Source organism: Budorcas taxicolor, chromosome 8 (assembly GCF_023091745.1).
Source record: "Budorcas taxicolor isolate Tak-1 chromosome 8, Takin1.1, whole genome shotgun sequence".
Classification (NCBI taxonomy): Eukaryota; Metazoa; Chordata; class Mammalia; order Artiodactyla; family Bovidae; genus Budorcas; species Budorcas taxicolor.
In genome coordinates this window covers 78,984,968-79,538,452 of record NC_068917.1, presented here as the reverse complement: position 1 = coordinate 79,538,452, position 553,485 = coordinate 78,984,968, and the positions used below count along the sequence as shown (strand labels likewise).

General features: G+C 41.2%; 2 protein-coding genes across 2 annotated transcripts; one reads left to right on the top strand and one right to left on the bottom strand.

Moving 5' to 3' along the window:
• Positions 1-20,052: 20,052 nt before the first annotated feature.
• Positions 20,053-37,308, bottom strand: IDNK (IDNK gluconokinase). The gene is made up of 5 exons (XM_052645361.1): positions 37,259-37,308; positions 34,608-34,638; positions 34,140-34,226; positions 23,074-23,117; positions 20,053-20,398 (listed from the first exon to the last, which is right to left on the bottom strand). The coding sequence occupies exons 1-5, from the start codon at positions 37,306-37,308 to the stop codon at positions 20,053-20,055; spliced, it is 558 nt and encodes a 185-aa protein (XP_052501321.1).
• A 61,492-nt stretch (positions 37,309-98,800) lies between these two features.
• Positions 98,801-444,448, top strand: FRMD3 (FERM domain containing 3). Its single transcript, XM_052644654.1, has 15 exons — positions 98,801-98,975; positions 257,307-257,411; positions 293,849-293,891; positions 315,017-315,095; positions 320,928-321,025; positions 326,983-327,106; positions 345,606-345,693; positions 348,005-348,093; positions 351,187-351,250; positions 352,594-352,682; positions 363,707-363,781; positions 364,098-364,166; positions 370,542-370,666; positions 439,118-439,576; positions 444,226-444,448. The coding sequence occupies exons 1-15, from the start codon at positions 98,829-98,831 to the stop codon at positions 444,237-444,239; spliced, it is 1,668 nt and encodes a 555-aa protein (XP_052500614.1). The 5' UTR covers positions 98,801-98,828; the 3' UTR covers positions 444,240-444,448.
• Positions 444,449-553,485: the final 109,037 nt, after the last annotated feature.

Genomic DNA, 553,485 nt, shown 5'->3' with positions numbered 1-553,485 from the left:
CACACCTACCTAGGTGATTCTAAAGAACCTTTTAGTTGTTGCCCTGGTGTGATTTTTTGTTGCTGTTTGTTTCTGATATGTTCATCTTAGATTGAAATATCTTTTAAGGAGTTTAAGATACTTAAAATTCTCCAAAGCCTTAAAAACAAACCAAAAAACCCTCCTAAAATACTGTAGACTTAAATTGTTCTCATATTGGGTTGGTGGTGAAAATAACATTTCAGGATTTTATTTCCCAAGTGGAATACTTGTGATCCTACACAAATTTTAGCAAATGAGATAAATGACAACTGGCCTCTATGTATTCAGAATTAGTGTTTCAGACTTGGCCTAAATGTAGTCATGAAAGGAGTTTTTTGTTTGAGAAACATTATTGCCATGTTAATTTAGTAGACAAATTACAACAAAATAGAACCGATAAAAATGTTACTAACATTAGTGATAAAAGTGAAGCTGGAGCACATGTCTGTGTCCTTGTGCAAAACAAATTTATATTGTTAAGGCAGAGAAATAACGTGCATATTATACTTCCTCTCTTAACATTAAACATGTTAATTAAGTCAGTAAGTCCTGCATTAAGGAAACCTTTATAATACAGCTTTGTCCTATTCTCTACTGTCCTTTTCACTTAACTGTTCTTGGTAGATCCAGTGAAAGAAAACACACTTGGGGAAAATTATACTTAGCAAATGTCTGCTTCTCTAGTATTGCACATGGTATTCTCTCCTTTGGAATTTCATCTGTCTTCTTTGGCTTATATAAAGCCTAGTGCACCTCTGGGGTCAGTTTTGTAGGTTTTCTAAACTTGGCTAACCAGTTGATATACTCTGCAGTGTTAACTGCTGCATTCTGCTTCTCTCATTCACTTAGAGTTTGGAGGATTTTTGTTTGTTTTTCTGCTCTTGAAATCTTCTTGGCAGTTACTTCAGTAACATGAAGTGGTTCTCCTCAACTTCTTTTTATCTTTCCTCTAGTCAACCATATGCAACCATTTTGCTTCAGAAAGCGAACATTTATTGAACATCTGTTGAGTAACAGGTTCTTTTCTAGTTGCTCAAAGCATAGGAGTAAATAAAGTTCCGTCCAAATGGGGTTTACATAGTGGAATGTAGGGAAACAGTAAACAAAACACATATATGGCCGGTTAGGTAGTGATAAGTGCTTTGGTGAAAAACTAAGATTAAGGAGACTAGTTCAGGGAAAAGGTATTTTATTTTATATAGGGTAGTCAGAAAAGGCCTCATTGAAAAGATGACATTTAACTAGAGACTTGAGGAATATCTGGAAGGGTGAATAGCTTTTCAGGAAGAGAGGCAGCTAATGAAAATGTGATGTAATGTGAATGTTCTGAGTGTGTTTCTAGAACCCAGGCAGTTCAGTGTGACTGTCAAGGTGAGCTAGGGAGAAAGTGGTGTAGAGATTGATTGGAGAGATGGGGACAGGTAAGTGGTGCAGGTGTTTGATGTGCAGAGCTTAATGCCCTAAAATTTTTATGGCCCACCCCTAGAGTTTCTGATTTGCTAGTCCTAGGCTTGGAGGAGAATTTTCATTTCTAACAAGTTCCCAGGTAAGTAAGAACCACTGAACCAGGGTGGAAGCAGAGAGACTGTTAGGATTTCAGAGTTAATACCAGCTTGGGTTGGACTGGTAGCAGTGGCGGTAGTAAGAAATTGTAATCAAAATGTAGTAAGAGGATCCTCTATGATCCACCTCCCAGAATTCTGGAAATAAAAGCAAAAATAAACAAATGGGATCTAATTAAAATTAAAAGCTTCTGCACAACAAAGGAAAATATAAGCAAGGTGAAAAGACAGCCTTCTGAATGGGAGAAAGTAATAGCAAATGAAACAACTGACAAACAACTAATCTCAAAAATATACAAGCAACTTATGCAACTCAATTCCAGAAAAATAAATGACCCAATCAAAAAATGGGCCAAAGAACTAAACAGACATTTCTCCAAAGAAGACATACGGATGGCTAACAAACACATGAAAAGATGCTCAACATCACTTATTATTAGAGAAATGCAAATCAAAACCACAATGAGGTACCACTTCACACAAGTCAGAATGTCTGCGATCCAAAAATCTGCAAGCAATAAATGCTGGAGAGGGTGTGGAGAAAAGGGAACCCTCCTACACTGTTGGTGGGAATGCAAACTAGTACAGCCACTATGGAAAACAGTGTGGAGATTCCTTAAAAAATTGCAAATAGAACTCCCTTATGACCCAGCAATCCCACTGCTGGGCATACACACTGAGGAAACCAGAATTGAAAGAGACACATGTACCCCAATGTTCATTGCAGCACTGTTTATAATAGCCAGGACATGGAAACAACCTAGATGTCCATCAGCAGATGAATGGATAAGAAAGCTGTGGTACATATACACAATGAAGTATTACTCAGCCATTAAAAAGAATACATTTGAATCAGTTCTGATGAGATGGATGAAACTGGAGCCGATTATACAGAGTGAAGTAAGCCAGAAAGAAAAACACCAATACAGTATACTAACACATATATATGGAATTTAGAAAGATGGCAATGACGACCCTGTATGCAAGACAGCAAAAAAGACACAGATGTGTATAGTGGACTTTTGGACTCAGAGGGAGAGGGAGAGGGTGGGATGATTTGGGAGAATGGCATTGAAGCATGTATACTATCATGTAAGAATCGAATCACCAGTCTATGTCCGATGCAGGATACAGCATGCTTGGGGCTGGTGCACGGGGATGACCCAGAGGGATGTGGGGAGGGAGGTGGGAGGGGGGTTCATGTTTGGGATCGCATGTACACCTGTGGTGGATTCATGTCAATGTATGGCAAAACCAATACAGTATTACAAAGTAAAATAAAGTAAAAATAAAAATTTAATTAAAAAAGAATGTAGTAAGAAATTAGGGTATTTTTGAAGGCAGAGCCAGTAGATTTTACTGATGAATAAAAGTGTGAGAGTTGAGAACAAGAGAGATGCCAAGCAGGGTGAGCAGGGTACATATGGGTTGGGGTGTATGTCAGAGGTCTAGTTTTGATGTGTTAAGTGAGATGTACTTGATTAGATACATAATTGGAGATAATGAGAAGGCAGCATGAGGAGAGGTTCAGGCTACAGACAAGTTATACAGCTGCCAGTGTAGATAGTGTTTAAAGCCAAGGATGAGGTCTGTGGTTCTCAACCAGAAATGACAAAGGGGGGCTTTTGACAATGTCTAAGAGAGACCTTTTTGATATCATAGTTAAGGCTACTGTTGGCATGTAATGAGTAGAGGTTAAGGATGCCACTGAATGTTCTCTGATGCACAGAGCAGCCTCCCACAGCAAAGATACCTGGTCTCAAAATGTGAATAGTGCCAAGGTTGAGAAATCCTGACTAGAAGAATTTTAGAGTGTGTTGATAAACACACTTTGGGAAGATTTGAGTCCTGGTTTGCTGTTAACTTCAGCTTAGAGAGATGAGAGTAAACCAGCAAAGGATATGAACAGGCAGGTAGGCTGAAAGCACGTGGAAAATTTTTTCACAAGGAGAAAGATGGTAAAGAAGTGTGTTGAATGCTGTTGCCATTAAGTACTCATCATGGATTGACTATTAACCTATGGATTTAGTAAAGGGAAGGACCTCTATGACTATAATAGGGGTTTTAAAGTGTGATTAGGGTAAAATTCTGATTAGAATGAACCTGGAAAATACCAGGATGCACAGAATTTTGAAGTAAAGAGAACCAAGAGAAATGGGGAACAGTAGCTGGGGTCGCTAAGAGTTGGACACCACTGGGCGACTTCACTTTCACTTTTCACTTTCATGCACTGGAGAAGGAAACGGCAACCCACTCAGTGTTCTTGCCTGGAGAATCCCAGGGATGGGGGAGCCTGGTGGGCTGCCGTCTATGGGGTTGCACAGGGTCGGACACGACTGAAGCAACTTAGCAGCAGCAGCAGCTGTGGTGAGGGAGGTGGTGGCAGTGTAGAGGAAGTTTGCCTTTTGTGTTCTGTTAAGATGGGAAGGTGTGTGTGTAAGGGGAAGGTGTGTGTGTGTGTGTGTAGGGGGACTCTATTTTGGAGGAGAATATGGAGTAATTGTTTTCTACCAAAAACTATAAAGAAAAAGGAGTTAACCATCACCTTTGATCCCTAGAATAAATTTGACTATAGCTCTAGATAAGCACCCAGACACAATTGTTGTATGGGCTAAAGTGCGAAGGAGAGGACTTCTCTGTCCTTCAAACCATCATTTTCCTTAGCTAGGTAGCTAGCAGCCTTTCCTTGTCAGTAGGAGGGCTACCTTCCCAGCCCATCTAAACTGCTGTTTATGGTCAGCCCTTTTGGAAATGGAGGAAAAGCATCTCTTTCCAACACCTTTGTGTTGGTGAGATTGAATAGAATAAGGTGGAGATTTTTTCCAGAGCTGAGGTAGTAATGAAGCACATTCTCATCTCAGTTTGTAATTCCAGTTTATAAGCTGTTAACATTTGTGCCTCAAACTCCTTAATTATGATGTAACCTGTCCCAGAGCCACAATCCAATCTGTCTTGCTTACCACTCTATAAACTAGGCATTTATGGGAGTTCCCAGTATATTTTCCCTCAGAAGGCCAAAGCTGAATGTGGGGGCTAATTCTTTCATGAGATATATAGTAGCTGTATATTCAAACTAATTTTTTCTTTTTCTTAAAGCTATTCAGACCCATTCTCCACTCCTAATTTCTAGAGAGGGAAGAAAATTTCCAGTGTGTTGTGGTTATTTAATGCTTCATAACAAACTATCCCACAGCACAGGGGCTTAGAACAAAAATCAGTCGTTAATTTTATTCATGACTGAGCACTTTGGCAAGGATTGGTGAATACTGCTGGAGCAACTTGACTGGGTCTGGAGAATTTACTTTCAAGAGAGCTTATTCCTTAGCTGTCTTAATTACTATGTACTTTCATCTGGGAGTGCAATTGGGGGTCTCAGTTCCTCTCCACCTGGGCCTTCCTACAAGAGCTACTTGTGCTTCCTCACAAAATGGTGGATAGGTTTCAAGGGCATGTATTTCAAGGAAAAATGAAAGCGGTCAGTTTTTTAAGATGTGTGCCCCCAGCCCCCAAACTGGCCCAGTGTCATTTCTCTTGTATTCTACTGGTCAAGCTTAACTTGCCCAGATTGAAGGGTCATAGGCCCCAAACTGCTTGATAAGTATAATATCACAGAATTTGTGATCATCTTAATCTGCAGCACACCGTCATGCCAGAAGGGGGAAAGTGTTGGAGGAGCACGTTTTTGTTTCTCAGTATTCACTCTTTCCCAAAGGAGAAGTGGTGACTTGACTGCTTACTGAATATTGTACAAGGAGCAGGATACACTTGACTGAGCCCCTGTTCTTTGGGAAGCAGTCTTCCCAAAGGAAGTGTGCATTGTAATTGGCTGTCTTAGCATGTGGTAATAAGGTTAGTGAGAAAGCTCTTGTGGGGAATGCCTATGGTTTTCATTTTTGCCTTAAAAAAAAAAAAAAAATATATATATATATATATATATAAATAAATTTTACTATTGTAACCATTTAAAAATCTATAGTTCAGTGGTATTTAAGTACATTCACAGTGTTGTGCAACCATCATAATCATCCAAAACTTCATCACCCTAAGAGGAAACCCCAAAGCCATGAAGAAATCACTCATTATTCCCCCGTTAGCCCAGCCCCTGGCAACCACTTGTCTGTTTTCTGTCTTCTATGCATTTACCTATTTTGGATGTTTCATAGAAATGTAATTATATAATACAGGCAATACCTCAGAGATAGTATGGGTTCAGTTCCAGACCACCTTCATAAAGCTAATAACACAGTAAAGTGAGTCGCACAAAGTGTGTGTTTTTCCAATGCATATAAAAGTCATGCTCACACTATACTGTAGTCTATTAAATGCACACTAGTGTTAATGTCTAAAAAACAGTGTATATACCTTAATTAAAATATTGCTAAAAATGCTAACTATCTGTGCCTTCAGTGAATCATAATCGTTTTTCTGGTGGAGGGTCTTGTCTCGATGTTGGGGCTGCTGATTGGTTAGGGTGGTGGCTGCTGAAGATTGTGGGGTGGCTGTGGAAGTTTCTTAAAACAAGGCAGCAATGAGGTTTGCCGCATTGACTCTCCCTTTCACAAGTGATGAACTTCCTTTCACAGTTGAACTTCTTTCAAAACTGGAATCAGTCCTCTCAAATCCTGCCACAGCTTTATCAACTAATATATGATATACTGAACACTTTGTTGTCATTTCAACAGTCTTCTCAGTTTCTTCACCAGGACTACTACATAGGTCTCATTTCAAAAAATCATTTTCTTTGTTCCTCCATCAAAAGCAACTACTTATTCATTAAAGTTTTATGGGGAGATAGCAGACATTTGGTCACATCTTTAGGCTTCGGTTCTAGTTTTCTTGCCATTTCCACCACATCTGCAGTTACCAAGACCACTGATCACAGATCACCATAGCAAATACAGTAATAACAGAAGAAATTGAAACATTTCAAGAATTACCAAAATGTGACACAGAGACATGAACAAATGCTGTTGGAAAAATGGCACTGGAAGGCTTGCTTGACAGAGTTGCCACAAATTTTCATTTTGTTTAAAAAAAAAAAGTATTTTCATAGGACAATAAAGTAAAATACAGTAAAACGAGGTGTGCCTTTCTGTGGTCTTTTATGTCAGGTTTCTTAGTTTTCAAGGTTCATTCATATAGCATGTGTCAGCACTTCATTCCCTTGGATGGCTGAATAATACTCTATTTTATGGACATACCGCATTTATTCATTCGTCTGTTGATGGACACATCACTTAGATATTATGAATAATGCTGTTATAACACTAGTAAGTATTTGTTTGAGTCTTTTTAATTCATTTGGATATCTACCTCGAGTGGAATTGTTGGGTCTGTTTAACTTTTTGAGGAACTTCCTATTTTCCACAGCAGCTGTACCATTTTACATTCCCATCAGCAAGGTGTGTTTCCCGATTTTCTCTGCCTCCTTGGCAACACTTACCATTTTCTGTTTTTCTTGGTTTTGTTTCAGACTTCACCCATTCTACTGAGTGTTGGATGGTTATCTCATTGTGGTTTGGTTTGTATCTCGCTAATGAGTTAATGATGATGAGCATCTTTTCTTGTGCTTTATTGTCTGTTTGTAGATCTTCTTCAGAGAAAGGTCTTTTCAAGTCCTTTGCCTTTTGAAAATATTTGTTGCTGAGTTGTGGGAGTTTTTAAAATATATTCTGGATATTAAACCCTTTCAGTTACAGATTGTCTTTTCACTTCTTGATAATGCCCTTTGTACAAAAGTTTTAAATTTTTAAAGTCAAGTTTTTCCTTTGTTCTTCTTTTGTTGCTCCTGATTTTGGTGCCATATATAAGAATTCATTCCCGATCCAAGGTCATGGAGGTTTTCCTCTATTTTCTTCCAAGAGTTCTACGGATTTAGCTATTATGTACAGGTCATTCATTGATCCATTTGAATTGGTCCCATTGTTCTGGATTTGCAAAGAGTACACAGGAGGTGGGGTTCCCCCCCCATTTCTGTCCCTCTCTTTTAAGAAAAAGAGAAGTATGCCTCGGAGAGAACATGATAGATATTAAAATGTAGCTGGTTGTAGATCATGCTCTTGGCCAGTCTTGTTTTTCCCAAAACGGTCTTCAAGTTCATTTTCCTCTTCTCATTCCTGTTTCCAGTACTACCCAATATGACCTCCCATCTTCTAGTTTCTGGATCAAAGTGTGATATGCTTCATACTCAGGCACTAAACTTACAGTCTCGTGTACAAACTGTGAGCACTGATCCCAGCCATAATGTGGCACTGTTGTAAGCCTAGCATAAAATACTAAGCAGGTAGTGGGTGCAGACCAGCCTGGAGATGGCATATGGGTGAAATCTATAGTAGAGAGTATGTTTCTGATAGGGTTTCCTGAAAGCAGGTAAAGAATCTGCCTGCAATGCAGGAGACACTGGTTCGATCCCTGGATGGGGAATATCCCCTTTTCCCACCCCCACAGCCCCCTGGTGGGCTACAGTCCAAAGCGTTGGATACAACTGAATGTCAGAGCACATGTGTTTTGTTAAGGATTCCTTTTCAAGTCACAAAAAGACTTGAAACATTGATTAGACTGGGAGGCATGTGGATGGGTATAGCTTTGTGGAAATCCTCAACAATTTTAGAGATAATTAAGGAGCTGTAGAACATGTTAATCTTCAAAGATGAGGTGGTAATTCTCAGCCTTGGCTTCACATTGGAGTCAGCTAAGAAGACTGAAAAATAAGCCTGCCCTAGACTAAGTGGAATTGTCATATGTATAAGGCTCAAATGTAATTTTTATTTTTTATTTTTCTTCCTTTTCTATCTTTTAAATTATGAAAATATGATACATTTACAGGAGACTTGGAAAATACAGAAGTTACATATAGTTGCATTGTATATTACAGTTGTTTAAGTGGATAAATTAAGATTTTTAGTTGAAATTTCAATATCAGACTCTCAGAAATGAATAGAATGAATGTACAAGGAAGTAGAAGAATATAGTAGACCTGAAAAGCATTACGAACCAGTTTAACATAGTTAAGATTTATACAGTTTTCACACAAGAAGAAGATACAAATTCTGTTCAAGTTCCCACAGACTATAAGAGGCACTGGAATATATACAGAGACGTTAGACCAGGTGCAGAAATCTCATGGTCCAAAGGTATTGAAATCATACAGAGTCTATTCTCTTATTTCTGTGAAATTATGTTAGAGATCAATATCAAAAGGTACTTGACGGGATATATATATACCTATGGCTGATTCATGTTGAGGTTTGACAGAAAACAACAAAATTCTATAAAGCAATTATCCTTCAATAAAATTTTTTTTAAAAATTAAAATTACCCCCCCAAAAAGATTCTTAAAAATAACCCCATATTTTCAGTGCAGTGTGACATTTAACAAGGGAGATTTTAGGCTTAGCCATCAAACGTTTCAGTAAATTCAGAAGACAAAGAACAGAGGATGGTTACAGAGAAGAAAGCATTTAAATGAGAAATTAATATCATGGATACCTTAAAAAAGCTCACGTACTTGGAAATTAAATGTCAGCTTTTGAATGAGTATATCTAAGAAGCCATTACAAGGAAAATTAGAAAATATTTGTAATAGAATAAAAATGAAAAGAGAATTTACCAGAATTTGTTGCATGCAGCTGAAACTGCTCAATTAAATACAATTGGAGTCTTGAATAATGTATGAAGACAAATGACACTAGCATAAAATTTTGTGAGATTTGAAGAAAATCTGTACTTTAGTTAATACTGTCACATAATTTCCTGGTTTTTTTTGACAACAACATTTCTTTATATTCTCACAACTGGATTAGAAGTTTCAAGCCTCATTTAAATTTTTTTAATCACTAAGATAATACTTTCTAGACTTTGGCAGTAATACTAGATGCCAAAATACATGAAAATATATATCAAAATTCTGAGTGAATATGAATTAGGAATCTGGCATTCTGTTCATACTAAGTCAAACAAGTGGAATCAAAATGTCAAGTTTTTTAGCTAGGCAAAAATTCATAAAATTTCTAGAATATATATATTATGCATACTATATATACACACATGTATACAAAAGCTTTTCTACTGTCCTTGGTAAAGGCTTGAGAAAGAACATCAAAAGAGATGGAGAAATTAGAAAACAAACTAAATGAAATGGGAACACTGAATATGAAACAAACTAGATAAAAGATCATCACATAGTCCAGTTGTTTTTAAACATGGCTGTTCATTAAAAATACATCTGGAGCTTTAGAGAAGAACAACAATACCTGGGCATTTGTATTTTTCAAAAAATAACAAGATAATTCTGATATGTATCTGGATTTTAAGAAGTGATTACAGTTTTTCTATTAAATGGTAGTTTTAGTGATCATTGAGAGTCCCTTGGACTACAAGGAGATTCAACCAGTCCATCCTAAAGTAGATCAGTCCTGAGTGTTCATTGGAAGGACTGATGTTGAAGCTGAAACTCCAATACTTTGGCCACCTGATGAAAAGAGCTGACTCATTTGCAAAGACCCTGATGCTGGGAAAGATTGAAGGCAGGAGGAGAAGGGGACAACATAGGATGAGATGGTTGGATGGCATCACCGAGTCAATGGAGATGAGTTTGAGTAAGCTCCAGGAGTTGGTGATGGACAGGGAGGCCTGGTGTGCTCTGGTCCATGGGGTCACGAAGAGTCATGCTTGACATGACTGAGCAACTGAAGTGAACTGACCTTAGTGACAATTCTGTTATTTTCTGTTGACTAATCACGATATGGGCTTCCCTGGTGGCTCAGATGGTAAAGCATCTGCCTGCAATGCGGGTGACCCGGGTTCGATCCCTGGCTTGGGAAGATCCCCTGGTGAGGGAAATGGCAACCCACTCCAGTACTCTTGCCTGGAAAATTCCATGGACAGAGGAGCCTTGTAGGTACAGTCCATGGGGTCGCAAAGAGTCGGACACGGCTGAGCGACTTCAGTTCAATCATGATATAATATTTGTATTAAGCAAAAATGACAATAGTAGAAGACGTTTATCAGTGTTTACAGTCAATAGTTAGACAAAAAAGATCATTACTATTGCAAGCCATAATGGAAACATGGTTAACCTAACAATATAAAATAATTACATACAGTTTGAGTGGTTAAGTATAGTGATGTAAGTGGAAGTGCACACATGCACATGTTCTCATCCACCCAGCCAGTCTATCTTGGTTCTTGCATTTAATCCATTTACACTTAAGGTAATTACCTTATCAATATGTATGGTCCTATTACCATTTTCTTAATCGTTTTGGGTTTATTTTGTGTAGGTCTTTTCCTTCTCTTGTGTTTCCTGCTTAAAGAAGTTCCTCTAGCATTTGTTGTAAAGCTGGTTTGGTGGTACTGAATTGTGTTACCTTTTGCGTGTCTGTAACGCTTTTGAGTTCTCTGTCAAATCTGAACAAGAGTGTTGATGGGTAGAGCGTTCTTGGTTGTAGGTTCTTCCCTTTCATCCCTTCAAATATATCATGCCATTCCCTTCTGGCTTGTAGAGTTTCTATTGAGAAATCAGCTGATAACTTTATGGGAGTTGCCTTGTATTTTGTCGTTTTTCCCCTGTTGTTTTTAATATTTTATCTTTGTCTTTAGTTTTTGTCAGTTTGATTAGTATGTGTCTTGGTGTGTTCCTCGTTGGGTTTATCCTGCCTGGGAGACTCTGTGTTTCCTGGACTTGGTTGACTATTTCCTTTCCCATGTTAGGGGAGTTTTCAGCTATTCTCTTCAAATATTTCTTAGGTCCTTTCTCTCTTCTCCTTATTGGACCCCTGTAATGCAAATATTGGTGTGTTTAATGTTGCCCCAGAGGTCTCTTAGGCTGTCTTCATTTCTTTGTTTTGCAGCCATGATTTCCACCATTCTGTCCTCCAGGTCATTTACCCATGCTTCTATTTCAGTTATTCTGCTGTTGATTCCTTCTAGTGTATTATTCATCTGTTTGTCCTTTAGTTCTTGTACGTCTTTGGTGAATGTTTCTTGAATCTTCGTCATTGTTTTCCTGATATCCTGGATCATCTTCACTATCATTATTCTGAATTCTTTTCCTGGAAGGTTGTCTATCTCCACTTCATATAGTTTTTCTGGGGTTTTATCTTGTTTCTTCATTTGAGACATAATTTTCTGCTTTTTCATCCTAATTGACTTTCTGTAATGTGGTTTTTGTTCTAGCTGCTGTGGGATTGTGGTTCTTCTTGCTTCTTCTGTCTGCCCTCTAATGGAGGAGGCTAAGAGGCTTGTGTAAGCTTCTTGATGGTGGGGACTGGTGGTGCGAAAAACTGGGTCTTGCTCAGGTGTGTAGAGCCATGCTCAGTAAAGCTTTATCTATGGTGGGTAGGGTTGTGCTCTTCCCATGTTAGTTGTTTAGCCTGAGGTGACCAAGCCCTGGGATCTATGGTGTCTACGGTAGGGGTTAGTGGTCCAGGACTGATGCTCCCAGTGTGCCCGTCCCCACTACGAGCCACTGCTGACCCATGACTCCACAAGAGACCCTTCAACAGTCACAAGTAGGTCTGGTTCAGTCTCCTGTGGGTCACTGCTCCTTTCCCCTGGGTCTTGGTGCAGATAAGATTTTGTTTGTGTACACCTCCAAGAATGGAGTCTGTTTCCCCCAGTCCTGTGGAAATCCTGTAATCAGATCCCACTGGCCTTTAAAGTCAGATTTCCTGGGGAGTCCCAGTCCCTTTGTTGGATCCCCAGGCCGAGAAGCCTGACATGGGGCTCGGAACCTTCATAACAGTGGAAGAGCTTCTTTGGTATCATTGTTCTCCAGTTGGTGGGTTGCCCACCCGATGGGTAGGGATTTGGTTTTATTATGATTGCTTCTCTCCTACCATCTCTTCGCGACTTTGTCTTTGTCTTTGGGCTGTTTTTTGGGGTGTGGGTTCCAGTGTCCTCCTGCTGATGGTTGTTGAACACCTAGTTGCAATTTTGGTGTTCTAGCAGGAGGAGATGAGTGCATGTCCTTCTACTCTGCCATCTTGAACCCACTCAGACTTAATTTTTAAAAGCTGAAGTGACTAGGGCCAGGGCTAGAACCACTGGTTTAAAGGTATAAATAGGAATTTATTAGTAATTTAAAGCAGTGCTTCTCAACTTCATTGTGCATACAAATCACCTGGGATATTATTACACTGCATATTCTGATTGAAGAACTCTGAATGGATCTTAGATATAAAAGTAAGCTAAAACTTAGCTTACTTTAGAACCTAGAAGAAACTCTTAGAACCTAGAAGAAACCATAGTGTGAATCTTTGTGACCTTGTACAAGCAACCAATGGAAAATAAGTTGGACTTAATCAAACTTAAAAATTTTTGTGCTTAAAAGCTGATCAAGTGAAAAAGACAACCCACAGAACGGGTGGAAATATTTGCAAATTGTATATCTGGTAAGTCTCCAAGTTATAGAAAGAACTCTTATAACTCAACAATAAAAAGACAATTAAATGTGGACAAAGGATTAAAATATATGTTTCTCCGAAGACGATAAGCAAATGGGCAATAAGCACAGGAAAAGATTGTTGTTCAGTTGCTAAGTTATGTCTGACTTGCGCTCCCATGGACTGAAGCCCACCAGGTTCCTCTGTTGATGGGATTTTCCAGGCAAAAATATTGGAGTAGGTTGCCATTTCCTTTTCCAGGGATCTTCCCAACTTAGGGATCAAACCTGCATCTTCTAATTGGCAGGTGGATTCTTTACCATTGAGCCACCAGGGAAGCCCAATGAAAAGATGAGGAAAATGCAAATGAAAACCTTAATGAGATGCCACTTCATATTCCATTAGGATGGCTGTAATCACAAAAAATAACAATTGTTGACTAGGATTGCTGGTGGGAATGTAAAATGGTGCAGCTCCTACTTGGAAAAGAGTTCAGCAGTTTCTTAAAAGGTTAAGCCATGGAGTTAGCATTTAATCTAAATTATCTGTGAACGAATGGATAAATAAACTGGTAGGTCTGTACAGTGAGTACTGCCAATATTTATCAATAAAAGGGAATGAAATACTGATACATGCTGAATAAGGGACAAACATTTTTACAGAGGCCTTGGACAACGTGCTTGCTAGATGGGATGGGAGAACTTAAGATTTTTCCCCTTACCCTCACTTCTAGAGCCCTAGTTACAAAAGGGGAAGATACATGTCCTGAGAGATTAATCCTCTATTTTCCTGTCATTCAACCCTCTGTCCTCAGGGTATAATCAACTATCACACTGTGGCCTTTATTAAGGTTGAAAACCTACCAAATTCTCGTTTTTTTGAGAAGGGAAGTTCAAGTTATACCCTCTGAGTGTTTTGCTTATTGCTGTAAAGGTGAATACTATGTTCTCTCAACTATTTCAAATCTAGGCCTAAAAAACCTTGAAGGCAAGAATCTCTGATGAAGGAAAAGCCATGCCTATCATCCAAGATCTGGCCTAGTCAGTACTAAAGGGGAGCCTTCTCTGTCCTGCTGAAAGTAGACAGTTTCACAGAACACCTACAATACGGCTCTATGACCATGATCAAGAAATTCTGTAATTGTTCCTGAACAAGACAATTCTGTAATCGTTTCTGAACCCAGAGGAAAACATGAAAATGACCAAATATCAAATTCCCTGGCAGTTCAGTGGTTAGAACTCTGTGCTTTTACTGCCAAGGGTTCGAGTTCAGTCCCTGGTCAGGGAAAAATATCTATCTCCCTGTCCTGGCTAATATACTTCTTTAAGAACAGCTTTAGGGACTTCCCTGGTGGTCCAGTGGTTAAGACTGCACTTTCAGTGCAAGGGGCTCTGATTCTATCCCTGCTTGGAACTAAGATCCCACATGCCACATAATAATAGTTTTAGCCTCATGTCATGCCTCTCACCTTTTCGAGATAGCCAGTCAACTTACTGAGATAGCCAATCAACCCACTCCAGGGGTCCAGCCTGGGTGGATCCAGGGAATTCGACAGCGTTGGCGTGAGAAAAATTTATTGATTGATAATAAGAAATATAAGGTTAGATTAGGAAGAAATAGTGTAGTAGGAGAATTAAGTGGAGAAAGAGGGCTGAATAGCTTGGATTACGCGGAAGACCAATAAAATTCCAGACAAGAAATTTGCACCATCTACGTTGGGCCACTGGCGCTCGCTTGAATATCTAAGGGTGCCTCGCCTTAGGCTCCCTTTCGCGCGGGTCTTAACAGCCAGGGCAAGTAAGTAGACTTGGCGAGCCTCCGCGCCCCAGGTGGAAATTCAGCCTGAAATTAGAGTAAAGAGCAGAGTGAGAAAAGGGGAGAAAAGGAGAGAGAGACAGAGAGAGAGAGAGAGAGACACGGGGGAAACCAGTCCAGCGACTGGCTCCGTCCTCCATTGTTCAGAAGGCCTTTTATACTTTTGATAAAACATGGAGATCAGTGGGTAACACAAAGTTATGCAGCGTTAGCAGTCCAGACTCTTATCAAAACCAGGCTTTTCTCTCTGCATACCTAATTGTATACACAAGTCTTAGGTAATTTACATCATCTTCCAGCCAAAAGGGCCAATTAACATTTTACAGCCTTTTTTCTGATAAGGGTTTGTCAACCAGAAGACTTATTTGTGTTGATCTTCCCAAGGTCTGGTGCCACTCTCAGAAAGCACTAAATAAAGTTACATTCTTACATAGCAAGGATACAGCAACTTATAACAAGCAGAGGGAGTACAGTGATTTACAGCAAAAGAGAAGCAATTAACTCAAAAGTCTAGTGTTGCTAACATCAAAAGTACTATGTATCTTTTTCTACATCCTGCTTACATTAACATCCTTCCAGGTGCCTAAAAGATAGAGAATATGGAGGTCTGGCAGCAATCCTTGAGTCAACAGTGAAAACCCTCTACCAATATAATTTTTAACTCTTTAGAAAAGGCTCTGTATCTTTAAGATGCTTTTAAGCTTTGTGCCTCCCGCGGTTGGGGGGCTGTAAGCAATTCACAAGCTGTAAGAGGTCTGGGGAACCTGTTAGGCAGGCTAGAGAGCTATCAGAGGGGTTTAACTGAAACATCCCTTTCAAATGCAGAAGACTAAAGCCCTGAATTGACTTTTTTCCAGAGAATATCAGAAAAGTGGAGAAGCAGAGCACAAAAGCTGGCAGATTCTTATTATTGGGGGCGGGGGCGGGGGGGGGGGGGGCGGCTGGTGGATGCTCAGGAAATGCCAGGAGGAAAACCTGAGGTCTGATTAGCCTTGCCATCAGAGCTCTTGCAGCATGACCTTGTCACAGGTGGAATTCCTCATGCTGGCTCCCGGCAACCCACACTTGCTCACGGTATCCATTTAGAGAGAGCCCTGTTTCCTTGAACCTTCCCCCCAGTCACCTAACTTGCCCAAATCATAAGTCCTTGTAATAGCTTACAGAGATATGCCCTCGTGGTTCTGAAGGTGTGTATTCTTCTTTATGCAGTGAGCAAAAAACCCAGCTTGTTTAATGCAGGTGTGTTCCTCATCACCTGGCAATGAGTTGTGGCTGCCCATTTTAGATAAAGCATGCATTTTCCATTTTGTCACAGTTCTCCACTCCTCACTGTCTCCCACATCCTACTGTAACTGTTTTTGTTAGGTCCTCTGATGCTGGGAGAGATTGGGGGCAGGAGGAGAAGGGGACGACCCAGGATGAGATGGCTGGATGGCATCACGGACTTGATGGACGTGAGTCTGAATGAACTCCAGGAGATGCTGATGGACAGGGAAGCCTGCCGTGCTGCAATTCATGGGGTCGCAGAGAGTCGGACACGACTGACCGACTGAACTGAACTAGGCATTCAAGTATGCAAGTCCTGGTGGGGACTGTCATGATTTTGGGACCTTTCGCCTAGCACCAGCTGACTGGATCCTTGGTTAAGGTATGTGTTACTCATTATTAGGTCTGGGGTCCTCCTGAGTGATGGCCCCTGACTTCTCAACCTTCATTCCAAAGTGAAATTTAATTTCTACAGCAGGTAAGATACATTGCATGAGAGGAAAACACTGGAGGAATTAGATTATCCGAAAGGAAATCAGCAACAGGCTACATTTCACACGAGATTCTATAGGAGTTGAAACAATCCCCTATGTTGATGCCCAGTGCAGCCTGTGGGCTGGATGTCTAATCAAATTATAATTCCTTGGTAATTGTTAGGCATTCATAATGCCCATAACAGTCAACATTCCAATCTCAGTAATTTTAAATATACAGATTTGCTTTTCAATGAAAGAACGAGGGCTTCCCAAGTGGCACTAGTGGTGAAGAACCCACCTGCCAGTGCAGGAGACATAAGAGACCTGGGTTCTGTCCCTGGATCCGGGAAAGGGCATGGCAACCCACTTCAGTATTCTTGCCTGGAGAATCCCATGGACAGAGGAGGCTGGTGGGCCACAGTCTGTAGGGTCACAATGAGTCGTGCATGACTAAGTGACTTAGCATGTACTCATGCACAAAGGGAGAATAAACTTACCTATTAGTTTCAGAAAATTAAAGTCCCTGGTCGATGGTATCTTTGAAGTCAGGCTGTTTTAATTTCTTGCTTCTTGCACTCCCATCCGCTGAAAATTTTGCTCATCAGGTAATCTCTAGTGAAGCGCAGAATGTGAGCACTGAACCTCTGAAGACACCTGGTGACACCCTGTAGGTGACCCAGGGAGTCTGTGGCAGAAACCAGAACCAGAACCCAGCCTTTTCAGCATCCCAGTTCCTGAGCCTGCTTGCTGTACTGCAGGTCACCCTGTTATCCAGGACTTTAAGGATATCATCCCAGATGTTGCCTGATTTGACCTGACCAAGGCCTGGGAAGGTGGAAGGAGACTCTGGCAGGAATTAAGAAGGAAGACTATCAGAGCGCAAAGACTTAAGACTCAGCAGGGGTTCATAAGTTGCCACGCATTCAAGCAGAGGAATGGGTTTTCAACCTCTGACCTCAGATACCTGTGGATGACAAGATTATAAGAGCTAACATTTGTTGAGCCGTTAGCGTGTTGAGTTTTTATCTCAGCACTTTGCATGTGCTATATATCAGTTCCACAAGCTTATGAGGCAGGCAGCCACCCCATTTTATAGAAGAGAAAAATGTTTAGCCTGAGCTGACTCCAGTGGTGGGGAGTGGAGAGAGAGTCCTACCAGAGATGGTAAGTGGCATTGCAGGATTGAGGAAATATTTGGTTAACATCTGTTTTTGCACCACTGCAAACGTTTTTTGCCTGTCCCTTCTTCCCGGGTCTTAGTGGCTGGGCAGGGGTGTGGGCAGGGCCAGGTGGGGAGCAGCTTGGGTGGGTGAGTTGTTTGAGCTTGCTGTGTCCCTGAGGGCCACCAGAGGGCAGTACTGGTTCACACCACAGCCTCCTTGCGACCATTCTTGGCAAGACTGGAGCCCTGATTCTCAGTCCTACCAGACTCCTTTTTTAGAAAAACAAAACTATTTTCTAATGCCCCCTTTACCATCTTGAAGTGAAATTGACTCCTCTGAATAGGAGGGAAAAAAAGGAAAGTAATATGTAATAAACTGGTGGGGTTCAGTAATATGATGCTTGGACATGGCTACTCTAGATGAACACCATTGAGTTAGTTCGATGCTTTGCCCATCAGATCACTGAGAATGAACAATTACAAACGCAGCTGGATATAGCTTGTTGTGTCTGACAGAAATTCACTCTGATTTTCTGAAAAGATAAATCATTCTTAGTAAGGTTAAAAATAAAATAGGATACAAATGTCCCTTTATTGCATTCTTGGAAATTTCAGTGTGTATTAAAACTGCAAAGAACAAAACCGCTTTTACTTATGTATAAAACAGAGTTAGCTTCAGTGCTTCTTTAAACAGCCTTAGCCTTTTTCATTTGATCCTATGTGAAGGTTTGGCCTCCCCAGGTGGTGCTAGCAGTAAAGAATCTGCCTGCCAATGCAGGAGACGAAAGAGACATGGGTTTGATCCCTGGGTTGAGAGGATTTCCTGGAGGAGGGCATGGCAACGCACTCCAGTATTCTTGCCTGGAGAATCCCATGGACAGAGGAGCCTGGAGGGTTACAGAGTTGGACACGACTGAAGTGACTTAGCATGCACGCAAGAAGATCCAGGAGGATATTTGAAAATCAATTATTTCTTGTGAAGAACTGCCTTCCCTGAGAACTCTAGCTGGTACTAGAGAATATGAGATGCCCTATCTTTCCACCCCAACTTGGGCTCCCCGAGAGCCAGGGCTTTGTGTTACAGGTGCTCAAGCCCTCCAGAGTGCTCCTCAGAGTACTCACTGAGTACACGGAACTGATTGAGTCCTTTCTCTATAGCTGGGGGTGACTCTCGTCCAGCCTGAGTATATTGGCTGGACAGTTTAAGGGCCTAGACCTTGAGTATGAATGCTGATGTAAACTGAAGCCAGGCAAGAGGTGCCCCAAATAGTCCGTCAGGAAAATCCATGGCTCTACATTTTCTTAGGCAAGACTCATCCAAAAAGGGCCCTTTCATTCCGCTGGCACCCCATGCATATATTTCGTTTGTGGTTCCTGAGACAAAAAAAAAAGCATATTCTTGTGAAAGAAAACAGGGAATTGGTTCCAAAACTCACTTTCTGGCCAGAACCAACCAAGGCCTGTAAAGCAGCTGGGTCTTGTGGCCCTGATTAGAGGGATAAGAATGCTTCTTCCTGGAGCCCTGTCAGGGAAGTGCTCAAACCCAGCCCACGCTGGCCACATTGCACCTTTCCCCACTGGCACCTGGTAAGCTGCATGCCAGCGACATATGAGCACCTCTAAGCCCCCCATCGCCTCGCCTGACCCGGCTGCCACTGGCATAACGCCACCTGCTGGCACATTTTCCTGTCAGGTTTTGGCCACAGCGGCTCCTCCCTCACCTGCCTAGTGTCCACCACGGACAGCTTTTATAGCAGGAAGGTGGGCAGGTTAACACAAGCCTGGTCTCACAAGAGTCTCTGTAAAGTGGAGTGGGGACTGGGGGCAGACAGTCCTGTACTTCATTCATTCAAATTCCACCTTTGCAGTTTTTTTAAAAAATCCATGAACTGTATGTGTTTTTTATTTACTTTGAAATGGCCCAAAGAGAGGATGAAGAGGTGCGTGGTGTAACGGAACTGCTGGTGAGTGCTCAATTCTGTATGCTTCTCAACTGAGACCAGTCTCCAGAGGGTGCCAAGGATAGCCAAGTTTCATTTATTTGTCCAAGTACAAGCATGATCAAGAATATTCTAAATAAGGTCAGGGTTTACAGCTTTGACTATAGGAGTTCCTCTCTGATCATTTGATTGGGTCACATGAATTTAAACAAGTGAAGCTTCATTTCAAAGTTTCCACTCCATTTCTCTGACTGTGCCACAGCATGATGATAAAAGTCTCCCAGATTCCCCCAAATCCACCTGAATAATATCTCAACACATTGTGGTTTATTCACCTTAAGAAGAATCTGGAGAGAACATGGTTTGGGATGGGAGACAGAGTTAACGCCTGATGGGTCTGGACCACTGATATAAACGATTCTCATTTCATTTTAGAGTTTCCATAATTGTAGCAATTATCTCTGAAAGATTTTTGTCCACATTGATTTGGATAAAGTTTTCTGGAGCTGATGGGGTCTCCAGAGTATCGAATTGGGACTGCAGTAACTCAGGGGGCATAAAATGGTCTTTTCTTCTGAGTAAGCGTCCAGAGATGATGTCAAATGACCCAGTCAGATGGACCACAAGGAGCTTCACCTCAACTGGCTTTTCTTCCTTCCCCAAGTCATCACACTTCAGAGGTGCATCATGTTTTCCTTGTATTAAGATGTCTCTGTACACTCTCTTCAGAGCTGAACAGGCTAAAACTACATGCTGCCCAGAGGCTACATCTCTGTTTTTAAAAAAAAAACAAAAACAAAACCTGGGGAGATGGGGAAGGGGAGATCCCAAAGAATGAAGACATTTAAAATAACTGGTGTCAAACCTAGGCTGAGGACTTCAGTCCCACTTCTCTGACAGTAGAAGGTGTTACAAATGGTGGCCAAGTATCAGGCAGTCTTGGCTTTGAGGTAAAGATCTTCCACTAGTGAGCCCTCTCAGGTGATATGTTTACTTCTCTGAGCGTCAGTTCAGTTCAGTCACTCAGTCGTGTCCAACTCTTTGCGACCCCATGGACTGCAGCACGCCAGGCCTTCCTGTCTATCACCATACTCCTGGAGTTTACTCAAACTCATGTTCATTGAGTCTGTGATGCCATCCAGCCGTCTCATCCTCTGTCGTCCCCTTCTCCTCCTGCCTTCAGTCTTTCCCAGCATCAGGGTCTTTTCCAGTGAGTCAATTCTTTCCATCAGGTGGCCAAAGTATTGGAGTTTCAGCTTCAGCATCAGTCCTTCCAGTGCATAGTCAGGACTGATTTACTTTAGGAGCATCAGTTCATCATCTGTTAAATGTGGCTACTCAAGAGTACCTGCCCACAGAACTGTGGTGGGGAAGTTTATCATGGTGCCCAGCACACAGGAAGTGCTGAGTGAGTACCAGCTCTGCCCCTGGGCTATAGGATGTGACTGAGCCAGCACCTGTGGACATGGGTGGCTGCTGGCAGGCACCTGTGTCCCCCACACGGCATGGCTCAGGCTTTCCTCACATTTCCTCCATTCCTACTCTGCAGTATGCTGGACCAATCTGGGGAAGTTACCACGCAGAGCTGGAGAAAGCAGGAAAAAAGAGAGCACCAGTCCCTCTGTTTTCAAGGTAAGCAGAAAGTGAGTAGTTTTCAGAGATGCTGAAAACTAAGAGAAAAACCTGAGTCAGAAATAGAGGTAGATTGACAAGGCACCAATAAGGGAAAACCTAGACAGCATATTATAAAGCAGAGACATTACTTTACCAACAAAGGTCTGTCTAGTCAAAGCTATGGTTTTTCCAGTAGCCATGTATGGATGTGAGAGTTGGACTATTAAGAAAGCTGAGTGTGGGAGAACTGATGCTTTTGAACTGTGGTGTTGGAGAAGACTCTTGAGAGTCACCTGGACTGCAAAGAGATCCAACCAGTCCATCCTAAAGGAAATCAGTTGTGAATATTCATTGAAAGGACTGATGCTAACACTCAAACTCCAATACTTTGGCCATCTGATGTGAAGAACTGACCCATTGGAAAAGACCCTGATGCTGGGAAAGATTGACAGTGGGAGAAGGGGACAACAGAGGATGAGATGGTTGGATGGCATCACCAATGTGATGGATGGGAGTTTGAGTACGCTCTGGGAGTTGGTGATGGACAGGGAAGCCTTGCGTCCTGCAGTTCATGGGGTCACAAGGAGTCAGACACGACTTAACGACTGAACTGTACTGAAGGGAAAACCAGTGTGGTCCAAGACCATACATGAGGATGAGCCCCCCTGACACTAAGCTGATGTATACCAGCCCTGGGCAGGAGAGGTTTGTCTTCTTAGAGCCAGGAAGGAACTAAATAAAGTGGTCAAGGATCAATGCTGGCTTGGGTACTTAGTAGAGATTTCAGTTCAGAACTGAGAACTAAGAATTCTGAAGGGGGCTGCCTTGATCTATGGCCATCGTAGACTGGAGACCCAGTGGCTGGATTGTGTCATCAGCAACAAACCAACGTACTTGAGCCTCCCAGCTCTTCTCAAGGGCATGAGTGAGAGCTTGTTAGTTCTGAGCCTGGAGGTCTGATCTCCGCTTTCCTGAGACTCTTCACTTTGGCTTCCATCACAGGTCAGAATCTTTGATCTGACAAGTCTGTTTATGTTAGAGACCCAGTTGGGTAGGAGTTCTCAAATCCTAAAACCTCAAAGCCTTAAAACCCTAAACCCCATATAAAGACAGGACTGCCAGCCATGTCTGTGCAGTGTTTTAAAAAAATGTAAACTGAATTTCTAATAAGTATAATGTCATATGGCTCACATGGTTTTAGATTTATAAAACGTGACTTCATCTTAGAAAGCAAGATTTGGAACTCACTCACTGCCACTCCTTTGTCTTCCAGGATTCCCAAGGGCCAGACCCACAGATGGGAGAAAAGGGTCGTTTGCTCAGAGGCATGCTATGGAGCTGGACAGTTTGAGATTTCAGTCCTGGTAGCGAGTTATCTGTTGATTTGCAAATGACCCCAGATCTTCCTGGTTGTCAGAGCTTAAAGTAGGAGGCAATATAAGCGGTGGCTAAGATATGGCTATAACAACATTATTATTTTATTTAGGACTTACTATATATATTAGGTACCATTCTAAGTGCTACCCACGCTTTATTCACTAATTCCTCACGACAATCTGTAAGGACTGTTGTGAGTAGGAACTATATCCCTATTTTTCAGAAAAATAAACAGGTTTATGGAAGCCAAGTTGCTGAGTAAAATTCCCAGCTAGTAATTATGAAGTTGTCTAGAAGGCTGACTCTAGAACCCAACACTCTGTGGCTGATTAAAAGTCATTGTTAGTCACCAGATGGAGGTGCATTTCATTTCTGGGATCCTTTATCATTAGTCAGTTATGATTTCAAGAGTGGTTTCCCTTACTCACTGGCTTATGGGGTCTGACGTTCTCTTACCTTCGTAAAATGTCATGCAATTTGCAGAGCCATGGAATTCTGTCCTGAAATTAAAACAAAGTGGCTTTTCTAGATATTGTTTATTTGTACAGAAACATGTTCATCATGTTCATCAATGTTAAAGTCCAGAGAAATCTCAGTGGTTTTGAGGAGGCCATGCACAGGCTGAGGAATTAAGTCACTGGGCAGTTCAGCACAGAAACATGTTCCTGGTCCAGGTGTCAGAGGTCAGAGGTTCTTTCCACGATGATAAAAATTACCCTAAAATGCCAGTATGTAACTCCCCCATGTCAATCTTCCCATTATAAATACACTTTCTTTGGTTCTGACATGTTTCTGTGTGTGTGTGTGTGCTAAGTTGCTTCGGTTGTGTTTGACTCTGTGACTGCCAGGCTCCTCTGTCCATGGGGATTCTCCAAGCAAGGATACCGAAGTGGGTTGCCATTTTCTGATACACTTACAGATCTTTTATTGTATTTGCATGATTCTTCAGGTGCTTCTGATCTCAAATGCAGAGAGTTATTCATAGAAACTCTTAAGTCAGCTGCCCCCTGGTCCTATTCTTCAAATCCTCTAAAAACAAAGCTTCTTTTGGATAGAAGTATTTTGAGAGTTTTGTATTTTTCCAGAGAAGGCAGAAGAAGTTTACATAGGACACCCTAGAGTGTTACACAAAGAAGTTCCCCTGGGGTAAATACTGATTGGCCGTAATGCATTAAAAAAAAAAAACAAAACTTTTTATTATGCGAATTTAAAACATATATGAAAAGAGACAAAATGGTACAAAACAAACCTCTCTGTACTCATAACCCAGCTTTAATGATTTTCAGCTCACAATCTGGTCTTCTATATGTCCCAACGCCCATCCTTTACTTATCATTTTGATGCATATTCAAGAAAGATGATGTCTTTATTATTTAAAGCTTTTTTTTTTTTTTTTTTTTCCGGCTGCTTTGGGTCTTCATTGTGGTGTGCAGGCTCTGAAGTTGTGGTGTGCAGGCTGGGTTGTGGTATGTGGGATCTTGGTTCTCCAAACAAGAACTGAACCCACCCCTGCATTGGGAGCATCGAGCCTTATCCACTGGACCACCAGGCAAGTCCCCATGATGCATCTTTAAAAGTCCTTGCTCTTAACATTTGATAACTACCATTTTATTTAGATTTTTGTATCTGTATAATTGAGATTGACTTGCATTTGTTTTCTTGTGTAGTCCATATTAAATTTTGGTATCAAGGTTATCCCTGCCTCCTAAAAATAAGTAGGGCAGCTTTCCTTTTTTCTCTTCTTTGAAACAGCTTGTATACAATATATTATTTTTATCGACTGAATGTTTTTATTTCCCCAAAATTCATATCCCCCATGTAAGAATATTTGGAGGTCATCAGGTTTAGATGAGGTCCTCGTGCTGGGATTAGTGCCCTTACAGGGAGAGACCCGTGAGCTGGTATATACTCTTTCTCTCCTTCTGCTGCCCTCCCCTTCAACCACCCAGTGGGGATACAGAGAACCTCCAAGCTCAGACTAAACAAGACACTGACCATGCTGGCATCTTGATCTTGGACTCTCACCCTCCAGAACTGTGATAGATACATGTCTATTGTTTAAGTCACCCAGTCTATGTTATTTTGTTACAGCAATCTGAGCTGAGTGAAACTCATCTGAAAAACTATCTGGGCCTATCTTTTATTTATTTATTTTGAGGAAAGATCTCTGATTATAGATTGAATTTATTTAATGACCATTGTATTATATTCAGATTTTTCTATTTTTAATTCAGTTTTGGTGACTGAATACTTTAGAATCAACAAGCTCATGTTTTCACTTGGTGATGGGGGAAGGGCTGAGCAGACTGTGTCCCTAAGCATTGTAATCCTCACCTGAAGAAAAGTCTTCCCTTATATACATTATACAAGTCCTCACACTTAGGTTCAGGTCCAGCTCCATGCCTCATACAGGTATCATCTCTCATCTCTACAGAAACATAAAAAATCATCCTTCCCACCCTCCTGGCTTATATGCATTCTCAAAACCTAGGAGAAGAGGTTATTTAGGTTTAATTAAATCTTGCTACTTTGATTCTGGCACCTGAGAATTTCTCATTTTGCTTTTGACCTTGGTTAAGCCCTTGGTTATATCCCCCATCCCACTCCCCTAATCTTTTCCACCAGGAGCCTTTCAAGTTCTCCAGCTCTGGGTGAGGTCTTTCAGCTCCTGAATATTTCCCCTGGGCTTAGGCTTTCCCTATTTCTTATTCAGAGTAACTAGCTCCCCAGTAAGTGAAAGTTTCATTCCACCAAGGCCATCACTCTGTGCTCAGCAAACTAAAGACCTTCTAGTTACTAGGATCCACCCTTGTCAGGAAGCAGAGAAGGATTTTGTACACACACATACTACATGCACACACACTACACGCACACTACACGCACACATGCTACACACACATACAGTTAAAGTTTTTTCATATGTATCTTTTCATAGTAAATAATATTTTTTAAAAGCACTGTGTGCTAATATTGGGTTAAGAGTCCTGGAAGTTTTATTAGTCACATAATTCTTTAAAGACTTTACCTCTGTGTACACATTACTCAGTCAGAGACCACTTAAAAGTTCAAATGCAACAGCTATAAAATCTGCAGAAGACAGAGATCAAATGACAACTATTACCTAACTTACATGAATAGTATCTTAAATAACAATAACTACATAATTCAGATACTATTACTCAAATTATAACAGCTACTACAATGTACACAGGATAGCTCAAATGTATTTAATGAAAGCCTTGTTTATGTTAGCACTTGTCTGAGTACTCAGTGGACCCAGTGTAGTTATTTCTAAACAAAGTAACAAGATGATGAGGCTTACCAGTTCTAAACTTGCAGACCATAAAGAACTTTGTGCTCTATGGGGGAGACTTACATGTTCCTGGAAAAGTGTATATGTTTAAGACTTATTCTTGCCAAGATTTTCTGACATCGTACTCAAAAACTAAATGTTCTAGAGAAGTCTGTGAGGAGAAAAGAAGTTGTAGCAGCTGTACTTATGGAACCTGAAATTGCCACCGTAACACAGTATTTTCTAGACTCAAGCCCAGATTTGGATTTCCCTTTCCTTCGTCCATTTGCAAGTATCTGTTGTGTGCTTAGGGAGACCCAGACACTATTCTGGGTCCTTTCTTTCAATACTCTACGCATGATCACCCTGAATTTAACTTCTAAGATTCCATTTGCACCCAAATTTCTAAATTCCTTTCTCTTCTGTATTCTCATTGTGAACAGCTAAGCTTTTCTACTACATTCATGAACTAATAGGGATAAAAAAGAAAACACTATCATTTATACAAAGACCTTAAAAAAAAATTTTTTTTTTTAACCTCTTGGCTATATCTTCCAAAACAGCTTCTCCAACAGAAGGCTGCAACAGAGCAGGGTGACTGGGCCTTGAAGACTCACATGTCAGCAACATGACCAGTTTCCTACCTAGGACCCAGACCTACAAAGATATGGTGCTTTCCAAACCCGCAGGAAGGGCTGCACAGGCAACTTACTTGGCAAAGTGCTGTACTAATTATTAATGGGACTAACTTCAGTGTGTGTTTTACATGTAAATAGAGGTGTCTGGCTTCGAGTTTAAGAAATGATGTCAACTTCTATAAAGTTAAGGAGTCTTACAGCATATGGGGGCCACAGTGAGGTATCTTCCTAAGCACTTGGAACAGAAGGAAAGAAGCTTGTTCTTTAAGTCTTTAAAGATCAACACTTAATAGAAAGGGACAGAGATGTCTAAACTCATCTGAAGAAGTAAAAAATGATCCTCAGGCTAGCAGTGCATCACTATGATCCAACTATGTATTTTTACACACATAAAGGAAGCACGTGAGGCTTGGGAGTGAACATCCAGGGCAGGAACACTATAGGATTAGACAGCAAAGTACTGTCCAGAGGACATGGAGTTCTGGCCTTATGACTTCAAATATCATGTTCTCATTAGCAAACATCTTTGTCTAATGGGGTGGGTGGTCTCACCATTAGAAACTTAAGCTTTAACTCTCCTACTCTTTCGATTGCATGTTCACTGAGATATCTGACTGCATTTTGGCTTCTGAAATCAGATTGATGTGTTATGGGCCACGTGGCAGTTAAATTTCTCCTTGTAAATTAATCAACTGGCATTCTGGTTTTATGTAGAAATCTTGTGAACCTGACTAGTGGGGTGCTCGTATGAGACATGAACCTGTGTTCAATGTGTTGACAGTTATCAGGGGTTGAGCCAGCAAGACAGAGCCTGACTACCCTGGTCCCATCTGGGTAGTCAGGCAGCCTTTTCCATAACGCATTCCTGTTACTGTGCATGTCTCTAGGTGAAACAAAATCCTGAGACTAGTGCTGATCTCCATTCAGCAAGAATGCTTGGTTTGGAAGAGGTAGTAGGAAGGTTGCTCAGTCATGTCCGACTGTTTGCGAGCCCATGGACTGTATAGCTTGCCAGGCTCCTCTGTCCATGGAATTCTCCAGGCAGGAATACTGGAGTGGGTTGCCATGCCCTTCTCCAACTTGGAAGGTTCAGATGGTCAAATGGTAATCACATATTCAGTATTCACATACCTGCTTAAGAGTTCAAGAAGCAATTATAATGATGCACTAGGACTGATTCACAGATGAAAACACAACAAAAAATGAGCTGTACTTCTGCATGAGTAAAATGTTCATAGTGGCTTTGGATGCACCAAGGAAGGGGGATAATTTATTTAATTCCTAGTACTTTAGCTGTCTTACCTTTCTTCTCACTAGCAGAGGAGCAACCTTGTGTTTTGTTATTTTAATTAGATTGCACAATTCCTCCAGCCCATCAGCACCAAATCTCTTTGTCCAGAGATCAATCTCTGTATTATTTTATGGCTTATGTTATTGCATTATGTTACTGCATTAAGCTGGATATTGACTTTATTAGTCATTATATTTTCTGCATGCCTGAAATATTTCACAATAAGGATGAGACAAGTGAAATAAAAAAAAAAAAAAACAGAAAACATTTGGGTAATAAACTTCCTACCCTCTGTACGGGTAAACAGAACTTTACTTTGAATCCCTGCTTTTTTATTATTTACCAGTGTCTAAATACGTGCCTTAGCTGAGAATTACGCATGTTGCTTCACTTAGTCACAATAAAATTCCTCAGAAGCTCAACCATGAAAACCAATATTAATAAATGGAAATATAAAACAGAAATAGATGCTTTCAGACATCTGCCCGATCAGGATGCATGTTGGACCAGTTTATTCACAGCACCAGTAAGGTCTGGGTCCACCAGCCACAAAATCAATGAGAGAAGGCTGGAGATAGCAATGAAGTACTTTCAATTTTATTTTACAGAAGTTTCCAAGTATTCGGTCACAGTTATTACACAGTTGGGATCCTTCCCTAGAGGGTCACAGGAGGCCACAAGGAGAGAGTTTTTCCAGAGTTGCTCCAGGTGCTATGTGAATTCCCCGGGGGGACACCAGCATTCTCATCCCTGGTCTGTGTGAAGCCAGGCACCACCTGCCTCAGGTACCCATCCAGGCCTAGATCCCTCCAAGGGATGTGCTCGCTGAGGGCTACGCCTCTCTCCTGCTCTATCACCCTCGCTTTCACCCTTTCCGTCTCCATTTAACCAACCCTGACTCATTTCTCAAAGATTGGGTGTGTGTGGAGTATCAGGGCCTTTAATACAGTAGAAAAAGTAGGGCCTTAGAGGTTAGATCCCCTTGATTCTGTGCCTTTGCTCAAGTTACTTCTCTGTGCCTCCCTTTGTTCATCTGCAAAATGGGGGAATCATGTAATTCACTGATCTGCTTTGGGATTTAAACAGGAAAAGGAGTAGACTTCATTTTAAACATTATCTTTTGGGGCTGATTTTATAGCTGCAATAAATGGCATCGGTTTCCAACTTTGAATCTGGAAAAGACCTTTAATAAATGAATTTGGTATGCAGTAGATTCTAATTACACAAATAATGAATACTTAATATGTGCAAAGCACCATATAGAGCATTGGGAATATAATATGAATGGTGTGGTTCCTGTCCTCAAGGGGGTCACAGCCTGATGATGGGTATCTATCAGTTAAACTACACTTAAGGCAGAGATGAGGGCTCCAAGGGATATACCAAGAAGGGCTCTGACTGGAGAGTAGAGGGACAGATCAATTTTAATCAGGCCCTAGGAAGACTAAATCTTCAAGGGTAAAGAGGATTTTAATGGAAACAGGGCCTGCCGAGCAGAGGGCAGGGTAAGACTGGGAGTATTAAAAATTAGAGATGGAAGAATCTAGTAAGCGGATGAGGCAGGAACTTAGCACTGCCGACCAGATGTGGGAGTTGCTATGTGAGGAGGGTGAGGAGAAACTCTCAGGAAGGATAGTCAAGACTCTGAGTGAGCTGCTAAGGAGTCTGGCCTTTACTCTCAGGTCTTAGGGAGAACTTGACACATGAGATCCAAATTTTGTATTCATGCTGGATCATGGAAAAAGCAAGAGAGTTCCAGAAAAACATCTATTTCTGCTTTATTGACTATGCCAAAGCCTTTGACTGTGTGGATCACAATAAACTGTGGAAAATTCTGAAAGAGATGGAATACCAGACCACCTGACCTGCCTCTTGAGAAATCTGTATGCGGGTCAGGAAGCAACAGTTAGAACTGGACATGGAACAACAGACTGGTTCCAAATAGGAAAAGGAATACGTCAAGGCTGTATATTGTGACCCTGCTTATTTAACTTATATGCAGATTACATCATGAGAAACGCTGGGCTAGAGGAAGCACAAGCTGGAATCAATATTGCTGGGAGAAATATCAATAACCTCAGATATGCAGATGACACCACCCTTATGGCAGAAAGTGAAGTGAAGCTAAAAAGCCTCTTGATGAAAGTGAAAGAGGAGAGCGAAAAAGTTGGCCTAAAGCTCAACATTCAGAAAACAAAGATCATGGCATGCAGTCCCATCACTTCATGGCAAATAGATGGGGAAACAGTGGAAACAGTGTCAGACTTTATTTTGGGGGGCTCCAAAATCACTGCAGATGGTGACTGCAGCCATGAAATTAAAAGACGCTTACTCCTTGGAAGAAAAGTTATGACCAACCTAGATAGCATATTCAAAAGCAGAGACATTACCTTGCCGACTAAGGTCCATCTAGTCAAGGCTATGGTTTTTCCTGTGGTCATGTATGGATGTGAGAGTTGGACTGTGAGGAAGGCTGAGAGCCGAAGAATTGATGCTTTCGAACTGTGGTGTTAGAGAAGACTCTTGAGAGTCCCTTGGACTACAAGGAGATCCAACCAGTCCATTCTGAAGGAGATCAGTCCTGGGTGTTCTTTGGAAGGAATGATGCTAAAGCTGAAACTCCAGTACTTTGGCCACCTCATGAGAAGAGTTGACTCACTGGGAAAAACTCTGATGCTGGGAGGGATTGGGGGCAGGAGGAGAAGGGGACGACCGAGGATGAGATGGCTGGATGGCATCACGGACTCGACGGACGTGAGTCTGAGTGAACTCTGGGAGATGGTGATGGACAGGGAGGCCTGGCGTGCTGCGATTCATGGGGTCGCAAAGAGTCGGACACGACTGAGTGACTGAACTGAACTGAACTGAACTGAATGTTGGTGAAGAAAGGGGATGACTAAGATTTTCTCTTCAGGGAGCCAGAAACTGAGGCCACACAGAGATACTAGACCAAACTCACTGAATTCTGTGTGTAAATACTACAGATAATATCATAATTAGTGAAGTCAAACACAGAAAGTCTTAGAGGAAAGAGAGGAGGAAACAACATAATCCAAATGAGCATCCAAGTTTACTGGACTGCTATTCTAGGTCCCTTCATTCCTGATAGTCCCTACATGCAGGGGTAGAGGTGCAGTGTACCCTGAGCCCCCAGCCCAGGGCTTAAACACTGAGGGCTAAATCAGAGCATCATGAGGACAGAGAATGCTTCCTTGGCCTACCTAGAAAAAGAAAGTGTCTTCTGGAAGGGGATGACAATTAAAGGGCAGGTGCTCAGAGGAACAGATGGAAGAGGAGTGTGTGCAGCATTGCTGGGGGAGGTGGAGAGAGGGCAAGGAAAGTGGGAGGGGAGCAGTGGAGGTGAGGGACCGGTTTTATCTGGTGCAAAAGTGAACCTAAGCCCAGAGGGGAAAAAATGCATATAAACAAAATATATACCCTCAAAAGATGGGTATACATATCAAATTCAATTAGTAGGTATTTTTGGAAAATGAAACCAAGGGTGATATATTCTGTGAAAGAATTTGTAGGCATTGGTCAAATGTCTTATACAGGGTAAGTATTTTATTTGTAATCAGGAACAGAACTGTCCAAAACCTCTCTTTTAAATCGACTATCAGGTTGAAGTCTGCTCAAGTGTCACCCCATGGGCTGCCAGAGCATGGACCCGGCACATCAGGGAGACTCACAGACAGCTTGGAAATCATCATCTCATCATGGTAACTACGCATCCCTGCCTGGGTGGCGTATCTTTCTCCACCAGCGCTGTCCAACAGAGCTTCCTGCCCTGATGGAAATGTTCCCTACCTGCGCCGTCTGGATTAGCAGCCATCAGCCACATGTGGCTTTTGAACACTTGAAGTATGGCAGTGCAATCCCAGAACTGGAGTTTACATTTAATTGAAATAGCCTTAAGGTGCCCTTGGTATATTCAGCTCAGGTTATCTTCAAATCTTAGCCTTCTGAGTACAATGTGTGTGTCTGTGTGTGTGTTAGTCACTCAGTTGTGTCTGACTCTTGGTGACCTCGTGGACCTCCCCAAACCATCCTGAGAATCTCCCCCAAGGTATACCATTACCTCTGCCTCTAACAGTCTACCTGAAGCTCAGCACAGTATCCTCTGGGGGACGGGGGCCTGCGGGCTGGTTGCCAGGGCAATGAGGTCGTGGTGCCAGCTCAGCTGTGACCCACACCTTCGCTCATAGACTCCCTGGGCTCTCATCAAAAACGTTAGCCATCTGCTGTTTCACTGCATTCCTCTCTGCTTCACTCTAATGTCAGGCAAACTTGTATAGCTTCCTCTGAATATATTTAGTAACTCATTATGTTTCTTCCAGTAATTGATAACCTTTTTTTCTGTACAATAAATTCCTCTTCTCAATTCTCCTCAGCCTCCAGCCCCATCAATACTGCTCACTTAACAAGACTCACTTGTGAATAAGAGGAACGATGCTTAAATGCCATTATAAAAATCTGTCCATTTGGGGTTGCTTTACTTTGTTAATTTTGTACTCAGCAAGAGGAAAAAGAAAATAACCCTAGCACGGTCACACTTTACACACTCCACAGAAATGTGTTACATGTATGCATATATAGATACGGTATTAACACCAATAGTAAGTGATATTCACTGAATGCTTCAGGTATGTCTCTGTGCACTTTTCATTTTATCTAATCCTCTCAAGGACCCAATAAAATAGATCCTGTCACCATTCCTACTTCACAGGAGGAAAATGAGGCAAAGAGAGACCAAGCCATTTGCCAAAAGTCACACAAGCTCAGTGGTGGGGCCAGGTTATCTGCATTATGTTTACTATCTCTAGTACAGTACCATTGTTACGTTTAAGTCGTTACTCTGTGTCTGCTTTTGGCTGCTCTCCTCTCACCTTCTAAAGTCAAATGTTGTAAACTTAAATTTTGATGGTTTAAACTTGGGGAGCACTTCCTGAAACAAACAGAAACCCTCAGAGTGCTCTAGAATTAGACCTAATATGGGTTAGTGACTCCAGTCCTTCAAGGCTGAACAAAGAGAAGAAAGTGGAGCACAAACTGGGGGAGCTGAGTTCATGAAAGTACAAACACCAGTGTTGCTCTTTGGCCAGTTCCATCCCAGTACCGGTCCTTTGGACACGCTTGCCTGGGGCCCCTGCTGCCAGCTGCTCTGTGGACCCACCCTAGGCCCTGCCCTCAGTCTCTCCTGGGTTACAGCTAGTTCTATGAATCCCCAGTTTGTGACCCTGGTTTGAGAAAGACCCTCTAGAAAAGGCCCTCACAACAGTGCATAAAGGAATGAGATGTCAGGCCATTCATTCTTTCACTTATTCTTTCATTCACAAATTTGCCACAAATATTTTCTGATATACACTGTGTGTCAGGCTCTAGGGATATATAATGGTTAACAGAAATGGCCACAATGCCTGTCCTTTTGGAGGTGAAATCTAGTTACAGCAACAAATATTAATCGAATTCTCACACCATCAAATGGCCATGTTACAACTGGGACATGGATGATAAGGAATATGCTGCCCTGAGAGTTCATTAGAGGAGGTTTTATCTAGAAGTCAGGGCGAGCTTCCCTGAAGAAGGGACACAGGTGCTGAGACGTGATGCATGAGCAGGTAACTGAGAAGAGTGGGGAGGCGCATCCCTCACAGTGGGAAAAGCAGACACAAAGGTCCTGGGGGAGGAGCATGGCAGCAGAGCCACTGCAAAGGGCAAGGATGGCTCCAGTGGAGATGGGGGTAGGAGAGTGGGGGTGGGATGTGGGAGGGTGGGGTGAAGCCAAAGAGACTGGAGTTGGGCACTGCCAACTTGGCCTGACCATGTACGTGTAGGAGTTTATGTGTCTGGTCTTGACGCTGAGATAATGGGAAACCTCCAGAGGGCTATTTGAGTTTGCAAAGATCACTCTAGCTTTGGGGTGGGCACCAGGGCCTGGAGAGGGTAGGCTGGTAGGTCCTGGGAAGAAAAGGTGAACTTCCACACGTATGAGCCACACAGGAGCCTGTGCCCTCTCAGGAATTACACTCTGCCGATTCAAATCCCTCAACGAAGTGTTCTGGCAGATCCTGCCAAGCTGGGGCTGATGGTAGCATCAGTCCTGATGCCAGTTTAGAGTTTAGACAGGAGTTCGGGGCCATAGCTAACATACATGGCAGGACTGCTGTGTGCCTGGCTTCTGGAGCACTGTCTTGAGTGCGTGACTTAGGAACTCTACTGCACCAAGTGCTGCAGGCATCTTCACCTGCATCACTCGGCTGGGACATCTGTGTTGGAAATAAAAACAGACAGTGCACCTTACCTTGTCATTCAGCGCTATCCCTTTCTGCATCTTCATTCGATTTTCCTCTGGGTGGTAGTCATCTGCATCGTAGAATTTCCATCCTAGCTTTAAGAACAAAGTGAAAGAGGGTACGTAGCATGTCATGCGGCCCATGTGATGGGCACCGTGGGTTCCCAACACTAACAGCAGGTGCAGAAACAACCCGGCCACCCTCTTTCCCACCGGCAGCCACACAGACCATCCCTCCTCCACCCAGGTGTAGGAGCAGGGAGGTCTGTAAGGATGCTTCACTAATCCCGCCCCCTGGGTTGCTGCAGCTGTTTTTTTTTCATTCATCATTATTTTCCACGACCAAGGAGAGAAACAAAATTGCTCCAAGGGGTTTCAAGCTTTGTGGAGGTGTCTGCGGTGAGTTTACAAACCACACAGGCCAGAAGCAACGAGATAAGATGAGACTTGCAAGTGGGAGGTGTTAGCACAGGTTACCTCAGATGCCAGCAGGGCGCCCACGGTGGATCTGTGGAGAGGACACAGATGCCATGTGACTACCCTTCCCCCATCTGCCTCTTCCATCCAAGGAGCCATGGGAAGCACACGGCTGCCCCACCAATATTAAACACCAACAACTTACAATATTGAAACTGAGACACATGCTCCTCACCCTGGAGTCTAGAGAATGGCTTTAGTTTTCTCCAGGAATTTAAATAATTATCCATTTTTCACTAAAATTTCCCCCAAAAGCAATACATAAGATCTCATTAAACTAAGTTTTTTTTTTGTCTCTTAAGTTTTTGGTCCCTGTTTTGTAGATAATTATTTTTTGAAAAAGAACAGGATGAGATGGTTGGATAGCATCGTGGACTCAATGGACATGAATCTGAGCAAACTAGGAGGTAGTGAAGGTCGCAAGGAGTCAGACATGACTTAGTGACTGTCACGTCCAGTCACTACATAGACAACAACTGAATAAAGTAATAAATTCTACTGAGGATACTGGAGGCAGGGGTCTGACAGGGAATTTAACCTCTAAGCACCCACACAAGGTTCACGGAGCTCATAAAAGCATTAGAACATTGGGACTTAAAAGGGACACATGCTTCAAATAAAGGACTTGGAGAATTACCAGCATTCATTATTAAGTATGGGAGTTGAATGCTTTCTGTTCAAACTCTAACAACTACAGGTAAGTGAAGAGGGTTTGGGTCCCAGAGCTTGAGATCTGGCCACAGTCTCCATTCTGCCACTAAATGACTATGCCCACCCTGTCCTCTAAACCTCAGTTTTCTCACCGGTAAAACAAGGGAACTGAGCTACATTTATCCATTCACGTTCTCATTTCATTCAGCCAATATTTAATGAGCACCTACTAGCTCCCAAGACATAATGCTCAGCCCACTGAGACTGGTTTCAGCCATCTTGAGGTTTATGGCTAGTGCAGTGGGGGTAGGGATGGAGGCTGGCAGGCGATGAGTTAGAAATGAAGCCTCCTCTTGCTCTCAACTTCTGAAATATTACCCAAATGCCAATCACTGACATAAAACCTTCAGGATTTTTTTTATTTTTTTATTGTACCCTCCTACTAGTTCATCATGCCTTCTCACCTAAGTTGTACATGCTACTTTTAGAATTATCTATGTGTTACTTTTATTTAATTGCTTCACTGTTTAAACAAATGTGTTAAAGAAGGAAATTCTTTCCGTCCCTTGTACAGGAAGCCATCCTCACTTGCCTTAAGTAGGAGGTCACTGAAAAGATGCACACAATGAAAACAAAACTTTATGAAGAAATTCTATACTGTTAATTACCAAGGGTTCTCTCTTTTGTTAAGAAAGTATCCGGAAGGTGTTAAAAAGACACACTGAGACCGCCTCCCTAAAGTGACCACAGGGTTGAGAGAACTAGAACCGCTCCCATTATGTTTACTCCAGTGGAGGCTGCATAGGCTGATATGTTGCAGCCTGCTGGTGATTAAACTGTCCCAGCCAAACTCCAGGGCTGGAGAAACCAGTGCTGTGTACAACAGAAATCACACTGAAGACCAAGTTAGACTAGCCAGGAATGAATATGTCAGCCACCAGTCACAATTTAAAACAAGAGCTAACTAGACTAGGGTGTAGATGGGCAGAAAGGAGATAGAAGGAAACTGAAAAACCATTCTCTACCACTCTAACCAAACTTCTTAACCAGGGGACATGGTTTGAAGATGAACCAAGGACCCTCAGTAGAAATAAAGCACAGTGCTCGCCTCACAGGAGACTGGTCAGAGTGGAGCATTACAAACCAGTTTGGCACCCAAATGCCACAGTAATTTTTGTAAAGCTAAACCTACCTACCTACCTGGAGCAAGGAGTCTTGGAAATACACTGGACCGCATGGGCAGTTCCAGATTCAGAACATTCTAGAAGGGTGAAAAGCCTTTGGAGGTTGTGAAACTTCAGTTGTCTTTTGCTGCCTCTGGTTTAAGGCTGCCTGTCTTTTCTGATAAAGGGCACTGCTGGACTTTGGACTAAGCGGGAAGCCAAAGGCTTCCTCGGCACCCCCAAGTTGGCCAGACTGGCCTGGCCAGGGGCTCTGTGGTGTGGAATGCTCTTCCTTCCTCACAAACCTGGAGCACTCTTCATCTTTAATACTCCATACTTCTAGTTGAATGGGGGACACAGTAGGTTAGATAGTTACATTCACTTTCTAAACTCTAATGAGAAAAGTCCAAGGCCAGGAAGGAGGGAGCTATGTTCAGCCTGACAAATGTCTCTAGGTGCTTGCGAGGAGGTTTGCCCGTTCTCCGTGGTCCCTTGCTCTCCTGCACGCTGTTCTGACTTGAGGCCCCCAACAACCTGCCCGGGCCGCTGCAGGGGCCAAGCAGAACCCGTTACCCCAGCAGGCGCCTCTGCCTAAATTCAGAGATGCAGAGCCCGAGTCTGGGATGTGGCCCCGGGCCAGGCGCTCCCGGAGCGAGCAGGTTGGCAAGTGGGGAGAGGGAGCAAGGTGCTCTGGGCCTATTTCCTCATCGGCAAAGGGAAAGGAAGGGGGCTCCCCAGGGAACTCCAGTCGCCACGGGCCCAAAACGGCGGCAGGTCTGGCCTCCGCCGCGCGCCGCCTCCCCATTGCGCCTCCCGAACCTGGCCCCCAGCACCTACTTCCCCGAGCCGCTCACGCCCATCACCAGCAGCGCGTTGGGCGCCGCCATCGCCCCCAATCCGGTTCCTTCCCTCCGCCTTCCGGAGCCCGTCCGCCCCGCCTTCCCAGCCGCGGAGGGCGGAGCCGCCCGTGACCCCGCCCCGCCCGCGGACCGGACCGCGAGGGACTCCCGGGCCCCCCGGGGCCCCCGTCGGGACCCCGCCCCAATGCGCCTGGTCCCCACCGGCGTCGAGACCTGCCTCACCCCGCGCCCCTTCCCTGTCGAGACACGCCCCTGGCCCAGACTCCGCCCCCAGGCGCTCCGCCCGCCGCAGCGCCGCGGAGACCCGCACACGCGGCGCCCCACCGCTTCCCCTTCTCCCGCCTCCGTCCCTTCCCCGCCGCGCCTTGCTCCCCTCGCCTCTGTGCGGTAAGTGGAGCCCGCCGCAGGCAGGGGAGCGGGCCCCGCGTCCCTCCATCTGCGGTCCTCTTCGCCTAGCCTCTCTCCATCGCCCTTACAGGCCGGACCCTCCTCCTCCACCACCAATGAGCTTTAGGAAGAGCTTTAGTTTATTTTTTAATGTAAAAGTAATAAGCAGAAAATAACACTTTACCACACCACGCAGCAGCAAGCATCAGTTCCCCCGTCCTGTATAGATAAACGGGTAGGAATATTGTTTGAAATTAGGATCGTGCTGTACACAGCGTTTTGTAACCTAGCATTTTGTCACAATAATACAAGGCAGATTTCTTTTGATGTCAAATATAGAGTGGGCCATACCGGCACATGTTATTATGGCTCTGCTATTTAATCTGCTTCCTGTTCTCGGGTAAATTACTTAAGCGGAAGAAGCACCCCCTTTAAAGGACCCTTTTGCTTTAAAGCAATGTGTTAATTATGTGCCATTTAAAATGTTTGATTAAAAGAACATCCAACGACATTCTGCCCAACTTCCTTTGTTTCCCAAGTTCATACTACTCTGTGTTTTTGAAAACAATGAAGCTGACATAAAAGCATTTAATCAATATGTCGATTACCTCTGCACTGCCTTTTTTTCTTAGCCCAAGTGGGTGACATTTCGATGTTCCTGGATAGAGTTTGTACAGATGAAGTACCTGAGACCTGGAGAGACAGGTGACTTGTGTAAGGGCTTACAGTTCAGTTATGCTTGAGGAACACTTTTTGAGCATCTACCATCCACAGAATTCCAAAGGTGAACATCGTAATTCTCCAGGTGCTCCCTGGCAGGTAGGGGGGGAAATAGATGTGTAAGCACAGGTGTGACTTGTGCTCTGCTTTACCAGCTCAGGTAAAAAAAAAGTGTTCACATTTCTCTCAAAGTTCAAATCAGAGCGATCAGCAGAAAGTCTGGTTCTTCTCCCCAGATATCCAACCCAAGACATGTCCACGGACCTCATGGTTTCTGTACTAGTCAGGGTGGTGGCGGGAAACAGCACACTCGAGTTGGATCGTTTGAAAAGGGTTCAACAAAGGTCCTCTTTTCAGAGATGCAGGTGGGGTCAATGAAAGCAACGGGATCTCAGTAAGTGAGGGGAGATGTGAGGGGGCAATAGAAGGGAGTCTTTATTGGGCTAGGCTGGGGGAGAGACAGAGAGGAGAGGAGGGAGAAAGAGCACGTACATGTGGATAGACATGTCTGAAGTGAAATGTGGCCTCAGAAAGAGAGGATACCCCTACTGACCCAAGAAGGGAGGAATCAGGAGAATCAATGACCTCCCCTCCCCTTCTCGTGACCTCTGATCTGCTAGTGACCGAACCCCATGGGCCAATCCCAACTGGAAGGCAGAGAGCCAGGGAGTCTGTTGAGTTGGCCCATGCATGCCAGTCTCCCAGACATAGAGCCTGGAAGAGAAGGTTGAAAAGTATATCTGAGTGATGGGGCAAAGAAAAGATATCCAGCACTGTTGTTCTCAAGAGTTCAGTGAATTAATTCTCCTGCACTTGCCTCCAGGACATCAGAACTCCCAGGTGATGCTAAGGGCTGAACTTCTCATTTTTTACTTCTGAGAGTACCACCTACTGGTCCTAGTTGTCTCAGGGCTTCTCAGCTGTTGAGCAGCCAGAGACCCAACGTTGGTCTGATGTTAGGTTCTGTCTGTCTACTGCAGGAATTGCTATATTAGCTGAGGCACATGATGCCTGGAAGCCTAAAGAAACTCTTGGCGAGCCACTGTTTCCTGCATGTGTGACCCAGATCCCGATCACCCCCAGACTGAGGACAGCCTGCATTGTGAGTCTTGTCCAGTAATGGCGGCAGTGGAAAGGTTCCTGTAAGCACCCCACATTCCGTGGGGGTTAGCTGGGGTGTGTGTGTGGGTGGGGGTAGGGGGGAGCATCTTCTCACAATGCACACAAGCAATTCCTGGGAAGCAAAGCAGCTATCAGGATGGCTGGGAAGGGCAGCTTTCCCATTAAAGTGGCCTCACATCTTAAGGTCTCATTAAGAGAAGAGGTTTCATCTGCACCTCTTCCCTTTCAGACGGTCTTTGATCTTGGTTGAATTTTGAGAATTCAAATAATTGCATGGAAGCGTTCTCCATACCAAATCACAGGTCTTAACCAAGCCCCAAAGTAGCCTGTGGTACCTTCTTCTGGAAGTAATGGTTGTAAACTTGCTTCACGTGTTCATAATTAAGGGTCACTCAAAGGGCCCAGAACAAAGTTTGGACAAAGGCAAGATGATTTTTGCTACCTCAGTAGATGCAGAAAAAGCATTTGAAAAATTAAACATCTCTTCATGATAGAAGTACTTAAAAAACTAGGACTACAAAATACTCAGCCTGATAAAGAGCATCTATGGGCCCATAGGAGATATTTTACTTAATGATAAAACACTGAATGTTTTCACTATGATTAGGAACAAGGAAGGGTGTCTGTTCTCACCGCTTCCATTCAACATTCTATTGGAGGTTCTAGCCAAGGCAATTAGACAAGAGAAAGAAAAAAAAAAAAGCATCCAGATTAGGAAGGAATAAGTAGGGACTTCCCTGGTGGTCCAGTGGCTAAGACTTCACACTCCCAATGCAGGGAGCCCAGGTTTGGTCCTTGGTCAGGGAGCTGGATCCCACTATGCCATAACTAAGAGTTCACATACTGCAACTAAGAGTTCTCATGCCACAGTTAAAGATCCCTTGTGCCATAACTAAGACACAGTGAAGCCAAGTAAATTTTTTTTTAAAGAAAGAAATAAGTAGAATTATACTTCCAGATGATATGATGTTGTATACAGAAAATTCTGAGGCATCTACAAGGACCCTTTTGCTGCTGCTGCTAAGTCGCTTCAGTCATGTCCGACTCTGTGCAACCCCAGAGACGACAGCCCACCAGGCTCCCCCATCCCTGCGATTCTCCAAGCAAGAACACTGGAGTGGGTTGCCATTGAGCTAATAAATGAGTTCAGACAGGTTGCAGGCTACAAGGTCAACATAAAAAAGCAATTACATTTCTATACACCAGCAATAAACAATCTGAAAAAGAAATAAGAAAAATCCTATTTATAGCAGCATCAAAAAGAACAAAATAATTTTTAAAAAGTTTAATAAAAGAAGTACAAAATTTGTACTTTAATGATATATATATGGGATATGAGAAATTAAGAGCACTCATCCTAACTTCCACTAGAAATGTAAACTGATATCACCTCTCTTGACAGTTTGGCATGATAGACTAAAGCTGAATAGGTATATATTCTGAAAATCTGCAATTTTATTTCTAGGTTAACACTTGAGAATATAAATACACAAATGTACAAGAAGTTGTGTTCATAATAGCCCCAAACTGGAAACAAACAGAATATTCATCAGCAATGAGATGGTTTAATAATCATTGCATATTCAAGTAATGAAACATTGTACAGCCAATGATATGAAAAAGCATATCAAAACCATAAAGGGTTAGTTGCTCAGTTGTGTTTGATTCTTTGCGACCCTGTGAACTGTAGCCCATCAGGCTCCTCTGTCCATGAAATTCTCCAGGCAAGAATACTGGAATGGTAGCCATTCCCTTCTTCAGGGGGTCTTCCTGAATCAGGGATCGAACCCAGGTCTCCCACATCGCAAGCAGATTCTTTACTGTCTGAACCACCGGGGACGCGCCTAATGCTGATTAGAAGAATTAGATCTGTGTAAGTACCATTTCTTTTTTAAAAACAAAATTAAGCAGTATGTTTATATTCTAAAGATATGTATACATATAAGAAAACTATGCAGAAAAGCAAGAGAATGATTAACCTAAAATTCAAGATGATGGGAGTCAGAAGGGGCACAAAACGTCTTCTGGTAAATCGGCAGTATTCTGTTTCTTAACATAGACATTGGATAGTGTGATGGTTAATTTTATGTGTCAACTTGACTCGACTAAGAGTTGCACAGATAGCTTGTAAATATTATTTTGGGTATGTTGTGGGAGTGTTTGCAGAAGAGATTAACATTTTACTTGATAGACTAAGTAAAGCAGTTCATCCTTGCCACTGTGAGTGGGTATCATTCCGTCATTGAGGGCCCAAATAGAACAAAAACAAGGCAGAAGGGCTTGTGGAATCTTAGTTTGCTGAGATCAAAACCCGGGCCCGTGGGAGTCTAAGCACCAAGTCTTAACCACTGGACTGCCAGGGAATTCCCTAATTTGCTCTTAAAAAAAAAAAATTCAATCCTAGTAAAACACATATGTGAAATTTATCATATTACCTATTTTGAAGTGTGCAGTTAAGCAGTGCTGAGTATATGCACAGGTCTCCAGAACTTTCCATCTTGCAAAATGGAGTGATTTTTTTTTTAAAGCTATATGTCTTAAGTGTTATCAAATAGCATCACCCTGATTTGGTGCTCTGTTTTGTTTTAGCAACTTATTATTTCTGCATGTCTGAGCCAAAGCCTTTGACTATGTGGACCACAACAAACTCTGGAAAATTCTTAAAAAGATGGGAATACCAGACCACCTAACCTGCCTCTTGAGAAATCTGTATGCAGGTCAGGAAGCAACAGTTAGAACTGGACATGGAACAACAGACTGATTCCAAATAGGGGAAAGGAGTATGTCAAGGCTGTATATTGTCACCCTGCTTATTTAACTTATATGCGGAGTACATCATGTGAAATGCCAGGCTGGATGAAGCACAAACTAGAATCAAGATTGCTGGGAGGAATATCAATAACCTCAGATATGCAGATGACACCACCTTTATGGCAGAAAGTGAAGAAGAACTAAAGAGCCTCTTGATGAAAGTGAAAGAGGAGAGTGAAAAAGTTGGCTTAAAGCTCAACATTCAGAAAACTAAGATCGTGGCATCTGGTCCCATTACTTCATGGCAAATAGATGGCAAAACAGTGGAAACAGTGACAGTCTTTATTTTATTGAGCTCCAAAATCACTGCAGATGGTGATTGCAGCCATGATATTAAAAGACTCTTGCTCCTTGGAAGAAAAGTTATGACCAACCTAGACAGCATATTAAAAAGCAGAGATATTACTTTGCCAACAAAGGTCTGTCTAGTCAAGACTATGGTTTTTCCAGTGGTCACGTATGGGTGTGAGAGTTGGACTATAAAGAAAGCTGAGTGCAGAGGAATTGATGTTTTTGAACTGCAGTGTTGGAGAAGACTCTTGAGAGTGCCTTGGACTGGAGATCCAACCAGTCCATCCTAAAGGAAATCGGTCCTGAATATTCATCGGAAGGACTGATGCTGAAGCTGAAACTCCAATACTTTGGCCACCTGATGGGAAGAAGTGACTCATTGAAAAAGACCCTGATTCTGCGAAAGATTGAAGGCAGGAGGAGAAGAGGATGACAGAGGATGAGATGGTTGGATGACATCACCAATGTGATGGACATGAGTTTGAGTAAACTCTGGGAGTTGGTGATGGACAGGAAGGCCTGGCGTGCTACAGTCCATGGGGTCACAAAAAGTCAGACACGACTGAGCAACTGAACTGAACTGAGGTATATTGACTGTTCTTCCTGTTCTTCCCGTGCTCTACCCACACCCATTGCCTTTGCCATGTAACTTGGCAGCTACTCCCCCAGAGCTGAGTGTAACTTTCTGCTCCTTGAATCTGAGCTTGGCCATCTGATTGACTGATGGAATATGGGGAGAAGGCACAGTGTGCGTATTTTGAGCCGAGGCTTTAAGAAGCATTGTGTTTTTCTTTTTGTCCTCTCACGCTTCTGTCATTACCTTCAGAAGAGTTTGTGTTCAGTAGCTGTTGTCCTTTGAGTTAGAGCTCCAGACTTGACACACACAGAACTGACCTGAACCTAACTCCCTGTGAAGAGCCGCACCTGTCTGGACCTGCAGTTTTGTTTTTTTTTTTGGACCTGCAGTTTAAAGCCAAGTCACTCAGGTGAGCTTTGTCTGGACCAGCCAAGTGCCACTCAACCTACAGACATGTGGAAGGGCTTAGCTGAAATTGCCTGGGCTACCCCCAGTCATGAACACAATGTTTTATGCTGCTGATATTTTGTGGTTATTTGTTATAAAACATTATTATAACATTGGGTAATGAATATTCTGCCCTTTTCCACTCTGGTCTGTCTGCCAGTGAGTTCCCAAATACACTACACACACACACACACACTCTCACATATATCACACTGTTTTCACCTCAGCTCTGTCATGTCTGCTGTTGGAATTGGCTTTAGCAGGGGAGTCCATGATGGCTCAATGAGTACAGAATCTGCCTGCAGTGCAGGAGACACAGGAGATGGGTATCGATTGCTGGGTCTAAAAAATCCCCTGGAAGAAGAAATGGCAACCCACTTCAGTATTCTTGCCTGGTAAATCCCATGGACAGAGGAGCCTGGGGGCCTACAGTCGAAAGGATCACAAAGAGCTGGACATGACTGAGCAACTAAGCACAGCAGAGGGTCTGAAAGTAGTATGTTCACGGAAAATAGGAAGGAAAAGAATAACAGTTCCTCATAATTACAGATGAGAAAAGCACCTCAAGAGGGTTTCTGCCCTGCACAGGGTTTCTGGAAAGCAGCTGATTCTGCCATGAATGTTTGGTTTCCTGATGGGGAGTAGAATCACACTCTGCAGGCACCCCTGCGGAGTACTCTGGGGCAGAGTCTTTGCCATGGCTCTCTGCAAGATAGGGTGTGCTGATTAACTGTAGACAGTTTGTGATTGATTGTGATGGATTCAATATGGATAGATTTGTAATGGATAGTGATAATATTTGGTTTATGTGTTGATTATTCAGTTATTTCCTTCACTTCAGAGGATCATTCATAACCATTTCCATAGCCTTTGTCCTCCTGCACCCTTTCCCCACTTCTCAAACATTGGTGTCTTGAGAAGGTGTATCTGTAAGTATATTTCACCTTCGCTGTGCCTCATGTTCATAGCACCTAGCACACTGTTGAGTTCACAATGGATGCTCTAATATCAATTAACTTACACACTGCCTTTCATAGGAAGTGCTAAATAAATATTTGAAATAAATATTTGAATAAATAAATATATTGACTAGATAGAATAAAAATGGAATCACTTCTCTTGGCCTCAATTTTCTCAGCTATTAAGTCAAGGAGGGTGGAATGATAAAGTAGATGATTCCTAAGATCCCTCTCCAGCCTCAGCCAGTATTATACTTGTGTGACACAGTACTGTGGAGCTAGCTATTGGCCCAACCCCTGAAATCCTGCCACATGGGGAATGGGAGAAGAGGGGGTGCTCACACGGTATGCTTAGTATGAAAGAGCACGGCACTTTCATACACTGTCTCCTTTACTTTGCAAAATGATCTTGTGAGATAGGGATTTATCAGATGAGAAATGACACAGTGAGGTTAAAGAACTAGTTAATAAATAGTGAAGCGAGAACTAGAAAAAATGTTTGCCTGAGTCCAAAAGTTCAGTTTTAACCATAGTTTTAACCACGTGATCCACCATTATTTATATCAGGACCTTGGTTTTGATAGTGTCCTATTACACATTTGAGATGGAAGGTTCTAAACCAAGTTGTTTTTACAGTATGTACCTTATTATTTTTCAAAAATATGATTAAATGTATTTAGAATAAGGAATATTTATACAAGTGCAAGATTATAATATTTTACATTGAACACAGACAGCCAGAGTTACAGAGGTGAAGAATGTTCTTAGCCCTTCAGGAGAAGTGTGTTTCTGCAGTCTGCCACTCATTACTGGTGTAACATTGCATTTTTATATGTCATGCAGACAGAATGGTCTCAGTCCAAATTCTTGCTCATGTGGGTGATTTCTCTTGAGAATAACTGGCTGTTTGCCAGGATATGGGATTTGGTTATGAAATCAGGACTCCAAAAGGCAACAAAGGCAAAAATCAATAAGTGGAACTAAATAAACTAAAATGCTTCTGCACAGCAAAAAAAAAAACAAAAACAATCAACAAAATGAAATGTCAATCTGTGGAATGGGAGAAAATCTTTGCAAACCATATATTGGATGAGGGGTTAATACCCAAAATATATGAAGAACTCATATAACTCAAAACAAAGCAAAATATAATAATCTGATTCAAAAAAGGGCAGAAGAGTTTGGCACATGGCAAGTGCTTAATAATTGTTGGAAATCATGATTGTTATACCAGCTCCACCTGCGACAGTCTGACCGTTGTTTGTAAATGTTGAGGTTCCCCAGCACTCTTCTGGGTCGTGTTCTTTTCTCTTTCCACCAGGTCTCCAGTGCCAGGCTGTTGTCTACACACAGAGACACAGATCCCCCGTGTCCTGACTTTGCCCATTTCCATGCCAGCCCCCTAGTCCTAGCTGCCTGGTTTCTCCCTGAATTGCTGCAATTGGCTCCTGTTGCTCAGCCAACATCCACTCCGGAGGTACCCTGCACCTCCCCACCCCCAAATCCATTGTGTACCTGGTAGCCACAGGGTCTTTTTAAATTAGACCATCCCACTTCAATGGGGAATCACCACACTAAGAATGAAATCCAAGCTCCTTTACATTACCTACAACATCCTTTACCCTTGGTCCTTCCCAACTCTCTGGCCTCATCTGGGGCCATTCTCCTTCTTTGTCACCATGTACTGGCCTTAGTTATACTTCTGTGTCTGGTCAAGTGCTTCTTCCCCTGGGACTCTGCACTTAACTGCTTCTTCTGAAAATTCCCATTGCACTCCTCCCCACAACTCCTGTTAATTCCCATGTACTCCTCAGAGTCTAGCTCACATTCTGTGGTTGTCGAGCACATCCAAGTGAACAGAGCCCCTACAGAGCTCATGGCCACATCAACCTTCCATGAGTTCTCCCTGCTGCATTGAGATGATCCTTATTGAAAAAGAGCACATTGTTTCTAAACTAGAAGAGGAGGTTGCACAGAAGAAAAATACATCCCAGGTGAAAGTGAAGAAACACAAGCTTATGGCCTGGAAATAAATTGCACAAAAAATAAATGTAAATAAAAGTTAAAAAAAGAAACTACAGAGAGAGAATTCCAGGAGCATAGAGAGGTCTGAGAGGGCACATTGAGGAGAAGCCATAGTGTTGTCAGGGTGAACATTCCTTGACTTGGCCGGGGGGGTCAGGTGGGGTCCAGGTGAAGCTGAAATTAAATATAGAGTCTGGCTGTGTCTGTTGAAGTGCTGCTGGATGGGGAGTCCCCTCTCAAAGCCACCATTTGTCTGAGTTGATGTGAGTATGAAGGAAGAGGCTCTGTAATGAGAGATGATCTGCATGACAAAGAGGGTGGTGGGCAGCATGGCATCCTGCTGGGTCTCCAGACCGGGTGTGGAGTAGGACACTTAACCTGGCGGGCTGATGCTTGACTCTCAGCATGGCTCTTGGACAAGGAGGACCTCGTGAGGGCTTCACTCTGGGTCATCCGGAAACAGCTTTGTAGTCCACTCCTCACACCAGGGCTGGCATCAGAAAGGCCGTCCACTGGGAAAAACCTCAGAGGAGCCTGAGAGCAGCACCCTGTTTATTGCTAACACCCTTCTAGTTTTCCATAGTGACCATCTCAAACCTTCTCACTTCTTCTCAAAGCTCAGATTATCCTCCACCCACGGCCTCCTTGACTCTGTAGATGGCTTCCTTTAATTTCTCATTGGCAGAGACAAAAGAAACCTCAGCTTCCTCCCACCATTCTTTTAAGATGGTGGTTCTGAAAGTTTTTGGTCTTAGGACTCTTTTTCACTCTTAAAAATTTTTGAGGGCTCCAAAGTGATTTTGTATGTAGAGATTATGTATATTGCTATTTACTGTATTAGAAATTACCATTGGGACAGTTGAAAATATTGTTTAAAAATAATAAACATATTATATGCTAACATAACCAATTTTATGAAAGGTATATTTTCTAAAACAAAAATTATTAAAGAGAAGAGTGGCATTGCCTTACATTTTTTGCAAACCTCGTATCTAGTTCAATAGAAGACTGGAGGATTCTTATACCTACTTCTGCACCCAATTAATATGTTTTTGTTTGAAGAACATGAAATTCTGGCCTCACATGGAGATGGCTTCCCTAGTGGCTCAGATGGTAAATAATCTGCCTGTAATGTAGGAGACCTGGGTTCAATCCCTGGGTCAGGAAGATCCCCTGGAGAAAGGAATGGCAACCCACTCCAGTATTCTTGCCTGGAGAATCCCATGGACAGAGGAGCCTGGCAGGCTGCAATCCATGGGGCTACAAAGTGTCAGACACGACTGAGCAACTAACACACACATGGACATGTGTTGGAAATACCAGGTGGGGCATTTTAAAAGTCTTTTAAGAGAGTTATCCTTATTCTTCTTTGATATTATATCAAAACTTGATAAGTGGTAGCTTCTTAAAGTCTAGTTGCAATGTGGAACCTGAAACCATGCAAATGAACTTTTTATTCTCTCTTACATTAAAATCTATTCATGTTCTTGTACTTTGAAAGGATCTTTTACCCATGCAATGATTTTGTAATATCATGCGTGGGTCACTTGGAAAATATTGATTCACAGGTGCAAATCACCCAGATGTTGACACACTTCATTACACAATATATTTAAAAATCACTTTTGTAATATCAGCATTGATCTCATCAGAAAAGACTCCAAGTTTTGGCATGCCACTGTCAAGCTCCCAAGGAGCTTGTGGGGACCTCACTTGAAGAACTGCTGATTTAGGAATTGTTAGTTAACTGCTGACTGAGGTGACTGAGGCAGTTAGCTTCTGTTATGATTACCTTTTCTAACCAAGATTAAGTTAAAGAATACAAGGTTTGTAATTTCATTTCCGTATTTACTTTGTTAAAGGTCTGCCTTCAGGCTACTTCCCTCTCTGGGACTGTGGGAGCCCTGATTCCTCAGAATCTGTTGCTATGCCTGGTGAACAGCAAGTGCTCGAAATACACCTGGTAAGTAAGGAGCTGGGAGAGGAGGGAAGAATGAAGAAAGGAAGAGGGGAATGGGAGAGAGGAAGAGAAAACTTACCTCTGATACCTCATTGGCAGGGTAAAGCCTGACCCCTAGTGGAGCTAGTTTGCTGGGTAAGTTGGACTGAGAACATTTCAAGCCGAAAGCGATGCTATTATTTCTCCTTTGACCTCCCTCAAGTGCATTCTTTTATCCTATTTTTCTCTGCCCTTGTATGAAATTCTGAGCATATCCCATAGCCTTTCTGTTCCTCGTTGGAATCAACATATTCCTAATAAAGTGTTTGATTCCTGTTTTGCAATTCCCTAATGGATAAGGAAATGGCAACCCACTCCAGTATTCTTTCCCGGAGAGTCCCATGCACAGAGGAACCTGGTGGGCTATAGTCCATGGGATCGCAGAGTCAGACATGACTGAGCATCTAACACTTGCAGTTCCCTAAAATTGATGTCTACGTGCTTGGAGAAGTGATTCTGAAGCAGGCTTACGATAAGTAAAAGATTTATTTTGTTTTCTATAAATTTCTGTTTCAAAATGTTAGTTTCTTTTTAAATTTTGAATTGAGATATAATGGACATATAATGTTTTTTAAGCTTAAGGTGTATGTTTATATATTACCATATGATTAGCTGACACCTGATAGAGGTGTTAGCTGACACCTCTATCACGTCACATACTTATTACTTCTTTTTTGTGGTTGTAGGAAAAATTAAAATCTAGCCTCTTAGCAACTTTGAAGTTTATAATCCAGTATCTTCGTCTGTACCAGTTCTGTCGCTCAGTCGTGTCCGACTGTTTGCAACCCCATGAACTGCAGCATGCCAGGCTTTTCTGTCCATCACCAACTCCCGGAGTTTACTCAAACGCATTGAGTCGGTGACGCCATCCAACCATCTCATCCTCTGTCGTCCCCTTCTCCTTCCACCCTCAATCTGTCCCAGCATCAGGGTCTTTTCCAATGAGTCAGTTCCTCGCATCAGGTGGCCAAAGTATTGGAGCTTCAGCTTCAGCATCAGTCCTTCCAATGATTATTCAGGACTGATTTCCTTTAGGATGGACTGGTGCACTGGATATCCTGTATTTATATCTACCAGTTGCAAGTTTGTACCCTTAAACAACATCTCTCCAGTCCTCCTACAAGTTAATTGTTTTTTTTTTTTTTTAAATATGAGACTGATGTATGAGCTAATTTATGCATTGGTGATTTACAATTCATCTCATCCCATTCAGGTTCCAAAAAACCCAAGAAAACAAATTATTAATCAGAAGATTACTCGGTGGGCATGGATTGAGAGGGAAAATTATGGAATGGGTTTAGCAGATTTACCACAAGCTGTGAAGATTCCAGTGAGCTATAGTCATTACTCTGTGCTGCCACTGTTTCCTGTCCCGGGAGTTCCTAGAGACTTGAAGAGACCTGTGTATTTGTAGTTCCTTTTATGAGCAATGCCTATTCATGACCCTTCTCCATTTATTATTGGTTGTTCATGTTTCTTGTGTTGGTAAAGCCTCTTTTGTATTTGTTTGCAATTTTTTTCCTATTTGTCTTTTATTGTCTTATTTACAATAACTACTTGGAGTAGTTTAAGAGTTTATTTAATATAATTTCTGAATTTTTAAAAAGTGAAACTCGAAGTCATAGCCCTTTTCATATAATCCCCTGAAACATGTTGATGGTTATTTCTGTCACGTTTACTAGAAATCATTTTACCAGCAGAAAAAATGTTTCATGCCTATCAGAAAAAATATACGGTTAAAAGATTCAGCAGAATTTATTGTTATCAGTTTATTGGGGTTTTTTTTGGCTGTGGTTTTTGTTTTTTGGCTCTGTGGGCTCTGTGGTTTCTCTAGTTGCAGTGCATGGCCTTAGTCACCCTGTGGCAGGTGGGGTCTTAGTTCCCCATCCAGGGGTCAACCCTGCATTGGAGGCATGGAGTCTTAAGCACTGGACCAGCAGGAAGTCATCTCAGTTTATTGTTTTAATCATTTACTGATGATGCTCATTTATAGAGAAAGTTGGCATGTATCAAAAATTTAAGAAAACGTCTGAGAGAAAAACAATCTTGAGAGAATTCTATCCATACATTTCCTTTAATTATGTGTATTGGTAAGATGTGACTTGTCACTGTATGACTTTAATTGGTCCATCTTGTAGAAAAGTGAGTGTTCCTTGTGAACATAGTTTGCCAGCCCCTGTGTCATAATTTTGATTTTTTTCTGTCTGTAGGAACTCTAATGAGTATTCAAGACATAGATGAACCAAAAAATTTCAGTTAATTAAAAAATATACTTGTCACACATCTTTAAATCTTAAAATAAAGCCAAATCTTTAAAAATTAATGATAAAAATGATAATGTTTTTCTGTTGATAGGAAGAATGACATTGTTTGATATCCTTCACTGAAGCCTCTCTCTATGACTTGATAAAGTTTAAATTACAGGTTAAGTTAAATACTTCATTGATTTATTTCCTTAGACTTGACTTCTGTGAATTTAGAGAAGCAAATTCACAGTGATAAGTCATCAGGATGACAGCAAGTGCTGGGAGCTCTGTCAGCACTGGTGTTGGATTGTACAGAGATGATGATGGAGCTCCTTGGGGAGTGCATTCAGATGCTAAACCAACCAGCATGTCACACATATGTTGCCATAGAGAAGGGTTCCTACCCCAGTCTGGCTTCATTCAGCCTTAGAAAGTCATTCTCATGTTCTGTTACAAGAATATGCGTGTGGTGTAAAGATATGTCCAGCAACATGCTCTGTTTTTATTCTTGAGCAAATGAAGGTTCATGAACTGTTGGGAAAGAGCCAGACGCCACATCAGTTGTTTGCACAATTGTCGTTATTCTTAAGATATCCTGATATCCTTGTTTTTTCATTATAACTTGAGAAATGTTGGCCCTAAAGGAATAGATAAGATAATTTACTTGAGGACTATTAAGCAGGCCAGTTGAAACAATAAAAACTTATCCTTACCTTGAGGTATTTATATCATAAAATAATCCTTGGTTTTGAAAAGTGTTGTGCCTGATGTAGCTCATAAACAGTATAATGAAAAAAAGATTTGACAGCATTTCAAATGAAATTAGTCCCTTGTCCTCAGTACAAAGTGATTTGAAATAAAAGCAAAACCAAATTCTCTAAATAATTCATCTTTGTAAAAAGAATGGTAGTTTCTCTTGCATTGTATTTCAAAATTAATGGAACTACCATTAATGGATCAGCTTTGGGCATACCACTTAAATTAGTAGGTTTACAAATAATCAACTGTACTTGTTCCATCTTACAGTGTTATTTAAATGAAGCTGAAAGCATTTGAAAATTGTAAAATTCTATGAAAATATTGGTGGCCTTATTAGTTGATAGAAATTTAGAAGAAAATTGTTCAATTTTATTCCTATCTTAGCTACTACAGAAGAACTATACAAAAAAGATCTTCACGACCCAGATAATCACGATGGTCTGATCACCAACCTAGAGCCAGACATCCTGGAATGCGAAGTCAAGTGGGCCTTAGAAAGCATCACTATGAACAAAGCTAGTGTAGGTGATGGAATTCCAGTTGAGTTATTTCAAATCCTAAAAGATGATGCTGTTAAAGTGCCACACTCAATATGCCAGCAAATTTGGAAAACTCAGCAGTGGCCACAGGACTAGAAAATGTCAGTTTTTATTCCAATCCCAAAGAAAGGCAATGCCAAAGAATGCTCAAACTACCGCACAATGCAGTCATCTCACATTATAGTAAAGTAATGCTCAAGATTCTCCAAGCCAGGGTTCAACGGTACGTGAACCATGAACTTCCAGATGTTCAAGCTGGATTTAGAAAAGGCGGAGGAACCAGAGATCAAATTGCCAACATCTGTTGGATCATTGAAAAAGCAAGAGAGTTCAGAAAAAATATCTACTTCTGCTTTATTGACTATGCCAAAGCCTTTGACTGTGTGGACCACAACAAACTCTGGAAAATTCTGAAAGAGATGGGAATACCAGACCACCTGACCTGCCTCTTGAGAAATCTGTGCAGGTCAGGAAGCAACAGTTAGAACTGAACATGGAACAACAGACTGGTTCCAAATAGGAGAAGGAGTACATCAAGGCTGTATATTGTCACCCTGCTTATTTAACTTATATGCAGAATACATCATGAGAAACGCTGGGCTGGAGGAAGCACAAGCTGGAATCAAGATTGCCGGGAGAAATCTCAATAACCTCAGATATGCAGATGACACCACCCTTATGGCAGAAAGTGAAGAAGAACTAAAGAGCCTCTTGCTGAAAGTGAGAGGAAAGTGAAAAAGTTGGCTTAAAACTCAACATTCAGAAAACTAATTTCACGGCATCCAGTCCTATCACTTCATGACAAATAGATGGGGAAACAGTGGCAGATTTTATTTTATTGGGCTCCAAAATCACTGCAGATGGTGACTGCAGCCATGAAATTAAAAGATGCTTACTCCTTGGAAGAAAAGCTATGACCAACCTAGACAGCATATTAAAAAGCAGAGACATTACTTTGCCAACAAAGGTCTGTCTAGTCAAAGCTATGTTTTTTCCAGTAGTCATGTATGGATGTGAAAGTTGGACTGTGAAGAAAGCTGAGTGCCGAAGAACTGAGGCTTTTGAACTGTGGTGTTGGAGACTCTTGGGAGTCCTTTGGACTGCAAGGAGACCCAACCAGTCCATCGTAAAGGAAATCAGTCCTGAATGTTCATTGGAAGGACTGATGTTGAAGCTGAAACTAATACTTGGTCCACTTGATGCAAAGAACCGACTCATTTGAGAAGACCCTGATGCTGGGAAAGATTGACGGTGGGAGGAAAAGGTGATGACAGAAGATGAGATGGTTGGATGGCATCACCGACTCAAGGGACATGCATTTGAGTAAACTCCAGGAGTTGGCAATGGACAGGGAAGCCTGGTGTGCTGCAGTCCGTAGGGTCGCAAAGAGTCGGATATGACTGAACAGCTGAACTTAGCTGCTATGTTAGATATTAATATTGTATCAAAAATAAGATACTTGGGCTTCTCTTGTGGCTCAGTGGCTAAGAATCTGCCTTGCAATGCAGAGGACACTGGTTCAATCCCCAGTCCAGGAAGAGCCCACATGCCATGCAGCAACTAACCCGTGGGCCACAACTAAGTCTGCACCCTAGAACCCATGAGCCACAACTAATGAAGCTTGCACCTGAAGCCTGTGCTCTGCAACAAGAGAAGCTACTGCAATAAGAAGCCTGTGTGCGACAGTGAAGAGTAGCCCCACTTTGCTGCAACCAGAGAAAGCCCATGTGCAGCAAAGAAGACCCAGGGCAGCCAAAAATAAAATAAATCTTAAAAAAGAATAACATGCTAATGAGGTGAAAATACACTGAGATTATTAATAAAAAACAAAATCTTGGAAGTATGTATACAACTTTAAAAAAATAATGGCTATTAAGAATAATAGGATGTCTGTAAAAATTGTGATTTAGTATTACATTTAAAATTTTTGAAATCTGTGTCAACAAAATGATTTGATCACATATTCCTCTTAAATGGCCAGACTGTCAAAAAACACTTGATAGACCTTTGGGGACCACATATGCATGTGGGCAGTATTGGAAGGAGCACAGCCCCCTATTAATGGAATGGAATCTGTCCCCTCCAAGGGCATAGACTGGAAGACCTAAGACTGCCATCATCTTAAACCTGGGTAATAAGACTTTTCTCAGCTCGTTGGTCCAAAACACGACAGTTTCAGTGCTTCTTGTAACCTCTAGTTCATCATCTTTCACTTAAACAGTGTTGGGTGTCTTGAGTCAGAAGTACATGTTATTAATGATTATTTATGGGTGGAAAGAAATTAGATGAAGATTTTCTCAAGGTCACAGAGCAAGTGTAACTAACATCTAAATTTAACTCAGCACTTCTACTTGAGTGTGGGTGACGTTATCAGGTGGAGGAAGTTTTTCACTTTAAATTCACAGAAAACTCACTTTATTTTATATATTGTTACTTGGCTTTGTTTCTTGAGTTATCTGACTTTTATCATATGGTGTTAAAACGAGACACCTGAACCAAGCTTACCATGTTTCAACCTCACCAAAATTTAGCACACCATGGAATGGGAACCTCCCTTGAATGTGCCTTCAGGTTGGAGTGAAAGGAATAGCAAAGCAACCAAGACTGAATTGCTGGGGTCCAGCCCCGGTGGATCCAGGGAATTTGAAGCAGGGATGGCGTTGGCGAGGAAAAACTTATTTATTTAATTAGAAATATAAAGAGATTAAGAGGAAATAGTATAGTAGGAAATTTTAGTGGAGAAAAGAGGCTGAATAACTTGGTTTACGTGGAAGTCAATAAAGTTTCAGACAAGGAGCTTGCACCATCTACGTTAGGCCACTGGTGTCCTCTTGAATAACGGAGGGTGCCCCACCTTGGGCTCCCTCTTGTGTGGATCTTAGAAGCCGGGGCAAGTAAGTAGACATGGTGAGCCTCCACGCCCCAGATGGGAATCAGCCTGAAATTAGAGTAAAGAGGAGACACAGGGGAAAACCAGTCCTTCCAATGACTGGCCCGGCCTCTATTGTCTAGAAAGGCCTTTATACCTTTTTGATTGTACATAGAGATCAATGGGTAATACAAAATTATGCAGCGTTAGCAGTCCAGACTCTTATCAAAACCAGGCTTTTCTCTCTGCATACCTAGTTGTATACACAAGTCTTAGGTGATTTACATCATCTTCCAGCCAAAAGGGCCAATTAACAGTTTACAGCCCTTTTCTGATAAGGGTTTGTCAACCAGAAGACTTATTTGTGTTGATCTTCCCAAAGTCTAGTGCCACTCTCAGAAAACACCAAATAAAGTTACATTCTTACATAGCAAAGATACAGCAATTTATAACAAGTAAAAGGAGTACAGTGATTTATAACAAAAGAAAAGCAATTAACTCAAAAGTCTAGTGTTGCTAACATCAAAACTATTATATATCTTTTTCCATATCCCATTTACATTGATTAACATCCTCCCAGGTGCCTAAAGATAAAGAATATGGAGGCCTGGCAGCAATCATTGAGTCAACAGTGAAATCCGTCACCAATATGATTTTCAGCTCTTTAGAAAAGGCTCTGTATCTTTAAGATGCTCTAAGCTTTGTGCCTCACGCGGTTGGGGGGCTGTAAGCAATTCACAAGCTGTAAGAGGTCCGGGGGAACCTGTTAGGCAAGTAGAGAGTTATCAGAGGGGGTTTGAACTGAAACATCCCTTTCAAATGCATAAGACTAAAGCCCTGAATTAACTTTTTCCAGAGAGTGTCAGAAGAGTGGAGAAGTACAATAAGGCAGACAGATTCTTATTTTTGGGGTACATGCCCAGGAAATACCAGGGGGAAAACCTGAGGTCTGACTCGCCTTGCCCATCAGGCCTCTGCCGCATTACCTTGTCACGGGTGGGATTCCTCACGCTGGCTCCCGGCACTGAATCAGAGCAAATGAACCGTGAATCATCTGAAAAGCCTGCTCAGCCTCAGATGAACTAGAAAAGTGTTGACTCACTAACCTATATTCTGCTCGGCTTACACCATTAGCCTGCTTTAATTACACAGTATGTTAAATAACTTGGATCCTCAATGTGCAGCAGTTGACTTAAAATTTTTTGCTTCTTTAGTTGTGTGTGGGAGGTACATTGTCATAAGCATATAAGAACAAGGGGGTAGATGTTGAGAGAGAAGAAGGAGAAGAATCATGTCTCATATCGTAAACATGGTTCTAATTATATATTCAAGGAAAACAGTTAAATTTTTGCCAGTCTTACCCAGGGAAAAGGAAACCTTAGAAAAATGATCATGCAAGTGAAAGGCTTCTTTGTTCAGCTCCTGAATATTTACTGACATCCAAGCCAGGTCATTGAATTTCTTCTTACCCTCACTGGTTGGGTGGAAATACCTCCTCTCTCTCCTAAATGGCAGGGATGGAGTATGACAGAGTCCAGATGAAACTACCAGCTTCTTTCTGTTTGAGACTAGGAAGCATACTGAACAAAACTGTGAAATGAGAAAAAGCTTCTCTTTCTTGACTTTACATTTTAAAAATGTGGTAAAATACACATAAAGTAAAATTTACCATCATAACCCTTTATTGTTGCGCAACCAATCTCAAGAACTTTTCATCTTGTAAAACTGAAATTCTATACCCATTAAACAACAACTCACCACTCATTGCATGGACAGGGGAGCCTGCCTGGCTACAGTCTAGGAGGTCACAAAGAGTTGGACACCACTGAGTGACTAACACTTTCACTTCACTCTCACCACTCCCCCAGGGGCCATCATTCAACTTTCTGTCTCCATGAATTTAACTCCTTCAGATGCCTCATTTAAGTGAAGCCATACTGTATTTGACTTTTGTGACATGTTTATTTTGCTTAGCATAATGTCCTCAAGGTTCTCCTGTGTTGTAGCATGCATCAAAACTCCCTCTTTTAGGATTGCATAATGTTCTACTATATGTATATACCGCATTTTGTTTATTCATTTGTTGATGGACATTTGGCTTGCTTCTACCTCTTGGCGATAGTGAATAGTGTTGCTGTGAATGTGGGTCTGCGAATATCTCTTCAGAACCCAGCTTTCAGTTCTTTTGGATATATACCCAGAAGTAAAATTGCTGCGTCACATGGTAGTTCTAGTTTTAACTTTTTGAGGGACCTCCATAATGTTTTTCCATAGCAATTGCACCATCTTTCAATCTCAACAATAGTGTAATGTGTTCATTTTTCTTCTCATCTTTGCCGACATTTCTTTTTCTTTTTTTTCCTCCCTCCTTTTTTCTTCTTCCTGCCTGCTTATCTGCCATCCTAATCAGATGTGGTGAAATATCATTGTGGTTTTGATTTGCATTTTCTGTACAGTTAGTGAAGTTAATCATCTTTTTATATGCCTGCTGGCTATTGTATATCATCTTTGGGGTAATGTCTATTCAAGCCTTTCTTGCACTCTTTCTCCATCTTAGTGGACTTGTCCATGTCCTCTCTTATTTATTTATGCCCCACCTATATCCTGAAATAGGAGTTGTGGCAGCTTACAAGGACATGTATAAGAACACAAAATGAAATAGTTGAGAAAGTGGAGTAAAGGGAAACAGAAGGAAGAGAAGGTGAGCCAGGAGTAGGATGAGTGCACAGGTACATTGCAGAGGACCTCACTTGCTGTTGTACTGCAAGCTCCTTAGCAGCCAGGACAAGGTGGGGAAAATGAACATTCATCATATGGTAAAACCAAACCAGTTTCTCAAAAGATCACGGCCCTTTCTGTCGCTGCAGCCTGAGAGAGATTTTCCTTACACAGGGGACACTGAGAAACGCTGAAATAGAAGTAAATGACACCCTCTATTCCTCCATTACAAACAATTATATATATATATATATAATATATATATATATATATATATACTTAAGAATTATTTATCTTTACTTTTGGCTGTGCTGGGTCTTTGTTGCTGCGAGGGAACAATTTTTCTGTAGTTGCGGCAAGCAGGGGCTACTCTCTAGTTGCGTTGGGTGGGTTTCTCATTGCCGTGGTTTCTCTTGCTGCAGAGCACAGGCTCTAGGGCTTGTGGGCTTCAGTAGTTTTGGCTTCCAGGCTTTACATCACAGGCTCAGTAGGTGCATAGACTTAATTGTTCCACGGCATGTAGAATCTTCCTGGACCAGGGATCAAACCCATGTCTCCTGCATTGGCAGGTGTTTTGTTTTTGTTTTTGTTTTTGTTTTTTACCACTGAATCATCAGTATGTGCCATGCTTAGCTGCTCAGTCGTGCCTGACTCTTTGGGACCTCATAAACTGTAGCCCACCAGGATCCTCTGTCCATAGGAATTATTCAGGCAAGAATACTGGAGTGGGTTGCCCTGCTCTCCTCCAGGGGATCTTCCCAACCCAGGGATCAAACCCAGTCTCCCACATTGCAGGCGAAATCTTTAGTGTCTGAGCCACCAGGGAAGCCCCTATTTTTGTATTGTTTATTCACTAAGTCGTGTCCAACTCTTTTTGCGACCCCATGGACTGGGACCCACCAGGCTTCTCTGTCCCCGGAATTTCCCAGGCAAGAATACTGGAGTGAGTTGCCATTTTATTCTCCGGCAGATCTTCCCAACCCAGGGATCGAACCTAAGTCTCCCAGATTGGCAGACAGATTGTTCACCACTGAGCCACCGGGGAAGCCCAAAGGCCCCATTAAAAACAATTTAATAGTAGTTTTAATAAGCCTCTTTCTTAACACATCCCTTCACATCAGGTAGTAGCAGGAGAAGACGGTTATCTCAGCCCATTCAGTCAGAGAAAGAGAGGGAGAGAATTTAATTCTCAATTCAATTCTCAAAATTCAATAATTTTGCCTTTCTATTCTATTTGGATTCTCAGTGGGTTGAATGATGACTACCCACATTGAGGAAGACCATCTGCTTCACTGAGTCCACTGATTCACATGTTTTCCCTCACAGACACACCCAGAAATAGTGTTTATACAGCTCTGTGGGCATCTTGTGACCCAGTTAAGTTGACACCACACCTCCCTCAGCAAAATCCTTCCCCATTCCAGGGCCAGAGTTCTCCACCACTGATCCCAATACACTCACTCTCCACCCAAACAGCCTAACTGGCTTCTTGTTACCTAGAGCAGAATAGCCAAGCCTTTTCATGTCAAGGCATAGAGATAGTCAGCATTATAGGTAGATTCTTTACCGCTGAGCCACTAGGGAAGCCCGCCAGATACCTGGGAAGACGTGAAATAAGTAATTGGCATTAAACTCCAAAATAATGCCTCTTCAATTCATTTATTGAAGTATAATTTATATACAATAAATACAGATAAATGTGATAAAATTTTACACATACATATATCCATGTACTCACATCCCTGATGGAGATATGGAATATTCCAGCATCCCAGGAAGCTCCCTCTGCTCTGCTTCCAGCTCATGACCTTCAAGGTTTAAATGCCCTTCTTACCTGTATCATCGTAGATTACTTTCATCCATCTTTGAGCTCCATGTGTATAGATGTGTGCTAGAACAGTATCTGAACAGTACTAGAATATAGACTCTGTAAATGATTTCTTTTATTCAAAATCACATCTATGTCATTGATGAACAAACTGTATTGGCCAACCATTTCTTTTTGTTGCTGGGCCATATTCCGTTGATTAACATAACACAATTTATTCATCCATTCTGCTGTTGATAACCATGTAGGTTGCTTCCAGTTTTTTGGCTATTATAAATTAAGCTGCTGTGAATATTCTTACACTTTTGGTGGACATAAGAACTCATTTCTTTGGTACATACCCGGGAGGGAGTTGCATTGTTTAAACCTTCAGCATTATTACCACTTTTTCATTTGTTTGCTTGTTCTATCTATTAGCTAAGAAAAATTATTAAAATCTTCCGATTTGATTGTGAATTTGTTTGCCTTTCCCAGTATTCTGTTAGTTTTTGCTTATATAATTTGGAACTATGGTATTAACTGCATACAAATTTAAGATTAAAAAAATCTTCTGATTGAAATTGTTCTTTCATTTTTATTTAATTTTTAATATATATATTTTATTTAAATATAGTTGACTTAAAGTGTTTCAAGTGCACAACAGGTGATTCAATTGTATATACATATACACATATATTATTTTTGAAATGATTTTCCATTATCAGTTCAGTTCAGTTCAGTCACTCAGTCGTGTCTGACTCTTTGCGACCCCATGAATCGCAGCACGCCAGGCCTCCCTGTCCATCATCAACTCCCGGAGTTCACTCAGACTCGCGTTCATCGAGTCAGTGATGCCATCCAGCCATCTCATCCTCTGTCGTCCCCTTCTCCTCCTGCCCCCAATCCCTCCCAGCATCAGAGTCTTTTCCAATGAGTCAACTCTTCACATGAGGTGGCCAAAGTACTGGAGTTTCAGCTTTAGCATCATTCCTTCCAAAGAAATCCCAGGGTTGATCTCTTTCAGAATGGACTGGTTGGATCTCCTTGCAGTCCAAGGGACTCTCAAGAGTCTTCTCCAACACCACAGTTCAAAAGCATCAATTCTTTGGCCCTCAGCCTTCTTCACAGTCCAACTCTCACATCCATACATGACTACTGGAAAAACCATAGCTTTGACTAGACAGAGCTTAGTCAGCAAAGTAATGTCTCTGCTTTTGAATATACTATCTAGGTTGGTCATAACTTTTCTTCCAAGGAGTAAGCGTCTTTTAATTTCATGGCTGCAGTCACCATCTGCAGTGATTTTGGAGCCCCCCAAAATAAAGTCTGACACTGTTTCCACTGTTTCCCCATCTATTTCCCATGAAGTGATGGGCGGATGCCATGATCTTCATTTTCTGAATGTTGAGCTTTAAGCCAACTTTTTCACTCTCTTTACTTTCATCAAGAGGCTTTTTAGTTCCTCTTCACTTTGCAAACCAATTCAGTATTCTTGCCTCGAGAACCCCATGAACAGTATAAAAAAGCAAAATGATAGGATACTGAAAGAGGTACTCCCCAGGTCAATAGGTACCCAATATGCTACTGGAGATCAGTGGAGAAATAACTCCAGAAAGAATGAAGGGATGGAGCCAAAGCAAAAACAATACCCAGCTGTGGATGTGACTGGTGATAGAAGCAAGGTCTGATGCTGCAAAGAGCAATATTTTCCATTATAGGTTATTACAAAATATTACAATATCTATAGTTCCCTGTGCTATACAGTAAACCTTTATTGCTTGTTGCATATCTATTTCTTAATTAGAAATCTAGCATGCTATTCATGCTAAGTCAAACAAGTAGAATCAAAATGTCATAAATTTCTTAGTTAGGCAAAAATTCATAAGTTTTCTAAAATACATATGTATTATACATATTATTTATATATGTGTATACAAAAACTTTCCTACTACACTTGATAAAGACTTGAGAAACATCATTAAAAAAAAAGATGGAGAAATTGGAAAACATAAACTAAATGAAATGGGAACACTGAATATGAAATAGAAAAAGTGAAACGAACTAGATAAAAGTAAAAAAGCATCATATAGTCCAGTTGTTTCTAAACATCAGTGCTCAATGGAAATATATCTGGAACTCTGGAGACAAAAAGCAATACCTGGGCATTTGTATTTTTCAAAAAATGAAATTATTCTTCCATTATTATGAAAGTTCCTTCTTTATCTCTCATTTGCCATTTGGGATACTCACTATTCCTTTCTTCAGGAACCAGCATCAAATATCTAATTTCCCTAATTATATTGTACATTCGCAAGCCTAAAAAATCTTATGGGATAACTTATATGTCAAATTTCTGTACCGTTTGGGATTATATTTGTCTGCATGTATCAGAAAAGCAAAAAAAAAAAAAAAAAAGAGGATTAACTAAATTGAAAATTTATTTTTCTCTCTTATGAAAGAAATCTAGAAGAAGGCAGTTCAAGTCTAGATGGCAGTTTCACGAAATTGTAGAGAACGCAGGCTCTTGTCTATCTCTCTGTTAGCATAGGCTTCACCGCATGGTTGAAGATGGCTGCTCAGAGCTCCAACCATCATGTCTACATTCCAGGCCACAGAGAGGAAGAAGAGAGAAGAGTGTAAACTCACTTCTGCTTACATCAAAACGTCAAAACTTAGACACATAGCCACACCCAACTTCAAAGGATCCCAGTTATATGTACAATTGTAACTGTTATGTATATGTGTTGTACTGAGCCCTGGTGGCTCAGCTGGTAAAGAATCTGCCTGCAATATAGGAGACCTGGGTTCAATCCCTGAGTTGGGAAGATCCCCTGGAGAAGGGACTGGCTACCCACTTCAGTATTCTGGCCTACAGAATTCCATGGACTGTTTAGGGTCATGAAGACTTGGATACTACTGAGCGACTTTCACTTTCACTGTGTTTTATTTAGTATTTTTTTTAAAGACCATGTCTGAAAGCAAGGGTATCATCAGTTAGATTTATTAAACTATATCTTGCTTAATAAATAAGTACTGTAATCTGCCTTCCCTGACTAAGCTCGCTTTAATTATTTTGCAAAAACTTGTATGTCCTTCAGCTGTCACCTGGCCTAAATAATAAGGTGTTTGCCCAAGCTGTTATTCACAAACTTGGAGGCAGCTGTGTTCAATTTGAGCTTGAGCCAGTTAAGACTGGTTGGGATCCACGATGCACCAACTGGGCATGTGCTTGAGTGTGCTTTTGATGTCATAGGGCCCAAAACTCAACCCTCAGAACGTGCTAACACATCGTTTTCTGAACATGAGTCAGGTGAGAAAGCTTGCAGCTTAGTTGCTCTTGCCGCGATTATCTCACCTTTTTCTTATTTCCAATCACCTTTCCCCAATGCTCGCTAGGACTCAGCTTTATCCTATAAATATCCTGAGTCCCTGGCCTTCTGGGAAGTGGATTGAGATTTGGTCTCCTGTCTGTTGCTTGGCTGCCTTGGAATAATAAACCCTTTCTCTGCTGAACACCTTGGCGTCTCAGCATTTGCCTTGCTGCAAGCTGGGGAAACACCTGGTTCGGTAAGACCTCTGTCTCTTGTTGGGTTCTCTGGGCACTCAGGCCTTCCTCCTGGGCTGCTTGTGTTGCGTATTCAAGGAACAACCCTGCTCCTCCTGGCTGGGCGATGTCTCCATTTTGTATAGAGTGAGTCTGACCCCTGGCTGCCTTGTGGATTTCTGATTCACTCGCATCCCTTCTTTATCTGTGGGTAAGAGTGCTACCTGTCCTCCAAATGAAAAAGTAAACCTTTCCAGGGATTTTATTGTGGTTCTAGTTTAAGAAACCGTGGACAAACACAAGAATCCAAATGCTTTATTCTTGTTCCCAGGAAGCCCTTGTCTTTCAGTGCTTATGATATCATTTATTTAATTCAATTCAATAATAGGAGTTCTGGTATAATGGTAACAGCTAACACTACCTGCCAGGGATCTTACTTTACTAGTATCATGTTATTTCACAGACCAAAAACTGACATACAGAAAGGTTAAGTAATTTCCTGAAGTTGCACTGCCAATAAAAGGCAGAGTCCTAAGCTTGTGTCCTGGGAGAGCCACTGGCCATCCCTTCTGTTGCTTTTTGAGAGAAATTGGAAGAGTTATGACATAATTCTGAAAGCAAAGTGAAACTCGCTTAAAATCTACCAAGACACTGGTTTTGAGAAATGGTAACTTTCTAGCCTCTTTGCTCCATCCCGGTTAGTGTTAGGAAGAACAGCACTAGGGTATTTCTGTTATCTCATCTCACCTTGCAAGAGCTCAACCGCCTCCCTCTTGCTCTCAGCTGGCTGATCTTATTGCCACTGAAGTGTCAGCTGACAACCATGGAGGCTGTCACGCTCAAGAGGCAGGGATCTGTGGGAGAATTACAGACCTGGATAAACCCTGTGTAGGTAGGATGTGTTTCTTCAGAAAGGAAAGTTGTGTCTTAAGTCATCTCAGATCTAACTTTCCCTCTCAACTTGCCCTTCTCTGTCCATATTTTTCTCTGGTTAGAAAACAAATCTGTATTTTCCATTATAGTAAGTAATGATTTCCTAAAGGAAAGCAGTCCTGAATATTCGTTGGTAGGACTGATGTTGAAGCTGAAACTCCAATACTTCGGTCACCTGATGTGAAGAGCTGACTCATTTGAAAAGACCCTGATGCTGGGAAAGATTGAAGGTGGGAGGAGAAGGGGATGACAGAAGATGAGATGGTTGGATGGCCTCACCACCTCAATGGACATGAGTTTGAGTAAACTCTGGGAGTTGGTGATGGACAGGGAGGCCTGGCGTGCTGCAGTCCATGGGGTCGCAGAGTTGGACACAACTGAGTGACTGAACTGAACTAATAGTAAGTAATAACGTGAGAAGCTTCAAAGTCCCCTCTGTTCTACAGTTTACAGAGTACACACACAAACAGCAGTCTGAATATACCCTTTCCCTCAAGCTTTCAAGGAGGAAGCTCATTTCCTCTTTGAAAGAGTCTCATGCCTTCCACAGGCAGCTCCTCTGTTCAAGTGACCTCCAGCAACGGCCCCCCTTAGGGGAAAACAGATACCCTAAGGCAGAGATTCTGATTTTTCTGCATCAGATTCCCCTGGAGGGCATTCAAAATGCAGATTGTTGGGCCCCCATCCCAGATGTACTGATTTGGCTGGTGTGGGGTCTGAGAATTTCCATTCACAGCAGGCTTTCAGGTGATGCTGCTGATCCAGGGACCAGCTGTCCTGTTGTCTCCAGCCATTCAGGCATTCCAGGGAGACCAAGGAATACTCCAAGCGTCACCCACTTTGGGGACTGTCTCCATCAGCTTTCTTCTTCCCTCTGTCAGAGGGTAAGGGAGGAAGAGGTGTTAGGATGAGGATTTTCAAGTGTCTTTTTAAAGACTTTGCTACTTGAAGTTACTGGGATTGGGTGCTTACGTGTATGTGTGTGTGTGTGTGTGTATGTTTGTGTGTGTGTTAGTCTGTCAGTCATGTCCAGCTGTTTGCGACCCCATGGACTGTAGCCTGCCAGGTTCCTCTGTCCATAGAATTCTCCAGGCAAGAATACTGGAGTGGGTAGCCATTCCCTTCTCCAGGGGATTTTCCCAACCCAGGGATTGAACTTGGACTCCCACATTGCAGGCACATTCTTTACTTTCTGACCCAACAGCTGGCCCCAAACGTTCCTTCCTTTTGTTTATATGTTAACAGTACCATTGTATGGAGAAATTGCTGTGTTGGGTCTGTTTTATACAACAGCGTCAAGTTAGAAATTTACTGGGATCCTAATGCTCTTCTAGAAGCTCAGGGAGAGCAGCAAATCTTTGCTGTTTTTGCTTGATTAAAAAAAAAATTCACAAAGTGAAATATGTTCACTGTAAAAATTTAAGTGGTATGAACTTGTATAGAGCATAAAATGAAAGTCTCTAGAAGTCTCTCTTTTCTTTCCCGAGTCATCCGATGATAAAGTGTTTCCTTTTGGACCTGTCTTTGAGCACATATTTAGGACATACACCTGGCTGGTTTCCGACTATAGGGCTGTACTAATATTGCTACTAAGATATTGAAATGCTTCTGTGAGCACCGGTAAACAGCCTCTGTCTGAGCCCCTCTGAGTTCCCTGCCTTCCAGGGTTCACACTGCAGGGCACAGTTTAAATTGGAGTTGTTTTTTGTTTTATTGAAGTATAACTGACATATTAGTCTCAGATGGACAGCATAGCGATTCAGTATTTTTATACATTGCAAAGTGGTCACCATAATCAGTCAACATTTGTCCCCATGCAGAGTAATTGCAATATTATTGACTATATTCTGGGCTGAAATATTACATCCCTGCGACTTGCTTTTATAACTGGAAATTTGTACCTCTTGGTCCTTTTCGCCTATTTCACCCGCCTTTCTTCCCTCTGGCAACCACCAGTTTATTCTGTCTCTATGAGTTTGTTTCTGTTTTGTTACGTTTGTTTGTTTTGTTTTTCAGATTTCACATAAAGTTAAATCATATGATACTAATTTTTCTCTGTCTTATTTCACTTACAAGGAGCCCTCAAAGTCACCCATGTGGTCATAAAAGGCTGAATAATATTCCATTGTATGTATACACCACATCTTTATGTATCTTTATTTACTGAGGGATATTCAGGTTGCTTTCATATCTTGGCTATTGTAAAAAATGCTTCAGTAAGCATGGAGGTGCATAAGTCTTTTTGAATTAATGTTTTCATTTCTTTGGCTAAATATCCAGAAGTGGAATTGCTGGATTATATGATAGTTGTATTTTTAATTTTTTTGAGTAACTTTCTTGCTGTTTTCCGTTGTTCAGTTCAGTTGCATCCGACTCTTTGCGACCCCATGGACTGCAGCCCCCCTGTCCATCACTAACTCCCGGAATTTACTCAAACTCATGTCCATTGAGTCAGTGATGCCATCCAGCTATCTCATCCTCTGTCGTCCGCTTCTTCTTCTGCCTTCAATCTTTCCCAGCATCAGGGTCTTTTCAAATGAGTCAGCTCTTCACATCAGGTGGCCAAAGTATTGGAGTTTCAGTTTCAGCATCAGTCCTTCCAATGAATAGTCAGGACTGGTTTCCTTTAGGATGCACTGGTTGGATCTCCTTGTAGTCCATAGTGGCTGCACAAATTTTAACATTCCCACCAACAATGAAATTGGAGTTCTTCGTGAACTCTGGTCAAAGGAAATCTGGTAGGGTGGCCACAGCATGTCCAGTGGATTCGGTGACACAGTTTAAGTTATTCCTTGAGAAAAATGATAAAAATGTGCTTTCCTTCTGGCCAAAATATAGCAGAAATACGTCCAGTACTGTGGGAAAATTGGGGAAAACAAGCGTTTGCGTTTTAAGATTGCTGCTAGCACTGCTCTACTGCTCCCTCTGGTGACAGGGATGGAACCTAGCTGGTTTTGTGTTTAGGAGAATCAGGTGTGAGCAGGTGATTAAGTTCTTAGGGCTGAAGTTTTCCAGAGTGGAATTTAGCCAGCATTTGTTTTTTTTTGTTTTTTTTTTTTTTTTGAGGAGAATAATCTGAGCAAAGTAAATTTTTACAGGGAAAAGTTTGTGTGCAGAAAAGGCAGTAAAAATAGAAAAGAATAATTTCATTGAAATGAATTCTCAAAAATAGAGGGAATTTGAACGTCACAGGATTATTTTTCAGATGAAAATACTTGTTAATTACTATTGGCTCTGGAAATAAGTGAAGGGTCAGGAAGAATTCTAATATTACCTGAAAAGGACTTAATATTTACTGGAGTAATTTCAATTTTAAAAACACGTTGCTTTCTCATGCGTGAGATATATTCCACGTTCAAAACTTCTGTGGACAAAATGGCTACAGGCTTATCTACCTCAATTGCAGTTTCTCCTATTATTAGAGATTGATTTCTGGGTCTGTTTGAGAAGTTTCCGCAGCTCCTTCACTAATCGCACCTGATCTTAATTCTAAGTAACAAAAGGAACTTAAGTTTGAGAACTGACTCACTGTTACTGAAGTTAATGTTTGGAACCTTTCCAAATACTACCAACTCTGGGGAAATGAAATGAAAATATAGCATATCATCAATATTTCATTCTACTACTTAATTTACGTTAAGCTTATAATCAAGGACATGTGAGTAACTTTCGTTATGCTTTCCTTTGTTTAGGTTAAGGGAGTCCAGTGTGGAGAGAGCTTTGTCCCTCATCCGAGATTGTGATCAGAGCACACTGTTATATGTAGACGTTGGTGATATTGGGGATGTTCCAGTGTAAAAGGAGGTAACATTTTTCTATCTTAAAATTTTAAAATGAAAATTCTATTCTTTATAGCAATATCCAAATACTAAGTTCCCTAATTAGGCAGTTTTAAGAGAAAATAAACTATGATATCACTTTAGCTAAATTTAAGATCGGAAGTTTTCTTATTTTTTTTATTGAATTATAGTTGATTTACAATGTTAGTTTCAGGGTATATTCAGTTATATATATTCTTTTTCAGATTCTGTTCCATTATAGCTTAAGATATTGAGTATGGTTCTGTCACGCGAATGTATGTTTCTAGATTCTTTGTCTCGTCACAACAAAGATTTGGAGTGCCGGACGTTAAAGCCCCCTCGGCGTGTCACAGCTCTCAGGTCTTGGATAGACCGTGTTATAGTTCTCAGGTCTTGAATGGACCGTGTTATAGCTCTTAGACAAATCAGTGTTACAGCTCTATTTTATTTAAAAGATAGCAGGAAAATCCATCTTCGAGGCGTGAGGGCACGTAGATCCAAAGACAGGAGGAGAAGAGCGCCCCAGTGCGCGGGAGGGAGAGAGAGCTGGCTTTGGCTCTTCTTTTTATATGTTTCTCTCTCCCTGGGCCGGTCCTATGTAAATTGGGCCAGCCAGGAGTGTGGTTTGTTTTACCTGAGGTCCTCACTCCGGTCCTCCGACCTTCTTTTGTTCTATTTTCGCGGGCTTTTCTCTTCCTTGTCTTGTAGCCACCGCCATCCTGGACGCCTTTTCCCTGTTTGACCTACCTAACAGTTCCCTGTGCGTATACAGTAGATCCTTGTTTGTCTATTTTATATGAGCAGTGTATATATGTTAATCCCAAACTCCTAATTTATCCATCTCCCCTGCTTTCCCCTTTGGTAACCATAAGTTCATTTTCTATGTCTGAGTCTATTTCTGTTCTGTAAATAAGTTCATTTGTATTATTTCAGAAGTTTTCTTAAAGATCCACTGGCTGTCTTTCACTGAACCTGGAATGCTTCCAGTTTCCACATCTGATATGGGTCTTGTCTCAAGACTTGAGGACTGGATTTACTGTGGTGATCATTTCATATAGTACGCAGAATGTCAAATCTCTGCATTTCAATAAAAAGACTTGATTTAGATAATTCTTTTTATAATGGCCTTACTGAGATATAATTCTGATAGCATACAGTTAAAAGCATACAGTTCAGTGGTTTTCAGTATATTTGCAGAGTTGTACGAGCATCATCATTGGAACATTTTTTTGTCACCCCTGAATAAAACCCTGGACCCATTAGAAGTTCATCCCATTTCTCTTGGGGAGAGAATGCCCCTGCATTCTCTAACCCATTCTGGGCATTACATATAAAATATTCATTAAGTATGTGGTCTTTCGTCATTTAGTATAATATTTTCAAGATTTATATTACATGTTATAACATATAGAACTTTGTTAGTTTTTATTTTCAAATGCAAGTTATTTGTATTCATTGTATGAATACATTCATTGTATGAATATACCATATTTTATTTATCCAATAATTAGTCGATGAACTTTAGGGTTAGTCCCACTCTGGGGAAGCATTTTGAATAATGTTTCTATGAACATTTGTGTGCAGGTTTTTGTGTGGACATATGTCTTTATTCCTGTTGAATATATATCCTGTAAAAAAATTTTTTTAAAGTTTTTGGCTATGCAATGTAGCATGTGGGATCTTAGTTCCTAAACCAGGGATCAGACCCTTGCCCCCTGCGTTGGAAGCACAGAGTCTTAAGCACTGGACCACCAGGGAAGTCCCTGTTGGATACACATCTAAAAGTGGAACTACTGAATCATTTTGTAACTCCCTACTTTATATTTTTAATCTTCTGATTAATCTCTTTAATCATTTGGTAACTCTGTGTTTAATCTGCCAAACCGTTTCCCAAAGTGGCTGTATCATTTTACATTCCCATTAACAGTATATGAGAGTTTCATTTACTTCACATCCTTGTCAGTACTTTGTGTTGTCTGTCTGTCTGATTATAAGCATCCTAGTGAGTGTGAAATGATATACAGTTGTGATTTTGATTTACGTTTGCCTAATGATTAGTGATGTTGGGCATTTTTTCATATGCTAATTGGCCAGTTGTATACCTTTGAAGATCTGTGTAGTTACCTTATTTTTCCTGCACCATCATGTATTGGGTAGGGGTCGGTTACACTGATCATTTTTCTACTAGTTGCAAAATCAGGAAGAAACATGTCTGGGCCAGGTTGGGAATTTACTAAAGAAATAATAGATATTACCTAAAGATCTTGAATGCAGAACAGTGACTCTGTGAAATCTCTTCTCAGTGCAGTAGCTGGGTGTGACTTTGCCATTGGGGAGATGATAGCTGTATGTTAGGTAAGGTCATTTTTGGAATTTTATGTGCACTAGAAGAGTGTATGTGTTAGGTAGAGAAGGCAAGGGCTGATATCTACTGAGATGACAGCCCTGCTAATTTTGAGGATGGTCTCTTCCTTTCATCCACATGCTTACAGTGGTGGGACTCCCAACAGCCACGTTTTGAAAATATAACACAACCCTTTGGCCACTTTTGATTGATTCAGAGGTGTCCATGTGGTCCCAAATTGGCCAAAGTTTCTTGAGGAATGAAGGCAAAACGGAAGAGAGAAGACAGACAGACAGACGAGTCGCGCTGTGTTCAGGTCGCTTCCTCCAGCTTACTCCCAGGGTCCTGCTGTCTATCGTCCTTCGGCTCTGTGATCCAGTCCTTAAGCCAGGTCACCGTTTTTGGTTTAGTCAGTTTTAGTAGATAGCAACTACTACTTTATTGTAGTTGTTTGTAATATTCTACAACTAAGAGAATATTAACTAATGTTGTCTGTTAAAGAGACTGACATCCTATTTGCCACATAGTTTTAGTATAATGACTTTATTATGCAAATCAAAACATATTGATATCATTCTTAGCCTCTATGCTTCCTAAGTAAAAGACTGCTATAATTTCTCCTTCCCTTCTTCCTTCTTTTTTGCATCCTTCTTTTTATATTTTTTTTGTATTCTTGGAGCCTAGCTCAGTGTCCAACATCAGTAGACACTCAATAAATGTTTAATGACCTGAATAGAACATCAGATAAAAGGAAAGTAAGAAATTCCCTCTAAATCCTGCCATTAAGTGAATTACACAATTTTACTTTTCCCTGGACTTAGATTTTGTCCATATCATTTTTATTTAAGTGTAATCCCAGAACAGACTCAATTTTGTATACTACTTTTCCTCCCAATAACAACATGTCATAAACATGTTTTCATGATGTTCACAGTCTTCCAGGTTGCTATTATCATTGCTTCAATAATGGGAAAGATAAATTTACAAAGTATTTATACTGAATATTTCATAAGGCAAAACAGAAATTGTTTTCATCACAGCCAGCAAGGCAAATCTGCTCTTCCCTTGCTGTATTGTCTTTCCTTGCAAAATCACATACCGCTCAAATCCAACTCTTCTCTTACACCATGCCTGCTCCTGCACTTCTGAATATGACTGGAGAAAAAAACCACAGCCACACTGGACAGTCTCACTGTCAGTTCCTGATCGCTTAACCCCTTGATGCTGCACAGCAATAATTCCATATTTTTTGAATCTATTCACAGTCCTATTTTCCAAAAGCATTTCATTCTTCTATTTTCAACCTCTAACATGGTCTCCCCCAACCACTGTGTGAGCTGATGACCTTTCTGTTTCATAGAGATACAAGAGGCAATCAGAAGAGAACTTACAAGACGCAACTACCATCTCTCTTAGCTGCGTCCGTATGTGCCAATATGCTTTACTTCTCCTGTTATTATGAATGAACCGAACAAGTTCCTCTATAAGGCCAGCTCTTTCTTGGCACTTATTCTACCCTCTCTTACCAACTCAAGGATTTTGCTTCAGCAGTTCCCTACCATCCTTCCCACCCTTCACTGTAAGGTAAGCAGACACTAGTTTTGTTTATGCTGTATGCTTAGTGTCTAGAGGAGTGAGTGACCAATAGTAGCTATTTAGTAAATGTTTGTCCCATGCTGCATGAGTGAGTGCAGGTTGGTGGAGGAGAAGGGAGTTAGCCTGAACCAACTTGCTGGACAGAAACTCATGCTGAAAAATCTGGTGAGAACTTGAAAAACACCCCAGAAACTGTGAAAGTGAAGGTGTAGTCACTCAGTCATGTCCAACTCTTTGCGACCCCATGGACTGTAGCCTGCCAAGCTCCTCTGTCCATGGAATTCTCCAGGTAAGAATACTGGAGTGGGTACTTACCCTTAAACTTTGGAGTTTTCAGAAACTAGTGTTCCAGAGAATTTTAGCTTCTGTGTTGAAATGTTTTCAACTCAACACAAAATAACTGAAAAAAAAAACTAGCATGGAAAATTCTCAAGTGATTTCACCCTCAGATGACCAGGTCAGAAAACCTGAGAGCTAAATTGAGAAAATCGGGAATGGAAACAGCAGCATCAAATGGCAGTTTTCCTTCTTCGATTTGAGTCTCGTGGCCGGACAGAGGGAGGAACCGCGGCAGACTTCTGAAGATGGGCTGGACGTGAGGCAGCACGCTCTCACCTCAGCCCCCAGGACAGGTGGATGCCTGCGGAGGGGTCCAAGCTCTGCAGAGTGGTTTGGAAGAAAGTCTGTTTATCCAAAAAAATCACCTACCAAAGGAGAGAGCGCTCCTCGAGTGTTACTGAAGTCTCTCAGCCCACCTAAGAGAAACATGCTTGATAAAAAGATGGTATGAGTCTTTTTTAAAATTAACATTAACTACCTACTTGTTTTTTTGGTACAGTTCCATATCTGAACACTTGGCAGCTCCTCAGTCTACCTTCAGAGAGTCTCTGGAACATTCAGGCTAGAATGTTTGTGACCAAGTCCTCCCTTTTCTTAGCCTTTTTTGTGTGCAAAGATAATAGTCTATCTGGACAACTTCAAGAAAACAAAACTGGTTGTACAATCCTACTGCATATTGTCTTGACTGTTCATATTTTCTAATACTATGTCACATATGCTATTTTGATTTTTTCATATAGCATAATTTAAAATATACTCAGGTATATTTCTGCATAACCCTTATAATTGTTATGTCAGTAGCTGTACTAGCTTCTCCAGAATTAATACATGGCCATTTCCGTATGTTTGAAGAGTTGGACTGTTTATCATAAATAATTCTTTAGCACTCCTACTTAGGAGCCTCTAAAGTGAAGTCGCTCAGTCGTGTCTGACTCTTTGCCACCCCATGGGCTGTAGCCTACCAGGCTCTGAGGAACCTCTCAGTCCATGGAATTTTCCAGGCAAGAGTATTGGAGTGGGTTGCCATTTCCTTCTCCAGGGGATCTTCCCAACCCAGGGATCGAACCCAGGTCTCCCACACGGCAGGCAAATGCTTTACCGTCTAAGCCACCAGGGAAGATTTTAGGAGCCTCTATTCCTCTCACAAATGGAGTATGCAGAACTGGCTCTATGCATCAGCTGACTAACTGGTGGTTTCTTTGGTGTAAAATGAGACCAGATCCCAGACTTCTCTATTAGCCTACTATATTGCCTAAAATCCCCATCATTAGTGAAAGTCAGGTCAAGGCTTACAATTCAGTTTAAGTGTGTGTTAATTTTACTTGGCAGCATGACAAACATGTCACTATCACCCATCACGTGCATGTCACTCACTAACAGATTGACCTGACATTAACCAGCCAGATGTGAAAGGAATGGACTGGGGACAACTGGAGTTTGGTCTAGGGTCTGGACAGTGTCTGTGCAGGAACTAAGTGTCTTAGACCCAGGAACCCTGTGGCTGGGGAGGAGGCCCTGGGAAGAAGAGTCCTGCTCTGGGGGTGGGCGTCCCCATGCTGAAATCAGCTTTCTTACACTTCACCTCTGGGTCACATGTTCCTCCAGCTCTCCTTCTTCCTCATGGTCCTATTGTGAAACCATAGCATGTACCTCCAATAGTCCAAAGTGATGTTGACATCAATATAAGACTTTAACACTAGGTACTTTCATATCTTCTCATGAGGACTGGGCACTGCAAGGCCCAGTGAACCCTAAAGGATTGGGCATGCTGCCACTGTGATGGGCAGTGGTCTCTGCCCTTCACTTCCATTTCAGAAATAGCATCAGACATCTCCAGAATATTTCAGCAGAATAAGGGAGAAAGGAAGGCCCCTGGAACGGTTGTGTACATGATAAAATCTCCTCCTTCTTCTTCTTGGAAGATGGGGTTTCAATGAACAAATTCACACTGTGGTTACATGGGGAAAATTAAGTTAAATATCTGTGGCATCAACAACTAGCCAACTCCAACTGGGCAAAGGCCTTCAGCCTAACGTAGAACATGTTTCCAACATCTTCTGTCTTTGTTTTTGAGGGGAATATTTATCAGCTTTGCTCAGCGCCCTCAACTTGGCCAGCCTGCTCCACCTTGATGTTAAAGGTGTGCCTCTTAAATTCTCCAAGCCAGGCTTCAGCAATACCTGAACTGTGAGCTTCCAGATGCTCAAGCTGGTTTTAGGAAAGGCAGAGGAACCAGAGATCAAATTGCCAACATCCGCTCGATCATCGAAAAAGCAAGAGAGTTCCAGAAAAACATCTATTTCTGCTTTATTGACTATGCCAAAGCCTTTGACTGTGTGGATCACAATCAATTGTGGAAAATTCTGAAGGAGATGGGAATACCAGACCACCTGACCTGCCTCTTGAGAAATCTGTATGCAGGTCAGGAAGCAACACTTAGAACTGAACATGGAACAACAGACTGGTTCCAAATAGGAGAAGGAATACGTCAAGGCTGTATATTGTCACCCTGCTCATGTAGCTTATATGCAGAGTACATCATGAGAAATGCTGGGCTGGAAGAAGCACAAGCTGGAATCAAGATTGCCGGGAGAAATCTCAATAACCTCAGATATGCAGATGACACCACCTTTGTGGCAGAAAGTGAAGAAGAACTAAAGAGCGTCTTAATGAAAGTGAAAGAGAGTGAGAGAGCTGGTTTAAAGCTCAACATACAGAAAACTAAGGTCATGGCATCTGGTCCCATCACTTCATGGCAAATAGATGGGGAAACACTGGAAACAGTGGCTGACTATTTTGGGGGGCTCCAAATCACTGCAGATGGTGACTGCAGCCATGAAATTAAAAGATGCTTACTCCTGGGAAGGAAAGCTATGAGCAACCTAGACAGCATATTCAAAAGCAGAGACATTACTTTGCCAACAAATGTCCATCTAGTCAAGGTTATGGTTTTTCCTGTGGTCATGTATGGATGTGAGAGTTGGACTGTGGAGAAAGCTGAGTGCAGAATTGATACTTTTGAATTGTGGTGTTGGAGAAGACTCTTGAGAGTCCCTTGGACTGCAAGGAGATCAGTCCTGGGTGTTCAATGGAAGGACTGATGTTGAAGCTGAAACTCCAATCCTTTGGTCACCTGATGTGAAGAGCTGACTCATTTGAAAAGACCCTGATGCTGGGAAAGATTGAGGGCAGAAGGAGAAGGGGACAATAGAGGATGAGATGGTTGGATGGGACATGAGTTTGGGTGGACTCCAGGAGTTGGTGATTGACAGGGAGGCCCGGTGTGCTGCGGTTCATGTGGTCACAAAGAGTCGGACACGACTGAGCAACTGAACTGAAACTGAAACTTGACGTTAAAAAGCTGATAGTCAACTTTGCTGTTATCCTGGATTTTCCCTTTGATGAGTTAAGTGGAGTTTCTTTAAGAAATATATGTGGGTTTTTTTTTTTTGCCAGCAGTGTGAAATATCTGATGACTGAAGTGATGTGTGCGTGTGTGTGTCAGTCGCTCAGTTGTGTCAAACTCTGTGAAACCTCATGGACTGCAGTCCATCAGCCTCCTCTGTCCAAGGAGTTTTCCAGGCAAGAGTATTGGAGTGGGTTGCCATTCCCTCCTCCAGGGGATCTTCCTGACCCAAGGATCAAAACTGGGTCTCCCACGTTGCAGGCAGAGTATTTAACTAACTGAGAAATGATGGCTCTTTTTAAAAAAATATGTATTTGGCTGTACCAGGTCTTAGTTGTGGCATGTAGGGTCTAGTTCCCTAACCAGGGATTGAACCTGGGCTAAGAGCCACTGGACCACCAGCAAAGTCCCTGAAGTGTTAGCTCTTGAGAACAAAGAATGGGTGTATTTCTTTCTCTACAAATGGTCCCATACCTGCCAGTTCAGCATAGACCAACCCACAGGAAGCTTTGGATAACTGAAGCAGATCAGGGATGTACTTTCCTCGGAATATCAGATTTCTGATACTTAGTCTTGGAAATCAGCCCTTGTTTTCACCTACTGCTCTCAGTTGGGCTTTTGTATCAAGCTTCCGGGTTTTACACAATCTGGTTGTGATGGGAGACTTTGAAGTCATGCAGATGTGCAAATAGAAGAAGTGGAGACTTGGCCCTGACAATGGTTGCTTTCCCCAGACCATCCAGAGCCTGGCACTTAATAGGGATTTAAAAAATTCCTCCCTCCTTTCCCTTTCTTCCTACTTATTTGGAGTAGAATAGGAGAGGAATATTTAGGCAGAAAGTGGACACAGTTTTATACAGCAGTGGAGATTATTTTTTTTAAAAAATTAAGGACTTCCTTGCTGTTCCAGTGGTTAAGAATCTTCCTGCCAATGCAGGGGACATGGGTTATGATCCCTAGTCTGGAAACTACGATCTCACATGCTGAGGAGCAACTAAACCCATGCACCACAAGTACTAAGCCCACGTGCTAGAGTCCGCAAGCTGAAACTACAGAAGTCTGTGCTCCCATTACAAGAGAAGTCACCACGTGAGAAGCTCATGCAGTCCAACTAGAGAGTAGCCCCTGCTCACTGCAACTAGAGAGAAGACTGCACATCAGCAAAGACCCAGGTTAGCCAAAACTAAGTTAAAAAAATAAAACAGATGAATTGCCAGTGTTCTCAGTAGATCAGTCAATGACTCTTTGCTTATGGTCTCCACTGTTGATGTGACTGGTATACTTCTAGATACCCGTGGACTGACTCAGTCAGAGAATCAGCCTCAAGACTCCTGGAGGGTAGATGGGACAGAGACCTGAACATGCCTTTCTAACTGGCAATAGCCTTTAAGTATTTAAATATCATGACAATGACTCTAAAGCTGTTAAAGACTAAGGAACTGTTTCTGGTGATTAAGTTTCATCAGAGGTGGACTCACTGAGTTGGCATAGCAAAGTAGGAATACCATCAGGTGACTGATTTTAAATACACGTGTCAGAATGTATACAGCAAGTATGTTCTTGTTTGGGTATTCTTAGTCCAATAAAATGCTGCCAGTAAAAGTGCTTGGAAGACCCTCACACACTTTGGAGCAGAATGATGTTTGAGAGGTGGACTAGTCTCCCGAGCCCCATGCCTCTTCATTTGATCTTAGAAATCAGAGAAAAGAAGCCTTCTTCCTGGCTTTGCCTTTAGAAAACCCATGGCCTCTGTGACCTGGAGAGGATGGGGGCATAGCTAATATGCTGGGAAGCCATGGAGAGGCCCTTACCTAGACTCGCTGGGGTGGGTGGTTGAGCTGCTAAGAGAGTAGATGGCCAGTGGAGCCGGAGGGAGGCATTTTCCCTCAGGGGTCACCAGGAGCTGCACTGTGGCCTTGGTTTGAGCACCAAGGAACCAGCCAGGATCCCAGGCAGTGCTCACCGTTGAGTCAACATCCTTCACCATCTGAGCCAGGGGCTGGGATAACTCAGCTTTCATCAGGGTCTGTGGAAATGTTACTTTCACGATCACCAGCACTTAACTCAGAGGCTGTGCAGCAGGACTCTTACGCTGTGAGGACAGTCCCCTGTCCTCAAAACTGGGCACCTGTTGGACCCAAGAGAAGTGGCATGGAGTCTTAAGACACCTAGCAGGTGGGGGTGAGATGAAGGGACAGTTCCTCAAACTCTCCTGGAAAGTGGAGAGGTTGGGCAGGGGGACAACTTGGGAGGCCTTCAGGTAGGACAGTGGTTAACCCAACCTCATTACACCAGAAAAGGTCCTGGTTGGGTGGTAGAGGGCCTGGCTCTTTTAAACAATTTATTATTATTATTTTATTTTACTATTGGAGTATAATTGCATTACAGTATTGTGTCAGCTTTGCTGTATAACAATGTGAATCAGCTATATGTGTACATATATCCCTCCTTCTCGAGCTTCCCTTCCAACACCTTTCCCCCACCCCATCCCTCTAGGTCATCACAGAGCACTGGGCTGAGCTCCCTTGCTGTACAGCAGCTTCCCACTAGCTATCTACGTTACACATGGCAGTGCATGTACGTAAATGCTGCCCTCTCAAATCATCCCACCCTCCCCTTCCCCTCTGTGTCCACATTTTTAGGGCCTGGATTTTAATCACAGCTCTGCTTCTAATTCACCATGTAATCTTGGGCACAATACTGCCTTTCTTTGAGTCTCAGTTTCCATGTTGTATGTGTACATCTCTTCAGTCTCTCATTTGAAATTTTAAAAAGTTAATATTTATTTACTGTTCACGTCTCACTTGTTCAGCAAACATTTATTGAGCACCATTCATAGACGAAACCCTCTGCTGGGCACTGGATATACAAACAGACATGACTCTGTCCTCAGGGAGCTTCCATCCCAGAGCTGTAAGATGAGGAGGCATAGGCTTTTGGTCTCTAAGCTTCTGCCAACCTGACATTCCATAATTCTATTATTATTGCAAGTTTTACATTGATGTCTTGCCTCCCCCTCCCCTAAAGTGTAAAATCCTTCTTTCACAGAGCCTGTGGTTCAGTGGCAGCAAATTCTTGCCCTAAGGGATTGGTTTCAATAGTTGGAAATGGCTAAAGGTCATGTGGAGCCAGGTGCAGTGGAAAAGGCAGCTAAGAAAAGAACCAAGTTCCAGGTGTCCTGGCAGTGGAGTCTTAGGATCTTGTATTTATTTCTGGTCAGAGTCACCTTGAGCACCACTTTGAATGCCTGGTGGTGGTCTGTCCAGGGATGTGGTTTCGTTAAGATTTCAAATCGTTTCCCCAGAGCACACTTGCTGATGCCACAAGCACCTCCCAGCTGCTTGTGGCAGCCTCTGTCCATGAGGTCACTGCGGTGACCTGCTTTGTCGTCAGCTTCTCTCTCTGCCTTTGCCACAGATAGTACGAGTTCATCTCCTCTCTCCCCCAGCTTCCTTCAGAGATTGACAACCAATTCAAGTAGTAAAGGATGACGCATCTCTGAACGTACTCATCATAAATGCTAATTACGTGCCCACTCTCATCTCAGTTTATAAATACTCTTCTATTTTCTGGGCAAAGAAGACTATTGAATTGAAGAAGTCGCTGTGATTCCATTGGTATTTCATAAATATCTAGTCAGATTGTCCTGTGAGTGTTCACTTGCATATCTCATACCTTCTCTAGACTGGGAGCACTTGATTCTATCCACACCTTTATTCCTTTATTCTCCAAACAAATAATAGTTACCTGGTAACAAGCAGTGTGATAGCCTGGGATGATGCATAAGACCTGATCCTGTCTCTTAAAGCTTATGATACTGGAGATGGAATGGCCATGTAATACAATTACTCGTGATGCCACATAGTAGGTACAGATAGAGGAGTATATGAGCAACAGTGGAAGCACAGAGAAAAAGAGGGCAGCCTGGGTATTTCTTTGTGGTAGATTGTGTTCTGCTTTGCATAAATACACTCTGTTCTCTGTGGCAAGGGTTACATTGGGTTGGCCTGAAAGTTTGGGTTTTTCCATAAGGTGTTATAGAAAATTTCAAATGAACTTTTTGGTCAACCCAATACTTAACATACTATTGTTATTCTACTTCTGTTACTGTCAGGCTTGGCTATGGAACTTATTTGGCTGATTGAATGATATATGCATCATTTTGAGTCACAAGCTTTAACATCCAGCATGTGAGCTGTCATATACTTTCCTTTTACTCTTTGCCATGATGACTAGCTAATATTCCAGATTGTTCTATCAGCCTGGGTCCTGGAGTGGAGCTGACATGTGACAGTTACAGAGTAAGCAAGAAATAAATTGGCTAAAGTCATGAGATTTTAGGGTCCTTTGTTACTGCAGCATAACCTAGTAAATTCTCACTGATAAACTTTTATTTGTCTTTGTACCCTGGTGTCTGGTGCATGCTAACTACTCCATAAAACTTTTTTTGAATGAATGAAGAGTTGAAAGGATCAGATAGGCTTGAAGGAGAGTAACTAAGGGAGGTTCAGTGTGATCCAGAAGGCCTTATGTAAAGAAATTCCACTGGGGCTTGGCCATGATGAGTGTCATAAACTTCTTGATGAACTGGACAGGAAAGGCTCACAACACTATTGTCTCTTAAAGTCTTCTGTTAGATTGCTATGTCACAAGCAAGATTTGGACGCTCACTGATTATTCAGAAAATAAATCATAATGTGTGTGCTTAGTCACTCAGTCATGTTTGAGTCTTTGTGATCCCATGGACTGTAGTCTGCCAGGCTCCTCTGTCCATGGAATTCTCCAGGCCAGAATACTAGTGTGCATAGCCATTCCCTTCTCCAAGATATCTTCCCAACCCAGGGATCAAACCCAGGTCTCCCACATTGCAGGCAGATTGTTTACCATCTGAGCCACCAGGAAAGCCCCATAAGTGATAATAAAAGGAAACTATTATCCTTTAATATAGTATTATTTCTATAATATATGGGCTTCTCAGGTGGTGCTAGTGGTAAAGAATCCACTTGCTAGTGCAGGAGACACAAGAGACCCAGATTTGATCCCTAAATCGGGAAGATCCCTGTAGTAGGAAATGGCACCCCACTCCAGTATTCTTGCCTGGAAAATTCCATGGGCAGAAAAGCTTGGTGGGCTATAGTCCATGGGGCTGCAGAGAGCTGGACATGATTGAGCAACTGAGAACAGCACAGCTGTTGCTGCTGCTGCTAAGTTGCTTCAGTCGTGTCCGACTCTGTGTGACCCCACAGATGGCAGCCCACCAGGCTCCCCCATCCCTGGGATTCTCCAGGCAAGAAAGCAGCATTTGCATGTTATTATTATATTATTTTATTAGGGTAGCTCATAAAATCATTTGGGAGGGGGATGTGGGATAGAGAAGCAGAATTGGGGCTAAATCTTTTAGGAGTAACACCTCAGAACTTCCCAGAGAAGGCAGTGTCTCCCAACTTCATTAATAAGGGTAAAACAGTGGCTGTAACAAAAATGCTCAATAAACTGTGGTTTAAAGACTGTGGAACTTTCTCTTCTTCCATCTAACAGTTCCACGGGGAGCAGTCTAGGTTGGTGGTCATCTAGGGACCCAGAATATTTCCAGGTCATTGTCCCATTATTGCTTAGGGAATTTTCATCATATGAATTATCAAAGCTGAGTGGCTTCCATATCTGAGTCCTTGCCATTGGGCAAAGAGAAGAGGAAGCACATTCATGGTCTTGCCCAGATCTGAAAGTGATATCTAACACTTCTGCTTACAATTTTTTTGGTAATAAGCTTGTCACATGCCTGTACTTAACTGCAAGGTACTTATAATGAGGCAGCCATGTGTCCAGCAACAGAACTATTAGTATGTGTGTTAGATAACAATCATAGCAATAATGCTGTGTAACAAACCCTTCCTAAACTGGTGGCTTTAAACCACAAGTATGTATTCTCATTCTCACAAATTTGCTCATTGGTTACTGTTCAGTTGACCTAAGCTGAGCTGGGTGGAAAGGCTCTGATTAAGGCTACAGGTTGGCTGGGCATGGTTTCAGGCTGTGGGCTGGGTTCAGGCCTGTTTCACATATATTTGTTCTGGCATCCAGGCAGAAAGTGCAGTGTTTCTTTGGGACATATTCTTCTCATAAGAGAAGGGCACAAGAGAGCATAGGAATGCTTGATGCCTCTGGAGACTCAGTGAAAAATGCCACATGGTCACTTTTACTCACATTCCATTTATTGAAGCAAGTCACATGACCAAGCTCAACATCAATAGTGTAGGGAAAATATTCTGCCTACTCTGTTGGGAGATGCTGACAGCTTAAATAGCAAAGGTGTAGATATACAATTCTAATACAGGGAGTATATGAATAATTGAGAACGATAATTCAACCTACACCCAATGAGTTAAGGGGAGAGTAGTATATTTTGGTTGAAATATAGAAATCTCTGCCATACTGTTTTCATTTCTTGGTAGTCATAGAATTTGTATAGTACACTGGAAGGAATTTGAGGCCATCTATGTGGGACTTCGTGGAAAAATTCAGTATACACTTATAACAAGATAGATAAAATATAAAAATATTGGGGAAGATAGTAAATATTAAATGAATATTAAACTTCTAAATAAAATATTTTCAATTTTTAATGAGAAACATGGGTATCCTTATGTGAACCTAATTATTGAGGTATAATTTATGCATGAAAATATATCTTTTTAAAGTATGTAATATATAACTGCTTATAGATAAAAAATTTTATACTTGAAAAGGCTAGTTTCAAATCTTGTGGAAATTTCTTGTGATAATGGTGATAGATTTTAAATAATAGATTGGGCCATGTGAAACAGCCAGGATTAGGTTATTCTTGGCCTTCAAAAAGTGCCAATTTCATGTGGTTAAACCTAATATAACCAAACTTTGTCTAACAGAGATTTAAGAATGTAGTTAAAGCTTTTTGTCTCAGCATATATTGATGTCAGTTAATATAATTAACTTAATAATTCATTCATAACACTAGCCAAGTGTCATATGTGAACCATTTTAACTTCATCAAAGTTGGCATTCTGCTTTGAATCCATAACACTTGTTAACACACACAATACACACATATTTTACACATTTTTAAATTTAATAATTTTGCAGCTTTAATTTCATTTCAGGAAAATTAAAATGTTAGTAAGTTACTTAAGTTAGGAATATCTTTCAACAAATCTGCAAGGTGAGATTCATTTATGAAAAATTGTAATTTCAACTCATACATTCTTGACAACTCTTGCTTTGAATGCCAACACTGGTATAAAAAACAGAGTGGTACTCTGATCCTGTGCTTCACTGAAAGCTGAAACCAGATGGACTCTTAAAAGCTTGTGTTTTGTTAGATTTCCCCATTTTGGTTTCATCATTCAATGTGCAATTCAGAGCTATAGACAAACATTTACATATGCGAGCTTCTCTCTGAATAAAACAACATGTGTTACTTGAAACTCAAGATTTCAGACAAAATTCATGCCTTATAAGGCCTTTACATCTTTCTGACACTGCAGCAAAATCATGAGTGCACAACACTTGCAATGTTTCCATCATATTTCATGTTAAAGGAGTCTTCATTTATTACCTCAAATAGTTCATCGGCAGTAATTGATTTGGCACTTTGCTTATGGAACAAATAGTGATCCTCCAAGCGTTTCTTTCTGAGCCTTATAATTAGCACTAGTAGCTGACACAGTTATTGATATCTGTAGTTACATCAATCAATTGATAAGCTTCTGAATTAGCATGATTTCTCTATTATATGAAATGTCACCTGTGTGTCTGCTAATAGTATCATCTGATGGGGGACTCTTTTCTTTTCCCTTTACTTTTGGTGGTCCCAGTTAGGTTTTGGACAATTCCTATGCAGGCAGATAACAATTTTGCTTTTATGTGAGGCATTTTAGGTTTAACTACTAATTATATGACTTTGGTTTCAGCATTCTGATATTGTTATCAATCTCATAAAATAATTTTATTTCTTATTTTGAGTGTTCAGATTCTTAGAAAGGATTACATCTATAATATATATAAATATAAATATTTAATTATAAAACACTCAGTGAAACTAGACGTCTCTGTGGCTTCAGAAAATCTTTAGATCAACTTATTTCTAGGTCATATTCATTCTTTAAAATATTTTAAAACAAATTATGGTGGGGGGATTCTTGGAAGATGGTAGAGTAGGAAGTACCAGGAATCTGTCTATACACCTAGGCAATAATTAAATTGGTAGAATCTGTCTAATGTAACTATTTGGGAACTTAGAAATCTATTGGAGGCTTACAACTTTCAGAGGAAGCTTGGACAGTAAATTATAAATTGTGGTTAATTTTAATCAATTACAGCTCTTAGCATAGTAACAGCTACCCTTCCCCATCCTCTAGCTCCATGGCAGAAGACCTGAACAGAAATTATCCCTGAAAAAACATGATGGCAGATCTCCTAGGCAAGTGTTTAAAACAACTCTCTTAAAGATGCCCCCAAACTAATGCAAGATATGGAGAAAGTAAAGAAAACCATGCATGAACAAAATAAAAATATCAATTAAAAAAAAACACCAAAAAGTCATTCTGGACCTGAAAAGTACAATAAATGAAATGAAAAAGTCACTAGAGAGATTCAAAAGCAGACTTGAGCAGGCAGAAGAAACAATCAGTAAACTTGAAGATAGGACAAGAGAAATTTTCTAGACTGAGAAAGAGAAAGAAAAAGATTGAAGAAAAGCAAACAGAGCCTAAGGGACCTGTGGGATACCATCAAGCAGACCAACATAAGCATTATGGGAGTCCCCAGAAGGAGAGAGGAAGGGGCAGAGAGAATATTTGAAGAAACAATGGTGAAAAATCCCCAAATTTGATGAAAGACATGAATACAAACGTCTAAGAAGTTTAAGTAAGATGAACTCAAATAAATCCATACATTAAAACAAAGTAGTCTAAGGTCTAGTATCATTGTGACTTTAGGTTGTAACTACCAAGTTAAGTTTCTACATAATTCAAGAGACTAATGCATTGAAAAGAATTATTTGTTTATGGTTTGGGGTACACAGTACACAAAGATATACTGTGACATCAATAACTAAAAGGGGTGGGGACAGAGCTGTGAAGGAGCCGAGTATTTGTATACTGTTGAAATCAAACTGGTATACATTCAAATTGGAGTTTTGTAGCTCTAGAGTGTTAAATATAATCCCCATGGTAACAACAAGGAAATAGCTATAGAATATACATAAAAGGAAATGATAAAGAATTTTAAAAATTCACAAAATTGTGAAAATTAAAGAACACAGTCTTAACTAGAGGAGCAAAGAAAAAGTAACAAGGGAAATTAGAAAATACTTAGAAATGAATGAAAATGAAAACACAACATATCAAAATATATGTGATACACTGAAAGCAGTGATAAGGGGGATATTTACAGTTATAAATGCTTATAGTAAAAAATGACAAAGAACCCACATCAGCAAACTAATTTTATAGCTTAAAGGACAAGAAAAAGAAGAGGAAGCTAAGCCCAAAGTTAGAACAAGGAGGAAAATAATAAAGGTTAGCACAGAGATAATTGAAATAAAAACAAAGAGAAAATCAATGAAACTCAAAGTTGATTCTTTGCAAAGATCAACAAAATTGACAAAACTTTAGTTGTAAGGAAAAACAGAAGACTCAAACTATGAAAATCAGAAATGAAAGTAATTACTGATTGTAAAAATAAGGATTAAAAGAAAGTACTAGGGACAATTGTATGCCAAAAATTGGATAATCTGTATAAAATGGAAAAGTTTCTAGAAATTAAAAATCTACCAAGGCTAGATCACAAAAAAATTAGAAACTCTGAATAGACTATCTGAATAGTAAGGAGATTGAATCAGTTATCAAAATCTCTGAAGAGAAAGCCTGAGTCTGATGGCTTCTCTGGTTAATTCTACCAAACATTTAAAGAGCTACAGCTGGTCTTTCTCAAACTTTTCCAAAAGTTGAAGAGGAAGGAACATTTCCCAAGTCATTCTGTGAGGCCAGCATTATCTTGATACTCAACCCACAGTCACTACTTGAAAACTACAAACCAATATACCTTATGAATATTGGCAAAAGTCTTCAACAAAACATTAATAAATGTTTTTATTAAACATTTTTTTAAACATGTTTTTATTTAAACTCAGAAGCATATTAAAAGGATTATATACCATGACCAAGTGGTATTTATTCCTGGAATGCAAGGTTGATTCAATATGAAAAGTGATAAATGTGGTACACCAAATTAACAAAAGAAAAACCCATATGATCATCTCAATGGACACAGAGAATTTGACAAAGTTCAGCTTTTTCAAAGTTCATGATAAAGACACTCAACAAACTAGGAATAGAAGGACATTACCTCAACATAATAAAAGCCATATATGAAAACCCCCAGTAAAAATCATACTCAATGGTGAAAGACTAAAAGCTTTTCCTCTAAGATCACAAGAAAGGCTAGGATGCCGTCTTGCCATTTCTATTCAACATTGTACTAGAAGTCCTAGACAGGGCAGTTAGGCAAGAAAAAGAAGTAAATGCACCTAAATTAGAAAGGAAGAAGCAAATTTACCTCTGTAGATAATATGAGCTTATGAGTTCAGTTCAGTTCAGTTGCTCAGTCGTGTCCGACTCTTTGCGACCTCATGAATCGCAGCACGCCAGGCCTCCTTATCCATCACCATCTCCCGGAGTTCACTCAGACTCACATCCATCGAGTCCATGATGCCATCCAGCCATCTCATCCTCTGTCGTTCCCTTCTCCTCCTGCCCCCAATCCCTCCCAGCATCAGAGTCTTTTCCAATGAGTCAGCTCTTTGCATGAGGTGGCCAAAGTACTGGAGCTTCAGCTTTAGCATCATTCCTTCCAAAGAAATCCCAGGGCTGATCTCCTTCAGAATGGACTGGTTGGATCTCCTTGCAGTCCAAGGGACTCTCAAGAGTCTTCTCCAATACCACAGTTCAAAAGCATTAATTCTTCGGTGCTCAGCCTTCTTCACAGTCCAACTCTCACATCCATACATGACTACTGGAAAAACCATAGCCTTGACTAGACAGACCTTAGTTGGCAAAGTAATGTCTCTGCTTTTGAATATACTATCTAGGTTGGTCATAACTTTTCTTCCAAGGAGTAAGCGTCTTTTAATTTCATGGCTGCAGTCACCATCTGCAGTGATTTTGGAGCCCCCCAAAATAAAGTCTGACACTGTTTCCACTGTTTCCCCATGTATTTCCCATGAAGTGATGGGACCAGATGCCATGATCTTCGTTTTCTGAATGTTGAGCTTTAAGCCAACTTTTTCACTCTCCTCTGTCACTTTCATCAAGAGGCTCTTTAGTTCCTCTTCACTTTCTGCCATAAGGGTAGTGTCATCTGCATATCTGAGGTTATTGATATTTCTCCCGGCAATCTTGATTCCAGCTTGTGTTTCTTCCAGTCCAGTGTTTCTCATGATGTACTCTGTATATAGTTAAATAAGCGGGGTCATAATATACAGCCTTGACGTACTCCTTTTCCTATTTGGAACCAGTCTGTTGTTCCATGTTCAGTTCTAAGTGTTGCTTCCTGACCTGCATACAGATTTCTCAAGAGGCAGGTTAGGTGGTCCGGTATTCCCATCTCTTTCAGAATTTTCCACAGTTGATTGTGATCCACACAGTCAAAGGCTTTGGCATAGTCAATAAAGCAGAAATAGATATTTTTCTGGAACTCTCTTGGTTTTTCGATGATCCAGCGGATGTTGGGAATTTGATCTCTGGTTCCTCTGCCTTTTCTAAAACCAGCTTGAGTAGAAAACCCTAAAGATTTTTATAAAATCCTGTCATAAGTAATAAGTGAATTCAGTAAAGTAGCAGAATACAAGGTTAACATGCAAAACTTAGTTACATTTCTATACACAACGAACGGTATGAAATGGAAATTATAAAAATTCAATTTACAATAGCACCAAAAAGAAAATGCTTAGGAATTAACTAGGTGGCTCTAGTGGTAAAGAACCTGCCTGCAAATGCAGGAGGCATAAGAGACCTGGGTTCAATCCCTGGGTTGGGAAGATCCGCTGGAGAAGAGAATGGCAACTCACTCCAATATCTTGCGTGGAGAATCCCATGGACAGAGGAACCTGGCGGGCTACAGTTCATAGTGTTGCAAAGAGTTGGACATGACTGAAGCAGTTTAGCACGCAAGAAGGCAAAAGACTTGTACAGTGAAAACTACAAGACATGTTAAGATAAACATGTTTTAATTTTATTTTCCTGTGTTTATATACTAGAATATTTACTATTCTTAAGAGAGTATAATGTCACCCAAAGTGACCTACAGATTCAGTGCAATTCCTGTCTGAATCCTAATGATGATTTTGGTAGAAATAGAAAAACCCATCCTAAAATCCATGTAGACACTCAAGGGACCCTGAATAACCAAAGCAAACTTGAAAAAGAACAACAAAATTGGAGAATCAACACTTGCTGACTTCAAAGCTTGCTATAAGACCACAGTAATCAAAACAGCATATTACTGGCATAATAGATATAAAGACCAACAGAATAGCATAGAGAGCCTAGAAATAAACTCGCATTTGTGGTCAAATGATTTCTGACAAGGATGCCAAGACCATAGTGGGGAAAATTACAGTCTTTTCAACACATGATGCTGGGAAAAGTGGATATGCATATAGACCAGAATTAAGTTGGACAATTAGCTAACACTGTATACAAAAATGAACTCAAAAGGAATCAAGGGCCTCAATGTATGATATAAAACAATAAAACCAGTAGAAGAAAACATCGGATGAAAACTTCATGGCATTGAATTTGGCAATTATTTGTTAGATTTATCAAAATTACAGGTAACAGTAAAAAATAAAAAAATTGAACTTCATAAAGATTAAAAAAACTGTACAACAGAATAAAAAGGCACCCCACAGAATGGATGAAGATATTTGCAAATCATATATCTGAAAGGAGATGAATATCCAGAATATAAGAATATATCAGTTCAGTCAGTTAAGTCTCTCAGTCATGTCCAACTCTGCGACCCCATGGACTGCAGCACGCCAGGCCTCCCTGTCCATCACCAACTCCCAGAGTTTACTCAAACTCATGTCCATTGAGTCGGTGATGCCATCCAATTATATCATCCTCTGTCGTCCCCTTCTCCTCCCACCTTCAATTGTTCCTAGCATCAGGGTCTTTACAAATGAGTCAGTTCACATCAGGTGGCCAAAGTATTGGAGTTTCAGCTTCAGCATCAGTCCTTCCGATGAATATTCAGGACTGATTTCCTTTAGGATGGACTGGTTGGATCTCCTTGCAGTCCAAGGGACTCTCAAGAGTCTTCTCCAATACCACAGTTCAAAAGCATCAGTTCTTCGGCTCTCAGCTTTCTTTATAGTCCAACTCACATCCATACATGACCACTGGAAAAACCATAGCCTTGACTAGATGGACTTTCGTTGGCAAAGTAATGTCTCTGCTTTTTAATATACTGTCTAGGTGGTTCATAGCTTTTCTTCCAAGGAGCAAGCGTCTTTTAATTTCATGGCGGCAGTCACCATCTGCAGTGATTTTGGAGCCCCCTCCAAAAAAAAAATACAGAGAGAGAAATACTACAGAATACAAAACAACCCAAAAATGGCCATAAGACTTGATAGACATTTATCCAAAGACACATAAGTGACCAATAAGCACATGAAAAGATGTTCAGCATCACTAATCATTTAGGTAAATATAAATCAAAACAACAATGTTTACACCCATTTGGGTAACTACTATCAAAAAAACAGAAAACAGCAAGTATTGGAAAGAATGTGGTGAAATTGGAATACTTGTGCATTGTGGGTGGGAATATAAAATGGTACAGCCATTGTGGAAAAGAATATAGTGGTTCCTCAAAAAATTAAAATTAAAACTACCATGTGATTAAGCAATTTTGGATATATACCCAGAAGAATTGAAAGCATCTCAAAGAGATATTTATATACCTATGTTCATAGCAATACTATTCATTGTAGCTAAAACATGGAAGCAATTCAAGTGTCTATCAGTGGGTGAATGTATAAGCAAAATGTGGTATACATATAATTTAATGATATTCAGCCTTAAACACAAATTAAATTCTGTAATACGCTACAACGTGGATGAACCTTAAGGACAATATTCTGAGTGAAATAAGCCAGTCACAAAAGCTAAACACTGTATCATTCCACTTATGAAGTACATTGAGTTGTCTAAGTCACAGAGTGGTGAGTGCTAGGAGCTGGGGGAAGGGTAGGATGAATAGGGAGTATTGTTTAATTGCAGAAAGTTCCCGGAAGAAAAGCGTTCTGGAGATGGATAGTGGTGGTATTCGGTCACCATTATGAAATGCTACTGAACTGTACCCTTTAAATGGTTATGATCGTGGATTTTATGTTATCTGTGAGTGAAGTCGCTCAGTCGTGTCCAACTCTTTGCGACCCCATCGACTGTAGCCTACCAGGCTCCTCTGTCCATGGGATTTTCCAGGCAATAGTACTGGAGTGGATTGCCATTTCCTTCTCCAGGGGATCTTCCCGACCCAGGGATCAAACCCAGGTCTCTGGCATTGTAGACAGACGGTTTACCCTCTGAGCCACCAGGGAAGCCTGTATTTTACCACGATAAGAAATTTAATAACATCAAAAATTCAAAGAAATGAGCGTGCAAAAAATAAAATGAAAAATTGAAACTTCAATTTTCACTTAAATAGCAAAAATTCTGACGGGCACAATATGTAAATATTACTGCCTTCATATAGCATAAACTATATTGAAAAATCAATCTCCTGAAGTTGCAAAGATACATTTAATGAGTAGAATTCATTAAATTATGTTTCTTCTTCTGTTTTTTTTTAATTATTTATTTTAATTGGAGGCTAATTACTTTTCAAGATTGTGGTGTTTTTTTTTTTTTTTTGCCATACATCAACATGAATCAGCCATGGGTGTACACTTCTTCTGTTTTTAGAAATACAAAGAAATTCCAGCAATACCTGAATTTGGCTAGTGCAAATTTCCAAAGCAAATAAAAAATGAAAAGCAAGAAGCAACAGTGGAAAGAAATAATGAAAATAAATAATTTAATATCAAATATTATTAACAATGAAAAACCAAAAGTATTATATTAATGGAAAAATTACAAAAATTAATTTAACAATAACACTAAATATTTTATATTCATCTGAAAGGCAAAGCATCTTACTGATCAAAACCAAATTAGTTAAATTAACCATCAGATGAATATGATGATATGACAGGCAATCCAAGGCACAGGCAGGTGCTATGTAGTGATGCCACTGCTGGGTGATCTCCTGTGATGTCAATAATGCATGGAATTATATGTCCTCAATTACAATTTACTAAATGCAAGAATTTAATAGAAGGAGCCATATAAATGGTGTTCAAAATATTTTCAGTGGCAAGTTTTTGTTGTTGTGGGCTTAAACAATGGAAATTAGTTTCCTCACAGTTCTGGAGGCTGGGAAATCCAAAATTAGGTGGTGGCCAGTTGGTTTCCTGGTGAAAGCTCACTTCCTCTTGCAGATGGCTGCCTTTTCTCTGTGTCCTCACATGGTGAAAATTGATCTATTTTTAAGTACTCTTAATTTTTTTAAGAGCACTTTTGTGTTTATAGAAAAACTGTGCAGTAAGTACAAACAGTTCCTACATATCCTACCTCCTCCCTCCCACCCCTGCTTTCCCCTATTATTGTCATCTTGGCCTTTCCCAGAATGTCACACAGTTGGAATCATACAGTATGTAGCCTTTTCAGACTGGCTTCTTTCACTTAGCAGTATGTCCTGGGTTGGCCAATAAGTTTGCTCGGGTTTCTCCATAACATCTTATGGAAAACCCAAAGGAACTTTGTGGCCAATCAAAAATTTGGGGTTCCTTCATGTCTTTTTGTGGCTTGATTGCTCAATTTTGAAAATTTACTTTTATTGCTGAATAGTATTCCATTGTCTGAATGTACTACAACTTAATCTATTCACCTATTGAAGGACATCTTGGATGTTTCCAATTTTTGGCAATTGTCAACAAAAAAAAGCTGCTGTAAACACATGTGTGCAGGTTTTTTTGTGGACATAGTTTTCTTCTCATTTGGGTTAGTACCTAGGAGTACAACTGCTGGATTGTAGGGTAAGCCTGTGTTTAGCTTTGTAAACTACCTGTATTCCAAAGTGGTTGCACCATTTTACATTCCCACCAGCAATGAATGGGAGTTCTTCCTGCTCCATATTCTTGTCAGCATTTGGTATTGTCAGTGTTGTAAATTTTAGCTATCTAATAGATGTGTGCTGCTGCTGCTGCTGAGTCACCTCAGTCGTGTCCGACTTTGTTGGACCCCATAGACTGCAGCCCACCAGGCTCCCCCATCCCTGGGATTCTCCAGGCAAGAACACTGGAGTGGGTTGCCATTTCCTTCTCCAATGCATGCAAGTGAAAAGTGAAAGTGAAGTCGCTCAGTCGTGTCTGACTCTTAGCGACCCCATGGACTGCAGCCCACCAGGCTCCTCCATCCATGGGATTTTCCAGGCAAGAATACTGGAGTGGGGTGCCATTGCCTTCTCTGAATAGATGTGTAGTAGTATCTTAATATAGTTAATTTTTCAATTGTCATATGAAGTTTGATGTTGAGAATCTTTTCATATGTTTATTTGCCTTCTTTGGTGAAGTGTCTGTAAAGATCTTCTGCCTATTTTAAAACTGGACTATTTATTATTTTGAATTGTAAGAGTTGTATATTTTAGATATGTATCCTTTGTCTGATATGTGTTGTGCAAATATTTTCTTTCAGTTTGTAGTTTGTCTTCTCATTCTCTTAACAGTGTCTTTTGCAGAACAAAAGTTTTAAATTTTAATCAAGTCCAACTTATGCTTTTGTTGTTGTATCTAAAAGTCATCACTGAACTCAAAATTACCTTGATATTTTTCCTATATTATCTTCTAGAAGTTTTATAGTTTTGTATTTTACATTTGGCCTTCTGACCCATTTGAGTTAATTTTTATGACTAGTATCTAGATTATTATTATTATTTTTTTGCATATGGATATCAGGTTGTTCCAGCACACAGAAAGGGTAGTGAAAAAGAAAAAATCCGATGACTATTATTTTTCCACTGGATTGACTTTGCTTTTTCATAAGAGATCAGTTTATTCTATTTGTGTGGGTCTATTTCTGGGCTCTCTACTCCATTCCATTAATTTCTTTGTCTATTCTTTCACCAGTACCATGTTGTCCTGATCATTATAGCTTTACACTGTTTTAAAGTCAGGTAGTATTAGTCTTCCAACTTTGTTTTTCTTCAGTATTGTGTTGGCTATTTTGGGTCTTTGGCTTTGCCATATAAAATTTAGCAAAAGTTTGTCAGTATCTACAAAATAACTGCTGGAATTTGTTTTGAATTGCATTGAATCTATCAACAAGGATGAGAAGACCTGACATCTTAACAATGTTGAGTCTTCCCACTCGCAGACATGGAGTATCTTTCCAATTATTTAGTTCTTTGATTTTTCAGTAGTGTTTTTATATAGAATGTGTATATATTTTGTTAGACTTATACCTAAACCTTTATTTTTCAATCATCAATCATGAAAATACTTTAAAATAATTTTTTAAACTCAATGCACAATATTTACAACTATCAGTTTTTAAGTATTTTTTAATTCTCAGATTTATTTATTTTTTAACTTTACAATATTGTATTGGTTTTGCCATACATTGACATGAAATTAGGGGACAATTGCTTTACAGTATTGTGTTGGTTTCTGCCATACATCAACATGGATCAGCCATAGGTATACATATGTCCCCTTCCTCTTAAACCTCCCTCCCACCTCCCACCCCATCCTACCCCTTTAGGTTGTCACACAGCACCAATTTGAGCTCCCTGAGGCATATAGCAAATTCCCACTGGCTATCTCTTTTACGTATGGCCTCTCAATTTGTCCTACCCACTCCTTCCCCTACTGTGTCCACAAGTCTGTTCTCTATGTCTGTGTCTCTATTGCTGCTCTGCAAATAGGTTCATCAGTACAATCCTTCTAGATTCCATATATATATGTGTGTGTTAATATACAATATTTGTTTTTCTCTTTCTGACTTACATCACTTTGTATAATAGGCTCTAGGTTCATCTACCTCATTAGGACTGACTCAAATGCATTACTTTTTATAGCTGAGTAATATTCCATTATATATATATATGTACCACAACTTCCTTATCTATTCATCTGTTGATGGACATGTAGGTTGCATCCATGTCCTAGCTACTGTAAATAGTGCTGCGATGAACATTGGGGTACATGTGTCTTTTTCAATTATGGTATCCTCAGGGTACATGGCCAGTAGTGGGACTGTTGGCTCATATAATAGTTTTATTCCTAGTTTTTAAAGGAATCGCCATATTCTCTGGAGTGGCTGTATCCATTTACATTCCCACCAATAGTGTGAGAGGATTCTCTTTTCTCCACAACTATCAATCACTCTTTTGTGGCTAGGCCACCTATTTTCCAGTGGCTCGGCCACCTATTTTCCGTGGCTCATCAAAGGGCTATGATGCATGGGCTGGGATTTTTTTTTTTTTTGTTTGGAAGTCCGTTAAGAGTTTAAGGTTTGCATTAAAAATTTTTTATCTATTTATTATGGGCTGTGATGGGTCTCCACTGCTGCCTGAGGGCTTTCTCTAGTTGTGGCCAGCAGGGGCTACTCTTCGTTATGGTGCATGCGCTTCCCATTGTCATGGCTTCTCTTGTTGCTGAGCATGGGTTCTAGGGCATGCAGGTTTCAGCAGTTGCAGCACGTGGGCTCAGCAGTTTTGGCTTGTGGGCTCTAGAGTACAGGCTCAGCAGTTGTGGCACATGGGTCTTAGTTGCAGCATGTGGGATCTCCTCAGATCAGGGATCAAACCTGTGTCCCCCCTGCATTGGCAGGCAAATTCTTAACCACTGAACTGTGAGGAAATCCTGGGAAGTTTTTGATAAGGAACTGCAGCTACTACCACTGAGCATGAGGTTTTATAATCCCTTCCATTGCCACTTCTTTATTAAGAATTGGACCTTGGCAGTTCTTCTATGCTGCGTCCAATTTCTTACTCCTCAGGTTGATTTATCTTTCCTTCACTCAAATGTCTCTGCTTGTTTGTAGGGATGGGTGCAGACTTGGAAATTTTTGTAGGAGAGTTTAGTGTGTTTTTTATTGGTTAGACCTAGAAATTTGTCTGTTTTACAGATCAAGGACTTTAGTTGGATGTCTAGTGATCAGCAAATTCCTGCGGGTCATATTACTCTGAAGCGATTTGGGTCCCCCTACTCATGAGTGTCCCCATGCCCTCCCAGGCACTGAAAGTTAAGTATCACTATTTGTCCTCTGGTAATCCAGGTTCCCATTATCTCCATTTAAATCAGGGAGCTCCTTTCAACTGCAGGGTTTTTCACAGCACCTCTGGTCACAGAGAAGAGCCACTGTGGTACTTTTCAAAGATGGTGTTGCTTCCTTCACCAACAATTCTCCAGAAGCCGTGGTGGAGGCCCCCCTCAGGTTCATCATTACGAGAGATGAGCTGTCTATATATGAACATTTACTTCAGTATTTCCTTCTCCTAGATTCTTTGGACTTTTTCCGTTACAAATATCAGGGAATTTCCTTCTCATTTTTATTTAGCTGAGACCAGAAGTCAATCAATTTATATAAAAGGTACATTGAAACCAGAGTCACTGGGACCTACACTCAAATCAACAGATTTAGGTTTATTTATATACATACTTTGCAGTTTAAATTAGCAAGACCTTGCAATTCTTTCTCTCCTTGGGGTTGACTTTGTAATTGGCTTTCTGTGGGTGTCTGGATCTGACTCCAGTATAAAGAGTGAGAGTAGTCAGAGTTGGTGGGTGAAGTGTGGCAAGGAGATTGACTGCCCTTTCCCAAGGTAACTGCCTCGGGTGAGATCAGAATAGGGTCTTCAACCAAGGCAGGAACAACCTAATTAATACAAGGGAAGAGGCTTTGGTTCTGCTATCAAGAGGGGCTTGGGGACTTGATTTCCTAGGAATTATCCAAATGCTCCTTTATGGATTTATTTCTACACCCAGATTCCCACTCTTTCCTGATGGTGACTCTCTCTCCCACATGAAATCTGGTGAAGCTGGTAACTCAATTGACTTTATCATTTGGCAACTTGTAGAAAAGATTTTGAGTCTGCTTTTTAGTGATTCAACTGATAAAGAAGACTTTTAGCTCTGTCATTGAAAGAATACAGGTTGTGAAAAGGTTGTGAACTGAGAATTTAGGACTTTGAGTGTGTCATTGTTTTTCTTTAAGTGGTCCAGTATTAAGCTTATCCTTGAGTTCATTCTTTGAATACATCTTGTTCTTCGTGTTATTTTTTGACCATGGCCACTCAGTTTCTAAAAGCCTTCTCTTCAGTGATATTTCACTCCAGGTGACCATATACGGTAATATCCCCAGCTGTTTTCCATGTATTCCAGGGGCTTCCAAACTGTACATTAAAGTTGTTGAATCTCAGCCTTCCAAACCAGGCCAGATAGCCAATCTCAGATTATCCTCATTTCTTCAAAGACTGTTGCTTGCAATTCTGCTTTGGGTGACCTTGGTTCTGTCCTTTTTCCTCCTGTCTTTCTTCTGCTTCCTTTAAATTTGAGGAATTTCAATTTTGGGGGTATTGCGTTTTAGGGTATTGAGCATAACTCTTTCAGAGACAAAAGGTTGCTACAATAATGAGGGACAAGGATATAGCTTTAAAAGAGAAGTTTGGGTTCTCTGTCATGGTGACTTTTCCTTGATCTCTAGGCTATCTTAGAACTGCTCTTTCGGTTGGGAGAGACGATTCAACCCCAAGTGTACTTTTCATATGGGATTGGAACACTCAACACTTCCATCTCATATACACATGGAGCTTTACAGAGTATAGACTTGTCTCGCCTTGCTTCATCCAAGTTTCTCAGCCATCTGTGAGATGTGCTCACCTTTGAAGTTGAGAAAAGAAATACAGAGACTTTCCCAGGATTCCCAGGGTTGGCCAGTTGAATTCCCAGCTGGGCCAAGACTGCAATCCCAGACTCTCCACACTGACCTTCCCTTCAGGTCCTGCCTTAACATTCCTCAGCCCAGGAAAGACTACACATGGAGGTCCACATACTACTATCTAAATGGTAACAAGCAATAATCTCCTATCTTAAGTTTGGAGTTTCCAGAAGCAAAGGCTGAGACTGAATTTGGCCTGTTGGGTATTTATTTGTTGTTCAGTTGTTCAGTCGTGTCTGACTTATTGTGACCCCATGGACAGCAGCATGCCAGACTTATTAACTATCTCCCAGAGTTTACTCAGACTTATGTCCATTGATTCGATGATGCCATCCAAACATCTCATCCTCTGCGGTCCCCTTCTCCTTCTGCCCTCAATCTTTCCCAGCATCAGGGTCTTTTTCCAGTGAGTCAGCTCTTCACATCAGGGTATTTATACTGTCAACACAGGGAGGAAGCAGGAGGCATAGAAGGAGGAATCTGACTACAGTGCAGACCTCAGGCAAGCCTCAGCCAACCCCAAGGGGGTGTCTGAGAGTATATATGGTCCATCAGAGTGTATCCAGTTTAGGTGAAATGACTAGACTGTCCCTCCCCACCCAAAGACAGGGCATATCTTTGGATGGGGGCCTCTGAAGCAAGAGCTGACAGTTGGGCAATGAGCCATTCCTGTAACAAATACCCCTTAATAATGACCTACTGAGCTCAGAAAAGGGCAGCAGGGAGAGATTCTCCCTCTTTTCCCACTGCCGGATAGCTTGGTCTCCACGTCCAGTCTCAGTCCACCTGCCTCCACAGTTGCCCCTTGGATCTATGGGCACATCACACAGGGGCCTGAGCCACCCTAGGAAAGACAGAGGGGCAGGAGACTCTCATCCCCAGCATCCTGGAGGTGGAATCTCGGTCCCAAGTGCAGAGACTGGCCTAAAACTGGATGCATCACACCTCCATTCTTAGGCAATAGAATCCATTCCTGGGGAGCAGAAGGAAATCTCCAAGGGGAAAGGGCCAGGATAAAGACCTTCTCCTTGAGGTCTAAAGTACTGCTGTGTGCTATGCTGTGCTTAGTGGTATCCAACTCCTTGCCACCCCACGGACTGTAGCTGCCAGGAGCCTCTGATAGTGGAATTCTCCAGGCAGGAATACTGGAGTGGGTTAATATGCCCTCCTCCAGGGGATCATCCCAACCCAGGGGTCGAACCCAGGTCTCCACAGTGCAGGGGGATTACCATCTGAGCCACCAGGGAAGTCCGAGAATACTGGAGCGGGTAGCCTATCCCTTCTCCAGGGGATCTTCTCAACCCAGGAATCGAACCAGGGTCTCCTGCATTTCAGGCGGATTTCTTTATCAGCTGTGCCACCAGGGAAGCCCAAAGTGCTGCTACCAAAGATCTTAGCGAGGTATTGGGAGACATAAACGAGAAACTGATTAAGGAAGGTTCTGAGTTTCTTAGAGGAGACTGACTCTCAGTTAATATTAAACAAAGGCTTACAAAAATCCTCAAGAGTACCAGCGACCGTGTCTACTAGCCTTATTGCTGTTGTAGCCAGGCAAGGGCCTCATGCTACTCTCGGGGTTCCTGAGGTCCAATAATCCTCTCCCACGGTGGAATCCTCCCTGCGGGTGTAGGTCGGGATCGCCCTCCACGCCCCCTTGCCCGCCGCCAAGTCGCTGGGGCCAAGCAGAGCAGGGCGCTGTCGGGCGCGTGGGGGAGCCGGGGCAGGGACGAGCTCTCTCAGGAGCCAGAGCAATCGCGGCCAGAGAGGGAGGAGGCTGCCGGGCCCAGCCTGACGCAGAGGCGGCGGCGGCAGCGGAGCAGGCCACTGCCGGGGCGTCCCGGCCACCAGCGCCAGCCCGCTTTCCGCCTTCTGCCGCGGCTCCTCACGCGTGGGAGTGAGTGCTTCGCGCGCCCGCCTGGGGTCACGGGCTCTGGGCATCTTCGGCCAGAGAGCCCGAGCGGAGGGAGGTGCAGGAGCACTCGCAAGGGGCGGAGGCGGGGAAAGGAGCGGGCGAGGCGGAGGCGAGGGAGCGGAGGGAGGGGACCGTGGAGAGGGAGGGACCCGCCTGCCGCGCCCTGGCCGCTCGGCATGTGTGGCTGCAGGCGCCGGTTGTCGCTGCTGTCCGGGGGCTGAGCCGCGCCCGGGTGTCCAGGGCAGTGTGTGTGTGTCCGCGCGGGCGAGTGCCGCGCCGGCCCCGAGCCTCCCGCTCGCTTCCCCGGGCCGCGGTGCATGTTCGCCTCCTGCTACTGTGTGCCGAGAGGCAGGAGGACCATGAAAATGATCCACTTTCGGAGCTCCAGCATCAAATCGCTCAGCCAGGAGATGAAATGCACCATCCGGCTGCTGGACGACTCGGAGATCTCCTGCCACATCCAGGTGCCGGGGCGAGGGAGTGGACTACGCGCCGGGCAGGGGACTCGGGGGCCTCTACGGGTGGGCGTGCGCGTGGAGGCAAGGAACCCACCCGGGGGCCTACTAGAAAGCCAGATTTCTCTTCCTCCGGTCTGAGTCTAGGAGCCCTACTAAGGGATGGGGTGGGGAGGACTGTCCCCCGCAGGCACCGGGCGTGCGTTATCAATTGCTGGGGCCCCTTCCTCTGGCTTAGACACTGCGCTCACGTCTCGCTGCACCTAGGATAGTGGACACAGGGCAGCTGCCTCCTGGGGGGACTCTAACCCCTCTGTTTCCTAACCTGTCAGGAAATATGAGTTCTGAGAACCCAGAGGGGTACCTGCATGTTGCCCAGTCTTCCTTCTTCCACGTGGAGAAGGCATGCATCAGCATGGATCCACTCATTCTTTCTCTGGTGCCTGGGCTCCGAAGGTGCCTTCAGTCCCAGGGACCTGCTCCAGCTCCCCGCCTCCCCTCTACCGGTGGCCTTTACTTCTTAGCGTGGGGCATCGGGGAAGTTTCCTGGGAGTGAGAGAGGCCAGGCAGCCCCGTGCTCCAAGCCTTAAGGGATGGGGCACGCTGCTCGGACTGGAGCTACCTCGAAAGGAATCCTTTGAAATCTGAGTGTTTCAGGGAAAGGAAAAGGGCTGTGAGGCCAGCAGGGAAGGAATGCTGCAGGACCTGGGTCCCTGGAGAAATCGCCCTTTGGGATATTGGTGACATGTGCTGGCAACCAAGTTGGAGAAGGCCAGAGTTGTGTAGGCAAAGGCAGCTTTGATGGCAAATCCATCCTCCAGTACTTAAGTGCCTCTGGGCTTGCAGGAGATTTGTGAGATGCAATGGTGTGTGTGTGTGAGCGCACTCTCAGTGTTTGTGTATGTAGGCAGGTGTGTGCCCTCTCCCAAGATTCAGGACACACAACCTGGAAAGGTCATGTTAGGGTTAAGCACGATTAGCTTTTGACTTTTAAGTATCTTTACTTATTTATCTCTGGAATTTCCTCTTCTCACCTACTCAAGTCTTGAAGGTCTGAGACTGAGTGAGCTGTGTTTAAAACACTGGGCACCCATTCTGTTGAGAGATGAATGGGGGCAGCGTCTCCCAGTGGCAAGAATCTGCCTCTGGGCTGTGTTAACTAACAATGAATGAATGAATGGTCTCCTCTTCCCCCCATCCTTTTTTTTTCTTCTTTTCGTGGGAGCTTGTGACATGGGGACAGTGACTCCTAACTTCTAAGATGACAACGGGGTAAGTTTCACTGCAGGAATGTAGTGCCCCATGACCTCCCGTTAAAATGGGCCCCCACTGACTTTTCTGGAGAATCTTGGATTTCATTTTGAACAAAGGACTGCTATTAAACTTAATAATAAAAGGATTAATGGGATAGGCAGTTTTTCTGCTGCCACAGGGTTGCATGGAAACATTTGGCATGTACTGTCTTGTATTTCAGAGAAAGGAGTTTGCACATTTTACCTTAAGTCCTAAAGTGGGTGTACAGGAACTTTAACCTGTATTGAATATGTAGGTAATAAAGGGGTCAGCCACAGAGAGTGGGGCTGTTGACTTTTCCAGAGCTGTCTCCACCCTCTATCTGCCCTTTCCTGTCCCACTTGGAGTTGACACTACTGTTTTGTTTTGTTTTGTTTTTCTGTTTGTGGGAGGGAATCTTCCTTAGAATGGATAAATAATCCCCAGATGACATGTATGTGCTGTCTCATGATCTGGCAAAAAGTAGATTGTAGCCAATCTAATAACAGTTTGGAACATTAGAGTTTGTATGGCCCAATTGATGCCAAAGAGGTTAAAATGCTATGTTCCAAACTGTTGATTTTGGCATTGCTTGAGAAAATCAAATGTTTTATTTGGAAGCACATCTGCCCCCAAATGGTGATTATCATTTAATCAATTAAAATGAATCAAAAGGTGATTTTGGTGATTTTGGACTTTATACCTGCCTAGATGATTTCAAACCTGGGAATTGATAGTATACTTCTGAACATAAGGTCACAAAAACCTTTCTATTTGTTTAGGACAAAGACAAAATGATATTTTTTTTTTTTTAAAGAACCTTTAAAGTCAGTAGTGTATGCCCTGGGGAATCCATCTGTGTTTCGTTTCTTGTTTGCCTTTTTCCTCCAGTCTAGAGAATCACAAAGTTAAGAGAGTGTTTAGAGTGTTACACAAATTTTCCCTCTATAACTCATGCAAGGTGTGAGTTATGTTTTTTCTTTTTTTTCAAAACAATAGCTTTTAAATATTCTTTTCCAAAGTATATGATTTGTGTGGTTACTGACAAAGAAAACTTTCAGTGTAATGGCTCAGCAGCCTGATAGCCACTCGCTCTGTCTCTTCATAGGATCTAGGATGCTGTACAAACAATAAATGTGTTTATTGTTTATTTATTGTGTCATTTGCATGTGACTGTTTAGGTGGAGTGAAAGAGGAATTCCCACTGGATAGGGAGCAAAAGGAGAGTCTAGGGCACTAGACAGGGGCCTGGGGAAGGAAAGGAGTTGCTGAATGTTCCCTATTGTTGTTGTTCAGTCGCAAAGTCATGTCCAACCCGTTGCAACCCCATGGACTGCAGCATGCCGGGCTTCCCTGTCCTTTGCTGTCTCCTGGAGTTTGCTCAAACTCATGTCCGTAGACTCGGTGATGCCATCCAACCATCTCATCCCCTGTCACCCCCTTCTCCTGCCCTCAATCTTTCCCATCATCAGTCTTTTCCACTGAGTTGGTTCTACTGGTCTTTTCCAACGGAGCCAACTCTGCAAGTCTGGAGACTGTGGAAGGACATGGCTTAGTTCTCACTTCTTTGATTCAGTCGTGTTGTTCAAGCAGAGTAGAGTTCTAGTCATCTTCCCCATTCCATCCACGTTTTCAGATGCTGGCAGGGTGTTCACCACTCCTTCTAATGAGCTTGCCATTTTTAATACTGATTTTTATTGTGTAATACTTTTCATATTATTTATTCTTTATTAAGTCCTGGTAAACATGATTGTTATTATTTGAATTGACTGGAAAATTATAAAAATTTATATTTGAATAGAAACTCTGGCACTGTGTGTAGCACTTAGTACGTGCTTAATAATTATTTGTAGATGTAGATTGAATAATTTGTGTCTGGGCTGTTAAATTCATGAGGGTAGGAACTCTTGTTATGGTTGTTGTTCTTCAACGAGTCCTCAGTACCTAGAGCTGAACCTGACATATAGTTGTGGTCAATAAACACTTGCTGAATGAACGAATGCTACTGACCCAGTATTTAATGTAGCTCATTACCTGTCACCATGAGGACAGCATGACAGCACTGGGTTGAGAATAAGGAGATACATAGTTTAGTTATGTTACCAACCAGTGTGACATGTAGTGAGTCATTTGACATTTGGAATCAGTGTTTCTTCTTTTGTAAAATAAGGGATTTTGGTTAGAATGTATGTCTCCTGTTTATAAAGTCTATAGTTTATCTGTTACCTAGACCAATTACCTTTGACTAAAACATTGCTATTGACAGATGGATTATATACATATTATCTCATGTGATTTTCATTCCTGTCCTGGGTTATCTCCATTTTATTGTGTTATTGAATATTTTCTCAATTTTGTGGGTATAGAAAACAAGGTGCCAAGAGATTAGGCAACTTGAGTCACCCGGCAAGTAAGTAGATTGAAGCCATGTCATTTTACTTAGAATCCAGAGCCCTGTCTTCTCTTCAGCTGCCTCCAACTTGAGAGTTAGGATGTTTAGGCTGCAAGTAAAAAAGCAGCTGAGTTAAAGTGGCTTGAGTAATAAGGGCTTATCATCTCACCTAATGAGAAGTCCAGAGGTAGGGTAGCTTCAGAGTTGTTCAGCAGCTCTGCATGAACCAGGTGCTTTCCATCTTTCTACTCTGCCTCCTCAGCACATCTCCTTTGTCACTTGTAGTTCTCATTATAAGGTGGTTGTGAATGTCCTTCAGGTACTAACACATCCACCATGTAAGAGGTGGGATTTCCTCTTGCATTTCTTTTTATCATAGAGGAACACCATTCTTGGAGGCTCCCATCAGTCCTCCCATTAGATCCCATTGCCCAGGATTGAATCCTATACTCATGACTTAGCTGTAAAAGAGTCTAGAAACGTGAATATTTGGTATTTGTACTCCTCACTCTATAATGAGAGGTGGGCTTTGACTTCATGGAAGCAATGGAGGGGTGTGTGTGTGTGTGTGTGTGTGTGTGTGTGTGTGTGTGTGTGTGTGTGTGTGTGTGTGTTAAGGGGCAGGGAACTGCTGGTGGCTAAGCAAGCAGTAGTGTCTTTCAGAATAGGTCAAATTGAGTCATAATTATTGTTACAACAAAACTGTCAGTAATGTTTAATGAGATGTTGGCTGAGCCCTGGCTTATTTTAGGCAAGCTTTGTATGATCAAATTCTGCAACAAGAACAATTATTGGATAATCCTTTGTAGCTTGTGTTGTTAAATATCAGTTCAGCTCTTACTGAGCCCATGGGTTCTGTGCGGCTACACACTGTCTTGTGTAGAACAAGCATCTCTGCTCTTGCTGAAGTGGCAGTATGGCCAAGTGGTTGAGAGCTTGTTGTCCAGAGAACTACTTGCCTGGGTTTGAACCCTGGCTCTAAGCATTGACTAGTCAGGTGACTTTGGACAAGTCACTTTACCAGTTTGGTTTCAGTTTCCTCATCTGTAAAGTGGGGGTAATAATGGTACAACCTCATGGTCTTGTTGTAACAATCAAATATGCAATATACAGTGCTTGTGCTAAGTTGCTTTCAGTTACGTCCGACTCTTTGTGACCCCAGGGACTGAAGCCCACCAGGCTTCTCTATCCATGGGATTCTCCAGGCAAGAATACTGGAGTGGGTTGCCATTTCTGTCTCTAGGGGATCTTCCTGACCAGGGATCGAACCTGCGTCTCTTATGTCTCCTGCACTGGCAGGCAAATTCTTTACCGCTAGTGACACCTGAGAAGCCCATGCAATATATACCAAGTACTTAATACCTGGCCCATAGTAAGAGATGAAAATATACTGACTGTTGTCTTACTATTATGTGATGGTATATTGGATTTAATTCTAAATAGTGTGAAGGCTCTGGCTTGGAATCTAATGTCTTTAAGCCCAAACTCCATCACTTTTTGACTGTGTAAGACCTCAAGAGAATCACTGGGCCTCCTGTTTTTAATCTGTGAAATGGGCATAATAATTCCTCAATTGCCAATCTCCACTGGGTTGTTGAGATGAAATCTACAAAAATGTGTTGTAAATGCTAAAAAATCACCCAAATGCAGAATACTATTCTAATTAATTTAGTTAAAAAAGAGAAAGTTGTTTACTGTATCCTAAGTTTCTTATCTGTTTTAACAGGAATTGGTGGTCACATGCAAACATACATATGTGCTCAATATCAGGCCCCATGATGAGGCTGCAGGTGAAATCCACACTGGGTTTGGATAACAGCCATACATGTTCTGCTAATAAGGACGACTCAACTCTTTTCTCCATCAGACTCATCTGGAGTGCCATTCAGAGTACAGTGAATATCAGACACTAAAGGAATAGAAGAGAGAGGCAATTTGTTAAATACTGTGGTCTAGCTCTGATGTATTTAGGCCTAGATTACATGGGCCAGCTCTTTGTGTTAAGTATATTCTGACAGAAAAGTAATGTTATTTCAATACTCTCCTAAGATCTTATCCCTTGATGTCCTCACAGCAAAGGCAAAGTGTATTGACCATGGGGAGGATGCAATACTGTTAGCTCCACATCACTGGGCAATATATCAGCTGGGTGCTTTTAACTGAAAAATTCCAATTCAAACTGGCTTTAACATTAAAGATATTTACTGGATCAGCACTTCCCTGTTGGCTCAGATGGTAAAGAAACTGCCTTCAATGCAGACCTGGGTTCGATCTCTGGGTTGGGAACATCCTCTGGATAAAGGAATGGCAACCCACTCCAGTATTCTTGCCTGGAGAATCCCATGAACAGAGTAGCTTGGCAGGCTGCAGTCCATGGGATCGCAAGGAGTCAGACACAACTGAATGACTAACATACACAAACACATACAAACACACACAGGATCACATGTCCAGAAATTCTGAGTTAAGTAGGGATCTAATTGAGAAACGCTGGGCTGGAAGAAGCACAAGCTGGAATCAAGATTGCTGGGAGAAATATCCATAACCCTTATGGCAGAAAGTGAAGAGGAACTAAAAAGCCTCTTGATGAAAGTGAAAGAGGAGACTGAAAAAGTTGGCTTAAAGCTCAACATTCAGAAAACTAAGATCATGGCATCTGGTCACTTCATGGGAAATAGATGGGGAAACAGTGTCAGACTTTATTTCTGGGGGGCTCCAACATCACTGCAGATGGTGATTGCAGCCGTGAAATTAAAAGACGCTTACTCCTTGGAAGGAAAGTTATGACCAACCTAGATAGCATATTCAAGAGCAGAGACATTACTTTGCCAACAAAGGTCCATCTAGTCAAGGCTATGGTTTTTCCAGTAGTCATGTATGGATGTGAGAGTTGGACTGTGAAGAAAGCTGAGCGCCAAAGAATTGATGCTTTTGAACTGTGGTGTTGGAGAAGACTCTTGAGAGTCCCTTGGACTGCAAGGAGATCCAACCAGTCCATTCTAAAAGAGATCAGTCCTGGGTGTTCTTTGGAAGGAATGATGCTAAAGATGAAACTCTAGTACTTTGGCCACCTGATACGAAGAGTTGACTCATTGGAAAAGACTCTGATGCTGGGAGGGATTGGGGGCAGGAGGAGAAGGGGACGACCGAGGATGAGATGGCTGGATGGCATTACCGACTCGATGGATGTGAGTTTGAGTGAACTCCGGGAGTTGGTGATAGACAGGGAGGCCTGGCGTGCTGTGATTCATGGGGTCGCAAAGAGTTGGACACGACTAAGCGACTGAACTGAACTGAGGGACCTAATTCAAGAACTATCCTGCCTTTTTGTGAGGCTTTATCCTCAGACTATAGTGAAATGGTTATATTAGTTCCAGTTCTCACATTTTCATGGGACACCCTCCAGAGGAATTGAAAAACCAAACTCAGCATTCTAAGCAAAAGTCCTGCAGTCATTTCGATCAGACCTCCTGGGTCACCTGCCACCCTGAACAGTGAGTGAAATCAATTGAAATGAGTGTGCTGAGTAGCTTAAGGTGCCTTCGGACTCGGTGGAATCAGCTTCCTTCCTGGTGGTGGTCTGCATGGAGGAGAGAGGTCAATGCCTAGAAATCAGGGTTCTCTTCCAAAGGAGAAAGAGGGGGAGGGGAAGATGGCTGCTAGGAAGTTTACCATACTAGATGTTTTGTCTGGGTCAGTGATTCTCAAAGTGTATTCTCGGGACCCCCAGGAGTCCCTGAGATCCTTTCAGGGGGGCCCTGAGGTTCAACCTATTTTCAAAATAATACTAAGATGTTGTTTGCCTCATTTAGGTTAGGAGTTTTACTGAGATATAGTTTACATACTATAAAATTCATCCATTTCAAGGGTATAACTTTAAGATAGTCACAGAATTGTGCAACCATCACCACAATCGGACAATCCCCCAAAGAAACCCTATGCCCTTTAATAGTCATACTTCCTTTTCCACCTAAACTTCCCAGCCCTAGGTAACTGCTGATCTACTTTTTGTCTCTATAGATTTGTCTGTTGTGGCCATTTGATGAAAATGAAGTCACATAATGATCTTTTGTGTCTGACTTCTTTCACTTGCATAATTGCTAGGCTCATCCACGTTATAGCATGTATCAGTATTTCTTTCCCTTTAATTGGTGAATAATATTCTATTGTATGGATAGATCACAGTTTACCATCAGTTGATGAAAATTTGGGTTGTTTCCACTTTTGGGCTATTTTGAAGAATGTTGCAGTGAATATTCTAGTAAAATTTGCCATTTTCCTTGGGTATATACCTGGGAGTGAAATTACTGGGCCATATAGTAACTCTGTTTAATCTTTTGAATTGAATAGTTTGCCAGACTATTCTCCCAAGCAGCTGCAACATTTTACATTTCCACCAGCAATGTATAAGGGTTTCAGTTTCTCCACATTCTTGTCAACACTTGTTATTATCTATTTGATTATAAACTGTCGTAGTGGGTGTGCAGTGATACCTTATTGTGGTTTTGATTTGCATTTCCTTGATGCCAATGATGTTGACCATCATTTCATGTGCTTATTGGCTGTTTGTCTATCTTCTCTGGAGAACTGTCTATTTGGATCCTTTGGCTATTTTAAAATTGGATTGTTGTTTTATTATTGAGTTCTAATAATTCTTTACATATTCTGGATACAGACTCCTTATTTAATAAATGATTTACAGCCATTTTTCTCATTCTGTGGGTTTTTTTAGTCTGATGGTGTCAAAATTTTAAAAATTTTGATGAAACCCAATTTATCTGTTTTTTCTTTTTTTTCCTTGTGATTTTTGTGTCATAGCTAAGTAACTGTTGCCTAAGGTCATGGGATTTATACCTGTGTCTTCTTTAAACAGTTTTATAGTTTTAGCTATTATATTTGGGTCTTTGATTCATTATTTTACTGATATGTGATTTGGATATCATAAATGTCACCATTTTAAAGTATAAAATTCAGTAGCTTTAGTATATTCACAATATATACTATATATACAGCCATCACTGCTAATTCCAGAACATTTTCATCATCCCCCAAAATAAAACTGTTCCTGTTAATAGTCACTCCCCATCTGATCCATTTTGAGTTAATTTTTATGTATGATGTGAGGTAGAGGTCCAACTTGATTCTCGTGCATGTGGATATCCAGTTGTCCCAGCAACATTTATTGAAAAAACTATTTTCCTTTATGTCACTCTTGTTGAGATGTTGATTGCCTTTTCCACGCTCATTCTCTCGTAAGTGAACAATGGAGTTTTCCAGAGGCTGGATAATATGTGCCATAACAACACATTAACTACAGAAGCAGATGGGAGAATCCAGCTGTCTTCTATTGAGCCAGACACTAAAGATGCTAAAAATGTAGAAAGTGCTACTGTTCTCAATTAATTGGCTTTATTTTGTAAAACAAAGCTATTTTTCATAAAAGAATGCTATTTATGTTCATGTGCAATGGGCTTGTTATTTTTTTAATGAATCAATTATTGATTATTTTAAAAAATTATCATCAGCAAATATTGAGATATACCACCCAAATAAACAAAAGTTCTCAATAGTGTAAAGGAATTTTGAGGCCAATAAGCTCAAGAATTGCTGGTTTTGGTGATTGTCAATTTACTGAACTTCCTGAAAAAATTTCAATAGTCCTAAGTAAAAGAACTACTCCTGTGCATCTTGGGTCTCCAGCACTGCAAATTATAAGTATTTGAAATGATGTCAGTTAGGTAAAAAATCCCAGTGTTGCATAAAAATGTGTATATGTATATTTGAAATTCTTAATATTAACCATATACCTCTGTGTGTGTGTGTACATTGCAATGTTAAGAGTAGAAGATCAAGGGCAGGCTCTTCTGTCATAAGCATTTCCCAATTGCACTTGCTCTCCAGCTGAATCTCATTTTTTTTCAACTCTAATAATTCGAAGTCTTACTTTGAGACCTCTCTTTTGATTATGGAAAATGTACAGCAACAGTGCATTGTGTTTAACATATAGACTGCTTGAATCAAGTCCCTCAGTCACTGAATTCTTAAGTTGTTACTTCTTGTACTCACTAGGCATTTTCGGAAGTCTTGGAAACATGGCAGGAATGGAAATATCAGGATTTGTTGCACAGAGAATCTGAGATTCACATGCATAAGTGACAGGCATTCGTAGCTAGCATGGTCCTCTCTCTGTTTCCACTTTGTGTGGGAAAGGAGGCAAGTTGCTCCTCCTATGAAATATCAGAGAGCTGGATGTGGAGTCCGTAGATGGGGGAAAATGGGATTATGATCAAGAGCCTTAGGGCAGGTTTTGCAGCTGAGATCTGAATTTAATTCAGGCTAAAAGGAGTTGGCGTTCAGCTCCTGGGAGGGACGTGTAAATGCTTCGCAGTTTCGGATAGTCACATGGATCTTCTGTGCCATTGTTAAAATGCATATTTCTGATTCAGGCGGTCCTGAGAAGGGCCTTGAAATTATGCATTTCCAGTACTCTTGCCTGGAAAATCCCATGGACAGAGGAGCCTGGTAGGCTGCGGTCCATGGGGTCACGAAGAGTCCGACACGACTGAGTGACTTGCCTTTCACTTTTCACTTTGATGCATTGGAGGAGGAAATGGCAACCCACTCCAGTGTTCTTGCCTGGAGAATTCCAGGGACAGGGGAGCCTGGTGGGCTGCCGTCTATGGGGTCACACAGAGTCGGACATGACTGAAATGACTCAGCAGCAGCAGCAGCAGCAGGTTTCTAGATGCCTTGTTCTCTGAACCACATTCGGAATAGTAAGGCTTTAATGGAAATTATCTATTTCATAGTAATATTAACTTCCTTGAGTGTGGAGCTTTTTGACCCTTAGCTCTCTGGATAATACCTCACCTGGCACATTTCCCTTGGTAGAGGGTCAGTGAATGTTTGAGCAGGTTGAGTGAATGAATGAGCGAATAAAGAAATCCATCCAGGTGTGTCTATCACAATAAACTGAAGTACCGATTAGACATTGATGCTGGAGATGAAATGCCTCCTTTTGGCTCCCATCCCCTGCCAAATCAAGAGATTGTTTTTCAAACAGGATTTCCTGTGATGACCAGTCTGATGAAGTGTCGAATGTCTGTGAGAGTGTTTATGGGGGCTCAGAGTTAATGAGAGAATTCTTGTCCCTCTGGGCCACGTTTCCCACTCTTGCCTTCCTGTATCCTGGACTCTTGGTGGCATTGTGGAGGAGCTCTGGCAACTCCTTGGCACAAACAAATCATTGTGTATAGAGCCAGCCATGTCTGGAAGATCCCAGAGGCATAGGAGGCCCAGCTGTTCTCACTGGCAGGAGTGACCTCAGGGGACTGTGACCCCAGAGGACAGTGGAAAAATGCCTTTGAGGTGTAATACAAGCTCTCAAGCTGTTTGTTTGGTGACTCTGCCTGAAGGTGCAGGAGGGAAGTGAGAGGATCACTCTGGGAAAAAATGAAGCTCATTCTAAAGGAAAAGAGCATTTGTATAGATCAAGCCATCATGCTTTTCAAAAGTGGATTAGTAAAGGTTTTTTGAAATAACTTCAATCTTAGTCAATAAGCATTTAAAAATATCTTCTATATACCAAGCACAGAGCTAGGAACTGGAGACAAAAAGAAAATAAAATCAGACCTCAAGAGGGTCACAGTCATTTGGAAGAAGAGAGACAAGATAATAATTCAAGGACAACATGACAGACATAGGGACAGGTGTATGGGTGGAGGACCAAGAGGAGGCATCTGTATCAGACTGGGGCATCAATCAGTATCTCTGGTATAGATGAGTCTTGATTAATAATTAAAGGGCAAGTGAAAATCAGTTCTTTGAAGAAGGGAAAAAGGCATGCAAAACACAGTGAGCTTGTGCTTGATATAAAACCCTGGGCATGGTCAGCGTGACTGGATGTAGAAATGAGGGGAGGGGGGAATCTTGGATTAGTCCCAGGTGGTTGGTTTCAGGGACAGGGGTCATGGTGTCACTGATACAGTACAGCCCACAAGTTTTGGGGATCCACTGGAAAATAAAAATCTGAGGCCTCTTGTCAAAAATTATTAAGAATTTCAAGATCACAGTGAAAGTGAAGTCGCTCAGTCATGTCCGACTCTTTGCGATCCCATGGACTGTAGTCTCCCAGGCTTCTCTGTCCATGGGATTTTCCAGGCAAGAGTACTGGAGTGGGTTGCCATTTCCTTCTCCAGGGGATCTTCCTGACCCAGGGATTGAACCCAGGTCTCCTGCATTGCAGGCAGACGCTTTACCATCTGAACCGCTAGGGAGGAGACCGTTAAACAAAGCATGGGTCCTTCTTAGCATGGATCCCACACCCACGAAGCTGATTCTGAGAAGACAGAATAAAGGAGAAGCAGATTAGGGGAGGAGTTTGGGCATGTAGACATCATAGTGCCTGTGGGGTATCGGGGTAGAGAATTCTCAGGTAGCCAGGCAAGAATACCAGAGTGGGTTGTGGTCCCAAAGGGAATGGCAACCTATTCCTGTATTCTTGCCTGGAGAATCCTGTGGGTAGAGGAGCCTGGTGAGCCCCAGTCTGTGGGGTTGCAGAGTCAGATATGACTGAGCAACTAACACACATACACAGTGGGAAATAAGGAATGAAAGTCAGCAGAGATGTCTGACCTGGAGACACAGAAAAGAGAATTCTGGGTATTCATGCAAGTGGTTGTAGAAGTCATGTGGTATGAAAAGAACTATTACATGAGTCTTACTTTTTTGTCTGTCTTTCTGTTTGGGGCATCCTTGTAGATCAAACCAATGGAGTTTGAGTTTTTGGAATTGTTTCCAAGAGTGCTTGATCATATTCCCTTTGTTTGGCAGTTCCCACCTGAATGAGAGCTTCTCCATTTTATTTTGCAAATAGAGCAGCTGCCTCAGAGGTCTCAGTGGAAAAGCACTTTCCTTCTCTTAATTTTCATTTTCTAGCTTGGACTAACAAATGACAAAATGTCCTCTTCAAGCAATAAGACTCTGAGTTACAAAACATAGAACTTTCACTCTAGGGAAGTTACCCTTTGAGACAGTGCCATGGACATTATATAATACATTTTAAAATCCTGTCAAAAGGATACAAACTTGAAGTAAACATGTCATGGTTATGCTGCAATAATTTATCTTTACTATTTATGTGTCTCAGTTCAGTTCAGTTCAGTCGCTCAGTCGTGTACGACTCTTTGCGACCCCATGAATCGCAGCACGCCAGGCCTCCCTGTTCATCACCATCTTCCGGAGTTCAGTCAGACTCATGTCCATCGAGTCCATGATGCCATCCAGCCATCTCATCCTCGGTCGTCCCTTTCTCCTACTGCCCACAATCCCTCCCAGCATCAGAGTCTTTTCCAATGAGTCTCAGATATATCCAATGGCAAATTTTGTTTCCTGTTTAGTTTCCAGGAGATTATTGTGAATGTTGATTAAAATAAATTCAAGGTCTGTAAGATCCCTCAAAGAAATAATTTAATATTGGTAACATGATTTGGATATTAGATGTATGATAGAGCTTTGTCTGAATACATCTATTATTATGCTAAGGTTTTAAATATGATTATTCTGTTGCAGGGGAAGCAATTAACATATTAACAGATTACGATTTGGTCTATTACCTCTCATTTCAGAAGTGTAATTTGCATCTTTGAGGCACTAGGCCATAATGGTGAATGTTAGTGTGAAAAGGATTGACTGAATCAGAATTTTCACATGCAAACTGTGAAAATTTGAATACAATATCAGTTACAAATGGATTGATAATAAAATTAAGCAATCTTAAAAAAATCAGTAACTAATTAACTTTTTTAATAGAAGAGAGGACGAAAGCCTAATCAATAAATTGGCTAGTAATTTTTCCTTGATGTTATTAGCTTATGTTATTTTTGAGGGCTGGGTTTTACATGTATGCCTGCCCATTGTTCTGAAAATAATGCTAGTCTTTGTGATCTTTATCATATGTAGGTATCATCTACAGTGTTATGATGTTGGGAATTATTGGTTCTTTATTTAGCAACATTTTTCTCTCTGTTCATGTGCCTCTTGATTTTCTTGAGTAGTATACTCATAATATGAATTAGTTGATTAAATTGAGATCCAGAGGTGTAATTTGCCTGAATTTGCCTATTTAGCAAAATTAGGATGAGATATGGTGTCTTGGGGAGAAGGCAATGGCACCCCACTCCAGTACTCTTGCCTGGAAAATTCCATGGACGGAGGAGCCTGGAAGGCTGCAGTCCATGGGGTTGCAAAGAGTCGGACACCACTGAGCGACTTCCCTTTCACTTTTCACTTTCATGCATTGGAGAAGGAAATGTCAACCCACTCCAGTGTTCTTGCCTGGAGAATCCCAGGGACTTGGGAGTATGGTGGGCTTCCGTCTATGGGGTCGCACAGAGTCGGACACGACTGAAGTGACTTAGCAGCAGCAGTAGCATGGTGTCTTGGATTATTGCTAAATACTACCGTTATTGTGTTTTTGAATCTTTTTTGGTAGTCTAAAGGATATAATTCTTTTCCACTGACAACTGTTAATAACACAGGGAGAAAACCTCACAATGACCACATTTCTGGGTAAAGAAGGTAAATTGATTTCTTAAGTGTCATCTAAGGACCGCAGTTTTAGTTCTCTACTTTTCTGTAGTCAATATGTGCCTTAATGTAGCTCAATGTACCTCCAAATGAAAATTACCATCAGTTGTTCAGGTATTTTTGAATATTTTGCCATCTAACATTCCTACACAATTAAAAGAGATCTTCCTTTTCCCTTTATAAGTTTGGCATGGGACAGACATTGCGTGTATTTTGAACTTTAAAAAAAATTACAAAGGGAAAGAAAAGAGGATGGTGTCATAGAATTATCTATTTATCCAAAGTAAATTTACCTTGTAGTCTTCGGATTGACTCTGGAAGTCAGTTCTTAGTAATCCTAGGCCATGGTATTTAGAAAACTTCTAGAAAAATATGAAAATAAAGTTTTTTTTGTTTAGGTACTAGCTATGTCCTTGTCAGACTCTGTTTGTTTTGAGGGCTTAGGAAGAAGCGTAATAAAATCTCTGGAGTCAGAGGAGGAAAAAACACTGTATACCACCTGGAGCTGAGTCAAGGATAACTTCACTTAACTTTTGTGTTTCCAAACCTCAAGGGAGATTATTTCTGCTAGGGGATCATGGTGGTAGGGGATGGGGGTTGGTCACCTTGACAGACACCTTTTGTCTCCATGTTTGGAGACATAGGGTTTTCACCAGGTGTAGATGGCACCTTCTTGGTTCAGTGCTGATTAAAAGGAAAAAAAAGGGAGGAAAAGTTGTACAGTAATTCAAGGGCAGCCACGAAGTCTGAGTTTGCAGTGCCAGCAGCAGTGTGGTAATTTGAGAATAGCAAATTAGAAGGACAAAGCAGATTTTAATCATATGCCACAGAGAGGAAGGTGGTTTAGGTTTATCTCCAAATTGTACCTTCATTAGAGTAAGGGAGGTTTTTAATGCTGTAATCCAATGTTTATTGTTAAAGATTTCTTTGTTTCTTTCCTCCAGTGTTTCTTTAGCACACTCACTGGGTGGGAAATGCCAGCTTTTTTCCCATCAGTGAACTCAGCAGTTGTTAAATATAAAACATTTTCTTGATGTTATTGGAAATAGAATGAGGGAGAAAGAGACAGAGCTTGAGATTCAAGAGCACTACCCTTTTGGAGACTTTAGTCTGAAGGCAAAATTGTCCTATTCCATCCTTTCTGTCCATCCATCCATCCATCCATCTGTCAACCCATCCACCCACTTCTCCACTCATTCATCCAATAGCACCTCTCTAAGGACTGGTCTGGGTACCAGAGATAAAATGGTAAGTAAGAATATGGTCCTTTCCAGTCTGGTAGAGAAGACAGACACATAATTTCAAGATGGTACTGTTATGATTGAAGAACACTAGGATATTACTGGAGCAGAGAGAGAAACCAAGGTATCACTTAGGGGAAGGTATAACCCTCCTTTAATCTCTAGTCACCCTCTGCTAAAGTCACTACTCCTCAAAAGGGTGGATCACAGATATTTTCTTTGAAATGGATCACAGATATTTTCTTACTCCCATTTAAATGCAAATAAGAGCATCTTGAAGAACTTTGTGCTTCTGCTTGCAGATATCTCAGCAAAAGTTGTACCTTGCTATAAAAGGTAATTTCAAGAGAAGTCGCACATCTCCTTTCCTGCTTTCTACTGGGTCTTCATCCTCACAGTGTCTCCTGTATAGAAATTCTGGAGCAGCCACTGGGGCTCCCAGTGCAGCCTCAGCAGACCAGGGAAGATTTTCTGGAGGATATCATGGCTTAGATGAGTTTAAAGAAAAAGTAAGCATTGTCTGGCTGACAGACTGGGGGAATGTGATGAGAAGGCGGTATAGTTAGGGAAAGAAGGGCCTCTGGCAGAAGGCTGTGCATAGGAAAAGGCATAGTATTTGTGAGGAACTTGGAGAAATGCATTGATTTTATAGGTCACCAGATAAGTCCATAATATGCAGTGGGGAGCTGGCAATTATGTGATCAGACTGTGCAGACAATGGAATGGACAGCTGGAGTCTAGAAAACAGTACTGGCTACTGTTGACTACAGAATAATTAGGACAGCCCTACTGAGGCATGGTATGTATGGTTCAATGACCATTGCCATTGTTTTGCAGGGTCAGCTTGACTACTGTACCAGGGCAAAAGAGTGTTTTGTCTCGGACACTACCCCAAGGAACACTGGAGGTTTCAACTTCTTAGCTGAGGTTTTACACTTTGATGTGCTGTTGAGAGTGGCAGTGGTTCCATGATCCGTGATCTTCAGTGATGAAGCAAATCTTTCTTAATTACAGATCAGGACGTTGACAGGCTTTTCAAAAGCATCCCTTTAACGTGTTGTGAGCTAACTTGCTTCAGTCGTGATCGACTCTGTGCGATCCCATGGACTGTAGCCTGCCAGGCTCCTCTGTCCATGGGATTTTCTGGGCAAGAATACTGGAGTGAGTTGCCACGCCCTCCTCTAGTGGGTCTTCGTGACTCAGGTGTCAAAACTGCATCTCTTTTGTCTCCTGATTTGGCAGGTGGGTTTTTTTTTTTTTTTACCACTAATGCCACCTGGGAAGTCCTTTAACCTGTTCAGTTCAGTTCAGTCGCTCAGTCATGTCTGACTCTTTGCAACCCCATGAACTGCAGCATGCCAGGTCTCCCTGTCCATCACCAACTCCCAGAGCCTATCCAAACTCATGTCCATTGAGTCGGTGATGCCATCCAACCATCTCATCCTCTGTTTTCCCCTTCTCTTCCTGCCTTCAATCTTTCCCAGCATCAGGGTCTTTTCCAATGAGTCAGCTCTTCGCATCAGGTGGCCAAAGTATTGGAGCTTCAGCATCAGTCCTTCCAATGAACACCCAGGACTTATCTCCTTTAGGACGGACTGGTTGGATCTCCTTGCAGTCCAAGGCACTCTCAAGAGTCTTCTCCAACATCACAGTTCAAAAGCATCAATTCTTTGGCGCTCAGCTTTCTTTACAGTCCAACTTTCACATCCATACATGACTACTGGAAAAACCATAGCCTTGACTAGATGGACCTTTGTTGACAAAGTAATGTTTCTGCTTTTTAACATGCTGTCTAGGTTGGTCATCACTTTCCTTCCAAGGAGTAAGCGTCTTTTAATTTCATGGCTGCAGTCACCATCTGCAGTGATTTTGGAACCCAAAAAATAAAGTCTGACAATTTTCCCCCATCAATTTACCATGAAATAATGGGACCAGATGCCATGATCTTAGTTTTCTGAATGTTGAGCTTTAAGCCAACTTTTTCACTCTCCACTTTCACTTTCACCAAGAGGCTTTTTAGTTCCTCTTCACTTTCTGCCATAAGGGTGGTGTCATCTGCATATCTGAGGTTATTGAGATTTCTCCCGGCAGTCTTGATTCCAGCTTGTGCTTCATCCAGCCCAGCATTTCTCATGATGTACTCTGCATATAAGTTAAATAAGCAGGGTGACAATATACAGCCTTGACGTACTCCTTTTCCTATTTGGAACCAGTCTGTTGTTCCATGTCCAGTTCTAACTGTTGCTTCCTGACGTGTATACAGGTTTCTCAGCAGGCAGGTTAGGTGGTCTGGTATTCCCATCTCTTTCAGAATTTTCCACAGTTGATTGTGATCCACACAGTCAAAGGCTTTGTCATAGTCAATAAAGCAGAAATAGATGTTTTCCTGGAACTCTCTTACTTTTTCGATGATCTGGCGCATGTTGGCAATTTAACCTGTTAGGGTAGTCCTAAGTCCAGCCAGAGAGGACCTGATGGAACTAGCTGTGGGGGCTTCTGGAAATAAGTATTGAACAGGGGTGCGAGGAATTGAAAAAGCCTCTTTCTGTACTTTATTTACATTAGCACTCTCCAGTAGAACTTTTGTGATGATGAAACTGTTCTAGATTTGTGCTGTTCATTTGGTAACCACTAGTCTCATGTGGCTTTTGAACACTTAATGTGTGACTAGTGTTACTGAGGAACTGAATTGTCAATGTTAATTAATTTAGTTATTAACAACTAAATTTAAATAGTTACATGTGCTAGAGGCTGTCATACTGAACAGCATAGTGTTAGCCTCTTAATGGTGGTTAATGGTGCCTCTCTTGAATGAGAGACATTGAAAGTCAGGGTGGGAATAGTATGGGAAAACTTTTCTGCTTTTCTCTCTGTACTTCCATACCATTTGAACGTGTGTATATGCAGGTCAGGAAGCAACAGTTAGAACTGGACGTGGAACAACAGACTGGTTCCAAATAGGAAAAAGAGTACATCAAGGTTGTATATTGTCACCCTGCTTATTTAACTTACACGCAGAGTACATCATGAGAAACGCTGGGCTGGAAGAAGCACAAGCTGGAATCAAGATTGCTGGGAGAAATCTCAATAACCTCAGATATGCAGATGACACCACCCTTATGGCAGAAAGTGAAGAGGAACTAAAAAACCTCTTGATGAAAGTGAAAGAGGAGACTGAAATAGTTGGCTTAAAGCTCAACATTCAGAAAACTAAGATCATGGCATCTGGTCCCATCACTTCATGGCAAATAGATGGGGAAACAGTGGAAACAGTGTCAGACTTTATTTTGGGGGGCTCCAAAATTACTACAGATGGTGATTGCAGCCATGAAATTCAAAGACACTTACTCCTTAGAAGAGTAATTACCAACCTAGACAGCATGTTAAAAAGCAGAGACATTACTTTGTCAACAAAGGTCCATCTAGTCAAGGCTGTGGTTTTTCCAGTAGTCATGTATGGATGTGAGAGTTGGACTGTGAAGAAAGCTGAGAGCTGAAGAATTGATGCTTTTGAACTGTGGTGTTGGAGAAGACTCTTGAGAGTCCCTTGGACTGCAAGGAGATCCAACCAGTCCATTTTGAAGATCAGTCCTGGGTGTTCTTTGGAAGGAATGATGCTAAAGCTGAAACTCCAGTACTTTGGCCACCTGATGCGAAGAGCTGACTCATTGGAAAAGACCCTGATGCTGGGAGGGATTGGGGGCAGGAGAAGGGGACGACAGAGGATGAGATGGCTGGATGGCATCACCGACTCGATGGATGTGAGTCTGAGTGAACTCCGGGAGTCGGTGATGGACAGGGAGGCCTGGCGTGCTGCGATTCATGGTGTTGCAAAGAGTAGGACATGATTGAGCAACTGAACTGAAGCATGTGTTGGTGGTGGTGTAGTTGCTTAATCGTGTCTGACTCTTGTGACCCCATAGACTGTAGCCTGCCAGGCTTCTCTGACCATGGGATTCTTCAGGCAAGAATACTGGAGTGGGTTGCCATTTCCTTCTCCAAGGGAACCATGTGTTACTTTGTATTTATAAAAACTATATTACATTCTGGAAAAGGCAAAACTATCGTGACAGTGTCTGCTCACAGTTAACACCCCTAGGGATTATACCTCCATTGCTTGAACTTTGTGGTCTTGGACAGACCAAAGTTCATACCTCAGCCCACTGCTTACTGTCTGTGTGTCCTGGGGTGGGATGCATTTCTTGGCCCATTCTCCCAACCCATAAAATCGGGATATTAAGTCCCCATTTCGTAGGGCTGTTTCTGAGGATTAAATGAAATGAAAGATGCTTTTTATCATCATGATATTTTTGCCTTTTCCAGTTTTTTGTCAATTCTTTCAAATTTTCTACATAGACAGTCATGTCATCTGTGAACAAAGACCGTTTTATTACTTTCTCCCAATCTTTCTCTTGCCTTTTGCACTGGGAAGGACTTCTATTATAGTATTGAAAAGGAGTGGTGAGAGGGGACTTATTGATCTTAGAGGGAAATCTTTGAGTTTCTCGTCATTGAGGATGGTATGAAATGTAGACTTTTTGTAGATTTTTTTTTTAAATTAAGTTGGCAAAGTTCCCTTCTATTCTGAGTTTACTAAGAGTTTTTATCATGATTGGATGCTGGATTTTGTCAAGGTTTTTCTGCATTTATTGAAATAGTCAAGTGATTGTTTTCTTTTTTAGTTTGTTCTTGTGATGGATTGCATTCACTGATTTTGGAATTTGATCTTGCTTTACATACCTGGGATGAATACCACTTGAACTGGGTCGTCTAATGATTTAGACAAAAGATATTAGCTCCTAACACTTGTCATTACAGATAAATAAAACAACACATCTCAAATCAATTATTTTCCCCCCATTGTTTATTTTGGAGGTGATATCTTTCCTCTTTTTTTTTTTATATCGTTGGCAGATAATTACTATAGAGCACATACTATCAGTTCAAACAATACAAAAGATGCTTTTTTCTTTATTTTTTTATTGAAGAATAATTGCTTTACACAATTTTGTTGTTTTCTGTTAAACCTCAACACGAATCAGCCATAGGTATACATATATCCCCTCCCTTTTGAACCTGCCTCCCATCTCCCTCCCCATCCCACCCCTCTAGATTGATACAGAGCCCCTGTTTGAGTTTCCTGAGCCATACAGCAAATTCCCATTGTCTATCTGTTTTACATATGGCAATGTAAGTTTCCATGTTACTCTTTCCATACATCTCACCCTTATCCTCCCTTCTCCCCATGTCCATAAGTCTATTCTCTATGTCTGTTTCTCCATTGCTGCCCTGAAAATAAATTCTTCAGTACCTAAATAATACAAAAGATTCTTAAATGAAAAATAAATGTTCCTCTAACACAACACCCCAGACACATTCCTCAGAAGCCACCACTCTCCAAGGACTTTTTTTTTTTTTTTGGTACATCCTTTCAGAATTTTCAGAAAACAGTAATAATTTCCTTTTATTAGGGACTAATAACAACCCTATTGATGTGTAGTTTGTAGGGCCAGGGGACCTAGAGACTTTTTTTATATGGCTAGCTTGGCTGACACCTCTAGAACTAGAGGTAAGGTGCACTGGGTTTTTGTCTTAGGCTCCACATGCTCTCAGAAATGTCGGGGTCTGCTTAATATTTCAACCCCTTTATTCTCTTTGGTGGGCTTGTTTTTGTGCTGGATGACTGATAGTTACATCCTGGATATTTGGGAGTATCCTTACTGCTTCCATTGTGTCATTTTATTTTTCTCCTTGTAGCTTGACTGGAATAAATAAGGAACCTATCTGTTCTCTTCACCTTCTCTGTTCACCTCTATGTCCTGCAGACTTAGGATGTCTTCTGAGAGGACCTTTCCTCCCAAAGACCCTGTTTAAGATTCCACTCCCTCAGTGATGTGTGAAGAACAGTCAGAAGTGCTGAAAGACATTTGACATGTGAGATTCATTCTGGGGAATAGTGACTTATTTAGATCCCAGAGGACCCCAGTCAGTGAGGGGCAAGAAGAAAGGAAACTTGGCCTGAGGATAAAGGGGAGCAGAAAGGGAAGGTGAAGGCATTTGTTCAGCAGGTGTGTGAACGTGCCTGGCAGTGAAGGTATTGGGTGCCTCTGTGACCACGGTGGTTCCTATGAATGTTTTTTTTTGCAGGAGGGAAAAGAAACATTTTACAGTCACAGTTGATCAGCCAGTAAGCATTCACTAAACCAACAAAATTTTAATGCCTCATCACATACACTATCTGAGTCTTCTCTGCACTAATAAGTGATTAAATCAAGATTATAGGATACAAGGTTAATATAAAAAAAAATCAATCTCTTTCCTATATACCAGCAATGAGCAGTTTAATTTGAACTTAAATCATAGTATGTCACTTAAATACACTTAGATAAGTATGTCACTTAGATACACAGAAAAAACAGTGATATTAACCAAGCTCACTTAAACGATGTCCTAGAATGAAGCTGAAAGAGCTATGAAAATGGAAATCTAGATGCCTGGGTCCTAGTCCTTTGTCATTCACCAGGTTAAGCGAATCCCTTCTCTTTTCTGGACCCCAGATGCTCCCTGAGAAAGCTGCAGGCATTGGGCTAAAAATCTAAAATCTTTTCCAACTTTCTAAGCCTTCTCTGAGAATAAAGGCACATATTTCTTCTCCAAAATATCTTATTTTTTTTCTTTGTAGAGCAGTTTTAGGCTCACAGCAACATTCAGAATAAGGTACAGAGATAGATTTCCCTTGTACCCTTCATCCCTGTATATGCAGAGCCTCCCCCATATCAGTGTCTTCCACCAGAGTGTTACGTGTGTTGTAACTAAAACTGATAAACCTACATTGATACATCATTAAAATCCAAAATCCAGAGTTTACATTAGGGTTCACTCGTGATTTTATACATTCTGTGGGTTTGGACAGGTTTATATTAACATGTATCCATCATTAAAGTATCATATAGAATAGCTTCATTCTGTGCTTTCTGACTATACATCTCTCCTTTTTCTACCCCAAGCAACCACTCAGCAGAAAGGGGCCTTGCGAGAGGCGCAGGTTTCCACCATGGCTGACCAGGCATCTGCTCTTCAGGAATTTAAATAGAGACACCCAGACAGCCTTCAACATGGCACTGCGGGGTGGGTTTATCCCTGATGCAAGTTCCTGGTAGATATTTTGAGCAGTTGTGAATTATTTAGGTGCTGAGGCAGAAACACTTCCTTGAATTGAATCCTGAGAATTGTGCATGAAATTGAAGTCAAGAGGTTTGACAGTTATTTATTTATTTTTCCTGTTAACAAATGGGGAAAAAGCCTTATGTTTCATCTCTTACTTCTCTTTCGTGGCTCTCCAAGTGGCCTCTTGGCACTTTGTGAATCTTCTTACTTTTATTATATTGTATTTTGCAAAATGCCTGAGAGCTGTTTTCACCATCCTGGGTGCCCTGAGAGTGCTCAGCTTGATCCGCTTTCCCACCAGGAGAGAGAAATGAGGTCTAATGAGCCCCTCATCATGGCAAACTTCCTCCTCCTCCTCTGGGCCCTCTGCGAGCCTCACTGCTTTTGCTCCTCCTGGGCTCTTGTGCTATTTGGGGATCGATTGAACTATTATTGTGAATTTATACACACATTATATGTTGTAAAATGCCTCATATTCAATTTACCAGTCTTTTCTCAAGTAAGTCGTCAACTAGGGAAGGAGAAAAACTCATAAGAATGTAGGTCCAACCTGCTGGCTTATCCTAGTGGATTAACCTGGTGAGGACAGAACTTGTAAGAGGGACGAAGTGCATCTTCTTAATGAGGGTTGGTGCTGGTCAGCGTCTCTGAGAGGGATCCTCCCATGTTTTCACGTCTTTTTTTTTTTTTTTTTGGGCTGTGTCACTTGGCTTGTGGGATCTTAGTTCCCAGACCAGGGATCAAACCCAGGGCCAGAGCAGTGAGAATACTGAGTCCTAACCACTCGAGCCAGGGAATTACCCCGTCTTTTTTTTAAAAAACAGTTTTATTGAGATACACTATACATACCATACAAATCACCCATTTGAGGTGTATAATTCAGTGATTTTTAATATATTCACAAGGTTGTGCAGCCATCACCGCAGTCAGTTTTAGAGCATTTCATCACCCCCAAAAGAAACACCAGACCACTGAGCCATCACTCCCCACCTACCCCTCAGTTTCCCCCAGCACAACTAATCTACTTTCTGTCTGTATAGATTTGCCTATTCTGGACATTTCATCTACATAGAATTATAAGATATAAGGTCTTTGTGACTGACATCTTTCAGTTAACATAATGTTTTCCAAGTTCATTCATGTTATATCAGTACTTCATACTTTTATCAGGATGTTTCAGTAAACTTATTTCTTTTCATTGCCAGATAATATTCTATTTATGGATATACCAGTTTGTCCATTCATTTTTTGAGGGACATTTGAGTTGTGTCAATTTTTTGGCTGTTAGGAATAATGCTGCTTTTAGCATTTGTGTGCAAGTTTTTGTGTGGACATGTGTTTTCATTTACCTCAGAGTAGAATTCCTGGTTCATGTGGTGACCCTATGCTTAAGTTTTAAGGAACTAGCAGACTGTTATTCACAGTGACTGGACTGTTTTACATTCTTGCCAGCAGTGTATGAGGGGTCCATTTCCTCCACATTCTCACCATAGCATTGTTATTATCTGACTTGTTGACTGCACCTATCCTAGTGGGTATGAAGTGGTCAAGTGGTTTGGGTTTGCACAAGTGGTGGCTTCTACTGTATTTTGACAACAACTTTTTATATATATTTATTTTTGGTGAGAAAACTTTAAGTTCTATCCTCTTGGCGTATTTCAGATATGTAATACAGTATCATGACTATAATCACTATGTCTACCATTAGATTCTCAGGCCTTATTCATCTTATAGATGAAAGTATGTACCCTCTGCCTACTGCTCCGTATTTTCCTTAGCTCCTGGCAACTACTTTTTACCTGTTTCTCTGAGTGTCACTTTCCCCTCCCACCCCGGCTTCCCATATAAGTGATACTATGCAGCTGTTGTTCTCTGATTTATTTCACTTAGAAAAGTGTTCTCAATTTTTATTCATGTTGTTGCAAATGGCAGGATTTTTTTCTCTCTCATTGCTGAATAATATTTCCATTGTTACGTATATATATGTATTCCCTGATGAACTCTTAGGTTGTTCCTATATCTTGGCTGTTGTGAATAATACTTCCGTGAACATGTGGGTACAGTTATCTCTTCAACACTCTGCTTTCAAGTCCTCTTGGATGTATATGCAGAAGTGGGATTGTTGGGTCATATGGTAGTTATGGTGCTGGACAAGACTCTTGAGAGTCCCTTGGACAGCAAGGAGATCAAACCAGTCCATTCTAAAGAAAATCAACCCTGAATATTCACTGGAAGGACTGATGAGGAAGCTGAAGTTCCAATACTTTGGCCACATGATGCAAAGAGCTGACTCATTGGAAAAGACCCTGATGCTGGGAAAGACTGAGGGCAGGAGGAGAGGGGGTGACAGAGGATGAGATGGTTGGATGGCATCATCTATTCAATGGACATGAGTTTGAGCAAACTCTGGGAAATAGTGAATGACAGGGAAGCCTGGTGTGCTGTAGTCCGTGGGGTTGCAAAGAGTCTGGACATGATTGAGTGACTGAATAACAAATGGCAGTTGTATTTAAAAAGTTGTTTTTATTGAAGTGTAGGTGATTTACAACATTGTGTTAGTTTTAGGTATATACCAGAGTGATTCAGTTACATACATATATTTATTTTTCAGATTATTTTCCATTATATGTTATTATGAGATATTGAATATAGTTCCCTGTGGTTTAGTTGCCAAGTTGTGTCTGACTTTTGCAACTCCATGGACTGTAGCCTTCCAGACTCCTCTGTCCATAGGATTCTCCAGGCAAGAATATGGAGTGGGTTGCCATTTCCTTCTCCAGGGAATCTTCCGGACCCAGATTTTTTACTGACTGAGCTACCAGGGAAGCCCCCTGGGCTATACAGTATAGTGTTACAGTACCCTGTGCTATACAGTAAATTTTTGTTGCTTATTTATTTTATATATAGTAGTGTGTATCTGTTAATCCACATTCCTAATTTGCCACCCTTTCCTTCTTTCCCCTTTGGTCACCAAAAATTTGTTTCTGTTCCTGTGAGTCTGTTTCTGTTTTGTATATATAAATTCATTTATATTAGTTTTTAGCATCTGTGTAAATGCTATCATCATATAGTACAATATTTGTCTTTCTCTATCTGACTGACTTCACTTAGTTTGATAATCTCTAGGTCCATCCATGTTGCTGCAAATGACAATATTTCATTCTTTTTTTATGGTTGAGTAATATCCCATCTTAAACCAACCGTCTATTGATGGGAATTTGGGTTGTTTCCATGTCTTGATAATAAAGTTTGAACTTAGGCAGTTGGATGTTCTGCTGGGAGTTAATATTGAAACAGGCGAGGAGAGTGTCTATCATTGGAACCCTCCTCTCCTCAGGCAGCCTCACACCCATGGGACAGCCCTCATCCTGGAGCTTTTTCTGTCTGTAGGTCTGGGGGAGGGAGCGGATCATGACTGAACCACTGCTTCAGGCCTTCACTCTGTTAGCCGCCTTCAGAGTAGGCCTTCTGCTTTATTGGTCATTCTTAATTATCCCTGACTCAGAAGAAACATGAAGATTTAAACCAATTTGTTTTTAAAATTCAATTACAGATGTTATCCTTTCATAACTATAACCTAGGTTATGAAAGTTTCTTAAGTCACAAGTGTTTTTATGAGGATACTGTATGTTAAGCCCTCGGCACAGAAGAAAGTATGTGTTTTCCAGCTTTCCTGTGTCCTCAGAAATGAGCGAATAAACTGAGCTATAATCCTTGGAAATATTTTTTTTTAATTCTTGTGACAGTTGTAGATTCATATGCAGTTGTAGGAAATAATACCAAGAGATACCATACTTAGGCTGTTTAGCTGTGGGAGAAAATGAAGATTTACTGAGAGATTGGAAAATAACTCTGGAAGCATGCCAAGAATTTCAACTATTTCTGCTGCCATCAGCTCCTTGCTTTTCCTGGGGTGAGGACCGTATGACCCAACAGTCAAATAAGCTGCTCTCAAGGAGTGGTTACTTATTGGCAGCAGCTCCTCAGGGTTGCGATTTCTCTTCTTCAAGTAGACAAACCTCATAGCAGCACCCACCCCTCTCTTCCTTCTCCTTGTTCTTAAGGGTCAGTTGCTAATACTGAATCTTTCCTGTCATGACTGCTGCTGCCGCCCCTAATCTGTTGCACCTTAAAAAGACGTTAAGCCTGCCAAAGATATTTTAACTTAGACCTGCTCACACTGGGAAAAAATCCTCTAAATGAGGCAAGGAATGTAAATAAGCTAATGAATATAAAATTGGTCAGGGCAGTACCTGGCATTATCTTTTGAGTTTCTTTCATTGACTCGACACATATTTATAGAATTATAACTGTGTTAGATACTGTTTGAGATGCTAGGAGTACAATTAGAAAAGAAAAAAAACACAGAAATTTCTGCCCTCATTTAGCTTATATTCTCCCTAAGGGAGACCACAAAATTATAACAGAAAACAGCCAAAAGTAAAATGCTCTATCAAAAGTTGGGAGTGGGGGCAAAGTGGTGAGGGAGAAGGAGTGGAGATGGATTCCACTAAAAAAAAAAAACCTCTTTTAATACAATGCTGTACATCACATAGAAAGATTGAAGGCAAAAGGAGAAGGGAGTGGCAGAGGATGAGATGGTTAGATAGCATCACCGACTCAACAGACATGAATTTGAGCAAACTCTGTGAGATAGTGGAGGACGCAGGAGCCTGGTGTGGTACAGTCCAACTCTATGCAAAGAGTTGAACACAACTTACTGACTGAACAACAATTGTATCACATCCCCAGGACTTATTTATCCTATAACTGAAAGTTTGAACATTTTGACCCCCTTTCACCCATTTCACACCCCTGTCCCTCTTACCTCTCACCTCTGGCAACCACTTATCTGTTCTATGTGGGAGTTTGGCTTTTTGCTTTTTAGATTTCTCATATACGTGAAACCATACATTATTTGTCTTTTTCTGTTTGACTTATTTCACTCAGCACAATACCCTCCAAGTCCATCCATGTTGCATATGGCAAAATTTCATTCGTTTTTTATGGCTGAGTAGTATTCCATTGTGTGTGTGTGTGTGTGTGTGGTTGTGTGTATGTGTATGCTGTCTTGTTTATCCATTCTTCTGTTCATGGACACTTAGGTTGCTTCCATATCTTGGCAGTTGTAAATAATGCTACACTGAACACCAGCGTGCATGTATCTTTTCAAGTTAGTTGATGTTTGTTTTGGATATATACCCAAGTATGGGATTGCTGGGTCTCATGGTAGTTCTATTTTTAGTTTTTGAGAAGCTTCCATACTGTTTTCCACTGTTGCTGCACCAATTTGCATTCTCACCAGCAGTGTATGAGAGTTTCCTTTTTGCCACATCTTTGCTGACATTTGTTATTTGTGTTCTTTTAATGATAGCCATTCTGACAGGTGTGATATAATACTGCGGTTTTGATTTGCATTTCCCTGATGGTTAGTAATGCTGAGCATCTTTTCATGTGCCTGTTGGCCATCTGCATTTCTTCTTTGGAAAAATATCTATTCAGTTCTTCTGCCAATTTTTTAATCAGGTTTTTGTTTTTGTTTTGATGTTGAGCTATTTATATTTGTTGGGTATTAACCCCTTATCAGTCAAATCATTTGCAAACATTTCCTCCCACTCAGTAGACTGTCTTTTCCTTTTGTCAGTGGTTTCCTTTATTATGCAAAACTTTCAAGTCTAATTAAGTCCCATTTGTTTATTTTTGCTTTTGTTTTCTTCAGGAGATAGATCCAAAAAATATTGCTGATTTATGCCAAAGAGTGTTCCACCTCAGTTTTTCTGTAGAAATTTTATATAGTATCTGGTCTTTCATTTAGGTCTTTAATCCATTTTGAGATTTTTTTTTTTTGTATGTGGTATTAGAGAATGTTCTGATTTCATTCTTTTCCATGTAGCTGTCCAGTTTCCCCAGAATGACTTACTGGAGAGTGTATTCTCTCCATTGTATATTCTTGTCTCCTTTGTCTTAGATTAATTGACTATAAGTGAGTGGGTTTATTTTTGAACTTTATATTGTGGTTCCATTTATTTGTATGTTTGTTTTCATGCCAGGACCATACTGCTTTGATTACTGTATCTTTATTGTATAGTCTGAAGTCAGGAAATATGATTCCTCCAGCTCTGTTCTTCTTTGTTAGGATTATTTTGGTTATTTGGGGTCTTTTTGTTTCCACACAAATTAGAAAAATTTTTGTTCTAGTTCTGTGGAAAATGCCATTAGTAATTTGATAGAGATTGCATTGAATCTGTAGATTGCCCTGGGTAGAATGGTCATTTTAACAATATTGATTCTTCTAACCTGAGAACACAGTATATCTTTCCATCTGTTGGTGTCATCTTCAATTTCTTTCATCAGGGTCTTATAGTTTTCAAAGTATAGGTTTTTGCCTCCTTATGTAGGAAATGACACTTTCTTTATCCATTCATCTGTTGGTGGACACCTTGGTTTCTATGTCTTGGCTATTGTAAATAATGCTGCAGTGAACTTGGGGTTGCAGATATCTTTTCAAGGTACTGATTTTGTTTCTTTTGGATAAACATCCAGAAGTGGAATTTCTGGATTATATGGTAGTTCTATTTTTAATTTTTTGAGGATCTTCCATAATATTTTTCATAGTGGCTGAAAAAATTTACATTCTCACCAGCAGTACACCAGGGTTCCCTTTCCTCCACATCCAGTAGATTCCAGTTTTAAATGAAGTCAGGGAAGACCTCACTGAGAAGGTGGTATCAGAACTGGGGCTGGCAAAGCTTTTCTGTAAAGGGCAAGACTTTGCTGGCCAAGTGCTCAACAACTTTTTAGTGCAAAAGCAACCCTATGCATTACATAAAGGAATGAACATGGCTGTGTCTTACAAAACTTCATTTATATGAATAGGCAGAAAAGCAAGTTTGGCCATGGACTGCAGTTTGTCAATCCCTGCACTTGAATAAAAATGTGAAGGAGGTAAGAAATCAGGCCTTGTGGATGGATGTCTGCAGGGAGAGCATTGCAAGCAGAAGCAACAGACAGTGAAAAGGCCCTGAGGTGGGTTTATGTCTGGGGCCAATCCTGTGGGAGTTTGTAGGCCAGGGTACACTCAGTGCATGTTAACTCTGTGTGTGTGCGTGTGTGCGTGTGCGCGGGCATGTGCTCAGTTGTGTCCAACTTTTAGGACCCCATGGACTGTAGCCCAACAGATTTTTCTGTCCGTGGGATTACCCAGGCAACAACACTGGAGTGGGTTGCTATTTCCTACTCCAAGGGATCTTCCCAACCCAGAGATCAGAGCTGTGTTTTTTGTGTCTCCTGCATTGGCAGGAAAATTCTTTACCATTGTGCCACCTGGGAAGCATGTTTACTAAGAATATTCAAAAGAATAAACAATGAACTACTTCTTTAACAGTTGAAGTACCTGAAAGGCATACAGAAAGGTATGCAAGCATACATCATGACACACTGGTATAAAGTGAACTCTTCAGGTGACAGTACCCAGATCCAGAAACACAACTGGACTGGCACCTCAGAAGCCCTCCCCAGGCCTCCTCTCGGGCATTGTCCAGTCAGGTGACCACCAGCCTGAGGTGAGTGTAGGTGAGTTGTGCCCATTGTTGAACTTGATATGACTTTTCATAAGAGGTACCTGCACTATTCTGTCTGTTGCCTGCCTGCATCTATCTCCTTGGACTTAATGTTATATTTCTGAGATTCATCCTTGTCGCTGCTTGGGGTTATAATTCTTTAATTCTCACTAATGTATGTGAGTCAGTATTATGAAGATGATATTACTTAGTTGTTTTTTTCCACTATTGATGGACGTTTCTGTTGTTTCTGGTTTTGGCCATTACAACTGCTTTGTTAGCTTTACCATAAAAAAAAAAAGCAAATCTCAAGCACAGAGTCAGCCAAATATTTAGGGGCTTTTGGAGTTTTGGGAAACAGTTTAAAATGTTTGAGAACAGGACACGGCTGGATCATTCAGACTATCCAGGGATGAGGTTGTTGCTTTCCTGCTGCAGCTCAAGAGGTCTGAGGCAGCCAGCATTGCAGCTGCCACAGGCCTAGCTGTGAGGCTCCCGATCATGGAGTTGGTACAGTTGGTTCAGGTGGCCAAGCCACCCTCCCCTGTGGCATTCCCCTAGGTGACGTCTGATAGTGTTCCAGAAAGAGGCTCTTGTGGTGGGGCCTCTGGGGCGCCCACGAACACTTCTGCAACCATGGTCTGTAGGATCACAGAGAACGTGTATTCCCTAAATCTGAAAACCTGTGATGCAGAAACATGAACTTTTTAGGCGATGACACTTTTCTTCCCACATCTTTGAAGAGCATGTGAAAGTTTAGGCAACTCAAGATTGAATCTGCTGGGAGAAGGGAAGACTGTTTAGTGAATATTCTTCATGAAGTGCTCAGACAGCCCTGTGAGCAGATCACTTTCTGATGATTCAGAAGCTGACCTTTCCAAGCATGCAGGTCTTATGCTGAACATACGGGCCAGGTGCACTTTGCAGCTGCAGAGTCACGAGGTGGAAATCTGATCACTATGAGGAGGACCTTGGTGGCTCTCACGTTTCTCCCAGTTCTCTCGGGCCACCTGTCCCGTTGCCCCTCTGCTCAACCAGCACACCCCCTCCCATCTCTGTCACCACCTCATGACACATCATGGCTCCAGCTGCCCAAGTGCTGGCCTGAGCGCTTGACTAATCTTAGAACACTCCTGGGTCATCACTGGGGCTTCCACAGCCTCCGTGTCCTTCTTGAGCACTTTCTGATTCAACTGGAGGGTGAAAACTTCCTCCTTGTGGACTCACTCTAAATTGAGGAGTCCAAGAAGACATACCAGTAGATAAAGACACACCAGACACACACCTGAGGATATAGGTAGGCTGGAAAAAGTTAGAGAGAAGGCAACTCTCTGTGTTAGTAATGCTGAATGTTCTCACCTGTTGAGAGATGTAGGCTATGTTTTACAGGATTTCCCAATAGCATGATTTTTTCTAGACCATTCCATCATTTCTCAATTCAGTTCGGTCACTCAGTCGTGTCCGACTCTTTGCGACCCCATGAATCACAGCACGCCAGGCCTCCTTGTCCATCACCAACTCCTGGAGTTCACCCAAACTCATGTCCGAGTCAGTGATGCCATCCAGACATCTCATCCTCCGTCATCCCCTTCTCCTCCTGCCCCCAATCCCTCCCAGCATCAGAGTCTTTTCCAATGAGTCAACTCTGCATGAGGTGGCCAAAGTACTGGAGTTTCAGCTTTAGCATCATTCCTTCCAAAGAAATCTCAGGACTGATCTCTTTCAGAATGGACTGGTTGGATCTCCTTGCAGTCCAAGGGACTCTCAAGAGCCTTCTCCAACACCACAGTTCAAAAGCATCAATTCTTTGGCACTCAGCTTTCTTCACAGTCCAACTCTCACATCCATACATGACCACTGGAAAAACCATAATACCCTTGACTAGACGGACCTTTGTTGACAAAGTAATGTCTCTGCTTTTGAATATGCTATCTAGGTTGGTCATAACTTCCCTTCCAAAGAGTAAGCGTCTTTTAATTTCATGGCTGCAATCACCATCTACAGTGATTTTGGAGCCCCCCCCCACCCCCCAAATAAAGTCTGACACTGTTTCCACTGTTTCCCCATCTATTTGCCATGAAATAATGGGACCAGATGCCATGATCTTTGTTTTCTGAATGTTGAGCTTTAAGCCAACTTTTTCAGTCTCCTCTTTCACTTTCATCAAGAGGCTTTTTAGTTCCTCTTCACTTTCTGCCATAAGCGTGGTGTCATCTGCATATCTGAGGTGTTCTAGGAGAATGTAAGGGCTTCCCTGGTGGCTCAGAGGATAAAGTGTCTGCCTGCAATGCAGCAGACCCGGGTTCGATCCCTGGGTTGGGAAGATACCCTGGAGAAGGAAATGGCAACCCACTCCAGTATTCTTGCCTGGAGAATCCCATGGACAGAGGAGCCTGGTAGGCTACAGTCCACGGGGTCGCAAAGAGTCGGACATGACTGAGCGACTTCACTAAACACCCCTTTTGTTATGCTTTATTATATGGGGATTGTGCTTCTTCTTTTGTATGGAAGAAATTCTCATGACAGGAATAGACACTAGGCGTAGAGCAGATGTGTGGAAATTGTTTGCTGAAGGAATGAATAAGGAGAGTATGACTTTGAACTTTCTACAGCAATTCTGATATCATACTGTGTTGTGGTCTCCTGAACTCTTGTTGTCTGACTCTAGCTGACCCAATGTGATGGCCCAACATCACCTAGAACAGCGGTTCACAGCCTTTTGGGCACAGGGACTGGTTTCGTGGAAGAGAATTTTTCCATGGACAGGGTTGAAGGGGTCGGGTGGTTTGGGAATGATTCTCTTAAGGAGTACACAACTTAGATCCTTCACATGGGCAGGTCACATTAGGGTTCATGGTCCTATGAGAATCTAATGCTGCTGCTGATCTGATAGGAGGTGGAGCTCAGGCAGTAATGCTAGCAATGGGGAGCAGCTATAAATACAGAGGAAGCTTTGCTTGCTTGCCTGCTGCTCACCTCCTGCTCTGTGGCCTGATTCCTAACAGGCCATGGTCCATGGCCCAGGGATTGGAGACCCTTGTCCTTGATGACTTCTTGTTAGTCATTCATTCCCATTCATCAAATATGCTAATTTGTGAAGGGTCCTGAGAGAGGATCTGGGGATGTATTATAGCAGTGAGTAAAACAAATTACTTTTCTGACTAAGGTCCGTCTAGTCAAAGCTATGGTTTTTCCAGTGGTCATGTATGGATGTGAGAGTTGGACTGTGAAGAAGGCTGAGTGCTGAAGAATTGATGCTTTTGAACTGTGGTGTTGGAGAAGACTCGAGAGTCCCCTGGACTGCAAGGAGATCCAACCAGTCCATTCGGAAGGAGATCAGCCCTGGGATTTCTTTGGAAGGAATGATGCTAAAGCTGAAACTCCGGTACTTTGGCCACCTCATGCGAAGAGTTGACTCATTGGAAAAGACTCTGATGCTGGGAGGGATTGGGGGCAGGAGGAGAAGGGGACGACCCAGGATGAGATGTCTAGATGGCATCACTGACTCAATGGACGTGAATCTGAGTGAACTCCGGGAGTTAGTGATGGACACAGAGGCCTGGTGTGCTGCAATTCATGGGGTTGCAAAGAGTCAGACACGATTGAGCGACTGAACTGAACTGAAGACAAGTTCATGGAGCTTCTATTCTAGTGGGAGAAGCTGGCAATAAACAAACACTCATGCCAATAAAACTCATGAGAAGTGGTGATGAATTCTATGTAGAAAAGATCAGTTGGGTCAGAGGGATGGGAGAGTGAGGTGGAACAGGGTTGAGACAGTGTTCTTTCTAGGGTGGCTGGGAGGGTTTCTCTGATGAGATGGTGTTTGAGCAGAGGTGTGGAGGAAGTGAGGGAGAACCAAGTGGGTATTTGGGAAAAGAACATCACAGGAAAAGAGAAGAGGTTCAATGGTCTCGAAGCGGAAGGGAACGTGGTGTGTTCAAGGAACGGGAGTGGGTGAAGGAGTGAGGGGAGAGGGCCAGGAGAGAAGCCTAGAGAGGTGAAGGTGGGCCCAATGGAGGGTCTTCCAGGTCACTGGAAGTACCTGGAAGCCACTGGGAGCTTTTGTAGAGGGTGGCATGGTCAGACCTGTGTGTTTTAAGATCACTCAGTTGCGGTGTTGAGAATTGACCCAAGGGGGACAGGAGCACAAGCAGGAGGCCTGTCAGAAGGCTGATGCACTCTTCCCAACGAGAGATGTACCCATGTGTGGTGAGAATTTTTAGAATGTCCGTGTCTGCCAAGCTGTCTGATGGTCCAGAACATGGTGCTCTACTTTTATGTGAATTTCAAGCTCAGGATATAAACATCAGCCTGGAGTTGGAGAGGGAGCTGGCAAGGGCTTCCCTGGGCCCCTGCTCCTCTTCCTCTCCAAGGGCCTTTACCTCAGAGTGCTCTGGCGCACAGACCCCAGGAAGCCAGGTGGAGTCTGGGTGTCAGCAGCAGTTGGTGCACACCTGAAGTGACAGCAGAACTCTGACCATGTTGTCACCAGCTTCAGGGCAGCCCCTTCCTCCTCCTGTGAGGAGGAGTTGCACCTAGTGTTCATCACACAGGGCCCCCACAAGCCACACTTCCCCTTCCCCATCTTGCTGGAGTGAACTGGGCCTTTTCTTCCCTCCCTCTCTCCCTTCCCTCTTCTCTCCCTCCCTTCCCCTTCTTTTTCTGTTTTAACTGAGATATAATTTACATATGGCATTGAATGAAGTATACAATGTGTTAATTTGACACATTTATGCATTGTGATTTGACTACCACTGTTGCTTTAGTTAACACCTCTAATGTCACATAATTATCATTTCTTTTTTGTGATGAGAATACTTAATATGTAATCTCTTAGCAATTTTGAAGTATATAATACAGTATTGTTGGCTATAATCACTGTGCTGTGCATTAGATCTCTAGAATTTATTCATCTTCTAGTTGCAAGTTTGTGCCCTAAACATCTCCCCAGTTTCCCCACATCCCAGTCCCTGGTCACTACCATTTTACTCTGTTTCTATAATTTCAGCTTTGTTATATTTCACATACAAGAGCTATTATGAAGTATTTATCTTCCTCTGTCTGGCTTAGCATCATGCCCTCGAGGTCCAACTGTGTTGTTGCAAATGACAAGATTTCATTCTTTTTAATGGCTGAGTACTATTCTATATGGCATAAAGGTATTTATACCATCCACTTATCCCTTCATTTACTGACACTGAGGTTGTTTCTGTATCTTTCCTATTGTGAATAATGCTGCAATGAACATGAGTGCAGGTATCTTCAATACCTTGTTTTTGTTTCCTTTGAATATATACTCCAAATTGTGATTGCTAGATCATTATGGTAGTTCTATTTTTATTTTTTGAGGAACCTCCCTACTGCTTTCCATAGTGGCCGCACCAATTTGCATTCCCACCCACAGTGTACCGGGGTTCCCTTTCTGCTATGTGCTTGCAGCATCTGTTATGTCTTACCTTGATGATTGCCAGTCTCCCAGGTATGAGGAGTAGTTGGGTCTTTTCTGTCCATGATTTCAACTGTGTCATCTGGGGTGCTGCTTTTCTTCCACATCTCTGGATCTCAACTTACCCAGTTCACTTAGATGTTGGAGATGTGGCCCTTAAATGTTGGCCATACCAACCCTCAGGTCAGTTTACACTGTCTTATCTTCACCATTTGGATTCTGTCTTGGTTACCTACTGCTATGTGACAGATGACCACACAATGAGAGTCTTAAGACAACATCCATTTACTAGCTCTGAAGGCCAGGAGTGTGGTGAACTCGGTTGGGTTCTGTGCTCATGAGATCATAAATCCACAGTCAAGGTTCAGCTGGATTGGCCTTTTATTTGGAGGCTCAAGATAAAAATCTATTTCCAAGGTCATTCATGTTGGTGGTGGACCCAGTTCTTTCTGGTTGTAGAACTTAAGACCCCATTTTCTTGGCTGTCGGCCAAGAACTGCTCTCAACTTCTAGAGGTCACTCACATTCCTTTTCAGGTGGCCCCTTCTGTCTTCAAGCTGCAATGGTGCATGGAATCCTTCTCATGCTTTGACTGTCTCTAGCTTCCCTTCTGCTACCAGTTGGAGAAATTGCCCTACTTTTAGGGATCTTGTGATTATATCTGGCCCATCTGGATAATTCAAGGTCGTTTCCCTACCTGAAAGTGGGCTGTGCCGTGTAGCACAGCGTAAGCACAGGAGCGCTCTCTCATCATCATGATTGGCCTGGGGACAAGGACAGGACATTGTTAGGGCCATTTAGAAATTCTGCCTACCCTGACAGATTCTTTTGCTTCCAATTTCTATAGTATGTGTGAACCTGCCTTTGCCCTCATGACTGATATACCTTGGTGATTACTGCAGTGTGCTTTTACTTCTAGGACCTGAGTTTTCCTTTTTAGAGAAACAGTTGGTATTTTGAAGCCATGTGGTGCCCTTATAGCCCAGCATAGTGACCAAAAATCAGTGTTTAATGTTTCTGACTCTGAATGGGAGAGAAGCAAGGAAACAATTGCCTGTTTTATCATTTAATGATCATTAAAGCTTCTCATTCAAGATAAAATGATAAGGGCTGAGATGTTCAAGGCACCGTGTGTTTGAAGTCTCCTGGATCATGAAATGGGAAGTAATCTCTAATGTCCTAGTGTGTCTGCTTTTTCCTGTCACACCCAACATCCAGGAAACATATTGATGTGTCTTCCCACCTCTGCTGGAAGCTCCCACGACTGGGAACTCCTTGCCTTACAATGCAGTCTCTGCCATTCTTGGACAGGTCTATTTATTAAAACATATCTTCCTTCTATTGGCCAGTACTGGCTTCCTTCTGACTCATGCAGTGTTCCTATTTATGGTCTTTTGCCTCTTTTTTCTTATGAAATATGGTTCAGAGGTTTAGAGGCAGGCATCAAGAGTTGGAGCATCTCTTCTTCAACTAAACTCCAACTTTGCCAGGCAACATGGTGCGTGGCCTTCTCTTCTGGTGCTGGGTACTCCTTTGGAATGCAGGCTGGGTTGAGGGCAGGAGCATTCTCAGTTGTCCTCACCATTGTATCCCTGGCTCCTAGCACAATGCCTTGAACACAGTAGATAGCAGTTGATTTTTACTGATGGACCACAGTCTCCTTTGGAACGTGGGTGTTTGCATGTTCTTCCTGATTGGCATTGCCCAGTCTTGCGAGCCATCCCTGGTCTCTACCTAGACACAGTTACTATTTTCTGTCTTAAATCTTTTCCAGAACTAGGCACACAAACAAATAAAACAAGTTAATGATTCAGGTGCTTGAGAGAAGTTGCTTCCATAAGTAACACATTTTGGTTCTTGATTTAAATTGTACCTCATTTGGAGCTGCAGCAGGAAGGAAGAGGTAACTTCATTACAGATAAAAAAAATCATATTAAACTTGGAATTGGTTTGCCTTCTCCTCTCTACTCAAGGGCATGGCGTCATTTAATCCGATGCATCTCTCAATGCGGGCACTTGCTGCAGGGATGGGAATGAAGTCCCACTGACAGTAAGAAATTCTTTTCCAGAGGAAGTACATGTGGTTGCCTTGCTGCTTGTTTACATAGCAGTCGCCTTGGTACCTAAAGGTAGCAAATGGTGGGTACTTGATAGAATATTCTAATATTACTGCTTTATTTAAAAGGCTTAGTTTTGTGTAATGTAACTATTGACACATTTGCATCAGTTTTCTCCAGGAAAAAGTGTAGGTAATTGTATTTCTAAGAAATTGCAAGTTAGAGCCCCTAGCTTGGTAGCTCAGCTCTCTAACCTGAATGCTTCTGTGAAGGAATGATCCACACATAAAAATTTCAGGATGTAGCTCTGCTCTTTGAAAAGTGAATGTGGTACCTTCTATGGAAAATAGGGGTCTTATCTTGTCTTTGTAACGTTTCTCTTTCATTCTTCCAACAGATATTTACTGACTCCTGTAATACATAGAGAAGTACAGATTTTAAGTAGAATTTTTAAAAGAAAATCTCTAGTTATATCCTTTAAGAGTGAAAGAAAAGCAATTATAGAAAAGTCATTTATTGTGTTTGAATACTGTTTGATCATCAGACTAAATTAGTTTGTTATTGACAACTTTGATCTGGAAATAATGTATTTCACACATATTATGCAAATCAATTGAAAATAGAGCTCACTATTCTAGGTAGGAAATTTCAGCTGTTTAGTTCTTTGTATTTTCTCCCAATAGTGTTCCTAATAATTAACTGACATGATTATACAACTTGGAATTATAAGTTACAAAGTAATAGAAGCTAACTCCTATTTTCCATTCTTATCCTCTTCTCTAAACTCATATTCTTCTGTCTTTAGATTTTTGCACGTAGTTAGAGTCCAAAGACGGAGAAGGCAATGGCACCCCACTCCAGTACTCTTGTCTGGAAAATCCCATGGACGGAGGAGCGTGGTGGGCTGCAATCCATGGGGTCGCTAAGAGTCAGACACGACTTCGCTTTCACTTTTCACTTTCACGGCATTGGAGAAGGAGATGGCAACCCACTCCAGTGTTTTTGCTTGGAGAATTCCAGGGATGGGGGAGCCTGGTGGGCTGCTGTCTATGGTGTCACACAGAGTCAGACATGACTGAACGACTTAGCAGCAGCAGCAGCAGCAGAGTCCAAAGAATACTTTAATTCTGCAGTCTTTTAAGGCATATTTCATTGACTAATTAACTCAGTTATTCAGCAAACATGTATCAGGCCTACCTTGTGTTTAGATCACAGTGCTAGAGTCAGAAGAAAAATTCCGTGAGATAGAAAAGGTTTTTTTTTTTAATGTTAACACATCCATCACCTCACGTAATTATTTTTTGTGTGTGTGGTAAGAAGTTCAAGATCTATCTCTTAGCAATTTTCAAGTATGTAATACAGCAGGGTTACTATAGTCACCATGCTGTTCATCAGATCCCAAGTACTTATTCATCTAATAACTGGAAGTATATACCCTTTGACCCACATCATCCCATTTTCCCTACCTCAGCCCCTGCAACCACCACTCTACTCTGTTTCTTTGAGTTTAGCTTTTCTTAGATTTCACATATAAGTGAGATCCTAAATTATTTCTCTTTCTTTGTCTGCTTATTTTATGTAGCATAATGCCCTTGATTCATCTACGTTGTTGCAAGTGACAGGATTTCCTTCTTTTTAATAGAGGAATAATATTCCATTATGTATAAAACTATCACACATCTTTATCCATTCATTTGTGAATGGACTCTTAGGTTGTTTCCATGTCTTGGCTATTGTAGATAATGCTGCTATGAATGTTTGGTTACTGTAGACAGTGTTCCTATGAACGTAGGCGTACAGATATCTCTTTGAGATACTGGTCTCCTTTAGAGGAGCCTTAACTGTAATGGGTGTGAGAGTTGGACTGTGAAGAAAGCTGAGCGCCGCAGAATTGATGCTTTTGAACTGTGGTGTTGGAGAAGACTCTTGAGAGTCCCTTGGACTGCAAGGAGATCCAACCAGTCCATTCTGAAGGAGATCAGTCCTGGGTGTTCATTGGAAGGACTGATGCTGAGGCTGAAACTCCAATACTTTGGCTACCTCATGCAAAGAGTTGACTCATTGAAAAGACTCTGATGCTGGGAGGGATTGGGGGCAGGAGGAGAAGGGGACGACAGAGGATGAGATGGCTGGATGGCATCATTGACTCGATGGACGTGAGTTTGAGTGAACTCCGGGAGTTGGTGATGGACAGGGAGGCCTGGCGTGCTGCGGTCCATGGGGTCGCAAAGAGTCGGACACGACTGAGCGACTGAACTGAACTGAGCTGACTGTAATGACTCTCCAGAGCAGTAGTTCTCCAAGTGTGGTGACACCCCAGTGTTGATGTTGTGTATGTGTGTGTGTGTGTCTGTGTGCACTCACATGCTTGTACTGTACACATACTGATAGCTCTGGAATTTGCTAGAGTAGGAAATGGACATTCATGAAGATTTAAATAAAATTAGTGTACTTTGTTTTTTAGAGCAGTGTTTGATATAAAGAAAAACTGTGTCATATATACATAATTTCCAGTACCCCTTCTCTGTCCTCTCACTCTCCTCTATTATTAACATTTTGCCTTAGTCTAGTACATTTGTTGCAGTTGATGAACAAATATTGATACGTTATTATTAACCCAGAGTTAACATCAGGGTCATTCTTCCCATTGTATATACTTTGTTGAGTTTTGTCAAATGCATAATGTCCACAATAAGAGTCATTTGGCATAGTTTCACTGCTCTAAAAATCCTCTGATTTCTATCTATTCATCCCTGCCTTCCTTCCTCCAAACTTAAGCAACCACTGAAAATTTTACTATTGTTTCTATAGTTTTTCCTTTTCCAGATGGTAGTGTAGTTGAAAAAAGATATTCATAGTGTTTTTAGACTGGCTTCTTTCACTTAGCAATGTGCATTTAAGGTTCCTCCACGCCTTTTTGTGACTTCTTGACCCATTGAATAATAAATATTCCATTGCCTAGATGTGCTATGATTTGTTTATCTATTGGAGGACATCTTGGCTGTTCCCAAGTTCTGGCAATTGTAAATAAAGCTTCTATAGACATCCATGTGCAGGTTGTTGTGTGAATAGAAGTTTTAAACTTACGTGAATAACTACTAAGGAACACAGTGCCGGGTCATATTGTGAGATTATGTTTAGGCTGTAGATTCTGCCAAAGTAACCATAATATGTTATATTCCCACCAGCAGTAAATGAGAGTTCCTGTTGCTCTACATCCCCACCAACATTTGGTGTGAGCATTTTGGATTTTAGCTACCTAATAGGTGTGTAGTCAGATCACACTGTAGGATATTTATTTATGTTAATTGAAGTAAAGTTGATTATAAGCTATGTAAGTTACAGGTATACAATATAGTGATTCATATTTTTTAAAGTTTATACTCCATTTATAGTTATTATAAAATATTGACTATATTCTCTTATTGTACAGTGTATCCTTGTAACTTATTTTAGACATAATAGCTTATACCTTTTAATTTCCCACCCCTCGATTGCCTTTTTCCCTTCCCTCTCTCCAGTGATAACCACTAGTTTGTTCTCTATATGAACCTGCTTCTTTTCTGTGCTATTCACTCATTTGTTGTATTTTTTAGAGTCTACATATAAGGTGATATCATATAGTATTTATCTTTCTCTGTCTGACATTTCATTAGCATGCTGCTGCTGCTGCTAAGTCACTTTAGTCGTGTCCGACTCTGTGTGACCCCATAGACAGCAGCTCACCAGGCTTCTCTGTCCCTGGGATTCTCCAGGCAAGAATACTGGAGTGGGTTGCCATTTCCTTCTCCAATGCATGAAAGTGAAAAGTGAAAGTGAAGTCCCTCAGTCGTGTCCAACTCTTAGTGACCCCATGGACTGCAGCCTACCAGTCTCCTCCGTCCATGGGATTTTCCAGGCAAGAGTACTGGAGTGGGGTGCCATTGCCTTCTCATAATACCCTCCAATTCAAACCATGTCATTGCAAATGGCAAAATTTCATTCTTTTTATTGCTCAGCAGTATTCCATTATATGTCTGTATATCTATACATCTGAATATAGATATGGATACCACATCTTTATCCATTGATCTGTTGATGAACACTTAGGTTGCTTGCATATCCTGGCAATTATAAATAGTGCTTCGGTGAACACTGGGGTCATGTATCTTTTCAAGTGAGTGTCTTAGGGTTGTTTTTTTGTTTTTTGTTTTTGGATGTATACCCAGGAGTAGAATTACTGGATAATATGTAGTTCTATTTTTAATTTCTTAAGAAACCTCCATACAGTTTTCCACTGTGGCTGCACCAATTTACATTCCCACCAACAGTGTATGAGGATTCTTTTTTCTCCACATCCTCACCAGGATTTGTTACTTGTGTTCTTTTTGATGCTAGCCGTTCTGACAGAAGTGAGGTGATAGCTCATTGCAGTTTTGATTTGCATTTCCCTGATGATTATCTATGTTGAGCATCTTTACATGTGCCTGTTGGCCATCTGAATTTAGGCTAATTTATTTTTTAACAGAGCAGACTAGGCACCTGAGCCTCACAAATGCACAGCAGAGATAGGCAGGAGTGGAAAGCTGTGACTTATTAATGCATTCCAAGTCCTGCACGATTAAAAAATAATTTTCTTCACCATCATTTGTATTCATTAATGTAGCTAGTTTCAGTCAAGTGTCAGAACTGATGAGCACTCTCAGAGGCCCTCTCACCCGCTCCCCCATTCATACTGAATTTTTTTCCCCTTGCAGCACGTCCTTCACCCATCCTCAGTTTTAGAGAGCTGGTCCTGTTGGGCTTTTCATCTTATTGTCAGTGCAGTGAGTTTGCAGCTGATTTGCCTGCAGGGGAATAGCATCTTGCTGGAGGCATCTTCTGTTGTCATTTTGGACAGTACCTCATAGAGTTCATGTTTACGTAGATGGTCTCTTGGAATTTTCTGGCTTTAGTTTTCTCTGGTGCCTGATGGAGGTCAGTGTCAGTAATAGTCATGATTGTCAGCTCACCAACTCTGTCTGTTTCAGGATTTTTGCATCTTGGTGGTAAAAACCAAAGATCCGGAAAATCAACAGGATATTCCCATGTTAGAGGTAACATACACTTTGTACATCACGTCCCATCTCAAAAATCTTTTTAAAAGCCCTTCTAAAAAAATCTCAGAGCTATTTCTCCAAAGTTTTGCTTTTCTCAGTTTTATCTCATTAATAGAAATTATAATACTAATGGGAGAGGGTGCTGGGAGTCTTAGAGCTATTCTTGCCTAGAAAATATAATTCTTTTGGTCTTATAAACATATGTATGTATTGTTCATATAAAATAAATGTGTACATATGCATATTATATATAACAAACATATATATATATATATATATATATGCTTCCTGGTGGCTCAGTGGTAAAGAATTCACCTGCCAATACAGGAGACTTGGGTATGCTCCCTAAGTCAGGAAGATCCTCTGGAGAAGGAAATGGCAACCAGTTTGAGTATTCTTGCTTGGGAAATCCCATGGACAGAGGAGCCTGACAAACTATAGTCCATGGGGTCACAAAAGAGTCAGACATGACTTAGAGACTAAACAACAACTATATCCATATATATATGTATGTGTGTGTGTATATATATATGTGTATATATATATAATTATCTAAGGTATTCTGGGCCAGCACTGTCCAATAAAACTTCCCTGATGATGAAAATTTTCTGCACTGTCTACTACGGTAGCCTCTTGCCACATATGTCTATTAAACATTTGAAATGCAGCTAGTGCAACTGAGGAACTGTATTTTTCATTTTTAATTAATTTAAATGTAAATTATATGGTCCTATGTGCTTAATTGCTGAGAAATATAGGGGAGGACATAGATTGCTTGTTCAGTGCTAACTCTTTCCTTTGGCAAATTCACAGATATTTTATAGGAGGTAGAAATAAACTAAATTTGGAAAGCTTTTGGCTTTTTAACTTTAACTATGAAATTTGAGATGCTTACTTAAAAATTTGTTTCTTGATGTGATTTTCTGTGTCAAGTCTGGCCCCAGATAGTTCTCAAGAAGTTTGTAAATGGTGCACAGGACGTTTTAGGAACATGAGGCTTCAGTCTTTCTCTTGATGTCTTCTGTGGGCTGGGATAAAGAGCCAAACAATGCTGAGCTTCAGAGTCCATGTATAACAGGAACCACAGAGAGTAAGTACACTGTTAAGAGGTCTAGCGTCAGTGATGGATGGGACTGAGCAGAGCTATGGAATGAATTCCCTTTGCTTTGGAAATTTCTGATTTGGAAACCAGAGAAGTCAGGTGACTGGGAAGTGTATTAGTCAGGACTGGCTAGGGTATGCAGTGATAACAACAGGTTCAGCCTGAAATCTCAGGGACTTAATATCACAAAGGCTCAGTTCTTGCTCTTTCCATATCTAATGTCATTGAGCAGCTGTTTAGAGCCTTTGTCCCTCATGCCGTAACTCTGTGATCCTGGCTGTTGCCATCTTGCTCTTTCATCATTGAAGCCGTCAAGTTCCATGCAGGAGAGAAAAAGAGTGTGAATGGTGGTACACACCAGCTCTTAAGTGTTTAGACCCAAAAGGGACACAATCCCTTTTGCTCACACTTCAGGGGCCAGTGCTTGACCTTGGCCTTGACTATGTAAGGGGGCTGTGGAATGTGGAGGAGCACAGAGATATTTGGTAAATTGCGAATTTGTTAAGCAATTAACAAAGCCTCTGCATTTAAAAAATTCCAACAGTTTAGAATGATTTTGGAATTTTCAACTATTTCTATTAATTCCCTTACATATAATTTTGGAGGTTGTGCAAAATATTTTATCTCTAGGCTTTTGTTCCAGTTTGGAATTTACTGGGATACTCTGTTTATGTAAATTTGACTTCTGTTTCATTTTTAACATTTGGTGTTACAATGCTAATTCACCTTAAGATCCTTTGGGCACAGGCATTCATAGATTTAAAAGAAAATTATGATAATTTCATTATCCATTTGAACAGTTTTAGTTCACATCTTTTGGCATGTCTGTTGGAGAAGGGAATTGCAACCCACTCCAATATTCTTGCCTGGAGAATTCCATGGACAGAGGAGCCTGGCAGGCTGCAGTCCATGGTGTCACAAAGAGTTGGACATGACTGAGTGACTTACACTTTAAAATACAAATGGAAAGAGTATCATACATAACTTCCTCAAGCTTGTACTGTAGTTGGGCATTACTATAAAATTTTAGAAGCATGCTATGATTTGTTTTGTTTATTTTTAGCTTTGCAAAACCAAGTGTACTACAGATATGGTGAAATGCATTCTTCATTCATAACAGCCAGCTTTAAAGTGGCAAACATGGAGGAATCACTGTTTTCCCTAAGTCTCTTTTTCCCATATCACATCTTAAGCCAATCATCTGTTGATGGGCACTTGAGTTACTTCCATGCCTTGGCTATTGTAAATAGTGCTGCTGTGAACATTGAGGTGCATGTTTCATTTTGAATTGGAGTTTTCATTTATTTTCCAGATATATGCCCAGGAGTGGACTTGCTGGATCATATGGTAGCCCTATTTTTAGTTTTTTAAGGAACCTCCATGCTGTTCTCCATAGTGGCTGCACCAATTCACAATCCTACCAACAGTGTAGGAGGGTCCCTTTTGTCCGTATCATTAGCATTTGTTATTTGTGTACATTTTCAAGATGGGCATTCTAACTGGTGTGAGTTGGTACCTCACTACAATTTTGATTTGTATTTCTCTAATAATTAGCAATTAACAAGCACTTCTTTTTTTTCCTCCTAAAATTTTATTTTAAATTAGAGGATAATTGCTTTACAATGTTGCATTGGTTTCTGCTGTATCACAGTGTGAATCAGCCATACATAGGTATACATAAGTCCCCTCCCTCTTGAACCTCTCCCACCTCCCACCTCATCCCACTCTTCCAGGTTGTTGCAGAGCACCAAGTTGAGCTCGCTGCGTCACACAGTGACTTTCCACTGGATATCTATTTTACATATGGTGATGTACATGTTTCAATGCTCCTTTCTCAGTTTGTCTCACCGTCTCCTTCCCCCGCTGTGCCCACTAGTCTGTTCTCTATGTCTGCGTCTACTGCTGCCCTACAACTATGTTAATCAGTACCATTTTCCTGGATTCCATATATATGCATTAATATATGATATTTAATAAGCACTCCTTGATGATTCTAACATTGGGATAGTCTAGGAACTCTGCTTAATTTTATTTTGAAGTAACCAAGTTTGTCCAGGAATGGGAGGTTGAATTCTTGTCGGGTTGAAAATAGGACTATTGTTACATAAATAGGGTTAATGACAAAACACTAGTTAGTGTCCTTGACAAAGTACAGGTGATAAATTGGGTTGTATTTAATCAGTTTCTCAAACTTCAGTCATTACTCTGCAATTTTCACAATTTTTGCATGGTCTCATAATTTGTACCGTTATTTGTTTAATGCTTTTCTTTCCAATAAACAAACCAGCTTATTGAAATGGGAAATTTCATGCTGTGAAATTGTGATTTTATCATTAAAAAGTTTTGTATACCACTTTTAATTATTTCAAGTACTCAGTGTGGAACCTGCAACATATTTGGGGGACATAGTGTAAATTAATTCATTGTTCCAATGTAAGAAGGTCACTGCTTTTAAGTACCAGTTTATGGATTTATTGGCTGAATTATGCCCTGTAAGCTTGGGATATGCAAACATGCTTGTCAGAATTCAAGCATTTATGTTTCATTCGTAGCCTTTATCAAAGCAGAACATTTTTGGTTACACTAATAAATGGTTAATCATAATAAATGATCATTACTGACATTTTTAATGTGATCATTTGTTTGACCTCACCTTTGGTTGGCCGTGCTCATCTCTCTATTTGCTTATGGTGACCACAAAAAAATTACTATTTTCAAATAGCCTTTTAAAAAAAGTAAATACTAAGTCCATTCACCGTGAATTTTGTTTTAGAAAAGTTGCTCACTCTACAAATCACTAGATACATATACTTTCAGACATGGAACATTTTCTATGTTTTGCAGAAGGTTCTATAAGGTAAATGTGTGCACCATTGGTGTTTTTGGCAATTTGAAATAATATCTAATAATTCCATCTTAACTGAGAGCTACATTTTTTCTATTTTCTTGTATACCATCAGTCTATCACCCTCTCTTGACCCTGTGTCCTCCTCAATTACTACCTTGAAAGGAAATTTCTCTCCACCCATGCAACCCACTCCAGTGTTCTTGCCTGGAGCATCCCAGGGACGGGGGTATCTGGTGGGCTTCCGTCTATGGGGTCACACAGAGTTCGACACGACTGAAGTGACTTAGCAGCAGCAGCAGCAGCAGCAGCATGCTTCCTTTGCCCACTCCAGGTAGGTTTTTCTCCTCTTATCAAGGGGATCAATGGCTTTTGCTTTATTTAATTCAGCAGCTGGTTCTCAGACAGATCTCATCTGGGCTGATGTTGACACAGATGGCTATCTCTTCCTGGAGACTTGTTGTCACTTGGCTCTCAGGACCCTTTCCCTCCACCTTGATTTCCTTGTATCTCTGAGTCTCTACTTGTCCATCCCCTTGTCTGAGTCCTCATCTGTTCTCATCTCATCTGAGTCCCTTTATCTGGACTCAGATAAAGACAGTGAAATAAGGACAAAGATGCATGTAGAGAGATGTTTCATAGCATAATTTAAGTAAATAATTGGAAAAAATAGGAAGATTAAATAAATTATGAAATGTCCATGTGATAGAATATTGTACACCTGGTAAAGTATTTTTTCAAAGAGTAATGGAGGATACTGGAAATATCAGTGATATTTTAAATTAAAGTAGGGTATTCAACTGTGCTTATAGAATTACGCAGCTTTATAGAAAAAAATCAAATACATGTTCAGTTCAGTTGCTCAGTCATGTCTGACTCTTTGTAACCCCATGAACTGCAGCACACCAGACCTCTCTGCCCGTCACCAGCTCCCAGAGTTCACTCAACCCGTGTCCATTGAGTCAGTGATGCCATCCAACCATCTCATCCTCTGTCATCCCATTCTTCTCCCGCCCTCAATCTTTCCCAGCATCAGAGTCTTTTCCAATGAGTCAGTTCTTCGCATTAGGTGGCCAAAGTATTGGAGTTTCAGCTTCAGCATCAGTCCTTCCAATGAACACCCAGGATTGATCTCCTTTAGGATGGACTGGTTGGATCTCCTTGCAGTCCAAGGGACTCTCAAGAGTTTTCTCCAACACCACAGTTCAAAAGCATCAACTCTTTGGCACACCCCTTTTTTTATAGTCCAACTCTCACATCCATACATGACCACTGGAAAAACCATAGCCTTGACTAGATGGACCTTTGTTGGCAAAGTAATGTCTCTGCTCTTGAATATGCTATCTAGGTTGGTCATAACTTTCCTTCCAAGGAGTAAGCGTCTTTTAATTTCATGGCTGCAGTCACCATCTGCAGTGATTTTGGAGCCCAGAAAAATAAAGTCTGCTACTGTTTCCACTGTTTCTCCAGCTATTTGCCATGAAGTGATGGGACCAGATGCCATGATCTTCGTTTTCTGAATGTTGAGCTTTAAGCCAACTTTTTCACTCTCCTCTTTCACTTTCATCAAGAGGCTTTTTAGTTCCTCTTCACTTTCTGCCATAAGGGTGGTGTCATCTACATATCTGACATTATTGATATTTCTCCAAACAATCTCGATTCCAGCTTGTGCTTCTTCCAGCCCAACATTTCTCATGATGTACTCTGCATATAAGTTAAATAAACAGGGTGACAATATACAGCCTTGACATACTCCTTTTCCTATTTGGAACCAGTCTGTTGTTCCATGTCCAGTTCTAACTGTTGCTTCCTGACCTGCGTACAAGTTTCTCAGCAGGCAGGTCAGGTGGTCTGGTATTCCCATCTCTTTCAGAATTTTCCACAGTTTATTGTGATCCATGCAGTCAAAGGCTTTGGCATAGTCAATAAAGCAGAAATAGATGTTTTTCTGGAACTCTCTTGCTTTTTCCATGATCCAGTGGATATTGGCCATTTGATCTCTGGTTCCTCTGCCTTTTCTAAAACCAGCTTGAACATCTGGAAGTTCACGGTTCATGTATTGCTGAAGCCTGGCTTGGAGAACATATGTATATATGCACACTCAAAATATCATATATATGCACAGATAAAAGGCAGGTATAAATATATCACAATTTTGACAGATGTTAACTATTTGAAAAATTCAAAAGGATTATGCGTTAATACCGTCCACGGAATTCTCCAGTCCAGAATACTGGAGTGGGTAGCTATTGCCTTCTCCAGAGGATCTTCCTGACCCAGGAATCAAACCAGGGTCTCCTGCATTGCAAGCGGATTCTTTACCAGCTGAGCTATCAGGGAAACCCATAAAGGAAATAGTTTTTGTGAAAGAAAGCAAAAACCTGTCAAGATGGCAGAAAGCTGTTTCCCTGGGTAGGTTTCCAGGGAAGAGTATGGCAAAGGGGCCAGTGGAGAAACATCCCAGATTTTCCTGAACCACTTCTTTCGATGTTGCCTTTTTATTTTAAACTAGTGTGAGGTCCAGGGGTATACTGCACATACCCATGGAAAAACTTGATGTGATTTTTCTGAATATCCATGACCTAAAAATATTTTACTCCTGGAGGACTCAGAACAAAGGGAGATGGAAAGAAGCCTTCTACACTGTACTGCTGGAGTCACCAGCTTTGACTCTGAGCTTCAGGTGTAGGACCAAGTCGTAAATACCCATCCACACCTGTTCTAGCATCTTTGAGTGACCAGAAAGTTATGGAGTGTAGACATCTTTCAGTAGGAAAGTGGAGTTTGATGAGGCACATTTGGGGCCACTTTGCAGGGAGAAACCAAGACAAATCCCATACCATGTTTAAAGCCCAATGAGATGAGATTTTTTTTTTAAAAAGATTATTTAATTAATTTATCTGGCTGTGTCTGATCTTAGTTGTGGCATGCAGGATCTTTCGTTGTGGTGCACAGGTTGCTCTCTGGTTGCGCCGAGTGGACTCCGTAGTTGCAGCATGTGGGTTTAGTTGCTCCGCGGCATGTGGGATCTTAGTCTCCCCATCAGGGATTCAACCTGTGTTCCCTTCACGGGCAGGCAGATTGTTAACCAGTGGACCACCAGGCAAGCCCCGGAGACAAGATTTCTTTCTTTCTTTCTTTTTTTAAAATTTTTATTTTTACTTTATTTTACTTTACAATACTGTATTGGTTTTGCCATACATTGACATGAATCCAGACAAGATTTCTTAATGGGTAGGTTGTAGGTGCTTTATTATCATGTCCCCTGTGAAGTGCTGCCGTATTAAATGGGACTTATGGTGTGGTTGCTGTCTTTGTTGAACTCTCTCAGTGTGTCACTTTGCAGTTTCAGAAGAAAGATATTTCAATCAAATCACCTTCCATTTAGGACATTAATTAATGAGGGCAAGATTGCCCTGCAATGACCTAGGAGAATGACAGGAAGTCTTGATTTATTCTTAATACATATGGGACTTTTCCCCTTGGGCCCAGGCTGTGATACATATACATTTTATAATTAAAATTATGTATTTCACAAATACGTACAAGAGTAGATAGTAACTGACACCATCAACCGCCATCCAGTTTCAGAAGCAGCATGTTAACAAATATATTTTAAAAGGATTAACAAATATGTGAGCCCCACCCCATGGACGCTGGTCCCTGTCCCTTTTCTTCCCTCTCTGGCATTACTGCCGTCCTGAATTCGGTGTCACATGCACATGTCAATTTGCTTTGGGGAGGATAACTTTTCCTGGCAACCGTACCCAGTTAAGTAGATGAGAGCTCAAAATACCACTTCCTGACAGACTGTAATGTAATCGCTCTCCTACAGTGGTCGGGGTGAGCCTCCAAAGTGGTTTTCTTGGCTGACCTTCCCATTTTCCATTGTGCCGGTCCCACAAGGGTTTGTGTGGAAGGACATGGATCGACGGAAGCTTTTGGTGTTGCTGATGTGGCAGAATCTTTCAGACAGGTGACCCTGACGACTCATCACAGACCCGGAGTCCTGGTTGGTGCCCTTCAGCATGTGGGATCTTTCTCCAAGATGGGTAGGTGCGTGTGTGTGTGTGTGTTTGCAGGGGCGAGGTTCACTGGACAAAGCTCCTCAGTATGCTTGTCCTTCCCAGGGCTCTGGCAGAGTACATTGAGTCCAGGGAGTCAGGAAATCCAGCAAGCATCACCTTTATTGTCTCCAATCACGTTTATGATCTTTTCTTGATCAGAGTTCAATTTGTTATCAAAAGCCTCCCCTCTTATGCCTGGTGGAACAGCAAACTAATCACTGTTTCCTTTTATCTCAAGTTCCTGTAGTCAGATGTCCTAATTGATGTAGCTAAGAGGATACAAATTAAGTGCAGTGATACTTCCTGAAATAGTCTAGGTATTCCACTGAAAAAGGGGTTTCATGGGATATGCTAGTTTAAATAAACATGTTGAAACATGGCAGAATTTCACAGAACCGTCAGTGTCCTAGTGCTTCTTGGGATTCTCCAAGAGTGAAATAAACATACATGGATGATTATCAAAGTCATCTGACATGAAATTTTTAAAACTGAAGCACCTCATGAAATGATGAGCTTGGCACAGACTTTGGGCTCTACTGGAGTGTAGTATTTACTTTCCATGCATTTTTCCCCACTTTATTATGCTTGCTTTCTAAATGGTTGCTTTGGGCAACCACAGGAACTCTGTGTGTATGTGTGTGTGTGTGTGTGAGAGAGAGAGAGAGAAAGTGAGGGGAGAGGGAGAGAGAGGTGTGTTAACAAGTTGGATATTTCACAAACTGGTTAATTAGTCTGTAAGTCTGCAAATTATAGAAAGCTCACTAAAGGCATTTTTTTTTGAAGGATTTTGGTGTTCTAGCATCTGCGTCTCCTCATTCTTCAAATCCCAGTTGTGCCAAATAGATCAAAAGTTAATTCCAGTATGGAGTGCAGAACTGCAAAAGGAAGTTCAAAAAAGGCCCTTTGGTTTTTCCATAGCAACATTTCCCAGGAGTGTCCATCTTTGGGACCTACTCTGCCGCTAATGGTCTAGTGTTTTTGACAGATTTGCAGTTGTTTCTGCTTCTGGGATGAGCAGACTGCAGGGGAAGTTCCTGTAATGACTGTGGGGAAAGGCACAGTTAGCAGATAAAAAGCCAGGTGATAGAAAATAAAAAGAGATTGGGTGTTAAGTGTGTTTTAGGGTTGGACACGACTGAGTGACTGAATTGAACTGAGAGTGGGGGGATTGACCTTAAGAAGATCAGGAAACACAAATCATATTTATTGGGATTGGAACAATGTTTGGCTGTCTCTTGTCTTTGAGATTTCAGTGATCTGCCCCTGGGGGTGTCTGACCTGGGAAGGCCACTTTGTTTCTCTTATGTTGATTGGACTTGGTTGTTACATTTATTGAGATTTTCATTAGTGAATTTTTCACCTGAAGGCATTAATTTTTAAGAGTATTATTATTTTAACATACTCTTATTTTTAGCAGTATTGTATACATTTTTTCTCAGCTACTTGAGGTTGAATCAAAAATAACAATTTTTAAAAGTGGTGAGTTCAGTATAGCTGTATAAAAGACCAGTTTTTAAAAATCTCATGTTGAATGACTAAATTTGCATTTGAAGATGGTAAAGTCAATGGCACGGTGTAGAGCTAATATCTGAGACAAAGGGAAATGGCACCTTTGATTGTTGTGGGCACCAGACAGTCCAAGTGGCTCTGCTGAGTTTCATGATGAACTTATATTAGTTTGTTATTCTAAATGTCCAACTCTCAACCGGTCCTAAAACATGGTGCCCAGGCCCCATAGTACAGTGGTTGGAACTTTTCTTTCTTTCCACCTCTGCTTACCTAATATGAGATCTTGCAGGCTTCTGCCACAGGTCACACCAGGGCCACTTGACAGGGCTGTTGAGATGGCTGGAGACTTGAGCAGAATAAAGAATATCCTCTTTTCCTCCTGTAATTTATGAAACACACACACACACACGTCTGTGGGAGTGAGCTTCTGCTGAAGGGGGAAATGGGAGACTCCTGACAGTTTCACAATTTAGTCACTCTTAATTTCTTTCCCCCATTTTCCTTGTTGGATCTTCTGCATTATGCAGCATGGACAATGTCTAAATCATTTCCTGTTCCTATTTTTTACTTTGTCAAACATTTAGTGGGGGACCATTAAATGGGAGGACCATGCTGATGGTCCAGCCTTGGGTTTGTGAGTGGGAAAGAGATTTTTCAATGGTGCCTGCCCTTAAAAACCTCACTATTGTGTGGGTGGAACTTGTGTGGGTAGCTGGAGAGGCCTTCATGGAGAAAGTGAGTTGTGAGTGTGAAATGAAGTGAGGAGAATGATTAAAATATCAGGAGAGTGGAAGTATTGTGACCAATTTTTTTTTTTCAAACATGATTCCCCTTTTCTAAATTGTAGATATTCTACTTATGGCTTCATTGGCCATTTATCTTCTCGTGTAATCCCTTGTGTTCTAATCCATAGGATTAAGCAATGAAGTATTTCTTTGCACTGTTGATCAATTCCTCTGTGGGCTGCAGTTGCATCCAGGACTAAATTTGCTTTGAAAGATGGCTAAGTTTCAGTGGAGCTGTGTGAAATTAATGTTAGCTTAGGACTAAATGCAGAGTAAAGTATTTCAGAGGGGCTCCAAACAACATTTTTATTTCCATTTTTCCTTTTTGTGCATTGGTATGTTCCTTCTGTAGCTGAGTTGAAGGAGAGCATATTACCAAGATGTTTGTGCATCCTTGATGCCAATTATTTCCTTGTATGTAGGTTATGTAACTATAATAGAATTCTAGGGAAAAAACCTCAGTGGTTCAGTGTGCTTCTTTACAAAAGAGATAAAAGCAGTATATATTTTAATAGAGTCAGATGTAGGACTACTTATGCTATAGGAAAACCTGTGAGAGTTAATAGCTTGGGCTCTGTTTCTGTTCTGGCTAAAACCAAATATTGGTGAAAATTCAGCCTTTGTTGTTCTTGATGGGAAATTGAGAGAAAATTCATTTTGACCAGCCTTTCCTTGCTGTGATGGGTGGTTAAACCATGGTAAGTTTCTGGTGGTGGAGACAATTTGGTGAAATTTAAAAAATAATTTTGGGGTGCTAGATCCTTGAGTTTACCCACTCCAGTACTCTTGCCTGGAAAATCGCATGGATGGAGAAGCCTGCGAGGATACAGTCCATGGGGTCACAAAGAGTCGGACATGACTGAGCGATTTCACTCGCCCCAAACTTCAACTCTATTCATATGCAAAAGCCCCCAATGTGTAGTCAGCCCTGGAAAGTCTCTTCACACTCTCCTGATACATTTAATCATTCCTTTTTCTGTGCTAGCTCCTTATACAGAATGATTTGTGGTTAAATCTCTCTCTCAGGGACTCTCCTAGTACGTCTGCATTCCTCAATCTGCAGGCCAGGACTGTCATGTAGGGAGGGCTTAGAAAATATTCAATTCATTTGTTGAGGCTCCAGCAGTATCCTGGAGATCTGTTATTACATCCCATCTATGTCTTCAGAAGCCTTTCAGCAGATTTCTGAGATGAGGTGGTTTGTATTAAAATTCAGTTTCTTACAAGCAGAGAGAAATATACAGATGGTCTTTATCTCTTATTCCACTGAGATAGGCTTTTTGGAGTGGGGAGGAGAGGGAGGTAGTGAGGTCTTGGTGCTTAGGAATAATCAGAAGTGCTTTTGACAAAACCTGTTTGATTCATTTGGTAAGGTGGCTTTTTGGTGACCTTTCATAATCCACTACTAATGGCATTTTCCCCACTGGCATAAATTTTACTTTCTGTTGATGATAACTTGGGTGACACCGTTAATATTCTCTTCTTGCTCTGCTGAAAACAACAGCGTGTCGAACGAGATGAATGGCAGGGGTTAGATGGGAAGTAGTGCTGTTTGCAGTGCAAGCAGTGTTGAAAGGATCCCTGCTAACCAAGTGCTTAGGCAAAACATGCTTACAGTGGTGCTTGGGAGGATATTCAGAATCAGTCTATGGCATCATGTTGATTCAGGATGTCTTTGTTAATGCAAGAGTTTACTTCAAATTTAGGCATAGTGCTGAATATTCAGTGATTGCTATCAAAGGACTTAGTGGGGTGTGTGTGTGTGTGTGAATGGAAACATTAACTAATGTTCTTTTAAACAAAGGCATAGAATAAGTCCCATTATGTTATAGGTTTTAATGACTTAGACATAGATTCATGGGCCAGTGGAAACAAGTGGGCTCACCTGGTAGAATACGTAAGCTGAGATGAGCCGGGGAAGGATTTGGTCACTTGACTGGCAAGCACCCTTGAACTGCCATGTTTGAGAAAGTGTATTCTTTTCCCTGCCGCCTGCTGGCTGCCAAATGTAGCTTCCCAGGGACTCTGGAGGCCCTGATGATGGGCAAAACCTTAGGCTATCATAAAGTGTACAGCCTAGAAGAGATGCTCAGTGCTGGTCTGCCTTGGTGAGCTATTATAAGTAGGCAGAGTATGTTTTTATAGCCCCTTTGGTCTCAGCTTCAAACTGTGTCTCTGTATCCCACCGCTGCCACCTCTATAGGGCTTCCCTGGTGGCTCAGAGGGTAAAGTGTCTGCCCGCTATGTGGGATACTGGGGTTTGATCCCTGGGTCAGGAAGATCCCCTGGAGAAGGAAATGGCAACCCACTCCAGTACTCTTGCCTGGAAAATCCCATGGACAGAGAAGCCTGGTAGGCTACAGTCTATGGGGTCACAAAAAGTCGGACATAACTGAGCGACTTGACTTCACTTCATGGAATTTAGTGAATGTATGTTATTCACTGTTGATCAACAGAGATGTTTTGCCTGTACAAGGGGGTAATGTGAATAATTCTTTGCAGTAGGATTATACATTAGTATACTCATATATACATTATAGTATATTTTACATTGAGCTTCCCTGGTGGCTCAGGTGGTAAAGAATCTGCCTGCAAGGGAGGAGACCCGGGTTCAATCCCTGGGTCAGGGCTCTTCTTGAGAATCTTCCCCTGGAAAAGGAAATGGCTACATTTCCTTGGAAATCCATGGACAGGGGAGCCTGGTGGGCTATAGTCTATGGGGTTGCAAAGAGTTGCACATGGCTAAAACATACACACATTTTTTACATTATATATAATATATATGATACACATTGAACTTGGTACCATATATCCATTAATATATTAGAATCTGGTAAAAGAGCTTTAACCCACTCAGTGTTCTTGCCTGGAGAATCCCACGGACAGAGGAACCTGGTCGGCTGCTGTCCACGGGGTTTGCACAGAGTCGGACGTGACTGAAGCAACTTATCATGCATGCATGCAAGAGCTTTTTTCCTCAAATTTGTTGAAGGTGTTTAAGAATCACTGGCATGTAGGGAACTTGTATTCTCTTGGTTAAATCCACCTAATTTTTATAGATCTTATGTGGGTGTGAGAGAGAGACATGATACATTAGTGCCTGAGTACAGAGCTGGAAGTCAGGTTTCGTGACACCTGGCACAGCACTCTTTGTACTGAACTGTGCTGTGCTCAGTTGCTCCAGTCTTGTCCAACTCTTTGCAACTCCATGGACAGTCGCCTGCCAGGCTCCTCTGTCCATGAGATTCTCCAGGCAAGAATGCTGGAGTGGGTTATCATGCCCTCCTCCAGGGGATCTTCCTGACCCAGGTATCGAACCCGAGTCTCCTGCATCTTCTGCATCACAAGCGGATTCTTTTCCTGCTGAGCCACTGGGGAAGCCCCTCTCTATGTACTACCCCAGCTAGCCTGTTCTTTCTTCGCTCTTCCCTGAGTCATGTCTCGGTAGTAGGAATCCCAAAAGTGAACTCTCAATGATGCAAAGTAGTATTTCCCAATGGGCTTCCCTGGTGGCTCAGACAGTGAAGAATATGCCTACAATGCGGGAGACCTGGGTTTGATCTCTGGGTATGGCAGATCCCCTGGAGAAGGGCATGGCAACGCACGCCAGTATTCTTGCCTGGAGAATCCCATGAACAGAGGAGCCTGGCGGGCTGCAGTCCATGGAGTCACAAAGAGTCAGACATGACTAAGCGCCTTTCACTACCACTAAGGAGTATTTCCCATCTGTCCCCAAAACGGAGGATCAGTGAGGCTGCACCGCACCCCAAGGGTTTGACAGGAAAGCCAGCTTTAGCTGTGAGACATGATACGTCTCTCATTCAGAATTTAATGATCTGAAGAACTCAACTACTTCTAAATTATTTTTCTCAGTTTTAATGAAACTGCTTAGTGTAATTAAGTGCTATGTGGCAGTAAAGCACAATGGGCTATTTACAGATCTCCTATCTCCTAAAGATCAAAATGGGACTGGAAAATTAGTCATGTTCCTGTTAAATTATTTATGAATTACTCTGTGGTTTAATGAGATGGTTGTTAGTATAAGGGCAAGCCAGCTGATTTTCTGCATCAGATTACAGAAGGACATTTTAGATCAGAAATATAAACTATAAGTGTATGTAATTTTATACACCAGTGAGAAAATGACATAACTCAGGTTGGCTGTCTGTGAACAATCTTCTCCAGCCCCCTGTGCAGAATTCTGATCTAGGTTCCTGTGTCTGATGTCATCTCGATGAGGATTTATTAGTGAATGCCCAGACATAGCTAGTCATTGATGTTTGTTTCTCTGCCTGAAGCCTAGGGACAGAATTACACCAGTCCTCCAGAACCCAAGGAAGCTAAGGCATTGACATATGTTTATTTAGTATCCACAGCAGTGGACTTTATTATATGTGTTTTTTTTGGGGAGGGGGGAATTAATAGACTATATCTCTAGATATATGTCAGAGCCTTTCTCTATATTGTTTCTTTCTTTCTTTCTTTCTTTCTTTTTTTAACAACTGCTTTGGTTTTACTAGGGTGCAAATAATATTTCCCAAGCCCAAGTCATTTCCCTTCCAGTAGATTTGAGATTTTTTCTTGACTAATCATTGATATTTTTACTTCTTTAAAAATTGGCAACACGTTCGTAAAATACAGATGTGTACGCTTGACTGAGTCCTTTTTCCTTTGCCACATTTCCCCATGATTGATTGAGGGGATTCTGTGACTGGGAAAAATTCCAGTGCTTATGTTATACTCTGTATTGGCAAGGAATATTATTTAAAAACATGCTTACTTGCTTAAGGTTCCTTCCTATAGCTAGTGTGGAAACAGAAGGAACATATCTAGATAAACTCTTTAAAGAAATTTATTAATATAAAGGGTTGTGGTGGGAAGTTTTATACTAATTGTTAAGAAAGACTTTAAACATATTTTCCTAAGGAATGCTTCCCTGGTGGCTCAGAGGTTGAAGCATCTGCCTGCAATGCGGGAGACCTGAATTCGATCCCTGGGTCGGGAAGATCCCCTGGAGAAGGAAATGGCAACCCACTCCAGTATTCTTGCCTGGAGAATCCCATGGACCAAGGAGCCTGGTGGGCTACAGTCCACGGGGTCCCAAAGAGTTGGACATGACTGAGCAACTTCACTTTCTTTCTCTTAAGGGATAAGCACTTACCCTTTTTTTTCTTTTTATGAGTTTTTTTTTTTTATTGGAGCACAATTTCTTTACAATGTTGTATTGGTTTCTGCTGTACATTAAAGTGAATCAGCTATACATAAGCATATGTTGCCTCCCTCGCACTCCACCCCTACCCCACCTTCTAGGTCATCACAGAGCTGAGCTGAGTTCCCTGTGCTATGCAGCATATTCTCACTAGCTATCTATTTTACACATGATAGTATACGTATATGTCAGTGCTAATATACACTCATAATATATGTCTTTCAACTTGTCCCTCCCTCTCTTTCCCCCACTGCGTCCACAAGCCCATTCTCTATGTCTGTGTCTTTATTCCTGTCCTACAGATAAGTTCATCAGTACCATTTTTGTAGATTTCATATGTATGCATTAATATAAAGTATTTGTTTTCCTTTTTCTGACTTCACTCTGTATGACAGACTCTAGGTTCATCCATGTCACTACAAATGACCCAATTTCATTCCCTTTTTGGTTGAGTAATATTCCCTTGTGTATATGTACAACATCTTTATGCATGCATCTATCAGTGGATGTTTAGATTGCTTCCATTTCCTGGCTATTGTAAAAAGTGCTGCAATGAACACTGGGGTACATATATCTTTTCAAATTTTGGTTTTCTCAGGGTGTATGCCTAGTAGTGGGATTGCTGGGTTACGTGACAGTTTTATTCCTAGTTTTTAAAGGAACCTCCAAATTGTTCTCTATAGTGGCTGTATCAACAGTGCAAGAGGTTCCCTTTTCTCCATATCCTCTCCAGCATTTATTGTTTGTAGATTTTTTTGCTGATATCCATTCAGTCCACTGTGAGGTCATACCTCATTATAGTTTTGATTTGCATTTCTCTAATAATCAGTGATATTGAATATCTTTTCAGCACTTATCCTTAAGCTCCAAAATTTCACCAGAAATATTCTCTTCCAGTGATGAAAATAAATTCTCTGTAGTGAGTCTGAAGGCCTACTGTGTGCCTTTAGAATCAGAAGCTTTTTCTGAAACACATTTTCCATGGCCCATAGGGGTGTGTGCAGGCTCAGTACATGCACTTGGATTCTTTACACCCAACATAAAAGTTTTAAATTCACACCCTGTCATTTTACACTGTGCCACAGTTTACATTTGCATCAGACAAGGTTTTAGACGTTAGAATCAGACGTTAGAATCCACAATAGCTCACTTAAACACAAAAGGGTTTATTAAGTGGTGTAGACTCAACGGCAGGGTGGTAAATGGATTCAAACAGATTCAGGGCGGAGCTCCCAGGAACAGTTCCAAAACCACACTGTCGAAGCAGACTGTCAAAGGTGCTGCTGTCGCTGCCACGACCAGGAGGCTGCCTGCCATGCCAGGGTGTCCCTGCGACAGCTCCTGGTCCGGAATCACGCCTCCTTTGCCATCTCCTGAACTTACAAACACAGCTCATGTGGCTCTCAGAGGTGGGAGTGGGCCCACATTCACGGTTGGATTCTTTGACTTAAATTGGTTTGCTGGTGGCATCTATGCTCCTTCCTGCCTGTGGGTGTGCACGAGCTCTTCCACCTAATTGGGGTACCTCTATTTCTTCCCTTCTGATTGAATTTCCATCCTCCTTCCTTTTCGGTTTGTAGCCCAAGATACCTTATTTCCGAATCCATCCCTATAGCTGCTGGCTTCAGAAACTTTCCTATTTCATAATGTTCTACAATACTTTAAAAAAAAACAAAAATTGTGTATATTTAAGAATGTAAAAATGATATTTTGATATATATATTGTGAAATGACTACTACACGTCTATCACATCACAGTTATCATTTTTGTTGTAAGAACATAAGATCTACTCTCTTAGCAAATTTTAGTATAAAATGCCATATTATCAACTGTAGATACCCTGCTGTACATTTAATCTCTAGAACTTATCATCTTACATAAACTTTCTTCCTACTGACCGGCATCTCCCATTTCCCCTACCTCTCTGCCCTGGTAACTGTCACTATACTCTCTGTATCTATGATTTTGACTATTTTAAGATTCCATATATAAATGAGATCAGACAGATTTTTCCCTTTCTGTATCTGGTTTATTTCACTTAATATAATGTCTTTCAGGTTCATCTATGAGGACAGAATTTCCTTCTTTTTTAAGGCTGAATAGTATTCACTGTGTATACATATATGTACCACAAATTCTTTGTTCATCTGTTGATAGACACTTAGGCTGTTTCCGTATCTTGGTTGTTGTGAATAATACTGCACGGAACATGGGAGTGAAGATATCTCTTCAAGATACTGATTTCATTTCTTCCAGATATATATGCTGAAGTGGGATTTTTGGATCCTATGGTAGTTCTATTTTAGTTTTTTGAAGAATCTTCATACTGTTTTCCACAGTGGCTGCACCAGTTTACATTTCTAGCAACAGTTCACCAGGATTGTTTTTCTCCATATCCTTGCCAATACTCGATGTCTTTGTCTTTTTGGTAATAGTTGTGCTAACAGAGTACTTATTATATTTATGAAAAGTGAAAGTGTTAGTTGCTCAATTGTGTCTGACTCTTTGAGACCCCGTGGACTATAAACTACCAGGCTCATCTGCCCATGAAGTTCTTCAGGCAAGAATACTGGAGTGGGTTGCCATTCCCTTCTCCAGGGGATCTTCCTGACCCAGGGATTGAACTCAGGTTTCCTGCATTGCAGGCAGATTCTTTACCATCTGAGCCACCGGGGAAACCCATCATATTTATGTACCAATTATTTATGTTGTAATATTAAGAAGTTTACATGTCCTATTTTCCTGAGTCTTTTCAAATGAGTCAGCTCTTCACATCAGGTGGCCAAAGTATTGGACCAGCTTCAGCATCAATATTCAGGGTTGGTTTCCTTTAGGATTGACTGGTTTGATCTCCTTGCAGTCCAAGGGACTCTCAGGAATCTTCTCCAACATCACAGTTCAAAAGCATCAATTCTTCGGTGCTCAGCTTTCTTTATATCCAACTCCCACATCCGTACTTGACTACTGGAAAAACCATAGCTTTGACTAGAGGGACCTTTGTTGGCAAAGTAATGTCTCTGCTTTTTAATATGCTCTCTAGGTTGTTCATAGCCTTTCTTCCAAGGAGCAAGTGTCTTTTAATTTCATGGCTGCAGTCACCATCTGCAGTGATTTTGGAGCCCAAAAAAATAAAGTCTGGCACTGTTTCCCCATCTATTTGCCATGAAGTGATGGGACTGGATGCCATGATCTTAGTTTTCTGAATGTTGAGCTTTAAGCCAACTTTTTCACACTCCTCTTTCACTTTCATCAAGAGGCTCTTTAGTTCTTCTTCACTTTCTGCCATAAGGGTGGCATCATCTCATATTTGAGGTTATTGGTATTTCTCCCAGCAATCTTGATTCCAGCTTGTGCTTCCTCCAGCCCATGTTTCTCATGATGTGCTCTGGATATAAGTTAAATAAGCAGGGTGACAATATACAGCCTTGATGTACTCCTTTTCCAATTTGGAACCAGTCTGTTGTTCAATGTTCAGTTCTAACTGTTGGTTCTTGACCTGCATACAGATTTCTCAGCATGGAGTCTGGTTTTTCTTGGAATATTCCATCAACCCTCTTTCAGGCTTTCTACATAGTAAATGCTTAAGGATGCTGTTGGCGACTCCATAGACAGATTGTAGTATCCATCTATGTCTTTAAAAAAGAACTCTTTGCCCATTGTTACTGTATGTAACTCACAAAAAACTTTACAGTCTTTGTTGAGATCATCTGGTGGGGAATCCAGCAAATAAATATCCTTTGAAATTTTCAAACAGGTGGATGCTGCTTCCAAAAATGTACTTGGTAGGAACTCCCTGTAAATGAACCTTCCTTATGGCTTCCCAAGTGGTTCAATGGTAAAGAATCTGCCTGCCAATGCAGGAAATGCAGGAGACATGGGTTTGTTCTCTGGGCCATGAAGATCACCTGGAGAAGGAAAGGGCAACCCACTCCAGAATTCTTGCCTGGAGAATCCACAGACAGAGAAGCCTGGCGGGCTACAGTCCATGGGGTCACAAAGGGTTGGACATGACTTAGTAACTGAGCACATACACTCATGTGCAAGCCTTGTCACCAATGGTTAAGTTGTCCTGGAGACAGTGAAGAGCCTCGAAAGAAGAAAGGCTGGAAAAGTGCTAGTGGTTTGCTGTCTTCACTTCGTTTGTTTGCCTTGAGTCTGATTTGTTAGGAATTTACTTTATATGTAATATATATTTAAAAAACCTAAAACACACCAACAGCATTTCCCAAGTCAGGATATTGGCTGTCTGCGCAAAGGGTTCTGTGATCAAATACCACTGGAAAAGATTACAATACCCTTCTTGGTGATCACAGGGCTCATTAGCATGTAAAGTGCTGTGGGAAAAAGAAACAGGTTTGAGTTTATTGAGCTTTCAGAGTTTCCCTTCCTTGACTGAGTACTCCTCTTTTCTAAATTACTTTGAAACATCTCATAGAATTATTCTTGAAGTGAATACCCCGGAAATTTGGGACAAACCAACGTTTCATACATGGAATTTGAGTGTAAACAAATGATGGTACTTACCTTGTAAAAAAGTTAGTATTGAACTTCTTGCTAATGTGAATTTGTATATACTGATTTTCCTTTAATGGTGTCATTGTAGTATTTGGTTTGACAATGTATGGATAGTCTTCTAAATAACAATCATTTTAAAAAGCTGAAAGTAGATTTTCTCTTAGAGAATTGTTCTTTTTTATCGTTATACCTAGAAAAGCCATTTTCCCCCTTTGATTTTTGTTCTTCTTTAAAATGCCTCTGGTACAGAGAATTCGATCAATCATAATTCCTAGTTTATGATACACTCACATCATTGGAACATGGAAGATATCCCTCTTTTTTGTTTATAATAATGTAATTAGTATCCATTAACCTGGGACCTTAGCAGTAAATAACATCTAACATATATGTACTCTCCAACCCCATCTTTCTGCTTCATTCTACCTGGGATAGAATAAGAAGGAAGAAAGGACAAAGTTTGTTAAAAATTACATGCTTAAAAATAATCATTTGATGTATTAGGCAAGAGTCGGACACAACTTAGTGACTGAACAGCAACAACAACAAATAGTACTTCTATTTTAATTTTTGGAGGGATCACCAAACTGTTTTCTATAGCAGCTGCACCAGTTCACATCCCACTAGATCTCCAATTTCTTTACATTCTCATCAGCACCTGCTGTTTCTGTTCTTTTTTCAATCAATAACCACTCCAGTGGATGTGAACAGGTATCTCATCGTGGTTTTGATTTGCGTTTTCCAAACGACTAATGATTTTTTTTTTTTTTTACGACTAATGATTTTGAGGCTCATTTTATGTTCTCAGGACTCTCTTGGAGATCTTATGAAAAATATGGACTTTCTCTGCTGCTGCTGCTGCTAAGTCGCTTCAGTCGTGTCCAACTCTGTGCGACCCCATAGACGGGAGCCCACCAGGCTCCACCATCCCTGGGATTCTCCAGGCAAGAACACTGGAGTGGGTTGCCATTTCCTTCTCCAATGCATGAAAGTGAAAACGGAAAGTGAAGTCACTCAGTCGTGTCTGACTCTAGTGACCCCATGGACTGCAGCCTACCAGTCTCCTCCGTCCATGGGATTTTCCAGGCAAGAGTACTGGAGTGGGGTGCCATTGCCTTCTCCTGGACTTTCTCTATAGAAAAGCAAACATATTTTCCCCACATACATTTGCAGAGCATCACAGAGCCCCTGAAACCTGTATGGGGAGTCACAGGCCTAGATTTAGAACCCTTCTTAGGGGATTGATATTACGGTTAGGTGGCTCTCTCTAAGCCATTGCTGTAAAGAGAATGAACTGTATAGTTTTACCTTTTGTTAAGCGTGAGAAATTCATAGTTCTAAATTGAAATATAAGTCTTTGGACACAGGAGTTTTCATTTGTCAGAATACAGTTTTGGGATAAGAAATAGAAGTAAGAAGGGAAGCCAGTCCTAGAAAGATGAATAGGGCTATGGTTCAGGCAAAGAAAATTGGGCTAAGCCTTAAAGCAGTGTAAATAGTATTTTAGGATATACTCATGGGGTGAGATGAGAGTCTGATGGCTCTTCTCACACTGGGAGTTCAAGTCTCAGTGGAAAAGGACAAGCAGTATGTGGATTCTTTTAAGGAAAAGATCCAGACAAGGTCCAAACCTTGGAATGTCTAAAGTGTGTGGAGGAGGGGTGGATAACTGGAAGTCCCAGTAGGTAGCACCGGGGAAGCCTAAAAACAGAGGTAGGGATGGTCAGGGGACTGAAGATTCAGGTCAAGAAGCTAATCATGAGTTGTGGATGATATCTAGAAATACTAGGGCAGAGAGAATACTTTTGCTCCATAGTTTCAATCAAATGATGCTGATAGTTGAGACAAAAACCTTTTCTTCATCAGAAGAAAGACCTTGACATGGGAGCGTCTTGGTAATCAGCTAAGAGAAGTACAATCAAGGATTCATTGAGGATGTTGGCAACAAAACCTTTGTGTTCTAGGAAGGGGAGCAGAATGTGATCAAGTTCTGTGTGAGACCAGCAGCCAGCTGGCCCAAGGTCAAGCTGGTCATCTGCTGCCCTTGGGGCTGGGCATAACCCATGACTGGAGAGAGGCTTGGACACAGTCTGGGGTACACCTGATTAAGAGGCTTCAGCTGTAGTATTTGGAATTATCCAAGGCAGTGTTTTTCAACCTTGGCTGGGCATTAGAGTCACCTGGGGAACTTTACAAATCCTTGTGGTCCAGCATGCTCCAGACTCATTAAATCAGAATTTCTAGGAAGATGAGGTGAGATCCAGGTATCAGTATTTTCAAAAACCATCAGTGATGCTGAAGTGACCCTAAAGAAGAACCTCTAATTTAAGGGCAAGCAGTCAGACAGTAGTTACACAACCTAGTTGTTTTTGAAAAATTTAGCTCTCAAGTAATTTTGGTTAAGGGCTTCCCTGGTGGCTCAGAGGTTAAAGCCTGCAATGCAGGAGACCTGGGTTCAATCCCTGGGTCGGGAAGATCCCCTGGAAAAGGAAATGGCAACCTACTCTAGAATTCTTGCCTGGAGAGTCCCACGGACAGAGGAGCCTGGTGGGCTACAGTCCATGGGGTTACAAAGAGTCAGACACGACTGAGCAACTTCACTTTGAAACCAGGTTGCTGAGTTCAAAACCATTTCCCTCATCTTCCTCTACTCATTCAGGGGGAGATTTTCCTGGTCTAGTTATAGAAAGCTTCTACAGTGAGCTTTTCAAATTTCATGTGCATACAGATCAGCTGTGGGTTCTGATGCAGTAGGTCGGGGGTAGAGCCTGAGAGAGTACATTTCTAACAAGCACTCAGGGGATGGTGATGCTGCTGGATCACACTTTGAAAAGCAGGATTCTGGGCTCATAACCGTGGAGCTGGTTTTCCTTGTTCTTTTGTTCATCATATTTGTGGAATGGTGCTTACTACCTGCAAGATACTTTGCTGGGTACTGAGAATGTGATGGTGAACAAGAGACAGCCCTTGCCCTCCAGGATCATAAAATCTAGGAAGAAAGGCAATACTTTCATTGCTTCATCAAACATTACTTAAATACAATTATGATTAGAGCCACAAAGGAAAAAGTACAAACTTCTATGAAACCATGTGATAGGGAGTCTTGTTCTAGTTGGACAAGATTGTGACTCATGAGGTAAAGTAAGCCCCAGGAGACCCATGTTGTGTACTGATGCTCACTCTGGTTGTGGGAAACCGGTGACTTTTTCCTGCAGTTTCCAAAAGTATTGGCTAAATTTAGCATATTAACCCTCTTTTCCTGCTGTGCATTTTCCCATGGTGGCCTCAGCCAATCTCTTGACTTTCCTTATCCACCCCATCTCCACTTCCACCTCTCTTCTGAGCTCCAGGTTTCTAACTATTGATGAACATCTTCAATTTGGAGACAACTTAACCCTTAGAACCCACGTATTCAGGGGGCAAACTCCTTATCTTCTTCACCACACCAGCTCCGACAGTGTCACCACTATATTTTTAACCATTCAGGCAAACACCCAGCATTTTTTTTGAACCAGTGTGGACTAATGTTTTAGCCAATCGTTGTTGTTGATTCAGGGAAGCAGCGCATATTTTTCTCATGTTGTTGTTTGGTCTCTCAGTCGTGTCCGACTCTTTTGTGACCCCAGGGACTGTAGCCCACCAGGTTCCTCTGTCTGTAGGACTTTCTAGGCAAGAATACTGGAGTGGGTTGCCATTTCCTACTCCCCAGGGGATCTTCCCAACCCATGGACTGAACCTACGTCTCCTGCATTGCAGGATTGTTTACTGCTGAGCCACTTGTCTCCATTTTTCACATAGGATCTGAAATAGGTACACATTACGTTCGTTTGATTCATGTAGTTACTGAAGTTGGGTATACTCAGCCAATACCCAGTCAGTGAATACTGTTTAAATAAGTGGGACCTGGGGAAGAGAAAAGTCAGAGGCTGTTCATTTAGTCTGGGTATTTTTGTTGTGTATTTTATATGCCTTAACTCGTTTGCTTCTCCCAGGACCTTTCTAGGCAGATATTGTTGCTTTTCATAGACAAGGAAATTGAGGCTAGTGTGTCCAGGTAATGGATGACAATAGCATGTGAACTGAGTTTATTCCAACTTCAAAGACCATTGTGTCCTTTTACTAGGCACCACACTTCATACACTGTAAAGTGTTCTCTAAACTTGTTATTATTATGAATATATTTTTGAAACAAAAGCTCTTTCAAACATTATGGATGCTTTTTCCTGAAATTTGTCAAATGAAAATCAGTGACTAATGAAATCAGATTTAATTACTTGAAGATAACTGCATCTAACCTGCAGCATGTACTCAATAAATATTTGTCTTCTTTCGTGGATTCAGATATTCTCTATTTTGGTTTTCTTTGGATTTTTCCTTTTCCTTTCTATGCTCTACTCTGGATATTTTCTTCTTCTTGTTGTGGTTCAGTCACTCAGTCATGTCTGACTCTTTGTGACCCCATGGACTGCAGCACGCCAGACTTCTCTGTCCTTTACCATCTCCCGGAGTTTGCTCAAACTCATGTCTATTGAGTCGGCGATGCCATCCAGCCATCTCATCCTCTGTCGCCCCCTTCTCCTCCTGCCTTCAATCTTTCCCAGTATCAGAGTCTTTTACACTGAGTCAGTTCTTCACATCAGGTGGCCAAAGGATCGGAGCTTTAGCCTCAGCATCGGTCCTTCCAAAGAATATTCAGGGTTGATTTCCTTTAGGACTGATCTCCTTACTGTCCAAAGGACTCTCAAGAGTCTTCTCCAACACCACAGTTTGAAAGCATCAATTCTTTTCTGCTCAGCCTTCTTTATGGTCCAACTCTCTCATCCATACATGACTACTGAAAAAACCATAGCTTTGACTATATGGACCTTTGTTGGCAAAATAATCTCTCTCCTTATTGTGGTGAGAGCTCTGCTTAGTTTACCATCCCTCTGGCAGGTGTTTTTTTGCTCTGCTCCTATTTTTTCTGTGGAGTTTACAAATCAGCAAATGCCTAAGTGGTGGTGGTGGGGAGACACTGTGGGGCAACTTCAGGCTTCTTTACTCTGGGAACTTGGGCCTTTCAGGCTTTGGTTGTCTTAGTAACTCTTTGATACCTTGAAAGAGAAGTTTTTGTTTTAATGTTTTGTCTAGGTTTTCTATTTGCTTGTCTATCATTGCTAGAAAGTGTTACCTGTTTTTTTTAAAGTCTTAACATTTAATTAAAGTTGGATTTTGATTCATCAGATTGCCCCAGAAACAGATGCCATTCAGATGCACAGGTGAGAGATCTGTTTGGGTTGTAGTCTGGTGTGCTGTGGGCTCCCCAGGTGGTGCTAGTGGTAAAGAACCCACCTACCAGACCCTGGAGATCCTGGTTTGATACCTAGATCGGGAAGATCCCCTGGAGGAGGGCATGGCAACCCACTCTCGTATTCTTGCCTGGGAAGTCCCATGGACAGAGGAGCCTGGTACAGTCCATAGTGTCACAAAGAGTCAGACACGACTGGAGTGACTTTGCACACCTGCTAGTGTACTACGTATTCGCCGCACAAGAATCTTGGACTTTTCTCTCATCATAACTTTTGCTTGGCATTCTGAGGAGGTAACTCAAAAATGAGTGAATAAAATATTATATACTTTATCAGATGTAGAATGTTGGGTTTATTTAGCAGGAAATGGGCTTAAATAAATGATAGAGACAAGAGTAACTCAGGCTCTAATTCCTAGTTTGGTCTCCCAGACAGTAACAAAGGGCAGTAATTCTTTCACAGGGAAAGGGAAAACTATGATGATTTCTAGTGGTCTCACCATGCTGGTATTTTTAGTGTACTTTGTCTTTTTAAAGGTTTGCAATTTTGAAGGGTGTGGTAACACACATCGAAGTGTTTTCAGTGCTGTTTCTCTGTGTTTGTGTCTGTGTATTGATAACATGTGTTTGCACCACACACAGAGTACACAGCCTTGTTTTTGTGCCCTCTGCTCTCACATAGGCATTGAACATGCGTTCTCCTCAATCTCAACTTCTAGGAAAGCAAAGAAAATGTAAACCAGAGGTTGCCAGGAGTTTATGGCTGTAAGATTCCATCACCTTGCTGTCCTACCTGGAACAGATGGATCTGTCCCCATTTATTTGTTTTTCTACTTCCTTCTCTGCCAACACTGAGCCTGAATCCTGAAGGTGGCCAAGACGAATTCCTTGTGATAATTTTGAGGGAGGAGCCCCAGCTCTTCGGAGAGCAGAAGTTGTCATGAATGCTTTCCTTCAGAGGGTGTTTTTTTCCATTTGAGCTTACTGACCAGCCTCTTCCTTTCCTCTCCCCCTCCTCTTGTTTTTATTATTGTTAGTGGGATTAAAAATCAAGTGGATGATGCTGTTTCTAAGAAACTGGAGTTTCATTGCATGGAAAGTCAAAGACATGTGAAAGATGAAACATCACTAGAAAAAATTAAACAGCAACAGAAGTTAGTAAAAGAGGAAGTATGACATGGAGAGTACAGGTTCTGCTGTAGAAATCTGATGAGAGGGGGCACTTGATTGGAGTCACATGGAAGATTCTGTGGACTTTAGAATTAGGAACTGAGGATTGGGATTTAGAGTTGGGTGGCCATCTCTGTCGGGGAGACTAGATTACAGAAAGGCTTGGGTTCGGGAAGAAGCAAGGTGAGCTTAGGACCCTAGAGTGTCCTATAAGACCATAGGGAAGACATGGGGGAGATGAAGTCCTACTATGGAGAGCCTCAAAGTCCAGTTGCTGGTTGTGTTTGGACATCCTACAAACAAAGAGCGGACCCTCCAAGGTCTGCAAGGGGGTGTACAGTGATGCTTATTTTAGGAAGGTTGAGTCAACCAGTGCAGAATGAGTTGGGAAGGGTGATCCTGTAGGCATGGGTGTGATCCCAGTGAGTGTGGTGAGGGTTGGTGACTTGAAGAGGCAGATTGGAGTGTGCTTTTTTGAAAGCACACTGGTAAATTATTGGCTATGAATAGAGGCTATTGGCACTTTATGCAAATGAAAATTATGTGCATTTGAAGTAGTATAATGTAAAAATATTAACAAAAATTGTTTGATAGGACCATTTTTAAAATGACCCCAAATCCTTTTTTCTCACCTGTGACAGTCACCTCTCTTGGTCTAGCTTTTATACTTTACAAAATGGATCTATTCACGTGAAAAGCAGTCTTTCAGTAAGCAGAATCTGACTTTTCTGTTAACTTGCAATATAAATTTAGAGAGTTATTCTCATTAAAAAAAAAAACAAAAACCAAAACCCTAATGGAATTCCCCTGAGCCTCTAAGAGGAGGAGCTGGGATGGGATGTGTCTGACCTCCCTGGGGTGGATGCTCATGGCCTCACATGAGCTGGTGTGGTGTTCCTCTGGCTGGTGTTCCCCTTTCTTGGTAGCATTGTCTTCATTCCTGACTCCAGAATGTCTCCTCCATGGTGATGGTGCCTGGGTAGATGCCAGTCAGGAAACGTCATATGCCACAGGGTGTCTGAGTGAGCCACTCTCTCACATGCGTTACTGTTGTAGTTTGTTCTGGATGAGCATTTCCTGAACTGTGGGCCATGGGACTCTCTTCTTTTGTCAGGAAAGGAGTTCTTCAGTGCGAAATGCTGCATACTTCATGCCCCGCCTTGAGTCTTCTCTGAAGATCATGGTGCCCATTAGTACCTTCATGGCTCTGAGAAGTTGGGCAAACCAAGAAATTGGCTGAACATTGTTGAGTGCAGTGTTCCCTATACTTATTTGCCCATGGAACAGTACTTGCACATTATACTTAGTAACGCTGGAATCCAGTTCTTCCAGGTGGCCTCTCTGAAAGCAGCAGAGTCCCTTCAGTGGATGAACAAGTGAATGTGTGTGAGGTCCTGCTCTGCACTGTCACAGTGCAAGGGGATTTACACCTATTCTTGTGTTCTCAACTCAGAACAGCCCTCCCAGATCTGAGGAAACTGAAGCTCAGATGAGTTGGGACACCTGTCTAAAGCAACACAGTTAGGAGTGACAGGGCCAGAACCAGAGTCCAGATCAACCCAAATCCCTGGTGGGACACCTTTGCTAGCTCTCTGGGGAGTTTCGAGTTCTCTCAATAAAACAGCAGCTGCTTCATTCAGAGATTTCCACCGCTTAAATACAAATATCTCTGTTGGTAAATAGACATCCCATGTATTTTCAGAGGTGACCTATTTCATTGTGGTCAGAAGTTTTGAACCAGGTTTTGAATGTGTCGTGGCTCCTTTTCAGCCTTTTCTTATGGGAGAGAACCTGAATACCAGGGCCGCCCACTGACTCCTCTCTGCCTTTGGACTGAGCAGTGTGGATTCTCGAAGACCTGTCTGTTCAGCCCTCAACATCCTGCTCTCATTCTTCGGAAACTGGTGTCCTGCCCATCCCCATTGATCCGCCACTGTGTCCTCAGGCCCTTCTCTGTGAATGATAGCTTGAAATGGTGAGAGGAACACGGTCACCTCCCAGGCATCCTAGCATAAGGCCGAACATTCTGATATAAGACAATGAACAGGGACATGCAGGTCATCATCTGTTTTTCCAGTTGCTTGAAAGGTTGCAGGATATTCAGATGGGCCCAGGAATTTCTGACCTGCTCAGAAAGTTTCAGTTTCTTGTTCTTGCTTCTTCTTACCAGTACTGGTCCCCTCTTGGCCAGGAGGGCAGGCAGCCAGACTGGCTTCCTGTGTTGCTGAATCTGTTCTGTGTGTACTTATAGAGCAAGTGCTTGTTTATTCATCTTTTTGCCCTCAGTTTCCTCTTACTTGTCAAGAAGTGGAGGGTTGTCTACCTTGCCCCCCTATTATCATCGGATAGAGTTAGGTGAATTATCATCGGATGGAGTTAGGTGTGAGCAGTTTTCTTCTAGCAGTTAAGCAGGGCCATTTAAGTCATTTGTGTCTGTTCTGTTGTTTTTGTTGTTAGTCGCTCAGCGTGTCTGACTCTTTGCGACCCCATGGACTGTAGCCCACCAGGCTCTTCTGTCCGTGGTATTTTCCAGAAACAAGAAAACTAGAATGGGTTGCCTTTCCCTTCTCCAAGGGATCTTCCCAACCTAGGTATCGAACCTGAGTCTCCTGTACTACAGACAGATTCTTTACTGTCTGAGCCACCAGGGAACCATGTTCTGTTAGTAACAGTTAATTAATTTTAAAGACTTAGCAACTAAATAGATGAGAGGAAATGTTCCATCTTGTTTAAGACTTGATCTTTCAGTCAGTTTTGTTGAAAGTGAGGGAAAAGTAGAATAACCCCAAAATGAAATCCACAGGTTATCTCCAACCTTCGAGTCATGCAGCCCTCAAATATTAACTTATTGCTTGTTGGCAACATGCAGAGCACTATGTGAGATCTTGGACATCAAAAAATCGTCTCATCAGATCTTCCAAATCAACGTGTGTGCTCTGTTTGTGAATGTGGACCCTCCCGGGATGTCAAAAGGAACTTCCCTGGGGCAAGATGTGCTCTGCTGTCACCAAGCAAGGTGAGTTACATGTATTGTCATACTTAAATCTCAAAACATCCCCATGTGACTGATCTGAGGAAATTGAGGCTCAGAAGAGTTAGGGAGCTCATCTAAAATTACATGGGACATGGCAGGGTCCGAACTGAAGCCCAGATCAAACCTGAGTCTGCTGTGGGATCCCATTGTCCTTTTTCTTATGAGATTGGATCCAGAATCTTCTTCCCTGGAGCTCTTCTAGATGTGCTCTGGGGGAAGAGAGACTTCTGTTGGAGCTTCAGGGCAGTTGCCATCAGGGGCTGTGTGTAGCAAGATCCTTTCCTTCATTAAAAATATCTTTTCCACTTGCTGCATCAGTTTTTCCTGGAAAACTGGAGGTGGTTAAGAGCTCGTAGATCCTCTTAGCCAGCTTTATTGGCTTCAGCACTCTGGACCAGCTGCATTTTATAAAGTACAGATGCCCAGTGCTGTCCCCAGAGGTCCCTGTCTTGGGAATGTCTGCTTTTGCAAAGCTCCACGGGATTCCGGCATACATACAAGTTTGAGAACCAGTGGACCTGCGGTGACTCATTCTGGCCCTTTAACTCATTACTGCTCATCCAGGCTTCCTCCCCAACCCTATCTTAGTTTTCTGAGACATCCCATGGGTGAGGAGGCATTGGGTGTATGAGTTTTAATTATGTATGACTATGGAGCCCTTACCTGACAACGACTGGTTTCTAATTTCCATCTTAGCTTTGAATTCAGTCATCTCTCTGACCCTTAATTTAATGCTTATTTTTTAAAGGATGCTCATGTTCTTATTTAATTCTGTGCATTTAATAAGATGTTTGGGCATTTTATCTTTTTTTTTACTTTTATTTTTAAAAAATTATTTATTTTTAATTGGAGGATAGTTACTTTGAGTATAGTGTTGGTTTCTGCCGTACACCAACATCAATCAACCATAGATGATACATATGTCCCCTCCCTCTTGAACCTCCTTCCCACCTCCCATCCCATCCTACCCTTCTAGGTTATCACAGATCATACATCAGATTCCCACTGGCTATCTGTTTTACATATTGTAATGTATATGTTCCAATGTCACTCTCCCAATTCGTCCCACCTTCTCCCTCCCACAGTGTATCACAAGTTTGTATTTTAGCTTTACGTCTCCTTTGCTGGGCATTTTATCTTTATCAGTGACTTGGAGGTGGTGAAATGATAAGGTTTTATGTTTCTCTTCCACAAGTGATAGCCTCATGAATAAGCTATGACTCCTTTCGCTCACCAGGCACTTCTGTACTGCCCTGCACTCTCTAACTTGCCTTTGCAATTTTGGGCTGTAGAAATTAAAATTCCTCATGGCATGGGAGATATCCTCAAGCCCTTTGACCTGTAGCTATACCATCTAGTGATGGTCCAAGGAACATGCTGGCTTTCTCAGAACTGGCGTTATCAGGGTGTAGTTTTGCTTGAATCTCTGCTGGGTTGATTTTGCCACAGTTGAGCTCTTTCAGAGCGACCTGAATAACAGTTAACCCTGGATCGTGAACTGCTATGTACCAGCTGTGGAGATGAGATTCTATCCTTGGCTTGCTTTGGGTAAACCAGAGTTTTAGTTTTTGTCTGCGTCTTTCTCTGACTTGGGTGGCCTTTATTCATTCGCTTGGTAATGGGTTGTCTCCAACCAGTGTAATTCCTCATCCCTGTTGACAGCTGTACGTTGTCAGATTTTAGTGGAAACTCCTTTGACTGTCTACATAGTTGGACGTTGGTAGGACAATTTGGGGTGGCCTGCTTGAATTAGCTATAGCAAGGGCTGCGTCTTTGCTCCTGGCATTTCCAGAGCTGGTGTCTTTTATCAGGTTGGAGTGTGTGGGTATATTCATGAGTGTCTTCAGGGCTCAGGGCAGGCCTCCAAGTCAAAGCCACAGCTGTCTTTTGGCTGCTTGGCTGCTGTCATGGGTTCAGAGGATCTTCCTATCCCTCTCCACTCACCCCCAGGCCCTGTGTTGCCTGGGTGCCTATTCCTCCCTGGGCCCCAAAGCGGGGGCACAGGTCAGGAGACTGGGTGAGCAATTATGTTTATCCTTTCTGTTAATTGCCCAAAAGTTTCTACAAACAAGTTTACTAATCTTGCTGTTGGACGAGGGTGGGAGCAGTTTGTTGTTATTCAGTTGCTAAGTTATCTCCGACTCTTTGGGATCCCATGGGCAGAAGCATGCCAGGCTTCCCTGTCCTTCACTGTCTCTCAGAGTTTGCTGAAACTCAGGTTCATTGAGTCGGTGATTCCATCCAACCATCTCATCCTCTGTTGCCCCTTCTCCTGCCCTCAATCTTTTCCAGCATCAAGGTCTTTTCCAAATGAGTTGGCTCTTCTGATCAGATGGCCATAATAATGGAACTTTAGCTTTAAGTTTTTCCAGTAAAATTCATGGTTAGTTTCCTTTAGAAATGACTGGTTTGATCTAGCTGTCCAAGGAACTATCAGCAGTTTACCAAGCCTCAGGTTTTCTGAGGAATCAAGGACAGTAGGGATTTGTGGAGTTCCCATGCACTGGCATCTAGATCTAGCAGGACTTGACTTGTCTGGGCTCTGAATCTAAATGGTTTCTCATGGTTAATATAAAGAACAAACAAACTTACTCACTCCCGATGCTTGGGCCAACTCTGTTCGCCTCGCTGCCCTTCTCTGTGTGGCATGTGCTTGCAGAATCATTTAGTTCAGAACTCTGCTGCCTGAAATTCCTGGTTGGGTTACTTCTGTCTGTAAAGCAAGGATTCACTGAATGTAATTTGAGAATTTAGCTTCAGGTGGTTGTTAAGGTTTTTGGTGATATTCCTGGAAAAGACACATAAATTGAAATGACTTAAGTTCTATTTTCTCATGGAAACAAAGTTTATCAAGGGGTTATCCTGGATCTCTCTTTTAGCTTCTTCATTTGAAATAATTTCAAATGACTACAAAATTTATAGTTCACTTTCTTATGGAAATGATCACAAAACTACATTTTATCAAAGGGCCTTAGCTTTAGGCAATGTCATTTTAACATGGTGTCTAACAAGATGTATTACTGACAGTGAGCTCAGAATAGAGTTTTTTGGCTGATGTCTTTATTTTCAGATTAAAACAATTTTTTTTCTTTCTAATGGTAGCTGGCACTGAGATCTTGGCATGACCCACATCCATCTGATGTTGTATGACAGAAACAATAAAACTTGCATCTTAACATCTAGCAAGACCTTGGATGATTAAAAGCATCTCATGTTTGTTAATACTTCAAAAAATCAAACTGTTCACTATGACAGAAATCAGTGGATAGGATTTTGGTGGCAGGGAAGTTTCTGTGAGTTAACAATGCAGTATTCAAACTGAGAAAGTCTCTGGTGGAGCCCATGAACTCTCTGGAGACAAGAGTCAAGATGGCAGAATTCTGTAGAGCACTGGCCAATCACAGAGTAACCACTTCATCCTGTGTTGGTGAGGCTAAAGGAGGTTTGGTTTGCCTGCACAGCTTTCAAAAGTACACGTCAGCTGGGATTTCCCTGGAGGTCCAGTGGTTGACACTCTGTGCTTCCACTGAGGGGGCACAGGTTCAATCCCTGGTCAGAGATCTAAGTATGTATGGAGCAATTAAGATGGAATCAACTCAGGTAAACTTTTGTCTAACATGGTGCATGCTGTGGACTGCTATGCAGTGTTGACATTATTTTACTGGGACAAATTAGAAGAAGGTGTGAATTTCAAAAGGATCCCTTTTGGTGAGCTTATCACAGGTGACTTAGAAGAATCTTTTAGTTCTGCTTGCTTAATGTCCTTCTGAGAAATCAAGTCAGAGCTCTCTGCTTCATTATTACTTTTCACTCAGAGCAAAATTTCTCCAAATCCCTGTGGTGATAATAGTTTTGAAGATGGTTTGTTTTCTGACCAAACACAGAGAACAGGTACTCAGCCACTGGGTTTCCTGTTGAGGTCAAGATTGTGCTGTAATTCTTTCAAACTAGCCAGGAAACATCTTTTGGTTTGGGTGACACCTGCCCATTTCTTCACCGTTTATGAAAGACATGTTTCTAGCACTAATGCTTTCTTTAAGGATATCTTTATGGGAGATGGTTTAGTGTTTTAACAAAGGATTGACACATCGACATTCTTTTGCTTGTTTAAGAACCTGCTGGATATTAAGATGCAAGTCTTTAGAGAACAAACTTATGGTTCCAAGTGGGGAAGGATGGTTGGAAGGGCTAGTTAGGGAGTTTGGGATTGACATATACACACTGCTGTATTTAAAATGGATAACCAACAGTAGGATAACTTACTCTGCTCAATGTTATGTGGCAGCCTGGATGGGAGGGGAGGATGGGGGAGAATGGATACATGTATATTATGGCTGAGTCCTTCTGCTGTCTATCAAAAACTATCACAACATTTTTAATCAGCTGTACTCAAATATAAAATAAAAAGCTTAAAAAAGATGGAAGTCTTATGATGTCCCTATTAAACCTAAGCACAGTTACTGATTAGCTGGGAAAGGGAAGATTAGGTGGAAACTTGCCTGTCAGCAATGGGAATGTGATTTTTCTAGTCCCCCTTGTTTACTTCAGTAGTACCAGCATCTTTTAGGGGTGGTCCAGATTGGATTCTTCCATTTCAAACTTTCTCACGAAAACTCACCACCTCCATCAGGTTTACTGAACAGTTGGACATTTTGTAGTTAATCTCCCCTCTATGCTTGTGAGTGTATAGCAAGTGTTAGAATTATTCTGGGTTGCTCACAGGAAATTTGAGTTGAAGTTCAACACGCCAGAGATGTGTTTTGAAATGACACACCTCTAGATACTGTTTCAAGCTCTTCCGTATTTACTCATACCACTTGGCACCCATTTCCTTTGCAATCTTTCTATGAACTGGGTTACCTAGAAAGGTTTGACTCTCAGTGGCCTGGTGGGGTGTGGCATCTGTTTAGGTAAATGCTCAGCACACAGGGTGTAAATCTGCCCTTTTCCCTGATGAACAAGCAGATCCCTTTCTCAGAAACATGCAGCAGACAATATGCAGCACAGGCCCAGAACTTTGGACCTGGGAGGATCACAGAACTCAGCCTCATAGCCTTTCTGTGTCATGTGAGAGTTTACAACAAGGATTTTGCCAATTTGTTAGGGGCTGGAATCAAGATTGCCGGGAGAAATATCAATAACCTCAGATATGCAGATGACACCACCCTTATGGCAGAAAGTGAAGAGGAACTAAAAAGCCTCTTGATGAAAGTGAAAGAGGAGAGTGAAAAAGTTGGTTTAAAGCTCAACATTCAGAAAACGAAGATCATGGCATCCAGCCCCATCACTTTATGGGAAATAGATGGGGAAACAGTGGAAACAGTGTCAGACTTTATTTTTTGGGCTCCAAAATCACTGCAGATGGTGATTGCAGCCATGAAAGTAAAAGACGCTTACTCCTTGGAAGGAAAGTTATGACCAACCTAGACAGCATATTCAAAAGCAGAAACATTACTTTGCCGACTAAGGTCCACCTAGTCAAGGCTATGGTTTTTCCAGTAGTCATGTATGGATGTGAGAGTTGGACTGTGAAGAAGGCTGAGCGCCGAAGAATTGATGCTTTTGAACTGTGGTGTTGGAGAAGACTCTTGAGAGTCCCTTGGACTGCAAGGAGATCCAACCAGTCCATTCTGAAGGAGATCAACCCTGGGATTTCTTTGGAAGGAATGATGCTAAAGCTGAAACTCCAGTACTTTGGCCACCTCATGCGAAGAGTTGACTCATTGGAAAAGACTCTGATGCTGGGAGGGATTAGGGGCAGGAGGAGAAGGGAACGACAGAGGATGAGATGTCTGGATGGCATCATGGACTCGATAGATGTGAGTCTGAATGAACTCCGGGAATTGGTGATGGACAGGGAGGCCTGGCAATGAGGTCGCAAAGAGCTGGACATGACTGAGCGACTGAACTGAACTGAGGGGCTGAATTGAGTCCTAAAATCCATGTGGTGAAGCCCTAGTCCCCAGTACCTCAGAATGTGACTGTATTTGGAGATAGAACCTTTAAAGAGATGAACATAAGGTAAAATAAGGTCATGTGGTGAGCCCTAGTCCAATAGACTGCTGTCCTTATAAGGAATGGAGGTTAAGTCATGTGTAGCAGAGTTGATGGACCTACAATGCAGAGTGAAGTAAATCAGAAAGAGGAATACAAATGTCATATATTAATGCATATATATGGAATCTGGAAAACAGTAGATGAACCTGTTTTCAGGGCAAGAGTAGAGACCCAGACATAGAGAATGGATGTGTAGACGCAGACAGGGAAGGAGAGGATGGGGCAAATTGAAAGAGTAGCATTGATATATATATGCTACCATGTAAAATGGTATAAAGGAAGATGGATTCCCCTGGTGGCTCAGTGATAAAGAATACACCTGCAATGCAGGAACCACAGGAGACGTGGGTTTGATCCCTGGGTTGGAAAGATCCCTTGGAGGAGGGCACAGCAACCTATTCCAGTATTCTTGCCTGGAGAGTCCCATGGACAGAGGAGCCTGGCAGGCTACAGTCCATAGAGTTGCAAAGAGTTGGACACAACTGAAGCAACTGAGCACATGTGTAAAGTAGCTAGTGGGAAGCTGCTCTGCAGCACAGGGAACTCAGCTCGGTGCTCTGTGATGACCCAGAGGGGTGGGATAGAGGTGGGTGGGAGAGAGGTTCAAGAGGGAGTGGATATATGTACACTTATAGTTGATTCACTTTGTTGTACAACAGAAGCCAATGCAACATTGTAATGCAATTATATGCCAATAAAAAATAATAATAAAAAACAAATGGAAGTTAAAACACAGACACATAAAAAGGGAAGACCCTGTGAGGACTCAGGGAGACACTGGCCATCTACAAGCCAAGGAGAGAGGCCTCAGAAGAAACCAGCCCTGCCGACATCTTTACTCAGACTTCCAGTCTCCAGAGCTGTGAGGCAATAAATGTCTGCTGGGTAAGCCACCTAGTCTGTGGTGTTTTGTCATGGTGCCCCTGGCCACTCAATATACACCCTGCTAGGCAGTCTTTGTTGCCAGAAGGAAAGCAAAATGTCTTCTGGAGGTATTTGACTCAAACCAGAATACAAATTCTTAAATAAATAAATTGCTGAAAAGCCTAACCCACTTCTCCTGGTAGTGATAACTTCATAGACAGGACCTCTGCTCTCCTCAGGGGGCCCCCAGGAATCACAGAAAAGCCTGCTAATGTCCAGACTGACTGACAGGGTCTCAACAGTTCTGCTTGTCCGTTTGTGTTTTGTTGCCTTTTATTTGCCCCCAGGATTGGGTGCTCGCAGTCCTCACGTTACAGAATGTTGAGGACCTGGGTGGCTGCCTGAGGCGCAGCAGTTGGTTTTTGCAAATGAGATGAGGCACTTCCAAGTGGAAACCATTTCTTATAGAAAGCCCCAGAATGGTCTAAACAGATGAGCCCTTTTAAGGCATTTCATGATTTATCTTCAGAGTGTCTTTGAGAATTTTGTTGTTGGTCAGTTTAAAGTGCATGATTAAGACTTTTTCTAATTAAATAAAAATTTACAAATGAGTTGAATACCAGTATAATTGATTTGCTAGAAAATAGGCCTTACTTTCTAGTACTTTATTCCCCATTGCCGGGAGCCAGCGTGAGGAATTCCACCCATGACAAGGTCATGTGGCAGAGCTCTGATGGCAAGGCTAATCAGACCTCAGGTTTTCCCCCTGGAATTTCCTGAGCATCCACCCCCCCCAAAAAAATAAGAATCTGCCTGCTTTTCCACTCTTCTAATAGTCTCAGGAAAAAGTCAAATCAGGGCTTTAGTCTTCTGCATTTGAAAGGGATGTTTCAGTTAAACCCCCTCTGATAGCTCTCTAGCTTGCCTAACAGGTCCCCTGGACCTCTTACAGCTTGTGAATTGCCTACAGCCCCCCAACCTCAAGAGGCACAAAGCTTAAAGCATCTTAAAGATACAGAGCATTTTCTAAAGAGTTAAAAATCATATTGGTAGAGGGTTTTCACTGTTGACTCAATGACTGCTGCCAGGCCTCCATATTCTTTATCTTTTAGGCACCTGGGAGGATGTTAATCAATGTAAACGGGATATGGAAAAAGATATATAGTAGTTTTGATGTTAGCAACACTAGACTTTTGAGTTAATTACTTTTCTTTGTTATATATCACTGCACTCCTCTTGTGTCCTTGCTATGTAAGAATGTAACTTTATTTAGTGCTTTCTGAGAGTGGCACCAGACTTTGGGAAGATCAACACAAATAAGTCTTCTGGTTGACAAACCCTTATCAGAAAAAAGGCTGTAAAATGTTAATTGGCCCTTTTGGCCAGAAGATGATGTAAATTACCTAAGACTTGTGTATACAATTAGGTATGCGGAGAGAAAAGCCTGGTTTTGATAAGAGTCTGGACTGGTAATGCTGCATAACTTTGCGTTACCCATTGATCTCCATGTTTATCAAAAGTATAAAAGGCCTTCTGAACAATAGAGGACAGAGCCAGTCGCTGGACTGGTTTCCCCCGTGTCTCTCTCTCTCTCTCCCTTTCCCTCCTTTTCCTCTTTAGTTTAACTTCAGGCTGAATTCCCATCTGGGGCGTGGAGGCTCAACAAGTATACTTACTTGCCCTGGCTGTTACGACCCACGTGAAAGGGAGCCTAAGGCGAGGCACCCTTAGATATTCAAGAGAGCACCAGTGGCCCAACGTAGATGGTGCAAGTTCCTTGTCTGGAATTTTATTGGTCTTCCACGTAATCCAAGTTATTCAGCCCTCTTTCTCCACTTCATTTTCCTACTATACTATTTTTTCCTAATCTAATCTTATATTAATAAATAAATAAGTCTTTCCTCTCCAACGCCGTCCACCCTTCAAATTCCCTGGATCCACCAGGGCTGGACCCCAGCACCCCACCATATGCTGGATTTTAAAGGTGAGAGAGAATTTCAGTTTAATCAAGGTAGCTGGATGCCAGGGGAAGCATGTAGACAGGTTCCATTGTTAGGCCTTTTATGATATTAATGTAAAAGTTTGTTTCTGTGACTTACATGCAGATTTCCCCTTTCCAAAGAGTTTTGTTTCAGCACACAGAGGACTGTTTTTCCAGAACACTGGAAAAATGAAAAACAAAAGAAAAAGTCAAGCAGAAAGGCCTGGAGTTTTCCTGTAATCTGGAGGATGATTTGTGGGGTATCTGCATTAGGGAGGGAAGAAAGAAGGAAGGAAGGAAGGGGAGACTGGAGTTTGGGGAAGAACCTGGATCAGGAGTCAGGATGCTCAGCTGTTGTGAATGCACTATGCACTTCCAGGCATGTTCATTACCTGTTCCCCATCTGTCCCATCTTCATCATCCCCTATCAGCTCACAAGGTTGTTCGTGAGATTGAAAGGAAAGAGTGTGAAAATAAAGAATGGAGTGCCAGTTGAGTTTAATAAGAGTCTCTAGGAGTCAGTGATCCTAGAGAACCTCATTAATCTTTGATCAATTTTATTGTCCAAGTGGGAGAGAGCGTCTCAGAGGGGCTGAAAACCCATGACATGTGAACAAGGTGTCAGTTAGAAAGAGCTATTCATGGTTAAACTGCCTCTGACACAGATGAGTCCTGGGAGGCCTTTAGTCAGGCCTTGGTGTGTCTGGGAAGCTTGAGCCCACTTTCTGAGAGCCTTTTCTCCAGGAAATGCTGACCAAGAAGATCCCAGACCTTTTGAGGGAGTGAGTGCATTTAATCTCAGGGTGGGGAGGTGTGACCTGTGAGATCTCCTACACTTCATCATCTGATGTGAGAGAGCAAGTGCCCCACTTGGGGGAGATGCTGATTCCTGAACCAGCAGGTGGGACTGAGGCTTTGGGCTTAGATCTGGAGGCAGCTGAGGGTTCCTAGCTGGTGTAGTGGTAAGTAGGAGACACAGGTTTGATCCTTGGGTCAGGAAGGTCCCCTGGAGTAGGAAATGGCAACCTACTCCAGTATCGTGCCTAAAAAATTCCGTGGACAGAGGAGCCTAGCGGGCTATACAGCCCATGGGGTCACGAAGAGCTGGACATGACTGAGAGACTGAGCACACAGCATACACGCACACACTGGAGGCAACTGCCTGGTCCTTTGAGAACCCAGAAAATGATGGCTGGATAATACTACGGTCTCTGATCAGAATAGTTTGCCAGCCTTGAAGAAGAGGCTTCTGAATAATTCAGGAGGATTGACGACCTTCAGCGATAACAATGGGAAAGGCTCAGTCTGAAGTTCAGAGGGTGCTGGCTACTCCTGGCAAGTGTCACATGTATTATTCTATAGTTCTAGAGCTCAGAAGTCTGAAATGGATCTCACAGGGCTTAAATATCAAGGTGTCAGTAGGGCTATGTTTCTTCTGGAGGCTTTAGGGGATAATGTTTCCTTGCCTTTTCCAGCTTCTGGAAGTCTGCTGCACTCCTTGGCTTCTGGTTCCTTATACCATTTTCAAAGCCAACATCTTCAAGTATTTCTTTGGCTCTGAATATCTTTGCCTATTTCCACATCTATGGACCCTGTGATACTGTTTGGTTCACCTGGATAATCCAGGCTCCTCTCAAGGTCAGCTGATTAACAACCTTATTTCGACCTGCAACACTAATTCGCCTTTGTCCTATAACCTCACATATCCATGATTTCTGGGGAAAATGACATGGACATCTTTGGGGAGCAGTTACTCTGCCTACCATACCCATCAGCACTCTTGTCACTCATATGGTAATTGCCTCTCACTTTGGTTCTCTTGTAGACTCCTAGAGCTCAGGGTTTGTTTGTTTCTTGCTGCCTTTCCAGCAATTTGTACAGACATTTCAGACTGGAAGCTTTGAGATGATGGTGTGATCTGTGCAGTGTTATGAATAGATTAAAATTGTTTACCAACATTGAAAAATTAGATTTTTCATGAAAACTGTGAGTCCTTTTTTGTGCAAAGCATGAAGCTTGGCAGCACTGAGCATGTGGCACAAGGGGATGTCTTGGTGGCCTCTGTGTCTTGGGGAAGCCCTGGGGCAGAAGTGAGGATGAGACGCTGTCAGCATAACAATGAGCTGGAGCCTGGGTCGAGCTAGGTTGAAATAAGGGGTGAGGCTGAGAGCATGTGAGTCAGGGCACCAGATGTGTCTGCTCGCAGAAAGTTGGAAATGTTCCAGCTGGGGATCAGGGTTCAGGGGGCCCAGGATTAGGAGACAGGGGGTGAACAAGCAGACAGGCTGAACTCACTGATAGAATGTCAAAGTCCAGGGCCAAGTGGCCAGAACTCTGAGGAGTGTGTGGGTTAATGGCCATGAACACTCTTAAATGATGAATAAATCGAGTCTGTCAATTCTCTTAAGACTCAACTTCAATTTTCCTCTCCCAGCCTCCTGGATTGCATCACATGACCTTTTACTATTGCTGTTTACCTGAGTAAGGTCAACTGCCAGGAGTTTAACTTTTCCTTCTGTTCACTCTGTTGGGTGGGGGCCAGCTAATGAACAGTGAAATTACCTGATGGCAGGTGGCAGAAAGCTAGCTGAGTATAACCAAATGTCTATAATGATAAACATTTATTAAATGAAAGAATAATTACTTCATAAATGTAAACTGACCATATTTTTTCTTATTGTAGGTCTTCAGTTTGTTTCCTTAGATTTTTTCTGCTACCAAGTTCCTTGTTTCATCTAGCAGTTTCTTTGCCTATGGAATTTCTGTATTTGATAAAGCTTGCCTTATGGCTGTATTTTTTTCCAGACTTATTGAGGTATAATTAACATATAATGCTGTGAGTTTAAGGTGTACAATGTAATGCTTTGATACACATATATATTGTGAAATGTTTACCACAATAAGGTTAGTTAATGCCTCTATCACTTCACATAATTACCCTTTTGTTGTTTTTATTATGGAGAGAACATTAAAGCTCTATTCTCATAGTAACTTTCAAGGGTACAATATAGTATTGTTGGCTATAGTCCCCATGCTGTACATCAGATGCCCAGAACTTACTCATTACTGGAGGTTTATACCCTTTACCTACATCTCCCCATTTCCTCCACCTCCTGTGGCCCTTGGCAGTCCCCATTCTACTTTATTTTTCTGAGTCTGATGTTTTTAGATTCCGCATAAAAGTGAGGTTATATGATATTTGTCTTTGTCTTATTTCACTTAGCATAATGTCCTCAAGGCCATTACTGCATCTTGATTTTGAATATTTTCTGCCAACTTTTCCATTTTTCTGGATTTTAAGTTAATTCAATGTAGTCATTTTGTTTCCTTCATCCCCTTGCCTTTTATTTCTGTGAACTGTGCCCCTCCTGGAAGTCCTCAGGACTCATTATCCCATCACAGGCTTTGCAGTTGATGACTTGGGAATCCATTTGGTGGAATCTGTCTGTTTGGCTTTATGGCAGCTGTGTGTACAGATGAGATAACCAGTACCATTGTAAGGGTCTTGAGCTGAGTGAGTTCCATGTCCTCATAGAATTTATTAATTCCAGATTTCAGAATGCATTTCTCATCCCCCTCAGATAGAAGGGGGTATATGATAGAACAGACACTCCTGTCAGTTGACCCCTTGGACAGGTCCCAGGGTTTGTAATACCCTTACTTATTGCACATAGATATCTCTGTTTTTTGGTTTCAGTGGTTACTGACCCCCAAGCTGTAGCCATACATCCAGCAAATGCATGTCAAAGTGAAGGGGAGTGAAGGCCTCTTTACCCAACCACTTTTAGAAAAGCCACTCATCATCCATTAATCATAATATCAGGAAATATTTTCAGCTGGGAGGGACCTCAAGGAAAAATCCACTTCAGTGGATTTATTTTCAGTAGTCTAATAGATGAGGAGCTGGAGGTCACAGGGGTCAAGTGATTGGGCTAGGTTCACCCAGTGAACCAGTAGCCAAGACCTGTCTCATTCAGAACCCAGGGAGCTAACTGTTGCTGATCTGAAGGATGGGATTTCATGGGGTCAGTGAGAATGTGTGCGACATGTGAAGAACCACTTTGTTTTACCCTCAGTTTGGCCTCCATCTGTTTTTTACTGGTTAAGTGCAGGAAAGTCATATAGCGTAAAGCAGACTTCCATGTATAGTACTGATATTTCTGAGTAGTTGAACTTAGGCAGGTGTTGGGTGGTATTCTCTCTACAAGTTTTTATATGGCTTTTACCTGTGTCAATATTATACATTAGTTTATTAGAAGAGATTGGGCAATATTGTAATTAGGTGTTTGTCTTTATTGCTCACGTGAACCTAATATATCCCTTTATAGAGTAGTGTCATGCCTTGAGTTTTATAGCTTGGTTTCTGTTAACAAATTCAGAGTGTTTCATTCATTAGCCTTCTTGTATCCCTTAGCTTGTATTAAGTTGTACTTTTCCCTATTGAAAAAAAATTTTAAATTACAATGTATGGCAAAACCAATACAGTATTGTAAAGTAAAAAAATATAAAAAATAAAATAAAAAAAATTCAGAAATTACCATTTCAGTGAGATGATATTTATCACTTAGCTCAATGAACACACACAATACGTTGTATTGACAAAGAGGCAGTGAAGGAAGATGCTCTTATACCTATCTGGTAGAAATTAAATTGTATAACCCTTTGGAGGACTCTTTTGTAACCCTAATCAAAATATTAAGTATATGTATATATGTAATATATATATATAGTAACCACTCTGACTCAGCATTCATTCTAGGAATGTTATGGACATTCTTGAGCATTCTGAAATTGCATATATTTGGGAGTATTCAGAGCAGTACTGTTTGCTTCAGAGGATTTGAAACTACCTGTCCACTATCTATGGGAGAGAATCTAAATCAAACATGGCACGTCTATGAGGTAGTATATACAGATATTAAATCATTATTGTACACCTGAGACTAATACAATGTTCTGTGTCAGTTTTACCTCAATTGAAAAACAGAATGCAGCAGCTCCATACACACTAATCTGAAAAGATCTCTAAGATAAACCGTTAAATGAAATCAGCAAGGTGTCACCATTTGTACTAAAGGAGGCAGATAACATATACATGATTGCTTGTTTATGTGTGGAGTCTCTGGGCATATGCATAAGGAATAATATTGGTGATAGCTCAGTTGGTAAAGAATCTGCCTGCAATGCATGAGACCCTGGTTTGATTCCTGGGTTGGGAAAATCCCCTGGAGAAGGGGTAGGCTACCCACTCCAGTATTCTTGGGCTTCCCTTGTGGCTCAGCTGGTAAACAATCTGCCTGCAGTGTGAGAGACCTGGGTTCAATCCCTGGGTTTGGGAAGATCCCCTGGAGAAGGGAAAGGCTACCCACTCCAGTATTCTGGCCTAGGGAATTCCACGGACTGTATAGTCCATGGGGTTGCAAAGAATTGGACATGACTGAGTGACTTTCACTTTCACATATGGGGATGGCCACAGGGTGGCTGGGATCAAGGGCAGGAAGAGGCTTACTTTTCACTGTAAACCCTTTTGTGTATTTTGTACCATTCAAAAATCCTAATTTAAAGTTTATTTTGGGAAGGAAAAAAGACATATGTAAGTAATTTCCAATCTGTCCACTAAAAGCTTTTAATGATTATGAAATACACTGAACTCTTCCTACTGTTCTTACTGTGAACAGTATGCTATGGGTATGAACATTTGTAGTCATGTATAATATTTAAATTTATATTCCTTTAAATGTGACTTGGGTGGTGACTTAAAAAAATTATTTTTCTATCTGAAAGCTTAGTAAGAAATTTCTACTGTCAGTTACTTATCTCAAGTTAAAAACATCTTTTTAAAACACACTTATACATATGCAAATCTAAAATATGCCAAGTCACATAACTGCTTAGGGAGACATGAATTTATAGTGAAAGTATGATGAAATGTACATGCATCCTAAACACTAATGCTGTGAGATCAGTGATGAGGGAAAATATGGGGTAGAATTCAGGAGGGATGGGTGCATGGTTGTTCATTACATTTAAAAAATATCTTCTTGTATATTTCAAACATTGCATAATAATTACAAACATTAACCTGTGTTTCTAACTGCTGAGAAATTATAGTCAGGCTTCTGTGAAATCATAGGATGCAGAAACAGTGTGGGCATAGATCACTTTTATTTTCCTTGCTTTCTGTTGTATTACATTAGTACCTAGAACAGAGCCTGGCAGAAGGTAGGCCCTAAAAATATTTGTAAAAATGAATAAACAGGCATTAAAGCCCTTTGAAGTGAAGTGGTGAGTGATGGGTTGTGTGATCTCCCAGTGTATCATCTTGTGTCATGGGAACCCAGGAAAAAACGTGGATGGAACTGACAATGAATGCCTACCACCATTCGAATAGGTAGGAAGAAAAGAACCTTGGGAATTTCTTGGTAATGGATAAAGATGACATAGAGAGAGGTGATTGGATACATAATAAAGTCCATTTGCCACCTTGACATTTTAGGAATCACTGAACTAAAATGGACTAAAATGGGTGAACTTAACTCAGATGACCATTATATCTGCCACTGTGGGCAAGAATCCCTTAGAAGAAATGGAGTAGCCATCATAGTCAACAAAGAGTCCGAAATGCAGTACTTGGATGCAATCTCAAAAATGACAGAATGATCTCTGTTGGTTTCCAAGGCAAACCATTCAAAATCACAGTAATCCAAGTCTATGCCCCAACGAATAATGCTGAAGAAGTCGAAGTTGATTGGTTCTATGAAGACCTACAAGACCTTCTAGAACTAACACATGAAAAAGATGTCCTTTTCCTTATAGGGGACTGGAATGCAAAAGTAGGAAGTCAAGAAACACCTGGAATAACAGGCAAATTTGGCCTTGGAATGCAGAATGAAGCAGGGCAAAGACTAATAGAGTTTTGCCAAGAGTACTCACTGGTCACAGCAAACACCCTCATCCAACAACACAAGAGAAGACTCTACACATGGACGTCACCAGATGGGAAACACTGAAATCAGATTGATTATATTCTTTGCAGCCAAAGATGGAGAAGCTCTATACAGTCAGCAAAAAAAAGACCAGGAGCTGACTGTGGCTCAGATTATGAATTCCTTATTGCCAAATTCAGACTCTAATTGAAGAAAGCAGGGAAAACCTACTTGATGAAACTAGACCATTCAGGTATGACCTAAATCAAATCTCTTGTGGTTATATAGTGGAAGTGACAAGTGGATTCAAGGGACGAGATCTGATACAGTGTCTGAAGAACTATGGATGGAGGTTCATGACATTGTACAGGAGGCAGTGATCAAGACCATCCCCATGGAAAAGAAATGCAAAAAAGCAAAATGACTGTCTGAGGAGGCCTTACAAATAGGTGAGAAAAGAAGAGAAGCAAAAGGCAAAGGAGAAAAGGGAAGATACACCCATTTGAATGCAGAAACCCAAAGAATAGCAAGGAGAGATACAAGAGCCTTCCTCAGTGATCAATGCAAAGAAATAGAGGAAAACAATAGAATGGTAAAAATTAGAGATCTCTTCAAGAAAATTAGAGATACCAAGGGAACATTTCATGCAAAGATGGGCATAATAAAGGACAGAAATGGCATGGACCTAACAGAAGCAGAAGATATTAAGAAGAAGTGGCAACAATACACAGAAGAACTATACAAAAAATCTTCATGAGCCAGATAATCATGATGGTGTGATCACTCACCTACAGCCAGACATCCTGGAATGAGAAGTCAAATGGGCCTTAGGAAGCATTACTACGAACAAAGCTAGTGGAGGTGATGGTATTCCAGTTGAGCTCTTTCAAATCCTGAAAGATGATGGTGTGAAAGTGCTGCACTCAATATGCCAGCAAATTTGGAAAACTCAGCAGTGGCCACAGGACTGGAAAAGGTCAGTTTTCATTCCAATCCCAAAGAAAGGCAATGCCAAAGAATGCTCAAACTACCACACAATTGCACTGATTTCACACACTAGCAAAGTAATGCTCAAAGTTCTCCAAGCCAGGGTTCAACAGTACGTGAACCCTGAACTTCCAGATGTTCAAGCTGGATTTAGAAAAGGCAGAGGAACCAGAGATCAAACTGCCAACATACGCTGGATCATGGAAAAAGCAAGAGAGTTCCAGAAAAACATCTATTTCTGCTTTATTGACTATGCCAAAGCTTTTGACTGTGTGGATTACAATAAACTGTGGAAAATTCTGAAAGAGATGGGAATACCAGGCCACCTGACCTGCCTCTTGAGAAATCTGTATGCTGGTCAGGAAGCAACAGTTTGAACTGGGACAACAGACTGGTTCCAAATAGGGAAAGGAGTACGTCAAGGCTGTATATTGTTACCCTGATTATTTAACTTATATGCAGAGTACATCATGAGAAACGCTGGGCTGGCAGAAGCACAGGCTGGAATCAAGATTGCTGGGAGAAATATCAATAACCTCAGATAGGCAGATGACACCACTCTTACGGCAGAAAGCAAAGAGGAACTAAAGAGCCTCTTGATGAAAATGACAGAGGAGAGTGAAAAAGTTGACTTAAAGCTCAACATTCAGAAAACGAAGATCATGGCATCTGGTCCCATCACTTCATGGCAAATAGATGGAGAAACAATGGAAACGGTGACAGACTTTATTTTTTGGGGCTCCAAAATCACTGCAGATGATGATTGCAGCCATGAAATTTAAAGACGCTTGCTCCTTGGAAGAAAAGCTATGATCAACCTAGAGAGCATATTAAGAAGCAGAAACATTATTTTGCCAGACATTGCTTTGTCCATCTAGTCAAAGCTATGATTTTTCCAGTAGTCATGTATGGATGTGAGAGTTGTACTATAAAGAAATGAGTGCCAAAGAATTGATGCTTTTGAACTGTGGTGTTGGAGAAGACTCTTGAGAGCCGCTTGGACCTCAAGGAGATCCAACCAGTCCATCCTGAAGGAAATCAGTCCTGAATATTCATTGGAAGGACTGATACTAAAGCTGAAACTCCAATATTTTGGCCACTGATGCAAAGAACTGACTCTTTGGAAAAGACCCTGATGCTGGGAAAGATTGAGGGCAGGAGGAGAAGGGGACGACAGAGGATGAGATGTTTGGATGGCATCACTGACTCAATAGACATGATTTTGAGTAAGCTCTGGGAGTTCTTGATGGACAGGGAAGCCTGGTGTACTGCAGTCTGTGGGATCACAAAGAGTCAGACATGACTGAGCAACTGAATTGAACTGAACTGATCCTGTACTCCAGAGTACATTGCTTGAAAAAGATCTCTTTATGGTTCTTAGTAACACTTTATTTTCTCTCATTGTGTCACACTCAATGACCCTCTTTTATGTATTTGGTTAAGATAGCTAATGTGGGTGTAACTCTTGAGCTCCTCTTAGCAGTGTTGGGACTGTCTGTCATGTAATTCTGCCCAGCCCAGGAGCCAGGTCGTGGAGTGACTCGCATTTACTGTTGCCCACTGTCAGTGGTCGGATAACCTTTGCTTGTTTGTGTAGCCGTCAGTCATTTGGTTCACATATTTTTTAATATTTAGAGGTAGGATGAAAAACGTATGGGAAAATAATAAACACTACAATAATACATTACTATTACAATAATACAATAACTACAAAAGTGTTACTGTATGGAGACAATAAATGAATAATATGCTATTTTTGCTAGTTACCCCACCATATGTAGCCCACTAGAGCAGCGATGTCCAATCAAAGTGTAACGTGAACCACATATTTAATTTAGAACTTTCTGGTAGCCACATTAAAAGATAAAAAGAGATGAAATTAATTTTAATCATATATTTTATTTAACCTAATATGAAATATTTACGTCAGAGGCTCAAGCGGTAAAGAATCCTCCTGCAACGTAAGAGATGCAGGAGATGAGGGTTCGATCCCTGGGTTGGGAAGATCCCCTGGAGGAAGGCATGGCAACCCACTCCAGTATTCTTGCTGGGAGAATCCCATGGACAGAGGAGCCTGGCAGGCTACAGTCCACAGGTTGCAGAGTCGGACACAACTGAAGTGATTGAGTATGCACACATGAAATATTTTCATTTCAGTACATAATCAATATTAAATATTATTGAGGTTTTATATTCTCTTTCTTTGTAGCAACTCTTGGGAATCCTATGTGTATTTTACATCTCCAGTAGGGTGCTAAATTTTCATCCGAAATACCTGATCTGTATTTAGTGTTTATAGAATTTACAGTTGAGAAGATAAATTCACATACTCAGGTTGTTCCATAAATACTTAAAATTATTTTCTAGTAACAGAATCAGATACTCATTTTACAGTTAAAATTAATTAAAATTAAATAAAATGAAATATTTAGTTTCTCAGTCTCAGTAGTCACATTTCAAGTGCTCAATACAGTGCAGAGCTAAAATTTATTCATAAATTTCTACAATAGATTTTTTTCTCCTTGATTCCAAGAATCTGTCAGTGTGATTTTGAGAGTATGATTGAGGTTAGACATATTCTTACTCTTGAGTAGATTAGAAATGAATAAAGCAGACATAATGTATTGTTTTCAGTTAAATTAGTTTTCTGAGTGAGTCTTATAGCTGTTTTGACAAATCCCATTCCAAGAAGTCAGATTTAAGATCTGAGATTTAAGGTAAATAAAATTCTGGATGATATTAAAAAATTTTTTTTAAATTTTATATTGGAGTACTGTTGATTAACAATGTTGTCTTAACTTCAGGTGTACAGCAGAGTGATTCAGTTATATATATACATGTATCAATTCTTTTAAATTTTTTTCCCCATTTAGGTTATTACAGAATATTGAGCAGAGTTCCCTGTGCTATATAGTAGGTCCTTGTTGGTTATTCATTTGAAAAGTAGCAGTGTGTACAGTCAGTCCCAAACTCCCTAACTATCCCTTCCCCTGATTCTTCCCCCTCTTGAGGGGGGTTGCGGGGGATAGGTTCATTCTCTAAGTCTGTGAGTCTGTTTCTGTTTTGTAAATTTTGATATGCTTTTTTACATATATATTCAAGCTCAGGTCAAGAGATCCAAGTAGCTCTTAGCCTAAGAATTGATATCTAATTTTCTAGTTTTTAGAGAAGATGATACATTTGGGGACAAAAGAAAGATCTTTTCACAGATAATCAAACTGAACTTCAAAAAACATGGAAAATATAAACTCATGCTTTAAATAAATCTCAATTAGCTAACAAGGAGATGACTAATTTAACTACTAGTATAGTAAACTAGTAGAATTGAAACCAAGCAGGACCCTACGGGGCCTTCTCCAGGGACAGACCCGCTTCTCAAATCTGTCCTCTCCTTGCCTCTTGTTTGAAAAAAAAAAAAAAAATGCTTTGGCTTCCTGGGCCTTTCCTGAGTTCTGAAGAGCAAGAGGAGTGAGAAAATGCAGAGACAAAGACAAACAGTCAAGCAAGACAAAATAATAATAGCTTAGCCATAAAACTAAGTCAAGGACCTTTAGTTCCTCCTCAAGGGCTTGGGGAAGGAAATGGCAACCCACTCCAGTGTTCTTGCCTGGAGAATCCCATGGACCAGAAGCCTAGTGGGCTACAGTCCATGGGGTCGCAAAGAGTTGGACATGACTGAGCGACTTAACTTTAACTTTTAACTTTCAAGGGCTATAGAGAATATCCTGAGCCATAGCCTTGAGTTGTTCTGCAAATACTAAAACCACACCAGCTGGAAGAAGTTAACTGCATGCTAACCACTGGCATGTAGACATCAGCCCAGTTGTAACCAGGTTGATGACGGAGACTCTAGAAACATCATCCTGTTAACCTCCCCATCAACCAACTGGAGGATCATGCACGAGATGATGACAGACCCTGTGACCCTCTCCCTCACGCTGCTTTTAAAAACCTTTCCCTGAAAGCCATGGGAAGCTCAGGTCTTTTGAATATCAACTGCCTGTTCTCGCCTGGCTCCAACACTGGGCACCTTGCAATAAGCATCGTAGTTTCCTTTGAAACAACCCAGTGTCAGTAAATTGGCTTTGCTGTGTGTCAGATGAGTGGACCGAAGTTTTGTTTAGTAACAGAATTTGAAATTGAGCACACCTACTTTGAGTATAGATTTTATTACAGACTTTCGACGCCTCCCATATCATGTAGGAGACTATTGATATGGTCTGCTGCACCAGAGGTGAGAGTTACTAGAAGAGGCTGTTGGAGGAAGGTCACAGTTACTGTTTCCCACTGTTTCCATGGCTGCTGGAAAGTTCTAAGAACCCAGAGGAAGGGGTCTTAGGGCCTCCAGTCTCCCTGCTGATTTCTTATTATCTTGAACCAAGTCCTGGGGCTTGAGCTTTTCAGAGAAAATAGAATTAATTCTTCCCCTTACACTCACAAACCACCAAGAATTCACCAGGGATCCTTGAAATAGTCATTAATAATGTACAGGCACACTGACCGGCACTTTTATCTGTCAAAATGAGGGTCAGAGCAGGGACCGGATCTGATTTGAGTGCTATTTTGTGGGATGGATCCTGTGGACAAGTCATTTTCAGGAGAGAAATGGCTGCCTCGTCTCACCTCATCTCTGCCGCTTCACTCTCGCACCTGGTTAAACCATCAACCTGATTGCACAGCCCGTTCTGTAAGAAGCTAGCATGGGTGCTTCCAAGAAAAGTCAGCGTGCCTGTCAGACGCCTGCTCTGTCTAGCTGGCGGCTACCCTCACGACACAGTGGTTCTGCCTCCCTGCAGGGTTTCAGAGACGATCACCGGGGAAGTAGTTCTTGTTCCCTGATCGAACAGAGACCCAGCAGGGATCCTCAGTATTCACATGTGTGCGTGTGTATGTGTGCACTGGGGCAGTGGAACATTTCTTTCTAATGCTTGTAAAAGAAGTTCAAAAACTATCTTTTCTGAAAAACATGTACATATTCTGGGAATATGGAAACCTACTAAGATCAATATAACCTCTCTTAATCCTCCCTCAAGATAATCACTGAGGAAGCCTGTCTTTGCACTGTTTTAAAACAGTCCTTTACAAAGATTTCCAGTGACTTTGTTTAAAAGGATAGGGTTCATTGTTTTCCATCATAAAAGCTAGCAAACAACTGGCTTACAGCACATAGCATGTGTGCTCTAGAGCCGAGGAGAATTTTGCAGTGGGCTACTTATGCCTCTGGGCTTCTGTACAAACCATATTTTGTGTGTAAAGTGTTAGTCGCTCAGCTGTATTCCAACTCTTTGCAACCCCATGGACTGTAGCGCGCCAGGCTCCTCTGTCCATGGAATTCTCCAGGCAAGAATACTGGAGTGGGTAGCATTCCCTTTTCCAGGGGATCCTCCTGACCCAGGGATCAAACCCAGGTCTGCTGCATTGCAGGCAGATTCTTTACCATCTGAGCCACCAGGACAGCCATACTTCGTGTGTGGGTACTTATTAAATGGGCATTCATTAAAGTCTCATTTCTTATACTTTATCCCTGTGGGGAGATCTTGCTCCCTGCTCCTCCAATTTGAAATAGTGTCTTTTTTCACACTGCTTCCATTTTGAATTATCTTGCCAGTGCAAAAGCATTCACATGTCCTGGTTACTGGCTCTGGTGCTTGAGTTCCAATGTAGTGTTTTTCTAGAGATGCCACTTCCTAATGATTTTGTTTCTCCTGCCCTGGAAGATGGGCAGGCAGTCTCTGCAGCAGCAGGCACGGCCGATCAACATCCAGCCCAGTGGCCACCGAGACCCTGGGTCTACCATGTCCCCAGGGTCTCAGCCCTCCCCTCCCTCTTCCGAGGGAGCTGAGGGTCTTTGTCCCAGGCTGCCTCATGGAAACCCTGCTGTTCCGAATAGGAGTAGAGAGAAGGCTGATGAGATGCATTTTGCCCATAACTGCCTTTTGGGCAATGGTCTTGGAAGAAAACACGAAAAACGAATGTGGAAACTGAGAGTGACAGTTGGGATCTCGTTAGCATAGTGGCTGTCACAATATATCCAGCAAAGAGGCAGCGGGCATGCGGCTGACTGTCTTAGGAGCCGAAGCAGCATGTGTGTGTTTGCATGTGTGTGCATGTATATGCATGTGCATGTGGTTTTTTGTGTGTGTGCATGCGTGCACCTGTGTGCCTGGAGGTGGCTCAGGCTTTGCTATGTAATTACTTGCTTCAGCTTTAAAAAAAAAATTTCAGTTGCATTGCATCAGGCTTGGTTGTTTTTTCTTTATGGATGCATCTGTGAGTATCTTTAAATTTCAGCTTAGGCTGTTTAGAAGGGCATTCACTGTGAAGAATAAACCTACTATGGCTTTGCTTTTGTTTTTTACCTTGTTTTGTGGCTTGAAATGCATACAGCAGATGCCTCAAGTACAGTATCTTAAGCCAACAGCCTAGATCAAGGTGAGAGTATTTTAGTTGAACCCTAGATCAAGTTCAGAGGGTATTCTGAACTCTGGAGGGTACAGGTCCTGACTTGGTCATTCTAAGAATAAATTATTTCTAGTCGCAGTGAACCACTGCTGTCCTTCCCTGCCAGTCCAGTTCCCAATTCCTGAATCTTCCTATAAAGCTGTGGGATGAAGCCTTTCACTTGGTTGTGATTTCCAACCAACCAGAGTGATTCTAGTGCTGAGATATGTCTGCACCTGTTTTCACTTCAGATGAAGCTGAGGTTGGTAAACAGTGCACAGGGTTTTGGAGATCAGAGGGGCACAAATGGGGGGATCTTGTTGCTTGAAGATTTCTGGAGTGGGAGTCAGAGTTCTGCGTTCTGGAGTCAGCTCTGTTGTGCTGGCAGGGATCCTCACTGTGTTTGGGCTTGATGTCTGAAGTCCTACTCTACAATTTGATGGCAGTATGATTCCAGTGGAAATATGGCCTTTCATGTAAAAAGGATAAGCCCCATAACCCTAGAATTCAGCCAGGAAACTTCCATGATCTGTGGACGTGACCAGATGTCCCTCTTCTAAAAGACACTTTACAGCTGTTCACTGGCCTCATTCTGTCTTCCTGGAGGCAGTGGCCAGGCCTCTCAACAGGCTAAATGGAAGTTTATAAAGCCATGCACTGGTTGTGTGTTTGTCTTTTTATTTTTTAATTTTAAAAATATTTGGCTAGGTTTCCAAAACCTCAAAATGTGGCTAATAATATTCCTTTCTCCAAGGGTCTGTGGCTGGTTGGAGACTCGTCCTGGTTCGGTGTACTGCCTTGCTGTTCCCTGTCGTTAAATATTTTGAATACAGCCCGTAGCCCCTGAGAACATCTGATGAGACCCCGAGCATATCCCCTAAGGAAATGCAATTTTCCCCCCTGATTTCCCTACTGTCAGCAGCGGTTCAGAAAGCCTTCTGCTTGTGAACACAATCATGTTTCAGATGAGTAAGACCCCAAAGCCTGTTTGGCTACATTATTGCTTTGAGCTGAGCAAGATGGCAGGTTGTAGGAGATCCGGGAGTCTCTAAGGAAGGCTGGATCTGCTCTCTGGGTGTTTTCTGCCTTGCTTCTCCCAGCTATACCGATGGAGCTACAAGAAATCCCAAGAACAAACTGTTGGTCGCTGCTGCCAAGATCGTTGGGGATTTGTGGAGACTGGGTGCTTTCAAGGTTTGAATAGCCTAAGTCAGCTTAGTAAAAGCAGAGTAGAAGCTTGAAAATCAGATCCCATTTCAAGCACTTTTTTTTTTTTAACCTCCAAGGAAAGGATTTTTTCCCCTAAGGAAAGGATTGGAAAGTGGCTCATGTGCCTTAATTTACCTGGGTAACTGGTCCTATTGTGAGGTTCAGTGGAGCTTTGGAGACTGAGCTGATGCTGACTTGCTGTTTGCACTGGCCACCCTCAAAGGCTGAGAAGCCACCTCCTTTTTTTCCCCCTCCCTTCTCAAGGCTGCTGTGTGCCTGGTGCCACTTGAGGACTTAGGGCTGCTCTTCTTGGGTTGGCTCTGCTGCCAGGGAGTGTACTGTAATGTTTGTGGACATGCTGTCTGTGGCAAGGTCTGGGATGGGCTGGATGAACTGTTGCTCTTCTTTGACAGGCCTAGGCCTCTGCCTGCTGCTTGCTCTGATTCTTGGACAGGGGTCACAAACTCAGATGCCTACAGGACCAGGCAGGTAGCATAAATTGCAAATTGGGCTGGGGCAAGACAGTAGGGAGTAGAAGGAGACTGTGGCAGAGATGGGCATGTCTCTCATCAGATGACGATGTTTATTTTTAGGTAAGTGATATAATATCTCCTGGAGAAGTGTAGGGGGGCATACCTGTAGGAAGACTAGAAAGATGTGAAGGCTGTAGGGAAAGTAACATTGAAACTTGACTTTTATACATACTCAATAACAATTTTTTGGTATTCAAACTTAAAACCCCCCCACTCACATCTGCAGGTATTTAATGCTCATAGAAACCCTGTGAAAGAGGTCTCTTATATCCAGTTTTTAACTGAAGAAACATGGGCACAGTGATGAGACACCATTGGTTTGGGGTTACTCAGGCGGGACAGAGTAACGTTAGGATTTGACACTCTGACCTCCATCTTCCGGTCCAGAGGCTCTTGCCCTGCCCCAGTGTTGCTGGGTTGGTGGCCTCTGTGGTTCTCTGGTTTCTTCCGTCACTGTTGATTGTCCTTTGCCCTCCCTGGGGTCTGTCTGCCTCCTCTGGACTGACTGTCTGACTTCCTGATCCAGGCTGTCATCCACAGTCCCTGCTGATGCTGATGGCAGATCCTGTCTGCTTCCATGATGGGTCTTGCCTCAACCATCATGGCGCCTTGGGCCTGTAGCTGGTATTCATCCAGCCTGGCCTGGTCCTATGGTCCCATTGCTGGTCGGGGCTCCTTGGGTTTTGATCCCTCTCTGCTTGGTGTGGGTGTTAGCTCGGCCTGGATGTGGACCTCCGCCCATAGACCATGACTTCAGGACCACCAGGCCCACCCTGCAGGGGCCCCACTGGAGGAGAGCAGCTGTCTCACTCTCATTTCATTAGAACTGTGATCTGCCAGCTGTGGGGAGGGCTGTGTGCGTGGAGAAGGGGCAGTTCACTGTTCAGGGTTGTATTTTCCTTCTCTTTTGCATATTCTTGATTATAAATAAATGAGAACATTTGGAATCCAGTAAATTTAACACGTCCTCCTCAAGTGCCCCAGAAATGCTTTCCTGTACATGGGGTAAATACAGAACAATTGGTGGAAAGTACAAGAAAAGGACTTTTCTACTTGGCATGTGTTTTCTTGGGTGTGGATGTCAGCTGCAGCAGAGGGAGATTTTTATTTTCAAGCATGGGTTTTAGTTTCACTCAGAAATCTGTATTTTGGGTTACAATGGCACCTCACTCCAGTACTCTTGCCCGGAAAATCCCATGGACGGAGGAGCCTGGTGGGCTGCAGTTCATGGGGTCGCTGGGAGTCGGACATGACTGAGTGACTTCCCTTTCACTTTTCACTTTCACTCATTGGAGAAGGAAATGGCAACCCACTCCAGCGTTCTTGCCTGGAGAATCCCAGGGACGGGGGAGCCTGGTGGGCTGCCGTCTGTGGGGTCGCACAGAGTCGGACATGACTGAAGTGACTCAGCAGCAGCAAGAATGAACTGCGTGGAGTGGAGCCATGCGGGGTGGGGGGATGGATCACATGGGAGCAGGTTTCACACCCTGGGGCCTCTTGTTCCAGGGCTCCTGCTCTCTGTTCCACGGGCACCACAGCGTTACATTTTCTGCTGGAAGCGACCTGTGCTTTTATCTCCCCTCTGTTGTAAATGAATTGTGTGCCCTTGGACAAGTTACTAACTTCTCTGAGCCACAGTTCTCATATTTACATCATAAGGAGTATAATGAAAACTTACACGGTTGTTTTGAAGATTGTTGTTGTTGTTTAGTCGCCAAGTTATGTCCGACTGTTTTGTGACCCCATGGACTGTGGCCCACCAGGTCTCTCTGTCCATGGGATCTCCCAGACAAGAAAACTGGAGTAGGTGTCATTTCCTTCTCCAGGGAATCTTCCCGACCCAGGGATCAAACCCATGTCTCCCGTATTGCAGGTGGTCTCTGCCGTTGCAGGCAGATTCTTCACCTGCTGAGCTACCAGGGAAGCCCATTTTGAAGATTAGATGAGATTAAATCTATAAAGCATTCCTTGTCAATCCTGTCATGCTCTTAAGCACAAGCTACTGTAAACATCAAGGTCTTCAGACTTTCAGGGTTGTGTTTGGATGTTTGTACCAAGTCATGAAATACATGAGTGACTCTTAGCTTCTACTCCCTCTCTCACGTATCAAGAAGCCATGTAGTCTGTGAGCTTGCCTGTCCAAGAAAAGTAATTCCCCAACCATGCAAATGTTCCTGATCCCCAGACATTCCTCTTATCTTTCATCAAATTCAATCATCCTTCTTCCATTTTTCTCTTTTACTCAATCCACACCTGTGCTGAGTTATGCATGATTAGATAGGATCAGAATAAAGTTCTTTGCAAGGATAAATAGGGAGAAATCATTCCCAGGTATATTTACTTTCTTACCCAAGAATAGAAAAAGTAGTTTTGCTAAATGAATGGATTTCAAATGGTGAAGCAACATAAGTTTGAGACAAGGTTGCAGTAGAAAAAGGGGAGGCTCACCTTCTGGTGCCTCTGGGGGCCTCCCCTCCGGATGGCACCTCTCTTACATGGTTGGCGTGGTATCATGTTAATTTATTTCAAATATATTTTATGTAGGATTGGAGTTGGCTAACAAGTGATACTAGAATAAAAATATTAAGTAACGATGGACATGAGTCTGAGTGAACTCCGGGAGATGGTGATGGACAGGGAGGCCTGGCGTGCTGTGATTCATGGGGTCGCAAAGAGTCGGACACGACTGAGTGACTGAACTGAACTGAACTGAATGATGAAAGTGAAAGAGGAGAGTGAAAACGTTGGGTTAAAGCTCAACATTCAGAAAACTAAGATCATGGCATCCGGTCCCATCACTTCATGGCAAATAGATAGAGAAACAGTGGAAACAGTGGCAGACTTTATTTTTGGGGGCTCCAAAATCACTGCAGATAGTGATTGCAGCCATGAAATTAAAAGACGCTTACTCCTTGGAAGGAAAGTTATGACCAACCTAGACACCATATTGAAAAGCAGAGACATTACTTTGTCAACAAAGGTCCGTCTAGTCAAGGCTATGGTTTTTTCAGTGGTCATGTATGGATGTGAGAGTTGGACTATAAAGAAAGCTGAGTGATAAAGAATTGATGGTTTTGAACTGTGGTGTTGGAGAAGATGCTTGAGAGTTCCTTGGATTTCAAGGAGATCCAACCAGTCCATCCTAAAGGAGATCAGTCCTGGGTGTTCATTGGAAGGATTGATGTTGAAGCTGAAACTCCAATACTTTGGCCACCTGTTGTGAAGAGCTGACTCATTTGAAAAGACCCTGATGCTGGGAAAGATTGAGGGCAGGAGGAGAAGGAGATGACAGAGGATAAGATGGTTGGATGGCATCACCAACTCAATGGACATGGGTTTGGGTGGAATCCGGGAGTTGGTGATGGATACGGAGGCTTGGCATGCTGCGGTTCATGGGGTTGCAAAGGGTTGGACATGACCTAGCGACTGAACTGAACTAATGGGAACAGAGTTTCAGTTTTGGAAGGTGAAAAATTCAGGAGATGGATGATGGTGAGATTTGCACAACCATGTGAATGTACTTAGTGCTGCTAAACTGTACAGCTAAATATGGTAAAAATAGTATGTTTTATATTATGTGGATTTTACCATAGTAAAAAAAATGCAAAGGAACAGTCAGGATAGATGGAATGTCAAGACCATACAGAGAAGATGAATGCCAGTTTGTGGGCGGTGTGATTGTGCATTTGCTGTGGGCAGGCCATGTGTTTGGTTGTGAGCTTCCTGGAAGGCAAGTTGAAAAGGAAATAGCAATCTAGCCATGAGAGAAAAAAAAATCATCAGTTTCTATGGAAGGCAAACATTTCTCAGTGCTTAACTCCACTCTGGGGCTGCACAGACAACAGGAATTGTAGTCAGCAGTGGCCCCTACAACATCACAGCAAACTCAGAAGTGGCTTTCTAATCTCCCATTTCTTGGCCTATGACTTCCAGAATCTGGTGTTAATGGGAGCCTGCCAACTTGGGTCAACATGGTCCAAAGACACAGCTCTCTATGGCTGTCTTGACTTTGGTTTGGGATGATGAGAACAGACTTCACTCGTGAGCCAAAAGACACATGTGTTTTGAAGGAAACTCCAAAGATAGTCCACAATGCTTCCTATTGTGCCTGGGAAGATTTGAAGAGGACAGGCTGTATCTTGTTCTCAGCTTGAATTTTCCCAGGCAGCCAAGAGCCTTGACTGGGAGAACCATCACTGAATGAGTGACATGGAGGCTAAGCTAGACCTAAGCTTGCCTTTATGTGTAAAAATGGTCACTTTGGGAAGGTCGTTGATTTGTCAGGAGGAGTGTAGAAGAACCTGACTCACTGACTGAGGTCCAGCCCCCTGTGTCATGAGAAGAGGTCCAATGGCCATGCTCTTAGGTCCCCCCATATCTCTCTGTAATAAACGCTGTTCTCTCAGATCCACTAGGGTTGACACAGCCTGTTCACAGTGTTAAAGGGACATGAGGCTAATCAGCTTTAAGTGCAGACTGGATTTTTCCCTGTGCATTAATTGTAGCATGTGAACATTCTTTTAAGTAAGTAAAAACAAAGAAACATATTTTTAGTGACTGAAATACCCTTGTTTATTTTGGAAACAGTAAGTGCAAATGTTAAAAAAAAAAATTAAAAAGAGCCCAGTAATTTTCTTCTATGGCTTTGAAAACAACTTGATTTTTTTCCTGCTTCCACCAAAAAATGCACTCATTAGACATAAAAAAACTTAAAAGATGGTAAGTTTTGGTTAATCTCAAATCTCTTGATTCCACCACCTAGGCATAATCATTGTTAACATTTCCTTCTATTTTTCTATCTATATATATACATGTCCAAAGCCATTTATATTTTTATGTTGCTATCTGTATCTTCTTAGGTCAATGGGAAGATTAGTATAAACATTGTTATGTTTCAGAAGTCTTTTTAAGACTACTGAAGATTCCAGTTTCAGAAGTAATATTCCAGATAAACCACTGGGAAAAGTGGTGAAAAGGTAAAAAGGAGCTGGTGGGTAGATTGAGTTGGATAAAAGAAGGGAAAATGAGAGAAAGGAAACTAACACTGACCGAGTGTCCACTCTGGGTGGGGGCAACACTGTGATTTCTATTACCCTGAGAGCAGGTTTATGGAGTCAGCGTCCTCCAGAATAAGAGTTCAGGTTTAGGAGCCAAACGGGTTTGAATTTGCATCTTGACTTTACTTTCTGCTAGTTTAGAACCTCTTTTTTTTTTTTTTTAATTTGTAAGATCCATGTAACTCCTTCCTCAGTCGGTTATCATAAGGATTTAAAAGTAAAATGCACAGGAATTACTTATGCCTGGCATATAGCAGTCACTCACAAATGGTAGCTCTTATAGTTAGCATTTGGAGAAGGAAATGGCACCCCACTCCAGTACTCTTGCCTGGAGATTCCCATGGACGGGGGAGCTTGGTGGGCTACAGTCCATGGGTCGCAAATAGTCGGACACGACTGAGCAACTTCACTTCACTTCACTGCATAGTTAGTATTATTCTAAATATGAGTAAACTGAATCTAAGAAAGGGTCACATGCCTCAGGTCATGCAGCTAGTAAGTGATAAAGATGGGATTAGAACTCAAATCTGCCTGGCTTTTGTTGTTGTTTAGTTGCTGAGTCATGTCTGACTCTTTTCTGACCCCATGGACTGTGGCCTGCCAGGCTTCTCTGTCCGTGGGATTTCCCAGGCAAGAATACTGGACTGGGTTGCCATTTCCTTCTCCAGGGGATCTTCCTCATCCAGGGATCAAACTTGCTCTCCTTCTTCATCAGATGTCTGTAAGGAGTGATTGCCAGTGCTTGGTTGTTCATATTGACCTTTTCTGGTAACTCCAAGGAAAGTGAAGCACTCTGCTCTCTGTTTGGATGTAAAGCTCCTCTCCTGTAGTGGCAACTATAGCTGATGGCATCTGCAGATGACAAGGGAGGAAGGTTTAACGTGTGTTTGTTTTCCCCCAGGAAAATGGGAATGAATTTCATGCTTGGGATGCTGACTACTATTTAGCAATAAAGCTTTTTCCCCCTCCTGGATTAGGAAACAGATGTTTTCTGGTCCATTGAGGAATTTTAAAGGCTGGAAATACTTAAGACTTATCTTTCAGGGCTGTTGACCTCGATTCTTGGATTATGATCATTCTGGCTGGGGCCCAGCACTCTAGAGCTTTCAATCTGCAGAAACTCTGTGTGTATTTATCCTACTCTGTTCAGTGTGACCTTTTAAATCTGTAATTCATGGCAGTATATTTCAGTATTAGGAACTGAGATTATTTATTTTTGCTTTTTTTAAGTTCTGAATAACTAACGTATGAGGGTCCTTGCCTGGTGAACTGCCTAGGGATCCATTTTTACCCAGTTCAGTTGGAATCTTTGACTTCTCTGGCATTCCCACCTTCGTTTTGAACATAGCATTTTGAAATAACAAAAGCAGGATCACATTAGCTATAAATCATTGAGGTTCTTTTCTTTTTTGGCTTCAGATGGTTTCTTTTTTTAATTAATTTCTTTTAATTGGAGGATAATTACTTTATAATATTGTGATGGTTTTTGCCATACATCAGCGTGAATCAACCATAGGTGTACATATGTCCCCCGAGTCCTGAACCCCACTTCACCCTCCCTTCCCACTCTGTCCCTCTAGGCTGTCCCAGAGCATTTGTTTCATGCATCGAACTTGCACCAGTCATCTGTTTTACATATGGTCAGGTATATGTTTCAATGCTATTCTCTCAAATCATCCTATCCTCTCCTTCTCCCACTGGGCATGTACCCCAAGGAAACCAGAATTGAAAGAGATGCGTGTACCTCAGTGTCCATTGCAGCTCTATTTATAATAGCTAGGACATGGAAGCAACCTAGATGTCCATCAGCAGATGAATGGATAAGGAAGTTGTGGTGCATACACACACTGGAATATTACTCAGCTATAAAAAGGAACACATTTGAGTCAGATCTAATGAGGTGGATGAACCTAGAGTCTATTATACAGAGTGAAGTAAGTCAGAAAAAGAAAGACAAACACAGTATATTAATGCATATATATGGAATCTAGAAAGATGGTACTGATGATCCTACATGCAGGACAACAATGGCAAGGCAGACATAAAGAACAGACTTTTGGAATCATTGAGTTTTATTCTCTCAGTATGCGATAGGTTTTGGTGCAGTAACAAAAACACTCCCAAAGCTCAGTGGCTTCATGTAACATTTATTTTCTTGCTCATACTATTTCCTTCTATAGAGCATTTCTGTTCACCATGGTCACACAGTGACCCAGGAAGGCAGAGGCTTCATCTGGGAAGCTGCTATGCTCACCATAGTAATGGGAAGGGAGTGTGGGAAGGGAGTGAATATCTCACTGGCTCTTTAGGTTTCATTGGCCAATGCAAGTCATGTACAGGCCAAGATCCACCTCAAGTGGAGCTGCTAAGTGTTGTACAGAACCAGAATACATGAGAACCTCCTGGGTGACTGTTGCACCTCCTGGGAACCAGACTGTGCTAGGTGCCTCACATATGTCATCTGTAATCTTAACTCTAACTTCTGCAAAGTACAGGTCCTATTTCTAGAAAACAGACTCAGAGAGATAAGGTGAGTTGCCCATGGGCACACAGGGTTGGTACTGAAATCCAGTCTGTCTGATACTAAAATTAATGCTCTTCTGAGATAGTGAAGGACAGGGAAGCCTGGTGTGCTGCAGTCCATGGGGTTGCAAAGAGTCGAACATGACTCAGTGACTGAACAGCAACAACATCTGGCCCCTCTCAGCTCCCTCTTAATTTATACATGCTACTGCTTGTGTTACCTTGGTTAACTTGGATGTAACCAATTGTTATATTCGTTGATATATATTCATGTTGATGTATAACTTTGATATAACTAGTTGTTATATGACTGAACAATTTCTGTTGGCTTCTCAATGACTACAAAGTAAAGGTCAAACACTTTAGCAAGGCACACATAGCTCTTCATGATCCTGCCTCTACATACTAATCAAACGTTTATAATATGGCTGAGGCAGTGCCCAGAGGCAGATGCCACTCCCGGTGACACACAGAATACACAGAACAAGGACAGTTGTTTCCGTCTTTCTTTCTTCCTTCCTTTTTTAATTTAATTCTTCCTTTCTCTTTTAAATTTTTGACTGTGCTGGATTTGGGGTGCCACATGTGGGCTTTCTCTAGTTGCGACAAGTAGGGGCTACTCTATTTGTGGTGCACAGGCTTTTCATTGCAGCAGCTCCTCTTGCTGTGGAGCGTGGATTCTAGAGTAAGAGGGCTTCAAAAATTGCAACACGTGGGCTCAGTAGTTGTGGCGCATGTGCTTCGCTGCCTCGTGGCATGTGGGATCTTCCTGGACCATGGGTCAAACCTATGTCCCCTGCATTGGCAGGCAGATTCTTTACCACTGGACTACCACGGAAGTCCCAGGAAGACTGTTTCTAAGTCTTGTCGTTAATGAGGTTGTTTGGCCTAATTTAGGTGCTGCGCCCTGGGTCAGGCCTGACTGTACAAGTCCACATTTGCGTGGAGAAAGCATTTTCCTTCAGAGACACATAGACTGGGCAGAGGGAAACCACCTGTGTCTCCTTTTCAGTGCCCATGTTCAAGACCCATTTAGGACATCTTCTGTAAGGAACAGTCATGATTTTCCCCAAATAGACAGTTAAGTGTTTATTTCAGCAATGAGAGAAATGGAGTTCATAGGTTTTATCCCTTTGGGGTAGTGCTGTATGTGCTTAGTCACCCTATATTTTGTGGTTTACTTTGGAAAATACATTTTCTTTCCTTAAAAAAAAAAATCCAGTAAGGTGTTTCCTTGAGTCAGATCTTTTCTTGGTATGCTTAATAGTAATTTAGCAGAAATTTTTAGCCTCGCAGTGGCACTTCCAGCCTCACTGGGAATCTGCTTATAGCACCAGAGCAGCCAGTGTGTGGGAGGTGAGGCTGAGAGTAGAGGCTAATTCTGCAAAAGTAAGTGTGTTCCCACATGTGCCCTTGCATGCCCTCATTCTCTCTCTCCCCTGGCTTCCTATTATTCCACTCCCTTTGGGGCTCTTGAAGCAAATGTGGTTCAATGCTTCATTCATTTAACTTGACTCTACCACTTCGCATGACTTCATGTTCTTCTAAAATGCTAAGTCTGATACAAACTTCATGCCCTAGAGCATAAACAAAATAGAGTACTGGACTTCAAAAGATGTAAGGGTGTCTTGGCTCTGTTTTCTTTGCATTTTGTTCTGCTTCCATGGAAGACTCAGTTGTGTGGCACCTTGCTTAAATGCTGAGTCTGAGCCTCGTCCAAGGATGACGGGATCGGTAGGAAGGACTGCTTGGTGCTGGCTGAAGAAGGAGCCACTATGAACTAGGTCAGTGGTGATGGGCCAGAGAAAATTGTGAGCTGGATGGAAACTCCTTAGGCTTCATGTCATTTTGAGAATAACTTTCAAGCTCAGACTTCAGCGAGAAAGAACAGAGCAGGCATTTGTTTCCAGGACAGGAAGATGGGTAGGCCAAATGATAAAGAAAGTCTCCATATATACTTTTCAATAAGTTAAGATGAATAAGGCTTTCTGAGACACAATTTCTGAGATATGTAATGTTACATGAAGTGATAAAACTATAATCTTGGTTTAGTTCTTCTGTCGGACAGAAATCATTTGTAGCTTATCAATCTTCTACAAGTTAACATCTAACTTTATAGTGTCTAGACTCTACAGAACAGTGACTATTAAGTTAAGCCAACTATCTTCCATAAAGCATCAGGTGCTGTTGTGTAGCTTTGTGAGACAGTGCTCTATTGCTCTATGTGACCTCGGAAAAAGGGTGCCTAGTCATATTTTTGCCTTATCTCCAAATTTCAGACAATATTTCTAGATAGTACCTAAGGAGCTATTGAACAGTCTTCTGATTTCTTGTTTGACATTAATTATAAATGGCTAGCTATTTCAGGGGTACCCAGGGTTGGACATGGTCTCAATTTGCTCCATCTGTCTATATTTCCAGTGTGATATGTTGTGACTATTTTCAAGTATGATATTTGGAGAAAACACTTGGATCAATAGTCTTTCCTTGTCCAGTTCTCTTGTTGTTGTTGTTGTTTTTTAGGTTGGAAAACTTGGTCCAGGTTGGAAAACTTCAGTCACAGGGTAAAAATGTGTATCTTTAAATGGCATGATTCATTTGGGGAAGGCATGAGTTAGAAATAAAAGTGTGTTTCTGTTGAGGTCCAAAACAGAGTTGTTATTCCTTGTGAAATAACTGGCTTTAGTCTAGATAAAATGGCTATTTTATCTTTAAATTTATAGGCAAAGACTTTTCTTACTTTTAACTGAAAACTTTTAAAATCATCTCTATTGCATGAAGCAAGGTTTTCTTTGCTAATGGGTTGATCCCTTGTGCATGCACAGGAACACAACACACAGATATACCTACAATAAATCTTATTAATTTAGACTTCACAAAAGAAAAATGTTTGACTAATTCAGACATGCTAGCTTCTTATTTAGGAAAAAGCTAAATATTGTCCTTTGTAATGCCTGCTGTGCAGACGGTTTTATGTGTCAATTACTTTATTTAATTATGTTTCAAGAGCTATGATTTGACCCTGAAAGTGACAGAAAAGCAAACAGTTTTACTAGATTTACACATTTGTTTCTTCTGGGACAACTTAATCTCAAGGAAGATGCTGCAGAGTCAGAATCCAAGATCAGAACCTCCTGAAGGGGACTGAAGGGGATAGGAGCAGGGAAAGCTGGAGCCAGAGTGAAGCTGGGAGCCGTGAGTCAAAAACAAGACCCAGCCCAGCTCTTTGTCATCGACAAGATACCCTCTTCAAATATAGAGACACATACAGGTTAAAATTAAATGGATGGAGGGAGATATACCATGATAACACAGATGAGAAGAAAGTGGGAATAGCTGTATTAATTTCAGACAGAGCAGATTTCAGAGCAAGGAAGATGATGAGGGATAGAGAGGGGCATTACAGAATGATAAAGGGGTCAGTTCTCCAAGAAGATATAATAATCCTTAACATGTATTCACCTAACAATACAGCATCAAACCAGGTTAGGCAGAACTGACAAAACTGCCAGGAGAAATAGACGACCCACGTCACAGTGTCATGGGCTGTAGTAGCGTACACTCAGCCGTGTCCCACTCTGTGGGACCCCATGGCCTGTAGCCCACCAGGCTGCTCTGTCCATGGGATTTTCCAGGCAAGAATACCGGAGTGGGTTGCCGTTTCCTCCTCCAGTAGTTGGAGACCTCTCTCTCAAACGGAACTGTGGCTGAACAAATTTGGTGTGGTTCAGGGCTGCGAGGGAGGCCTTGGCGCTCCAAGAATTCCCACATGTGTGCATATTCCAGGGTTCTTTTTCCTACTAATTAGTTCTGGGGGATTTAACTTCTGTAGCAAGCCAGGTTCTAGGGATTTTTGAATGGTACAGCCCAGCCAGTTTTTCTATATTGTGGTTTGAAGTCCACATTAGGGTCACAGGAACAGGGGAGGTGTTAAAAATATGTATACTCATGTTTCCACCTCAGATTTACCAAGTCAGAATCTAGGGGTGCATGGAGGGGATATCCATTTTCAACAAGCCCTCCAAGTGAGTCTCACAAATTTGAAAAGTAACTTCCCGGGTGGTCTGGTCGTTTGGGAGTCTGCACACCAGTGCAGGAGACAGGGGTTCAGTCCCTGGTCCAGGAAGATCCCACATGCTGTGGAGCAACTAAGCCTGAGGGGCACGACTATTGAAGCCCTCTTGTCCTAGAGTGTGTGCTTGGCAACAAGAGAAGCCACCATGATAAGAAGCCCAAGCAACACAACCAAGAGTATCCCCCACCCACTGCAACTAGAGAAAGCCCGGGAGCAGCAGCAAAGACCCAGCATAGCCATAAATAAATGACACTTAAAAATTTGGGGGAAATGAATTGAGGGCAGTTGTACGTTGACTAAGCGGGAAGGAAGTGGAAGCCTATGTGTGTAGAACTGATGCTCCACGTGAGCATCTGCAGAGCTGGAGAAAACATTGTGCAAGGAGCACTGCATACGGGATTCAGGTGTTAGCATCATATGTTAATTAGAGGTTCCTTTTTATAGGAAAGGTCATGGTGAGACCCTTTCCCCTTTGCTTTACTTTGGAAACCGCAAGAATCACCAAGCAACGTAAAGTCTAAGACACTGGGAGAGAAGTGTTCATACACATGGCTTGAGTCTGCATTGGTATGAACTAGTTTGCTTTTAAAAGCTTACTAAGATGACTTAATAGTTCAGAAACTCTGCTGGCCTACTATGGTTATGTTGTGGCTGAGGGATAGTTGAGTTGAGGTTTGTTTGGCTCCTGCCAGCTGTTAGGTAGGGTGCCGAGTGCTCCATCGTGCCATTTCATTTAATGAGGGACACGTGCCAATTCGGAGGTGAGAAAACTGAGGCTCGGAGAGCCAAGCGATGTGTCCTAGGTGACACAGCCAGGAATGAACAAGGCCGGGTTGTGAACTGAAGTCCCTTTCTGTCTATTGGCATTGCGTGAGCAATAATCAAACTTTTTCTGACCTTGGAGACCAATGGCACAACGTCCTAAAAGGGACTTAGCACTCCACCTGGGACTCAGGGGACCAAGCGTCCAGTAATCAATGCATAGAATAAGCCAGGAGTAGCATTCATTTTCTAGTTTGCAGAGAATTTGATATTTGTGAAAACAAATTACAAGTCAGTGGTCTTGAGGAAATAAGTCAGTGAAGATGCCTCTGCCTCCCTTCAAGCTCACACAGAACGCCCCCTGCTGCTGTAAAGAAGAGTAGGCAAAGGGGGAATTTGCAGAGCTGAGCAAGGTGGCAGCTCTTGATATATCCCCTCTAAGGAGTGTAGCCTGTGAAGAAGACAGGAGAGGGACAGGGTGTGGTTTTGGGGGACGGTCTAATCTTTCTTCCCCTTATATTGTTTTGTTGTTGTTTAGTCACTAAGTTGTATCCGACTCTTTTCTACCCCATGGACTATAGCCCACCAGGCTCCTCTGTCCCTGGGATTTCTCAGGCAAGAATACTGGAGTGGGTTGCCATTTCCTTCTCCAGAGGCTCTTCCTGACCCAGGGATAGGGCCTCTGTGTCATGCTTGTCAGCAGGATTCTTTACCCTCTGAGCCATCAGTGAAGACCCTTATCTTAGCTTCTATCCAAACCTCTTATTTCACCATTATTGCTGAGCATGCAGAATTTTACAAAGTGGCTAAACGTCCCTTCCACCCATGTCCTTTGTTAATACAAGGCAGGAAGCAAGCTCTAATTGGCTTCCTTACTGTCCCTAGATTTTTTGTTCATGTTAAGAATGAAAATGATTCAAACACTATCACGTTGCACTCGAACTTACACTGTATTTGCATTTATATACCTTTGATATTATACCTGCAAGCAGATATTTCTGCAGGTTTTGTGTGAGTGATCTACAATCCTTGCTTAAAAAGTTTAACCTGCTGGGCTGCATAGCTTTGCAAGTTCCAGAGAGCTTGGGGCTGTGGGTGGCATTGTGGTGTAGTGATGGGGTTATGGGGTTAACTGTGATTCACACATTAGACTTAGGAATGTGAGTGGGCCATTGGGGAGTGTGGGCCTGGCCAGACTATGGGGAGGCAGCCACACAAAGGACACACAGTCACATTCCTCTGGGGCCTCTGGGCAAGCGTGGTGGCTGCCTGCCACTTGGCAGTGGTCTCTGGTATTTGCCTGGGAGAGGTTTCCTGGATTCCTTGGTTCAGGGAAGCACAGTGCCCCAGGCAGAACACTGTTCCTGGCTCCATGGCAAGGCCAGAGCTGAACAAGCAGTTTTTGGAGGAGCCTGCAGGGTTTCTGAAGGACCATCATCGTGGGAGGGGGCTAGGCATACAGAGGGTAGGAGCATGGGGAGGACTCTTGAATTGCAGGGTTTTGATTTGGGCCCTCCCAGGTGTGGTGAATGGTCCCCTCCAGCCTCCAGATTTGGGAGTACATTACGGAAGAAGGACTGGGTAAAGGGTTCAAGTAATAAATGGGACGTTTGGCGCCTCAAGAGGATTGTCTGTGCTTAGAGTTACCACAGGTTCCTTCTGAAGAGTCACAGGGTTTCTCTGAATAAGGCATAGCTTCACGTTGAACCAAATGGCCTTGTCTGTGTAGTGGTGGGCTAGCAGCTGGCAAGCAAACATATTTATGACTTGGTGATCTTTTGATAACTGCTCATTCCTGAAACGCAAATGGAAACTTCCAGTTAGAATTCATGTCAGGTCACAGGGTGAGAGTATGGAAAAATATCACCAAATGCAGGCACAAACTAGGAAAGCCAAAATAATAAGGGAGCTACAAGATTGCAGAAATGTAAAGAGGCATTAAAATCCAGAGGAAAGGGAAGGCCAAGGCAACGGACACTCTCTTCACCATTATATGTTCAGCAAAAGCTGATACTCCTGGGGACTAAAATAGCAGAGATGTCAAATGTTTAACCTCAGTGTTAAACAAACAAACAAAAATGGAACCATAAAGCTTTTTAAGGTTATAGCTTGTGGACTGCAAATTAAAAAGTTAAAATAGAACAGAAAAAAAGAAACAGAATAGAATAAGGAAAAAAGGATTGAAAACAAACTAAGATAAATTCAAGCTTTGGAATTTGTTTGTCTTAGAATTTTTAAGAAAAACAATCTTGGACGGCAGAACAAATCATCCTAACTCATATTCCTGGAACTGTGCTAGAATAAATTATTCGCAAGGGAATAATAAACACTTGGTGCACACTTGGTTCTAGTATCATTTTGCAAAACAAGAAATATATTACGCTGGTATCATACTCATTTATGACTGGAAGTCTTGTTGGATGAAGGAAGTAGTACATTTAAAGTGGCTGATGGTATGGGGAGGGAGGATGGAGGGGGGTTCAGGATGGGGAACACGTGAATACCTGTGGTGGATTCACGTTGATATATGGCAAAACCAATACAATATTGTAAAGCAATTAACTTTCCAATTAAAATAAATTTATATTAAAACAAATAAAGTGGCTGATGTTTTGAGATACCCACACTATCAGACGATCTGCACAAGCTAGAAATACACATTCTGAAACACAACATGTTCCTTAAATGCGTTCAGTCAATCCCACCTACAAGGAAGGCTAGTTATTGTTGTTTTAAAACATATATACACATATATACAGGATATATTTTGTGTGTCAGAGGGCTCTGAAGTCATATAAATTGCCATAAAACTTCATTGTTTAAACTAGGGATTAAAGCATGCAACTCCTAGTGGGTCAGACAACATGATCTTAATGAACTAATGGGAAGAAAGTGGATAGCCTGGCCAGTGGGTGGCCATTGTTATGCTTTCTGCCATGGGCGTGCTGAGCCAGTGTTACCTGAGCAGGTGGGTTTTCAAGGCAGGCGAGCTGTTTCAGATTTTAGGGGAAATCTAATTTTTAAACATTGGCTTTTGGATATCAAAGATAATGGCTGTCTGGTCACCAGTGTGCTAACTCTGGCTTTAAATGTTAGAGTAATGAGATAACAGGTGAATGTTTTCTGGCTCCTTGGCATGAAATTAAAAAAAGGATTAAAAAAAAACTGAAGCAAGTTTGTGAATGTAAACAAAGTTCTTCTTTTATCAAGGTCATAATTGTACAATTTTAACAACTTGAAGGATGGATATGTGAAGAAAAAGATGGTGTGGCATTTCTACTCTGAGCCTTAGTCAGGTAGACCTTTGTGATCCATGTATACCTAGATACATATATATTTATATACTTATACACATGTCTATAGATAAAAATCCTTCCACTTGGCTCTTGGTACTGATTACTCCCTTTCTACCAAACTGAGTTGATCTTGGCTTCTATTTGGCAGATATGGTGGGCTGCAGAAAGTGCGAAGTGGCAGTACAGAGCTGTACTTTACGAAAATCCCTCTGAAGTGGTTTGGAGGATAAAGAGGAGGAGGGAGAGATTAGTTAGACAGGAATCTCTTGAAGTTGTTGCCACTAGAGTTGTCAAGACTAGGAGTCAGGGATAAAGTAGCTTCAGTTTGATAAAGAAGGGCTTTACAAAAGCATTATGGGTTGTATAAAATAAGACTGAACTTAGTAAGTGGTTAGCAATGGGGAGATGAAGGAGTTTCTGATGGTTGCCAAGGCTCAAATATAAGAAACTGGCAAGTGGCGGCAAGCAGAAGCCATCCAACTGGGGATCACAGTGGTCCGTGGTGGTGAGTTTGGTTTGGGACCTGTTGATTCACGGGTGAGACTTCAAGTCTGAATCTAGAGCTTAAGTGCCATCTGCTTCTCTACACAGAGGTCGCAACTGGATCCAGGGGACGAATGAAGTCCCTCAGCAAGTGACAAACAGAAGTAAAGACAAAGATCCTGACCCAGGGAAAAGAATAGGGAACTGAATGGAATCCAGGAGAGAAAAACACTTCAAGAAGTGGAGGACTAATGCGCTCCCACTTGGTACCTGGCATCATATACACATTCTCACCGAAGCCTCTCGAGGACTTAAGAGACAGGGTTGCCCAGTTGTTATAAATGAGGAGGCAGTTAAGCCAGGAGAGGCTGGCAAGGAAGTGGGACCGTGGGACAGACAGGGTTCCTTCAAGAAGTGGGTGATGAAGGGAGTGAGGGGGAGCTTGATGGGGAGAGCACAGCTGAGAAAGGAGATTTTGGAGGATGTCCTGAGGAGCATGTTTTTCACCCAGTGGGAAGGATCAAAGGAAGAGGGAGATACAGAAGATGAAAGCTGGAGATGGGTTACATAATGGATGGAGCTGAGAGGAAAAGCAAGCATGAGAGATGGATCAAGAGAGATCCGCAGAGTGACAGGAACCAGAAAGGAAGTTGTCTATGGACACAGTACCTGAGCCCCAAGCAGTGGGGAAGCACCCAGCACCAGGGCCACAGGTTTGAAAGGAGTGACCAGTTTGGGAAGCCAGTGGCCAATTCCACATTACCTGGAGTAATGTTGTTAGTCATTTATTTTCTTTTTATCTAAAGATTTTCTATGAATTGTTCACATTCATTCTCATGAATTATAGATACTTTAGTATTAATCCTGTATTCAGGATTAATACATGAATCCAGCCTAGATTCAGTAAAGATGACTTGACCTTTTGTTTTTTTCCCAAGGAAACTATGCTATTTCTAGGTGCTATCACAAGATTTTGTTTTGTTTTGTTTTGTTTTGTTTGTTTGTTTTTCACTTCAGTGAGGAACAGGGCTACACAATCAAGAGCAATATAAGAGGAGTTAGTTATTGTGTTTACATCATTATCAGGACAATGGGTTTAACACATACTGTGGTGATTAAGATTTTTCTGGAAAAAAGTTTCCAGGTATATGTTAAGAAGGAATTTGGATTTTGGAGTTACTGGTATTTTACACATATGAAAATAGTATTTCCCAGTGAGGTGATCTTGGGCCAAAGGAATTGCTTTATATCCTCTAACTCTAAGGTGGAACTCTTACAATGTTCCAATGATAATTAGAAATCTATGAAAATGCCTAGAACCTGCCTTAATAAATGGTGAAAATAATAGTAAATCACTAAATGAACTGAGGACTAAATTTACAAAAGATATCAACATAAAAGCATACTATGTGTGTCTGTAATTTGTGTATGTGTAGTGTATGTGTTTATGAACGTTATTTTGCCATTCTCTTACTGGACATTTGAACTGTTTCCAGTTTTATTCTATTACAGAGCATGCTGCTATAAACATTTTCTTACATATCTCTTGGTACACACCTGCTAGACTTGTTCTAGTCTTTCTCCCAGAGAATGGAAGGACTTTCGTGCTCAGCTTCACCTCTGCTAGGTGTTGCCAAATAATTTTTGAAATTGGTTGTACTTATTTGCATACCTACAGGCCAAACTTAAAAAATTTAGCTTGCCAATCTCATGGGTGTGAAATGGAATCTTGTTCTTTAATCAGTATTTCCCTGATTGTAGATCAGTTGAGCATCTTTTCAAGCTTGCTAGCCTTATGAGTTTTCTCTTCTTTGAAATGCTATTTATGCTTTTTGTCCTTTTTGTTCCCTAGACTCATTTTTTAAAAGGTATAAAAGGTATAAGGGCTCTGAATCAGGCATCTATCTATCTATCTGTCTATCATCTATCAGAGTTCAAGAGTCAGTTTATATTATCATTAACTGACACTTTATTTGGCAGAAGAATCAATTGCTTGTACATATGATGCTGAATGATGAGTATCAGATGAATCAGATATGGGAGAAAAATAAGCCTGCCGTTAATGATGTACAGTGGCACATCAAGTGTGATATCTTTCCATAGGGTGTGACCGCAGGGCCTGGGAATCTGAATTTTAACAAATGCCACAGGTAATTCCTATTTCTTGATGTCTTCAGGAAATCTGGCTCTAGCCCCATTCCCGAGACTGATGTTCCGTGAGGGAAGGTCCTTTGGGTGCTTTTCTTCTTATTTCTTTGGCACAAATCTAGCTGAGAAGCGGTATAATTAGGGAAAACAAATGGCTCCAGAAAGAAGTATCCTTGGTTTCATATAACCAGCTACACTCCCCTGTCCAAGTGATCAAGCCTGTGCCAATGATTCTTGGCTCCTGCTGACCCACTGCTGGCCCTGGGCCACCTGACCTCCTTGGTGTCCCACAGCCGGGTACAATGACGTGTGTTGTGATTTTCTCCATGGTCCTTCAAACCTGCTCTTTCCCTACTATTGCCAGGACGTTCTTCCTAAATGTCTCCTGCATAAGACCTTTCAAGGAATTTGAGAGCTCTTATGAGAGAGACCTTAGAGAAGGGAATGGCAACCCATTCCAGTATTCTTGCCTGGAGAATTCCAAGGATAGAGGAGCCTGGTGGGCTACAGTCTTTACAGGGTTGTAAAGAGTCAGACACGACTGAGCAACTAAAATTTTCACTTTTTTCACCAGTGACCTGGCTGGGTCCTGTCCCTTTTCAGAAGCACTTTCTTTGACCACTTCTTGCCTCTCACTTACTCTGTGCTTTGAACATGTTGATCTCTGTACTTTGGGAATGTGGGACCACCTGTCTAACACCAGTCAATTTTCCTCTGCTCTTTCCTCTATCTTAGATCTCCTCTCCACTTCTCTGCTTCCCTGGTAACTCAAGTGGTAAAGAATCCACCTGCCAGTGCAAGAGACGTGGGTTTGATCCCTAAGTTAGGAAGATCCCCTGGAGGAGGAAATGGCAACCCATTCCAGTATTCTTGCCTAGAGAATCCCACGGACAGAGGAGCCTGGCTGGCTACAGTCCATGAGGTTGCAAAAGAGTCAGACATGATTGAGCGCCTAAACAACAAAAAAACCCACTTCTCTCCCTCTGGCTACTCATCCTTATCCTTGAAGATAGTATTTCTCAGACTTTAACATACATGCAGATAAACCAGGGATCTTGTTAAAATAGAGTCTGATTCCACTGGTCTATGCTGGGGCCTGAAATTCAGCTTTCCTGGCAAGCTCCTGGGTGCCACAGGAGGCTGCTAAGTCTGGGGACAACACTTTGAATCACAGAATGTAAAGGCACAGCTTGGCATCACCTGCTTCTCCCTGAGTTGTAAATGCCCCTCCTTTGTGTTCTTAACACCTGGGCCAGCGTTTGCCATGCTTCTCACACTGTATTATGACAATTGCCCTATCTGTCAGTAAGTTCATTGAGGGCAAGAATTGTGCCTTGTTTACCTTTATTTATATTTGCTGTGCCTGGCATGTAGGAAACACTCAACAAATATTTGCTGAATGAATAAACGATGCCAGCAATCCAGACAGATATTTGTCTGGCTGCGTTTTGCTGTTTGTGGCTGTTTTCCTGTTGAGCCCAATGACTCGTTGCTTTTCCAGATGGCGCCCTGTGGCCTGAAGGGTTGGCTCTACTTTCTACAAAGCGGCAGACCTTGCCAGGGGAGGAACAGCGGAGTGGGTGGTTAGCTTTGGCGTGGGAAGGATCCCACTTCTTTGTGCCTAATTTAGGTCAAGATTAGTGGGTTTAAAATTAGCCCTGAATTTTGCGTTTTCTCAGTAGGGTTTGCTCATGCTTGTGAACACACACACACACACACACATCTCTGAGGTTGAGTAGCCTCTTCCTTTTCTGATCCTGTTCCACATAGATGCTGGAATGAGTTTTCCCAAATAGAAATTTGGGTTATGCCACTCTGGGTGGCTCCCTTTCCCTTTAGGGAAAAGTCCAAATCTCTCTTCCTGGCTCATGCACACAGTGCCTGGGATAATGCGTGCTTACTCCTGCTGTCCCTGAGTGCCTCCTTCACTATCCAAGTCATCTCCATTAGGCTGATGAATAGTGTGACTGCCCTACTCCTAAGCCTCCCCCACCACCTCCCCCCACACATCTCATGCTTTACCTTTTCAGTGAAGTCACTGGGTTGTGAGAATGTTTGCATTGCTGATCCAGCCCCAGGCTTCCAGCTCCAGCTGCAGATTCTCACAATGGGGACCCTGCTACCAACTCACTGTTGCCTTGGCTCTGGACAGCTATTCTATGAACTGGGATATATGTTTATTGTAACCTGTAAGCTGTACGTACTCTAAAACCCAGCAAGATCAAATAATGAACACAGTGGTTAAAGTTCTCGCTTAGCACTTTTGGCAGAAATCTCTTAATGATGGCATTAATCCTTTAATGGATGAATGGGTGAGGCATTCCACTTATGGGTGAGGAAATAGTAGCTAGATGGGAGAAGTTGCTGGTCTGTAGTAGTTATTTTGCTTAGAGTGTGTAATCTCCCTCCTCTCATCTCTTCATGAACTTGTTCTTCAGTGCTAGTTGGAAAGACTATGAGTTGGAAAGCCAGAGCGATCTGGATGAGGCCCACATGGTTTCTCAATTCTTCTGAGAGTTAGTATTCACACCTGTCAAAATGAAAATAGTAAGACTTACTTTGCGTGGATAGTTACATTGGTTAATTGAGATAATGTGGAAATGTGGAATTATATTTAATGTAGGTAAGACTTTCTCCTTGTTTTCAAAGACAACCGAGTTATTTCAGTTAGGAAACAACGACAGTGCTTCAAACATATTATTTGGTCCTGAGTTGTGGCACTAGGCTTTTTCTGTTTTTAAGCTGGGAGAGCTTCTTTCTTTCCCTTTGTTACTCTGTGTATTTCACTAATACAGCCACACCGAATCCCAGCACATGCCTGACTGTTCCTCTCTGTGTTACCACTGTGTCTGGTATATAAAAGGGCTGCGCTTATCTTCTGAAAACACAGCTGCTTCAATTATATCACGCCAAGCTTTCTGTCAAGGAAATCTCCATTGCAGATAGTGGAAACGTCGCAAAGATCGAGTTTCAGTGCTCTGCACAGTTTTTCTGTAAATCTTGGAATTTTTTAAAACCAGAGAGTGCGAAATGGAGAGGTAGGCAAAGGAGAAGGATTTAACAACTTCTATGTGGTTGAATGCTCATTATTTTGAGGAACAGTGACGTGAACATAGAAGGCACTCTTTGTATTAGAATAGGGCAAATTTTTACCATTCAGTGCAAGGAGAGCATTTAACAGAGTTGCTGTGAATCCACTCCAGCCTCTCAGGGGTCCACAGGCCAGGACTATGAGTATCACCGGGAGCTTGTTGGAGATTCAGTCACAGGCCCCATCCCAGTCCTACTCAATCAGAAGCTGCATCTTAACAAGATCTGCAAAGAGACTCAAAAGCAGATTAAAGTTTAAAGAAGCTTTGCCCTTGGCCAGTGCTGTCTAACAAAACTTTCTGTGATGATGGCGATGTTCTGTATGTGTGCCATCTAGTACGGTAGACACTTGGCCATATGTGGCTGAGAATTTGAAATAGGACTAGTACAACCAAGGACTAAAGTTGAATCATATTTAACAATTATAACTGGAATGTAATTAGTCACATGTGGTGTGTGGCTACGAAATTGGGTAGCACAGCATGAAACTTTACCAGGTTTTGCTTGCAGGATTCCTGGGGAGAGTAATGCTGTCTCCCATCACCGCCAGGGCATAGTCAGTTTTTCCCACGTGAACAGGAAGTACCACTGCCCATTCCTCATCCTTGCTGTGACCATGGTCCATGCACAGTCCCTGGAATAAATCCAGGAGCTTCGGCATTCATAATACCCTTACTCTCTCCCGGAGGCTCAGAGTGGTTAGCTGGATAGGAAAAAAGTAACTTCAATTGCACTAAGCCAACACAAGACACTGATAACTGTTCCTTTTCTAATTGTGTTATTTCTGTTATTTCACAAATCCCTGAGTATCAGAAGATTTTATTTCTCTACTTTGCTTCATCTGCAAGTATCTAACTTGCAAAATAGAAATTGATGCTTTTTATTGATCTTCTTTCTCCTTTAATATTTTCACTTTCTCCATGGGGAACTCTAGTTCAAGTTATTTTCATTATGGTCCCCTGAAGGGGTCTTGAGAAACTTTCCTTTCCACATCTTTGCTCAAGCATCCCTTCTCAGTCCTCCTAAGCCATGCCCCTATGGGGCATCTACTCCATAAATACCACCTGTGCTATTGTGAGAGGAGAAGGCAATGGCAACCCACTCCAGTACTTTTGGTTGGAAAATCCCATGGATGGAGGAACCTGGTGGGCTGCAGTCCATGGGGTAGCTAAGAGTCTGACACGACTGAGCGACTTCACTTTCACTTTTCACTTTCATGCATTGGAGAAGGAAATGGCAACCCACTCCAGTATTCTTGCCTGGAGAATCCCAGGGACGGGGAGCCTGGTGGGCTGCCGTCTATGGGGTTGCACAGAGTCAGACATGACTGAAGCGACTTAGCAGCAGCAGCAGCTATTGTGAGACACAGGTTCTGTAACTTTAAGATGTCTCTTGTTTTTGCTACCTTCTCCATGCTGATCATCTCTAATCATCGTTTCAAACGTAACTTCTTTTCTATCAAATTTGGCAACACAAAACATTTCCCGGCTGTTCACCGGGGACACATAGCCAAGCGATGATGCAAACATCTGTTCTGGTTGGAACAGCCCTCATAATTCACCAAATGGAGTTCTGGGACCATCTGTCTCCCCCTCCTTCCATGTGACCCCAGAGTTCTGTGGAGGTCAGGGGGAGTAAAGAATCATTTGACGGATGAAAATAAAGTTTAGTGTGATAGCAAACTTTCATTCTAAAATGGAAACATTTATCAATCAGTGTACATTTGATTACACCTCCTAGATGTTTTATTATCAGGTATAGGGTTGTCATTTCTTTATATTAACGTTTGTCCTTAAATAGTGCCTGATTAGGAGACCACCCCCATTTAGACCCTGAGCATGGGAAGAGGCTGGAGTGATCATCTCATTGTATGGAGAACTAAAGGGCTTTCCATAGAGCTTCCCTGGGCGTGGCCGAAGAGTTAGCTTGTAACATTTTTGTAACATTCAGTTTGGGTCTCTTGACAAACCGGTCTGCAAGTGGGCTTCAGGGAGTCCATGAATCCCTAAAATTGTAGCAAGGTTTCCTGTGTGTATGTGCAGTGCTGGGACAGGGAATTCAATACATTTATTAGAGTCTCAGCGTTGCATCATGCTATTCTTATCCTTTTGAATTCTCCTAATATGGTGATTAGTTTGACCAACTTCTCAGATTTAGGATAAGGCATATAGAACATTTGCTAGAAAATTATAATATGCACAGAAGTTAGCATTACTGGTGGGGAAATTTGTTACAAACCATTCTGCCATTGGTGACTGCTGGCTTCAAGGAAGAGAGGCTAAGAATATTTAGCCTATTTAGAGGAAAGTCAGCTTCCCAGATGGTACAGTGGTAAAGAATCTGTCTGCTAGTGCAAGAGATGGGGGTTCGATCACTGAGCTTGGGAGATCCCTTGGAGGAGGAAATGGCAATCCACTCCAGTATTCTTGCCTGGGAAATCGCATGGACAGAGGAGCCTGGTGCGCTATAGCCCACGGGGTCTCAATGAGTCAAACATGACTAAGCATGCACTCAAGAGGAAAGTCATCACTGTGGTAAGAAAAAATAAAGCCCAGCCACTATCTCATTGATCAGTTGTAGCTCTTTGCATGGTTTGTACAGATTTTGGAGCCAAAAGACTTGATCTTGGATCTCTGCTCTGCTACTCCCTGGCTATGTGATCTTAAGCAAGTGGTTTGTAGTTTTTCTTTGAACCTCAATTTTCTCATATTAAAAACTTAGGGATAGTGATATGTGCTTTGCAGGGCTGTAATGAGTCACTGCAAGAATGTATACAGGATTCTGAGGACACAGCAGACCCTCTGCAAATGGTCACCATTTCCATTATTTCTGCTGGCCATTTCAGAGCTACTGAGGACTTGCGTCTTTCTAGATCAAAAGGCATCTTTCAGATTCACTGTTACCGTAAGCAGAGGAGTGGGCTACTGAGGAAACCCGGTTCCTGGGACAGCCTACCTTCGAACTTCTATGGGAATATGTATATTTGCTAATTTGGAGACTGCAGGAGGTATAACTGATTGCTTATAGTGCCTGATTGCTTAAAATGTAAATGCTCAATGCCCACATCTCTGAAGTCAGCTGGTCCACTCTCTGCTGTTCAGCCTTTTGAGGGAGTTCAGGATGCTATGGTGGATTATTCTTTTCTCGGCTAGCTCTTCCACTTTCTCTCACCATCCATGGTATGTTCCCGTCTATCTGCTGGAGTTATGTTTCCTGCAGTAGAGTTGACAGGCTAACAGAGCGCATGATCTTCCAGGAAGTTCAGTGCTGGCTGGACGCATCCTTTGGGGAACAGAGCCATTAAGACACTGTGTTTCTGGCAAATGTGATCTGTTTTATAGTGATACATAGGAGAAGGATATGGCTTTCTATTTTAAGCCACAGATGAACCTTCATGTGTAGGGAGCAGGCAGAGCTTCTGTCTGTGGTCTACCTTAGGTTGTTCTGTGCCTTGGGTCAACTCAGTTTCCCTCCTCTGTGGGAAAGAAATGCCTTTAAGAGGTGGTATAAGGTACAAACATTTGTTTTATAATAATAATAATTGAGTATTTGGGATTATCAGAGGCAAACTATTATGTACAGGATGGATAAACCACAAGGTGCTACTGTATAGTACAGGGAGCTGTATTCAATATCCTGATAAATCATAACAGAAAAGACTATGAAAGAGACTATATGTGAATTACTATCACTGTGCTGTACAGCAGAAATTAACACATTGCAAATCAACTATATTTCAGTAAAAATTATTAAAAATAAAATAAATTCAGATGAGCTTTACTTAACCTCTCAGTTGGCTGATGTAAGTGCTTCTTAGAATAAGGTGAACACAGAACATGAATCATGCCTCCCAGGTCTTTCCTATCTTGCTTCCCACAATCCCCACCATCTGTAACACACACCCACACACACACACACAACCCTACACCCCCCAACCCACACCCCCCTACACCCATACCCCCCACCCTCCCACCCCCCCCCCCCACACACCCCACTTTGCTTTCCACAATCCCTACTATCACACTAGCCCTTCATGATCCTGAATCCTGTGATGACATCTCTTACCTCTTGTGAGACTGGGATATCTATCGTAATACCTGTTCAATACACATATTTTCTTTTAAGGTTTCTCTCTTCCCAAATTAAAAAAAAAAAGTTACAGCAAAAACAAACTCAGCTGTAGACTATTTAAAAGTAACATACTTCACTAGTCAAGTTCTCTAGGAATGGAAAATTCCAATTCAGGATAAAAATTAGCCCTGGCTTATGTGTCTTGCCACCAACACAAATCTTATTTTCCCTCCAAATATATAACAAATGCATCCCATAGAACATGTCTGTGTTTTTAGCTCTAGGTGTTTTGAGTTAATATTCAGTGCATTCTCGAGAGAGCAGCACTGGTGGAAGGAATGATTCTGATAGGTGCTGTTTCGTTCTCAGCTGGAAAGAATTTCTTTCTTAAGCACCACCCCTGTGGTGGTACTTTCTTCTTTTTTCTGTGTGAGACCTGAGAGGCTCACTCTAATGACTGAAGGTAGCTTTTCTCCTGTCTACCACCCTCTCTCTCTCTCTTCCCTTGGGTACCCTTGCAGCTTACTCCTCCCCATTTCTTTGCTTCACCCAATCTTCGTTCCCTATTCTTCCTGGAACCCGTGACCTTGAATTTCCGTCGTTAGCCAGCATCATCCTACACCAGTGTCCTCAAATTGTGGCCGCAAACTAGAAGTCTCAGCATCATCCTGTGTGCTAGGCAGGATGCTGACCTTCTAATGAGATCTGCATCCTGATTTCTGGAACCTGTGCACATGTGCTCAATCATGTCTGACTTGGCGATCCCATGAACTATAGCCCACCAGGCTCCTCTAGCCATGGGATTCTCCAGGCAAGAATACTTGAGTGGGTTCCCATGCCTTCCTCCAGGGGCTCTTCCTAACCTAGGGATTGAATCTGCATCTCTTGCATCTCCTTCATTGGCAGGCAGATTCTTTACCACTGTGCCACCTGGGAAGCCCATAGAACCTGTAGATATGTTAAATTACAAGGCAATAGGAAATTAAGGTAGCATGTATCATTAAGATGGCTTAGCACTGACCTCAAAATAGGGAGAGAACCCTGGATTATCCAGGTGAGTCCAGTGTAATCACAGAGTCTAAGTGTGGAGGAGGGAGGCAGTGTCAGAATGATGCAGGAAAGACTTGCCCAGCCATTGCTGGCTTTGAAGAGGAGAGATTGTGACCATGAGCCAAGAGATGCAATTCACATCTAGGAACTGGAAGAAGCAAGAAAATGGATTATCCCTAGAGCCTCCAGAAATAAAGACAGCCCTGGAGACAGCTTAATTTTAGCCCAGTAAGACCCGTTTCGGACTTAACGTTTTGAATTTCAGAACTATAAGGTAATCGTTTTGTAGTTTTAAGTCATAATTTTGTGGAATTTCTTATAGCAGCAATTGGAAACTAATACCTCTGGGAATTTCTTACAAACAAAAATTCTAGGATGCCTCCACTCCAGACCTATTCTATCAGAAGCTTTAGGGGTAGGGTTCAGAAATCTGCATTTTAACAGCCCTCTGGGGGAACCTGATGCATGTTAAATCTGAGAATCTCTAGGGCATCTATTTTCCCTTATGAGGTCTGAGTGGAAGGGAAAAGGAGTGGTATTTGGAGAATGTGGTCAGGAAGATGCTGTGGGTTAGATGAAATGGCATGGTCAGGTGGCTGCATGTGGGTTCACCATTGAGATGGCTGGCTTTACAGGACATTGTTGTCCCTAGTAAGGGACAATGTGTTATTTATGACGTGAAACAGCATGGCAAACTCTGCTTCTGCAGCTTGTCAGCCAGCTTTTCAAAGAGATGTTTTAGGGGCTTCCTTTAGTCTCTTTAACTTATCACAAATGGACTCGTTTATTACAAACATAGCCAAGTTAGAGTGGGTGGTAGAATTAAAGCCAGGTGCTGCCAGTGGAGAAGTTAGAAAATGTCACATCCAGGGACTTCCTTTGTGGTCCAGTGGTTAAGACTTTTGCTTCTAATGCAGGGGACATGGGTTTGATCCCTGGTCAGGGAACTAAGATCCCACGGTGTGGCCAAAAAGTTTTTTAAAAAAGAATGTCATGTCCAATTACTCATTTATTTGGCATACATTTAGCCTTCACTTCAGTTCAGTTGCTCAGTTTTGTCTGACTCTTTGAGACCTCATGAACTACAGCGCGCCAGGCCTCCCTATCCATCACCAACTCCTGGAGCCTACCCAAACTCATGTCCATTGAGTTGGTGATGCCATCCAACAATCTCATCCTCTGTCGTCCCCTTCTCCTCCTTCCCTCAATCTTTCCCAGCATCAGAGTCTTTTCCAATGAGTCAGCTTTTTGCATCAGATGGCCAAAGTATTGGAGTTTCAGCTTCAACATTGGTCCTTCCAATGAACACCAGGACTGATCCCCTTTAGGATGAACTGGTTGGATCTCCTTGCAGTCCAAGGGACTCTCAAGAGTCTTCTCCAACACCACAGTTCAAAAGCATCAATTCCTCTGCACTCAGCTTTCTTTATAGTCCAACTCTCACATCCATACACGACTATTGGAAAAACCATAGCCTTGAATGGATGGACCTTTGTTGGCAAAGTAATATCTCTGCTTTTTAATATACTGTCTAGGTTGGTTATAACTTTCTTTCCAAGGAGTAAGTGTCTTTTAATTTCATGGCTGCAGTCACCATCTGCAGTGATTTTAGAGCCCCCCAAAATAAAATCTGTCACTGTTTCCACTTTTCCCCATCTATTTGCCATGAAGTGATGGGACTGGATGCCATGATCTTAGTTTTCTGAATGTTGAGCTTTAAGCCAACTTTTTCACTCTCCTCTTTCACTTTCATCAAAAGGCTTTTTAGTTCCTCTTCACTTTCTGGCATAAGTGTGGTGTCATCTGCATATCTGAGGTTATTGAGATTTCTCCCGGCAATCTTCATTCCAGCTTGTGCTTCCTCTAGCTCAGCATTTCTCATGATGTACTCTGCATATAAGTTAAATAAGCAAGATAACAATGTACAGCCTTGATTTACTCCTTTTCCTATTTGGAACCAGTCTGTTGTTCCAGGTCCAGTTCTAACTGCTGCTTCCTGACCTGCATACAGATTTCTCAATAGGTAGGTCAGGTGATCTGGTATTCCCGTCTCTTTCAGAATTTTCCACAGTTTATTGTGATCCACACAGTCAAAGGCTTTGGCATAGTCAATAAATAGATTTTTTTCTGGAACTCTCTTGCTTTTTTGATGATTCAGCAGATATTGGGAATTTGATCTCTGGTTCCTCTGCCTTTTCTAAAACCAGCTTTAACATTTAGCCTACCAGGTGCCAATTGCTATGTGAGGCCCTGAGGAAGGCTGAACAAGACAGACAAAATCCCTGCTTACAAGGATCTTTGTTCTAGTGGAGTTGACAGCAGACACATACTTTGATAAATAAGGGAATTTTTTTCATGTTCATTAAGTCTCCTGCATAGATTCACTTGGTTTTTGCTTTGCACTGTAATACAGGGGGTTTCCCAAGTGGTGTTGCTGATAAAGAACCTGCCTGCCAGTGCAAGAGAAGTAAGAGACAAGGGTTCAATCCCTGGCTCAGGAAGACCCCCAGGGGAGGGCATGACAACCCACTCCAGTATTCTCACCTGGAAAATCCCATGAACAGAGGACAGACTGTACAGAGGATAGAAAATCACATGGACAGACTGTTGCCTGGAACACTACAGTCCATAGGGTTGCAAGGAATTGGACATAACTGAAGCAACTTAGCATGCATGCACAATACAAGGAAGTTTAGAGTGGGAAGTAATGGAACTATGTCCCAGATTACCTTATAGACTGAGGCTGGTGAAAGGGAAGTATGCATCTGCGTGCCTCTTGATGGACACTTTGAAAGTCTTTTAAGAAAATCAATGTAGACAACATCTTGGATCCTGCACTAATGGAAACTGTGGTTGAGAACTGAGTGGGGGGTGGATAAGGAAAGGTGGCTCGTGGGAGCAGGGTGTGGCAGCTGAGAAAGTATGTTATGATGGAGGGGAGGTGGGAGGAGAGGTTGCAAGGTCCCTTTCAGGCTGTTCAGACAAAGACGTCCGTATTGAACAGGAGATTCACTTTATATCTTTGGGATAATAACCTTCCCTGAGTACCCAGATACTAGCTCTGAAGCAAGTTTAAAGAACAGCCCTCTCCAAGAAGGAATATCATTTATTCCTGAGGATGTCTATTTCACTTTTGGACAGGAGTCAGCTCTATATCTGATCGATAGAAAATAAATTATGCAGGGCATTATCTTGGCCGAGTATATAATAATGAACTGCTATTCCTTTCCCCTCCTCTGCTCCTTCATAAATTGCATATGAGAAGCTTGTGTAATGTCTATAACGAATCCCCTTTTTGTCTCCCAGGAGCGTAGGTTTACTGGTTGTGGTCTCTGTTCATGATTTATTCCCTGCATATTTAGAAAGAGATTCCAGGCACCTTGCAATGGCATGCCAGGTCCCTTCCATTTGCCCCTCCAGAGCCACTCTACCTTCTCTGACCCAGGAGACTGATCTGATCAAAGACATAGGTATGAGCTGCCTTGTTCTTTGGCTTCTGGTTGTGTTTGACCAATAGGGGTCCCAGCCAAGAGGCCACATGGATGACGGAGTGAGGTGTGGGTACTCTAAATTGAGTGCACCATTAACTTTCTGTTGGGATTTTGAGAGATGTGGATATCAAAATATATAACAAGGAAATAAGCACCATTAAAGAAAATGAAAGGCATAGGAATCAGAACGAGGAACTGAGGTAGCCATCATGTCTGTGTATCTTTTTGTGTGTGTTGGACAATTAGATCTGTCTTTTGTGAATAACCTGTTCAAGTCTATTGCCCATCCTAAAATTGGGTTGTTAGTCTTTTTATTTGTAGGTGTGTCTTAAAAATAAAATCTAGATATCAGTCTTTTGTCAGAAATAAGTATTGCAAATATCTCTCCCCAGCATGTGGCTTGCATCTTCACAGTCCTAATGATGTCCTTTGTCTAACAGATAGTCTTAATTCTAATGAAGTCCAGTTTATCATTGTTTTTATTATATGGTTAATACTTTTAGTGTTCTATTTAGGAAATCTCTGCTTCCTCCAAGATCATGACGATTATATTTTCTTCCAGAAACTTTATTGTTTTACCTTTCACATTAATGTCTATGATTCAACTCAGATTGATTTTTTTTTTAAAAACAGCTTTATTGAGGTATAATTTATACACCATTAAGTTTACTCATTTTAAGAGTACCATTCAATGATTTTTTTAAAAGTGAATTTACAGAGTTGTGCAACTGTCTTCATTATCTAATTTTAGAATATTTTCATCACTAAGGAAAAAACCCTTGTCTGCATTTGTAGTCATTCCCCTTTCCCACCCTGTTCAGTTCAGTCGTGTCAGACTCTTTGAACCCCATGGACTGCAGCACACCAGGGCTCCCTGTCCAACACCAACTCCTGGAGTTTACTCAAACTCATGTCCATTGAGTTGGTGATCCCACCTTGAGCGCCAGGCAACTACTAATCTACTTTCTCTATATATAGATTTGGCTTTCAGATTCATGTATATGTGTGTGATGGGTAGTTATTAAGCACAGACCTTTAATGCCAAGCTTTCTAGAAGCCAGAGCAAAAAGAGAGTCCCATTTTTTTCATAGTCTTCCTGGCTTAGGACTTCAATTCCATCATTTCAGGAAGAATCAAATATTTGTGTCAGGTCTTACAACAGGCATTGGGTAGTATAACAGGCAATGTCTTTGACTACATCTTGGCATGAGATAGAAAAAGCTCAAACAGTTATTTCTTCTGTTGGCACCCTCTAAGGGTTAAGGGTTATCTATCCCCCAGTTGAGATTAGGGAAAGCACATCTGTGAGAAGCTATGATAATAAGGATTGTGCACATGGATTTCTGGACGCGCTGGGGGAACTTCAGGCAGCTAAGGCACAGGCAGGCAGTGTGGTTCTGCTAAACACATGAGTCTGAAGCAGGGTTTGGGTGAGGATGGATCAGTCTTTTTCATAGTTGGATTCTCTGATGGGTAAGTGCCCGAAGTGCCAAAGATGCCATATTATTTATTTTGCTTCTAAAAATTTCCCCCAGCTTTGTTGAAGTATGATTGACAAAAATATAACTTTAATATATTTAAGACCTACAATGTGATGTTTTGATATACATATACATCATGAAATGATGATTACCACAATCAAGCTAATTAACACAAATCTCATTTCACATAGTTACTATTGTATGTGTATGTGTGTGGTGAGAACAATTAAGATCTAATTCTCTATTCTCATAGCACATTTCAAGTGTACATGCAGTATTAACTGCAGTCACCATGCTGTTCTCTAGGTTTCCAAAGCTTTTGTTGTTCAGTCGCCAAATCGTGTTCAACTCTTTGCAACCCCATGGGCTGCAGCGTGCCAAGCTTCCCTGTCCTTCACTTTTCCCCAAAGTTTGCTCAAACTCTTATCCATTGAGTCCATGATGCCATCCAACCATCTCATTCTCTATCAACCCCTTCTTCTCCTGCCTTTAATCTTTCCCAGCATCAGGATCTTTTTCAATGGGTTGGCTCCTCGCATCAGGTAGCCAAAGTATTGGAGCTTCAGCATCAGTTCTTCCTGTGAATATTCAGTGTTGATTTCTTTTAGGATTGACTGGTTTGATCTCCTTGCAGTCCAAGGGACTCTCAAGACTCTTCTCCAGCACCACAATTGGCAAGTATCAATTCTTCAGTGCTCAGCTTTCTTTATATCCAACTCTCACATTCATACATGACTACTGGAAAAACCATGGCTTTGACTATATGGACCTTTGTGGGCAAAGTGATGTCTCTGCTTTTTAATATGCTGTTTAGGTTTGTCATGGCTTTCCTTCCAAGGAACAAGTATCTTTTAATTTCATGGCTGAAGTCACCCTCTGCTGTGATTTTGGAGCCCAAGAAAATAAAATTTGTCACTGTTTCCACTTTCCCCTCTTCTATTTGCCATTCCAAAGCGTATTTATCTTATAATTGAAAGTTTGTACCCTTTAACCTATATCTTCTCTCCCTTGCCCCCTCCCCATCCTCTCCCAGCCCACAGTGACACCATTCTATTCTTTGTTTCTCTGAGTTCAATTTTTAGCTGTATTATTTATTAAAGTAGGATCCATGTGCTGTATATAACTACAAGACATACAGGTGGCAGAACTGACGTATTGTGAACATTTAAGGGTCTGGTGTGTCCTTATATTTCTGCTCATCAGTAGCTCGCAGCTTTATCCCCTGTGCATGGATGCCAAGGGGCCATGAATAGGGCCAACACTCCTCACAGAAAGAACCTTTCATTCCGCTCCCATGCCTGGAAAAATAGATGGCTGGTTCCTGAGATTTTTGTACCATGAAGTATGAGAAAAAATGGTTTGGGGCCTACATAGTTTTAAGAGTTCTTACCACTTGGTCACCTCAAAAGATGCACTTACACTTTTGATATACCCAATATGATCACTTAATTTTAAAATATAGCCTTACGTAGCTGTTTGAATTGACTAGCTGAGCAGAGTTACTTATAGGCCATCAAATATTGAATACCTGCCAACTGCAATGATTTATTTGGACCATAATTTGATGTTGAAATGCTTTCAAGTCATCATTTAGCCGACATGTTCAGCTACTCACAAAGGCTACTCTTCTAGTCAGTCATGGCAAAAGCCATATTACTGGCATGGAGAAGTTTGCTTCTCTATCTGCAGCAGTAGGATATGTAGCCACTGTATCCCAAAGCTTCATGAACCAAACGTGCTTAAAAAGGACACTCTTGCACTACCAGGGAGACTATAAATTGGTACAACCACTTTAGAAAGCTCTCTGGCAGAATCTACTAGAGGCAAACATATACATCCTGCATGTCTTACTAATTCCACTTCTAAGTATATACCCAATAGAAATGGTTATGTATGTTCACCAAATATATGTCCAAGTATGTTCATAGCAGCTTTACTTGTAATACATAGACAAAACTGGAAACTACCCAAATGCCCATCATTGTACAACTGTTGAATATATTAATGAATTGGGTAATCATACAGTAGAAAAACTGTACAGCAATAAAGTCAATGACCACACAACAACATGTAGGACTATCAGAAATTACGTTGAACTAAAGACACAAATAATGTTACTATAAGGTTCTATTCACTTAAAATTCAGTAATAGTCAAAACTGATGATAGAAATCAGTAATGGGTGTCTTTAGGGAGATGATGACTGAGGGTGTGAAGGGGCTTTTGAAGCATGAGTAATGTTTTAATGTTTTATCTGGGTGGTGGTTATATAGATTTGATCACCTTGTAAAAATTTGCTGAGCAGCATCCTTATGGTTTGAGTAATTTACTGCATGTATGTTATATCCCTAAAAATATTTACTGAAAAGAGGGCAGCTAGAACAGTCCTGCCTTATGTGTTGAGGATTATCTGATAGAAGTCCATTTCTGTACATTCACTGATTCTAGAAATGGTGCAGATTTTGAAGAGTCATGAATAACCTGATATAAAATATGAATGGATAACTTGACTCAGAGTTTCTGTATTTAGACTCAAAGTTTGACAAGAATTAATGAAGGAAGTAAGAAATTGCACATTTTTCCACGTTCACCTCTCTTTGAGATGAAATAATCTATAATAGTGAGCTTCAGTGAAATAGCTGTGTCTCAAATGGCTGAGTTCTCACCTGATATTAAACTGAGAAATTCAGGTTTGTGCCCTCCACGCACCTAGACAGAATGGCAACCCAGCTTTACAAAGGGATATCTGGCAGAGTAATGGTCTGTATTTTGAGGACGTCTCTCCTCTATCCCTCCCTCCATCCCTCCATGAGAAACTGGTACAAAATATTATGCTTCATGGCCTTGTGTTAGGGAGTTGAATCATTCAGCGTACTTTGGGGCCTACCTTTTCCTTGATCCCATAGGATCTGTCACCTTCCCTTCTCTACCCTCATCTGCACTTGCCTCCTTGGTTCACTCTGCTCCAGCCCCACTCCATCCTCCTGACACTCCTCAGACTCATCCTGACACTGCAGCCTTTGTACCTTTGCCCAACCTGCCCGCCCTCCCTGGGACACATGCCCTCCTTCATTTCTACCCCAAATGCCTGCAAGTTCTTCAGGTCTTTGATCAAATGTCATGCACCCAGTGAGGGCTATTCTGACCGTCCTATTTAGAACTGCAGTCAGCGGCCCACCCCCGCCCACCCCCGCCCACCGCCTCACCGGACTGCTGAGAAATTTCTGGACATATGTAGGAGACAACATGATGGGATGGAAGAAACATGGGCTTTGGAACAAATCAAACTGGAGTCTGAAATTTGGATTTTGTGACTTGCTTCCTATTTCTCTGGGTCTAGTGTCCTCAGATGTAAAATGAGGCCACTTCATAGGATCATTGCCAGGCAGGATACTGTAGGTGAAGCACCTAGCCAAGGGCTTGCACGTGGCAGTTCTCAATAAATAAAATCTCTCATCCGTTTCTCTCTAGCAATTTCTCCCTGCCTCAGTAGGGACTGATTTACACAGTAAAATATTCTAGGAAGTCAGTTCCAAATAGGATTAACATATTTTCATAGGATAAACAAACTAGCATTGAAAATTGAACCTCTCATATATTAACTGAAACTATTATGGTGAACTTTATCTTACCTACTCAAAAATGACTTTGTTAGAAGCCTGGGAGGGGAAATGGCCTAAAGCCTTTGACACAGATGGGAATCGACTATTTAACAAGCCAAGTCTCTGATGGGCAGCACTAGATGAAGGTGAGACAGTAAAGATCTTCACTCTTGCCCCTGACACTCTGAGGTATTCCAGGGAGGAGCTGTGTTGTGGACAGTCATGTTCTGAAACACCCTGAGGATCAACAAAAGGTACCATTTGCCTCTGGGGCACAGGGATGTGTGTTCTAGTTACTAAGCAACTTGGCCTTCTGAGCTGGCTGGGCCTCATTATTCTGCCTGTGGTGGTGGGAAGCAAATCTGTTGTTTTTGGAAAGAGAAGCTGAGGCTTCCTGGTCCTTCCATTTGTTTTATTCTTAAACTTTTAATTTGAGTTGGAGTAGAGTTGATTAGCAAATTAATGTGATAGTTTCAGGTGAACAGTGAAGTGACTTAGCCATACATATACATGTATCCATTCTCCCCCAAACTCCCCTCCCATCCAGGCTGCCATATAACATTGAGCAGAGTTCCATGTGCTATAGGGTAGGTCCCTGCTCTTTTAAATATGACAGTGTGTCCATGTCCATCCCAAACTCCATAACTATCCCTTCCCCCCAATCCTTCCCCTTGGCAACTGTAAGTTTGTTCTCTAAATCTGTGAGTCTCTTTCTGTTTTGTAAGTAAGTTAATTTGTATTATTTCTTTTTAGACTCCACATATAAGGGATGTCATATGATATTTCTCCTTCACTCTTACTTCACTCAAAGATCCTTGTGAAAAATGAGTAAGACCTAGGGATGATTTTATCACTTATGTGGTGAGAACAAGATTAGGAGGGGTCTTGACCTGGGGGAAAGCTGTCAGGAGAAAATTGAGGGGCAGGTATCTGTCCACTTTTACACTTGCTGCTGCTAAGTCATTTCAGTCATGTCCGACTCTGTGTGACCCCATAGACGGCAGCCCACTAGGCTCCACCATCCCTGGGATTCTCCAGGCAAGAGTCCTGGAGTGGGTTGCCATTGCCTTCTCTGACTTTTACACTTAGGCCAGTGAGTAACTGGGAAAGACTGGGTAGCAGAAGCACTTACTGAGAAAGAAGCATTCTCAAAGTGTGCACACCAACGTTTGAGAACCTGTGAAATTGGTAGGAAAGAGCAGAGGCTTTAGAGAGGCATAGAAGGGAGTTTAGGTCTTGGTCCAGATCATATCTGTTGTTTGAGTCTCCATTTCCTCATCTGTAATGTATCCACCAAAGCGATTGTGAGGATTCAATGAGCTAATACATATCCATGACTTAGCATAGCATATATTACAAAATGTTTGCCTTTATTGACAAATCTGAGAGGTTGTAATTGTATACGAGAGTGTGCCATGGCCACTCTCTTCATTTCACATTTTCTTACAAAAGCTCTTGTCCATCTTTTTCTGAACCAGCATGAGAAGAATCTGGTAGAGCTTCTGCCTGTGCTGATGGAGTTTTTTTTTTCTTGGTGAGGGGGCAGAAGCTGGTCAGAGAACAACTAGGAGCTGCATAAATACGTGTTAGGTTAGATGGAGGGAAATGTGAGGAAGGGAGATGTGAGCTAAGGGCAGCAAGAGTAGATCAACGGATTCTGTTTGCAAGCCAATAACTTGCAAAAGCAGGAGTGGGCATTCAATTCCGGTGGTCTGGCATCTTATCCTGGGTTGGATATTGTATACTTTAAAGACATTTTGTTTATTTATTTATGGGCTTCCCTGGTGGCTCAGACAGTAAAGCGTCTGCCTGCCATGTGCTGCGTGTGGGCTTTCTCTAGTTGCAGCGAGCGGAGGTTACTCCTTGTGGTGCACAGGCTTCTCATTATGCTGGTTTCTCTTATGGTGGAGCCCTGGTTCTAGGCCTGTGAACTCAGTACTTGTGGCTCAGGGGCTCTAGAGCTCGGTTTCAGTAGTTGCGGTGTTCCACCGCATGTGGGATTTTCCCGGGCCAGAAATTGAACCTCTGCCCCCTGCATTGGCAGGTGGATTTTTAACCACTGCACCACCAGGGATATTGTGTACTTTTAAAACACCCTGTGCTGCCATCTTCATGGCCTTTCTGCTCTGCATCCCTCCTCCATCAGGGCTACTCTCTGAGATCCTGGCACAGAAAAAGTTAGCCTGCATGTCTGCAGACCCACCACTTTTACACTCCCAAGTGTGCTGCTGATCTGTGCAGAACTGATTATTTTGGAAAATGGAGTAGAGTGTATAATTTATTGTAACGTTCTTGGAACTGCCTAGGGAGAATTTGGGGACAATAGATTGGGTATTAGATTGGTTTTAGCTGAATAGCTGTCCTCTTCCTTCTCTTCTTTTTCCCCAGCGTGGGATGGAAAATCCATCTCCAAGTTGAGCTCTGGGTTAGTCTCCCTGTCATCTTCTCTGCACTTGAATGGCTGAATTTTCAGTCTACGTGCTGCTGTGTGCCTGTGGTAGCTTAACTTTGCTCTGGTAATTGTAACAAAAGGAGACAACCAGAGGGCTCAGCTTTGAGAGATAGAATCTCTCTTTCTTAATACTCAAATTGGAAGCAGTAAAATTCAAGGTCCAATACCCATGTTATGACCATGTCCGTCCCCAATGAGGGAAGAAGTCTGAGCAAAGGGAGAGAAAATAGGGATTAACAAATTCCTTAAATTAACATCTAAAAATTTCACCCTTGCCCAGTTTAATTTTGACTTCCATTAGGATGTAATTCCACTGTTGCACTCTCCATGGGGTTGGCTATTTTTATATTCTTTTGGGTTTGTGAAATTGATAGGTACAATTTTAAATCATGTACTATGTACAAATTATTCTGTCAATTTCCTATGAAAAGTTCAAAGAAGACATTTCCTTGAGAAAAGAAAGCTGAGAGGACTGATAAACCCCGAGTTATACCATTGTATATGGCAATGAGAGGACCAAGGTAGTGCTCCATCAATTTTTGAATGAGATCAGAGCACAGAGGTGTCATTGAGGGTGTGGTAGTCTCTGAGGGCACTAGCACAGGGACAGCTCCTGCAGTGAATTCTCGAGCTTGAGCTAGCAATACCTCAGTGACAGAATTTTGCTAAGTAGAGGCAGGAGGGCTTTGTTCATGCAAGGGAATGGCATGAGTGAAATCACTTTGAAGAGTATTTGAGTGATAAAATGAACTGGAGGAAAATAAAAAACAACAATAATAAAAGCTAGCTGAACCACAGATACATAGAGTTTGCATTTCTGAATTTGTCTGTTCTCTTCATTGGTATGTGTCCTTGCTGACACTAGCCAACATCTGCTGACCACCAAACAAGACCCTTTGGCATCCTGTTCATTGTTTAGTGCCCAGGGAAGTAACTTTTTGAGATGTAGCTTATAACGTGAGGGAGTAGCATTCATGGGTTGGAAGTGTGTGTTCTGCTCTGGGAGTACTGTCACCAGGATCTTTCTTTGATTTGCAAGAGAAAAGCCACCTCATCTTTCTTTCTTGAGAACTTTGTATTAATAATTAACCATTGATTTTTACTTGTAGGGACTTTCTTCCCTCCCAGAAGGCCTAGGTGAAATCTCTGGTGGCTCAGACGGTAAAGCATCTGCCTACAATGTGGGAGACCCGGGTTCAATCCCTGGGTCGGGAAGATCTCCCTGGAGAAGGAAATGGCAACCCACTCCAGTATTCTTGCCTGGAAAATCCCATGGACAGAGAAGCCTGGTAGGCTACAGTCCATGGGATCGCAAAGAGTTGGACACGACTGAGCAACTTCACTTCTCCTTGTTGGCACAAAGTATGTGTCTGAAGACTCTGCAGTGGCACACTGGACTCAGAATAAGACTTCCAGACTGTTCTACAGGGCACTTCAGGTCGTGGTAAAGAATTCTTTGGCTCTGGTGGCATTTGACTTATGTCCTCATTTTCCAAATTTTGGCTGTGTAGATGATGAGGAAAGACTGGGGGGCCCTTTGCAAAAAGAGACAGGAGCCAGCAAGTGCAGAGTCGGGGATGGTAGAAGAAGCAGGAAAACCCAGTATCCCCATGGCTGGAGGTGAAAGAATCAGAAAGGGACTATGTTCTAAGAGGCCTAAAGATACATAAAGTTTCTAAGCAGTGCTCTTGATCTGTTTTTCTGATTTCCTAACTTTGGCTGCTTTGCATAAATATCACAACCAACTTTTCAGAGTGTGTGTGTGTGCGGGGGCAGCAGGGGCAGGCATGGAGATAGGGAATGGAATTTGATAGAATTGCTGCAAAAGATAGAAAGTTGTTTACATAAAACAAAACACAAGTTACTTTTTTTTGGCTTATAGTTTACCTATCGATATTAAGAGGTTGGTGGTTTCTGACTCCTGTGACCCCATGGACTGTAGCCCACCAGGCACCTCTGCCCATGGAATTCTCCAGGCAAAAATACTGGAGTGGGTTGCCAGTTCCTTCTCTAGGGATATGAGGTTAATCATGGTATTTTTCTGTTTCTTACCATCTTTCCAGCTTTATTAAGGTATAATTAACATATAACATTGTGTAATGTTAAGGTGTACAACATAATGATTTGGTTTATGTGTATAAGATGCAAAATGATTACCACATCTATCATCCCGTATAGTTGTCATTTTTTGGTGTGTGGTGAGAATGTAAAAAAAAATCTCTTACCAACTTTTGAATACACAATACAGTATTAACTGCAGTTAATATGTGGTAACTGCATGTTATTATATCCCTAGAACTTATTCATCTAATAACTGGGAGCAAGTACCATTTTCACACATTCCCCTCCCTCCATAAATTATTATTTAATCTGTGACTGAGTAAAACTGTCAGAATTTCCATCAGGACAGAAAGCAAGAGCCAGTTATGCAGTTCTGCCCTGTTCCCAACAACATTTCCAAGCTAAAAGCCTCTGTCAACCCTGGTTCCACCCTCATCACAGACATTGACTTGGAAGAGGGGTGATGGACATGTTCAATATCATCTTTCACTATTCGAGAGCCTCTCCCTCCTTGTTCCATGATGTCAGTTTCAAGGGGCACCCCTGCTAGTTGGATTTGGGTGTGAATGAATCCACATGAGTGCTAGACAAAGTAGGGCAGCCCTCTTCATAGGAGGCATTGTGGAAACCCAGAACTGCTGGAGCTCAGGTCTGGGATGGAGGCTCACCATCATTAGGACCAGTCCGTTGTTGCACACCTGGGCACCTGGAGGCCCAGAAAGTTTGGTTGGTGACTTGTCTGGGGTCATCAGTTGGCAAAGGCAGGGAACTCTAAGTCAGTACTGAGAATTCACGATAAGCATCTTCCCTACCTGCAACCTCTTATCTCTTGCTTCTTTTACTTCCCTGATGAAAAGGAGGTGAGACTTTTAGATAGTATGATGATAACTGGAATTCTGGTTTGTGAGTCTTAAGGATACCTCAGGCCAGTGGCACAAGGGAGGATAGTCTTTATGTTCCCTTCAGAGAGGAAGCCAGTGATTAAACCTTAGCAATTAAAAAGTGATTAGAAAGAAATACCTTATACTGATAACCAATCTATTGCTTGTTATTTGTAGAAAAACTGGAAAATGCAAATAGGCACAAGGAAAAACTAAAAATAACAAGCTCTCATCTCCTGCAGATATCATCATGAATATTATCATTTTAGCTTTTAAATCTTTATTATTCATGTCTACATGCACATATAATGCATGTGTATAAATACACACATGTATGTAAAAATGAGAATTTTAAAAAAATGTTCATCCCATCTTACAGTCTTACTTTTCCCATTTTATGTTGTTGTCTTTAATATCTTCTCATACGTTCTTAAGAGTGAATTCCTGGTGGGGTTCTCACTTTCATACTTGTATTTGAACAACAGTGTCTATGCATTATTATGTATTTATACAGCACCATGAGACTCTGTGCTCTGCACTGCTAAACACTGGGCCCAAATTCCTTGGTATAAGGAGCTGGCAGATTGCATCTTATATTTTCCTTCTTCCAGGAAGCTCCTGGCTGCTGCAAGGAGTGAAAAGAAAAAACAGGCAAAGGAGAGTTAAAGAAGACTGATTTGTAATAGTTGATAATGGCTGTTATTAATAAAATTCACATCAATCATTCTTTATACTTTAAATTTCATTAGGAAAAAAAAAACCGCTTGGCCTGGGTTGCTGTGTAGTCAGAAGAGATGTAAATATAACCAAGATGTTGTTCCTCCTTTGTGACTCATCTCTTGCAGAGAGGGGGAGTGTGATAGTCAGGGAACCCAGCCTACATCTTTCAGTCTTTAAATATTTGTGATAAATCATTTGTGTGTAAGTGTGCATGTGTGCGTGTGCATGACCGGGAATTCCCCCCAGCACACAGAGGGTTGTTTCAGGAGTTTCAGAGGCTATGTAGACTACAGACCAGCTAATTGCCCGACTAGTGATGCGAGAATCTTCTAGAATTGAAGCACAGACATTAGGACTTCGCAGAGTGTAAGTTAAGGACCATGCTGGGTTGGTCTTTAGCCAGAATAAAGAGTGGCGTATGAGAGGGAAAAAATTGCAGCTTAGAAGAGTCAGGAATGGAAGTGGGTGGAAATCATACATTTCTAGAAGGTCATCCACCCAAATAGCCGATGCTAGCTAGGGTTGTTGGAAAGAGCAAATGACGTAATCTCTGTGCAGCCCTTAGCGTGGCCCTCTTTATAGTTAGCACGCAGTCATCTGTAGCTTTAATTCTCACTGTGATGATGGCCTTTGTCATAGTACTTATCACACTGAATTAAATTCCCAGTGGGGCAGCCGTGCCTAGATATATTTATGCTGCTGTAGTGCGAGATATTCTGGGACTAACTCACTAGTTCAGTGAATCTCCTCTTTCCTTCCCAGCCTATTCCATCCCCAGTCTTAGCAACTTTGTCAGGATACTTCCTGGGTGGTGATGTGTCCTGCACCATCGCAGAGTGCCCTTTCAAGAGTGAGATGGTTGAACCTAGAGGCTGTTATATCGGAGAAGGCAATGGCAACCCACTCCAGTACTCTTGCCTGGAAAATCCCATGGACGGAGGAGCCTGCTGCAGTCCATGGGGTCGCTAAGTGTCGGACACGACTGAGCTACTTCACTTTCACGCACTGGAGAAGGAAATGGCAACCCACTCCAGTGTTCTTGCCTGGAGAATCCCAGGGACGGGGGAGCCTGGTGGGCTGCTGTCTATGGGGTCACAGAGTTGGACACGACTGAAGCGGCTTAGCAGCAGCAGCAGCAGCAGCAGCAGCAGAGGCTGTTGTATAGAGTGAAAAAAACATAAAGAGGAAAAAACATATATCGTATATTAACGCATTATCATATACATGGAATCTAGAAAAAATGGTACTGATTTGCAGGGCAGGAATAGAGATTCAGATGCAGAGAACAGACTTGGGCATGTAGTCGGGGAAGGAGACGGAGGGACAAATTGAGAGAGCAGCATTGACATATATGCACTGGCATGTGTGAAACAGATCGCTAGTGGGAAGCTGCTGTACAGTACAGGGAACTCAGCTCAGTGCTCTGTGATGACCTACAGGGCTGGGATGGCAGGGGTGGGATACATGTATACTTACAGCTGATTCAGGTTGTTTATAGCAGGAACCAACACAACATTGTATAGCAATTAACCTCCAATTAAAAAAAGAAAAAAAAAAAGCCTCATCACTTCTGTAGTTCTAAGCATGCATGAACTTTCAAGTTGCCCTTCTGCCCAGTTTCTCCCTCCTCCTTTCTCCTGGGGAGGAAAAGTTATTTCTTGTTGTGAATAAGGCTACCAACATGTATCTTAATAGGGGAGAGAAAGGGGATGGGGATATAAAAGATGAAGCCTTTAATTCAGCAATGGAGCGGGAATTTGGGAGTAAGAGTTTTCACAGCACGTGAGGGCAAAATTTGGAGAGGCAAAAGAGGGTTTGGGAACTGTTGTGGGTTAGACCTTGGATTCTCCTAAATGTAACTTGAAAACAGATTCTGGAGAATTGAATTTCTCTTCAGTACTTAAATGTGTTCGGGTAGGGTGTGAAGACAGCCATGTCGACGCCCATGAATGTAATAGAGCTACATGTAAATGATCTGCTTCCAAATTCATCTCTTTGCCTTTGTTTAGTTTTCTTTCTTTTTTAATTGCCTGGATGGGGGAAAGTCTTTCCTTAAGCTGAGTTGGACTGTGAAGAAGGCTGAGCGCCAAAGAATTGATGCTTTTGAACTGTGGTATTGGAGAAGACTCTTGAGAGTCCCTTGGAATGCAAGGAGATCCAACCAGTCCATTCTGAAGGAGATCAACCCTGGGATTTCTTTGGAAGGAATGATGCTAAAGCTGAAGCTCCAGTACTTTGGCCACCTCATGCAAAGTGTTGACTCATTGAAAAGACTCTGATGCTGGGAGGAATTGGGGGCAGGAGGAGAAGGGGACGACCGAGGGTGAGATGTCTGGATGGCATCACCGACTCGATGGACGTGAGTCTGAGTGAACTCCGGGAGATGGTGATGGACAGGGAGGCCTGGCGTGCTGCGATTCATGGGGTCGCAAAGAATCGGACACGACTGAGCGACTGAACTGAACTGAACTGAAGCTGAGCAAAGCCTCACTAACAACATAAGTGGTTTTGAATTTCTCCAGAAACAATTCAATGACTCTTGTTCCAGCTGCTTTACCTCATCAGAGGTTAAAGCGTCTGCCTCCAATGCGGGAGACCTGGGTTCGATCCCTGGGCTGGGAAGATCCCCTGGAGAAGAAAATGGCAACCCACTCCAGTATGCTTGCCTGGAGAATCCCCTGGACGGAGGAGCCTGGTAGGCTACAGTCCGTGGGGTCGCAAAGAGTCGGACATGACTGAGCGACTTCACCTTCGCCTTCACCCTTTTGAATGGACCAAGATCTGACTTGTCAGATTAGTCTCAGAAGCCGGAGGATCCCTCTGCCTAAGGCTCTCGACAGATAGATGGGAGGGACCATGAAGGGGATCTATGCATAATGAACCTGAATGGGTTTTTTTCTTTTTTTTAAACTATTGAGCTCAGTGTAGATATCTGTATGCAATTTCAGGAGGAAGTCTATCTTCCTTATTAAGCTCCTGGGTACCTTGAGAATTCCATAAATAGAAATGATCTCTTTGCTCTCCCTGCATTTGAATGGCAGCTGCTAGTTCACTATTGCCATGTTTTTCTTAAAGCCCTATATTCTTACATAATTTTTAAAATAATGTGATCGGCTAGTGATTCCAGGTAAATCTCGGACTCCAAAGGCACTGAATTCCTTAAGTAGTTAGAGGTGCCCAAGGTAAATTTGTGAAGATTGCAAAGTTGGTGGCAATACTGTAGTTCTAGGTGAATATTTAAAAAATTCTCTTTCAGAGGGCAAATCTAGCATATTATGCTGATTGAGTTAACTGTCATACCAACCCTTGTGTGATAAATATTAGGATTCTTCATAAGTGTTTCATTTCTCATCCTTATGGGCGCACGGAATTTCATTTCCCAGCCTGGCATGTTGCAGTCCATGGGGTCACAAATAGTAGAACACAACTTAGTGACTGAACAGCAATAACTCGTCTTAAAGTCAGGCAAGATTTTTAACTTGCTTTGGCTAATGAGCTGAGGTGACATACTTTTTATTGAAGAGCTGATTTATAGTGCTGTGTTAGTTTCTGGTGTACAGCAAAGTGATTCAGTTATGTATACGTATGTGAAACAGTTATATATATGTATGTATATATTTCAAATTCTTTTCCATTATTGTTTATGGTATTGAATATAGTTCCCTGTGCTATACAGTAGGAATTTATCTATTTTATATGTAGTACCTTGCATCTCCTAATCCTAAACTCCTAATTTATCTCTCCCTGCCCCTTCCCCTTTTGTAACCATAAATTTGTTTTCTAGCTCTGTGATTCTTTCTGTTTTGTAAATAAGTTCATTTGTATCATTTAAAAAAATTCTACATATAAGTGATAGCAAGTGATATTTGTCCTCTGGCTGACTTGCTTTGCTTTAGGTTCATCCATGTTGCTACAAATGGCATTATTTTATTCTTTTTTTATGACTGAGTAATATTCCTGTCCATCTAGTCAAGGCTATGGTTTTTCCAGTGGTCATGTATGGATGTGAAAGTTGGACTGTGAAGAAAGCTGAGCACCAAAGGATTGATGCTTTTGAACTGTGGTGTTGGAGAAGACTCTTGAAAGTCCCTTGGACTACAAGGAGATCCAACCAGTCCATTCTGAAGGAGATCAGCCCTGGGATTTTTTTGGGAGGAATGATGCTGAAGCTGAAACTCCAGTACTTTGGCCACCTCATGTGAAGAGTTGACTCATTGGAAAAGACTCTGATGCTGGGAGGGATTGGAGGCAGGAGAAGAAGGGGGCGACAGAGGATGAGATGTCTGGATGGCATCACTGACTCAATGCATGTGAGTCTGAGTGAACTCCAGGAGTTGGTGATGGACAGGGAGGCCTGGCATGCTGCGATTCATGGGGTCACAAAGAGTCGGACACGACTGAGCGGCTGAACTGAACTGAATATTCCTGTGTGTGTGTGTGCACCACACTGAAGCAACATGTTTCAAAGCAGGCATAGGATTCACCATATTCCCTTCTCACTGCTGTGGTCATTGCTGAAGCTGCTTCCAAGAAGAATTCATCATCTGGAATCCCTAAGCTATGATGAGAAAAGCCCTCCCCTACCAAATTAGCATCAGCTATGTATTGCAGACAAGAAATAAACCTTTGTGATATTAGCCCAATGACATGTTGGCCTTTTTTTAATGAAGTGATTTTTTTATTTTGTATATATTTTTGGCCATGTAGGTAGTATGTGGGATTCTAGTTCCCAGCCATGGACTGAACCTGCACCCCCTGCAGTGGAAGTGGGGAGTCCTAACCTGGACTGCCAGGGAGGTTCCTGGAATTTTTTGTTACTGCAGCTTAACCTAGCCTACCCTCACTGGTATATCTTGGCTCCAATTCTTGATTGTATATCTTGACTCCAACTCTTGATTTCAAGTCTCAGCTCCAACACTAAGTTATTTCATTTTAACCTCTCTGAGCCTCAGTTTCCCTATTTCTGAAATGGTTTGGATCAGATTCTCTCTATAGTATCTTTCAACTCTAACATCCTATGATTCTTCCCCTTTTAAATAAAGTAAGAACCCTCCTGCCAAAGCAGGAGACATAAGAGACTCGGGTTTGATCCTTGGGTTGGGAAGATCCCCTGGAGGAGGAAATGGCAATCCACTCCAGTATTCTTGCCTGGAGAATCCCATGGACAGAGGAGCCTGGCGAGCTACAGTCCATAGTGTCACAAAGAGTCGGACGTGACTGAAGCGACGTAGCAGGCAAGCATTGCTCCTTTAAGTAATTCTGGTCTTTCCTTTCCAGACTAACTCCAGGCTGGAGTTCAAACCTGAATTTTGCCATTTGCTTGCTGTGTGACTTTGGGCAAGTTACTCAATCACTCTAAGCTTTATTTTCCCCTCCTAAAAATGGAAAAGCAGCTAGCTCTTGGGCTCATGTGGATTAAATTAAATGCCTAGTTGAAGTAATTTAAATAGTGTGGCCCACAATGCCAGCCACTCAGGGGTCTCTAAGCAGATTCCTGCCCATTCCAATCTCAGAAGAAGAGGTAATGCTCATGCCTGCTCTCCTAATGCTGGGGCTCAGGGCAACATGAAACCCAGAGGGCTTGGCCTGTCTATTTCACAACACCTGTTAGAGAGACAAATGTTGCAGATCATAGGCTAGACTAAGGGAAAAAGCAGGTATTAAGTGAAGATGCACTTAAATTCTGGAAGTATTGATTAATGAAGACAGGTTGAAAGCACTTTGCTTAAAATCTTGTCTCAGCTACCAAAGTGGAGATTACTTAAAGCTGTACTTTTCCCCTTTGCAACTTTAAATAATGAAAAAGAGATCGTTATATTCAATTTTATTCTGGATAATTACAAGATTATTTTGTTAAATTTATTTCCTTAGTCAGTCTCCCGAGTTGCAAGTTTTATGTTCATATCCCCTGAGGTGCTCTGCCGGTTTCCTCCTCCCCTCCCTTCTCCCTCCCCCCTTTCCCTTCCTTCCTTTTTAGGTTGATAGACTCTGTTTTAGAGTAGCTTTGCTGCTGCTGCTGCTGCTGCTGCCAAGTTGCTTCAGTCGTGTCCGACTCTGTGCGACCCCATGGACCGCAGCCTACCAGGCTCCTCCGTCCATGGGATTTTCCAGGCAAGAGTCCTGGAGTGGGAGAGTAGCTTTACATTTACAGAAAAATTGAGTAAGTAGAGATACCATACAACCATCCCCTCCCCTCCTAGTTTCTCCTGTTACTAACATCTTGCATTAATTACTGTGGTACATTTGTTAACTTGATGAACCAATAGTGATACATTTTTATTAACTAAATTCCCTAGTTTATATCAGGGTTCCACTTTGTTATATAGACTATAGATTTTGACAAATATGTCACAAATCCACCTCTAAGTGTCACAGAATAGTCTCACTGCTCTAAGATGATGTTCTCCCTCTTCACTCCTCCCTCCCACCTTAGTTCAGTTCAGTTCAGTCGCTCAATTGTGTCCGACTCTTTGCGACCCCATGAACCGCAGCACGCCAGGCCCCCCTGTCCATCACCAACTCCTGGAGTCCACCCAAACCCATGTCCATTGAGTCAATGATGCGACCCAACCATCTCATTCTCTGTCATCCCCTTCTCCTCCTGCCCTCAATCTTTACCAGCATCAGGGTCTTTTCAAATGAGTCAGCTCTTTACATCAGGTGGCCAGAGTATTGGAGTTTCAGCTTCAGCATCAGTCCTTCCAATGAACACTCAGGACTGATCTCCTTTAGGAGGGACTGGTGTGATCTCCTTGCAGTCCAAGGGACTCTCAAGTGTCTTCTCCAACACCACAGTTCAAAAGCATCAATTCTTCGGTACTCAGCTTTCTTCATAGTCCAACTCTCATACCCACACATGACTACTGGAAAAACCATAGCCTTCACTAGATGGATCTTTGTTGACAAAGTAATGTCTCTGCTTTTTAATATGCTCTCTAGGTTGGTCATAACTTTCCTTCCAAGGAGTGTCTTTTAATTTCATGGCTGCAATCACCATCTGCAATGATTTTGGAGCCCAGAAAAATAAAGTCATCCACTGTTTCCCCATCTATTTGCCATGAAGTGATGGGACCAGATGCCATGATCTTCATTTTCTGAATGTTGAGCTTTAAGCCAACTTTTTCACTCTCCTCTTTCACTTTCATCAAGAGGCTCTTTAGTTCTTCTTCACTTTCTGCCATAAGGATGGTGTCATCTGCATATCTGAGGTTATTGATATTTCTCCTGGCAATCTTGATTGCAGCTTGTGTTTCTTCCAGCCCAGCATTTCTCATGATGTACTCTGCATAGAAGTTAAATAAGCAGGGTGAGAATATGCAGCCTTGACGTACTCCTTTTCCTCTTTGGAACCAGTCTGTTGTTCCATGTCCGGTTCTAACTGTTGCTTCCTGGCTTGCATATAGGTTTCTCAAGAGGCAAGTCAGGTGGTCTGGTATTCCCATCTCTTTCAGAATTTTCCACAGTTTATTGTGATCCACACAGTCAGTAGCCACTGATCTTTTTACTGTCTCTATAGTTTTGCCTTTTCCAGGATGTCATTTGTATACAATATAATAGGTAGCCTTTTCAGACTAGCGTCTTTCACTTAATAATGTGCATTTAAGTCTCCTTTCCTTGGTGGCTCAGATGGTAAAGAATCCTCCTGCCAATGCAGAGGTCCTGGGTTTGATCCCTTGGTTGGGAAGATCCCCTGGAGAATGAAATGGCAACCCACTCTAGTATTCTTGTCTGGAGAATTCCATGGAGAGAGGAGCCTGGCAGGCTACAGTCCATGCTGTCACAAAGAGTTGGACACGACTGAGTGATTTTTACTTTATTCTTTCATGTCAGGGCTTAAAAGCGAATTTCTTTTTACCACTGAATATTATCCCATTATATAGATGTACCAATTTTTTAGTACATATGTCTACTGAAGAACATCTTGGTTGCTTCCAATTTGGGGAAATTGTGAATAATGCAGCTATAAACACTTGTGTTTACATTTTTGTATGGCCATAAGATTTTTACTCATCAGGGTAAATATCTAGGAGTAAAATTACTGGATTGAGCCTACATTTAACTTTGTAAGAAACAGCCAACTGTCTTTCAAAGTGACTGCACCGTTTTATGTTTCTGTCAGGAGTGAATGAGAGTTCCTGTTGCTCCACGTCCTTGTCAGTATTTGGTGTTGTCAGTGTTTTGGATTTTAGCTATCTAATAGGTATGTGGTGGTATTTCATTGTTGTTTCAGTCTGCAGTTCTGTGATGACATACGTTGTGGAGCATCTTTTCATGTGTTCGTTGATGAATTGTCTGTTAAGGTCTTTTGCCCACTTTTAAAACTGTAATTTATTGTTGAATTATGAGTGCTTTGTGTATTTTTGGATACAAATCCTTTGTCAGATATGTGTTTCACAAACACTTCAAATCTTGGCTTGTTTTTTCATTCTCTGAACAGTTTTCTTTTGCAGAATGAATGTTTTAAATTTTAATGAAGTCCAACTTATCAATTTTTTTTCTGTCATCAGTTGTGCTTTTTGGATTGTATATGAAAAGCCACTGAAACCCCAGGTCACCTAGATTTTGTCCTATATTTCCTTCTGGGGGTTTTATAGTTTTGTGGTTTACATGTAGGTCTATAATCCACTTTGAGTTAATTTTTTTAAAGGTGTAAGGTCTGCATCCGGATTCTTTTTTTTTTTTTTTTTGCATGTGTATTTCTAGTTGTTCTAGCACCATTTGTGCTAGAACAAATGAAAAGACTTTCATTTCTCAGTTGAACTGTCTTTGCTCCTTTGTCAAAGGCTAGTTTACTCTATTTGTGTGTGTCTATTTCTGGGCTCTGCTGTTATGGGCTCTTTATTCTGGTCTCTGCTTTATTTGTCAATTACCCTGCCAATAGCACACTGTCTTGATCACTGAAACTTTATACTAAGTCTTGGAGTTGAGTAGTGCCAGTCCTCTGACTTTGCTCTTCATCAATATTGTATTGGCCATTCTGGATCTTTTCCCCTTTCTGTAATAACATTAGAATCGGATTGTTGACATACACAAAGGAATGAAATTGTGTTCTTTGGAAGAAATGATGCTAAAGCTGAAACTCCAGTACTTTGGCCACCTCATGCGAAAAGTTGACTCACTGGAAAAGACTGAAGCTAGAAGGGATTGGGGGCAGGAGGAGAAGGGGACGACAGAGGATGAGATGGCTGGATGGCATCACCGACTCGATGGAGGTGAGTTTGAGTGAACTCCGGGAGTTGGTGATGGACAGGGAGGCCTGGCGTGCTGTGATTCATGGGGTCGCAAAGAGTTGGACACGACTGAGCAACTGAACTGAACTGAATCTGTAGTTCAAGTTGGGAAGAACTGACATCTTGACAATATAGAGTCTTATCTGCCTGAACATGGAATAGCTCTCCATTTAGTCAGATATTCTTTTGCTTCTTTCATCAGAATTTCATAGTTTTCCTCACATAGATTTTGTATACATTTGTACCAGTGTGTTTAATATTTTTGGTGTAATGTAAATGGTGCTGTTTTCAATTTCAACTTACAGTTGTTCTTTGCTAATATATAGGAAAGCAATTCACTTTTAGGGGGCTGTGCTGGGTTTTCATTGTTGCACGCAATGAAACTCTCTAGTTGTGGAGAACAGGAGCTACTCTAGTTGTGGTGTGTGAGCTTCTCATGGCTGTGGCTTCTCTTGTAGAGCACAGGTTTACAGTGTGCGGGCTTTAGTAGTTGCTGCATGTGGGCTCAGTAGTTGCAACACACAGGCTTAGTTGCCCTGCAGCATGTGGGATCTTCCCAGACTAGGGATCAAACCAGTGTCCCCTGCATTGTAAGGTGGATTCTTAACCTCTGGACCACCAGGGAAGCCCACAATTCACTTTTGTATATTTTGCTTTGTATCCTGCAAGCTTGCTATAATTACTTTTTAGTTCAAGGAAATTTTCTTTTGTCTGTTCTTTTGGGTTTTCTACAAAGACAATCATGTAATCTTCAAATAGAGACAGTTTTATTGCCTCCTTCCCAATCTGTCTGCCTTTCATTTACTTCTTTTATTTATTTGGCTGCACCAGATTTTAGTTGTCTTTTATTTCCTTCTTACTGCATTAACTAGAACTTTCAAGATGATGTTTTAGAAGTAATGAGGTGGCTGTCCTTGCCTGTATCTGATCTTAGTGAGGCAGCATCTAGTTTCTCTCAGTTAAGTATGATGTTAGCTTTGGCTTAAAGCATCTAGTTTTTCTCTGTTAAGTATGATGTTAGCTGTTTTGCAGATGTTCTTTATCCAGTGAAGAATCATTTCATCTTTAATCATTGGCTATAATAACCAAATCAAGCAGACTTGGTTTTAAATATTGACTTTGCTACTTTCTAGCTGTGTTGACCCTGAATAAGTTAATTATACTTTCTGAACCTTGGATTCCTTAGCTTGAGATAAAAAAAACAAAAACAGAAACAAAAACACAACAAAACACTTTTTGAAATTGTGGAAAGGACTGGAATTGGAAAACTCTAAAATCATTCAGAGGTTCAGTTCAGTAGCTCAGTTGTGTCCAGCTCTTCGCAACCCCATGGACTGTAGCATGCCAGGCTTCCCTGTCCATCACCAACTCCCAGAGCACTCATTCAGAGGTGAGTGCCCTTAAAAATTGGGGCTGACAGTGACACTAAACTCTGAAACAGGAAGAAGAGTAAAAGATGGGGAAGAAAAAACCTTTTGAGTATTGGGCAGTGGTAGAAATCGCTAAGAACAGTGAACACATCAAATATGATTCCTCAAACATTGGAGCGGATCTATGTGCCAGTCAGAAGAGAGACAGCCCTCTGACTCAGTGCAGACACACAGCCCATCCTTTAGGATGGCAGCTGTTGAACACTGGAGAGATAACTGAGGTGGGAAACACTCAGAAGAAAAACGAATAGATGGAACCATGACTGACTAAACCACTCTGGCAGTCACCTTGGTCTCCCTTCAGAAGACACCATTGAGGACCCGGGCAGTGGAGTGAGTGGCCAACCTGTCCCGGTGGCTTTATCTTCTTGTGGGTGCAGTTTTATTTCTTCCATGGGACCCCTTTATCTTCCCCAGCCTTGATACAAGTACGCTACTAGCTGCGAGGATGGCAGTATATTTCTGTTTCCTCAGAGAGTGTAGAGGCTACCACAGAACTGAGCTAGTGGGTTTTGACTCTCTACCAAAGACCCTGGTGGGTCTAGGTGGCCACTTTTGTCTGACCTTTACTTTTAGCCAGATACTCATTTTCAGGCAGTTGTTTTTTTCCCCAGTAAATGTCTGGCTTGGTATTTGTTTTGTTATTTTCTAGCTTTTAGGTCACTGCTACAGTCATAACTATGCCCTCCCTTCTCCCACATTATAAATATGTATTGTTTACAAAAATGCCTTTAATCAATCTAGCCTATATTTTCCTAATTATATTAGCCATAATATGCTGATTATTACTATGAAGGAGATAAATATTCAGAGTTAGGTCTTCAGCTTCTTGAAACCTTGGTTTTACCTTTTATATTTCTGAAAAGAATAACATAAATGAAAAACTTTTAATTTCTGTTTGAGAACCACAGGTTGACCCATGAGAGATTCCTCTATACTTGTTTTCCTTTAAATTTCTCTTCATTTAAACAGCCTTAATATTACTTCTTTCCTCACTGTCTGAGGATGATACAATTTTCTGAATATATGTTCCAGCCAGATATTAAATACCAGTTACTGGCTGCAATAGGAAGGAACAATTAACAAAGTGATATATCACTTGCTATTTAAATTCCAATTATAAAAGCTAATTCCTTTCTAACACGATACTCTGTTTTGGTTAAAGCCGAGGTGTCTCCCAAACAAAATGTATGAATTTACACAAATACAGTTGAACTTTTTAAGCATAGATATAAACAGAGCATTTTTTATGTTATTCAATCACACCGTAATCTTTCTTAAATCAACAAATGCTTATTCTTCACAATAGAAGCAGAACTATTCAGTTTGCCAGTTTTCTAGTTCTATCTTTCATTTATCTGCCAATGAAAGTGAATGGATTGAGGCTCTTAATTCATGCAAGAAATGTAACCGTCTGTTCCTAGAAGACACACACGCATGCATGCTAAGTAACTTCAGTTGTGTCTGACTCTTTGTGACCCCATGGATTGTAGCCCACCAGGCTCCTCTGTCCATTGGATTCTCCAGGCAAGAATATTGGCGTGGGTTGCCATGCCTTCCCCTAGGGAAGTCTTCCTGACCCAGGGATTGAACCCACGTCTCTTAGTCTCCTGCATTGACATGTTCTTTATCACTAGCACCACCTGGGAAGCCCAGAAGACATGCTCCTGGCAGCAAACTGAGTATGCAGTTGCTGTTTTGGGCCTCACCATTGTCTAGAAGCCCCATTTGGAGTCTCTAGGTATCCGCATGGGAATTGGATTCTTCCTTCCCAGGTGGAAGACCCAGCAGAGACCAAGCTGCTCTTCCCTATACGTGCAGACACAGGGGCCACCCCTTCTCAAGAGCAGCTCCAGCAAGTGAAGAGTTCCAAACAAAAGGGCCCTTTGAACAGGAAACTCACAACCTTTATTACTAGAAAACTAGGTCTGGCAGCCCCACTTCTGTTTGTCAGAGAGGGTTCCTGGGGTGCCAGCCACCAAATGAACTGTTTCCAGTGTTCTGGTCTGTGCTTCAGATTCTTCAGACCACTGCCTGTTCCCCTCATCTTAGTGATCCTCCCTACAGTCTGGCCTGTCTTGGGCCCTTCTTCCCTCCAAAGGTCCTAGAACTTCAGTGGCTGGACAGCTTCAGAGGGCAGCTCAAAGCTGTGTCCACTGAGGACTTTTTCTGGCTATGAGGATGCTTCTTAGTTAAAGGAAAATTCTTTCAAGGAACCCTTTCAAAAGCCTCTAGTTTGCCTCAGATTAGGGTTGTAAACACATTTCTCTAGGGGTTAGAGAAGTGAACATCTGGAATTTCATGGTTCACATATTGCTGAAGCCTGGCTTGGAGAATTTTGAGCATTACTTTACTAGCGTGTGAGATGAGTGCAATTGTGTGGTAGCTTGAGCATTCTTTGGCATTGCCTTTCTTTGGGATTGGAATGAAAACTGACCTTTTCCAGTCTGTGGTGTTGGAGAAGACTCTTGAGAGTCCCTTGGACTGCAAGGAGATCCAACCAGTGCATTCTGAAGGAGATCAGCCCTGGGATTTCTTTGGAAGGAATGATGCTAAAGCTGAAACTCCAGTACTTTGGCTACCTCATGCGAAGAGTTGACTCATTGGAAAAGACTCTGATGCTGGGAGGGATTGAGGGGCAGGAGAAGGGGACAACAGAGGATGAGATGGCTGGATGGCATCACTGACTCGATGGATGTGAGTTTGAGTGAACTCCGGGAGTTGGTGATGGACAGGAAGGCCTGGCGTGCTGCAATTCATGGGGTCGCAAAGAGTTGGACAAGACTGAGCGACTGAACTGAACTGAACTAGAGAAGTGAGGGAAGTGGAAGACTAGGTGACGATACGTGGAAATGTCGTAGATTGCAGGGTTCCCCCACCATAGAAGAGGCAGTGATCCTGAGCTGAGCAAACCTTCCAGACCCTCTACCTTTTCAAGAGCAGCCAGCATCCAGATATCATATGCAGTCTCCCAGTTTAAAGACACAAAAACACCATGCTGGCCAAATAGAACCTGTTGGTAGATGGACTTAACTCTGGTTCTTTAGTCAGTAACCTCTGACTGTGTTTCACATCCGTACTGTCATTCTCCTCGTGCTCTTCTGCTTGTCTTGAGGCACTGGTTTACCTTCTCACCAGAGGCAACATGTTGAGCATGCTAAGCAGAAAGATCAACTTATACTGTCAGAAACAACAAGGAAAGTTGTTGGCATCCTTGGATATTCTCACTTAGGGTGAGCTTCCTGATTGATCTGCAAACACAAGCTCCACTTTCCTTGTAAATAGTTTAGTTTCAAAATGGCTGCAGCAGTTCCCGGCCTCAGAAAGTCTCTTCCATAAGCTCTTTCAGAAGAGCAAGTGCGAACTATCTCAGAAACGTCAGTCAATTGCTCCTCAGGTCTCATTGGCCTAAACTAGGTCACGTGTCTTTTCCTGAACAATCAGATAAGGGAGGTGTGAAAACCCTTTCACTAACTCAGCTTGAGTCCAGAAGGTAATAGTGACTTAAGGTTTCCTGAGGCTCATGTTCTTTGTGTCCACTTGTGTTTGCATATAACGTTTATACACATGCATGTGCATGCCTGAACTGAACAAAATCTGGGTCCTTTTAGGAAAGACAAAGGGGTGTATCAGTGCTGGGCAATTAGCCTGTTGACGTCTATGCTAATATGGTTTGTATTTTATAAAACTGCCTCTCTCTAAATCTGGGATAATGGTCAATAACCCAGTGCTTCTTCCTACCAGGGTCCAAATTCTAGTAACTGGGACACTTGATACTGTTCCCTAATCCTCATACCATTGTTTTCTTCTGTCTGTACATACAGGAAAGGGGGAATATTGCAAACTGGGTTCCTACAACTGCTTAGGCATGTTGGACCTGGGTTTGACACACAAACAACTTTTCTGAGTCCATTTAAAAAATCTGTGACATGGGGAGAACATGAGTTACCTGTTAATCTACCTGTTATTAGGAGATTAAATGTATGTACCACAGTTCTTGGGGTACAGTAAGTGTTCAGTATATAGTAATTATCATTGTTATGTTCATACCTTCATTCCTGAAGTTACCTATTCAAACCCTGAATATTGGTTTATAGCAACACATTAAGTATTTTGGGGGTTGGTACTCTTTTCCTCATTTAACCAATATCTAAAAGGTAGCAAAATGTCTTGAATATACATATGTATAACGGAATCACTTTGATTTACATGTGAAACTAACATAATATTGTAAATCAACTATATTTCAATAACATTTTAAAATTTTATATAAAAAGGAATTCTTCAGCAAAACAAAAACCTTGACCTGAAGTTTTAAGAATTAGGGGTTGAAATCTGCCATACTTTTTCACTGAAGACAAGCCATGGCTGATTTAGTCAGTGGATTTTTCATGTTCTTTTTCTTTAAGCACAAATATATTGTTGTTTTAACCTTGTCATTGAACCAGGGAGTTGAAGTAAATGCATCATCAGCAACTGAAGACAAGGAGTTAAGAAAAAAAAAAAAAAAAGTTATTTGTCTCTTTGTTCAGTTTTTCTCCCATAGAGGCCAATTCTCAGAAGTGAATACAATTTCTCTTAACTTCCTTGTATATTATTATTAGTAGTAATGATATCCTACATTGGTATAGTGCTTTACAGTTTGCAAAAATGCTTTCATGTTTTACAAACCACAGATTTTTAAGGTCTGTGAGGTTATAGATTGTGTTTTGCTCATTATTTTTCTCTAATTCCTATCCCAATGCATGTTGTATGACAGATGTTTAACAAATATGTGAATGAGCCTCAAATTAACCTGGTGGGGTAGATTTGGGAGTTATCATTGTTATTCCCCTTTCATGCAAGAAGAAACTAAGTCTCAGAGATTTCATGACTTAAGGCTTTCTAGTACAAACTTTGAGGTGAGGAGGAGAGAGGGATTTTCTGAAAAATAGTCTAGTTTTTGAATGTGAAAATTAGGTTCTTTTCTAATCTGTGAAAAGAGAACCCTGAGATATTGTGGGATTACTGGAAGAAGTTCAGGGATCACATGCAAAATAAAGATTGTCAAAAAAATGGACAGAGGAGGTGGAGACAGGGCCCAGCCCCCTTCACTGTTTGAGGCTCTTGGTATAAAGAGACCCCACACCAAACCCTCAAACATGGCAGCCTGGTTTAGGTCAGTGTGTTAAACTCTGGTGAGAAACTAGTACTGGATCTTGTTCCCCCAATCTGATTTTGAACAATACTTGTAGAAAACACAGTACAATAAATTACTGTAATGTCTGCACTTATGATGGCCCAGTAACAAAGATTCTACATTCTAGCAAGTCCATAGACCACACCTTGACTCGATTGGTTTAGATTTTTAACACACTAAAAATGTGGTAAAGAAAGAATCCACTTGCCAATGCAGGAGACGCAAGAGATGTGCTTGCGATCCCTGGGTTGGGAAGATCCCCTGGAGGAGAGCATGGCAACCCACTCCAGTATTCTTGCCTGGAGAGTCCCATGGACAGAGAAGCCTGGCGGGCTGCAGTCCATGGGGTCACAGAGTCAGACATGACTGAGCAACTGAGCATAGTGCATACAAAAATGTTAAACAACAATATTTACAATACTTTAGGATAGTCTTGGTAAGTATCAATTCACAGTGCACTATTGGTTGTGTGGACGTTTTGGGATGCGAGTTTGTGTATGGTAAACAGATTATTCTTTCAACCCCGAGACTATATAACTTCATTTAGAGAGGGCATCAAAAGTCTGTATTTCAAGTGCTTTCTTGAGATGTGGACCATAACATCCTACTGACCTTTGTAGAAGACCCTGCTCACACATTTGTGCCCTATTGTTCTCCACATGTGTGAAATGCTGTTGTGATTAATAAATCACAACTTGTGTAACAGCTCTTAGGAAGCTAGCTGATTTTTATTTACTCTTCAGTTGGTACTAAAAATATAACTGCTATCTTGTGGGAGAATCAACGAAATTTTGACATTAAAAAGAAGTCTTGATATTAATACTTGAAATCCTTGGTAACCACTTCTCTGTGTAGACCTTGAAGGATTAGGGTGAAAGTCAACTAATTCTACTATGTTTGAAGAATCTCTAAAAATAGAACTAGGTATCTTGCCTGAGACTCGCTGTTAGTTTCCAGAACCTAGGTTTTCCATGAGAGAAAGCAGTGCCTCGTTTTTTGATTCAGTAACACTCAGTGTGCTAGACACTGGCTTAGGTAGACACTAAGAGTGTGATTAATGGCCTCTACTATCAGAAACCTCAGGAGGAAACCAATGGAAGGTCTGAGTCATTCACCAGAGTTCTAGGGGTGAGAGGTGTGGAGTAGAACCAGCGATCACCCCTAAGCTCATTCGCTGAAGTGAGGTGTGTGGGACTGGCCACTGGACTTCTACACCCTTGCATTACTGATCCCCAAACAAACTTTTCCAACTCTTAATACTGGGTCCAGGTGGTCTTTTTGTTTAGGCAAGTGCTGGGCTTCATGCACAAAAATGAGACTGATAGGAATTTCCATGACTTCAGAGCATTGTCATGCTCTCCAGGCAGGAGTGGAACAGAGCAGAACATGAAGATGTAAACTGGCTTCCTTGGCATGAGGAAGCAACACAGAGCATCTAGGGATGATGAGATTGGCTGACAGCCTGCAGATTCTGTTTCTGTTTCAGATTCTGGGCAGTTTCTGTTCTCTAGGCTGGAAAAATCTTTGATCTTTCTGACTGAGTAATAGACAATTCACAGGGGAAAATGGGCATTTTTTTTCCTCTTGAGAAAAAAATGTACCTTCTGGATACAGATACAATTTTTACACTCTTCCCAGGGACGGGGGAGCCTGGTGGGCTGCCGTCTATGGGGTCGCACAGAATCGGACACGACTGACGTGACTTAGCAGCAGCAGCATATTGGGAAAAGTTCTCTAGACCAGTGCTTCTCAAACTTGAATGAGTGTATGAATAACCGAGAGATCTTACTGAAGTGTAGGTTAGGTTCACTTGGTCTAGGACAGTGCCTGGAATTCTGTGTTTCCAACAAGCTCCCTCCTAAGTCAGGCTGAGTTTGCTACAATATTGCTGGACTGAGAGTGGTGCTCTGAGGAGCACAGACCTGGAATCCACGTGGAAGCCTAGACCCATGGGAACTGGCCTCATCTGCTTTGGCGGGAGGCGTTGATCCCTGTTTCTGATGCAGATGTATTATCCAGTCAGTACATTGTCTGCAGTGGAGTTTCCTTCTCTCAAGGTTCTTAAGTAGTCAGAGATATTGCTTTAGAGTATATATTGGTTGCTGTGCTTAATCATTAAAAAACATCTTTGTTGTGCTTTGGAGTACTACTTCTTCAGGGCACAATGCTAGCAGTAGCTGTCTTGCACAATCAAGGCCTGTTCAATCCCCCATCATTACAAGGCATTGCCTTAACCCACAGGTCTTGTGTGTCTCGCATATGTTGGGGGTAGTCCACCATAGTAAATTCTGCTGTGGAGAGCTTCGCAATCTAATCATAGAATGATTAACTTGTGTTATGTTCGGTGACTTGATCCTAAAGCTGCATCTAAGATGGACAGGTTGCAGAATAAATCTCTGAAAGGTACTATATCCATTGATTATATTCTGGACATCAAATGTAGTTGTCATCAGATATAGCTTGTCATTTGAGCCTCCTGGTTTAAAAACTATTACAGAAATCTATCCATTTTGATGTTTTGTCCCTTTTGAGCTGCATCAAATGGGTTCTGTTAGAAAGAAAGAAAAGGTTAAAAGCTCATCCAAATTTATACTCAAAAGCGATTTCAGGAAAATTGAGGCTTCAAATCAGTATATGCTTATAAGCACTAATACTCTGTTCAGTGCACTGCATCCCAGGCCAGTGAATGACTTCTTCATCTGGTGGTAGTGGTTTCTAATGAAAAAATAATCATGTAGCATAGACCAAACCAATCTTCCGAAATTGTTTTAAAGTGGATTGGAAGAGTGGCTCACTTAAGGTCTCTGATTTCTTCATTTACTTTTGTAGGTCACATTCCATCCCTACAACACTCCATGGGTCTGTCAGCGACTTTGATTGAAGCAGAAAGTTATCAAATATCCTGATGAGGGCTTGGAAGAGTCCTTTCTATTAAGGAGTTTTGTTGTAATATTTATCTTAATCAGATTTGGCTGATATGTCTCTTACTCATAGAACTTTAGAGGGAAAAATCATCTAGCCAATTTAGAATCTATTCCAACCAACTCATTTTACTGATGTGGAGACAGCTGGGAAGTTTGCTCAAGGTCACCCAGACCTGTCTCTGAATCCCAGTCCTGGTCTTCCCCCCCAAACCCTGATCTACCACATGCTTTTGTATGTTGATTTATGGGTGTGACGTCTGTGAGGCGTCCACCTTCCCTGATGGGAATTGGGGTGGTTCCACTGATACATTCATTGCATTTCCTTACCATCTAGACCCTGTGTTCTAGCAGAGTCCCAGTAGGTTCACCAATGCTCTAGAAAGGCAAAATGACACAGAGCCCAGATTCTGCAGCCTGGTGGTCTAGGTCAAATCCTGCTTTGCTCCGTACATATTTTGTGACTTTGGGCAAGCCACTTAACCTCTCTTTAAATATAAAATGGGGACCTTCCTTGTAGGGCTATTGTGAAGAGTGAATGAATGGATACTACAGAGCAGTTGGAGCAAGCAGCCAGATGTGTAGTATGTGGAATTGTGTGTGGTTTTGTAAACTATGGATCTCTACTAGGCACTGAGCTCTGAAATCAGTGTTCTAAATCATTAATAGCATTCTAGAAAGTAAATGGCAATGCTAGAATCAAATAGTCAGATGTGCTGCATCTATGCAGGGTGTTGTTTGGTGTTCTTTTGGTTCCTTTTTTGGTGTCCCTTTGGTTTCATGTGTGTGTGTGTGTGTGTGTGTGTGTGTGTGTGTGTGTGTATAAAATGACTCACAGTGTGAAAATGAATTTCTCACTGTGGATTGCACTCGAGTTTGGAAGCCCGGCTCCAGAGACTGGAATGAGTGAATTGATTTCTGTACATGCAGCCCTATGGGAGTGAATGAGGCACATGTTAGACATGGAAGTACAAGGCAAGCTCTGACTGAAACATAAACGTGCTTCTTTTGCAGAGGGAGACCAAAGGGCAGTTTCTTATTGACCACATCTGCAACTACTACAGTTTGCTGGAGAAGGACTACTTTGGCATTCGTTATGTGGACCCAGAGAAGCAGCGGGTAAGAGCTGACCATCATCTAGATCCACTTGGGGGGGGACTCAGCCTTTGAGGGTGCTGAGTAGGTTCTTCTTAGAGCAATTGTGATGCATTTGATCTCATAATTATTGATCACATGGTTATTGACCAGCCTGGGGCATGTGTATATATGTCTGTGTGTGTATAAGAGTATATGAGTTTGGCACTGTTCTCACTGGACTTATTGAGGCAGGGGGAAGGGAAATTTAACCTTAGGTCTTTCCAGAAAGCTGCTCCCACCTGACTGAAGAGAGAATGTTCTTGTGCCCTTTGAACCTAGAGTTTGCCGAAGCTTCTCAGACAGTATCTTATTATAAAGAAAAAGCCACCTTTCACTATAAAAAGCCATTGTTAGAGCAGGGAACAAGGAAGTGATTGCCTGATGGGCACGAGGTTTTCTTTTAGGGTGATGAAAATGTTTGACACTTGATAGAAATGATAGATATACGCCATTGTGAGTGTTTTAAATACCACCTAAAATATATACTTTCAACTGTTATGTTAATGAGCATTGCCTCAATTAAAAAAAAAAAAACTTTGGCAGATTATGGGTAAAGTTACTTTGAAAAGTGTTAGTTGTTCAGTTGTGTGTCTGACTCTTTGTGACCCCATGGACTGTAGCCTACCGGACTCCTCTGTGCATGGGATTCTCCAGGCAGGAATACTGGAGTGGGCTGCCACTTCCTCCTTCAGGGGATCTTCCTGAGACAGGGATGGAACCTGGGTCTCCTGCATTACAAGCAGATTCTTTACCATCTGAGCCACCAGAGAAGCCCAAAAGTTACTTTGAAAGCTTTCTCCTTAGGAACCACCAAATTTGACAGCCCCCATTGTATTTCTTGGAGTAGGAAATGGCAACCCACTCCAGTATTTTTGCCTGGAGAATCCCATGGACAGAGGAGCCTGTCAGGCTACAGTCCATGGGGTCACAAAGAGTCAGACACAACTGAGTGACTGAGCATATTGTATTCCTATTCCTGGACACATATATCCTTCATGGCCTCTGTTGGTGCATGAGTAGTCTTGCCTTTTGAGCGGGGGTACCACTCTAAGAGTGTTCAGGTACGACATCTGCCAAACTCACAGTGATATGTGTCCCTCACATTGAAAAGACCCCAGGAAATGCAAACTAGTACAACCACTATGGAAAACAGTGTGGAGATTCCTTAAAAAATTGCAAATAGAACTGCCATATGACCCAGCAATCCCACTGCTGGGCATACACACCAAGGAAACCAGAATTGAAAGAGACACATGTACCCCAATGTTCATCGCAGCACTGTTTATAATAGCCAGGACATGGAAACAACCTAGATGTCCATCAGCAGATGAATGGATAAGAAAGCTGTGGTACGTATACACAATGGAGTATTACTCAGCCGTTAAAAAGAATACATTTGAATCAGTTCTGATGAGATGGATGAAACTGGAGCCGATTATACAGAGTGAAGTAAGCCAGAAAGAAAAACACCAATACAGTATACTAACACATATATATGGAATTTAGAAAGATGGCAATGATGACCCTGTATGCAAGACAGCAAAAAAGACACAGATGTGTATAGCGGACTTTTGGACTCAGAGGGAGAGGGAGAGGGAGAGGGTGGGATGATTTGGGAGAATGGCATTGAAACATGTATACTATCATGTAAGAATCGAATCACCAGTCTATGTCCGACGCAGGATACAGCATGCTTGGGGCTGGTGCACGGGGATGACCCAGAGGGATGTTGTGGGGAGGGAGGTGGGAGGGGGGTTCATGTTTGGGATTGCATGTACATCCGTGGTGGATTCATGTCAATGTATGGCAAAACCAATACAGGATTGTAAAGTAAAATAAAGTAAAAATAAAAATTTTAAAAAAAGAAAAGAAAAGACCCCAGGAATCTCCATCCAAGCTCCTACCACCTAGGGCTTCTCATTCCTGCATGAGTCCCAGCTATGCATAAAAAGGCGCTGTATCTGCTCCAGTCTATGTTCTTACCCTGCCCTACTGATAAGCATGGCAGTGTGTGAAGGGATCAGCTGAGGGTGACTACCCTTTTTAATTTGCTCTCCTCCTTACCCGTGGCCCTGGTCATCTTCTTATTTCTTTTTCCCCTCCTGGTTCTTGGTTTTGTGTTTACTGACCTTATACAGTGATGGAGAGGCTCACAAAGTGTATTTTTGTAAAGGAGGAGGATATTGAAGGGATAGATTAGTTTTCTGAAACATGGAGAATCTTATTTGCATTTCAGTAGGACCTAACCTTCTATAAAGGGATATAAGGCAGTGGCTCAGAAGAAGGAGATTTTGGTTTCCTGTAGCACTTGCAGGAACCCTTGAATGAACCAAGTATTTACCTGAGTAAGAGGAAGGTGGCAGGACACTGTGAGGATGCGGGACTGCTATGAGATCACAGAGGGGATGTGTATGGTGTTTACTATTGAGTAACAGTGACTCCCAGACTAGCCCTGCAACTAAGTCAGTTTAGGTGTTTGCTAAAATCGGTTAGTATGGACCTTATTCTAGACCCCCTGAATCAGAATTCCTGAGGCTAGGGCCAGGAAAAGGTATTTTAATTCATCTTGATTCTAATTTTGATGCAGCCATCCTAGCTTTGACTTCTGACCAGTGTTGGAGACTATGGCATAAAGACATTCATAGACATAATTTCTTATGGCCTATGAAGATATTACTTACTCTTGTATGGAGAGAGTTCGAACCTACGTCTCTTGCGTCTCCTGCATTGGCAGGTGGATTCTTTACCACTAGCGCCACCTGGGAAGCCCCATGGAAAGAGAAACCGGCTCAAAAACATTTGTTACTTACCGGCCCTAAGGGTAACAAGTGATGAAGTAAGTACTTGAATTTAGAATTATGGTTCAGAGTTCCCCTGGCCACACAGACTCTATGAACAACATCAGTCATCTAACCACTGCTGAAAATTATTTTTATACAAAATTAACAGCCTACCTGCTGAAGTAATTCTAGCTACCATTCAGTTCAGTTCAGTTCAGTTGCTCAGTCGTGTCCGACTCTTTGCGACCCCATGAATCGCAGCACGCCAGGCCTCCCTGTCCATCACCAACTCCCGGAGTTCACTCAGATTCACGTCCTAGTTGAGCATTTATCATATGTAAGGAAATTTACTCATATGGTCTTTAGTCTTCCCCCCAAAAGGGGGAAACTGAGGCCCAGAGATACAATTACGGCTAGTAATTGTAGAAGGAAGAATGGGATTTAAAACCACACTATTTCCATTTTATCTCTCAAGTGAAAATTTGAAACACAGCCTAGATTAGGAACCTGTGAATCCTTTTTGTAAAGGGCTATACAGAAAATATTTCCAGCTTTGTGACTGATAAAACTTTTGTTGCAGTTCCTAAATAATTAAATTCTAATGGAAAGCGGCCGTAGACAGTACCTAAATTAGTGGATGTGTGTGTGTTCCAGTAAAACTTTCTCCAATGAAAGTATTTCACAAAAAAGACAATTGGCCATAGTTTGCTGACCCTTGGCTTAGACAATAACTGGATACCACTTAAATGCATAAGCCTTTTTTGTCCCTCTTAACCCTCTCAGTGGGGACATTCTGAATAAAACATTAATAAGCAAAGCCTTTCGAATTAGACTCAGATATAAATATGAATTCATGTTCTTAAATATACAGAGATAAATACAGAAATAAATATGTATGTGTATTAAGGTGGATAGCTAGTATGTATACGTATATTTCCAAGTTCCATCCACGGAGCTGGCTTAGAGGCAGTGATACCACAGTAGAAATGAGCACACCTAGCTCTCAGACCTTGGTTTCAAATACCATGTTAATAAAAGGAAGAAGAGCTTCTTGCAGAAATGGCTGACTCTAGAGCCAGTATAGGGAAATAACAAGGTGAGCCTGGAGCATCATGCAGCACCAGGAAATTAAAAGAAAAACAAAACAAAAACTCGAAAAACCAAAATGTAGAGCACTAGGAAAGGCACTGAGCCAACATGAAAGAACTGCCAATGACCGGAACTGAAGCAACGGAAGTGACCAAAACAGTAATAGTATTGAATTATAATCCATAGAAAAAATATTCACGACTTCATACTGATATAAATAAATAATAGATAAATAAAAGAAGTGATAGCTCTTCCTTACAGAGCAGTTCCAATTAATAAATATAGAGAGAATGAGAGAAATAAAAAGCCATTATTAGAGTGCCAAAATAATAATTGCTGTGGGCAAGATCCATTAACAAATGCTAAAATTAGTGGACAAAAATTTGAGGAGAATCAAGATATTTGTGCAGTCTCAAGGTATCCTCTCCCCCAACCCACTCTCAGCCTGGTATTTTTTAATTACAAGAGGAAAAAGAAAAGCTTTATAGTGGAGAAACTTGGCAGACATCGGTTTAACCAAGCGATCAGGATTAACATCAGCAATAAAAAGCCTTACCAACATCACAGACTCCTGGATATCAAGCACTGAGAAGGGCACTCTTTCTCTGTGGTATTCTTTGCAATAATGCATAATTTCATTCAAATCTTGAGGGAACGTCAGACAAACTAAAGGGAGAGACATTCTCCAAAACAATTCACCCACACCCTTCAAGAATGTTCAGGTCAAGAAGGACAAGGAAAGATGGGGAAACTCTCACAGATTAGAGAGCTACATCACCTACGTCAATGTGGAATCCTCGACTGGATACTGGAACAGAGAAAAGTGTAGGAGTGGAAAAACTGGTTAACTCCAGGTGAAGTCTGTAGCTTAGTTAATAGTATTGGGTTAATATTAGTTTCTTAATTTTGACAATTGCTCTATGGCTATATAAGATGCTAACACTAGGGAAAGATGAGGCACCTTTTCTGTATATCTACAATTATTTTTTTAACTTGAAGTTTCTGGGTTATGTGCTTACTGTTCTTTATATTTTGATGTGGCTTAGCTTAATTTTTAGTGTCCAGATTCAGGTAGTAGATTAGTGGAAAAAATAAGGGCAACTCCAAAACCATCTTCTCTGATGTATTCACTAAACTGCTTAGAGGGTTACCTGAATAGTTCTGATTTTCCTGTAATTTAGCTGTTACTGCCTTTTGATTTTGAGGATGCAATGTGAGTGTACCTTCCACATGGATTGCAGAGTAGTTACTATACAAAATTGTATGAACTTTGTACTCAGAAAGAGGCTTGGACTTTTTACTTAGAAAGATGCTTGGACTTTGTAATCACATGGATGCAAATTAAATCCCATCTCTGTTGGTTAATAAGTGTGATCTTGACCAAGTTATGAGCTTCTCTGAGTCTTTGTTCTGATTGTTAATACAGATAACAACACCTACGTATGAAATTGATATGGGAATTAGATATGATATGTAAATGCTGAATAAATGATATATATGGAGTACTACATAGTGTGTGTTATTTTCATTATTGATTGTTATTATTACTGTTACTATGCATTAGCTGGGCTTCCCAGATGAAGCTAGTGTTAAAGAAATCACCTACCAATGCAGGAGACATAAGAGACATGAGTTCAAGCCCTGGGTTGGGAAGATCCCCTGGAGGATGGCATGGCAACCCACTCCAGTATTCTTGCCTGGAGAATCCCATGGACAGAGAAGCCTGGCAGGCTACAGTCCATAGGGACACAAAGAGTCAGACATGACTGAAGCGACTTAGCATCCTTGTACACATGCATTAGCTAGGTCTAGGTGAGGCAATTACATGAGGAAATACAGCCATGATTGGCAAGTCTAAAACCTAGAAATGTTAATGATAACTGCTTTCAAAGGCAGGATGGCCATTATTATGATCTTTGGGGAGAGAAGAGGGAGGAAGAGAACCTTGGATAATTAGAAAAAGGGCTCAAGGACACAGCAATATGCTGATATGAGAGTCTTAAGCAGAGATTAGTTGACAAACCTTAGTTTGTTTTTTGTTTATTTGTTTTTAACCAGCTCATGTGCTTTTTCTCCATGGAAAATATTGAATTATTTAGATAGAAAGCTAATCAAGAAAAAATCAAGTTAGTTAGAAAGGCTGATGTGGAACTTATTCTGTTGTGGGAGTTGGTGGTTTGCCTACAACTCTTCACAATTTGATTTACAGTACACTATTGTGGAATATTAAATATTTAGCACTATTACATTTGGAATACCATATGTTTGACAAGATGTCTTGTGTCCCATATGCTGTGAGAGTGGTGAGGATTGAATCAGTAAATGATGACTACCTTTACTATTTAAGAGCAAAGGCCCAGAATTTCCATTATTTTAAAATATTGATGTAAGAGGGGACAAACTGAATACTGGTTAATAAAATCCTCTTTAATGCCCACCACATTTATCTTCTAAAGAATTCATATAATCTTAGTTGCCTAAGATTAGGAAGAAAGTGAGTAGTATTCTCCTCATTTACTGAAAGAGAAAGCTGAGACTACAAGTGTGGAAGTCTTGGGAGAAATAATTCCAGAAGAAAAAGATCTTATTTGGCTTATCCAAGTATTTTTTTTTTTCTTAAATGCAATCTTTCTACTACTTCTGCTCAGATTCTGAGGTAACTTCTCTTTGGAAAGATGAAGTTTTGAAATAATTAGTCGGGTTTCATATTTCTAGTTCTGTGGCTTTGATTTGTTATGTTCATCCTCTGGATTTCCCTGCTTACTCTTCCACACTTCCCCTTTCCCCAAACCCAGCTAGGGAAGTCACCCCCACTGCTTTAGAGCTAAGGACATACCCCAACCCTAGCCAGTCAGAGGAGGAATTATACCAGGACTTTGATGTAGGTAGTTGGTTTATAGACTTCAGGGAGACTGAACCCAGTGCTTTTGATTTTTAACTTCCCTATCTCTAAGCATCTGTTTAACCCACTTACATGAGGGCCATTGACTTTTCTAACTTAAGGGATATTCTGAAACATATCCAAGGACAGCAAATTTACTTTGTAAAATCACACCTCTGGGGCAGTCTCTGCAAGCACCCTTGTTTTAGGGCATTCTGTGTCACGTGGCCACTGGATGTCCTTTCTGATAGGATGACCTAGGAAATCATGGATGCAGGGACATGCTGAACTTCCTCCAAATATAATTACAGCCTTGAGGTTTTTGTGTTGGCAGCCAGAAAGAACTAGTGAGCCTATCAGTGAGTTTTGTTAACAATGGGAAAAGATCTTGCCTATGTTAGGGCAATTTGCTTTTGTTGGAGGTACCTTTGGGGGAGGACATGGAATGGAAAAAGAAACAGGACCAGTGATTTGAAATTTCACTCTGGGGATGGTGCCAGGAAGCTAGATAGCATTATGTCCCACCAGCTGCTCCTTCCATTGAAAGGCTGCTTTCTGCTCCTGGGGAAATGGCTTCACAGATGCTTGAAACTAGGAATGAGAGGGGTACCTGAGATCTAGGACATCCCTAAACTGAAGAGGAGGGCTGTACTTCTGCCTCAAGTCATTGGTCATGAATTTGTCTGCTTAATGAGTCCTCTTTTTTAAAAAAACATTTTTTAAAATTAGAGGATAATTACTTTACAGTATTGTGATGGTTTTTGCCTTATATCAACATGAACAGATATTAGGTATACATGTGTCCCCTCCCTCTGAAACCCCCCTGCCATCTCCCTTCCAATCCCACCCCTCTAGGTTGTCACAGAGCAAATGATTCCTCATTTAAGTATCAGGGGCATCAAAAATCAAGATGACTTGGATGTCTGTTTTAGGAGACGTGTGGACAAGTAGGAATCAGTGAACTAAAATGGACTGGAATGAGTGAATTTAACTCAGATGACCATTGTATCTACTACTGTGGGTAGGAATCCCTTAGAAGAAATGGAGTAGCCATCATGGTCAACAAAAGAGTCCAAAATGCGGTACTTGGATGCAATCTCAAAAACGACAGAATGATCTCTGTTCGTTTCCAAGGCAAACCATTCAGTATCACAGTAATCCAAGTCTATGCCCCAACCAGTAACGCTGCAGAAGCTGAACCATTCTATGAAGACCTACAAGACCTTCTAGAACTAACACCCAAAAAAGATGTCCTTTTCATTATAGGGGACTGGAATGCAAAAGTATGAAGTCAAGAAACACCTGGAGTAACAGGCAAATTTGGCCTTGGAATATGTAATGAAGCAGGGCAAAGGCTAATAGAGTTTTGCCAAGAGAACGTGCTGGTCATAGCAAACACCCTCATCCAACAACACAAGAGAAGACTCTACACATGGACATCACCAGATGGTCAACACCGAAATCAGATTGATTATATTCTTTGTAGCCAAAGATGGAGGAGCTCCATATAGTCAGCAAAAACAAGACCGGGAGCTGACTGTGGCTCAAATCATGAGCTCCTTATTGCCAAATTCAGACTTAAATTGAAGAAAGTAAGGAAAACCACTAGACCATTCAGGTATGACCTAAATCAAATCCCTTATGATTATACAGTGGAAGTGAGAAATAGATTTAAGGGCCTAGATCAGATAGACAGAGTGCCTGATGAACTATGGATGGAGGTTCATGACATTGTCCAGGAGACAGGGATCAAGACCATCCCCATGGAAAAGAAATGCAAAAAAGCAAAATGGCTGTCTGGGGAGGCCTTATAAACAGCTGTGAAAAGAACAGAGGTGAAAAGCAAAGGAGAAAGGGAAAGATATAAGGATCTGAATGCAGAGTTCCAAAGAATAGCAAGGAGAGATTTAAAAAAAGCCTTCCTCAGTGATCAATGCAAAGAAATTGAGGAAAACAACAGGATGGGAAAGACTAGAGATCTCTTCAAGAAAATTAGAGATACCAAGGGAACGTTTCATGCAAAGAGGGGCTCGATAAAGGACAGAAATGGTATGGACCTAACAGAAGCAGAAGATATTAAGAAGAGGTGGCAAGAATATCCAGAAGAACTGTACAAAAAAGATCTTCATGACCAAGATAATCATGATGGTGTGATCACTCACCTAGAACCAGACATCCTGGAATGTGAAGTCAAGTGGGCCTTAGAAAGTATCACTATGAATAAAGCTAGTGGAGGTGATGGAATTCCAGTTGAGCTATTTCAAATCCTGGAAGATGGTGCTGTGAAAGCGCTACACTCAATATGCCAGCAAATTTGGAAAACTCAGCAGTGGCCACAGGACTGGAAAAGGTCTGTTTTCATTCCAATCTCAAAGAAAGGTAATGCCAAAGAATGCTCAGACTACCACACAATTGCACTCATCTCACACGCTAGTAAAGTAATGCTCAAAATTCTCCAAGCCAGGCTTCTGCAATACGTGAACTGTCAACTTCCAGATGTTCAAGCTGGTTTTAGAAAAGGCAGAGGAACCAGAGATCAAATTGCCAACATCCGCTGGATCATGGAAAAAGCAAGAGAGTTCCAGAAAAACATCTATTTCTGCTTTATTGACTATGCCAAAGCCTTTGACTGTGTGGATCACAATCAACTATGGAAAATTCTGAAAGAGATGGGAATACCAGACCACCTGACCTGCCTCTTGAGAAACCTGTATGCAGGTCAGGAAGCAACAGTCAGAACTGGATATGGAACAACAGACTGGTTCCAAAGAGGAAAAGGAGTACGTCAAGGCTGTATATTGTCACCCTGATTATTTAACTTATATGCAGAGTACATCATGAGAAACGCTGGGCTGGATGAAGCACAGGCTGGAATCAAGATTGCTGGGAGAAATATCAGTAACCTCAGATACGCAGTTGATACCACCCTTATGGCAGAAAGTGAAGAAGAACTAAACAGCCTCTTGATGAAAGTGAAAGAGGAGAGTGAAAATTTGGCTTAAAGCTCAACATTCAGAAAACTAAGACCATGGCACCTGGTCCCGTCACTTCATGGCAAATTAGATGGGAAACAGTGGAAACAATGACAGAGTTTATTTTTTGGGCTCCAAAATCACTGCAGATGGTAACTGCAGCCATGAAATTAAAAGATGCTTGCTCCTTGGACGAAAAGCTATGACCAACCCAAACAGCATATTAAAAATCAGAGACATTGCTTTTCCAACAAAGGTCCATCTATTTAAGGCTCTGGTTTTTCCAGTAGTCATGTATGGATATGAGAGTTGAACTATAAAGAAAACTGAGTGCCGAAGAATTGATGCTTTTGAACTGTGGTATTGGAGAAGACTCTTGAGAGTCCCTTGGACTGCAAGGAGATCCAGCCAGTCCATCCTAAAGGAAATCAGTCCTGAATATTCATTGGAAGGACTGATGCTGAAGCTGAAACTCCAATACTTTGTCCACCCGATGCGAAGAGCTGACTTATTTGAAAAAACCCTAATGATGGGAAAAATTGAAGGTGGGAGGAGAAGGGGACGACAGAGGATGAGATGGTTGTATGGCATCACTGACTCAATGGATGTGAGTTTGAGTAAACTCAGGGAGTTGGTGATGGACAGGGAGGCCTGGCGTGCTGCAGTCCATGGGGTTGCAAAGAGTCAGACACAACTGAGCAACTGAACTGAACTGAAACCTCATTCAGTAAATTTCTTATTTCAGAGTTTTTCGGCTTTAGAAGTTTCATTTGGTTACTTTTGTATCTTTCATCTCTCTCCTCTTTATATTGATGTATTCTTTAGGTATATTAGCTATTTTTATTTCTACCATAGCTGTTTTGAAATAACTGTCTTCTAATTACATTGTCTATAGAATTTATGGCTGTTTCTACTGACTGAATTTTCTACTAGTTTGGGTCAGATTTTCCTGCATCTTTGCAAATCTGGTAATTTTATATTGGGTGTTAGATATTGTGAGTATTACACTGTTGAGTGTCTAGATTTTGCTGTCTTTAAAGAGTATGCAAATTTGTTTTGGTAGATATTTTACCTTATAGTCTTATTCAAAATTTTTTTTTCAAATAAAACTTGTTTTTAGACTTAAAAAAAAACGAAGACCCTGAGCCCCATACCAGGTTTCCCAGCCTAGGTTTCCCAGCACCAGGAAGATGGTCCCCTTAGAACATTTTGTTTTGAAGATAAGCAGGGCTTGCATATGGGAGAGCCAGAGAGATGTAGGAAACAGATCCTGCTCTTAAATGGTGCATTTTATATGAGTATAAAATCTCATATACTCCAAATCCCAGTACAGGGGCAGTAATTTGAAAGGTTGCTGATCTTAGAGAGCCTCCTGGAGAGGCAGAGGCAACTGGGACTCCTGCTAGGTACATAGACACTGGTAGCAGCCATTTTGGGAAGCTCATTCTATCACAAGGACAATATATATATTCTATCACAATATTAATATATTGCCAAGCACTATTTTGGAGCCCTTCTCTAACCTATTAGCGCTGGGGGCTTACCTGTACACCAGTGGGCTGGCACCAACCAGGGGACCCTCTAGGTCCTGCAGCTAGTGCCTCAGAACCCGGCCTCTCCCACCACCCCAGACCCTGCAGCCAAACTTCTTGATACCCAGGCCTGCCCACCTACAGGCTCACACCAGCTGCAGGACCCTTTAGGACTCTGCATAGTCAGCTGTACTGAGACCTGGCCCTTCCTACCTGTGGACCAGCAGCCAATGAAGCAGGGCTTGACAGCCAACTGTGCTGGGTACCAGCCTTTCCTATGAGCATGCCCACAATAGTCAACTCTGCAATGATAAAAGGTGGGAAAAAGACCTAAACTGACTTTTCTCCAAAGAAGACATACAGATGGCTAACACACACATGTAAGGATGTTCAACATCACTCATTATTAGAGAAATGCAAATCAAAACTATAACAAGATTCCACCTCACACCAGTCAGAATGGCCATCACCAAAAAGTCTACAAACAATAAATGCTGGAGAGGGTGTGGAGAAAAGGGAACCCCCTTGCATTGCTGGTGGGAATGTAAATTGATGCAGCCACCATGGAAGACAGTATGGAGATTCCTTTAAAAACTAGCAATAAACCCACTGCATGACCCAGCAGTCCCACTCCTAGGCATATACCCTGAGGAAATCAAAACTGAAAGACACGTGTACCCCAGTGTTCACTGCAGCACTATTTACCATAGCTAGAACATGGGAGCAACCTAGATGTCTGTTGACAGATAAGTGGATAAAGAAGCCGTGGTATATATATATATATATATATATATATATATATATATATATATATATATACAATGGAATATTACTCAGCCAAAGAAAAGAATGCATTTGAATCAGTTTTAATGAGATGGACAGACCTAGAGCCCATTGTACAGAGCGAAATACATCAGAAAGAGAAAGATAAATGTCATATACTAACACATGCATATGGAATCTGGAAAGATCGTACTGATGAATTTAGTTGCAGCGCAGCAATGGAGAAACAGACATAGAAAACAGACTTATGGAGAGAGGCGGAGGGGAGGAGGGAGATGTATGAAAAGAGTAACATGGAAACTTCTAATACCATATGTAAAATAGATAGCCAATGGAAACTTGCTGTATGACTCAGGGATCTCAAACAGGGTCTCTGTAGCAATCTAGAAGGATTGGATGGGGAGGGAGATGGGAGGGAGGTTCAAGAGGGAGGGGACATATGTATACCTATGGCTGATTCTTGTTGATGTTTTACAGAAAACAACAGAATTCTGTAAAGCAATTATCCTTCAATTAAAAAAATTAATTTTTAAAAAGTAATTAAATGTAAGTGGACTAGATGCTCCAATCAAAGGACACAATGTGGCTGAATGGATTAAAAAAATAAGACCAATATATGTCCTGTCTACAAGAGTTTCATTTCATATCTAAACACACTCACACAGACTGCTACTGAGAGGGTGGAAACAAGTATTTGTGCAAATGAAATGAAAAAAAAAAAAAGCTGGAGTAGCAAGACTTCTATCAGACAAAATCAGTTTTAAAACTATAAGAAGAGACAAAGAGAGATATTATGTAATGATCAAGTGATCAATCCAAGAAGAAGACAGAAGAATTGTAAATATATAGGACTTCCCAGGTGGTACTGGTGGTAAAGAATCTACCAGCCAATGCAGGAGACACAAGAGACATTGGTTTGATCCCTGGGTTGGGAAGATCCCTGGAAAAGGAAATAGCAACCTGCTCCAGTATTCTTGCCTGGAAAATCCCACAGATGGAGTAGTCTAGCGACAACTGAGTGACTGAGTCCACACACACACGCTCCAATAGAGGAGCACCTAAATACATAAGTATTGACATATATATAGAGAGAAACTGACAGTAACACAATAATAGAGGACTTTAAACACCCCAGTTACATCAATGGACAGATCAGCCAGCCAGAAAATCAATAAAGAAACACTGGCCTTAAACGATACTCAAGACCAGAGGACTATATATAAGTATATGTATGTGTACACACACGCCCACACATATACATATATGGCAACTGCATACACATTTTTTCAAGTGTACATGGAACATTCTCCAGGATAGATCACATGCTATGCCACCAAAAAAGTCTCAGTAAGTTTAAGAAGATTGAAATAATATCAAGTACCATTTCTGACCACAGTACTATAAGACTAGAAATCAACTGCAGGAAAAACTGGAAAAAAAAAAAAACATGAATGTGTAGAGGCTAAACAATATGCCACTAAACAACCAATGGGTCGGTGAAAAAAAATCAAAGAGGAAATTTAAAAATGGAAAAAGAATGATCCAAAATCTATGGGACACAGTGAAAACAGTTTCAAGAGGGAATTGTATAGTGATATAAGCCTGCCTCACGAAACAGGAAAAATCTCAAACAATCTAAAATGTCTAAGTGAAAGTGAAAGTGAAGTTGTGTCTGACTCTTTGCAACCCCATGGACTGTAGCCTACCAGGTTCCACCATCCATGGGATTTTCCAGGCAAGAATACTGGAGTGGGTTGCCATTTCCTTCTCCAGGAGATCTTCCCGACCCAGGGATTGAACCTGGGTCTCCCACATTGTAGGCAGATGCTTTACCGTCTGAGCCACCAGGGAAGTCTAAGGAACTAGCAAAAGGGCAAGCAAAAATCAAAGTTAAAAGAAGGAAAGAAATAATAAACATCAGAGCAGAAGTAAATGAAATGAAGACTAGAAAAACAATGAAAACAATTAATGAAACTAAGAGCTGGTTCTTTGTAAAGATGATAAACCAGACTCATCAAGAAAAAAAAAAGCCTAAATAAGTAAAATCAGAAATGAAAGAAGAGAAATTACAGTAGACACAATAGAAATACAAGAGATCATAACAGCTGGCCTCAAGGATATGCCATGTCCAAAGTCAGGGGCTGCCGCTGAGAGGAGCTATCCCACGTCCAAGGTAAGGAGCAGTGGCTGCACTTTGCTGGAATATCTGTGATGAGATACAACACGTCCAAGGGAGGAGAAACCCAAGTAAGATGGTAGGTGCTGAGAGAAGGCATCAGAGGACAGACAGACTGAAACCACAATCACAGACAACTAGCCAATCTGATCACATGGACCACAGCCTTGTCTAACTCAATGAAACTAAGCCATGCTGTGTGGGGCCACCCAAGAAGGACGGGTCATCGTGGAGAGGTCTGACAGAATGTGGTCCACTGGAGAAGGGAATGACAAACCACTTCAGTATTCAGAACCCCATGAACAGTATGAAAAGGCAAAAAGATAGGACACTGAAAGATGAACTCCCCAGGTTGGTAGATGCCCAATATGCTACTGGAGATCAGTGGAGAAATAACTCCAGAAAGAATGAAGGGATGGAGTTAAGCAAAAACAACACCCAGTTGTGGATGGACTGGTGATAGAAGCAAGGTTCGATGCTGTAAAGAGCAATATTGCATAGCAACCTGGAATGTTAGGTCCATGAACAAAGAAAATTGGAAGTGGTCAAACAGGAGATGGCAACAGTGAACGTCGACATTCTAGGAATCAGTGAAATAAGATGGACTGGAATAGGTGAATTTAACTCAGATGACCATTACATTTACTAGTATGAGCAGGAATCCCTTAGAAGAAATGGAGTAGCCATTATAGTCAACAAGAGTCTGATATGCAGTACTTGGATGCAATCTCAAAAACGACAGAATGATCTCTGTTCGTTTCCAAGGCAAACCATTCAATATCACAGTAATCCAAGTCTATGCCCCAGCCAGTAATGCCGAAGAAGCTGAAGTTGAACGGTTCTATGAAGACCTACAAGACCTTCTAGAACTAACACCCAAAAAAGATGTCCTTTTCATTATATCGGCTGGAATGCAAAAGTAGGAAGTCAAGAAACACCCAGAGTAACCGGCAAGTTTGGCCTTGGAATACGGAATGAAGCAGGGCAAAGGCTAATAGAGTTTTGCCAAGAACACACTGGTCATAACAGACACCCTCATCCAACAACACAAGAGAAGACTCTACACATGGACATCACCAGATGGTCAACACCGAAATCAGATTGATTATATTCTATACAGTCAGCAAAAACAAGACCAGGAGCTGACTGTGGCTCAGATTTTGAAATCCTTATTGCCAAATTCAGACTTAAATTGAAGAAAGTGGGGAAAACCACTAGACCATTCAGGTATGACCTAAATCAAATCGCTTATGACTATACAGTAGAAGTGAGAAATAGATTTAATAGGTAGACAGAGTGCCTGACGAACTATGGACGGAGGTTCATGACATTGTACAGGAGACAGGAATCAAGACCATCCCCATGGAAAAGAAATGCAAAAAAGAAGAGTGGCTGTCTGAGGAGGGCTTACAAATAACTGTGAAAAGAAGAGAAGCAAAAAGCAAAAGAGAAAAGGAAAGATATACCCATTTGAATGCAGAGTTCTATAGAATAGCAAAGAGAAATAAGAAAGCCTTCCTCAGCGATCAATGCAAAGAAATCAAGGAAAACAATAGAATGGGAAAGACTAGAGATATCTTCAAGAAAATTAGAGATATCAAGGGAACATTTCATGCAAAGATGGGCTCAATAAAGGACAGAAATGGTATGAACCTAACAGAAGCAGAAGATATTAAGAAGAGGTGTCAAGAATACACAGAAGAATTGTACAGAAAAGATCTTCACAACCCAGATAATCATGATGGTGTGATCACTCACACTCAGCTACAGCCAGACATCCTGGAATGTGAAGTCAAGTGGACCTTAGGAAGCATCACTATGAACAAAGCTAGTGGAGGTGATGGAATTCCAGTAGAGCTATTTCAAATCCTGAAAGATGGTGCTGTGAAAGTGCTGCACTCAATATGCCAGCAAATTTGGAAAACTCAGCAGTGACCACAGGACTGGAAAATGTCAGTGTTCATTCCAATCCCAAAGAAAGGCAATGCCAAAGAATCCTCAAGCTATCACACAGTTGCACTCATCTCACATGCTAGTAAAGTGATGCTCAAAATTCTCCAAGCCAGGCTTCAGCAATACATGAACCATGAATTTCCAGATGTTCAAGCTGGTTTTAGAAAAGGCAGAGGAACCAGAGATCAAATGGCCAACATCCGCTGAATCATCGAAAACAAGAGAGTTCCAGAAAAACATCTATTTCTGTTTTATTGACTATGCCAAAGCCTTTGACTGTGTGGATCACAATAAACTGTGGAAAATTCTGAAAGAGATGGGAACACCAGACCACCTGACCTGCCTCTTGAGAAACCTGTATGCAGGTCAGGAAGCAACAGTTAGAACTGGACATGGAACAACAGAATGGTGCTGGCGACGGAATGAAACACCAACACTGCAGAGTGGTTTGAATCTTTGTATTTTAACACTCGCTTCTTATAGCTGCTTTATTTTATATCCCTTGCACAACAATCTACAGGGCAAGTTGCCAAACACCATAATTCAGCAACTATACAGTGCACAGGCACAGGGTGAGATAACCTTTACCTTGACTTATTTACTGTAGCTAAGACTGTTTTGGGGAACTTGCTTATCAACTTAGAATCCGTTTTGTCCCTGGGTCTGTTCCTTTTGAGGAATCAGAGAAACATCCTTGTGTGCAAGAAATGTTCTTTTCCCATGGGAACAAACAGAGGATTCTTAGCTGAACATCTCGTTTGCAAGAATGTTCAGCCCTGGTTGAGAGTCTCATTTGCAACCACTTCTCAACCTTCCTTATACCTTGTTCCCTACATCTCCCCCTTTCTTTTCTTATAGGTGCTGAATAAGCGCTTGAATACGCAAAGCTGCTTCTTTCAATTGTTTCCCTTTCCGCCAGCGCTGGTAGACTATAAAAGCAATAAAACATAAAGCAACAATTAACAAAGTATTTACAAAGGATGTTGTTAACAATGTAGATATATGTCCTAAAGGATTAAGGTTATCTAATCTTTTTTGAAGACTCTTCAGTATATCAGAACCAAGAATATCAGGCAGCATCTTACTAAAAGTTGACAGTATAGTTTGTTCCAATTCCATGATTTCAGCAGTTAAATTCTGGTGTCCCACTAAAGACCTTTTCACCTTTTCCCAACCTTCACTCATATTAAAGGGAACAGGGGTTACACATAGGTGAGATGAGTTGCAATCACATTTTAACACACTCTTTGTAGCTAACACAGTCACTTGATCTCCTAACCAGGAAACAGTGTGTTGTAAATTCAATACATCAGTAGCCAATTGAACGTCCAAATCATGCTGTTGTTGCCACAATAAATGAGTATCCTTATGCCACTCCCTGACAAAATCAGCAGTCTGTATGCCCTGATGCAAAGCAAGACCTGCTACAGTTGCTGTTGCTGTTATTGAAGCCACGGCGAGAGTTGATGCGATGACAATGCCAAGCATTCTTCAAGATCGATGGAGAAGAGTTTGTACAGCATTCACAAGATGAGTGACAGCAAAAGAGTCCGACCAAGGTCGAGTAAGATTAGCAGGCAACCAAAGTTCAGTCCGTGCTTTCACAATGACCAAAGAGTAATTACTGGAATGGACCATCTTGTTTTCAACATTTTCCCACCAGGAACGATTTATACATTGAGTCAAGTTACAATCAGAACATGATATAACTCCCAGAATTTCATTCCAAATCCATTGCCCATACAGTAAAGAATAAGGAAATTTCACACATGCTGTAGCAGAGTAAGATTTATTAATATGCAAATGAACTTGAAATGGCCCCTTAGGATCATTAATATTTAAAGTAAAATTTCCCATCCATATAGTAAGGTTACCTGACACTGCCCATGATTATACACTGGAATAGTAAAAGCAAATTTATTTCTATCTTTTATTTGCAAAGGAATATTAAAAAAACAATCTTTCAAATCTAAAACCATCAAAGACCAATTCTGTGGAATCAAAGCAGGAGAAGGGAGACCTAATTGCAAAGCTCCCATAGGTTCTATACATTTGTTAACTTCCCTTAAATCAGTCAACATTTTCCATTTACCAGATTTTTTCTTAATGACAAAAACAGGAGAATTCCAAGGAGACGTGGAAGATTCAATATGGCCAGACTGAAGCTGTTCTTCTACTAATTGTTCTAAAGCCTCGAGCTTCACTTTTGGAAGCGGCCACTGCTCAACCCATTTAGGGACATCAGTTAACCATTTCAGTGGGAGAGCTCGAGGAATCTGAGCAGTGGCTACAAGTTTTCCGACGAGATGGTGAGCATTGTTCCTAAAGAAAATAAAAGATCGCTTCCCCAGATATTAATAGGTATATTAACAATGTAAAAAGAAATAAATACTTTCTTTCCATCAGACAATTGGCATGACAAAGGTTGAGCGCTTTTCCACACATCTGCTATAGATCCTAAGCCTGTTAAAACAAGAGGAATTTTTTCTTTTTTCCAATCATTAGGCCGCTGCTGGAGAGAAATAACTGAAACACCTGCTCCTGTATCCACTAATCCTTCAAACTGTTTATCTTCAATAATCAGTGACATTAAAGGACGAGAGTCATTAATAAGCATTTCCCAAAATATACTTTGTCCCGTACTTCCAAAACCATTGACTCTCTCTTCCTACCTCAGCCTTGTCAGCAGCTACTGGAAATAGGGGTGCGTAAGGTGGTGCAGAAGGGTTAACAGCCTTGGAAGTTCGTTTTTTATTTGATAAAACCTTCTGAAAGGCAGTAGTCATTGCCTCTACAGAATTTGAATCCTCCCCAGAACTCACATCTCTATCTGTCTCAATGGATGAATCTATACTATCATCCGGAGGTTTGGGCGGAGGCCGAGGTGAAGCCCCCTCCTCAAGATAACATGAGGTGGCCTCACTGTCAGCAGCCATTAATTTTAAAGCCTGTGTTATAGCGCTACATAGAGTCCACAGCCTTAAAGGAATCACATTTCCTTTTTGATGCTGCCTTCTTAACTCCTTCTGCACCACTTTCCATTCCTTCAAATTCAGCTGTACTTCTGTTTGATATTGAAACCAATAGCAATGCTGCTCTATAAGACAGAACAACTCACTCAAGCAGTGAGCAGACGTTTTAATTCCTATAGAATGCAGGAGCCCCTTAACCAGCTCCATATATTGTGACTTTAAAGACGGGGAATTCCCATCTTTTTCTTTTTCTCGAAAGTCCCCCTTTCAGCGTTTTGCCCCGGGGTGCTCACCCTTTCGATTCCGTCGTGCCCCGCGCTGGGCGCCAGATGCTGGCAACGGAATGAAACACCAACACTGCAGAGTGGTTTGAATCTTTGTATTTTAACACTCGCTTCTTACAGCTGCTTTATTTTATATCCCTTGCACAACAATCTACAGGGCAAGTTGCCAAACACCATAATTCAGCGACTATACAGTGCGCAGGTGCAGGGCGAGATAACCTTTACCTTGACTTATTTACTGCAGCTTAGACTTTGTTTTGGGGAACTTCCTTATCAACTTAGAATCCGTTTTGTCCCTGGGTCTGTTCCTTTTGAGGAATCAGAGAAACATCCTTGTGTGCAAGAAATGTTCTTTTCCCATGGGAACAAACAGAGGATTCTTAGCTGAACATCTCGTTTGCAAGAATGTTCAGCCCTGGTTGAGAGTCTCGTTTGCAAGCACTTCTCAACCTTCCTTATACCTTGTTCCCTACAAATGGTTCCAAAGAGGAAAAGGAGTACATCAAGGCTGTATATTGTCACCTTGCTTATTTAACTTATATGCAGAGTACATCATGAGAAACGCTGGGCTGGATGAAGCACAAGTTGGAATCAAGACTGCTGGAAGAAATACCAATAACCTCAGATATGCAGATGATACCACCCTTATGGCAGAAAGTGAAGAACTAAAAAGCCTCTTGATGAAAGTGAAAGAGGAGAGTGAAAAGGTTGGCTTAAAGCTCAACATTCAGAAAACGAAGATCATGGCATCCGGTCCCATCACTTCATGGCAAATAGATGCAGAAACAGTGGCTGACTTTATTTTTGGGGGCTTCAAAATCACTGCAGATGGTGACTGCAGCCATGAAATTATAAGACGCTTACTCCTTGGAAGGAACGTTATGACCAACCTAGACAGCATATTAAAAAGCAGAGACATTACTTTGTCAACAAACATTCATCTACTCAAGGGTATGGTTTTTCAGGGGTCATGTATGGATGTGAACGTTGGACTATAAAGAAAGCTGAGTGCCAAAGAATTGATGCTTTTGAACTGTGGTGTTGGAGAAGACTCTTGAGAGTCCCTTGGACTGCAAGGAGATCCAACCAGTCCATCCTAAAGGGGATCAGTCCTGGTGTTCATTGGAAGGACCAATGTTGAAACTGAAACTCCAATACTTTGGCCACCCGATGGGAAGAGCTGACTCACTGGAAAACACCCTGAAGCTGGGAAAGATTGAGGGCAGGAGGAGACGGGGCCAACAGAGGATGAGATGGTTGGATGGCATCACTGATTCATTGGACATGGGTTTGGGTAGACTCCTGCAGTTGGTGATGGACAGGGAGGCCTGGTGTGCTGCGTTTCATGGGGTTGGAAAGAGTTGGACACAACTGAGTGACTGAACGAAACTGAAGAGCAATTATATGCCAACAAAATGTACAACCTGAATAATGCATAAATTCTTAGAAATGTGCAATTTTCCAACACTGAATCAGTATGAAATAAAAAATATGAACAGACCAATTATCAGTAATGAAAATGAATCAGTAATTAAGAAAAACCTCCCAACAAATAAAAGTCCAGGACCAGATGGCTTCTCAGGAGAATTCTACAAAGCATTTAATACTTATTCTTTTCAAACTATTTCAAGAAATTGAGGAGGAAGGAATGTTTCTGAACTTATTCTATGAGGCCAGCATCACCCTGATACCAAAACCAGATAAAGTCACCAGAAAAAAGAAAATTACAGGCCAGTATCACTGATGAACACAGATGCAAAAATCCTCAACAAAATACTAGCAACCAAATTCAACAATGCATTAAAAGGATGATGTACCACAATCAAGTGGGATTTATGCCAGGGATGCAAGGATTTTTCAATATATGTAAATCATTGTGATACATCACATTAATAAATTGAATAATAAAAATTATATGATCATCCTAATAGATGCAGAAAAAGCTTTGATAAAAGTTCAATTCTATTTATGATAAAAACTCTTAACAAAGTGGGTATATTGAAAACATACTTTACATAATAAAAGCCATATATGACAAGCCCATAGCTAACATTGTACTCAGCAGTGAAAAATTGAACACTTTTTCTTTAAGGGTAGGAACAACACATGGATAATCACTCTCACCACTTTTATTCAAGTCCTAAGCACACCAGTTAGACAAGGAAAAGAAATAAAAGAAAAGAAAAATGGTAAGGAAGAAGAAAAATGTCACTGAATGCAGATGACATGATACTATATAGAGAGAATCCCAAAGTCACCACGAAAAAACTATTAGAACTAATAAATGAATTCTTTAAAATTGGAGGATACAAAATTAACATACAGAAATCTGGTGTGTTATTTTATACTAACAATAAACTATCAGAAAGAGAAATTAAGAAAACAATCCCATTTATAATTGCATTGAAAAGTATTAAGTACAGAGAAAAAATTAAAAGCTAAAATTCCTACACTCAGAAAACTATAAGACATCGATAAAAGAAATTGGTGACAACACAAACAAATGGCAAGTTATAGGGTTATCATGGATTAGAAGAACTGACATTGTTAAAATGACCATTCTTCCCAAGGTAATCTACAGATTCAGCACAATCTCTATCAAAAAACCAATTATATTTTATACAGAATTAGAACAAATAATTTTAAAATTTGTATAGAATCAAAAGACCCTGAATAGCTAAAATAATTGCAAGAAAGAACAAAGCTGGAGATATCATGCTCTCATTTCAAATTATATTATAAAGCTATAATAATCAAAACAGTATGGTACTGACATGAAAACAGACACATAGATCAATGCAACAGATTGGAGATCCCAGAAATAAACCCACATTTATATGGTAAACTAATCTATAACAAATGAGGCAACCATATACAATGGGTAAAATATAGACTCTTCAATAAATGGTGATGGGAAAATTAGACAGCTACATGCAAAGGAATCAAACTGTCCTACTTTTTCACACCATACACAAAAATAAATTCAAAATGATTAAAGACTTAAATGTAATAAGACCTGGAACTATAAAACTCCTAGAAGAAAACATAGGCAATATGCTCATTGGCATCAGTCTTAGCAATATTTTTTGGATCTATCTCCTCAGTCAAGGGAAACAGAAGCAAAAGTAAACAAAATGGATTGTATTAAATTAAAAAAATTTTGCACAGTGAAGTAAACTGTCAGTGAAATGCAGCCTACTGAATTGGAGCATATGTTTGCAAAGATATCCAATAAGGAGATAATATCCAAGATATACAAAGAACTCATACAGCTCAACATCAGAAAAACAAACCAGATTAAAAAGTGAGCAGAGGACCTGAATAGACATTTTTCCAAGGAATACATACAGGTGGCCAACAGGCACATGAAAAGCTACTCATAATCATTAATTATCAGAGAAATGCAAATTGAAACCACAGTGAGACATCACCTCACATCTGTCGAAATGACTGTAATCAAAAAGATAACAAACACAAAGTGTTGATGGGGATATGGAAAAAGGGAATCTCATGCACTGTTGGTGGAGATGTTTATTGGTACAGCCACTGTGGAAAACACAAGAGATTCCTCAAAAAGTTAAAAGTGAGATTGCCATATGATTCAGCAGTTTCACTTGTGGATATTTACTTAAAGAAAACAAAAACACTAATTTGAAAAGATATATATATACTCCAGTGTTCACTGAAGCACTATTTACAGAAGCTAAGATATGAAAGCAACCTAAGTGTCCACCAACAGATGAATGGATAAAGACGTGATTTTATATATATATATATATATATATATATATATATATATCAGTTCAGTTCAGTCACTCAGTTGTGTCCGACTCTTTGCGGCCCCATGAATTGCAGCACGCCAGGCCTCCCTGTCCATCACCAACTCCCGGAGTTCACTCAGATTCATGTCCATCGAGTCAGTGATGCCATCCAGCCATCTCATCCTCTGTTGTCCCCTTCTCCTCCTGTCCCCAATCCCCCCCAGCATCAAAGTCTTTTCCAATGAGTCAACACTTCGCATGAGGTGGCCAAAGTACTGGAGTTTCAGCTTTAGCATCATTCCTTCCAAAGAACACCCAGGGCTGATATCCTTTAGAATGGACTCGTTGGATCTCCTTGCAGTCCAAGGGACTCTCAAGAGTCTTCTCCAGCACCACAGTTCAAAAGCATCAATTCTTTGGTGCTCAGCCTTCTTCACAGTCCAACTCTCACATCCATATGTGACTACTGGAAAAACCATAGCCTTGACTAGATGGACCTTAGTCGGCAAAGTAATGTCTCTGCTTTTGAATATGCTATCTAGGTTGGTCATAACTTTTCTTCCAAGGAGTAAGCGTCTTTTAATTTCATGGCTGCAGTCACCACCTGCAGTGATTTTGGAGCCCAAAGAAATAAAGTCTGACACTGTTTCCACTGTTTCCCCATCTATTTCCCATGAAGTGATGGGACCGGATGCCATGAACTTCGTTTTCTGAATGTTGAGCTTTAAGCCAACTCTTTCACTCTCCTCTTTCACTTTCATCAAGAGGCTTTTTAGTTCCTCCTCACTTTCTTCAATAAGGGTGGTGTCATCTGCATATCTGAGGTGACTGATATTTCTCCTGGCAATCTTCATTCCAGCTTGTGTTTCTTCCAGTCCAGCGTTTCTCATGATGTACTCTGCATATAAGTTAAATAAGCAGGGTGACAATATACAGCCCTGACGTACTCCTTTTCCTATTTGGAACCAGTCTGTTGTTCCATGTCCAGTTCTAACCGTTGCTTCCTGACTTGCATACAGATTTCTCAAGAGGCTGGTCAAGTGGTCTGGTATTCCCATCTCTTTCAGAATTTTCCACAATTTATTGTGATCCACACAGTCAAAGGCTTTGGCATAGTCAACAAAGCAGAAATAGGTGTTTTTCTGGAACTCTCATATATATAAATATATATAATATATAATTTTAAACTTTATATATTTATGTATATACACAATATTGTGTATATAATTATATATATATATAATTTAAAAATGAAATCTTGTCATTTGCAATAATATGGATGGATCTAAAAGGTATTAAGTTAAATGAAATTAGTCAGAGGAAGACAAATAGAACTTGATCTCACTTATTGTAGAATCTAAAAAACAAAACCAAAACAGACCCATAGATACAGAGAAGGAACTAGTGTTTGCTGGAGAGGAGAGGGTGGGAGGATGAGTGAAATAAATAAGGGAGATTAAGAGATACAAACTTCTGGTTATAAAATAAACTATAGGAATATAATGTACAGTATGGGGAATATAGTTAATAATATTGTCATAGGTTTGTATGGTGACACATGGTAACCAGACCTACCATGGTGATATTTTTTAGTGTATAAAATTATTGAATCACTGTGTTGTACACTTGAAATTTTTTAAAAAGGCAGACAAAAAAATAAATAGGGCTGGGAAATACCATTTTATATCTGTTTGAGTTAGAAAAAATGGGAAGATATCCAATGTAGGACAGTTTTTCTCCTTTGTAGTGGGAACCTCCTGAGTTTGGTTCAGATGAAGATAGAAGTTAATTTGGGAAATAAGATTTAAGTACCATCATTATAAAGCAAATCACTCACTAGAGACTTCCAGTGGCAAGACATTCAGAGCTGAATGTACACAAGCAGGTTTGGAAATAATATTAAAGGCAGTTTTTAAGTTCAGCTGAGAAGAGACTGGAATGTAAGTGTGAGCATAGTGTATAACTTAGATTAAAAACAGTATAGATTAGGAAATGAGAATTTGAAGCAGACATTTTTCTTCTTCATTTATGCTCCAGCAGATAGATATCTTTCAAAGTTCAATTGTAATTATATATTATATGGATGGAGGTAATAATGAGAATGTCTTAGGCGTCTTGGACTGCTGCAAGAAAACACCATAGACCAGGTGCTTAAGCAGGACATTTATTTTTCATAGTTTTAAGAGGCTGGATAGTCCAAGATCATGGTACTGATGGGTTTGTTTCCTGGTGAGAACTATCTTTCCGGTTGGCAGACAGCTGCCTTCTCCTATGTCCTCACATGGTGGAGTGCAGTAGGAGGGCTCAAGAGAGTTCTGGTCTTTCTTTGTTGTCTTATAAGAACACTAATCCAGTCGTGTGGGGTGTACTCTCATGACTTCTTTTGAACCTTATTACTTCCCAAACGCCTTACCTCCAGAATCATCACATTGGGGTTAGGGTTGCAGCATGTGAGTATAATGGGTGGGGGCACATTCAGGTCCATAACAAGAAGGAAGAGTTCTAGTGATCTATTGCTGTGTAACAACTCTCTTCAAAACTTGCTGGTGTAAAATAACACAGTTTTATTAAATTTCAGGATTTTGTGGGTCAGGAATTTGATTAGGGTTCAACTGGATAATTCTGCTCTGCATGGGGTTGTCTGGGCTCACTCAGCCGGTGGCTGGTATGGTCTGAGTGTGTCCAAGACATCTTCATTCATGTGCCTGGTGCTTCAGTGGGGGTGACTAGAAGGTGGGGCTTGGGGACTCCCTTCCTCTGCATGTGTTTTCAGGGCCTTTCCACATGGCTTTTCTAGCAGAGTGTTTGGACTTCTTACATAGGTTCCAAGTACAGGTGGAACCATTCACCAAATAACTGTACAAAAACATTGGATTGATAAGTTTTGGACATGTTGAGTTGGGATGACTATGAGCTGTTGAGGCAGAGAGGTTTGCAGTTTTCTAGTATTCATGTATGCATGTGAACGTTGGACTATAAAGAAAGCTGAACACAGAAGAATTGATGCTTTTGAACTGTGATGTTGGAGAAGACTCTAGAGAACCTTGGACTGCACTGAGATCCAAACAGTCCATCCTAAAGGAAACCAGTCCTGAATGTTCATTGGAAGGACTGATGATGAAGTTGAAACCCAATACTTTGGCCACCTGATGCAAACAGCTGACTTATTTCAAAAGACCCTGATATTAGGAAAGATTGAGGTGGGAAGAGAAGGGGACGACAGAGGAAGAGATGGCTGGATGGCATCACCGACTCAATGGATATGAGTTTGGGAAAACTCCGGGAGTTGATGATGGACAGGGAGGCCTGGCGTGCTGCATTTCATGGGGTTGCAAAGAGTTGTACACAACTGAGTGACTGAACTGAATTGAACTGAAATGATATCAAGTCTGGTTTTGAATTAATCTAAGCAATGCCTCAACCTAATGGAAATTTGTTTAGTCATTTCTGTGGAATTTCTTTGGTCCTGTATTGCATATCTGTCTAAGCATTCAGTGTTAAAAGGTTTTAATATGGTCAGCAGAGGTAAAGGGACCAGATTACACTCTGAAATGAAACAGTTTTGGACATCAGTGTCTGATGATCTCCATTTTCTGAGAGTTTAATGATCAGAGATAGACAGTAAACAAGTGTTGTCATCACTGAATTAAAATAGCAAGTTTGTTAATACTATGAAGGGCAAAGATGAATTACTACTAACATGTAGGACAGGAAAACCTGTAGGCTGGGAGTCAAAGAAGATCAGAGACTAAGAGAATTGCAGCTGTTAACTATGTGGGATTAAAATATGAATGATATTTAGAGCTCCATATAAGATGAATTCCAACTAGAGAAAAGGATACCCCATCATTTATCTAAAATATGTTATAATTAAACTTTATAATAAATTAATGCTGAGATTAACTTAAAAAAAGAAAATATAGATCTGAATCTTAGGCCCTAAAATGAAATGGATCTAAAATTTTAAAGAAATTTAGGTTACAGATGGAGATTTTGGGAGTCAATGAGCTCCTCACTATTTTAAAGCCCTGAAGAATAGATTGCAGTGTTAAGGGAGAGAGTATAAGTTGAGAGGAGAATCTGAAAGCTGAATAAATGTCCATATTTTAAAGGATGGTCCAGAAGGAGAAACCTGCAATGAAGACTGACCAGGAACATACAGAGAAGAAAGAATAGAAGGAGGAGAGAGAGAGAGAGAGACATTTTAGAAGCATGGGTAGTTACAGAATTCATAAAAAGGAATGAACTGCAATTATTGCTCAAATGCTAAGAGATTTAGCCCCAGGAAGGCTGGGTCGAATCCTGTCCCTGCCATCTGCTGTTTGTATGACTTTGACAGCCTGTGCCTCAGTTTCTTTACTTGTTTAATGAGGATACTAAAAGCAACTGTGCCATAGGGTTGTTGTTTAAATGCATTATTCCAAGTTATCAACATATATAACTTATCCTTTTACTATTCCATGCTTTAAAGAGTTTGAAAAGATCCATTAGTCTGGCAACTAGGAGAACTTTGAACTTTAGAAAAGTTTGGTGATAGTATTGTTAAATTTATATGACATGACAGCAAATGTTCCACAGTATGTAACTGGGTACTGATAATGGTAAAATCCATTGTAACAAGCATGAAAGAAGCCCATAATTTCCCTAATGATTGCATTTTGGTATTTTAATGTACTTTAAAATGCACATCAATAAACTTTTTTTTTTTTTTTTACAAACTCTATTGTATTTTCAGACCACTATTAGTTTTTTCTTGTACACTATGGATTTCTTGGATGTAGAGCAGAGGTTGGCACGCAAGGGTCAGGATGACACTCATCTGTTTTTGTAAATAAAGTTTTCTTGGAACACAGCTACTTCTATTCATTTCTGTATTGTCTGTGGCTGCTTTTATGTTCCAGTGGCAGAGTTGGAGTCCTGACAGAGACCATATGGATCACAAAGCTTAAAATAATTACAATCTGGTTCTTTATGTAAAAAAAGGTGCTTTTGCTCTCCTGTTTCCTACAGTGTTTCTTCTCTTGGCAGTTACTTCTGTTTTGCTCATCCCTAGGAACCTAGAAAGCAAACGCAGTTATGGCTGAAGGAGTGAAAAAACACTGTTCCAAAGCCATGGAGGCTTTCTTACATAGGTTGACTTACAAAAGGACAGTAACTTCTGAGAATACCTGATCTACAGATATTTTTGTTGCTGTAGATTTTTATTGAAACTGGAGTGGAAGTCATTGTTACCAGGAGTGAAATGACTAAGGCCTAGGCTAACTTTCTTATCCAGGACACTCTTAAGGCTGCCTTCATTTTGATGGCATTCTTTTTTTCCCCAGTGAAGGGCTTAGAAATGGCATAAATTGGCTAGCTAATGCAGGGGCTGAATTACTCTGGGGCTTTGTCCAGGTGGGACGTGAGAATCAGGCCATCTTTTCAGATCAGATTTGGTTACTATTGAGGAGAAAAACAGTCTCCTGTTTGGGAAGGTCTATTCATTATTGTTTAAAGCCCCATTGGTTACTTAACACATTTCTCTAGTCTATAGATTAGTTTTGTGTAGAGAACCAAGGGTTTTGAGAAAGATAAGAGAGAGGTGTGTAATTTATTCTGTAATCATAAGCTAGGTCAGTTTCAACAGAAGCCCAGCCTTGAAGATAGCTAATTTTTATATTGTTTACTTTTGGTAGCTTTTAAAAAAATCACCAATTTGAAAATCAGTCTACTCAGTCATAAATCACCAACTCATTTCTGCCATCTTTTTCTCCATATTTGCCAGAATTAGAAAGTATGAAAGAAATGTACCATTTCTATGATGAGAAAGAGAAAAATTATCTTTTAGAGCTAAATGCAGCAGCAAAATTAAAAAGAAAGAAATATTTGTTGGCAACATTCTCATCTGCTTCAATTCATAGTATATGAAATGTGAGAGCTAAAGGAATCTTAAAGGTTCTGAAATCTGCTACCCCCAACCCAGAAGATAAGAACTGGCTTGAAATGTGGTCAGATTTTCAATGCTGAAACCAGTGCTAAATTGGGACCCTTCACAGGGAACTTGCAGGCTACTAGGGCTTAAGTCTAAGGCAAAAGGAATAAAAGAATTTGAGAATTCTTCTTGAATAGAAGAACTTCAAATACCATGGAGGGCAGTTTTGGGAGGCTGTCTTAGGTTCAGTTCCTACAAAGCAAATCCTGAGATAAAAATTCCAGTTTTATTAGGAAATGTTCCCAGAAGGAGACTTGTAGGGGAGTAGGGGATTGGGACACTAAGAGAAGGAGGGTGTGCCAGGGTATGATGTTAGGCAGTCAGAGAGAGAGTAACTTGGGCTCAGTTCCACAGAGGAGTTCAGGAAGAGTGTAGGTCATGCCTTTGAGTTGTCCTGGCCAAGGGAAGAGGGAGTATTCAACCTCCCACATCTGTTCCTTCGTTGTTGTTGTTGTTCAGATTCTCAGTTGTGTCTAACTCTGTGACCCCATGAACAGCAGCATGCCAGGCTTCCCCATCCTTCACCATCTCCTGGAGTTTTCTCAGACTCATGTCCATTGAGTCAGTGATGCCATCCAAGCATTTCATCCTCTGTTGCCCCCTTCTCCTCCTGCCTTCAATCTTTCCCAGCATCAGGGTCTTTTCCAATGAGTCAGCTCTTTGCATCAGGTGGCCAAAGCACCGAAGCTTCAGCATCAGTCCTTCCAATGAATATTCAGGGTTTATTTCCTTTAGGATGGACTGGTTTGATCTTCTTGCAGTCCAAGGGACTCTCAAGAGTCTTCTCCAGAACCACAGTTCAAAGCATCCATTATTAGTTATGAGCTGACTTGCTGTGGGATGGTGGAGGTGTGGGTGTGTGGGATATTCATTCTTCACCCTGCAATGGATTCCAGTAACCTGAGGGCAGCCTTCTTTAAAAAAAAAAAGTTAGCTTTTGTATAACTAAAGGAAAAGGGAACCTGGGCTGAGCCTTCAGACACTCTTCCTGCAGACATCTTCCTAATACCTTCAAATCATGCTAAGGATGCCTCCTCTGTTTCATCTTTCTGTTGAAGCTCAGTAAGTAGAATCAATGATTGGATATTACATTCCTTAGTCTTTGAAATTTTTGTTCTAAATAAGATTCGAGGAAATGAAGCTTTCAGCCACAAATTCAGATATTTGGTTGGCAGGTTTTGGTTGCTTCCTCTCTCTAGGAATATCAGTTTTCAGCAAGGAAACAGACTTTAAAAGATCACATATATTCTAAATAGCAATTGAAGGGAAAATAGCAATGTGATAAATGTTCTAAGCCTTACATCTAATTACCAAGCACACCACAACATGGTTGTTATTTTCTCATGGGTGTGTAATCCATCTGTACATGCAATCTCAGCAGGAGGTATTGGTATAGTACAGACTATTTCATTGTCCAACTCCTACCTCTAAAAGGAAGAATGAAGAAATGAAAGTGAATTATCTGCTCCTGTAGCACAGAAGGCAGGTGGGGTGGGGAGGGAGAGAAGAAGAGAGTGACAAATATGGTCTCACCGAGAGGGCCCATGTCACCAACTTAAGAATCTCTCTCAGTGAACGGGAGGAAGATCAGAGGGAACAGCTGGTGTTTATTCAGCCTTCACTATGATTCAAGCTCTGTTCTTAGAGCTTCTAAGTGAGTTAACCCACTTAAACCTTATATGATGCTATAAATGAGAAAACAGAGGAACCTGATGGAGGTCACACCACTCACTAGTAAGTGGCAGAGCTGGCTTCTGAATCCAGGCCTTCTGGCTCCTGAGTCAACCCTGGGTGCCTGGCTAGATTTGGCATTGGCCTGTTATGTATGGATTCTTCCTCTTGAGTCTAAACTACATGAAATCCACTTTTATTCTTTGGATGATGTTATTTGGATGTTCAGTCTTGTCTGACTCTTTGCAACCCTATGGACTGTAGCTCTCCAGGTTCCTTTGTGCATGGGATTCTCCAGGAGAGAATACTGGGGAGGGTTGCCATTTCCTTCTCCAGGGGATCTTCCCAACCCAGGAATCGAACCCATATCTCCAGCAAGTCTCCTGCATTGCAGGCGAATTCTTTACTGTGAGCCATTTTCTGGATGGAGTTTAGCTATTTCTTTTCAACTGATTTTTAAACAGTCATGTACTGTACAAATGCATGTGAAAATTTAAGTTAAAGTATCACAGATAAAATGGAAGTTGTGGTGTCATGGTTTTCTTTGACTAGCAACCTTAAATTCCTGTTCTCTCCCTGTAACCCACCTCACTGGGTCAGTTTAGTATCACTTCAGATGTTTAAAAATACATTTAGATGCTTGTTAAGTCTTCTTTGAAAATATATGGTACTGTTTTGTACTTTTTATTTAAAAAAGAAAACACATTTAATCGTATGATACCATAGTTCAGCTGCTGCTGCTGCTAAGTCGCTTCAGTCGTGTCCGACTCTGTGTGACCCCATAGACGGCAGCCCACCAGGCTCCTCTGTCCATGGGATTTTCCAGGCAAGAATACTGGAGTGGGGTGCCATTGCCTTCTCCGACCATAGTTCAGAGGGTCTCAAATTGTCTTGGTTTATGGCTCTTTCAGTATCTTAGTAATTATTTCATGGTGCTCTAGGTCAAAAGAATATTTAACAGTTTCATCTAGTGAGAATTAGATCCAAACAACTTAATAAGTATTTATGTTCTAACATAGCCATTATAGCCTTAGTAGCCATTCAAAACATTACACACGTGAAAATAGTATCCAGTTCATTCTTAACCATAATTACCTACTAACTGTATGTGCCTGTTGGACACTTCATGGCTCTCAAACCCTGGGATCAGATCAGACACTGCCACACTCGTTGCCTGTTCCACACCAAATTTCTGATTTGCACAGGACTTCTTTTTTTCTTTTTTTAATCACAGCAACCATGGAAAACCCAAATTTGGAAAAAGTATGACATTAAAAGGAATTTAGTGTGGGCTAGTATTGAGACTGTGGACCTCCTTGAGCTCAGGGTTTGCACAGAGTCCCGCAGATGTCTCCTGTGGCTGTGCTTCCCTGTGCACAATTTGGGAACTAACTGTGGTCATGGTTATAAATTTTGCAGTTCACTTTTTTCATCCTACACTTTGCCCTGGGGATTCAACCATGTTGCACATAAAGATCTACTTCCTAGAAAAGACTGCCACAGAATCTCCCAGATTTTATTTACCCATTTTCCTGATTATGGCCATTAATGTTATTTCTAATATTTTGTGATTTTATATAATATTGCAGTGAAAATCCTTGTTTCATTCCTCTTCATTCACATAGCCAAATTAGGGTAAAGGAATTGCTAGGCTATAGGCCAGTCAGTTTTTTAAATTTTAGTGAAAGCGTTAGTCACTCAGTTGTATCTGACTCTGTGATCCCATGGACTGTAGCCCGGCAGGATCCTCTATCCATGGACTTCTCCAGGCAAGAATACTAGAGTGGGGAGCCATTCCCTTCTCCAGGGGATCTTCCCTATCCAGGGATCAAACCCAGGTCTCCAGATCTAGGGATGGAACCCAGGCAGATTCTTTACCATGAGTCATCATGGAAGCCTTTGAAATTCAGTGCATACCAATAAATTGAGTGTGACCCCCTTTGAAGAAATGATTCCCTAAAATTCTTTAAAGCATGATTACTTCCAGCTTATTTTTCTTATAACTCTATATCCTATGACTATCCCATTGGGGAAGAATAGTTGTTTTGGAAATGTATGTAGTAGTTAAATTTTAGACAAAGGTAATTGAGAAACAAGGGCAGGATATGAGTAGACTGAGAGCAAGAGGAAGATAAGAGCTGATCAGAAACTGCTGGACATATTATGTAGGACAATGAGAAGGCCAGAACATTTATAGTAAATAATTTATGTAGAGCACAGCTGGTAAATACCTCGCAGGCATGCCTTAAATGTTCCCTCCCCTTCCATGGAAGACATAGCCAATCCATCATGAATGGCAGACATAACCAATCCATCATGACATTCATTCTCCCCAAACCTTCACCCAATCTTGAGTTCTCCTCACAACCCTGGGAGATTACCATCAACTTTTGTGAGCACACAAAATGAAATTTGCCTGTCATGCCTGGGGGCAGCGAGAAGGTGGGAAGATAGGTTGAAATTAGGCAGAGAAGGGCTATGGAGTTTAAAGAATGCCAGGCAAGGAGCATTTGAATAACTTATTTACATTTCAGACTCTGTTGACAAAATGACTGGCTATCCTCCTCTGTGAAACAATAGCAGTAGATATTGATCTCAGGCTGCTATTATTTGTTTTCATGCCTTAGTTCTAAAATCACCAAAGGCCCCTTTTTTTATTCTTTTCATGTGCCCCATATATTGAAAAATGTGGTCTCCCAATTAAACTGTACTTATTAAATAGCAATGACAATATCAGCAAACAAGCATTCACTGAATATTTTTCACATGACAAGCACTGTTTAAGCAACTTACATTTATTAATTTTTTAAATCTTCACAACAACCTTACAAGGTAGGTACAATTACTGATCTCATTTTATAGTTGTAAAATAGAGACAGAAAGTAAACATTTTGTAGCTGGTAAGTGGTGTAATCAATACCTTTCTCATTGTTCAATTTTAACTGTGTAAAGTCCAAGCATAATTTCTGATTAGAAGGAGATAACCAAAAGTACAGTGGTGGTTTCCAAGGTCTGGGAGAAAGGGGGAAATGAAAGTTAATGTTTAATAGGTATAGAGTTTAAATTTTACAAGATGAAGAGTTCTAGAGATGGATGGTGGTGATGGTAGCACACCATTATAAATGTGTTTAATATGCCAAACTATACACTTAAAAATGGTTAAGTTGGTGAATTTTATGTTATGTATGAGTGCGTGCATGCTGACTTGATTCAGTCATGACTGACTCTTTTTGACCCTATGGACTGTAGCCCACCAGGCTCCTTTGTTGGGATTCTCCAGGAAGAATACTGGAGTGGGTTGCCATACCCTCCTCCAGGGGGATCTTCCTGACCCAGGGATTGAACCCACATCTCTTATGTCTCCCATACTGGCAGGCATGTTCTTTACCACTAGTACCATCTGGGAAGGCCCATGTTAGGTATCAGTTCAGTTCAGTCACTCAGTCATGTCCGACTCTTTGCGACCCCATGGACTGCAGCACGCCAGGCTTCCCTGCCCATCACCAACTCCCAGAGTTTACTCAAACTCATGTCCATCAAGTCAGTGATGCCATCCAACCATCTCCTCCTCTGTCATCCCTTCTCCTCCTGCCTTCAGTCTTTCCCAGCATTAGGGTCTTTTCCAATGAGTCGGTTCTTCACATAAGGTGGCGAAAGTATTGGAGTTTCAGCTTCAGCATCAGTCCTTCCAGTGGATATTCAGGACTGATTTCCTTTAGGATGGACTGATTGGATCTCCTTGCAGTACAGGAGACTCTAAAGAGTCTTCTCCAACACCACAGTTCAAAACCATCAATTCTTTAGTGCTCAACTTTCTTTATAGTCCGGCTCTCACATCCATATGTGACTACTGGAAAAACCATAGCTTTGACTAGATAGACGTTTGTTGGCAAAGCAATGTCTCTGCTTTTTAATATGCTGTCTAGGCTGGTCATAGCTTTTCTTTCAAGGAGCAAGCGTCTTTTAATTTCATGGCCGCAGTCACCATCTGCAGTGATTTTGGAGCACAAGAAAATAAAGTCTCTCACTGTTTCCATTGTTTCCCCATCTATTTGCCATGAAGTGATGGGACCAGATGTTATGTATCTTTTACCACAAAAATATAAGGGAAAAAGGAGTTAACCAGGGTTTCCAACATAAGTTGGTGGAATTCTGGCCAGAAACAAAAAAATTTGCTATATTAGTTTGATTGCGCAACAGGTCAGGGATAAATGCACAGTTTTCTGGCAGATTCTTCATTTAGAAGAATTAGATTTAAATAGCCAGGAGACCCCATTTTTCTTTAAAGAGTGCAAAGATCTGAAACCCTAGACTGGAATCTGCTGACTGGACACTCAATTCTCTAGTTCCTAGGAAGGTAGGGGGTGTTCAGCGAGGAGAATAATACATTTTATAGTGGGGAAGCCACAAGCCCAAGGTTAAGGGCCTCTGCACTAGAATTGCACTGAAAGCTGGCGTCACCATTTCTTCACTTTGCCATGTCTTTGGCAAGTTCTTTAACATCCCAGGCTCCAGATTTCTTGTCTGTAAATGGGGTAGTAGTGATGGCTCATAGAAACTCTGGCACTTAGTGAGCCCTCAACAATACTAGCTCCTAATTCAACTTCATGGCTATGTATTTACATCAAACAATAGGGATAATACAGAATCCTGAGGCTTACTGGATCCTGCAAATGAGATAAACTGAGGTGTAAGTGCTTGACTGATGGTAAGTTTCCTCCTCTTCTTTTGTCTCCAGTATCTAGTGAGAGGGTGCCCCATAAGTGAGGACTCCCCAACATCTTGATGGATACTCAGTGGCACCCCTCTTACCATCTGTCTATCTAAACTTCTGGTGTATAAAGTGATGCTTCCTAATAGTCCTTAAGCAGCTTCAAGGGCATCATGTTTTGTAACATGAGAGGCTGCCCTGGGGTTGGCATGTCAAAGTGACCTTCACTCATGGTGTGGAGAGAGCTGGTTGCTGGGTCCAGCATTGTGTCTGCTTCAAATACTTATTGATTACATGATTCTGAGCTGTTCAGGATTTGGGGCTTCTTTGTTTTGTGTTGCAGCTGATTTTTCTTCTTGACAACCTCAGGCCTCTGAAATAAGATGTTTAAAATAATTTGTTCCTCCCTACTGTGAAGGAAAAACTGCCTCTGTGTGTGACAGGGCTAATGGTGGCTTGCCCCACTGTTAACTTGAAAGGATGGTGCTGGACTGTGACTCTTAGAGGTCACAGATGTCAAAGTCTTTAACCATCTGTGGCTTGCCCAGAGCGATGGAGCTCAAAGAATCACCTAGGAGCCAACTAGAGCCACTGGAACATCCCATTTAAGTGCATATTTTCTCCCTTGTCCTTCTCTCCTAGCAACTGTATGACTCAAATACTACTCAAAGTATTAATTCTCTGTAATTTATACACTTGCCTGTGATATTATTACTGCCCAATTGCTCATGTTGATCTTCAGAGGGTGGAACCCCAAAGAATATCTATGGGGAACCGAGGCTGTACTTTGGAAAAAGAATATCTTTATTAAGTTCCTTTTATTAAGTATGCATCACATGGTCCAGCCATTTGACCCACAATCTCTGCTTTTTTTTCTCCCCAGCACTGGCTTGAACCTAACAAGTCCATCTCCAAGCAAATGAAATGTAAGTGTCAATCTGTGGGTTCGCTTTTGGTATGAAATGTCCAATGATAGACTCTGCTTCTTTACGAAGTTTCTCCTGCCAGGAAAGAAATGGATGGAGTTAAAGATCTGGGGGTGGGGAGGCTTCTCCCTCCCTATGAGCACTGTGTAACTTCTCCTCGCTTATTTGCTGGCTTTGGTGCTCCCCATGGTCACTATTCCTAGAGGCCTGTGTCTCTCCCCATCCCCACCATCTTACCCTCATGTTTCATGGTCGAACAGGGGCACAGGTGTCTAGTTCCCCTTTGATTGTGGGGTTTGGTAGTAAATGGTTCAGAGTGGAAAGTCAGTGTTGTGGGGGGATGGTAAGAGGGGCTGGTGTATTTTGAAATTAAAATCTTGCTGATAACGTTAATGAAGACTGAAGTATTCTTGTCCACCCCTCAAGCTCCCCAGTATACTTTCCTGAGTAATGTTTTCAAGCTCTGGTGCTGTGACCTGCCTCCCCTCCTCCCCCGATGAGCTCTTGGAAAAGCTGGTTTGGGAGACATCTCTGTAGTGCATAGAATATCTGGCCATCCACTTGGGGGCATTGTGAATAGGGTGTTGACTGCTGGTCTTGGGTGGCATGCTGTTTTGTCCTGGTCACCTGTGCTAGGCTGTAGTCAACCTGCTTTTACTTATGGTTTAGAGGAGAACTTCTGAAATGCACCTCAGAAATTCATTGCCTGCCCTGGAGTCCATTTATCCCTTCATGTCAACTTTCCCAGGGCTCTAAAATGTGGGTGATAAGTCAATTTCTCATCAGAGATCAGGTTAGCATATATTAGGTCACTAGTCATCATTCAAGGGAGTCTTTTCTTTTTTTAAATATGAAGAAATTATTTGAGGCAAGGTTTTTAAGTAAGAGAAGGAAGAAACTGAATTATGATGGCAAACTAGTAACCAACATATCAATTCCTTAACTCTTTCCTTTTACCCTCCTGCTTTCTCCCTTTTCTGTCCTCACTCAGACCTCTGTCTGTCTGTCCCTTCCCTTTCTTTTCCTGTCTCTCAAGAATAGACTCTGTCTGACCAGTGCAGGACTCACAGCCAGCCGGGCTGTTCAGGCTAGCACCCAGAACTGCTGTGGGCGAGTGATGCTGCAGGGAGAGGGCAAGAAAGATGTGTGAGGTGCAGGCAAGGGGCAGCAATGCATGGAAAGTTCAGAGAAGTCAGCCCCTTGAGGTGAGGCTGGAACAGAGTTGGGACAACCATCCAAGATTAAGTAGCAGGACACAGGTACCAGGGAGCTCTGTATAGAATGACATGTAGGCTAATGAGAATAAACTAATTTATCTGAGAAAAAACTAGCTGATTCTTGGCTTTTATCCCTTAACTACTTTATCCCTTAAAGCTTTAATATTGTTTTTATATATTTTAAAATATTTAGGCAAATTTCCAGTAAAGTTATTTTTAGTAAATGGTTCTTTGACTTTGGTTCTTAAATGTCATGAAATAGTTTCCTTAAGCCACACACATTTTTAAAATATAACATCTATAAAGTAAGATGTATTTCAGTACTTAATAGAAGAGAAAATTTTAAATGGGTGAAGATTTTTCTGCTTAAGAGCTTTGTATCTACAATTAGTAAATCTGAACAACCAACTCAGAATATATAATGTTTTGTAAAAATAGTTTCAAGATTGACATATGACTACTGGCTGGTTTTAATCTAACGACAAATAGAATCTGAATTTGGAAAAATAATTGTGTAAAATTCAGTTTCTAACCAGACATGGTGACTCACTGATTCTAGGAACTAGTAAGGTTCTTACCCGAAGGGTAAGGGTCTTACCTGTTACCTGGTCCTCTGTTGTATTGTTAAGAACATTAGCAAACAAAAAATTATGTAATTTTTCTCAAGATCACAAGGCTAGTTTTGTGGTTGTTGATGATGTCTTTTAGTATCAAGAATTTATTGTTTTCTTATACATATGTCCTAGAAACAGTCACTATAATGTAAATAAGGAAAAAATTTAAACTAAGGCATATAGACTGTTAACCCAGAAAAACTGGGTCCAACCAATCCATGGAACTCATCCATGAATTTATCAATGCATCTGGTTGCAGAACCCCAGGCAGCTTCCTCTTTGGTTGTTGTTCATTCGTTGTGTTCAGCTTTTGCAACCTCATGGACTGCAGCACGCCTGGCTTCCCTGTCCTTCACTATTCCTGGTGTGCTCAAATTCATGTTCATTGAGTCAGTGATGCTATATAACTATCTCATCCTCTGCCTCCCTCTTTTCCTTTTGCCTTCAATCTTTCCCAGCACCAGGGTCTATTCCAGTGAGTCAGTTCTTTGCATCAGGTGGCCAAAGTATTGGAGGTTCAGCTTCACCATCAGTCCTTTCAAAGCATCAAGTCCATTCAGGCTTGATTTCTTTTTTAGGATTGACTGATTTGATCTTACTTTGGTTGTGGATATGCAGTTTATATTCTGACTGCCTTTGAGGAGGTAGTAAGAGAATAATTCCTTCAATGAAGAATTTACTCCATTCCCATCTCACTCATGAGTGATAACCAGCTTTCCAGTCCTTTGCCCTGACCTCATTAAGATCCCTCAGACTATGTGGATTACCAGAGTAGTCAGGAGACCAGCTCTCCTGATGAATAAACTTTCTACAAAATCGTTATTATATCTTACTAGTATTTTTAAAAATAATTTTTTGATAGTATCACGCTTGTGGTTTTTCTAGCAGTTCAGAAAAGTTTAAACTATTTCCTTTCTCTTCTCCCTTATATCTCCATGCTTACTTCAAAGAGATAACTAACAATATTTATATATCCTTCTGGGAATTTTTCTTTACATATAAGTTCCCCCAACTTATATAAGCCTTTTGTAAACAAAAATGAGATCAGTCTCTATACATGACTCTTCACCTTGTCATTGTCTTAATAATTTTAGAGTTTTTAAATCAAAATGAGTGATTGATGATTAACTTCATTTAAAAAATGGTTTTCATGAATTTCTTAGTGGTCCAGTGGTTAGGACTCTGAGCTTCCAATGCAGGGAAGTTGGGTTCTATCCCTGGTCAGGGAATTAAGATCCTGCATGCTGTGTGGAGCAGGTAAAAAATGAATAAACAAAAATTTTAAAATGGTTTTCTGATACTTAATTGTATACATCTGTGTGATTTACTTATTAATGAACATCAACATTGTTTATAGTCTTTTCCTATTATAAATTATGCTGTAGTAAACATGCTTATATGTATATTCTTGCATATTGTCCATCTGTACTAGAATTTCCTAAAAATAGAATTGTTGGATCAAAAAGAATATACATTTAATCTTTCCTTAGAGATAAATACCCATCCAAAGAGCTTATAGTAATTTACTCCTCTAATGTTACATGAGAGTTCTTATTTCCCCCAAATCTTGTTAAAAATAAGTATCATCAAACTTAACTTTTACGGTGACCTCAAATCTATTAGGAAAGTGAAATATTTGATTTAAAAAAACTGGACAGTCATTAATTATAAATTTTAAAATTGAGAAACTTCTTAAACTAGTCTTATTTCTCCTCTGAACTTAGGAGTTACTTTAAATTTGGCTTTTTAAATGAATACACGGTAAAACTGGCTTCTTTTTGTTCTATTGTGGTGTGAATTTTTAACACACAGATTTGTGCAACCATCTTCACAGTCAGGATACAGAACACATCTCCCCAAAAACCTTACTTTTGTGGTCCTTTTGTAGTTACTCTCCACTCCCCAAACAACTAACAACCACTGATCTATTCTCTGTCAATATAGTTTGTATCTTTTGAGAATGCCACAAAGATTGAGTCATACAGTTTGTAATCTTTTAAAACTGGCTACTTTAACTCAGCATGAATAACTCAAATTTATCCAAGTTCCTGTATTTACCAATATATGATACAGAAAATTAAAAGAATAGTTGGTCTTTGAAAAAAATCAAGAAAAATTGATGAACCTCTAGCAAAACTCATGAAGAAAAAAAGACACAAACTACCAATATCAGGAACAAAAGAGGAGATGTCACTACAGACCCCACAGAAAAACTCTAGGTATGTAAGTTTGACAGTTCCTCAAAACCCACAAATTACCAAAGCTCACCCAATATGAAATACAAAATGTGAGTAGTTTTACAAGTAAAGATACTAGATTTAAAACCTTCCTGAAAGAAAATCTTCTGCCCACTTGCTGCTATTTTTGTTGCTGCTGGAACCCCTTTTCTTGCTCTTCAGGCCTTAACTAGGAGCTTCTAAGTTTGTGCTGATGTCCAGGTATCTCTGAGTTCTGTCCAGGGGACACAGAAGAGAATATGTGATGATCTCAACACTGGTTCGCTGATCCTTTTAATTCTTATCTTTTTTTCCAATCTTCCTGCTATTGTTTACTTTCCAGAGACCTCAAATTGCTGCTGCACTGTATTCTGTCCAGGTATTATAGCTGCAGTCAATACAAGAAACAGGATGGGGTGTAATTAGTCCATACTGCCCAGAACTGAAATTTTAAAGTCAACTTTTAATCATTCCTGTATATTAGGTAAGAATTTAGATAGGCTTTATAATTTACTTGGGAAGCATTGAAGGAATATCTTTCTCATTTCCCTTTTCTATCATTGTATCCATAGGTACAAATGTGGAGTGAGCTGGTGATTATTTTTTTCTTTCTAAACTACTCAGATAATAGACTGCCTGTAAGCAAAGTATTAAATGAAGTGCATATTTTGAATGTTTTGTTTTCAGAGTCCTTGCTTTCCATGCAGGAATGTTGCTATGTACACACTGACTTCTCGCTTCAAACCTACTAGCTTTTAGCCTTGTCCCCATGACTCTGGAATGTAGCCCAATATGTATATATGTAGAGACACACATCAAGAGGACAAAAATTGTATGTCCTATAGGATCTATATAATCACACAAATTATACACGCATGTAAAGGTTTTAAAAAGTTATTATGACTCAGAAGTATGGAAGTGAAGTGAAAGTTGCTCAGTCGTGTCCAGCTCTTTGCAAACCTATGGACTAATACAGTCCATGGAATTCTCCAGGCCAGAGTGGGTAGCCTTTCCCTTCTCCAGGCAGAAGTATGGAAATGGAATCTTATTTCCCCATTATTGAATTCCACTTGCTGTGTACCCCTGTCTCCTCTGAAAAGTTTAACCTTGTTACTTCAGGGTAACTCAGGATCTGCCAGTTTAGTATTTGATCTCTTTCAGCAAATTACTTAGTGAATTCATAATTTAAATATGAAAATGCATACCCTATGTTGTCCTCCTCCACAAACAGTATCATGTGGCACGAGAGGCAAACTTAGCATCCATCGTGGCTGCAAGGGTGACGTCTCTCAAGCCCAGAATCCTCTGAGTCCTGCAGGACTCTTGTGTCTTACATGATTTGGCCTCTGGTTGCTGGCACCGCTCCCACTGCATCCTCTCTGGATGCAGTGGTGCCACTAGAGTGTGCGCTGGCATGTGCTGCTGAGACCTCTGGCTCCTGCCATGGTCTTGACCTTCACGGCTATAGGCTATAGACTCTGCCCTCCTGTGGTCCCCACTGCACGTCTCTTTCACTGGTTGCATCTCAGCACATCTGTATTCACCACTGGGACAAGCTGAAATTGCTTAGCCTCTTCCATGCCATGCTTCAGCCTCAGGGTTGAAACTTGGCACGCTATCTATAAGGCTCACTCTCTGCTTAAACATGTCATGCTACCATTTCCTTGGTGTGCTCCAAAGTTCCAAAGGATCACTTTCCCTAAACTCTGGGATTTCTTTGTCTTGCCCCTACCCTTCAATCTGTTAGCCAAGCCTAGGGTGCTGAGGGATCTGAATTCCTTCTCAGAGCTCCAATAAAACATCTTAACCTTGGTTACGTCCTATCTGGACCTCTCCAGGTTCTCCACCTGCCTTTCTTCCCTACCCCTTTCCAACAACTAATATGGCTTTTAACCTTTGATATAAAATTAACGTTCTAATACAATAGCTTTTTTATATACAAGCAGTTACAGTTTCTCAAATGTAATAAAAAAGAAGTGCTATTATTTATAATAGCAATAACAAGTAAAAACAAATTTCTTATAATGTGTAAGATCTATATAAATAAAACTATGAAATTTTACTGTGGAGTTACTGTAGCTAAGAGAGCTCAATAAATGCAGACTTCTCATGTTTCAGGTTAATATTAATGAAATCAATTTGTCACATATTAATATGTACATTCAATAATTTTTCACATCACAGTTTCAATCAGGTTCTCTATGGCATTTAACAAATTGATTCTAAGGCTTATTTGCAAAATAAAATGCTCAAAAGTAACCAATAAATATGCAAAAAAGAACAATGAACAATGATGGAGTGCTTGTTCTATTAGATAGCAAATCAAGGACTATGAGCTATAGTAATTAAAAGAGGCCTCATGATAGACTCATAAAGTAATTAAGATAGAGTTAGGAATAGGAAAAGAATCAGTAGAACAGAGAAAAACAGTCCCATTATGTTTGGAAATATAGGTTGTAAGAAAGGTTATATTTCATATCAGAAATACAAAGATTCAAGGTATAATTTTAGGGTTGCATGTTCACTTGGGGAAAAACTAAAGCCATCCTTCACATCATGCATGGGATTAATAACAAATGAATTCAAAAGCTAAATATATTTAATAATTTATAGGAAGTTTAGGTAAAAATTTAGGAGTGTTTTATTTTTTAGCCTTGTTAGAGGATGTCAGACATGACTTAGTGACTAAATAACAACAGAGGGTTATACAATAAGCAAGTGATTTGCTATTAATCTATTAAAATAGAGAAGGATAATTGAAAAAATTGTGATATTTCAATTGCTAAGCATCAAAGATTATGATAAAACTAACACTATTGAAGAGACTGTTCTTTTCCCATTGTGTATTTTCTGTTCCTTTGTCATAAATTAATTGACTGTATATGGGTGGGTTTATTTTATGGCTCTCTCTTCTGTTCCATTGGTCCATGTGTCTGTTTTCATGCAAATACCGTATGGTTTTAATTATTATAGCTTTGCAGTAGAGTTTAAAATCAGGGAGCATAATGCCTTCAACTTTATTCTCCTGTCTCAAGATTTTTTGGGGGGGTTATTTGGGGTCTTTTGTGGCCCTATACAAATTTTAAGATTAAACATTTTCTGTTAAAAAATGTCATTGGAATTTTGATAGGAATCGCATTGGATCTCTAGATTGTTTCAGGTAGTATGGATATTTTAACAATATTAATTTTTCTAATCTATGAGCACAGAATATCTTTCTATTTATTCGTGTCACCTTCAAATTTTTTCCTTACTGTCATGTAGTTTTCAGTATACAAGTCTTTCACTTGTTTGGTTAAATTTATTCCTAGGTGTTTTATTCTTTTGATACAACTATAAATGGAATTGTTTTCTTAATATCCATTTCCAGTAGTTTGTTATTAATTTTATAGAATCACAGCAGATTTTTCTGTATTGATTTTGTATCCTGCAACATAAATGAATTCACTCATTAGTTCTAATAGTTTTTTGGTGGAGTCTTCAGGGTTTTCTCTATATAACATCATGTCACCTGAAAGTAAGGACAGTTGTACTTCTTCCTTTCCAACTTCAATTCAGTTCAGTCTCTCAGTCGTGTCCGACTCTTTGCGACCCCATGAATCACAGCACGCCAGGCCTCCCTGTCCATCACCATCTCCTGGAGTTCACTCAAACTCATGTCCATCGAGTCAGTGATGCCATCCAGCCATCTCATCCTCTGTCGTCCCCTTCTCCTCCTGCCCCCAGTCCCTCCCAGCATCAGAGTCTTCCTTTCCAACTTGGATGCCTTTTATTATTTTGCTTGCCTAATTAGTGTTGTAGGACTTCTAATACTATGTCAAATGAAAGTTATAAGAGGGATTATCCCTGTCTCATTCCTTATCTAGAAGGAAGAGCTTTCAGCATTTCACTGTTGAATATACTAGCTGTTGTTGTTCAGTTGCTAAGTTGTGTCCAATTCTTTGCAAACCCATGGACTGCTGCAGCACACCAGGTTTCCTTGTCCCTCACTATCTCCCAGAGTTTGCTCAAACTCATGTCCACTGAGTCAGTGAAGCCATCCAGCCATCTCATCCTGTCACCCTCCTATCCCCCTGCCCTCAATCTTTCCCAGCTTCAGAGTGTTTTCCAATGTGTCAGCTCTTCGCATCAGGTGGCCAAAGTATTGGAGCTTTAGCATCAGTCCTTTCAATGAATATTCAGGGTTGATTTCCTTTAGGATTAACTGGTTTGATCTCCTTCCTGTCCAAGGGACTCTCAAGAGTCTTCTCCAGCACCGCATTTTGGAAGCATCAGTTCTTTGGTGCTCAGTCTTCTTTATGGTCCAACTCGCTCATCCATACACAACTACTGGAAAAACTATAGCTTTGACTATATAGACCTTTGTCAGCAAGTGATGTCTCTGCTTTTTAATATACAGCCTAGGTTTTTCATAGCTTTTCTTCCAAAGAGCAAGCATCTTTTATTATCTGTAGCTTGTCACAAATGGCCTTTATTGTGTTGAAGTATGTTCCCTTTATACATACTTTGTTGAGAGTTTTTTTAAAGATCATAAATAGATTTGAGTTTTATACATCTATTCAGATAGTAATATGATTTTTATTCTTTATTTTGTTCATGTGGTGTATCATATCAGAAGTATTTTTTTGTAATTATGGAGTCAAATAGGATTTCCTAAGGAAAACATCAAACCCAGAAGTAACAAAGCAAAATGCTAACAAATTTATACAAAATTTAAGTGTTTGTACTAGAATATTTGGTTTGTTTTCTCTACAGAGTCGATTCCTAGTAAATATTTGTTGGATGAATGATTATAAAATGAATTATAAATGAATTAAAATACAAGCAAAATAATGGGAAGAACATTTGTCAAGTATATAAAAAGTAGTAATATGCAGACTATAAAAAGTCGATGCTATAAGCCCAAAGAAAAACTCAGTAGAAAAATGTGAAAAAAAAACACATAGAAGGAATAAAAATAAGTGGGCGATAAACTTATAAACAGATGTTCAACATCGTTAGTAACAAGGAAAATACAAATTAAAACAAAATATTTTTATACTGCTATTCAGTCACTTCAGTTGTATCTGACTCTTTGCCACCCTATGGACTATAGCCCACTGGACTCCTCTGTCCATGGGATTCTCCAGGCAAGAATACTGGGTTGCCATGCCCTCCTCCAGGGGATCTTCCTGACCTGGGGATTGAACCTGCTCTCTTATGTCTCCTACAGTGGAAGCCAGATTCCTTACCACTGAGTTACCAGGGAAGCCCTTATTTTACCAGGAAAATTGTAAATATTGATAATAGCCAGTCAATGAGGATGAGGGTAACACTTCTGGTGGGAGTATATAAACTGGTAAAGCCATCTGGGAGGGAAATTTGGCTGTATCTTTCAAGATTAAAAATCCCTGTCTTTGGTACAAGGTCATTTCTGTGAGTCTGTTGACAGCAAAATTTATTCCAGCATGTGTATATATTATGCAAGGATGTCCATTGTGTCCATTGGAATACTGCTTATCACACTGGGAACTGGAAGGAATAAAAAGCTTAGAAGTTTTGGCCAGGCTAAATAAATTATGTGGAGTGCATGTAGTCATTTAAAGAAAAAAAACAGACATATTTTATTGACACCAAAATATTTATTAGATATATAGTAGAGTTTAAAAAGCAAGTAAAATACCAAGTATAGAATGATCATGAATGAAAATATAAAGATCATTATATGGAAATAAATACATATTATCTATATGACTATGAAAATGCACAGAAGACGGACTAAATAGATGTATACTGACTGTAGTTACCTCTAGGAAAGAGAATGAAGTAGACAGAGGTGAGGCCCTCATGTCTTACTACATATAGTTACATTTTACATTTACATTTCATCTTTTCAGTGAGAATATATTCATATATCACTTGATAATAAAGAGAGAACATAAAAGGGGAGGGAGCTTTATGCAAAAGTCAAGAAAGGAGTAAAGATAGGAAGAAAGGAATCAAAATGCATTATGTATTAAGCATGTACTGCAGAAATAGAGACCTGGATGAAAGAAAGCCCACTTAGTCTTCTAAACAGACTCTTTGCTTAATCCTGGCTGGTGCCTAGTTAGACCAGGAGAAGAGTTAAAATCTTATTCTTGCTCTATATATCAAGTACTATGGTGCCACCAAGCACTGTGAAGGGATAAAGGTTCTTGGAAATGGCTTCTGCATGCAAATCAGGGTGCAGAGAACCCCATTCTCTGTATAACGCATGGATTTGGGTTCAGCCATAAGAACACTGTTGAGTCAAGTTGCTGGCTGATATCTTTGGTGCTTCCTCCCCAAAGTTATGATTGTTTTTCATGGAAGCCTGAGATGGTTTATAATTTGTGTTTCTGGTAATATTTATGACACTTTATGCTTGTGTATCATTCCTTGGTTTTCCAGTAGTCCTGGGGGCTAATATAATTTTGTTAATAGGGAGCATGTACTCTGCTGTAGCACAGACAGAGGGTACCAGGAGCATTTCCTGGTGGCTCAGGGGTAAAGAACCCACCTGCCAGTGCAGGAGATGTGGGTTCAATCCCTGGATTGGGAAGATCCCCTGGAGGAAGGCATGGCAACCCACTCCAGTATTCTTGCCTTGGAAATTCCATGGGCAGAGGAGCCTGGTGGGCTACAGTCCATGGGATTGCAAAGAGTTGGACACGACTGAGAAACTCTGCGTGCACGCATACACCAGAAGCATAGATTTTGCTCTGGTGTCAGGAACAGGAGAACAGCCCCAGGTCCATACCCAGTCATGGGACTCATTTGGATGATAATTCTATTCTTCCAATTATTCCCTTTGCTATTAGTTCCTAAGGCTGCGAAAACAAAGTACCATACAACGGCTGGTTTAAAACAATAGAAATTGATTCTGCCACAGTTCTGAAGGCTAGAAGTCTGAAGTCGAGGTGTCAACAGGGCCGTACTCCCTCTGAAGGCTCCTCTCACTCTTGAAGATCGCTGGCCAGCCTTGGCATTCCTTCCTCAGCTTGAGGCTGCCTCACTCCAGTGTCTGCCTCCATTTTCACATTGCCTTCTCCTTATGTTTCTCTGTGTCTGTATCTTAATTTCCCCCTCCATCTTTTATAAAGGATATCAGTCACTGGATTTAGGGCTCACCCTAACCCAGTATGGGGCTTCCCAGGTGGCACTGGTGGTAAGACGTGAGACTTGGGTTCAGTCCCTGGGCTGAGAAGATCCCCTGGAGAAGGGCACGGCAACCTGCTCCAGTATTCTTACCTGGAAAATCCCATGGACAGAGGAGCCTGGTGAGCTACAGTCCATAGCATTGCACAGAGCTGGACCCAACTGAAGCGACTTAGCACACATGCACACAGGCTAACCCATAAGGACCTCATCTTAATTAATTGCATCTTCAAAGACCCTGTTTCCAAATGAGGTCACATTCAGGGATTTCAGGTTTCTATGAAATTTGGGGGTTACACTACCCAGCTCACTGCACCAAGCACCCCAATTTAGATTTCCCACACCCTTTATCATTCCTATTTACTGTTTGGGTAGCCTTCATGATTTTGTTTTGTGGCTCATTTCTTCTCCTTTGTATATGTGTTATTCTTTGTTGACCTTGATCATATGTTCTGACAGTAAAACTTCAAACATTTTACTTCTTCAAACACGCCTTGGACTGTAGCCCCATCTCTAGATCTTTTGGGGCGACCTGGCCTGTTGTCCTCAGGCATATAGATATACTCATCTAATCCCTAGTATTTAGTTTGGAAGATTTCTTTACTTGGTCCATGGCTTACTATAAGCCTCTGCAAGTGGTAAGTTCATAATAAATGCTTGTTGTCTAGAACCAAACTGCTCCTTTTAGAGAGCAGGCAGAAGAATTTAAACTGCCATATTCTTTAAAGACAAAGTAAAACTCACACATCTGAACAAAACCCCTTGCATCAGTCAAGTGCGTAACACTAAGTCCCCAGCTGCTGTGGTTTAGTTTTGGCTGGTTTCGCCCTCTTCAGTTTTCTTCTCTCCAGTGCTTCTTTCCAGCTTTAGGGGCAGGTTTTTTTTATTCTCATCATAGCTTAGTAGGTTTGGCCAACTGTCTTTCTTTCTCCCAGGTTTGACTATTTCATCTAAAACTTCTTTTTTTTTTTTTTTTCCTTCTCTGAAAAAGTCCATTTATAGGCAGTTTGGGCCTATAAATAATTTCCACATTGTGTTCTTTCTTTATTTTACAACATGGATAGAAATAATGATAACAAAAGTAATGACAAAATACCTAAAATTTATAATGTACAATTCTAATTGATTTGCACATTTGGTAAGCCATGGGTTTCTAATTTTTAATAGTGTGGTTGGTGGTGACATGGATGTCACTTTGATTGAGTACAATGTTATGCTTTGGGGACGACCCAGCACTTCTTATGGAAGAGAGGGAATGTGGCAGGAATGGTGGAGAAAGTGGAGGAAAAGGAGCATCCTCCAGCGGAAGCCTTTATGGCACCAGGGAGATACTTTCAGGGCTTCCTTTCTCCTTCCAGAGTGCCCATGTTGTTTCATAATGGGTGATGTGATTCAAAACTTCATGTGTTGGCAGCACAAAAGTCGAAATGATAATTGTGATGGGCCAAGAGAGTCCATGCTTGGTATATGAATCCTAGAGGTGGTTCAAATCTGGGTCAACTGGGTTAGGAAAGCTCTATTCATTTCTGTTTCCCTTTGGCTGGAAATACTTTATAACGCCTCATTTTTAGATGCATTTTTGTGGTAAGAAAAAACACCTCAGTACCAAGTTACATAAGTAATTTTGCATTTTGCTGTTGTAATAATAATTATTATTATTACTAGTTGATTTATACCAACCAACATTACTCCTGAGGGGCCAGTGAGTTACACAACATCTGCAGCAAGCAGGCACCTGGATCTCCTGCCTTTGGTTTCATGTACTTTTACTAACTTTTTTTGACTGAAATTCTCAGGTCCTGCACCCTAGTCCCAGGCAGCAAAGTTCCTCTTTAGAAGCAGAACTGCCAAAAATCTCTTCATCTGGGCACCTGTTTCATGAGTATTCCATCCCTACTCCTTCCTAAGAAATGACAGTCCCCCTCTCTCCCTTTGAACCAAGATATGTGACTTAGGTCAAGTTAAAAGACTCTACGACATCCACATGGGTTTCTTCTTCAACCTCTAGGGTGATAGTAACTCCTCTGGTTTGAGTGTGAAGGTCTCAGGCAGTCTGCTGGGCACTCTACTTCATGAACTGGTGTCATCCTCATCATGGTCTCTGTTAACAGGACCCCTGGGCCAGACCCAACCTGCCCTCTGGTTTTGTATGGCCATACCATAGGCTGGGAGTAGGTTTCATATTTTTAAATGGTCAGAAGGAAAGAATATTTTGTGACATGTGTATTAAATTCAGATTTCAGTGTTTTATTAGAACACATCATGCCATTTGTTTACATCATGTCTGTGGTTGCTTCTACCCTGCAACTTCTGATGGAAGTAGTTGAGATAGCCGCCATGATGCCAGCAAAGTGAAAAATAATTACTCTCTTACCCTTTATAGAGAAATTTCACAGATCCTTACTTTTAGGTGGTTGGTTGCATTCTTATCCCCATTTTGCAGATGAGGAAATGAAAGTTGAGAGTTTTAAGTTTATACCAACTTGTTCAAATGGTGAACTTGAGATTAGGCATGTTGAATATCAAAGTCCCTGATGGAGCTTCTCCTGTGCAGCACAGGCAGTCAGAGAATTCCAAGAACAAGTATTTGTGAGGCAGCTTCTCAGCACTCCAGTGTCCCCCAAAAGAGTGCTTAGAGGGTGACTTCATTCTCCCCATGCGGGTGTGGGTGTGTGTGTGGGTGTGGATGTGCCTGTGCCTGTGTGTGTGTGTGATTAAAACATAAGAGAGAGCTATAACAGGAGGAAGATGAGTTAAAGAAATGTTTTTAATCTCTGCTTTGGAAGTAGAGGAGGTGCAGTACCAGTAACATCTTGGAGGCTGCTGCATGTCATTTCAGTCAAAAAGGGATGGAGGGATTACCTGTGCCATTGATGATGATAGTAACAGTTGTCACTTAATGGTAATAATCATTTCCAACTAGAAGAGAGCAGTTGTTAAGAGAGCAGTTCTCTGTGGCTGGTTCATTTGAGTTACAGTTTGTTATGAGCAATGCTTTGCCCTTTCGGCACGCAGCGCCTTTTTCCACATACTCAGAAAGAGCATGTGCTCCCGAGCTGTTTCATCACCGAACGTGGCTCATCAGTGTCCCTTTGCACTGCTGCCCAATGGAGACGTGGGGTGTGGCCCTCAGCTCTCAAGCTAAAGCCCCTGAAAGGACCTGGGAGGGACTTTTGATTAGGAATAAAAAGGTGTCAGTTGTGCTGAACAGGCCAAGGACCCCTGATGCCTGCCTGATGTCCTTTGAAAAGTAAGCCTCTTACTTGCAGTGCTAGGGGTCCTTTCTGCAACACCAAACCCTTTGCAGTGGTTTTTCCAGAGTCTGAAAGTCTGAAAAATGGATCACACTTCTGTTTTCAAGAGTCCCAGAGGGAGGCATGAGAGACACATTCTTAGGTATAAGTACTGTCCTGACAAATGCCTGTTGGAGCCAGGGGTGCTCTGCTTTAACTGCTGTTGAACAGAGTTGGGGTGGGGGAGGTGTGTGGTGGGGTGGTTCATAGCTGTCAGCCAAAATGTGCATGAGAAGTAACATGAGTTTATATGTATGTTCCCAAAGTTATGTTTTTCTATTGTTCTTTATAATGATTGGAGGAAGACCACTGTATTTTAAGAAAAATTGCTGAGGTATGTTTCACCAGCCAAAAAAGAGTTTCACCTATTTATTTTTACAGGATTTGAGGATGGTTACTGGTTAAAAGTCCCTGGAGATGGGAAGGGCAACCCACTCCAGTATTCTTTCCTGGAGAATTCCATGGACAGAGGAGTCTGGCAGGCTACACTCCATAGGGTCACACAGAGTCGAATAGGACTGAAGCGACTTAACATGTTTGCATGCTGATTAAAAATAGAAAGTCTTTTTTTTATTTGCATTTTCACCGGGGAGGCTGCTCACCTAACCGTTTCTTATCCCTATCCTCATTTCTGGGCAAGATCTCAAAGTGGAGATGAAGTCTGTCTCTGCTTTGTAAACGGTTGTTCCTCTCCCCATGTTCTCACTGTTAACAAACCACCCAAATGACAATGCCCTGGGATCTGCTGATGCAAAAAAGGAGCCCCTGAGCTTCCCTGCGGTGGCACTTGGGCTCCCCAGCCTTTGTCTGGCAGGTAACAAAGGGTTGTGCCAGAGGAGCCCTGCTGTTCTTGGGGCGATTACCTGCTCCCAGCATTTTAAAGTGGATTTTACATTTTTCCCTACTCTGCTCCTCAGTGATGTTCTCATTTTTAGCACTTACATGGCTGAGTAAATGCTTTTCAGCTGTTGACTTAAGTGCAATTCAGTCTTCTTCCCTTCCCTCCCATATCAAGCCTTCCTTTTCCTTCTGTTCTTCTGTTAGGAGTGCTTACCTAAATGTGAACTTTGTTGGGATGCTGTGCCATGTGTGTGTACCAAGAACCCACTGGATCTGTCCAAACACCTCTGGGGAGGTTGACATGCCCCCCGGTGCTGTTCCCTCTTCCAAAGCAGGAAACAGAGACGTTAAGTGTCTTGCTTAAGATCACTGTCTGAAGTCTCTTTTGAGGTTTGAGCACTCCTGGTGGGCTTGGGTTTCCCGTCATCCTGTGTGCTTCTATCACTGATGCCAGAGCCTTAGTACCACAGTAGAAGTGAACAAGGGTGTTGTCCCCTGTGGGGTGCCCCATGTAGTAAAGCCACATAGTGGCTTTTCATGATGACACTGTCAGGGAAGGGCCCCGAGCAGAGCGTAGGCGTTACTGCCTACATGTTACCTCTGTGTTGGGTATTTCTTGTTCTATAGATAGCTCCTTCATCAGACATTTCCAATTCCACTTCTGAACCAAATGTTTGGGCAGATAAGTGCCATCTTTTACCCTATTCCTCTTTCTCTGTAGCTTAAGAATAAGGCATGGAAGCTGGAATAGCAGAGAGACTGAGCTGCTAGATGAAGGGAGTGGGCTCATCTCCACAAGAGGATTTTGACCTTAGACTAATCCTGGGGAGCACATGCCAGCTGTCAGCTGGAGCCTGGAAAAGCTCCTTTTCCAGCATTTATGCAGCTGGTGGGGTGTCTGCCAGTGCTCCAAAGCTGAGCTTTTGACCCTAAACCACTGCCAATATATTTGGGTTTAATGATTCAAAATTTTACATAATTGTATTTCTCCCCTTGTTTAATTTTCTAGAAGGTAATAAAGAGAATTGCACTTAGGTTGGGGGATTTGCTTGTGTGGAGATGAGAAAAGGTAACAGGGATGGGGATGGTCTTCCCTCTCCCCTTAAATTCTTTATTCTTCTCCATAGCAGTTATGAGCTTCAAATGTCCTACATATTTCATTTATTTATTTTCATTTTATATCTGTTTATCCCACTAGAATGTGTTCTCCATGAAGACAGAATTTTTTGTTTATATCTAAACCTGTGCCTGATACCTAGGAGGTACTCAAAATTTTTGTTGATTTGAATTAATCCTCCCACTAGAAGTAGCTATTGTAACCAACTCCAGAGTCCCTGAATCTGTTCCAGCTGTTGAAGGGCAGAGATTGATTTGTAGGACCTGAGATTGTTCAAAATAGAAATCCTAGAAATTGCTGTAGTGACTCAGACTGTGGACCTTCCAGACCAGTGTTCTAATGGGATGAATGTGATAGCAGCACATGGCTGTTCACCTTAACATCTGCCTCAGAGGTTGGGCACCATCATTCGTTCATTCATCTAGACAGGGAGAGAACTAATCCTTTATCAATAAGCAACTCTGAGGTTGGAAAGCTGAATAACACGTATAGGTCCAAACCCTCATAAATCTTGTCATCAACATTTTAGGGGGAAATGATTTATCTTTTCAGCTTCTTCCAGCCCTGTGAAGGAGCATTCCTTGGCTTTACTTCTTGCTCTATAATATAATTTTGCATCCACAGCCTTCAGTGTGTTCTCTAAGGAGAAGCCTGCTACTACCTGTGGTTCATTATGTCAAGATCATGCACTTCTTTTAACCTATAGGAAAATTTTTTTCTTTTGTTGGCAACACAGGGCCAATGATGCTGGATCAATATGAGACCACAGTGGGGGTATATATGATGGTAGAAAAAGACGGGTAGAAAATTTCAGACTTGAAAAGTGCTGCCTCTAGGCTTCCCTGGTGGTTTAATGGTAAAGAATCCGCGTGGCAATGCAGGAGACACAGGTTCTATCCCTGATCTGGGAAGATCCCGTATGCTATAAAGCAACTAAGCCTGTGCACCACAACTATTGAGCCTGTGCTCTAGAGGCCAGGAGTGGCAACTACTAACGCCTAAGCACCCTAGAGCCTGCGCTCCACAACGAGAGAAGCCTCTGCAATGAGAAGCGAGCACCGCAACTAGAGAGTAGCCCCTGCTCTCCATAACTAGAGAAAAGCCTGTACAGCAATGAAGACCCAACCCGGTCAAAAATTAAACAAATAAAAATATTAAAAAACAAGAAAAATGCCGCCTCCTGATTCTTCTGCTATCTGCTTGGCATCCCTTCTCTGATAAGGGGTCTAATGGTGAGCCTACCACTGGAACCTTGTATTAATTTCTTCCATGATCACATCCCAGAAAATGGAGGGGGAGATGGCAGGAGCTTAGTGACTTTTTCTGTCTGACTTAGCAGCAACATGTATGAAAAGAATTACAGCTGTTGGTCTGCTGTAAACTCAGAGTGAATCAGCACTGAGAGGAGACTGTTGATAGGGAGCAACAGTTATGTTCAACAGTTATGTTCGAAGCCTATGATGGTCCCCTCACCTGAGCAGCTCTGGCAACCGCTGGGGCTCCAAGCTTGAGGAAGCACAGAGGAGGCAGAAATATATCCAGGGTGAGGGCACTCAAAACTCCCATATGAGGAGCAGTTACAAGAACTGGGGATATTTACTTTATTTTATTTGTATTAATTTTTTGGCAGTGTGAGCTTTTGATTGCAGCATGCCATCTCCTCTAGCTGTGGCACCTGGGCACAGTAGTTGTGGTTTATGGGCTCTCTAGTTGTGGTGTGCACGCTTAGTTGCCCCACAGCATCTGGGAATCTTGGTTCCCTGACCAGGGATAGAACTCACATCCCTTGCATTGGAAGGCAGATTCTTAACCCCTGGACCACCAGGCAAGTCCCTAAGGATGTTTATTTTAGAAAAGGCTCAGAAGGACCTTGAGCTGTGTCTTCAAATGATGGAAGGGCTCTCCATGTGGGAGAAGCATTAGATCATTCTGAAGCCTCAGGTCTTGGAACAAGGATGGCTGAAAGGCTTGCCTACAGTCATGGAATTCAAAGATGGCTGCCTGGGGGCCACCTCTGAGCCTCACTGCGTGATCCCTTAGGAGGAATGCAAATCCCAGTTTGTATCCAATTAGCTCAGATACCTATTGAAGCCAGCCTAGGGCATGGCAAGGAAATACGCTGACCAGGTAGAAGAGAAAATGACAGCTCTCATTTGGGTCTACCTTCTGTGAGCCTCCTTTTCTCTATTTGCCTTCAGCCAGCTGATTTTATTCCCCCAAATTCAAATATTGGGAGTCTATATTAAAATGTATATATTTAATATATGAAATAGTTAATGATATATGGAATAAAAACACTTGCATTTAATGATACAACTCATTATATATATCAATAATATATATAGTATACATTATAGAATGCATGTATTATAATGTTGGAACAACCTGAATAATTAAAAAAGAATAGATGAATAAATTCTAGTGTATCATATGAACTGTTATGCAATTGTTATAGACAGTGAGTTAGATCTGTACCTAATGTCCTAGATGGATGGGCAAGATAGTTGAATGAGATAAGAGAAACATACATAGTATGATCTCATTTTGTGAGAATAAATTAAAAAATTACTTATGTGTGTAATCATGTGTGAGGATGGCAAAAGTGGAGAAACATAGAGATGAAGTGGTTGTTAACAGTGGTTGGCGAGTCTGGCGTGGGGTGGGGAGCTGGGGGACAGAAAGGGCAGGAATGGAGACAAAAGTGAAGGAAAGTGAAAGGGGAAGGCTCATCTGTCTCTCTATCAGTATCCATCTGTCTATCTGTCTTTCATCTCTCTATCATCTGTCTATCTAGCTTCATTGATTGTGCTTAAACATGTATTAATTTTGAGGACTTTAATAAAAGAAGGAAGAAAGAAAAGAGAAAAAGCCTTTTTAAAATGCTGTTTTCTTTTTTGTTCTGTTGCTTGTATAACAACTGTCTCAATCTTTCTATTAAGGACACATTTTATCATTAAAAACACTAGTAGTTTTCATTTTTTAGAGATGATTTAAACAAATTGAAAAAAACCTGGGGAACATGTAAAGATAAAATATTTTGTATCAAAACCGAGTATCCATTTGTGTTTTTCTTCATTTTTTGCTGTATAGGAGGTGTACATTTTTCCCTAGTGCTCCAGAAAAATGCTCCCTTTCTTTTTATTTATTTTATTTATTATTATTATTATTTTACTTTATAATACTGTATTGGTTTTGCCATACATTGACATGAATCCGCCACTGGTGTACATGAGTTCCCAATCCTGAACCCCCCTCCCACTACCCTCCCCATATCATCTCTCTGGGTCATCCCGGTGCACCTGCCCCAAGCATCCTGTATCCTGTATCAAACCTAGACTGGCATTCTTAAATGTAGGGAACACATGGTCAGTTAAGAAACAGTTAAGTCAAGTCAAACAACTCAGTTAAGAAATTTGCTAGTTTCTGGTGGAAAAGTGGAGCATTGAGTAAAGGGTTCTGACACCTGTGTGTGTGCGTGTGTATTTTTAATCAGTTTTTCTTTGGGGAGGTACCTAGCAAGATGCTGCTATGTTTTCCTGGGACTTGGATGCTTTCTTTCAAACTGTTTTAAATAATTATTTTCCAGATTAAATTATCCTCATTATACATTCATTTTTGATACTGATAGTCCTTTCTACATAAAGAATTTGTCTACATACAGAATAGTCCCAGACGTTATAGAATTGACTGGTGATTTAACCCCTGCTTATTATGAAAGAAGATTTGAGACAGAAGAGAGTGCTGTTTCATAGTCACATTTGGATGTAAACTCAGAGATGATGTCAAGCATCATCATGATTCAGAGACAAATAATAATGTCAGGTCCATAGAAATAATAATACTAACCATCGTACTTCTTTGATTTTAAGATGCTCATTTTGTATATTAACTGAAATCTAAATGTATCTTATGATACTTGTGTGCATTTATTAGGTTAATATTGCAAGTCAACAGTGGTCTTATAATTAAAGGTATCAGAAATCCTATAGAATCCCCTTGGGAGCTTATTGAGTTCTGGATGTTTTAATGCAATTAGTACGTTCCAGAATCAATAAACCTCAACCAGAATTTCAGTCTACATATAGCCATCTTGATTCAGACAAAGCAAGAAGTTATAAAAGTGTTTCTTTTCATGCAAGCGACTGCCTCATTGATAGATAACACTAAAATAATAGTGAAAATTATACAGAGTAGGATCTGTACATGGCAGACTGCATTTTAAGAATCTTGATTTTAGTTCAAAGGCACTATCACTTTGGGAAAACTAGTCATGTATGGTGACATTTTTCCATCTCACAGGCTAAAAAAAAAATTTCACTAGGCCAAAATCCTGAGTGGTACTTATGAACAATGTATGTGTCAGAAGAGAGTGGAAAGAAGTGGAAGAGAAAATGTTATTTGAAACTGTGGCCTGGAGAGAAGGAAGGAGCCATGACATGGAAAGCTGTACTGACTGACCAGGTTGCCCGTATCCTAGTTTGCTTTAGGTGTCTTGTCAAGCATTTCCATTGAGTTTTGTGGTCACTGTTGCTTTGTTTCTTCTTCTTTCAGAAAATCCTCCTCCCGCTCCCCCCAGGCTCGATGGAAGGCTGCATGGCTGACTCGCCTGTGTGTGCTTGAGTTCATGGTCTTTGCTGCTTTTCTCATGCTGTTTCTTTATGATGTTTCAGCTCATCCACCATACACCATGTGCTTTAGAGTGAAATTCTACCCACATGAACCCTTGAAGATTAAAGAAGAGCTCACCAGGTATTTTGCTTGTTTGTTTGTATGTTTAACGTGCCCCCTGAACCAAAGCCAGGGCCGCTGAGTCTTCCTCCTAGAGCAGAGCATCTCCACCAAGCAGGCACCTCAGCTCAGTATTTGGCTTGGAATTGTTTCTCTTGCACTTAATTGTCTTGGGATTTTTCAAACCGTTGTCATTAGGAGTGTAATTAACTGTGCAAAAAAGCAGTGGGTATAAGGAGGAGCTGCTCCCTGAAAACATCTGACAGTGTGTTGCTAAAAATAAACAGAAGATGACTGTCTTTAGGATATGGGCAAATTCATAGCTAGTGCAGCCCCTAGGACTTATCTTGGGGATCTAAGATTTTCTGGAAGGGAAAAGATCCCTTGACAGAATGGAATGTTTGTCATTCCACATTCCACTTGCTAAATGACCAACTGTGGAGCCAGCTACCCTCTCCTTGTAGAGTGTTCTCAGCCCAGCTATTTGTATTTTCTAGTTCTTGGGCCTCCCCCACTTCTTGTCCCTTTCTGCCGCAGCCACATGCAAATAGTCTACCTTCTGGAGGTTCCACAAGCAGCCGTGGCAGTGCCACTGAGCGGAGTCCCAGGAGGGCCAACTCGGTGGATAAGAAGAGCCCATGCTCTTAGTGCTTAGTTCTTAATGAGGCTTTGATTTGATGCTTAGTTCTTAATGAGGCTTTGATTTGATGAGTGTAAAAAGTTGTTCCCTCTAGTCTTCTCAGAATAATCTGTGTGGGTCCAAACGCAGAAGAGAAGCAAAGGCAGTTGGCCCTGATCATTGTGTGCAGAGGCACGTGTAGGGTTCTTGGGGGTTGTGTTATCTTATTCTCCATGAGGGGCCAGTCAGGCTGCACCATACTGGCAAAGGGTGACATTGGAAGGGAGCCTTTCTCTATTAGTAATTTGTGCAAAGCCATTGGTGGAGGTTTGTGCTTGGGGGTGGGGCGGGGTATCCAGGGGAAAGGAGATGATGGACATCGTAAGTGGTGGTTGGCATTTTGCAATCTGGCCTGTCTTTTTAAAAAATTAAGATAAAATTCATGTAACAAGTTATTTTTCGTTGTTTCAAAGTGCACAATTCAGTGCCATTAAGCACATTCGCCATGGGTGGGCAACCATCGCCATTATCTAGTTCCAGAGCATGTCATCATCCCCTTGACCCCCAGAAAGCTCATACCCACGAGCAGTTACTACTCACTCTCTCATCCCCCTGGCCCAGGAAACCACTCATCTGCTTTCTGTCTCTATGTATTTACCTGTTTTGGACATTTCATGCAAATAGAATCAGATTGTATGTGGCTTCAGCCTGCTTTTGGCTTGGAAAATTTAATCATTTATTTGTTAAGTTCTTCCTCAGTTCTGCTATCTGCAAGGGCTGTATGAGCTACTTACATAAATAGAGAGACATATTTGAAGATATTTGGCCTGCCCTCTGGGTGCTAACAGTGTAATTAGGAAGATCAAATCAAATACTCATGCCAGGCATTATTTTATCAGCGTGCCAAAATGGCTCACTTTTGTCACTTGTTTTCTTTAAAATCTTTTCTGGAGGATAAAAATTGAATATGTATCACAATATAAATTAAGGATGTATTTTTTTTGTTGATGTTGAGGAAAGCCCCTTTTGAAAGTAAAAGGGTACAAAGTTTTAGTTACTAACTCCAGTTAAATCCCTCTTAGTTAAATTTGCTAGCATTTTCCTACTTTTGTCTGAATAGCTCAGGTATTAATAGTGGAATATTTTTATGTCTCTGATGGAAATTAAGATAATACTGTGTCCTTGCACAGGTAGAAATGGGCTTTTCTGAGTTAACACTGTCCTTAGAATTTGAAAGGAATCTGCAAACTGTGGAATGACTCAGATACTTATGTTTAAACCCTATCATCTTGAAAGAGTTTAGTTTTTCTTGTTTGATAAGTTATTTTATCATAAGTTAATGTAAAATTTAAGAAGAATTTAATAAATGAGAAGCTAAGATAACATTTATGACCAGGCTTAGGTGTAAATAAACACTGAGAAAGAGAAGCAGTTTTAAAAGAGCAAAACAACAAGAATACTTCACCAAGAAGGACATTTGAAATAATTTTCTAACCTTTTTATCTCTCCATTTACATAATCACTTTACAATTTTTTGGATTTCTAGGGCTTAAGTAAATGCTATATACAATTGAATGTAATAAAAGCATATTGCTTTAAAATTTTTTGGTAAGAGCCATCTTTAAATTCATATTAGACGGAGAAGTATATCATTAATGGTGACATAATAATGTGTGGCCCCAATCCTCTTGTGTTTTCATTGCTTAATTCTTTCATTCAGGGAGGGGTGAGACTAAATGTAAATGCGTTATTATTGTTGTTTTGTGGTGACTGTTACATTAAAAAATGAGTATCTGAACCTGAAGCCATTTGCAAGGCTCAGTGGATTATGTGGAACCCATAATAATCCATGATTATTTCTAGAGTTTGCTAATTTGAGCAAGGACCCAATCTCACCTGTTGTGAAAGCTGATTTTCTTTCTCAGGAAGCTTTCATCAGACTCAATATCTGAGTTATGGGATCAGAACCAAAACCTCTCATTTATGAGTGAATATTTATTTGAAACCATTTTTCACTGCTAAACTCACCAAAACGTGGAAAGGAATGCTCTTTGTTTAATGCATACATTCAGCATGTAGCAAAGAAACTTGATGGCATTCAGCCTGGTAGTTTAAAATCTTTAAGAAAGATTTCATCATCTCAAGTATTTGTATGACCCTGGTATTCTGAATAGACAAGGGCCTTGGTCCTCAAAGTCAGGTCACTGGATTAACAGCAACAGCGTCACCTGGAAACTTGGTCTCTGCCCCAGGCCTGGGATGGGGTCCTGCAATCTGTATTTTCATAAGCACTCCAGGTAATTGTTAGAGAAGGAAATGGAAACCCAGTCCAGTGTTCTTACATGGAGAATCCCATGGACAGAGGAGCTTGGCAAGCTATGGTCCACAGGGTCTCAAAGAGTCAGACACAACTGAAGTGACTTTGCAGGTAATTGTAAAGCATGTTAAAATTTAAGAACCACGAAAATTTATGACCAACCTAAACAGCATATTCAAAAGCAGAGACATTACTTTGCCAACAAAGGTCCATCTAGTCAAGGCTATGGTTTTTCCAGTGGTCATGTATGGATGTGAGAGTTGGACTGTGAAGAAAGCTGAGCGACAAATTGATGCTTTTGAACTGCGGTATTGGAGAAGACTCTTGAGAGTCCCTTGGACTGCAAGGAGATCAGCCCTGGGATTTCTTTGGAGGAAATGATGCTGAAGCTGGAGCTCCAGTACTTTGGCCACCTCATGTGAGGAGTTGACTCATTGGAAAAGACTCTGATGCTGGGAGAGATTGGGGGCAGGAGGAGAAGGGAATGACAGAGGATGAGATGGCTGGATGGCATCATTGACTCGATGGACGCGAGTCTGAGTGAACTCCGGGAGTTGGTGATGGACAGGGAGGCCTGGCGTGCTGCGATTCATGGGGTCGCAAAGAGTCGGACACGACTGAGCGACTGAACTTGAACTTGAACTTGTGCTGTGCTGTGCTTAGTGACTCAGTCATGTCCAGCTCTTTGCAACCCCATGGACTACAGCCCACCAGGTCCTCTGTCCATGGGGATTCTCTAGGCAAGAATACTGGAGTGGGTTGCCATGCCCTCCTCCAAGAACCACTACTGCAAAAGTAGTGGATTTTCAAAAGTATTAGTTCCCTTAGGTAGACATTAGAGCATACAGTTCAGGGGGTTTGGTATGTTCCCAGAGTTGTGTCACCATCATTGTGATCCCCTTCCAGAACATTTTTATCACCCCAGCAGCAACCCAAGTACTCAAGCGGTCCTTCCCATTCTCCCCTCCCCTCGGCCGCTGGCAGTTATGAAGCTGCATTTCTGTCTCTGTAGATTGGTCTATTGTGAAAATTTTATACAAATGGAATCATACAATATGTGGTCCATACACCTTTTATGTCTGACTTTTCACTTAGCTTAATGTTTCCAAGTTTCATCCCTGTTGTAGCAGAAATCAGTAGGTACTCCCTTCCTTTTATGGCTCAATAATATTCCATTGTATGGATATACCACTTTTCTTTATCCTTTCATCAGTTGATGGGCATTCAGCTTCGCTATGATGAAGAATGTGCCTATGAAAACTCATGTACACATTTTGGTGAGGAACAAGATTCTGATTTAATTAGGTCTGAGTAGGATCCATGTTGGTATTGTCTAAAAGCTCCCCCATGTAATTCTGATGTGCAGTCAGGCTGAGACTCTCTGGTTTAGAACTTTTTTTACTCAAGTGAGGGCCATACACCTGCAGCTCAGCATCACAGGGGAGCTTATTAGAAATCTGGACTCTTGGGCCTCAGCCAGACCTACTGAACCAGAATCCACATTCTAACAGGATCTCTGGGTAATTCACAAGCTCACTAAAGTGTAAAAGGTGTCAGTTTATGGAGATACTCTGGGTCCTTGACAAAATGGGTCCTTTGCCAAAATGCACACTAACCCAGACAGGAAATTTATTAGGGACTACCTTTATGTCCTGCACAAAATTCCATAGAAAGCTGGGGACAGAGAGTGTCATTTGAGCTCCACTGTGTCCCCAGTGCCTAGCATTGTCTCAGCCTAAAGCAAGTGTGAGATAGATTCATCAGAAGAACCACCAGGGAGCCACTGAACTCTTCAGGGAATCTAGTGCGCTTTCAGGGAACCAGTGTCCAGAAATTGCATATCCCAGGGCTCTGGGGGTGGCAGCACCCAAAACACATGGCAAGGAGTAAAAACTGAGATTATTTGAGCTCTGGAGGTAGTGACTGGAACTGATGGGGTACTGCCCCCACCTGGCCTCAGGAACCTGGGGGAAAAAAAAGAAAAAGATTGGTCTCTGCGACTTAAACTGTAAAATAAGCAGAAAGAATCTGCACATGTCTATAAAGTTACTTTAGTTAGAGATAAGGACCCTAGGCCTGACCCTTCAGTGAAAGAATCAATCCAGCTAAGAAATAGGAGGAGATCTGAAGAGGGCATGATTGGTGTGGAGGAACAGAGGGGACAGCAGTGAGATGACCTGAGCTAGGAGTGACAAGCTGACACCCCGCCCCTCACCCATCCCCAGCTGAATCAGGCCAGGCATATTTTTTTTGTTTGGCGCTACAGTGATTTCAAAAATAGAGTTTGCTGCAACATTAACATTCAAAGGATTTTACCTCTCAATGAGTCTTTGCGATGCTGGAGCTGCACCATGCTGACCCTTCCACAGGAGCTGGCACCCTCTGTCCTCTGCTCCTCGACCCCTCACCCCTGCCCTTGTCACTCAGAATCAGGTTTGTCTGACCTGGAGAAGATGGCAGGAGAGGATACTAAACAGATGACAGCTCTCACTGAGAATAAGCTGGCTTCCTGGCCTTGTAACCACGTCTTTTTGAGGTTGATTGACTGGGACTAGTCTCCATAAGACTGAGTGTGTTTCTTGACTCCTCATCCCACCAAGAGCTCAGGCAGCCTATACCTGAGGTGCTGGTGGGGGTGAGGGCAGCTGCGGTTGTCATTGTGTGGGACTTTTCTCCCAGGGATGGTGGCTGCTAGGCCCCGTGGTTCTCCTCTGTCCTCCGCGTCTCTCTTGGAAGTGGCTGCAGACACTTCAAGTTTTCTGAACTCTGGGGGCCCCTCCCAGTTTTCCTCTGCTTGCCCTCCAAGCAGCGCAGGTAGGGTTCTGGTGACCCAGATGGATGAAACGTAAACAATCCGCCTGCTGCTTGCAGGCCTCAGCCAAAACTTATGGCAACTCTTTCTCCTTTTTCATTGCAGGTACCTTTTGTACCTGCAAATTAAAAGAGATATTTTCCATGGTCGACTGCTCTGCTCCTTTTCAGATGCTGCCTACCTGGGTGCCTGTATCGTTCAAGGTAAGTGTGGGTCCAGCTGCCGATCCCCACTGTTGTATGGGACAGCAGAGCTTCGGCTGTTCAGAGCCTCTCTCCTCCCCAGCCTGTGCTCATCCTGTCTGTGCCACGGTTGGAGGTCAGTCAGGGCTGGGTGGTCAGCAGTGGAGCCCCCCTCATTACCTCCCAAGCCCCTGGGGTCCTGGTGGATGATGGGCTGTTGTGGTCCCAGGGGCCTCCGCATGAACAGAGTCCTCAAGGCCCCAAGGGAGAGCTCAGAGTCTCTGTTTCGAAGGGGACGGAATGTATGACCTTATAAGAAGCTCTGAAGGATTATGGGATCTTCTATGCCCTGAGCTCCAAACACCAAGTGTGGGGCGTGCTGGGTATATTGAGCGGGCGATCTGTGTCCAGGAAGGCAGGTGTCAAACAGGTGTCATTTCAAACCTTTGATGAATGCCTTGATGAAATGTCTATACAGGTAGTATGTGTACAGGTATATCCACATGTGTAATATGTGTATATATGTATGTACCATATCTAATTCTTCACCTTTACAACAGTCACATAGCGTGGTGAGGAGAACCCCAGGCTCACAGTCTGTCATTTCCCAGTTTGAGCCTGAATTCCCATTTCCTGGTTATTTCACTACAGACAAGTGATTTAAACTCTTTAAGCTTTAATTTCTTCACATATTGAAAGAGGTGCTCATACCTTCTTCACTGCTGCATGATTTCATGAGACCTAAGTCTCAGGGTTGAATAGGCCCCCGAGGGAAGTGACAAACACTTAGTGGGAAGTGGCAAATGCTTAGGGCCCAAGGTTGGTTTTCATATGTTTCTACCTATAAGAAAAAGTTGTTGGAGGGAAAGCAGTCTCCAGGACCCAAGGCAATGCATTGCCATGGGGAAGGGCTCAGGACACAAGTGGAGAATGACTCAGATGTTCTGTTCTCCTGGGCTTGCTGGGAGGCAGCTGGGCCTGTTTGGAGGGACTCAGGTGTTCTAGCCATTTGTAGCTTGGATGCTGATGACACATTTATGAGAAAAGGGGAGGGTGGAGAAGGGAATTAGGAGAAGAGAGGAGGGATGGAGAGAGAGAGAGGAAGGGAGGGAAAGAAGGAAGGAGGGAACAGGGTGAGAGAGAGATTACCAAGTGAGCATGTCACCCTTATAAAGGATCTGAAATAATGAAGGAGCTTATGATGGGGTCATAAGTGGTTCATGACAGTCACCTGTCTGCTCACAATTCCAGGCTTCATTCACAGCTTAAGAGAAACCCCCATCATTCTCCTGGGGTTTCACTGTCACTCACCACTGTCCCCAGGGGATGCTCTGTGCTGTGAAATGCTTCCTAGGACCCTGTTTCTGGGTGTGTGCACTCTTTGAGAAATCTGAAGTCTATCTGTGTTGCTTTTCCCCTTCCTCTGGGAGCAACATAGTGCTGCTCAGCAGGTTTTGTTAAAACCCTTGGAGATATTCAAGTTAAAAATCAAGATGACAGTGATGCCCTGATGAGATTTAGTCCTTCCATCTACTCCAAGGTGGAGTGTGTGCTTCTGAAAGCTGCCTCTCATACAGAGCTAAAGAATGTTCGAACCTCATGGTTCTTTTTTCCTGTGAAGGCTGCAAGTTCCTGGTTAGGGTGCACTGTCTTCCATAAAGGAAAATCAAATCAATACTAATCTGAGCAGCAGACTAGCCTATGAGCGTTTCAGAACGCATTTAAGCATTAGTGAATCATGGTCAATTCTCCAAGGGCAAGCTCAATATAGATCTGTAATGGGAAACTCTCCATCCTGTTTTCTGTTTGAGATAAAACCACAAAGCCCCCATCCAGATGATCAGGGTCCCATTTCATCCCTCGTTGCTATTATCACTGGCCACACTCACAGATGCTGTCTGGAGAGTAGAGTTGGAAATGGACTGGCAGACCTCAAAGAAGCCTTTTAGCTCTAAAACGCAGTGGTGTCCACGGGCCATTTGTAGCAAATCCAGTAAAAGCTGGATTCATAAAACTCTCTGTGGTTGGGAGAGTTATTACAGCAGCCTTGGAGATCATTGCAAATGCAGATAAAGATCTGCTTTGTCAGAACTGCTTATGCTTTCAGAGTGATAGGAAATGTGGGGTAAAGGATTAGAAAGCTGAGGACATGTGACTTTTTATTGGCATCTTGTTTGCTAACATTCTTTGAAGGAGCATGTTTTAAGCTTCCAGAATGTTCTGAGTATATAAAACAGGCAGCCACCCAGAGTTTTGCTACCTGTACGCACTGAATGTGAGTATTTTCAATGCATGCTTTGCATTGCTTTCATAATGAAAATTGCAAAACAAACACACAAAGCCCTAGGGATCTATTTTTGGCCTTTCTTGGTACACATTTTCCTGTTCCTTCTGCAAAACAGTAACATGTCAGGATTACTGATATTATCTCCTACTCCTGGTATATCCAATCCCTGTGGGTCTGTGGCTCCTTCTAGCTATTCAGAACTCTGTTAGATGTCACTTCCTCTGAGAAGTCTGCTGGACTATTAAAGGAGCCTCTCTCTGCGCATTATTCTTTTTAGTGTCTCTGTTTTGTTGTCTTTTAATAAGCACTCATATCTGAAATTATCTTGTTAAGTTGGTTGGGGGCTTATTATGCATTGCTTCTTATGTAGAATCTAAATTGCACGGGAGAGGGACTCTGGGAGTCTCTTTCACTGCAGTACCCCTGTGTCTGGCACATAGTAAATTCTCCACTATGTTAATTGAACCAGGGCACTTGCATAAATTGCACCAGAGAATGCTCTATCTCTGTACCTGGGAAAGAGTGGTTGGTTTACTCCCTCATCCATGTGTTCTCCAAACATTTATTAGACACTCCTAGGTGGCAGGCATTGTTATGTGAAGTCCCTTTGGGGGGTTGGGGCAGACAGGTAAACAGGAAGTTTTGATGGTGTCTCAGTGTCTACATGGAGGGATGCAGGGGGTCCCCACTGTGATCCCATGAGGCCCCTCTTCAAGCAAGTGTGGTGAGGGAAGTCTTCTGCAGAAGTCGACCCTGGAGCTGTAATGTCTTGTATCTCAAATTCTTTTGCAACAAACTCTCCCCAAAGAAGGGAAATGCCGCTGCCATGTGGGCCCTTTACAGTCAATACTGATTTTGCCATCATCTGACCACACTCATCATTTGACTTCAGCTCTTAGGATTTTGCTGACAATTAAATTCTCTTTTATTTTGATTTAATTTTACATTCTCACATGCCGGCCCATGTGCTATATGTTATTTGCTGTAACTTTGCCCTCAATACCATGTGCAGGAGAGAATCACATGCTGCTTACCCAACTCCTCTTGGGATGGAAAACAGAATTTTAAATGAGCTTAATCATTCATAAGCTTTTGCTTCAGGTGAAGTCAAAGTTAAAGATAAGCTTCAAAGAACAAGAAAGCAGGGCAAGTGGTGGGGCAGATGTTGACATTTACCTTGTCAGCAACCCTGTGCAGGTTCCATGGTGTTCCTTCTCTTAGTTTGCTGGCATTTGCCAGGCTACTTATTTGCTGTGTTTGGCAGTTCAAGGCCATTGTATCTCACAAGTTTTTCTGAAAGGAGAAGTACCCACCATGATCAATACAAACGCAACACAAAACAACATAAGCACAAACAGTGCTAAGCACTGTGCAAGCTGACATTTGCATGGGATGTGGCATAATTTACTATCAGTGATCCATTCCCTATGGAAAAGTAGGCTCTGAGTTATACCATTTCCTAAATTTTGGGGTCTGTATCCAGCTCACAGGGGTCATGTGTATGTGTGTGTGTTTGTATGTGTTGGTGTGTTATGTGTGGGTTTTTTTTTTTTTTTTTGAAGATTAGATTGAGTTAATCACTAGTTGGTGGCTCACTTTCATCCCTGGTCCCATTGGCCCACCTATTGGTTGAGTTTCCTTTTTTTCATTATTCTTTATTTTCATTCCTAAAGGCAACAGCTGGATTCTTGTATATCATTGACTTGACATACATCCTTATAAAATGATTAGTATTGTTTTGTGTGTATATATTCTTCAGTTTCATAAATTAAATGGGGCTATATTTAATCCTTCCTTTTTATGCTCAGAACACTGTTTGGGGAATCTACTCACATTTCTGGGTATAGTTCTATTTTGTTGCTTTTAATTGCTGCAGAGAGTCCAGTGGGGTACATTGCCCTTGTGCTATTTACTGTTCCCAGCAGTAACGAACACCCAAGTTGCCCCATATCTTTTGTTGCACCTAGAGTTTTTCTAGAATATATGTCCAGAAATGGGCTTGCTGGGTTGTAAGATTAGACAAAATACTCTTAGCTTGCCCTCTAGAAGAGCTGCATGCATCAAGAATCTTCAAATATGTCATAAGCACTTCTATTTCTTCACGTTCCTGTCAACACATAGAATCATCCGACTTACTAAACTTTTTGTTAATCTAATAGGTATAAAGTGACATCTTCAAGTTTTGGTTTGCATAGCCCTTAGCACTGATGAGTTTGAGCAACTCTCCATACATGAGCTCTTTGGGTTTCCCCTTCTGTGAATTGGCTGTTGACATTCCTTCACCTTTTCGTACTGGAGTTCCTCCCCATTTACTTATAGATTTTAGGAATTTCTTTTTCTTTATTCTAGATATTAGCCTTTATCAGATTTCTATTTTGCAAATATGTTATTTCAACTTGTGATTTTGACTATATTAGTGAAATATTTTAATATTGATATGATCAAATTAATTTCCCCTCTGTGGCTGATGACATTTGGGATCTTATTTTGAAAGTCCTTCCTCATGTAGTGTACATTTAGGTTGTACTGTAATTTCAACTCTGTTGAGAAGCTTTAAAGAGCTTTGCTTTCCTCTCAGTTTTGTCCTTTTACCATCATTAGATGATTCAACAGTACAGGGACAGTATATGCAAATTACAGAGTTGGATGTGATTTTGCAGATGTGCTCAAGGCATATTGATTTCTATCTACTTCAAAGTCATGTTGATGATAAAGTTCCTCCAGTACAGTTTTCCCACCACCTTTAATTTACTTTCCTGGGCTATTTCTGCCTGAGATACTTGCCCCTTCTGGCTCATTTTTCTTAGAAAGCTTGTGGAGTCAGTAGAATGTATTCCCATCGCAAGAACAGCCCCTTTGCTGCTTCAGGCTGTGGTCAATGCTCATCCTTAGTCCATCTTCTCATAGACCTTCTGGGGGCTCAGAAATGTGCAGGCATTTCTTTTTACCCCTAGAGACCCTCTGCAGGAACCCTGTATTAGAACCCAGCAACCTTAATCTGGGATGCGCAGCCATACTTAGACACACATTCTTTAATTTGAAGAGCAATCCATTTATTTTTAAATAAATAAATCCTCTTGGGTCCTTTATGTTTTGATTTTTTTCATTGAAAGGGCCACACCTGCACAAATCTCAGAGTAAACAGCTCCAGTCAGGGAGCTCTTCGACTCAGAGAAGATGAACTGTGAAAGGAGGCTGGAGGAACACTCAGTGGGTTCCAAATAGAGGTGGTAACACTCCTATCATGGGGAACACTGGAAAATATTGTGAGGCATTTCACAATAGTGGGTGTGCTACCACCACCTAGAACCTGAAGGGTGGGAGTGCTCAATGTCTTACCATACCTTGGAAGGTCTGAAACAATAAAGAATTGTTTATTTCCCCAAATGCCAATAGTGCCCCACTGAGAAACAACGATTTGAATTCTTTATATATATACATAAATTCTTTTATGTATAGTTGAAGAAAATGAGACTCAGAGAGTTCATTCAGCAAGTGTCCGAGATCACACAGCTAAATCTAAACTAGAATATGACCTTCTAGACACTCAGGCTGTAGTCTTTCCATAGAGACAAACACATTTTATTTCATGAGCTTCTTCCTCTCTCTTCTTTTGGGTGGCAGGAGCCATTCCATGTATACCCTGTTTTTGTTGTTTTTAATCTTTCTGTTTATTTTTTATTGGTTACAGCTGAGCTTGGTGATTATGATCCTGATGAGCATCCTGAGAATTACATCAGTGAATTTGAGATTTTCCCCAAGCAGTCTCAGAAGCTGGAAAGAAAAATAATGGAAATCCATAAAAATGAACTCAGGTAATAGTGGTAGACATTTGTAGGAATGATAGAGGTGAGAAAGTATTCATACTACAGGGAATGTGGAAATCGTGTCGTGAACTAAAAATATTTGTAATATGGGGGCAGACTGTTTCAGGTGGCAGGGCAATATTTCTGGGCACTGGCAAGGTCCCCCATCAGTGACAGTCTCAATGATGTGGGGTCCCCTGGGTAGCTGTTTATGAACCATCAGCAATTATTAGAGCCATATATTTTCTTATCGGTTTTGACTACCCTGAGTTTCTGAAAGTGAAATCTAGGATAATTAAGTAATTCTTTCTGTTTTGAACTTTGCATTGCCTCTCCCCTGTCCAGTGGTCTTTACAGAAATTTTGACCCCCAAGAATTAATAAAATAGAATCCATTGGCAAAGTTTCCTTTACTGAGATGCTTTCAAGATAACAGATTCAGTGTCTGCTTCTCTTTGCCTCGTCTGTGAGGTTCTAGGATGATTGTTAACTACAGAGTAGTACCATTAAAAGGAGCAAAATCACATACAGTATTTATTCACTGTGTATCAGACACTATTCTAAGTACTTGTGCATATTGATTCGTTTAATCTTTGCAGTAGTCCAGGAATTAGGTGCCATGGTTCTTCCATTTTACAGTTGAGGGAACTGAAGTGCAGAGAGATTAAACATTTTACCGAAGATCACACAGCTAGCAAGTGATAGAGGCAGGATTTGAATCCAGGCGGCCTAGCTCCAGGCTTTTGAGTATTGTGGTACTTCTACTATGCATATGCTAACAGGTAGGAATGAAGCATGGATAGGAATCATCACCAGTTTGGAATCCAGGTAACTCAGGTATTCTAGTCTGTAACTAGAACTTCGATTCCTGCAAATCACAGGGAATTCATTTTGATAATAATAGCAAGCATGGGCTGTGATATGACAAGTATGGATGAAGAACTACAAGTGATGAGATGCTTCCACTTTCTGGGATCCTGGTAATTATATATATATATATATGTGTGTGTGTGTGTGTGTGTGTGTGTGTGTAACTAAAGTCATTGGATTATGAGCCCTGGAACAAATAACTGTCCCCTTGAGAGGGAGTGCCGAGATCCTGCTTTATGCAGGCACTCCCCCTTCTGGTGAGTCTGAGAAGACTGTACATGTGGGCCTTAAAGGTGGCAGCATGATTCTGCTTTAGTAAGACCTTTGCACTTACGAGATAAAGATGATTAGACACCAAGAAGTTGTACCCATTTCAGAAACTAATGTACCTTTTCCGGGAGTAATCTTAGGGTACCGTCTCCTAATGAAAGTTTTGTTGAAAATATGACAGTCTGCCTACTCTTTCTCCTTGCGGGGACTAGCAAGCTGGAGGTAAAAGTAAAGTCCTGATGTTGCCATGGGGCTTCCCGGGAGGCTCGGTGGAAAAGAATCTGCCTGTGATACAGAAGATGCACGAGATTCCACGAGTTTGATGCCTAGGTCAGGAAGATCCTGTGAGGGCGTGGCTCCTCACTTCAGTATCCTCACCTGAAGAATCCCATGGACAGAGGAGCCTAGCAGGCTGCAGTCCATGGGGTCACAAGGAGTCCAGCGCAACTGGAACAACTGAGCACAAAGTTGCCATGAGGGCTGTGGACCAGCAGCATGTGAGCAGCACAGGGTGAGACCCTTGGGATGAAGGAGTCACAGCCACTGTGTAGCTTAATAGTGAAAGGAGGTGGAACAGTCTGCTCTGAACATAATTTGCAGGGCCTCAGATGCTTGGATCATATGATAATAAATGTTTGTTGAGCTCTTACTGGATGCCACAATACTGTGCTAAGCGCCTAATATACATCACCCCACTCAGTCTTCCCAAACTCTACGAGGTAGTTTCCACTGTTGTTCCCCATCTGAGGTGAAAAAAGCACAGCCTGGAGTGTAGGACTTGTTAGCAGCAGAGTCTGGACTTGAACCTTGTTCTTACCTAACACTAACAACCATGCTCTTATCCCCTGGGCTGAGCAGCCATAAGGCAACCTGGTAGTCATGCTGATGTTCCGCAGTGATCACCATGGTGAGGGTGGAGACTGTGGTAGGAGAACCAGTTAGTTCTGTCATCCAGGACACATGCTGGGGACCTCACAAGAATAGGAGTAGAAAAAACTAAAGAGGTTCTTGAGAGACATTGAAGCAAGACTTGGTGACCTACTGAGTTTCATGAGTAAATGAGTGGATCAAAGAAGATTCCAGATTGCTTTTTGTAATCTGAAAGCCGTAGATTGGACCTTGTGCCAGCTCCTGAATTTGTTGATAACCCTGAAAGTAGTCATCATGCATCTAGAGAATATAGGGCGTCAGCAGTCAGCCATGGTTTGTAGATCCCAGAAGTAAATGCCATGGCTTGGCCAACACTGCTTTGCTGTGTTGCGACACGTTTGTAATGCCCAGAAGGCCCTTGTGAAGAGGTCAATGTTGTATGTGTGGAGGATGAAACAGCCAGAAATTGTGTGATACTGCAAAGAGAGATTCAGAGGATATTTTCCTGTATGTCTTTGCTCCTTTTCCTCCTTAAGTAGAGATATGTTTGCTTCTGCATCGGTGCAGCAGAGAGAGATTTCAGGTTTGATGAGAAGATAAGAGCAGCCAAGCTGATAAGGTAGAAGAGAAGGGGCTTTCTAGAATTGGCTGGAAACTTGCTGCAGAGACTGGAGGTGACCCTGGGGATCAGCAAGCCCTTTGTGCAGAGGTCATGAAAGTATTGATCTTCTTGTGTGGGAAGTGGACCTTTGGCTGGACTGCTCTGCAAACCTGAGAGTGCCGGGAAAGAGTCATAGATGGTAGAGACCCATCTGTGACTTGGTGAGGCTGCACCAAGGTGTTACTATCTTACTCTCCATGGTTATCACAACACCTGTAACCCTCCCACACAACAAAGGGATAAAGCATGATCAATGATCTATTGTTATGGAAACTTCCTGAAAGGTTTCTAGTTGGCCTTTGTTGGGGTTTGAAGGGCCCTCCCAGTAATGTTCCACTCCTACCTGTTTTCTGAAAAAATCAAGAAAGAAAACAAAAGAGACGGCAAAAGAGACTCTCAGACACTAGCGAAAGGACCATGATTTGCCAGATAAACAGTACTAGCTCTGGGGGTTCGCAACCTTCTCCACCCTTTTTACTTGGTTAGAATCATTCTCTTCCTATGCTCTCTGTTGAAGGACTAAAGTTGTGATTCTTGAGAGAAAATTAATCAGAGAGGAAAAACTTTCCTTCTTAGGAGGCTGCACAGCACTTGAAGGTGGACCCAAGGTGGCTTGATGGACAGGCCTTAATAAGAGAGTTCTTTAAGGGCGAAGAAAGAGAGAAAGAGAAAGACTCCAGAATTTTGAGGTGCTTGAAAATATAAGGCCAAGATTTCAGTAAGGGTCTGCTTGGACTAAGTGCTTAGACTCTTTTAGATGTTGAAGAGACTTGTGGATGAAGTTCATGGGTCAGCTTTGCCTCTTCAAAAGTGCCACGTCACTGCCTGACAGAGGGGAGGAGACGTAGTTTTGCAAATGTAATGCTGCAATTATTGATCATCTCTGTATCAGTCAAGGTCAGCTAGATTTTCCTGAGGAAACAACTCCTAAAAGCTCAGTGGGTTAGAACAAGAAATGGTTGTTTCTTGCTCTGATGTACACCCACGAGAGGTCAGCTGGGAGACTTGGTTCACCATTGGCACTTAGGGCAGTCATGAGCTTGGATTTGCCAGGAAAAAGAGAGCTGTGGAAAGCCCTGCTTTAGCTTGGAAGTGATACATGTCACTTCTGCTCATCCACTGTGCCGGAACTAGTCACCTGGCCCCACTCAACAGCCCGCCAGGCTCATCTGTCCATGGAGTGCTCCAGGCAAGAATACTGGCGTGGGTAGCCATTCCCTTCTCCTGAGGATCTTCCCAACCCAGGGATCGAGCCCGAATCTCCTGCATTGCAGGTGGATCCTTTACCATCTGAGCCACCAGGGAAGCCCGAACACAACCGCCAGGAAGTGCAGTTCTATCAGGCGTCCAGAAGGTATGACGTGGAAACAGCTAGCACATCTCTTAATGGCCTTCACAATCTCATTGACTAATGGAGTTTTTGTTTTAATAGACTTTACTTTTTAGAAGAGTTTTAGTTTCACATCAGAATTAAGAAGAGGAAATTATACAGATTTCCTCTATATTCCCTGCCCCTCTGCTTGCACAACTTCCCCCATACCTATGTCCACCCCCCACCAGCATGGTACATTTGTTATAATAGATGAAACTACATTGATTTGTCGGTATTATGCACAGTCCATATACTTTAGGATTCACCTTTGAGGTTGTACATTCTGTGAATTTGGACAACAGTATAATAACATATATCCACTATTATAATACCATACAGAAAATTTTCACTGCCCTGAACATATTCTGTGCTCTGCCTTATTCATCCCTCCCTAACCTCTGGCAACCACTGATCTGTTACCTGTCTCCATAGTTTTGCCTTTCTAGAATGTCATGTAGTGGAAACCTTATAGTGTGCAGCCTTTTCAAATTAGCTTCTTTCACTAAGCAGTGTGTGCTTACGATTCCTGCTTGTCTTTCTATTGATAGCTCACTTCTTTCTACTGCTGAGTAATATTCTGTTGTATGTACCACAGTTTATTTATCCTTTTACCTAGAGCATATGGTTGCTTTCAAGTTTTGGAAATTATGAATAAAGTTATTATAATCATCCATGATCAGGCTTTTGTGTGGGCATAAACTTTCATCTCCTTTGGGTAAATATCAGGAAGCATGATTGCTGGATTGTATGGTAAGAGTATATTTAATTTTGTAAGAACTGCCAAACAGTCTTCCAAGTTGGCTGTACCATTTTGCATTCCCACCAGCGATGAGTTCTTGTTGTTCCACAATCTTTACCAGCATTTGGTGTTTTCAGTGTTCTGGATTTTGGCCATTCTAGTAGGTATATAGCTGACAGAGGTTTACTTAGAAAGATTTTTTGTGAAGACATCTTTGGGCCTCTTAACGTCCTCTGAACTAGAGAATGTAGGTATGTATCATTCACAGTTTCGAATATACGTCAGTGCTAAAGCTTGCTGAAGGCAAATGCTTCTTTTAGATCAGGGGAAGTTAATGAATTTGTTTGGCTCTTTGGGCTGTATGGTCTCCATTGCATCCGCTCGACTCTGCTTCTGTAGAGTGACATAGACAGTACGTAAATGAGTGAGTGGTGATTCACTAAAACTTTATTGACAAAACAGATTGTGGACCAGATTTGATCCATGGGTTCTAGTTAGCTGACCTGTTTTAAATATCTGACTTCCCTGGTGGCTTAAATGGTAAAGAATCTGCCTGCAATGCCAGAGACATGGGTTCGATCCCTGGGTCAGGAAGATCCCCTGGAGAAGGGAATGGCTACCCAGTCCAGTATTCTTGCCTGGAGAATTCCATGGACAGAGGACAGTCCCTAGGGTTGCAAAGTGTCAGACTGACAGACTACAGTCCCTGGGGTTGCAAAGTGTCAGACACGACTGAGTGACTAACACTGACTTTTCAGGACAGATCTAGAATCAATTTTTTCTTCATTGTCCTGACTCTGGTTGGATGGCATCACCGACTCAATGGACATGAGTTTGAGCAAGCTCCAGGAGATGGTGAAGGACAGTGAAGCCTGGTGTGCGGCAGTCCATGGGGTCACAAAGAGTCAGACATGACTGTGCGACTGAACAACAAATCCTGACTCTGCAGATAATTTTAAGGCAAAAAGATCCATATTTGTTTTTAAAATCTGGTATAAGAAACAAGCTCATGATTTATAGATTTTGAGTTTGGTACGCAGAGATGAGATTCTAGCAATAGGACTGCTTGTGATTGTGAAGTCACTCAGTCGGGTCTGACTCTTTGTGACCCCATGGACTGTAGCCTACCAGGCTCCTCTGTCAATGGGATTTTCCAGGCAATAGTACTGGAGTACTAGGACTGCTTCAGTTCAGTTCAGTCCAGTCACTCAGTTGTGTCCGACTCTTTGCGACCCCATGAATTGCAGCACGCCAGGCCTCCCTGTCCATCACCAACTCCTGGAGTTCACTCAGACTCACATCCATTGAGTCGGTGATGCCATCCAGCCACCTCATCCTCTGTTGTCCCCTTCTCCTCCTTCCCCCAATCCCTCCCAGCATCAGAGTCTTTTCCAATAAGTCAACTCTTCCCATGAGGTGGCCAAAGTTACTGGAGTTTCAGCTTTAGCATCATTGCTTAGAAATAGGATATTCCTCCTTCTAGAGCCTTCTGGTGGCTGGAGTACGGCGTTGCCATAATCCCTGCTGGGTGTATGTGCTGTTGTGTCTGACTGTTTGTGACTCCATGGACTGTAGCCCACCATGCTCCCCTGTCCATGGGATTTCCCAGGCAAGAATACTGGAATGGGTTGCCTTTCCTTTTCCAGGGGATCTTCCCAACCCAGGGATTGAACCCGTGTCTCTTATGTCTCCTGTGCTGGCAGGCTGGTTCTTTACCACCAGCACTACATTGGAAGCCCCCACAATCCCTGGGGATGTGACAGTTATGTTTTACTCTCTTGGTTTCCGTTTTCCACAGCTTTAATCCCACCATCTGGGTTGAGAGGGATGACCTCTGCCATTAGCCCTGCGGGTGCTTGGAGGGGGTTGAAGATCAAGAATAAGAAAGATTTTACTATCAGGAACCCTGATAGGCTTCCCTGAAGTTTTTCCTGGAGTTTCTACTCAGCTAATCCTCTCAATACCAGTTCATCAGGTTTCTCACTAGAAGCCAAGATTTTTGAATCAGTTCCAGTCACAAGTCATCAGCTTTTAAATATTCAGAAATCTCAATTGGCAGTGAGGTGGTTTGATGGTGTATTCCTTGCCTTAAAGAGCATAAAAATGACTGGATTAGCCATCCTCATAATGATCTAACACAGTGTGTTTTGTGCTGGAAGTAATGACGACACTGGGTGTATTTTAAACAGGCTCGTTATCTCTTTTTATTTCTCAGAACTCACATTCTGTGTAAATCATGTGCCCTGGCTTCCTGGCAAGGATTTATAATTTCAAAAATGTCTAGCTTTCCAGAAATAAGTCCCCTGCTATGGAAGTACCCTCTACCTGTGCTTCCAATTAGTAGTTTACAGGAGGCCTCTTAGGAAACTATTTCATACAGTTTTGTGAAGAATGTTTACTCTGTAAAAGGAAGAGGGGAAATGTCAGATTATTTTACAACTCCAGTCTTCCTTAAAATGTGCTTTTGCTCTGTCAGCCCTCTTTCCCTTTGCCCTGTATCCTTTCCGTTCTCAAGGCTCTCATTCCCAAAGCCTAGAATCTCCTTTCCTCCCGCCCTCTACCTTCCTCCTCCCTAACCCTGCCCCTGATTCTCTTTCTCCTTACCTTTCTCTCTCTCCCTGCCACCCCTCTCCCTCTCTCTGGTAGGTTATCAAATCCATTTTCATTCTCTGGTGTAATACTCTTCTTAGGAATGGGAAGATGGAATGGTTTGGCATCAAATGCTCCTCCTGTCGAGCTAAATCTTTATATTATGTGGCTTAGAGTCAGGGACATTTCTAGAAAGCCTTGAAAGAAAGAAAGTTAGCGCTAAGTCATGTCCAACTCTTGCGACCCTATGGACTGTAGCCTGCCAGGCTCCTTGGCCAGGGATAAATGATGTGTTACCCAGTCCATCAACATTTCTTATACAGGTGACATCTGGCTAAGGTGACTTGAAGGGAGAAAGCAATGTCATGGAAATGCAACACAGCTTTGAAGAAGGACAGAAGGGCAGTATTAAAAGCTGGACTCAGTCATTACTTATTACACTCTTTGATTACCCTTGACATGTGGTTCTAAATTATGCATAGAATCAAAGACATTTTGAACTTTTTAAAATATAAATTTATTTATTTTAATTGGAGGTTAATTACTTTACAATATTGTATTGGTTTTGCCATACATCAACATGAATTCACCACAGGTATACACGTGTTCCCCATCCTGAACCCCCCTCCCTCCTGAACTTTTGATGAAATTATAACAGTGTATTTATCCATTTGTCTATCCACACACCCATCCATCCATCCATCCATCCATCCATCCATCCATCCATCCATCCACATATCTGTCCATCCCTTCATGCAGCAAATATCTGTTGAAGAGTAACTATGTGTCAGAAACTGTAGAAGTGTTGGATGACCTACTTAGCCCAGTGATCTTCAGCTGCTTCTCCAACAAGCTGGAGCTTCTTCATCATCTACGTGCTCCATGACCTGATGTTTTTGAAAGATTCTATCTGAAAACAATATTCATGAAGCAACAACTAATCTGCTTCTGAATTTTTTATTGGTCATCCATAGCTATAATTAACATTCAAAGCCTTTGAATATCAAGAGGTCACTAGTCCAAAGCAAAGCAATTTGACAGCTAATTATGACACTGGAGAGACTATTGGAATCCAAAGCAGGGGTTATAATGATAATCCTTGGACTACCATCTGACACAGATATATGTTTTTAGGCCAAATAATAGTTTTGAAAAATGGAAATCAGTTGGAATAAAATTCAAGCTTTACTTGCACCTGGGGGATTTGTTAACACAAAGCCCTGACACCACAGCAAAGCTAAGCAGCAGTGCCCTTTAAAAGAGTCATTTGTTCCCTGAGTCACCACCATCCTGCTCAGCCTGTTCACATTCTTCCTTCCTCCATTTGATTGTTTGTGATCGCCTTGTTTCACCAATAAGGAAATAGAGGCCTAAGAAACTCACTTATTCAAGGCTATACAATTATGAAGCAGTAGAACTTGACCTGAAACCTGAGTGTTCCTATAAAGTACCCTGAAGTTTCTCTAAGTGGCTGCTCTTCTGTATGTCTTGTCCCTGCCTGGCCCCAGAGCATCACCACCGTCTCCTCCAGAGCTTGGCAGTCACCCATATTTGTAGCGTTCTATCTAATGCTCTGCATAGATGTGGTCCCTAATGGTCCTCAAAGATTTTACAGAATATAATTTCCCTAAGTAAAGAGAAATGACAGACTGGGCTCTCTTCCAGTTAGGATGTGGAAAGCATGAGGCATTGATCTCCCTCTAACACCAAGATAGCATCAGTAAGCTAGATAAATTACAAAGTCATATTTTAAAAACTCATCTGAACATGAGGATGCAAAGAAACCTCAGTGTACTAAAATCCAGAGTGTCCTTCCTGGGGCAGCAGAGACCTGCAGCTGCTTTCACCTCTGGTGGTAGGGAGAGGAGGAGAAATATGCCAGAGGTGGGGGGCAGGGAGGAAGCTAAGCCTTTAGTGACTTTGAGTGGGCTGACCTGACTGGTTGGGACCCCAGAATCTCTAGTGTGAGTTGGAGTCTGGGACCCCAGAGTCTTCAGAGTGAGTTGTGCTTTCCCACCATCGCTGGACCCCAGGCCTTCCCTGAGTGAAGAGGGGCAGTATGCCAAAGCTAGACAGGGTGGGAAGGCTGAGTGAAACCCCTCTGAGGCACTGCTGACCTTGAGCCAGGGCAGAACATCCCTTGACCATGGCGGCGGACACGACCACAGGAAGAAAACTAATCACCTGAGGTACAGAGAGCCATGGGTGAGACTGAACATCAGAGGAGATTTCCTGAAGCTCAGAGAGTTGGCAGCAAAGCCATAAAGCATAGCAAGCTCTCCAGAGTCTCATGGATGCTAAGAATCTAAGCCCCGCTGAAGGGCAAGTTCTGAGAGCACTCTTAAGCTTTCAAGCCAGTGGTAAACAAACTCTAAAGTTGCAACCCAGTTGCAACAAAACCTAAGCTAAGGCACGTTGAGAATTCTACTCTGCAGTAGCAGATCATTCTATTGATCTTATACCCATGAGCCTAATTCTGAAGCTTGCAGACCCAAATGGATCAGGTGGAGCCAAATCCACCCCCTTCACTGTCCAGCTGTGCTCCAAGTGGCCCAAGTCATTGCTGGCAAGATTCACACCTCTCTCCACAATTAGGGTCCACTAAAAATTTGCATTTCTTCTTGAGATGCTGTGCATTTTTATACTCTATGCTGCTGCTCCTGCTCCTGCTGCTTTAGTCGTGTCTGACTCTGTGCAACCCCAGAGATGGCAGCCCACCAGGCTCCCCCGTCCCTGGGATTCTCCAGGCAAGAACACTGGAGTGGGTTGCCATTTCCTTCTCCAATGCATGAAAGTGAAAAGTGAAAGTGAAGTCATTCAGTCCTGTCCAACTCCTAGCAACCCCATGGACTGCAGCCTACCAGGCTCCTCCATCCATGGGATTTTCCAGGCAAGAGTACTGGAGTGGGGAGCCATTGCCTTCTCGGTGTACTCTATGCAGTGGTATGCTAAAGGAGAATCAATAAGAGAGTGTCCCTCTTGGCCATAAAAAGGTATTCAAGACAGGCAGAAAGAAGATATATAGCTAAATACATAATCACTTGACCTTGCCTATTTTATTAGAAAACCATATCTTAAGAATTATTAGTTCTCAAAAAAGAATTCAGCTTAACACTGGTCTTTATCTCTAAATATCTCATTAGAGACACTATTAATCTTAGTAGAACAGTTCCTGGTACAAGATTTAAAGGATAGAAAATCATTATTTTCCATTACCAAACAGAGTTTTTGCCAGAAACAAATGGCCAGTGGGAGATTTGAAAGAAAAACAAATTTCTATTTAATTGAGCTTAGTGTCTTACTGAAAACCTACTAAATGATTGCTTCCTTAATGAGTCAGGGGAACTCAGGATTTTCTCAGTGCTGTTGAGATCTCTACTTTTTCCCTTTTGGTTTTGAACCCTTTTCCTTCTCTGAACATTTGTAGCCTTTCTTTATATATGATTTTTTAGATTAACTCTGTTAAGTGTGTAGCCATTGGAGATCTAAGTCAAACCCAATGCGAATGATACCAATTTGAGTACTTTTATTCTGAAGAGAGGTCATTGCTCTATTGTAAATATCTTGACATGCTTCCTGATGCTTCCACCAAAGAAAGATTTCTGATTTCAGTCATGTGCAGAGCTAGGAAGGGAACAAATGCTTTTCTGAGGACAAGGAGGGAGCACGCTGTGTGCCAGGCACTAATCCGATGGCTTTATATCTGTTAATTGTTTATTCTTTATACCAAATCTTAGAGATAGGTACTGTTTTTAATCTTCATTGTATGGAAACAGACACAGCTTCAGTCGTTTTCTATTCCTGTGATCAGTTCCTAGATCAGGGTTCAGTAAACTTTTCTATCCTGGGCAATTTAGTAAATATCTTAGGCTTTGCAGGACACATGGTTTCTGTTGCAATAACGCATTTTGCCATTGTAACATGACAGTGTCCACAGATGGTACCCAAGCAAATGGGTGTGTCTTTGTTCAAAAAAAGCTTAATTGATGGAGACTGAAATTAGAACATCACATAATTTTCACAGGGCATGAAGTTATTCTTTGATCGTTTCAGGCCATTTACAAATGGTAAAAACAAAAACAAAAACAAAAACAAAAAACATTCCTAGCTCCAGGGCCTTGCAAAACCAGACAGTGATCTGGATTTAGCCCACAGAGAGTCTAGTCTGGGGATCTCTGACCTAGATTAAAATGGAGACATCACTGCTGTCTAATCAGATCTAAATATCTGTCATCGGGGATGGAGTGCCTCATCACTGATAAGATGAAAAATGCTTAGAGTTTGAAAAATGCTTTCTAGAATAACCAGTAGAAACCATGTCAGTTGGAAATGCTCAGCCTGGTATCCACGAGAGCAGGCAGATGGCCCTGGACCATATCATGTTGGTAGTGCAGGTCCTGAGAAGCATGTTGGAACCAGGCTGTCTTGAATTTGTATTTACTCCTCCACTTAATACTTCAGTAACCTTGAACAGGTTACTTTTCCTCTTTAAATGTCAGAATCCTCATCTATAAAATAAGCATTAGAACTCCTGCTTGATGAATATTAAGTGAAAAATATATATATATATCTCTACTGCTTGGCAATATAAACAATTATATATTGGTCAGAACAGGAGAGTTTAGGAAAAGGTGGCTCTGCATGGATATCTATTATATTCCTGACCTATTCTGTTTAATTCAGCAGTGCTTTTAGATTGTATAATACTTCACCCAGTAATTCTTCTATTAAAAAAGGCAGGAATTATTTCTCTTTAATCATTGTAAATGAATAAAATATAAGAGTATATGCAATATATGTGCAATTTAAAGAGTAGTTGAAAAACACCCATGGCCCCATAACTTTGCTTATGAATTAGAACAGTACTAGATGCTCTCAGGTCTCCTAACCTGACCCTCCCAAACTACCTCCCTTCCTTCTCTATGCTATTCTGAATTTTAGGTTATTCATTCTCTTATTTTGCTTTTATAAATATACTCCATACATCAGTAAGTAATATATGCTTTTTTTTTCCTGTTTTTGACATTCATACAAATGAAATCAAACTCTTTCCATGTTTTTCACTTTCCCCCCACCAATACTATGGTTTTGAGGTTCTTCACATTGATGCATACAGTCATAGGTGTTCATTTCTGCTTCTGTGTAATTAATTTTCTATCATATGAACATGTCACATTTTATGTATTCATTCTCCTGTTGATGGACATTTTCTCTAGGTTTCTGCTGTTATAAACAAAATTACCATGGCTTCTTGAATACTTCTCATAGGGGTATAAGTAAAAGAGTCCCTATCATAGATACAACCTAGGTGTAGAAAGCAGGTACAGACCTGGGTCATGGAGTTTGCACAATTTTAGCTTTTCTAGGAAATGGTAGTTTGTTTGCTGAAAGGGCTGCTCCCTTCACATCCATAATGTATGAGTTGCCAGTGCTTCACAGTCTTTTCCCTTTCCTTTCCTTTTTTCCTTAAACTCTTAGAAATGGAAGCACAATACCAGCTCAGAAAAGTCAACAAAACATAAATTACAAAGCAAGTGTGTATGTTACCACCACCCAGGTCAAAGAGAGAATTGGTTTTTCCTCAGAAGTCTCTATTTTGCCCCTTTCCAATATTTATCTTCTCCCTTCCCCCTGAAAGGTAATCACATCTCTGACTCTAAATATTTTAGTTTTGTTTTGCTAATTTGAAAAAGTCATATGAATGGAGTTCATTCAGTGGGTATATGTTTGTATCTGGCCTGTTTCATTCAATTTTATTTTTGTAATGGTCACTCATTTTGTGCGTGGCTTGAATTCATTTATTTTCACAGCTGTATAGTGTTCCATTTTGTATCCAATCTACTGTTGGTAGACATCCATTTCCTATTTTTTATTACAAATGGCACTACTGTGAAAATTCTATGTGTTTCTTGATGTAACAGGCCTAGAGCCTGTTGTATTACCATCTTATAGGGTAAGCATGTTTAACTTCAGTAGATAATGTCAGTTTTCCAGATAGTTCTACCAAATTACTCTTCCACCAGCAGTATATGAAAGTTGCTTTTGCTGCACAGTCTCATGAGTGCTTTATTCTTTTAAATTTTGGCTGTCAAATGAATGTGTAAGTAACTTCTTAAAGTTTTTCATTTTCCTGACCTTAAAGAAGTTGAGGACTTTTTCATGTGATTATTAGCTATTTGAATATCTTATTCTGTGAAGTATATATTCAAGTCTTTTGCCATTTTTCCTTCTAAGTTATCTTTTAAAATTATTTTATTGTTCGTTATTGATTTATTGGAGGTTTTTTTTAAAAAAAATTCTACATAGGAGTCCTTTTTTATTGTACACATTGCCAAAATCTTTTCCCATACTGGGGCTTGCCTTTTCACTTCTGGATGATACTCTGGATGAAAAGAGGTCTTTGAGTTCAATGGTGTGTTCTCCAGAGCTGTATAGCACTGCACCCCTGCTACCACCTGGGCTGGAGTGTTTGCAACTATAAAACTCTTAGAGGAAAACATAGCAAAACACTCTTTGACATAAATGCCAGCAAGATCCTCTTTGACTCACCTCCCAGAGTAATGGAGATAAAAACAAAAATAAACTAATGGTTCCTAATTACACTTAAAAGTCTTTGCACAGCAAAAGAAACTATAAACAAGATGAAAAGACAACCCTCAGAATGTGAGAAAATAATTGCAAATGAAGCAACTGACAAGGGATTAATCTCCAAAATATACAAGCAGCTCATGCATCTCAATATCAGAAAAACAAACAACCCAATCAAAAAATGGGAAAAAATGTGTCTCCAGTTTTTGGAGAAACAGACATTTCTCCAAAGAAGACATGCAGATGAGTAATGAACACGTGAAAAGATGCTCAACATTATTCATTATTACAAACATGCAAATCGAAACTACAATGAGGTATCACCTCATACTGGTCAGGATGGCCATCATCAAAAAGTCTACAAACAATAAATGCTGGAGAGGTGTGGAGAAAAGGGAACCCTTTTGCACTGTTGGTGGGAATGTAAACTGACATAGCCACTATGGAGAGCAATAGGGAGATTCCTTAAAAATCTAGGAATAAAACTACCAGCAGTCCCACTACTGGGCATACACAATTTGAGAAAACCTTAATTCAAAAAAACACACATACCCCAGTGTTCATTGCAGCACTATTTACAATAGCTAGGACATGGAAGCAACCTAGATGTTCATTGGCAGATGAATGGATAAATAAGCTGTGATATGTATGTATATATACATACACACATACAATGGAATATTACTCAGTCATAAAAGGAATGAATTTGAGTCATTGAACTGAGGTAGATGAAGCTAGAGCCTGTTATACAGACTGAAGTAAGTCAGAAAGAAAAACAAATATCATATATTAATGCATATATATGAAATGTGGACAAGTGTTTCTGATGAACCTGTTTGCAGAGCAGGAATGGAGATGCAGACATAGATAGAGAGCAGACCTGTGGACACAGTGGGGTAGGGAAAGGGTGGGATGGTTTTTGAACGAGTTGCAATGAAACATATGTAATACCATGTTTATAACAGGTAGCTAGTGCAAAGTTGCTGTATAACACCAAGAGCTCAACCTGGTGCTCTGTGACAAACTAGAGGAGTAGGATAAGGGAGGAGTTGGAAGGGAGGTTCAAGACGGAGGGAATATATGTATACTTGGGGCTGATTCACATCATTGTACAGCAGAAACCAACAAAACATTGTAAAGCAATTATCCTCCAATTAAAAAAAAAAAAGCCAATATGCGGCTTAGACCAAAAAAGGCTGACAGTTTACCACTAAGGGGAATGGCCAGCTCTCTGGAGCAGAGGAGCTCTTCTTAGTATGGGGCAGAGTGAGAGCCTTTCATGTGAAGCAGCAGGATTTCCTGGAGCAGAGCTGATGGCCTGCGGCTGTGGGAGGCATTGAGCCGCTTTAGCTCTAGTCCTGGTTCTCTTTGGCCTCCATCTGAGTCATTGGGCTAAAGTTTTGCTTTGAGGGCCACCAGAGTGGGGTGCTGCTTAGGAACATGCTGGTCAGCTCAGCTTTGTGCTTTGTTCCCTGCCAAGGGTAGAGTGAGTGTATGAAAGAATGAGAGAGAGAGAATAGAGACAGTGTGTATGTGAGGGTGGGGTGGGCATGGTAAGGAGGCAGGAAGCCCCCAATATCTGGATTCAATAATTTATTTTCTGGTGAAACATAGGCTATTACTTCAGGAATTATGAGAGAGCTATGAAGAGAGAAATACCTGTATGTTTTGAAAAAACTTTCAGAAACTCCCTTTCCCCTTCTCCAACAAAATACTTGATGATTTTCTTGAATCTTTTGTTACTTTGTCAAGGAGAGAAATAATTGTGACTATGACTTGAAAAAAAAGGAATCAAAGAAATGGTCCTGATGCATTTGATGGACTGAAAGGGTCATATATTGCCAAGTGGGGTCAATAAATAAAGAGGCGCATTGTATATATATCCCAGTGAAATTTCAGAACACCAAAACTAAAGAGAAAATCAGGAAAGGCTTTAGAAAGACTTAACTCTCCTAAAGCAGGTGTTTGAGTTAATCCCTCAGGAATATATTCTGTAAAGGATGAATTTAAAGATTATCCCCTCTACTAAAAGAAAAAGGTAACATGTGGCTCCTTTCCCTTCCTTCTCCAAGTCCCTGTGAATAATAGAAAATGTATTAGAAAGCAGATGCAAGAAAGACTACCATCTTTGCGTCAGCAGTCCTGTGGTATCTCTGGAAGATAGGAAACAAATGGAAGAAATCCAGGTCAAACACATATAGAGAATAAGAGTGGTTCTGTGTACTTCTGGCAACAGATAACGGGGCAGCCATCATGGTGGGTGTATTTGGAACATTGGTTCCCTTGTGCTAAGTCATGGGCAATAGCAGGCTTGAGCTGGAGGTACCTTGTATGGATAATACCCTGAAGGAACTACAGTCTTCAGCCTGAAATCAAGTTACTAACTCATACTCTTCTCATATGGCATGTCCTGCCCTTCCCTACACCCTCTGGAGGCCATTGTACTAAACAAATAACATAAAATAGAAGGATGAACATCAAACCAAGAATCACCAAACACGAAGGAAACATCAGTTCATTGAATAAGACACTCTGATGCAGCAAACCAAAGGGCGGTCACCAAGAGAGTAGTATTAGTGAAATCAAAGGGATTGGACTTTGAAAGAAAACAAGTAGAATCCTCAGAGGAGAAAGAAGAATTTATTTCATAAAACAAGAACAGGTATCTATTTCAAGAGCCAAATAAATATTACATTGGAAGTGAAACATTTAACTGATATTTTAAAAATCAATTTTAAATGGGATGAAAAATAGGAAATATACAGCTGAAGAAGAAATTAAACTGGAGGCTTGAATAAAGAAATAATTTGGAATGTAATATAAAAAGCAGATTTAAAAAATGAAACAAAGTTTAAAAAGACATGGAGAATAATACTAGGAGTTTCAAGATCCATTTACTAGGGTCTCTCAAAAGAGAGAAGCGAGAGAGAGTGGTTGAGGTGAGGAAGGAGAGTGGGAAGAGAAGAAAAAAAATCAAATGGCCAAAGATGAGTTGTCTGGGGGCCTCCCTGGTAGCTCACTGGTAAAGAATCTTCCTGCCAATGCAGGAGACACTGGTTCAGTCCCTGATCTGGGAAGATCCCACATGCCTCGAAGCAGCTAAGCCCATGCTCTACAATTATTGAGCCCATGGTGCTCTAGAGCTGAAGCTGCAACTACTGAAGCCTGTCGAGTTCTAAAGTCCGTGTTCCACAACAAGAGAAACCACTGCAATGAGAAGCCTGTACATTGCCACAAGAATGCAACTCCCGACTCGCCGCAACTAAAAAAAAAATCCCATGCAGCAACAAAGACCCAGCACAGCCAAAAATAAAGAAGGAAAATTATAAAAAGAGTTGTCTGATGACAAGTGTCCCTACAGTGTGCGGGCTTCCCAGGTGACTCAATGGTAAAAATTCTGCCTGCTAATGAAGGAGACACGGGTTCTATCCGTGGGTCAGGAAGGTCCTCTGGAGAAGGAAATGGCAACCCACTCCAGTATTCTTGCCTGGGAAATCCCAAGAACAGAGGCGCCTGGTGGGCTATATAGTTCAAGGGGCTGCAAAAGGGTTGGACACGACTTGGCGACTAAACAACCACAGTGCTCATCTTGACAAATGAATAAAGATGTTCCTTAGACGTAGCAGGGTGAATTTTCAGAGTAAAGAGATCTTGAAAAGCTTCACAGAGAAGAAAAATGGGATACTGTTTTGATTAGAAGCATAACGACTCTTAGCTGTCTTGAGGGAGTGGGAAGGGAATCCATCTTTGGGGAGAGGCATGCATGGAAATAGAGTTAATATTGCAGTATAGTTTTACACTGTGAATATAAAACTGAATTCCTGTTGTTAGCAAACTCTTCTTGGTTGCTCAGGTTACTTATTATCCTTGGACAATGGTGTGGATTCTCTGTGATACATGTGAGATTAATGTTAGTCAAAAGCAGAGTCTTTGAAATGCTGCACAATCCTGGTTTGGAAGCTAGCCCTGAAAGGACTTCACAGCCATCTATATTTGCAGCCCTCTTTCTCTTCCTGGGGCCAAGACCTTGTTTACCACCCTGGAGGACACAGCTCAGACTAGAAGTGGCCGAGATTTCCTTTCAAAATCCAGGGCTTTCCGATAGAATGGTTGACAGCTCTTCTTTCCCAGATAGCTCTGTTTAGGCTGCTGATGGTGTAACACTTTCTACTCCAAATAAGAAAAAAATGCCCTATATCCTGGAGAATCTTTTGAAATAAGTAGGAAAGAACAGATGCTGAGTTTTAGTTCATATTAAGATTGGATTTGCAAAGGCCTACTTATTGGTAACTTGATAACCTTGATTTAACTGTCCAGGTCGCTGGAGTCTTTACAGTACATGTGTGTTATGGAACAATTAACCAAGGAACACGGGCTCAGATTTCTTAGCAAAAGCTCCTTGTGGGAGGAATAATGACCAGTTTATTGATCACTATTTCTATAGAGATTTCTCTCTTGATTTAGCTAAGAATATCATATTTTATTGATTGAAGGGACTCCGTGGTTCTGTTATTTTTCATGTTAACTCCCTGAATCTTGTGTGATTTCAGAGGGCAGAGCCCACCGGTTGCTGAATTTAACTTACTTCTGAAAGCTCACACTTTGGAAACCTATGGGGTGGATCCTCACCCATGCAAGGTAACTACCTCTCTCTGCAGGTTGACAGATAGATTGTTTCACCCAAAAGACAATTAATTGGTATATAGGCCAAAAGGAGCCCTTCTAGGATGTTCCCACAGCCTGATCCATCACCCCTAATGGGAAGGGACAACAGTGTACTGCAGTCACACGTTTGGGTAGTTGATTTTCTCCATTAGAGTCTTCTAATTACTTGCTCATTCACTCATCCATCAATTGGATGGTTTTACCCCCTGAGAAGTTGTGGGATCCTAACAGGTTTGTTTGAAAAGGCCATTGCCAGCAAGAATGCAGTCTTTACACCCCACTCCAGCACTCTTGCCTGGAAAATCCCATGGATGGAGGAGCCTGGTGGGCCGCAGTCCATGGGGTCGCTAAGAGTCGGACAGGACTGAGAGACTTCACTTTCACTTTTCACTTTCATGCATTGGAGAAGGAAATGGCAACCCACTCCAGTGTTCTTGCCTGGAGAATCCCAGGGATGAGGGAGCATCATGGGCTGCCATCTCTGGAGTTGTAGAGTCGGACACGACTGAAGCGACTTAGCAGCAGCAGCAGCAGCAAGCAGAATACAGGGCTTCCCAGGTGGCGCTAGTGGTAAAGAACCCACCTGCCAGCACAGGGAGATGTAACAGACGTGCGTTTGATCCCTGGGTTGGGAAGATCCTCTGGAGGAGGACATAGCAACCCACTCCAGTATTCTTGCCTAGAGAATCTCATTGACAGAGAAGCCTGCCATGCTACAGTCCATGGGGTTGCAAAGCACTGGACACTGCTGAAGCAACATAGCACACACACAAGTGGAAGGAAAAATCTTTTAATTGATTTCTAGAGTATATATTTTTCTTTCTTCCTTTACTTGAATTACTTGACAGTTTTTCTCTCAAGTGGGAGATCAAGACCATGTGTATCAGAAACACTCAGGTCCCACCCCAGAGCCACCGAACAGCATCTCTGGGGAACCTGGACCTGCCTTTTAAACAAGCTCCCAACGTGGTACTCAAGCACATGTGTTTCAGAAGCGTTTTATGAAAACAGTGTTCTTTTCATATCCTAAACCCACTGCACATCAACCAGGCACTAATCTGAATACTAAACTAAGCATTTATATCAACCAGGCTCTTAAAGGTGTGTTTTTGAGTCTTACTAGAACATTTCTTTACCCAGGTGGGACCAGCTAATGGTATTCGGTGAAGTCCCTCATCCTAGAGCTCGTAGCTCAGGCTGGACCTTAGAAGGGCCTGGGGAGCCCCATCACCCCCTGTTGTCCAGTCCCATGGGGATGTGAAGGTGCAGCCCAGGCAGAGAGCTGGCAGGCTGGTTGACAGTGGCATGTGCATCTTCTGCCTCTGCCCACATGATTATTTTGGAGTATTTGCCAGATGTCTCTTCCTGCTAATGGTATAAATTAGATTATTCCACTTCATGAATTAGATTTTATCCACAAATCTGAGCCTCTCTGTCTGTTTTATGTATTACCTGGAGACTGACTTGAGTTTTGTTGTTATCATTGTTGTTCCTTTGCCTTAATTTATCCTTGCTTAGTTTTCCTGCTGGAGACTGGAATCAAAGTAGGCATTTCCAGGCATATCTTTATTTTTAAATTACCAGAAATCCCATTGACTAGTTAGTTTAGATGCTCAGGGCTTTGGTTTCAGGGCTGATGACAACCAAGAACAATTTTCCTACTGACAAGGTGGATCTGACAGCTCAGGCAGTCCCACAAGACACTTGGAAGTAGACTAGTGGTTTGGGACTAATCTGTATTTTCCCAGGAGGTTTCTAGGGAGGCAGAGGTCCACTCCTCAAATGGAAAAGCTACACATTCCTGGCCCTCGCCCACATTTTAGAGGTACTATCCTCGGAAGTCCCATCTTAGAAACTTAGTTTATGGCTATGATCATTGTCGGAGAAGGCGATGCCCCCCACTCCAGTACTCTTGCCTGGAAAATCCCATGGATGGAGGAGCCTGGAAGGCTGCAGTCCATGAGGTTGCTGAGAGTTGGACACGACTGAGCGACTTCACTTTCACTTTTCACTTTCATGCATTGGAGAAGGAAATGGCAACCTACTCCAGTGTTCTTGCCTGGAGAATCCCAGGGACGGGGGAGCCTGGTGGGCTGCCGTCTAAGGGGTCGCACAGAGTCGGACACGACTGAAGCAACTTAGCAGCAGCAGCAGCATGATCATTGTACTTAACCTAAAATTCACCCAGACTGAGGATGAATAAGCATATAATTTACCCTTTATTTGATATTCCTTAATTGAATATGTTCTTATTTCTGTTTTGTTTTGTTTTTTTTTTCCCCAGGATTCAACAGGTACAACAACATTTTTAGGATTCACTGCTGCAGGCTTTGTGGTATTCCAGGGAAATAAGAGAATCCATTTGTTAAAGTGGTGAGTACTTCTTTGGAAAACAATTCTTGTTTTTTCTTAATCTTGTTTTTCTTTCCCAGTCTTTGACTTTCTATTTGGAACTGCCAGGTAGAATGCCTAAGATCCATTTCCCTGCCTTGGAGCTTCTTACAAAGAGATTATTCATCTATAAATAAAGTTCAATCTTGGTTTCTCTAGACCTCAGGAGACCTGGAGTGTGTCCCAGGCTCAGAGGCTCTGCCTCCAAAGGGAAGGTGTCCAGGATTCCTGGTGAAGAAATACCAGGGGTGACCACAGGGTGCCTCAGGGCAGGGTTAGGGTGCAAGTTCCCTCAGACAACAAGAACCCTCTCTATTTCTGTCACTTCTTTTCATTCGCTTCTGTTGAATTCTTGCTGCAGACCCACCCCTCTGTAATCCAGTGTATCATTGAAGATGCTTTTGACTCAAAGGAACAGGAATGTCTGCTCACAGTGGCTTACAGATGAGAAGCCAGCAAAAGTTCCAGGGGTCTGGCAGCCCCATGGTCCTTTAACTTAACTACCTGGCAGCATCATGGAGGACTTGCGCCTTTGCATTTTCTTCTCTGCAGTCACAGGGTGGTAGCTTTTGTCCCCAGGTTCGTGCTTATATAATGGCCATGCATGCAACTTCAGTTGTCAGATCTTCCCATGGCAACACCCTCAAGGAGAACAGCCCTTTGCATGTGTCTCCTGGGAAGACAAGGATAGCTTTTTCAGAAGCTCTGTAAGAGACTGCCTGTGTATGTAATTGGGCAGGGTGGGTCACATGTGCCTCCTTAAACCAATCCTTCCAAGAAGTAGAATTCTGTGATGAGGTTGGTCAAATCAAGATTCATCCTCTTGGGGAGAACATCGTCTATATGAACACTTGATCTAGAGGAAGAATAAAGAATGGATTCTGTCAGTAAGGACGTGGGAGAATGGACCAGCAGTGCCCGCTGTGTCCAATGAGGGAACAAAATAGTTTTAGTAAAGAGTGAAGAAGTCTGCAGAAACTAACACAGCATTGTTAAACAACTATACTCCAATAAAAAATTTAAAAAAATTTAAAAAAGACAAATCAAAAAAAATTGGACTTATCTTGACTGTACTTTAAAACACAAAAAGTGAAGAAGGCTGAACATTTTGTGTGTGTTGGAATATTGTAAGGGCTTAGTCTTGCTCATAGCTTCAGCTTGATTTGGTTCCCTCTCTGATGGTCCTTGACAGATTAGTCACCTGGTCTCTCTGGATGGTGGACTCTCTCTTGGCTTGAGCCCTAGGGGTCGGAAGTTTTTGATGGGCCTCTGGGCATCCACCCTCAGTCCTGGATTAAAAATGCTCTCTCATGCTTATCTGAACCTCCATTTCATGGTTCTTTTAGCATCAGGATTTCTTCTAGCACCTTTTTATCAAGTCTCCATCCACCCCCATCGCTTCTTGCACTCTCCTCTGAGCCCCTGCCTTCCCTTCAAACCTCTACAAGAATAGAATCGATCAGCTCATGTCCACTTTGCTTCCTACACCTTCTGCTGTGTTTTTATGATCAGCCTTCTCTTCTTAAGAACCCTAATTTGCCTAAATATCTTCCCTACCTACTCTGTCATTGCCTTTATTCATGTCATACTGTCAGTTCGCATCTGCGCCCACGTACTCTCTTCCTCCATAATGAGCATTCTCAAACTTTCGTGTGTCTCTAATAAATCACTTAACTCTCTGAGTCTCAATGTACTCGTTCATAAAACGGGCATTCATTATATCCAACTACTTTTCAGGAAAGAAAGGAGATGGGGGAGAAGGAAATGAAATAGTGTGTGTGAAAGTGACTTGGTTTGTGAACTAGGATGTTTTATAAATACATAGCATGGTGGGTTACCTACTTTCTTCTCTGTGTCTTCAGTATTTATAAAGAAGCTCTGATGTTAACCACCCTTCACTCCATTCCAGAATAAGTTCCCTAGGGATTTTCTGACTTTGGGGAGCATGGGCAGGGCTTCCCCCATTCTCTCCTACAATTACAAAAGGCTTGAGGGTCCTGCAGGGTGTTTGATCCTTAGGTACTACTCAACTCTGGAGTCCTTGGGTTAGACACGTGCATATTGATTGCAAGTCTCTCCCCTTGGAGCTTTAGTTTCTTCCTGGGTCCACTGAAGAGTTGAGATGGACAGTTCCCAGATCTTTTGTTTCTAGGTTCTAAATCTTGGTATTTCTGGTGGGATGTTGTCATCCCCATCTCTTCCAGCTGTGGCTTAGGAACACATTTGTAACAGCCATGTACATGTTACTAAAATAAATTTTCTTCCCATGTTAAACCTAGTGTTGTTTTGTTTTGAACATTCACTGAACTTTATCCCTCTTGCAAATCCTCACCACAGCTTAATATGACCTCACTGTTCTTTTTCCCCAGGAAAAGCACAGGGGTACATATCACTGTCCTAGGAATTAGATCAAAAGAATAAAAATAGAATTTCCTCCTCTCTTTACACTTATCTTCTTACCAAGGAGGTGACCTTAGGTCTACATTTCAGGTAGATTTTAACTGAGCATCTCCTTTAAATGAAGCCTCAAGTCTTTTGACTATAGTTCCTCCAGGTATCCTTATAGTTTTGAATATTTCATTATCTAACAAAATAGTTCATTTATAAACAGGGAGGAGAGAAATGAGAATTTTGCAATGTGGTGCATGTCTTAGAGATGGATATGAAAGGATATGAATATTGTGAATCCATATGGTTTCATTAACCAAATCTGAAATAACTATTACATACTTCCTACCTCACAAAGTGAGTTGGCCAATTAATATTGTTTTGGTCATTAATATTCGTGAAACCTCTAGAGCTCCTTGGAAGAAAGATGCAGCTTAACTGTAAAAAATAAAATAAACAATTCTGAGCTGCCTACGGATCCTCTTTTGGGAAGAAAATTGCTGTAGAATTCACTTGGCGGCTCTTCCCTGCTCATTTGGCCTCCAGCAATGATAAGATAATATCTTGTTTCATTGCTGTCTGCTTGGCATTTGTGAGTCAGATGGATTCCTATGGGAAAGCGGGTACCTTAATTAGCTGCCACTTTTTTTTTTTTTCTTCTCACCCAAAGAGATTTTCTTTTCTTAGGCCAGATGTCTGCAAATTGAAGTTTGAAGGGAAGACATTTTATGTGATTGGCACCCAGAAGGAGGTCAGAAACTGCTTTTCTACCTGTCTGTTGTTGGGTGTGCATGCGTGTGTTTGCACATGCGTGTGTGCAGGTGTGCCTGTGCATGAGAAAGTTTCAGGTATGACATGTACCTGTAGTAATGTAGCCCCCAAAGACCATGATGTTAAAGTTTGTGGTGATACCGGAAATTTAGAGGTAAATAACACCAGGTTTACACATTTAAGAAGGCAATGGCAACCCACTCCAGTACTCTTGCCTGGAAAATCCCATGGATGGAGGAGCCTGGTAGGCTGCAGTCCATGGGGCCGCTAAGAGTCAGGCACGACTGAGTGACTTCCCTTTCACTTTTCACTTTCATGCATTGGAGAAGGAAATGGCAGCCCACTCCAGTATTCTTGCCTGGAGTATCCCAGGGACAGAGGAGCCTGGTGGGCTGCCGTCTATTGGGTCGCACAGAGTCGGACACGACTGAAGCGACTTAGCAGCAGCAGCACACATTTAAGAATTAAGCCAGTGAACAATGCTGACCATATACCCCTGTGTAAGAACTAGGTTGTGATAGACTTGGGCTTTCCAGTGCCTCAGATGGTAAAGAATACACCTGCAATGCAGGAGACCCAGGGTTTGATCCCTGAGTCAGAAAGATCCCCTGGAGAAGGGAATTACAACCCAGTTCAGTATTCTTGCCTGGAGAACTCCATGGACAGAGGAGCCTGGTGGGCTACAGTCAATGGGGACACAAAGAGTCAGACATGACTGAGATACTAACACTTTAACTTTCACTGACTTGAGAAATAGCTAATGGCTCTTCTCCCTACCTCTATCAATTGCCAGAATACAAAATTAGGAAATGAATTAAAATATTTAAAGATAGATATCAACCAGTGTTGATTAGAGTTTTATAAAAAGTATAAGTTTTGGGAATCTTAAAATCAAGGAGTTACCACATGTAGGTTGGGTTTATCACTTGGGAGGAAGCCATTACTGAAGAGCCTCAGAGCTCAGTCTGAAAGTTTCTTGATTTTCTTGAGCCTAGTGTTTAAGCACTAGATATTCAAGAATGGTGAGTAAATTTTTAAATTCATCCAAGTCTGATTGAGAGGTAGGTGATGCCTGGAGTGTTGAGAAAGATTATGAAGCTGTTCTTTATCCAGAACAGGACCTGGAAAGGTTAGTAATATCTGCAAAGGGTGAGGGAAGGAGGAATATGCCTTTAGCATCTTCTAAGTACATGGCAATGCATAAATTACTTCAGTTCTGTTTGGTAGGTGGTGGGATACAAATAGGTAAATTCTTAAAAGAAAAATATGAAAAACTTAAACTGTGTTTAACGTGCCCTTAATTGTTTTGTTATATTTTATCAGAAAAAAGCCGTGTTGGCATTTCATACTTCAACACCAGCTGCCTGCAAGCATCTTTGGAAGTGTGGGGTGGAGAACCAGGCCTTTTATAAGTAAGTCACTTTTATTCATTTAATCATAGGTTTGAAAAGCGCTTCTGGAGTCCTTTATGTTTTGTAAACAGCTACGTATTCATTTCTTTTAATATAGTCATTTTTTATTATATTTAAGTGAGTTATAATTTTGCTGCATTGTTCAGAGTGACTCCCAACCACTGTTGGCCTGACCATGTCTTAAACTTTATACTGGGTGTTTCCTAATTGCTTTGGGCTTTTTAGGGGGAGGGGCACTGTTGTTTCCATTCAACATGTCACAGGATCTGTTTCTGGTTGGTGCCCCCCTTAGAAGCAGACCTTGGGAAGAGCTTAGTGCAAATGGGGTGTGGTTACTGAATGTACCAATAGGGGAGTGGAGGAGGGAGAGGGGAAGCAAGAAATATAGGGCATGATATTGAGTAGTCACTACTGTGAGCTGCTGGACTCAGCTATGTCTGCTGGGGAACACTAGCAGACTGCAGAATGTGCCTCAAAGTTCTCCCACTGACTGGCAAAGAGATTGGTCTGTTTATCTACCAATTCCCCATTCATTTTAGTTTAGAGACACTTAGAAGGGCAAAGTTAATACTCTCTAGCACTTCTGGCTTACTCTGAGCTTGGGTTGTATGTGCTCTCAACAACAGAAAAAGAAACTTTAGGCAGAGAGTCACACATATTCCTGGTAAGAAGGCGTCAGTGTTTAGAGATGAGGGCCAAAGGTTTGTAGGTAGAATGCCATCAGGGTCTTCTAGGATCATAGAAAGTCAGTGCTGCACAGAACTTCAGAAACCATCCATAAAACTCTCAGGTTTTAAAAAAGGTTCAAATTTAGGATTTTTCCATAAGTTCTAGTTTCTCCTCATGATAAAACAATACATGTGCAAAAACCATTCAATGTCCTGAACCATTGAGATCATTACTGATTGGAAGAGCAGTGGTGATGGATGCAGTCAGGAGCCTAGTGAGCCCTGCCTGAGGTATCAGCACCACTCACCCCTGGAGTTCATCCAGGTGGATTTTGTTCCACTCTGCTATCCTGCCCTGCTACACTGAAATAGTCTTACTTATTAGACTCACCTGAAACTACTGAATCTCTGATCATCCTGGGCTTTGGCTTATAAGGGCCTTCAGGAGAATGAAGGCTGAAACTGTTTTTCAACCTCTTTTAAGCCACAGAACTCTTTTCCTTACACAGAAAGTGTAGACAAAGCTTATGCAAAAAAAGATAAAAGTAGAGAAGCTGTGCTGTTGGTGGGGACCAAAGTTGGGACTGGGGACTAGAGACCCTTGACTCATTGCTCACTGTTCCGCAGGAGGTTGGGTGACCAGTTGTCTGAGTTTGCCCATGACTTTCCCAGATTTGGAATGAAAACTCCCAAGTCTTGGGCAGATGCTATCAGGAGCATAATTTGAAAACGCTTGGATGAGATGATTCACAAAATGCTGTGCTTCTAGGAATCATGATGCATATCAATAAGACATCAAGGCATCTGTGAGTCTCCTGCATTGTTTGAAGACTGGTAAACATAGAATAGCTGATGACCTCTGAAAACTCAGCATGCCTAGACCACTCCATTCACATGACAGCAGAGAGAAGGAAAGGCAGACAGTCTGATGTTCTTAGTCTTAGTTGGAGCCTACACATCTTTTTTTTTGTTTTTAACCATTAAAAAATTGAGATAATACTCACATACTATAAAATCAACTGTTTCAATGTGTGAGTTCAGGGGTTTTAGTATAATTCACCAATTTAGGCAACCATCACCACAATCTGATTATTCAGGACATTGAATAGTTTTTGCACGTGTATTGTTTTATCATGAGTGAGAGAGTCAGTTGGTATATGGAGTAAAATAAATGTAAAAACACAATTGAAAAGAGAGGAGAGAAAGGGGGAAAACCCACAATCAAAGGAATCCATTTGAGGCATTTGGAGTATGCTTATTATCTGCCAGCTAACAAAGTAGTCTGACAATTCTATCATTGAATGGGCCAAGTAGGCATATCAAAGATATCACTTCCAGTCATCTGTAGAAGCTCCTGAACACCCAAGGAGTGTAACTGTGAGAACAGGTGGCACCATACAGAGTTGACTGGGTCCTTGCGTCAACACCTCTGCCAGGCTACCCCGTCTCTCCCATTAAGACTTCTAATCCCTAATATTTATCCTGACCTGAGATTTGTCCAAACATTGTTCCACCATTATCCCATAATTATCCCTGTTCCTTAAGAAAGAGGAAAGATAGAGCTTATCCTGACCCAGCAGTGTGACCTTGAACCAGTGGCTGACCACATCTGGCTCATCTGTTGAAGGGAGGAAGCTGGGACTTAGGTATGATTTGCTTGTATCACTGTGGCCTCGTGTTAAGAATAGTGGGCTTTGGAGGCCAACAGACTTGGGTTTGAACCTTGATTCTGTTGCTTACTAGTCATGTGACCTGAAACAAAACAATGAACACTTTGAGCCTTATCTTTATTTTTCATCTGTAAAATTCAACTGGTAATCCCTGCCCTGCAGTGTCTAGTCCTGCCAGGCACACTGACCATCAGTAAGTAGTAGCTGCTGCTATGACTATGACGACTCCCTGCTCCATGAATGGGAAATGTTTTCTGAGTGCCAGTTGGTTGCAGAGCCCAGTCCCTTTGCTTCTGAAGGGCTCTGACTCTGTGAAGCTCAGAGCTTCCTCCACTGCCAGGAGCCAGTGTGAGGAATCCCGCCCATGGCAAAGGTCATGAGGAAGGAAGCCCGACAAAACGCAAAGGCGTGATCCGGCTTCAGGGGTTCCCCCTGGGTTTTCCTGAATATCTACCCACAAAAACCAGAGTAGGCCTGATTTTATCGTACTGTGCTTTCCACTCTTCGGACATTCTCTGGAAAAAAGGTAACTCAGGGCTTCAGTCTCCTGCATATGAAAGGAATGTTTCAGCTCAAACCCGTCTGATGGCTCTCTAACTTGCCTGACAGGTTCCCCCAGACTTTGTACAGCTTGTGAATTGTTTACAGGCCCCCAACCACGAGAGGCACAAAGCTTAAAGCATCTTAAAGATACAGAGCCTTTTCTAAAAAGCTAAAAATTATACTGGTGATGGGTTTCACTGTTGAGTCAATGACTGCTGCCAGGCCTCCATATTCTTTATCTTTTAGGCACCTGAAAGATATTAATCAATGTAATTGGGATATAGGAATAGGAATATAGTAGTTTTGATGTTAGCAACACTAGACTTTTGAGTTAATTACTTTTCTTTGTTATATATCACTGCACTCCTCTTGTGTCCTTGCTATGTAAGAATGTAACTTTATTTAGTGCTTTCTGAGAGTGGCACCAGACTTTGGGAAGAACAACACTTTTAAGACAAATAAGTCTTCTGATTGACAAACCCTTATCAGAAAAGGGCTGTAAAATGTTAATTGGCCTTCTGGCCAGAAGATGATGTAAATCACCTAAGACTTGTGTATACAACTAGGTATGCAGAGAGAAAGCCTAGTCTCGATAAGAGTCAGGGCTGCTGATGCTGCATAATTTTATATTATCCATTGATCTCTATGTACAAAAAAAAACGTATAAAAGGCCTTTCTGGACAATAGAGGATGGGCCAGTCACTGGACTGGTTTCCCCTGTGTCCTCTTTACTCTATTTTCTGGCTGAATTCCCATCTGGAGTGAGGAGGCTCACCATGTCTACTTACTTGCCCTGGCTTTTAAGTCCCGTGAGAGAGGGAGCCCAAGGCGGGGCACTCTCTGCTATTCAAACGAGTGCCGGTGGCCTGACGTAGATGGTGCAAACTTCTTTTCCTGAAGTTTTATTGGCTTTCCCCATAAACCAAGTTATTCAGCCTCTTTTCTCCACTAAATTTTCCTACTACACTATTTCTTCCTAATCTCTCTTTATATTTCTAATTAAATAAATAAGTTTTCCTTGGACTCTTTGCAACCCCATGGACTGTAGCCTACCAGACTCTGAGGAGCCTCCTAGTCCATGGAATTTTCCAGGCAAGAGTACTGGAGTGGGTTGCCATTTCCTTCTCCAGGGGATCTTCCCAACCCAGGGATCAAACCCAGGTCTCCCGCACTGCAGGCAGACTCTTTACCATCTGAGCCACCAGGGAAGCCATATTTCTAACTAAATAAATAAGTTTTCCTCACCTACGCCATCTCCCCTTCGAATTCCCTGGATCCACCGGGGCAGGACCCCGGCACTCCACTGCCTGCTTGCTTTCCTGGCCCTGCTTCCAGCTGATCATGGTTTTGGCCTGCATGGTCTGGGCTGGCAGAGCAAGGCGCTGATCTTTTTTTTTCTTTTAATTGGAGTATAATTTCTTTACAGTGTTGTTAGTTTCTGTTGCACAACATGAATCAGATATATACATATATATACATATACACACACACACATATACACACCCCCACCTCTTGAGTCACCCCCTCTTGAGTCACCCCCGTCCCACCCCTCTAGATCATTACAGAGCACCAAGCTGAGCTTCCTTCGCTGTACATCCAGCAGCTTCCCACTAGCTATCTAGTTGACACATGGTAGTGTATATACGTCAGTGCTATTCTCTCAGTTTGTCCCACCCTCTCCTTCCCCTGCTGTGGCCACAGGTCTGTTCTCTATGTCTGCATCTCTCTTCCTGCCCTACAAATAGGTTCATCAGTTCTACTTCTCTAGATTTCATACATATGTGTTAATATGCAATGTTTGTTTTTCTCCTTCTGTCTTCACTCTGTATGGCAGACTCTGGATTTATCCATGTCACAAAGCCCTGATCTTGTTTCCTGGATTGGGAGTGGTTTGTTTCCTCCTTTGCACTTCACCTGTCATGAGAATAGGGAGGCCGCATGGCCAAGAATTCTCTAGTATGCTTTTAACACATGAATGTGCTGCTAGTTGTCAGCTGGCCCGGGGCCACTGATCAGGTTTGAGAGCCCTGGCTCTGAGATCTGCTGCCTGGGAACAGAGCCCAGAAACAGAAATTCTCCCTCCTGCTCCAACCCCCTGGGGGTCCCCAACACAGACTTAGACAGTCACCATCTGAGAGCTTCCTCCCTGCCATGTGTTTTGGGTGCTGCCACCCCCAGAGCCCTGGGATGTGCCATTTCTGGACACTGATTCCCTGAAAGTGCATTAGATTCCCTGAAGAGTTCAGTGGCTCCCTGGTGGTTCTTCTGATGAATCTCTCTCACACCTGCTTTAGGCTGAGACTGTGCTGTGGGACACAGTGGAAGCTCAAATGACACTCTCTGTCCCCAGCTTTCTATGGAATTTTGTGCAGGACATAAAGGTAGTCCCTAATAAATTTCTGGTCTGGGTTAGTGTGCATTTTGTCAAAGAAACAGTATTACACTTGGTCATCAAGATTACACTTGGTCGTCAAGGACCCAGAGTATCTCCATAAACTGACCTTTCACACTTCAGTGAGCATGAGAGTTACCCAGAAATCCTGTTAGAATGTGGATTCTGGTTCAGTAGGTCTGGGTGGGGCCCAGGAATCCAGATTTCTAATAAGCTCCCTGGTGATGCTGAGCCGCAGGTGTATGGCCCACACTTGAGTAATGAGGTTCTAAACCAGAGATCCTCAGCCTGACTGCACATTAGAATCACCTGGGGGAACTTTTAAACAATAACAACATGGACCCTACCTGAGACCCAATTAATCTGAAATCTGAGTCCTCACCAAAATGTGTACACGAGTGTTCATAGTAGCATTCTTCATCATAGTTAAAACAGATGCCTATCAACTGATGAAAGGATAAAGGAAAGTGGTATATCCATACAATGGAATATTATTGAGCCATAAAAGGGAGGAAGTACCTACTGATTCCTGCTACAACATGGATGAAACTTGAAAACATGATGCTAAGGAGTGAAAGAAGGAAGGGACTTTTAATAGGTATTGGGAGGTTCTTTTGAGGGTAATGAAGATATGTTTCTTATGAATCTCTAACTTTGTAAATTATACTGAAAACCACTCAAGTGTACAATCTAAAAGGATGAACATTATGTTTTGTGAGTTATATTTCAATAAAGCTTTTATTTTAAAAATTCAGAATCTGGGATGAAGGATCTTGATATTAGTAGTAATATACCTTTTCCAGGCAGGATGAGCCTGCAACCTAGGGTTGTGTGCTCTAATCATGTGATTCTCAAAGTTTGGGTCCCTGGACCAGCATCAGCATTTCTGGGGAACTTGTTTTAAAGGCCTGGCTCCAACTCAGACTTACTGAATCAGAACCTTGTATTTTCAAAAGCCCACCCAGTGATCCTGATGCATTCTGAAGTACGAGGACCTGCATGGCCAAGACATTATTTTAAAAATACAGAAAAGCCTGGGTTTGCAGCCTGGTTCCTCCAGCTTCTACGATGTGACCATTATTAAGTGAATTTACCCTTTTGTGCCTCAGTTTCCTCATGTAAGAATGTGGATTGCTTCTTCCTGTGAGAGAGCTGTGAGGATGAAATAAATTAGTGTATTTAAAGTGCTTTTTAAATAATAAATTAGTGCATTTAAGCACATCCCTGGTGGCTCAGCAGTAAAAAAAATCCACCTGCAATGCAGGAGATGGGGGACTTATCCCTGGGTTGGGAAGATCCTCTAGAGGAGGAAACAGCAACCCACTCTAGTATTCTTGCCAGAGAATCCCATGACAGAGGCGCCTGACAGGCTTCAGTCCATACGGTTACAAAGAATCAGACGTGACTGAGCAACCGAGAATGCAGTGTGCTTTGGATGGTGAATGATGCCTAGTAGGGCTCAGTAATAACATATATTGTTATTACAGTGATTACTCCAGAAGCTATAAACCATAGGGAAAAGGGAAATTGTATTGTTAGTTCTAGAGGTGGCCTTTAGAGCACCAGCCAGTGTCTCCCCAGCACCTAACCTGACCTCCGTCCTCAGCTCCTGTACTAACAGGTACCAGAGGAGAAGCTGGAAGCAAGGGTGAGTGAGGACATATTCCTGCAGAGCTGTGCTGTGTATACATAAGATGACACTGATACTCAGAGAATGCTTTTTCTATTCCAAGCACTGTGAGTATGTATGCACGTCTCATAAATAGTATCCCATTTAAAACAGACTTTCAGTGTCAGGACTGGACAGAACTCCATAACGCCATGGGAAGGGGTCTCTAGGTAGAGTGACTCTGCTCTGAATGTTCTGGGGGTGGGGGAGAGTTGTGATAGTAGAAAAGAGAGAAATAACGAGACCACCATTTGAATACACAGGTGTCACCCAGTCAGGTGCTGGTCAGCTGGGGACTGGATTTCCCTGTGAGGTCAGAGATTTGAGAATAGCCAGTGCTTCTGTGCTGAGGTTTTGATGAGTAGCTGGAGATGGAAGTGGGGAGAGGAAAGACCAGAAAGGAGGCTAGAGGAGAGAGAACTGCTACTGCTACTAGGCTGTGGCCGAGTTGCCTTCACTGGGAGGAAGTCTTGCTCTGGGCTCATGGATGGGAGAGCCTGGGAGCAGAGAGCTGGAACGGGTCAGCTAGAGCTGGAGCCTGAAGCTTTTATTTGCCTTCAGAGTGTTTGACATGGTTCCCAGTATGGCCACGGCTTAGAGAATTGGCTTCAGTAGCTCAACAGTGAGAAGGCAATGCAGAGGTTTGGAGAGTGATATCAGGGGTAGGGGAAGAGAGAGAGGGACGGAGGGTGTCATATAATGAGCAAGGAGTACCATACATGTTTTCAGATCATTTCGTCTCATTTAAGCCTTCCCAGGTAGCACCAGTGGTAAAGGGCCCACCTGCCAATGCAGTAGGCAAAAGAGATGTGGGTCAATCCCTGGGTTGGGAAGATCCCCTGGAGTAGGATATGGCAACCCACTCCAGTATTGTTGCCTGGGAAAATCCCATGGACAGAGAGGAGCCTGGCGGGCTACAGTCTATGGGGTCGCAAACAGTCTGACACAACTGAAGTGACTTAGCACTTCTTATTTAACCCTCCTCAGAACACTATGAATTAAGTAATCTAATATCATCATTCTTTAAAAAATTTGTAAAGAAACTAAGGCTCAGAGAAGCTACATGACTTGACAAAGGTCACAGGACCAAAAGCAGGAAAGAATCCTGAGCTCCTGTGTTTTGGGGTAAAATGCCACCTGGGAGTCATTCAAGGAGGATGTGGGGACTCCGAGTTTCTCTGATACAAGTAGGCAGCCTTGGAATGACCTTGGAGTGTTTGATAAAAATACAAATTCCCGGGCCCCTATCTAGAGGGACTGAATGAGCCTCTCCAGTGATGGCTCCTGGGAGCTGGTACTCCTAACCCTGCTCCAGCATCTACTGATATACAGCCAAAGGTGGCCACAACTGCATGCGTGTCCTCTGACCCAGCCACATTTCTCTTGCCTTCATTCATTTCCTTCCCATCCCACTGTCCGTTTCCCACTTCCCAGGGGTTTTGTGGGGTTCACGCTCTCAGAATAAATTCCCCTGTTAAAACTCCATAAAAGACCTCAGGCCAGACATTATTGGGTGTCTCCCTGAACATTTGGGAGGGCAGGGGATTGGTGGTAATGCTCTCGATAGAGTGTCTCTGAGACAGTGAAACCACACAAATAACCAATAAGGGCACTTAACTGTTAGAAAGAAGCCAACGCTTTTTTCACTCCTCTCACCCTGACCAGACAGCTATTCGCTTTCTCTGTGAAACATGCCTTCTAGCCAGTTTTCCTTGACGTATTTGGTGGGTTTGTGTAGATGCAATGGAGTGCTGTGAGGCCTTCCACCAAGAGGCTGTTCTGAGGCAGTGGCCTCTGCATGGGACTTAGAAGGGCAGGAGCTGAGGCTGAACTGGCGAGAGACAGAGCCACCCACTTCTCCCTAGACGAGCCCCCATCTGTGGAATTGCTGTGCTAGCCACACCTCCATAAAATGGGTACAGAGTTGAGTCTGAATTTCAAAAACTGCAATTAGGACTCCTAGTAAGCTTTTTTAGCAGATGACCTTGCTGTGAGCATCCTTAGGAACCTAGAGCAACAACAACAAAACAATAAAAAAGCAGAAACTGCTTTAAAAGTTTCTCCACCTCCTACCTCTGAATACTTGGGAGCAACAACTCTGCTGAGATGGGAAATGTGTCCAGGCCTGTGCCTCTCTGGGGCTAAGATTGGAGGTAGGGTAGCAAAAAGGCCCAGACCAGGCACATCCTCAAGGGAGGAGGCACAATGATGCTGACTCCATTAGCGAGGCTTGCTGGGCCATTTCTCCTCTTGAGTGCATGTGGTCTGTAGCCTGGCTTTGGCCAGCAGCCTGTCCTAGGCATCTAGACCCCTCTGCAGTGTGGGTTTCATGTGCTCTGCTTATCCTTAGGGCTCCCATGCTGTCTTCTCTGGGCCCTGCCTTGACAGGAATCCCTCTCCCTGGGCTTGACCCCCTCTCCTGCCCATCTTGCTCCCTGGATTCATCCTTTCTAGCCGGTACTCTTCTCTGTGGGTTTGGGTGGTTTGCAAAATAGTATTTTTTGTGACTTTCCATTGTCCTGAGGACAAAGACCGAATCTTTAACAAGGACAGCTGAAGGTCAGGTCCCACTAAATTAGTGGGGAGAATGTGTGAGTGAGACTGTAAAACAGTCGTAAGAACAGCACAGGGAAATGTACATCAGACCATCTTAGTCCCCCCGGTGCTCAGGGTCTGGGCTTTTACCTGCTGGGCCTTCTGCCTAGAACACAGCCACCACCCGCTGTGTTAACACCTCCCCTCCCCTGAAGCTCAGCTTAGAGATCTCTTCCTCAGGCCACCTTCTGTGGCTCCCAGATCAGACCAGCACCACCTCCATACTCCCATTGCATCTTTTTCTTCATAACACCACTGCTTGTAATTTACCTTTGTTCTCTTCTTTGTGGGGTTTCTAGATGAATATCCATTTCCCTCTGGGCCTTACATTCCATGAATGCAAAGTTGTGTCTTCCTTGAGCTTGTGTCTTCCTTGGTGCACAGAGCAGAAGAGACAGTTGGTTAATAGTGCTAAGTGATTGAACCCAGGCTTCATGGACTCAGGGCTGGGGCTCACTGCCCACACCGAAGCTTCCAGACACAGCCCTCATTGTGTGATTGTCTCTACTCAGAATTCCATAGAGCATATTGTTCTGTTTGGTTTTTATTGAGATTTTGTAATGATCAATAGTTTAAAATGATCCTGAACTCTGTAGATCCATTTTTTCTAATTTGTTGGGTTTAACCGCATTAGGCTCAAGGTGTCTGACTTTGAGGTATACTGAGGTATCATAGGAATCAAATGCCCCGTGTGTGGCCTCTGGACTGCACATGTTCTGAATTGTTCTTTCAGAGTGGTGGTGTTTTGTTCGTATTTATGGGAAGGGCTCAGAGGTGCTGAATCAGGGCTTGGCTGGGCTTCTGTTCCTCGTGTATCTTAGTCATCGACTGGTGTGGTTTCTCTTAAAGGGCACTAGGTCATGGTGACTTAACCCGTGTTAATACTCAGAAACCAGGGATCATTTCCATGGTGACATAGGCCCCTGTGCCATCTCCCAGAAAATACACAGTAGGTGAGTTCTATGTGACATGGGGCATGACCTGTGTCACCAAGGAACTGCTTTCTGCTGCAGTGCTGGCATAGCTCCAGGCAAGAAAGTCTGCCCAGCAAAAAACTGTAATGATGCCCTCTGCCTTAGCCCACCCTCTTCCTGTCACTGCAGCAGAAACTGGGAAAGAATCCCTGCTGATCATCGATATTGCCTGGTCCTTTTTGCAGATCATGACCTGGTAATAGATTATGATACCAAATGTGTGGGTCACCAACAGCATATACAATAATGAAAAGAGATCACACAGAAAAGACCAGATTGCAACATACATGGTGAAAGAAACATTTCTTTCAGGTGTGTGTGTGTGTGTGTGTGTGTGTGTGTGTGTGTGTGTGTGTGTGTGAGAAAGAGAGTATGAGTGTGTGTAAGAGAGAGAGACAACAGTATAACGTATCTCTTTCTTGGCAGTCAGAAATATCTGATTACCACACATTACAGCATGTTCCGCTTGGACTTTGCAGTGGCATACCACCTCTGCTCTGCTTTTTCTTACAGGTATGCAAAATCCAGTCAGATCAAGACAGTTTCAAGCAGCAAGATATTTTTTAAAGGAAGTAGATTTCGATATAGGTGGGTACCCACGGTTCCACTTTGATGATGGGGTTGGCCTCGGCACAGCCTTTGATGTTAGAATATGGTATTGATACTTGTAAATCAGTGCACTTTGGGCCATATCCCAGTTTGGGGGCTCCCTTTCCGCTCATCTCTTATGCCCACAGGATCTCTCAAACTCTGTAGTAATATCCCCTCATGGAGGAGTAGAAGGCATGGATTCTTAAGAGTTGGGTCAGACCACTGTGAAGTTTAGAAAAACAAAGTGCACACAACCCTCCCCTTCCACTCTGAGCATCTGTGCACAGACGCTGTGTTTCTGTCTTTTTTGCAGCGGTAAAGTTGCCAAAGAGGTGGTAGAAGCCAGCTCCAAAATCCAGAGAGAACCCCCAGAGGTGCACAGGTGAGTTGGGGTAGTCCCTAGGGCTCTGAGAGGTTTCTGGGTGGACAGGAGGGTTTCAAGGCAGACTTCGCCAAATCCACTAGAACAATGAAGGGAGCAAGGGCACTAGCTGCCTGGCCCTGTGTTGTTTTCAGCCCCAGTTCCAGGCACTCCCATCATCCCCCGGGTCTCACTCAGACAGGTCTGGCCGGGCTCCATTCTGAGTTACCGGCTCTGCAGGGAGTCATTGCCCTGATTTGGCCTGGAGTATCACATGAACAAGCAGGAAGTGCGTGAGGCGTGGCTGAGCTGGGCTGTCCCCTGACTGAGTCCCTAATTCTGTCCTCTTAGAAATGCTCTCTGCCCTTGCCTCTGTTCATCACTCGTGGCCAGTTCCCACTGGCCCAACTCCTCCTAGACTATTTCACATGAAGGGGTAGGGTGCCCATCGCTCATCAGACCTTTAACTCCCCAAAGCCACTCAGAGGAATGAAGAACTTAGTCATTATCGGGACAAGGGTGTGCTTCTCTGTTAACATGGCAATATATGTAATTCTGGGGAATAATGAATATTTTCTTAACCATGCTGGACCTCATATCACCACAGTTTACACAGATCATTGTACATCCTAAACTTCAAGCATGCTCCATATCTAAAGCTGGACATTCTCATCCTGATTTTCCTCATTTTGAAGGCAAGATCATCATAAGATATATTCTTTAGGAAGTTTTCACACACTGGTGGGCACCAGTCCTTCCTTCCCCACCTTTGAACTTGGATTCTCCCTTATGCTCAGATTTTTTGCTCAGCGTCCTCTATCTCCAGGGTGATCCAGTGAGCTGGGTACCTGTCAACTGGTCCTTGTGGCAGTCAGGCAGGAGGAGGCCACGGTCTCTCAGAAGTGTAGCTAAGCCAGCCAGTGTGGGCACCCACACAGGCGAACAGAACTGCAGTCAGAATGAAATCTGGTGCAGATGTGTACAGAGAATAATTCGTTCCTCATTTGGGGTGATCCAGTGGGAAGCTTTTCATACTGTTCATGGAGTTCTCAAGGCAAGATTATCGAAGTGGTTTGCCATTGCAGGGAACCACGCTTTGTGAGATAGGGAAGCCTGGAGTGCTACAGTCCGTGGGGTTGCAAAGAGTCAGACACAACTTAGCAACTGAACAACACATGGGAAGCTGTCACATGCAAGTCTGCAAAGCAGTCTCTCCTGCTTTAAGAAGCAGGAGAAAACTGTAGAGCGAGGGAATCAGGGGCGCCCTGGCTGGGCCCCCTTGGAGCAATGCCTGTGAAAGTCTTAGAGTTTACCTGTTAATGACAATGGTCATTTTTTTAAAAATAGCCTTTTTGTAGCTCCTCCTCTACCTCCAATTGTGGTTACTCAGTGAAGCAGAAACAAAAAAAAAAGAAATAGTAGGACATATCATTGGAATGTTTCCAGATTTTTTGGTCTAGAAAGACCTCAGGGATCACCTGGTTCAATGTTTTGATTTTACACACAAGGGAACTTGAGTCTTGGAGAAGTTAAATGATTTGTCTGAGATCATAAATATTTTGGTGGCACAAGTAAGCCTAGAACTCCAGTGTTGTGCCCCTGAGTCCTGCGCTCTTTTCTCTGTAGCATCTGCTGTCTAGAAAGCCTCTGCATTCTCCTAGAAGCTGGGAGGCAAACCTACCCCAGGGGCTCAGCTTGGGTTTTATTCTTCCAGCTTAGAAGCTGAGTGTTTGATCTTAAAAGAAATACTCTATTCTGGGGAACCCCCTTGAAGGCACAAACACAAAGTAGGAAAATGTTTTTAACAGTATACTTTCAGAAAGACCTATTCCAAATATGCAAGGTTTTCCAAAAGCCCATAGTTACTGTCTACAGAGGGTTAATGAGATCAGGAACTCCTAAGTCACTTCAGTCGTGCCCGACTCTGTGCGACCCCATAGATGGCAGCCCACCAGGCTCCCCTGTCCCTGGGATTCTCCAGGCAAGAACACTGGAGTGGGTTGCCATTTCTTTCTCCAGTGGATGAAAGAGAAAAGTGAAAGTGAAGTCGCTCAGTCATGTCTGACTCTTAGCAACCCCATGGACCACAGCCTACCAGGCTCCTCCATCCATGGGATTTTTCCAGGCAAGGACACTGGAGTGGGCTGCTATTATCAGGAAAGAATATTTTAAAACATTTGCCTTTTAAATTTACATTTGCATCATTTGTGAGAACCAAGCCTTCCTAGATCAAGGCTTCTTAAACTGTACCTTGCACGGGGATCATCTAGGGTTCCTGTTAAAATCAGATTCCGATTCATGAATCTGGCATTTCTAATGTGCTCCCAGATGACGGCCGTGTGGCTAGTTCGTGGTTTGCACTTTTGAATAGCCAGACTCTGGATTACTGGTGGTGGAGGTGGTGGAGGACTCAGATTCATCCTAGTGAAAAGCTTTTCCTGGAGTGGACTGATCACCAGAGCAGATGAGAAATGAGACATCCATCAATCCAATTTATAGTTTTTCTTTTCTGGAATCTCCTAAAATCTCCCAGAATATTACTGCAACCAAGGCTCTGTAGGCCCTTTCAGCCCTGATTCGCATGGTCTTTCTCGCTCTTCCTCTCCTTTCTCTTACATGTTTGTGAAAGGAGGCCTCTCCGGCCCTCAGTTCTTTGGCAGTATCTCTCAAACCTCTGACATCACAAGGAAGAACTTGTTTAAGGTAATGATACAAAGTATGCTCTGGGAGGACAAGGCTTGGGCCTATCTTGGTTACCTCCATCTTACCCACCACTTTACACAACTCTTGGTCAAAGTAGGTCAGTAGACATTTGTTGAATGAATGTATGCACTGGGAGTATGGGATGACGGCTTCACTTCTAATTTTCTGAGACTTGAGATCTGTCTGTGGTGCTGCCTTGGGGACCTCGCCCTCCCAAGAAGCAGCACTGTGGTCAGAGCCAGGGTGACGTGTGCCACTTTCAGCAGCCACTTCTTGTTCCTTCCCAGTAGCTGGCTGCAGGGCAGGAAGTTGTTTCTCTGGAACAATTATCGTATTTTCGAATTGTTTTTGACCTCTTTGCAGTGGCTGTCAAAAGTGAGAGCATAGTAGTGAGCTCTTTCTCTGGCAGTGCTCGAGGAGCTCTGCTCATCTAGAACAGTGACGATAAGACTTCACTTAGCTTTCTTCCCTCTCCTTTGAGATTCTCCTTTTCAAAGTATAGCCAGTTCTTGGACTTCCACTTCTGTTGATATGTGTGTGACATAGAGAAACAGATGCAGACTGAAAACACCATCTTGGGATTTTTCTTTTCTTCAAAAAGAGAAGATGCTCACTCTCATGTTAGCTCACTGATCTTTGCTGATGACAAAATCCTCAACTGAAACTCTATCAGCTGGCTACTTGGTGAGAATTACCTGCCCATTCCAGGGCCCAGTGAAGTAGAGGGCTGTAGCTCAGAGTTCAGATTTGACTCCTTAAACTACCTGGCCATAGAGCCTCCACCAAGGGATTCCCAAAAACAGCACTCGTTCCTGAAATGAGCAACAAGCGAGGAGTCATGAATGGGTCTAATCTTGGCTTTGTTGCTGTGGTATATGTCCCGCATAAGTCAGTGTCTCAGATCATCGGTTTGTTCATCTATACAATGAGATTCATGTATCCCTCCTCGACTTCTAGGTTTTCTTATGGGCATTAAAATTATGAAGTGCAATAAAAATGAGGTGGTGATATTCTTGTTATCACTGCTCATCCAAAAATGGGATGCTAGAATCTGACAGACACGTTCACATTGAAGTCTCTTCAGATGGAGCTTTTGCTCACAGGCCAGCACTTCCTTTTGTTCCAAGGAGTGGTGGCCTTAACTCCACAAACCTTGTATTTGTTGCTCGATGTTATGCCATCATTTTTTGAAGCCACTCTTAGAACACACTTTCAGTTCCCAAAGGAAACTTCCCTTCTCAATAGAATCCTTACAGCAGTTTCACTCAGAAACTGTTCTATGGAGAATGCTCATGAGTAGGCTGCAAAGCAGGTCTGGCACTTTGGCAGAGTGTGCTGGCAGGTGGCCTCTGAGAGTGAGGGGCCACAGCACAGAAACTCACCTGATAGGGAAAAGAAGAGCCTCCCTAAAGGCTCACTGCAGGTCCCTCCTGGTTGTGATCTACAGTGTGATTTCTGGAGGAGGAGAACCTTTGTCAGTTCAGCTGGCATGCGTGTTCAGAGATGGATGATCCGGAATTAGTTTGTGCAAGAACACAAAATGGGCTTTTCAGAGGTCAGAAAACCAGATAGTCTTCTCACCCAACATGTGCTTTGCAGAACTAAGACTGCAGTCATGAAAGCCACAGGCCTGACAGAAATCCCATGAAAATCTCAAAAAAAGAAGAGAAAAAAAAAGAACCCTTTACAGTAAAAGAAGCCTTCGCTCCTGGTGATTTTAATCTCCCTCTTACTCCTCCCATCCTTTCTTCCCCTGTGAGGAATCCCTGCTTCCCCTCCTTTTCCTATAGACCACTGCACCTGCCAGCACTTATCAGACATTACCTTCCCTGGGAAGTCTTTCCTGGCTCTCCCCTCACTCACAGCAGGGTCAGGTGCCCCTTTCTGCTGTCCCCCTGAACCCTTGGCCATCTCCCATGAGATGTGTGCTTTTCTACACTACAGAGTCATGGAGTGAAAACAGTGCCCAAGACCAGGGCTTTAAACGATATGAAGTAGGATGGAAAGTAAAACATAGAGTCTCACACATAGCAAGACTACTGCTGTTACAAGAAACACTTTAGCTATGTCTTCCTACAGGAAGTGTGTGTGCATGTGTGTGTAGAGTGTGCACGTGTGCTAAGTAGCTAAGTAGCGTCTGACTCTTTGCGTCCCTATGGACTGTAGCCCACCAGGCTCCTCTGTCCATGGGATTCTCCAGGCAAGAATACTGGAGTGGGTTGCCATGCCTGTCTCCAGGGGATCATCTCAACCCAGGGATTGAACCTGCATCTGTTATGTCTTCTGCATTGGCAGGCAGGTTCTTCACCACTAGCGCCACCTGGCCTGGTGTGTGTGCAGAGAGATGATATCAAATGTATTTCTGTAATGTGAGTCTCGGTCCAAAAAGTTTGAAAATCATGGTTCTGGGGAGTGAGTAGTTTAGGATGAGGACCATGGTTCCCCAGAATGATACATAGATATCAGCTGCAAAATAAAGGATTGTAGAATGAGATAATGAAGACAAGAACTCCATGGTTAAGCAAGTCCTTATAAATTTCCTTTTCAACCAGTGGCAGCTTTTAACTCTAGATGCTACCAGCTTCTTCTCTGTCTGGCCCCATAACAGAAATGCCTAGGCTATTAAGGCAATCCCATCAACTAGCCTGGAGAACACCCATGCCAGTCTGAAAGGCCAACTTAATACCAAGTTTGCTTCAGTTTCAAACTGAGCACCCCATAACAAGATGGCAAGAGAGGTGCTAAAAGGCACATGAGAATGGATAGGTCAGTCTCTGCCTTAGAAAAGGTGGGGCTGATTAATACACCAGTAATTACAGGGCAACAAATATAATAAATTTGAGTTGTGAAAGAAGGGACACTAGAGTGAGAAGAAAGGGGAAGAGAGAATTAGTGGTGAAGGCAATCCAGGAGGGCTTCAAGAAGGAGACATTTGACATCATCTTTGAAGGATGGGTTGGTGTTAGTTTGGACAGGAAATATGGAGGTGGGAAGGGTGCTGAAACACCCACCAGAGGCACCCACCTCTTTGTCAGGGCAGACAGTGTAAATGGGCTGCCCGGCTATCCTCCAATAGTTTTGATGAGACAACCTGCACAGTTTCTTTGCCATCTGCTCCCTGTTGCAGCTACCAACACACATGTTCTCCTTTCAAAAGGAGAAAGTGGAGCTGCATTCTGTGGCTGCTTGGTGAGTAGGGTGTGAATTTGAGTGGGAATATTAAATATCAGTAGTAGATGTTGGACATCCAGCAACACCAAAATAACTCTCAGCTGTAGATGGCCTGTGCCATCTTCTGGGCAGAGTTTTTGTTTCTGTGGGTTTTGGTGGTTGTTAAATTACTTTGAGCCATACCCTCCATTCACTTTTCTGCATATCTAGTTCGGTGATACCTTCTCTTGTGTATTTCTGCTTCCCATGTCTTTTTTCAATGCCTTGTCTTGTCGCACAGCATGTCCAAGTCTGAGGACATATGGGGAAAGATATTTTCTTTCACTGTGTTGCATTAGCACACATGGACATTAGAAGACATGTCAGGACCTTAAGGATAAAAAGGGCTGTGTGTCATCTTTAACACTGGCCTAATGCACTGTGTGAGTCTACAGACAGGGGCCAGCTTGGGTAGTCAACTGAGACGGAGGGGCCAGTGTTCCTGATGGAAACCAGATCCCTCTGGCTTGTATCTGTTTTCAGAACAAATATTTCTCAGAGCCGCAGCTCCCACTCCTTGAACAAGCAGCTCATCATTAACATGGAGCCCCTGCAACCCCTGCTGCCTTCCCCCAGCGAGCAGGAAGAAGAACTTCCACCAGGTGAGGGTAAGTACGCTTCTTTCCAAAGGCCGGCAATTGCAGGCTTACCCTGGAGGAATGAGGGAGGCATCAATCCTGGGCACCTTGGGTAATGTGTTGGGGCAGAGGTCAAAGTGAGTCATAAACTGTGTTTTTAGTAAGTAAACTGTTCACATCTGGAAGGCTGTGTTATCCTGAGAGTTCTATCAGTTTCTCCCAGAGAGAGTTCACTGGTACAAAGCATTCCTAAAATTACATGTTAAAGAAGTAATGGTGTTAGACCTGTATCCAGTATGGTAGCCATTACCCACGTGTGGGCTTCCCAGGTGGTGCTAGTGGCAAAGAATCCGCCTGCCAATGCAGGAGATGCAAGATACACAGGTTCGATCCCTGGGTCAGGAAGATCCTCTGGAGTAGGGAAATGTCAACTCACTCCAGTATTCTTGCCTGGAAAGTTCCATGGACAGAGGAGCCTGGCGAGTTACAGTCCATGGGACCACAAAGTCAGATGTGACTGAGCACATGAACAGGTACCCATGTGTAGCTATTTAAAACTAACATCATTACTTAAAATAAAAAATTCAGCTCCTCAGCCATATTAGCTAGATTTCCAGCCCTCAGTAGCCACAAATGGCTAATGGCTACCATCTCCATCCTTCCAGAAAGTTCTACTGGCATGTTCTTGGCTGTAATCACAATTATATTAGTGGTTATAAAAAATTCTTCATCCCCTTTCTGCCTCAGTGCTTTTACATGCCCTTATTCCCTTTTCCACTGGGCCTTGTCTGACAGTTTTAATACAAGCTAAAATATAAAGGGTCCATTTCAGCCCCAAAGTTGTTATATTTGTAAATGATATAATATATGTGCTTCTAGGTTTCTTTTTTTATTTGTAAGGGCTTTACTTACTTCAGGGAAGAATCTTACCCCACTGCTTGCTGCACACACCTGATGAGGCAAATTTCACTCTCGTTAATTTCAAAGTAAATTTTTAAAAATTCATATAAGATAACATTATTAGAACCATGAACCCAAGCATAACAGGCTTTTCCTTAACTTTATGATGACATTTAAAATCTGGATACTGGGCAGTTTCAAGAGGGTGGGTCATTCTGTCCCCAAGAGATGAACTTCACCTGCAGTTTTAATTCAAGAATCCCTTCCTTAGGGGGAAATTCTTCAGCCCATAATAAGAACATGACTTGGCATATGACCAACCTAGACAGCGTATTAAAAAGCAGAGACATTACTTTGCCAACAAAGGTCCATCTAGTCAAGGCTATGGTTTTTCCTGTGGTCATGTATGGATGTGAGAGTTGGATTATAAAGAAAGCTGAGTGCTGAAGAATTGATGCTTTTGAACTGTGGTGTTGGAGAAGACTCTTGAGAGTCCCTTGGACTACAAGGAGATACAACCAGTCCATACTAAAGGAGATCAGTCCTGGGTGTTCATTGGAAGGACTGATGTTGAAGCTGAACCTCCAATACTTTGGCCACCTGATGCGAAGAGCTGACTCATTTGAAAAGACCCTGATGCTGGGAAAGATTGAGGGCAGGAGGAGAAGGGGATGACAGAGGATGAGATGGTTGGATGGCATCACCGACTTGATGGACATGGGTTTGAGTCAACTCTAGGAGTTGGTGATGGACAGGGAGGCCTGGCGTGCTGTGGCTCATGGGGTCACAAACAGTTGGGCATGACTAAGCGACTGAACTGAACGAACTGGGCATGCAAATATCCATGGGGGAGGTCATAGCAACTGATTCATACTGAAGTGTAAGGGATTTTAGTAACTCTTTCCCCGAAAGGAATTTTCAGGGTTGGAATCAGGACTGGGCACCTGGATGCCACAAATTCCATGAGTAGAAGGAAAATGCACAAAATACAAAGAATGGTGGCCTCTGGAGACATCTCTATCCCCCTCTTGGACATAGCATGATAATAACAAGAACCATTTGTTATAATTTGGCAATAAGGAGTTCATGATCTGAGCCACAGTCAGCTCCTGGTCTTGTTTTTGCTGGCTGTATAGAGCTTCTTCATCTTTGGCTGCAAAGAATACAATCTGATTTTGGTGTTGACCATCTGGTGATGTCCATGTGTAGAGGCTTTCCTTGTGTTGTTGGAAGAGGGTGTTTGCTATGACCAGTGCATTCTCTTGGCAAAACTCTATTAGCCTTTGCCCTGCTTCATTCCGTATTCCAACACCAAATTTGCCTGTTACTCCAGGTGTTTCTTGAGTTCCTACTTTTGCATTCCAGTCCCCTATAATGAAAAGGACAGCTTTTTTCGGTGTTAGTTCTAAAAGGTCTTCTGGTCTTCATAGAACCGTTCAACTTCAGTTTCTTCAGCGTTACTGGTTGGGGCATAGACTTGGATTACCGTGATATTGAATGGTTTGCCTTGGAAATGAACAGAGATCATTCTGTCGTTTTTGAGATTGCATCCAAGTACTGCATTTTGGACTCTTTTGGTGACCATGATAGCTACTCCATTTCTTCTGAGGGCTTCCTGCCCGCAGTAGTAGATATAATGGTCATCTGAGTTAAATTCACTCATTCCAGTCCGTTTTAGTTCGCTGATTCCTAGAATGTTGATGTTCACTCTTGCCATCTCTTGTTTGACCACTTCCAATTTTCCCTGATTCATGGACCTAACATTCCAGGTTCCTATGCAATATTGCTCTTTACAGCATCAGACCTTGCTTCTATCACCAGTCTCATCCACAACTGGGTATTGTTTTTGCTTTGGCTCCATCCCCTCATTCTTTCTGGAGTTATTTCTCCACTGATCTCCAGTAGCATATTGGGTACCTACTGACCTGGGGAGTTCCTCTTTCAGTATCCTATCATTTTGCCTTTTCATACTGTTCATGGGGTTCTCAAGGCAAGAATACTGAAGTGGTTTGCCATTCCCTTCTCCATTGGACCACATTCTGTCAGACCTCTCCACCATGACCCGCCCATCTTGGGTGGCCCCACAGGGTGTGGCTTAGTTTCACTGAGTTAGACCAGGCTGTGGTCCATATGATTAGACTGACTAGTTTTCTGTGATTATGGTTTCAGTGTGTCTGCCCTCTGATGCCCTCTCATAACACTTACCGTCTTACTTGGGTTTCTCTTACCTTGGACGTGGGGTATCTCTTCACGGCTGCTCCAGCAAAGCGCAGCTGCTGCTCCTTACCTTGGATGAGGGGTATCTCCTCACTGCTGCCCTTCCTGACCTTGAACGTGGAGTGGCTCCTCTCGGCCCTCCTGCACCCGCACAGCCACCACTCCTTGGACATGGGGTAGCTCCTCCTGGCTGCTGCCCCTGACCTCGGACGTGGGGTAGCTCCTCTTGGCCACCACCCCTGACTTCGGACGTAGGGTAGCTCCTCTCTTTGGAAGGAATGATGCTAAAGCTGAAACTCCAATACTTTGGCCACCTCATGCGAAGAGGTGACCCACTGGAAAAGACTCTGATGCTGGGAGGGATTGGGGGCAGGAGAAGAAGGGGACGACAGAGGATGAGATGGCTGGATGGCATCACCGACTCAATGGACATGTGTTTGAGTGAACTCCAGGAGTTGGTGATGGACAGGAAGGCCTGGCATGCTGCAATTCATGGGGCTGCAAAGAGTCAGACACGACTGAGCGACTGAACTGAACTGAACTGATTTGTTATAATGGCCTTTATGCTCTGTCTCAACAATTCACTCGGTAAGCTCTGTGCTAAATTAATGTTCTTAGCCCAAGGGTCCCTGGATCCATGTTGCTGGTCTACATTTTTCTGTGCCTTCTCTGTCTTTGTATGTTTCCAAAAGTGCAATAAAAGCAGCTTTTGTTTCTGATCACCAGTGATTTTTCAGGGCTTCCTCCTATATGCCTGGAAGATTGTTTGGAGTGGAAATCTTTTTTCTGGACATCAGGATTAGCTTAAGATTGAATGAAGGAGGATGTGGCTAAGGGAGAAGAGGAGGGGAGAAAAGATAATCCAAGCTTGGGATTGTGATTTTGCATCATCTGTAGACATGGAAGTCTAGATGGGAATAAAGGTTGGAAGAGCAGTTACCATGGAGATTATTGAAACCAGACTATTGATGCCATCAGAATGCCCCAGATGTAAGGGTGGGGGGGTGGGGGGAGCTTGGGTAAGCTTTCCCCTGGACCCTTAATTACATTTAATTAGAAACTCGCATTTTGCTTCATTTGCTATAGTGAAGTTCCATTGCTAAATACTAACCTTGTCATTAACAATACAACTGTGTGGACAAGAGACATATGCATTATGAAAAGTGAAAGTGAGTCATGTCCGACTCTTTGCCATCGCATGCACTGTAGCCTACTTGGCTCTTCTGTCCATGGGATTTTCCAGGCAAGGGTACTGGAGTGGGTTTTCATTTATTAGATACTTATAGAGCTATTTTGGACTTCTCATGAGAGAGACCTATCAGTGTGACTTTACAGAAATTCTTTCACCAGCTGTAAAGTCACACTGATAGGTATCTCTCATGAAAAGTCCAAAATAGCTCTGTAAATATCTAATAAAATTCTCTTTTCTAGAAGAAATTTTGCCTTATGGAGTATCTTTGTGGGTTTTGAAATCAAGCAAATCATAGTAACTTCCAAGATATAGAATCAACTCAAAAGGGAAAGAAGTAGAAACAACAGTATTGTTCAATGTCCAGCAGATGGAAAGAACTCCCCAATCTAGAGAAGAGAGAAAAATTGTCTTCAGTTCAGTTCAGTCACTCAGTCATGTCCGACTCTGTGCGACCCCATGAATTGCAGCATGCCAGGCCTCCCTGTCCGTCACCAACTCCCAGAGTTCACTCAGACTCACGTCTATCGAGTCAGTGATGCCATCCAGCCATCTCATCCTCTGTCATCCCCTTCTCCTCCTGCCCCCAATCCCTCCCAGCATCAGAGTCTTTTCCAATGAGTCAACTCTTCGCATGAGGTGGCCAAAGTACTGGAGTTTCAGCTTTAGCATCATTCCTTCCAAAGAAATCCCAGGGCTAATCTCCTTCAGAATGGACTGGTTAGATCTCCTTGCAGTCCAAGGGACTCTCAAAAGTCTTCTCCAACACCACAGTTCAAAAGCATCAATTCTTCGGCACTCAGCCTTCTTCACAGTCCAACTCTCACATCCATACATGACCACAGGAAAAACCATAGCCTTGACTAGACGGACCTAGATGCTATCTAGGTTGGTCATAACTTTTCTTCCAAGGAGTAAGCATCTTTTAATTTCATGGCTGCAGTCACCATCTGCAGTGATTTTGGAGCCCCCAAAAATAAAATCTGACACTGTTTCCACTGTTTCCCCATCTATTTCCCAGGAAGTGATGGAACCGTGAAATTCAAAGTTATAATTCCCACAGGGAACATAGCTGTGTTCTTGATACCTTTATATTTTAGTTACTGTGTTTGAGTCATATCCTGCTTCCTATGTCTTGTCTTTGAGTATCAGATAGTGGAATTTAGATATTCCATAGGGATAAGTACATAATTAAATAGATTCAAGTATCTCTGATATATAAAGAGAAGAGAGGCAGAGAATACAGCTTTCAACAAAGGTGTCTCCACCTTTGTGGATGGGCTCTCTTTCTGGGCAGATGCAGTGTGATGAATTTAGTTTTATCCTTGTATTGTGATACTTTAGCACTTTTTATGTCTCAGCAAGAGCCAAACCAAGCAGCAAAGGCATGCTGAGGAGCACAGGTATTCAGTAATCGTGGCCCACAGGCTTAGTTGCTCTGTGGCATGTGAGATTTTCCTGGACCAGGGATCAAATTGGTGTCCCCTGCTTTGCAAGGCGGATTCTTAACCACTGGACCACCAGGGAAGTCCTGACAGTCTCTGTTTTTCCTGGAACTTGAAGATTCCCAAAGATAGCTGGGGAGAACACTGTTGCCCAGATGAGCTCAGAGGTGTTCTGGGTGAGAACATGTTACCCCAAGCCACTCAAACGACAGCTGGAGGGTCAGCTGTGAGGCTGGCTGTGTCTGAGTAGAGAAAAAACAAAATCAGTTCCTAGGCATCACTAAGCAACAGAAACGTTTTCAGTGTCACCCCAAAGTTGCTTAGTTACAGGATCCCGGTAGATTAGTGCTGTGAAAAGCTTGAGATGAATAGAGCAAAGCATTTGAAAAGTGCCCCTCAGAGTTTATGAAAATTTCCAAAGAAGAAAAATTTCAGAATGGGAATTTTTCTAGGTGAAAATAACATTTTCACATGAATAAGGTCCCCACAGTGCAGGGAGCAAAATGCTCACATGTTTTATTAGTAGAGTGTATTTTTCATTAAGGAAAAAAGATTACGGTAGAGAAGGGGAATGCATTGCTGTCCACCAGAGCAATGGTACAAGTTGGCATAGTTCAACAGGCAGGAAACCATGCTTTCATCTTCTTGATAGATACAACTAATAAGAATAGAAAATGTTTGACACCCTCTTGCTGGCAAAACAGAAGCACAGTGGAGACACCAAAGTTTCCATAAAGGAGTGCCTTGCAAGTAGCAATGTGGTTGGTTTGATGGTGGCTTAAACCTGCATTTGCATATGATTGAGAAAAGTATCTATATCACAGAATAGATGGGAATTAAGTAGATGGTAAAACTTTTTCTCCCAAGCCACCCCTTAGCTCTGTTTCTGTGTGTGTTTGTGTGTATAAATGCACATAAATGTCATGGATGTGACTGTGTGTGGGCAGAGGGGGAAATGGGGTGTTTTAAGCGTTATTTACAGTGTTTAGCCCTAACCCTAAGTGATTTAAGTTGGCACCGTTGAAATTCTAAAAAATCTATATGTGAACCTGTGAAGGCATTTTGAGCATATAAAAAAGTACAGTTCTCAGCCATCAAGCATGCCATACTCGTGACCACCCCACTCCACCCTAACACTTAAAAGGTGACCCACGGGGCCAACTCTGTTCTCTATGTGCAGGTCTTTCTGTACCATACCAGGCAGAGCCTCACATACCCTACACAGTTATTCCCATCCCATCACTGCTGGAATGTCTAACAACCCAAGGCTGCCATGCTTACACTGCCTTTACTGAGTCTGGTCTCCTCCCTGCTTATCTGATATGAAACTTCCTCTCCCTCTTTTGTTCCTTTATAGAGTTCCCTGGCCAGGGCTGAAACAGATTTCCTCAGTGAATTAGTGTCTCTCCTCCGTGCCATTTCCCACCGTGTCCTAAGTAATTTCTTCCTTTTGGCTTAGGGTATATATCAGGATGTACACTGTGAGTGATGCAACTGTCTATCAGAAATATTTTTTTACGTTTCATCGAACACCAGGAACTGTTTATAAATCCAATGGGCTCACCTTTCCCCTTACAGGTGGTGCTACCTGGTGATAGCAGATGAGTCAGCACAGGCTCTTGTCCCTGCCATTGCATTTGGGGTTTACTGTTTGTTTGTATTTTCTTACTATAAAACTAATTCATCATCTTCTAGAAAATCTGGACAGTACAAAAAGGCATAAATAAGCAGAAAAAAATTACCTCCCAGATTGTCCCACCTCCTAGAGGCAATCAATGTGTTAACAGTTTTCTTCCGTATCCATTTTAATGCCATTTCAGTCATCCTGTGTGTGCAGTTTTTAAAATTCCTGCTTTGTTTGCTTAATGTTGAAAGCATAAGTGCATGAAAATGTATCATAAAGTGAACTATAGGTCAAACAATGAATTGGGAGCATACTTAATTCAAACGTGGACAAATGGGTTAACATCCTGAATTAGAACTCACACAAAATACTGTTTTAAGCATCTTTTTGGCATTGCACAGGTTTGGACTCTCCCAAACTTTTCCATGTTATGGCCCCAGTCTCCCACTGCTAATAAGCAGAGAGCAGCCAAGCCTGCTTCCACAGGAGCTAGGAGCCTCAGCAGAGCAGAGGTCAGCTTCTGGTTTTATTTATAACTGCAGAGCCAAATTTCAGAATTCCTTATCACATTTTTTGAATTCGAGAAGTTTGGGTCAGCAACTCCTCTAGGGTAGGAAATGCCGAGAGCAACTCAGGGGAAGAAATAGAAGCCTGAGCGAGCTCTGCATATTCACTTTTGCAAGCTCTTCAAGGCTTCCACCTTCCCCACTTTGTGCTTTTCTTTGGAGTTTCTGTCATCTTTGGAACTTTGGTTTCTGGTATCTTCTGATGAGTTACGTACTTGTAAGTTCATTTCACTTGAAAGAGATCTTTGAAATTTGAAGTGTTTACATTGCTGGAAGGAAGCTAAATGCTTGGTTCCTGATGCAATTTAAGTGTTTTTATCTTGCCAGGATTTTGTATTTTTACATCATACGATGCCAACAGTGTGTGCATCATCTCAGTTCTGTAGTTGGCTAAATCCCTTAAATCGTTCATTTAAAGACATATCCTCTCCTTGGCATAAACACAGCAGGGCTGTGGATAGCTGTTCTGTTTCTGCACTAATGCCTTGCGGCAGAGAGAAACACAAGCTCTGGTCTCGGCTCATCCACCTTTGGGAGCCTCATATTCTTCGTCTCTAAGACAAGAAGATAAGACTTGAGCACCACTCAAATGATTCCTAGCTCTAAATTCTTCAGTTCTTTTGCCTAATGTCAAGGTCAAATTCCCGGACTGTGGTTTGAGGTCTTTCGCAATGAGAATGGGAACTTGCAGACAGGAATATTTTTCATAGCTTTTGGAGGTTAGAAGGAATCTTAAGGATGTTCTAGCCCAAGTGTTGGCAAACTGACTGATAGTCCATGATCTCTTTTCTTTGGGATCTACAGGTGAGAAAACCCAGAGAGAGGACTGTTTGCCCAAAGTCACAGAGCTAGGTACATCTGGGTTTGGGATCAGGTTCTGATTACCAGATTCCTGGCTTGAGTGTCTTACATGACATCAAACACATCTAAAACAGTTCGACTTCTTGTGAAAACAGAACCATTAACTAGGGAACTGCATTTAGTTTTCAATCATATCAAGTGAATTATCAAAAGAGACATCTTACTCCGTAAGTGTAGGGAACTTGTGTGAGTGGTAAGAAGAGCTGCTGCATACTCAAGGCAGGATTTGAGCGTTTGGTTCAGTCACAGCCTGCCAGGACCCAGTGTCTCCTCAGAAATGTCCAACCCACTGGGAGCATCACCTCCCCGGGGCCCCCATGGTGGGAAGGCTGTGGATAGAGGTGCCGACCAAACAGAATTCCTGATAGAGCCGGGCTGCAGGGCAAACAGCCTTCGTGCAGGAAGGCTGTCTCCCTCTGGGAATCATGTTCTGATTTTTTAAGCTGAATCTGTTAAATAAAGAATAGCTCACTCCAGGCCTAGTTCTAATTACTCATTGTCTTGTGCTGAGAATCTTTGTCTTATTAGTGAAAGCAATTCAGTTCGGAGCTTCCCACATCACCGCTCCCGCTCAGGTTGGCTCTTGGCTGCCGCACTAAAGTATTAATAATTAATTGCTTTAAAGGCTTCAGCTGGGGTAAAAAAAAAATATCAGTCAAGTGTCCCATGGAGTAATTCGGTCGGCTCCTTGAGGGTTGGGATGTGAGCCAGGCAAGAGCGTCAGCGTGTGCAGCTGTGACAGCCAGTGTGGTCTGTGACAGGCAAGATATTCTGCTTTGGCATTTGGACAAGGAAACACTCCCACCACCATCTCTAAGAAACTGCAGGAGAAGAAAAGTGAAGATATTGCTAAGCCATTGTCATTAGAAAGCAGAGGCTATAATTTTCTGGATTCCATAGTCAGCATGGGATTCTATTTTCTCATGCTTTTATTAGCAGATTGGTAGTGAGTGTTAAGTAAATACGCTTTATGATACCCAGGCTGACATGAAGGCAGCAGCTCACAGAATCTCCCTTCCTCCCTTCCTCTTCTGTTAAGGCCTGATGCCAATTATGTGAAAGAAAGTGTTGGGCAGTACAGGCTAGTTCCACTCTTTTAGGTAGGTCTGGGACAGTATGGGCAGGGTTCAGCAAAGAGGCTCTGGTTAGTTGGTACAAGACTGGATGTTGGGCATGTCCACTGGGGTGCATCAAGGCCATCTGCAAAGTAGGGCAGCCTCTTGGTTTGGCTGATGGAGAACTGGAGGCCCTGGAGCCATAGCTCCCAGACCATGGGTTTCCCCAGTGGCCCACTGGGGTGGAGGAAATGACTATTCAGACTTCCAGGGATTTAGCTTTTATCACCTCCTCGAACAATTTCTATTGTGTAGATTTTATAAAGGTTATAATACATCAAGACTGTACACAGGACTTCCCTGGTGGTGCAGTGATTAAGAATCCACCTTGCAATGCAAAGGTCTTGGGTTTGATCCGTGGTCTGGGAAGATCCCACACGCCACGGGGCAACTAAGCCTGTGAGCCACAATTACTGAAGCCCACACGCCTAAAGCCCATGCTCCATAAGAGAAGCCACCGCAAAGTGCACCGCAACTAGAGATTAGCCCCCCTTCTGCAACTAGAGAGTAACCCCCCTTCCACAACTAGAGAAAACTCCATGCAGCAATGAAGACCCAGCACAGCCAGAAATAAATAAACAAGTTTTTAAAGAATTGACAGCTGTACATGTATCTGATTTATAAATACTCATTTTTTACTTAAGTATGAGCAAACATATTCCCCCAAAATAGGTTTGGTTATAGCTGCTCTAGATCTTACGGATGAGTCCACCAAGAATAAAATGAAGGGCTTGTTTTTGAAACTCTGAAATCCCTGTTCACGCCAAAACTGCAGATTCCTAAAATAGATGTGAGATCTATCTGCTCTAGTTACAGTGGTGACATGCCATTTTACATACTTTCAGTCTTCCACGCTAGTAAACCAGGGTGAGTCACCCAAGCAGAGTCTAGACTTTAGCCAAGCTCTTCGGCAGATGCTGTGTCACTCTTGCTGACTTGTTCTGCGGTTGCCCAGAGCTCCCAATTTACACGAGCGCTGGACTCTCTTTTTGTCGCTGTTGTTATTGTTTCAACATCCTTCACATTCTTTTTTTAAAATTTATTTCACTGAAGTATAGTTGATTTACAGTGTTGCTAATTTCTGCTGTACAGCAAGGTTATTCATTAATATATATATTAGTTTTCATATTTTTCCCATTCTGGTTTAGTACAGGACACTGATTATAGTTCCCTGTGCTATACAGTAGAACCTTGTTGTTTATTCATCTTACATATAATAGTTTCCATCTGCTAATCCCAAACTCCCAATCCATCCTGCCCTCCACCACCAGTCTATTCTCTATGTCTGTGAGCCTGTTTTGTAGGTAGGTTCATTTGTGCCACAATTCAGATTCCACATATAACTGATATCATATGGTATTTGTCTTTCTTTGTCTGACTTATTTCACTTAGTATGCTAATCCCTAGGTTAATCCATGTTGCTGCAAATGGAATTACTTCATTCTTTTTCATGGCCAAATAGTATTCCATTACATTACATCTACATGTGTACCACATCGTCTTCATCCATTCATCTGTTGATGGACAGTTAGCTTGTTTCCATGTCTTCACTGTTACGAATAGTGCTGCCATAACTATATGGGTGCATGCATCTTTTCAAATAATACTTTTGTTCAGATATATGCCCAGGAGTGAGATGGACTCTACTTTCTGAGTGTATGCAGGACACAGCCTTAGTGGGGATCCTCTGGTAGTAGAAAGAGCATTGGATAGAGATTTTAGAGGGCTGGAGTTCATTCATTCACTTGATAAGTATTTACTTCTTCTCTGGAACATGCTGGACACTGGCAGTACCTGGATCTTATTTCCTCTTTTAAAAACAAGGTGAGATGGCTTGTAAGTTTCGTCCACACTCTGTCCTTCACTGTTGCTTTCCCACATTCCCGCTCTTCTTAATGACATGTTTTTGGATCATTCATCATTACCTCAGAAAAGAAAAAGTATAAATATCTTTTAATGTGGTTAATGAAACAGTAAGCATGTAGCACAATGATCTATACAAGCAGGGTTACATTTTTTTTCTTTTTTGTAAATTGTAAACTTCCAGCATGAAATTGAAAATTAATAGCAACTAGCTTAAAAGGGAATATAAAATGAACACTTCTCACTTAAAAGAGCCCTCACATCCTTTAATGTCTCCTAGAAAAGTCCAATTTGAACATTTTTAATCCCCCAATCTCCACTTCAGCACACAAAAAAATTTTAAATGGGTCAGTGCTCTGGCTGAAAGAGAAATAAATAGGGTTATGAGGATGACCCACATGATGACCTGAACACAGACTGGATTTTGCCATTAAAGGACCGAGTATCCATGTTAGAAAAAAGAAAATGGCTCTTGTGATCTCTGGGCTCGTCAGTTCCTGCCTGAGCCCCTCTGCTACAGCTGTTTGATTTGGTCTCTAAATGCAGGCTTAGCTCCACCCCTGGAGGCCAATTGGCCCTCCAGGGCCAATCCCACCCTACTCTGTGAGGGGATGAATAAGATGAAGCCCAGCTCTGTGGCATAGGATGTGAGTCTTGCTTTCTCTTTCACCCTGCCTGGTCTTCTCCCAGTCCATATGCCAGCCTTGCTCTCTTCCTTAGTCCCAGCCCTGGTGGTAGCCCTGGTAGTCTACGCCTCCAGGGCCTTGATGGCCCGTCTCCCTGGGGCTGGACCATGCTTTGCTGGTAGACAGCCTGCATGCAGCTCCCATCCCGTCTCACGTCTCTCAGGGCAATCTTCTGTTCTTCCCCAGAACACTTTTCCCAGCACTGGCCCCATCTTGAGTAGATGGGTCTGATTTTAAATGCCCATCTTCTCTGGTTAACTTTCTCCCACTGGCCAGTGGTGTGTCATGAAATACAAAATTGTCAGATCCATCAGCAAAATCCTATTCACTTTCAAATACACCCCGGAATCATGGCCTCCGCATCATGCTGGCTGCAGGCACTCTTGTTTCCCTCAGGAGGTAACAATAGCTCTGCTTCTCCACTGGCCCCCTGCCCCCACCCATGTTTTCCACACAGCAGCCAGGGTGATTTTTCACAAGTGGGACTTGTATCTAGTTAGGTTCAAATCTGAGCTCTTCACTTTGGCCTCTGAGGTTCATGCTTGGCCCTCTACCCTCCCTTAGACCATTTTCTACTGCTTTCCTCTTGAATCTCTCTGTTCCTACCACGCTGGTCCTCTTAGTTTGTGGCCCCCACAGGGTCTTTGAACAGCCGATATATCTGCCTAGAAGGGCGTCTCCTTTGATCTTTGCATGATTGGCTGTTTCTTTAAGTCTTACCTCAAGTTTCAGCTCCCTGGAAACCCTAAGTACCCAATTCTGAGTGGTTCTCTAAACCTAACAGAGAACCAGTTGTTCTCTCTTATGCCACCACCCTGTTTGATTCTCATCAGAGTGTTTAGCACTTTTAAGCACTTTCTAATTTATTTATTTGTCCTCCTGTTTGTTGACTGTCTTCCTTAACTAAAACATCAGCTCCATGATAGCAAAAACTTTGCCTGCCTTATCCCCACATTATACCCACCACTTAGAGATGTTCTGATACACAGTAGGAGCTAAATTAATGCTTGCCAAATTAGTGAACAAATGAATGAATGAATTCTAAATGCAGCTAGGACAGCCTTTGTTTATGTAAAAGAAAGTCTATAAGGAGAATGATTTTCTAGGATTAGGGTTTGCCAGAAGTCAAACATGTTTTGTTCTGTTTTTGTTTTTAATCTGAAATCAAAAGTCATAGTATATATAGTCATTGTAAAAATTTGGAAAATACAGAAGCCACAAATCCAAAATTTAAAAGAAATCTGAAATCCCCTATGTTCAAACTATGGTATTCTTTGTTTTTGTTCAATCACTAAGTCATGTCCAACTCTTTGTGACGCCATGGACTGCAGAACACCAGGCTTCCCTGTCCTTCACTATATCCTGGAGTATGCTCAAATTCACGTCCGTTGAGTCAGTGATGCTATCTAACCATCTTATCCTCTGCCTCCCTCTTTTCCTTTTGCCTTCAATCTTTCCCAGTATCAGGGTCTTTTCACATTAGTCAGCTCTTTGCATCAGGTGGCAAAGTATTGGCACTTCAGCTTCAGCATCAGTCCTTCCGATGAATATTCAGGGTTGATTTCCTTTAGGATGGACTGGTTTGATCTCCTTGCTGTCCAAAGGACTCTCAAGAGTTTTCTCCAGTACCACAGTTCAAAAGCATCAGTTCTTTGGTGCTCAGCCTTCTTTATGGTCCAATTCTCACATCTGTACATGACTACTAGAAAAACCAAGAAGCAAGAACTAAAACCCTACGGCCTTTAGAATGAAAACCACAGCCACAGAAAGCTAATCAAAATGATCATGTGGATCACAGCCTTGTGTAACTCAACGAAGCTATGAGCCATGCCGTTCAGGGCCACCCATGACAGACAGGTCATGGTAGAGAGTTCTGACTATACATGGTCCACTGGAGAAGGGAATGGCAAACAATTCAAGTATTCTTGCCTTGAGAACCTCATGAACAGTATAAAAAGTCAAAAATAATTGTGGTATGAATGTATATAATTGATTTATATATTTTTAATAAATATCAGAATACACTAGATATACTGTTTCGTAATCTGCTTTTTCACTTAAAATATAACATATCTCTGTGACATTAAACAGTCCCCTGCAATTTTAATTTTTTATTTATCTTTATTAAATTATAGTTGCTTTACAATGTTGGGTTAGTGTCTACTGTACAGCAAAGTGAATCAGCTATACATATGCATATATCCTCTTTTTTTTTAAATTTTCTTCCCATTTAGGTCACCACAGAGCATTGAGTAGAGCTCTCTGTTCTTATTAGTTATCTCTCTTATAAGATAGTAGTGGATGTATGACAATCTCAATCCAAATTCATCCCACTCCTCCTTCCCCCTTGGTATCCATACTTTTGTTCTCTATGTCTGTGTCTCTGTTGCTGCTTTGCAAATAAATTCATCTGTGTCATTTTCTAGATTCCACATATAAGTGATATTATACAATACTCATTTTTCTCTTTCTGACATATAAAAAAATAAACTCAAAATGGATTAAAGACCCAACTATAAGGCCAGACACTATAAAACTCTTAGAGAAAAACATAGGCAGAACACTCCATGACATAAATCATAGAAAAACCTTTTTTCAACTCACCTCCTAGAGTAATGAAAATAAAAACAAACAAATGGGACCTAATTAAGCTTAAAGCTTTTACACAGCAAAGGAAACCATAAACAAGACAAAAAGCCCTCAGAATGGGAGAAAATATTTGCAAATAAAGCAAATGCAAGGGATTAATCTCCAAACTATACAAACAACTCATCCAGCTGAATATCAAAAAAAATGAACAGCCCAATCAATGGGCAAAAGACCTAGATAGACATTTCTGCCAAGAAGACATACAGATGGTCAACAAATGCATGAAAAGATGCTCAACGTCACTAATTATTAGAGAAATGCACATCAAAACTACAACGAGGCATCACCTCACACTGGTCAGAATGGCCATCATAAAAAAACAAACAAACAATAAATGCTGGAAAGGGTGTGGAGAAAAGGGAACCCTCCTACACTGTTGATGGGAATGTAAACTGGCACAGCCATTATGGAAAGCAGTTTGGAGGTTCCCTAAAAAACTAAAAATAGAACTACCATATGATTCAGCAATCCCAACCCTGGGCATATATCTGAAGAAAACCACGGTTCAAAAGATACATGCACCCCAGTGTTCACTGCAGCATTATTCACAATAGCCAGGACACAGAAGCAACCTAAATGTCCATAAACATAGGAATGGATGAAGAAGATGTGGTACATATATTCAATGGAATATTACTCGGCCATAAAAAGGAACAAAATTGTGCCATTTGCAGAGACGTGGATGGACCTAGAGACTATCACACAGAGTGAAGTCAGTCACAATTTTAAGATATATGCATTATTAATCACATAAATATACAAAAGTATCTTTCATTCTCCTACCTCCCACCAAATTAAATATATGAATGTCTCTTATTGTAGCTCTACAAAACTGTAAAGTGGTATAGAGTGGCTAGACATTTTTCTTGCATTTCTTGGCCCTTTGTGTTTCTCATCTTGAGCATGTAATTGAAGTGCAAGAGAGAGAGGCTCCGGGCTGCTGTGCTGGGTAAAGGACTGAGACTTGATGCCTCTAGCTCCTTGGTTACAGAGCAGCAACATAAGGAGTCCGTAGTTCCAGAAGAGCCTGGATTTTTCCCAACAGAGAGACACAGATGCCTGATTCTTAATACCAGTTGTAAAGCTGTTGGGAAATATGGAAAAAAAAATAGAGCTCCATTTATTAATGTAGCCCAATTCAATTTCCTCTACTCAGACAAAAATGGTTTATCTGTAATGGTGACTTGTGCCTGGAGGGAGTGAAATAATACAGCAGAAGTAATGAGAAAACAAATTCACCCTGTATAGAGGCTAAGGAAATAGACTCTTGGTTGAGAGTCCTAAACAGACCGAAGGCAGCTGCGCTAACTGGGGCCAGTAAGGACAGCATTGGCACCTGTTTCTTCCAGGAAAACCTCTGGGCACCTACGTTGGCATGTGATGAAACTGCACTGTGCATAAATTGCCTTGATACATCTAAGTTATGGAACATCTCAAAATTTTAAGTCCTGGGTTTGACCAGGATAGGGGAAAAGCTCTTCATTTATATGGAAGGAAAAATCTGAATTATAGGTCATCTTAGTCAGAGAGATGGCTTAAATTCTTCTCCAGGGAAATTCCTCATGCCTTTTTTTGAAGAATGCATTATAGCTGTGAAATTCCTAGTCCCTATCCAATGTCTGTGGGAGATTTTCATCTGGTTTCATGTATGGAGAGTTCTGGAAGGTTTCCAAAATGTTACCACCATCCTATAGAGGATATCTATAGGTATTCAGGCCATATCTTTATTCACAGGGTTTTAAGTGTGCCATGGGCCAGTGAATAAGAGGGGAACAGACAACTCTGCATCTGCACAATTGATGGCTGACTTGTTGGGTGATGACACCCATGGGGCACCTTATTGCTGTCAACGAATGCTACCTGATCCTCGCAGATTAGGTATCTTATCTCACACTCTCCTCTACTTGTGACCCCTTCAGTTCTCCTTTTACTTAGAGTGTGGCTCCTTTTGTGCAGTTTGCAGCTGGGGGAGGTGTGTCTGTCTTGGAGAATGGTTTGTGAGATTTACAGTTACGTCTTTGTGGTGGTTGTTTTATTGTTGGGTGGGATAAGTTTGCTATCTGGGCTGAGGATCAAGAAAAGGCTTCTGGGACTTTTGTGAGCATGGGTGAATTAATCAATTAGTTATTTTAAAACATTATCTTAACCACCATTGGAAGACAGTAAAGCTTGCTTTTCACTGGTGTTTGGAAATGGAGACCACTTAACTTGGAATAAAGAGATAGGATTCAAAATGCAGTGTTTTCACTAATGAAAGTGTCCTTGACCTTCTCGCTGTTTCTCTTGGATCAGCCTCCTTGTATTAGTGCTCAGCCCCACGCTGCCACCCTGCACTCTCCTCTGCTTGTTGGCCACCTCCACTTGGATGCCATGTAATAGCTCACAGCTAACCCATCAAACTTAATGGGCTTATAACTACCCTCATGTTCTCTTCCTTCCTCAAATCCGTCTCCAAATTGCCCCTGCTCTGATTTGGTGAATGACAGAATATCCATGAAGTTGCCCCAGCCAAAGACCTGGAAGCCATCCTTGCCTTGATACCTCTCCCGTGCCCACGTCGACTCGGCCACCCCTGTCAAGTGCATCCCAGGGGTAACTGACGTTGCCCCAACTCTTCAGCCAGCTGTTACATCTTCATTCCAGGTCCCCTCTTCTCTCTCTGAGGACACTGCAGTATCTTCCTTACTTATCTTCATCTAACCCATTCTCTAAACTCCTGCTGGAGCCATCACCCTTATTAGAAGTAGTTTCTAGAACCTTCCCCATTGACTGTGGAGCAGAGTCCAGCCCTGGTGTTCATGGCTGCTCACAGTCTGGTCCACACTCACCATATTTCCCTCCATTGCTCCTGCCTGACCCTCTCATCATTCTGTGACTGCAGCTCTCCACCTCCTCCCCCCACACCCAGTACTGCAGACCCATGCAGGATCCTCTCTGCTGTTTCCTTTGCTGGGGCTGCTCTTCCAACTTTCCTCTGCTCCACCGGCTCAGTCCATACTGTTTGGTCAAGTGGCCCCTCCCCTATGACATGCTCCTGGCTCTGAAGAAAGTATTAATAGCTTTCTTTTCTTTCATTCTTGCATTTATTCTTCTTTTTGTCTTTATTGAGACGTAATTATATACAACCGTGTATAAATTTAAGATGTACAGTGTATTGATTTGATACATTTATATGGTACAGAATGATGATCACCATAGAGTTAGCTAACACTTCCCTCCCATAGCATAATTATCATTTCTTTCTTTTGGTGAGAACATAAGATCGACTCTTAGCAATATTTAAGTATATAATATTGCATTACTAGCTATAATCACCATACTGTACATTAGATCCCAGATCTTGTTAATCTAACAACTGTAAGTTTGTATCCTCTGACAAACATCTCCACATCCCCACTCCCACAGCTCCTGGTAACTACCACTCTGCTGTCCATTTCTCTGGAGGTGCCACTTGTATTTGATTCCTAAAACCCCTCTTTCTAACCATCAGTTTACATGTCTGGTCTAACTGCATGCCCCTCCCTGCACAATGCCTGGGATCTTCTCACTAAAGGGTGGATGGTTAACGGAAGGGGAGCCATTCTAGCTGACTTTTCTGTTCCTGACCCTAAGCCCTAAGATTACATATAAGCCATGCTATGGAATAAAACAAAAAATTCAGAGTTCTAACCTGCTTCCACTGAGAACTCATAAGTACAATGCACATTAGGCTTTTTATGTCATTTAAAAATAACTTGTTAGTTTTTTATATTCTTTGCTCTATTTCTATTTTTTTAAGTATGTAAACATTTCCCTATTCAAACAGAGTATGCTCATTTTAAACATTTTGTTCAGAAATCTTATAGTCGATTTTGGAGGGGCAGGGACTAAATTCATTCTTTGGAAGATGGAGGTAGTAGCCCAGCAATACATCTGTCTTCTCATGAACATGTTTTTTTAACTTTTATTTCTTATGGAAAGCTGACTGCTTGGAGTGATATGCTCTTTCTTGTTTGTAGATAAGATGCCGATCCACATCTTAGTGGAAAGTTAGAAAAACATGAGGGATTTCGGAAGTTCTTAGAGCTGTCAGCAGGCCTTGTGATTCTCAGTCTTCAGCGGGTCCTTCATGACTTTTCTGGTTGGCAGAAGAGATTTGGAAATAGAGGCTGAGATGCCCATTTCCTTGAAGCTAAAGCATCTCATGCTACTTCTCAGGCTTTCATAGAGTTCGGCTTATCCTGCCCCTCACCTCACTGTGGCTGCCCTTCCTCTTTGATTTAACCGATAGAATCTGGAATACCAGAAAATGAAAAGAAAAAGAATCCTAGAAGACAAAACATTAAGCTCATTCACTTCAAAAGTTAATACCTTTTCTCCTAAAGCCCTAGAGACGTTTCTAGCATCATACTTTGGAACCTAATTGGGACGGTAATTTAAGCAAATGCTGTGTATTGTTCTTCATCTTTAGATTTTCCATTAAGTATATGAAATCAGTCTTTAGTTGTTAAGATTCTGTGTCCATGAGAAATTATCACTAAGCTTTTGTTCTAAATTTATGAGCTAAAGGTTCCAAGAAAATCCCTGCTGGGTATGTCTGAAAGAAGCTATCTGACAGTTTTAAGTGAGTGAAGTGAACATATTAGTGTTTTAAAACACTTTAAAACACTTGTTTGTATCTAGATGCCCTGAGGTGGATGTGTCAAAGGGTGAGAGGGCAGCTGCCTCAGACTCCAAAGAGGTGGCTAGGACTGGGAAGTGGGTGAGGAAGAAGAATTAGGAGGTGGAATTGACAGGGTGGGTGACTGTCTAGAAAAAGGGTGATGCTGTGTGTTTAGGGGAGGGTATGATGTTTATTTTTGTAGGAAGTAGCTCCTAATCTTAAAGCCTCTGTTCCCTTATCTGTAAAATTTATAGATAATAACCCTAGTTAACAGGGTTGTCATGAGTATTAATTGACCCATAGCAATAGAAAATACATTTTTTTAATATGAAAAAGACAAAGACACTCTGAAAAATAAGATCAGCATCCCCAAGAGAATATATATTAAGGGCTTAGACCAAAGCCTGCTGCTAACCTATCATCACCGTAAAGCAAAAGTAATGAAAACTCTGATTTGGGGGCCAGAAAGGAACCCCTAAATAAACTTCTGTATGACAGAGAAGCATTCAGTATATGATAAGGTACCTTTGCAACAATGGACCCTTCTGTCTCCTCTTCAGATGTAGGGTAAATTATCACCCTAAGACGATCTTTCCACAACAGCTCCATCTGAAGCTTTACCCCCCAAAACCCTACTCCTGCCAAGTTATCAATGATGAATCCTGTTATTCCCTTCATAGCGCTCACGTTATCTTGTCTGTGTGTTGGTTTATTTGTTACACATCTGTATCACCCTCCAGGATGGGGCCAAGACTATAATCAGGCTCAGACTTAACTGTATTCCAAGTGTCTGGGCCAGTGTCTAGCGCACTTAAGTGCTCAGGGAGTATCTGTTGGATGAATGAAAGATGAGCGATCCAGTTTGTGAACTGGCTCACATGGATGCAGGCTTGTCTGTGTTCAAGGAGAATCTTCTAAAGCAGCCCTTCATGGGTACTCTGTCAGAGAAGGAGGGAGGGAGAGCATGAGCAAACTGAGCTTGCTCAGATCTTGGTAAATATCACTCAGAAAGTCAGTTGTTGTTTAGTTGCTGAGTTGTGTCTGACTCTTTGCAACCCCATGGACTGCAGCACGCCAGGCTTCCCTGTCCTTCACTGTCTGCTGGAGTTTGCTTAAACTCATATTTATTGAGTCAGTGATGCTATCCAGTCATCTCATCCTCTGTTGCCCCCTTCTGCCCTCAATCTTTTTCAGCATCAGGGTCTTTTCCAGTGAGTCAGCTCTTCACATCAGGTGGCCAAAGTATTGGAGCTTCAGCTTCATCATCAGTCCTTCCAATGAATATTCAGGACTGATTTCCTTTAGGATTGATAGGTTGGATCTCCTTGCAGTCCAAGGGACTCTCAAGAGTCTTCTCCAGCACCACAGTTCAAAAGCATCAATTAATTCTTCAGTGCTCAGCCTTCTTTATAGTCCAACTCTCACATCCATACATGACAACTGGAAAAGCCACAGCTTTGATTATACAGACCTTTGTCAGAGGAGTGATAGCTCTGATTTTAGTACTGTAAAGAAGAAATACAGTTTTTAAAGTTTCAAACATCACACAGAATGATTTATAGCACAACACATTGGTATCTTTGGCTTTGAGGTTAAAATTTCATACTCCATTCTGACTTCTCTAGGCCTCACCAACTTGTAAGTATTTTAACTATGTTTGCAACCCTTTGAACTTAAAATTCCTGCAGGTCTGGTAGGAAACAGAGCACATGTCAGCAGCAGTTTTCTCTGGGCTGTCACCTTTGAGGGACTACTGGGATCTCCTCCACCCATTTCCTACCTTCTGGTAGTTCTCTACTTCCCTGCACTGTGCAGGTAGTGCTTTTTTGATAATAATAATAACTACCACCTAAGATTTATTTTTAAGAATATTAATTCTCTAAGTTTGGGGTAAAAAAGTCAGGATCAGAACACAAGGAGGCAGCAAGTGAAAGCAGAGCAGTGTCTGAGGGAGTGTCCAGTCTGTTTTTCCTGCCTGTCTAGAAATCGTCACCAGTGGTCTGAGCAGACAGCGCTGTGACACTCTGTCTGCCTTTCCTGTCTCTCTTACTGTCTCTCCCTCTTGTCTGTCCTTCTCTGACACAGCTCGCATAAGCTCCCTATTTAGAGATGCCACAGTTGTCAGTGTATCGGATGATCAGGGAAACAGATGCGTCCTATGTTCGAATCCTCTATAGCAGGGGTCCCCAATCTCCGGGATCTAATGCCTGATGATCTGGGGTGGAGCGCATGTAATAATGATAGAAATAAAGTGCACAATAAATGTAATGAGCTTGAGTCATCCTGACGCCATCCCTTCCCATCCGTGGAAAAACTCTCTTTCACGAAACAGGTTCCTGCTGCCAGAAAGATTGGGGACCGCTGCTCTATTATAGCCATGAAGTTCCTGTGAAGAGTGTTCTCTTTCCCCACAGTGCACAGCAGCACTGTTTGAATTCTGATTTGTCTGCAGCTGTAATTCTCCAGGAGGTTTACTGGCCTTTCTCCCACCACTGCATGTGATGACTGGCCCCACTGAGCAGTGCTCTTGTGTTAAAGGGAGGAGGCACTCAATGAGTGCTTCATCTGATAAGGGAGATAATAAGAGGAAGAGTATCCAATATGCCAAAGCATCTTACATATTTTCAGAGTTTTTTCCATGGATTACTACAATTTGAGACTCATGACCATTTCTTTGAAATGGATAGGACAGATAATGTCTCATTTTACAAAGGAGGAAATTGAATTATACAAATGACTGACTACCTGGTCGAATAGCCCTGTCACTTAGTGGTGCTGGGAACTGCTTCCATTTCTTGTTGTTATATATCCAAGAATATACCAATTGTATCACAAAATATTATTAAAATATTTTATAACATTATATTTCATTATATGAGAAATATGATATGTGACAGTGCCAAGGATTTTCAAATAATTTAGACCTCAAATAAATTTAAGCATCAAATAAACTGAGATATCAAGTATCCAGTAACTGATACTTGATGTCTAAATTTATTATGAAGAACATTTAATACGTATAATAACTTTTTATTATCTTCCTAACTGGAGTTAGCAGTCAGCTAAAATTTCAGTGAATCTCCATAACTATTTTAACTAAAAGCTAAACTCACTGCACCTGTGAAACCTGTTAGTTTTCAAAATAACTAATAAGGTACGTGGTATTGATGATGATAGAGTGGCTAGCATTTACTGTGCCTGCTACTTATCAGGCACTCAGTTACATGAATGTCAACATCAGTACTATTTTACAGGCAGAAAACTATACTTCAACAAGCTTATATAGCTTCCCCGAGGTCACAGGGCTGGTCAGGTAAACTTAGCCTGCAATGCTGAATGAAGTCGCTCAGTTGTGTCTGACTCTTTGCGACTCTATGGACTGTAGTCTATCAGGCTCCTCCGTCCATGGGATTTTCCAGGCAAGAGTGCTGGAGTGGATTGTCATTTTCCTCTCCAGGGGATCTTCCCGAACCAGGAATCGAACCGAGGTCTCCTGCATTGCAGGCAGACACTTTACCGTCTGAGCCACCAGGGAAGCCCCATTTAGGGAAAAGTAACTAGAAATGTTAGAAACAGATGGCTGACAGAAGGGAGAAAATCCAGACTATTTAAAATCCTCGCTATCTTTCCCTTGAGTAAAGGAGAGAGCATGTGTTAGGAAAAAATCAGTAATTTTTCTTGAGTAATTCCTGTGATAGCCCCTGATATGAACATGCCTCATGGATCCCCTTCATTAATCCTCCTAGCAGCCCTGGGAGATAGGTCCTGCATTTGCTCTGCTCATTTTACAGGCATGGAAGCTGAAGTCAGATAAATGGTACAGCCAGGATTAGAACCCAGAGGTTGTACTTTTACTTTTACTTTCTGTAAATCCTCTAAGTTCTCCTTCATCAGCCAGGAGCCAGCACTATGCAAGGCAGTTGATATAGTCAATCTTATTTCCTTGTCCTAACACCCGTGGGAGATTTATTGTCTCCATTTTCAGATGCCCTAGGGTTCCAAGTCATGTAGTAGCTCCCAGTCACCCACAAAGCAAAGACAGACTTGTCCCCTTGCCTCAAATCTGTGCCAGGAAGTTTGTCCCCAAAGCAGACATGAAATCCAGGCTTATGAACAGCTCTTATCATTGAACTCTCTTCTTCTGCTGTGGTTTCTGCCTGATTTATCAGTGTTTCTGGCATCTCATTGTGGAAAATCAATTTCTCTCTTCACTCATATCTGCTGCTTTCTTTAGCTTCTTGTCACTGCCCAGACATGCATTCCTGATTCTTCAAACAAACAAAACAAATCTAAACAGGAAGTGTGGTCAAGGGCATCCGAATGTTGTGCTATTGCTGTCGGGACTATGAGCACAGTGCCTGGAACAAGAACACGCTTCTTGGGCAGTTTCTCCCAGAATCCTTGGGTTGGCTCTGCTTCCCTTTGTTTCTTCCTCTTGAAATGTAGCCACACCTCTGGGTAGAACAGGACAAGGTAGACAGAAATGGCTGGGATAATATGGGATGCTGGTTCTGCTAGGTTCCTTCTCTCTAAATAAAAGCTGAAGGTCCCTGAAGAAAGAGGATAAAAGAGTCATACTTAAGATCTCTGAGAAGTAACTTAAAGAGTGGGAACAAGTTAAAGTGAGAAAAAAATTTTACATGCACGAGATGCAAAACATTTTTTTATCATTAGTTATAGTTACTAAAAGGAAAGGAGACACTTCAAAACTATAGTGAAACTTGAAGCTTGAGAATTAAAAGAGAATAACTCTCCATGGAAAAGAACAGATATAAGGGATGGTGGTGGTTTTGTTTTGGGTTTTTTATTTGCTTTTAGGGGTTTTCATTTTGGTTTTTGTTGTTGCTTTGGGTTTTTTTTGTTTAGAGTGTGCTGTCAAGTCACATCATGTTGTCTTTATTTATAATGATAAGCACACAGATTCATCTATATTCCATCCAAATAGGCAAAGGGAGGTTTTCTCAATATCTCAGGCCTGGTCTACTGCCATGCCAGTGAGCCCACAGTAATCTTTTAAAATCCTTGATCTGTGTTCCTGCACAGTATTGATTCATTTGGCATGGGGGCTTTCTGATTTGTTTTTCAGTATCCTAAAGATTTTCAGTAGTTTTTCAGGAACTGCTGTTGGTGGCTAGTGACAGAAGGCCTAGCAGGTACTGTCCCAGGGCCCCACGTCTGTGCAGCCTGCTGCTGCTGCTTCTGCTAAGTCACTTCAGTCGTATCTGACTATAAATAGGGATTCTGCTCAGTATTATATCAAAAAGTGAAGTGCAAAGGGGTGAAGATATTGTGAATTTTTAGGAGTATTTTCAAGTGTCAAGTTTGGAAATTGACTAACCCTGGTGAGAGGAGGAACTGCCCTGTTGAAACTGGAACTGATAACCTGTGGGTGGGGAGAGGGAGCCCTCTGGGAGATATCTAGAAGTGACCTCCACCCACAGTGTATAGCTGGCCTCCCCATTCTCCCCTATCAAAATTTATAGTCTGGTCTGTAGTGTATTTTTCATATAGTTGAGGTCATACTGCTCACAGAAACTGCTTCTTCCAGTAATCAATATATTGCAAGCTTTCCCCACATCATTAAACTCCTAAACATACATTTTAATGGAGGTACAATATTCCATCACATGTATTTAATCATTTTCCCACTGGAAATTTAGATTGACTTTTTTTTCTTTTCGCTGCAATAAATGACACTCTGATGAAAATCTTTGTCCATAAATTTTTGTCAACATTTCTCATTATTTCCTCAGGCTAAATTCCTAAAAGTGGAATTTTTGAGTCAACAGATATCATGCCTATAAAACTCAATGTATTTTGCTAAACTTTTTTTCCAGAAATCCTAGATCAATTTATATTCCCACAGTGAGATATAACAATGCATAATTTCAACTGACTGCTCTGCATATAATATTTTGTTTTGTCAAGAGAAGAGAAAAAAAGAATATTTTTATTAGAAAATTATCTTTTGCCCTCAGTAGCTATTTAAAGAAGAAAAATGCATATATGCATAATAGTGGGAGGAAAAAATTTTTTCTTCTAAAAATGAGAGTGAGAAAATGTACCAGCCAAGACATAGAACTGAGTGATAGTATATGGGGCACAGTTACTAATCAGCTAAAATATTTTCAAATATAGGAATTTTTCAGTATTCCTAAAATATTGAAAACATTTTGCTCCCAGAATACTAACTCTGGGATGCAAGCACATTTCATGCTCAGAGGTACGAGTGCAGGACTCTCAAAGTCTTGAGAGAGAGAATTACATTATATTCAGATCCTACATTTGAAACATGAGGTTAGAAGTAGGGGTACCAGCAGCTGTCCTGCTGAGAGACTGTCTTCTTAGTCAACCAATATTGGATGCTTTGGTTCAAATCATGGCTTTGCCACTTACTTTGTGAATTTGGTCAAGTCAGTTACTCTTTCCAGGATGCTGTTTCCTTTTCTACCCAGAAAGGGACATTTTAGCATCCTTGTGAGGACAGAAGTAATGCCACGAGGTCCTCAGCACTTTGTCCAGAGCTGTGCTGTCCAATAGGGCAATCTCACGTGGCTGCTGAGCACTGGCAATGTTGTTGTTCAGTCGCTAAGTCATGTCCTGCTGTTTGCTGAATTGAGACATGCTGTAAGTGTGCAAATGCACACCAGTTTCAAAGACTTAGTACCAAAAAGTATCTAAACTATTTTATTATTTTGATATTGTCACATGGTGAATGATACTAGTTTAGATATCTTGGCTTCAAATAAAACACATCATTAAAATTAATTTTATTTCCTTCACTTTTCAAATGTTTCCTTTTTGTTCTTTAATGTGGCTTGCATTTTATTTTTATTGGAAAGCACTGCTCTAGAACATAATAGAGATTCAAATATTTTTTAAAAGAAATCAAGGTGGGTTGTTTCTCCATCACAGAGTTGCCTCGGTATTGTTTTATTTTTGCGGGGCGGGGGAGGCATTCAGTTCCTAGGATGCTGTAGGACATTGGGCTAGGGTCCTCTGGCCTGGATGGTTTCAAATTGGCTAGGGTAAGGATGTTGTATATTATTTCATTGTTTGTCAAGGGAGTGAGTGGAGAGCTTAAAAATAGCATCCCCCTCCCTCCTCTGGCCCCATGCTGATCCCTCCTGAGTTATTTCTGTTGGCTGCATTAGAAGCCTGACATTTGATTCATTCAGTGGGCCCTACCTCAGTCCTTTAAAACAGAATGGACAGTTAGTCAAAGGTCAAAGCCACTATGGCTGGTGGTAGCTGCCCTGGACCATGACAGGCAGAGGAGACACGGAGAATTGAAGAAACAGTAATGGCAAAATGCTTGGTCAAGATCCAGACTCGGAGGGGCCTCCGCCTGCAGTTGGTGAACCACTGCAACAGCAATGTGTTTGTCCGTCTGCTGAGACACAGTTCCAAGATCACAGCCAGAAACACGGGTACGTGCCCTGCAGTGGGCTCTGGTCTGCACCTGAGAAAGGTGCAGGCTTCCAGCTGCCACTCACCCGAGAATGTCAGAAGTCTGTGATAAGGATGAGAAGGAGAAAGAGGGAGAAAAGCAGGGAGGCAGGAAGGGGAGTGGGCAGGCACTGAGGGAAAATGGGAGGGCTTCAAACAGAGGTCCTGACACTCTCATTAAGTGAAATGGTAGGAAGTCATCCTAAAGGCTAATGAAATACATGCTAGTCAGTAGCTCGGTTAGGAAGGAGGCAGTGGTGGTGTGTCCAATCCACTGGCTCAGGAATGAGGGATGATTACAGACAAGGCAGATTGGATGATCAAAACATGCTCCTCCCTCCTTTCATTCTTTAAAGGGTAAGATCTTCAAGTGTGCTTTCCTGGATGAGGCAAGAGCCTCCTATATCTTCAAAGTAGAGCTGTCCTAAAATATGGTCCTGAAATATAGTATCAGTTAAAGAATTGGGATCAAACTGAGGTTCTGCTAGTTTCCTTTTCATTGAAAATGTATTTTGTGGTCCTTAGAGGAAATGGGAATATATATATATATATAATATGTGGTTTTCACCAAGTGATTAAAATTTTAAAAATCCTGGGAAATGTCTGGAATTGGCCATACCTCATGGACATTTGTGGAAATCACTAAGTGAACTTAGTTGTATTTGTATAATGACATAGATAATAGATGATGTGTTCTTATAAAAGATATTTTAAGTATAACTTTATAGAATGTTTTCCTTGACCCTAATGTTCCTGATAGCAAATCTATGTACATTGACATGTAGAATGCATATAGGATTTTTTTTATCATAAATAGGATTGTTTGATATATTAACATAGTTCTCTTTTTTCAATTTATCATATGTCATGAAGAACTTTCCATATCAATACATATTAATCTGTATCCTTTTAAAATTGGCTGAATAATATCTTATAGTGAAGACATATCATAATTTATTTAATCACCAAATTATTACTGGAAGTTGATATTTCCTATTTAGTGCCTGTAACAGACAGTGCTGCCAAGGAATATGCGTATACAAGTATTTCTTTATGACAGATTCTTAAAAGCATAATTGCTGATTTGACAGATATACACATTTTAAATTTTGATGGAAATGGGCAAACAAATTATCCTCTGAAAAGCTAATACTCACTAAAAAGGTGAGTACAAGAATGACTTCTTCCCCACATAAGCACTAACCCTGATGTGACCAATTTCTAAGACTGAAAAAAAAAGAGATTTTATTATTTTAATATACATGTTCCTTTTTACTTGTAAAGGTGAGCATCTTTTCAGAGGATAATTATCCATGTGCATTTCTGCTTGGAATTACTTGTTTACTTGGTGCGTGTCTGTTTCATTTTTTTCCTTCCCTTATAGATTGCGAGAATTCTTATATTATCTTTTTTCCTCCTAATTTGTTCTTGGCTTTTAATTTTGTTGTTGTTCAGTTGCTCAGTAGTATCCAACTCTTTGTGATCCCATGGGCTGCAGCACTCCAGGCTTGCCTGTTCTTTAATTTCCATTGAGTCAGTGATGCCACCCAACTGTCTCATCCTCTGTCGCCCCCTTCTCATCCTGCCTTCAATCTTTCCCAGCATCAGGGTCTTTTCCAATGAGTCAGCTCTTCACATCATGTAACCAAAATATTGGTGCTTGTTATTGCCTTTAGGATTGACTGGTTTGATCTCTTTGCTGTCCAAGGGACTCTCAAGATTATTCTGCAGCATCACAATTCAAAAGCATCAATTCTTCGTCATTCAGCCTTCTTTATGTTCTAACTCTCCCATCCTTACATGACGACTGGAAAACCATAGTTTTAACTAAGTGGATCTTTGTCAGCAAAATGATGCCTCTGCTTTTTAATATGCTGTCTAGATGGATCGTAACTTTTCTTCCAAGGAGCAAGCATCTTTTCATTTCATGGCTGCAGTCACCGTCTGCAGTTTTTTTGGAGCCCAAAAAAGTAAAGTCTGTCACTGTTTCCATTGTTTCCCCATCAATTTGCAATGAAATGATGGGGCCAGATACCATGATCTTAGTTTTTTGAGTATTGAGTTTTAAGCCAGCTTTTTCACTCTCCTCTTTCACCTTTGGCTTTCGGGGTAGCTCAGCTGGTAAAGAATCCACCTGCAATGCAGGAGGCCCCTGTTTGACTCCTGGGCCAGGAAGTTTCCCTGGAGATGGGATAGGCTACTCACTCCAGTTTTCTTGGGCTTCCCTGGTGGCTCAGATGGTAAGGAATCCGCCTGCAGTGCAGGAGACCTGGGTTCGATCCCTGGGTTGGGAAGAACCCTGGAGGAGGGCATGGCAACTAGTATTCTTGCCTGGAGAATCCCCATAGACAGAGGACCCTGGCAGGCTACAGTTGCAAACTGTCAGATGTGACTGAGTGACTAAGCACAGCTTTCACCTTCATCAAGAGGCTCTTTAGTTCTTCTTTGCTTTCTACTATTAGAGTGGTGTCATCTGCATAGCTAAGGTTATTGATATTTCTCCCAGCAATCTTGATTCCAGCTTGAGCTTGATTCCAGCTAGATGTAGCCTGGCATTTCACATGATGTACTCTGCATAGAAGTTAAATAAGCAGGGTGATAATATACAGCCTTGACGTACTCCTTTCCCAATTTTGAACCAGTCCATTGTTCCATGTCCAGTTCTAACTGGTGTTTCTTGACCTGCATACAGGTTTCTTAGGAGGCAGGCAAGGTGGTCTGGTATTCCCATCTCTTTAAGAATTTTCCACCATTTGTCGTAGTCCACTCAGTCAAGGGCTTTAGAGTAGTTAATAAAGCAGTAGATGTTTTTCTGGAATTCCCTTGCTTTTTCTATGATCCAGTGAATGTTGGCAATTTGCTCTCTGGTTCCTCTGCCTTTTCTAAATCCATCTTGTACATCTGGAAGTTTTTGGTTCACATGCTATTGAAACCTAGCTTGAAGGATTTTGAGCTTTTAACTTATTTTAATGTTAACTTTGTAGCACAGGTACTTTTCATATGCACAGACAATTTCTACATGTGCAGACTTCTTTTCTGAGTTTTATGTTTTGTCAGTATCCCTCATTCCAAGACTATAAACATGTTTCCTGTGTTTTCATCCTCAAAATTAATGCATTAGCTTTAACTAAGTGAAGTTTCTGATAGTCAACTGCCTTTGACCTACAAATATAGTGATTTCATGTGGTTTGATCTAATAATTGCTTTTAATTGACTTGCTGACTTCTTTGGAATTTTTAATATGTGTTTGACATGAAGTAGGGATATACTTTTTCTCCTTCCCAATTGGTTAGTGATTTTTCTCAGTTTTTTAGCATAAGCTCTCATTATTTTCAAAGGTGTATTTCTGAATTGCATATTTTAGTATTCCTGCTCCATTATGAACAATAGTATAGTTTTGACATCAGATAGGTCAAATTCCCCCTTATGGATCTTTTTTTATCCAGAGTTTCCTGGTAATCATGTGCACTTTCTCGTTTGTCATTTTTGAAAATGTGTTGAGATTTGTATTAAAATTGCAGTGAATTTTAATTCAAAGAGATATGGATCTTCAAAATAATTAAGTTCTCCTATTCAGAAACATTGTTATATTCCTTCATTTTTCCAAGGTATTCTTTTATGTTATTCAGCTATGTTTTAGGATTATCTTCATGCAAGTTTTGAATATTTCTTATGGATATCCTAGATATTACGTGACTGTTTTAATTTGTGCGTTTAGCTATTTTGAATGGGATTTTCCATCATCATATTTTTACATGGTCTTTGTTGCTTTCAAGCTGAACACCTGACTGACTTATAATTAATCCCCCTAGCTTCTTATTAGAATCTTTGCCTTTTCCTGTAGCTGATACAATAGCCTAGAGAGAGTGACAGTTTTGTGCCCTCCTTTCCAATATTTACGCTTCTTATTTTCTGTCTTTATCACATGGCATTATTGAAGTTCACCACAATGATGCTGAAGTGCAGTGAGGGTTTTCTGTCATGTTCCTGATTTTGGTGTGATGATTGATTGTGATGACAGAGAGACCCATGAGATGGTGACAGCTGCATCAGTTAGGATACCATTAGCAGCAAGTAACTCTAACAAACACTGGTTTAGATAATAAGGTGATTTATTATCCAAGACTGCACCAAGTCCAGAGTCAGGGAGGATTCCAGGATTGAGAAGCCAGGTTCATTTCATCTCTCTGCACTGTTCTTGTCCGTTAGCCAGAACTCCCCCTCAAGCCATTTGCTGTCAGCATCATAGGATAACTGCCAGAATTCCTGGTGTCTTCTTCACATACAATGTCAAGGGATAGTCCATTATCTGTCCAGTATGTTCTTCTTAGAAGCAAGAAACCTTTCTCAGAACTTCCTCCCTCCCCAGGCAACTCTTCCCTTCATTTTTCATTTTCAGGGTTGGCTCACATGCCCACTTCCAAACCAGAGAAAATGAAATTACTGTGATTGGCTTAGACTAATTATCTGGGAGAGAAATGGATGAGTCAACTATGGAAACTATGAGATTAGCATCTATGTAGGAGAGCCTTCCGAGAGAAGGTGAAACATTAAATCTTAAAGAATGAGTAGGAGCCATCTGGGTGCAGAAGGACTTTCCAGGGAAAGGCAGTTTGTACAGCCAAGGAGGCATGATATAGTGTGACATATTTGGGCATCTGATGCGAACAAATGACTCATTGGAAAAATCCCTGATGCTGGGAAAGATTGAGGGCAGAAGGAGAAAAGGGCATCAGAGGATGAGATGGCTGGACGGCATCACTGACGCAATGAACATGAACTTGGGCAAACTCCAGGAGATGGTGGGGGACAGGGAAGCCTGGTGTGCTGCAGTCCGTGGGGTCACAGAGTTGGACACGACTGGACGACTGAACAACGAAAACAAAATAAATAGGAATGATGGAAATGTGTGGGGTAGAGGTGTGCTTTATATACTAAAATGGAATTTAAATTTTACCCTAAAAGGCATGATAAAACCTTTTAAGAAGAGAATTCATACAGCTAATTAGGCATTTAAAACTATTTTTCTATTTAGTTCTTTGGCCCATTTTTTGATTGGGTCGTTTATTTTTCTGGAATTGAGCTGCATAAGTTGCTTGTATATTTTTGAGATTAGTTGTTTGTCAGTTGCTTCATTTGCTATTATTTTCTCCCATTCAGAAGGCTGTCTTTTCACCTTGCTGATATTTTCCTTTGTTGTGCAGAAGCTTTTAATTTTAATTAGATCCCATTTGTTTATTTTTGCTTTTATTTCCAGAATTCTGGGAGGTGGATCATAGAGGATCCTGCTGTGATTTATGTCGGAGAGTGTTTTGCCTATGTTCTCCTCTAGGAGTTTTATAGTTTCTGGTCTTACATTTAGATCTTTAATCCATTTTGAGTTTATTTTTGTGTGCGGTGTTAGAAAGTGATCTAGTTTCATTCTTTTACAAGTGGTTGACCAGTTTTCCCAGCACCACTTGTTAAAGAGATTGTCTTTACTCCATTGTATATTCTTGCCTCCTTTGTCAAAGATAAGGTGTCCATATGTGTGTGGATTTATCTCTGGGCTTTCTATTTTGTTCCATTGATCTATATGTCTGTCTTTGTGCCAGTACCATACTGTTTTGATGACTGTGGCTTTGTAGTAGAGCCTGAAGTCAGGCAAGTTGATTCCTCCAGTTCCATTCTTCTTTCTCAAGATTGCTTTGGCAATTCGTGGTTTTTTGTATTTCCATACAAATCTTGAAATTATTTGTTCTAGTTCTGTGAAAAATATGGCTGGTAGCTTGATAGGGATTGCATTGAATTTGTAAATTGCTTTGGGTAGTATACTCAAACCTAGATGTCCATCAGCAGATGAATGGATAAGAAAGCTGTGGTACATATACACAATGGAGTATTACTCAGCCGTTAAAAAGAATTCATTTGAATCAGTTCTGATGAGATGGATGAAACTGGAGCCGATTATACAGAGTGAAGTAAGCCAGAAAGAAAAACACCAATACAGTATACTAACACATATATATGGAATTTAGAAAGATGGCAATGACGACCCTGTATGCAAGACAGGAAAAAAGACGCAGCTGTGTATAATGAACTTTTGGACTCAGAGGGAGAGGGAGAGGGTGGGATGATATGGGAGAATGGCATTCTATCATGTATACTATCATGTAAGAATTGAATCGCTAGTCTATGTCTGACGCAGGATACAGCATGCTTGGGGCTGGTGCATGGGGATGACCCACAGAGATGTTATGGGGAGGGAGGTGGGAGGGGGGTTCATGTTTGGGAACACATGTAAGAATTAAAGATTTTAAAATTAAAAAAATAAAAAACTTAAAAAAAAAATAAAAAAAATAAAACTATTTTTCTGGCACAATTCAGGAGTGAGACTGAGATCAGGGAAACCAGTGAGGAGGCCACTGCTCTTATGCAGTTGAGAAGTGATAATCATGGGGTGATAAAGAGGTAAGGATCCCTTTAAAGGGAATGGCTACCCATTCCAGTATTCTTCGGGCTTCTGTGGTAGCTCAGATGGTAAAGAATCTGCCTGCAGTGCAGGATACCTGGGTTCAGTCCCTGGATCGGGAAGATCCCCTGGAGAAGGGAATGGTTACCCACCCCAGTATTCTTGCCTGGGAAATCTCATGAACAGAGGAGCCTGGTGGGCTACAGTCCATAGTGTTGCAAAGAGTTGGACATGACTGAGTGACTAACACTTTCACTTTTTTTCATTCTCAAGCATGGGGCGATGGAGAGGCAGGGACCACTTTGAAAGTGAATATAGTGGCAGAGTTGGTAGAAGCTGGTGACAGGTTAGGAGTAAGCAGTGAGTGAAAAGTTATGGCCAACCCTTAGATTGCTGGTGTGGGCAGAGGGTGGTGCTTTTTATTATGTAGTAACTGGTAGAGGAGGAAAAGGCTGGGGTGGGACATACATTGCTTGGATTTGGAAATACTGGGGTTGATGATCCTACACTCAGGTGTGTGGTGAGTCTGCAAGCTCACTGGATGGTTTTGAGTTGAGATGGGTCAGAGATGCAGTAACATGTATTTCTCAAACTAAGTTATGTTCAAACACCTCTGGTCAAGTTAAACCAGTTTTTTAAAAACTAATTTTATATGTTTATTCATTTTGACTGTGCTGAGTCTTCATTGCTGTGCAGGCTTTTCTCTAGTTGTGGTGAGCAGGGGCTCATCTTCATTGCAGTGTATGGGCTTCTCGTTGTGGTGGCTTCTCTTGTTGTGGAGCATGGGCTGTAGGACATGCAGGCTTCAGTACCTGCGGTACATGGGCTCAGTAGTTGTGGCCCACAGGCTTGAAAGGCTTAGTTGCTCCATGGCAAATGGCATCTTCCCCGACCAGGAACTGAACCCATGTCTCCTGTATTGGCAGGTGGATTCTTTACCACTAAGCCACCAGGGAAGTCCTAAACCAGTTATTAAGTTAAAGAAAACTGGTTTCTTCTCGTTAGGATCTTTCAGATATTTTAATATGTAAATAGTAATGTTTTTGAGTGTTTACTAAGTGCCAACCACTTCCCACATGTTTATTTATGACTCCTCTGTGCATAATATCCCCATATGATATGGCCTGAATTTTTCCCATTTTATAGATTTTACAGAAAACAGTGACTTATTAGTTTGTCCAAGGTTACATGACAATACAGGCCAGGATTCAGATATAGAATATTTAAGAGAGAGCATATAATCTCTTTAATTTCAGCTTATCGAGGTATAATTGACAAATCTGAATGATGTTTAAAGTATACATTGTGGCAATTTGATACACATTGTGAAAAGTTCCCCCTAATTAGTACATGCATTACCTCACATATTTATCTTTTTTTAATGAGAACACTTAAGTTCTACTCTCTCGCATATGTCAATTATGTATTGATAACTATACAATACAATTATGTATTATCAACTATAAAGATCATGTTTTACATTTGAACATCAAACCTTATTCATCTTTCAGCTGAAAGTCTGAACCCTTTCCCCATTTCTCTCACCCCCTAGTCCATGGCAACCATTTTACTACTTTCTGTTTCGATGAGTTTGACTTTTCCTTTTTCTTCAGATTCCACATATAAGTGATACCATGGTGTTTTATCTTTCTCTGACTTATTTCACCTAGCATAATGCCTTCAAGGCCCATCCATGCTGTCACAGATGGCAGGATTTTCTTCTTTCTTATGGTTGAATAATATCCCATTGTGTACATATACTACATCTTCTTAATCCATTCATCTGTGCTGTGCTGTACTTAGTCACTCAGTCATGTCTGACTCTGCAACCCCATGGACAGCAGCCTGCCAGGCTCCTCTGTCCATGGGGATTCTCCAGGCAAGAATACTGGAGTGGGTTGCCATGCCCTCCTCCAGGGGGTCTTCCCAACCCAGGGATCAAACCTGGGTCTCCTGCATTGCAAGCAGATTCTTTACCATGTGAAGCACCAGGGAAACCCATAAGTCAACTACATTTCAATAAAACTTAAAAAATTAAATGTTGGCTATATTCCTGGTATTGTACAATATATCCTAGTTGCTTATTTTATACCTAATAGTTTGTACCTTTTAATCCCCTACCTCTATGTTGCCCCTCCCTCCTCCCTTCCCTCCACGGAAACTGCTAGTTTTTTCTCCTTATCTGTGATTTTCCTTCTATTTGTTAAATTTGCTGGTTGGTAGTGTATTTTAGATTCCCCATATAAGTGATAATTACAGTATTTGCCTTTGTTTGACTTGTTTCACTTAACATAATGCCTATCAAGTCCATCCATGTTGCTGCAAATGGCAAGATTTTATTCTTTATGGCTTAATAGGTTCCACTGTATGTATACACAACATCTTCATTGTTCTAATACCTGTTGGTAGGTTGCGTCGTTATCTTGGCGATTGTAAATAATGTTGCTATGCACACTGGGGTTCATCTATCTTTTTGAATTAATGTTTTTAAGTTGTTTTTTTTTCTTTGATAAACTGAAGTTTTTTGGATGTACACAGGAGTGGAATTTCTGGGTCATGAGGTAGTTCTATTTTTAGTTTTTTTTTTTTTGAGGAATCTCCATATGGTTTTCCACAGCCATAACTTTTTGATGAGACCTTGTACTCTTAACCTTAATAGTAATATCCAAAAGGTGATAGTGTGCATAGTTTCCTAAATTGATTTCAAGGGAAAATGGGCAAGGACACTAGTGACTTGCAGAGCTGTACAGAGGAATGCTGCAGGAGCATGGTGGAGCCATGCACATGGCTGAGATTCCAAGCGGCAGGCTCCAGTGTGACAAGAGCAGAGAGCTGAGGCTACTACAGGTAGACAGGAAAAGACTGTGGGAAAACCAGAAGTAGCTCAGAATCATGAGACGGAAACCAGGAGAGTGTGGAGTCAGAGGCACAGCGGCCAGGAGAAGGACAGGAAAGAATGCACGTTGTCTTCAGCAACATGCTAATCACTGGATATCTCAGAGACACTTCAGTGGTCTGGAAGGGGCAGCTGACTGTTGCAATGTAAGGACAAGGATTGATTCTCTTGAATTCTAGATATTGAAATCAAAATCATCGTAAAAGGTTTCAAAATGTTCAGCTACTCTTATTAGAGGCATGAGCAAGACATTGGTGGGTGATAACAAAGGGAAGTGAGATTTGGTGCTCATGGCTGGGAGGAACATTAGGATTTCCTGTGAAGTGTGTGTCTGTGTGTCTAAGTTTCCATTCGTCTATACTTTCCTGAGTCACTGGGATGACTCAAACGGGTTTTAAATAGAATGAACAGGCAGCCTCCCAAGTTTATTCAGAGGCATCAGGTACATTTCTAGTGTGAGATATTTTGCAGTGCCCATGACTGAAAGTGAAAACTCTCCTCTGAGAATGTACAAGTCATTCTCAGGATATTTTCTTTTAAACCTATGTGACACAAGCTTCACTTGAAGGATTAGACTTTATCCCCAACAAAGGGAAGATAAAAGAGTCACATAGGTTTATGACATACTATGTTACTACAGTTGGAAGTCTGCATGCTACTTAATGTGGATAGAAAACATTTTATGGACTGATAGCACATGCAGAATAAAATAAACTTAAAGGTTTATTTCTAATCTAAACCACTAATCCCCACAACAGTAAGTGGTTTTATTTATTTATTTTGCTTCTCTCCTGGCCACGATACAATCACAGGAGCTGTGACATAGAAACATAATTAGGTGACTATAAAATCTACTAGGCAAACCTTTTGGGGGTAAAATAGGCATTTTAATGCTGCTAGGACAGCAGGCAATAGGAACTATACCCGGCAAATAGAGACAAGTGCTCACCTTACATATAACGATACTGTGATTTCAGCAAATGAAATTGGCCAATAACATGGAAGATTCTTTCTCTTTTATTGAGAAGTGAGGGTCTCCCTGGGCCTCCCAGATTGTCTTCTCTTCAGGAATGTAAATAAGACCACGGTGGTTACTCCAAAGCTTTGGAGTCAGGCAGGCTTGGGCACCAACTCCTGCTGTGTTTTTTCCTGGAGTCATGACCTTGTGCAAGTTACTTAACCTCTCTGAGCCTCAGTTTCCTCATCTCCTTTTATGAATATCACATGATCACAGGCCTAAAATGTCTAGCCCTGTAAAAATTAAAAATCTTAGTGCCTTTGTCTTTTTCCTCTTCTGCAATGTTCTTCTATAGATACAGCAGAAATAGCTCTGCTTGTTATATGCAGGTGATTGGTGCTTTCAGGGAAAGCGCAGGTATAGTTTTAAGTGGGACATTTTATTGAGATCTAGACTAAGATCAAGTCACAGAATGCTGGAACTGGGAAAGGTCTGATCAATTTTTAGGTTAAAAAGTCCAAGATTCATAGACATATCCAAGGACGCAAAGAAAGTTGGGTGGAATGGAATCTAGGTCCCCAGAATTGCAGGCTTTAGCTCCCTCCACTTCATCCTATTTCCTAGAAGTGGAGTGATGACCTCTTTCCTTCCCTCACACTCTTCCTTCACTCCTCTCTCCCTACCCTCAATTCAAGAGTACAGCACACTTCCCAGAGCCAAGATGGCTACACTGATCAACCTAAGTAGGTCAATCAGAAGTTAGCTCACCACAGCAAGGATGGTTCCAGTTAATAGGCAACAAATACGTGACCTTTGTAGAGACCTGACAGTTTTGTGAGTTCTTAAGCAGTGATTGTCGTCCTTTCAGATTCAGTGTCTCCACGTAATAATAAAGATCTTAATATCCTCTCTACCATCCTGAAATGAAACTCAGAAAACACAGTCTACTTACACATAACTTTAAAAGTCAAAATAATGTTCTAACTATAATGTCATGGGAAATTATAAGTAATTTACAATAAAACAATCAAGTCTTTCCAAATGTTTTTCTATTTATCTATCTTTGGCTGTAGTGGGTCTTTGTTGCTGCGCGTGGGCTGTAGTTGTGATGTGCAGGCTTTTCACTGCAGTGCCTTCTCTTGCTGTGAAGCATGCTCTAGGACATGTGGGCTCCAGCAGTTGCAGCTCACAGACCCCAGAGCTCAGGCTCACTAGTTGTGGTACCTGGGCTTAGTTGCCCTGTAGCATGTGGAATCTTCAAGGACCAAGGCTTGTCTCCTATATTGGCAGGCAAATTCTTAACCACTGGATCACCAGGGAAGTCACAAAAGTTTTTCTTAAGCATGATTCATCAAGAGGCAGAATTAAGGAGAGGAACGCTAGCTCTTCGGTGAATGTAATGGGGGGACATGGGTGCCACTGAACAGATACAGAAATGTGTGCTACTGTGTAGGCCTCTTGGACACCTTGGTCATTCTGGACAGCATGGTGTGATGTTCTGAACAGATAAACAACTCTTGGCAAGATACTTCCTTCAATTTGCCCAGTGTGGTTGCGTGAAAAGTTCAAAGTATGTTAAAATCTTATCCAAATGCTTTAGGTTTAAACGTAAAATACAGGTAGATTCTAGATTCAGATCATTCTAAATAGGTTTCTCACCTACAAATATAATATTTAATGGGACACCTAAAAGTCATGTAGGATGCACGATAATTCCTTGTGGGGCCATCCTATGCATTTTTGGATGTCCGGTATCCTTGACACCCACCCACTAAATGATGCTGACCCTGCCAATCTTTGTGACCTCCAAAAAATCCTCTACAGTTTTCCAAAATAACTCCCCCTCCCTGCCAGGTGGTGGTACTGCTTTCTTTGTGTCCCTGTCCTGCAGGTTTAGGGGGCATTCCATAGTTGAGTATCAGCATAGGGTGACTTGGAGTGCCACAGAGGGAACCAGAATGGTGGGTCCCAAAGATGCCATTTGCCAAAGCCTTCATCATAGAGAAAGGCCCAATGTTCCCAGGGTGAGGACTGTGTGGTCATGGCAGGGGGAGCAAGCAACAAGGCTGAAAGACTGTCTCCTGCAAAGTGAGCCAGTTTGGTTTCAGCCAAATGTCAGCAGTAGGTTCCAGATAGGAAAGGCATTGCCAAAGGGGTGTAAAGTTACCCCAGGTAATCCAAAGTCTTGGCTAAGGAAGTTAGTGTGGATAAATGCAAATAACAATATTCTGATATTGATATTGCCAAGGGCTTTCTCACATTTCTACATACTTTTGAGCCTTTCCACAAACTTATGAGATAGATAGGGGTTCCTGTTATCTTCATTTTAAGACATCTGCTCTGGTGACACCCAGTGCTGCACTATTTCATTCATAAAGATCATCACACACAGGCAAACTAGATAACGACCATTAGCCACTGTCTTTAGCTGTTTTGTACCATACAAGTTGCTGGTAATTGCAGCTGTGGCCTTTGGACTCTGTCACAAATATGCTCAGTGTTAATAGAGAGCTGATTTCTGAATGTAAATGTGAGCCATGCTTATTCCATTTTTACCTGCTACTAATTTTCCTGCTGTACTAAAAAAAGTCTTTATGTTTTGCCTTCGCAATAAGAAAAGAATAGTATTTTCAGCAACAGCATCTGTCAGCAGCCGGCTGAGTAGGCTGTGTTGTGGTACATGGTGCGTCTTTAGGAAGTGCCATCACATTGGGATCATGTGAAAGGTGTTGACTGGAACGAGCAGTGTGCAACCTGCTTGACCATACACAATAGGCACACTGCCTCTCCATCACTGATGGCCAGTCTTCTCCTTCTGCATCTTTTGATTCCTGCTATTTCACGTCATAAAGTATTTCTTCAAGTTGAATAATGATGGTAATGATATAAAAACAGTTATATTGCTATACTAAAATATAATTACAATAGTCAATATTTATTGTTTCTTGGCCACAGGACTGGAAAAGGTCAGTGTTCATTCCAATCCCAAAGAAAGGCAATGCCAAAGAATGCTCAAACTACCGCACAATTGCACTCATCTCACACGCTAGTAAAGTAATGCTCAAAATTCTCCAAGCCAGACTTCAGCAATACATGAACTGTGAACTTCCAGATGTTCAAACTGGTTTTAGGAAAGGCAGAGGAACCAGAGATCAAATTGCCAACATCTGCTGGATCATGGAAAAAGGAAGAGAGCTCCAGAAAAACATCTATTTCTGCTTTATTGACTATGCCGAAGCCTTTGACTGTGTAGATCACAATAAACTGTGGAAAATTCTGAAAGAGATGGGAATACCAGACCACCTAACCTGCCTCTTGAGAAATTTGTATGCAGGTCAGGAAGCAACAGTTAGGACTGGACATGGAACAACAGACTGGTTCCAAAGAGGAAAAGGAGTATGTCAAGGCTGTATATTGTCACCCTGCTTATTTAACGTATATGCAGAGTACATCATGAGAAACGCTGCTGGGCTGGAGGAAGTACAAGCTAGAATCAAGATTGCCAGGAGAAATATCAATAACCTCAGATATGCAGATGACACCACCCTTATGGCAGAAATTGAAGAGGAACTAAAAAGCCTCTTGATGAAACTGAAAGAGAAGAGTGAAAAAGTTGGCTTAAAGCTCAACATTCAGAAAACTAAGATCATGGCATCTGGTCCCATCACTTCATGGCAAATAGATGGGGAAACAGTGGAAACAGTGTCAGACTTTATTTTGGGGAGCTCCAAAATCATTGCAGATGGTGATTGCAGCCATGAGATTAAAAGACATTTACTCCTTGGAAGGAAAGTTATGACCAACCTAGATAGCATATTAAAAAGCAGAGACATTACTTTGCCAACAAAGGTCTTTTAGTCAAGGTTATGGTTTTTCCAGTGGTCATGTATGGATGTGAAAGTTGAACTGTGAAGAAAGCTGAGCGCTGAAGAATTGATGCTTTTGAACTGTGTTGTTGGAGAAGACTCCTGAGAGTCCCTTGGACTGCCAGGAGATCCAACCAGTCCCTCCTAAAGGAGATCAGTCCTGGGTGTTCTTTGGAAGGACTGATGCTGAAGCTGAAACTCCAATACTTAGGCCACCTGATGTGAAGAGCTGACTCATTTGAAAAGACCCTGATGCTGGGAGGGCTTGCGGACAGGAGGAGAAGGGGACGACAGAGGATGAGATGGCTGGATGGCATCCCCGACTTGATGGACACGAGTTTGGGTGAACTCCGGGAGTTGGTGATGGCAGGTGCTGCGATTCATGGGGTCGCAAAGAGTCGGACGCAACTGAGCGACTGAACTGATGTGTCAGAACTTCTAACTGGGCTACATAATTATATAAATTTGAAAGCTATTTCCTTTTCCTTAATCATTGGTTTATCACTTGTAAAAAAAGTTTTCAGCCATTAAGCTTTGTGGATACATCCAGGAGGCTTCTCATATATAGATGAAGTAAAAGAAATTTAATGAAACAATGTGGGTCGTCTTACTAATTTAACACTTCTGCTTCTTTGGACATTGTTAGAATTTATCAGGAAAGGGCATTTAGGAAAGAAAATTTAACCATCTATCATATAAAGAAAATTAAGAAAATATGGATAACTATCTATAATGCAATTTTCCTTGTACTCGGTATTAGTGGATTTGTAAGAAAACTAATCTACATGTTTATAAAATGATACTGCTTCATAATAGACCAAATGTACATATTTCTTGGTATAGATCAATGTAACCTAATGTTCTTTGGTAAGATAGTAACATCTAATTCCTGAAACATCTAATTCTTGATACAGATAGCACTTATGCATCCATAATTTTGTCTAGCCCTCACCCAGCCTTATGAGGTAGGAGGTACCCTTGTTTTGTGGTTAAGCAAACTGAGCTCCGTGAACTTTTTAAAAATTTTTTTATATTGGAGTATAGTTGATTTACAGTATTGTGTTAATTTCAGGTATACAACAAAGTAATTGTTACACACATACACATACTTGTATCTATTCTTTTTTCAGTCTTTTCCCATATAGGTTATTATAGAATATTGAGTAGAGTTCCTTTTGCTATAGCGTAGATCCTTGCTATATCTATTATATATATAGTAGTTTGTATCTGCTAATCCCAACTTCCTAATTTATCCCCCACCCCTCCATTGACCTTTCCCCTTTGGTAACCACAAGTTTGTTTTCAGTCTGTGAGCCTGTTTCTGTTTTGTAAATAAGTTCATTCGTATCATTTTTTATTCCACATATAAGTGATATCATATGATATTTATTTGTCTTTCTCTTTATGACTTACTTCATCTAGTATGATAATCTCCAGGTCCATCCATGCCCATCCAAATGGCATTATTTCATTTTATGAGTTAAATTCTGTTGTACATATGTACTATATTTTGTTTATCCATTCATCTGTCAATGGAAGTTACTTAAGAACTAAAGTCTTGTAAGTGGCAGAGCTTGGCTTTCCAAACTTTGGTCTACTTTCCACTCCATCCCCCTACCTTAAAATGTGAGCACAGAGATGAGGGGGAAAGTATTATGAAACTCCGGCACATCTAATGCTAGTGGTCAGAAATACTATGACAGGAAAGAAAGCATTTATTTCCATGCCTACCTCCTCCTTTCTACAAAAATACGTGAATACTTTTGTTGTTGAGATCAAAGTACTGGAGCACTTAGGTGACTGAAACATCAGGAATATAGCTGATTCTATCACTGCATTTATCTAGAAGCATTTATAGATCAGAAGCCTTGTTGTCCTTCAGTCACGAAGTTGTGTCCGACCTTTGCAACCCCATGAACTGTAGCATACCAGGCTTCCCTGTCCTTCACTATCTTGCAGTTTATTCAAACTCATGTCAATTGAGTCAGTGATGCCATTCAACTGTGTCATTCTCTGTCACCCCCTTCTCCTCCTGCCCTCAATCTTTCCCAGCATCAGAGTCTTTTCCAGTGAGTCGGCTCATCACATCAGGAGGGCAAAGTATTGGAGTTTCAGCATCAATCCTTCAAATGAATATTCAGGGTTGATTTCCTTTCAGATTGACTGTTTTTTTCTCTTTGCTGTCCAAGGAGCTGTCAAGACTATTCTCCAGCTCCACAGTTCAAAAGCATCAATTCTTCAGCACTGAGTCTTCTTTATGTCCAACTCTCACATCCATACATGTCTACTTGAAAAAAACCACAGCTTTGAGTACATGGACCTTTGTTGGCAAAGTGATGTCTCTCCCTTTTAAGATGCTGTCTAGGTTTGTCATAGATATTTTTCCAAGGAGCAAGTGTCTTTTAATTTCGTGGCTGCAGTCACTGTCCACAATGATTTTGGAGCCCAAGAAAATAAAATCTGTCACTGTTCCCACTTTTCCCCCCAACTGTTTGCCATGAAGTAATGGGACTGGATGCCATGATCTTCATTTTTTGAATGTTGAGTTTTAAGCCAGCTTTTTCTCTCCTCTTTCACCCTCATCAGGAAGCTCTTTAGTTCCTTTTCACTTTCTTCCATTAAAGTGGTATCATCTGCATAACTGAGTTTGTTGATATTTCTCCCAACAATCTTGATTCCAGCTTATGATTCATCCAGCCCAGCATTTCCCATGATGTACTCTGCAAATAAAATAAATAAGCAGAGTGACAATATACAGCCTTGACATACTCTTTTCTCTATTGGTTCAATAGATTGAATCACTCTATTGTTCCATGTCTGATTGTTGCTTCTTGTCCTGCATACAGGCTTCTCAGGAGACAGGTAGGGAGGTCTGGTATTCTCATCTCTTTCAGAATTTTACAGTTTGTTGTGATCCACACAATCAAAAGTTTTAGTGTAGTCAATGAAGCAGATTTGTTTAGAATTCCTTTGCTTTCTCTATGATCCAGTGGATGTTGGCAATTTGATCTCTGGTTCCTCTGCCTTTTCTAAATCCAGCTTGAACATCTGCAAGTTCTAGTTTCACATACTGATGAAGCCTAGCTTGAAGGATTTTGAGCATTACCTTGCTATCATGTGAAATGTGTGCAACTGTATGGTAGTCTGAACATTCTTTGACATTGCCTTTCTTTGGGATTGGAATAAAAACTAACACTTTCCAGTCCTGTGGCCACAGCTGAGTTTCCAAATTTGCTGGTATATTGAGTGCCGGATTTTAACAGCAGTATCTTTTAGGATTTGAAATAGCTCAGCTGGAATTCTATCACCTTCACTAGCTTTGTTCATAGTAATGCTTCCTAAGGCCCACTTGACTGGCATACTCCAGGTTGTCTGGCTCTAGGTGAGTGACCACACCATCATGGTTATCAGATCATTAAGCCTTTTTTTGCATAGTGTATTCTTGCCATCTCGTCTTAATCTCTTCTGCTTTTGTTCTGTCCTTGCCATTTCTGTCCTTTATTGTGCCCATCTTTGCATCAAATATAAGTACCTGTTATCTCCAATTTTCTTGAGATCTCTAGTCTTTCCCATTCTATTATTTTCCTCTATTTCTTTGCATAGTTCACTTAAGAAGGCTTTCTTATCTCTCCTTGCTATTTTCTGGAACCCTGCATTCAGTTGGGTGTATCTTTGCCTTTCACTTCTCTTCTTTTCTCAACTATTTGTAAGGCCTCCTCAGACAACCACTTTGCCTTCTTGCATTTCTTTTTCTTGGAGATGGTTTTGGTCACCATCTCCTGTACAATGTTACAGACTTCCATCCATAGTTCTTCACGCACTCTGCCTACCAGATCTAATCCCTTAAATCTATTGGTCACCTCCACTGTATAATCGTAAGGGATTTAAGTCATACTTGAATGATCTAGTGGTTTTCCCTACTTTCTTTAATTTGTGCCTTAATTTTTCAATAAGGAGCTCATGATCTGAGCCACAGTCAGCCCCGGGTCTTGTTTTGCTGACTGTATAGAGCTTCTCCATCTTCGGCTGCAAAGAATATAATCAGTCTGATTTCAGTATTGACCATTTGGTAATGTCCACCTGTAGACTCATCTCTTGTGTTGTTTGTTGGAAGAGGGTGTTTACTACAGTGCTTTCTCTCGGAAAACTCTGTTAGTCTTTGCTGTGCTTCATTTTGTACTCCAAGGCCAAACTGGCCTGTTACTCCAGGTATCTCTTGACTTTCTACTTCTGTGTTCCAGTCCCCTATGATGAAAAGGACATCTTTTTTTGGTGTTAATCCTAGGTCTTGTAGGTCTTCATAGAAATATTAAATTGCAGCTTCTTTGGCATTAGTGCTTGGGGCATAGACTTGGATAACTGTGTTGTTGAATGGTTTGCTCTGGAAATGGACAAGATCATTCTGTCATCTTTGAGATTGTAATCAAGTACTACAGCATTTCAGGCTCTTTTGTTGACTTTGACTTTTATAGGCCTAAAAATACTCACATTTTGTGTAGACTGCACAGATGTTTTTTAAAATTTGAATAATAAAGCTTTCAGACAGAGCTCAATATGGTCCATTTTCCCCCAATCACCACCACTTCCTACCGTCCCATACCTGGCCCTTACTCATTCATGTTAAGTACCTGCCTGCTCTGTACAGGTTTGACTTTTGTGACTCTGGATTAATGACCATGATTATGTCTCCCCAAGAAACCAATATTTCATTTTGCCAGTGCTCTGTTTTTCGTCCTTAGATCCTAGATTTCTCAGAAGAAAAATAAATAAGGAAAGCAGTGTGGATTCGATCATGTCACTCAACTTCTTAGGGTCCTCTCATGGTTTATTATCTTCCTCAGATTATAAGCCAAGTCCTTGCAGGGGTGTCTAGGGTTGACACCCTAGAGTGATGGGGAGAGTGATGGGGAGACAGACTGAAATTTTAGATAGTGTCACTGAGAAGGTGACATTTAACAACCTACCAAAAAAGAGAGAGTGTGTGAACCTGGCTGAAGGCAGAGTACTCCAAGCAGAAGGAATAGCAAGAAAGAGCATATGTGAGGGACAGCCAGTCTCCTGTGGCTGGAGTCAAGTGAACAAGAGGAAGGGTCCTAGGATAACAAGGTCACCTCAGTGGTTAGGAGAGGAGAAGAGGGCTCATTGAGTAGGGCCCGAGACACCCCTGCAAGGACTTGGCTTATAATCTGAGGAAGATAATAAACCATGAGAGGACCCTGAGCAGTTGAGTGACATGATTGAATCCATACTGCTTTCAGAGGATGACTCCCACTGCCAAGTTGACAGCAACCCTTACACAGGCAGGGGTTGAAGCAGGGGGATCAGATGAGATGCTACTGCCATAATCTAAATGAGAAGATGGTGGCTTGGACCAGGTTGGTGGCAGTGGACATTGTATGAAGTGTGGTCCAATTCTGGGTATGTTTTGAAGGAAGGGACATAGAAGTTGCTAACAGGTCCATTGTGAGAGTGAATAGAGGAAGTCAAAACTTTTTGGTCTGAGCAAGTGGTAGACCAGAGTTTCCATCAACAAAATAATGAAGTCTGGAAACTTGAGGTTTCTCTTTCCCTCTTGTTTTAGGAGAAAGATATGGAAAGCAGAAGGCATAGGGAGAACAGGATTTATAAGGAAAAGGAGACTTATGGAGGAAAAACCATTTATATGAGAAAATGCCTTAGGTAAGACATGGAAGATCTGTGTGACCATAGGATGGTGAAAATAGCCAAAGGAGAATAGGAGTGGTCTTCCTAAAGCAGTAATACCACTCAGATACAATATGTTTCACTGCTTTCCCAAGTAGGAGAGTAAAATGACCCTTCTTCTTGGGATATGGAATACCAGATGTGTAAAGAAGCAGTATTCCAGAAAGTCCTAACTCCTGTCTATACTGTGAACATTATCTCCCTTCAGGTTTCATAGGATATTATCTGGTGGTAGGAAATTACAGCTTGCGTTTATTTTTTTAATTTTTATTGAAGTGAAGGTCACAACATAAAAACAACCATTTTAACATGAAAAAATCAGTACCATTTAATACATTCACAGAGATTTGCAACTTACATCTCTATCTAGTTCCAAAACATTTTCATCACACCAAAAGGAAACCTGATACCCATTAAGCAGACACTCCTCATTCATCCCTTCCCTCAGCCTCTGGCAACCATCAGTACGATCCCTGTCTCTATGGATTTACCTGTTCTGGATATTTCATAGGGAGATAAATAAAATCATATGTTATGTGAGGTTCTGTGACTATCTACTTTCACTCAGCATATTTTTGACATTCATCTACGTTGTCATACATCTACAACAATTGAATAATAGTCCATCATATGAATAAGCCACATTTTATCTATTCATCCATTTATGGACATTTGGGTTGTTTCTGACTTTTAACTTGAATTAGTGCTGCTTTGAACATTTCTGTACAAGTATTTGGATACTTGTTTTCAATTCTTTGGAGTTATATATACCTGGGAATAGAACTGCTGGATTGTATGGTAATCGTCTGACTTAAGGAACTGTCAAGCTGTTTTCTATGGCAGCTAAACCACTTTAAAATCCCATCAGCAATGTTCAAGTGTTCCAGTTCCTCCTTACCCTTAACCAAGACTGGTTATCTTCAGATTTTAAAAAATAATAGCCATTCTACTGGATGCGAAGTGCTATCTTATTGTGGTAACGATTAATGACATTGAACATATTTTTATGTGCTTGTTGGCCCTTTTTATTTTGCTTGCATGTTTTATGGTATCTTTCATCTAAGATGCTCAGTACTGTCATACCAGAGCTATCAGGAAATAGCTACTGATATTTCAAAGATAAAACCATTAATTCAGTCCTGCACGTCATTTTCTCCCAGTTTTATTGAGATATAATTGATACATCATTATATAAGCTTAGGGTATACAGCATATGAATTTGAATAAACTCCAGGAGTTGGTAATGGACAGGGAGGCCTGGCACGCTGCAGTCCCTGGGGTCACAAAGAGCTGGACACGACTGAGCGACTGAACTGACTGACTGATACATCATAATGGCTTGACTTACAAATGTTGTGAAATGATTACTGCACTACCTTTAGTTAGCACCCATCATCTCATATAGACACAACAAAAAGAAAAAAATTTTTCCTTGTGATAAGGATCTTAGGACCTACTCTAACAACTTTCATATATACCATATAGCAGTATTAACTATAGTTACCCCTTATAACCAGAAATGTGTATCTTTTAACTCTTCCTCTGCTTCTCCCTCTCACTACTCCCTGTCTCTGATAGTCACAAATCTGATTCCTTTTTCAACGAGTTTTTTTTAAAATTAGATTCTCTGTATACATGAGATCATATACTGTTTGTTTTCCTCTACCTGAACTTGTATCATTTAGCATAATGCGTTCCAGATTCATCCATGTTGTCACAAATGGGAAGATTGTCTCATTTTTTTGGTGGCTGAATAATCTAGTGTTTGAGTGTGTGTGTGTGTGTAACTGCTTTTTGTATATGTATTCACAGATAAATGGACACTTAGGTTGTTTCCATGTCTTGACTATTGTAAATTATCCTGCTTCACACACGGGGGTGCAGATGTCTTTTCAAGTTAGTGTTTTTGTTTCTTTTTGATATATTCTCAGAAGTGGAATTGTTAGATTGTGTGGTAGTTCAGTTTTTAACTTTTTGAGGAATCTCCCTATTATTTTCTATAGTGCCTGAACCAGTTTACAATCCCACCATCAGTGCACCAAGGTTCCCTTTTCTCTGCATCCTCACCAGCATTTGACACTACTTGTCATTTTGATGATGACCATTCTAAAAGGCATGACACAATGTATCATTGTGGTTTGGATTTGCATTTCCCTAATTATTAGTGATGTTGAACATAGTTTCACGAAACTGTTGGTCTTTCATATATCCTCTTTAGAAAAAAATGTCTTTTTGAGACCTTTTGCCCATTTTCAGATCGAATTATTTGTTCTTTTACTATTGAGTTGTATGAGTTCCTCATATATTTTGGACATTAACTCCTAAATCAGATAGAGGTTGGAAATATTTTTCTTCCCATTCTGTAGGTTGTTTTATCACATCGTTGTTTGCTTCTTGTTTCCGGGAGCTTTTCTGTTTGGTGTAGTCCCACTTGTTTTTGATTCGGTTGCTTGTGCTTTAGGTGTCATATATAGAAAATCATAGCCAAGACTTATGTCAAGGAGCTTTACCCTCCCATCACCGCCACGTTTTCTTCTGGGAGTTTAATGGCTTCAGGTTTTACAACTTCTTAGTGAAAGTTCTGGGTGTAGTTCCTTTCTTCCACCTGTGAATAGCCAATTTTCCCAGCACCATTATTGAAAAGTCCTTTCTTCACTGAGTATTCTTACCTCCCATGTCAAATATTATTTGAGTAATATGCTTGGGTGTATTTCTGGGCTCAAGATTCTATCCCACTGATTTGTCTGTCTTTATACCAGTACTATACCATTTTGATTATTGTAGTTTTATATATAGAACAGCTTGAAATCATCAAGTGTGTTGCTCCTGCTTTGTTCTCCTTTCTCAGGATTGCTTTGGTATATATTTAGGGTCTTCTGTGGTTCCATATAGGGGCTTCCTTGGTGGCTCAGATGGTTAAGAATCTGCCTGCAGTGCAGGACACCCAGGTTAAATCCCTGGGTCGGGAAGATCCCCTGGAGAAGAGAATGGCAATCCACTCCAGTATTCTTGCCTGGAGAATCCCATGAACAGAGGAGCCTGGCAGAGTGTTTTTTTCTACTTCTGTAAAAAAAAAAAAGTGCATTGGAATTATGATAAGGACTGCACTGAATCCAAAAATGGCTTTGGTAGTATTGACATTTTAACAATATTAATTGTTTCAATCCATGAACAAGGGATACCTTTCCATTTACTTTGTCTTCTTCAGTTTCCATAATCAGTGTCTTATAGTTTTCAGAATAGAGATCTTTCACCTTCTGGCTAAGTTTATTCCTAAATATCTTACTGTTTTTCATGCTGTTGTAAACAGGATTATTTTGTCTGGATAATTTGCTGTTAGTATGTAGAAACACTACTAATTTTTGTATGCTAAATTTGTATGGTGCAACTTCACTGAATTCATTGATTAATTCTAATAGCCTTTGGTGGAGTCTTTAGGATTTTCTGTGTATAAAAACACGTCACCTGCAAATAAAGATAATTTTACTTCTTCCTTTCCAATTTTGATGCCTTTTATTTATTTTTCTTGCTTGACAGCTCTAGCAAGGACTTCCAGTATTGCGCTGAATAGGAATAGTAAGAATGGGCACCCTTGCCTTCTTCATGATCTTGGAGGAAAAGCTTTCAATCCTTCACCATTAAGTATGTTAGCCATGGGCTTATCATATATGGCCTTCATTAGGTATAGAAAGAATGTACCTCAACATAATCTGTTGAGTTTATATCATATAAAGAGATGGTGAATTTTGTCAAATGCTTTTTCTCCATCTATTGAGATGATCATATGATTTTTTCTTTCATTTTGTTAATTTGATGTATCACACTGATTTGCATATGTTGAACCATCCTTGCTATGCCAAGTATAAATCCCATTTGATCACAGCACATGATTCCTTTAATGTGTTACTGGATTCAGTTTCCTAGTATAAAGAATTTTTGCATCAATATTCATGAGGGATATTGGTCTATAGTTTTCTGATAGTGTCCATTTTGGCTTTGGTATCAGGGTGATAAGGGCCTCATAAAATAAGACTGGGAGTGTTCCCTTCTCTCTGATTTTTTGAAAGAGTTAAAAAGGGTTGGTGTTAATTCTTCTTTAAGATTTGCAGGTGAAGTGATCTGGGCCTTGGCTTTTCTTTATTGGGAGACTTTTGAGTACCAGTTCAATCTCCTTCAGTTCAGTTCAGTTCAGTTGCTCAGTCGTGTCCGACTCTTTGTGACCCCATGAACTGCAGCACACCAGGCCTCCCTGTCCATCACCATCTCCCGGAGTTCACTCAGACTCACGTCCATCAAGTCCATGATGCCATCCAGCCATCTCATCCTGGGTGGTCCCCTTCTCCTCCTGCCCCCAATCCCTCCCAGCATCAGAGTCTTTTCCAATGAGTCAACTCGTCGCATGAGGTGGCCAAAGTACTAGAGCTTCAGCTTTAGCATCATTCCTTCCAAAGAAATCCCAGGGTTGATCTCCTTCAGAATGGACATGTTGGATCTCCTTGCAGTCCAAGGGACTCTCAAGAGTCTTCTCCAACACCACAGTTCAAAAGGATGAATTCTTCAGCGCTCAGCTTTCTTCACAGTCCGACTCTCACATCCATACACGACCACAGGAAAAACCATAGCCTTGACTAGACGGACCTTAGTCGGCAAAGTAATGTCTCTGCTTTTGAATATGCTATCTAGGTTGGTCATAACTTTTCTTCCAAGGAGTAAGCGTCTTTTAATTTCATGGCTGCAGTCACCATCTGCAGAGTCTGACACTGTTTCTACTGTTTCCCCATCTATTTGCCATGAAGTGATGGAACCAGATGCCATGATCTTCGTTTTCTGAATGTTGAGCTTTAAGCCAACTTTTTCACTCACCTCTTTCACTTTCATCAAGAGGCTTTTTAGTTCCTCTTCACTTTCTGCCATAAGGGTGGTGTCATCTGCATATCTGAGGTTATTGATATTTCTCCCGGCAATCTTGATTCCAGCTTGTGTTTCTTCCAGTCCAGCATTTCTCATGATGGACTCTGCATAGAAGTTAAATAAGCAGGGTGACAATATACAGCCTTGACGTACTCCTTTTCCTATTTGGAACCAGTCTGTTGTCCCATGTCCAGTTCTAACTGTTGCTTCCTGACCTGCATACAGATTTCTCAAGAGGCAGGTTAGGTGGTCCGGTATTCCCATCTCTTTCAGAATTTTCCACAGTTTATTGTGATCCACACAGTCAAAGGCTTTGGCATAGTCAATCTCCTTACTAGTAATTAATCTATTCAGGCTTCCTATTTCTTGTTTCAGTCTTGGTAGTTTGCATGTTTCTGAGAATTTTTCCATTTTTCTAGGTTCTCCAGTTTGTTGACATATATCAATATTTCTTCATAGTAGCCTTTTATGATTCTTTTTATTTATGTGGTATCAGTTGCAGTGTTTCTTTTTTTCATTTATAATTTTGTTAATTTGGGTCCTCTATCTTTTTTCCCTTGGTTATCCAGCAAAATTATTGTCAATTCTGTTTATCTTTTCAAAGAACTAATTCTTAACTTGGTTAATTTTTCCTATTTTCCTGTGCTCTATTTTATTTCTGCTCTAATCATTAGTTTTTACTTTCTGCTGTTAATATTGTGCTCAGTTTGACCACCTTTTCCTAGTTCCTTAACCCACAGAGTTAGGTTTTTTAAAAGCAGTATTACTTCTTTTCTAATTTGGATTCCTTTCATTTTTCCTCTTTTGATTGCCATGGCTAGGAATTCCAAAACTATGTTGAATAAAAGTGGCTAGAGTAGACATCCTTGTCTTTTTTTAAAAGATATTTTTCTTAATTTTAGTTTTATGTTTTAACACCAAAGCATTTGTATTGGAGTATAACTGAATAACAATGTTATGACAGTTTCAGGAGAACAGCGAAGGAACACAGCCATACCAAAACATGTATCCATTTTTCCCCAAGCCCCGCTCCCATCCTGGCAGGCACATAATCCTTATCTTGTTCTTGATCTTAGGGGAAATGATTACTTTTCATTGTTGAGTGTGATGTTGGCTATAGGTTTGTCATATATGACCTTTATTATGTTGAGGTATGTTCCCTCTGTTAGTCTTTGCCCTGCTTCATTTTGTACTCCAAGGCCAAATTTGCCTGTTATTCCAGGTATCCCTGGACTTCCTACTTTTGCATTCCAGTCCCCTATAATGAAAAGGACATCTTTTTCCCCACTGGTCATAGTAAACACCCTCTTCCAACAACACAAGAGAAGACTCTACATATGGACATCATCAGATGATCAATACCAAAATCAGATTGATTATATTCTTTGCAGCCAAAAGTGGAGAAGCTCTATAGAGTCAGCAGGAACAAGACTGGGAGCTGACTGTGGCTCAGATCACGAACTCCGTATTGCCAAATTCAGACTTAAATTGAAGAAAGTAGGGAAAACCACTAAACCATTCAGGTATGACTTAAATCAAATCCCTTACGATTATTATACAATGGAAGAGACAAACAGATTCAAGGGGTTAGATCTGATAGACAGAGTGCCTGAAGACCTATGGACAGAGGTTTGTGATATTATACAGGAGGCAGGGATCAAGACCATCCCCAAGAAAAAGAAGTGTAAAAAGGCAAAATGGTTGTCTGAGGAAACCTTACAAATAGCTGAGAAAAGAAGAGAAGTGAAAGGCAAAGGAGAAAAGGAAAGATATACCCATTTCAATGCAGAGTTCCAAAGAATAGCAAGGAGAGATAAGAAAGCCTTCCTCAGTGATCAGTGCAAAGAAATAGAGGAAAACAATAGAATGGGAAAGACTAGAGATCTCTTCAAGAAAATCAGAGATACCAAGGGAATATTTCATGCAAAGATGGGCACAATAAAGGATAGAAATGTTATGGACCTAACAGAAGCAGAAGATATTAAGAAGAGGTGGCAACACTTCACAGAAGAACTATACAAAAAAGATCTTCATGACCCAGATAACCATGATGGTGTGATCACTCACCTGGAGCCAGGCATCCTGGAATGTGAAGTCAAGTGGGCCTGAGAAAGCATCACTATGAACAAAGCTAGTGGAGGTGATGGAATTCCAGTTGAGCTCTTTCAAGTCCTACAAGATGATGCTGTGAAAGTACTGCACTCAATATGCCAGCATTTTTTGAAAACTCAACAGTAGCCACAGGACTGAAAAAGGCCAGTTTTCATTCCAATCCCAAAGAAAGGCAATGCCAAAGAATGCTCAAACTACTGCACAACTGCACTGATCTCACACGCTAGCAAAGTAATGCTCAAAATTCTCTAAGCCAGGCTTCAACAGTACATGAACCATGAACTTCCAGATGTTCAAGCTGGATTTAGAAAAGGCAGAGGAACCAGAGATCAAATTGCCAACATCTTTTGGATCATTGAAAAAGCAACAGAGTTCCAGAAAATCATGTACTTCTGCTTTATTGACTATACCAAAGCCTTTGACTGTGTAGATCACAACAAACTGGAAAATTCTTCAAAAGATGGGACTACCAGACCACCTGACCTGCCTCCTGAGAAATCTGTATGCAGGTCAAGAAGCAACAGTGAGAACTGGACATGGAACAACAGACTGGTTCCAAATCAGGAAAGGAGTATGTCAAGGCTGTATTATTATTGTCACCCTGCTTATTTAACTTGTATGCAGAGTACATCATGCAAAATGCTGGGCTGGATGAAGCACAAGCTGGAATCAAGACTGCCTGGAGAATTATCAATAACCTTAGATATGCAGATGATACCACACTTTTGGCAGAAAGCAAAGACGACCTAAAGAGCCTCTTGATGAAAGTGAAAGAGGAGAGTGAAAAAGTTTGCTTAAAGCTCAACATTCATAAAACTAAGATCATGGCATCTGGTCCCATCACTTCATGGCAAATAGATGTGGAAACAATGGAAACAGTGACTTTATTTTGGGGGGCTCCAAAATCACTGCAGATGGTGGCTGCAGCCATGAAATTAAAAGACTGCTTTCTCCTTGAAAGAAAAGTTATGACCTACCTAAACAGCATATTAAAAAGCAGAGACATTACTTTACCAATAAAGCTCTGTCTAGTCAAAGCTATGGTTTTTCATGTAGTCATGTATGGATGTGAGGGTTGAACTATAAAGAAAGCTGAGCACTGAAGAATTGATGCTTTTGAACTATGTATTGGAGAAGACTCTTGAGAGTCCCTTGGACTGCAAAGAGATCCAACCAGTCCATCCTAAAGGAAATCAGTCCTGAATATTCATTGGAAGGACTGATGCTGATGCTGAAACTCCAATACTTTGGCCACCTGATGCAAAGAACTGACTCACTGGAAAAGACCCTGATGCTGGGAAGGATTGAAGGCGAGAGGAGAAGGGGACAACAGAGGATGAGATGGTTGGATGGCATCACTGACTCTAGGGACATGAGTTTGAGCAGGCTCCGGTAGTTGGTGATGACAAAGAAGCCTGGTGTGCTGCAGTCCATGGGGTCACAAAGAGCTGGACACAACTGAGTGAGTGACCTGATGTTCCCTCTATGCCTACTTTCTGGAGAGTTTTGTTTTGTTTTTTTTTTATCATAAATCGGTGTTGAATTTTATTAAAAGTTTTTCTGCATCTATTGAGAAGATCATATGGTTTTTATTCTTCAGTTTGTTGACATATTTATATCACACTAATTGACTTGTAGATACTGAAAAATCTTTGCATCCCTGGGATAAATCTCACTTGACCATGTGTATGATCCTTTTAATGTATTGATAGATTCAGATTGCTGGTATTTTGTCAAAGACTTTTGTGTCCATGTTCATCAATCATATTGACCTTTGCAATTTTCTCTGCATGTTCTCTTTGATTTGGGTGTCAGGGTATAGTGGCCTTAGAGATAGTGGCCTTCCTCTAAAATGTTTTTGGAATGTTTCAGAAAGACAGGTGTTAACTCTTCAAGTGTTCAACAGAATTCACCTGTGAAACCAAATGGTTCTGGACTTGTGGGAGTTTTAAAATCACAGTTTCAATTTTAGTACTTATAATTGGTCTGTTTATATTTTCTATTTTTTCTTGATTCAGTCTTGGGAAGATTGTAACTTTCTAAGATCTGATCCATTCTTCCAAGTTGTCTGTTTTATTGGCATATAGTTGCTTGTAGTAGTCTTGCTTGTAGTAGTCTCCTGATCCTTTGTATTTCTGTAGTGTCCTTTTTCATTTTATTGATTTGAGCCCTCTCCCTGTCTCTTGATGAATCTGGCTAAAGATTTATCAATTTAAAAAAAAACAGCTTTTAGTTTCATTTTCTTTTTCTATTATTTTGTCTCTATTTTTGCTATGATATTTATGATTTCTTCCCTTCTGCTAATTTGTAGTTTTGTTTCTTTCCCTAGTTGCTTTGGGTATAAGATTAGGTTGCTTTTTGACATGTTTCTTGTTTCCTGAAGTAAGACTGTTATTATAAACTTCCCTCTTATAACTAATTTTGTTGCTCCCCAAAGGTTTTGGATCATGGTGCTTTTGTTTTCATTTGTCTCTAGGTATTTATTTATTTCTCTTTGATTTCTTCAGTGATCCACTGCTTCTTTTAGAGCATATTGTTTAGCCTCCACATGTTTATATGTTTCACAGTTTTTTTACTTGTAGGTGACTTCTAGTTTCATTGCATTTTGCTCAGAAAAGATGCTTGATATGATTTGAGTTTTTTAAAATTTACCAAGGCTCACCTTGTGGCCCAGCATGTAGTCAATCCTGGATAATGTTCCACGTGCACTTGAGAAGAATGTGATTTCTGCTACTTTTGAATGGAGTGCTCTATAAATATCAATGAAGATAATCTGTTCTAATGTGTCATTTAAGGCCTGTGTTTCCTTATTGATTTTCTGGATGATTTGTCCATTGATGAGAATGGGGTGTAAAAAGTTAACCACCTGTAAAAGAATGAAACTAGAGCACTTTCTAACACTGCAGACAAAAAAACTCAAAATGGATTAAAGATCTAAATATAAGACCAGAAACTATAAAACTCCTAGAGGAAAACATAGGCAGAACACTCTTTGACATAAATTACAGCAAGATCCTCTATGATCCACCTCCCAGAGTAATGGAAATAAAAGCAAAAATAAACAAATGGGACCTAATTAAACTTAAAAGCTTTTGCACAACAAAGGAAACTGTAAGCAAGGTGAAAAGACACCCTTCTGAATGGGAGAAAATAATAACAAACGAAGCAGCTGACAAAGAATTAATCTCAAAAATATACAAGCAGCTCAAGTCCAGAAAAATAAACGACCCAATCACAAAATAGGCCAAAGAACTAAACAGGCATTTCTCCAAAGAAGACATACAGATGGCTAACAAACACATGGAAAGATGCTCAACATCACTCATTATCAGAGAAATGCAAATCAAAACCACAATGAGGGACCATCTCACGCTGACCAGAATGGCTGCTATCCAAAAGTCTACAAACAATAAATGCTGGAGAGGGTATGGAGAAAAGGGAACCCTCTTACACTGTTGGTGGGAATGCAAACTAGTACAGCCACTATGGAGAACAGTGTGGAGATTCCTTTGAAAACTGGAAATAGAACTGCCATATGACCCAACAATCCCACTGCTGGGCATAGACACCGAGGAAACCAGAATTGAAAGAGACACATGTACCCCAATGTTCATCGCAGCACTGTTTACAATAGCTAGGACAAGGAAGCAACCTAGATGTCCATCAGCAGACGAATGGATAAGAAAGCTGTGGTAGATATACACAATGGAATGTTACTCAGCTATTAAAAAAATGCATTTGAATCAGTTCTAATGAGGTGGATGAAACTGGAGCCTATTATACAGAGTGAAGTAAGCCAGAAAGAAAAACACCAATACAGTATATACTGATGCATATATATGGAATTTAGAAAGATGGTAATGATGACCCTATATTCAAGACAGCAAAAGAGACACAGATGTAAACAATAGACTTTTGAACTCTGTGGGAGAAGGCAAGGGTGGGATGATTTGAGAGAATAGCATTGAAACATGCATATTACCATATGTGGAACAGATCACCAGTCCAAGTTCAATGCATGAAACAGGGCACTCAAAGCTAGTGCACTGGGACAACCCTGAGAGATGGATGGGGGGTTCAGGATGAGGGACACATGTACACCCATGGCTGATTCATGTCAGTGTATGGCAAAAACCAGTACAATATTGTAAAGTAATTAGCCTCTAATTAAAATAATTGTTTTAAAAAGTCCCTCACTCTTACTGTGTTACTGTCAATTTCTCCTTTTATAGTTGTCAGTATTTGCCTTATATTCAGGTGCTCCTATGCTGGGTGCATATATGTTTACAATTGTTGTATATTCTTCTTAGATTCATCCCTTGATCACTATATAGTGTCCTTCTTTGTCTCTTGTAACAATCTTTAAAGTCTATTTTTTCTGATATGAGTATTGCTACTCCAGCTTTCTTTTGATTTCCATTTGCATGGGATACACCTTTTTCTATCCCCTCAGTCTTTGTGTGTCCCCAAATCTCAAGTGCATCTCTTATAGACAACATAAATATGGGTCTTATTTTTGTGTCCCTTCAGTCAGTCTGTGTCTTTTGATTGGGGCATTTAATCTATTTACATTTAAGGTAATTAGCAATATATATATTCTTATTGCCATTTTCTTAATTGTTTTGGATTTGTTTTGTTTAGGTCTTTTTCTTGCCTTCCACTCTTGTTGTCTTGTGATTTGATTTCTAACTTTAGTGTTGTGTTGGGTTCCTTTTTCTTTTTTGTGTGTTTGTAACTATCATGGATTTTTGGTTTGTGGTTACCATGAGGTTTTGATATAGCATTTTCTATGTAAACAATATTAAGTTGTTGGTCTTAATTTTATATGAATTTCTATATCCTGCATTTGTACTCTCTTCTCATAATTGCCAGTTTTGATATCACATTTTTGTGCAGATGATTTCTTGCCTCCACTCATAAACATGAGTTTCACTGGTGAGCTTTTCCATTAGTAATTTTCTTGTTTCTCATAGTGGCCTTTCCTTTTCACTTAGAGAAGTTCCTTTAGCATTTGCTGCATAACTGGTCTAGTGGTGTTGAATTCTTTTTGTTTTTGCTAGCTTTGGATTTCTCTGCTGAATCTGAATGAGAGCCTTGCTGGGTAGAGTATTCTTGGTTGTAGGTTCTTCCCTTTCTTCACCGTAAATATATCATGCCACTCTCACGACCTGCAGAGCTTCTGCAAAGAATCATCTGATAACCTTATGGGAATTCCCCTGTATGTTATGTTACTTTTCCCTTGTTGTTTCAATATATTTTCTTTAATTTTTTTCAGATTGATTACTGTGTATCTTAGCATGTCCTTCCTTGCATTTATCCTACCTGGGACTCTCTGTGCTTCCTGGACTTGGGTGACTATTTCCTTTCCATTGTTAGGGAAGTTTTCAGCTCTTATCTATTCCGATATTTAGTGTTGTCTCAGAAGTCTCTCAGACTGTCATTTTTTTTTTTTTTCTTTATCCTTTGTCCTGCCACAGTGATTTCCACCATCCTGTCTTCCAGCTCACTTACCTGTTCTTCTGCCTCAGTTGTTCTGCTATTGATTCCTTCCAGTGTATTTTTCATTTCAGTTATTGTACTGTTTATCTCTTTGTTTGTTAGCTCTTCTAGGTCTTTGTTAAACATTTCTTTCATCTCCTTGATCTGTACCTCCATTCTTTTTTGTAATCTTAGATCATCTTTGCTATTATTACTCTGAATTCTTTTTCAGGTGGATTGCCTATCTCCACTTCACTTAGTTGTTGTTCTGTGGTTTTGTCTTGTTCCTTCAACTGGGACATATTCTTCTGCAGTCTCATTTTGTCTAACTTTATGTGATTGAAATTTCCATTATGCAAGCTGCAGAACTGTAGCTCTTGCTTCTGCTTTCTGCACTCTGGTGGATGAGGCTAAGAGGTTTTTGCAGGCTTTATGATGTGTGGGCTCCTTTCCACTATTGGGTGGAGCTGTGTCTTGTCTCTCTGGTGGGCAGGGCCATGCTTAGGAAGATTTTCAGCAGGCTGCCGATTCGTGGGGCTGTGTTCCCATCCTGTTGTTGTTTGGCCTGAGGCATCCTAGCACTGGATCCTCCAAGCTGTTGAATGGGGCTGGGTCTTGGGGTGGGGAGTGGCTGTGGCTCACCGTGGGGACAAAGATAGTGGCACGTCTGGGGAATACTCGTTGGTTGTGAGCCCTCCTAAAGGCCACCATTTCCACTCCCCACCTCTGCAGGAGACCCCCTAATACTAGTAGTTGAGTCTGGCTCAGTCTCTTATGAGGTCTCTGCTATTTTCCCTGGGTACCTGTGTACACGGGACTTTTGTAAGCCCTCCAAGAATGAAGTTTTTGTTTGCCCCAGTCCTTTGGCATCCCCATTGGCCTTCAAATCCAGATTCTCTAAAGGAATTCTCCTGCTGCTGCGGGAACCCCAGGCTGGGAAGCTTAACATGAGGCTCAGGACTTTCACTTCTGTGGGAGTATTTCTGTAGTCAAATTATTTTCCAGTTTGTGGGCCACTCATGTGACAGGCATGGAATTTGATTATACTGTGACTGCACTCCTCCTAGTGTCTCATTGCCTCTTTGTCTTTGGATGTAGGGTATATTTTTTGGTATGCTCCAACATTTTTTGTGTTTTCTCCATGGTTGTTCAGAAGTTAGTTGTGATTTGGGTGTTTCTGTTAAGAGGTGAGCTCCGTCCTTCTATTCTTCCATCTTGTTGGTCAGGTTCTTGTTAGGTTTTGATTTATGTAATTGGGTGTACCAGTGGTGGGCACATAAATATTTACAACTATTGTATCTTCTTAATATATTGACTACTTTATCATTACCTTCTTGGTCTATCCCTACCATTTTTAGGTTACAGTCTACTTTGTCTGATATAAGTATTGCTACTCCTGCTTTTTTTGGTTGCCATTTCCTTGAAATATCTTTTTCCATCCCTTTTCTCTCAGTCTATGTGTCTTTATGGCTAAAGTGAGTCTCTTGTAAACATATCATTGGGTCTTATTTTTTAATTCGCCATTGTAGATCTTTCGATTGGATAATGCAATCCACTTATCTGTACAAAAACGATCTTCACGACCCGGATAATCACAATGGTGTGATCACTCACCTAGAGCCAGACATCCTGGAATGTGAAGTCAAGTGGGCCTTAGAAAGCATCACTACGAACAAAGCTAGTGGAGGTGATGGCATTCCAGTGAGCTATTTCAAATCCTGAAAGATGATGCTGTGAAAGTGCTGCACTCAATATGCCAGCAAATTTGGAAAACTCAGCAGTGGCCACAGGACTGGAAAAGGTCAGTTTTCATTCCAATCCCAAAGAAAGGCAATGCCAAAGAAGGCTCAAACTACCACACAATTGCACTCATCTCACATGCTAGTAAAGTAATGCTCAAAATTCTCCAAGCCAGGCTTCAGCAATATGTGAACCGTGAACTCCCTGATGTTCAAGCTGGATTTAGAAAAGGCAGAGGAACCAGAGATCAAATTGCCAACATCCGCTGGATCATGGAAAAAGCAAGAGAGTTCCAGAAAAACATCTATTTCTGCTTTATTGACTATGCCGAAGCCTTTGACTGTGTAGATCACAATAAACTGTGGAAAATTCTGAAAGAGATGGGAATACCAGACCAGCTGACCTGCCTCTTGAGAAATCTGTATGCAGGTCAGGAAGCAACAGGTAGAACTGGACATGGAACAGACTGGTTCCAAATAGGAAAAGGAGTACATCAAGGCTGTATATTGTCACCCTGCTTATTTAACTTATATGCAGAGTCCATCATGAGAAACGCTGGACTGGAAGAAACACAAGCTGGAATCAAGATTGCCGGGAGAAATATCAATAACCTCAGATATGCAGATGACACCACCCTTATGGCAGAAAGTGAAGAGGAACTAAAAAGCCTCTTGATGAAAGTGAAAGAGGAGAGTGAGAGAGCTGGTTTAAAGCTCAACATTTAGAAAACGAAGATCATGGCATCTGGTCCCATCACTTCATGGCAAATAGATGGGGAAACAGTGTCAGACTTTATTTTTGGGGGCTCCAAAATCACTGCAGATGGTGACTGCAGCCATGAAATTAAAAGACGCTTACTCCTTGGAAGAAAAGTTATGATCAACCTAGATAGCATATTCAAAAGCAGAGACATTACTTTGACAACTAAGGTCCGTCTAGTCAAGGCTCTGGTTTTTCCAGTGGTCATGTATGGATGTGTTGGACTATGAAGAAGGCTGAGCACCGAAGAATTGATGCTTTTGAACTGTGGTGTTGGAGAAGACTCTTGAGAGTCCCTTGGACTGCAAGGAGATCCAACGAGTCCATTCTAAAGGATATCAGCCCTGGGTGTTCTTTGGAAGGAATGATGCTAAAGCTGAAACTCCAGTACTTTGGCCTCCTCATGTGAAGAGTTGACTCATTGGAAAAGACTCTGATGCTGGGAGGGATTGAGGGCAGGAGGAGAAGGGGATGACAGAGGATGAGATAGCTGAATGGCATCACTGACTCGATGGATATGAATCTGAGTGAACTCTGGGAGTTGGTGATGGACAGGGAGGCCTGGCATGCTTCTATTCATGGGGTCGCAAAGAGTCGGACACGATTGAGCGACTGAACTGAACTGATTGTGAAAATGGGAGACTTACTATTGCCATTTTGTAAACTTATTGCCTGGCTGTTTTGTAAATTCATTGTTCCTTATTTCTTACCCTGCTATCTTTTTCTTATCTTGATGTTTTGTGGTATAAGTATGCTTTGACTTCTTTATCATGTTCCCTTTGTAATTACTGCAGGTTTTCCCCTGTGTGGTTACTGTGAAGCTTACATAAAAATATCTTAAAATTGTAACACTCTAGTTTAAGCTAAAAACTTCAATATAGTTCCCAAGCTTCACACTTTTACTTCTCCTCTTCCTCACATTTTAGCTTACTGACTTTACAGTTTGCTTATTTTTATATTGTATAACTAATAAAAGATTATTATAGTTATGGTTATTTTTACATTTGTTTAAGTTGTAAACTAGATTTGTAAGTGAATTATGCACCAGCATTACCATATTACACAATCTAACTTGGACTATGTTTCTACCATTACCAGTGAGTTTTACACTGCCATCTTATTTTTTATGATGGTAATTAGCATCCTGCTACCTCCACTCAACAGACTCCCTTTAGCATTTCTTGTAAAGCATATCTAATGGTGATGAATTCCCTCAATTTTTGTTTGGGAAAGCTTCTGAAGAACAGCTTCACCAGGAGTAGTATGTTTGGTTCAATTTCTTTCAATATTTTGAATATGTCAACCCATTCTCTTCTGGCCTGAAAAGTTTCTGTTGAAAAATCTGCATCTTTTGGGAGCTCCCTTGTATTATTGTTTTTCTCTTGTTGGTTTTAAAGTTCTTTTTCTTTGACTCTTGACAATTTAATTGTAATATGTGTCAGTATACTACTTTTCAGTTCAACCTTTTTAGGATTCCTTTGGTCTCTTGTATCTTGAGGTCTCCTTCTCTTCCCATGTTTGGGAAGTCTTCAACCATTAGTGCTTTAAATATATATTCTGTCCTTTTCCTCTTCCCTTTCTGGAATTCCTGTAATATGAATATTGTTTCTTTTCATTGTGTCCCGTAAGTCCTATAGGCTGGCTTCACTTTCATTCTTTTTTCTAGTTGCTTCTCTGATAGAATAATTTCAAATGGCCTATCTTCTGGGTCACTGATTCTTCTTTTGAAAATCTCTGTTGATTTCAGTTATTTTTCAGCTGTAGGATCTCTGGTTTTTTTAATGTTTTCTGTTTCTTTGTTGAACTTCTCATTTTGTTCATTCATTGCTTTCCCAATTTTGTTTCAGTGTTGTGTATTCTTGTAATTCACAGAACTTCTTTAAGAGCATTATTCTGAATTATTTGTTCACAGATCTCCATTTCTTTAGGGCTATTAGTGCCTTTTTAGTTTCCTTTAGTGTTGTCATATTTACCTGATTTTTCATGATCCTTGATTCCTTACATTGATATATGTGCATCTGAGTAAGTGACCTCTTCTCCTGGACTTTACAGATTCACTTTGGATTCATTAGTCAGCTCAGTTTGGGTTTCTGGTATCTTCTGGTAACATCCTTGGGCAAATGAGACCTGCTATTAGAGTCTATTTTGGCGCTAGGCAACTGTTAAAGCTCTGAGGCTGTCTATGGCGGGGGCGGGGGACGGCGGGTGGGGATTGCCACTGGCTGATAACAGTTGGATAGAATTGCTGGCTTGGTTGCATGCCCAAGTGAGGCTGTACTATTGGTTCTGTTGTTGTCTGGATTCTCTGATCAGGACTAGGGACTAAATTCAGTAGTAAATGGGCTATGGATTAACTCCCCTACCCTGGTAGGGCAGCAGAATGGGACCCAGGGCCTATATGACTCATTGTTTGGGGAATGTTGCAAGCAGGGCTGCTAGATAGGCTACACAGGTTTCTGTGCCCTGGTAAGGCTCCCTTGTCAGATGGACTAAAGGCTATATTCAGCAATGAATGGGTTAAGAATTAGTTTCCCTGACTAAGCTAATTTAGGCATAGTGGTAAAAGTAGCTCCAAGGCCACCAAGGCTGTCATCATCAGTCAAGCTGACCCAGGCCCTAAGTTCTACAGCAAACTTGCTTTGCTCTAAAAGTAATGAGATTTGCCTACCTATTTCTCAGCTCCATTGTTGCTGGGTAATGTAGCTTCCAGGTATTCTTACCAGCCTTCCTGTCAGATGGAGCTAATAACTCAGCTCCTCCCTGGGCTGGACTGGGAGGGCCCATTTTAGGTAACTTCCAAATTTCCCCAAACAGGCTTTCTGCTTGGAACGGGCTGGGATCTAGAATCCACAGTGGGTGGAGCTATGACTCAGTTCTTTTGCCTGGATGTGAATAGACCAGACTCCAGGGCTCTCCTAACTCTCCTCTGAGGACTGAAATCAGGCAGTCCTGCACCCTACTGAGTTCCCTGGTCAGATGCATCACCAACTTGGTTCTGCAGATGAGCAAAGCCACTGGTTGGGACTAGTACTTGGCTCTGCAGGTATGAATTTGGTCGGCCAAGATCTGAGTGCTAACTGTTGGAAGTCCCTTCCTGCCCCCTTCTCCCTCATATATCCTAGTGGTTGAGCCCTACTGAGTCCCCAGTGATACTAGGGGATTAAATCCACAATAAGGGCTCCTATAAAGGGACCCACAATGCCGGGGAAGTAGCTGGATGTAACCCCAAGCTCTCTTGTCCCACTGGGGCGATCTCTCAGTTGGGATGATGTGCCTGCTTTGGGAAGAGGCAATGTGGTCAATACAGCTGTTCCTCTTACCCTTCGAATGCAGGCTGTCTTGGTCTCTGGTGCAGGAGGGTACTTCAGCCTCACTTCCATGTTTTAAGATTTTCTCCGTTGGTGTCTCATTCATGAGTGGTTGTTAGTTGCTGTTCTTGTGAGGTGGAGTGAAGTTCAGTTCAGGAGTGAAGTTAGGAACAACCAGTGTTGGCATCTTGGTGACGTAATTTCCTGCACATCTTGGAGAGAGGGAAATCCTGAAATGTACCCATTAAAAGCAGGCTTGCATATGTCCGTGCTCAATAGCTCAGTTGTTAACCCCATGGAACCTGCCTGCCAGGCTCCTCTGTCCATGCAATTTTCCAGGCAAAAATACTAGAGTGGGTTGCCATTTCCTCCTCCAGGGAATCGTCCCAACCCAGGACTGAACCCACACCTCATGTTATCTCCTGCACTGGCAAGCAGATTCTCTACCACTGCACCACCTGGGAAGCCCAAAAGCAGGCTTACAGTTACCTAATGTACTTGGCTCCCAACTTGGTATTATACTGTAGATCCATCTTGGGAACATTTCTTTGATTGTTCCTTCCCCATTAAGAACCCAGTACTCAAAATCAGAAGAGCTGGCCTTAGGCCTGAAAGTAGGTAACAGGATTTCCCATCTATAAAACAAAACGTTGAGAAATACCTCTCCCCCAATAAATTTTAAGAAATAACATTCATTCCCTTTGACCAAGTAATTTTCCTTGCAGACATCCATCAAACGAACTGAAACAAAAGAGGAGAAATGTAAACAAGAGGCTGTATATGTAATGATAGCTCACGGAATTTTTTTTCACTACTGCAAAGCAGTCTAAATGTTTTGTTCAGTCATGTCCAACTCTTTGCGACCCCATGGACTGCAGCACGCCAGGCTTCCCTGTCCTTCACCATGTCCTGGAGCTTGCTCAAACTCATGTCCATTGAGTTGGCAATGCCACCCAACCATCTCATCCTCTATCATCCCCTTTTCTTCCTGCCTTCAATTTTTCCCAGCATCAGGGTCTTTTCCAATGAGCCAGCTCTTCACATCAGGTAGCCAGAGTACTGGAGCTTCAGCTTCAGCATCAGTCCTTCCAATGAATATTCAGGATTGATTTCCTTTAGGAAGGACTGGTTTGAGCTCCTTGCATACCAAGGGACTCTCAAGAGTCTTCTCCAACATCACATTTCAAAAGCATCAATTCTTCAGCAGTCAGCTTTCTTTATGGCCCAGATCTCACACCCATACATGACTACTGGAAAAAGCATAGCTTTGGCTTGATGGACATTTGTTGGCAAAGCTTTTTAATATGCTGTCTAGGTTTGTCATAGCTTTTCTTCCAAGAACAAGCATCTTTTAATTTCATGGCTGCAATCACCATCTGCAGTGATTTGGGAGCCCAAAAAAATAAAGTCAGCCACTGTTTCCACTGTTGCCCCATCTATTTGTCATGAAGTGATGGGACTGGATGCCATGATCTTTGTTTTCTGAATGTTGAGTTTTAAGCCAGCTTTTTCACTCTCTTCTTTCACCTTCATCAAGAGGCTCTTTAGTTTCTCTTCACTTTCTGCCATAAGGGTGGTATCATCTGCATATCTGAGGTTATTGATATTTCTCCTGGCAATCTTGATTGTAACTATTATTATTGGGCAACTATTAATAGTTAACTATTAATATTAACTTATTAATCATATTCAGTTCAGTTCAGTCACTCAGTCGTGTCTGATTCTTTGCAACCCCATGAATTGCAGCACGCCAGGCCTCCCTGTTCATCACCAACTCCTGGAGTTCACTCAAACTCACATCCATCGAGTCAGTGATGCCATCCAGCCATCTCATCCTCTGTCGTCCCCTTCTCCTGCCCCCAATCCCTCCCAGCATCAGAGTCTTTTCCAATGAGTCAACTCTTCACATGAGGTGGCCAAAGTACTGGAGTTTCAGCTTTAGCATCATTCCTTCCAAAGAACACCCAGGACTGATATCCTTTAGAATGGACTGGTTGGATCTCCTTGCAGTCCAAGGGACTCTCAAGAGTCTTCTCCAACACCACAGTTAAAAAGCATCAATTCTTCGGCATTCAGCTTTCTTCACAGTCCAACGCTCACATCCATACGTGACTACTGGAAAAACCATAGCCTTGACTAGATGGACCTTTGTTGGCAAAGTAATGTCTCTGCTCTTGAATATGCTATCTAGGTTGGTCATAACTTTCCTTCCAAGGAGTAAGCGTCTTTTAATTTCATGGCTGAAATCACCATCTGCAGTGATTTTGGAGCCCAAAAAAATAAAGTCTGACACTGTTTTCACTGTTTCCCCATCCATTTCCCATGGAGTGATGGGACCGGATACCATGATCTTCGTTTTCTGAATGTTGAGCTTTAAGCCAACTTTTTCACTCTCCTCTTTCACTTTCATCAAGAGGCTTTTTAGTTCCTCTTCACTTTCTGCCATAAGGGTGGTGTCATCTGCATATCTGAGGTTATTGATTAATCATATTAAGCAACTATTATTGTATTAACTAAACAGAATATTTGGCAACCATGACAAATATCAGTAGGAGTTTATGTCAACATAGAAAATGTCTAAAGGAGCAAGATGTAAATTTGTTCATACAAATATGATTGCAATTACATGAAATGAGAAACCACAAAATTGTGCCAAAAATGAAGACAAAAAAAATACATAATAAAAGATGCTATTTGATAGTAGACTGTCTAATTTTACTACAATACTGTACTGAATGACAGTATTGACTTCCAAAAGACAATACTCAAAATTATAATAGTGATTTCTTGTCATTTTGTTCTTGCAAACGTGACCAAAATTGGAGGCTTTCAGACTATAATTGCACATATAAATTTTGTAAATATTGCCAACCATTTGAGGCATTTTAGTTATTTTTGGTTTAACATGTTGACCTTAAGAATTTATAGTATAGGATCTATTCCTAAAATGACTTTGTTAAAAGTCAGGATTCTACAGAACAATTTCTGGATTCCCTCTCATTCAGTAATTAGTTTGGGTTTGTTTCCATTACATATCTTTGTGGAAAAAGAAAACCTGAAATTTAAAATTAAGAAAAATATGTCTCTTTACAGGTGTTCCATTGCCCAAAGAAGATATTTCTGCCCCCTTGATCTCCAGCTCACCAGTGAAGGAATCCCACGAGTATGAAGAGCCATCAAGTGAAGAGGAAGATAAAATAAAAGAAGAACCCTTGACAATCTCTGAACTGGCATACAACCCAAGTGCCAGCCTACTCCCTACCCCGGTTGATGATGATGAGATTGACATGCTCTTTGACTGTCCATCTAGGCTGGAGTTGGAAAGAGAAGACACAGATTCATTCGAGGAACTGGAAGCAGATGAAAATGCCTTTTTAATGGCAGAAGAAGAGGAGATGAAGGAGGCTCGCCAAGCTTTGTCATGGAGCTATGACATTCTGAGTGGCACTATTCGGGTGAACCCACTGGTCAAGAGTTTTTCCCGGCTCCTTGTGGTGGGCCTGGGCCTGCTGCTCTTTGTATTTCCCCTGCTCCTCCTCCTTTTGGAGTCAGGTATTGATCTCTCCTTCTTATGTGAAATCCGCCAGACGCCAGAGTTTGAGCAGTTTCACTATGAATACTACTGTCCTCTCAAGGAGTGGGTGGCTGGCAAAGTCAACCTCATACTTTACATGTTGGGTTGCTCATAAAGCTCATTTCTCATATGACTAAGGGCTATATTCAATACTAGTGATTTGGTTTTTTTTTTTTTTTTTCCAGCAAATGCCTGGTTCTGAATGGTCATGGGACCATCAATAGGTATTCTTACTCATAACTGATTATTCAGAGCTTTAAGTTAGCTTTCCATAATTCACTGCAAGTAAGTTTAAATCAAACACAGTTATTTTAGTTATAGGTCAGGAAGGTGACCTCTAAATAACCAAAAACATGTTTATTTTTTATTATAGACATACTCTTTATCTATTATAATACATTGAGCTGAATTAGACTCTTTTTTTTTTAATAGCACCATTATAAGCTATAAGGTTCAGAATCAGAGTTTTAGTAAAAACCCAAGGGAAAGTTTTTTGAATATAATCCTTAGTGAGAACAATGTCCTCTAACCAATGCCTATACAACTAAATTTATGCTGGGCTTTTGTTTTTGTTTTTTTAAAAATATTTTTATGTGTTCAAAATATTTTGGTAAATTTTTAGCAAAAAAAAAAAAAAAAAAAGGAGCTTCCTGGAGTTATTTAAGTGTACAGATTGTAAGACTAATGCACAAAGGATATGTCAGGAATTTTTAATGTCTTGGCACTGGTTTGTTTTTTAAAATATTTTTGGCTGAACAATCACATAATTGTTATTATCTGCATATGAGATAGAAAAATAGGTAGAAAAACACTGTAGAAAATAAGCTCCTGAAACGGATGATGGAACTGGAGGAAGTAGAAATGGAGAGCATCAAGAGGACACAGGGTGGTCCACTTTCAAAATATTTGGACAAGATGACTTGTTACTTTCATTTGCATTCTGTCCATATATGTTAGCTGAGGCAATGGAATGTTTTTAAAAGAAAGTAAAATTTTTAAAGGAAAATAGTTAAAGGAGATGCTAGTTAATTGTGTATTATTGTACATTAACCCAAGAGTGGAAGCAAATGGGAATTGGAAAAATGGCAAGTAGCCAAATGAGTTCTGATGAGACTGATAGGCAAGTGGTGGCAGACAAATGATTTTATGAAAGTGATGGTGATGCAAGGTACTGGATGATGTAAAGAACAGTAAACTCGCTGTCCAAGTGGACATGAATATGTCTAAGTGGATCTAAATAAAAGTGGAGAAACTTGAAGGCACATTTTTTTTATCCCTCATGCCATTCATTGAGATTCTGTGGAAGAAACTTCTTTAAAAGAATTCTATACGTGTGTGAAGGAGAGAGCAAGAGAGTCAGAAGGAATGTGAGGAGAATGATCTTGGCTTTTTACCATTTCAGCTTGGATGAAGTAGTGAAATGACCCCATAACTAGATAGTAAGTGGGACAAACGCTCTCGTACCTTCCTTCATGCCACTGAATCCATGACAGAAAGAAAGGCTCTGAAGCCTTCCACGCAGAGTACATACCAACACTGTGAAAGAAGAGAGTACAGTACAGAGCTTAGGGCACAGAGCATAGTGATTCTTCCATAAAATGTAAATGAAGACATGGAATGTTTTCATGGGATGGGCTACCTATAATCTCTCCTAACTTCAGCTCTACTATTAGTATAATTTCCAAAATGGCCATTCCAGTTCTACTCATTCATGGAGTCCTGAGTGCTTTATTAGACATTTAATTTTGTAAATAAATTTTTTTAAGTCAGCTCATGAAGACTTCAGTTGAGCAAAGTATATTATAATTTGCTATTCATTTTACAGGGTGGTCTTTCTCATGTGCATTGAGTGACTGATTTTTTATTTTTTTCTGACTTTTCTTTTAAATAAAGATTATTTGATACCTGAAATTTGATACCAATATAGAAATATATTTTCTGTAGGTTATTTGGGAAGTTTGCAAATGATCAGCTTTGAAATTGAAGTGGTTCCTCCCCTTGTTTATGACTTAAAGTCATATCTTCTGACATAAGGATGTGCCAGTATAGTCTGCAGAAAATTAGTTCCCTCTTCTAATCATGCTTAATCTCATTTTCTTTGAAGTTCTAACCATAACAAATCATCCAGCCCTTGCCCTTTTACATTAATATAAAATAACATTTTAAATTTATAGAATTAATATATTATGCATCATAAAACATTGAAAAATGCTGACAGGATAAACATCACACATAGTCTAGCCAAGTGGATTTATACTAAGGAGTAATGACTATATAATTTCAACATTTCCAGCTAACATCGCTTAGGCAAAAACATCACTGTTGAATAGAAATAGTTTTAAGTGAAGGACCTGACAGGATAAGGTCTGCTGAATTTAAACAACAGCTACCAAAAGTAAAACTCAGGTCCTGAAATGCCATTTTGTCAGGACAGATCAGTCTTTTAGAAATACTTGCTTTCCTTAGAAAACAGTCACCAGTTGCCTGAATCAAAGAGGAGAAGACTGCTTCCAAAGGTAGAAGATATATAATATAGTAAGATACAGAATTGAAAGCAAGTGTGTGAGTATATGTATATTCCATATTATTGGTATATACGTGTTTATATATGAATATGTGTATATATGTGTGTTTGTATACACACAACTGATATGCCTTTCATACACAGATGTTTTTATTTATCCCCAATTGAGGAATTTGTGACATGGTATTATTCATTTTCCCTCTCTGATAACATAGTGAATAAAACCCACAGTCTCAAAGGTTTCAATTTTCCATGAAAACTACTGTGTGTACATTTGTGGTTTTATATACATACACATATGGCAAATACATATACACACACAATCTTTAGTGCTAATGCAAGTTGGATATGAAAAAAATGTAGGTGAAGTATTGTGTATTTCTGTCTGTGCTTGGAACATATTGTAAACTGTTATGTATCTGGAACATATTTTGTGGTTTGTCTAATTAATATAAAGACAACTCTGGGAAGAAGTCAAAATGATTGATTTCACTGAAAAACTAGAGATCTGGGGGCCACGTTACCTATGGTTGGAGCCTTATCTTTGTACAGTGAAATTTGCATTTCTGTGTCAACATCCAGATTGTTTTATATGTTAATATGGTGGCAGGAATCCCTAATAAAAATACTCTGGGGAAAAAATGTTTCTGCAATCATTCAGTTTTATTCAAAGTAAAGTTGTATAAATAGCCTGTTGGAAAATACAGAAAGGTACCATCTGGTGCCATGAAATGAGGTCACCCTTGAATGGTGATACTATGAAAAGAATGGCTAATGGATGGGATTAACACTTTGCAGAAGTCACCCATGCTAAAAGGCAAAATATTGAATGCACTGGAAATGCATCCAAATATAGAAGACAGTATAGTTAGTGGCATCAAGATAGAAAAGCACAGGAAAAAAAACAGAAAAGGGTTTTTTTCTGTGACAGGTAGGTGGGAGGACTTCAGAGTGCTAGCAGTAGGTCCTTACTTCCTGTGCCAAAGAGAGCTACATCAGACTCGACTCTGCAAGACGTGCCATTAAACGTCTATCGGTTCTCAGACCCTGGAAGAATTTTCCTATCCTACTCCTGTCTTCCCTGCATGTGTGGTCTAAAAGGCCCTCTTGCTTTGGTTTGGCACGAAGCTAATGATTTCACACCTGACAGTTAAATCAGAAGGTGTCAGTTACTCTGAATGGAGTCAAAGGGACTCTCTTTACTACAGGAACACCATAGGTGTCCAGCTGAATTATACCCTAGCTGTGTGGCCTAGTGGGTTTTTTTTTTCCAGTTTTATTAAGATATAATTGACATATACCAGTATATAATTTTAGGTAGGTAATGAATTGATATGTGTATATATTGCAAACTGATTACCACCATAAGTTTAGTCACTGTCCATCACCTCACAAAGTTAATTTGTTTTCCCTTGTGATAGGAACGTTGAAGATTGCCAACTCTCTTAGTAACTTGCAGGTATACAATACAGAATCATAACTAGAATCACCAAGCTGTACATTACATTCCCAGGACTTACCTATCTTATAACTAGAAATTTGTACCTTTTGACCCCCTTCATCCATTTCACCCATCCAGGGGTTGGGGATGGGTGAAGTCTACCCAGTTCTTTCCTCAGCAGTCCTCAGGGGTCCGAGCACCAGAGCACAGGAAAGAAAAGGAATTTGGTGGTCAGTGTTCAGGCATGAGATGTCAGGAGTCAGTCCCGAATCCACCAGCGCTAGCCAGCACCTGTGTTTGCATTGTGGCTGCCGACTGGGAGGCTCATACAAAATAGCCCCTGGCCACTTGTTCACTGAGCAGTCCAGGCTCCTAAGCCACCCTTACCTCTTAGGAGAAATCTTTTTCCTTATTCGTACATTCCTTGCTCAGCCAATCAAGGCAAAGATCTCCTAACTACAGTACAGCATGGAAGGAGAGTACTGGGGAGAAGCTTCTACCGGGGTGACCTCAGTTGGGATGGTTGTGGTTGATGAACTTGAGACTCTTGGGACCACCTTTCTCTACTGGGTGGAGATAATGTGCTAAAGGACCCTGCTTACTTGTCCTCCTGCTTCTTCTCTCTCTTTCTGTTTCTCTTGGACCTGCTTTGGGGCTTCCAGTCTACCTGCAGTAAACAAACCCAGTGGGACCTGCCCGTGGTGAGCCCACCCAGGACTCAGCTCTCCACGTTCCAGCCTCGGTCTGCAGTGGGGTGGGTAAGTTTGGTCAGCCCCACCCAGTGGGCTCAGCTGTCATCACTTCAGAGAAGATGAAAAAACCTCACTTGGGCCTCAAATCCCAGCTGTGTTCTTCAATTCGTCAATAAAGCTGATTTTAATCCTCTTCTGGCCATTATGTATATTGTCTATGGAGAAGTGGGGTGGGCGCTGGGGAGTGGTTCAGGGTCTCTGTCACCTCCAGTGTTGCAAGCAAGGCAGGAGCAGAGGAGGCTGCTCCTGGCTGAACCTTAAACATCAGATGATGTCTGCCAGGATATGGGCCCTGTCAGCCCTTAAAGTTGGGTGAGGAAACGGGATTTAAGACAGGATGTCCCCGACAGGCTCCATTCCAAGAGCCCATTTGTAAGTTCAATTTGTTCATAGTTCACAAAGTTAGCCTACGTACCCAACTAACATAATCAGCTATATAGTACTGTACTGTAAGAGATTTATAATACTTTTCACACAAATAATACATTAAAAAAAATTAAGCAGAAATTTTTAATCTAACAGTCCAGTACCTCGAAGAGTACAGTAGCACAGCAAAACAGCTGGCACACAGGGGCTAGCATCAAGTGAAGAGGCAAGAAGGGTTACTGACAGGAGCAGGGAGAGGAGGTGAGAGATGGCAGAGCTGAAGGACCATTAGCAATAGGAGGGCAAGCTGCAATTTCACTCACATCTGACGTTGATGGAACACATTCTGGTTCCTTGCTGGATTCAATTCTGCCTGTCCTCTTGAAGAAACAATCCAATGATGGCTGGCTAGTAGCTCTGTTTTACTCATCATAGATGACACAGTAGTGCTGGACTGCATTCTGGATGCAGCCTTCGTGTACCGTTCTAAGTCCAGGTCCTGTACCTTAAAAACTAACAATGCCGCCTCAAATAAAATCCCCTTGCCATTTCCTGCATAATGAACCTCTTCAGTTTTTCAGTTATTTCTTCCTCTTGTCTCTCTTCATCCTTTCTCTGGGCCTCCAATTCCTGGTGTCTCTTGCCAGTACCAGCTACATCACCACTGCTTTTATGCTTGCTTCCGAACATCCTGGACTTTATATAAAGATACTGTACTCTGTAAAGCACACAAAAATACAACTACTTTAGAGGATGCGTGCATATGACAATGTACGCCAGACACATGAACTTACATGACTGGATATGCAAATGTGCATTCGCATTTTTGAAAGTTCGCAACTTGAAGGGGACTTACTGTATGTGGTGGACTTCCTGTATTAGTAAAGAACAGGAGTTTTCTTGGAACCACACATCCCTCTTCTTTATCTGTAGCTGATGCTGACCTCAAAAATCTCTGGAACGAGAACCAAATCCATTTTTCCTGATTGCAAAGGAAAACTCTTAGTATTTTAAATAGGATACAGCATATGCTGTGTATGGATACCAAGTATTAAAACCTGTCTTGCAAATTACAGCAGCTCCTCCAGCTAACATGGCTCATCTTGATCTCTTCATCCACAAGCACTATGATTTTGATCATCCCAAGGGTTTTGAGCTTTCTAAAGAGACTACACTAAGGGAGAGAACATACTAACAAACTAACATTGGTTTCCACTTTGCTAGACAGTTATAGTTTTCGTAGTAAGTTAAAAACACAGCATCCTGGTTTAGGGGTCAGTCTCCCGTCACTTCCATGGTGTGAATCAACTCCCTTCCATGCTCAGTCAGCCTCAGTGTCCTGAAAACCCTGGGCTGCTGGCTCTGCAGAGTTGCAAACCAGACCCTGAACAGTGGTGGCCACAGAGAGGTACTGCTCCCTGGTTCTAAGGGTTTCTATTTATTTTCCAAACCAAGACTCTTTTGAGAGTGAAAAGGGGTGTTTTTAAAGAATATGTCACAGCAATGGGTATTAACTAGGACTTTTACCATTTGATTTCCCTGGTGGCTCAGGTGGTAAAGCATCTGCCTACAATGCGGGAGACCTGGGTTCGATCCCTGGGTCGGGAAGATCCCCTGGAGAAGGAAATGGCAACCCACTCCAGTACTCTTGCCTGGAGAATCCCATGGATGGAGGAGCCAAGCGGGCTACAGCCCATGGGGTCGCAAAAAGTCGGACATGACTGAGCGACTTCACTTTTCCAATGCTCTGTCTTAGGATTTTACCTCGTAAGCTAGAATGCCCTCTTTCAACAATTCCTCCAGCTTGTTTCCTCTTAAATATGGATAATGTGAAACAGGGAAGGATTATTGCCCTGTAGTCATAGATCTCCTACTTGTATCAAGCATCAGATTAAAAATCATGGGTTTTGGGGTGGGACTATAAATGACACAGAAGATTATTTTAAAAGAGGTTTCTGGCATTGGATATTTAGTGCTACACATTCAATTTGTTTACCATTTGTAATGATGAATTTCTTATTTAATGTGAAACAAGTAAAGAGTTAAAACAATCTCAGGGTTGCTTTTACCTGTGTAGTCACGAATTTGACACTTCCAATCAGCACATACAAGTGATGATGGTCAGCGTAACTGTGAGCAACTGAGTCACACTAAGTACACTCAAGACAGTTACGCCAACTTGCTCATTTATAACAAGAGGTGTCAGTCATCCTGACACTTGTTTGATGCTAGATACTCCATGCATGACCCTCCTAAAACATAAGCTGTAATGTGAACCAAACACTATTAAGTCCAAGGAGTCACAGCTAGAAAGCTGCTTCTTGGGGAAGTCTGCCCAACAGACATGCCTTTCTCAGGAGGGCTGGGGATTATACACATCTTACTCAAAATCTCCCATTTTTGCAAATTTCTTGTGGCGGAGGCTGGCAAGGGATCTCCAAAACCATTTCTTCTTTATGCTGTGCACAGAATTAGACTACATTTCCCAGGGCTCGTGTACATGGGTACGGCTGTATTCCCAAGTTCTGGCTGTTGGAATTTGAATGGGAAGTGATCTGTATCACTTCTAAGCACTGGACTAAATGTGAGCCTTTATGAGCCACTGGATGTCAATACCTGCCAGCAACCTAGATCCTTGAATGACCGTGGAGCAGATCACCCTACGTGCATGCATGCGTACATGCTAAGTCGCTTCAGTCATGTCTGACTTTGTGCGACCCTATGGACTCTAGCCCACCAGGCTCCTCTGTCCATGGAATTCTCCAGGCAAGAATGCTGGAGCGGGTTGCCCTGCCCTCTTCCAGGGGACCTTCCTGATCCAGGGATTGAACACTAGTCTCGCGTCTCCTGCACTGGCAGGCAGGTTCTTTACCACTAGTGCCACCTGGGAAGCCCAGAGCACCCTATACCTCACCCTAAACCAGACCCATCTTAGACTGTTACTTGGGCAACAAAGTCTTAACTGGCAATTTCCAAGGCCACTGTTGTTACCACTCCTTCTCCCATCACTTAAGTTGTCTAGCTTGCCTGAGGAAGGGAAGTATAGCTGACAGCAGGTAGAGGAGGAACTGCCCAGGACAGGAACGACCCAGAAGATTCCACTGGATAATTCCCTGTGCCTGAGAGTACAAAAAGAAGATTAGGGCCTACTTTTGATGCTAATATATCTTGTCACTCTTGCTTTCAGGGGCTCAGTTGGAATCTCACATAGTTAGAACCCAAGGTAGCCCACCCTGAGGAGCAAGATGACACCTGACTGAGAACTACTGGATTCAGGAGTGGTTTCACAGGCACACATGTGATCTGTGAACTTGAACAGGGCCCTGCTCTCAAAAGTTTGGTTTAATGCTCTGCTTGCACATCATGAAATTCTTAATAATATCCTGGAACTAGTGTTATGTCAGTGTAGTCCAATAAGATAACAAAACGTGCAAGAGATCAGTCAGGCAACAGTGGGCACCATGCATACTGAGCATTTGATATGAGTGCCAGGCACACACATGTGTGCGCACACACACACACGGCAGACTGAAACCCCAGGTGTCCCTGAGGGGTCTCTGTGCACCAGAACCTAAGCCCAGATCCTGGCAGTGCAGGCAGCTGCAGTGGAAGCTGGCCCTGGGAGAAAGGAGGTCTTGCAGAGGGAGAGCACTACAGCCTGTGGTGGGAGGCCAGCTTGCCCGTTGGTCCCTGGAGCCCATCTCTGAAGCATCAGCACAGATTTTTTTTTAAGCACTTTACAGTCAATTAACCCTCACAATAATCCTATTAAGTAGGAACTATTATTACTCTTTTTAATTAAATTTTTAAACTGAAGTATAGTTCACATACAACATTATGTTAGTTTCAGGGGTACAAAATAATGATTTGACATGTGTACATACTACAAAATGATCACCACAATAATTCCAGTTGATTCTGTCACCATACATAATTTTTTTTCTTGGATTGGCCCAGATATTAACTCTCTGTTCTGAGTGATGGGACAAAAGACCTGCCACCACTTAGGTCATTTACTTTGTCATTAACTAATTATAACATAAAAGTGTATACATGGATATTGCAATAAACTAGATCAGAGACTAATTAGGAGTTTTCAAAGAATTGGTCTTGAAAATCACTGAACATTGCAAAATAAATATCCAAAGGCTTGGAAATAGAAATTAAATTTTAAGATCCTCACATTTCACAGAAAAGGACACTATTTTCATAAAAAAATAAAAATAAAAAAAACTTGCATGGACTGGCTACTAACAGACAAGTGTACCATTATTTTTTCTTGTGACTGAAGATATAATATTAGAACGCATAAACAGGCATTTTAAATTTCATACAAACCATGAAACCACTTTTAGCTTCTCATACAATCTCTGCAAGTTATAGGAAAGGTCAGAAAAAACAGGAAAATGCCATTATATATAATTAACATTTAAACCTAAAATCAAACTTACAAAAAACTGATTTGTGGGAAGCATTAAAACATTTTAGAAACATTTTTATAGAAGAACCACCAGCTCTAAGATATATTTGAATTTATATTTCAAAATAACTGATCAGAACTATTGTAAAGTTGTTAAAGCCTATGAAATACTCTTTTTTTAATTTTTATTTTTACTTTATTTTACAATACTGTATTGGTTTTGCCATACATTGACATGAATCCACCACGGGTGTACATGCATTCCCAAACATGAACCCCCCCTCCTACATCCCTCCCCATAAAAGTACCAATAACAGTTGCATCAACAGAGATCCTTTTCAAAATTAAAGTTATCAAAAATTACTTGTGATCTTGCATTTGTTAAAAGCTCTGATGTTATTTTCAATTATAGCAATTGAAAATGAAGTTGCTAAAATAAGTTTTAATGGTTTAATAAATGAATTTGCAGAAAAGTGAAGCTTAAAATTATGTTGCAATCAAGATATATTTATATTGATATATGAAGGGCACTGTTATTTTATTATACAAAATCATGGCACTAAACTATTATTTTCCACAATTTGTAATATTACTTGTTGAAATACATAAATGTTGTTACATATCTGTCACTTGTTTTCTAATAAAATACTTTTAAAAGAAAAACTTTTATATTTTGTGACTCTACACTTTACCCCTGTGTTTTGAACAAGGGGCTCCACATTACCATTTTACACTGAGTCCAGCAAATGTGGGCTCACTGAATTGACATATTGACAAATATGTCACTGGCCTTGACTGTGTTAAAACAATGGAGGGAGGAAACGTTGGAAGAGAATCCTTTAATGACTAGAACTGAAGTCTAGATTTTAAGTGTGAAAATCAAAGGCACATGGGCTAATTCTTCCTTTTCTTTGAAGAATTTAAAACCATCTAATGATAAAGAGTCTGTCTTACAGATAAGATTTTCTCTTTCTTTATAAAGAAGGGAGGGAGATATCTTTTTGCTAATATTTTTATTTTCTCAAACTTTGGTGACTAGATTGGGTTAAATACGGTGGCTCTAAGTGAAGGAGAATGTGTAGAAGTTAAAATCAGTATCTAGGATTTAATAAAGCCTTTTCTGTATAATTGAGAAAGTAAATGATCCTAATTACAGTGTGACAAATCCTTCTGCAGGTCAGGTCATTACTAATTCTTTGTTTTAAATAAAATTTAAATAATAGCTAGCTGAATTGATGAAAGCAAAAACTGATTCTCTGAAAAGAATAAAATCAGTACGCTTCTAGACATGCTAACTAAAAAAGAGAGGAAGAGAGAATATGCAAATTACTAATATCAGAAATGGAAAGAGGACATCATCACAGATTTCATGGACATTGAAAAGACAACAAAATACTATGAACACCACCATGCCCACAAATTAAAGTAGATGAAATAGACAAATTTCTTGAAACACACAACCTGCTAAAAATCACAAAAGAGGAAATAATCTGAGGAGTACATTTATTAAAGAAATCAAATAATTAACTAATAACTTTCCAAAAGCAAAAGCAGCTGGTCCAGATAGGTTCATTGGTGAATTCTACCAAAAGTTTAATGAAGAAATTATATCAATTCTCTACAATCTCTCTCAAGAGTTTAGAAGCAAAAGGAATATGTCCTAAATCATTTTATGTGCTCAGAATCACTCTGATACCAAAACCAAAGGTCTTATTAAAAAAAAAAAAAAATTACTCACCAATGTCTCTTATAAGCACAGATATAAAAACCATCAACAAAATATTACCAAACTTAATGTAACAATGTATAAAAAGAACTTTATACAAGGGAGATTTATCCTCATTATGGAAAGCTGGCTCAACATCCAAAATAAATTAATATAATCTATCACATCAATAGGAAAAAAAAATCACAGTCGTATTAATAGATGCAGAGAAAATTCTGTCACAAAATTCAACACTCATTGATGATAAAAACTCTCAGAAAACTAGAGGGGAACCTCAATTTGACAAAGAACAGATGTAAAGAATCTATAACTAACGTCATACTTAACGGTGAAAAACTTGAAGCTCTCCCACTGAGATCAGGTGCTAGGCAAGATCATCCCCTCTCAGCACTCCTTTTCAACATCATACTGACAGTTCTAGCCAATGCAGTTTGAGACATGGAAAAGAAATAAAAAGTATACAGATTTGGAAGGAAGACATAAAACTGTCTTTGTTCTCAGGTGACATGATAGTCTATGTAAAAAATAATAATAATAAAGAATAGCCAAAATCCCTCCTGGAAGTAATAGACAATTATAGCAAGAAAGCAGGATACAGATTAATATACAAGTTGATTGCTTTCTTATATACCAGCAGTGGACAAATTGAATTTGAAATTTAAAATACAATACCATTTACATTGTGCTGTGCTCAGTGGCTCAGTCATGTCTGACTCTTTGAGACCCCATGCACTGTAGACCACCAGGCTCCTCTATCTATGGAATTTTCAAGGCAAGAATACTGGAGTGGGTTGCCATTTCAGAGGTTGCCTACTCCAGAGGATCTTCCCAACCCAGGGATCAAACCTGCATCTCTTGTATTTCCTGCATTGGTAGGCAGATTTTTTACCACATAGATGATACGTGAGGAAAACTAACAAACTCTGATTAATGGAATCAAGGAAATAATTAAATAAATGGGGAGATATTCCATGTTTATGGGTAGGAACACTCAATTTTGTCAATGTATAAATTCTCCCCAACTTGATTTATAGATTCAGTCAAAATCCCAGCAAGTTATTTCATGATATTGACAAACTTATTGTGAAGATTATATGGAGAGGGGGAAAAGACCCAGAATAGACAATACACTATTGAAGCTAAAGAACAAACTTGGCTTGCTGATACTACCTGAGTTCAGCTCTTTACTATAAAGCTATGGTAACTAATACTATTTGGTACTGGTGAAAGAATAGACAAGGAGATTAATGGAATAAAACAGAGAGACCCAAAATAGAATCAAATAAATTTAGTTAAACTTCTCTTTGACAAAGCTAAGGCAAAACAGTAGAGCAAAGACAATCTTTTCAATAAATAGTGTGGGAACAACAGGACATCCACTTGCAAAAAAGAACCTAGGCAGAGAATATACACTCTTTGCAAAAATTAACTCAAAATATAAATCAGCTCTATTTCAACAAAATAAATTTTAAAAAATTAACTCAAAATGGACCACAAACCAATATAAAACACTAGAAGACAACACAGGAGAAAACCTAAATGAAACTGGGTAATATGGTGATGACTTTGGATATATCACCAAAGGCACAATTCAGGGAAAAAAATGATAAGCTATTTCATTAAAATTTAAAACTTCTGCTGAGAAAAACATTGTAAAGAGAATAAAAGGCCACAAACTGAAAATATTTTTATATACATCTGATAAGGAACTATTATCCAAAACATACGAAGAACTCTTAAATCTCAGCAATAAGAAAATAAACAACCTGTTTAAAAAATGGGTCAAAGATCTTAACAGACCATACACTATTCTTTAAAAAAGTAAAATCAATAAAAATACTGCTATGGAATAAGCAAACTTATGGTTACCAAAGGGAAAAGGGGGAGTATAAATTAGGAAGTTGGGATTAACAGATTATATACTACTGTATATAAAATAGCCATCAACTGTATAGCACAGAGAACACTATTCAATATTCTCTAATAATGTGTATGGGGAAAGAATCTTAAAAAATAGATATATGTATATGTATAACTGAATCAATCTGCTGTACACCTGAAACTAACACAACTTTGTAAATCAACTACACTCCTATATAAAATAAACAACAACAAAAATGTGATACAACAAAGAAAGCTTTACTCTAAAACAATGGTATGTCTAGGTCACACACTACACATATGTTCAACTTTTTAAGAAACTGTCGAATTTTTTTCAAAAAAGGTAGTGTCATTTTATATTTCCATTAGCAGTGTATAAGAGTTCCAATCCCCCTGCCTCCCTGATAACACCTGGTTACAGTTAGTCCTTTTAATTTTAGTCATTCTAATAGTGTAGAGTGGTATCTAACTATAGTTTCACCGTTCATTTTCCTAATGGCTAATTTTGTTAAGAATATTGCCATTCATATATCTTCCTTGGTTTAGCATGAATTCAAATCTTTCACCAATTTTTTTTACGAGGTTTCTTGTTTCCTAATTATTGAGTTTTGAGAGTTCTTTATATATTGTGGACATTACTGTATCACATATACACTTAGAAATATTTTATCCCAGTCTGTATATTTTACTAAAAGCCCCATGAGTTATGAGTTTTTCGGTCTTACTTATGGGAACAGGCACTATTGTCTGCCTCATGTGAGTGCCAGATACTATTTCTTCTCATCTCTTTGGTGGCTCTTCTCCAGTTATGAAATAAACTTGCCCATGCCCCTGTGTTGTGTTGACCATTACTCTGATGCATCCTTTGGACTCTGCAGATCTGATTTATTTCTTTGTGCCATGCTCTTTGTTTTTCTGGTTTGTGTTACAAACAAAGAAACTGACACTCCCGAATTTCTCAAATGCCCCATCCAAGCTCACATAGGCAGGAAGTGATAGGGCTAATATTTGGAGCCAGACCTTCCTTAGTACATAGCAGAACTTAGCAGCAGGGGTTGGGGAGAATAACTGGTTTCATTTTCAAGGTCACCTGAGCAATTAATAATGAGAAGTATGAGTAGAAGGCAGTCAGCTCTCAAATAGTAGAAGAAGAAGGCCTCTAGTGTTGGCTTTTGATGGTGGACAGGAGGTAATTTTCTTCAAAAGATATATGGTCAGGTAAAACTGAGAAATTTATTTTTCTGGAAGCTCAGTTGCAAATAAAGGAAAACCTTAGTCAAGCAAAGAGGCAGAGATCAAAGGAAGCTCAGTCCTGCTCATGTAGAAAGAAAGTCTGAGAGAATACAGGACATGTCTTCCTCTTGTCCTTGGAGCAGATGATGGCACTATTTATGGAATTCTCCCCTGAAGAACACAGACTCTTTCCTTCAAGCAAGAACTGGCATGTCTGCAATTGGATTTTCCAAGGTTAGAGATCTCCTTTGAGGGGGAGGAGCAGGGGCAGACCATGAGGATTCCAGTGAATGGAGCAGTCTGCACCCAATTTAAATTTGATCTGGATATTACAAGCCAAACTTTTGGAAACTTAATCCTCTGGCAGGATCTGTGGCATGGAGGCCAGAGATCTGATAGCCATGCTATTTAGAGAAGCCAAAAACCAACACAGTTGAAAAGAGGACCGACTTTTAATGTTGTCAGGCTGGGGCAATGGACCATGCCAAGTGGCCTCTGGGATGGGCAACAGCTGGTCAGGGACAGAACTAAGAGGCTGTGTATCAGAATAACAGGATGCTTGGAGGCAACACAGAGGCATGAAATAGTAAAAGGGAGAGAAGTCATGCAGCCAGGGAATGTAGGATGTCCCCAAAATGAGAGCTCAGTGCTGCCAGGAAGAAGGTTAGGGGTGGTCAGGTCATGAAGGCAGAAAACTTCAGATGATGCTCAATGGTGATATTTTTATTGTGAGAAGCCATAAAGCAGAACACTCTGAGAAACCTTCTGCCCAGTACCTCTGCCCCACATTGGAGGATTTCGCATTTTTCAATTTTTAAAAAAATCCAGAATTAACATTGATTATTCTTGTATAGCAGGATTGTGTGAGTAATTTTTATTCTGTTCTTTGTAACTTTCTTTTTTAAGCTTTCTTCCATGGGTTTGGATTCTTTTCATAATACTGATGATGAAAACTAGCAGTGTGAAAGCCACAAGGCAGCAAAAATAAGGTGGAGCTCCTTCCAAGTCTCATTATCAGAGAACTGTCATTATTTGACCTACCTAGTGCTTCCCTGAACGACTCCCCTTGCAATGCTGTCTTGATGCGACCTGGCTCAGAGCTTGCCCTGAGTGAGAAAAGCTTTTTCCCCCAAGGACACTTGTACAATACATTTAGAGTCAATTGTTTAAAGGCTGCCTGAGGCAGTGAATAATTGTGGTAAACAACAGGCTTATTAAAAACCTGAAAAGAAACAAAATGAAACTCTGGGGAATGAGATGCCCATTGAGCCTTTGAAAAGCTCTGATATATTACTAGGAATCTAGAAAACCATGAGCTTGCAACATACACAGGGCTGTGAACATGTCCTAGAGAGATTTGAGAAAGTTCTAAATTCTCACCTAAGGCTTTTGGCAAGCAAGAAGTGAATGTTAAGGCATAGCTGTCAACTGTCTGGATGAGTGTTAAAGACACACATTCATACAATCATTCATACACAAACACACACATTGTCCCTCAGCAAAAAAAAAAACAAAACAAAAAACACCTGGGAGATTGGTTCCCAACATTTAGAGAAATCTCTGTCCAATTATTAGCTGGAACTAACCTGAGCAAGTAGAGATTTCAGTAGCTGACAAAGAATACAGATTTAACATAATAAGTTCAGTAGAGTCACTAAATAAACAACAAACAGCAATAACAACAGACTATGAGGAGAGGGATCTCTGAATCCCAAAACTTCCACAATATATTATTTAAAATGTACATTTTTCAACAAAAAATTAGAAACACAAACAGTGATGAAAACATGGCCCATAAACAAGGGGATAAAAGGCACAAATAAACACTGACCCTGAAGGAGGTCAGATGCTTGACTTAACAGACAAAGATTTTAAATCAGCTATCTCAAACATGTCTGAATCATGCCTAAAGAACTAAATAAAAGTATGAGATTAATGTCTTTCCAAGTAAATATTATCAGTAGAGATATAAATTATAAAATGAACTAAACAGATATTTTGGATTTGAAAAAATACAATAACTGAAATGAAAAAATCACTAGAGAGGCTCAAGAGCAGATCTGAACTAGCAGAAAGAATGAGTAAATTTGAAAAGACGTTGATTGAGATTAGCCAGTCTAAGAAAGAGAAATAAAAACAGCAAATATTAATATGAACAAAACCCAAGACGTCTGTGAGACACCATCAAGTATACTAACATGAAAATAATGGAATTCCCAGAAGGAAAGGAGAGAGAAAAAGAGGCAGATATTAATTGAAATCCCCATGGGAAACCACCAAGAAAATGACTCAAAGTCATATGGAAAATAAATGATAGGGAATTAAAATAGTACACTGGAAAATAAATATTTAGTACAAAGAGATGGCAGTAATGGAAGAAGAGAGAAACAAAAGACACACAGAATGCAAACAGAAACATGTCAGATACAAATATTTTCAGTAATTATATTAGGTGTTAGTGGACCAAACACTCCAATTAAGAGTTAGATATTGACAGAACTACCCAACTATATGCTGTTGGGTAAGAGGAGCCTGGTAGGCTACAGTCCACGGGGTCACAAAGAGTTGGACATGACTGAGCTACTTCACTTTCACTTTTATGTTAAAAAAAGAAGAGGTTTCAAATAAACAACATAACTTTCCACCTTCATAACGAGAAGAAAATAGAGCAAAGTAAATCCAAGCAGTAGAATTGAGGAGATAATAAATATTAGAGCAGGAATAGAGAATAGATAAATGATAGAGAAAATTAATAAAAACAAAAGTTAGTTCTTTGACAAGGTAAGTAAGACTGACAATTTTCTTAGCTAGCGTGACAAGAAAAGAGATACTCAAATTACTAAAATCAGGAATGAAAGATACTATGTCTGACCTTAAAAACAGAAACAATTAAAGGGGAATACTATGAACAATTGTATGCCAACAGATTAGATAATGTGGTCACAATGGATAAATTTCTAGAAAGAAAGAAACTACCAAAACTGAATCAAAAAGGAACAGAATATATGAATAGGCCTATCTGGTCCCATCACTTCATGGCAAATAGATGGGGAAACAGTGGAAACAGTGACAGACTTTATTTTGGGGGGCTCCAAAATCACTGCAGATGGTGACTGCAGCCATGAAATTAAAAGACGCTTACTCCTTGGAAGAAAAGTTATGACCAACCTAGATAGTATATTCAAAAGCAGAGACATTACTTTGCCAACAAAGGTCCATCTAGTCAAGGCTATGGTTTTTACAGTGGTCATGTATGGATGTGAGAGTTGGACTGTGAAGAAGGCAGAGCGCCGAAGAATTGATGCTTTTAAACTGTGGTGTTGGAGAAGACTCTTGAGAGTCCCTTGGACTGCAAGGAGATCCAACCAGGCCATTCTGAAGGAGATTAGCCCTGGGATTTCTTTGGAAGGAATGATGCTAAAGCTGAAACTCCAGTACTTTGGCCACCTCATGTGAAGAGGTGACTCATTGGAAAAGACTCTGATGCTGGGAGGGATTGGGGGCAGTAGGAGAAGGGGACGACCCAGGATGAGATGGCTGGATGGCATCACTGACTCGATGGACGCAAGTCTGAGTGAACTCTGGGAGTTGGTGATGGACAGGGAGGCCTGGCGTGCTGCGATTCATGGGGTTGCAAAGAGTCAGACAAGACTGAGCGACTGAACTGAACTGAGAGCAAATAAAGAGATTGAATTGATAATCAAAGACTTCCCACAAAGAAAGACCAGGCTTCACTGGTTCATTCTACCAAACATCTTAAGAAGAGTTCGTACTAATATTTAAGAAACTTTTGTTAAAAAAATAAAAATAAATGAGTAAAGAACGCTCCCAAATCATTACCTGGTACCAAAACAAAGAAATCATGAGAAAACTACAGACAAATATCACTTATGAATAGATGCAAAGCTCCTCAACAAAATATAGGCAGAGAGACTCCAGCAACATATAAAAAGGGTAATACACTATGACTAAGTGGGATTTATTCTAGGAATGCAATGTTAATTCAATATAAGAAAAGAAATCAATATAATACACCATATTAATAAAGAACAAAAATTATAATTATTTCAATAGATATGGAGAAATGCCAGGAGCCAGCGTGAGGAATCCCGCCCATGGCAAAGGTCATGAGAAAGGAAGCCTGACAAAACTCAAGGGCGTGATCAGGCTCCAGGGGTTCCCCCTGGAATTTCCTGAGCATCCACCTCCAAAAACCAGAGTCTGCCTGCTTTACTGTGTTATGCTTTCCACCTACTCTTCTGACATTAACAGGGGGCTGTCCCCCCACCACCTTTTTCTGGAAAAGGTTAATTTAGAGCTTTTAGATAATAAATCTCCTGGGCATAATAAGAGTGTTTCAATCCAAAAACCCCTCTGATGGCTTTCTAGCCTGCCTGCTGGACTCTTACAGCTGCGCATGTGATTGTTTGCAGCCTCCATGAGAGGCACAGGAAGCTTAAAACATCCTAGGAATGTAGGGGCTTCCGAGGAGTCAAAATCATTAGAATAGGACTGATTAAAGGTTTCATTTGTTGAGCCAATACTTGCTGCCAAATTTTCATATCTTTTATTTGTAGATATAGTTGGTATATAGAAAAAAACAGGTAGTAGACCTGGTACTAGCAACATTAGATCTTTGAGTTAAGTACTTTCTTTGTTATAACCCACTACACCTTTGTTTTACAGGAATGTAACTTTATTTAGTACTTTGAGGGTGATGCAGAGTAAAGAAAAAAACACTTCTGGGAAAAAGAGTTTTTCTGGTTGATAAACATTTATCTAGAGAGAGAGCCATAAAAATGTTAACAGGCCTCTTGGCCAGAAGATAATGTAAACCACCTGAGACCTTTTGTATACGGGAAGGTATGCAAAAAGAAAGCCTGGTCTCAATGAGGGTCAGGACTGCTGCCCCTGCATAACTCTGCATATTCCACTATTTCCTTATGTACAACTTGGGGTATATAAGCTGATTTTGAAAATAAAGTCTTGAGTCTTTCACCGATGCTGGGCTCCCCCATGTCGTTCTTTTCTCCCCTTTTCCAGCTGAATTCCCATCTGGAGCAGGGAGGCTCACCATGTCTACTTACTTGCCCTGGCTTCTAAGATCCATGCGAAAGGGAGCCTAAGGCGGGTCACCCTTCGATATTCAAGTGGGCGCTGGTTGCCTAACGTTGATGGTGTCTCGAAGTTTTATTGGTTTTCCCCATAAACCAAGTTATTCAGTCTCTTTTCTCCACGTAAATTTCTTACTATACTATTTCTTCCTAATCTAATCTTACATTGCTAAATAAATGTTTTTCCTCACCTATCCGTCTCCCCTTCGAATCACCCTGGATCCACCGGGGCTGGATCCCGGCAGAGAAAGTACAGGCATACCTCATTTTATCATGCTTCACTTTGCCACACTTCAAGATACTGTTGTTTTATTTTTAACAAGCTGAGGGTTTGTGACAACCCCCTGTTGAGCAAGTCTATCAGCACCACTTTTCCAACAGCATTTGCTCATTTCATATCTGTGGCACATTCTGGCAATTCTTGCAATATTTCAAACTTTTTCAACATTATAGTATTAGTTATGGTGATCCATTATCAGTGATGTTACTATTGTAATTGTTTTGGGATACCACAAACCACACCCATACGAAATGAAGAACTTACCAGATGTGTGTTCTGACTGCTCCACTGACCAGATATTTCCCATCTCTCCCCCTCTCTTTGGGCTTCCCTATTTCTTGAGGCAACAATATCGAAATTAAGCAAATTAACAACCCTATAATTGGCCTCTACATATCTCTCACTTTAAATAAAAAACTAGAAATGATTCAGTTCAGTGAGAAAGGTATGTCTAGAGCTGAAAGAGGCCACAAGCTAGGCCTCTTGCCCCCAAACAGTTAGCCGAGTTATGAATGCAAAGGAAAAGTTCTCAAAGGAAATTAAAAGGGCTTCTAGAGTGAATACACAAATGGTATGAAGGTTTAACAGCCTTATTGCTGATGTGGTGAAAGTTTCAGTGGTCTGCATAGAAGATCCAACCAGCCACAACATTCTCTTGAGCCAAAGCCTAATCCAGAACAAGGCCCTAACTCTTTTCAATTCTATGAAGGCTGAGAGAGGTAAGGAAGCTGCAGAAGAAATGTCTGAAGCTAGCAGAGGTTTGTTCATGAGATTTAAGGGGAGAAGCCATCTCCATAACATAGTGCAAGGTCCAGTAGCAAGTGCTAAAGTAGAAGCTGCAGTAAATTGTCCAGAAGATCTAGCTAAGTTAATATATGAAAGTGCCTAAAAAGTAAATTTTCAGTGTAGACAAAACAGCCTTCTATTGGAAGATGCCATCAAGGATTTTCATAGCTAAACAGAAGTCAGTGTCTGGTTATGAAGCTTCAAAGGACAGGCTGACTCTCTCATTAGGGGCTAATGCAACTAGTAACTTTAAGTTGAAGTCAGTGTTTATTTACCATTCCAAAAATCTTAGTGCCTTTAAAAATTATGTTCAATCTCCTCTGCTTGCACCCTATCAATTAAACAATAAAGCCTCTATGACAGCACATTTGCTTACAACATGGTTTGCTGAATATTTTCAACCCACTATTGAGATCACAAAAAAGATTCCTTTCAAAATTTTACTGCTCACTGACAATGCACCTGGTCACCCAAGAACTCTGACAGAGATGTACAATGAGATTAATGTTTTCATGCCTGCTAACACACATATCCATTCTGCAGTCCATGGTTCAAGAATTTTCAAGTCTTAAACTTCATAAAGCTATAGCTGCCATTGGTAGTGATTCCTCTGATGGATCTGGCCAAAGCAAATTGAAGACCCTCTGAAAATGATTCACCATTATAGATGCCATCAAAAATGTTCACGATTCATAGGAAGAGGTCAAAGTATCGACAGAGGTTTGGAAAAAAATGACTTCAACCCTCATGGATGACTTTGAGGGGTTCAAGATTTCATGGAGAAAGTAACTACAGATGTGGTAGAAGGATCAAGAGATTAGAATTAGAAGGGAGACTGAAGATGTGCCTGAATTGCTGCAATGTCATGATAAAATTTCATCATGATGTTGGTGCTTCTTATGGACAAGCAAAGAAAGTGGCTTCTTGAGATGAAATCTACCCCTGGTGAAGATGCTATGAGGATTGTTGAAATGACAATATAGCATTTAGAATATTACATAAAGTTAGTTGATAAAGTAGCAGAAGAGTTTGAGAAGATTCACTCCAATTTTGAAAGAAGTGGGTAAAATGCTATCAAATAGCATTACATGCTACAGAGAAATTGTGAAAAGAAGAGTCAATTGATGTGGCAAACTTCATTGTTGTCATTTTAAGAAACTGCCACAGCCACCCCCAGGCTTCAGCAATCACCACCCTGATCAGTCAGAAGCCATTGACATTGAGGCAAGACCCTCCATCAGGAAAAAGAGAGCTGAGCTAGCAAAAACTAGCTGAGAGCTCAGATAATGGTTAGCATTTTTAGCAATAAAGCATTTTTAAATTAAGGTATGTACATTTTTAGACGTAATGCTATCACACTTAATAAACTACAATATAGTGTAAACTTAACTTCTCTATGTTCTGTGAAACCAAAATAATTCATGACTATTGCAATATTCACTTTATTGCAGTGGTCTGGAACTGAACCTGCAATATCTCTGAAGTATGCCTCTTTTCCTGAGGAATCCAACATCTTTTCCTGACAGAAACACTCAGCAAACTAGGAAAATAAACTTCTTCAGCCTTGTCAAGAGCATATTAACAAGAAAAACCTACAGTTTTCATGCCTAATGAGCAACAAATGAAAACTTTGCCCCAAAAATCAGGAAAATATCTTATCTTACCATTTCTATTCAACACTGCATTGGAGGTTCTACCCTGAGCAATTAGGCAGGGAAATAAAATAATAAGCATATATAAATTGGAAAGGAAGAATTAAAACCATCTGTATTCTCATCTATAAAATCTACAGAACACACAAACTATTAGAGCTAACAAATGAGTCCAACCAAGTTGTAGGATACAAAATCAACTATTTATTTCTATAATCTACCAATGAGCAATCAAAAAGGAAAATAAGGGCTTTCCTGGTGGCTCAGTGGTAAAGAATCTGCCTGCCAACGCAGGAGACAGAAGTTCAACCCATGATCTGGAAGGATCCCACATGCTGCAGAGCAACTAAGCCCATTTGCCACAACTTTTGAGCCTGTGCTCTAGAGCCCAGGAAACACAACTACTGAGTCCACGAGCTACAAATACTGAAGCCCGTGCCCTAGAGCCCATGCTCCACAAGAGAGGCCACTGCAATAAGTCTGCCCGCTTCAATGAGGAGTAGCCCCACTCGCTGCAACTAGAGAAAAGCCCATGCAGCAACCAAGACCCAGCAGAACCGAAAACAAATAATTTTTTAAATCAGTTTTAAAAATGAAATTGAGAAAATTCTATTTACAATAGCATCACAAACAATAAAATACTCAGTGATTTAACAAAATAAGAAGATGGCAGAGGAATAGGATGGGGAGACCACTCTCCCCCACGAATTCATCAAAAGATCATTTGAACGCTGAGCAAATTCCACAAAACAACTTCTGAACCTTGGTGGAAGACACCAGGCACCCAGAAAGGCAACCCATTCTCTTCAAAAGGACGTAGGACAATATATAAAAGATAAAAAGAGACAAAAGAGTTAGGGACGGAGACCCATCCCAGAGAGAGAGTCATGAAGGAGGAGAAGTTTCCACACACCAGGAAACCCTCTCACCGGCGGGTTTGTGGGGAGTTTTGGAATCTCAGAGGGCAACATAACTGGGAGGGAGAAAAAAACAAACAAACAAAAAGCCCACAGATTATGTGCCTCAACTCCCAGCAGAGAAGTAGCCCAGACGCTCACGTCTGCCAGCAGCAAGCGGGGGCTGAACAGGGAGGTGCGGGTTGCATGCTTAGGGTAAGGACGGGGCCTGAATACCCTGAGGACAATCTGAGGGAGCTTACGTGAGAGAGCAACCCAAACTGTGGGATAGCCAGAGAGAGGGGAAAAAAGAGAGGGAGGGAAAAAGAGAGAGAGAGAGAGAACTTTCCCATGAAAAGCTCTAAGGCAGAGCCTGGTCCGCTCATGGAACAAAGGATTGAGCGAATACCAGAGGAGCGCTAGCCAGCTGCAGACCAGCCCATTCCCCACCAGAGGCAGAGAGGCAGGCAGGCGACAGCCAGAGCGGGAAGGCAAGGGGCAATCAGGGCCCCAGAGACGGCATCCTCCACCAAACTGTGAGCAGGCTCCCAGTTGCTAACCAAGTCTTCCTGGGATCCTGGACAGTTGACATCGCCAGGAGGGTTGCAGTCAGAGGTCAGCTCCCCAGAGGAGACACACGCCACACCTGAGAGCGCTCTCCCTGCACACCCAGGAAACCAAGAGGCTGGGAAGGGGGGGGATAGTAAGACGCACCGCCCACCTGGGAGAGTGCACCTGGTCACCTGAGCTGCTCAGACCTGGGAAGGGCACAGAACGTATGCCTAGCCGAGTCTGTGCCTTTGTGGAGTACCTGAGAACCTGAACAGCTTAGACCTGGGAAGTGCATGCAACCCAGGACCCGCTTTAGATAGTTCCCCTCCAGAGCAACCGGGAGCCTGAGTAGACTGGGAAAGCACACACGCCATGAAGGGGGCAAACCCAGTGTGGCCCAGGCACTGTGAGCACTCCCCACACACACTAGTGATATTGTTTGCAGTGTTCCTCCCTCCCCACAGCACAACTGAACAAGTGAGCCTAAATAAGTGACCACATCCACCCCCTTGTGTCAGAACAGAAATTAGACACTGAAGATACCTGCAAACAGAGGAAGCCAAAATAAAGAAGAGGCAACCACTTTGGAAGTGACAGGTGCAACAGATTAAAACCCTGTAGCTAGCATTGACTACATTGGAAGGGGCCTATAGACCTTGAGAAGAAGTATAAGTCAGAACAAGGAACTATCTGAAACTGAACTGACCCGACCCTACCCAGCTCCAGAGAAATTCTTAGACATATTTTACTATTATCATTTTTTAATTTAAAAAAATTTTATTTTTAATTTCTTTATCAATCCTTTTTCACTTTTATAACCTATTACCTTGCAAAAAAATAAGATCCTATTTTTAAAGCAATTTAATTTATATATTTTTTATAATTTTTGAGATGTTTTGTTTTTATAATACTTTTGATTATTTTTGAGATCTAAACTCTACTCTAGATTTTTAATCTTTGCTTTTAGGTATTTATCAATTTTGTACCTTTAAGAATCCAATCTTCAAAGTGTGATTACTGGCTTGATTGTTCTCTCCCCTTTTGACTCTCCTTTTTCTCCCCTAGGTCACCTTTATTCCCTCCCTCTCCCTTCTCTTCTCTACCTAACTCTGTGAATCTCTTTGGGTGTTCTGGGCTGTGGAGAACCCTTAGTGAACTGATTACTGGCTAGATCTGTCTCTCTCCTTTTGACTCCCTCTTTTCTCCTCCTAGTCACTTCTATCTCCTTCCTCCCTCTTCTCTTATGTAACTCTGTGAACCTCTCTGAGTGTTCCAAACTGTGGAGAGTACATAAGGAATTGATTACTGGCTAGATTTTTCTCTCCTCTTTTGATTCCCCCTCTTCTCCTCCTGGTCACCTCTATCTCCCTCCTCCCTCTTCTCTTCTCCATGTAACTCTGTGAACCTCTCTGGGTGTCCCTCATTGTGGAGAATCTTTTCACCATTAACTTAGACGTTTTATCATCAGTGCTGTATGGATAGAGAAGTCTTGAGGCTACTGTAAGAATAAGACTGAAAGCCAGAGGCAGGAGGCTTAAATACAAAACTTGAGAACACCAGAAAACTCCTGACTCTAGGGAACATTAATCGACAAGAGCTCATCCAAAAGCCTCCATACCTACACTGAAACCAAGCTCTACCCAAAATCCAATAAGCTTCAGAGCAAGACATACAAGCTAATTCTCCAAAAACTCAGAAACATAACCCTGAGCATTAAAATACAGGCAGCCAAAAGTCACACCAAACCCACAGACACCTCAAAGCTCACTACTGGACCCTTCATTGCACTCCAGAGAGAAGAGATCCAGCTCCACCCACCAGAACACCAATGCAAGCTTCCCTAACCAGGAAAACTTGACAAGTCACTTGTCTAATCCCACCCACAGGGAGGAACCTCCACAATAAAGAGGAACCACAAACTTCCAACATACAGAAAGGCCACCCGAAACACAGCAATCTTAACAAAATGAAAAGGCAGAGAAATATTCAGCAGGTAAAGGAACATGATAAATGACCACCAAACCAAACCAAAGAAGAGGAGATAGGGAGTCTACCTGAAAAAGAATTCAGAAAAATGATAGTAAAAATGACCCAAAATCTTGAAAACAAAATGGAGTTACAGATAAATAGTCTGCAGACAGGATTGAGAAGATACAAGAAATGTTTAACAAGGACATAGAAGAAATAAAAAAGACTCAGTCAATAATGAACAATGCAACAACTGAGATCAGAAGCACTCTGGAGGGAACCAACAGTATAACCTCAGAATAACTGAGGCAGAAGATAGGATAAGTGAGGTGGAAGGTACAATGGTGGAAATAAGTAAAGCAGAGAGGAAAAAAAAGAATTAAAATAAATGAGGACAACCTCAGAGACCTCTGGGACAATGTTAAATGCCCCAACATCCAAATCATAGGAGTCCCAGAAGAAGACAAAAAGAAAGGCCATGAGAAAATACTTGAGATAATAGTTGAAAACTTCCCTAAAATCAGGAAGGAGATAGCCACCCAAGTCCAAGAAACCCAAAGAGTCCCAAACAGGATAAATACAAGGCAAGACATATTAATCAAATTAACGAAGATCAAACACAAAGAACAAATATTAAAAGCAGCAAGGGAAAAACAACAAATAACACACAAGGGGATTCCCATAAGGATAACAGCTGATCTTTCAATAGAAACTCTTCAGGCCAGAAGGGAATGCCAGGACATACTTAAAGTGATGAAGGAGGAAAAACCTACAACCCAGGTTACTGTACCCAGCAAGGATCTCATTCAGCTATGAAAGAGAAATCAACAGCCTTACAAACAAGCAAAAGCTGAGAGAATTCAGCACCACCAAACCACCTCTTCAACAAATGCTAAAGGATCATCTCTAGACAGGAAACACAGAAAGGTTTATAAACTCGAAAAAACAAAGTAAATGGTAATGGGATCATACTAATCAATAATTACCTTAAATGTAAATGGGTTGAATGCCCCAACCAAAAGACAAAGGCTGGTGAATGGATACAAAAACAAGGCTCCTATATATGCTGTCTACAAGAGACCCACCTCAAAACAAGGGACACATACAAACTGGAAGTGAAAGGCTGGAAAAAGACATTTCATGCAAATGGAGACCAAAAGAAAGCAGGAGTAGCAATACTCATATCAGATAAAATAAGACTTTGAGATAAAGACTGTGAAAAGAGTCAAAGAAGGGCACTACATAATGATCAAAGGATCGATCCAAGAAGAAGATATAACAATTATACATATATATGCACACAACATAGGAGCACTGCAATATGTAAGGCAAATGCTAACAAGTTGAAAGGGGAAATTAACAGTAGCACAATAATAGTGGGACACTTTAATACCCCACTCACACCTATGGATAGATCAACTAAACAGAAAATTAGCAAGGAAACACGAACTTTAAATGATACAATGGACCAGTTAGACATAATTGATATCTATAGGACATTTCACCCAAAAACAATGAATTTCACCTTTTTCTCAAGTGCACAAGGAACACTCTCCAGGATAGATCATATTCTGGGCCATAAATCTGGCCTTGGTAAATTAAAAAAGAACCTGAAATCATTTCAAGCCTCTTTCTGATCACAATGTGGTAAGATTAGATGTCAACTACAGGAAAAAAAACTATTAAAAATACAAACATGTGGAGGCTAAACAACACACTTCTGAATAACCAACAAATCACAGAAGAAATAAAAAAAGAAATCAAAATATGCATAGAAACGAATGACAATGAAAACACGATAACCCAAAACCTATAGGATTCAATAAAAGCAGTGCTAAGAAGATTCATAGCAGTATAAGCTTACCTCAAGAAATAAGAGAAAAGTCAAATAAATAACCTAACTCTACACCTAAAGCAACTAGAAAAAGAAGAAATGAACCCCAGAGTTAGTAGAAGGAAAGAAATCATAAAAATTAGGGCAGAAATACATGAAAAAGAAACAAGGAGACTATAGCAAAAATCAACAAAGCTAAAAGCTGGTTCTTTGAGAAGATAAATAAAATTGACAAACCATTAGCCAGACTCATCAAGAAGAAAAGGGAGAAGAATCAAGTCAACAAAATTAGAAGTGAAAATGGAGAAATCACAACAGACAACACAGAAATACAAATGATCATAAGAGACTACTATCAGCACCTATATGCCAATAAAATGGATAACTTGGAAGAAATGGACAAATTCATAGAAAAGCATAACTTTCCAAAAATGAACCAGGAAGAAATAGAAAATCTTAACAGACCCATTACAAACATGGAAATTGAAACTGTAATCAGAAATCTTCCAAAAAACAAAAGCCCAGGACCAGATAGCTTCACAGCTGAATTCTACCAAAAATTTAGAGAAGAGCTAACCCCTATCCTACTCAAACTCTTCCAGAAAATTGCAGAGGAAGGTAAACTCCCAAACTCATTCTATGAGGCCACCATCACCCTAATACCAAAACCAGACAAAGATGCCACAAAAGATGAAAACTACAGGCCAATATCACTGATGAACATAAATGCAAAAATCCTTAACAAAATTCTAGCAAACAGAATCCAACAACATATTAAAAAGTTCATACATCATGACCAAGTGGGCTTTATCCCAGGGATGCAAGGATTCTTCAATATTCACAAATCAATGTGATATACCACATGAACAAACTGAAAGATAAAAACCATATGATAATCTCAATAGATGCAGAGAAAGTCTTTGACAAAATTCAACACCCATTTATGATTAAAAAAAAAAACTCCAGAAAGCAGGCATAGAAGGAACATAGCTCAAGACAGTAAAAGCCATATGTGATAAACCCACAGCAAACATTCCTCAATGGTGAAAAAATGAAAGCATTTCCCCTTAAGTCAGGAACAAGACAAGGGTGCCCACTCTCACCACTACTATTCAACATAGTTTTGGAAGTATTGGCCACAGCAATCAGAGAAGAAAAAGAAATAAAAGGAATCTGGATTGGAAAAGAAGTAAAACTCACTGTTTGCAGGTGACATGATCGTTTATATAGAAAACCCTAAAGGCACCACCAGAAAATTACTAGAGTTAATCAATGAATATAGTAAAGTTGCAGGATATAAAATTAACACACAGAAATCTCTTACATTCCTATACACTAACAATGAGAAAACAGAAAGAGAAATAAAGGAAATAATTCCATTCACCATTGCAACAAAAAGAATAAAATACTTAGGAATAAATCTACCTAAAGAAACAAAAGACCTACATATGAAAACTGTAAAACAATGATGAAAGAAATCAAAGAGGACACAAATAGATGGAGAAATATCCCATGTTCATGGACCAGAAGAATCAATATAGTGAAAATAAGTATACTACCCAAAGTAGTCTATAGATTCAATGCAATCCCTATCAAGCTACCAATGGTATTTTTCACAGAACTAGAACAAATAATTTCACAATTTGTATGGAAATACAAAAAACCTCGAATAGCCAAAGCAATCTTGAGAAAGAAGTATGGAACTAGAGGAATCAACCTCCCTGACTTCAGGGTATACTACAAAGCTACAGTCATCAAGACAGTATGGTACTGGCACAAAGACAGAAATATAGATCAATGGAACAAAATAGAAAGCCCAGAGATAAATCCATGCACCTATGGACGCCTTATCTTTGACAAAGGAGGCAAGGATATACAATGGAGAAAAGGCAATCTCTTTAACAAGTGGTGCTGGTAAAACTGGTCAACCACTTGTAAAAGAATGAAACTAGAACATTTTCTAACACCATACACAAAAATAAACTCAAAATGAATTAAAGACCTAAACGTAAGACCAGAAACTATAAAACTCCTAGAGGGAAACATAGACAAAACATTCTCTGACATAAATCACAGCAGGATCCTCTAGGACCCACCTCCCAGAGTAAATGAAATAAGAGCAAAAATAAACAAATGGGGCCTAATTAAACTTAAAAACTTTTGCACAACAAAGGAAACTATAAGCAAGATGAAAAGACAGCCTTCAGAATGGGAGAAAATAATAGCAAATGAAGCAACTGACAAGAATTAATCTCAAAATATACAAGCAGCTCAGGCAGCTCAATTCCAGAAAAATAAATGACCCAATAAAAAAAATGGGCCAAAGAACTAAACAGGCATTTCTCCAAAGAAGACATACAGATGGCTAACGAACATGAAAAGATGCTCAACATCACTTATTATCAGAGAAATGCAAATCAAAACCACAATGAGGTACCATCTCACGATGATCAGAATAGCTGCTATCCAAAAGTCCACAAACAATAAATGCTGGAGAGGGTGTGGAGAAAAGGGAACCCTCTTACACTGTTGGTGGGAATGCAAACTAGCACAGCCACTATGGAGAACAGTGTAGAGATTCCTTAAAATACTGGAAAGAGAACTGCTATATGACCCAGCAATCCCACTGCTGGGCATACACACCAAGGAAACCAGAATTGAAAGAGACACATGTACCCCAATGTTCATCACAGCACTGTTAACAATAGCCAGGATATGGAAGCAACCTAGATGTCCACTGGCAGACGAATGGATAAGAAAACTGTGGTAACACCTTGGAATATTACTCAGCCATTAAAAAGAACACATTTTAATCCATTCTCATGAGGTGGATGAAACTGAAACAGAGTGAAGTGAGTCAGAAAGAAAAACAGCAATACTAACACCAAATATTAACACCAATATTACCAAAATTACCAATACAAAACACCAGTATTAGCGCATATACATGGAATTTAGAAAGATGGTAATGATAACCCTGTTTTATCTATTATAATACATTATTATAATATAATATTAATATTAAAAATTATCTATTATAATAAAGCCTATTATACAGAGTGAAGTAAGCCAGAAAGAAAAACATCAATACAGTATCCTAATGCATATATATGGAATTTAGAAAGATGGTAACGATAACCCTGTATGCGAGACAGCAAAAGAGACACAGATGTATAGAACAGTCTTTTGGACTTCGTGGGAGAGGGCGAGGGTGGGATGATTTGGGAGAATGGCATTGAAACATGTATAATATCATATGTGAAACGAATTGCCAGTCCATGTTTGATGCATGGTACAGGATGCTTGGGACTGGTACACTGGGATGAGCCTAAGGGATGGGATAGGGAGGGAGGTGGGAGGGGGGTTCAGGATGGGGAACACATGTATACCCATGGCTTATTCATGTCAGTGTATGGCAAAAACCACTACAATATTGTAAAGTAATTAGCCTCCAATTAAAATAAATTAATTAAAAAAAACAAAATAAGTGCAAATCTGAACACTGTAACAACAAAATATCATTGAAAGAAATTAAAGAAGACCTAAATAAATGGAAATACATCCCATGTTCACCAATGAGAAGATTCAGTATTAGTAAGATAGCAATACTCCCCAAATTGATATCCAGATTCAAGGCAGTCTTCATCAAAATCCTAGCTGCTTGTTTTGCAGAAATTGGAAAGTAGGTCCTAAAATTTCATACGAAAATTTAAGGCACCCAGAATAGCCAAAACAATCTCAAAAAAGAACAAATTTAAAGGACTCACACCTCTAGACTTCAAAAATTAATACAGAGCTACAGTAATCAAGGCACTATAGTACTGGCATAAGGATAGACAGGTTAATCCACGATATAAAATTGAGATTCCAGAAATAAACCCATATGTTTATGGAAAACCTAGGTTTGACAAGGATACAAGACAATTCAAAGCAGAAATAGCTTTTTCAACAAAAGGGCAACAGGACATCCACACAGAAAATAACGACATTGTACCTATTCCTCATACCAAATTAAAAAATTAATTCAAAATGGATCAAAGACCTAAATGTAAGAACCAAAACTATAAAACTCTTAAGAGAAAACATATGCATAAAATTTGGTGATTTTAAATTAGGCAATGGTTTTAAAATATGACACAAAGCACTATCAATAGAATTTAAAAATGGATAAATTGGAACTCATCAAAATTAAACACTTTTGTGCTTCAAAGGACTCTATAAAGAAAGTGAAAAAGAGAATGAGAAAATATTTTTAAATCATGCATCTGTCAAGAGTCTAGTATCTAAAATATATAAAGAAATTTACAATTCAGTAAAAACAAACAAAATAAATTTTAATGAGGAACAGATATGAATAGATATTTCTCCAAAGACGACATACAAATGTCTACTAAGCACATGAAAAGATGCTTCACATCATTAGTCTTTAGGAAAATGCAAATCAAAAAGCTCAATGAAAGACCATTTCATACCTGCTAGGATGGCTAAAAAAATTAAAAAGATGGTAAGGATATGGAGAAATTGAAACTCTCATGAATTGCTGAAGTATAGCTGCTGTGAAAAACAGTTTGGGAGTTCCTTAAAAAGTTAAACACTGAATTACCATACAACCCAGAAATTCCACTCCTAGGTATATAACCAAGAAAATTGAAAACATATGTTCATATGAAAAAAATTAAACATGAATGTTTGTGACATTAGCCATAATAGCACAAAAAGTGAAAACTCCCCCCAAATGTTCATCAATGAATTAATGGATAAATGAATGCAGTATTATTCAGCTATGGGAAAAAATGAGGTACTGATGAGACATGTGGGACCTGGGACCCTTTGCTACAAGTGCTTGTACCTGGACAACAAACGTCTCCTGGAGAAACAGAATACAAAGGTAGATAGGTTGATCCAAAAATATAACTGAGACTCCAGAGATAAACCCATACATTTAGGACAACTGATTTTTGATAAGGGTACCAAGACAATCCAACACAGAAAGAAAAGCCTTTTCAACAAAAGGATAACTGCATAGCCACACAGAAAATAACGATGTTGAACCTATTCCTCACACCAAATTTTAAAAATTAAGTCAAAATGGATCAAAGATCCAAATAAGGACTAAAAATAACTGCATGCATGTAGAGTTGGGGAAAATTATGAACAAGACCAAAAACCCAACTTCTATGTCCCCTGCACACAATACCACCAGAGAAGGGGCCTAAGTCACTCCATCCTGCCTGATCCTGGACCTGCCCCTACCCTCACCCCATGTAAGGTAACAACTCACCTCCACTCAAGGAGTGAACAAAGGAACCTGTTACTTGTTTTGTTCCCTCCTGCTGCAGCATGAATCCCAGTAAAGCCTTATCTAAATTTCTTCTCTGGCCTGTTATCAATTTCCATCGATTTAAAGAGTCTAAGAACCAGCTCTGCTACACCGACGTGTGCTACAACATGAAAGAAAAACCACATACAAAAGGCTATCATGTTGTATGACTCCATTTCATGCAATGCCCCCAAACTTTCAAAGAGACAGAAAGTAGGCTAGTCATTTCCGGGGACGTGGGGGATGGGAGAATGGTGGGGAATGACTGCTAATGGGTACAGAGTTTGACTGGAGATAATGAGAGTGTTCTGGAATTATATGATGCTGATAGCTGCACAACTCTGAATAGATTAAAAAGCATTGTACTGCATACTGCAAATGGGTGAATTTAAGAAAGCTGAGCACAGAAGAATTGATGTTTTTGAACTGTGGTGTTGGAGAAAACTCTTGATAGTCCCTTGGACTGCAAGGAGATCCAACCAGTCCATCCTAAAGGAAATCAGTCCTGGGTGTTCATTGGAAGGACTGATGCTGAAGCTGAAACTCCAATACTTAGGCCACCTGATGCGAAGAGCTGACTCATTTGAAAAGACCCTGATGCTGGGAAAGATTTAGGGCAGGAGGAGAAGGGGACAACGGAGGATGAGATGGTTGGATGGCATCACCGACTCAATGGATTTGGGTGGACTCCAGGAGTTGGCGATGGACAGGGAGGCCTGGCGTGCTGTGGTTCATGGGATCACAGGTCAGACACAACTGAGTGACTGAACTGAACTGAATAGTAAATGAATTGTATCTCAATATTTTAAAAAGTCAGACCACACCATTCTTCTCAAAATGCTCCAACAAGTTCATGTCTCAGAGAAAAAGTCAAAGGAACACAAGACTCCCCAGAGCCACTGCTCTGACCACTGCTTTTCTGACCTCAGCTCCCATCACTCTCCCATCCGGCAGCCCCCACCAGTCACACTGCCTCCTTTCTGTTCTTCAAACACACCATCATGCTTCCACCTCAGGGCCTTTGCTCTCAGTTTCCCCACAACCCTGGATTCAAGCCTCCAACACTGTCACAGTTAACTTCTGCACCTCCTGAAGTCTTTGCTTGAATATCCCCTTTTCAGTGAGGTCTACCCTAACTGCATGCCTGCACTCCTTTCCCCCAACCCTGTTACTTTTGCATTTATCCCTGTCTAAAACATAACATGCTTCTCTTATTCCTTACTTTGTATTTATGGTCTGTTTTCTCCCACTAGAATCTAAGCCATGGTAGCTAGAATTTCTGTCTGCTTCTTGACTGCTCTATGTTTCACAATCTGTGGGCATACAGGAGGTGCTTACTAAATATCTGTTGGTGACCACAAAATAAATGAACGTCTACAAGGGTAAACAGGTTTGGAGGACCTGTTCTGAGAATGAAAACATCTTCACGGACATACACACAACTTTGGGAATGAACTTTTTTGAAGACTGTCTACTGCTTGTTATCAAACACTTTTTCAAGCCTAAGAGACGTCAGATATTTTCTGACACCTGCTGTTTAATTACTGTGACCATGCATTAAAGCAACGGGCCCCAGGCCCTTTTCTTTCAGCAGCTGAGTATGTGAGACTTGCTCAGCTTCTCATCTTTGATGCTCACATTTCGCTTGTACTTCTTCCTTGGTTTCACACAGTGACACGAACTGCTGGGAAACTCTCTCTGCCTCTCTCAGGACATCTGTGCTTTGAGTCTAACTCTGGGCCAGCTCTGCAGACTGAAGACACTCTGGGTGTGCCTGTCAACAGGAGGAGAAGCGCTCCAGCAGGAATCCCACACCACCTGACCTCACAGCCTCCTAAGCTCCAGACAGCATCTTTGTTGTGCTTAAATGAGCCTTCCATGTGCTCCTGACAGGAGCACACATAATTAAACGTACTAACATTTAAGAGCAGGCTTAACCCACAGACTTTTCTATTATCGTTTTTAAGTTTTGATTCATCCACTCTAGAGATTCAGCCTTTCTTTGATGGAGGCTTAAAACATGAGAGAGAAGTTTCTTGGGCGTCCAAAAAATCATAATGCTTTTGGGAAATTGAGTCTTAGCATGAAGAAATCCCTCTGTGTTCTGCCATCTCCATTCTCTATTTTTCAGATAAAATAGCTATTACTTTGTGTCTGTGTGGAGCACAGCGAAAAGGAAACTCAGATTTCAAAGAACCATCTCTGTCACCTTCAAAATCTTTTTGTCCTCGGGTATCCTGAAATGTCTATCCTCTCTAGTCACAAAAATGTTTTCTCTGCAGCAGCTGACCCTATCTATGTTAATGATTTTAACAACTTACTGACTGGAGATGTATGAATACATCTCTTGTTACCCTAACATTACTGACCAGGGTGTTTCAATACTCCCTTACATAACAAATCACCAGCCACAGATATTAGTTTCTGCAAAAGTCCTCCAGTCAATAACATGTTACGTGTTAGTTGCTCAGTTGTGTCTGACTTTTTGTGACCCCATGGACTGTAGTCCTCCAGGCTCCTCTGTCCATGGGACTTCCCTGGCAAGAATACTGGAGTGGATAGCCATTCCCTTCTCCAGGGGATCTTCCCAACCCAGGGATCAAACCCAGGTCTCGAGCATTGCAAATGGATTCTTGACCGTCTGAGCCACCAGGGAAGTCCCCAATAATGTGTTAAGTAGCACCTATAATACAAATTCATATAATCCAGAATACAGCCCCAACACACCTGTTTTTGGTTCACTTAAGTATCCCACAGGTCCTTCAGGTTCTATCCAAGACTCTTATTATCTCTCCACCAAAACAAAATTTTTCTAATTTTTAATTTTAAAAAATTAATAAGAAATAAGAAACACTGGTATTGCCAAGCCTTACTAATAGCATTACTTTCTCCCACTCAAGGAAACCAAGAAATTCAAAATCAGACTTGGCTCTCTGCTCTGGCTCTATGCAAATTCTGTCAGTCAATGAGTCATTTGCTTTGACCCCCGTTTTAATGAACTTCCAAATTTTTCCTGGCCATATATCTTCTGAAGAAAGATTACCTGCTGCTCACACTTAAAAGGCAACAGTGGGGACTTTCTTCTGCTCACGGTTTGAAAGCTGACTGCCCTCTATTCCCACTTTGAAAACACTAACTACTCAGGTGACCAAGAAAATGAAACCAGTTGTTCTCCCCAATCCCTGCCATCTGCCCTGGCACTGGGCCTGGGTTCTGTCTTGTGCTAAGGAAGATCTGGCTCCATTACCAAACCAAACTTGGGTCCATTCACCCAACATACAACAATGCCAACATACAACATATATACAACATGCAACAACATATAACGACATGCAACAACTGGGCTGTGGGGAAGGAAAGTATAGTGTTGACTGCAAGGCACACTCCAGTGTTCTTGCCTGGAGAATCCCAGGGATGGGGGAGCCTGGTGGGCTGCCGTCTATGGGGTCACACAGAGTTGGACACGACTGAAGCGACTTAGCAGCAGCAGCAGCAGCAGCAGCAAGGCACCCAAGATGGGGCCAATCAAGAACAGGCAGTTCATGCTCAAAAGACCCAAACCCCCTGATGCCTTTCAGGGTAGGTTTTTTAAAAACGGTGTGAGGGAGAGGATCACAGGGTCTTTCATCAGCTCATGCACAATTCTCTGACTGGTTGATGGGGAAGTTAACAGGGTGATTTCAGGAATCATAATCATCAACCTGCTGGTTCCAATCAGTCTGGGGTTTCTGTGCTAGTGATCAGCATGCGGTTGACTTCTTCCACCTGGTGGGGGTTTTAACTATCTGCAAAATAACTTACTGATATGGCACAGGATATTAACTATAGCGGTTGGGGAGGAACTAAAGGTCCTTTGTTTTATGGCTGAACTATTATTATTCTGTCTTGCTCGACTGTTTGTTTTTGCATTTTCTCACTTCTCTGATTAAATTGCTCTTTGGAATTCAGGGAAGGTCTAAATGGCTAAAGCTCTTCTACAAAAAAGCTGCAGGGACACAGGGCATCTGTTCCTGGGAAGGCCCTGCAGGATCCCGCTTAGTTTCAGCCCTATCACTTCCAGCCTATGTGAGCCTGGATGTGATGTTATATGCCATGCATGCAATAACAACATTCCCAGGTGGCTCAGTGGTAAACAATCCACTGCCACTGCAGGAGACACAGCAGTCTCAGGTTCAGTCCCTGGGTGGGGAAGATCCCCTGGAGGAAGAAATAGCAACCCACTCCAGTATTCTTGCCTAGGAAATCTCATGGACAGAGGAGCCTGGCAGGGTCCTCTATAGCCCATGGGGTTGCAAAGAGTGGGACACGACTGAAGTGACTGAGCATGGCATAAGAGGAGCACATGGTACATATGCAATAACACAGAAATCAAACCTATAAATATAGGTTATCCTAAGAAAGTATGGTATATAAATGCATAAGTCAGTAGAGACCCATAGGTTAACCCATTCTATTGAGCTCAGCCTATCTAGATCTCTAAGAAAGACTGCGCAAATTTGGTAGGTTCCATTTTTACTGTCATGGAGGACTACACTATGGGAATTCCCCACAAGTGTAGCTGCTGTGTCCCTCTCCCATTTCACCACCATGTTGCCTCCTCAAAGTGGGCAAATGAGGCTCATGGTTCCCCAAGGTCCAGACCTAACTCTGAAGCCCAGCCAGGGCCAAGGCTGTCCAAATCAAGATGCAGGTCCCATCCCATCGTCCCAGTAAAGGATAAGGCCCACAGAGCTGAGAAATCTGTTTTCTGGTGCACATACGTTACTCTCAACAAAAACATTATTTCTTCACAAACACAGATGCGTTGTTCTGAACCCTAAGTGTGAACCAGGAATTGGAGCTAAGAGAGTCTTACATTTAGAGCTCTAGGTTCAGCTACTGTCCCACTCCTCCTAAGGAGACATGTCTCTCTGCACCCAAGATTCGCTTTCTAAAAAGACCTTATATTACGGAGACTGCAGCTGGAATTAAATGGACTAGACACCGACGGCCACGCTTTGCCAAATGAATAGGAACGAAGGATGGGGCTGCCCTCAAGTGGGAAACCCGCAAATTGCAGCGACGCTACCAATCAGTTACACTTTAGTTCCCGAAACTGAACCGGGGGGTTTCCATTCTCAGCTCGCAGAAATGCCCCTCCTTGAGAACCGCGAGGGAGGAAACTGAGGTGTGGATCCTTTTACTATCACCGCGGCGCACTGAGAAAACAGAACAGGCGAACCCATCGTCTCCCAACCCCCCGACCCTATAAAGCACCTGGTTAACTGCAGATTCTGGGTCCTCACCGCGGACACTGATTTAGCGAGCCAGCAGGAGTGAGCACCTGCAGTTCTGGTGTCTAACCACGTGGTTCGGATCATCTGGCAGATTTGGAGATTGTGGGCTGGGAAGCGACTTTCCGTTACCCTTCCCGGGTCCCGAGCTGTGGATCCTGGGAACCCCGAATCCGCAGTCCTTCTTGTGACCTTTCTCGCAGCCCCCAGCCGCCGCTTTAGCGTCTCCCCACCAGCCACTGCGGAACCCCACCCACCAGCCCGGGTCTGCCCCGGGTCAGCCCAGCCAACGTGGTTTCCATGGCGACCCGGGCTGCGCCCCGTGCCGCTTCCCTCGCGCGGTGTGAGGTGGCATCTCTTCTGACCCAGCGCCCACCTTCCCCGACCGAGAAGGGAAATTCTAGTCCAGGACAGTCAAGCTAAGAAGTAACTTTGTTACTATTATTGAGTATTCTTGTGCCCATTTTTTATTTAAAATAAGATGTAAGAGTTTTGTTTTTGCCGGGGTGGGGGGTCGCGGAATTCGTGCGACCTCTCTTCTTAGTACCTTTATGTAATATCTCAAATTCAGATTCAAACGCTTGGGATAGACTGTCCCTCCTCCCCCGCCCCAGCTGAAGGAATTAATAATTTCGACTTGCCTTAGAGACTTACCTTTCGTTGCACAGCCCTCCCGTGGTACATGCACCAGAACACCTAGGTGTGTGGTTTTTGTCTAGCAACCTCGGGAAACACCGAGGTGATTCCCAGACCGTGGGCTTCCTGTTCCTTCTTTACTCTCCAATCTGCCCTTCTTGCCAAGGACTGCTGCCTCTGCTGAACCCGATGGAGGAGGTCAGGTTCTTAAGGGTCCCGGGGGCGAATGCGGAGACTGTATTCTCAGAAGCATGTGGGCTGAGCTAGGCCCTCAGAAGTTCCTCGTTATTCTAATCAAGGAGCCCCGGCATACTCTAATCAACTTCCTTTAGGAGAAGGCCGCATCTGGGTATACTTTCAAAAGGAGCATGATCCAACACCCCAGGTCCGGTCAGCTTTTCTTTTTGGTCATCCATGAGGACTGCTGAGTCATGGTGCTTCCTTGGGGCGTTTAGCAGTTCAAGATGGCTGGAGGCTGAGTGAAAATCTAGGCACCTCTGAAATCCTGTTGATATGTGGAATAAATGACTTTCAGAATGACCAGCTGTGGAGGATACTGGGAAATGTCTAGTACTGCATGGTCATCTCATAAACATGGAGATGTGAAGACAAGGCTTGACTACTCTTGTTTTGTCACATAGTAACATTTTCAATAGCTAAGTGTAAGCGTTTGGCAATCTTCTGAAAAATTAACTAGATACTTTCAGAGATGGAGTGGATCCATTTTGTTCAGTTTTCAGAGCCAGACATCACAGAAGACCATCTCACCGTCTCTGTGTAGGGAACCATCCATTCTTCATTAAAGAAGTGAGTGTGCGTGCTAAGTTGCTTCAGTCATGTCCAACTCTTCGCAGCCCTATGGACTGTAGCCCCGCCAGGTTCCTCTGTCCATGGGATTCTCCAGGCAAGAATACTGGAGCAGGTTACCATGCTCTCCTTCAGGGATCTTCCCAATCCAGAGATCGAACCTGCGTCTCTTACATCTCCTGCATTGGCAGGAGAGTTCTTTACTACTAGCGCTGAAGAAGGGAAGAAGCAGATCACCCAGACTGAACTAACTCCATCTTGCACTTTTAATGAACTCTGGACTACATATCTGGTAACCATGGGGATAACATACCAATGATGGAGCAGGCCCCCCAGAAGGATAAACACCAGACCAGGCTGACCTCATACCTAGACTCCCTGGAGAAGAAGAGTACGATAACTCACTGTGTTATTGAATACCTTCTGTAATCTTAATGGTGCCTAGTAATGTGGGCTGCACTGCATGGCTAGTTGACCTTCAGAATGTGAAACATGACTAACTTAATTGTATCTCCTTCTAACATTTTCCAGAGCAGACTTGAGAAAATTGGGAATGTGGGCTTGGGCATGTACACACTAGGTATAAAAGGCAGACACAAAAAACAGTCAGGGTACCTGGCTAAAGAGGAAACTCTGCCTTGGACCCACCAGTGTAATAAACTGCACTTCATTATCTGCGCTGTCCTTCTGAGTGAGTTTGTTTCCCGGGGTGTCTGGCTACAACAGTGCCACCTGGGAAGTCCCATTAAAGAAGCAGCGCTAGAGAATTTTCTTCAGTCTAAGAGCTGACCAAACTGTATTGTAGAGCTGTGTAAGACTTCAGTTCGGCTCAGTCCAGTTCAGTCGCTCAGTCGTGTCTGACTCTTTGCAACCCCGTGAATCGCAGCACGCCAGGCTTCCCTCTCCATCACCAACTCCCGGAGTTTACCCAAATTCATGTCCATCGAGTCGGTGATGCCATTCAGCCATCTCATCCTCTGTCATCCCCTTCTCCTCCCGCACCCAATCCCTCCCAGCATCACGGTCTTTTCCAATGAGTAAACACTGCATGAGGTAGCCAAAGTATTGGAGTTTCAGCTTCAGCATCAGGCCTTCCAAAGAACACCCAGGACTGATCTCCTTTAGGATGGATTGGTTGGATCTCCTTGCAGTCCAAGGGACTATCAGGAGTCTTCTCCAACACCACAGTTCAAAAGCAACAATTCTTCGGTGCTCAGCTTTCTTCACAGTCCAACTCTCACATGACCACTGGAAAAACCATAGCCTTGACTAGACAGACCTTTGTTGGCAAAGTAATGTCTCTGCTTTTGACTATGCTATCTAGGTTGATCATAACTTTCCTTCCAAGGAGTAAGCATCTTTTAATTTCATGGCTGCAGTCACCATCTGCAGTGATTTTGGAAGGTGAAGGAAGGTGAAGTCGCTCAGTCGTGTCCGACTCTTTGTGACCCGGTGGACTGTAGCCTACCAGGCTTCTCCATCCATGGGATTCTCCAAGCAAGAATACTGGAGTGGGTTACCATTTCCTTCTCCAGGGGATCTTCCCAACCCAGGAATCAAATCCGGGTCTCCCGCATTGGGGGCAGACGCTTTAACCTCTGAGCCACTAGGGAAGACCAATCACTTGCAGTGATTTTGGAGCCCCCAAAATAAAGTCTGACACTGTTTGCCCTGTTTCCCCATCAATTTGCCATGAAGTGATGGGACCAGATGCCATGATCTTCGTTTTCTGAATGTTGAGCTTTAAGCCAACATTTTCACTCACCTCTTTCACTTTCATCAAGAGGCTTTTTAGTTCCTCTTCACTTTCTGCCATAAGGGTGGTGTCATCTGCATATCTGAGGTTATTGAGATTTCTCCTAGCAATCTTGATTCTAGCTTGTGCTTCTTCCAGTCCAGCGTTTCTCATGATGGACTCTGCATATAAGTTAAATAAGCAGGGTGACAATATACAGACTTGATGTACCCCTTTTCCTATTTGGAACCAGTCTCTTGTTCCATGTCCAGTTCTAACTGTTGCTTCCTGACCTGCATACAGATTTCTCAAGAGGCAGGTCAGGTGGTCTGGTATTCCCATCTCTTGAAGAATTTTCAACAGTTGATTGTGATCCACATAGTCAAAGGCTTTGGCATAGTCAATAAAGCAGAAATAGATGTTTTTCTGGAACTCTCTTGCCTTTTCCATGATGTTGGCAATTTGATCTCTGGTTCCTCTGCCTTTTCTAAAATCAGCTTGAACATCAGGGAGTTCACGGTTCACGTATTGCTGAAACCTAGCTTGGAGAATTCTGAGCATTACTTTACTAGCATGTGAGATGAGTGCAGTTGTGCAGTAGTTTGAACATTCTTTGGCATTCCCTTTCTTTGGGATTAGAATGAAAACTGACCTTTTCCAGTCCTGTGGCCACTGCTGAGTTTTCCAACTTTGCTGACATAGTGAGTGCAGCACTTTCACAGCATCATCTTTCAGGATTTTAAAGAGCTCAACTGGAATGCCATCACCTCCACTAGCTTTGTTCGTAGTGATGCTTTCTAAGGCCCACTTGACTTCACATTCCAGGATGTCTGGCTCTAGGTGAGTGATCACACCATCGTGATTATCCGGGTCATGAAGATCTCTTTTGTACAGTTCTTCTGTGTATTGTTGCCACTTCTTCTTAATATCTTCTGCTTCTGTTAGGTCCATACCATTTCTTTCCTTTATTGAGCCCATCTTTGCATGAAATATTCCCTTGGTATCTCTAATTTTCTTGAAGAGATCTCTAGTCTTTCCGATTCTATTGTTTATAGAAAGATACAAAGCATGACATGCAGTAGGCACAGCATCTTCATGTTATCCAGGGTCTGGGCAGCAAGCCAAGGGACAGCTCCTTTTGCACTGTCTCCCATATGAGGTGTGCAAGTCTGCTGTGGGCATGAATGAGGACCAAGGCATGTGGAGTACTTGGACACATAGAAGCCATAACTCATCTTCCCCATTAACATCTTTTATGATTCTAGACATGCAGGCCCAATGCCTACGTGCCAACCCACAGCTCCCCTTACCCTGGTACATGTGATGGAGTGGGAGAGGCACTCCCCATTTATCTTCACTCTGCTCTTTTCTAAGGTGGTTCCAAGGGAACCATCTGTGGGCCTGAGGTCAACACTTTGCTTATTGTCATGAATTTAACATGTCTCCAGTCGAAGGCTGATCCTCTCTACCCTACCTGTCCTTCTGACAGCCTTTTCATCTTAGTCAAGTCCAATGCCACCAGCCAGTTGTGCAGACCAAGCACCTTTTCTCTTCCAAGTGCCACACCTTCTGCTTCCTCCTGGCCCTGGCCACTGTCATCCCCAGCCTGGGTGATCAAGAGAGACTCCCAGCTGGTCCTCCTGCTTTGGCCCTTTGCCTTCCCACAGCCCATGATCAACGGATGATTTTAAACATGGCAGTCGGAGTGAGCTCTCAAAAGAGAGAGGAAAAGAAAAACCTTCTTCCTCGGCTCAACTGACCTCTCCTCTCGCTCAGTCCCTGTTCTCCACTCCTGTGCTTGTTCCCTCCCATCTTCACTGGCTCTCTAGCCACCAGCCCTGCCTCTTCAGAGCACTGACAGCCTCCTGACCTTCACATACGAATTTTTGCTTGTTGTCTTTATTCTCCTACAAGTATGTTTGCTCTGTGAGGGCAGAAACTCTGTTTTTGGTTTGTCTGTTTTTCCACTACTGTATCACCAGTGCCTAGAACAGAGCCTGGCACGTGTAGGAGGTAAATGAGTATTAGTTAATTAAGGAACCAAAAAAATACATGAATGGTTGACTGACTGACACAACTTAGCAGCATGGCCACAGGAGGCCTCCTCATCCTACACCCCAAGTGAGGATGACTCCACCCAGTCGTCTGCTTCCTAGACGACCCCAGGCCCTCCTCACAGGGGCCAATGGCAACCGCTGCCCCTACTCTCCTGTTGGGCACAGTGGAGAGAGAGAGAGCTCCCTAGGGGGTTGAGCTGACTTAGTTCTCACTTTCAGAACCACCAAGCAGACAATTCACCATACCTTGCCTAGGCAAGGAGTGGGTGGGAGAGAAGGCAGGATAATTGCTCAAAGTGAAGTCCCACCACAGAAAAGCACAAAACCCCAGACACCTGACAACCATAATTCAGTAAGAAGATGCCAGAGAGCCAAGCCTATCAGTTGCAATGTTATCTCGAAGTGCAAAAACCTACGGCAAACCCCCAGTGCACAGATCTTGCTTTCTAGGACCATCCACACATAAAAGGAAGCCAGTCTTCTTGGAGAAATGGCTGATTCCAGGGCTGGGACAGTGGGTATAGAAGATGAACTGGGACTCTCTTACAGTACATACCAGAAATTAAGGAACTGCTCAGAAAGAAAAAGGAATGGGCCATACTGAAGGGATGCAGGAGCCATCCTGGAAGAGTTGATCAAAGCTGGAATAATTTAAGCAATGAAATAAGTAAGGTAGTATTGGATTTTAACTGAAAGTATAAAATATCCATGAGTCCTTGCTAATGTATAAGAGAATGAATGAATAAGTAGAGGAGAAGAGATCAATCTTCCTTATAGAAGAATTTCAAATAATTTATTATTAATTTATATAATAAGAAGGTGGAGCTTAAGCTTACCCCCGTTCCCCCCAGTTAGAGTAGGTGCTATACTTAGTGACTTATTAGAGTATGGAAAGGGAAAAAAGTAACCTTACAGTGGAGAAACCTAGCAGCACTATCTTGGTCAAGGTCAACATCATCAGTGGCAAATCATGTTGATAGCCTGTGACCCGTAAAGGCACTATGCCTCTGTAGTCTTCTTCCCCCAAACCCATAAACCTAGTCTCACCATGAGAAAAACATGATACGATCCCAAATCACAGAACATTCTGCAAAATACCTGACCAGGACTCCTCAAAACCATGAAGGTCATAACAAACAAGAGGAGTCTAAGAAAACATGATGACTAAATGTGATGAGGTAACCTGGAAGGGATCCTGGGAGAGAAGAAAGATGTTAGTGGGAAAAAATGTTATTAAATTCTGAGTAAACTGTGGACTTTGTTTAATAGTAATTTGCCCATGTTGATTTTTATGGGGTTTTTACATTTATTTTTAATTGAAGGACAATTGCTTTACAATATTGTGTTGGTTTTGTCCATGTTGGTATTTTAGAAGTGATAAATATAGCATGCTGGGGCTTCCCTGGTGGTCTGGTGGTTAAGAATCTGCCTTCCAAAGCAGAGGATGTGGGTTTGATCCCTGATTGGGGAACTGCGATCCCATCTGCCAAAGGGCAACTGAGCCCACAAGGCACAACTAGAGAGCCTGTGCACTACAGCTACTGAGCCTACATCCTCTAGACCCCACACTCCATAACAAGAGAAGCCCATGTGCCACAAGGAAGACCCAGCACAACCAAAAAAAAGAAGGGACAAATATACCATGGTAATGTAAGATGTAACAGGCACAATGGAGTGGGGGGTACACAGGAGCTGTCTGTATTACCTCTGCAGCTTCTCTGTATATCTGAAACTATTCCAGAGTAAAAGATTTATTTTCAAAAGTGATGCCGACTTAGTGAATACTTCCCCTTACAGCCCCACTGAGCCCATGCAGCCAGGAGCTTCAGTAACTGACCCTCCTTGATTCTTGGAGGATCTTTATTGGGGATGTGACTGAAGAGACCTTAAATATAAAAGGTCTTTGAGGGCATCAGGCTTCAGGATACTTTGGCTTCCCTGGTGGCTCAGATGGTAAAGAATCCACCTACAGTGCGGGAGACCTGAGTTTGATCCCTGGGTTGGGAAGATCCCCTGGAGAAAGACATGGCAACCCACTCCAATATTCTCGCCTGGAGAATCCCCATTGTCAGAGGACCCTGGCACGCTACAGTCCATAGGGTCACAAAGAGTCAGACACAACTGAACGACTAAGCACACATCTGTTTATGCAAAAACTGTAGCCCTTCAACCTTGCTGATTGGTCTTCAGCCGTTTACTGCCTAATTTACTTTCTCCATCTTTATTTTTTTAGACATGATTCTGCTTGTCTCAGTCATCACATTCACTACCATAAAGAAACAGTTATTTAGATTTTTAACACGTAACTCCATACGCATGAGGCCATTTAGATGGAGGAAGCAATCATTTATTGGGTACCTCCTGTGTGCTAAGTACTGAATTTGGTTTAGTTTCATTCAATGCAAATAACGCAGTGAGTTTGAATTGCACCCACCTCAGGAATGGATTCTCTCTCTAGAGCACATTGAAATGCTTAGAATTACTGGCATACTAATCTTGTGTTTGAAATTGAAGGGTTAATAGGGTAGCAGAGATGTGCCTGCAAACAGGTCTCTCTGCTCAGGCTGAGCGTCCTTGTATACCAGGCGTTCTGCCAAAGAGTCTGGACACAGCCTTGAGTTTAATGGTCCCTTGCAAACAAGGGAGCATTCCCTTCTTGAGATAAGAAGGGGATGAGGGCTTTGTGCAGACTCTGCAGTAGACAGAGATTTCACTCCCCTTTGCTGTACGATAACATGTATGCACCTGCACTGTACTGAAAAGGCTTATTCTTACAGTCTGGAATTCTGCCTAAGGAGGGCTTTATAATAATAAACGGCAATTAGTTTGCCCAGTTCTTGTCCCTCTGGCCAGAGTGTATGTCTCTTGTGTGCGTCTTGTATGTCTTGTATGTTCTGTGTCATTTCACTCGTAGTAACCAACAGAAATCCCGTTCATACCAGTGAGGGTGGAGAAAAGATGTTCTCTAGGTGAGTGTCCTCAGTTCTTCAGTTTCCTTATCTCTGATCTCACATAACTATAGGTAGTTATACCTTAGACAGGAGAGTAAACCCCTCCTTGTTCTCTGTCATCTTTCAAAACAGGGATGGTTTCTGTATTGCCTTCTGGCAAGTCTGGCTGTGGAGTGTGATGCTGGTTGACTCATAGAGGCAGGCAGTCTGGGCAGGGGTCTGGGACCAGAGCTGTCCCCCAGGAGTGGGGGAGCACAGTGCATGGTTTTGATGATTCTTTTCTGTCCCACTTTCTGGTGTTGGCTATTACTCCCACTGCACTTGGACCACAGAAGCAGAGAATACCAGCAGCTCTGCCCAGCAAACACGTTCCTTATTCTGTACCTGGAACTTCAGAAAGGTCTAGCATACAGTTGGATGCATTTATTTAACTTCTGGAGCTTATTATTTGTTCCTCGCAGGATTCCTGGGCACATTGTCCAATGCACATTCTTATGTTTTTCCATGGTAAAATCATCCTTATGAGAAAGAGGAATAAAACAGTTTGCATTTCACCATGATGCTTCCGTTTCTTTCTCTGTGGTTAAACTGCACTCTTCATTGCTTCAGTTAACCAAGAGCAATTTGCTTTACTTGCTCCTGATGCAGTCTTTATCATTATTTTTATTATCTAACTGGTTTTTTAACTTTTTAAAATTTGGAGTAATTTTAGATTTACTAAAAGTTTCAAGGAGAGCACAGTGATCTTTGTGTACTTTTCTGTACGGTAGAAACTAATACAACATTGTAAAGCAACTATAGTCCAATAAAAATTTAAAATAAAAAGGAAAATGATGACTAAAAATTGTGACCAAGCTGTGTCTTACAATTGTTCAGATGAAATGAATGTATGCACTGGTAGCTTTGCTGTTTGCATCACCTGGTATTCTTTTATTTTTAGTCTGTCAGGAAGTAATAAAGGGAAGCTATGAGGTGGAAGGGGCTGTTTCTGCAGGGGATTGTAATTGGTGTCTGCTGGTTCATCACTTGGTAATAGGACAATATAATCAAACTAAGACGCCCTCTGTGTGCAGAAGGGCCATCATCTTTTCTGGAGCCTTTGTTTGTGATGTGGTTTTCCTGGTGATTCAAAGTTCAAAACCCATGGATTTGTCACAGCTTACAGCTGAGGCTTTCCTTTCTCTGAATTAAATGCAGTTACTTGCAAACTCCTTGAGGCTGTGGGGGTATTTGTTCATTACACTAGAGGAATATATTGCTGTTTCGTTTCCTCTGATGGATCTCATGTGCTGTATTTTTTTCTTCTTCTAGAATCCATTGAAAAAGCCTTTTGTAAGAATGTGCTTCAAGATGTGGAGAGAGAAAATGAGGTACCCAGGCCATGCACTGTATGAATAATCAACCTACTAGTCTCAGTGTTTCTTAAATTTTGAAGAATTCCAAACAGGAAAAACCTTGCTTGAGTAAGACCATCTTTTGGTGATTAGATGGGTATGGAATTTGGTGAGTCGCTGAATTATGGTATTTTCCTAAAGCCAAGTGAGACTCTCAAGAGTTTTTCCCAATAATCATTGCTTTAGCAGAGTTGTGGCAATTGGAGTGAAAATGCCTTTAAAAGGAATGATGTGTAATTATCTGGAGGAGGAAATGGCAACCCATTCCAGTATTTTTGCCTGGAGAATCCCCATGGACAGGAGCCTGGCAGGCTACCATCCATGCGATCACAAGGCGCATCAGAGGCAACTGAAGTGACTCAGCACTTAGCACATGGGTAATTATGTATATTAGCAAATGATTTAATGCAGGTGGGAACAAACAGCCACGGCTTCTCCAGGTGTTCTATTCTTATTTTGGCACATTTTTTTCTAATATGAAGTTGTTGTCATTAAATAACAAGATAAAAAGTATAGCTTCACAGAATAAAACTATTGAGTGTTGTGAAATCCATAATCATAAGTAAGATGAAAGTCTGAGAGGGTAATAATACAGTGTATTTTTCACATTCTTTTAAAGGGCGTGTTTCCATCGAGGAAACCAGAATTGAAAGAGACACATGTACCCCAATGTTCATCGCAGCACTGTTTATAATAGCCAGGACATGGAAACAACCTAGATGTCCATCAGCAGATGAATGGATAAGAAAGCTGTGGTACATATACACAATGGAGTATTACTCTGCCGTTAAAAAGAATACATTTGAATCAGTTCTGATGAGATGGATGAAACTGGAGCCGATTATACAGAGTGAAGTAAGCCAGAAAGAAAAACACCAATACAGTATACTAACACATATATATGGAATTTAGAAAGATGGCAATGACGACCCTGTATGCAAGACAGCAAAAAAGACACAGATGTGTATAACGGACTTTTGGACTCAGAGGGAGAGGGAGAGGGTGGGATGATTTGGGAGAATGGCATTGTAACACGTATACTATCATGTAAGAATCAAATCGCCAGTCTATGTCCGACGCAGGATACACCATGCTTGGGGCTGGTGCATGGTGATGACCCAGAGAGATGTTATGGGGAGGGAGGTGGGAGGGGGGTTCATGTTTGGTAATGCATGTACACCCGTGGTGGATTCATGTCAATGTATGGCAAAACCAATACAGTATTATAAAAAATAATAAGAATAAAATTAAATTAAAATTAAAAAAAATTAAAAAATAAAGGGTGTGTTTCCCATAGGGCTTGTGTTATTCATATAGTTCACATGCAAATACTTCATGTAGCAGGGACAACAGATTATAAGTATAGGACTATTTACAGTCTCTCTGGCTTCTTGGAAAGCCAACTTCTTCATAGAAGTTAGTGTTGATGATTAGAATATTGTGGGAAAAGTGATGCAGAGAGCCAAATAGGCCCCTGAGATTTTGTACCAGAAAGGAATAAAACCAGGGAAAGGAGGAGATAATGAATTCATAAAGGGAGGAGGATGGGAGTCCACTGGATGAGGCAGTTTTGGGGGAGTTTAGAGAAAGAAGTATAGTCTTGGGCGGGGAACTCCATGTTGTGAAGAAGTTTGAAAGAAAAACGGGGAAGCATGAGGTTAAGATATTTGATGGGAATTGAGTCTCCTTTGATATTTTTAGAAAGATTCCAGTAAATATTTGAATTGCAGGGGAAAAAAAAACAAATTTTTTGATGGTTAAATTGATGTTTATTTGAACGAGACACACAGAGAGGCTCTAGACAAGACAAGTTACATTTTTGCCACAATGACATATAGGATTTTAAATTGGAGGTAAGTGTCTCAGATTTATTCCAAAACTGAGACAAGAGTACAAATTTATCATGTCTGTCTTATCTATGGAACATATTAGATTATAAAGTAGCAACAATAAGACATGAAATATCATGATTCTTAGAGTTAGGCTGAAAGCCAGAAGGGAATAGAGTTGAAATTGAGATTACAACTTTCCAGAAACTACATGGTTTGGGAATAGATGTTCCAGATGGAGACCCAGTTTTGTGGGATGTTATGAGAGATCTCCAAGATGAGGAAATCTGAAACATTTCCTAATAAAATATAATCTGAAAGATAGATTTTTATCCGGTCTCAGTAGTAACCCACTTTCTCAAGAAACTGGAGTCACCCATGGAAGAGGATGGAAGGCTGGTGCCAGAGACACTTTGGTCAGTTTAAGGCCCCTTTCCCACACCTACAGCTGAAGCCACATGTGGCCATGGGATTGCAGTCAAACAGGGAACCACAGAACTGTGGCCGGGTCGTCTCTCTGCCTGCCACCAGTGATATTTGTGAACAACTCCATGCCAGAGATCAGTTAGAAGACACTGCACTGTAATTAACCAATACTGATGAGACCCTGCATGGTAGGGAACCTAGAGGAGTTAAAAAGTCTTGGAACTTCTTGGTGGTCCAGTGATAAAGACTCTGTGCTTCCACTTCAGGGAGGCGTGGGCTCAATCCCTCATGTGGGAATTAAGATCCTGCGTGTGGCACAGCCAAAAAAAATGGTTTTTTTTGTCTTCTGTTGGGTTTCTTTACTGTGCTTTCCAAACTTTGAGGTCTGGGCTCTGTGTTGTACTTTGATGACCTAGGCTGAGGTGGGTAGAAGGAAAGAAAAGAGGAGAGACACTTGTCTCCGTGCAGTGTATATACTGTATGCAAATACCATGCATTTAATTTCTTTTATTTTGAAGATGTGTGACCCTTCCTCTCTGCCCTAACCTTTTAGTTACCCATTGTCTCCTGTTCCATTCCAGGAGCACAGAAGAGATGCTGATTCCTCAGAGTGGCTGCTACTGCCTGAGGAAATATGGATTTGTATATTTTCCCTTCTGTCACACCAGGAACTTGCTCCGGTTGCCCAAGTGTGTCACCACTTCCACCAACTTGCAAGTGATGAAAGCCTCTGTAAGCAGACATATTTCAAATGAATGGGCCATAATGGGGAGGACAATGTCCATTTGGCTTTATCAGGTTTGCTTTCTAATTTTTCCACTGTGTAAGGGAAATCTTTCGGAAAGTCCACTTTCCTGGCCATTGTCATGTTGGCTGGTCTGTACAATATTGTTAGTTATTAATTTATTTATCCATTTATCCAATCTATAAAATTGGTGCTGCGGTGATGAAGAGGAGATTGAAACATTAGCTCTACCCTGAGAGTCCTTTTGTGCTGAAAGTGACAGATCTATTAGCCAATTAACTGAGACACAACAATAATGGCAATAATAATGATAATTACAATCATTTATTGAGTACTGTCTATGTGTCAGGCATTATGCTGTTTCATGCACTTGATCTCATTGATTTCCTCCAACAATAATGTGACTCAGAATTTTCTCCATCCCCATCTTGCAGATGAAGAAAGTCAGTCTTGAAGAGGTTTAATAATGTGCCTACATTATCTTGGCTAGTAGATGGCAGAGCCAATTGTTGAACTCTAGTACTGCAGATGAAAAGAAAAGTATTGGGTAGCTGTGGAATTAAGGAATAATTCAGGAAGAAATAGCATTTGTTCCAAATATCAAAGAATGACTAGCATTTTAAAAGGTGGGAAAATGTCATATAGAGGACAGAAGGTCATTCTGAAGAGGGTGAATAATATTGAAGCAAACACAGGTTACATCAGTTAGGGGTTACTTTAGGTTACTGGTTTCAGAGACATGAACTAAAAGCTGCTTAACCTAGAAGGGGTTTTGGTTTTTTCTCACATAACATGAAATCTATAGGTAAGTTGCCCAGGACTGATTTAATAGCTCAGTGATATCACTGAGCCAGATTCCTTCTCTATTTTTGTTCTACTATGCCTGGAGAATCCCAGGGATGGGGGAGCCTGGTGGGCTGCCATCTCTGGGGTCCCACAGAGTCAGACACGACTGAAGCGACTTAGCAGCAGCAGCAGCAGCATCCAGAGGTCATGGTTTCTATCTTCAAGTTCACTTGATGGCCACAATATAGCTGCTGGAGCTCCAACCATTGCATCAGAGTTCCAGAAAGAAAAAAATAATAGGAAAGGGTGGAAAAGTAACTATCATCTACATAAACCTCATTTAAAAATTTCTTTTCCTAAAACTTCTCCAGTGATATTTTATATCTCATTAGTCACCCCTTTTTATTAGGGAGAGAAGGAAATTCCGGTTTTTTACATGGTTACATCATCTTCCCCAATGTTACAGGGTTTCTTTTAGGAAGATGAGGAACATGGATAATGGAGAGGTAATTAGCTGTACTTGCTAAAGACAAGAAGAGTGAGCACTCAGCTTGTGGAAAGTAGAGTTGAGAATATTGTGGAGGAGGAGACTGGGGTCAAGCTATGGAAGGAGTGCTTTAACGCTATATACTGAGTTTGTATTTTATCCTCTAGATAACAGGAAACATTTGAAGGCTTTGAGCAGGGAGTGACAGTTTCAGAAAGAACAATCTGGAATCAATGTGAAACTGCATTAGGCAGAGAAAACCCTATAGGTAGGAAGAAAACCCAACATATTGAAGTCTGGAATGTATCTCAGGTAGAAGAAGTTGTCAGGATGCCAATAATGGGCACAGAGAGGAGAGGATGCCTGTCCAAGACCCTCTCTACTAGAATCAACAGGATCAGGTAGCTGGTGATTGGTGGGGATTGGTGTCCAGAGCAACTGAGGTTTCTGGCTTGACAGACCAGAAGAATGCAGTGGCTTCCCTCATTGTCTTATTGCGGCTTCATTCCATCATTAGAGAAACAATGCTCAATAATAAATTGAGAACAACTCCCAGCAGTATAGCCCTGTTATTTCAAAGGCAGTTCAGTTCAGTTCAGTCGCTCAGTCGTGTCTGACTCTTTGCAACCCCATGAACCGCAGCATGCCATGTCTCCCTGTCCATCATCAACTCCCAGAGTCCACCCAAACCCATGTCCATTGAGTCAGTGATGCCATCCAACCTTCTCATCCTCTGTCGTCCCCTTCTCCTCCTGCCCTCAATCTTTCCCAGCATCAAGGTCTTTTCAAATGAGTCCTCTACACATCAGCTGGCCAAAATATTGGAGTTTCAGTTTCAACATCAGCCCTTCCAATGAACACCCAGGACTGATCTTCTTTAGTATGGACTGGTTGGATCTCCTTGCAGTCCAAGGGTCTTCTCCAACACCACAGTTCAAAAGCATCAATTCTTTGGCGCTCAGCTTTCTTTATAGTCCAACTCTCACATCCATACATGACCACTGGAAAAACCATAGCCTTGACTAGACAGACTTTTGTTGGCAAAGTAATGTCTCTGCTTTTTAATACACTGTCTAGGTTGGTCATAACTTTCCAAGGAGTAAGTGTCTTTTAATTTCATGGCTGCAATCATCATCTGCAGTGATTTTGGAGCCCAAAAATATAAAGTCTGACACTGTTTCCACTGTTGACCCATCTATTTGCCATAAAGTGTTGGGACCAGATGCCATGATCTTCGTTTTCTGAATGTTGAGCTTTAAGCCAACTTTTTCACTCTCCACTTTCACTTTCATCAAGAGGCTCTTTAGTTCTTCTTCACTTTCTGCCATAAGGTGGTGTCATCTGCATATCTGAGGTTATTGATATTTCTCCCGGCAATCTTGATTCTAGCTTGTGCTTCCTCCAGCCCAGCGTTTCTCATGATGGACTCTGCATATAAGTTAAATAAGCAGGGTGACAATATACAGCCTTGACGTGCTCCTTTTCCTATTTGGAACCAGTCTCTTGTTCCATGTCCAGTTCTAACTGTTGCTTCCTGACCTGCATATAGGTTTCTCAAGAGGCAGGTCAAGTGGTCTGGTATTCCCATCTCTTGAAGAATTTTCCACAGTTGATTGTGATCCACACAGTCAAAGGCTTTGGCATAGTCAATAAAGCAGAAATAGATGTTTTTCTGGAACTCTCTTGCTTTTTCAATGATCTGGCAGATGTTGGCAATTTGATCTCTGGTTCCTCTGCCTTTTCTAAATCCAGCTTGAACATCTGGGAATTCACGGTTCACATATTGCTGAAGCCTAGCTTGGAGAATTCTGAGCATTACTTTAGTAGTGTGTGAGATGAGTGCAACTGTGTGGTAGTTTGAGCATTCTTTGGCATTGCCTTTCTTTGGGATTGGAATGAAAACTGACCTTTTCCAGTCCTGTGGCCACTGCTGAGTTTTCCAACTTTGCTGACATATTGAGTGCAGCACTTTCACAGCATCATCTTTCAGGATTTTAAAGAGCTCAACTGGAATTCCACCACCTCCACTAGCTTTGTTTGTAGTGATGCTTTCTAAGGCCCACTTGACTTCACGTTCCAGGATGTCTGGCTCTAGGTGAATGTGAGTGATCACACCATCGTGATTATCTGAGTATTTTTTGTACATTTCTTCTGTGTATTCTTGCCACCTCTTCTTAATATCTTCTGCTTCTGTTAGGTCCATACCATTTCTGTCCTTTATTGAGCCCATCTTTGCATAAAATGTTCCCTTGGTATCTCTAATTTTCTTGAAGAAATCTGTAGTCTTTCCCATTCTATTATTTTCCTCTATTTCTTTGCATTGATCACTGAGGAAGGCTTTCTTATCTCTCCTTGCTATTCTTTGGCAGAGCTGAGTTTTTAATAAGGGACCAGGGGATTAGTGAAGGAGGTTGCTAATTTGGGTCACTTGGCTTTTTTAGACAACTTAGTTCTTGGTGATTGTGGTAAGCTTTTCCCTACGCAGCAGAAAGATCAAAAGGATTCCAAAACCAGGGGCTGTAAACTTTGGCCCAAGGGGCCAAATTGGAAGGCAGCAGTTTTTACAAACAAAAAATTTTGGAATATAGCCATGCCCATTTGTTGACACGCCTGTGTCGGCTTTCTTGTTACAGTGGCAAAGTTAAGACATTTGACAAAGACCATATATATGACCCACAAAACCTATTGCATTTACTGTTTAAAGTTTCTTTAAAACTTTCACAGGAAGTTTGTTGACTTCTTTCTGAAACATTAGATACCTGATTCCTCCACTTCCAGAGTGATTTCTATGGAGGGAGAACACTATGGATCCTTTTGCTTCTAAGTGTGAGATTAGGGGCTTAATTAGTATTTTTTAAAAATAATGCTTAAACTTTCTTGAAAAATAAAAAACTAAATAGTATCAAATAAAACAAAAATAAATATGTTTTATTTGCTTATTCTCCCAGGTGTTTATGTAAATTATGTGGCTGTAGAAACATATTAGAAATTAATGGCAAGCTCATGACAGGGCTTTTTTATGTTTCACATTTAATACATATCGTTATTACCATTTCAAGTGTATATACTGAGTCCTCAAATTTAAATTTTCCTCTGGTGAAGCAAATAACCTCTTAATTATTTGTGGCTCACTTTAATTAAAGGTCATTGTAAGGTTATGATTTTAGGTGTCAGACTTTCCAACACTGGGACAAATATTTGTAGAAAGATGAAAACAAACAGAGTAACTCTTTTCCAACACTGGGACAAATGTTTGTAGAAGGATGAAAACAAACAGAGTAACTCTTCTGCGGAGTAAGAGAAGAACTCTTTCAAGAGACCTTTACTCTGCAAATAGTTGCTAAAGCAGCCCCTCTAATTTCCAGGGTAGCTTCATATTCACTAAACTGAGAAGGGGGAAAGTCCAGAATAAATAAGGATCCCCTGAGCTTTGGAGCCACGTGGCTGCACCTGAGCATCCCTGTGTGGCTGCCACAGTCCAGAGCCTGTCAGGAGTCCCATTGAGAGAAAGTGGCTGAGGCCTCCAGTTCACCTGTTCTTCTAGGCACCCTCAGTTTCTCCGTGATTTACGTTCAGGTGTTCAAGAGCTGAGTCTTCCTGCTTTGCATTGTCAGCTCAGTGGAATCTCATCTGGCCTCTGGCGGTTATTGATTTCAATTGAGAAACAGTCCTAGGAGACTCATGCTTTCTGGAAGCTTGTTGTTGAGAACATCACACTTTACTTTATACAGACTCTTTCTGTGTCTCCCATGGGCAGGTCTTACTACCTGAAATAGTTGTGCTTCTCCTGACCCTTATTTTGTCTCATGACACTGACTTCTATAATTGTGCCACTTTGGCTCTCTAACATGTATAAGGGATTTGGTGGTATTTGTTGTTGACCCCAAATGTGGCTTAGCAGTAAAGAATCTGCCTGTGATGCAGCAGACCACCTGAAATGCAGGAGATGCGGGTTTGATCCCTGGGTAAGGATGATCCCCTGGAGAAGGAAATGGCAACCCACTCCAGTATTCTTGCCTTAGAAATCCCATAGACAGAGGAACCTAGTGGGCTATAGTCCATGCGATCACAAGAGCTGGACATGACTTAGCAGCGCCGCAACCACCACCAAACCAATACGCAGACTACCAGGTATTTCTCAGCAAAGATGAGTTTATTCGGAATTAGCAGAGAGTTGCAATCCAAGGTCTGCAACCACAGTAAGCCATGTGCAAGTCCCTACACAGCAAAGGGAGGAGACTGCTTTTATAGAGGGAAAAAGAGACTGGGAGAGCTGTAGTAAACAAAGAGTCTGTGGCTTTTCACTGGCTGAGTCCTTGCCAGAAAAGAAATCTTTTTTCTACTGCATGGGCTCTGCTCTTCTGGCAAGGTGTGAGAGCTCCCCCTTCTGATGTCTTTATCCTATTTAATTGAGGCTTCTGTTTGTTGATTTCTCGCATTATTTTGTTGACCAAGTATATTGCTGGCTCTGGTAAGTTTTCCTATCCTTGTTTTCTCTTTACATCATTTTTTGTTTGTATATAAAATACTTTCTACAATTTAAAATATTTATACCCTATAATGTTTACAAGCCCTTATAAGCTGCCTGAATTTGTTTGGGACTTGGGCTTCGTAAAAAGCAGTGGTCTTAAACTTGATCATGGGTTGGACTTACCTGGTTGTTGTTCAGTCACTAAGTTGTGTCTGACTCTTTGCAATCCCACAGGCTGCAGCACACTTGGCTTCCCTATTCTTCACTATCTCCCAGAGTTTGCTCAAACTCATGTCCATTGAGTCGGTGATGTCATCCAACCATCTCATCCTCTGTGGACCCCTTCTCTTGCCCTCAGTCTTTCCCAGCATCAGGGTCTTTTCCAGTGAGTCAATATTTCATATCAGGTGGACAAAGTGTTGGAGCTTCAGCTTCAGTCCTTCTATTAAATATTCAGGGTTGATTTCCTTTAGAATTGACTGGTTTGATCTCATTGCAGTCTAAGGGACTCTCAAGAGTCTTCTCCAACACAATTTGAGAGCATCGCTTCTTTAGCACTCAGCCATCTTTATGGTCCAGCTCTCACATCCATAGATGACTACTGGAAAAACCATAGCTTTGACTATATGGACCTTTGTTGGTAAAGTGATGTCTCTGCTTTTTAATATGCTGTCTAGGTTGGTCATAGCTTTTCTTCAAAGGAGCAAGCGTCTTTTAATTTCATGGCTGCAGTCACTGTCCACAGTGATTTTGGAGCCCAAGAAAATAAGATCTGTCACTGTTTCTACTTTTTCCGCATCTATTTGCCATGAAGTGATGAGGCTAGATGCCATGATCTTTGTTTTTGGAATGTTGAGTTTTAAGTCAGCTTTTTCACTCTTCTCTTTCACCCTCATCAAGAGGATGTTTAGTTCTTCTTTGCTTTCTGCCATTAGAGTGATATCACCTGCATATGTGAGTTAATATTTCTCCTGGCAATCTTTTTTTTTTTTTTTTTTTGGCCATATGGCATGCTGGATCTTAGTTCCCTGACCAGGAATCAAGCTGACACCTCCTGTGGCAGAGTGTGGAGTCTTAACCACTAGACCACCAGGGAAGTCCTTCTCTGGGCCATCTTGATTTCAGTTTGTGATTCATTCCGTGTGACTCACCTGGAAACCTTGTCAAAACACAGATGCCTGCCCTCCCCCACAGTTTGTGATTCCATAGGTCTGGGTAGGGCCTGAGACTGGGCATTTCTAGCACATTTCCAAACGCTGATCCTGCTGGTCCAGGAACTACACTTTGAGCTGTTGTTGTTGTTGCTTTTCAGTCACTAAGTCATATCTGATTCTTCGTGACCCACTATAGCCCACCTACTGCTATAGCCCACCAGGCTCCTCTGTCCAGGAGGGATTTCTCAGGCAAGAATACTGGAGTGGGTTCCATTTCCTTCTTCAAGGGATCTTCCTGACCCAGGAACTGAACTCACATCTCCTGCATTAGCAGATGGATTCTTTACACCTGAGCTACCTGGGAAGCCCCGAGTATCACTATCAAAAACAGTTTTTGATTATTATATTAGCAATAACTCTTCACATCAAGTGGCCAAAGTATTGGAGCTTCAGCTTCAGCATGAGTTCAAGAGTCGACTCGTTGGAAAAGACCCTGATCCTGAGAAAAAGCAAAAGGAGAAGGGGGTGACAGAGGATGAGATGGTTAGATCGCATCACTGACTCAATGAACAGGAATTTGATCAAACCCTAGGAGATAGTGGAGGACAGAGGAGCCTGGAGTGCTGCAGTCCGTGGCGTCTCAAAGAGTTGGACATGACTTAGTGACTGAACATGTACCAAGTGTTGAACTAGGTATTGTGGGGTAATGGCGCTTGTCTTGAGGAAATTTTCTCATTGGCTGCACAGATGAGAAATACATATAAATGGGAAAGACGGACAATGTCTAGCCAATTGTTGATCAGGGCGAGAGCAATTCAATGTGAATATGAGTCTTTAAGAAGGAACACAGGATGACATAGAGCTTGAGCTAGTCTTTAAAGTAAGGATGGGGTTTGAATGGTGAAATAAAGGATGGTGAGGAGGGGCCTTGTGGTTAGAAGATTCACCTGGGCAAAGGGCTGCTGCTGCTGCTGCTGCTGCTGTGTCGCTTCAGTCGTATCCAACTCTGTGCGACCCCATAGACGGCAGCCCACCAGGCTCCCCAATCCCTGGGATTCTCCAGTCAAGAACACTGGAGTGGGTCGCCATTTCCTTCTCCAGTGCAGGAAAGTGAAAAGTGAAAATGAAGTTGCTCAGTTGTGTCTGACTCTTAGTGACCCCATGGACTGCAGCCTACCAGGCTCCTCCATCCATGGGATTTTCCAGGCAAGAGTGCTGGAGTGGGGTGCCATTGCCCTCTCCAGGGCGAAGGGCTAGTACTGGGGAAAAAAACAAACAAACCATAAAGCCATGACCTGCTGCATCTCACCAAACAGAGTTAGAACCTCTAATTCTGGAGAGCAAGATGCCCTTCTTGGCCACAGAGAAGAGCATTCCCCCAAGCTGGAACTACCCTCCAATGTCATCCACTGCTGCTTTCCATTTGGTCAGACTCCTCACTGTTCCCCGACAACTTTCTCTACTTTGGAAGGCCTTTTCTCATCCTTTGTCCCTTTCCTGGGCTCCTTCACCTGACCTACACTTTTTTTCCTTTTTCTACCATCCCATACACGGCACAGCTCAGATGCTCCCAAGGACTTTATGAAAACACTCTGGTTCCTCCCTAAACCCTCCATGAGTGACTAGTGAATAGCTTACATTGACAAGGATATCATTCCTTCCGCCACTTACCTGTGTCTGAGTTGTTCTGCATGTGTGCTAAGTCGTTTCAGTTGTGTCCAACTCTTTGCAATTCTGTGGGCTCTAACCTGCCAGGCTTCTGTGTCCATGGGATTCTCCAGACAAGAACACTGAGTGGGTTGCTGTGCCCTCCTCCAGGGGATCCTCCCCACCCAGGGATCAAACCCGTGTCTCTTTTGTCTCCTTCATTGGCAGGCAGGTTCTTTACCACTAGCACCACCTGGGAAGCCCATTCAAATTGTACTCATCATCTGTAAATTGCAGTTTTCTCAGCTCTTTACCTGCGACAACTCCAGTTCTCAAAGTGTGGTCCAGAAACCAGTAATATCAATCAGCCATATCTGAGAACTTGCTGGAAATGCACATACTCTGCGTACCCCACCCACCTAGACATGAATGGGAAACTCTGGGTTGGAGCCCAGCAATCTGAGGCTTCATAGACCTTCGGGCGATTCTGACAAATGGAGGAAAGCTAATTATTGGCAAGTGGCCCCTGAATCTGCCCCAGAGGGCTGCCTCCCCCTGGGTGAAATCCCTGTTCGCTCATTATTAACAGTCTATTTGAAGAGTTGAGATTTTGCGTTTGTTAGAAGATGAACAGTTTTGATTTCCTCAACAGTTTGCTTTAAAAACAAAATGAAGCTGTTTTCTTTGTAAGTTTAACATTTCATTGACTTTATCATGTAGTACAAATGACCACTTTTTTAAATGATTATAATTTAACCATAGATAATGAATGCTTTGGAGTGCTTTAACAAATTAGATAATAACAATGATTTGATAGAAGTCAAGTTAGCTAACAGTAGAAAGAAAAACCCTGCCGATTAAATTCATTTTTTAAAAACCATGTTCGTTTAAAGTAAATTATTTCTGTATCTAAAATTCTCTAATGCCTTAATTTTTGTCTAGTATTTGTGTACTTTCTCATGGGAAGATTTGAAAAAACAATGAGAAATTCAGTCTAAAACACTGCATTGTTCAATGATTTGGAGTGTATTGCTTATTGTCCAGTGAAATGGTAACTGCTTGACCATCCAGATAGAATAGGTAAGAATGCTTTTTCTACACAGATTTGTACATATATGTTGGGTTAGCCAAAAAGTTTGTTCAGGTTTTTCTGTAACATCTTATGGAAAAACTCAAATGAACTTTTTGGCCAACCCAATACATAATTCAGTGAGCTTTAATGGTTGTACTCCTGAAACCACCATCACAATCAAGATGTAGAGCACTTCTGTTACCTTCCAAAATTTCTTTGCGTACTCTTGCATTCTGCCCCACCCTGTACCCCTGGTCTCAGGGAACATGTTGTTTCTATGGATAAATTAACATTCTATAAAAATAGACCCATACAGTTTGCACTCTTTTGTTTCCAGCTTCTTGAACTTGGCATGATAATTTTGCCACTCATCCATATTGTTGCATGTAGTAGTTACTCATTATTTTTCATTGCTGAGTCATATTCCACAGTATAGCTGCTACTAAGTCACTTCAGTCATGTCCAACTCTGTGCAACTCTGTAGACGGCAGCCCACCAGGCTCCCCCATCCCTGGGATTCTCCAGGCAAGAACACTGGAGTGGGTTGCCATTTCCTTCTCCAATGCATGAAAGTGAAAAGTGAAAGTGAAGTCGCTCAGTCGTGTCTGACTCTTAGCAACCCCATGGACTGCAGCCTACCAGGCTTCTCCATCCATGGGATTTTCCAGGCAAGAGTACTGGAGTGAGGTTCCATTGCCTTCTCCTCCACAGTATAGAGGTACCATGTTTTGTTGATCCATTTACTTATTGGTGGACATTTTTACTTTTTTAGCTATGGAAAATAATGCCTCAACAAACATTCATGTACAAGCCTTTGTGTGTTTTTATTTATTTTGAGTAAATCCCTGGTGAACGGTAGGTCATATGCTACATGTAAAAATGTTAACTTTTTTTTTTTTTTAGAAACTGCCAGATTTCAAAAGAGTTATATGATTTTAAGTTCCTACCATCATATGTAAGACTTCAGTTGTTTTGCACTTAGTGTCATCAATCTTTCTTATTTTTGGTCACTCTGATGTGTGTAGCAGTATCTCACTGTGTATTTAATGGGCATTTCCCTGATGACTAGTAATATTGAACAGTTTTTTACATGCTTATTGGCCTTTTGTCTATCTTCTTTTGTAAATTATTCAAATAGCTTACCCCCTTTTTTTCTTTGAGTTTTTTTTCATTAAATTGTAAGAGTTCTTTATATTCTGGATATAAGTCCTCTAATGAGATACATATATTACAAGTACTTTCTCCCACTTAGTGTCTTGTCTTTTTATTTTCTTAATCATGCCTTTCAAACAGCAAAACTTTTTCATTTTGATAAAGTTCATCTTAATTTTTTTCTGTAATATGTGTTTTTTATATCCTATCTAAAAAATTATTGCCTACCACTAGGTCACAAAACTGTCTATTTTTTAAATAAAATTTTTATAGTTTTAACTTTTACGTTTCGGTTATCTATTCATTTTTAGTTAATTTTTGAGTGATGTTCATTTTATTTCCATAATGATATCCATTTGTTGAAAAGACAGTCCTTTTCCCCTGCCCCTCCCCAGTAGCCTCTTTATCTTTATCAAAAGTCAACTAACCACAGAAGTGTACATCTATCTCTATATTCTATTCTGTTTCATTAATGTATATGTTTGTTCTTATGCTAATTCTGTACTATCTTCCAACTCATGAACATGGTCTATTTCTCCATTTATTTCACTTTTTAAAATAGTATTTCTCAGCTATATTCTCGACATTTTATTGTAGAGGTTTGCATTTGTTGTTATTTAGTTGCTAAGTTGTGTCCAACTCTTTTGCAACCCCATGGCCTGTAGTCCACCAGCCTCCTCTGTCCATGAGATTCCCCAGGCAAGAAGACTGGAGTAGGTTGCTATTTCCTCCTCTGGGGGATCTTCCCAACACAGGGATCAAACCCATATCTCCAGAGATTTGCATATCTTTTGTTAAATTTATTATGAAATATGTTATCATTTTTGATGCTACTGTAAATGAACTTGGCTTTGTAAATTTTATTTTTCTGACATTTGCTGTTAGTAAAAAAAAAAAGCATACAATTGATTGTTAAACGTGACATTGTGTCTTACTACCTTTTTAAGTTCACTTTTATATATGTATACAATACTTGTTTTTAAATTTCTGAGAATATAAATAATGATGTCACCCGAATATAGGGACAGTTTTACATCTTCCTTTCCAATATTTTTGCCTTTTATCCTTAGTGCATTGGGTAGGACCTTCAGGACAATATTGACTAGAAATGGTGAGAACATTCATTCTTGCGTTTTTCCCAGTCTTAGCGGGAAATAGCATAATATTTTATCATTGATGTTGATTGTTGGTTTTTAGTAGATGACATTTATCAGCTTGAGGAATTCTTCCATTCCTAGTTCACTAAGGGTTTTATCATAAATTAATATTGCATTTTATCAAAGGCTTTTTATGTATCTAGTGAAATGATACAGTTTTCTCCTTTATTCTGTTAATATGATAAATTACAAGGATTTTAGAGTACTAAACCAATTCTTCATTTGAATATTAAATGTAAGCACATCATGGTACATAATCCTATCCATTGAGTTTGTTTTTAATTTAGATATAATTGACCTAAAAAGCTACGTTAGTTTCAGATGCACTGCATAGTGATTTGCATAGATTATGAACTGATCACCATGATAACTCTAGTAACCGTCTGTCCCTGTATAAAGTTATTACAAGATTATTGATCACATTCCTTATGCTGTATATTCTGTCCCTGTGGCTTATTTATTTTTTAACTGGAGATTTTTACTTCTTAATCCCCTCCACCTGTTTCACCCACTCCCCTCACCCTGTCCATTGAGTTCTTAATATTTTTTCTTATCTTTCAGTTCTGGAATTTGTTTCCTTATCAAATCTGCTATATCATCTTTAAAGTTTCCAGATTCATTCTGAGATTTTATTTTCTGATTTTTTTTACAAGGTTTTGTTCTTGTTATCTCCTTATAAGCTTTGTTTTCTTTGATCATTCATGAAATATTGTTTCTGAAAAGTTATCTGTGGGAAAATTTGAAGCCAGGTACTCTTATCTGATTCTGCTTGACCCCTGGGCTCACTAGTAACACAGTATCAACTTTATCCACTTTCAGTGCTTGAGATTTTCTTGGCCACCTAGAAAAGTCCAAGTCCTAGACTTACCCTAAAATTTAGATTCAACCCATGAGTGGCTGTGACAGGAATTTGCCCTGTCCTGATCCTTTCAGGGCTGGGTGCTTTCTTATGATTCTCTCTATCCCAAGAAACTGAGAAAATCACCGCTTGGCCTCTAAGCTGCCTTTGTTGGATGCCTCAAGGAAGAAGGAGTTTCAAATGCTAGACTCAGCACACTGGGTTACAGCTTTTCCAGGATTTCAGCAGGTAGTTTCTCACCATTTAGTTAGCTTTTTAGCACTTTGGGTGACTTTTTAAAAATGGTTTAAATTAGCTTTTTCAATTGTCTTCAGTGGGAGATGTGGTTTAAATTACCCAAAATAGATGCCCTGATGTTGCCTCCCTGACTCCTTTGAAAATGCCCCCTAGGTGACAGTCATACTGTGGATTCTGTGTCTGTTCCCTAGGTCATGTGCTTCGACCTGTTCTTTGGAGGAAAGGAGTCATTTCCCAAACATAATTATCCAGTTTTCTTCAGCCTGTCTCTCCCTTGTGGGCATCTTTTTATTTGGGGTTGAGTTGAGTCAATACAAATCCATCCTGTTCTACACACTCCAGGATGTGCATCCAAGCTCCTTGAGAAATCTTAAATTATTCCTCTCTGGGCTTGAGAGGAGAACTAAGTACATGGTTGTTACCCACAGTACATCAACAACTCTTTCCAAAGAAATTCTCTCAACTCCAACTTCCAGCCTCTTCAACTCCAGCCCTTTGATCCTCTCAAAGTAGATAGATGAGTGGCTAAAGGCTGCAAAACTGGTTTTCAGAAACTCCCCTTAATAAACATTTAGAGTCTGGGTGATTGGCACATATTGCCTTGGTTGCTAAAGGTGAAATATTTCAACATCCTATTATGTATTTTACAAATGTTTTCCCAGTTCATCATTAGCCTTTTGATTTTTCTATGGTGTTGTTTTGATGTAGCAATGTTAAATTTTATTGTAATGAAATTTTGTATGGTTTCTGACTCTGTTCTTTTTTTAAAACACACACACACATTTTGTACTTCTGACGTTATTTAAATATTTACCTATTTTTCTTCTGCTACTCTTATGAATTCCTTTTCTACATTTAAATATTTAATCCACCTGGCATTTGACAAGTTATGGACTATATAATAACTTTTTTTCCAAATGGTAAATCACCCAAATACTTGTATGCATTTTTTTTCTGTGTTTTTGTATTCTATTCCATCAATCTGTCTGACCATTCTTCTAATGATAATGTAATTGATTAATTGAAACCAGAATATGGATGCATTTGTCTAAGTGTTAACACTAATCCAATGATATCATTCTTTGTTAGATAATTGTTTTTAATTAAATAGCCTTATTCAAAGTGTTTCTATGAAATTATACTTAAAAAGTACATCACAGATTCTCTTTGATTTATAGTGTAGTTTTGATTGTCCAGTGACAGTTGGTGATGGTATATGTGTGGGAAACTCCCAGTTTTCATGATCCAGCCAAAGGAAGCTTTCAGCTGTAAACAAAACATGTTGAGATGGTGCCAATGTCCGATGACAAGTTGGAATTTCACCTGCTACTAGTCAAAGAGTCTGGTTTCTGTGATGTTCTCACAGTGAAATTCAAAGCTAATAATTAACTGGCTGTGTTAACAAGACAGAATGACTAGAAGCAGCCAATTCTTGTGGCTCAGACACAGTGCATTCATGTTTTAAGCATCAGGAACATCGTTAATAGTGAGCAGGACTCCTGGGCTAAGGTCCTGAAAATGAACCTAAATGCTTTGAGCAGTTTCATGCTCAGAGCACCCAAGGGGACTGCGTGGTCATCTTTGAGCTACGTTAGAATCTCCTTCATCTGAAATAGAATTCCACCTGCCATGAATAAGAGTATAATTCATTTTGGGATATCCTGAACTGGTTATATTTCCCTGTTTGCAGGAGTGGATAAATATACAGAAAGGGGTTTGTACAATATTATCATGAATTTTCATTTTTGTTTACTAAATTATATAAGAAGATAGTTTTATAAGTACTTAGAAGCATTTTAATACATTATTTACTTATTCCCTACTTTTCTCCTAAAATGATTTGAGAGATTTATAAAAATGTAAGAAATATGTTTCATTTTGTAAGATAGTAATATCAAAGCCAAAGAACAATAAGGGCCAGATAGAAAAAGTCAAGGGCGAATAAATACAGAGAAATGTACACTCTTTTTATCCTTTCATAATTGTAACGTCACTGCACAACGGACGCTGAATTTTACTGGGCTGAGAGAAAAGAGGTGAATGTGCCGTTTCATAAAATTCTCATTGCTCAGAAAAGAAAAACAAACCAGTTACTTAGAGAAACAGCTTTTCATAGGCGTATACTGTTTGTTTGGGAGACACTTCTGCAGTGTTCGTTTGTCTGTTTGTTTTTAGGGCAGTGATGTTACTGTCTATGTTCCTTTTTCTGATGCTGTTTAGGTTTTGTGTTTTATAAACACGTTTTATCTTATATATGATGAATACATCCATCAGTCAATTTCACAGACACTGTTTCTAACATGTATATATTAATCAATTATTTAATAAGTGCCTCTTTATGCACACTATTGCTTCATACTAAGAGACACAAAGATAAAGACCTTCAGTTATCACATTGCCTTTTGAAATAAATCTGGATAGGCAAATAATGATACTGATGGTGATGATGATGGTGGTGGTTATTATGGTGAAATCACAAAGGTAGTTCTCAAATGACTGAAGTTGGAGAACGTGGCTGAAGGTGATAGTGGTACTAATGAAAAGGTTTTGGTAAGGGATTAAATAAACATTTTGTGGTTTAGAAAGATCACTTTGGTTGCCATGTGAAGAACAGATTGGCAGTGAAGAAAGATGGAAGATTGGCCAACAATAAAATCTTGAATTAAGGCAAAGACATTATTTGAAAAAAGGCCAGCTCTCAGAACAATTTAATGTGAATTGAGAAGGGAGGAGGACCTGAGGAAAATTCGCAGATTCCTGGCTTGGGTGAATAGACCCTTGGATATAGCTAACCAGAATATGGAGTAGATAAATAGAGACCAACAGACTTTGAAGAAAAAGAGAAGTTCAGTCTTAGGTGTGTTTATTATTATCATTGAGGTGTCTGTGAGTCATAAAAGTAATGTCCAGTAGGCAGTTGGATTCATGGTGCTGGGGTTCAGTGGGAGCAACTGAGGCATGATATACAGAAAACAAAATACATAAATGAGATATTGATATAAGATATATAGTAAAAAATGTGAATGGATTAAACAATGTAATACAAAGGCAGAAAGGTGTGTCAGAGTGGATAAAATAAATAGATCCAACTGTATGCTATCTATTCGACATACTATAAATTCAAAGACGTGGCATAAAGGGATGGGAAAGATGTATCATGCAAACCACAGTCAGAAGAAAGCAGAAGTGGCCTAACTCATATTATACAAAAAGATATTGAAGCGAAAAAATTACTAGAGATGAAAGGGATGTTTTATAACAGTAAAAAGATTAACCCATCAAGAAGATATAACAGTTATAAACACAAACCACAACAGAGCCACAAATAAATAAATCAAAACCCAGCATAATCAAAGTGAGAAATAGACAATTTAGCAGTAAAAGCTGGAGACTTAAAAATTCCACTTTCAATAGTAGAATTACTAGGAAAAATATCAACACATAAATAGAAGAATTGAACAACACTTATACAAACTATAAGTCTTCCCTGGTAATTCAGAGGTTAAAGAGTCTGCCTGCAATGCAGGAGACCCAGGTTCTATCCCTGGGTTGGGAAGATCCCCTGGAGAAGGAAATGGCAACCAAGTCCAGTATTCTTGCCTGGAAAATCCCATGGACGGAGGAGCCTGGTGGGCTATAGTCCATGGGGTCACAAAGAGTCAGACACGACTGAGTGACTTCACTTATACAAACTAGATTTCTATAAAGCAGTCTACTCAACAAGAGCTGAATACACATTCTTCTCAAGTGCACATATAAAATTTTCCAGAATATATCAGATATTAGGCCAATAACCAGGCCTGAGTAAATTTAAAAGAACTGAAATAGTACAAAGCATATTCTTTAACCACACTGAAACTAAGTGAATATAGACACAAAGGTTGCAACAAAGTACTAGAAAACCAAGTCCAATAACATCTAACAAGGATTTTATACCATGACCAAGTAGGATTTGGAAGGAATGATGCTAAAGCTGAAACTCCAGTACTTTGGCCACCTCATGTGAAGAGTTGACTCATTGGAAAAGACTCTGATGCTGGGAGGGATTGGGGGCAGGAGGAGAAGGGGACAACCGAGGATGAGATGGCTGGATGGCATCACTGACTCGATGGACGTGAGTCTGAGTGAACTCTGGGAGTTGGTGATGGACAGGGAGGCCTGGTGTGCTGCGATTCATGGGGTCACAAAGAGTCGGACACGACTGAGTGACTGAACTGAACTGAACTGAACTGAACTGAAGTAGGATTTACCAGAAATGCAAAGTTGGTTAACATAGGAAAGAAAAATCAGTTAATACTATATACTGTATCAATAGAATAAAGACAATAGTCAATGTTCATTTCAATAGGTGCGGAAAAGTGACTGACAAAATCCAGTACCCCTCATGATAAAAAAAAAAGAAAAAAAAAAAAAGCACTAAAACTAGGAATAGAACTTGCTCAATTTGAAAAAAGTGTGTCTATGAAAAATCTACAGTTAACATAATACTTAGTGATGGAAAACTGAATGGTTTTCTCTATGATAAGGAACAAGCCAAAGATATCTGTTCTCATCACTTCTATTCTAACAACCAGAGCAATGAGGAAATAAAAAGAAAAAATAGGCATCCAGATTGGAAAGGAAAACAAAAAAACTATTCACAGGTGACATGCTTTTGAACCTGGAAAATCTCAAAAAATTCACTTAAAAACTAGTTAATTCTATTAGTAGAACTACTAAATGACTTTACTAATATGATAGGATACAAGATTAATATACAAAATTTTGTTTTATTTCTATAATCCTGCATTGAGTTATCTGAAAGTGAAATTAAGAAAACAATTCCATTTGCAAAAGCATCAAAATAATAAAACACTTGGAGATAAATTGAACAAAAGGAATGCAAAACTTAGAATATTACAATTATAAGACATTGTTGAAAGAAGTTGAAAAGGATCTAAGTCAGTGGAAAGAAATCCCATATTTATGTACCAGAAGACTTAACATTGTTAAAATAGCTGTAATCTCCAAATTGATCTAGAGATTCAATGTAATCCTTGTTAAAATCCCAGCTAGCTTCCTTTTGCAAAAATTAAGAAACTCATTTTAAAATTCATGTGGAAAATCAAGGAACACAATAGCCCAAACCCTCTTGAAAAGGAACAAAGTTGGAGGACTCACACGTCCTGATTTAAAAACAGGTGTCTGATTGAAAAACAAGATGGTGTGATAATGACATGAGGATTGACTTACAGATCAATGGAATCGATTTGAGAGACCAGAAATAAGCTGTTACATTTATCTCAACTTATATTTGACAAGGGTGTCAAAACAATTCAATGGAGAAAGAATTGCTTTTTCAATCAATGGTACTGTGACAGCTGAATATCCATATGCGAAAGAATGTAGTTGGACTCCTTCACAACATACACAAAAATTAACTCAGAATAGATCAAAGATGTCACCTAAGAACTGTAACTTAGAAGAAAACATGGGGGCAAATCTTCATGACCTTAGACTAAGCAGTGGTTTCTTAGCTATGTCACCAAAAGCACAAACAAGAAAGAAAAAATAGATTAACTTAATTTCATAAAAATTAAAAATTGTTATGCTTCAAAGAGTACCATCAAGAAAGTGCAAAGACAGACTATCAATTAAGAAAAAAATCTTTTCAAGTCATGTATCTAATACAGGATTTGTGTCTAGAATACTTAAAGAACTCCAATCACAAAGATATAAAGACAAATTACTCAATGAAAAATAGCCAAGGTATTTGCCTATGTAAATAGCCAATGCTCAATTAGCCACTGGGGTACTACAGATCAAAACTAGAGTGAGATAACAATTCACACCCATTAGAATGGCTATAATAATAATAAAACAATAACAAGTGCTGACAAGATGTGAGAAATTGAAACTCTTTTCATTGCTGGCTTCCCTGGTGGCTCAGATGGTAAAGAATATGCCCACAATATGGGAGACCTGGGTTCAATCCCTCAGTCAGGAAGGTCCCCTGGAGAAGGGAATGGAAACTTGCTCTAGTATTCTTGCCTGGAGAATCCCATGGACAGAGGAGGCTGGCAGGCTACATTCCATGGGGTCACAAAGACTCAGACAAGACTGAGCAACTAACACACTTCACTGCTGGTGGCAATGTTGGTACAGGTTCTTTGAAAAATACTTCGGCAGTTCCTCAAAAGGTTAAAAATAGTATTAATCTTACGATTCAGTGAGCCCACTTCTACATATATATTCAAGAGAACTGAAAACATACACCCACACAAAAATGTGTACATGAATATTCATAGCAGTATTATTCATAACAGCCAAAAGTAGAAACAACCCAAGTGCTCATCAACTGAGGAGTAAGTAATAAAATGTAGTGTAACTATACCACTGAATAAAATATTCAGTAATATAAAGGACTCCAATATAAAGTATTGATCCAACATGAATGAACCTTGCAAACATTATCCTCCATCGAAGAACCCCATCACAGGGAATTCCCTGGTGGTCCCAAGATTAGGACTCTGCACTTTAACTGCCAAGGCTTGGGTTCAATCCCTGGTTAGGTAACTGAGATCCAGCAAGCCACAGTGCAGCTAAAAAATAAAAAACAAAAGAACCCTCTCACAAAAGACCATGCATTGTATGATCCCATTTGCATGACATTTCCAGAATAGTTTAATTTAAAGACAGAAAGTAGATTAGTGGCTGCCTAGCTCTGAGGGAGGTGTGAGAATGGGGAGTGACTGCTAAAGAATACTGTGGTTTTCTATTTGGGGATGTTAAAAGCATTCTAAAATTGATTTTGGTGATGAGTGAGTACAACTCTACAAAATTAATAACAGCCTCTGAATTGTACATGTTACATGAGTGAGTTGTATGAGAATTATATCAATAGAGAAAAGAATATAGGTAATGTATCCCCAACATTTGTAGAACACTTTTTTTACAAAATGTTGCTGTGTCTAGCATCTCATGAGCTTTCATCACCATCTTAGAAAGAGACTGATTATTGCCAAAGTAACCAAGTTGCAAAAAATAAGGCCTAAAGACTTTCAGTGATTTACCTAAGATATTGGCTGGTTTATGGGGAAGCCAGGAAACACCAGCCCTCATCCCTAAAGCCAAGTCCAGTGTTACTTCCACTGTGCTAGTTTCTCCCTGGGGTTATCTGCTCACACATTTACTTTGCCTCAGTTACCTTATTTCAGTTCAGTTCAGTCGCTCAGTCGTATCCGACTCTTTGTGACCCCATGAACCACAGCACACCAGGCCTCCCTGTCCATCACCAACTCCCGGAGTTCACCCAAACCCATGTCCATTGAGTCGGTGATGCCATCCAACCATCTCATCCTCTGTCGCCCCCTTCTCCTCCAGCCCTCAATCTTTCCTAGCATCAGGGTCTTCTCAATGAGTCAGCTCTTCGCATCAGGTGGCCAAAGTATTGGAGTTTCAGCTTCAACATCAGTCCCACCAATGAACACCCAGGACTGATCTCCTTTAGGATGGACTGGTTGGATCTCCTTATAGTTCAAGGGACTCTCAAGAGTCTTCTCCAACACCACAGTTCAAAAGCATCAATTCTTTAGCACTCAGTTTTCTTTATAATCCAACTCTCACATCCATACATGACCACTGGAAAAACCATAGCCTTGACTAGATGGACCTTTGCTGACAAAGTAATGTCTCTGCTTTTTAATATGCTGTCTAGGTTGGTCATAACTTTCCTTCCAAGGAGTAAGCGTCTTTTAATTTCATGGCTGCAATCACCATCTGCAGTGATTTTGGAGCCCAGAAAAATAAAGTCTGACACTGTTTCCACTCTTTCTGCATCTATTTGCCATGAAATGATGGGACCGGATGCCATGATTTTAGTTACCTTATTTAATTACCTTACTTAATTACCTTATTTAGGGAATCATAAAGTAGTCTGACTTTGTACCATGTACATTCTAAGTCCTTCAGGTATGTTAACCACAGTTGTCTTCAGGTATCCATAGGAGAATGGTTTCAGAACCCCAAGTATACCAAAATCTATGGACTTTCATGCCCCTTGTATAAAAGGGTGTAATATTTGCATATAAACTTCACACATCCTCCTATATCTCTAACTTGCTTATAATACTGTAACACAATGGAAATGATATGTAGATAGTTGTAAATACAATGTAAATGCTATGTCAATAGTTGGCATGATAGAGCACTCGGTCAGTCTGTCAGGCTCTTTGTGACCCCATGGACTGTAACCTCCCAGACCTACTTCAGGGGGTCTTTGCTTCCCAGGGATCGAACCCATGCCTCCTGTGTCTCCTGCATTGGCAGGCGGATACTTTACCACTGAGCCAGCTACTTGGGAAGCCCAAATAGTTGACAGTGCACAGCAAATTCAAGGTTTGCTTTTTGGAAAATTCTAGAAATTTTTTCCTGAATATTCTTGGTCCATGGTTGGTTGACTCTGTGGATGCAGAACCCATGGATACAGAGAGCCAAGTATAATTAAATTCTTCCAACAACCCTCTGAAGAAGGTGCTACCTTGACCCGACTTGCAGATTAGGAAATGGATGCACAGAGATGAACTATTCCAGGTCACACAGCTGGTCAGTGGTGAAACTAGGATCTGAACAGGGAGTCTGGCTCCAGGCTGTATTGCTCTCAAACCTCTACACTCTGCAGAGACCTGCTCTTCCTTGATGGTGTATCTTGGATCTAAACCTCAGTTGTAGAAAGAGATGAAGGGAGCCACTCTCTCTGCGCAGGTGTACAGAGCTCTGACCCTGGTAACTTTACTTGAGGGTGCTTTTGGCACTGGCTTCACCAACACTAGAGTCAAAGGTGGGCGGGATCACAGAATTAATAATTTCCAGGCCCAAAGCCTGGAGCAGTGTTTGCTTTGCAACTAAGCAAATCCTTCATCTGTCAGGTGATCCAGCTGCAGTGGGGATGGGAAGGGCAAGGGAGAGGAGGAGCCGGCAGAGTTGACAAGTGTGTACTCAGTCTTAAGAAAATCCCACCTAGAAACATACCACCACTGAAGAAGAAGCCTGGACAACAGCTATGAGACTCAAATCTCCTTCACTGCACGTATGTGTGTGCCTGCATGTGTAAACACACACACACGCACTTCTTGTGGTGGCAGTAATAGAGCATCTAACTGCTGACACGGCCACAGACTTGCATATTATTTTACACTCTGGCTCCCAGGATCCTGCGTCAATGGGCAGCCCACAGCTAGTTCCTGGACTTGTCTTTCTGGTTGGTTGTTTAGAAAAGGCTTACGGGTATAATAGTGCTTTTCCTGTGACCTTCATCTCTATTAGCAACTCTTTGTGTCAAATGTAATTATGAATTCTTACCAGGTCACACAGGCTGCACCTGACTGTCAGCGGGGAGGCTTAGCCACTCTTGTGTTTGCCTTGGGGACAAGGGCCAGTTTGCCTCTTTCATGATATGATGGGGCACACAAACAGTTAAACGTGCAGCTCCAGGCTTGGCATGAAGGAATGGGCAGTCTCCTGGCAGCAACTTGGGAGAGTAGAGCTGCACTCACCTGCTCTAGAAGCTGTCATACTTGCTGTTCAGGTGGTGATTAAATCCAGGACCATGCTCTTCATTATTCAGGGGACAGTGTGTAGCCTCCATGAGGATTAATAATGTGCCTTTAAGAGCATCCTTTTAGAGACAAGACTTTGTTTCTGTATAATCTGGTGTTTCTGGAGTTTGTGTGCTTAGTCGTTCAGTCATGTCCAACTCTTTGTGACCCCATGGACTGTAGCCTGCCAGGCTCCTCTGTCCATGGGGATTCTCCAGACAAGAATACTGGATTGGGTTGCCATGCCCTCCTCTAGGGGATCTTCCCAACCCAGGGATCAAACCCAGGTCTCCCATATTACAGGCAAATTCTTTACCGTCTGAGCTACCAGGGAAGCCCAAGAATACTGGAGTGGATAGCCTATTCCTTCTCCAGGGGAACTTTTTGACCTGGGAATCGAACTGGAGTCTCCTGCATTGCAGGCAGATTCTTTACCAGCTGAGCTACCTGGGAAGCCCTTTCCCTTTAATATACCTGAGCATATCATCTCCTTGATGTCCTCTTTATTTTTTATTTAATTTTGAAAACAACTTAAATTTGAGCTGTGGTTTTAAGAATAAAACGTTTATAAGTGCTTCTGTACTGAAAGTTGAAGAGTAGCTTAGAAATGTTGGTAGAATGAAGGGACCATTTCGTTTTATACTAGTTCTAGTTTATCCTTATTTCTATTGACTGCAGCTTCCACCACCCTCTGAACTGTTCTCTGCCTTCCATTTAGCTCTTAGTTAGCTAAGAGGAAGAGTGATAAGAGATAAAGTGACAGGTAAATTGAGCCAGTTTGTGAAGGTTTTATGACACCATTATAAGAGTTGTAGCTTTCAATGTGAAAGGAGATAAGAAGACATTGGAGATTATTGAGCAGACAAATAAAAAACATGCTTACAATCCCAGAATCATACCCCACAGATAAGTATTAATAGTTATTAATAATTAATAAATTAATTTTAATAAATGAAAATTAATAGTAAGCCATTAATATCATCACACACCTTACCAATATTCATACTTCTAATGATCCCATGTCATACTTTGAAGTTTTTTTTAAAATCAGTATCCAAATAAGAGACACACCTTGCAGTTGGTTGATATGTCTATTAATCCTTTTGAATCTGTGGGTTTCTCTCTCTCTGTATCTGTCTCTCTCTCATACTCTTTTTATATTCTTGAGCTTTTAGTTTATTTGTGGAAAAAATCCAGACTGCTGTTGCTGGATGTGTAGATTCCACATCCTGGACTTGTGGTTGTATCTTTTGGTGCACATATCTCTTTTGCCCCCTGTATTTCCTATCAATTGTTAATTAGACCTAGAGGTCTATCAGATTCAGGTTCAATTTTTTTTCAGATTGTTTTTTAAATGGTTGCATTATTCCAGCAGGAAATATATAATGTCTAATGTTTCTTTTGTATGTGTGATGTTTGTAGCTGTTGATATTCATTGCTTAGATTTGTAAGTCCATTAGGTGTTGCAAAATGGTAATATTTAAATTCTATTAAACTTATCTTTTTCAAAAAAGGATGTCACTCTGAGTTGAGAGTAGCTTGGGAGAAACAAGGACAGATGGAGGAGAAATGAGAAGTGACGGTGTCTTAGCTTATAGTACTGGCAGTGGGTAGGTGGGAAGTGATTGCATTCTGGATATATTTTACAGGTAGACTCAAAAGGATTTGCCTATGAATTTAGTGTAGGGTGTGTGAGAGAGAAACAAAGATTTAAGATGACTTCTAGGAATTTTATAGTTTGGCATTTTAAATTTCAGTCAGATCCATTCTATGTCCATTTTAAAGAATTGTGTAAGATTGTGTCTAGATTTCATCTCTTTGTATATGGATGTCCAGTTGTTTCAGAACCATGTGTTAAACAAACTGTCTTATTTCCATTGTATTGCCTTTATATACTCTCCCACCATTTTTTCCACGTGTATCATTTTTAAAGTCTTTATTGAGTTTGTTACAGCATCGCTTCTGTTTTATATATTGGTTTTCTGGCTGTGAGAGATGTGGGATCTTAGCTCCCAGACCAGAGATCAACCTATATCCCCTGCATTAGAAGCCAAAGTCTAAACCACTGGACTGCCAGGGAAGTCTCTGCCTTTGTCCCTTTTTAAAAAAAGATTAGTTGACTGTATTTAGGGAAGTCTATTTCTGTACCCTCTGATCTGTTCCATTGATCACTTTGTCTGTTCTTTCACCAAAAACACACTGTTTTGATTAGTGTAGGTTCATAGCAAGACTTGAAGTTGGGTAGTAAGAGTCATCCAACTTTGTTCTTCTTCAACATTGTATATTCTATTCTGGGTCTTTTTTGCTCTCCATATAAACTTTAGAATCAATTAATCAATATCATGAACTAGCTTGCTGGGATTTTGATTTGGACTGCATTGAATCTATAGATCAAGTTGGGAAGAACTGACATCTTGACAATATTGAGTGTTCATATTCATGTACATGACATATCTCTTCATTTGTTTAATTGTTCTTTGATTTTGTCCATCAAAGTTTTGTAGTTTTCCTCATACAGATCTTGTATATATTTTATTATATTTATACCCAAGTATTTCATTTTGGGAAGGTGCTAGTATAAACTCTGTGTGTGTGTGTGTGTGTGTGTGTGTGTGTGTATGCTCAATCATGTCTGACTCTTTGCAACCACATGGACTGTAGTCTGCCAGGCTCCTCTGTCCATGGGATTCTGCAGGCAAGAATACTGGAGTGGGTTGCCATTTCCTTCTCCAGGGGATCTTCCTGACTCAGGGATTGAACCCATGACTCTTATGTCTCCTGCATTGCAGGAGGATTCTTTACCACTGAGCCACCAGGATATTATGTTTTAATTTCCAATTCTACTTTTCACTGGTGCTGTATACAAAAGCAATTGACTTTTATAGTAACCTGTATCTATATAGTAAGCTGTATCTAAAACCTTACTATAATCACTTGTTAGTTCCAGGAGGGTTGTCAGTTCTTTCAGCCTTTCTACATACACAATCATATCATCTGCAAACACAGATCGTGTAATTTCTTCCTTCCCAATCAGATGTGATGCTGCTGGGGCTATAGCCACAATCCAGGATTGTCCTAAGCAAACCAAGAAGGCACTAGAGAAAAGGATGTATGATTACACCACTATTAGGTAGTCAATTAGAGATAGTCATATAGGCAATTAGATAAAGAAGCCTGACGTTCCTGGGAGGCATCTGTTCTAGAACATATTTGGGAATCTGTGTGTTTGGGAATCATCAGTATGTAGATCATATTTAAAGCTGTAGATTGGATGGGGTCACCTATGGGAATAAGTGTAATCAGGGAAGAAGAGAGGCCCAAGACTACAAGCTGAGTAGACTCCATCATGGGGAAGGAGATGAGGATGAGGAACCAGCAACAGAGACTGAAACAACTGTAGAACGTCACTTGTCAGATTTCAGAGAGTGCTTGAATTTCAGAGAGCCAGAGTATTCACTGAGTGTTTGCTCTCTGCTTGGAGCTTTCCTATCCTTACAGGGTTGCTGGAAAAGAAGCTGAACTCAGCTATACCCTACAGGCCTGGGCAAAGAACACAAACCCCATTGCAGGTCAGTATTAGAGCAGAGGGAGGAATGTGAATGTGCCAGACAGGTAAAAGCAGACTTCTTCTAAAGGAATGTATAAAATGCTTTTACTTTTCACAATCTTGAGAATCAAGGAAGTAATGTCTGTGGACCAGATATGGCCCACAGGCCCTAAATTTGTGATACCTGCTACATGTGAAAACTTTTCATAAAGGTATTCCCATGTTTCCATGCAGGGTAAATGCATCCCAGGGCCACATAACTATTAACTGCCAGATCCAGGGTTGGAAACTCAAGTCAGTGGACTGCAAAGTTGGCATTCTTTTCACTGCACTAAACTGCTATTCTGGAATTTCTGCAAACCAAACTTTGCTAGAAATTGACTGATAAATTGAAGCATCGAGTTGGCTCCATCTGCATGTCTGTTGAGATGAATGCAAAAGTGCAGAAAATTGTGTTTTATTTGTTCCAGAATATTTTCATTGATAGCTTTTAAGTATTTCCACTCCTACCCCATCCAAGTAATAGAAAATGGAGACACTTTTTAAAAATATATTTTTCACTAGAAGTCCCATATTTTTGAAGTCTGAAGAAAAGGTATAGAATGTAGGGCCACAGATGTAAGAAAAGGATTGCAAAAGCATCCAGGAATCTTAAGGGCCATACAGAGTACTAATGACTACCTTAAGATGACTCTGAAGGACTGAATGACCCCAAAATGCTGCCCATTGTTCTTGGAGCCAATGACCTTTTTAAATTTCCTTTCTGCTTTAACTCTGGATTCCAGCTTATCTCTGGATCCTGGCTGTCTATCTATAACAGAAGGCCCGAGTGTTCATGTTGGCTATGCCTCATGTTTTCCCTATGGAACCCACTAGGGGAGTGGTTAGCATGTTGACTTGGAGTCAGCAGGCTGGTATGTGGGACCAGGCTTGGCCACATACCATCAATATGGCCTTTAGGCAAGTCACCCAGTCTTTCTGGCCCCTATATTTTTAATTCTAAAATAAGGATAAAAACACTTTCCCCATTATTTCCCTAGGTGGTTTGTGATTTGTCTAAGGAAGAACACTTGATTAACTCTGTGAGCATAAGGATTCTTATTTTAAGAGCAAGGAGGGAAAAGGAGTATGCTGGTGTGGAGAGAGGAGATTTGTGAGCAAGGGAAGAGAGAAAGATGGCCAGCTTTAGATCAAAAACCCACACAGAGTTGACAGAGAGTTAACTCCAAACTTTCTATGCTTTAAAAGTTCTTGAATTTTTAGTGTTTGGAAGGCAACCATGTGTACCCAAGGAGTAAGAACACAATGTCAGGGCAGGGGAAGGGAGGAGACTGGCTTGCTGACTGCCCAGCTGTGAGATTTCTCACTGCGACTCTAAAGCAGAGAGGGAGCCAATGTTCTGGGGTTCTCAGTCCTTCCGAAATAACAGGACTGAAAATGTGACTATGGATGGTAATTTCAGTGCTGTGGGGAAGGGTTCTAGATAGGTTTGAACTTTTAAATGAGATTTTTTTTGTCTTTTTTTTTAAATTGAAGCATAGTTGATTCACAATATTGTGTTAATTTCTGCTGTACAGCAAAGTAATTCAAATTGACTGAATTTATAGTGATTCTGCTGTATAGCAAACTGACATATTCTTATTCATATTCTTTTCCATTATGTTTATCACAGTATACTGAATATAGTTCCCTGTGCTATACAGTAGGACCTTGTTGTTTATCTATCCTGTATAATCCCAAACTCCCATTCCATCCTTCCCCTACCCTTGGCAACCACAAGTCTGTTGTTTTTGTCTGTGAGTTTGTTTCTGTTTCATAGATAAGTTCATTTCTGTCAAATTTTAGATTCCACAAAACAGTCTTATAGGCAAATGGATAAGGCAAGGAGGCTGTCACTCGAATCAGTTTGCAGAAGACTGTAGCTCATGGGACTTTCCACATCCCATCACTTCTTTCCTTGTAGTAGCAACACTATGCAAACAGGGCAGATATAATTGTTCTTATTTTACAACTAAGGCTGCTGAGACCATATTGACTGAGAGCTGGTAAATGGCAGAATGAAGACAAGAACATGGGTCTGCTATCTTAGCCTACTCTTTATCTACCAAGCCATCTGAGGTCCATATTTGTTGAAGCTTAGAGAAGTTAAGTAACTTTTAAAAGGTCACAGAGCAATAAATAGCAGAGCCAGGACTTTCATGTAGGCATTCAGACTCTGTATCCCATGCACTTTCCACTATCACTCAGGTTCACTAAGAGGCAGTAGAAAGGTTATCTGACAACATCTTGGCACTCAGCAGGTACTCTCATCCCAGCCTTAGTGAGACGGCATTCCATGACAGTGGGTGATACACCTGGGCCTGCTACCCCTGCCTGGAAACATGCCGCACGGCCTTCACCACATGGTTAGGTGCTGCTTTTGAAGTTGTATTGTTTTATGTCCCATCTTAAGGACTCTGCTACTAAGGACTAGAAGAGAATATCAAAAGAAGGTAAATCAAACAGCCTCATGCAATCTGTCTGGTATGAGAACACAGTGGTGTGGAGGTGGAATTCAAGAGTTTTAGACAAACAGCTGAATTGCTGGGTTGGAGGAGAAAGGCCTCTGTGATGCCAGGGCAGTATGGAAGGCAGCTCAGGGTCCCCATGATGAAGAAATGAAGCAAAAGGGGCCCTGGTAACTTGCAGTGGGTACAGACCTCCTCTGAGATTTTGACAGCACAGAGATGGGGACAATTTCACAGTGCCTTGGAAATTTTAAAGTGAATAGTGGATTCCCTTGAATGCACAGGGAACAGTAAGTTTCTTATAAGCAATAACATAGTCAAACAGGAAATGTCTTTATTGGGGTCAAGATCATTTAACAAATGTCATGGGGAGAGCAGGAGGTCTGAAATAGAGGAAAGGGGGATGGGAGGTGGTAAGGGGTTGTCTAGGATATGTCAGGGGAAGTCATGATGTTCACAATAATATCTCACTGTGAGTAAGTGAGTGAGTGAGTGAAAGTCAGTCATGTCCAACTCTTTGCAACTCCATGGACTGTAACCTGCCGAGCTCCTCTGTCCATGAAATTCTCCAGGCAGGAATACTGGAGTGGGTAGCCTTTCCCTTCTCCAGGGTCATTCCCAACATAGGGATTGACCCCAGGTCTCCCACTTTGCAGATGGATTCTTTACCATCTGAGCCACCAGGGAAGCCCAATATCTCACCATAGGAGAGAAAATTGACTGAATTTACAGCAGTTGAGTTAGAATTGCTCAAACTTGTTTTTCATTTCCACTGTATTTTATATTGCAAAACAAGTTTTCTGAAGCTGGTTGTGTGTGTGTGTGTGTGTGTGTGTGTGTGTGTGTGTTTGTGTGTGCGTGTATGTGGCAAGATTAAGCAGCACAGAGTCTTGATTAGGCCAGAGTAGAAAACATTGGTCTATTCCATTCTCCAATGGTCTGTTTTATTTTGTTCTGAGTGAAGCGTCACTAACTGCAGTGGAAGGAGTGTATGTGGCTAGCAAGGTTTAGTCTTGTTAACAGTGCTGAAGTTTTCTTATCTCTTTGTCACAGCTGACACTTTTAATACTGTGCAAGGGATCAGAAAGATTGACGGGAAGTAAATAAGCAGAGTTTCTGAGTGATGCTTCAGTTACAGTTTCCGTTGTGTATGTATGTACATACATATTCAGAGAATCAAGTGGCCTTCACTGATAATTTTTAGTTTGTTATAACATGAATGTGGAATTCCCAGGAATGAACCATAATGACACTTTTAAAATTTTATTTTTAATTGGAGGATGATTGCCTTACTGTATTGTGATGATTTCTGCCATACATCAAAATGAATCAGCCATAGGTGTATATATGTCCCTTCCCTCTTGAACACCCCTTCCACCTCCCACCCCATCCCACCTCTCTAGGTTGTCACAGAGCACAGGTTTGAGCTCCCTGCACAAAATGACAATTTAAAGAGAAACTATTGGCAGGGGGAAGCCCTATAAAAACAGTTTCATTTTAGTTCTATACATGAAGAAAGATGGTGAACTTATAAGATGAATAGTGGCCTTGGAAGGAGATGTGGATTCAGATCCTGACATCTTTTCTGAAATAAAGGCTCATTTTCACCCTGGCCTTCCATAGAACAAGGGGAGTAAAGCAAAGAGATTGTGTGTAAGGCCCCTTCAAGTTCTGAATTTTGAATCTGTGATTCATTCTGATGAATGGAGAGCAAAATGCTACTTATCCTGGAACTGTTTATCCTTTCTGTAGAATTTTAGAGCTAAAAGACACTGTTCAGGACAATCTCAGATGAGTTAAATTATTTGATGGAGGCTGCATGTTTGATTTTTCCTAGAGCTGGATCTAAGTCCAGGTAATTGATTCCTAGCCCAGTGTTCCTTCTAGTCCATCTAATTTCCCATCATTTTGCAATTATTGGGCACCTAGCAGCAGCAGCAACCATGTGTGAGACCCTGTGTCTAGGCACTGGGGATATTAGAAAATCCAGTCCTGTTCTCAAGGAGATCCTGCTCTAACTGGGGAGAAAATACATCTGCCTCAGGAGGGAGCCATTGACACATTACAGGTGGCCTCTGTCTTGTCTTGGTTATAGTAATACCGTGTTCTCCTGGTTTTCTTCTACATCTTTCAGCAGCCTTCCTGGACTTCCTGAAACTGTGCTTAAATTTTTTAAAAAATCTGTTTTTAGAGAAAAGAAGTCTGCCTTGCTGCCTTCATACCACCTGCTCTTTAAGTCTAAATTCCAGCTGTCCCAGAGACCATGACATCTGTAGGCAGTTGTTTCCTGGTGTGGCAGAGTGACAAGCCGTATGTTACTTCTCAGCATCTCCAAAGGATATTCCTAAAATGCAATTTGGCTGAGTTACTGGGTGCACGTGATGAGCCAAAAATTAACCCTGGGTTTTTTAACTTGCTGTGGGAAAGTGATGGAACCACTTTGGTTTTCCAGTTGCAAACTGGAAATAATATTTGGCAATGGATCCTCTTCTAAATATTAGAGTCATCATGATTGAGAACTATTACATGATTGAGAACAAATGCCTCTCCAGGCAATTGCATCCATTCTTATGGCTTCAGTCCCCCTCTACATACCAGTGAGATAGCCATCCCACTGGGTATCCCCTCCAAAACACTAGGGGCTAGAATGCTCTTCTTCCTGCCCTACCTACATATCCACATAGTCACCAAGCCCTAACACCCAGCACCTACATCTCTCTCAAATTCACCATCCCAGTTAAGTCTCTCTTTTCTCTCCATGGGCTTCTTTCCTGGCGGCCTCCTCCACATCCCTGGCTCTCCTTCAATGCATCTTTCACACCAGTAGTGTCCCGAGCACTGGGGGAAGGGAAGATCTGCCCAGGTGCAGTCAATTGCTGGATGATCTGACTGTAAAGGGTTGAAAAGCAATAATTATATGTATTAAAAGTCAGACTGTTGTTTATTACCAGCATGCACAGGAAATTCTAAATAATTTTGGCAGTGAAGTACTAATCCCTGAAAAAAATCTTTTTAAGATGTAAGTTCAATTGCTGTGGTAGCTGCTGAATTTTAATAACGATTATATAAGCTTTAGTGAGCCATTTTAATACTTATCCTCTAATAAACATTCCATTCTATTGATACATGGAAATTACTCAAGAAATGTCCTAGTTACATAGTAGTCTCCTGAACATAGCGGATACTTCAGACCAATCTGCATTGATTTGAAAGTTGAGTTCATGACGAACCAGAATCAAAAATTGTGGATTATTTCTAGTTCATGTCTCTAGTCCTTATGTGACTACACATTCAAGCATTTAACCAGTAGATCCAAACTAAACAATAGCATAGGGATTATAAACATAAGGAAACAGAACTTGAGTTACTTCAGTTCTATTATTCTGTGACCTTATAGAGATTTCATAATTTTAACATTTAAAACAGCAAAACTTTGGTGCATGTACTTTTTTGTTCATACATGAAGTGATTTACTACATTTCAAAAAATGTCTTTAAAATGGAAAATACATTTTTAAAGCTATTGGGGCTTCCCAGGTGGCGCTAGTGGTAAAGAACCCACCTGCCAATGCAGGAGACATAAGAGACACAGGTTATGCAGGAGACTTAAGAGATGCAGGTTCAATCCCTGGGTCAGGGAGATCCCCTGGAGGAGGAAATGGCAACCCACTCCAGTATCCTTGACTGGAGAATCCCACGGACAGAGGAGCCTGGCAGGATAGAGTCCATGAGGCAGCAGAGATTTGGACATGACTGAGCGACTAAGCACAGCACACAGCACAGCCCTAAAGCTAAACCAGTCCAGAAGATAATAATTACTATAGAAAATAATTTTGCCCTATAGGGGAGGAGAGGTTGTTAAAAATGATTTATAAAACCTCCATGAGGTAGGCAGAGTGATATTTTCTTAAATTCAAATCTGATCCTTGCTTAATCCCATCGAGTTCAGCCTTCATCATGCCCTGCAAAGCACACATAGTGTGACCTGACCTATCTTACAGCCTTGTCCTGGGTCACTCCTCATCACTGTCTAAATGCTAGTCATGCCAGCCGTTATTATTTTCTCTGTGCCAAGCCCTCTGGCCTCAGAGCCTCTCTCGCCTGCCACCCTCCCCCTTTGACATGTGAATTCTCATCCTCCTCCACTCAGTATAAATTACTCTCCACCCCTCCTCTCAGTGTTAAGTATCTCTTCCTAGGGAAGGCTTCTCTAACTTTCCAATGTTACCTTGTGATATTGTGATTTGTAAGAAATGTATATTTGGTCATTCAGATGGGCAAAAATATGTTTTTTATATATTTTTGTCTTTGTCCATGTTCCTGGCTCACAGCTCCCCAAATCCTTGGAATTTCCTGGGCAATAAGAGCAATGGGAGTATATTTTGTTATTATATTTGGTCTCTTGTCTTCAGTTCCTGAAAATGCTTCAGAGCCATAAAGGTGGAACAGGTATCTTGTTATTCATAACTTTTCCATCACAACTGGTTTAGTTAATGAGTGACTTTTGGAGACATGTATGGATAGGGGCTGGGTGCAGAGAAACTAACCATAGAACTTGGAACTTCCAACTCGTGACCTCTGGAAAGGGAAGAAGGGCGGGACTCTGAACCAGACACCAATGGCCAGTGATCTAACCAATCATGCCCTTGTAATGAAGCCTCCATAAAAATCCCAAAGGTTTTTTCAGAGAGTTTCCAAGTTGGGGAACTGGAACTCTTCCAAATACCACCTATTGGGCCTCAAACTGCCTGAGGACAGAGCTCCTTTGTTCAAGACTTTGTCATGTGTATCGCTTCATCTGGCTGTTGATTTGTGTCCTTTGATGTCCTTTGTAATAAACTGGTAATCTAGTGAGTAAAAAGGTTTCCTGAGTTCTGTGAGCCACTCTAGAAACTTAATTGAGCCCAAGGAGGGGTTCATGGGAACCTCTGATTTATAGCCAGCTGATTAGAAGCAAACGTAGCCCTTGGCCTTGCAGTTATCATCTGATGTCAGGGGCAGTCTTGTGGGACTGAGCCCTTAGCCTGTGGGATCTGACACTGCTCCAAATAGTGTCGGGATTGAGTTGAATTGTAGGACACCCAGCTGGAGTTGGGGAATTGCTTGGTGATTTGGGAACTCTCCCAAACACACAGTAATTGGGTTCGGAACCCTGACACTTCTAATATAGTCGCTCAGCATCTTATACTTTAGCATTTATCAGGGTTGCTCATTCAGTTTTGCGTGTGACCACCTGATGAAGGCCAGCCTCCCCACTAGCCTCTGAGTGGCGTGAGGGCTGGCACCATTTCTGTGTGGTTACATGTTTCCTGACACATGTCGGCGCTTGGGAACCTTTGTGGCACGAGAAGCCCTTTTCTGTGGTGTTGTTGAAGGGAGGGCTTTAACGTTTATTTATTATTGTTCTTTAACCCCCCCTCACCGTCCCAGGGAAGCAGGTCCAGATTGAAGACTGCTGTGTCCTGGAGGATCATTGGCTGGTGGCTCTGGTTTGCCGCCAGCCCAGCTCTCTCACTCTGCACTGCTGCTGCCATGCTGGCCAGGCTATGACAGACCAGGGCCTGAAGCGACTTTTCCAGCACTTCAAGGGTGTTCTTCAGGTATCACCACGGGCCCCCTTGTAGAACAGTTTTTGCCCTGCAGGGAATTGCATGGATTGGATTCTAATGACTTTCTACCCACTTTCCCACTCCCTCCCCATAAAACAGTATCTCTTTTTCATGGAATTATATAAAAATGTAATACAGTGAACGTGACACTACATTCACTCGGTTTAAAAAATGAACATAGCATGAAAAGGCATCCTTTGAGAAGTGTCACTCTCATTCACATTGTATTAACTTGCTTGTGCTGTGTGTGCTGTGCTAAGTCGCTTCAGTCGTGTCCAGCTCTTTGCGATCCCATGGACTGTAGCCAGCCAGGCTCCTCTGTCCATGGGATTCTCCAGGCAAGAATACTGGAGTGGGTTGCCATGCCCTCCTCCAGGGGATCTTCCCAACCCAGGGGTTCTTTACCACTAGTGCCACCCCAGAAGACCATTAACTTGCTTAGAGCTGTCTTAGCAAACGTCTGTAATCTGAGTGGCTTCAGCCACAAAAATTTATTGTCTTATGGTTCTGGAGGCTGAAAGTCTGAGATCAAGATGTCAGCAGGGATGGTTCCTTCTGAGGCTGTCAGGGAGAATACATTCCAGGCCTCTCTTCTTGGTTCTGGTGGTTGGTTGATAATCTTTGGCATTCCTTGGCTTGTAAAGCATCACCCCAATCTCTGTCTTCATCTTCACATGGCATTCTCCCTATGTGCATGTCTTCCTGACCCAGGAATTGAACCGGGGTCTCCTGCACTGCAGGAAGATTCTTTACCAACTGAGCTATCACGGAAGCCTTATAGGTATTTCCTCCCAAAACATTATAGGAAAGACACACGTGTATAGGTATATTGTCGGGGATGAAGAAATTTTCCTCTACCTTTCTAAGTTCTTCTGGCTGCTCTAAGAATTAAATTGGCATTAGATAGAGTAACAGGAAGACAATCACACAAAATTATAATAACATGTGTACATGGGAGAGACCCAGAAAGACTGAGTAACTCACTAAAATGACTAAAACCCTCACCTTAAATACCATCTTCAACTAAAGGTAAAACAGGATGTTGAGGGTGGTGGTTTAGGACTTCAAAGGGGAGGAAGGTAAATTCCATAAAGATGGAAAAGCAGATGTTTATAAACAGATGTTTGCTGGGCATCACAGTGGGACACAGAGTGGCCTCAGATCTCTAAGAGTCCCCCCACCACACTCAGCCTGTATTCATTGCAGATGTCTCTGGTGACAGCTCTGTTCCTGTAAGAGATCACAGCCTCTTTCTAAATTCTTCAGGCAGTTAGGTGGAAGGTCAAAGTTTCTTCCTGAGATTTTTAGGCCTTGATCATTTTCAACTCAAAATAATCTGCAAGTCAAAGAGAAATTTTAGGTGGCAAATTTTGTTACCCTATAATATATACACCCATACATATATATATGGTATATGTATGATATGTATATAAAGATATATATTTGTGTTATCTGGGAGGTGCTGAGCATAATAACATTATAAAATGACTTGAAGATTCTACTATTACCATTTAAAATTCCTTTTTAGATTATTAATTTTTTGCTATTCTCCATTTATTCTCATCCAATTACTGGGGGCTATGCCTTTTCTGCACAATATTGCCCCAAGTTTTCAACAGCCCAACACATTTTAGTTATGTCTTCAGTTAAGTGTTTTTAATATTGGAAAATATGCCTGGGAGTTTGAACATAATGTCCATTTAAAACAATGGGTTCTTAAGTGCCTTGTTTAGCACAAATTAGTTTGAAAACTTGTCTGACAGAAGCTGTCAACAAAGAGTTTTGAATATTCAATAAGAGTTTCCAGGCTTCATCTAAGTTCAGAGATAAACAGTTTAGAAGGACAGAGGGTATCTGCTCTCTGTTGACTTTCATGGATCATTGGATGTGCAAACACTGGACTCTTTCTGGCTATTCAGTTCAGTTCAGTTCAGTCGCTCAGTCATGCCATCTGACTCTTTGCGACCCCATGAACCTCAGCACACCAGGCCTCCCTGTCCATCACCAACTCCTGGAGTCCACCCAAACCCATGTCCATCGACTCAGTAATGCCATCCAACAATCTCATCCTCTGTCGTCCCCTTCTCCTCCTGCCCTCAATCTTTCCCAGCATCAGAGTCTTTTCCAATGAGTCAGCTTTTTGCATCAGGTGGCCAAAAATTGGAGTTTCAGCTTCAGCCAGTCCTTCCAATGAACACCCAGGACTGATCTCCCTTAGGATGAACTGGTTGAATCTCCTTGCAGTCCAAGGAACTCTCAAGAGTCGTCTCCAACACCACAGTTCAAAAGCATCAATTATTCAGCACTCAGCTTTCTTTGTAGTTCAACTCTCACATACATACATGACCACTGGAAAAACCATAGCCTTGACTAGATGGACCTTTGTTGACAAAGTAATGTCTCTGCTTTTTAATATGCTATTTAGGTTGTTCATAACTTTCCTTCCAAGGAGTAAGCGTCTTTTAATTTCATGGCTGCAATCACCATCTGCAGTGATTTTTGGAGCCCAGAAAAATAAAGTCAACCATTGTTTCTACTGTTTCCCCATCTATTTGCCATGAAGTGATGGGACCGGATGCCATGATCTTAGTTTTCTGAATGTTGAGCTTTAAACCAACTTTTTCACTTTCCTCTTTCACTTTCATCAAGAGGCTTTTGAGTTCTTCTTCACTTTCTGCTATAAGGGTGGTTTCATCTGCATATCTGAGGTTATCGATATTTCTCCCGGCAATCTTGATTCCACCTTGTGCTTCCTCCAGTCCAGCATTTCTCATGATGTACTCTGCATAGAAGTTAAATAAGCAGGGTGGCAATATAATAGGCAAACAACAGCAAGTCTACTCTTCAGAATAGCAAAATTATAAAATATTCACTCAGAGGGCATGTGTGTCTTTGTATGTGTTTGTGTGTGTGTGTGTGTGTGTTTAGAATTCTTTTTATCCAGGAAACAGCACATAGGACACATAGTAGGAGCTCAGTAAGAATTTAGTCAAGAATTACAAACATTTTTTCAGAGCTAGAAAAACATCTCTTAGAGATTATCTAGGTTATTCCATCTCCTTATCAGCTCCCCGCTTTTTGTAAATGATGATCCTGAGGCCCTAAGAGAGTGACTGAGTTGCTGGTGGTTGCTCAAATACTTGACCTGTTTTGAGGGATCTTATAAAAAGCAGTCATCTTGCATTTTTGTACCGATGTCTTTAAGGATTCAACTTGTGAGTCACTGTGTGGCTCCCCAAGGAGTAGCACTAAGAATGCTTTCCTTTTTGCTTTTTTAGCACTTTATTTGCCCTCTTCAAATTTCATGGATTATTAAACTTTCAAGGCAAAATATTCTTTATGGCTATGTTACAGATTGTCCTCTTTATAAGGGTCCATGAAATAAATTTCTCAAGAAACTCAGACTGAGGAATATTTGTCATTCTTCTGACAACTTGTTTGTGTTTACTTTATGGAAAGTATGATTATGCTTTCTTCTTCAACTTTGCTGCAACGAAACCCAGACTCAGATTTGTGAAATTAAACATGTTTTTTAATGTAAAAATAAGTATTTATTTTGTGTATATGGTAGTTCTTAGACCCTGAAAGTGAAATCAAACATCTTAATAAGACAGAGCATGTTATGACTTATATTTTGTAAACTACCCTAAAACTTTGTCCTCAGTTTTTTGTGCCTTCTTTTCCTGTTTATTCTTATTTTCTCCCTTCTTGTTTTTATCTTACTGAACTATGGATATTTTGAAGCTGTATGAGATCCTTTTCAATATTATGCTTAACAAGCATCTTCTACTATTTATTGCACATCAAAGTATGTGAGAAACTGATTGTAGAATTTGTGGTGAGATAAACTTAAAAGATGGAGAATCCAATTACACTGTCTTTTTAGTATTGGGAAAAAAATTGGGAGCCCTAATCTGTGTGTCTGCAAAGAGTTGGACATGACTGAGCGACTGAACTGAATAGGTGGGGTCGCAAAGAATTGGACACAACTGGGTAACAGAACAACAACAAGAACAATAGGCAGAAAGAACATAAAAAGAATAGAGGGTTCTTTCAACTTCAAAGAGGTGCTAAATGGGAAAATAATTATTGTATTAAACACATATTTTAAAATATGGTATACCTTACAAATTCATAGTTGACTGCTAAACAGTGTGAGTGTGGGGATGGAGCAGGAAGCTGGATAGTTTGTAGAATCAGGACTCGAACCCTAGTTCTTTTGATTCCACATATTGTGATCTCTAATCAAACATAGACTTCCCCCCACCACAGCCAGTTAGTTAAAGATCTGTAAAATGAAAATACAGGTGCAATATTTACTGAAAAAAAAATCCTCATGTAAGTGGGCCCATACAGTTAAAACCTGCTTCAAAGGTCATCTGTAATCCATTAAGAGTGAACGTAACCCAGGATTCCCTCAAGTGGTTTAGTAGCCTTGAATGGCAGTTATAGGCTTAAGTCTGACCTGAAAATTATATTGTGGGATGACTCAACCCCAGAAATGTGGAATGTTTCAGTATCTCTTCTATAAGTTTTATAGTCCTTGTTAAAGATATAAATAGGGCTCTGTCTCACCTGTTTTTTGAACATGATTTCAGCCTTCATTTCAGCTAATCATTCCAGTTGTTAGGGATTTTTAGAAAACTGGAGAAGCAGCCCCAAAGGTTGATTGGAAAAGTAGTTTGGGATGGCTTAAATTGTTTTCTTTATGAGTTAATAGATTTTCATCTTAGAAGTTAAGACTAAAATGTTGATGAGAATCAAGCCCATATTTTGTGTAAAAAATTGGTAGGTATTTGTGCTATTATAAAGTTTAAGAGGATTTGATTTATTAAAATTTTAACAGATGATCTTATGATTCTAACTGAAAATGTATAACTGAATACATGTTTTTACTAACATAAGCTAGGATTTATATCCTCAAGACTCTGAGGCCTCTTTTTTCTCTGCCTCCTTGCAAATCACTGTAAGAAAATAATTAGTGTAACTCAATTACTCACCAGTTTAGAGGTTGATGCTTAATTTCTAGGTGCTGTTTCCTCTTGTGTGCCAGCTGTCTTATTTTCCCTGGAGGTACTGTGAACTTTCACACCTATTGTGTTTCTTCAGGCTGTTGGACACTCCCTGTCCTGTTTCTGCTTGGAAAAACTTAACCCATCCTTGAAGGCACAGTGGAAAAGTCTCCTTGACTGACATCTTCCACCTCCTCCTCTTCAAGAAGGATTTTCTACATCCTCTGTGTGTTCTGGTTTCCCTGCCTTGAAATAAGTATGTTTAACTGTCAGTGGTGTGCTCATGCATCCATAAAGGCACAATGTCCGGTCTATAATAATCACTTAATACATATTAAATTGAGCTAACCTAGTGAGTTAGATTGGCATAAGTTAAATATGCTGACCAGCTAGATAACAGACCATTCATTACTCAGCCAACTTTTATTTAGGATCTCATAGAATCACGGGGGGCTTTCCTGCTGGCTCAGTGGTAAAGAATCGTCTGCAGGAGATATGAGTTTAATCCCTGGGTCGGGAAGATACCTGGAGAAGGAAATGGCAACCTGCTCCAGTATTCTTGCCTGAGAATGCCCATGGATAGTGGAGCCCAGTGGGCTACAGTCCATGGGGTTCATGGAGCTGGACACAACTTAGTGAGCACAAGCAAAATCATAGGTATTTGAAAGATAATCTAGTTGTAGCTCATATTTTGTGTTCTATGGAGAATTTAATTTGAAGGAAGGTTTCTGTAAACATGGAACAACATGAAAGCCACTTATTCTGGACAAACTATTTTCTGATGAATAAATAAGAGTTTTTAACATAAAATCTAGGTAATCTGACTTCTTTTGAAAAATTAAAAGTCCCAGCAACATGGTTTCAGTTTCTCATTCTTAAAAAGTGTCAATCTTCTTGGAACCCCTGCCACAGTCCTCACCACTCCCTGATGCAGAAGTGAACTATCAAGAGCAGTACCAAACCCCCCAAATGCTGACTCTGGCACCATAGAAATATACCTGGCTTCTTCCTTCATGTTATTTGACTATCACTGAAGGCTATTGAACTTGAGGCTCCAGAGATTTGCAGTAGATGGGTTTCTATGAAGTATTGGGGAGGGGGGGATATTGTTCACAAATTAAACTCTTTCTGAAATGCATATACTCTGCTATTTAGAGGAATCAATTGTAACTGTAAACTAACTCTTCATCAGATGAGCACTGCTGCTGCTACTGCTGCTAAATCACTTCATTGGTGTCTAATTCTTTATGACCTCATGGACTGTAGCCTGCCAGGCTCCTCTATACATGGGATTCTCCAGGCAAGAATCCTGGAGTGGGTTGCCATTTCCTTCTCCAGGGGATCATCCTGACCCAGGGACTGAACCCTCAAATGAGCTCAGTTGATTGCATTTCTGTTACCTTGACAAGAGCTACAGCTCAGTTTGGCAGACAATTCTGAGAGCTCAATTTGTCCTATTAAAATTCTATAATTTTTTTTTCCTTTTATTACTTACTTTTGCACAGGGGAAGCTTGAGTTTAGTGTGATTGTTCTTCCTGTGCAGTAATCTGTTTGTGTAGCTTTCTTTTCCTGCATGGATAAGGTCATAGTTCTTATACAGTTTTTGGCATGAGAATAAAATGGTTGGCAAGACAAGCTGGAGTCTGAGCAACAATAATTTCTGCCAGGGGCATGGTGAGCTCATTAGAGTTATAAATTCAAGCTTTTTTTTTCACCATAGGAAGTTTTCCTTTTTATATATGATTTTTAAAAACTTTTATTAGTGTATCAATTTCATATAAAATTTACACATGCTTAGTGGTAAAGAGTTCAGTGATTTTTGGCTTCAGAACATTTTCATCATCCCCAAAATTCCCTTTGTCCTCACTTGCAGTTAATCCCTTCTCCCTCCCACCCACCAAGTCCTAGCAAAGCCTGAGCTAGGAACATACTCGCGCCAGTCCTGACCTCATCACTTCCACCACCAATGCTACTGGACAAGGGTGTTACCATCACTCCAAATGGAGCGAACTCCCTTCCCCTGGAGCACAGCCTGCCCCTTGCCTACTAAACTGGATGGGCTCCAGGCAAGAATGCTTCAGACTCCCACTGTTCCTACTTAAAGGTCAGCTCTTTTTCTAAGCACAAATTTTTCACAGATTATTGTTTAATGCTGTTGGGGGAAAAGGGTTTTTTGACCTCCTAACTCAGCCTTTAGCCAGAAGGCTCCCTTTTATATTGTTTTTCTGGATGATATCAATGGCCAGCTGATTGGAAATTTGTAATCTATTGCTGTCTCTTTTTATGTTAACGTCTTCATCTGTTTCCTTTGCTCTGCACCACCTTCAAGATGGGCTGTAGTTAGCTGTTGCAACACTAGATTTATTTACATTTATGTCATTTCCTTGCTGTCTACCTTTTTATATCAGCCTGGTATCTCAGTTCTGCTTTTATTGGTTTTTTTTCATAATTATGTGAAGTTACTTTCTTCTGTGTTTTTGAAAATAGATATGCTTTTAAAATTTTTACTTGATTTTATAATATTAATAATTTTTCTCTGTATTTTTACAGCAAGAATATTCTTTGGTTTGCAAATGCCCCATGTTATATAATTTTGCAAAGTACTCAATTTGAACAAAGAAGAATAGGTTCCAGTCTGATATTTGCCTGCTGAGAGGACCCATATTCTATTTGGATTCTCTTGTCATCTACCAATGCACCATCAGAATTCCCTTTTGGGAAATATGCTAGAGGCCAACCAGATGCACACATCCCTAGCATTTAAGTTTTTAATGTCTAGAAGACATTTATCCTGTTCAATATTACTTTTATTGAGGTGTGACTATTTTTGTTCCCATTACCTGGTTTTCTAACTATAGTGTATGTATTACTGAAAACTTTGAATCAGCATATAGCTCATGCTTTGTTGGAAGCAGAACATCCAGTCTCCCAAGTGGATTCCTTCCTCTTTCTGCCCCCACCTACTCAGGTCTTAACCAGACAGAGTATAATTTTGATGGGCCCTTGAGCTCATGGCCAAGTTCAAATACTAGTTCTTGTTAAGTTTCCCTAGGAATGAAACACTGAAGAATCCTCCAGGAAGAATTCTTTTAGGGAGGAAGATTCTCCTCAGGAACCAGGTCTCTAATACAATGGTTATTTTTTACGTCTGTGTTGCTATCTTTCAGAGACCTTTATATATGAGCTCACCAGCCATCGTTTCCCAGTATGACTCATCTACATTATGGTTAGAACTAATTCCTCTTGGTGAGTTAAAAACATCCTTGATATCATTGATTTAGTTTCTACTGCTATTTTATTTTCTTACCACATTGCTATTTTAAAGTTGAAGTGGAAACTTAGCAACCTACTACCATGTAATAAAAGTTCCCAAATACTGGCTAAACTAATGAAATGTTTTCTTATTCAGGGGAGATTTTTTTCTAGGACCCTTAATATTTTTAGTTTAAGTTCCTTAAAAATTTGCATTTTCTGCCCTACTTTGTATACAAAGAAGTATCTTGGAGGAGTGTGTACTAGAGCAGCAAATCTCCAATTTTAATATACAAGGCATCTAAAACTTTGTGTGCACAGATCCCCTGGGGATGCTGTTAAAAGGCAGACTCTGCAATTCTCACAAGCTCCCTGGTGACGCAGATACTGCTGTTAAGAGCAGCAAGGTGCTGGGAGGGCTGGCCTGATCTGGAGCCAGCCTGGTTTGGGTTACCATTCAGGAAGATACAAGCAGGGAAAATCCTGAAATATCTCCATTTCCAGACTCACTGAGGTCCCCGTGTTCTATAACCTCATGTTCTATGACCTCTCTCCCCAAAGCAGAGACTGTCACCAAGTGATTACTCTGTCAATAATGTGTGCCATTTCACATTCAAATACACATGGACTTTTTTTTTTTTTAATCTGGGAGGAGATTGTTAGAGGAAGGAGGTGGCAGCCACAGATTAGACTTATCATTTCCATGACACCAATCATATGTTATTTATTTATTTAAAAAGTCTAAGAGTTTGAGTTTGTTGTGTAGCAAGTGATGTTATCAAGATTCAGACTGTCCTTTGAGGAGCAAGAGATTATGTAGCTTCACAAAAGGATTTCTGAAAAGAATGTAATCTTCCTAGGAAAATAGCCAAGGTTATGTCTGGAGCTATGGTTTAGAAAGTTGGCTTTGCTCTAGAAGAACTGAGTTGTGGCTGTTTTAACATTCCATAAAAGTAAATACCCTCTTGATCTAGAAGATTTGACAGTCAATAAAAATAAATGCCCTTGTCAATTTGGATGATATGTTATAGAAGTCCCCTCAAAACAGATTCCATTGTAGTGTTCTGTTTGCCAAAGGTCTATCTAGTCAAGGCTATGGTTTTTCCAGTGGTCATGTATGGATGTGAGAGTTGGACTGTGAAGAAAGCAGAGTGCCAAAGAACTGATACTTTTGAACTGTGGTGTTGGAGAAGACTCTTGAGAGTCCCTTGGACTGCAAGGAGATCCAACCAGTCCATTCTAAAGGAGATCAGTCCTGGGTGTTCTTTGGAAGGAATGATGCTAAAGCTGAAACTCCAGTACTTTGGCCACCTCATGCGAAGAGTTGACTCATTGGAAAAGACTTTGATGCTGGGAGTGATTGGGGGTAGGAGGAGAAGGGGACAACAGAGGATGAGATGGCTGGATGGCATCACTGACTCGATGGACATGAGTTTGAGTGAACTCCGGGAGTAGGTGATGGACAGGGAGGCCTGGCATGCTGCAATTCATGGGGTCGCAAAGAGTCAGACTCAACTAAGCGGCTGAACTGAACTGATGGTGTCAGAGTTAATCTTCAGAGTAAGACTGCTTTGATCCCCCTGCCTACTTGTCATCCACTATTTCCTAGACCTCTCCTCCAGCACAATTACTTCCTTATTCTAGTATTTTCTTTAGAGAATCTTGTTCATGACTGACAGTTTCAGTGTATGGGTTATATATATATTTTTTACCAGTAGGTCCTTTTTGGTTATCTGTTTTAAATATAGCAGAGTGCGCATTTCAATCCCAAAGCCCAGTTTATGGGTTATGTTGTGGCTGAGAATTACAAGGCTGAGAATTCCATACAAGTTGTATGGAAATGCCTAAAATGTGGATTTGGCTTCTTTCACTTAGCATCATGTTTTGTTTGTTTGTTTGTTTGTTTGTTTTACTTTATTTTACTTTACAATACTGTATGGGTTTTGCCATACATCAACATGAATCCGCCATGGGTGTACACGTGTTCCCAATCCTGAAGCTCCCTCCCACCTCCCTCCCCATACCATCTCTCTGGGTCATCCCAGTGCACCAGCCCCAAGTATCCTGTATCCTGCATCGAACCTAGACTGACAATTCGTTTCTTATATGATATTATACATAGCATCATGTTTTTAAGGTTCATCCACATTGTAGCATGGATCAGTATTTCATTCTTTTTTATGGATAAGTAACTCCTTTGTGAATTGATGATACCACATTTTGTTTATCCATTCATCTGTTGATGGACATTTGTATTGTTCTCACTTTTTGTCCACTATGGACAATGTTGCTATGAGCATTTACTTATGAATTTGTGTGTGGACGTATGTTTGATTTCAGTTTTCTTGGCTAGGTACCTGGTCGTCTAATTGCTGAATCATATGAGAACTCTATATTTGACATTTCTGAGAAACTGCTAGACTCTTTTCCAAAGGAGCTACATCATTTTACTGTCTCATTGCAGTTGGCCTTTCCTTTCTTCTTTCATTTAGTTATTATTCTATAATGGGCATATACTACTTTAATAATTAGGAAACAAGAGGGATTTTTAAAAATTTGTAAACCCCAATCTGTAGGTCCCAGGCCTGTTGCAATGGGCTTTTAATCCACTTGAGTACCAGTTTTGTCTTTAAACTGAGCAAAGACCCACTTATGCTGTATATAGAAGCTATTGTGATCAAAAGGAAACAGATTCTTTGTTGGAGGAAAGAATCTGCACCCAATCAATTTATCCAAAATTACAGACCTGTTGCAAAGAGGCGTGAGCTAAATGTTCTTCACAGGATTTCTCTGTGTGAGTTGTTAAGGTCCTATCCTAAGTGTTCTCTGTTACACCTACCTGTGAAAGTACACTAAAACCACCTCTGCTGATCAGAAAACTAAGGATAGGGAAGGGGAGAAGAGGGATGGGAATAACTGTCAGTGGAAAAAATCCATTTCAGTACATTTGGGATAGGTTGCTTTGTCTATACAACCATCTATCTATATACGTCTGTCTGTATACCTGTGTTTATGTCTGTAAGTATATCTGTTGAAGTTGGCTATCAGAATTTGACTCATTCAAAGTCTAGAAGTGATTTGCTTAAATAAATACTATATATAACCTATATGTAAAAGTATGTTTCTGAATAGCATGGGTGAACCTAAACCAATGTAAGCATCAATTTCTTGTCTGTCACAATCATCATGTGTGATAAACTGGTGGAGCCCAATTTATGTAACTTTTAGAGCTCAGTAACAGTTGTGTGCTGTACCGGAGCCTGAGGGTAAAAAGAAAAATCGGTAATATTGATCCTGACTTTGTTGAAGGTTTTGATGTTTTGTTCATCATGGATTTTGTTTGCATTGACTTTGATTATTAAAAATATTGCACTAAATATTATGTATCTTGATAACTGAGATTTTTGGTGTTCTCTTAAATTGTGTGCCCAAGGGGAGTGCCTCATTGGCTTCAGCTTAGTCTCAGCTCTGACACTGACTCTTATTTAGAGTTCCTTAGGTAAAGGAACTAGAAAACTGAGTGGTGATTTATTCATGGAGAAACCAAGACATAGATTAGATTATTTGCTATAGTCATACAGTGACCTAACTGGGGATCAGAAGAATTTCTCCTCACTCCTAGTCTTGCAGCAAATCATAGGTGATACTCCCTTGTTATATATTTACTGAAGTCTGATCCCTTCACCTCAATTCCAATTTCACATATTCAATTAGAAAAATGAAATATTTCTAACTTTTTCAATATTGCCTCTCCAATTTTTTAATACTCACAAAATCAGTACAAATTTCCCAATCACTAATAATTTAATCCTCATTCCTGACCTTTTAGAATTTCCTGTACAGGAGAAGCACTCTATTTTAAAACCAAGAAGGAAATTAATACTACCCTGGAGTGGAATTTGGATCTTTTTCTACATAATTCCTTCATTCCTCTCAGAGAGATTAGGGACCAAAATCTCTGAATCTTTCTTTTTAGTCTACTTTTAAGAGCTTTTCAGTTTAAAAGTAAGATAGAAGGGCCAGAGGGTTTTGGAAATTTAGTGCATCGAAATGTTTGTCAAATCCATTGGAAGAACAAACAACACATCCTGGAGCTATTATTGGCACAGCAAATAATGAGTGACATTCAGAGTTTATGCTGTTTGCTCTCTGATACTGCTGGAACGAGTTTACGTCACACACAGGAGTTACCAAGTGGTGACTCTTTCTGGGCTGACCATTAACTATTTGTTCTTCAGTTTATTATCACAATACAATACAATCTTTATTTTTTGTAGTTCAGATCACTGGGGAAGAAAGAAACAGACCCATGAGAAGAGAGCATCATTTTAGCCCAGCATTTTCCAAAGTTATCCCTTGAGGGTAGTTATAAAAATGGTTTCTTGGGAAAAAGGTTGGAAAATACTGCATACTAAGTGCAGTCTTGGAAATGTACATCCTCATTAGCATAGGAAGGCTCTGAGAAATCCTTCAAGGGGAAACAAAAATCTATAGCATTTTGTTTAACCCAATTTTGCCCAATTTTTGTTATAGAAACTTTTTTGTGAAACAAATGCCCCCAAACTTAGTCTCAAAACAATAATCATTTCCTTATTTTTCATAGTTTCTATGAGTCAGGAATTTTAGAAGGACTCACCAGGGTGGTTGTGGCTTGGAATCTTTCATGTAGTCCAGACAGGTGGTGACTGGTGCTAGAACAGCTGGTAGGAGCAGATGGGAATCTCTCTTCATCTCTCATCAGGGTTTCTCCTTGTGGTCTCTCAATTCAGTCTCCACTGGGCTTCCCAACAGCATGGCTCCCTCAGGGCAGTAGGACTGTTCCATGGAAGTTCAGAGTTCCAAAAAAGTATTTCAGCTCACAAGGTGAAAGCCACAGTGATATAACCTTGAATATAACCTTAGAAATTATGCAGCATTACTTTCACTGTTTTCTGCTAATTACAGATGAGTTACAAGACCACAAGAACAGGGGAATTCAATTCCACGTCTTTCTGAGAAAGTGGCAAAGTTCCATAAGAACCTGTAGACAGGAGATACTATTGCTACTATATTTGGAAAATACAGAACCCTGTTTTTCCTATGGTATCTATTCAGTGTTGGTTCCATGAAACATACTTTGTGAATTTGCTGTAAGTAGTTATCACCAGAGCTGCTTCTGTGGAAGTAGAAGTAGAAAGACAGATTGACTGGTGAGAAGCATCTGTCTTCACAAATTCTGGAGATACCCAAATATGCAAGTCACAGAAGAATTACTTGGCATGACTGTACTAAACAGTACCATTATTTAAAATCCTATATGGATGTACCCACTTAGGTATTTAGATTTCATGACTCAGAAAAGGTTAATACTCTAACCTTCTTCATTGAGGCCAGGGACTGAATCAGGTTATATGGAATCTCTTGGCACTTAGACTCTAGACTGCAGTAGGTTCACAAGTGATCTACTATAATCCATAGATGGCCCTGGAAAATATTCTGCAAGTAAAGCGGGTCTTTAACAAACTGAATGTCTTTGAGAAAAATACCAATAAGCAACTGGTGTTTTAGAGAGACATACCAATAAGCTACTGGTGTTTCCTGAACCTCCTAACCCTTAAATTCTTGTCCCAGGATCTACTTATGGGGCAACCCAAACTATGACATACCATTGTTAGGAGTGGAAAAGTATTGCTACTTAAATATTTGAAATATTGTGTATGGAATTGCATCAATACCAATAGCACAGAGAAAATCAGTTGAATTTTGCAAACAGAGTGGGGAAAAAGATTATGAAATGCATTGTTAGAGAAATGGAAGGACATTGTTGGATTGAAAAGCAGTAATTTACTCAAGAGAGCTAGCTTGAGAACAGTATCCCCTAGCTGGAGGTGACTCCCAAAACATCAGGTACTAGATTTTCAAAATTTGAAAGTTGGGGGCTTAGATAAAATCTTAGTCATCACACTAAAACCATCTCCTCAGAAATGGAGGGCTTGGTGCTATGTCTCTCAAACCTTGGCTACCCTGCCTCATAAATATTTTTTCCCATCTCAGATGTTCTTCATCAGTCAGTTCAGTCACTCAGCCATATCCGACTCTTTGTGACTCCATGAATCACAGTATGCCAGGCCTCCCTGTCCATCACCAACTCCCAGAGTTCACTCAAACTCATGTCCATTGAGTCAGTGATGCCATCCAGCCATCTCATCCTCTGTTGTCCCCTTCTCCTCCTGCCCCCAATCCCTCCCAGCATCAGGGTCTTTTCCAATGAGTCAACTTTTCACATCAGGTGGCCAAAGTATTGGAGTTTCAGCTTCAACATCATTCCTTCCAAAGAAATCCCAGGGTTGATCTTTAGAATGGACTGGTTGGATCTCGTTGAAGTCCAAGGAACTCTCAACATTCTCCAACACCAGAGTTCAAAAGCATCAACTCTTCAGTGCTCAGCTTTCTTTATAGTCCAACTCTCACATCCATACATGACTACTGGAAAAACCATAGCTTTGATTAGATGGACCTTTGCTGGCAAAGGTCTTTTTAATATGCTGTTTAGGTTGGTCATAACTTTTCTTCCAAGGAGCAAGCATCTTTTAATTTCATGGCTGCAGTCACCATCTACAGTAATTTTGGAGCCCATGAAAAGTCTGTCACTGTTTCCATTGTTTCCTCATCTATTTGCCATGAAGTGATGGGACCAGATGCCAAGATCTTAGTTTTTTGAATGCTGAGGGTTTTTTAATTTTTTTTATTTTTTTACTTTACAATACTGTATTGGTTTTGCCATACATTGACATGAATCCACCACAGGTGTACATGAGTTCCCAACCCTGAACCCCCCTCCCACCTCCCTCCCCATATCATCCCTCCAGGTCATCCCAGTGCACCAGCCCCAAGAATCCTGTATCCTGTATCGAACCTAGACTAGCGATTCGTTTCTTACATGATAGTATACATGTTTCAATGCCATTCTCCCAAATCATCCCACCCTCTCCCTCTCCCTCTGAGTCCAAAAGTCTGTTCTAAACATTTGTGTCTCTTTTGCTGTCTTGCATACAGGGTTATCATTACCATCTTTCTACATTCCATATATATGTGTTAATATACTGTATTGGTGTTTTTCTTTCTGGCTTACTTCACTCTGTATAATAGGCTCCAGTTTCATCCACCTCATTAGAACTGATTCAAATGTATTATTTTTAACGGCTGAGTAATACTCCATTGTGTATATGAACCACAGCTTTCTTATCCATTCATCTGCTGATGGACATCTAGGTTGCTTCCATGTCCTGGCTATTATAAACAGTGCTGCAATGAACATTGGGGTATACGTGTCTTTCAGTTCTGGTTTCCTTGGTATGTATGCCCAGCAGTGGGATTGCTGGGTCATAAGGCAGTTCTATTTGCAGTTTTTAAAGGAATCTGCACACTGTTCTCCATAGTGGCTGTACTAGTATGCATTCCCACCAACAGTGTAAGAGGGTTCCCTTTTCTCTACACCCTCTCCAGCATTTATTGCTTGTAGACTTTTGGATCGCAGCCATTCTGACTGGTGTGAAATGGTACATCATTGTGGTTTTGATTTGCATTTCTCTGATAATGAGTGATGTTGAGCATCTTTTCATGTGTTTGTTAGCCATCTGTATGTCTTCTTTGGAGAAATGTCTATTTAGTTCTTTGGCCCATTATTTGATTGGGTCATTTATTTTTCTGGAATTGAGCTGCATGAGTTGCTTGTATATTTTTGAGATTAGTTGTTTGTCAGTTGCTCCATTTGCTATTATTTTCTCCCATTCCTAAGGCTGTCTTTTCAACTTGCTTATAGTTTCCTTTGTTGGGCAGAAGCTTTTAATTTTAATTAGATCCTCACCATTGCAACGAAAAGAATAAAATACCTGGGAATATATCTACCTAAAGAAACTAAAGACCTATATATAGAAAACTATAAAACACTGATGAAAGAAATCAAAGAGGACACTAATAGATGGAGAAATATACCATGTTCATGGATCGGAAGAATCAATATAGTGAAAATGAGTATACTACCCAAAGCAATCTATAGATTCAATGCAACCCCTATCAAGCTACCAGCAGTATTTTTCACAGAGCTAGAACAAATAATTTCACAATTTGTATGGAAATACAAAAAACCTCGAATAGCCAAAGCAATCTTGAGAAAGAAGAATGGAACTGGAGGAATCAACCTGCCTGACTTCAGGCTCTACTACAAAGCCACAGTCATCAAGACAGTATGGTACTGGCACAAAGACAGAAATATAGATCAGTGGAACAAAATAGAAAGCCCAGAGATAAATCCACACACCTATGGACACCTTATCTTCAACAAAGGAGGCAAGAATATACAATGGATTAGAGACAATCTCTTTAACAAGTGGTGCTGGGAAAACTGGTCAACCACTTGTAAAAGAATGAAACTAGAACACTTTCTAACGCCATTCACAAAAATAAACTCAAAATGGATTAAAGATCTAAATGTAAGACCAGAAACTATAAAACTCCTAGAGGAGAACATAGGCAGAACACTCTCTGACATAAATCACAGCAGGATCCTCTATGATCCACCTCCCAGAATATTGGAAATAAAAGCAAGAACGCTGAGTTTTAAGCCAGCTGTTCCACTCTCCTCTTTCACTTTCATCAAGAGGCTCTTTAGTTCCTCTTCACTTTCTGCCATAAGTGTGGTGTCATCTGCATATCTGAGGTTATTAATATTTCTCCTGCAAATCTTGATTCCAACTTATGCTTCATCCAGCCCAGCATTTCACATGATGTACTCTGCATATAAATTAAGTAAGCAGGGTGACAATATACAGGCGTGACATACTCCTTTCCCAAGTTTGTACCAGTCCATTGTTCCATGTCTGGTTCTAACTGTTGCTTCTTGTCCACATACAAGTTTCACAGGAGGCAGGTAAGGTGGTCTGGTATTCCTATCTCTTTAAGAATTTTCCACAGTTTGTTGTGATCCACACAATCAAAGGCTTTAGCACAGTCAGTGAAGCAGAAGCCTGTCTAATAATGTCTAGTAATGAAATAAGAAACATAGAAGAGGTGTCCATTTGGAATGTGTGCAGTGTGAAGCGTCTCATGCACATTATTAATTACTGTTTGAAGTTTTGCAGCTTCTTTTTAACAGTGCTTCAGTGATTTCATCTTGTGAAAATGGAGATTTTATATCTGTAAATGATACTAGTTTAGAATAGCTAAATATAGACAATCAACTCCCTATAATTAAAAGAAGTCCATGGACTCCCTGGATTCCAGGTATTATCACCATTACTACTTTTTAGTTTTCAGTGAAGTAGGAGGGCATGGTGGTAGCTGTGAGTTACTGGAGGCAATTTTGCTCTCCTGGAAAGTTAAATGATGTTCTTATACCTATTTGTTGTTAAATTTTTAAAATTCAAATAAAAGACTGCATTGTTGTTGTCTTCTTTGTGGAATCACAAAGCTGAGTATGCTGAAACAGATGCAATAGTACAATTCCTGTCATTTCATTTAACTGATATGTTTTAAATATATAATAAATTCAAAATAATTACAATGAGCTATTTGTAGTGAGGGATAGAAAACAATATCCAAGACAAGTCCTTCCCTCAAGGTACTTGTCATCTAATTTGAGAAAAAAAAAATCACACACACATACAGAAATCTAAATGGCATGCACATCCTTTGAAGAAAAAAAGAGATTGTTAGAGCTTTAGGAGTGGAGGTGGCTTTTTGGGAAACGGTTTAACCTTGAAGGACTGGTAGGATTTAGGTAGGCAGAAAAAAGGAAAAGAAACTCCAGAAGAGAGAAGATTCTTCTACACTGTGAAATATATATACACACACATAAAAGTGTGTGGGAGTGTATTAGAGTTTACATTTGCCAAAAGCTTCCCTATACATCAGATTCTTGGCACAGTCCTATGAAGTGCATTGGGCAGGTATTAATATTCCCACCTACTGAATAGGACATTTTAAACCAGAAAGCAACTTGAGAGCTTACCAATTTAGTTACTAATGTGGGGATAGGAATGGAAAATTGTAGTCAGCTGCCTGTTATTTTACATGGCCTACAAGCTAAAAATGGTTTTTACAACTTTAAATGGTTATAATTTAAATGGTTGTATAAAAGTATAAAAACCTCTATTATACCTTTGCTATTTTTCCTCTTAGCCTGTGATCAAGTACAAATTAATTCTCACAAAGCCTAAACTATTTACAATGCGGCCTTTTAAGAAAGTGTGTCGACCACTGATTTAGGATTTTCCTAATCAAATAAAACATTTTTAGGTTATTGTAATGAAATTAAGATATGGAATTATTACAATATACCTAAGTATGTGTCATGCTGTAAATACAGTTTTGTATCTCTCTCTTTCCATCTGAACTTGTACCATGTTCTTATTCATTATTTTTTCAAAAAACATTGTTCTGATGCTTGCTATTGGACAGAGGAGCCTGGTGGGCTGCAGTCTGTGGGGTCGCTAAGAGTCGGACACGACTGAGCGACTTCACTTTCACTTTTCATTTTCATGCATTGGAGAAGGAAATGGCAACCCACTCCAGTGTTCTTGCCTGGAGAATCCCAGGGACGGCAGAGCCTGGTAGGCTGCCATCTATGGGGTCGCACAGAGTTGGACACGACTGAAGCGACTTAGCAGCAGTATTCCATTATAGAAATTTGATATTATTTATTTCAATATTATCCTACTGTTGAACATAGAGAACATACAGATTGCTTCTGATTCACTCATGAAAAATACAGCAGTAAAAAATACCCTTGCATGTTTAAATTTTATTATTTAATTGGTATAAAGCCCTAGAAACAAATTTTCCAGTTCAAAAGTTACAAAATGAACAGCTTAAAGAATTTCAAGTGAATATTACTATGTTGCCCTCAGAAAGGCTACACATTTTATTCTTCTAATAGTGATGTATGAAAGTACTAAGTTTGCCACACCTTTGAACTTCAGTGCTCTCAAATATTTAGCCAACATTACGTCAAGAGTGTCTTATTTTAATTTGTTTTGCTGATGATTCTTGACATTAATTTTTTAATACTGTTACTGGCCCTTTGTATTTCTTGATTTGTTTTTATTTTGTGTGTGTATATGTATGGATTTTTTGGCCCCTTTAACTATTCAAACTTACATCAATTTCATAGATTTGTATTTTTCAAAAAATGTTAGGCAAACTAGTATATATAATAGAGTGGACAAACAATAAGGTGCTACTGAATAGCACAGGGAACTAGATTCAATATCCTGTGATAAACTATTTATGGAAAAGAATATGAAAAAGAATGAGTCACTTTGCTATACACTAGAGATTAACACATTGTAAATCAACTGTACTTCAATAAAAATTTTTTTAATGTTAGGGTATTAATGCTTGGTCTTTAAAATATTTTATAGGTATTTGTCCAAGTATATCATTTATGAAAAGTTTTTCAGTTAATTCTCTTGGGTTTTCTTTATATATTGAGTATATTTTAAGGTAGAATATATGAGGATATATAAAGTATACATGCTTTTAGATATGTCAAACTGATAAAAACATAAAGCTCTTAAACTTGAAAATCTCTAATTAAAGATAATATGTGAGATAATCATTTATCAATTCAAGAGTCACAGACAAAGCTCTTACAGAACTCACCTGCTCTAAGGTGGCATTTAAGTTGTGACCCACTGATATTCCAGAAGAAAGAAAATGATTGTACTTAGTTTCTTCCTGTGGAACTGTGTGTTTAATTAGATATAGGGTCCAGGAATGGATCTGAATGGGGGAAAAAATTGAGCCATATTGGAGAGCATGAAATCAAACTACTCAGGTATTTCTCACTCATTTACCATAGATGTGTTTACTGCACATGTGTAGCACTGTGCTTGCACATTAGTATGCTCACAATACCCTGTTGGGTTTACAAAATTGGTACGCTGCCCCTGCTGTTTACAGTGCTCGTGCTAGTGTTAGTCACTCAGTCGTGTCCAACCCTTTGAGACTTCATGGACTGTAGCCCGCCAGGCTCCTCTGTCCATGGAATTCTCCAGGCAAGAATACTGGAGTGGGTAGCCATTCCCTTCTCCAGGCGATCTTTCTGAACCAGGGATTGAACCCCAGTCTCCTGCACTGCAGGCAGATTCTTTACTCTCTGAGCCACCAGGGAAGCCCTTCTTTCTAGTTATACTTCGATCCATGGTCTCCATCATTTATGCAGCAGGTGGTAGATGGAGTAAACTTCTGAGTCCTGCAAACTCTTATATGAGAAAAATCAAAGTAAATAGAAAGAAAGATATAATAAATTTACTGTGGTTCTGTGGGTAAAGAATCCATCTGCAATGCAGAAGATGCAGAAGATGTGGGTTCAATTCCTGGGTCGGGAAGATCCCCTGGAGGACAGCATGGCAACTTGCTCCAGTATTCTTGCTTGGAGAATCCCATGGACAGAGGAGCCTGGTGGGCTTTAGTCCATAGGGTCGCAAAGAGTTGGACATGACTGAAGTGACTGAGCATGCATGTGCACAGTTATAGCTCTGAAGCCTCATTTTAATTTAGGCCCAACTTGTTATTTGTTTAAGCCCTATTACAGATGGAAATTCTCTCTCTGCATTTCTTTTTGTCTTTCATGTGTGAATATCTGGATAAAGATTGCAGTTATGATCCCTTTGATGAACTTGTTATACATTCTTGAATTTCACTTATAACTATCTTAGTAACATATAATGAAGAAAAAAGTGACTATGGGGTATGCTGGGGCTAACAATAAACCACTGTTAGATTTTTACTACTGATCTTGTCTCTGGGATAAAGTAGCTTCCTTGGGTGATGGAGAACTAACAAAAGGGTGATTCGGCTAGAACCACAGTTTCCTGGGTTACGGACAGTGCTGAGCTTTGAAGGTCAGGTCAATTCCCTAATTAGGAGATCATCTTCATTTTAGATGGAGGTTGTGTCTCTCATTACACAGCAGAAGCTCCAAAGAGAGCTTCATAAGGATAGAACATTGCCAACAGGCAGAATTGAAGATACTTTTTTTTTCATTGTGGCTTGTCTCCAAAGGCCAAGATCACACTAATTAAAGCACAGAGGAGAGAATAACCCCTGACTTAAGAGCTTATTATGCCGCATTTTCAGTTTCCTTCTGACACTGAGATTTTAGGCAGTGTGTGTTTCCTGGAAACTATGGCAACATCCCCATTTTTGTTGGCTTTCCAGGAACTCTCTCAAAGTGTTTCAGGTCTCCATGTTATCTTGCATTTATATTGGCTTGGACAGAAAGTTCATTCAGGTTTTTCTGTAAGATGCAATGGAAAAATCCAAACGAACTTTCTGGCCAACCCAATATTTTACTCCTATGTCTTAAAACATCCTGTTAATTCAACTGTTCATTCAAAACAAGTACACTGTATTGCTTATTGCACCCAAGCCAGTACTTCAGTAGTTTAATTTACAGAGCGGGGACTGAGTAGATAAATGTATGTCAGGCACTCAGGAACATCAGTGCCTCATTGTTTTACTACAACTCTTGGAGCCATGATAACTCTTGAGCAGAGCCTGGCTAATTTTACCAGGATTTACTCAATGATGAGAAAAAAGAATGTTTTGTTCTAAAAGTGATAGTGATCGGAACTTCCAGTGGCCATTAAATAATGTGAGAGAAGTGTTACAGCAGTATAAAACCTGTCCTTTCATTGCATTTCTCACATTAGCAAATTTGTTTTCCTAGAAGCACCAGTCTTGTGCTCATGAAAACACTCAGCAGAAATCTGTCTGCACTCTCTGGGGGCAGTAACGAGGTTTTTATGTTAACATCTAGGTTAGGCCCAGGAATGAATAAGAACAGTTATACAAAAACAGAATCATGTCTATTCATTCACTAATAGACTATCGGGAATGAGAGGCAGATTCAGTTCAGTTCAGTTCAGTTGCTCAGTTCTGTCCAACTCTTTGCAACCCCATGAACCACAGCATGCCAGGCTTCCTTGTCCATCACCAACTCCCAAAGTTTACCCAAATTCATGTCCATTGAGCCGGTGATGCCATCCAACCATCTTATCCTCTGTCGTCCCCTTCTCCCCCTGCCTTCAATCTTTCCCAGCATCACCGTCTTTTCAAATGAGTCAGCTCTTCGCATCAGCTGGCCAAAGTTTTGGAGTTTCAGCTTCAACATCAGTCCTTCCAATGAACACCCAGGACCGATCTCCTTTAGGATGGACTGGTTGGATCTCCTTGCAGTCCAAGGGACTCTCAAGAGTCTTCTCCAAAACCACAGTTCAAAAGCATCAATTCTTTGGCACTCAGCTTTCTTTATAGTCCAACTCTCACATCCATACATGACTACTGGAAAAACCATAGCCTGGACTAGATGGACCTTTGTTGGCAAAGTAATGTCTCTGCTTTTTAATATACTATCTAGGTTGGTTATAACTTCTCTTCCAAGGAGTAAGCGTCTTTTAATTTCATGGCAGCAGTCACCAAATGCAGTGATTTTGGAGCCCAGAAAAATAAAGTCTGACACTGTTTCCCCATCTATTTGCCATGAAGTGATGGGACCGGATGCCATGATCTTAGTTTTCTGAATGTTGAGCTTTAAGTCAACTATTTCACTCTCCTCTTTCACTTTCATTAACAGCCTCTTTAGTTCTTCTTCACTTTCTGCCATAAGGGTGGTGTCGTAGCAAATGACAAATTTTTATTTCTAGAAAAAAAAAAAAACAGAAGGAATATCTTTGCAACTCTGGGTAGACAGAGACCTCCTAGGTGGGTCACAAAAATATAAACCATAAAATAAAACATTAAGTTGGATTTCATCAAAACTAAAACCATGAGCTCTTCAAAAGACACCATTAAGAAAAGGAAAAGGCAAAGCATAGAATGGGAGAAAATTTTCAAAGTATATAGATGACAGAAGACCTGTTTCTAGAATATATGAGGAATGCTTACAACTTATTAGGATGGCAGCTCAATAAAAAATAGGCACATAATTAGAACAGACAATCCCTTCAAGAAGATACAAGAATAGGCTAAGCATATGAAAAGTGTACATCAGTAGCCATCAGGGAAATGCAAATTAAGACCCAAGTGGGATATGAGTACACACTTACTCTTTACACTTTGAGTAAATCTGAGTAACTCACTGTGATGTAAACTTGCTGGCACAGTCTTCTTTGTAAACTTTTCAAATTTTCCTTATGACTTCCTTAGGAATAGGAAGCCTTGAGTAGATACTCATGTGAAAACTCAGAAGTTCTTGCAGGGCTGTGTTTGTTTAGGAGAGTTCCTAAACCTACTAATTGGTCCCTCATTGGTATGCAATTACTTGGATATCTAGTTCCATCTTAATAGGCTTATCAGATCTTTCTGGGGCAGAGTAACTTCAGAGTTAAGTCAAGCTCTGAGGAAGGGTCTTGTACCTGCAAGGAGTCCTTGCGGGTGGATTACAACAGGCTTCCAACAAAAGCCTCTCCCATTTACTGGATGAAAAAGAGGTTAAGGGGTAGTGCTCATTCCCTGTTATAGGAAGTTGGGTCTATTTAGGATGTAGTGGCAAAGGATAATTTCTCATGACTCACTATGCTTGTCATTATCTATCACAAGATTTCCCAAAGTATGTTCCCAAGAGCACTAATTCTGTGGATAGCCCACAGAGATTGAAAAAAAAACCCAAACCTAAAAGCTTCCATAGTCAAATACATTTAGGAAATATCCAGGCATTCTTTATCTTAGAAGGGATATGGCAGGATTCTTTTCCAAATGTATTTGTATTTTAAAAACGTATTTCATCACAATAGTATCCTTCACTCTTTTGAGAAACATGCTCTAACAAGATTATCTCTGATTTTTAAAATCCTTGAGCAGGCACAAAGCAAGCTGATCTTTCTAAAAAGTCGTGCTGATAGCTACAAGCAAGCTCTCCTTACCTACCAATTCACTGGCTCTCAAAGGCTGCTCTGTTATCTCCAATTCCTCACTAGCTGTTTCTGGACACTAAAACTGAAAAGAAATGCCTCCTATTTCTTTCTTCTCCTCTCTTTCCCCTAATTCTTCACACACACAAAAAAAAATTAGAGACAGATTATATAACCTTTGCCTTCCCCTGAGTATATTGCTAGAAATATTCAAAAGCATTCCTAAGTACCTTGCGAGGTACTTTAAATACTTGAAAATACAAAAGGCAACTCAATAGGGCTCCTTTAGTAATCTTTTTATAAGCTCAAGATGTGAATGATTTCTCAACAAACAGACTAGAAAGCCTAGAAATAAACTCCAATATGTACAGGAATGTAGTATATGCTAAAGGTGGTATTTAAATCCATGAGTAAGAGACTGTTAAATAAACAGTGTAGAAATAAACTAGGTAGAAAGTCAGAAAACAATAAAGTTGAACCTACAATTCACACCTGACACAAATTCCAGATGAATCAGTTTTAATATGAAAAATAAAACTGTGAAAAAGACTAAAAAAGAAAAGGAAAAAGCATTTCTGTGGCCTGAGCTGACGTAATACATGCTCAGCAGTGTCCTTATAAGTGACAGGTCACAATGAAATTGTAGAAACTCTGGTAGGAAAAGCAGGATCCAACCCTTCCCCTGAGGCTGAGATATGGTTTGATCTGGCCAAACAGAAAAAAGACTAAAAGATGTTTGATATTTTCATTTTGTCATGACAATGAGAAGCTATTAAGTTAATCATATGATCAAGTGTGGCATATCTAGGGGACAGTAGGAGCCCTGATGGAGATTAAAGGGAAAGATGTTTGGATATGTAAGGGGCCAGACTGTAGAGGATTTGGGATGCCCAGATGAAGAGATTACCTTGGATTCTCTTTTTATTGGGAGAACCCCCTCTAGGGGTTGATGAGTTAGGGTGCAGGCTTTCTCAACCTCAGGACTACTGATATTTTTGACCAGATGATTTTTTTGTTATGGGTGGCTGAGCCTGTACATCCTAGGATGTTTAGCAGCATCCCTGGCCCCTACCTACTAGATACTAGCAGGATCTCCCACTTTTTGAATTGTGACAACCAAAAATATCTCCAAATATTGCCAAATGTTTCCTGGAGAACAAAATTATCACTAATTCAGAACCACTGAGCTCCAGAATGACAGAATAACTGGCATTTTAGAAGGACTGTCCAGCTGTGTTTGTATTGGGTTGGCCCAAAAGGTCATTTAGACTTTTCCATAATATCTTACAAAAACCTGAACAAACCTTTCAGTCAACCCAATAGAATGAAGAGAGAGACCAGCAGGACAGGAGCCTGAGAGAATGTACCAGAGGCTGGGCATGGTATACTGTTATAGCAAGGGCCCCCAATAAAGTATATCTCCCTGTACCTATGACCTTGTATAATTTCCTCCTCTACTGACTTAGGGCTTGGCCATGTGACTAGTTTTGATCAATGGAATATCAACAAACATGATACAAGCTGAGGCTTGAAAAATATTTGTGCATTGGGACTTCCTCTTGAGACACTGCCACCATGTGACAAAGCTGGTGCCAGCCTCCTGAAGACATATGTCCAGCTAACAGCCAGCACCAACTTCAGACATATGAATGAGGCACTCTAAGACCATGCAGCCATGATAAACCTACCATGACTACACGATTCTAGGCAGGCCAGCAGAAAAACCACCTACACTGGACCCTGCTCAAGTTGAGGGCAATGAAATTATGAACAAATAAACTGGCTGATATTTTAAATCACTGGATGTTTGTTATGCTGTCATGTAGTGAGAGATAACTGGAATAGGTAGGTCTGGAATAGATTTGAATCAGTGGAAATGAGATGACATACACAGACATTTGTAATAATCCATGTTTCTTGGTGACTTTTCAACGAAGGGGTTCACTGGAAGGACAGAGCAGGACAAAGAATACAAGAATTCAGAACTGAGTGCAAAGATCAGAGTGAGTTAAGGAAGGAAACTGCATGAGCAGTCTTTATAAAAAACTTCTGCCTAAGCAGTAAAAAAGATCATTAACTTATCTATTTTAAAAAATACAGATATTTATTAATTGTTAACAGAATAATGATAATATTCAAACACTCAACTTAGGTATATTTATAAAGCTTTATTAAAGGCATTACCAAGCTAGCCATTTCTTAATAGGGAAAAAAATATCAACCTTTAGAATAAGCAAGAAAGCACATAAACTCAAAATCACTAACAATCTATATTGAACTAATAATAAAACTCATTTCAGTGTACTACCATCTACTTATATAGAACTACATTCACTTAGTGATTAGATTGCTAAGGCCAGGGCTTCTAATGGAATGCCTCTCAGGTGGTACTAGTGGTTAAGAATCTGCCTACCAATGCAGGAGACTTAAGAGATGCAGGTTCGATCCCTGGGTTAGAAAGATCCCCTGGAGGAGGGCATGACCACCCACTCCAGTATTCTTGCCTGGAGAATCCCATGGACAGAGGAGCCTGGCAGGCTACAGTCCATGGGATCGCAAAGAGTTGGACATGACTGAAGCAACGCATGCACACGTAATCTACCAGTTAAATTTACAGATGGCAATTATCAATGGTAATACAGCTTGACAGATGTTGTGAGTTGACTTTATCTATTGTACTATTCAAGAAGAAACAGTTCCTCAGATGTTTAGCACTTAGCTTTCTGTTTAAGAACATCTGCTTGACGAAGTGTGTCAGTCCAATCCTCTATTTTTATTATATTGAAAACAATCAAAGTGATAAGAGTAAAGAGAATCCAGAATGAAAAGAAAAGAAAATGAAAAGGAAGAGGAACCAGAGATCAAATTGCCAACATCTACTAGATCATCGAAAAAGCAAGAGAATCCAGAAAAACATCTACTTCTGCTTTATTGACTAAGCCAAAGCTTTGACTGTGTGGATCACAACAAACTGTGGAAAATTCTTCAAAAGATGGGAATACCAGACCACCCGACCTGCCTCCTGAGAAATCTGTATGCAGGTCAAGAAGCAACAGTTAAAACTGGACATGGAACAACACTGGTTCCAAATCAGCAAAGGAGTACATCAAGGCTGTATATTGTCACCCTGCTTATTTAACTTATATGCAGAGTACATCATGAGAAATGCTGGGCTGGATGAAGCACAAACTGGAATCAAGATTGCCTGGAGAAATATCAATAACCTCAGATATGCAGACAACACCACCCTTATGGCAGAAAGTGAAGAACTAAAGAGCCTCTTGATGAAAGTGAAAGAGGAGAGAAAAAAGTTGTCCTAAAGCTCAACATTCAGAAAACTAAGATCATGGCATCCGGTCCCATCACTTCATGGCAAATAGATGGGGAAACAGTGTCAGACTTTATTTTTCTGGGCTCCAAAATCACTGCATTTGGTGACTGCAGCCATGAAATTAAAAGACGCTTACTCCTTGGAAGAAAAGTTATGACCAACCTAGATAGTATATTCAAAAGCAGAGACATTACTTTGCCAACAAAGTTCTGTCTAGTCAAAGCTATGGTTTTTCCAGTAGCTCTCACATCCACGTATGGATGTAAGAGTTGGACTATAAAGAAAGCTGAGCGCCAAAGAATTGATGATTTTGAACTGTGGTGTTGGAGAAGACTCTTGAGAGTCCCTTGAACTGCAAGGAGATCCAACCAGTCCATCCTAAAGGAAATCAGTCCTGAATATTCACTGGAAGGACTGATGCTGAAGCTGAAACTCCAATATTTTGGCCACCTGATTTGAAGAGCTGACTCATTGGAAAAGACCCTGATGCTGGGAAAGATTGAAGGCAGGAGAAGGGGACGACAGAGGATGAGATGGCTATGGCGTCACTGACTCAATGGACATGAGTTTGAGTAAACTCCGGGAATTGGTGATGGACAGGGAAGCCTGGCATGCTGCAGTCCATGGGGTCGCAGAGTTGGACATGACTGAGTGACTGAACTGAACTGAGAATGAAAAGAAATGAAACACAGAATCATAACTAAAAGAAGTGAAAGTAAATAAAAGAAAGTCTTAAGAGTGGAGGGACTTTATATGAATAAAGTAAAAATAATCCACATGCATTTTCACAGGCTGTGAGAATCACCAAAAGACACATACACATAAGTCATATTACAAAGTGAGGGTCTCTCAGAAATAAGACAAGATTTTTTTTAAAGGATAAAAATAGATGAATTTTAAAGATCTGATGCCCAGGAAGCAGCCAATATGCCACAATGGCACTGTTGCAATAAATGTTTAAGATCAAAGGATAACATACAACTGCCTAATTTCCTTAAGATTTGTTTAAAAAAAAAAAAAGCTATTAATACCTCAGTCCTTGTTTAAATATTGCTGCCTGAAAGATTTTGGTTATTAATTTTCTCTCAGGTTGAGGAGACAACGACTGAGAAAAATTACTTGGATTTGAGGATCTGGAAGATCTATTTCATTCCTAATGTGCATTAATTAGTTGTACCTCGACGTCGGACCGACATGCATTAAAGAAAGGCCATGAGACTTCCCTGGTGGCCCCGTGGTTGAGAATCCGCCTGCCAAGGCAGGGGACATGGGTTCCATGCCTGGTCCAGGAAGATCCCACATGCCCAGGGCAACTAAGCCCCCATCCTAGAGCCCGTTCTCCTCAAGAAGAGAAGCCAGGGCAATGAGAAACCCCCATCTCCTGGCAAGTATAGAAAGCCAGCGCACAGCAACGAAGACCCAGTGCAGTCAAAAATAATTTTTTTTTTTTTTTTAAAGAAAGCCCGTAACATCAGAGAACGGGATCTCCTGGTAAATCTCACACTTTGGTTTGGGATATACAGATGTTTACCGATTTTCCA

What these genes read in the sequence shown, in the direction of transcription:
- IDNK (XM_052645361.1), bottom strand. Translation starts at nt 37,308, where the DNA reads ATGGCGGCGCCCAACGCGCTGCTGGTGATGGGCGTGAGCGGCTCGGGG. An exon ending in GGATAGCGCTGAATGACAAG is followed by an intron (nt 23,118 to 34,139) that starts GTAAGGTGCACT and finishes TTTTAATTTCAG; the next exon opens with GACAGAATTCCATGGCTCTG. An exon ending in TTGCATGACATTTTACGAAG is followed by an intron (nt 20,399 to 23,073) that starts GTAAGAGAACGT and finishes TTTTAAAAACAG; the next exon opens with AGATGTAGCCTCTGGGCAGC.
- FRMD3 (XM_052644654.1), top strand. Translation starts at nt 98,829, where the DNA reads ATGTTCGCCTCCTGCTACTGTGTGCCGAGAGGCAGGAGGACCATGAAA. An exon ending in AGAATCCATTTGTTAAAGTG is followed by an intron (nt 348,094 to 351,186) that starts GTGAGTACTTCT and finishes TTCTTTTCTTAG; the next exon opens with GCCAGATGTCTGCAAATTGA. An exon ending in GAGAACCAGGCCTTTTATAA is followed by an intron (nt 352,683 to 363,706) that starts GTAAGTCACTTT and finishes TTTTTCTTACAG; the next exon opens with GTATGCAAAATCCAGTCAGA.